Source organism: Lepisma saccharinum, chromosome 8 (genome assembly GCF_977018435.1).
Source record: "Lepisma saccharinum chromosome 8, izLepSacc3.1, whole genome shotgun sequence".
Taxonomy (NCBI): Eukaryota; Metazoa; Arthropoda; class Insecta; order Zygentoma; family Lepismatidae; genus Lepisma; species Lepisma saccharinum.
Window position 1 is genome coordinate 71,009,787 of NC_139236.1, and position 576,716 is coordinate 71,586,502.

The window sequence follows — 576,716 nt, forward strand, 5'->3', positions numbered from 1 at the left end:
TTTTCGCTGGCGCTGTTTTACCTGTGTGAAATCGTCTCTGCAAGTGCTACTGCAACGGGATCTGTTGCCTTTGAAACACTATAGACGTCGACGTTGCCTAGTTCCTCCCAACCGCACTGGTAATGATCAGGCTGGAAAGTTCATACGAACTAACCGATCTCGAATGATTTCATCCGACAAATCCGCTCGTTATATAATTTCGATCACTGCGCATGCGCAAGCACAATCGATTCATTCAGTTCAAAATCACTCATATTCCATAATCGTCTAAAAATAATTCATCATCCATATTCGCTTCAAAATCACTCATTTCCACAAAATCGTTCGATTATATTATTTTCTCCAACAATCGATTGTAATTCGATTATTCAAATAATTCGATTATGCCCATCACTACCTCCCGTCCATCTCTACAGTTCCTTACAAAATTAACTGAGCACGCCATTGGATACTGTACATTCCGTAAAATTGATGAAGTTTCGTGTTTGACCTCTGTGCAGAAAAGTAAAGATGCCAATGGACATTTCCACTATGACATGAAAAACGTTTTAAATCTATTCATTTTACTGATAATGACACCAAATTGAAATGTGTAAAATATCTCGGGGATAATTGTTTTGGTTCTCGAGATACACGCCTTCAAACACTGCTGAAATTCACCTCCTACGTCACAGATTTGAAAACGTCCTCTCCACACACTAGACAGGTCTGACGTCATCCTTTAGAAATGCATGCAGGCAGGACTTCTGCTCGTCCCGTAAACTAGCATGGGCCGTGCAAGCGACAGTCATTTCTTACTGCGTAAAACAAGTATCTTCTTATAACTTCCAGTGCAAAAATAATGTGTGCTCCATTTCTTGGATATGAATTATACGAGGTTCACTATTTATATTTTGAGCCTAACAATGAAAAAACAGGAATTTGGCATTGAAAACTGCTTTATTGTTTTTAGAAGTATTCTCCTTTATGGTCAATACACTTTTGCATTCGTTCGAACCATTTGTCAAAGCAGTTTTTTCAATCTTCTTGAGACACCTCCATAATATGGTTTTTGAACGCATCAACGGCGTCTTCCGCCGACGAAAATCGTTGTCCACGCAATTTATTCTTGACATTCGGGAACAAGAAGTCATTGGGTGCCAAATCAGGACTGTACGGCGGATGACCCATCAATTCGATTTTTTGACTGTTCATAAAGTCGGTTGTTAGACGAGATGTGTGACAGCTGGCATTGTCTTGATGAAGAATGATCCGACGGCGTTTGTTTGTTTTCCGTATTTGACCGAAGACCTCTGGCAAACAAATTGTTGTGTACCATTTAGAGTTGACCGTTCTACGTTCCTCTAAAGGCACAGTTGCCACATGACCAGTTTTCCCGAAAAAACAGGCGACCATTTGTTTCGATGTGCTTCGAGCGCGAACAACTTTTGTTGGATTGGGTTCATCTTGAAACACCCATACAGTCGACTGCTGTTTACGTTCCGGCTCATATGCATATATCCATGATTCGTCACCTGTTACAATCTTATATACGTCTTTTGAAGCACTACGATTGTATTTATTGAGCATTTGTTTGCACCAATTGACGCGAGCGTCTTTTTGAGTTTTTGTCAAATTGTGTGGGATCCAACGAGAACATTACTTTCTCACAGCTAAATGATCATGTAATATTTTATATATGCTGGTGGAACTAATGCCTATGGTTGCCTCAATCTCACAGTAAGTCACATGACGATCTTGCAGTATTAGGTTTTGCACAGCATCAATGTTTTCTTGAACAACAACTGATTTTGGACGACCTTCGCGAATCTCGTCGGTGAGCGAATGGCGGCCACGATTAAATTCGTTATACCAGCGTTTCACAGTGGCAAAGGATGGGGCTTCATCGCCAAATGTGGAAGTAAGTTGATCGATGCACTCTTGTCTTGATAATCCACGTCGAAAATCGAAAATGTTCACGAGTTAATTCCATTTTATTGTTGTCGCGCAATCTCCAAGGCAACATAAACAACACAAATGAAGCTATTGACAAAACATTTGAAGTACGTTATGGTCAATAATGCCAGACGATTCCGTGCAAACGTCAAATCGCGCCTAACTTCAATCAGTGTTGCCAAGGCTCAAAATATAAATAGTAGCCCTCGTACCCTAACAGTATAGCAGTATTTACTAATTATAATTCAGCCACTCGGTAGAGGGTTTTCATTAGGCTGACAAAGCAATACTGGTAAGGTAGCAGTCAATGGCTGAACACGTGAACAGCCTTGTTCATTGCCACTAATAGGTTCTGACTGGCAAGAAATTATTGTTACAAAAATGTATTTTCTGGAATTACAATTATTTTCGTCATATTTTCTTCGCAATTTTTAAAATAACAATACGTTTAGACTGGGTGCGAAATTACTGCAGATTGGTGGGGGAAGCAGCAGACAGTCACACACACAAACACAACCTAGGTATATATATACAATATATTATATCGACAGTCCTTCATTCAAAATGTAATTGCAAATTGAAGATTTTAATGTAGCTACTACTGATGCTATGAACAATTATTTGCCTAAGAAGGGAGGGACAAAAATTAAAAGACATTAAGAGAATATAATAGTTTATTGTATAAAATCCACATATAAATGCTAATACGTGTTCTATTAATATATATTATGTACTTCGCGGTTGCTAACGAAAGCCGATGAGAAATGGAGAAGAAAAAACAAGTCGGTCTTATTTCTGTGTTCTGGGGATAGCTGCGTTCAGTATCCTTAGAGATGAGGTTCTTTGTTGTCCGTTCTTTTTGTACGTTTTCGATATTATTCAAGTCAAATATATTCGAATCCCAAATTAATTGGTGGGGGAAATTTCAGGACAAGATCATTGGTGGGGGGAAATTCGCCCTGTTCCCCCTGAATTTCGCACCCTGCGTTTAGAACACTCGGGTTTACATGCCAATTTCTTCATACAAGAGGTGATATGGTTAAAATTATATATATATAAAAAAAGAAAAAGGTACGCGGAGTTTTTAAATCTGTTGCAGTAAACGACAGTTTTATTCAGTTAATATATTATATATGGCAAATTTATGTATTTATCCTACTTTTACGTCGCTTTTCCGTCATATTGCTTAATTGTTAGTATGTATCTTCTCTAATATCACATTTCTTTCCACTTTTGGGTAATTGCGACAATGACTACGAACAGTATTCGAAGTCGGGGTGCAGGAGAAACTCCCCAACCCCCACTGCCACCAACACCAACCAGCACAATCTAAGTAACACCCAAACTGCCCACAAGACGAGACGAAACTTTGGTCTGTCCCGTCTCCTTTTATGAGATGAGACGGGAAAAGTCTCGTCTCGTGAGTAACACTAACGTTAACAATAGAAGTATCACCTTAGGCCTACTGTCCCCAAAGGCTCGAGCAAACCCCCCTCCTCCACTAAACAACTTCCACTTCACTGAAAGGACATTCACAAAGGAACAGTCATGCCCACCTCGAGAGTCAAATCTGGAACATGTGAGTTCTTCAGTTAAATCATGAATTTTGTGTATAATAATTACAACGCCAGTTCATTCGTGGTAATTCTGAATCGGCAGTTTGGTTTGCATATACACATATAAGCACGATAATATCCAGTTTTAGAAGGCTCGTAGCGTTGAAAAGAGGAGTCAAACAAACAAACGAAGAAATATTTAAGAAAAGTTGTTTCTTCTTTATGATCTCTATGCACTGTGAATGTTTGTACGATAAGCCTTTGCATAAGTTGTCAATTCTATATTTTTCGAGACTTGAGGCAAGAACGAGAACTGTCCTCCGAAACCGAGACGAGACTATCAACGAGGCATACATTTACAACTCTCAACGAGAACGAAACCAAGACTGCCATGTCTCGTCTCGATAGGATCCCAAGTGATGAGGTTGTGAACCAATTAATTAATGCGTTCGGGGAAAGAGATGAGGCAGCTTTTTTCGCAGTACAAAATTCAAAATATATTTCAGTATGTGATATAATGTTATGTACAATACATTATTTCCTTCTAATAATTACACATAAACTTAGCTTTGAAATGTACTGTGCAATATCGGCCCAAAAATATTTTATCATAATTTGCGTAACAGAAATGAAACACAGATTGAAATTGCTTTATGGAAAAGAAAAAGTAAAGTGAAGAAAGTAGAAATTGTTATTTTACACTACATGGTTGGTAAATTTCGAAAAATATAAGTTCAAAATATGTTTTTGAAAATTTGGTCAGTAACCAATTTTACAAGCAATAGTTTTCTCGCACGTAGCAGAACTCTTTCGTTTATCTTTCACGTGAGCAGCATGGATATTTAATAGAAGAGTGACCATTATAAAGCATAGCTTTCTCTTCCATTATCGTTCCTTCTTCCATTATTTAACTCTACACAGATTTGCAAAACTGTTGTACAGTGGGATCCATGAATATTACCGGGCAAATTGTCCATCACCATGTTCGTGCAGTTTATTTGACCCAATAAGAGCTTCAAGAATTAAAATAAAACTCAAAACAAGTTGTTGGTAACTTCTGCACCAGCATACATAAAAATCCATAGCTTAAAAACACATAGCATGTGAGAGAAAAATTAATGAAAATAGTCATGGACAATTTGCCGAGCAATACTCATGGATCCCACTGTACACGTTGGCTCTCCGTGAGCTACCCCAAGTAAACTGAACGCTCGAAGCAGACGACAAACGAGCTCTCTCTGAGTAGTGACGTATTAACATGGCGGGGCGTGTTTTTCGGCGCAACGCTAGCCTCGCAACTTTGGAAGACTGGTTTTCCCTTTAAACTGAACGCAGAGAAACGCGGCAACTTGCATGGGTCATTTTCCCAGGGTGCAGTTTTTAAAATTGCTTTAAAAAATTGAGTGGAAATGTCCATTGGATGAAGTTAATTAAAAATTTTCCGAAAATATGTAATGTATGTGAATTATCGTATCCATCGAAAACAAGGAAATATCCTAAAAGTACGATAAAAGAAAGATGCTGTAGAAAAATGTTACATATTACGCTCACCGTCGATCAATAATGCCGCTAAGATTATACGAAATGTCCATTGACGCAACGAAGAAGGAAAAAAGAAATAGAATGAATTTATATGGAAAAATACTAAACTGCGTTGTAAGCCTAAGAAAATGTGGGTATGATATAAGCCATAATTATTCTATAAGGTAATCGAATGAAAATGACACGAGTGTTAATATATTATCCCAGCAGTGGACTAAGTTACTTCCACCACTGAAACAGATGAATTATGTAGTAGTAAGGAGGGGAGGGAAACATGCAGAGCATGGTTTTTGTTAAAGAATTATGTTTATTGCTTATTTGTAATATTTTTTTGATATACAATGGATAAATGCCACCTTCAAGCATTAATATTTCATGCTACTTTTGTGTCAGATTCATAGCTAATCGTAGCGATGTTTCGGATTGGTATTTTATGGAACATAGTTACCTTTCGAGGTGAATATTTCATGTATCGTCAACGTAACTCTGCTAGAAAATGGAATTGCATATTCTTTAGAGGAAAGAAAGACGATTCTAACTTATCTTCACTTTTTAAGCCAGTTCCAGTAAAGCCGAACCCAGATGACATCAATGTTGGAGCGGAATTAACCGGCAGTCTGAACAAATCTGATCTGTTGAAAGTGTTGAATAGGTTTTATCAAAAACCGGAAATAAGAACTCTTGCTATGGAAAACGGACTCGATAGTAAGTGCATATTTTTTTAAATGTTTTTTTTTTTAAAAAAATAAAGACAACTATGTTATTCACACACTAACACACTCACTTGGGAACAAGTTTACAATACCGGACCAATCTCCAATTTCTATGAAATTTCGCCTACTCACTAATTGTGAACTCCTAATCACGAATCTGCATGTAATAATTGGCGGTCAAGTATGGAAATCGAAAAAAAACGACCGAAATAAACTATGTTTGCTTAACGTAAGGTAACCTTACTATAAGAACAATAGCTCCACGGAAAACGCCATTTTCCAAACATGAAGAAATCAACAGGCAAGACAAGGTCTGGTTCTCTTAGCTAAAATAAGTTTTCTTTGTATTTATGCGAATGGAACCTAACCTAACCTCGTAGGCATTCGTCGTCTGATGTCAGCAAGATTGTTGTGCGTAAAGGAAGACCATTAACGAATTGCGAAAGAAATATGGTTCCGAATTGCTGTGTATGGACAATCATAGTAAATCGCAAAGGTTATTTTACAAGTTCTACACGTAAATGTACAATTTTAACAAAGTGACTGCCAAATATGAACTTCAGATACGTCATCAGGACACTGAAATTAGTAAGTAGGTGAAATTTTATAGTAATTGGAGAGTGGTCTGGTATTGTGAACTCATGCCCTCACTTGAAAACCTCATCCTCTACGTCGTATTTGTTAAAAAAAAATAACGTATATAAAAAATGTTCAGGAACACTTTACTATACCGGAGACGGATTTCTTCAAATTTACAGGAGAAAGTACTTACGCAAATCATTTTCTGTAGCGTTGTTGATGTTCGGGAAGGTAGTTTTGATCCATTTTAATGTGAATGCATGTGGTTTTCTGCGAAAATCTATTTCCGATGTGCTATTGCTGCTGCTGCCATTTGCTTTCTGCACGAGAGCACAATACATGCTATTGCTATTGAAGACGTGTCGAGGATGCGTCGTGAAGTTGTTGCTGGTTGTGGAAGATGCCATGGAATTTTTAATTCCGATGTTGTCCGTATATGCTAAATTGAACGAAAGGAGTGCTAATGGAACCTAACCTAACAGGCCTAACCTAACCTAGTAGGCTTACCTCGTCCCCGTGATGGTTCGTGGGGCTATAGTATGTAAGAAATAGCCATTATTTTCATTAGAAATCCATTATTTCACTTAAAGAAATGTTCCGCAATGCAGAATAGTACGTTAGCAATGTAAAAAATTGCGAAATAAATTGTTGATAGGTGTCTCCGGTATAGTAAAGTAGTACCAAATGTTCTACACTTACCAATATTTATGGAAGATTCAGAAAATGATTATGGGCCATGATTCTTTGCTTCGGAATAAATTTTTACCTTAATTTTTCCTGTTGGTCGCTCCTAAACCTGTACCTTCCTATTAGTCATTGATGGTGATCACAACATCACCGCATTAGATTATTTTTGTTAATGATCCTTTGTTCAGGTGTGATGTGTGTTCGGCTTGGACCCAAATATTAAGGCTATAACCCTCGAAATACACCCATCAGCTTCATGCCAGATTTGTGAATAAGTCAAATATTGCCATTATAAAAATTGTCTTTCAGTTTCACACTACAAATTAATAGTGGAATAAACTTCCGAGAAGTGCACTTATAATTGAAAATTCGAAAAGTGTTACTTATATTAATGTTGGTTAAAAATACCAGATATGTGAGAGTTTAATTTTGGGGATTAAAATTATTTTTTATGAGATATAGCTTACTGACTGTGGGGCTGTTCACATATTTGAAAGCATGTACTGCTTCAACTAAAATTTATTATCTCAGAAACTGTGAATGGTGTAGGTACAAATTATACCTTATTGAACAAAGATCAGGCCATAAAATAATGCTAATAAAGTGTCCATACGTTTGAGAATTAAGAGAAGGAAATATGGAAAACTAAGTAATTAGTTACGCATTTTAGCCAGTAGTGCATAGTTTTCTCATTTCTTCATTATGCTTTACCTGAGTGAGAAGTTAGGCCCCTCTTATTAATTTGCATATTCTATCTTCAAATTTGAGTTGTCTAATTTAAACATAGGGATTCAATGAAGACAATTTAGAATGAAATTAAGGTTCTTTGAGTGCAATTTAAGTTATAAAATGAGTTTCTTGTTTCTCGAAAAATGTGTGTTGCCTCAAACACACAAGGGCTGAAAAATTCCTATACCCCTGTACAAAGAATTGAGCAGTTGTACTCATCTTCTCCAAGAAATTGAACGTTACTTTGAGAACATAAATGACCAGGTAACATGCAAAATACACAAACTGTAGTTTTCGTATGAACTATTTATAGAGTAGCAGTCTAGTGGTGGTTTTCACTGAAAATATAGTTCACAAGGTGTTGTCAGGGGTGGAAAAAAAAATGAGCTTCAGAAAAATAAACAAATTCTTGAAATATTGACTTAGCTGGACCTTTGGCTGACAGTCACTTTTGATATTTCCTCTGCTTTTGGAAAACTGCTATGATATTCCAATTTCTGAAAAATTACATGTGCTTAGAATTGCTTCTAGAGCATTCACATGATTCTTGGCATGGTTTGTTTTCACCATTGTCTAGATATTTCCTATAGTTTTGTTCTATGTAAGCGTATTAAATTATTGTAAATATCTAGACAACATGAAAACAAACCACATTAGAGCAGTTGTAATTTTTCAATTTGGAACATGATAGTGGTTTTTCAAAAGAAGAGGAACCTTAATGAAGATCACCTTATATGGCATGTTACACAAGCTACCAGCATAAACAGATTTGGAAAAAAATGACAACATACAGATAAAGCAGAAAAGAACAATTAAATCTGAGACTTCAAGTCGCAGTTGATAGAGGAACACTTGCAAAGAAATGCCTGGGACAGAACTTAACACTGTTCAATGTGCTGATCCACAGAGGTGGCTCGTTGATATTTGGTATGATGAGAAAGTCAAGGAGTATACTATGGTGTGATGTTTTTATCATGTCTTCTTTAAACATGTGTTCGAGACGTAATAAATTAAAATGAAGTAATTCTCTTTTTCCAGACTATCTTCTACATCAAGCATATGTTAGTTTTCGTCGCTATTGTTTAGAAGCTGAAGCCTTACCGGTTGATCTCCATGTAGTTGTTAGTGACATACTTCAAGGTGCTGGACACGTCAATGACATCTTACCATACTTCTTACGTCATGCAAAGCAAATCTTTCCACATTTAGATTGCATGGACGACTTGAAGAAAATCAGTGATCTGAGGTCTCCTCCAAATTGGTAAGATTGGACAGTTTTCTTCCATCTCTTTCACCTTTAGTCAGGGTGCAAAATCCTGGGGGAGGGGGGATTTCCCCCCACCAACAATCTTGGCCTCAAAAATTTCTGATGGGAGAGTTTTTATTATAACAAACAAAAGATAATCAATTACTTTTTATTTCAAATGTACTTTACTAAGAATAATATCGAAAATGCTCACAAATTAGTGTAGTTGTGAGTATTGAATGCTTTCTCTCTCAAGAGATCATTAACAAATCTACATCAATACGCACAATAAAAGAAAAACAAGAATGCAAGAAAATAATAACCATGAAATCTAATTGATTTATCATAAAGCACAAACTAAACAAAAACTTACACATAATAAAACCACTTGCCGGACCCTGTGGCCGAGTGGTTAGCACATCGCGCGCGTTTGAATCCTGCTCAGGCTTTGTTGTTTGTTAATGTCCATTCATCAATTTCATCATGTCATCACTCATCCCCATCTTCGCAAATTAGCCAAGAGGCACAAAACTCAAAGTAAAATAAAACAAATCAATCAATAAAACCACTTGAACTATTTCATAATTTATTAACATCTTTAACCAGTTAGTAAAGGAATTAATTAGCTGCTTTGCAATATCTGATATGTATAAAAGTAACACATTAATTTCCTATAATTATTAATAATAGTAATAATAATAATAATATATTTTTAATTGAGTAATTTATTTTTACCTTTAATAACATTACAAATATGTATCGTATAATTTACACATATGTTTGTGGGGAGGGTGTTTGTAGATGAAGAACTTTCTTCCCCCACCAGTTTTCAATGATTTCACACCCTGCCTTTAGTTATCAAAGCATGTTTATAATGGATTTTATGACCCAAATGTGCAAATATAGAAGAAAATTTCAAGTTATTTTACATGTTTTATGCTTCAAGATTGTAATTTATTAATAAGTTTATAAAATTCCCTTTCTTTTCTTTAGGTATCCAGAAGCTAGAGCCATAAATCGAAAATTCATATTTCACTCAGGACCTACCAACAGTGGGAAGACTCACCATGCCTTAGAGAGATTCCTGACTGCCAAGTCTGGTGTATATTGTGGACCTTTGAAGCTGCTGGCTACTGAAGTTTTCAACAAGTCAAATGAAAGGGTGAGAATCTATGTTTACCTTCTAGACATGCCTCATATTAATATTACACTAAGAATTATTTTTTTTAATGGATAAATTCTGAGCTGCTTTTGTGTGAGATCTGCATGATTTTCGTCTTCCACAAAAAATACAACCCCTTACTTACTAACATGAAATTTCATAGTAGTCAGCAGTTTTTAAGATTTTTTTTTTTAATTTCAGGAATTAACAGTAATAATATATTCTACTTAATGGCTGCTTGTTTGTGTAATATGTTGATTCCAACCATACAACTTGGTGAAAATAGTAACACAAGATTTAGTATTTTGTAATTAGTAATATTAATAAATTGAAATATATGTAAGTAGGAAAGACTATTTAAGATGTGCTATCTATCAAGGTAATAATTTTAACAACGTCACTGTGATTTTGTGAAGATGAAGTATTAAATCTTAATTGCCTACAGGGTACTCCATGTGACTTGGTTACTGGAGAGGAAAGGAGATTTGCCAGTCCTGAAGAAACCGCTGCAAGTCATGTGTCGTGTACGGTAGAAATGACTTCTATCAACACTCCATGTAAGTAGATCCACTTTTAGTATAAATAATTATGTTCTATCAATTTTACATTTTTTCAGGGTTCCAAGTTGAAAGAACTTAAAATCCTGGAAAATCTCGAAGCATTATGCTCTATTGCGACCATGAAGATTGAATTATAATGCAGGAAAATGTAATACTGTATAAATAAAATTCCAATTATGAATTTTAGAACACACATTTCTGTATTCAGATTTATGTCAATATGATATGAACCTGATATTTTGGAAAATATGAAGTAAAATGTGTTAAAACATAGAAAAGGAATAGCCTTTTAAAGTACAATACTATTTGAAAATTATGCAAAATAATAGTAAAAAGAAGCTCTTTTCTTGTTTTACAGGATTACTATTAAAAATATTACAAGCATAAATTTTTCCCCCAGTATTTTAACAATAATGAATTTTTCTGCACACGGCTTTCTAAAGATAGTCAAAGAGTTACGTGACAAAAATCCTTTGCAAGCCCTACAAACTGACATTTTTTTGGAGTGGGCTGATAAAAGCAAAGACTATAATTCCATTTTGCTTCTTCCATTACTTTCATAGTTGTTGTTTCCTGCACAATGTGATGAAACTTCACATGCAAGCTGAAGCGTAGCCATTTATTCTTGTATTTGTATGGAAATAAGAAAAGGGCACTTTCATGTGATTCTTACTCCACAATTGTGACACTTTGGTTCTGTAGTAGTTTAAAATGTTCTTAAGAAGGTTCCATAATTGGAACTGAAACATTGATATTTTGGAACAAAAACAACTATGTTAGTATCCTTATTATTTTTGCATTGTGGAAGATTGGTTGGTTACACAAACATTCCAGAAAGTATTTTAACAATAAACATTACATATGTCACAACATGATCCTTATTATCAGATCCACCTGGATGAGATGGAAAATACTTCTTTGCAAAATATTAATTTAATCTAAATTCCCATCCCTGAAGAAATATTCAGGAACTAACATTACGTCAAATTAAATTTTATGTTAATAACAAAGAAACTTTTTTTAAAACTCAAATTAACTATTGATTTGCATGATACCTCTTGCAGATGAAGTAGCCGTGATAGACGAAATCCAGCTTATGAAGGACCCTGGCCGTGGGTGGGCATGGACGAGAGCTTTGCTGGGAGTAATTGCAGACGAGATTCATTTGTGTGGAGAGGACGGGGCAGTTGAGCTTGTGAAGGCTCTGGTGCTGACAACAGGAGAAAGTGTTGAGGTAATGCTATGGTTGTTAGCACAGTTGTTAGTAATGGGACCAATATTGATAGTAGTGCTAGTGCTGTTATCAATCAATGTTAATAATAAAGTATTACTGAGATAAGAAATAAAATTCATTACCAGCATATTTCTAAAAATATTAGTTGGAAATGGGACAGATTTAATGGTACTCTCTATCATAGGCCTACTTGGGAACCAATCAGATATTTATGCCTTGACATGATATAGGGATTGATTCGGTTTATTTTACTTTGCTTTTCTGCCACCTATGGCCACTGAGGATGAGGAATGATATGATGAAATTGATGAACGGACACTCATTTGGCAAGCTGTGATTCAAACCTTGGCCCCTTGGTGTCATTGATGGCATAGTGGTAACATTGTTGCCTTGTAATCAAGTGTTTGTGGGTTCAGTACCAGCAAGTGGAAGCACGTAGTGGTTCGGATCCAACTTTAAACCAGAGCCTATAGAAGGAATAGTGTGTGCACTCCCTGAGTTGCCGTGGTCCACCGCCTAGATGGCAGTGGTGACGTTTGAGACTGCGCGGAAGATGCTCGCGTTGCTTACATAGCTAACTACATAAGAAACAAAAATGCATATTACTTACGTTTGGAGAAGAGCTCAGCAGCTGGATAGTTTGAAGAATTTCGGAGATGATTTTGCTGTCTTCGAGGCACTTAATTCCTTTCTTATCTCCTTGGTGCGGAAGAAAAATCGACATTTCAGATAGTGAAATACGAGTTTAGGTAGCGTACGCAGCACATGATCTTCACAGCATCCTAATTGCGAAGTTTTTACAGCAATTATATTTAAATTGTCCAAACACTCAAAAAATATATCCCCCCATAAACTATTAGCACATGATAATTTCTCTGCAACATCATCTTCCACTCGTAACAGCACATCATAAACACTTTTCGATGCATAGGTAAGGTATTTACATCCGTCACCCGAACCATAGTCTTGGACAGGGTCGCCGACTTGTCAAAATTATTGGGGGGGGGCTCTGATCACTGAAATAAATTAATTAATGAATCACTCTCCCTTTTTTAAGTTTTGGCCTCAGTGTTCGGAATCTCATAAAAGCCATGAATTCCTCAAAAATATCAATTTTAACAATACTCATAATTACATACTTAGTATATAATAGTAAGTCATGTGTTTTGCTGTCTCTGGTCATAGCCCCCCCCCCCCCCCCCCAAAGTTGATGGTCTAGAACATTTCAAATGTGAATTTAAAGTTAAGTTCATGGGGCACAATTCAGCCCCATGGAGTCGGCGCCTATGGTCTTGAATTAGCGTGAGGCAGGTACGTTAGTTGGTTCCCCGTGCAGAAAAGTTGAACACAGTTTACAATGCGTCACTTTTGAAATATACCGCACTGTGTATTCTGCCAAATGATACACCAAGTATTCTTTACCAACACTTTGTTCATTTAAGTACGGTATGTTGCTTTCCCAGTCCGGTATTTGAATTTCATCTTCAACAATGGAAATTTTTTCCCTTATTTTATTTTCAGGTTGCTTCTTCACTGAAAGATTTTTATTTTCGGTTGCTCTTGCCAGAGTTCGCATTTCATTAACAAAAGACGTCAGAGGAGATTCAGTCCTGTATTCACAGTTTCCGCCCGAAAATAAAGCAAGTTTTGCTGGTACGTAAATTGATTGCACATATGTAAGTGCAGAAAATCCAGTGGAGGGATGATCATCACAAGTGAACGACCGCAATATACCAAAATGGCGTTCTAGAGGATCTTGATTAAATTTTCCTGTCAAGACGTACTTGTAATTGTTCTTCCACAAATATTCGGACACTTCTAAAGTACTTTCCAAAGTCATTCTTAAGGACTCTAGCGTTTTTTTTTCTGAAGCAAAGGAATTTCGATTATCTCTAAGGACAGTATTCCATTTTATTAAAGTTGTATGTGCTTCTGATCCTTTATACATTGCCTGTGCAGGAGTCATATCCAGATCTACAGCCGGGTACGAAACACGTAGGCATCTTGTAGTTTTCGCTCGCTGCTGTCTCAAACACAATAATAATGCGTTGAACACAACACAAACTAGTCACAACGGATCAATCACAAATCTAACGACACTAAACTGAATAACGTAACAACGTTGTCATTAATAAAAGTACACAATGTTATTCTAGCACAACAAAACACAACGCTCTACATAATGCGCGGCCGCACTGCAAGCAGAAGATGCTCGTCGCAAGCGAAGGTGCTGCCAGTGTTTCGGTGGAGCACCGCTCTATTCACTTGGCTTACGGGAGGAAACCGCAGTGCACACACTTCCTCTTCTATACGCTCTGTTTAAACTGTAGATCTAGTCCCAAATAGACTTTATGTGCATAAACTGAACTTACAGACAAACAAGCAATCAATCTAATATATAATATAAAATCACGAATTCAAGTTAAGGAGCCAACTTCCATGGCAAAGTGGTTAGCATATCGTGCTGTAATGCCAGAGGTCAGAGGTTCGAAACCCAGCTTGTGCATGGTGTTCTTTGTGAATCTTCGTTTATGACAGTATTGTCATAAGCTTCATCTATTATACGGTATTTGCACATATTCAGAATGGATAAAAATTTTACATCCAAAGAATATATGTACCTTATGTTGAGAGATTTCACGACAGGTGGAGTTTAAATGCTGAAACAGTTGTCTCTGCTTTCATTAATACGTAAAAGAGTCGCTAGATGGCATTGGCTTTTCTACATGAAAAATCGAAAGTTCTAAAGTTACTTCTTATATGATTGTTATTTGAATAATACAATTAATTTCATTGTTAATTAAACATCATTGTTAGATGTTTCAGTCCTAAATCTAACAATTCTTACGTTTTTCAAAATATATATAAAGAAAACTTTGTTTCGGCGTACACAAAGGGACAATTTGGGGTAAATTTGAGTTTACTGGGTTCCGCAAACTGTACACGAATAGTGATGTAAAAAATAATCTTTAGCATATTACACTTTTATGATTTTACGAAAGGTGATTATTAAAAAATACTCAAAAAATGTTCAAAGGATACACAGGGATCCTTAACACTCTTACCAATGTAAATATTTATATCAAAAACATTCAGTGGTCTGCTATTTGGGCAGTTGACAAAAGTGTTGTACAAAAAAGAGTGAAAGGACTTTGGTTCCTGTGAGAAAGATGGAGCAGAAGGTGGATGTGTGATTAACATACAGAGTTAGAAAACCTTTGGTATTTGCGTTTGTGTGACATATGGGTGTTCATGGTGGATTGACCTTCAACTGTGAAGCCATGGAGAACAGTTTAACGTACGCGTGAGATATGGTACGTTAGCGGGACGACTGGAAATACGAGATTCAAAGGTATGGATAGTCACTGTTCATGAAGTCCCCACCACGCCATGGAGGTAAGCTGGATTTTATCTTCAATTGTCGCATGAGCTCATTATAATATACACGTTAGGTAGATCTACCTTTTTCGCGATAAGTACTTATAGCATGCTTGCAAGTGCACCGTGTGCTGCGCGGAAGATCGGGATATGCTCGTTCTAAACAACGTGGTTTGAATGCGATGGCGAACGATGCCATTACTGTGAAAATTTGGTTTTTCATATAATAAGGATGTGAAATTAGTCCAAAATACTCTTTAAAGTTGGAAATAAACGTAATTGTTAATGAACGTTTCCTATATCCCACTTTTGATATGTGGAATTGTTTATTTTTACGTTCCAACTTTTGTCAAGGTCACATGACCTTATATGTGAATGTTCATAGCTGGTAAAGACAATACAAGCTAGAGTGTTTCTCACGTTGCATAGTTATGCACAACAGAATTTGGCTTATTATGTTTTGGTCGACTTATAAAACCGCCACATTTTATTACATATATATTCTGTTTTGAAAGACTTATCTGGCAACATATGAACATTGTAGCCTAACACTTACTTCCATTTGTGAACAAGAGTTTGTGTATGTGTTGTAACAAGGTGTTGGTACAAAATGTATCCTCAGGTGAAAATAATCACGTTTGTACTCTTGAAATTTAAATATCAGCTGTTATTTACAAGATCAGATAGATTTTATTTCTTCTCCTTTTATAAAAAAAAATATTACAAGAAAATTCATACTGCACGTTAATGGCAGGATGTAATCTGTTTATCATAATAAATGTGATCAATAATATTTCAGAGTACCATTTCATCCCATGAGTATATACGAGGCACATGTAAAAAAAAAAGGGCCGATAATTTTTTATGTAGGGTTGGCAACACTGATGAAGTTGAGCATGCGTAGGAGCATGCCCTAGTATTCTGTGCTTGCAACAGAGATAGAATCGTCAGAGTGGGGTTGCGTACATGCGAGTAACAGTAAGGTGAAGTAGCTGCCGCAATACAAAATCCCACCAAATGTGAAGTGAGATCTGTCATACGATTTCTGAACGCCAAAGACAGAATGCAGCTGACATCCATCGGGAATTGTGTGCCATTTATGAACCGACAGTGATGAGTGAAGGGAAGTTCAGGCAATGGTGCAGAGAGTTTCAGGAAGGGCTTTCAAATGTTCTTGACGATGAGCGTAGTGGAATGCCTAGTGTTCATACGGATGATCTGGTGGAACGCATTAACGAGAAAGTGCGTTCCAATTGCGGGTTCACAATATCTGAACTCACCAAAGAGTTTCCAGAAGTGTCTGCGAAAACAGTGCATCAAATTGTTACTGACAACCTGTGGTATCACAAACATTTGTGCTTTTCTCGCAGTACAAAATTCAAAACATATCGTACCATTTCAGTATGTGATATAATGTTTTGCACACTATTTTCTTGTAATAATTACACATATAGCTACTAAGCTTTGAATTGTACTGTGGAATTGATGTAATATTCTCAGTGTTTTTTCTCTTATCTGCATAAAAATATTATAACATAATTTGGGCAACAGAAGTGAAACACAAACTGAAATTGCTTTATTAAAAAGCGTGTAAAATAGACATTATAAATAAAGTGAAGAATATGAAAATCCTTATTTTGCACTACATAGTTATGGTAAATTTTGATAAATATAAGTTTAAAATATATTTTTGAAAATTTGGTCAGTAACCAATTTTACAAGCAATATTTTTCGCATGACCTGATAACACACATGTAGTAGAACCCTTTGATTTATCTTGCACGTGAGCAGCAGGAATATTTATTAGAAGAATGATCATTACAAAGCATATCTTTCCCTTCCACTATGGCTCCTTCCATTATTTAAATCTGTACAGATTTGTAAATCTGCTGCACAGGTTCTCTGTGGCCTACCCCCAGTACACTGAACGCTGGAAGAGCAGACGACAAACGAGTTCTAAGTTGTGACATATTAACATGGCAGATCCTGTTTTGAGCACAACGCTAGCTTTGCAACTTTAGAAGTCTCGTTTTGGACTTAAAATGAACGCAGAGACACGTGAGTACTTGCAGGGGTCATTTTTCCAGGGTGTAGTTTTTAAAATTGTTGTAAAAAAAAATTGAGTGGAAATGTCCATTCTGGATGTGTACTGGTCATGAAAACTAACGTGGTTAAGCTTATGGAGCTATGTAGCTATGTAGCTTATGGACAAAATGGAATTTGAAACATCCTTGACCTATTTTTGCCCTCTCATTAAATCAGTACTTGTAAAGTATAATTGGATTAAGATTTATATAAAATAAATGTCAATTAGGTATGAAGGGCATATCATAAAAATTAAGGATAAGTTGAAATTCTGAGGTTTTGTGATATACACTAGACTCTCGCTAATCCGGCCATTCCTTGCACATATGGGTGCCAGATTTGCGGAAGTGCCAGATTATTGAGAGGGTCGGATACATACTACTATGTAGTTTAAACACATAGGGACTATACAGGCTGTACTTTATTAAATCCAAAGACACTGTACATTCATTTACATAGAAAATTTAGTCGTTCAGTGTGTATATATACAGTAGTATCACTCACTATGAAACGTCACGAATTTTTAGTTGTCGCAATGATGATACGCGACGGCGGCATGCTTTATCACGCAAACGCTTTACAAGCATTACATCGGTACTGCATGTATCATGTACTGAACTTTACTGTAAGAAAGTCCCAATTTCAAATACTGTATGTATGTATAGCATTGTTTAACATTTTTAACTAACAACATTCTTGAACATGATAATTCATTGTTGTGCACGTCATTTCTGCTTGAGTGACTACAGGCCGGATGTGGGCCGGACTACTGAGAGAGCGGACTATTGAGGGCCGGATTAGAGAGAGTCTAGTGTATATACGAGGTTGGTCCAGAATGTGTGCCACAGTACTACAGGAAAATATACAGGTTATTTTGGGTGTGGTTATTTACACACTGAAGTTGAGTTTAATTGGTATTTGACTTAGAAAATAGCATTTTCCAAATTCAAATTTATTTATATTTGTTTTAATTATTATTATTATTATTTTTTGCACTTGATATAATTATTGGTAATTCTTTTGATAGTAAATTTCCCTTCTGTAGCCCTCCAATCAGCACTTTCATCGCTATGAGGGGGACACATGAAAGGTCGTTTGGAAAGTAAAATTTTTTAAATCTGTATTTTTGGGAAGTTTGGACCAAGTGCTGGGGCTTTCGTGATGTCATTGTGTAAGAGCCTTCCTCACCTCTGATGCACAGTCTTACCTTCATCAATTTCATCCTATCATAACATGTTTATCTAAAAAACTAAATATGCTGACCAAGGCAGTAATTTATTTTATTAAAAACATAAACAAAATGTAATGTTTCAACCTTCTAGCAAGGTCTTCATCAGACTCTGTATCAAGTACAAAAGTAACAAGATACACAAAAAGGGCATTATACAAGGGTCGTTCAAGGTTGACCAGGACTTTCGTGCGTAAAATATTAATGAATCAATGTAGCGCTGCATTACTAGGGCAGGACAGACCATGATTCCTTGCGAGTAACCATGATTCTTTGCGACACATTTGGCGCATGCGCAGTAGTGTAAACAAAGATGGCGGCAAGTAGTGTATCTGTTGCTGTGGAACAGCGGTGTATAATGAAATTTCTCATGAAGGAGAAGGTGAAACCTGCTCAAATTTGGCGTAGACTGCAAGCACAGTATGGTGAACAAACACTGTCACGGGCATGAGTGTACGAATGGTGTCATAAAAGTTCCCCTCCACCCAAGAAAAGCAAAGAGCTGCCGTCTGCCGGTAAGATTTTGGGAACAGTCTTCTGGAACATGAAAGGTGTTATCCATGTGGATTTTGTGGAGAAGGGTGCCACAATTAATGCCAAGTATTACTCAACACTGCTTCACGGTGCTGTATGTGGGGCTGTTCGGAAGAAAAGACCTGGAATGTTGTCGAAACACGTCATTCTTCTCCATGACAATGCCAGGCCCCACACGGTCCATTTGACTCAAACAACACTGGCCAGCGTGCACTGGGAGGTTTTACCACACAGTCCTTACAGTCCAGATTTATGCCTCAGTGATTTCCACTTGTTTGGGGCACTTAAAGTGCATTTGGGCGAGACGCACTTCCAGACAGATGAGGAACTCAAGAACGCTGTCCTGCAGTGGTTACGACACCAATCTACTTTTTTCTACGCCAAAGGCATCAAGGAACTTCCACAACGACGGCAGCGGTGTCTGGATGTTCAGGGGGAATACTTTGAAAAACTGACATAGTTTGGTGCTTCTATGTATGTATATTTCCTGTCTAGAAATAAAAGTCCTGGTCAACCTTGAATGACCCTTGTATATACACAAACATTTCTCCCTCCAGACTATTTAGAAAGTTGTTAGGAACTTTCTAGCAGGTGGCTTTTACTTGCCAACTGTACTTTCACCTAAAAGGCTAAACATAATTACGTTCATATAGAATGTGGTTGGACTTTTTATCTCACGCTCTTTTTCCTTCATTTTTCTCCCTTCTCCTCTCCTCTTTCTCTCTTGTCCTTTCCACTCTTTCTAACACCTTCTTCCATTCTTTGTTTAACTTCAGTCCCCCATTCCAGTTCATTATGTCTTCTTCACCTTTCTTCTCTATTTCCTTGGCTTCCTTCCATTTTCTCACTAGCATTCTCTTCTCCCTTCCTATCTGCTTTGCCTCATAGCACTCTATGTCATGTCCTGTTTCTCTCGTGTGTTTAAATATTGCATTTCTCTCTCTCTTAAGTCACACATCATCCCTATGTTGTTTCAACCTATCTTTCAGCCTTTTTTTTCTTTTCTCCTATGTACACACTCTGACATTCTTTACATTTCACTTCGTAGATAATCCCTTCCTCTTCCTCTTCTCTGTTCTCCTTTTTCTTGCTTGCATTCTTCACTATTCCTAAGATGCTTCTTCCTCCCTTCCTGTAAGTTTTAATTCCCGCTTTCCTAAGCACTTTGCATATCTTTTCTGTGGTCTTCCCCATACTCCTTATTCCAAACCTTCTCTCCTCTTTTTCTTTCTCTTCCAATTCTCCCCTGCCCGTTTTCTTACTTCTTCTGTTTATGTCCAGTCTATCCTGCTTCTCATAGCCATTCTTTTCCAGCTGTTTCCATAGGCTATTTATTTTGCCTTCTTTTTCACATTCTTTCGTGCATATTTTCTTGATTCTGTACTCCATATTCTTTATAAAATTTATTTTTGTCACCTCACTTACATCACTTCTTTTGTGGCAGAATACCTCTTCTGCACACTTCTTCTGATGCCAAGCGGTTTCAATTTCCTGTCCTCTCTTCCTTTTTATCAATATATCTAGGTAGCTTAATTTGTCTTCTTCTTCTAGTGCCCTTTTTGTGTATCTTGTTACTTTTGTACTTGATACAGAGTCTGATGAAGACCTTGCTAGAAATTGAAACATTATGTTTTGTTTATGTTTTTAATAAAATAAATCACTGCCTTGGTCAGCATATTTAGTTTTTCATAATCATGGAAACAAGGCTTAATGGAGTTCTAATTAGCCAAAAGTGGTGGACAAGTGCAGTAAAATAAACTAAATCAATCAATCAAATTAATGAGTAAGCATGTTATTACTGTTGAAAGTAGTAAGTAGCATGATTCATTATCAAATTCAACCTATCCTGTATTTTCTAGGTTAGAAAGTACAAGCGTCTAACAGAACTTGAAGTGGAGAATTCGGCATTGCAGTCTTTGGACAACATACAGCCTGGTGACTGCATTGTGTGCTTCAGTAAAAATGATATCTATTCTGTGTCCAGGCAGATTGAAGCGTTGGGGAAGGAGGTGGCTGTGATCTACGGGGGACTCCCGCCTGGGACGAAACTTGCGCAGGCTCAGAAGTTCAATGATGAATCAAACCCATGCAAAGTCTTGGTAGCAACTGATGCGATCGGTATGGGCCTCAACTTGTAAGTATTCACTTGCGATTGCTTGAAATAAAATTAAGGGCTCTTGTTCAAGTTTGCATTGTTTCTGTGACTACCTTGCCTAAAATGTGTGGATGAAATGATTAAAGATGTTTGCCAATTCTGATGAAATACAGATATACATTTTGCCAATTGCAATAACTGATATTCTGCTTATCTAATTCACCTTCTTAAGTAAAAGATGTTACCAGGTGATGGCAACTTTATTACCCCATAAAAATAACAACAAAATGCTAACTTATAGCATGTTTATAAAATTAAGATCAGTAAAATTTTTGGGAAATTAATTTTTTTTCATTAAGTTAATATGGACATGATAGTTACCACAAACCTATATTGACATGCTGATGTATCAGTTTCTTGAAAATTTACTAGTTATTGTGTTAATAAATATTTCAATAAAAATCTTCTAACTTAAAGCTGTTGATAGGAATTTTGCAGTTTACCATTTTGCTGGAACAAAGTGATTGAATTACAATTTTCCAGCATGTGTCAACTAACCATGTAAACATGTCTACCTTCATATTTTTCATACCTTGACAGAGCCGTAGGAAATTAGGATAAAGTGTTTTCTTTAACCCCTATATGCCCACCTGGTACATTTTTGTACCAAGCAGCATCGGTGTGTGAATTTTGGAATTTTTATGACTGAAATAATGTTCAAAGATATATTTGTTATTGCTATGTGAGCCTCGAAGTGTGTAGTTAGTGTAGGGATGCATACTTTTTTTTTTGAGATCACATGTCAATTTGAAATCTGTATAGCTATTGCTGTAATGTGATTCCAGGAGCATCAGACGAGTAATCTTCTATTCGCTCATCAAACCAATCATCAACGAGAAGGGGGAGAAAGAGATGGACACGATATCAGTCTCTCAAGCCTTGCAAATTGCAGGAAGAGCTGGGCGATACGGAACACAATTTAACAAGGTAAGTGCATTTGAAGATCCATCGTCAACTTATATAAATTATATTGGGTGTGCTTCCTATTCAACCTGCAGTGACTTGTCAATGGAGGTGGTGGGGTGAGGGGAGCATGTGGCATTATACCTAGCGCATAAATGAAACTCAGGATGTATGTTCCTTGTGCAGCCTCGATCGACTATATCATCTCTGAATTCCCCATTTCCAAGGGGGGAAAGTGGGCCAAAGATCTGGACCACTTCCTGAAGTATGGCTAAATATATGACATCCACCCATACATTATGGAAATACAGTGGACAGTTGAAGCCAAATTACAGGCGGGGCTGTGATCTTCCCATTCCAAAGCTCAAAGTAGCTTGAATCCAAGGTTGATGGCCGATCCACCTTAACCCTCCAAGGTCCATGTGGATTAAAGGTTTGGATTTGGGTGCATCAAACTTAGACAATGCTTAAGCCAAAACAAACATAGTTTGCTGCCATTGAAGGAGTGATGGAGGTTGTGACTTAAAGCTCGATGCTGCCTAGGGGTGCCAAGCCCAGGAAAGCTGACGAGATCTCTTCAACATGGGAGAAAAACACAGATTACTCTTACTAAGACATTTCTTTCACATAGACTCCAGCTGCTTGTTTCAAAATTCAATTCTTACTCTTTTTTTTTGTCATCCGTCAGATGCATATTTCCAACACAAGCTTTGTGATAGCCCTTCAGACAGTTTACCTTATACCCTCAATTTCCGATACTCACTGTTGCTTTCAACTTGCTTAAAATTAGGAACCAATAGGATGTATCCTTCACCAAGGGGGTTTTTGTACTTCAGTATTCGAGTGAAGTCTACGTGATGCAGCCGAGGTTTACAAGCTTCCTTGGCTTATCCCTTGTCATGGTCTTCTTTTTATTTTCCATTATGTTTCCGATACCTGTTAAAAGTTCTCTACTGGTATATAAGACAGAATCCCCTATATCCAATTCCATGTAGCAGTGTAACTGGTGCATACTTACATGATTAGAGGGTTCCTCTTGAAGATTTCTATCTTCCCAGACATTAGACTTTGAGGGTCACGGATTCACTGCAATTCCGTAGACATGTGCTGGTCCTTTGGGAGCTGCATTTCCACTAGATTTCTTCTTTTTCTTATATTAGTTATATCATTAAAGTTCAATGTCATTTTGGAAATCAGAAGACATTTAACATTTTGACAAATTATACTTCAGTACAATAGTGTTAAGGGGCCTTTCCGGTTGGGTAGTGGTAGTGCTGTTACCTTGTAATCAAGATGTTCCAGGTTTGATCCCCATTGGTAACATATTGCATGGTGGTTTGGGTCCTACTTTGAACTGTAGGTCCAGTTCCAATTAGCCTATCTGAACATAAAATGGACTTAAAAGTAGCATTAATTTACTGCCTTGGTGGTGAGCATATTTAGTGGTCAACTCATGATCTTGTCACCAAAAGTCCCTGATTCAAACCCTGATCACAAATGTTCCTTTGTATGTCTCCCGTCATCACTTTCATTCTCTGAATGAAGCACAAAGGAGAAATAATAACAGGTCTTTGGTCTAAATAGCTAAAAGTGAAAACCAAATTCATTTCACTGTAGTAGAAATGGCAACACTGCTTCAAACAGTGATACCCAAAAACTCTGTGCTGTTTTATTGAAATTCATGATCTGAGGCCATCATTCCATCTGGAGAGTGCCTTCATGGCACCAGCTGCCGTAAAGTAGCACAGCACAAGATAGCAGTCATAGAAACAGGATTGCCGTATCTCATCATCTTACCACGTAGCACCGAGGGAGGGATTGTTGGAACGAAGTTCAATTGTATTAATTTTGTTTTAGGGCTACGTGACCACTTTCAAGCCAGAAGACCTTCCAACCCTGAAGAAGTTATTGTCGCAGATGCCAGAACCTATCACAAGAGCTGGGCTCCATCCTACTGCCGACCAGATTGAGCTCTATGCATACCATCTCCCTAGTTCTGCTCTTTCGAATTTGGTGGTATGTTTACATGGCCTTTTGTTGCATGCTTAGTTGTAAATTGTTGTAAGCACTTCAGAACCTAGTTAAAAATCAGCAGAGACAAGACTATCTATCGCTAAACTTTCATATCTGAGAGAAATAATGCTGCATGTATATAATATGGTTGAATGAAGAACGTATAAAATACAAACTTCTTGCAATAGAATGACAACTCGATCCATTTATCTGTCACACCATTTGATATCTAATAGGGATAAATGAATGCAACTCTATCAGTAGTGACCAGTGTAAGTTGTTGTATCAGTTAGGGTTGCCACTGACCTGGAAAGGTCAGGGAAATTGATCCGTGAACTAAAAGTCATGGAATAATATATAGTTGTTGCAAGGATTTGTCATATATTTATAAACACCTATTTTTTTTTTTTAAAATATATGTTCACTTGTAAAGAAAACATTCTTAACAATGTATTTTAGCTTGCAACTAGAGTGAATTGAATTATTTCATTGTTCTACTGCAAACCAAGTTAAACTGAAAATTTATTTAAAAGTATGTTTGAATACCTGGAAAAGTCCAGGAATTTGTTTTGGCAGGTTGAGTGAGAACTGTTCGTTTAGGTATAATTTGTGTACTCTGGTTTTGTAAAGCAAATTTCTGAATTTAAAGGTAATATCGTAAAGGGTAAAATTAATACTCACTGTAAGCAAAATCAAGTTGTTCAACAAATCACATCAGTTGATGATTAATAGTGAATAATAATTAAAAAATACATAAGGATGCAATTAAAATTGTCATTTTTCTGTTATAGGATATCTTTGTTACTTTGTCTACAGTTGATGATTCCCTGTATTTCATGTGCAACTTAGAAGACTTCAAGTTCCTTGCTGACATGATACAGCATGTTCCGCTGCCACTAAGGGCACGCTACGTGTTCTGTTGTGCTCCAATTAACAAGAAAATGCCATTTGTATGCACAATGTTCCTAAAGGTATGTTGCAGGCTACCAATTCATATTTATTACTATTTTTATAACGTGTATTTGTAATATGCATAGATATTACTTAAATGATCGTCAGTAATTCATTTTTCTTGACAAGATGGAGAAGTTTTTTTTTTTTGAATGTATGACATGACATTCATGCTATGGAAGAAATTTACTTCAGTATTTACTGCCTGAGGTCTTGCGCATTATTTGTATATTTTTTGAAGTAGTAATTTCAAGTGACTTGGGTGTAGTATGTATGTATGTGTATTGAACAAGAATATTGGATAACATCAATATTGAAAGAAATAGAGTGCATGCACACACACGCACACACGCACACACACTCACTCACTCACTCACTCACTCACTCACTCACTCACTCACTCACTCACTCACTCACTGAAAATTTATTAATTTTTACTGTTTTATTTATGTGGAACTATTTCCTTGTACTGAATATGGATAGTGACACACAGCATTTTGTAGGTTAGTCGCGTGTTACTCACAAATCCAAAATATAAAAAAGGAAAGTTAAAAATTGTACTTACGTATGTGAGTATATGTTCCTACCGTAGAACGACGTTTCAGAGATAGACTATCTCCTTCTTCAGGTTCATATAAAAAAACTAGGTACGTGGCATAGTACTGCGTCAAAAATGTAATATGAGAAGTTAAAAAAGTTAAAAATCTAAAAAAACCTGCATAAATCACTATGCTACTTGCAGGTTTTTTAGATTTTTAACTTCTTTACCTGTGAATAGGTCTATTGTACAAGTCATTTTAGGGAACGACATGCTTTTTACGTACTTCTAATAGCCAAAACATAATATTTTTTAAATGTATCCTAACCAACCCTTAACCATAATCCTCATATTACATTTTTGACGCAGTACTATGCCAAGTACCTAGTTTTTTTATATGAACCTGAAGAAGAAGATAGTCTATCTCTGAAATGTCGTTCTACGGTAGGAACATATACTCACATACGTAAGTACAATTTTTAACTTTCCTTTTTTATATAGTGACACATTTTTGTAACAACTTACTGAAAACAAAGGGCACCTAAGTAGAACTGGTAATACTCATAACAACTGTGTACAATGGCCCAAATTCTCAATTTTTTAAATGTTTTAACGTAATTTCAATGCATCTTTCTCAAAGAGTTATGAACGTTATGAAAAGTGCAATGCATGTTTGGAGAGTAAATACAATTAGGCTATTTTAGAACGTAAGACTTTCATTGTTATCTGAATTGCCATTCCATACTTTTTTACACAATTTCCATAGTTAGTGTAGCAGTAGCACTTATTATAGAAGCCCCTTCATAGATGGCCACTTTTGCACTGTGGTCTTTAATAAATGTTGCATAACAAGGAATGTTGACATTTTCATGAGCTTTGTGTACAGTCTGACCCATTCCTTTAGTAATACCATTTTAATCATGGACCCAGCGGAGTGGTTAGCACAGCACCGTGTGACACCAGGGGGTCCTGGGTTCAAATCACAGTCTGGGCATGGTGTTCTTTGTGAGTACTTTCATCAGTTTCTTCATATCATCACTCATCCTCATCTTTGCAATTAGCCAAAACTGGCAGAAAAAAAGCGAAGTATAATAATTATGGGCCTCACTAATCTGATATTGAATGTTGGACCGTTTAACGTTTCTTGCATTTAAGAATCTGAATAGACCATATTTCAGTCTGAAGGAAATTCAATCACTTTAAGCTCTATGCATTAAACATGCTTAATGGCAAAATGTTCTGATGATATGTTAATGGTGTCTGTAGTTTACTAATAAAATACCCGATTAGCCTTTCTGTGCATAAAGTCGACTTGAAACAACAACAACTAATAAAAAAGGAAAACATAGTGCACATGCAAAATTATGACCTTAGATGAAGAGGAAATATTCGCAAATCTTATTTACTTTCTGAATATGCCTATCAGTAAAGAAATTCACCCACTTCAAGCACATTCTTTTATTAATATTATTAGTTATAGTAGGAATGTTTCTCATTTAATAATCTGCAGAGATTTAAGCAAACGCATCATATTTGTGTCAAGTAATGTGATGTCATTTCTGTATCTGTTTCCAGTTTGCTCGCCAGTACAGTAAAAACGAAGCCATAACCTTTGATTGGTTGTGCCGTCATATTGGATGGCCCTTTGCACCACCAAAGACTATAATTGACCTAGTGCATCTAGAATCTGTATTTGATGTTCTCGACCTGTATCTATGGTTAAGGTAGGAGTTAAGCAGTGTCATTGCTATTCTCATGTATGACCTAAGCTTGACGTGACATCCAAAATTTTAGCCAAAAAAATGTTATACCCGGAATAATTCCAAAAACTGCATGAAACCATGTGTGCTTTCATCAAGTCACTGCATATAACATGCACAGTAGATATCTACAAACAAGAATACAAATTACACCCTTAGGTTTGCTTGGGAATCAATCCAAACTCTTGCTTAATGTTCAAAGGAAAATACCATATGCTGTACTTGGAGGCTTCCTTCTAGTTTGTTATAAATGCCTTCGATTTTGAGTATGTTTTAATGTACTGGCAATATAGCTTGAAGACAACATGGCATACACCTTGTGTGACTCTGCATTGTAAACAGCTTTGTTAAAAATTGCTTGTGGTATTAAGACTTACTATCAGGTGCTTTTACCATCACTTAGAATTTTGCGTATGTAGGTTTTTTTTAAGGCAGCCAGGTTGCGTTTCTCTAGCATAAATAATAATAACCACAATGCATGTAAAAATGAAATAGCTGTTTCCCATTATTTTTCACCTTTCATTTGAACTTTTGAGCAAACTAGCATGGTTCTGGTTGAGATCGAGTACTGTCACACGGGAGCATAACAATAAAAAATAACTACCTCAAAGACCATTCTGACATTTCAAACTGTCATGAACTACCTCAAAGACCATTCTGACATTTCAAACTGTCATGAACATTTGCTAGCGGCTCCTGCTAAAATAACCGGGGAAACCTATCATTGTATACGCACAATGATATTCTGTCTTGATCCGCATAGCAACAGCTTTATGACCGAACACTAAGAAAATAATTTCTTGAACATAATTATGCTGCATGTTATATAAACAACATAATATATTGCCACTTACATATCAAAGCAGGATTGACATTATAAATACATATGTAAATACGGTATATCACGAAAGAAAATTGCAATTTGCCACTTTTATATTGTCAACATTAGCCTTTTTTAAGTGTGTATTGGAGAATTTATTTCTTATGTCACTTCAAGCTTAGTTTGTCAGTGCTTGTATACTTTTGTAAGAGTTTTGCATGTGTAAATATTGAGGGTAGGACGGATTAATTAGTACTGATTAGTATCAGCTGATATAAGCATATAAGTTTGTAGGTAAAGTTGCTAATAATTTATTTAGTCAATAATTCTATAAATAGTCTGTAATTGAGTGAGCAATCCTGCCATCTTGGTAAGGTTCATGTGACTAATAATTCATATACATCTCAGTTTTGTAAATATGCAGTTTCTTTTCTTCAAGGAAAAACCTTGTACTGTATCACATATTCGTGAATGAACAGATGTCATCTCTTGTGACCTGAGCCAGTGGTTTCATGTTTCTGCTCTACATAAATGGATCTCACCTATCACACCCAAATTGAAGACACTTTGTTTTGTGATGTCATTGTGGTGTGCCTTCGTTTTTAGGTTAGGATTGGTACATTTAGTTCTCTTAGCATAACTACAATGCAATATTTTGGGGACTGACCAAAAAGTTATTATTTTTGTTAAGAGAACTAAATCTTACAAGCCTAACCTAATAAGGAAGGCAAACCACAATGACGTCAGAACACAAAGTGTCTTCATTAAGGGCATGCGATACAATTTCCACGGGAGTCTTCCCAAGCCCTTCCATCCATAGCAGTGTGCCAACTTAGCTCTCTTGGAGCCAGATCTGGCTCTTTTGTGCACTCTAGCCGGACCCTGTGGCCGAGTGGTTAGCACATCGAGCTGCAATGCCAAGGATCCCGGGTTCGAATCCCGCTTGGGCTTGGTTGTTTGCGAATGTCCATTCATCAATTTCATCACTCATCCCCATCTTCACAAATTAGCCAAGAGGCACAAAACGCGAAGTAAAATAAACTAAATCAATCAATCTTTCATGCACTCGTTCGGCTGTGAACTGGGACGCCCACCCCCCATGCCCCACTATGATGCCATCTCTGGTTCTGACCCACATAGACCACCTTTCGTCATAATTATACATTTTGCACGTGACGTGATATTGTTATATTGGGTGCGTCGCCCCACTCCCTCTTATCTCCCCAGCTACTTCTTTATAGCGCAATGCTAGACGTGAAATTGACATAATATTGTCGTCAGGGAATTCTTTACTTTCGATTTCATACCACTATCGATTGATTATTGAGATGAGCGATGCCGCCGGATCTAGATGTTGAAAACTAAGAATAAATTGTCATCAATTTAGAGTTAACGATAATAGCAGTGCCCCACCCCTTTGACAACTAACATTACCCTAGAAGGCACTTTATCCAGCCATCGTATATCTAGCTCCATGAGAGTCAGTTTTAACTCGTGAAATTTAGTACTTTATGCCCATCAGGTTTGGCAACACTGCCAGGAGGCAAGGAAAAAAGCATTGATCATATTGGAGTATGATTTGATTCATTCTCTTGTGAATGTAAAACTTCCGATGGAATAGAAAGAGATGTCAACGGGAAGAGGGCAGTTTCAAGATGAATTTCACCAGCGGAAAAGTCGAAACTTCCATTTGATTAGCCGTAACTTGATGTTGAAGTTGATTCCCCATAAGGAATAAATGGGATTCCGAAAATTATTATTCATCATATTTTTCAAACATTGTGTCCAGCTTAATAATCAACATAACAAAATGTTTGCACTTGCAACATGGAGCGAAATTCATACTCTTGGATATGCTCAGGTTTTTTTTTTTAGTAGCAGTGCCCATTCGGGCGATACTGAAATAAATGCACAATTGGTGCGTAATTGTATGTCCTTGCCTTAAGAGTGCAACAAGTGAGACCCCACATAAATACTGTAAATTGTACTTTAAGTCTTTGAAGGCCAAAAACTTTTCCAAGTAAATTACTATTGAAGAAATGGCAATTTTCGCCAAGATGTAGCAATCTCATACCAATTGAAACATTACAGCTATCGCTTCCTGGACCTGTTTCCCGATGCCGAGCTAGTGAGGGACATGCAGCGAGAACTGGACAGCATCATCCAGCAAGGAGTCTTCCAGTTAACTCGTCTTCTTAAGAACACTGAAACTGGAATGAGCAGTGGAACCGGTGTTGTCTCTGACGACGATGACTTTGTCGTAAATAGGAAGAAGCATATGTATTATAGAGGTAAGATATTAGTATCAAAGGAAGCATTAATACGCGCATTAAACAAATTTAAAAATCATAAGCTATCCCAAGACAATGCCACTTTTTAGTACTGCACCTGGGAAACTGTATTAATGCAGGGGACGTAGGCTATTGAGACTGGAACTACATTGTATATTGGGATCCAAACCACTTCACTGAATCCCCACAGAAAATCAACTACAAGGCAAGAACATTAGCCATTATGCTATCCGTACACCTATGCTAAGGTTTTTTTTTCTGTACTGTGTAGAGAAGTTAAGTAACCGAAGTGCTGACACAAACAACTTTTTACACCAAACTGAAACCTTGCTGTTGGGGAGTTACACTTCAAATGTTTTCTATATCCTCGTAGACGTACACTCCTGTTCACATAAAGTAGCCCATATTTCAACTGTTCAACCCTATAAAATGTGTCACTTATGTGAATAGGAATGTACAATACACATGTAGGTTTGTCATTTAGAAATTAGATATTGCTACATCTATGCACAAACAAACATTTTTTTTAGAAAAGTTTATTTAATTTAGATTTCAAGTATGACGTATAATGACTGGTCAAGAAGTTACCGTATAAGTTATCCTGTGTCTTGATTGTTGTGTATATGTATTGCAAGCTCTTGCCGTTGAAGGGGGTGTGAACCTGGACTAGCCATGGGTGGTCGAGTGTATTTCAGTTTCAAGTCTGCTGATTTACATTCTAGAAATCCTATTGTTGGCAAGGAGTGGAGATGTGGTCCATAGCCAAGGACAATAATAATAATACTACTTACAATTTTTACATTACATTGTATCTTTGTCTACTCTTTGAGCATAAAATGCAAACATTTTAATGAAAATCTATTTGTGAGAAGTGTGTATTTATACATTTAGAGTACTAATAACAGACTATATGAATTTTGAATACATATTCCTAAGAACAATTATGCATGTATGTGAGATAGAATAACTGTGCATAATATTTTGCCACAGTATCTTGCCTGGCTGTGATATTCTTTCTGGATCAAAAGAGATCTTCGTATGATTTCTTCTTTGTGGGAAAAAGTTGTGTGTTTAAGTGTTGCTCTCATATTCTTGTGACCAATGCTGCATCAAGATTAACGTAAAAAAATGCTCAACTTTTTCATGACTTTATCGCACCACCCCATGAATCATTTGTTCTGTTGGTCCCACTGTTCTTGTAGATATGGTGTTTCTTATTTTAAGTTAACGTGGGTTGATACCATTGTAACTGTTACAATTTTATAACAGCATTTAACATGGAATCCATTTGTTACAGGTGCGAAATCTGAGGAATCATGGAAGGGCCATCGCATAGGAAAAGGACGCTTGACAGAACATCTTCTGGCTCAGGGACTCCTCACCCCAAACATGATTCAGGAGTTGCAGAAAGAATGGGATCGGGTAAGTCTAAAGATTTTTCACCATTCACATTATGTGTGTGTTTATATTATTAATTTATAAATTATCCATAAAGTTTGTACCAATTATGACTATCTTCTCCTTTTTAAATAACACTCGGGCATAATATACATGATGACAAGAAGACAAGAAAAAGCTAGTTTCATTATCATTTACAGTGGAATCCCAATTTTACGTTTTTCAGGTGACTGCGTTGAAAAAACTAAAATGTAGGAAAATCTCGAGATGTTTTATAGCGTTACTTTATTTGGACTATGAAGTTTCAATATATATAATGCAAGAAAATCTAAAATCGAGGAACATAAAATTGGTTCCACTGCACTTCCTAATGCCTATTTGAATTACTTCTGCCAAATACAACAGATTCTTGCATCCATAATTTTTTCAACAATCTTTGTGTACTTAATTGGTTTATTCTGATAAAGACATCAGTTTTATCAATCCAATATTCTTATAAATAACCTACTTATTCCTAAAATTGTGTCTTTTTATTATTTTTGTTATGAAAAAATATGAGGTTTGTTTCTAAAGTAAAACTCCTCAAATCCATCTGGTTACATGTATTTGTTGAAATGCATGTTACTATTTTGTAAATTAGTGTACTAGAAAAGTATATAGTGCAACCTCGATTTTACATTACTCAGGCGACCAAATTGAAGCTGCTTAAAATACAGGAAAATCTAGTCAGGGAGAACTTTTATAACATTCTCCTCCATGGTAACCATGAGGATTGAATGTATAATGCAGGAAATTGTAATATGTAGGTTCCACTGTATTCATATACCAGAATATAGTACCTGCTTATCTTTGAAACTAATTCTTCAGAATTCTAATGAATGCCCACTGCCACCATTCTCAACAAGTTTTGGGGAGCATGGTGGCAGTGGACACTGGTATTAATAAACCTGAAAAAATCAGTTTCGGGGATAAGGTAAGTACTACTTTATTCTGGTATATTAATTTTCTATCTCGTTTCTTCCTTGAAACATGAATAGATTGTGGTTAATTTGAATTCATTAGTTCAAACCTTGTTAAAATATGAAAATAACGTACATCTTATTCCACGCTTTCTTTATGCAACTTGAATTAATGCACAAAACTTGAACATTCCATGATTTTGTTTATTTATTTCTTGCATATTTTTTAAAGTAAAAGTTTTACTATTTTATAAGTACCTCAAACTCAATTTCCAATTTGCTATTTTCAGACAAGACATGACGACCCTGACAAAAAGAAGCCAGGAAGAAAACGAAAGAAGTAGTTGTAAAATTAAAGTTGATTAATTATTATGTAACTGTGATAAATGAACAGAACATGTGTGTATATAAATTGTTGATAAAGCTAAGTTTGTTTTGTAGTGTACATTTTGAGACAATGAAATCAACTTTCTTAAACATTGTTGTTGTCTTTGGTAAGAAGGAAACAATTAAACGAAACATGCCATGCTCAGTTCTCTAGTTCCTGTTGTTCTTGCCTTTTGAGGAAAACAGGACTAAAAAACATCCCCTATTTTTTTAGGTTGCAATTAGTTTGTCGACATGAGCAGTGGTGGTCTAGTTAGTAGGGTGTCTGACTGACACGTGCGAGATCCGGATTCAATTCCCAGGGTTTTTATCCAGCATTGTCCCTGCATAAAGTGGCTCTGGGGCTCACCCAGCCTCAAATCAATGGGTACCTGGTGGGGGACAACCCTGGGGGTAAAGGTGGCTGGAGCATCATGATGATCACATTACCAAAATGGCAGAGATCAAGAATGTCGGGGGTGGCCTACCCCCGCATCCCCTAAGTGTGCCTACATTGCACAGTGCTATATGCACGGGGATCTTTACCTTATCTTGGTGACCATTTGTTAAGCAATTCCCTAGCTTTTCGATGGTAATGTATAGTCACCTTGATCTGCCTGCTGGTTTGGTGAAGGACACGATTTATCCCCTTCATGATGGAAGTATGTTATACAGTGTGTTTCAAAAGTCGCGCAACCCAAATTTTGAAAATTTATATCACGAAAACCGTAAGAGATATTTACATCGGGTTTGCTGCATTATAAAGCCTCATCCTTTGAGATATTTTTCAATGTTTAACATTATCAATTTATTCCATACAGAAAATTAAATAAATTAATAACTGGCGGAAGGCAGTGTTAAAATTCTTCCAGAAATGCACTTTTGAGAGAAAACTATGCAAGAAATTATCGGAGAGTCACAATTAGACGTCTGATCCCATGTCCAATCTGTCATTTGCGACTAATAATGATTATGTGCAGGATTTGATTGAATTAGAACTGGCGATTTTATGGGTAGAGGGCAACCTGCTAGTGTTGCCAGCTACAGAGATATGTCCCAAATATGGCACTTTTTCACTCGACCCATAAAATTGCATCATAAATCAATCAAATGCTGCACATGATCATTATTAGTCGCAAATGACAGATTGACATGACATCAGTCATCAGACATCTAATTGTGACTCTCCGATAATTTCTTATATAGTTTGCTCACTCAATAGTGCATTTCTGGAAAAAATTTAATGCTGCCTTCCGCCAGTTATTAATTTATTTAATTTTCTATATGGAAAAATATCTCAAAGGATGAGCCTTTATATTGCAGTAAACCCGATGTAAATATCTCCTACGGTTTTTGTGATATAAATTTTCAAAGTTTGGGTTGCGCGACTTTTGAAACACACTGTTTAATGTACTCAAAGTTTCATGGAGATCCATCTTGGTGGGTGACATGGAATTGCCATTATCACTGCTAAGGTAGGGCTGCCTCCTTCAGATTCCTTGAAGTAAGTAAATCACTTCAGGCACTAGCTTGCTTTGCAAGTAATGCATAGGATAGGATGTCACATGAACATAATTTGTTTGGAAAGTAGAAAATGCGTCAGTATTTTGAAAGGAAATGAGAACATTATTAGAAACCTCTGTTTCAACATTGTAAACAATTGGAAAGTAAGTACCTTCCGTAAAAACATCTCCGACTTGTCACTGGGGATGTGACAAAGCAAGAAATTAAAAGATTCTGCTATGTAAATGATTTTTAAAGGAATATAACGTAAGAGATTTGTAAGTATTACAAACAATCTGTAATTCTTAGGTTTTCCATACAATCCTCTTACGTATTGCTATGAAGATTATTCAATTTTAGGAAACATAATATCTAAATCTGTTTAAATGATTCCAATATGTTAGTTTTGAGCAATATTCATACATTTTAAATCGACTTTGTCATACACCCACAATAAGTTATGGCACAAGTTGTCCACCAGGGGACAAAGAAAACAAACAGGGTACTGAAAAAAAAAAACACACAGTAATATAGTAAATGAACATGCAATGAGACCAACAAGTGCTGGTGTAACATTACCACATGTGACAGTTTAAATTGAATAAAAAAACAGTTTCGGACTTACTCATAAGAGAAGTTTATTAGATAATGATACAGTTGCAATAAATATTTGGCAGAATTTCAACAGAGATATCACATTCATTCACACAATCAGGATGACTTCTAACAAGCAGTAGAGGAAATAAAAAGCGCTTAATTCCCCCACTACAAGGCACAAGGTGGATTCCTCTTATTGTGCTTACATCTGGACACACAAGTGAATAATAAAATTACAATTACTAATTGAAACAAACAGTGGGAGTCCATGCACAAACTGCCTGCAGTAAACATGTGCTTCAGTAACATTTCTTTTCATTTTCTTCTACTCCTGTAAAAATACACATATGTTTCTAACTGTACGACATCACTTGCATAGGCCTACAGCTAAACTTTTAAGTAGAAACAAGAGACCATGGATACAAATATTAAATCTCTGGGTTATTTCAAAATATACCCGAGTGGTTGCTATAAAATTAGAGCATTTTCTTCCCCAAGCAATATTCCTATTTACACACACACACACACACACACACACACACTCGCACTTTTCTAAATATGGCAAGGACTAGAATTTGGAAAGTCATGTGTTCAAGCTTTGGGATTGCTCTGCAGTTTTCCACAGATTCTATCCAGCAGAAAATATCCCTAGCTAGGTGGAATTCTCAATCTGGGATTAAAAAATAGAAAAGCAGTGTTGCAAACCCTCCCACTCCTGATATCAATGCAGTAGCCAAAGCAATGATTTTTATGAGCTAGAGTGGAGAAATTTGATTCACAAGGTAGAAGGATAGAGCACGCATGGACTGTGGGTCTGCCTGCAGAATTATACATTAGTTGAGTAAACTGAGTGTCTACAGGAAAGATGTGATTCAAATGTACGTTAGGTGTCAAAGTTGAGATTGTAATTGCCAACCTAAAAAAAAAGTGTAATAACACTAAATAGATGTTATAGAATTAAGTTCAGTTTTTCTTTATTTTTATGGCACTTTTAATATGTGAGAATCGTGACATTGGGAATGCATAATAAATAAATCAAGAACAAATAGAAAGGGGCGGACAGGGATTCCATAGCTTGACATTTGACCTGTGGACAAGTTTCACAACAAAACTACAAACAAAATGTCTCTGCATTGTGTCTACAAAGTTTGTATCATACAAAATACCAAAACGGCCACATGCTGGTGAAGTCTGTAGAATATCTGATGATTCTATGTGGAAGAACCAGGGTAATTCCTGGGGTGAGGAATTTTCCATTGATATCCATATGTAATGTGGCTCTGGGGTTCACCCAGTCTCTAATCAATGGGTATGGGTGTCATGATGGCCAGAGCACAATGCTGATCACATCACCTCCAGTATATGTGTAGGGACCTACCTCCAAATTCTCTTTCGACCCTCAAAGCATGGTGAGGTGCACAGGTGATATTTACAAAATATCAAGGTTTTGATGCAAATATACATTGATGCAATTATTGCAATATTAAAAATGGCATTTAAAGAAAATAATTTTTGGCCACATTGTTTTGGTGTTTCATTAAATTTCACACTTTTCACAGGATGCCTAGACTAGTACATTCCTGTTTATATAAACTGACAAAAGTTTTTTTCCCCACTTCATTTGAACAGAAGTATACTTTTTATTCCAGCCCAGCTCTCTAATGCCACCATGGGTGGCAAATATTGTGTTGCAATGATACCAAAAGCTTTTGTAAATGTATGAATGAATTGCAATCATTAGAGGCATGCATATTTCGATTTTGTTTTTGACGAAAAAACTAAATGTGAAATAACAGATTGTAATGTTAATCTTTCATGTTTCTGAAAGGTGAGAGGTGCATTTTCCTAACCTGTTTTGTCACGAAATGAACTGCAAAATGTGAAATAGACTCTTAAACACGAAATTTAGAGTTTATTTACAGACATGACACTTTGTGAAACCAGAATTATCCTGCTAGTTATGCAATTCATGGAAAATTGATTGATTCTGCTGTAAATATTTTGAAAAGCAAAAATGGACCCCTTTATGCAGGAATAAACTTAATACTCTGGTAACTACATAAATGTGCTATTAGAAAGGACGACACATTTATTTTGTGTAATAAGTGCAGTTTATAAATCAATTTTGGGATTATATTCACATTTTTTAACACCAAAATGTCATTTTATATACTACATTTTCACTGCTATAACAGTGAAATTTTATTTTATTTACTGCTATTGAACCTGAAATTGACTGTTTTTGTATGAAAATTTTGCTTTTTTATTTACCAAAAATATGTGCCTCTATCAATCATATATATCACACCACCATAATGTATTATTACTTTTTTTTTAAATGTTATTTCTTAAGAACTCCATATTTCATATTTCTGCTGTATTTTTGCTGTGCACATCTCGCAGGTTACTCACATCAGAACAATGATATCAATTCTTAAATTTCAAGATGAAATGAATAAGAGCACGAGCAAAGGAAATACAGATCTGCAACCTTACATCCAGAATCCATATGCTGAGATGTGCCTCGCTCTTTGAAAATTAATTAAAAAAAAGGAAATTAAAATCATGCCACAGGGTAACAACATTATGGTAACACCTCAGTGCAATGGGAGGCAGTACACTATAACCATGAAATTAATGGAATAAATATTCTGGTAAACAAAAATACGTTAGAGTATTCAAATTGGTCTACTTACGCAAGTGAGTATGTATTCTTATGTGGACGACGTTTCGGAAGCTTTACTGCTTCCTTCCTCAGGTTGTCGATTTCAGCTCGGAATATCAAGCCATGTCAGAGAAGTGTCATGTAAGGATACTGGGAGAAAGGTTCGGGTTAAAAACACTTCATAGTGCTTGACCTATACAGAATTAAAACCACTTTGCTAAAAACCCCTTAAAACTCACAATAAAACATGTAAAAACCACCGCTACGGTAAACTGGAGTGGCCGTTGAGAGCCTAAACTCCCTGTCAAGGTGAAGCGAGCGGGCAGATGGCGCCGCGCAGCGGAGTGGTACTTCCCCTCCCACGAGAGATCCCTCCCCTCTCTTTTTCTTCCCCTCGTCACCAATCCAAGGAGAATTCCCGTTCCACCTCGGCTGCTTTCCTTACTTCCGATGTGACATGGAAGCCCATCGGGGCTCTTTTATTATTCAAATTGTCCCACTTCTTAAAAAAGCTAATCCATACGTCATCTAAATTGCCCTCGTCCCGGTTCAGTTTATTTCTGTGTCCCGCGCATATCAATGCCGTTTCGTACACGTTCCTATCCAATTTACTATTACTTTTTTTGATAACCTCTCTTTTTATTATTCTATGCCCACTGTTTATTATATGCTCTGCAAGCCCCGTTTTCGGGTCCCTTTCTTTGATGTTCTTATCATGTTCGCCCCATCTAATACGCATGCTCCGGCTGGTTTGTCCAATATATTCCATCCCGCAATTGCATTCAATCCTATACACCCCTTTTTGTTCATCAGGGTTATCTCGAATTTTTACCCCCCTCTTATAATCCGTGAAATGCTTTTCAATATTTCTAGGTGCTCTCGTCCCGCATTTCACACCGTACTTTTTCACTGTTTTTTCAATTTTCTCAGTGAGCCCTTTACAGTACGGTATCCCAACATAGTTAACTTTACTATCCAACCCTCCCTCCTCTTTTTCCTCCTTTTCTACTCTGCTATCAGAATCGGGGTTCCCCTTTGAAATACTCTTCCTTGCTCTCCTAGCTAACACGTTCATTTCATATTCGGAAAATCCATTCTTCATTCCTACCTCTATTATCCACGATATTTCCTTTTCTTTTTCTACTGCATTATTGCATAACCTCTCAGCCCTTATGAAAAAGTTTAAATAAACATTCGATTTGACCCTACTTGAATGTTCCGATGCCTTATTAATATAAAGACTGCCTGCCAGGGGTTTGTGAAACACCCCTGTCTTTATCCCCTTTTCAGTTTTGGTAATACTTAGGTCCAGGTAGTTGATTTTATCTTCCACCGAATTCTCCCTAGTGAAGCTTATTCTGTCCTCTTGTTTTCCTAACTCCACAAAAACAGTGTTAAGATCTTTTTCTTTTCCAACTACAAGGATATCGTCCACATACCTACAGTAATATTTTATGTCTACTCCCACCCTTTCCATAACCGCTTTTTCTAAGTAATGCAAGAAAATGTTTGCCGCAAAACCCGATATCGGGTTGCCCATCGCTAACCCTTCTTTCTGTCGAAAAATCTTATCGTTTACGCGGAAATAATTGTACCCGGTTACAAGAAAAAACCACCTGACATATTCCCATGCTACCAATATATCCACTCCTTTGAGGTAAAAAAGTCAATTGAAAATTTAGAAATCGGGAGGGATGACCAAATTAGCAGCTTTGATGTAACAAATTTGTACCCTAGTGTACCGAGAGAGAAAGCCGGTGACTGCCTTCAAAGATGGCTACTAGACCATGGCGTGGATATATTGGTAGCATGGGAATATGTCAGGTGGTTTTTTCTTGTAACCGGGTACAATTATTTCCACGTAAACGATAAGATTTTTCGACAGAAAGAAGGGTTAGCGATGGGCAACCCGATATCGGGTTTTGCGGCAAACATTTTCTTGCATTACTTAGAAAAAGCGGTTATGGAAAGGGTGGGAGTAGACATAAAATATTACTGTAGGTATGTGGACGATATCCTTGTAGTTGGAAAAGAAAAAGATCTTAACACTGTTTTTGTGGAGTTAGGAAAACAAGAGGACAGAATAAGCTTCACTAGGGAGAATTCGGTGGAAGATAAAATCAACTACCTGGACCTAAGTATTACCAAAACTGAAAAGGGGATAAAGACAGGGGTGTTTCACAAACCCCTGGCAGGCAGTCTTTATATTAATAAGGCATCGGAACATTCAAGTAGGGTCAAATCGAATGTTTATTTAAACTTTTTCATAAGGGCTGAGAGGTTATGCAATAATGCAGTAGAAAAAGAAAAGGAAATATCGTGGATAATAGAGGTAGGAATGAAGAATGGATTTTCCGAATATGAAATGAACGTGTTAGCTAGGAGAGCAAGGAAGAGTATTTCAAAGGGGAACCCCGATTCTGATAGCAGAGTAGAAAAGGAGGAAAAAGAGGAGGGAGGGTTGGATAGTAAAGTTAACTATGTTGGGATACCGTACTGTAAAGGGCTCACTGAGAAAATTGAAAAAACAGTGAAAAAGTACGGTGTGAAATGCGGGACGAGAGCACCTAGAAATATTGAAAAGCATTTCACGGATTATAAGAGGGGGGTAAAAATTCGAGATAACCCTGATGAACAAAAAGGGGTGTATAGGATTGAATGCAATTGCGGGATGGAATATATTGGACAAACCGGCCGGAGCATGCGTATTAGATGGGGCGAACATGATAAGAACATCAAAGAAAGGGACCCGAAAACGGGGCTTGCAGAGCATATAATAAACAGTGGGCATAGAATAATAAAAAGAGAGGTTATCAAAAAAAGTAATAGTAAATTGGATAGGAACGTGTACGAAACGGCATTGATATGCGCGGGACACAGAAATAAACTGAACCGGGACGAGGGCAATTTAGATGACGTATGGATTAGCTTTTTTAAGAAGTGGGACAATTTGAATAATAAAAGAGCCCCGATGGGCTTCCATGTCACATCGGAAGTAAGGAAAGCAGCCGAGGTGGAACGGGAATTCTCCTTGGATTGGTGACGAGGGGAAGAAAAAGAGAGGGGAGGGATCTCTCGTGGGAGGGGAAGTACCACTCCGCTGCGCGGCGCCATCTGCCCGCTCGCTTCACCTTGACAGGGAGTTTAGGCTCTCAACGGCCACTCCAGTTTACCGTAGCGGTGGTTTTTACATGTTTTATTGTGAGTTTTAAGGGGTTTTTAGCAAAGTGGTTTTAATTCTGTATAGGTCAAGCACTATGAAGTGTTTTTAACCCGAACCTTTCTCCCAGTATCCTTACATGACACTTCTCTGACATGGCTTGATATTCCGAGCTGAAATCGACAACCTGAGGAAGGAAGCAGTAAAGCTTCCGAAACGTCGTCCACATAAGAATACATACTCACTTGCGTAAGTAGACCAATTTGAATACTCTAACGTATTTTTGTTTATAGATAGTGAGTAACACGCACGTAACCAATATGTTAAATATTCTGGTGCACGTACTGCAAAAATAGAAAAAAAATCATTAAAAAACTAATCAGACTATTTCAGATATGAGACTGTGAATCTCTATCAATACATAAATCTGAATTTAAAACAGAATCAATATGATATACTAACCAGTACACAATGATGTGATGGCAGAGCGATATCACTATCCTTGTCATTTCCACCGTAATTGCACTTTATATTTTTTTTTATAAAAAAATTAAAATTATCTGAAACAAAATCCTTCCATTACAAAAAAAATAAAATCATAACTTCCAGAACTTTTGCCACCTGCAATATTTCCAAGCACAAAAACACTGAAGCTCTCTTTAATAAGCGCTAAGTGTAGAGTGTAATCTTACTGTCCATATATAAGTTGTACAGGAGGCTAGAGGAGGCATTTAGAATACTAGAAATTAGCATGGAAGTGAGAATAGAATGACAAAGGAAACCTTTAAGGAAAGAAGTGTTTTTAGTGGACCTTTGAACAAAGAACTAATGAAGGAAGTGTTTTGTCAACCCAGGCAATACTCAAAGTGCCACTAACTAGGAAACACACATGGAACAGAAATCCTATTCTACACAAATGAGGAGTTAAAAGAAATCAGCAAGCCTGTTTAGAAGCATGTATAGAATTCATTTAATGGAAGAAACATGGGTATGAATAATGATACAGGAATTAATCAGAATTTGGGCCACTTAGGTTTTTTTTGACGTAACCAAATGGTTGGGAAATTTCACGTAAGGCGAGAATGGTGCAGGATAGGCTCTTGTGCAAAGTCAAAGTTCTGTGTTGACCCATCATCTTGAGAATAATTGGAGAGTTACTCGGGAAGTAACATAAGAGCAACAATGGCAATCAAAGCACTGGCCACGTAACACAGAAAACTTGATAATCCTCGACCCTGTTGCCCCATGAAGTTATGGCTAAATGTTTTGCGCAATATTCATGTACAAAACCACTTTAAGGTAGCCTGTGTATTGTTAACAAGTTTTTCGTTATGTTTGTGCATGGACTATATTTACAACATCCTAATCTTCACAATTCATGATGTACAGGATTAGCATAACTAACACATAACTAGAATAATCTTTGATAACACCATTAAGCCTTGTTTCCATGATAACCAAAAATCCAATATGCTGACCAAGGCAGAATTTATTTCATTTTGAAAACCTAAACTAAACGTTACGTTTCAACCTTCTAGCAAGGTCTTTATTTGTAAAATAAAAGAAATTCTTCCTTGGTCAGCATATTGGATTTTTGGTTTTAATAATCTTTGTACTAGTCAGTTACACAGTGAAACTTCCATTTTGCTTTGTGTATGTTGCTCCACATTATACACTTTATATTTTCAGATTATAGTAAAGAAACATGTTATGATTTTCCAAGACTTTAGATATCCTGCATCTTGTATCCACTGCCCTCTCAAAATATATAAATTGAAGTTCCACCATAACAACAATATTCTGTGTCCATATTTTAGTAATGCACTACACAGTAACACTGTTAAGCCTTGCTTGCATGTTAATAAAACATTAAAATACTGACCAAGGCAGAATTTATAGTATAAAAAATATATACACTAAAAAGGTAACGTTTCCTTTTAAGCGTATATATTTTTTATACTATAAATTCTGCCTTGGTCAGTATTTTCATGTTTTACAACAAAGTAATAAATATTATTTTTATTCTTCTTATTTTGTGTGATGATGATGAGGAGTGATGATTACATGAAGGGACATACAAGGGGAACATCCATGTTCATGCCAGGACTCACCCTGGAACGTTCGGTTGTGTGATAATGAGTTGACCACTCAAAATGTCCTGTTATTTAGGCAGTTTTGTTAATGTATTGATGCAAGGATAACTCTGTCCTTAATGTTCAAGGGGATTATAGAAATGACCCTGTGTTGGCCCATGACAGCATAGGTGGTGTGGCAGTACAGATTGAACCTTCCCATCAATATCCAGAAGGTGTTGCAGGCAACAGATGACAGCAGAAGGCCAGTTGAGGCTGTATGTACAGTGAAACCTAGATTTTACGTTTTTCAGAAGACCAAGCCAAAGTAACGTAAAAATGCAGAAAATGTAAAATCTGGGAACATATAATTGCAGTTCCATTGCATTTCTTTAATTTTGAAAAATGCTGGCAAAATACTCAGTCCAACAACTTGTCATCATAACATCGAATGCCCTAGTTTCACACAAACATTTTAGAAACCTCTGGAGGGACAATATACCCCATATACTGCAGAAATAAACTAGTGAAACAGATGAGCATAATAGCAAGTATAGATGGGGAGCTACCAAATCATAAAAAAAGGTGTAGTTACTATTATCCAGCTATCCAACTGATTATGATGATACATGCTAAATGTGCCTAGAATTTTAGAAATTGCAGCAACAAATGAAAGTATTCACATTGGAGTAACAAAAGTTACATGGTTAATGCCAACATATCCACATCATATCTTTAAAATGAGTAATATGTACTTCAGTGTGAAAAGCTGCCTAAAACAAGGGAAAAGAAAGGCCAGGCTGGATCAATCTATTTTTACAGGGTGGCCACTCCATGATCATGATAAAATTCGAGTATAATTCCCTGTTTTCAACGTGAACTTTTAAAAAATGTATTGATTTTAGTAGTTTGGTTTGCTGTACTTGACTTCCAAGAAGACAGCTTTCACCTATCACACAAATGTCAAACTTGAATCACTCTGTACATTCAAAAGTTAATTCACAATGCACAAAAAATAAATTGTCATTAATTAGAAATATGTTATTTCAATAAGATACTCTTCTTATACATGTGACCCATATCTTTGCATATTTAGGTATAAATAATTGTTCTCTGGCTAGTCAGGTTAATTGCAATGATGGACAAACACCACATGCCTTACCTAGAATTCATACCTTTAACTTTCGTCGCCTTGTAATCAAGGGGTCCCAGGTTCGATACCCGGTGGAGGCACATAGTGGTTTGGATCCCACTTTAAACTGTAGGTCCAGTTCCAATTAGCCTTACTGTGCATAAAGTGGACTTAAAACACCAAATCAACCAACCAACCTTTGACTTTCTGGCTGTGCAATCCCCCCTTTTCTTACCACAAATGATAAAACAAATTCTCCACTGTCTTCTCTATATGCTCATTTTTACAAGTTGCATACAAGGGTGACATTTATATGATAGAAATTGAATCTCTGAAGGTGAGAAAGTAATTCCATTGGTTTTAAGTTGCGAATACTATTTATTCTTGTGAGAAATTTGGGTCTGAAAAGTAGGTTTTAGAAGATGTGTTTGTGTTGCATCTTTTGGTAACCATGCAAGAAGAGGAAGTAATTATGGAAATGCTGACCAAGCAACCAAAAGTGGTTGACCCACAATTGGGCCAACCATACTGGTGGTTGGTGAAACGTAAGAACATACAGTTGGGCAACAGTAATTTTGACCGTGGTTCCAGTATTGGCCCAACGTGTGGTTTTTACGTTGGGCCAACGTGATTTTTTGTTAGGCCAATGTACTGAAAACTAAAGTATAGATAGATTTGTGTTCTGATATACATAATTTATCGTGAGGCTAAATATAAACTAATATAAATTATATGTGTAAAATAAAAAAATAAATACACAACAGTTTCTCATTCACAAAGTATCATTGTTTTCGAGGTACCTTCAAGTGGTAGCACAAAACATTTTCTAGAGTTTACTTAATTTTCCACCTTTCGCGGAATTTAGTCTGCACATAACATTGTTTATTTTACATATATAGATCTTGAACAACCTTCACAAGAATACCTGTAAGGCTGTAAGAATATTCTTGTTCTGCTAGTACAGGGTGATTCTTATCGAACCAGCCTGACAATATGAGCTGTAATATGAAATATAGCATACAGATATTAACGTAATTTATACATGACATACCTTGGATAGTGTGTTGTTGATTGTTCATTGTGATCAGAGCATGAGTTGATAGTGTTCGCCGTTTTCAAGATGGCATGCCTCCACCCACGTTTGCATAGTTGACGTGACTCGCCGCAGTGTTTCTGCAGATTTTAGCCGCCTTTAAAGCTTGTAATGTACGTGGTTTATGCATACAAAAGAAGAAAAAATCTGGGCTGGTAGGGTCAGGGGATCTCGGGGGGGGGGGGGGGGGCTGACGCCTGGACACTGCAAACATGTTCGTATGTGCACCATTATGTGTACTTTAACATTATGTGTACACAATTTGACTCAGCACAGCTCACGGATTATTATGTCATAATTGTAAGCTGTTATATGCATCATCTGCAGCATTATTAGCAAATTCATCACACCATTTCTATAAGAGACACCCTGTACTAAACAGATAAGCCACAAGCAATTCCCAACTCATCTGTCATCCATGGTGGCTGACAAAGGACTAGTGAGTGACTACAAGTTAAGAATAGCTTCTACTTTCATTAACAAAATATTATATTTCCAGTATGTGCTGTGACTGAAATATTTGAAAAAACACTGTTCCATGTCACTTATTTTACACTCTAGAATCTACAGCATAGTCTTGAAAGTTGTCTTAACAGGAGGAGAAAGTAGTTTTTAAAACCGATTTGACTCACTTTTCTATGGTTTGGCAGACATTGACAACAACTGTTGGCCAACGTAAAACCAACTTCAATTTGCCAACCAACATAGACTCAACCTTTCCCACGTAAAAAACTGCAGTTGGTCCAACGGTTGTGGTTACTTGGGTAAGGCTGTCAAACCAAAACTAGCCTTGTCTAGTCCAAACATATAAATGCTAAGAACACAATCTAACTGGTCTATCATACTCACATGAGCATACAGGATGAATTTATAATCACATAAATTAGATTTTATGGAAATACTAATACAAGCCCAATTTAATTACGCACAAGGTAAGTCAAAAGGTGAACATTCATGGAAATAAATGAAATAAAAGGACAAATTTGCACCAATTCATATCCCAGGAAACAGCCAAGAAAATACCACTTGTCGTGACACACATACATGCATGGGTCTTTATTATGTATTCTGTGTTTACATGGCATATGGGTGTAAGCACCAATTGCAATTTTTCAGTTAGGATTTAATCCATATGTTGAGCATTATAGACACCTACATGAAAAATTTTCACATCAATTGAAAGTTTCTAAAATCTGCAGGTAAAAATCAACATTTTTCTCACTTGTGGTTTGTTTGTTTGATTGATTTTGTTTATTTTACTTCACTTTTCTGCCACTTTTTGGATAATTGGAAAGATGAGGATGGGTGGCGATGTGATAAAATTGATTAAGGGACACTCACCCAGGCCAGGATTAGAACCTGGGACCTCTGGCATCGTAGTGCCATGAGGTTGGCTCTCACTAGTGGGCGTTTGTGCCAATTAAACAGATATAAAGCAGCATGAGAATATTTGAAATGGCATTTACGTCTCTGTGTGAGATAAGCAAGATTTTGAGTACTCCTCGCATGTATGCCTAGGTAGGCACAACTTCATTTCATATTGTGCAGAACAGGTATGTTAAGTAATGAAGAAATTACCTTCAGAAATTAAAACTTTGTATTTTTTCGAAATAACAGAAAGTCCTTCCTAATTTAGAAATATTTTTAGATTTTGAATGCACAAGCTAACCACAATTTTTCAATTACGAAATCCCCTGAGCACTTCCAATTTTACCCAGAAAAAAATTCCAAACAGAATAAAACAAAACAAATTTCAAAACATGAAACCTGAACCAAACTCAGTTAATCACATAATTTGGCTGAAAGCAAATCCATTGTGATTCCAGAAATATATTTGGAAAATTACAAATTCCTAGACATGCAATCAAATTCATACTTTTATTCCAGAAATGTTTAGACCTAATGGTATCACTTAATAAAGTAAATGTTTACCCACTCTTCCAGGATAACAATTTGAGCTATCCCGAAAAATAAAATATGTATAAGAACAAAGATTTTCAAAATTAGAAAAATATATAAATTACATTTCTTACCATGTGTAGTGCATATCACAGCTTATACTTTAATATTCTTTTGTCATGTGGCCAAAAATTCCTGTATAATTTCCACTTTCTCCAGGAATTCCTGATCAATGATGAACCTCGTATAACTACATTGCTAGCAAGGATACATATATTTTCATAGCATTCTCCAATTTTCTAAAACAATTTCCAAAATTGTATTGATTTCTAATTTGCTTTAAATGTAAATGTACACAATACTTTAAAACTGCTCAAATTTTGATACAATTCAACTTTGTCAGTAAAAACAATGATTATGAATATAAATTTACACCTTGCAACCAAGGGCGTCAGCAGGATTTTTCCCAGGGAGGGGCAAGCAAGGTATTTTTTCCAGGAGGGGGCAAAGGAGGCATATTTTCCCCCATAATAGTGATGCCCTCAAAAACATTGCATCAGTCTGAAATTATCATGTTTCTTCAACGCCCTTATAATAATTAGCATAAATTACTGTGACTGACATGAAATTATGTGCAAAATATGTACTTTTAGGTGGACATTCATTTTCCAGGGGGGTGCGCCCCCCCTTCCGAACGTCTATGTTTGCAACTGCATAGAATAATGAAATGTGTGTGTGTGTAATGATATCGATTTGAGAGAGAAACAGACACACGCATGAAAATGCAAGCGTGTTACACATGTGCTGTGTATGCCACAATATATCACAAAATCAGTGTCATTATTCTAGGATAATAAGATTCATGCCCTTGTGATCTTAAACACAACCCAAACAGAACCTATCGTATTGTACAGTTGATAATGGTTTTTCATAAATCTTAGATATCACACAAAAATGTGAAACATTAAGTCTTGAAGATAGAAGTTCATCGGCAAATAAATGCTATATATTCAGGAAAACACCAATTCCAAATAAATTACACAACAGAGGACAGTGATTATTTGTCATTTCGTTACACTGTAGATAAACTTTTCTAGATTTCCTGCAGAGGTCATCTATTAGTTTAGTCAACAATGATAAAATTCAATTTTGTGATTTGTCCCTATGCTAATAGAACATCTCTTGAGGTAATTCTGGAACTAGATCAGACAGCAATGGAATGATACTTATCACTTATTAAAATTGCTACTCTAACACTCGAGGACAAACACACTAAAATGTTCAAAGCTTGATTCTATAATGACTAGAATGAATACGTGAGACACCCCATGGCAAAATGTAGCATGGAATAACTTCTCTTCCTTTATTAGTCTTATTTTGCTTAAAAATCTTAAAATAAATGCAACGATTTGTAACATGAACTTTGGTAAGTTGTACTCACCCACTCTTCTCTTTCGTTTAATATTGCATTAAATGTAGAATGACTTAAAACTCTATGCCACTTACTGTCCACTTACTGTACAACGTGACTTCTTAACTTTGATTGAGATCGATCTTATCTTTGGGATGAGTGGTAATTTCTGTAAGGGTCCGATCTGGGAGATTTCGAACAGTGCCTGAACGTGAGACGCCAAAATGCGACTCTGAAATCCGGACTATAGAAGGCATAGATGAAAGGATTGATGGCAGAGTTGATCCAACCTGTAAAACACATATAAGATTACAATATTGAAAATCTTAGCAAGGTATAACCACTGGATTGATTCCAACATTTCATCTCGTTTTTGCAACCAGAGTTTGCACACTTATAAAATCTAGCTCTGGTAATTTATACATACACAAAGAAAAATTCGAAACAAGTTTGAACCTCCCCTGATAGTGCAGTGGGTAAAGCTGTTGCTTTACAGTTAATGGTGCAAGGAATGATTCCCAGTGAGGTTTCAGAGCAGTGATTATTATTTAACTTGAACTGCTTTCCTATTATCTGGAGTTCTCAGACAGGTTCCAGGTACTCTTTTTATACTACCCCAAGCAAAAATTTGGCAAGATACCTTTATCGTTAACTCAATTTGCAGTGGAATACAGTTCACACCTGCTTGGAAGCAGAACTTTAGCACTAGTAGTACAATGATTTGCTGTGAATCAGCATACAGCTACACTGAATGTTAGTGACAATGGTCTTTTTAACATTAATGCAAATTGGACTTTTCTATTGTTTAGTGCTATTACCTTCTCCCATTCTAACACTATGTTCGGGGAGACAATCTGTTCTGTCCTCAGTTGAACAAATTTCTGTTTGAGGGGGATGAGGATTGACCTACAACAGGATAGTAGTTGGTTAGCACCCGGATTTGGAGACACTTACAGGTCTGTGTAAAGTGGTCAACAACCAACCTGTATGAAGCCATTAGGAAAGGAAAAAATCTACCTGGACTATGCAATTTCAACATCAACCTGGCAGTTTGGAAGTGACATGCCTAGAGATAGTGCAGCGAGAATAGCCAAGACTAAAGTTTCCATAGCAAAGGATTGAGTGATCCATAAAGGGAGCATCCGGATCACAGGACATTCCTTTGGCTGGAGCCAAGCTGACAACATGCAAAGGAAAGGAAAAGCTAAATAGTAATGAACTTTGTATGGGATCGGTAGATTACCGGCATCGATAAATTCTACTATAATCAATAGACCTATTAATTCTAATAATAAAATTATTATATGTGAGACACTTTGTTAGTGTGCGAGGACCTTCCCAAAATCTATTTTTAGATAGGAGCCTGCCCATGGCCGTAGGCAGGAAAAATTTTCGGGGGGGGGTTCATTCATAATTGTTTCCAGGGCGTCGCCAGAAATTTGATTAATATAAATAATAATAATTGTACAATAATAATTAAAATTTCATAATAATAATAATTATTATTATATTATTGTTATATCCTTGAGTGGCTTACTCAATCCAGCAGATGAGTGAATATCCAGCATAAGTTTCTTTTTTTTTTTTTTTTACGTTTCATACAGTGTGTACTGAAATGCACAATTATTTTACTTCGTCATTAAACTTTAGATACCTTCAAGAAAAAACTTTAAAAGTTAGATGGAAATTTTAGTCATAAAGTTTTTGTTGTTTGACTTTAAAATTAAATTTTTGGACTTTTGAAAAGTGTGGAACCAGTTATTCTCTTTAAAAGCTTAGCCTGGTGCATGGATTGTAACCTCAATCGCGAACGTAATGCGCTACGAAACTGGAGGCACTAGGTTTGAACTCCTATCAAGGGGGATTTATTTTCGACTTTATCGGACGGGGAATTTAAAAGCTGGAAAGGGAATTTTGGGACAATCATAAGGGAATCTTCAGTCTATATTCCTTGTGACGCAGGAACAACACTGGAAAGATGACAGCAGAAGTGATAATGGAGGGGTCGCCGGTGGGCTGCGATTCCGAGAATAAATCCTGTTTCACTCAACTTCCAGAATTCCAAATGTATGAAAATTCTAGCTCGATCGTTTCAACATTGCCTCCTTGTATTTTTGTGATGCTTCGAAAAAAAATTGAAAAATTGTTACAGATTTTGGTTTCTGAACATCCATTAATCCAACATGTCAGAAGTTTCGGGGGGGGTTGAACCCTAGAAACCCCCCCTCTAAATACGGCCATGAGCCTGCCCCCACACATGATCTTGGATTCCCTCCTTCCTTCCAATGAAAACAATATGATGTCGCTCGTTTACAAGGACAAAAACCTTAAACCAACGACCTGGGTTGGCTAGTTCAATAAACGAACCGATTCTCTAACTATATCGGGCCTCCCCCATGGCGCATTGGTAGCGTCATTGCCGTGTAATCGATGGGTCCCGGGTTCGGTACCCAGTGGAGGCACAAGTGGTTCGGATCCCACTTTAAACTGTAGGTCCAGTCCCGATTAGCCTTAAAAACAACAACTCAAACCAACTCTCTAACTATATCCTGTTGCAAATAAATAAATAAATAAATAAAAATATATCGCTGCAGTGTTTACATTTAGGCACCCAACACAGAAAGTAGGTTAAAAATAAACCACACCTGGCAACGTTGCAATTGTGCCGAGCGCCTCCACCTCAGCGGAAAGCTTGAGCCTCGTTTGTTTACGAACAGCAAAGCTCTAGACGTCATTTGCATGGTAATCCAAGCCACCAGAGGGCATGAGATCAGACTGTGCTGCCATCTGCTATCCGATATTAAAATTCTATCTTCTTTTTCTTCCTCGAGGGTAATTTTTGACAACAGCTGTTGTGTCTAAACTAAAGAAAACTGTTGCTGTAACGGCGCTATTCATGGGAATTAGGGGTGTCTTGGGGGGGGGGGGTATTAATTTTGGAACGTACAAGTAAAGGGCACAGGAAAAGTTAAAAATATAAAGTATACATACAATGGGGTGCGCAAGGTGATTTTGATGAGCGTTAACTTCAACATTGGCTATGAAAAAAAAAAAAAACTTGAAGAATTATAACATTTGGTGTGGTACTGAGACAGAGATCAGACCTTTCGAGGTCGAGAACGAGACAGACTGGTGTAAAATCCAGACTTATGGATTTGGAAATTTCACGAAAATCAAAATCGCTTTGCTGAGGCTTATTTAAACATACCAAGCCGCTATTTACTTCATTATTTATACGTAGATAGGACATATGTTGTGTTTAATGTAATTAAATGTAATTAAATTTAATGTAATTAGCGACAAACGTGAATCTGTGGAGCGTGGCTACATACATCAAGCATAAAATTCAGCTTTCCGAGCGTTCATAGCATCGAAACGTGGCGTCAAACAGAACAAAACTTAATTAAGAAAATTTGTTTGTCTCAATGACTTCTATACGCTATGAAATGTTGTGCAGTACATACTATACATTGCTTATTAATAAGACAACTCCTCACTCGCTCACGAGTCGAGATTCTGTCAAATCTTGTCCTGCATAGCAAACACTCCACGCCGGGGCATAAAATAGACTTAGTAAAACAAACCCACTTTAAACTGTAGGTCAGGTCCCGATTTGCCTATCTGAGTTAAAACACACTTTGCCAAAACTTTTGTTATTATAATAGAGGACAATATTATTTTATTGCGTAGAACATAACACTGAAAAACATCTAAATATGAAAGAAAAATGGTTTCTCTCATCTACAAACTGTTCCAGGAGTCTGTGGAGAAACACTGCGTATAACAGTAGATAAGAAAAGAAAGCGAATGGACGGAGCGAAGCAGTGCGCGCTGCTGCAAACGGCTGGTGGTATTGGTGGTGTTGCCCCCTCCATGCAATCTCTTCCCATCTCGCGTGTTTTATTGGTCGAGCCCCCTCTTGAGTCACTACTTTCGCAGAGGACTTGTTTTCCTTAGCTTGCTCAACAGACTCCTGGAACAGCTCGTTCATCAATTCTAACAGTAGCATGGCCGTGTATAAGGAGAGCGTTTAATGAGCCAAAACCCCTCCAATTGGTTTAGTAAATATTTTGCATTAATTGTATAATAGACAAAACAACATCTCATGGTCAAAACACTACAATGCAGTGCACTGGTTGAAAAAGTTATGAAAGTTATTTTAAAAACCCCTACATTTGGGTGTGATGTTAATACAACGAAGTCAAGTGTACAAATAATGTGTTACGTACCCAATAGGACCAAGTAATGTGAATAGTTTGCCAAAGACGAATAGAGATGGCAGCACCAGGCGTGCAAGGTTAAGAATTGGCAAAATATATGTGAATAATTTTATAAATAAGAACAAAGCAAATTGGAAAGATGAAAAACAATAGAATATATTATAAGAAGACAAAGAATAAATATGAAAGAAGTAAATTAATATATATATCTTATAAATCAAATCAATGATCACATGTAAGTTAATATGAAAATTAAGGAAGTCAAAGCACTGATACAAGTTTGTGTCTTTGAACAGATATTGCATCTGTTTGGTTGATTTACCATTCCCGTAGCGGAAATTTTGTTTACATCAGTGGCGAGCGCGTTCCGATCGACGCCCCACAGCACTTTTTGGTTGCGCAGTTTAACTGTAGCACCTACTTGGATGCGCATGTCAATCGGCTGCACCAAGTATACACTTTGTTGTACCTAGTTAGTGGTGGCGCGTTCTGATCGACGCCCCAAGGGAGGACATTAGTATTATTCCCAAAGCTTGGAGGAAAAAGTTGGAAAAGGATAAAGGCATTCGTTAAATAGTCAAAACCTAAATTGAAATCCAGAGGGAAGTTCACAAAGGAGACAAGAAGGAAGTCCAGATCCAGACCGTCCATTGAGAAGGAAGTCCAGATCCAGACCGTCCATTGAGAAGGAAGTCCAGATCCAGACCGTCCATATTGAGAAGGAAGTTACGATCCAGACCGCCCATTGAGAAGGAAGTCCCGATCCAGATCCTCCATATTGAGAAGGAAGTCCAGATCCAGACCGCCCATTGAGAAGGAAGTCCCGATCCAGATCTGCCCATTACGAAGGAAGTACATATAGAAGAATATCCAAATAAAGAAAATAAATAATAAAAAGAATATTGAGATGAAAATTGACTGTAACGAGAAAATTATAGAAGAATGTAGCTTATCATGTAAAATTCTTACTCCATGTCTCCTGTGTTTAAATAATATATTCGCTTAAACGTCTCCATTGGAAGGCATCCTGTCTGGTTTCGTTGTCTACAAAGAACCCTACCCTGTAGATAAGCTAGCTGAGTTTTAAGTTTAAGGTTTATGTACCTTTGCACCAAATGAAGGTAGCATTAAATAAATGGCGACCAACTTTTGGGGCTAGAGAATTAGGAACCAGACAGTGAAGAGAGAAAGAATAATTGAAAATGGAGGAAAAGGATAAAGATGGAAATGAGAATGGAGAAGCTACAATGAAGGAAGACGGAGAAAAAAGGGAAACTTTCATTTGTTGCGGAGAGGAAGGAAACAAGGAAGAAATTATTTTCTGTGTCACATGTAAAGAAATGAAACATTGGACGTGCGAGGGAATAAGAAAGGAGAAATACATAGCAATAAGTAAAAGGGAAGAAGATTATACATGTAAGGAATGCAAGAAGGAAAAGCTAAAAGAAAAGCAGAAGAAGACAGAAGAAATAAACTTGATGGAAATGTTCCAAAAGCTGTCAATGCAGATAAATGAAAATAACAGAGAACTGAAGAAGATTGAAGAAATAAAAGAAAAGTTGGAAGAAAATAACAAGGAAGTGAAAGAAAGGCTCGATGAAAATAGTAGAAAATTAGAAGAAGTAAGAAATGAAAGCAAGAAAATGTACGAGATAATAACCGAGACATGTGAAGAAAATAGAAGATCATTGGAAAAGAAGATTGAAGAAACAACACTGCTAATCGAAAACAAAAGCGTGTATATAAATAGGACGATCAAGGAAGAAGTTTCAAAACTTAGAGAGGAGAATATACATAGAACCAACAGTATGGAAAGAAAAATTGTGGAAAATAAATCGCAAATAGAAGCAGTATCTTCTAGAGTAGATGCAAATGAAAACAAGATAGAAGTAGTTGTTTCAAGAACAGAAGAAAATGAAAGCAAGACAGAAGTAGATGTTTCCAGAATAGCAGAAAACGAAGACAAGATAGAAGTAGCTATTTCCAGAATAGAAGAAAATGAAAGCAAGACAGGAGTAGCGAAGGTCCTTATAGAAGATAGAAGTTGGAAGATGAAGGAGGAAAGTTCCAATGACGAGCATGACAGCAAGGTAGAAGAAGATGCTATAATGTTAAGCGAAGTAAACAAAGAAGAGACACATAAGAAACTAGAAGAAGAAGAAAGAGGAATAGAAAGGGATGAAAAATTTAGTTGTCAATGTAATGATGAAGAGATCAATGTCGAAATGAAGATGAAAGAAGAAAGTTCCAGTGACGAGTCTCTGACGGAGAAGACGTATAAGCCTAGCAGAAGATGTAAACAAAGAAGGAAGAAAAGTAAAATGATATTTAGATATATTCACTTAAAGACATGGAAGAAGAAGAAGATAAAGGAATTAAAAATAGAAAAGAACCTGAAGAAAGTTAAGAATATGCTAAAAAGGGTTAACATAGATCAAATGGATTTTGATGCTACTTCGCCAAAGAGAAGGAAGAAGAAGATTAGACGGAAAAGACAAGAAGAGCATGCATTGGATGAAGATGTAGAACATAAGAAGAAATCTTGGCAGAAACCATATTGGAAGAAGAGAGAAATGAAAGTAATTTCTTTACTGGAAGAAAGTTGGAAGAGGAGGAAGAAGGATCTTGAGAAGAATAGAAGAAAAAGAAGAAAGAGAAGAAAAAGAGGAAGAGAAAAAGAAAACAAGTTAGAGACAAGCAGCGAGTATTTGAAAGTATTGGAAGAAGCAAATAAGACTGACTAGTGCAAAGGAAGGAGATGTTATGACAAGCAGACGTTTCTAGAATTATTAAAGTTACATGAAAAGTTCTAGTTCACCAGAAGAAAAATTCGTGGAATTATTAGTGATCTATTTGGAAGAAGAAAATTTTAGTTCTTTAATGTTAGTTCCTGTAAAAGGATATATAATATCCATCGTTGGAGGAAAATCTATTCTGCAAGTGATATTTTAAGAAAGAATGATAACTGCTAATTTATGTCACCACTCGATTGAACAATGAGACTGATAGTGAAAGATCAAACCTGTAAAAGAAGAGGTGCCAAAGAAAGTAATATGGAAAATGGATGTTAACTTTTCAATTGTACGAACAGAAGAACGAAGAAGATAGAATAGTTAGGCATAGAAGGAAGTTAATTACGAAGAAAACTCTCAGGAAAAGGAGAAGAAAATATGAAAGAAGATCGAATAGTATCAGTAAAACATATTCTTTGTAAGCTTAGACGATTAAAAGTCATCGTGTATTTAGAAAAGTGCAAATGAAACGGGTTGTAATCCCAGAAGTTAAAGAAAAATCGGTTGTATTCCGAGAATGGGTTGTAATCACAGGAAATAAATATATCTAGATACATGCTGATATGAAATTCAGGCTGATGTGAAGAATTATTGTAGCTGATGGAAACACGTAGAGGGTCAACTTAGAGAAGAGAGAGAGTTCTTTGAAACGAAAAATCTGAGCTAACTCATAATCTGTAGAGAGATTGCTGAAAGAAGAAAGGTGAAACGAAAATTACTATTTTGGCAGGACATCGTCAAGTAAAGACTATCTTGGAGAGAACAGACGAGCAGACTTGCAGGAGATGAACTATTGAAGAATTATATTTTGTATCTAGAAATAACTTAAGATGTCACGAATATTTCCGGAACGGTGAAAAGATATCTAGGAACGAAAACAGAAAGAAGAGATAAATCGAGAGATGAGGAAAAATGCTGCATGCCAGGAGATATAATTTCACAGTGAAAGTGAAAAGCAATGTAAGCAGTAGAAATGAAGGCCCATATGAAGTGATAAGTATTTTTAGAAATACAGTTCTTCTAAAGCACATAAAAACAGATGTAGAAAGGAGAGAGAATTTAGATAACATTAGAAGATATAATTGTACAGAAGAGAAGAAAGAAAGCGTCAAGAAGAAATAATAGACTTGTACATATATAATTTGAAAAAAATGTATCTGCATATATATTATATATTACGACAAATTTTTTTTATGGCCAACGGGGGGAATATTATGTTACGTACCCAATAGGACCAAGTAATGTGAATAGTTTGCCAAAGACGAATAGAGATGGCAGCACCAGGCGTGCAAGGTTAAGAATTGGCAAAATATATGTGAATAATTTTATAAATAAGAACAAAGCAAATTGGAAAGATGAAAAACAATAGAATATATTATAAGAAGACAAAGAATAAATATGAAAGAAGTAAATTAATATATATATCTTATAAATCAAATCAATGATCACATGTAAGTTAATATGAAAATTAAGGAAGTCAAAGCACTGATACAAGTTTGTGTCTTTGAACAGATATTGCATCTGTTTGGTTGATTTACCATTCCCGTAGCGGAAATTTTGTTTACATCAGTGGCGAGCGCGTTCCGATCGACGCCCCACAGCACTTTTTGGTTGCGCAGTTTAACTGTAGCACCTACTTGGATGCGCATGTCAATCGGCTGCACCAAGTATACACTTTGTTGTACCTAGTTAGTGGTGGCGCGTTCTGATCGACGCCCCAAGGGAGGACATTAGTATTATTCCCAAAGCTTGGAGGAAAAAGTTGGAAAAGGATAAAGGCATTCGTTAAATAGTCAAAACCTAAATTGAAATCCAGAGGGAAGTTCACAAAGGAGACAAGAAGGAAGTCCAGATCCAGACCGTCCATTGAGAAGGAAGTCCAGATCCAGACCGTCCATTGAGAAGGAAGTCCAGATCCAGACCGTCCATATTGAGAAGGAAGTTACGATCCAGACCGCCCATTGAGAAGGAAGTCCCGATCCAGATCCTCCATATTGAGAAGGAAGTCCAGATCCAGACCGCCCATTGAGAAGGAAGTCCCGATCCAGATCTGCCCATTACGAAGGAAGTACATATAGAAGAATATCCAAATAAAGAAAATAAATAATAAAAAGAATATTGAGATGAAAATTGACTGTAACGAGAAAATTATAGAAGAATGTAGCTTATCATGTAAAATTCTTACTCCATGTCTCCTGTGTTTAAATAATATATTCGCTTAAACGTCTCCATTGGAAGGCATCCTGTCTGGTTTCGTTGTCTACAAAGAACCCTACCCTGTAGATAAGCTAGCTGAGTTTTAAGTTTAAGGTTTATGTACCTTTGCACCAAATGAAGGTAGCATTAAATAAATGGCGACCAACTTTTGGGGCTAGAGAATTAGGAACCAGACAGTGAAGAGAGAAAGAATAATTGAAAATGGAGGAAAAGGATAAAGATGGAAATGAGAATGGAGAAGCTACAATGAAGGAAGACGGAGAAAAAAGGGAAACTTTCATTTGTTGCGGAGAGGAAGGAAACAAGGAAGAAATTATTTTCTGTGTCACATGTAAAGAAATGAAACATTGGACGTGCGAGGGAATAAGAAAGGAGAAATACATAGCAATAAGTAAAAGGGAAGAAGATTATACATGTAAGGAATGCAAGAAGGAAAAGCTAAAAGAAAAGCAGAAGAAGACAGAAGAAATAAACTTGATGGAAATGTTCCAAAAGCTGTCAATGCAGATAAATGAAAATAACAGAGAACTGAAGAAGATTGAAGAAATAAAAGAAAAGTTGGAAGAAAATAACAAGGAAGTGAAAGAAAGGCTCGATGAAAATAGTAGAAAATTAGAAGAAGTAAGAAATGAAAGCAAGAAAATGTACGAGATAATAACCGAGACATGTGAAGAAAATAGAAGATCATTGGAAAAGAAGATTGAAGAAACAACACTGCTAATCGAAAACAAAAGCGTGTATATAAATAGGACGATCAAGGAAGAAGTTTCAAAACTTAGAGAGGAGAATATACATAGAACCAACAGTATGGAAAGAAAAATTGTGGAAAATAAATCGCAAATAGAAGCAGTATCTTCTAGAGTAGATGCAAATGAAAACAAGATAGAAGTAGTTGTTTCAAGAACAGAAGAAAATGAAAGCAAGACAGAAGTAGATGTTTCCAGAATAGCAGAAAACGAAGACAAGATAGAAGTAGCTATTTCCAGAATAGAAGAAAATGAAAGCAAGACAGGAGTAGCGAAGGTCCTTATAGAAGATAGAAGTTGGAAGATGAAGGAGGAAAGTTCCAATGACGAGCATGACAGCAAGGTAGAAGAAGATGCTATAATGTTAAGCGAAGTAAACAAAGAAGAGACACATAAGAAACTAGAAGAAGAAGAAAGAGGAATAGAAAGGGATGAAAAATTTAGTTGTCAATGTAATGATGAAGAGATCAATGTCGAAATGAAGATGAAAGAAGAAAGTTCCAGTGACGAGTCTCTGACGGAGAAGACGTATAAGCCTAGCAGAAGATGTAAACAAAGAAGGAAGAAAAGTAAAATGATATTTAGATATATTCACTTAAAGACATGGAAGAAGAAGAAGATAAAGGAATTAAAAATAGAAAAGAACCTGAAGAAAGTTAAGAATATGCTAAAAAGGGTTAACATAGATCAAATGGATTTTGATGCTACTTCGCCAAAGAGAAGGAAGAAGAAGATTAGACGGAAAAGACAAGAAGAGCATGCATTGGATGAAGATGTAGAACATAAGAAGAAATCTTGGCAGAAACCATATTGGAAGAAGAGAGAAATGAAAGTAATTTCTTTACTGGAAGAAAGTTGGAAGAGGAGGAAGAAGGATCTTGAGAAGAATAGAAGAAAAAGAAGAAAGAGAAGAAAAAGAGGAAGAGAAAAAGAAAACAAGTTAGAGACAAGCAGCGAGTATTTGAAAGTATTGGAAGAAGCAAATAAGACTGACTAGTGCAAAGGAAGGAGATGTTATGACAAGCAGACGTTTCTAGAATTATTAAAGTTACATGAAAAGTTCTAGTTCACCAGAAGAAAAATTCGTGGAATTATTAGTGATCTATTTGGAAGAAGAAAATTTTAGTTCTTTAATGTTAGTTCCTGTAAAAGGATATATAATATCCATCGTTGGAGGAAAATCTATTCTGCAAGTGATATTTTAAGAAAGAATGATAACTGCTAATTTATGTCACCACTCGATTGAACAATGAGACTGATAGTGAAAGATCAAACCTGTAAAAGAAGAGGTGCCAAAGAAAGTAATATGGAAAATGGATGTTAACTTTTCAATTGTACGAACAGAAGAACGAAGAAGATAGAATAGTTAGGCATAGAAGGAAGTTAATTACGAAGAAAACTCTCAGGAAAAGGAGAAGAAAATATGAAAGAAGATCGAATAGTATCAGTAAAACATATTCTTTGTAAGCTTAGACGATTAAAAGTCATCGTGTATTTAGAAAAGTGCAAATGAAACGGGTTGTAATCCCAGAAGTTAAAGAAAAATCGGTTGTATTCCGAGAATGGGTTGTAATCACAGGAAATAAATATATCTAGATACATGCTGATATGAAATTCAGGCTGATGTGAAGAATTATTGTAGCTGATGGAAACACGTAGAGGGTCAACTTAGAGAAGAGAGAGAGTTCTTTGAAACGAAAAATCTGAGCTAACTCATAATCTGTAGAGAGATTGCTGAAAGAAGAAAGGTGAAACGAAAATTACTATTTTGGCAGGACATCGTCAAGTAAAGACTATCTTGGAGAGAACAGACGAGCAGACTTGCAGGAGATGAACTATTGAAGAATTATATTTTGTATCTAGAAATAACTTAAGATGTCACGAATATTTCCGGAACGGTGAAAAGATATCTAGGAACGAAAACAGAAAGAAGAGATAAATCGAGAGATGAGGAAAAATGCTGCATGCCAGGAGATATAATTTCACAGTGAAAGTGAAAAGCAATGTAAGCAGTAGAAATGAAGGCCCATATGAAGTGATAAGTATTTTTAGAAATACAGTTCTTCTAAAGCACATAAAAACAGATGTAGAAAGGAGAGAGAATTTAGATAACATTAGAAGATATAATTGTACAGAAGAGAAGAAAGAAAGCGTCAAGAAGAAATAATAGACTTGTACATATATAATTTGAAAAAAATGTATCTGCATATATATTATATATTACGACAAATTTTTTTTATGGCCAACGGGGGGAATATTATGTTACGTACCCAATAGGACCAAGTAATGTGAATAGTTTGCCAAAGACGAATAGAGATGGCAGCACCAGGCGTGCAAGGTTAAGAATTGGCAAAATATATGTGAATAATTTTATAAATAAGAACAAAGCAAATTGGAAAGATGAAAAACAATAGAATATATTATAAGAAGACAAAGAATAAATATGAAAGAAGTAAATTAATATATATATCTTATAAATCAAATCAATGATCACATGTAAGTTAATATGAAAATTAAGGAAGTCAAAGCACTGATACAAGTTTGTGTCTTTGAACAGATATTGCATCTGTTTGGTTGATTTACCATTCCCGTAGCGGAAATTTTGTTTACATCAGTGGCGAGCGCGTTCCGATCGACGCCCCACAGCACTTTTTGGTTGCGCAGTTTAACTGTAGCACCTACTTGGATGCGCATGTCAATCGGCTGCACCAAGTATACACTTTGTTGTACCTAGTTAGTGGTGGCGCGTTCTGATCGACGCCCCAAGGGAGGACATTAGTATTATTCCCAAAGCTTGGAGGAAAAAGTTGGAAAAGGATAAAGGCATTCGTTAAATAGTCAAAACCTAAATTGAAATCCAGAGGGAAGTTCACAAAGGAGACAAGAAGGAAGTCCAGATCCAGACCGTCCATTGAGAAGGAAGTCCAGATCCAGACCGTCCATTGAGAAGGAAGTCCAGATCCAGACCGTCCATATTGAGAAGGAAGTTACGATCCAGACCGCCCATTGAGAAGGAAGTCCCGATCCAGATCCTCCATATTGAGAAGGAAGTCCAGATCCAGACCGCCCATTGAGAAGGAAGTCCCGATCCAGATCTGCCCATTACGAAGGAAGTACATATAGAAGAATATCCAAATAAAGAAAATAAATAATAAAAATAATATTGAGATGAAAATTGACTGTAACGAGAAAATTATAGAAGAATGTAGCTTATCATGTAAAATTCTTACTCCATGTCTCCTGTGTTTAAATAATATATTCGCTTAAACGTCTCCATTGGAAGGCATCCTGTCTGGTTTCGTTGTCTACAAAGAACCCTACCCTGTAGATAAGCTAGCTGAGTTTTAAGTTTAAGGTTTATGTACCTTTGCACCAAATGAAGGTAGCAAATGCTGTTATGGTGAATATACTTAGTGTATTTCAAGCCAATATTTATACCCCGTTGTCGGCTTATAATCAAGGGGTCCCGAGTTCGATACCCGGTGAAATAATACTGTGGTTCGGATCCAACTAAAAACTGAAAGTTCAGTCCTGATTAGCCTGACTGTACATAAAGTGAACTTTAAGCAAAAACTTTAAGAAATATTTAGATCAATTAAATTATAACTACCACAATTGTACTATCCTTGGGCGTCTAAGTTAAACCCCACATAATATTTCTATATATATACAGGGTGTCCGTAAAAGAACTCCGGGATTTCAAACAGCATAACAATAGTGTTTGAGCGTAATAGTGAAGAGACAACAATACTTCACACATCTGCCACCAGATATCAGCAACACCACATAGCTGTACAGGGTAAGTTGTTCATAAAAGCCGTGTAACCGATTCCTAGGGAAATGAATAGCCAGAGCAGGTCCCATTCCTTGGCCACCGCGAAGTTCCGATTTGACGCCAATGGATTTTTACTTTTGGGGCTACGTAAAAGACATTGTGTATCAAGAAAATATCCAGTCACTTGAGCGCCTGCGGCAAAGAATAAGCACAACCATAGATGACAATCCTATAGACATGCTTACCCGAGAGTGGACTGAAGTGGAGTGTCGGTTTGATGTCTGTAGGGCTGTAAATTGTGCACACATTGAATTACACTAAAGGTAATGAAATTTTGAATATTGTATTTACATACAGGCATGATTCAAATTGTAATATAATAACTTGAATTCAAAACTCCGGAGTTCTTTTTCGGACACCCTGTACATATACGGCAACGAACACCAGCCAGTACTTAATTCCAGCAACAGCAGAAATGAAGACTAGAGATACGCACCCAGCCACGTTAACGTGATTTGTACAGTTTCCACCGTCTCGGTCTTGCCCCCGACGAAGGGGATGACGATGTAGAGGATGAAGAAGGGGAGCCAGCACGCCACGAACCCTCCGACCACAATGCTCAGCGTCTGCGCCGTCTTGCTCTCCCTCCGGAAGGACGAGACCCTCGTGCCCGTCGCCCTGTCCAGCCTCGCGTCGAGCGACGCCGTCTCCGCTACGCTCCTGGATGCCGCCCCCGCGCCCCTGTAGAAGCTCGGCCGACTCTGCAGCTCGGAGTGGCGGCAGCAGTGCGTCGGGTACAGCTCGCCGTGCTTCCGTACGGATTGAGATCTGTTGATGTGGTTGTCGAAGTTCGACACCGGCGACATCTCGTGCACGAGGTTCGGAACCGACCCGTCGGACATTTGGCCGTTGTTTTTTGGACTAGTGAACCTGGAAATACATGGATAAGTTAGGATTAATAGGTACATACAACATTCACAAGACACTGCACTTACATTCTAAAATAAGCTTCATTGAATCTGTCGACATGTATGAACTTTTTGATGATACCGATAAAGTACAGATATAAAAGTTACCGATACCGATAATCTACCGATCCCATACAAAGTTATAAATATTCCTTGAAAAACATGAAAGGATCATTCAGTTCCTTGACCAGGTTTAACCAGCTACTTGCAATTTGTTTCGCCTTTGGAAAATAAGTCGTGTATTTAAATACTAACTTTACAAAACTAAGGCACATGGTTTTTACGATTACAGCCATAAAAGTACTGACAAACTGGAAGAATTTTGCACTAACTTTACAGACCAATTATAGATTTATCGATTCGGTAACATTATCGGTAATTTTAGTGATAAACCGATATGCCTATATCGGCTATATAAAAAATGATAAAAATTAATTAAAAACTAAAAAATAAGGGGAATCCATATGAAAATGACAACGATATATTTCTATCTCGTACAGAATATTACGATGAATTTGATCTATTTTACGACGAAATTGCGTGAAAGTAATCAATAACCAGTGATATAGTGTTGGTCACGCTACAGAGAGAGACTGACAAAACGAAGTAACATAATTTATGCCACTTTATTCTATGGCGATGATAGACATTGTAATGGTAGACTACACATATATCTGCTCCATGGGTTCACGTTTGTCTCCTTGATGCAAGAAGTCCCGGGTTTGATTCCCGGCGGAGGCACATTGCACAGTGGTTCGAATCCCACTTTAAACTATAGGCTTAATCGCAATTATCCTGTTTTAGAATGGAATGTACTCAGAACATACTTTACAAAAATAAAAAAAATGCTCCCATATCTAGTATTTTATTCAACTCTGACGCTTAACTGTACGTCACCATGTATTGACACGACTACAATGTCCACATATGAGATCGCCGAAATTAATAGGTACGCCCCTGCCTTGTACTGAAAATTAGATGAACGCGAATAAAACAATAAATAATCATGTGCAAAGTTAGAAGTTAACAGCCAAAGACAGTTTTGATTTTTTCATTAAATTTAGCCCTTACACGTTACATTACGATGCCTTTATACGAAGACCCATAAATAGATTTACGAGGTCATGGGAGAGATTATAACTGCTACACTTTTATAACCACTAAATCTAAAGTACAAGGAATATTCCAGTTTTATGACGCTAATTCATAAACGAAAACAGGACCACTACAATTAAAGCATTGATCCGAAACAATAAACAAAGAAGTTTTTTTGTTGCTTGTTTTCCTTTTTACACGTCATTTGACATGCTTTATTTTCCGTTGCATGTTTCCAACCAGTCCGATATTCGACGCTGTATACCTCTCCCCAGTTTCTCTCGTAAAAACATGACAGTCGTAAAGCACTGTGTGGGGGGAGGAACTATTAACACGGGCTGTAGTTCATGTCTGTCAAGCAACACACAGCGGCCAAAATAATTAACGCAAAAACAGGAAATTAGGACCGTAATTAAAAATGTAATCGACTCGATTCGGTTTGCCCTTACAAGTTAAAAGCCGGCATGAATATGTATCTGTAATGGGAGGTAACTTCGACCGGAGCCATGTAGCTTCCAAATAAATCCGCTAGATGGGTCTTGCGTCATTACACAGGCTGAACGGTGGTGCATTAATTGCCGATACGAAGAACGCCACAGAAACTTTGTCCAGTAGTTTTTTCCCATAAATTTAAACAAGATTGTTCGACATTTACTTTACAAATAGCACTGCAGTCATGTCACAAATAAATGATACGCATTTTTTTTCTTCAGAATGTAAATTTCAATAATCGAATTATAAATCAATCTGCTGTTCTCCCAAGAACGTTAGGCTACGAAAAGTCTTAAGACTTGGAATTCAGTTTGCAGTGATTCTGAAGTTCTCAGGAGAACAAGTCATGTTCTTTCCATGTTTTTCTACCTCGACTTTCCTGAAACTATTAATTTACTCTGTCAACCTCATTAAAACTTTGGAAACTGAAGTTATTGGCGTCCTGAAGATCGCATATCTCAACCAACACCACACCTTCTTTGCTTCCAGTCCAGTACAAGAAGGTTCCTTGACCACATGGGAGTATACAGTTGTGGACAAGGGGAGGCATGTCCCCTCCCATCCGGAAAGCAAGTGGTGAAAAATCCATTCTGTTCATTGTGCTACCCTCTTTTCAAATAATTCAAAATAAAGCTTTCCCTCCGCCCAATGGGAATGGTAACGAAATGGGTAAAGACCCAAAGTAAAGACGAGACCGAGAACGAGACAAACCTCTGTAAAATCGAGACGAGACCGTGAGATATGGTATGATAATGAAAAAATTAACCTACATGGAATTTTCTTTTAGATTTCTTCAGATACACCGTTCTTTTATAGCAAAGTCATATGCTTTGTTTATATTAATTGCGAAATCAATTCATTAATACCAAATGTGAACCTGTGTTGGCTGGCTCTATACCCACTCAGGATAAAACCCAACTTCTCAAGGACTCTTATCGGGGACTGCGTAGTTCTAATGCAGTCTGCTTGTAATCATGGGTTCGATACCCGATGGAGGCACACAGTTGTTCGGATTGCCCTATAAACTATAGGGCATACAATGAACTTTAACCAAAAATTCAACCTCGACGACTCTTAGTATCCAAGTGAGGTGCCAAAAAAAAAATATTAAGAAAAGTTGTTTTCTTAATGATCTCTACGCTGTGAATGTGAAAGTGTGTGCGGCGACACGTTTTTAACACACAAGAAAACAATGCTCAACAAAGCAAAAACCTCAGAATAACAAAAGAACCAATCACTTTCAAAGTACAGTACGGGACACCAAGGTCCTGAAATGCTCGCTTCCCTGCAATGAGTTGCGTGTTGCCTAATTCTATGGCGATGAGCAGATTTTATTGGGAAATTTTCATTGGCAACTTCTACCAACGCCGTGCAGTTAGGCAACAAACATAACGCCTTACGGAAAAGCGATCATATCAGGATCGAAGCGTCCCATTTCTTTTGCCGGTGACTACAAATGTTCTTACTTTTTCCCATAATTTTGTCTCCTAGTCACCTAGTGCGGTTCGAAAGCTCAAAGAACAGAAGTACGCAAGTGCACAGCTCGCAGTACAGATGGTTGGTGACTAGGTCACGTGGTTTCCGCACTCGTTGTTCATTTGTTTAAAATCACGGAGGTAGAAAGCCAGCAACACAGGTAGATATACGTTATGGGCCAGCAAGCTGTTGGTTAAAGTTATTCTAATGTGTGGAAATGTATGTGTACGAGCATGTCACGTACACAAACTGCATTGTTGTTGTTTGAGGTAGAGATCATAGATGGCAGCATGCAAAAAGAACGACGCATATATTTGATGATGCTTAAAGCAGTTTAGAAAGTGGGCTAGAGATGGCAGCACTCAAGAAAACTTATAATATTGTAAATAGAGAAGGAGGAAAGCGCTGATGTGGTGAAATAATGATTTTAGATATTAATACTAATTATAATGAAAGAAATAAATGAACTTAATACAATAACAGCATATAAATAAGGTGGAAAGGGTAATTAATATTCAGTAATAGCATACTGTATGTGATCTCTATATAAAAGTAAAGAAGTCGAATTGTAATTACGATTCTGGGTCTATTCCGGTTCCCACGAACTGAGAGTTTCGTGCGGCTTTTGGGTTGTTGTTCCCAGGTGTAGCGCCATTTCACGGCAGGCACCCAAGCACTTTTGGTAGGCGCATCTATTGCAGCTCCAAGTTAAGGTTAGCGCCGGCCAGGCGGCGATCTTTAACTAACCCCTTTCTCTTTGTTTGTCTGGGAGATCGTTTTTATTTGGACAAGATCGGTAAAGAAAAGAAAGAAGAAAAAGTACACAATATGTATTAATTGCAAGAAGAAGCAGCCTTAGCAATTATAAGAAGAAGCATTATTAAGTATGAGAAGAAGAAGCCTTATTAATTGCAAGAAGAAGAAGCCTTAGCAATTATAAGAAGAAGAAGCATTATTAATTATAAGAAGAAGAAGCCTTATTAATTGCAAGAAGAAGAAGCCTTAGCAATTATAAGAAGAAGAAGCCTTAGTAGAAGAAGATGCCTTATTAATTGCAAGAAAAAGAAGCCTTAGCAATTATAAGAAGAAGAAGCCTTAGTAGAAGAAGATGCCTTATTAATTACAAGAAGAAGCAGCCTTATTAATTATAAGAAGAAGTAGCCTCAGCGATTACAAGAAGAAGAAGCCCAAAGAAGATTGGCTACAATTAATAAGAATTAAAAATAGAAGAAAAATATTGTATGAAAAGATTTCCAAAGTTATCTAATATTTGTACATGATTATTCAAGAATATATTACGAATTGTACCCTCCGTAGTGGGTTAAATCTATTGTTTCTTTTCATATATTCGCAGTGTTAGTCACCCTGATCTGTGCCCAGAGGTATCTCTTTGTTTCTACCCTGTGCTAAGCTGGCAGATGCTCACGTGAGAGGACGTGGCAAGCATTTGAAAATGCTATGTGATTTCTATGGTGAAAAACAAGTGTTTAAATGGCGAGGGAAACAAGTACTCAGTTTTATCTCCTGATCGTATTTGGCGCTGCACTCGAAGTGCAATTCGAAAGGCTTTCACTTCCAGTCCACGACTTGGAAGACCGCACTCCAAGACCATACTCGGAGGATGCTCCCTTCAAGTACGGTCTTGCACTTTTCGGACACGGCCTTAAGGCCGGTCCACACGCTACGTCTTATAGTACGTCTTGCTTGCGCAGTTCAAAATATTTTTAAAAAATTTAACATTTCAGTTTCAGCACTTCCTGACCAGACCAAATGCCTCAGGTTTGAATCCTGGTCAGGAATCTATTTAATCGTTAATCCTCATCGTTACTCTTTATCCAAAGATGCATAAAAGCAACGTACAATAAACTTAAAGGAGCAGAAACAAGTAGGAATAGAAAAATAAATAACATAAGAAATGTGGATATGAAATTCGAAATTAACATAAACTGTAGTAAAAATCACTAAAATTTCCCTGCGAAATTCCCTTTTCCCTTTTGGCTAAAATTTCGGTCCGAATTTCCCTGCAAAAGGGAAATTTACCTTCATTTGGCAACACTGCTTCAGCGAAGCACACCTCTTACACCCTCCACACGTGGGAGGGGGAGTGTCCTGAAACTTCATAAGGATTGACCGGTGTTTCAAGAATTCAGTCCTATATTACCATCCTGTTGGCTGCCCTTTGTTCTTTCTTAAAAATAAAAGCGGAAACAAAGGAGGGGGGGAGCGGGAGTTATATCGCCCACTAATTTACCCTGTCATGGTCATCACAGCTAAAGATTACAACCAAATATATTCTCCCACCCCGCCCAACACAATGTGTGCTTTCACTAACAAACCAAGTAACCGTGCAAACAAATTATCACTTTCCTCGCAGTAGTAATACAGTTCCGTTCTGCGGTATCGGCTAAATTTCAAGTCCTTCTATTGGAAACTTTACTCACCCCGTGCATCTTATGGAAACTTTGGTATCTTCGTACTCCGACGAGGGCCTGTCGATGTCGGATTCTTCTTGACTAATTTTACAGCACGGTCTCTGCAATCAGTAAACAAGAGCATAAGCAAAATTACCAGAGTTTGTAATTTCTTTCAACAGACACAAATAAAAAGTTATTTTTTTTAAAGTTTATAAACAGTGATTTAATCGAGAAGAAAAACATGTTTTAAATACATAAAACATTTAAAAATAACACCAAAACTTTTTTTCTAAAAATAATAATGGATAAGAGTAATCTCTCAATCATCAAATAAAGAACTGAGTTTCCAGTTCTATTATAAACATTTAACTAAATGTTGACAGAAGGCATGGCGGAAGTAAATGTGAAGGTAGACTGTGTTTTGTCATTGAAGATATGAAACCAATTTAGAGTTTGCGACTTTGTATTATTGCTAAAGTGCCCGAATAAACAACGTAGAAGTTACAGTCTGTCTGAATAATGATTATTATCTTTGATGCACAATGCATTGATTGATTGATTGATTTGTTGGTTTAAGTCCACTTTATGCACAGTAAGGCTAATCGGGACTGGACCTACAGTTTAAAGTGGGATCCGAACCACTATGTGCCTCCACTGGGTTGATTACAAAGCAACGACGCTACCACTGCTCCATCGGGAGGCCCTCATGCACAATGTATTCGAGAAGGTAAAGTTTATTTCATGGTTACCAGAATCCAAGCACTAAGACTAATATTGGAAGAGAAATACCACACTATTGGAAATAACTTTACTCATTTGGTAAAAATAAATACATAAAGAAAACCTGCATGCAATATGAATAAAAAACGCAACCTTTACATACGTATTATAAATGAGCTGGAGGATTCAACTCCATGGGGGCCACGTCCCTTACGACTGGTTTTCAGTGATGTAGCATAAAAGTTTGTACCTAAGAAATTTTTATTGTATGCCTTTTTTGTCACATTGTATGAAGCGATGAGATCCGTGACAGCAGAATATGTGTGCAAAAACATGCTAAAACTGAAAGGCATTCAAGATCAACGTGCTTTGGCTAAAAATGTATTTTAAGGCTCGGCTGGACGTTTGGCATGCAAATGGGCTACTTTTTTCAAATGTTCCTCCCCATTCGAAAAACATCTTGGATATTTCAAAATATGAAACATTACATCAGCTTAGAATTCCTTCTAGAGCATTGACGTGAAATTTCGTGTAGTTTTCTTTCACTGTTGTCTAGATATTATCAATAGTTTTGTGATTACATAAGTCTATTAAACTATTGATGATATCTAGACAAAAATGAAAGAAAACTACATGAAAATTCACGTCAATGCTCTAGAAGGAATTCTAAGCTGATGTAATGTTTCATATTTTGAAATATCCAAGAAGTTTTTCGAATGGGGAGGAACATTTGAAAAAAGTAGCCCATTTGCATGCCAAAGGTCCAGCTGAGCCTTAAGAAAGACATTTTGTGGAGAGTTATAGGATAACATAATGGATCCTCTTGTGCCTGTGCATTTTCAAATATATATATATATATATATATATATAATTCTTATATTGAGATGTGCCTAAATTCGATCAAAATCATGGATATTGTTAATATATTCTATGTTACGTATCAGAAAACATTAGACAAATGAAGTATTCAGTCTTTTGTTTTTAAAGGCATGCATTGAATTATTAAAGTATTGTACGAAATACGAGTACCACAGTAATTTACAAAATTCTATAACTTTACATAGACATATGACAAAACATGAGAGAAATATTTTCCTTTATTTTTCAAAGCTCTTTTTTTCAGCATTCATTAAACGTCAATGCGTTTCGGCTATAAATAATTTTCAATCGATAAAATTTTGTGTGCGGTGTCATAGGATCGTAACTAAACATTTTAGCTCCACATGTTTTTGAAAAAAGTCGACTTTTGAAGCACCCTGGCAGTATTGCCGATGGACGAAAGAAAATTGCGTTGAATATGTTCATTTACTTACTCGTGGAGCGCATAAGGACAAATTGAAACGAAGTGATTCCCTACAGTTCCCCCAACAAAAACTACAATGTGGGGATAACAAGAGTGGTCCTTCAAAAACACATGTTCCACCATAGTTTTATGAATGGAACCTTTCAGTTTATGCATGCATGCCAGTAGTTGACACGAAAAAAGTTGTGCTCGTCCATGCAAATTAATGTGTCTAGCATCTGCTTTTTGAATCAACTAGTTTAATGAATGCTGAAAAAAAAGAGCTTTGAAAAATAAAGGAAAATATTTCTCTCATGTTTTGTCATATGTCTGTGTAAAGTTATAGAATTTTGTAAATTACTGTGGTACTCGTATTTCGTACAATACTTTAATAATTCAATTCATGCCATTAAAAACAAAAGACTGAATACTTCATTTGTCTAATGTTTTCTGATACGTAACATAGGTGATAGGAACATCCTCCTAATGTCAGATGTTTGTTGTTTCGGGAGCTGCAACGGCGGTAACTTATAGCTTCAACTACCGACATTTTCCAGATTGAACGTACAGTCACCGGCATTAAAAACGGGACACGTAGATCCTGAAATACTCGTTTCCGTACAAGGCGTTATGTGTGTCTCCTAACTGAAAGGCCAGGGTATTTTGCTAGAAAAATCCCCTTATCTCCGAAGAGTTAGGCAACACACATAACGCCTTGCAGGGAAGCGAGTATTTCAGGCGTCCCATTTTTATTGCCGGTGACTGTACATTAATCTACAAGCCCTAATAAAAAGACGCTTGCTTTTGCGTAAAGGAAGGGGCCAGGGTTTACATGCGTGCGTATTGAATGTGTGGGGTAACTAGACTCAAGATAGTACAGATGAAGCATATGCGGCAAGTCTGAGACCAACTCGGCGGAGTGATACAGAAAGCGTTATCAACGGACTATTTTCCTCAAAGTTTCCCCCGGTTCAGAAACATCACACGGATGACCCGAGTGCTTATCTCTGCGTGTTCCGAGAGCGAGTAGGGCAAAGGGCTCTTATCTTTTGTTTACTGAGGCGCGGCACAAGCATAGCAAACGCAGCTTATCAGCGGACCTAACTTTGTTGAAATGCGGAGCGAATCTTGGACCTAGAGAACATTCATTATGTACTGCTGGGATCCAGATTTTCTGCTTAACCCTGACTTTGAGTGCTTGTAACAAAAACTTTTCATTAATTAATTAATTACTGCCCCTATCTTCAAGTGTAATGGAAGAATAGAGATGGGAAAATTAATCATCTTAAAAATGATTCCAATATTCTATTTAAACTATCCATTGTATAATTTGCATTCATGTCGAGATACTATTAGAATAATGAAATCAAGAAGACTTAGGTGGGCAGGCCAAGTGGTGCGAATGGGAGAGGAAAGAAGAGTCTACAGGATTCTTGTTGGGAAATCTGGTGGTAAGATACCTTTAGGAAGGCCAAGCCGAGGATGGAGGGATAACGTTGAGATGGACCTAAAGCAAATCGATAAGGATGGGAAAGATTGGATTGATCTTGCCCAAGATAGAGAAATATGGAAGGCGTGTGTTACTGCAGCCATAAACCTTCGGGTTTAAGAAGGCTAGAAAGTTAAGTTAGTTAAACTTTCCTTGACAATAGAATTCAATTAACATTTATTACTAAAGTTTTTGATTTATGTCCATTTTATGCATAGATAGACTAATCAGGACTGGACCTTCAGCCTACAGCAGGATTCGCCACCGGATATCGAACCCGTGATCTTTAGATTACAATGCGACGTGTTACACCTTCAACATCGGGACGGTCTAATATACAAACTCTAAAGATATCCACACCGGATTTTATGCTTCAATTGGGATAAAATTGTCATACATGGAATTTTATAAATAAATTAATGGCTAAAGTCAATGTTTTTTTTTTCCAGAATGACAATTTTGGGTGAGAAAAAGAGATAAGGAATTATCGTAAGGTCATAATTCGGTTTAGCGACTGGCGCCATGCTATTCTGTGGTTTGCGACCAATGGGATTCATACACAGAACTTAGAGGATTTAGGAAACCGAAACCGATTTTATAGCCGAAATTGAAATACATTTTAGCTAAATGTAATCTTGGTTGACAACACTAGCAGTACGGAATTTTGTTAACAGACGCAGACATGTGCTTAAGTACTGACCACACAATCGCATGAAAATCATGTATCTATATTTTGTCCTGAAATTTTGCTCTCAACTGTAAATTTTGTTTCATCTGACCGCTGAGCAAGACGTGCTGTGTTGTCTCGCACACAAAGATCTTGTAAATAAACACTAGATCAACAGATAACGCTGATTGTTCTGATCGACTAGAGTCCCTGGATGTATAACATATACAAATACTACCGACCGCCATTTTGTACGTTAAGATCTTTGCTTGGGGCTTCAAATAGTATTGGTTCTTAAGGAACGCAGGGCGTCACTTAAATTTAAATATTGTTAATTGATTTCCATGTACTGTCCAAAGTCCGGTTATCGCTTGAAAGATGGACGGAATGAAGTAAAAAAATATGCCAAAATTGTGACGCTAAGGCTGGAGAGTATGGAGGATGCGTGATAACTTTAAATTCGTAAGTCAGCAACGGACGGAACAGTCGCAGCAGGGTATGTGAACGGGTATTGTCATGCTGCGAAAAAGTGACTGTCAAAGGAAGTCCGGGACGTTTCAGTATTATTGCTGGCTTCTAATTATCCCGCAACAAAGCATTTTAAGAAGCGCTGTTCATAGTCGCCAAGATGGAACGTTGCAAAATCAATCAATGTGGACGGATGCAACTAAAATCTTTTCAGAAGTGGCATTGCAGCGGATAACACAATGATCAGAAGCCACTTTGTTGAAACCAGGACGTCTGGCGCCTACGGCACTCACCTGTGACGAATCCATGCTCGCCAGCTGGTTGTGACGGCTGGAGATGACGCAGGAGATCCGGGCGTACACGTACAACATCACGACAAGAGGCAGATAGAAGGAGCCGAGGGCGGAGAAGATGACGTAGCCAGGATCCTCGCTGTAATCACAGGAATTGCTGTCCCGGTTCTCGTCCTGCCTGCACGGAGATACAAAGGAATTATTACTACTATTTAACAGTTACTTTCTGCTCGAAATTTTCTTGCTAACAAATTGCACACAGTGATCATTATTGCGATACATGAAGACTTACAAATGTTTTTGGGTACATATTCATATTATTACAAAAAATAAAAAAAGTTACAGCACGTGGTGGCATCAATTCCACTTGAACCTCTTTCTTTCCCTTTCATTCCAAGTACAACAAGATTCACTTTCTCGACGATTGCTCTTTCTAGCTGAGCTGAACTACCACGTTTCAAATGAATATATTAATCTATTGGACTGGAGACTGGAGACTGGAGCTTTCGCGTGCAATTACGTAGAAATAAATTGCGATAAAGTGTGGATGTTCTAAATTTGGCATGCAACGATGCCTAGCTTCCTTGCCTTAGGCCAGGGGTTCTGAAACTTTTCGTTTTAAGGCGCGTTTAGTGTTTCAAGATCATTCCGCGGCGTCCAAGTCAGAATGTAGGCCTATCTAACACTTGCAACGGTCAGTTAGTGTGGTGAGGTTGCTTGCCTTAAGTTAAAAAATTAACACATATTTCAAATTCAGAAACAATTCATTTGTAAAAAGTAGTAAATAAGCACATATTTGGAACATTCATATGTAGACTACCAAGTAAGCGTCATTTCGGTGAAAATATTGGAATATTTCTCGGCGCCCCTGTAAGCCAGCCACGACTCCCCAGAGCGCCGCAGCGCACACTTTGATAACCACTGCCTTAGGAGATTCAACGAAAATCCTTTCACCTTAGCATCCAGAGAAGGACAGAGGACAATATTGCACGGTTTTATTTTTTGCTTGTTTTTAAGTCCACTTTATCAACAGAAAGGATTAGACCTACAGTTTGAAGTGGGATCCGAACCTGTATGTCCCTTCACCAGGTATCGAACGCGGAACCCCTTGGTTACAAGGCGACGTTACAAAACGACCGAGACGTGCACATTTTCTGTTCATTTAAATACGAAGCAGTCACCTGACGCTGTGATCCAGGAAAAGATCCAAACAACTTCTCCTCAAGTTCTTCAGCAGCTTACCAACTTCCCATCGGTACGCACATAAAGCACACGGCTGCCTCCAGCTATCTTCCGAAGCAATCAATCGACAATTTCCCTGCAATCAATTTGGCTTTAATCTAGGTCCACATACTTTTTTCCATCATCCCATTCATTCACGGTCCCGTGGGAATCTTACCACAATAGCACGACGGGAACAAACTCTGGCTTTTAAAGCAATTAACTCAAACAAAACACCAACCCCACCCCTTCCCTTTCATCGAACGCAAAATAACCCTTTTTTTACTGTGATGTATGCACGAAGTTGCAACAACACCCGTCATTGCGACTGCCAGTGAATTATGGAAGGAGTGTGAGGCAGTTGATAAAAAGAGGGAATGTGGGCGTGTCCGTTTCTACGCCATGTCGGCACTCTCCACGCAGTACACAGGAACACTAGCGTATTCTAGGGTAGTGGCGCCCATGTTTCGCCAGTCGCCACTGGGCGGTGGCTTGTCATTCCACCCACCCACCCTCCTTTTCAAAGTTATTGCTACAAATAATATAAATCTCTGTCATTTAGCTTGTTTAGTTGTTATTGAAGATTTGCTGATAGGACCTGATAACATACCTAAGATACGTACATAAGATACACACACACACACACACACACACACACACACACAAACACACATATTATTCTCTGAATTTAAAGGGTAATGGATGATATTCCATTTGACGTCATCGCGCAACGTACTCTGGGGGAAATACTCGGCAAACAGATTCGCGTAAAGCCGTCTTACAGCGAGAAAATTTGCATTTCACCACTTCACACGCTTTTAACTGTTTCTGTAGGGCTTCAGAAACGGTAAAATGTACACTTTCCTCATATTACCACGATAATCATACTTTGAATCACGTCGGCAAAGACCATACGCACAATGTTTACCCAGCATGTTTTCAATTTGGTCTGTTTGTCGGAAACATGGAACAATGAATTGTGAGGGAAGTTGTTCACTGAATATCATCCATTTGCCGGCTTGATGGCCGAGCGTGTTAAGTAATATACCTTCGGACTTTACACGAAGTTCCCAGATTCGAATCCCGACGTTGGGTGTTATTTGGCAATGTTCCTTCATGAATATCATCTATCATCATTCTTCTTCATCGTCGCTATTAGCCAATAGTGGCAGGCAGGTGACGCTAAATAACTAAAGTACAAATAAAAGGCCACTTAAACGTTTACTTAAATGTATCAATGTCAAGGAACCTTGATATTTTATCATATATTAATTAAATAAATAATTTAATTTAAGTTTTCATTGCCATCCTTCTTTTGTTTCTAGACGATTCGTCTGGATAAAGAAATTTGTAATTTCAGTTTCCATTTAAATTTCTGAAGACCAAGAGTATTATTTGTATAACGTAAAAGATAATACCAAAAAGCACTCTTATATTCAGAGAATATATTCAGGGTCATTCCTTTTTGTCCTGGTGTATCCCGACTGGGCAACACTAAAAGCATCCGACACTGACTGCGTCAGTGCATCGTTTAAGCATTACGCATTCCTTCTTGGCAGCGCACAAGTTCCAAGTCTCAGATCTTGAGAACAAATCTCCAGGGTTTGAGAAATAAGGAGGATTCAGTTTCGTAATCAACACTGAATTTTACATGAAAGCACGACTCGTGTGTATTCGCGACGCTGGCGCCGCGTGTGGCGAGAAACGGCAGTTGATTCACAAATGGAAATCCGATTACCTCTCTACGAATTCCCATCTCCCCCTGGGAAAGTTGCGGTGAGCACGGCAGCTGAGGTCCCGAAGTTTTTCGAACGCACTCTTTCAAACGGCCTTGTAAACAGCCTTGACTTCAAGTATAGACAGGGATGAATGCGACTTGGATTTCTCTGATTTATAAAACCTGAAGCAGGGATATTTAGTACACCCTAGAGCAGTGGCGGCAATTAAGGGGGGCAGTTGCTCTCTACTTTTCGTCACTTTTGCCCCCGCACTATGCTAAAACTTATCTACAATGGGAAATATACTGTCTTTGCCACCCCAGTTTTGGCACCTTGCACCCCCCCTCGGTTTTGTAACCTAATCGCCGCCACTGCCCTAGAGGGACACTCAAATGTGAAGAGTATAGAGTCAAATGGCTGGCCATTTATAATTTTTTGAGCCTCTGTCAATATTACGCCAAGGTATGCAATGAAATTCTTAAATTAACTTTTTTTTAAAATTATCAATATCACTTTGTCGATCCTGCTGATGGTATTTTTCCTCTTCAGATAATCGCGACAAAGAAGACGATTCATGAAATAGATGAAGGAGACTCGAACCCGGGTCCTTCTGTAGCGACATCGTGAGTCGATCCCTCAACGTGCTTGTCCACAGAGCCGGCAGCTGCTATCCTTCATGCTTTGTAAACTTATTTTTTATTGATGAGAATTCATTGATAAAATACTCTTCAAAAACAACAAGACATATGGTTTTAATAAAAAAGTGCTTTCTTAAATATCATTTTTGTTATTTACTATTAGTACATTCTATTATGTAGGAATCCTACTGCTAGGATTTACTACAATACAATTGACTACTAACACTGCTAGTGTACATAGTTAATTAAGTTATTAGCTTACATACAGTTTCTTTCATGCACATCCTATTTGAGTTACATATTTATAGCACGGAATGAGCCGCGGTAGCTCAGTCATTAGGGCGTCTAACTAACATGCGATAGACCCGGGTTTGATTCCCGGTGGGGAGAACCGTAATTTTCCCCACCTGTTGAAGCGGCTCCGGTACTCACCCAGCGTCATATAAAGTGGGTACCTTGAGGAAACTAGGGGGTGGGGTGCTGATCACATCACCCCCACCATCGGCCGTGATCAAGAAAGTGTGGAGCCCTAACCCCATAGCCCCTATACTCCTTCATGGTGTTGTGCAACGCACAGGGGAGCTCTTCACTTTACTTTGTTTTATATTTAGCGTCGCTTACCTGCGACTTTCGGCTTATCGTGACGAGGATGAGTGATAATATGATGAAATTGATGAAGAGGCACTCACAAAGAGCACCCGGACGAGACTGAAGAAAATGGAAGAGACCGGAAGTAAAATATAGAATAAGAAACTGTCAAGAAGTGAGGAAGAAACTAAGAATAAGTAGGTACTTTTCCTTATTCGGGGGGAGGGGTATCAGGTGACCTCCTTAACCCTCCTCATGCGCGACATCTCTCCCCACATTCGAGTACCCATTTTTTTTTGAACACACATGGTGCTGTATGGCTGTATTAATTTCTTTTGAAATTTTTACCAACGCATTAGGCTGTGATTTAAGTTCAAGTCTTTCTAAGTACCGGGTGGCCAGAATTAAAGTTACTCAAGTCAAAGCCCTCTGTAGCCTGTTTGAGGAATCGTAGAACTCTGAAATTCGGTGAATCCACTATGCAGACCATGGGGAAGAGGATGGCGATAAAAATAGTTCAATGTGTCGCCACCAGGTTGAAATGTGGCGCTGTACTTCCATGATGGGTTGTAATAATGACGTAAACTGCTCCAATATCGGGAACAAGAGGCTCTATCCGCCACTGCAACAGCCACTTCGGTGACAACTTCTTCTGCAATCGGCCGGCGGTTCCTTCCTGCTGCAACACCCAGATCTCCAGTCTCTTCAAATTTCTTCATCATCTTTCTTAACCCATGCGTCGTCATGGGCCCCTTTCGCATGACCATAACCTCACAGTGCAGCTGCAGTATTACTACCGTTCTGATAAAACAACTTCACCAGCAATGCACGTTCTTTCTTATTCAATGGCATGGTGATCACTTCCGAACTTTTGTTCAGCACTCACGTTAAGTGATTTAGCTGAGTTATTAATTAGAAAGACATTTGTTAGTGGCTGGAAGTTGCGAGAAAATAATCTCTCGTTTATTGCAAGATTGCAAGGTAAAGGCAAATCCATAACCAATTGGAGCAGTTTACGTCATGGAAGTACTGCGCCACATTTCAACCTGGTGGCAGAAAATTGAACTATTTTATTTTTTATCGCCATCCTCTTCTCCATGGTCTGGATAGCGGATTCACCAAATTTCAGAGTTCTACGATACCTAGTCTTGGAACCAAATCGCCGCCACTCCATACAATTTATGATTTTCGTAAGCGCTAGGGATATTAGAGAGGATTCTTCAGCTTCGATTCTGAAAACTCACATTGCCCAGAACAAGATACATTCACTTTGTTGGTGATGAAAATTTTTTGTACGTGTAAATCCAGTGGTGAAGTCGTAAGTACCGAGAAGATTTACAATCTGCATCACAATGATAAAAAATACTAGTAGTAAATGAATACGTTATGTTACACAATATTGTGTCATAGTTGTTAACATGATGTTTATTACACACACATGTGAACATGACTGGTTACACACAGTTAACGTATAACACTGACTAATAGCAATAGTAGTAAAAAGCAAGATTTCAACATGATGGGTGCAAAGGGGCAGTAGTCACTTTAGTGTAATAGTAAGGTGTCAAGAAGACAAAGCGACGTCAACGAAATGAAATATTTTCGTCTGCAAGCGGAGAAAACAAATAACTGTACGCTTTAGTTTTTTTTTATTTTAACACGCAGTGGCAGAAATGCAAAGTAAAATAAACCAAATCAATCAATCAATCGTCTCACAATAAAATTATTATATCTTGTTGTTATATATGTAGCAGAGGAGTCAGCCATTGTGATAAATTAGGATTTCTTTACACAGACTGAAAAGAATAATATTAAATAAAGCAAATTTAAAAACTAAATGCGCGTATTTAGTGTCATTAAGTGCACCCTACTTCACAAAACAAGCACCCTTGCACAACCCACCACTGCACGCATCTTGGGTTAGAAATTCTAAAAGAAATGTGACCATCAGAAACAGCATCACTGTGTTTTTTATGGTAGAAGGTTGGCAACCCTGACCCATACGAAATCCATTTGCACATCACTTCTCACTGATGTAGATTTTATGCTGTCTCCACCAACAAAGAGAATATAAATCAACGTATGCTGAAAATCAGCGTTATAAAGTCAGGAGGTTTTCAAATATATGTTGCTTTCGAATTCACCGCGGTGGCAAACGCTGCACAAACGTATCTATGACCGCTTCATTGCACTTACCAGTCATCACCACACGATTAACTCTGTGTGTTCGCTTGAGGATTAAATGTTGACGTTTGGCTCGCTTTCAGTGTCCACGAATCAGAGTTGGTTAGGTCAACTGAATCGACGAGATTCACGAGGGTTAAGATAGCATGTGCTTGCAGTTCGCCCAGTCAACGTTGTTGCAAGAGAATTTCGTTCGGGTCGGCTAATGGGTGTGCGTCGTGCGTCTCCGCAGCGACATTACATTCGAATAGAAGACAGACATGAATAGAAACTAAATTAGGGATGAAACTGTATTTGTAATCAGCATACGTACTACAGAAAATGCAAACCCGTCGATTAGTAATGTACGGGCAACTATGAACCTGTAGTGCACGGCTGTATACAGAAAGGATTAAATATGATTTTTGAGGCCTCAACAGCGAAAAAGTTATTGAAAACAGTTGTTTGCCTTGATGGCATATTTTGTTGGTGGTTCCCGCTGAAGCCCTGTGTAACAGTGTCAGTATCTGTGCTTGATTACTTGTAATCGTCCTACATTTTATTTAAACTATAATAAATCTATGCGCTTGAGTTGAGGGGGTTACATACACCCGATTTCGCCGGCAAGCGGCGTTCTTCCAGTCGCTATACGGGTCGCGTTCTACCTGCACAGTAGAATATTCACTTTTGGTGCACTATACAAAAATGTTCATTTTTCCAGAAACACGGTAAATTTCCCTGACAATTCCCTGACTTTTCCAGACTGGTTAATACAGTAAAGAACATTTTGTAAACAATATAAACGGCCGAACGATTCAAATTAATGTTAACGTAAACTAGAAAATATTCATCCTCACTTATTTTTACATTTTCTATGACAGTGATAAATGCTGTAAAGGTATATTTAGCCTAAATAAGACGAAACACAGGAAACATAGAGCTAGGTGATGTAAGAATTTTCCGCTCGATGCATCAACGTCATGAAAGTGATGGACTTTGATGGATCCATTATCAATGAAGCCAAGGTGGGGTTTAGAGAAGCTGGTTCATCAGACACATTTTTGTATTCGGAAATTTTCGTGTGACGCAGCTTTGGAAGTCCTCAAATTTGAAGAAGACGACTTAATTCAGTGTTAAGTTTCCACCTGTGTAGGAGATTAGTTGAACAGTATAATTAATACTGTTAGAAACAAATATGCGGCTGTAGTACAATCAATATTTTATGGATGAAATAGTGACAATAATGTGTGTGTGCAGTGCTACGAACAGCCAAAGGTGGTGAAAATATAGAACTTATAACACACTCACGTCACAGCAGAACTACAAAACTAAGTTAGAAAGAATCCTTAAGTTGATACGCCCTGGTCAAGATTTACACTATCCACTGTCGCGGGTGAGAATTATATATTACAGTCTTTGGAATGTTATTTTTAAGTTACTTTGGTCAGAAAGTAACCAGTTCCAGTTACACTTAATTTTTTTTAAATGTACGTTAGTTTATCCTTGATTAATTTTTGCTCTTAGAATGTTTTCCATGAATGAATTGCAGGCGGGCTGCTGCTCTCTTTACTGACAAAAATGTAAAATTAACATTATTTTTCATATTATTTCCTAATAAACCTCATATGTTTAAATGTGAAAACAGAGGTAACAAATTCAAAGTAATGCCTTAAATTTGAAAAAAAAATATTCATTAAAGACATTTGCTCGTAACAGAATGTACATGCTACTTTTGACACTAGTTACCTGAAAAGTTACTTATTTTAAAAAGTAGCTACTTACAGCTAACGTTGATCGAAAAAGTAAGTGTTACTTTTCTTATAACGCAGTTACAACTAACAGTTACTTATTTGAGGAATTATAACTAGCTACTTTTAAAAGTAAGTATCTGTAACTGTACCAGTTACTTTTTGTAATATAAGTAACTTTATCAATAGTTACTTTTACAGTTAACTTGAAAATTTGTGACGTTCTGGAAGAGTTAAATTTGGCAACTGCATCCAATTATGTAGCTCCTCTGGATGCTAAGGTGAAAATATTTTAGGCTTGGAATCTCCTAAGACAAGGAAGATAGACTCCCTTGCATGCTAAAATTTCGAACATCCACACAATTAGTCAGTGTTTGTTCCATCTTATTTCTTTGTTGTAATAATATGAATACATGAAGACTTATATTTTGTAACAGAAACATAAATAAAATGCAGGTAAGTCGTCAAAATTAATGAATCATCGATTGTGTGTAATTTGTTTGCATATTCTTTTTCCTCGAAAAATTGTTGCAAGGAAACTTCCAGCAGAAAGAAACTTACAATTACTTTTCAAGTACCAGTAGTGTAACTCAGAAAAACTAACTCTACGAACACTGCTGAGTATGTACTATTATTCTTCACGCAACTACGTGACGTCATATAACAGCGTTCATCGACTCTGACGGATTCACCTCTATATACTACACTTTCCAATGAAAAATTGAATGATTAAATAGGAATCGTATAACGACACTGCTTTAATACTTGCCATCCAAGGATTGGCGGGCAGGTTATGAGCAGAGCGAGGAGCCACACGATGCAGATCATGATGAGCGCCAATCGCTTCGAGCGGCGGCGCCTGGAATAATTCAGCGGCTGCGTCACCGCTAGGTAGCGGTCCACGCTGATGACGCAGAGGCTCAGTATGGACGCCGTACAAAGGAGAACATCCAGCGATGTCCAGATATCACAGACTATTCGGCCAAGCTGCCACGACTCTGGAAAAGAGAATCGAAACTTCACATAAAAAACAAAAACGTTTGGCATCATCTAAGAGTGTAATAACAATAATAACAACACAAAATATACAAATGAAAAGGTATTGATGTACGGTATGCGCCAAAATATACAGTACTGAAACTCGCGCATCTCGAACACGTGGTTGCGTTTGTCGACGGGGCATAGCTCCAGCTGCACGTGTTCGCAGTAGTGAAAAGGAAGTTGTGTTGTGCAGTTGTTGTTGGAAATGGGTGTCTAGACGGAGGAAAAAGTATTCATAGTTGAGCATTATTTCCGCTCATACGGAAACGGTCGTGAAGGTGGACCGAGTTTGAAAAAGGTGACTGGTCTATATGCAACCCAAATGACAATCGTCCACTCTACAAGTGGACGGACCTAACCTAACCTAACCTAACCTTAGGTTTCCTGACAGTTATGCAACCCAGAAGGCACGATTGTTATTTGGGTTGCATATAGACCAGTCACTATATTGTAACATTTGTTCATCTTTTCATTTCAGTACTGTATATTTTGGCTCATACTGTACTTAAAAGATACATACAGTCACCGGCAATAACATATGACACACCTAGATCTTGAAATACTCGCTTCCTTGCAAGGCGTTATGTGGGTTGGTTAACTCTACGCAGTGTTAGAAGATTGCATTGAAATTTTGTAAAAATACACGTATCGCCGTAGAGTTAGGCAACACACATAACGCCTTGCAAGGAAGCGAATATTTCAGGATCTACGTAGGTGTCCCATTTTTATTGCCAGTGACTGTACAAAACATACTTAAGGGAAAGAAGATATTCAGTGTGGTGTAACTTGAATACTACCCAGTACTCTTTTTAATCTTACACACTTCCATCAGCCGCTACGAGAATGATGGGGCGCAATGGTAGCATATTTAGTGGGGCTTGAGACCTCCAACCAAAATCTCCCTTCCGAGATTTTCGAAAATACGTTACCGCAGGATTCAAGTACGCCATCTTAATTTTCCGCTCAGAAATTTTAAGTTTATGGCAATTAGCTTGGTGCAGCATTTCGGACATAAAACAAGCACTATGTTTCGAACAGTTCATTAACAAAGTATGCGCGCGCACACAATAACGCACACATACACAGTGAGCGAATTAAACTTTTTGCTTTGGAGAGATGCTAGAAAAGCACTTTATTTTTGGACCAGATGCGCACAAAGTGGTCTTTAAACAAAAACGTTCCTACTTTATCACGATGAGATGCATATATTCCCCGCGACAGAGCTTAACGTCATTATCATTACCCCATCTCTATTGTAGAAACCACAGCGCGTGCCACAGAGTTCGCACATAAAAGTGTTACCGAGTCTTCTTCTCCTCCACGGTCTTGGTGAAAATCACCAGATTTCGAAACTTTCATGGCTCCTTTACTGTGATTATGGGTCAAGTCAAGTCCGTCAAGTCAGTTGGTAGTTCCTCAACTCCAAGATGCGTGGCTGTGGTTTCCCCTATCGTGGGAGAGACGAAGTACGTCAAATCATTTCATGGATAATATATTCTGACAAGAAGCGCCATCTATGGCCATCTTTGAAACATTTTCAACCGCTACTTCGATGATTTCATAAATCCACTATATCCTACGCTTCAAAATGTAAATACGATGTTCTTTTGACTTTATTACTTCTGTTTGTGAAGATGTAGCATAAAATTGACCTTTCACATTTTGCAAACGGGCCATGTATTGAACATTTAGGACGTGACTGCTTGTGGTTTAAAGGGTTACAGCTTTGAAGCACTAATGCGGCATCAGGGCCACTACTTAAGCTCTTTGTTTTATCCAGACTGTCGCCTGGCACTTGTCGCTTCGATGCGATATCCGCTGAGGAGGTACGAATCCACGATAATGAATTTAAGTATTCAACGCGAATTTTGGCACGCTCGGTTCATTTTCGCAGCAGAAGTAGAGCGACTTACCCATGAGTAAATTGGCTATCCCCAGAGGCATGACGAACAACCCGACGAGCCAATCAGCGACGGCTAATGACGTAACGAAGCAGTTGGTAACGGTACGAAGCCTCCTTGTAGTAAGGACAGCCGCTATGACTAGAGTGTTCCCCACCTGGAATGAAAAAGAGAGACAAGTTCAAACTTGGACGACTTTTAAGATTTTACACGTATGTATACCTCCTGGTTTCATCCATCAAAAATATTAGCACAGAATATTATGCTTCATAAAATGCATATTAACCATACATTAGGCTTAGCTTTATCATATGAATGAAGACTAAAATTGGTAAACGATGTAAGTGCCAAAAAAATTCAAACACAGTTTTCCACGTTAAACTGTCAAATGTGCCATGCTTTATAATGTGGTAAACGTGAAAAGTGGCTGGTAGCCCTCGTAGTTCAAAAGGACGTGTAAAGAGGTCTGTGAACGTGTGAACGTCCCTGCGGGCTGATTAGCTGAACGATGGAACTGCCAAGCGAGGTTACTGAAATTCACAAACTATAAATTGAAAAAGAGCGAATATAACAAGAGAGACCACTGTGTGTAATTTAAGTAAACAATATTAACAAGATAAAAAGACAAAAAAAACATTACAAACAGAACAGGTAATACATGTTTTTTCTGAACATTTCAGAAAACTAAACTTAATTTATTATTTCAGGTACCAAAAGAGGTTTCAAGTTGAGGGTGAGTGAAAATCGTAAACGTTGTAAGTGCCTCATATGTGGAAAAACAGTTTTTTGCGATTTCCCAACACTTTCGCTTTTGCCACTTACTACGTTTACCACTTGTAGTCCTCACGTATATCAACATTTCAAATCCATAGCTTTTCACGATGCAAGGAGTGATCGGTACAATACACTAATTGCCACCATTAAATTAGTCACTAGTCGATACAATTAAACAACTATACACAGAAGCCAAAATTTGTCAATTGACACAAATATGTTGACTCTAAAGTGCATAAATTGCTAATGCACTTTTGGTGCATTAAATTCTACACAGAAATGCATAATGGGTACATTTATCAGCTGCTGTGCAGTGTGATGCACTAAAATAGCTACGATCATTTCAAGGAAATAAAAATTACACGTTTAACTCTGCCAATTGATGGACCAGGATGCATTTCGGGTTCTGTGTGTAACGTTCGATTAATATTAGTCGAAGTAGTCGTTCGACTAATTATCTTAGGCGACGTAGTTTCACTAGTCAATGTTTTTCAACGATAGTATCAATAATAACCGACCAATGCCCTTTACTAGATGCAACTAACGGTTACTACTTTAGAAATGTCACCCGTTCCAAGGATGATTTCTGAACGAGACTTATCAAGACATTGTCTCGTCTCGTGAATGACGAATCTGGTCTTGTTTCGAATCTCGATACAGAAATGTGCCAGACCATTTTTAAGAGCTCAACTTCTGAATAAGAAATGTGAATGCTGTTTTGTTGAGGAAAACGTCCAAAGTGGAAGTTTTGGCTTAACTAACTACTGGTATTTACAGTATTGCGACCACAGCTCAACTGAGATATCAATGCCCGCGGTAAACTCGTGCACTAAAGTTCACAGTCTTTTGTTTTTTTGTTTTCTCTTCTCTTTGCCTCTTCTTTGGTGTCTTTTTACAGTGCTGCACAATTTAGGAACACGGGAACAATGCAAACAGCTGATTGCATCACCCAAGCTCCCTCGGTTACGGTTGAAAATTAGACTACAGCGTCACAGGAAACAAACATTCTTACCTCGATCAATATGTAAATAAATTCATTTTTGCATTTTTAATATTTTACGTCTACTTTCCTGTCGCTTTTGGCTAATCGCGTCGACGAGGATGAATGATGATAAGTCCAGGTGAGAACTTTAAAGCGATAGGTTAAGCTCAAATTAGTTTTCGTGCACGAAGTTGACATCCAACAATGGTGGGAAAATATAAATCAATCAATAAATAAAAGATTTGGATCAATTATTAGATATAGTTTCTCCAAACAATGTTGAGATATGCTCAAATGATTTGTAACTTGAAGAAACACAAGTCAAACAAACGAGAGACGTGAAGCGGAAGGGCAAGTACTGTAACATGACCCTTCCCTCCACACAGAAGCGCGTATTTTTTTTTTGCGAGAAAGGGAAATACAAATAAAAACTGCTTGAAAAGCGTCTTTAAATCCCTTTCTTGCTTTGCATCTGTGGCAGGAAAAGATTCCCTCCTTAATAAAGGATGATCTTTTTCTGCTTTCGATTTTCAATATGCGGAAAGGAGACACGACTGAAAAAGAAGCATAGAGGATGATCGGACAGGAAAATCTACCTATGAGTAAGATTCGATAGCGATGCTTCTTTGGAAAAAAAAAATGAATTTCCTCAAGTTATTCATTACGAAATGGAAGAAATATCCCCTGGCGGACGTTCAAAGAAACATCTCGAGAGGCTTTTGTCTCTGAATCCATCCTACTTTCTAGAGATATCATTTGAATAAACCCGGAACCCTTCCCCCCCTCTCCACCCTATTCCTTCTCCGTCCTTTCCAGTGGAGTAAGTCGGAGGAAGGAAAGGGGGGTGCGCTATCGAGGTGGAGGTGATAGCGACGCCAGCTCCCTCCGGCGGCAGGTTGTGAAAACGCCATGAATGGGAGCAAAAGGGCATATACGGTTTCCAGAATTTCATCAATCAGGAACAAGAATAGACTTAAATTTCGGGGAGCGATTCACCCGGGCACAAAGGGCCCTCGGAACTGAATAGTTTCGGGCGCGAAACGAAACAAGGGGATCTTCGACGGTGACGACGCTGCTGCCGGAGTTTCATTCCAGCTGTGACGGCGTAACGTTCTTTTATGTAGCGACCGACTGTCGCCGCGTTGATGATGTGATAAAGTGAAGAAATGCAATTTCAATTTCTGCACGAAGCCCCTCGTTAATTCTTTTTGAACTTTTTCTACTGGTCGATATTTCCAAGACCCACCACGTGGTGGCTCTGAAAAATGTAATCAGTCGAATCACTGAGTTTAAGAATTATAATCTGTGGTAAGAATAATACGTGGAACACGTTTCAGCACCACAGATTATTTCACTTCTCCTGTGACGTAGCTTTGGGCACATGCCTTGCAATTAATTCATGCGCTCTAAACGGCAACATAATTATTGTACGTAGATTATTGTTTATTTGCATTATACAGAGCATTCCCTGACATTCGCTACGAGACTCGGCGGCAAGCGGCCCGGCATCAGAGCTTGTCTTTCCCTGTGACCGAGTCAGCGACAGTCGCTAGAGTCGGCTATTAAAATTACAGTTTTCATATTGTGTACTAAACTTGACTACAGAAGGTGTTGAAAATGATGTCCCTCTGCTGCAACACATTCCTGGAATCTCCGAAGGAAATTGGCATTTACGCGTGCAAGTGTGTCTACTGTAATGCTCCCGATTTTTCGTACAATACTCTCTTTTAACTCACTGATGGTGTGCGGATTGTCTTTGTATACTTTATTTCCCCATTTTTCTTTCCACTTTTATTCAGAACTGAGCCTGTTACTCTAAACTTTTTTACGAGGTTTAATATAAGTGACTGTCGCAGACCCGTTCACCGGGAAAGACAAACGCTGATGCCGGGTCGCTTGCCGCCGAGTCTCGTAGCGAATGTCAGGGAATGCTCTGTATTATATCCTGTATATTAACACAGACCTCGATGTTTCGTTGTTATTATGTATTTTTTAAAAAATGGTATTATTTCCCCCAAAAATCGCGTATTACTGTCACTTCGTGTGCTGGCGGGGAAGAAAAATAGTGTATGGGGAACCATTTAGATGACATTCGAAAATTACAAGATGGAGAAGCACAAGATGAGTACAAGAGTATTACAAAGGGGATGCTACATCTTATATCTTTCGAGCAGAACTAATGTTACGGAAATCTGCTGCGCAAGCCCAGACACCTGGGAACCGTTTCCCTCTTTCCACGGCCATGTTATAACAAACAAATACGGCGCGCGAATGTACAGTCAGGGACACTACTGGGTTGTAACGATCGCACTGAAAATCATTGGGATTGTTACAACCCACAAGTGTCAGTGACTGTACGTACAAAACGTAGAAAAATGTAGAAACGATGAAGACCTATAATTATGTGAGAAGGGTTAACGAAGTAAGTATTTTATACAGCGTATATTGAAACACTTATATGTTGAATTGTATCTTCCTCAAATATGCTGTATAAAGAAACAAAATGCCGGAGTACTACTTGAGGAAAGTGTACAGCTACACTTTGCAAAAGCTCTGCCATTAAGGAACTAACTCAGAATAAAATAATTGTTCTATATTCATTACATTTGTATAACTGGAACAACAGAGCCATCTATTGTCAACTTTTCGTCCCACAATGGGGGAAGTCTGCCGGTGTAAAGTCGAAAAGTCAAGAAGCCAGAATTCATAAAGTCCCAGCCATAAACTGTGCCATAGATGCCGAGCCTGTAGGAAACGGGACAAGAGCATTAAAAAGCGACAAGCACCGGAGGCATTGTTGAATGCAAATGGGAACGGCCACAATTAATTCGCCCCGACAAAGGACCCGCCATCTGTAGCATCGCTCATGAAAAGCTGAGGCGACGCGATGCGTTTTCCCAGGGTTAAGCAGACCCTTTATGCCTGGGACGAGCCCTTAGAAGGAAGGAAAAGGGAGACATCTTTTGCGGGTCGCATCCAGTCAACTCGAATCAGATTCGCAAATTCAACTTTGCATGCGAAATGGGCCGTCTTAATGGAATGGACTCGCGAGCTGCGATTATAGACCATGCATAAAACATGACGTCCTTTCCGCTGCATCCTGGAAACACGGTGCAGAATGCTGGTGCGGGCAAATATGGCCGAATTAGTACTACAGGTGTCCTTGCTGTGATTTACGTAAGCAAATATTTTTTTTACAGGGCTCGTAGCCTGAAATGAAATGACGTACCCTGACATTACAGGGAGAATATGGTGTCTTTATGAGCAAAACGGGTTAGAAATGAGGAGAGAAGAAAGAGGTTTACCCTCCAAAGGAAGTACGAAGAATAAGCGCTATTTGAACATTGTCTCAACTGTAATGCTTCCAAGATGGCGGTGAAATCTCCTAATATGTGTAGTACTATATAGATAGTTTCACACAAAAAAATCAAAGTAGTGTACACAGAGATTATATATTAGAGTTTTTTATTATTTCTTTCTTATTTATTTAGTAGAATATAACTAGAAGACAAATTTACAATATTCAATTTAGAGTACATGAAAAATAAAATACTAATCTCTGTTTGCAGTCTGTACAGTACCTAGAACCTCTAGTTAATTGCTATAAAGTACACAAATAAATTGCATACAAAGTATGAAAAAATATATACTTAGAAAATTTGCGTTCATATTTTCAATGTTTGCTTTCATTTTCAAGCATTGAATAGCTTTTTTGAAGGCCCCAATATGTATGAAGTTTGGCTCCCTTTCGGTGAATCTATTGTATAGTTCACACATTCGTCTGATAGGTGATTTATTTATAATGTTTGATTCTGTGTTGCTCCAGTAGAACAGGCCCACTTTGGGGCGTGTCTTGAAGATAGGAACATGTATACATATTTGTCATTGTAGGCGTTGTAACTAGATGATATTGTTCATAATTTTGTACTGATCGATTAATGAACATGGGTATTTTAGAGTTTCTAATTTCCAAACGGTCTCCTATGGTCACTTAGTCTTAGGAATGTCCGTCGTCCAATGTATTTCCTTGGCACTATGTTACAACTGGGGTCTGCCGATTTGAAAATACGTAGACAACGAAAGCTATTTTTAATACATTGTTTCTTTACACAATGTAATTTTTAAATATATTTGTTCTTAATAACTTGAACACCTGTACAGATGACTGGAATTGGCACTTAAAGAAATATTAAAGTATAAAATACTTGTTTTACCATGGTAAGCTTTAATTTGAAGTAGTAGGGGAGACCGGGGTCAAATGTAACAAAATTTGAATAATGTGGCATATTTGTAACATTTGCAATAATTAATCACGGATTTTTATTGGAAACCATATATTCACCCTTCGCCAATCATTGTACACACACAAAACATATTTATGATCCATGATATGTGTGAAATATGCAAATAAGTGCGGAAGGGTGTACTGTTACAATTGACCCCACTAATGTGGACGATTGTAACACTCATATGGGTCAATTGTAACACTCATAATAAATTAAAAGAATTGGTGAGTATAGTGGGCTATCATACATAAAATACAAGATACATACATACATTCATAAATGGTTCTCAGATTATGAACAGACTAACTTGCCACATGCATTTCCAGTCCCAATGCACCCTACAGGTCCACCATTAACAAAATGCTCGCGAAAGTTTTTACGGGGGAATATAAACATTGGTGGCACACAGTTCCCCAAGCAAACTGTTACCAAAGTCCCTCGTTCTGCAGATGTTATGGAACCCACTTGCTTCGTTCCTTTTGAAGCAATGATTTTTGTCGGAGTTTGCACTGTATGGACTCTCGTCTCGTCTACGTTGTAGACATTGTGTAGCTCGAAGTTATGCTCGTCTAGGACTTTTGACAGATTATCAAAAAAAATGTTTATTTGTTCGATTGAAGTTCATTGCTCTGGAAAGACTTGTTGCTTCTGGTCGGCGAAGGGACAGGGACGGATTCCTCTTCAAAAATGCACTCAGCCAGTCAACACCAGCCATCTCATTGTCACTCAAGTGACAATTTAAACTGTAAAATAAAAATTTAAACTGTAGCGAACGGCGCACTGTTAGGCAAGCCGCCTCAGATCCTTGGTGGAGAGTCCATAATATAAATCAGCAGCTCTTTTCACGTAATCTGTCAATATTTCCTCTTCGTGCGATTGGAAGACACGGTTATGAGGATTGCAGCCAGTTTTTCGATTCTTGTTTTCGCGTTTCTTATTACAAAACCTGTAGAGGGAGACATGGCAAAGTCCGAAATCCTTAGCGACCTCCTCACTGATTGGTCATTGTCCATAACAGCAGAAGCAGCAGCTTCCATCACTTCTTGGTGTGTCCCTCGGTCCGTTCGTCTTTCACGATTACGCGTCATACTGAAACAAACAAATACATAATTATGAAAAACTAAATATGCTGACCAAGGCAGTAATTTATTTGATTAAAAACATAAACTAAACGTAACGTTTCAACCTTCTAGCAAGGTCTTCATCAGACTCTGTATCAAGTACAAAAGTAAAAAGATACACAAAAAGGGCATTATATATACACAAACATTACTCCCTCCAGACTATTAGAAAGTTGTTAGGAACTTTCTAGCAGGTGGCTTTCACTTGCCAACTGTACTTTCACCTAAAAGGCTAAACATAATTACTTTCATATAGAATGTGAAGAGATATTAATATAGAATATCTCACGCTCTTTTTCCTTCACTTTTCTCCCTTCTCCTCTCCTCTTTCTCTCTGGTCCTTTCCACTCTTTCTAACACCTTCTTCCATTCTTTGTTTAACTTCAGTCCCCCATTCCAGTTTATTATGTCTTCTTCACCTTTCTTCTCTATTTCCTTGGCTTCCTTCCATTTTCTCACTAGCATTCTCTTCTCCCTTCCTATATGCTTAGCCTCATCCCACTCTATGTCATGTCCTGTTTCTCTCGTGTGTTGAAATATTTCATTTCTCTCTCTTTTAAGTCGTACATCATTCCTATGTTGTTTCAACCTGTCTTTCAGCCTTTTTTCGTTTCTCCTATGTACACACTCTGACATTCTTTACATTTCACTTCGTAGATAATCCCTTCCTCTTCCTCTTCTCTGTTCTCCTTTTTCTTGCTTGCATTCTTCGCTATTCTTAAGATGCTTCTCCCTCCCTTCCTGTAAGTTTAAATTCATAAAATAAATTACTGCCTTGGTCAGCATATTTAGTTTTTCATAATCATGGAAACAAGGCTTAATGGTGTTATAAATACATAATATGTAATGAAATTGTTGAAGGGAACTACAAAGGAAAACAATTTAGCACACAACGTGAGTGTATATGGAGACAACTGTAACATGTTACAACCGTCCCCGCTCGGTGTGTTACAATTGACCCACCAACGCCATATTGAAAGAAAAGCGAAACTAATTTTAAACAAAAAATAACTTCTACTTACTTTTACGTGAGCTGAAACAGGATACAAATGCACGTGTGCCAATATGCTGGAATGCTAACAATCACTTTCATGAAGCTCAAGACAATGAAAAATCTGAAAAGTTTGTTTTTTACGTTTGTGACACAAAAACACGTGTGTAATTGATGATATTACTGGGGCGATAAATGATGAGGTGTTTTGACTGAATAGAAATACTTAAAACTAAGGCAAAATGTCTATAAAATTTGATTGTTACTGTGTAAAACCTATGATTTTTGTAAAAAAAAGCTTCCGAGAAAAGATGACCCCCTCAAATTGATGTGGCCAAACCTGAATTTGCTAAAATTGCTGTTTATAAATTTGTTAAAAATATGCTTTTCTCAATACTGTTTTGGCCACACTTAAAACTAAGCCAAGATGCTCTTAAGAGCTACACCTATACATATACCTATACATATTTATTTTTAGTCTATTTCTAGTTTATTTCTGGTTAAAAATATGCCTGATATTGCCCTATTTTGTTAGGTATAAGTTGTATTTATACTTTTACTTATCACCGAGTGGATATTAGAAAACGGCAAACAGAATTTGTTGTTTTAGAAATATTCAACAGAGCCATCTATGTGCAAATATCTGAACTCGGTGAACAGACTTGGGTCAACAAGTCAACTTTTTTCAGTACGTCAATATTTTAAACTCTCTCTGCCAGCAATAGGGAATGGTAGTAAGCGTTAGACAAAGTATTTTGGAGCTGAATATGCCATTCTTAAGACGTCGTATATTGCCAAAATATCTTTAATTCACATATTTCTCATACCGCCGTATCTTGTTCTATTAGACCTCTTCAAGAAAATCGCCAATTAGTGAAAACTAATTGAGCACAACAGCAAAAGAGGTGTTAATAGGGCAAGCATACAGTGATATGGGGATATGTGAATTGTCGGTTTCTTCGATTCAGATAAATGGATCGAATTGAAACTGGGATATTTTGCATTTTTCTAATATGATAGCTAAAAAACAGAGATTTTGATTGGCTAATAATTTATACGTGATTGGTTTAAGTAAGCAAGATGTCTATTAGCTCTATAAATCTATATAAATCAGAGCACAGTGCCGATTTCTTACTTTTGCTAGATTAGCAGAGGAACCGAGGGATAGAACATAGCTCTGCCGGGCTTCGCCAAAATATTGATCCACAGAAAACAGTGACCTACAGAAGCGATACATAACACACGCTATTAGGTCATTGCCACATCACGACGTGCCTGTGCTTACATGCAATTGAGGTAGGTTAGTGTTTCTGTAGGTCACTGCTTCTGTGGATCAATACTTATTCTATCTTCGTGCATGTAAGCTGTTGGCATTACAATTTGTCATAGTTTTATTAAGTATAAAATTTTGATTTGAAACCCAAGAAATCTGATATAATAAACCAACTTCAAAAACTAATAATATTAACATATTAAATATATACAATAAATATATAAAGTACACTGCTGAACCTAATTGATATTTTATATTAAATATAGAATTTTAATTTGAACCCCCAAGAAATTTTATATAATAAATTAATAATAAAAATGCCAAATCAAAAATATTGTAATCAATGCAATAAAAATATATCTAGCTCTAATTGGGCTAGGCACCAAAGGAATTGTAATAAACATAAAAATACTTATTATATACAACCATCTACATCTTCATCTGGTCTAAAAAGGAAACTTGAAACATCTAATAATACTAGATCAGCAAAGCAGCCACGGTATACACCCATTTATAGCAGTTTTAATGGCCAATTAAGTGATTACCGTTTTATATCAGAGCCAAAATGTGATATTAAGAATTTTTTAAATAATATAAATCCTGATATGCAAGCTATTCTAAATGTACAAAATGGCTCTTATAAATTATCTTTCAAATTATTTACACAATATAAAGAATTAAATGGAACAAAATTTACACACCCCCACATAACAGAAACTGTAGCTGTATATTCAAATACAAATTTAGGCAAAATAATAAGCAGGTTGATAGAGCAATTGAATATTAAACATTCTGAGTTTGCTGCTAAAGAATCAGGATGGAGTTTATGTGGAACACCACACAAGTTATATATTAATATTTCTGAATTTAACCCATTACAAGGTTCTACATATCTGCCATTACCTGCCAATATTAAAAACAAAAAAGCTGTGGTTAACATAAAAAATAATGATGAGAAATGCTTTTTGTGGTGTATTTTAGCTGCTTTGTTTCCAGTTTTAAATAATCCAGAAAGAATAAGTTATTATAAACAACATGAAAATGATTTTAATGATGCAATGGAGGGCTTAGAATATCCAATGTCTGTTCAAAATATTGATAAATTTGAAAAAAATGCCAGAGATATCAATGGTAAACTATTATCTATTAATGTATTTATTTGTTCCACTGGTGCTGGAAATTGCTTGATAGAACCTCTTACATCTCACTTGATGATGATTTGGCTATTCCGATTGATTTGCTTTTAATTGAGGGGGATGGCACATACCATTATACTTTGATACGCAATCTTGAAGCTTTAGTCAGAAAAGAACTAGACAAATCTAATAGAATATTCAAGTTGTGCCGAAGATGTTTAACTGTATTTGATGGTAGAAAAATAATAAATGGGGTTCGTGAAAAAAATGCAGAAATTGCTAAAAATAAGTTAGTTGAACATTTAAAATATTGTGGGAACCATAAACCTGTTCATATGGTGATGCCTAATCCAAATGAAAATGCCGAATTCAAAAAATTTGAAGCTTTGTTGGAACACCCAGCATATATAGTTTGTGATTTTGAATCAAACCTCAAACCCCTTGCATTCTGCAGCCCAGATCCTGATGAATCTTCAATTACATCAAACCAGTTACATGAACCTTCTAGTTTTTGTTATATAATTATACGGGATGGTGTTGCTAGTGAACCACACTTATATATGGGACCAAATGCTATCAAAGAATTTGCACATAGAATAGAAAATGAGTGCCATGACATAGCATCTAATATCTTATTAAAATCAAAACATATGATGCCTTCAACAAAAAATCAGATTCAAAATTTTAACAATACAGAAAAATGCCTGGTATGTGATTTTAAATTTTCAGATACAAATATCAAGGTGAAACACCATTCCCATACAAATGGTAAATTCTTAATAGCTATGTGTAATAGTTGTAATATTAAGATCCAGAGACCAAAATTTGTCCCAATATTTTGCCATGGTGCATCTAATTATGATTTTCATCATCTGATCAGGTACGAGGGGTTTGACAAGCAGAATTTAAATATTTTAGCAGAAAATGATGAGAAATATATAGCTATTAGCAAGATAATTAAAGTTAATGGTGTTCCTATTCACTTAAGATTTCTTGATTCATACAGAATTTTGTCGGCTAGCTTGGCTACTCTGGCCAGTCAATTATCTGATGATCAATTTAAAATTACTTTTGACACGTTTCCAAATCAGGACTTGAAATTAATTAGGCGAAAAGGTGTATACCCATATGACTATGTTACAGATTTTTCTAAATTTGATGAGTGTGTTTTGCCACCAAAACAAGCATTCTACAGTAAACTCAGGGCATCCGTAATCACTGATGAAGATTATCACCATGCCAAGTTGATGTGGGACAACTTAAAATGCCAGACATTTGGTGATTATCATAAGGAATATTTAAAACTTGATGTGACTCTTTCAGCCGATATACTTCAGGCATTTAGAAAATCTTCAATAGAAAATTATAAGCTGGATCCAATCTATTTCTATAGTGCTCCAGGCCTAGCATGGTCTGCAATGTTTTTGAATACTAAAATGCAATTGAATCTAATCCAAGAACAAGATATGTATCTCTTTATGGAACAATGTATAAGAGGAGGCATGGTGCAATGTTCTCAAAGATATGCCAGAGCTAATAACAAATGTATTTCTAATTTTGATCCAGAATTGCCATCAAATTATATACTTCATGTGGATGCTAACAGTTTGTATGGGTATGCTATGATGGATAAATTGCCATATGCAGGGCTTGAGTGGATTGAAAATTTTAATATTGAAAATCTTCAGGATTTTGATGACAGTTACTATGGTCTATTCTTAGTAGTTGATCTGACAATTCCTGAAGATTTACACAACAAGTTTTCTGATCTGCCCCCAATTTCTGAGGTTGAGTGTTCACCTAACTCTAAACAAAAAAGCTAATGATGACTCTAAAACCAATACAGGGTTATGTAATATATTACAAAAACTTGCAGTTTCTGATGAATCACGGTGTTAAAGTAACTAAGGTTGGCAAAGTTTTGAGGTTCAGGCACTCAAGATGGTTGAAACCATATATTGATACGAACACCGAGCTTCGAACATCTGCAGTAAACCAATTTGATAAAACTTTGTTTAAATTAATGGTTAATTCAGTGTATGGCAAAACTATAGAAAATGTTAGAAAACATACTGATGTTAAATTAGTTACCGACCCCAGCCGGAGCAAAAAATTAGTGGCAAAACCTAATTTTAATTATAGAATAATTTATGATGACAATATGACACTTTTTAATATGAAAAAAAAATAAGTTTGATAAACCTATTTATGTAGGAGCTGTGATATTAGAATTGGCCAAATTACATATGTTAAAACTTTATTGTGATGTGTTGAAACCTTTTTATGGTAATACTATAAAATTAATGTACATGGACACAGATAGTTTTATTCTTGATATTCAAACAGAAGATGTTTATAAAGATATATATCACATCCTGAATTGTTTAGATATTTTGATACCAGTGAACATTCAAAAATTCAACCCCACATCAAAAAGGTGCCTGGCAAGTTAAAAGATGAGACCCTTGGCGATGTTATTGTAGGATTTGCTGGGTTAAGAGCTAAGATGTATAGTTTTAAAACATGTAGTGGTGCTGTTGCCAAAAAAGCAAAGGGCATTGGTAGAGACACTGTAGACAAAGAGCTTGAATTTGAAGATTACAAAAATTGTCTCAAGTTACAGAAGTTAATCAGAACATTAGAAAACAGAATCCAGAGTAAAGATCACTTGTTGAATACTATTAATGTAAGAAAATTAGCTCTAGACCCACATGATGATAAGAGATGTATTTTATCATGTGGCATACATACTCTACGATGGGGTCATTGTGACTTGAGAAGTGGCAATCAATGCCCAATTACAGAGCATGATTTGAAATAAATAGACATGCCAATGAATTTATTTGGATTTTAAAAAAAAGCTATTATGGATTTGCCAACACCAGCACCTTCTCCTGATATAATATCTAAACTAACTGCTTTGTTAATTATTCATCTCAATAGCATACTTACACTTACAGATGCTGATGATAAAACAGGTAAAACATTATACATATTTAACAATAATTTTAACCACTACCAATTAGCTATAGGTGGTCAATTACAATTTATTACAACTCCCGAGGGTGATGTCAAGATTTCAATAGGGAGAAATATTTATAGAATTAAGCACTCAAACATGGTTTCTGGCACTGTATATACCGTCTCTGCTGGTGACTGCTTATATATTGAGGTCCCGGGATATTATGACAAACTTATACCTTTTTTTATAGAATTAAGAATTAGATATTTTATAATAAATAACCGCTAAAACAAAAAATAAAAAATGCCTAATGATATATTTGGCCATACAAGGCATGAAGATCACAGTGATGAGATTCTGATGCTTGACGTCAGAGTTAAAAAAATAAGAAGTGATTTACAAGCTTTACAAACCACACTCAATGCCAGTCTTCAACTAGAAATTACAAATTTACAATCACAATGCATGGACCCTCTTCTTAAAATTGATTCAGAACTTAAATTTTTGCTTCAAAAATATACTGACTTGGCAACATTGGATAATTTTCAAAGTTTAGAGGATGCTGTAGCAGCTCTTCAAGCCAAATTAAAAACTCAAACTACCAACTCTGAGCAATTGAAACAACAACTAGAAGAGCAGATTAGTAGTGTCCAGACACAGCTCCAAACAATTGTCAAAAGCATAAAATCACAAGAAGATTTTGATCTAGTAATTTCCACTCTAAAAGAACAAATTCAATCACTACAGATTCCTAATCCGGACCCCTTGAACAATGCCATAGCCGAGGTTAAAGAAAAAATTGAGACACTTGAAACTTTTATGAACAACTTACCATCTTCTGATGCTCTAAGTGCTATAACTCGTAGTGTAGCCAACATTAAGCTGCAACTTGAGACATATGAAGATTTTGGAAAAAATCAGAGTCCCATAACTCACCTTGAGGGTACCATAGCAGCAGTACAAAGTGATCTGACAAATGTACAAGAAACTCTAGAATCCCGCTTGCCTGGTATTGTAGATACTCTTGTCAGTGTCCAGCAACAGATCACCAAACTTGAAAACCTCAACACTGAATCTGAGCTATCTCATTTTCATCATTTGATCGATGATATCCAAACAAAACTTGAAATTTTACAACAATCAACACCTACTCAGGCAGACATAACCCTGCTCCAAGATGCTATGCGTAGTGTGGTTGATGCTTCTGAATTAAATACTGTGAAATTGGCACTTGAGTCTTTGCAGAATACTGTAGCCAATCTGCCTACATCACAGGAACTTAAAAATATTAAGAGAGCAGTGAATCGCATATTGAAATCAGAAGATATCAAGAATATCCAGACAGAGATCAAACAGCTTACTCAGACAGTGGCCACTCTACCAACCAATCAGCATATTAATGAACTTTATGCTTTGTTTGAGGATATCAGAAGACAAGTCCATGATCTTACTGCCCAAAATTCAAAATTGGCAATTGTTTGAAAATCTACAGCAAATTGTAGCCAACATCAAACAACAGCTAGGGAGCATGGAATCCAACCAAGCAAATGCTTTGTCTGTTTTTGCCACGCAGCTTCAAGAGATTGTGCAACAATACAAAAAACGTGCTGCGGACATAAGAATCAAACCAGGGCACGATGAGATTGTTAGGACTATCAATGAGCATCTTGAATCTGTAATAAATAGATTGCTTACAGCAGAAAAAGAAATAACTGGCCTAATCGAGAATCCTAAGCATACAATAATTCTTGAATTGTACAGAATCCCCAACAAGGAATATGATTCACCATTTACACCAGGTGGTAAACTGTATATGTTGTACCCTGCACAATTTTATTACCAGTTTTTTGTTGGGGGCACACTCAGACCAATTAAGATCAAATATTGGCTACAACCACAGGCACACCACTACCCTACTTTATCAATAACTAATGCTGACAACAAACCAAAGGTCACCAGTATAGAGTTAGAGGATTTTACAGACCCCAATACATTAGAGACAGCTTATGCTGTAGATGATGGTTCTCTTGAATTTAATATACAAATAGGAGACAAATTATATTTAGAAAATCTTGTAGTATCTGCTGCTGAACACCCTATAGTTGCAATATTCTTGTTTACATACTATGTCTAGACAAATTATTGTTGATGAATTACACAAACCAGCCAGACATAACTATAAGCGACTGCTAGTGTTTACAAAAGGCATAGATGATTTATGGCAATGTGACTTGGTTGAGATGGCTCCTCATGGGGGACAATTGAAAAACTTAGACAAGGTCAACAAAGGATACAAGTATATACTTACTGTTATAGACACATTTTCAAAATTTGCTTGGGCTTTGCCGCTCAAATCTAAAACTGGAAAATGTGTTACAGAAGCTTTTAGGACAATTATTAATCAGAGTGGAAGATCACCACGCTATCTACAAACAGATAATGCCAAAGAATTCTATAATTTGGTGTTCCAACAATTTATTAAAAGCCAGTCAATAAAACATTACTCGAGTTACAGTGATCTCAAGGCCTCTATTGTAGAAAGATTCAACAGAACTCTAAAAAATCATATGTATAAACAATTTATCCTTCAAGGTAATTATAAATGACTTACTATCCTACCAGAACTTCTAGATAAATATAATAATTCAGTTCACACCACAATCAACATGAGGCCCTCTGAGGTAACTTCATCTGATGAGCAACAATTGATCAGTACTGTTTACTATCCTAGATACCAGCCAACAACCAAAAAAGCTAAATACAAGGTTGGTGATCAAGCAAGAATTAGTAAATATAAGCATTTATTCAAAAGAGGTTTTACCAGAAACTGGAGTACTGAATTATTTACAGTGGTTCAAGTTAAACCTGGGACCCGTAACACATATATAATAAAAGATCACCGAGGAGAAATTCTCAAAGGCAGGTTTTATGAAGAAGAACTTAACAAAACTAAGCAACCCGACACATATCTTATAGAAAAAGTCATCCGCAGAAAAGGCAACAAAATACTGGTGAAATGGCTAGGACTCCCAGAACACATCTGGATCGAGGCAGACAAAGTGATACTATGAACACCTGGGATGTTATAAAGAGACTACCAGATCCTGAACAGCAGACTAAAAGAAATGGCAAGCTGTTGCCTGATAATATTAGATGTCTTATTGTTGGACCATCGGCTTGTGGTAAAACTACACTAATGATTAATAATTTTTTATTGGCACCAACTGGTTAGACTGGAAAAACAGGCACTTGTATGTCTTCTCTAAGAGCTTGGAACAATTAAAATATCAGCAGCTGATGAAGCTATATGATGGACTGGATATTGCCACTTTTGAATCAGATGTTAAGCCACTCCATGACTGTCTTGATAATTCTGTTGTTGTATTTGATGATATTATATTGGAAAACCAAAACAAGGTTAGAAATTTTTTTACACAGGGCCGACACAAAAACATAGATTGCTTCTACCTGGCACAGACTTTTTCTAAGATACCAAAACAGCTGATAAGAGACAACAGCAATTTTATATGTGTGTTTCATCAAGATCATACCAACCTCAAACACATACATGATGAATATGTAGGTGGGGACTTGAGCTACAATAATTTTTCTAAGTTTTGCAGTAGGTGCTGGAACCAGGACAGTTATGGGTTTGTCACAATTGATATGACAAGGAAACCCAATAGTGGTAAATATAGAAATAAAATTAACAATTTTCTAGACATTGAAACATATATAAATAACCATGAAAAGACCAATTATTGATGATCTTAAATTAAGAGACTATCTTGTAAAAAGATTTAAGGGATGGAAAATAGAAAACCGAGGTATCTATGAACAACACAAGCGCACAGAACAGCCTATTATTGATGCTATTAGTGAACTAGGTAAAAATATCAAAACTGTTACAGAGCAAAATCAAAATTTGATCACAGAGCTTGTACCTGTAGCTGCTAGGAACATATTAGATTATCCAATCACCCCACTTTCTAGTATTCATACACCTAGTCCTGTTCCTCCTCGAAGAATTGAAGCTACTCAGGATCCTATTGAATTGGGTCTTCTTGCTCAAAAATATTTAAGCACACCTAAAGACAACAAAGATGAGGTTTTTGGTTTACATGCTGACACAGAGCTTGATGGTAGCATCATACATAGAATTGGCAATTTTAGGGTAACATTTATGGGAGATGATCTAATAGTATATTCAGAATCTCATCTTGGAGAAAGAGGTGCTTTTGTTAAGTATCCTGGAACACCTGGATTGTGGGAACTGATGACTCGTAAGAGACCTGGCAACTATACAGATCAAGACTATGAGCACTACAAAGAAATATTAATAAAATCAGATGCCCTATACCAGAACAATGATCCCACACAAAAAAAGAGTCAAGTCTAGCAGTGGAGCAAAATACAACAATTTAATCAAGCCTATATGGTCACAGATCAAGACAGGTAGTGGGATCAAACAGTATAATACCCTGCCTAAAGAATTTGTCTGGGTTGACGATGTCAGGAAACTTGTAGATAGGTTGCTGGTAATAGCTGGGGAAGAAAATGCTGGTAACCACAATTTTTACAATGAAAAGGTTGGAATTATGGACATGATAAGCACCAAATTGTCTAATTTTATAGTTAATGACACTAAGGGCATTGGATATCTTATAAAAATTATTAATACTCTACTACCTAAATTTTGGAATATCTCTGAGGGTCGAGGGTTGGTTAATGACATAATAAACAAGCTGCCATTTGAGCTACACATACCAGGCTATCAGTATTGTGGTCCAGGCACCAAACTAGATCATAGACTAAACAGAGGTGATCCTGGTGTTAATCCACTAGATGCTGCTTGTAGAGACCATGATATAGCATACAACACACATACCGATCTTGACAAGCGACATGTGGCAGACAAAAAATTAGAAGAAGCTGCATTTGGTAGATTTGTAATCAAAGATGCTTCTTTGGGTGAGAGAATAGCAGCATTGGGGACCACCAAAGCTATGAACACCAAACAAAAACTGGGGGGGTTGTAACAGATTAAATAAATTAGCTATAATTTAATTGAGGTAGTTAATCCCAGAATATGTATATAATGAACCAAGAATGAAGGCCAATGGTGTTATGTATCAGATACCTTATGCAGGTCTTAAATCTCTTAAAACTATTGATAGTCTTCTAACCAAAAAGCAGCGCAAGAAAAAAAGCTCTTGTCTTGTCAAGGGCCATGGTATGAAACTATTACTTAGTACCCCCCAATTAAAAAAATTACAACAATCTAGAAAAAAATCACATATAGGTGGCTTCATATTTAGTATCCCAGCTATTTTAGCAGCTTTGGGTGCTGTAGGGAGCTTGGCTGGGGGATCGGCTGCCATAGCAAAAACAGTAATAGATGCCAAGAAGAATAAGACAGAATTGGATGAACAAATGCGCCATAATCTGGCTACAGAAAAACAAGGCAAAGGTGTTAAGAGAGTTATGAATAAGTTAAAACAAACAAGAGCCGCTTACCAACCAAGATATTGAAGCTTTAATCAAGCCACTAGGCATCAAACATTTTAGAGGAGTATACATGTCTGATTCTTTACCAGAACAACCACTGAAAAAAGAGTGTGGCATAGTCAATTTAGATAAGTATAAAAATCAGGGCACTCAGTGGATCTGTTATCTTAAATATTTAAACAATGAGGCATTTGTGTTTGATTCATTTGGAGGTATTCCACCTGAGAATTTAGTAAAATATCTAAAATCAACTAATCTTTATTACAATAATGCCCGTATTCAAAACTTCAAAGATGTTAATTGTGGACATCTGTGTTTATCTATTCTTAGATATCTGTCTCAAATAAATAAACCATCAATTGAAAATTTTCAAAAAGCTTTGTGGTATCTAAAACATTATGGGAGTATTCCATCTTACCAGCCAAAATTCAATATTGAAGCTCAGACTACATGATGATATAGTATATCCCAAAACAATAGCTCTTAGAGCATTCTATGGCATGTATTTGATCCCTAATATTACACACCACAACAACAAGATTGCAGTTGGTGACCAAAAAATTGTCATCACTCCAGGGCAGTATAATCTGTCTACTCTAAATGCTCAGTTACCCAGAGGTATAGTATTAACTCAAAATTCTGTTACTCACAGAGTAGAAATTGTGTCTGCTACAGAAACAGTAGATCTGGGTACTATAGGAGAGCTATTAGGATTCCAGAACAACACAAAACTTGAACCAGCCATTAAACACACTGCTATTAATATACCTAAATTCTTAGCCATAGAGACACTAAATAATCACTGTAATGTGGCCGAGGGTATGATCACCAAATCAGATGGCATTGGCACTCACAAACAAACTGGCATCATTGCAACATTCAAACCTAATTCTGAATTTATGGAGCCAATCATCTACACTCCATCACCAACATTATATTTTCCTGTGTGCCATAATAGAATAGACTACACTGAGTTGATGGTCACTAATGAAAAAGAAGAATTAGTTGATTTTGCTGGAGCCACAACAACTGCTATCATAGAAATTAATATTTAAATAAAAATACATACAAAAAAAAATAAATAAATAAATAAAATGGAAAATATTGAGAGTTATGAGCTACAATCATTCCCCCCAAACCGGAGGACCTTTGCAAATTTAAATGAAGCCAACACAGAGATTGAGGTTGACCTTGATGTAGGAGATGGCTTTATACACCCTCACAGAGCAGACCTATATATCAAGTTTGATGTTGTAAAGCTCGATGGTACAGATTATCCGGCTAACTCAAATATAAGACTGGTAGACAATTTTGTGCCACATCTGTTCTCTGAAATCGAGATTAGAAAACATGGTGTTGTTATAAACAGAGTAGACTACCCTGGTATTACCTCTACAGCTTTGGCCACACTAAAATTATCCAAAACCGAGGCCTCTTACTACAAAATAGGTGGATTTGAGGCTGGTGATAAAATAATATCTAAGAGCCACACAGTACTATTTCCTATGCGCCTGTTGCCAGGATTCTTCTCAGATTACAAAGATATTATGTGGAAGGGTGGTTTAAGAATTACATTTAGAAGAGCTGCTAATGATAATAATGCTTTAATGAGGTATAGTACATTAAATTCTACTGGGGCAGCTCTGCCTAATACTCTACCTGATGAAGACAAATGCCTTATTCAGACTATGGAGCTAAGAATTCCGGTTGTTGAATATGAAGCCAGCTATGCTCTTAAATACAAAGCAGATATACTAAAAAATCCACAGGTGCCTTTACAATTTTATACATATCAATGTGTCCAGAAGCCTGCCACTGGTAGCTATTATGAATTTGATGCTACAAACTCATTCTCCGGTATACAATATGACATGCCGGATTTTGTGGTGGTACTGTTTCAGACTGGAAGAAACAATAATCAAGAAAAAAATTCAAGTAAGTTTGATAGCTGCAACATCAAGAACATATATCTTAAAAATGGCAGAAATGAGGTGTTTCCTAGAGAAAATTATAATTTAAACATGTCCAAGGATGATTTTCTTAAATTATATGAGGCATTTACAGCTTACAAAAGGGTTACAATTGGGAATACTGACATGTATTACTCACCAGATGAATTCAAAGCACAGAGACCCATGTTTGTCATCAACACCTCAAAAAGGAAACAGGTTGTAGTTAATGACAGGACAAACATTAAAATTATCTGTGAATTCCATGATACACTCCCTGCCGACACTATATGTAGTGTTATTCTTATAGGTGAAAAATCATATGTTTATGATGTAAGAAATGAGAGAGTCACAGAGCAATTCTAGAAAACCTCTGCATAATACATTGTCTTAGTACTAGATAAACAAGTTGGGCCTGGTATCCAATTAGAATATTCAAGTTATCATATTAATACTCTAAACTTAAACTAGAAATAATTGCATATAAACCGGAAATAAATATGTATAGATATGGGTATATGTATAGATAGGTATATGTATGCGTGGGTAAATATATGTAGGTGTAGGTGTGTATGGGTAGGTGTGGGTAGGTGTGTGTGGGTAGGTGTGGGTAGGTATATGTATAGGTGTCGCTCTTAAGAGCATCTTGGCTTAGTTTTAAGTGTGGCCAAAACAGTATTGAGAAAAACATATTTTTAACAAATTTATAAACAGCAATTTTAGCAAATTCAGGTTTGGCCACATCAATTTAAGGGGGGTCATCTTTTCTCGGAAGCTTTTTTTTACAAAAATCATAGGTTTTACACAGTAACAATAAAATTTTATAGACATTTTGCCTTAGTTTTAAGTATTTCCATTCAGTCAAAACACCTCATCATTTATCGCCCCAGTAATATCATCAATTACACTACTTCGCTCCTACACAGCCTATATTGCAACTGGCTCTAATGGTCCTTCGTGGCTTTGTTCACTTTGTCTCTCCGGCTACTTCAGTCATCTGCCGGCGTTTAAGTCAAACCAACAATCGCGACTGTTACAATTGACCCGTGTTACATTTGACCCCGGTCTCCCCTACTGTAATCTTCATTAGTATTTATGTGTACACTTTTGGAAATTGGTGCCCCCCCCCCAAAAAAACTGAATCCTGGAACCGTCCCTGAACGAAAGTATGCAGCACTTTTTATATATCTTTGTCGCACACTAAATCCGCAACGAACTATAAAAAAACAATTTTCTCTGCCAGGCCATACAAACTTTCGTCATATCTAAAGTGGGATGCTAAACTCTTAATTCATGGAAGAACTCCTACCACAAGTCGATTTTGTTCTTCTGTGCATGCAAATGTACAGCGTATATCGTTGCGCAAGCTCCTACATGCATTATACATTGCAGATGCACTGGAATATGAGTTAATTGCAAGCTTGGTTTATGGCATGATGGGCATAGTCTTCGAGAATAACCTTGGTTGAAGTAGACTCTTGCACGCAGATAAGCTAGACGAGACTGAATAAACAGTTTATAGTGGGATCTCAACCAGTAAAACACTTTTCAACACTTTTAAATCACTACGACGCCAGGTGTTCCGCTTTCGAACTGGCCTGGACATGAGCGTTCTTTGTGACTGTCCCTTCATCAATTTAATCATATTATCATTCATCCTCATCCTCGCGATTAGTAAATGGTGGTAGGAAAATGACGCTAAGTAACAAAAATCAAATCAATTTTTTTTCATTCTCTATCTCTCTTTTTATCACTTTTCATTTCTCTCTGTCCCCGAAAAATGTTTTTCTTGTGATGACGTCATTACACCTTACACAAGGCTATATAAGTTTTCAGTATTGAACGTCGGCGGCCATGCGAACAGCCCATGCATACATAATCAGACAGACCCTTTGGTTTGTCTTAATAAGTCGCATTGTTAAGCACGATGCTTCATATATTGTAATTTCTATTTTACTCGAACGAGACTAGACGCTCAGAGACTCTCGGTCTCGTCTCGAAAGACTTTACCCCGTGGCTCTGAACGTTGGGTGACAAACTCACGATCTTGTCAGCAATAGTTCTGGGTTCAAATCCTGGCCTGAGCATCGGTATTCCTTTTGGAGTATTCCTCAATCATCTCAATCTAGTCATCTCTCTCTCATGCTCATTCATTCTCTTGTTTATTTATTTACTAGCTGAATACCCGGCGTTACCATTCCGAAAACTGTATGGATTCGACACTAATCTAGGTAATTTCTGGCATTTTATTTTTCACCCCCTCTCACCCCCATGCCGATAGGTGATGAACTTGAAGTTAAACTGCATTGGGAGTGTCACAAAAACTATGGATTCCACACTAATATCGGTATTTTTCGCAACACAGCCTGAATGTTAGACAACCCGAGAAACACTATCGTTGTGCGGGATTGCATAGAGTCACGGATGTATGTTTGTGCGGAATTTAATATCGGTCGTTTTGGATTATTTTTACATGTCACCTCTTCCCACCCCGCCCCTAGGAGTGCCAGGGGTGTCTTACCCCCAAACTATTATTTCCAGATTGCAAGTGATACGTGTACCAGGTTTGGTTGAAATTGGTGCAGGCGTTCGAGAGTTATGCCGGAACAAACAAACATACACACACACACACACGCGCGCATACATCCATTTTTATATATAGAGAGATTTATTTATTAAGTCTTGTTTCTCATTGCAAAGTTAAATAATTCGTAGCCTTTTCTTCCACTTAACCATGTTTACATCGAACTTTTATTATATGAAAATTAGCAAACAGTATTTGAGCCACTACATAAAGGGAAAATATTGAAAAAAAGAAGGAAAAATATAAAATTGTGATACAAAAACTACGTCCAAGGATAAAAGTTTAACCTATACGCACGGGCACGCATGCGCGCGCGGTGGAATTTTGTCTTGAGGAGTTTGTGTTTTTCCTCACTTAAATGTATTTATTTATTTATTTATTTATTTATTTATTTATCGAACTCAACAGGTACATACCTAATTACAGAGCCCATGTGAAGGATACATAGTGAATACAATTACATATATTTCTGTAATATATATATATATATATATATATATATATATATATATATATATATATACACACACACACCTACATAAAATACATTAAAATTATTTCCTATATATATATATACACACACACACACTTGATCACATATTATTTCATTAGGAAATTATGTGTTTAAGCTTAGGTTATTGTGTTAATAGTGGCTTTACTGAGGTCCCTTAGGTTCATAGAAAAGATGTCAATGGTGTTATTCTTGATTAGCAATTTATTGTAACTGGTGCACATTCTCCACAATGGAGATTTCTTTTTAATTTCCGATCTAGCCTTCTTTATAAGAAAAATTTCGTTCTTGAGTCTAGTTTTCGACGACGGGATTCGAACATTTATCTGGCAGAGTAGATGTTCAGCATCTACCTCGTTATTTAACAACTTCCACAAGAATACTATTTCCTGTAGCGTTCTTCTATGGCACAGCTTTGTAAACCGACTTTCATATATTAGGTTGTCGTAGTGTTCAAATGTGGGGTAAACTTTCTGAAATTTGTATTTTAAAAATCTTAGAAATCGTGATTGGACTCTTTCAATTGCTTCACTGTACTTTGCTGTGTCTGTATTCCATATAACAGATGCATATTCGAGTTTTGGTCTTACATACGAATAATACAAAACTTTTAGTGTCTCTATATTCTTGAAATCCCTCCCCATTCTAAGAATGAACCCAAGGCTCTTGAACGCTTCACTAATTATTTGTTCTACGTGTTTATTAAAAGTAAGATTTGAATCAAAATAACCCCTAAATCCTTGACTAAAAAATTTCTTGCTAGAGTATGGTTGTATATTTGATACTGAAATTCAACTGGGTTTTTCTTTCGAGTATATGATACAAAATGGCATTTATTGATATTTAGTGTTAAATCATTGTTTAATGTCCACGTTTCTAAATTTGTAATATCATTTTGAAGTTGAACACTATCATCTTGTTTGCTTATTTTCCTGTAGAATTTCAGGTCATCTGCGAAAAGCAATTTGTGTGAATTTTCAAATGAATCAGGCAAATCGTTAATAAGTAACGTGAAAAGAAGTGGCCCAAGGTTAGACCCCTGGGGTACTCCAGAGGTGACTCTTATCTTTGAAGATGTGTGGCCTTTATACGTCACGTACTGCTTACGGTTCTGCAAATAGGAAGCGAACAATTGGCGCAGTGGTTCAGAAATATTGAAGCATGCTAATTTACTTAATAAGATATCGTGGTTAACCAAGTCGAATGCTTTGCAGAAGTCTGTATATATTGCGTCAACTTGACCTCCTTCGTCCAAGGTTGAACTTATAAAATTGGTAATATCGGAGAGATTGGTCAACACTGATCTACGTGGTACAAAGCCATGCTGAAACGATGATATTACAGGTTTTACGTGAGTAAATATGTAACAGTGCATGATTTTTTCGAATATTTTTGCTGGGGCTGATAATATACTTATTGGTCGGTAGTCTTGTACGTCATTAGTGTTATTGGTTTTGGGAAGTGGACAAATTGCCGTGGCTTTCCATTTTTCAGGGAATTTGTGCTTTGCAAGAATTAAATTGAAAATTAGATACAATGGGTATTTCAACACATCACTGCAACCTTTAACTACATAGGGAGGTATCTTGTCCGGTCCGGCTGATTTCTTAGGTTTTAAATTTTTAATGGCTTTTTCTACGTCTTCAATTGCTATCTCTGTAATATTAAGATTATCCAAAGTTTCATATTGTTTATGGTTAGGCAATACTTTCATGTCGTATCTAGGGGGATCTTTTTTATACACCGACTGAAAATGCTGTGCAAAAGCTTCGACTACTGAACGTTGGTCTGACAACACTTTATCCTTGAACAGTACAGGATCTTTGTTGCTTTTCTTACGTTTATTTGCAACAAACGACCAAAACTGGGTGCTATCTTTGGCAATATTTATTTCCGAATTGGCAACATAACTATTGTATGCATCAGTAATTTCCTTACTAACTATTGTTCGAAATTCGCTAAATTTATTGTAGTGGTATCGAAAGTCTCCCGCCCGTTTTTTCCACTTCTTGTGGTGATAATGTTTCCTACTTATACTTTTAATAATGCTGCTCGTAAACCAACACGGGTACTGTCTTTTGCGGCTTTTCTTTAAGGGGACACATTCATCGAATATATTATATATAATTTCATAAAACACGTCTGTAGCCTGATCAACGTCATTATTTGTTTTCAATACATCCCAGTTCGTGTTAAGCAGTTTGTGATAGATAGATGGAAAGTCGGCCTTACTGAAATTGTACTGTAGATTTCGACAAGTTTTATAGCGGGTTTCTTTGACATGATTAACATCTACTAGCAGCGAGGGATGGTGTGTGTCTTCAGGAACTAGTGGCTGTGTGCTCCGTGTCACTGTTATTCCCTGTCCATTTGTCAAAATCAAATCGAGTGTCTTTCCGTTAATATTCTTTACGTCATTTAGGCTTATTAAGTCAGAGAAGTTTATGAAATTGTGCAATTCTAAATAAGGTCCAGTCGAAGTCGTTAAGTCATAATTGGAGTCAGTTATGTCAGGGAGATTAAAGTCGCCGGCCAAGAGGAGTTTAACTTTACCAGGTTGACAGTGCATTTCTATGAACCTAAAGAATTCGCAGTAAGTATTGTAGTTGCTACCTGGTGCTATGTACACTACACAAATATACAACATCCCAATGCCTTGAATTAACACTTTAACGAGGATGCAGTCTATGTTTGGATCCAATTTGTAGCTTTTCTGCCACATTAAACTAATAGTGACGATGAGGATGAATGATGATGACATGAAAGTGACGAAGGAACACACACACAATCACCCATGCTCAGACTCGTACCCGGAACTTCGACGGCGAGCGACAACTTAATACTCTCGTCCACCGAGCTAGCAAGACGAAAATTGCAGAAAAATACGTAGGAAAAAAAAATCTTTCGCATCTCCAATTGGAAACTGTAACCTTGGTATTAAGCATCTGGTTTCCATTCCCACTCAGCGAAAGCCAAGCCTATATCCGCTACAACAGAATTCGGATATTGCAGGCTCTAAAAGAAACGAAAATTTGACATTTGAAAAGAAAAGTAAAAGATTCTTGTTCATTATCAAGGAGGAAGAAGTTCAGAATATTGAATTTTCCAAGGAAATACCGATAATAAATTAACCTTTGAGAACCGAGGGAGAAAATTTTCTGACGCGTGTATTGGAGATTCTTCGCCTCCGAGTGAACTTTTCAGGAAGAGTGGGTCGGGGTCCCGCCATAAATCTTTGTAGAAAAGTCATATTTAATTTTGAAACGATCACCAACTGCTTGCAAGTAGACAACACAGCGAATCAGCATTTTGCAATGGTTCGTTGTGTATCAACATCTGACAGAAAGACGGATTTATCAATCATTATTCAGCGGATATTCGCTGTGGAATAAGGTGGTATCAGTGAAGGAGAATTACGCTGAAAAGTGAAAGACTGCAATGGCGGCGATTGGATTCCAAAACCGGGGGAGGGAGGGAAGGTGCCAAAATTAGGGGCGCACAGACAGTATATTTCCCTTTGCAGATAAGGTTTAGCATAGTGCAGGGAGAAAAGGGGGGGCAACTGCCCCCCTCGCTCCCCTAATCGCCCCCACTGTGAAAGAACAATAGAATATCTTGGAACAAAAAGTTAGAGAAATAATATATTTTTAGAAAAATAGGAGGTGTTACATTTGTGGCGAACCGGCCATCAAATCATCAAAAAATTATTTCCAAAAATTTTTGAATGTAAGAACGATATTAGAAAAACAGGCCATTTTAAGAGTAAATAAATGTTATGGTTGATATTTATATCGAGTCTATATACCGGTGTGTGTGTGAATATATACGATATATATGGGGAGAGGTGGAAGAATGAGGGAGAACGAAATAAAGAGAGCGAGAGAGCAATGAACAGAAGAAAAGACAACAGGGCCTGCGACGTCATTTCATGGTTGGATAAGAAAATAATATTTTAGCATTTTTGTGCACTCAGAATATTATTAAGAAATATTTAACACTATTTTGAGTCTTTCAAGGTAATGTATTATTATGATGCAAGGATTCTCTTAAAGTCATTCTCACAGTAAATCCTTGCACAAGGAGAGTTAATGAAATTTTCAGGAAGTTTGCATATAGAGGTCCAAAAGAGTTATTTTATTTAAAACATTGATCTATAGAAAACTATTGAATATGAACGATGATAAAACGTCTAATACAGTTTAACCTGACTTATACGTATGTCAAGGTGAATAGAGAAAAATACGTATAACTGAGAATTACCTACAAATCAGATTTTGATACCATGTCATATCATTATTAAAATACTGTCATTGTGTCTTATTTCAAGGAACAATATACATAATACAGGTTATTTCTGTCACAAAGTGGTAAATTAATGAATCTAAAAGTTTGATTCTTAAATATATTACATTTGCCACTTTATTAGTGAACACGTTGATACTGAAATACTACAGTAGACACTATATATGTAAAGAAATCGAAATTCAGTCGAGTCAACGGTGAAACGGAGTATGCTTGGCAAAGTTTCCACGAGAAAGAATATATCCTTTTGATGATTTCTTGTTGCTATTGCTATTCAAGGCGTGGTGCTATGCACAGGGGAACACTTTACTTTTTTTACTTTTTTTATTGTTAACAATAATGATAATATGCCGCTTCGCACTTAAATGGCCGACTTAAGGCCTCGCCACTGAAGATTTCGGGCACGAGTCTTGTCTTGGACATTGAGTAATCCATTTTGAGTGTCTGGTCATCAATTTGCAATGGCAGGAAAGTGACGTAAAATATGAAAAATACAAACAGAATAAGAATAACATTAAGGTGCATTTGATTCCCCACAAATGGTAGTTTATCTTGGAAATGCTTCTGGAGTTTCCTTTTTCCAACTGAATCCGTGTGAAAAGATGGCATTCCTTCCATGCAAAGAAAATAATTTAATTGGTACATTTGCCCCGGCGGGAGAGGGTCTGTGGCAGAAGAGAAGAAAAGAAAACTGTCTCTAGTCTGTGTGTGTGTGAGAGAGAGAGAGAGAGAGAGAGAGAGAGAGAGAGAGAGAGAGAGAGAGAGAGAGAGAGAGAGAGAGTGAGAGTGAGTGAGAGGGAGTGAGAGGAGAGAGAGGAGAGAGAGGGAGAAAGAGGAAGAGGGAGGGAGAGGGAGAGAGGGAGTGAGAGAGTGAGAGAGAGTGAGAGGGATAGAGAGGGAGAGAGACAGGGAGAGGGAGAGAGGGAGAGAGAGTGAGAGGGTGAGAGAGAATGAGAGAGAGAATGAGAGAGAGAGAGGGGGAGTGAGAGAGTGAGAGAGAGTGAGAGGGTGCGAGAGAGACGGAGAGAGAGGGACAGAGAGGGAGAGAGACAGGGAGAGAGAGAGGGAGAGAGAGAGGGAGAGAGAAAGAGGGAGAGAGAAAGAGAGAGAGAAAGAGGGAGAGAGAGGGAGAGAGATGGAGAGAGAGTGAGAGGGATAGAGAGGGAGAGAGACAGGGAGAGAGAGAGGGAGAGAGAGAGGGAGATAGAGTGAGAGGGTGAGAGAGAATGAGAGAGAGAGAGGGGGAGTGAGAGAGTGAGAGAGAGACGGAGAGAGAGGGAGAGAGAGGGAGAGAGAGGGAGAGAGACAGGGAGAGAGAGAGGGAGAGAGAAAGAGGGAGATAGAAAGAGAGAGAGAAAGAGGGAGAGAGAGGGAGAGAGAGGGAGAGAGAGGGAGAGAGAGTGAGAGGGAGAGAGAGAGAGAAACAAATAGAGAGTACAAAGAACACACCACCAGACAATAATAATAATAAAAAAAACATCTGAACATCAGTCTCTAGAGAATACGGTTGGTAATAGGAAAAAAATATATAGAGAAGTTACCCACTTCTCCCTCAACCTAACAGAAATTCTGGCCACTAATTCTCCCCCCTTTTTTTAACATGGCCCCAATTAAATTCACATGCTTCTTTAACTCCCCCCCTCGTCCACTTGAAACCCAGCCGCTCGGTCTCAAATTACTTCCATTTTCGGACACTCGAATTTCCAATTTCTTCTTTCTCCTGTGTTTCTTTTTTTCTCTCCCCTCTCCCTAAATTATTTCCTCTAAACCTTGTTACAAGAAATGATTCCTAATTCGGAAAATGCGCTCTAATGAGTGTAGGGGTTAAGGGAAAAAAAATCCCTCTCCTGTTTCATTAGCTCCAATTGGAGCCCCGTCCCTCCCTTCCCGACTCACTCCGAACACTTCTTTGCAAAGAGTCTTGTTTGGAAAGAAATTAATTTGTTTTCTTCTCTGACTTTTCCTCCAATGTCGTCATCTTTCTTTTTATCTTAGCGCTCTCCTTTCACTAAATGGGTCTCGTCTTCACGTGCGAGAAGTGCTGAATGCGGAGAAGTTGAAGCTGTGATCACGGACCGATGGATGCTAATCAAGAACCTTTCACTGACCTCTAATTGAAGGTTCAATAACGGTCTCCTCGATTGATTGATTGGTTGGTTCATTTTACTTCGCTTTTCTGTAACTATTGGCTAATCACGAAGATGAGGATGAGTAATGATATGATGAAATTGATGAAGGGACACACAAAGAAAACCCATGCAAATACCGGAATTCGAACCCGGAACCCACTGTTGCGAGAGAATACGACATTAAAGCGAATTTCAACATAATCCTGTTGAATCTTCGCTGTTGGTGAAATGTCAATATTTCTGTGTGCTGTTAAATATATCAATATGGTGAAATACAAACATTTTTTCAACTGAAACTCGAGAGAATTCCGGCCTCCCCGATGGCGCAGTGGTAGCGTCATCGCCTTGTAATCAAGGGGTCCCGGGTTCGATTCCCAGTGGAGGCACATAGTGGTTCGGATCCAACTTTAAACTGTAGGTTCAGTCCCGATTAGCCTTACTGTGCATAAAGTGGACTTAAAACAACAAATCAATCCAATCCAATCCAATCCAATCGAGAGAATTCCCTTGTAATGAACGAAGTCAATACTATTATTCGTTGTTCAAAATGTATGTAAAATACCAAGGAAGAACATCACTTACCAAATTAATTTCAATGACTTCGTTCTGAGAAAACTACAAGATTTAATTAGATCCAGTTGTTGACAACTAATTTTAACCTAATTGTATATTTGTCGACGAGCCCACACATAATCAAACTATTACTCTTATGAATATGCCACAATACACTTATTAATATTTAATTTTAAGGATACGTGTTTGTTAATGTATAAAGCTAAAGCAAATAGAAATTATTTGTGTTGGGCAATGATTTTTAAAAACAATATTTACCGGTCCGCCGTCTCACTACTGCTTTACAAATATGGCTGTTGAGTGTTTGTTTTAAGTCCACTTTATGCACAGATTGGCTAATACGGACTAGATCTACAGTTTAAAGTGAGATCCGCACCAGTATGGATATCCACTTGGTATCGAGCTCGGAAATGCGATGGCGTTACCACTACTCTCTTGCATAGGCGTAGCTAGAACTTTATATTTGGGTGTGCAGAAAGAAAAAAAAATGAGGTCTTGTATCTTTTTAATAGCATATTTTGCAACACAATCACTTGGCTCTTTAACTGCCCTGATGTTTGTAAAGGAATATAAATGCACTAAATAACAGTGTTGAAAATTTCTGAATATATGTAGTAGAAAAAAATCAAATTGCATAGAAATTACACACACACAAAATGTTCATAAATGTTACAAACAAATACATCAAAATACATGTCATCTATAACAAGAGACGTCTGTCAAAAGGTACAATGTTCTTAAACTCATCAATAACTTAATTTACATCAATAGACTAAGCTTTTTCCTGTTCGACAAATAGCAAGAGCAGGGCTTCCAATCTATCCTGCTTCTGAGTTGCTCTTAATTTAGTTTTAACTTGGGTAAGCTTGGAGAAAGCTCTCTCACACGTGCAGCTTGTGGCAGGTATAGAAGAAAAGCACTGCAGTACAGAGTAGAATGCAGTAAATATCTTCTTTCTCCAATGACATCAAAAATTTAAAAACGATACACTCGTTTCATCAGCGATAATGAACAAGTTTGTACCAAGTAATGACATTTTCAACTTCTTACAAACTGCCGCTTATTTTCTCTTTTATTGAAATATCTGTCTTTAATTCTCTTTGATAAAGCAGCCCATTAGGGTGTGCCTAGGCACACCCAGCACACCCCGTAACTACGCCTATGATCTCTTGGCCTCTTGTAGACGTTGGCTTGCGCAGACGGATAAACTGACCTATTTCAATAGTTTATATTAATCTAGGCAACACATTATAAACCTCCATCTCATATTCTCTCTGTCTCGTTTACTTTCTTATTCTCCCTCGTTCATTCTTATTTCCCCCTCTCTCTCTTCCTTACCCTCTTTCACTTTCTAGTCCTCTCTCTCTCTCTCTCTCTCGCTCACTGTATCTGGGCCGGTTGCCGCAGCCACCCACTGCAGCCAGGCAAGGAGGAGAGGGATGAAGAAGGCAAATTACAGGTCGCAAGGATAATTTCATTCCGCCGTCTGCTAATGAAAGGCGACTGAATAACCATTGTTCGCCGGACGCCTTGGTCTTGCCTTCGCCCCCGGAAGTGGCTTTAATAGCTTTCCAATGAGTTTCGAGAGTCTCGCAGTTGCGATAAAAATATCGATTAGGATTTGGTTTGCTGATGTGGACGCCGAGGTGTGGGAGGGGGGGGGGGAGTTGTAACATTCGGAACATCTAAACAGCTTGCGTCGTTTTCAGAAACTTATATAAACTAATTCCTCTCTGCGCGTTCTTGTATTGTATTGTGCAACTCTCAGGACAGGTTTGTTACTTACAGCAGTGGCGGGTAGTGCCTATTCGCACAGTCGCACGTGCACACCCAAAGACAAAGATTTATTGAATGATTGGTTTGTTTTATTTTACAAATATTTGTTGAAAAGGGCGACAAGCAAAAGATTCACCAGAACACACACTTGTTTAGAGTTACCAAATAATTTGGTCAAAATTATCAAATTTAGCAAGGGCTATCAAATTTTTTGTTTGCTGTTACCAAACGTGTTTCGTTAATTCAAACAATTTTTTTCTGTGTGCGCTCTTGTGCAAGCAATATCCAACAGTGGTTCAGTGGTTCGCCAAGGCCGCTAAAGTTCCGACATACACCCAGCAATGTTAACATGATATTTTTTTGTTGCATACGACTACGAGGTCGTTTTCCTTTGTCACACAGAGGCGAAGGGAGTTACCATGTACAGCGAGTATTACGGTAACTTTCTGGAGAATCACCTTCGTCCAGCGTTTCGTGGGAAAGGACCAACATTTCTGGCGAGACATCCAATTCTACTGCACGACAACGCCAGGTGCCATGCTGCAAATTCAGTGCGGCCACTGCTTGAGCGGCAGGGTTGGGAAGTGCTAGAGCACCCTCCTTATAGTCCGGACATGAATATTTGCGACTATGACTTGTTTGGAATGCAGTAACTTCGTCCTTCACAATAAAATAAGTAGAGATTTATAAGCATGTAATGTTTGAAATTATACTTGCATACAGATTTAAAAACATATACCTGGTAATAGCAAAGTAATTTGTTTCCATTTTCTAGTGTAAATTTTATGCGTTGTAGAAACAACATGGAATGATACAGAAATGTAAACCCTAAGATATCAGGTCATTGGTTTTCTTCAATTAAAAAAAAAGAAAAATATATTGGCCATTTACGTTTACATAGCAATTGTCACTGCAGATTTTTTTGGAAGCCACCCCTCGGTAAACAGCATCATCGGAAAGAATGTCTGTGTTATCAACATTTTGATTGCGCATGTACACTCGCCTGATCTAGTAGTGTCACAATTCGTTTCTTTCTACAGCATTTTTGCCCAAGGTACAACTTGACAGACATTAATATATCGTTTTTAAGTGCAATTTTCTATTACTTTTACTTAATTTTGCAAAACATAAAGATGAGTGCATCAAAATCGTGCTGTATAAATTACACAGTAAGTATGAAATCGATTACTTTAGTGTTACCAACCCCCAAATATTTTTTTCTAAAATATAATATTTTGTCCCAGCTTTCATGAGATTACCCTTTCTATTTATGGATTTATAGCTGATCTATCTATTCCTAGCGGTTCTTGACTGACAGATAAGCACAAAGCGGAATCAATTGTTGTTACTGAGACCAATTTGTTCCCTCAGACGTTTCAGACAAATGCCAGTAAAGGCATCGGCAGTACGAGTGTTAATTAACGTACAGCCGCAATTGAACGCGCAGGGAATGCTGTCTGGATAGTAATTGGCAGGGAATGACGTGTTCTCTCCGCGGGAGATATATGACCACGGAATGCTCCGGACATCCCATTAGCAGACCCCATCATGTTAAATCCCCGAAATTCAGTTGTAATTGTACAGTGAGAGTCAAGAATGAGTGCACCTCAGGAAACAGGATAGTGGTCGGGTTACATAACATTCGAGGATACGAGGTTTGCATGCTGCGTCGTTTCATGGCACCACGTTTGTGGTAATCGCGACGACGAGGATGAATGATGAAAATATCACTAGGAAAGAGGCAGCCATGACCCAGACCTTGACTCGAACACGGAACCCACTGTTGCGACAGCATACGACGAATTTTATCAAAATTCTGTCCAAAGAATATCTTCAACGTTGGTATCAATATTTATGTATTTAGTCTACTGTTCAATATATTAATATGATGAAATACAAACTTTTTCTCGTCTGAAATTCGAGAGAATTCCAATGTTTAGAACATCGTCTATCAGTTTTTATCAGGAATTCAATTTCTTTGCTTTTGCTCAATTGAGAGCCTCACTTTCCTCAAAATACTTACAGACCGGAAATGGAACTCGCGCTTTTCGATACTTAGAACACGGCCGATTAACAAGCAAATCCAATAACAGTATACTTTTCTTCGCAATTGGAAACACTTACCAATGTGGCTGCGATGACAATGGAGAGGAGAATGACCACTGACATCGACGTCCACGTCACTGGTTTGAAACCAGACGTTGCGTTGGTCCCATTCACGTAGGTCGCATTCTCCGGGTCGTATGCCATGCGATTTCATTCAACCTGCAACGAGAGAGAGAGAAAAATAGTTATACCCAGTGTTTCCAACTGTTAGTTTTGAAAATATACTTTTCTTTTAAAAAACAACATATTACAGCACATTAGCTCATCCACGTCAATTTACAATATGTAATGGTAACATGTGTCTGGGATCAATAAAAAAAAAAATTGGCCTCCATGTTTCGTAGAAGAATGCGTGTAAGCAAGAAATCTGACAAAAAAGGCCATTAATTATTCTCGTGGGCGTCCTGAGTGCCTCCATGGGTGATCGTACCCGGAACCCCTTGATTACAAGGAGGCAGCGTTACCGCTACATAAGGGAAGTCCAATAGCTAGTAATACCATCTGACTGTTTTAAACATCTTCATGTCAGTACATGGGGGAGAGGGGGGGGGGCTGGGAATGAGGGGGTTCCTCAGAACTAAGATATACAGGGTGACTGGTAATTAGATGTATTCCCTGAAAGGGGTTAAAGTAGAGACAATTTGCAATAAATTTGACCATATGATACCCTGTCCGAAAATTAGTAGTTTTCGAGATAATCGAATTTCTATTGTTTTTTTTTAAATTACAATTTTCCACATAAAAAGATGAATTGAGAAAAAACTGCTCATTGTATGGAACTTATTGCAGCGTTTGCTGATAGCTAACAAATAAGTGGTGTGTTGAAAAAAAAGTTTTTCCCAAATAACAATCACATGTAAGTAACGGGTGGGTCTAAACTTACAAGTGATGATAAAAAAATTCACTCTTAGTTTACTTGCAACGTATTAATAACAAAAATGGTATGACACGAAGTGTACAAATTACTTTAATTACTTCCTTGTGTCATCTGCTGCCCAACAAGGTACAAATGTTGCTAACATTCACATTTGTGTACAAAAAATAATACTTCATTCATCTTCATGTGAACGGAATCAATGAACAATACAAGTAAAGAACATTACACGTCTTGCTCAAAGTGGGCACCTCCGTTACGAATGCAGGCACGCAGGTTTTTACGGACATTTGTTCTCTTAACTCGTGATGTGATGGTCTCTTTGATGTGTTGACCAACTGTTAAGATCCTCTCCCTGAGCTCTTCTTGCGAGTTTACCGGTGTCATGTAAACTAATTCTTTCATGTGGCTCCAAATGTAGAAGTCGCAAGTCGCCAAATCGGGGGATCGAGCAATTTTTCCTGCTCCAAATCTTAAATGGCATCACTTATGAACATCGGAGGATCGAGCCGGCCAATCCATTTCTTTGGGTAATTTTCATCCAGCCACTGTCGCACGCCCAGGCAGAAGTATGGATTGGCGTCATCAACAATCATTTGATCTAGCCATTTTTCCTGCTCCAAATCTTAAATGGCATCACTTATGAACATTTTTTGAGGAACGGGACGGCATTGTTGTTGAGGATGTGCCTCTAGCTACAAGACGTGACATGATTTATCAGCATGATGACTGCCCAGCTCGATCCCCGATCGATTTGACGCCTTGCGACTTTTACATTTGGAGCCATTAGTTTACAAGACACCGGTAAACTCGCAAGAAGAGCTCAGGGAGAGGATCTTAACAGCTGGTCAACACATCAAGAACACCATCACATCACGAGTTAAGAGAACAAATGTCCGTTAAAACCTGCGTGCCTGCATTCGTAACGGAGGTGCCCACTTTGAGCAAGACGTGTAATGTTCTTCAATTGTATTGTTCATTGATTCCATTCACATGAAGATGAATGAAGTATTATTTCTTGCACACAAATGTGAATGTTAGCAACATTTGTACCTTGTTGGGCAGCAGATGACACAAGGAAGTAATTAAAGTAATTTGTACGCTTCGTGTCATACCATTTTTGTTATTAATACGTTGCTAAGTAGACTAAGAGTGAATTTTTTTATCATCACTTGTAAGTTTAGACCCATCCGTTACTTACATGTGATTGTTATTTAGGAATTTTTTTTTTTCAACGAACCACTTATTTGTTAGCTATCAGAAATAAGTTCCATACAATCAGCAGTTTTTTCTCAATTCATCCTTTTATGTGGAAAATTGTAATTTTTTAAAAAAACAATAGAAATTCGATTATCTCGAAAACTACTAATTTTCGGACAGGGTATCATATGGTCAAATTTATTGCAAATTGTCTCTACTTTAACCCCTTTCAGGGAATACATCTAATTACCAGTCACCCTGTATACCTAGGTATTTAGCTTATGAACATTCATACGTATCTAGGTAGCAAAAAAAAATCAAACAGCCCGCACCAACAAGACCAACAAGAAGACTACTTTTCTAGGAGTGGTCGATCTTGAAGATTCTAGGTTCAAGTCGCAACCCTGCGACCCATTATGAAAAACATCTTCGACCCTCATCGTCGCGACTTGCCTAAATAAGTAGTAAACGACGTAAAAATAACTATGAAAATAAGAGTGTTGATCTCCCCCACGTGCCTCGGTAAAAGGAAAGCATTACTTTCTTAAGACGAATTTACGTAATCAAATCAACAGGAATTTGTGCTTTTGTAGGAGCGACTATAGTGTTCGCTCGCCCTCCAACCAACGAGAGTACTTCTGTATCTATATTTGACGTTTCTAGAAGGCATCTTCCTCTTTAGCGGGGGGAAACACCTTTGTGAATATTAACACGGCTGTTTACCAGGAGAGTCGGGCAAGTTGAAGCGTGTCAGGCATTATGCAAATAGCTTCCGTTTGGTTGTGAAAAGGAAGAGAACGAGGCGTGTTGGCTCTGTGGTTCCCTGTGAAGTAAACATATCCTGGATAGAAGACCTGGATGGGACGGAGTTGGGGGAACTTCGCAAGAAACGGCTGAACTATTCAGGCACCGCTGGACCTCTGAAGATTGACCAGTTGCGTAGGAATTCGTATTAAAGGGGCTACCGGACTCGTTTCCCACCCGAAAGACGAATCGAACCGGATCAAATATTCAATTTGCCTTGTTTTCTGACAAGAACCCGCATTATCCCATGTGCATCCCTTTTCATTACGTCGCCTAGGTGATTTCTTAATCCACTTGCTGATCTCACTTACCACTGACCGCTGCAAGTTTGAGTCCAGGGAGTTCTTGCATCATTTTCGCTTAAGCAGAAAAGCGACTTAAAAAGACAACAACTACAATTGCATTCTCCTTACGCAAAATAAAGAGTATCCTTAATGGTTATGCTCCAATAACTTGCAACGTTATAGGAAATGTGTATACATCACAGGATACTTCCATACTGTACTGAACAGCGTTGGGAACTAGGCCATTCTCCTGGGGGAGCAGTAGTGCTTTCAAAGATGCGCCAACAAAGTTCCAATTCCACGGAATTGGAAGGAAGGTTGTTTCAATTTCCTACCTTCGACCCACCGCCCTCGCGTTGCTGGGGGAACAAAGGAAATTTTTTTATCAATCTCCTTTCCTCCTATTTTTTTCATATCAGAAGGAGGAAAACCTGACTGGTACTTCATTTACGGTATTATAAAGGGTGTTTCCTGGGGTCTATTTACATGGGAAACAATGGAGCTTGGATTACGGAGGATTTCCGTGCCATTCCCAGCGATGAAAGTGGGAAGGGGGTTCCAGCAGACCCTGCCTCCTCCCACCTCCCGCCCTCTGCTGAGATGGGATTCGCCTTCGCATTCTCGTATCAGTGGTTCTCAAACTATGGACCGCAGCACTGTGCAAGATTGAGTGGTCCAGCAGCTTGGCGTGCACGATGCGAAGTCACCGATAAACAGTTCCGATTTCGTCTCGGGTTTTCTTTGACTTCTTACCTTTGCGAATTGCCGCTTCGAGGAAATCTGTATGTATTTTCATTGTATTTCATTAGTTCATGGTACTTTCCTACCGCTCTAGGTTATTTCTGTTTTATTTTCTACATCTCTAGCTTAATTTTCGTCGCATTTCACCGCTCTATCTTGTTTTACGTTACTTTTCTACCCCTTTCGTTATTTCACGTCACTTTTCTACCTTGATGGTTATTTTACGTCGCTTTTTTACTCTCTCAACAATTTTTATTGCTTTTCTTTATATAGGTTATTTCACGTCTCTTTTCTACCACACTTTCGTCGCTTTTCTAGTATATTTGAGTAGCTTTCTACCTCTCTCCGTTATTGTACGTTGCCTTCCAATATCCATTGATTACTTTACCTCGTTTTCCTTCCTCTAGTTATTTTTTGTCGCTTTCTTTTCTATTTGCTAGTTTATATTGATCTTTACCTTTCTAGGTTATTGTTCGTCGCTTCTATGATATCTGTGGTTATTTTATGCCCCTACCTCCGTTCCGTTTTAACGTCGCGTTTCTACCTCTTTCTACCATTTCTCGTCGTTTTTTAATCTTTTGGTTGATCATAATGAGAATAAAGGAAGAGCAGAACGAGTTTGAGTTTTAAGGCTACTTTATGCACAGATAGGCTAATCAGGACTGGACCTTCAGTTTAAAGTGTGATTTGAACCACTATGTGTCTGCCGGGTATCAAACCCGGAAACCCTTCATTACAAGGCGACGACGTTACCAGCACACCATCGGGGAGGCCCGAGCAGCAGGAGGAGAAGAGAAACACAAATAGCTAAATAGCTCACTGACGTCATCGAGGCTAGAAGCTCTCTTTTGCAATTGATGTGTCCGGTTGCAATTCAAGCAAGGACATTATTTCAGCGGTTAGGATCCCACTTGCAATTGTACGCGCAGCCTAAGTGGACTTGCAACAAACTTGTCCAAGCCGAAATTCGAGCCCAGGGCCCTTCGACTCGAAGTCCTTACGAAACCGAGATCCATTATCCAATAAAAGTTTTCTTTCTAATTAGTTTAATTAGTTGAGACGAGTGTGGCGAAAGACGAAATAGCTCTTACCAAGAATCAATGGCTAGTGGTCGTCGGATCGTGGAGAGAGAAAGGCTCCAGACGGACCAAATGGAAAGGAGAAAACTTCCCAGTTTGCTGGAACTGAGGCAAGAGCGGAGGCTGTGAGCACAGATTTCCAACTCAATCACGACGACATCAGGGCTGTATTGCTAAAATCTGAGCTCAAAGATACCCTTCAACAGGTAAAATATTTCCCTTGTCGAACATCTTTTCCGCATTGACAGGAAATTCCTAATTATGTTTTGAAATTGCCGCGCAACTGGTTCGAAAATCTCCATGAAATATGCAGCGAAAATAAAATTTCCCTTTTCTGTATTCCCAGCAAAAGTTATCGCACTTAATTCAAGAGCCTACCACACTCAAATGCCTATCTGAATCATTGCAACAAGTATCCTGCTTTGCATTCCTCTATTTCTCCTGAAGTGCCTTCGAAAGTTCTGTCAGAAGGGACCTATCAATATTTCTTCAACCTTTTTCTTTTTAATCAACCGAAACATTAAAAGTAACGAGAAAATATTTCTGATGCTTTATGTTACAGACACGTGAGGTGAGATAGCTGTTGTTGTAAATTTTGGAAAAATACTAGTGGAATATTGGAACACGAATTATTTTAAGCATTTTCGATATAACATTTTGAGTAAAAACAACTTTATATTGTATCTTGTTCCTGCAATTGCACATTTTAAGGTTTTACGGCATATTTGTGTGCATTTTGCTAGTTTTTAGTGCATGTAAATCCTCAGTCTAGCAATAACATTATTTTCTTGGCTTGCATTGAATTGTATTCCATATGATTATATAAGGCAGTATTCTTGGTTTTATGTTAAATTCCCGCTGGTTCATGTGATGTATAGCATTGGACAATTTGAACAAGGCTTTGTTAACACAGATTTCTATACTTCCTGCGAGTTAACAGCATCGCTAAATAAAGTAGAAACAGAGTGACGCACAGTCCACACAGGGTTTAAACAGCTGCAGTCATTTACGTCTACTTGTTGCCTGTTGTTGACACTCATACCGCTGCTGGTGGTCATGTAACATGTGCAGCACAAACCTCGTTGTTTCATTAACAAGCGGTTGCTTCGAGATACCGGACACGTGGTCCTCCTCATGAGGGTTTGGCCTTCCGGAAGTTTCATCAGAAGGAATCCTGCTGGACCGGGATTCTGATTTCTTCTCCTTTTTTCCCCCCCTTCCTCTTTTCTCCCAGTTGCTATGGCATGACCCTGTCCCCATTTTCTCTAGCGATTCTCGACCATCTCGTGTCACTGGCGTCTGGGCCGCCGAAATAGTGGTCCCTGTAGCAATCGTGCAGATCGTGTGATATCTTCGGCGTTTTACGAGGCTGGTTTCTAGTTCGACTCCATACGGGATTGTTTATTAACTTTCTATCTCTAGTTAGAGATTATACCCGCAAGGGATTCGGGGTATTGATAAATGATTTTCTTTCTTAGACCATCGTGGATGTTTAAATAACCTGTTTCTGTCCTGTTTTGCTATTGCCGCATTGTCAGGGGATGAGGACAATCAACATCATTCATTTGCAAGAGCTTTGAATGCAAATTGTAAATTTCAAGAGACGTCACGGTGTTTCCCCAATGGCGTTGTAGTAAGGTCGTCGTCTTGTAATCAAGGGGTCTCGGGTACCCTCACCGGTGAACCCAGTTTAAACTGTAGGTCCAGACACGATTAACCTTTGTGTATAAAATGGACTCAAAAACGAATTCAAGCCAGACGCTGCGGTATGGAGTTTGAATGGGTTATCCTGACGTATAATCTAGCCCGCCGAACGCAGCTGGTGTGAGGGTTGCATAAGACGAAGGATATAACGGTCTGAATCTACAAAAGAATAGAGGATAAGATACGAGTTATGATGATCAGCAGGACTAGGATATTTATGACCTAAAAATAACCAAAATATACAAAATAAGAAAATGCTCTCATGACCAATTTTTTTTCAAAAAAATATGCACTATAATTTGAAAAATATGCCCTTACAACTGAACTGTTTCGAACATCAATACTTAACATACGCAGAGATATTTTCACATACTACAAGTATTTTTAGTTCACTTTATGAGGCCCGAGTTGCAATACCTGAATACAATGAATACTTTCTGAAAATTTTCAAATATAAATGATTGCCTATTGTCAGCCAACAAAGACTTGTACTGCGAAAAGCTTCTTTCTACTTCGGCTGGCACAAGACGAGCATATTCAAAGAAAACAATGTCATTCGGCTCAAGTTCTGTAGTATCGAGAGAGTGATCTACATTTCAAAGAAATTCAACAATAAGCAAATATTTGCTCAGAGTTATATTGGGCCAAATACCATTTCCCGATTTCATTCCATTAGAAAAGGAGACTGGTTTCCACCATTTTTCAGGAAATAAACTGGACGTAGGCTATAATAGTAAAAATTCAACAACTTGAGTGAACATGAGGGTAAGAACGATTTCATTTCAAAAATTGCTGTATATTCCTTGAAAAAGCGAAAATATGCTGAATATGACCGAAAATCTATCAAAATATGCTCTATCACGTAGAAATGGCCAAATATGCCTAAACATGCCCTTAAAAAGCACCTTAATTTAATTAGTTTCTTCATATGAATTTCTATATATTTAGGCAACACATAACCCTTACTAAAAAAAAAAATATGCTGTCATGAAAATCCTAGCCCTAGTGATCAGACATGGGGTTACTAATCTGAAACCTGTTTCGAAACGGGAGGCAAGCATATCAATTCAAAGTTCCGAATCCGCTTGCATGGGCTCAGAGCGTGCTTGTTGCAGGTCTCGTGATACATCGTTCTTGTTCTTTCATTTATTCCATCTATTCATCATTCCCTTTATTCATCTTCCTTGCGGTTATCTAAAAATACACAGAAAAGTTTCCAAAAATTGGTTCGAGGGAATGAGGGTTCCATTCATGTTTCTTGCCCTACTCGATCCCAAAGTAACCGACGCTCCTTGCTTTAATCTTCCCGTGCGGTATTACATGAGGTGTGTTCAAAAAGTGCTTGGACGCAAGCTAAAACATAAGATGCAGTAACAACACACAGTCGCCGCATTTGGCTAGGACAGTGGGGGAGCGGAGACAGATCACACGTACTGAAATGTTACATGTCGTTAGACCAATGACAAAACTACGATTGCGCAAATGAAGGAGCCGTGGTGGTGTAGTAGGTATGGCGTCTGACTGCAATGCAGGAGTCCCGGGTTCGATTCCCTGGGTGGGTGATCTAAGGTCGGATTTTTTCCGGCCTTGGCCCCGCATAAAGCGGCTCCGGGGCTCACCCAGCCTCAAATCAATGGGTACCTGGGGGCAATAATCACATCACCTCCAACATGGGCGAGATTGAGAATGTGTGGGCTCTACCCCCACATACCCTTCATGGCACGGTGCTATATGCACGGGGAACTTTACCTTGCCTTACGAATGTGTAAACTTTTAATTTTCACCTAAGTGCAGTTTCTGACTACCTTTTGTTGATATATTCCTAACTTGATTTATTGATTGATTTGGTTTATTTCACTTCGCTTTTCTGACACTTTTGGCCAAACGCGAAGATGAGGATGAATTATGATGTGATGGAAATTGATGAAGGGACACTCACAAACATCCATGCCCAGGCCGGGATTCGAACCCGGGACCACTGGCGTCGCAGCGCGCTGTGCTAATCACTTCGCCACGCAGGCCATATTCATAACTTGTACGTCCTAATTAATAGTTATGAGGAGGTACATATTTTACCGTTTACAACATTTATCAAAATGTAAAACCTGGTTTATCCCAGGAAACTGAATATTAAAATGATTTTATCTCAAAGTAAGATTTAGCTCAAAATATTAAAATCGAAATAATATTTCAAGTAAATAAGTACAATGAAATATTTTTTCACTGCCAGATATAATAATAAAAATGCGCAGAAAAAGCTACATGCTTTTGAATACCAATATATTTAGATTCTGAATTTAGTAAGCATGAGCAACCCAAATAACAATGCCGACCCGTTAGAAGGAGGGTTCTAGAAACACTTTTTATGCCTTAATTTATTTTTTCAATTTTCTCTGTCATTCTTCCGGAGAATACGAAATTTGCTCTTTTTTTTAACAAATAAAATCCTTTTCACGCCTATTGTTCAAGCCAGTTTTGTTCTTGGAACATTTCCCCTGTGTCAGGTTCTTCACAGGCTACTAACAGCTTTCCCACTGCTTTCTTCTTCTTCTTCCTTGCCTTCAAGAGTTTCCCCATGCACAAAGAAACACTCTCGCCCGTTTCACAGGAACGTTTACAAGAGAAAGAAGTGTCTTGGTGATAAGAAGCAAATGGAATCTCATTACCTCACTGGAGGGCTTATCGAGATCATGAAGGCTGAGCCGGCCGCTGCGATAAGGTCCCTGCAGAGGCGCTGCAGTCGCATGCCTTCATTTCACTCAGTCAAAAAGTGCCAGAAACTGGCCGTGTTAAGTAGTTTTTTCTTTATATTTCATTTTGGCCAAGTTCCCTCTTACGTTAGGATTTGTTCTTATATCTTTCTCTTTAATTGAAGCTAGGTTTTTAATCACGCATTTAAGGCACAGGGACAAAAACTTAGGACTGTCAAAACTTATTAACAGCTGCAACACCAGCTATTATCCCAGAGCTCTGGATAAGAAGCTATTTCACCATGTATTCAATTAAGATTTCTTGTTAAGTTTGGATAAAAACTCTTATAAATATTGTAAGTTAAGCTACTTATCTACCAAGAAATGCTAGTTGTAAGGGATGACTCTTTAAATGTCAACCTCAGTTCCACGTAATACACCCTGGACTGCATTTTGCAGACTAACGAGGTTCTGGCGTCTCGACCCATGGCCAGAGTAATCCTCTATGGGACTTGTGTTGTGTGTTGTCTATATGTGTTTGTGATTGTCCCTTCGCCCATTTCATCTTATCAGCATTCATCCTCATCTTTGCAATTAGCCAAAAGTGGCAGAAACGCAAAGTAACATGAACCAAATCCTACAAATGCCAAGAAATGGATAAATAACACAATCATGGAATACTGTACAATACTCGTACAGGTAATACAGATATTATATACTAATTGCATGTGTAGTGCTGAATATTTTAAAATGGCTCTTGACTTTATCTTCATTTGTTAGCTACATATTGTTTTCATTATTACATTAGGTATATAAACTGTATACTTGAATTTTTTTTTCAATTCAATGACGTGTTTATTGTAACATAATTTTGTGAATACTTTCCTTTTGTATATTTGGTACATGCCTTTTTCAATGGAATTACTTCTTCGAGATATAATTAATCCTTACAGAAGTTCTTTAACTTAGATACTAGATTTCGTACTTTCTTAATTATATTATTTATAATAAACCTAAAATAATGTGTTCCATACTCTAACTCTACGCCAGGGGTCCAGGGTTCGAATCCTGGCCTGGGTATTCTTTGTGAGTGTCCGTTCATCATATCATCACTCATCCTCATCGTCGCGATTAGCCAAAACTGGAAGAAAAGCGACGTAAAATTACCCAATGCAATCGATCAATCAAATCCATGCTTTAACTGCTACAAACCATACTGACATGTTTCAGATGGAAGCAGTACATTTTATGCATTAATCAAGTTTACATGGTGTGCAGCCTACACTGTACACGGTCAATTCACTTAATTCTAAACACGGAAGCGCGTATAACTAGAACAAGAACATGAGATTTGTAATCTCGCAATAAGAACAGTTTCTAAACGTAAATTTCAATCAATAATGGAGAATGCCTGAGTTTTACTGGAAGTTTCTGAAGAAACCACTTTATGTCAACCTCGAAGTTTCACGGCCTAGCAAATTATGGCGAAAATACCCTACGACGCAGTTTGGGTTTCGTAAGTACAAGAAGTGACATTCGAACAAGCGTTAAAGTTGCGTTTAAGTAAAACTACTTCCCGCACTTCCCAGAAAATGCCCCCTGGGTAATATTTCTCTGAAGAGTAGCTCTCTCCTGCCCAAACGAGTAACGAAGTTCCACGTCTCTCTTCGGAATTCAGTCTATTCATTGCGCTTTTAGGTTTCCTGCTGGTGATTAACAGATTGGCTAGCAAGATAAGGCCCCTCTCTCAACTCTACGCAATCCGTATCTTGCTTACAACGCTAATCCTTTACTTTAATGCTGGCGCAGACATCTTGTATTTCGTCGTCGTCGTCATTGTACATCTTCATGTCCAAGAACTTAAAAAAACACCAGCTTGTATTCAAAATGAATGTTCCTAGCCATTGTGTAGAAAGGAATAAATATTCCGTAATTAACCTCAACAAACATATGATTATTGATTTCACATTAATGGATATCTTGTCTACTACTTGTACGGTTAACAGCTCAAATTTCTGTATATACGAATTTAACATTTGAGCGAAAATATTGTTTCAGGTGGACATGCAAGGAAACGTGGGATACTGTATGTTCCAAACATTTTCTTACCACAAAATATCATTTTAAAATGGAAATATAGGGTGTCCGAGAAGTCTTTGTATGAAAACAAAAATTAACTGTATCCGCTATAGGCAACATAGACATGTAAAAATGGTATCAAAATGTTCGGAAACTATTCAAGCTTTTTTTTTTGTTTCAGGTTTCTGTAACGTTGCAGTAGTGTAGCAGTGCCAGTGTCCAGCAAACCGGAAATGTACACAAATCAGGAAAAAGCTGAGTGTGTTCTGTGGTTGCACGAGAGCAGGTCACAAAAAACAGTGCAGAGACAGTTTCAAACATCGTACGGAAAGATGCCGCCCGATGGTAGGAACATTAAGTTGTGGTATGACAAATTCAAGACCACAGGATCTGTTGCTGACACACCAAGAAGTGGCCGACCATCAACCTCAGACGAAAGGGTGGAAGATGTCAGAGTGGCTTTTGTGCCGAGTCCGAAGAAATCCGGCCTCACGTGAATTACAGATGCCAAAAAGTTCTGTTCATGATGTGTTGCACAAAGGTTTACTGTTTCGTGCATACAAAGTGCAAATCCTGCAGGCTTTGTTGCCCAATGACGGCAAACGTCGGTATAACTTTGAGGTGAAAATGTTATCACGCATTGACGCTGATAATGGCTATCTGGATCGTGTTGCTTTTTCAGACGAGGCGGTCTTTCATGTCAGTGGTTCAGTGAATAGACACAACGTGCGTATCTGGGGTAAAGAGTCCCCTCATGAGGTGAGGGAGTCGACCATGGGCAGCCCGAAGGTGAATGTTTGGTGCGCGCTACTGTGTGACAGAATAATCGGACCATTCTTTTTCTGTGAGGACACCATAACATCTGGAGTGTATCTCGACATGTTGCAATTGATTGCTGTTCCTCAATTGCTAGAATACCACCCAGATGTTATCTTTCAACAAGACGGTGCACCGCCACATTGGAGTCTGGAGGTTCGTTCCTACCTTGATCAGACATTTCCTGGAAAATGGATTGGTCGAGATGGACCGACAGCGTGGCCTGCACGATCTCCAGACATAACCCCTTTAGATTTTTTCTATGTGGTTATGTGAAAGACAATGTCTACAGAACTCCTGTATTTGATCTTGCAACTCTGCAACAATGGATAACCCAAGTCATCACATTAATCCCTCCTGTGATGTTGGCTAATGCATGGTGAGAAGTTGAATTTCGAGTAGATGTCCTCCGTGCTACCAAGGGTGCTCACGTGGAGATTTATTGATTTCTTTCCTATTGCCAATAAAATTTGAATAGTTTCCGAACATTTTGTACCATTTTTTCATGTCAATGTTGCACATACAGTTATTTTTTGTTTCCATACAAAGACTTCTCGGCCACCCGGTTTACATTGTAATATGATAAGAAGGTTACGTATAGGTGCAATAGTCTAGTTTATTAATACTATTGAAATTATAATGCTTCAAAATTTATTACACGTTATACTTTCAGTTCGAAACTTTACACCGAAATATTCTTACATTAAAGGTAAAACGTTGGGCACCTAGTACTCCACTACTATCTCCGGGCAAACCTCAAATATTTTGTCGAGTTTTGAAAGATGCAGTAAGCATTTGGTCTTAAAAAATCACATCACATTAGTGAAGTGTTGCCACTGCGTAGAGATGAGTGGGCAACATTTGCAGGGGCGTTATGTGCAGAGCGTTGCATTTCCAGGGTTACTATGTGTTTGCTTTGTTATCAAGAAGTTGGATTCTCTGGGGGAGCACAGTGGTGGTTCGGTGCCTTGATTAGGCTAACTCATTTTTTCTTCTTGCTATACATATCTTTGACTAGACGGCGAAGTTACAGATTTTTACCCTTACAATAGTCCAATAGTCTTGCCTTTAAACTAACTTTTAGCCTATAAAGAAATGCTTGTTTCCCATTCCCGTACAATTAACATGAGCCTCTGAAAATATGCCATTTTAACATTTCAGCTCTCTTGTACTTGAGGAGGAGAAGAAAGCTAAATTTCAGCTTAAATTCCCGCTCCTCAAATATATGTGCTATTTAAGAAAGACATATTTCTAAAATCATTAAGTACATAAAAAGGAGTCTGTTAATATCCATTACCGAAATTTAGTTGCTTAAGCGGCCGGTTCATCTCAAATGGAAAATGACCTACAAGCGTCTTGATGAGGCAACTTCTGAGAAGATCTCTTCTGCTATTTGAGCTTCTGACTTCCAAAATTCCTAAGGTAATTAGCAATCCTGTCGGATAGGCTATTTCGCTCCCATTCTTATTACAAAACTTCCGATCTTCCCTCGCTTAATTGCATCCCCGAAGATTGGCCGGCCTCTTTCTTCCAATATGCAGTCTGACCTTTAATCCTTTCAACGCCTGTTTCTGTAATTAGTTTCAGAATATCTTCTCACTTTACTTCATCACGGCGATGCCCTGCCACATACACTGTAGCTTGGAACACCCAACGAGAGAATTTAGCTACATTCTTAAGATTTCACTACTTAAAAAACGGAATTTTTACGTTTTGCCCCTTAACTATCTAAAGCCATTTGTATCACTTAAACCAGAGAGTGCAGGGAAATTAGGATGTTTAAGCCAGCGGTTATTAACCTGTGATCCGCAGACTGCCAGAGGGTGGCGAAGTTAGGAGATATTATGACATGCAACGATTCAGAAGTTAAATTTCCATGGTTTTAGAGCTAAAAGCTTTAACAATATTTTTATCGATTTTATTAATATTTACGTGTTAAAATGGTTTACAAGCCGTAAAACTTCTTACGAAATCCGCATTATGTAGAAATTGTTCTAGTGCTCTTCACCTAGACGAAACCACAATTGATTGATTGACTGATTTCTTTATTTTACTTCGCTTTTTGTGCCACTCTTGGCTAATTTGCAAAGATGGGGATGAGTGATGATATGATGAAATTGATGAATAGACACTCACAAACATCCATGCCCAGGCCAGGATTCGAACCCGGGACCCTTGGACGAAACCACAACATGACAGGTAAAGGTACCTTGAAGTGTTACATTTGACATGTGTAGGAGAGAAACATTGTTCACGGGTCAGTATGAGTATCGTAATACATTTCATTGGGGACGACCAACTGTAGATAAATCAGGAGTAAAGTCCTGGCGCCCGAAAGAACAAAATATATTGAAGTGTGTCCGCGGTAAATGAAACGTTCAGTTACAATAAAATATCTCAGTTTTGATTTCTGGTGAAGATAGATTTCAGTGTTTCGTAGTCAACCTAGTCTGAGGATTTAAACTTTCATAAACCCAAAGTTGCATTATAATAATATTTATAACAATGCATAAAATGTTCTTAAAGAAGTAAGCAGTTCGCTAATTTCTTTCTCATAAGAGGAGGGATTTTAATGAGCACCAAACATTCACGATTCATGATGAAAAACAAACGATATCTTAACAGTTTTGCTGATTGTTCCAATATTTTGAACTAGTATTCATCCAGTTCAGTTGGATACTTGTGATTTAATGTCAACAAACTTGTCTCAAGGGACTCACAGATGGAATAGTTAAAACGCTGTCGCATTGTAATCAGAGGGTTCCGATTCGATCCCCGTTGGAGGCAAATAGTGCTTCGGATCTTCCACTTTAAACTGTATGTCCAGTCCCGATTTGCCTCTAAGGGGCGACCCTTCGTGAAGAGACTAAAAATGTCCATCTCTCTTTCATGTAGTACTTTTTGGATTGCATTTTGCAGACTAACGAGGCTCCGGCGTCTGAGCCTGCAGCCAGGATAACATTTGTGGGAATGTTGTGTCGTCCATGTGTGTTTGAGACTGTCCATTCATCAATCTCATTATATTACTAAGCCCGCGACAAGTTAAGTTTGCAGCAACTTGCCCATGTAGACCCAAACGTGAGCGCAGAATATAGTTCCGCTGCAATACTGCCGATTTTCTCAATGTCTGTGACATGAACAGCTCGGCGGTCGAGGCAAGACTCGCACGGGAGATGCTGAGCGCCGTTCTAGCGCGGTTTAATACATAAAACCTGCTGCAAACTTAACCTGTCGCGAGGTATAGTCATCCTCATCCTCGCGATTAACCAAAAGTCGAAGAAAAGCAGACTAATTCAATCAATCAACAGGTTAGCCTACCTGTGCATAAAGTGGGACTTGCTACAGTAATAATAATAAGAGCGTAGATGTGGCGGATGTTGTCGTCTTCGAACCCCAGCAGTGCACAATTTGCGCGCACTTCGCTCATGCTACTGAACGCTACCATTAGTGATTGAACCTTTCGATTCCAGCAACGGACAAGCTGCATTGAAACGGACGCAAAGGAGAGCGATGAAAGACGAAACACTGACCGCTCTCCTTTTTGTACAACGCTCTTAAGACTTCCAAGAAAAAGCCGGGCGCAATGCCACAAGCAATTCCGCAAAAAGGGAAGAAGGGGAACGTTATCAATCCTTTCACGTGACCCGTACCGCGAGATGAATGGAAGGGGACAGAAGAGAACAAGAAGAAGGAAGCGCTTCCAACGACAAAGTCAAGGGGATGCGAATATGCCAAGCAAAGTCAAGTGACAAGGAAGAATACAATTAAACGGACAGTAACGTCGCTATACAATCTCGTTTGGGGGCAGAGGAAGGGGACTTCGGTGAATTCTCTCTACTTGTTTCCTTCTGTTCCTTTCTATTTCGTTTCTCCCTTTCCACATCTGTTTCTGCATTTTTTCTTCCCCTGTCTATTTATAGATATAAAACTTCTTTCCCTCTTCCTCTGTTTCTCTATCCATATCAATCACTTTCTCTTCCCTTTTTTCTTTCATTCTTCTAAGCCGAACTCCGTGGTGGAGTGGTTAACAAGGAGCACTACGACGCTAGGGACCGGGTTCGAATCCCAGCCTGGGAATGGGTGTTTTCGTGACTGACCCATCAACAATTTCAATTTCATCATGTCATCTGTCACCCTCATCTACGCGATTGACCAAGAGAGAAGTTAAACGACCCAAATCAATCAATCACTCCTTTTGTCTCTATCTCTGTGTTACATCCAACTTCTTTCTATTTATCTCCATTTTTATAGCTTTCTATCTTCATCATTCGTTCTTTTTCCTCTCGTCCTGTCTCTCTCTCTCTCTCTCTCTCCTTTTATTGTTCTCTTACTTCACCTTTTTCCTACTTTCCTTTCTTCTTCTCTCACAACGGAAACTGCGTTCGGTCTAACCTGTTGCCAACGATCGTTCGACAATTCCTGTGCCAATCGGAAAAGAGGAGAGTAGTGGTTAGAGCAGCACGCTACGACGCCAGGGATCGGGGGTTCGAATCCTGACCTGGGCCACTTCATTCATTTCATCAAACCATCACTCATTCTCATCTTAGCGATTAGCCAAAAGTGGCGTACCTGAGCGTAAATTGGACTACAAAACCTTCACTGATCACTACACACAACAGCTATGGACACATTTCTTCCAACCGCACTGATAACGTGGAAAGCATTTGTTCACTGTTTGCGTATTTAAAACTTCTATAAATAGATTCGAAACGAGACGAGGACGTAAAAGAGACCCAATCTGTAAATCAATGTTATACTAATTGCCTTGTTATTATGCAAATTGGTTCGTAAATAATGCTAGGTAACACTTTTCGGAAATGAACTCACATAAATGAGTCTAAATATCGTCTCAATTAAGGCATGATATTTATTTTTCTTTGGTACTTTGGTAATTCTAACCCCTTCCCTCCCCTCCATTTTGAATTTTCTCCCTCGCCGGTTCAACAAAGAAATTTATATTGTATTCCATCTCTCACTCACACACCCACAGACATGAGGCATCAACAGATAAATTTTGTGGGGTGTAGGCTCATGGGCAGTAAAATTTGCGCACTACAACATAGAAGTGTCCGTGACTGTACATGAACTTTGTTTGTTCTCTCTCTCTCTCAACACGCACGCACGCACACCCGCACGCACACACACACTATATTTATATGTGTGTCCATAAATGATTAACTTGATATCGACAGATTTTAATATTTAACCGATAAGACTCACTAAAGAATATTTATTGCAGGCAAAACTTTGCCAGGCGTTTCTGTGCAGATGTGTTCTGTTCACCGTTTTCACCGCTAGGAGCGCTGTCGCTGAATATCCTTCAAAATGGTTTCAGCGTAGGAAAGTGCTCAATCTGTTGTGCGGCAAAATCCAAGAGAAACTGTGCAGCGAATTAGATACGTTATGAAAAGAAGCCACCAAATGTATGTGAAGTAAATTATGTCATGGATGACAAACTAGATCAGTTTCCAAGGGAAAAAACATCACTTTCTGAAGAGACTGTTGATGCAGTTCAAATTGACTTTTGCATGATTAATACATGTTTGAGTGCGTATGTACTGGTTTTTAGATTTGTGTTTAATTAAAAGTATCCATTAAAATGATTCAATATATAATAGGGTGATCATTTTTATGGACACCCCGTGCACACAAAGGCCACCCAAATGTGGAGTATGGGGTCAGAACATAGCCCTTTGGACTTAATTTTACTGAAGCAAATAGGGCAATATAATTATTTTGCTCCCTATTCCTATTCATAACTGTGCAACAAATTTAGCATTTGACCGTCCTTAAAAATTTCTGGATGTTCATTGCATACACATTCACAATATTTTCCCATTCAACATTTCTATCATTCTGTCTCGGATTCCTCTCTGCGCGTGTGCGCGCGCGCGTACCCCCTCTCCCCGTTTTTTCCCCCATAGTTATTTCCATATGTAAGGTGCCGCAGGGCCGGATTAAGGTAGGTGCTATTGATGCTGCAGCATTAGGCCCATTCCTGAAATACGCTCAGATGAAAACAGACGAGAATTTTCCGTAAGCTGAACAGTTTTCTTTTGCTATATTAACCTGAAAATAAATCTTAGAATGAAATTTGGAGCCCCAATTTCGGACACCTAGACACAAGAGTAAATTTTTCACCTTGAAAGTTAGTTGTACAGAAAAATCGACAGTATGCAGCACCGGCCCAATTTCGTCTTAATCCGGCCCTGAGGGTGCCGGCTTCCGTGGCGGAATGGTTAGAACATCGCGCTACGACGCCAGGGGTCCCCGAGTTCGAATCCCGGTCTGAGTATGGATGTTTGTGAGTGTCAATTCATCAATTTCGTCACTCATCTTCGCAATTAACCAAAAGTAGCAGAAAAGCGAAGTAAAACAAACCAATAAACAATGTACGTAAGGCAAGGTAAAGTTCAACGTGCATTGTGCCATGAAGGAAGATTTAAGGGAACACAATCTCGATCTCTGCCAGTTTGGAGGTGATGTGATATCCTTATGTCTATCTTTAAATCTCCCTCCTTTCCTTTCTATGTTTTCTGCTCCTCTTCTTTGTCTCCGCTCCCCCTCTCTGAGTGAGTGTCTGTGCGCTTTCACCTTCGCTATAAATAATTAACCACCGTGTAAAAAGGTGTATTAAAGGTGCTTGAAATTTTTCCTGCAACATTTCATTGAGCAGGAGGGCAGGCTCAGCCTATTTCACTGTGGACGAGAACACACCTATGCTCACCTGGTACACACACAACTGAATGAAACATGAAAGATAACAATGACCATTCAGCATGCTTTCAATGTGCAATTTTTGGTTGCATACCTGGCAGGATAACTTATTCGAAAACCAAACTTCTCTGTCTACTTGAGAATTTTAATCCGTTTTGCTCATGACTGTACAATGAACGAGCAGTAATTCGTTCCGGCACGTCCTTGAGAATAAATCAATTGTCACTGCTAGAAATTTAGTTCCGACTTTAGCTACCTCCCCTTTTTTTCTGTTATCTGATACAATGTTCCCAACTCCCATAAAGATCAATAAGCAAGCTAAAATTACAATGGTCATGTTAGTGAAAAAATTGAACATTCATAATTATAAAAAATAATTGCTGGTTAATTATAAGGGACATTCCATTGTCACGAGTGGGACACGCGGACTACATTTTTGATATTAAAGTAAGTATTATACTGATAGTGAAGTAATATTTTTCTTACAGTTTCTGTGCAATGAAATATGAAACTTAACACTGTTGATTAAGCTTAACTACCCTTAAAATACTTTCCCAGGTTTGTACATAGAAGTGAAGAATTTTGTGTCACGGGTGGGATAAACGAAACACTGCCTCTTCACGTAATAAGAAATTTATTTTAATTTCTGTGAATTGTCAAATGATGAAAAATAAATTATTTAATACAAAGAAAGAACGTAATTGACCTTTGAATATTCTAGTGGAGTTGAGGGAGAAATGTAACAGTTAAAGGAGAAATTAATTGTTTTTTATCAATATCATGGGTGGGACACAATAGAAAGAAAACACAAGTAATTCAAAAAGTTAAAATGAACGAACAATATGTAAAATACCTTCTTCTACTTTAATTATTAGGGCCCGGGACTTTACGTTATAACATATTTTTCATTTGGCTTCGGATCTAATATTGGGGTGAGATCTTTACATATATGATGAAAATCAGCCGAAATAGACAAACTTGACAAAACATATTTTGACATATTTCACCAATTTCGCGTTTTTACAACACATTTCTTCAATTTTGTTGTAATAAGACATATTTCTGTATAATTTCGTAATTATCTCGCACATAATCGGATATTTCATATTTTTTTCTTCGTAGCTTTAGCACAACGGATAGTTCATATTGTCGATGGCAGGATATGGAAATTACGGAGAAGAAAGGTGCCGTCTTTTCTTGATACAGAACAAAAATACCCCACTTTTTTGATCTCGCCGACAATTGATAGCCATGCAAACATTATTGAGGAAAAATGTTCTCTCTTATTGTTGCACGGGAAGTAATGAAGTTTCGTTCTCATTTCTTTGCCTATTTCGGAAAAAAACAGTCAAAAGTTAAATTAACATTCGGTACATTACAGCCCCTATCGGGTATGGGAGAAATTCTAGAGTACTGTTGTGCATATTTTTGGCTTTACTGGGAATATTTCTGCATTTTTCTGACATATTTTTAATTTTTCATGATATATTTTCCAATTTATATGATATAATTACATACATATTTTACAGTTTTATAGGACATAAAGTTTCGGGCCTAATTATATATAATACTTTTATCCAAAAGACAATTTTACATTGTTCACTCGCAAGAGATAAAGTTTCAGCATTGCATTTAATTTTAAAAACTGAGGTTCGGGGGCACTTTCACATGGAATGTCCCATAACGAAAATCCAACTCTTCTAATCTAGTCATTAATTACTTACCACAAGTATTTACAGTATGTTGACTGACTGTGAATGCCAACGGAAGAACGGGAAACTCTGCTCTCTTTGTGATTATACACACAGTACAGGAAGTAAATACGTGGGTTTGCAAATTTAAAATTGGCAACACTATCTGGAAAAGATGATAATACCGAGCATGCGCTATCGGGCATAGAGCGGTGTCAGTTGCACCCCGTGTCAATGCGTTAAAGGCAATGACGTCAAAGCGAACTTTTGAGAAGCACGAATAGATGCACAACAATTTGCATGAGATTGAGTTTTTGTAGCAGAACATCAGAAATTAAAATTGGTAAAATGCACAATTATTAACATACAAGCATACGGTCTTTTACGGATTATATATTTTTCTATATTGAAGGAAGGAAGAAATAGAAATAAATGGAGTAAGCGTTAACACTTTTAATCAATAAAATATCGATATTTGTGTTGCTTGGCATACCAGAACTTTCTAGTTCAAAATAACCTCAACCAGTGTCGTATTCTGAAAATTTTAACCTAGTATGCCGTAACGATTCTTATTTATTAGAGGAGAAGGTCTAAATATGGGCGAAGGTTTAAATATGGGTTTTGGAGTTATTAGCGCTCCCGGGTGCTGCAGCCTGAAAGAGGCTATGGGAACTGGTTATCTGCCAAGGACAAAGGTTGCGGCGCCAATTCGCAAGATAAAATGGTGGTTAGTTTCGGCCTTGGACGCTATTATATAATTGCGACCTCTGAAAACTTTTTGCAGGTATGTTTTAACTCGGCGTTTTCTGAATTCTCATCTGCTTTGTATAGGTTATGATATTAGCGGTACAAAAAACAAATGTGGGCTTTTACAATGCCATGATTTGTTTGTGAAATACGTACCACAGAGAGCGAAAATAAATTGAAGAAGAAAAATAGCGCGATGGTCTAAATATGGGCTATGACATGAGGTCTAATGCTGAGATCACATTTTCAACAAATATTTGGATGTTTTTCTTAATTTCGATTTTTCCCATTCCTCGTGATTTTCAAAACAACAGATTATTCATATATGTGAATTTCATAATGTTTTAGCGATAAATGACTGTTTTTTTAAATTTTAATTGCTTTTTGTGATATTGCCACTAGTAGCCCATATTTAGACCACAATTTTGAAATACATCATTTTACAATTTTCTGGAAATGGCTTTTATTTTAAAAAAAAAGAATGGAGACCTTCTATACTTTAGCATGCTACTACATTTAAATATATATTTCATAGATATGCATTTTAGAGGCAGGTGCTTGATATATTAATTTTTTCCTCCGAAAATGACAAAATAAAAAGGGGGCCCATATTTAGACCTTTTCCTCTATGCGCCCCATTCATATTAATTAGATATAATAGAAATAAAACACCATTGAAGGTATGCAAGTAAAACAAAAACAAAAGTCCGACAACTTCAAATTTTCCGGTAATTTTTAAATTTTTCATAAAATTTACCTTTTTATCTAAAATTGTACAGCCAACGGCAAAGATAACTGTAGGCAAATTGTCCATCACCGTTTTCATTCTTTTCTGTGCTCCTCCCTGTGTTGTTTTAAAGAATGGAATTCTGTAGATGAGAAGCACATATTGTCATCTACCTACTGACGTCTTTATTTCAATTCACAAACATCATATTTTTGACAACAGACTGGAGGAAAATGGTGACGGACAATTCGCATACAGTTTCTTTTGCCGTTGTGTGTACTTGGATTCCCCTTCATGTAGCAGCACTGCCTCTGCCAAGCGCAGCCACTCGCTTCGGCTTCCTCAACCTTCCCGTTTATAATCGGGTAGGAAACGCGATCATGAGTAGGGTGCGTTGGAGAACGGTCAGTGGCGTACATGAACAAGTCTTTAAGTTATTTAAATAATTAACTTAAATTCTCGTTTAGAAGCTTGTTTTAAGTTTGCATAACATACTATAATGAGCAATTACCCATATATTAAACACATACGAAGTTACTAACGGTCTCATTTCTATTATTCCTGCCGCGTGCATAAGTTCATACAAAAAGCTGACAAAACCCGAGCTGCGAATGTTGAAACAAAACCTGTGGCTTACCGAAACGTGAAAAACTGCCAGCGCCGCAAGGCCTTTTGTCTTATCGTGCTGTTATTACTTTGCGTAGAGCCAGGATGAAGCAGGACTGCAGTAAAGATGATCTGTTGTGGCCATAACCCCCGTAATTGGTTGCAAGTGCGCCGCGAGAACATCTTCTCTCTAACGCAACGGACACGAGATCACGTGGCACCTGTGGCAGATGCGTTGCCACTGCAGCTTTCGTTCGCCTTCTGAGGAAGCCGTCCGATGCTGCAATCAGGGCGTAATAACGATAACGTGGACGCATAACTCCATTGGTGGGATTTCCTATAAGGTGCGCAAGGGCAGGGCTAGCTTTCGTAAATTGTCCGAGGCTTGTTCCGAGTTTTTAGCCGTTATTCCTCGCTCTAGAGTGAGAATTTAGGTACTCGTAGATCCATAAACCGAAACGCGCGAACAATTCATGGGCGTACAAAGGGAGGGTCAAGGGGGGGGGGTTCATTAAACTCCTGCAATATGGAAAAATGGTATATTATTAATTCTGTCATATTTGTTTCCTTTTTACCTTTGTTTTATGAATTTTTTTCTGTAGATGTCGTCTTACTACCTAGTTTCTCTCTCTCTCTCTCTCTATCTCTAGTTAAATCTTTTCTTCAATTAGAGCGCAGCCGATACCGATAAGTATCTGTTGGAATTAATTTACCAATACCAGCCGATACTTTTCCGGCATTTTGGTTTTTCACTTGGTCCGCAAAAAATGCCGCTCGACATTTTCGCGGAGTCTAATTATCCTGGAAATTATGCAAAATTCAAACGTCATTTATATTCTGCACCAATTTTACGTGAAAACTAGATTTTGTGATTACATAACATGTGTTTTAATAGTTTTCATTTAATTCTTTAACAGTTGAAAGCAAATCCTTGGCAAGTTCATGCATATAATTGTAGTAGAACACTAACAATAATATTGATCAATATTTTAAATAACTTTCAATTATTACAATTTTCAATTATCGGTAACGGGTCAAAGTGGTATCGTCTCAGCCATACTTTTAATGTTTTCTTTCCTTTCTACCTTGTCTCGAACCTCTTGATTGATTGATTTATTTGATTTATTTTAATTCGCTTTTCTGCCACTTTTGGCTAATCGCGAAAGATAAGGATGAGTTATGATGTGACGAAATTGATTCTTTCGTTCCTCTTTCCTGTTTCTCTATAGTATCTATTACTTCTTTCTTTCTCTCTCTCCCTCTCTCTCTCACTCACTCCACATCTGTCCAGTTTATCTAATTTCTCGCTATCTCGAGTTGCTTTTTCTTAGCAGTTCTAAAACTTGTATATGGCATACAAGAACAACAATAACCTAAGTGTGAACTATGTTTGCGAATAAGGGCCTCCCCGATGGCGCAGTGGTAATGCCATCGCCTTGTAATCAAGGGGTCCCGGGTTCGATACCCGGTGGAGGCACAAGTGGTTCGGATCCCACTTTAAACCGTAGGTCCAGTCCCGATTAGCCTTACTGTGCATAAAGTGGACTTTAAACACCAATTAAAACCAAATGTTTGCGAATAAATAAATAAATACATAAATGGCGCTATTTTATTGATGATGCACACTTCGCTTCCTCAAAGTTCCATATCTTGGTGCCGTATTCGCCTTAGTACCCCACCTTTGAGGAACCAAGATGACATTTCCACATGAAAACCGCAACCTTCTATGAACCCACCTGCTGTCTGAAATTACCATCCAGATGAGATCTCCCGTTATCCCAGGGACAAAGATTCAAATATCGCCACCTTTCCAATTCCCTCCGGGACACCTCATCAAACAAGTGACGAACGTTAAGTGCGTCTTATCGATCTCGCGATGGAATTGTCGATTTCGCCCCCCCCCCCTCCCCTTCCCCCGAATCTCTACAGCAAAATCGAAAGCCCTTGTATTTGCACTGCAGACTTCTGAAGTACATGAGAGCACTCATAGCTGTCACGACCTGTCATTTTAGAGTGAAAATGGATGGGAAAAATCCCATTGCTATTCTGCTTGCTGAAGATTGTAATTCAGAAATGAGATGGACCCATGCGAGATGTGTGAGCACTGCAAACGTGCAGAATAAGGTCTGATTTTACAGCTTTCTTGCAAGAAAACTGAAGGAAATAAATGCCATTTCGCGAATCATTCACACGAGATTCGGATGAGGGAGAGTAAATGATGCGAGAACAGAGGAAACGTTGTTGCAATCCACAACCAACATCGTACGAGACACAGTATTCCAAAATTGTCACATAACATTAGCTGTATGTGACCGTCTCCAAAAATAACATCAACAGAAATGTTACAAAAATTTATAATTACAACTTTACTCTCCCAAAATGTTATTAATATTTTCGTGCTTAAAAGTCAATAGAAAAAATTTCAAACATTCATAATTACAGCTTTCCTCTCTTCCAAAATATATTTTCTTTACCATCTGTGATCTTTGTGTTGAAAATACTCATGTTTTGGAAGACAGTGAGGCTGCAATTCTACATATTTTTGTAACATATCTATTGACGTCATTCTTGGTGTTTGGGTTTTGCTTTAAGTAAACTTTATGTACAGATAGGATAATAGAGACTGAACCTACAGTTTAAAGTGGGATTCGAACACTTGATTACTACGTTATTCTTGGAGGCAGTCATATGCATGACAATTTTGGAAAAATTAAGTTGTTGGTTGTGGAGTATGACAACAATTTGTCTGTTGTTGTAACTAGATACCATCTGAATCTCGTGAAAGGTCAACGAAATGAAATTTATTTTCTTCACTTTTTACAAGAATCACGCAGGAATATTAATTCTTGTAACCGTCGACATTGGATATGAAGAGCTGCAATCCTGTGGAGTATGTTCTCTCTCATCTCGATGTTAAAAGGTACGTCTCGTTCTCATTTCGAAATACACATCACAAGTCACACATACAGAGTTTAGAGGTCCTCAAAGCGAATAGTCTTTCCTTAACTTTTTTTGTGTTCGACATCTCGTTTGGAAGCTCGATATTCTCGAGAAACAAAAAAGAAACGAAATTTTATCCTAAATACATGCAGAGGTTCATAGTCGTCACTTATGGATTAACTTTGAAATTACGATAAACAAAGTGTGTGGCCTTACTGAATAAGTCACACATTTGTGGTATGCTTGGAAAGAATGAGGAACAAGGAAGTGTAAGCGTCAGCACGAGCTAGAATAAGGAATGGTGTGAGTGCAAGATGTGGTAAGGGTGTTGACGTACAGAGGTGAATGATCGGTAATTTTGGTGGAAAAGGAAGGGTAGAGCAGTTCAATTAGAGCCGGCAACAAAATAGCATCCATTGAGGAGAAGATCCTCACTCATCCCAGGTAAATTATACCAACCTAACACCTAAATGTGAATCTCTCTGTTGTACCAGTTATTTAGAAATGTGGGAATAAATTGGTATTTTATAATTCGACTACGTAAATTCGTAGGCGTATGTTAATTACTTTTGCCAAGGATGAACATCCGCCTATTTCATTCCCAATGAATCGACATAATTACCTCTCGCAGCCTTTCCTTATTTCTAGGAAGGCCACACATTATAGTAACAACAGTTAGACAAAATTTTCAAATATCATACATTATAGATTACCGAAGTGTGGGACCCTCGCTGAGATATTACACACGTATGTGTCGCCCATTGATGAATTCAGGGAGTGGCCCGCGAGGGGGGATTTAAAAGTGTCATCCCCAAAACTTTCAATAATCTGGCAGAGCATTCGGACAATAGCTAAGAAATTTGTCAGTCATGTTCACTTTGGATTTTTCAATCACTTTAATTTAATTTAATTTAAAATAAAAATAATGAGAGAATTTAAATTGTCGTTGGTTTTGATACCTGCTAACTAGTAATATACATATAATAATATCTAATTCCAATGAAATCTAACAATGGACGCGTTTAGAGCAACAGAGCTGATGTAATGAATGTTAGCTCCTATTCTTGTAACAAATTTCAACTTTTTACAGCTATTTTAACGTATGGACAGTCAAGAGTTTGGTCTGTGAAGCCTTATCAACAGTTACATTTAACTATGTATTAGAAATAAGGGGCAATATAAAAATATTAGTTTTATGATTTGTTGCCTATGACAATCCCCCCGGGAAGTTTGGTATCCCCTCCCCGAGGATAGTGGCTGGATTCAATATTTGTGTCTTTCTCAGTCTCGTCTCGAATGGTCTCTCCTCGGATTCAGTAATCTCGAATTACGAAACAAGACCGATACGAGAGACACACACTTGCCTCGTCTCGGTATTGTCAGCACTTGACAAGGGAGAAACCGACACGTTTTGAGCTTGAACTAGATTAAGGAAACATCACTCGAATGGTTGAAGAAGACAATATGAACAACAAACAAGAATCAAACGTGGTATAAGTCTTCTTGTTTTGTAGGAGTGACAAGAATACAAGAAACCGTGCATTCTGTGTGATGTCAGGGCCTTTCCGTTAGAGGACTGAAGGAGAAAAATACGTTTTGTAACCCGACAGGCATATCCCATCGTACACCTGGATTTTCGACTTTATAGAGTTGGAGGTCGGAGGAAAAGCCAATACTGGAACCTCATTAGAGGGTCTTGTACCTCGCGAAACGAACCCTCCGGGGTTGATATGAAGCATCCAGTCTCGGGAGAATCCATATATATATATATATATATATATATATATATATATATATATATATATATATATAAAGAGAGAGAGAGAGAAAATACAAGAATTTCACAAAGAATGTGTCACAGTTTCGCAGACGAAATCCAAAGCCAAGTCGAAATCTCAAGTGTCTCCTAATGATTTCCAGGTTGCAGCGGTAGGGAAGCTACTAGAATGTTTAATGGGACAAAGTAAACTGAATCAAAATGTCAATAACCTGACATTAGATAACATTTAAACATTTCTAACGTGAAATGAGAAGAATCGATATTTTGGCAGCCAAGTCCCTTTCCCCAGAAAAACTGGTATTTGAATACATCTGAAATAGCAATCACATGTTAGCTCAGCAGAGCAAGGCATATTTCTCCGAATGCCAACCTTGCCAAGACGATACTGCAACTGGTCTTACTGGCCTAAATCGGGGGAAAATGCAGGATGTTTTTGAGGGATTTTTTTTTTAAAAAAATATGGTGGCCAAATATGTTATTATCCGTCTTATGTACAGATGAAGTACTATTTTTAGAAATAAGTTGCACATTGAATTGATAATACACTCTTATATCAATATTTTTAAATGTAATCCTCAACTGAAATGCTGTGTTTCATTCTGACGTAAAGATTTGTGTTTCGTTTATTTCAGCATTTATTCAAATCTGAGGTGTCGTCATTGTCATTGTATAAACTTAAGTATACATTTAAACGAACTTTATGATTATTTTACGATAGTAGAATTCCATGTATAATAATAATAATAATAATAATAATAATAATAATAATAATAATCTACGAGCCGTTATACATGACACTAAATAAAAACGTAGCTTATGTTTATCTCTAAGAAATTCACACCGCGCCCCATTTGCGTCCCATGCAGAAATGTCCCAAAATTTGTGGTTATTAAAATCCATTGGTCTTGTATCTTAAGGGTCTCGGGTTCGTTACCCGGTGAAGGCTCATAGTGATTCCGTTCGCACATGGCCTACCTGTGCATAGAGTGGACTTATAAACTAACACTCAAACTAAAAACCATGGTTTCGTCAATTCAAACTAGTACGGTACGTCTTTCTGTGCTCCCCGTGGAACTAAAATTTAGCAGAAGAAACTCAAGTTGTATCTAAAGCGAAGATGATGATTACAAGATCAAGAAATGCGCTGTCTTCGTCTTTCGCTCCTTTAGGAGTGCACTCCTTGTAAGCACATTGCCTGAGTTTCGCTCTCGGAGAGATGGACCATAATGAGACGTTTCTTGGCTGACGTGACTCGCGAATCGTGCTGTTTCGAGATTCTGCCTAGAGATGGTGGTCTCGGCAGTTTCACTCTGACGCCAAAATGAAGAAACTTCCCTGGCAGTTCGAGGACTGTGATTAACATCCCGTTGTGATGTTTGTCGCTTTCATTACGAGAACAAGGACCTTAGCGGGGAGATGGTTAAGGCAATATGTGTCACGCTTGTTCTCGTTAAGTATCAGGGAGAATCTCTTGGTGGAATACGGATAAAAGCTCCTTAATTAATGTTTTTTTTTCCTTAATTGCCCCGGAGGTCCCCGTTGGCTTAGTGTTAACTCTATCTCATTGTAATCAATGGGTCCCAGGTTTCGATGTCACTTTAAACTGTAGGTCCAGTCCCGATTAGCCTTGCTGTGCATAAAGTGGACTTAAAGCACAAACTCAACCAATCAAAACCTGTGGAGACATCGCACACACCGAAGCGACAAGTGACATGTCTCTCTTGGAAGCGAACTCTCACTAATCAATGCAATCTTTCGAACCGAAGCGAAACGACAAGCTGCACGTGTCGCTTATCGCTTGCGTGTCGCTCGGACTGGCCAGTTTTCTCAATAGCGTGCATGGTGTCGTCTCGGTCTGTTGTTCGCGTATGCGCCGAGGATGCTTCTTTGTATACTGAGGGGACCTGTGTCGCTTTTCACTTCAGTGTGAACCTTCGCTGTCACTTCGATCTGAAAGTTTCCTTAAACTGTAGGTCCAATCCCGGTTAGCTATCTGAGTAAAGTGAACTTGAAACAATGAAACAACCCCCATCCTCCATTCTTGAGCGTTAAGCCCATCTCCTTAAGACAATTACGAAAGTAGACGATTAACCGTGGCTATACTTGAAGAACTCGCATGTAAAGATTTGGGGTTTCCCCGATGTTGTAGTGGTAACGTCGTCGCCTTGTAATCAAGAGGTCCCAAGTTCGATACCAGGTAGGAGCACATAGTGGTTCGGATCCGACTTTAATCTGTAAGTCCAGTCCAGAATCGACTTTCTGTGCATTAAGAGCAGTTAAAACAAAATTCAGACCTCCCTGATCATTCTGAGCCACGGTTGCCATTTGCCTTGGCTTGCGATGGCGTTCTTGGAGACCGAGTCCTGCATGAAATAGTTTAAGCAAAAAGTGCTGCTGCCTTCGTGTCTACGAAACGAGCTTTCATACTAGAACAGCCTTTTGAGCTCTTGAGCAGGTACCAGACTAAAAATGCATTCTTTCAAAGTGGCTGGGTAGCTGTTTTGGCGACTAGACAGAATACTATATCACTACTTGCTTCTGGGCTCAAGGCTGGGAACAGTTAATCGGACCTTACTTCTCAGGTACGAAAATCTACAGAGAGTTTGAAAGACATATTTACAACTTCTAACAAAGTGCATATTAGGAATGATACGAAGTCCGAGAAGACTGTAAAAATCGGCACGAGAACCGAGGCCAGATCCTTCGAGACGAGACCGAGACTTAGTGCCCGGTACTATCGCTCTCGTTCGAGACTTTGGCAACATTGTACAAGAACCACACTTTCTATACTATCCGACATCCTCAGCAGATATCTTCTCATTACTGAAAGATAAGTCGTATATCTTGTTTACGCTTAGTAATTACAAAGTTAATCCATTAACGACAATTGTGAATCTCATAATTCTCTGGTTAGTGCCAATGGTTCTATATTAGCATGCACTATGGAATGAAATGCAGGAGAATCTGGACGCATTCTAGGGAAGTGGAAAGATTAACACAAGCAACACTCACGCAAAGACAGGTTGAAAATAGACGAACATGCCTAGAATGAATCACATAGAATTTAGTGAACAACGTAGCAGTACTATACAAAGAACCAAATTGGAAACTGAGGACAATAAAAAAGCAGTCTTCATAGCAATGGGACAAAACTCAGTCTTCCCAGTGTAGAATTCAAGCTAATAAGTCTCCTATCCTCATCAAACAGAAAGAGTAAATAAGTGGAGTAAAGATTAGTATAGAATTCCGGGGAATGACGTGGAGTAGTTGGCTAGCGCATCACATTTGTTATAAAATCACAGATATGTCGTATGTTTGATCCCTACAATTGGCATAAAATAAATTTGTTCTGAAGGCGAGAGAAGAGGTGCTCTCTCGAGATATAGTTTTAGAATAAGTATAGTCAGAAGCACGAGACATTGGATGAACGTATGCATGCTAATTGTGAACCTGTGCTGCGTGGGTGCATATATTCAGGATAAACATAAGGTTTTTGAGTGTTCGTAGCATTGAAACGAAGCGTCAATTTTAAAAAAAACTTCATTAAGAAACCTTATCTCCCTTAGTGATCTCTTATTTGCTGTTGAAGTTTGTGTGGAAGCATTGCTATATTTATTGTTTATACTGTTTCGGAATCGAGGCGAGACAAAGATGAAAACTAGAAGGATCGCGAGTAGATCCAGAAAGACACAGGAATTTACAACTCGAGGCAATACCTAGGACTCTGTGACGTCTGTTCTCGTGTCGACTCTATATCCATCTGTATTTATGATCTCATTTGAAACTTCTACACTTACCTATAAATACATCACGAGCTCTACAACCACCTTCCCAGTTTGAAGCGACTGTGAATTCGGAAATACCAGGAACGTGCGCATTGTACTTCGAGACCGTACTAATATCCCCGAGTATTAATTCGATATGAGTATCCAACAGAGATTCAGGCCGTATTCGATATTCTATTGTTTCCTTTCGGTGACAAAGTTATTCAATTAACGTTACTACATAATACATAATATTCCGAAAATGCGCGAATGTGGAGCTGAACAGCTGTATATTAATTACATGACTAAATTTCTTGGAATCTATAATGCACAAGGAAACTGCAGCAAGCCAAGTCTTGTTACATCCAATTTATCAACCATAAGGATTGTTTCCGTTACTATAGAAACATCAATGTTGCCATATCTATTTATTTATTTATTTCCCTTCAACAGAGACAAATCTCCAATTACAGAAAGGTAATATCAAAATATTACATTTTCATTTACAACTTGTATGTACACACGTACACATTCTCCCTCCTTCCTCCTTTACACACACACATATTCACAAACATAGACAGATAATACATAATATATATATATATATATATATATATATATATATATATATATATATATATATATATATATATATATATATATATAGACATTAGACATCTTGGTGACAGCCACAAGTGTTATAGAGGATTAAAAGATTATTGAAGACTGTAGTCACCGGTAATACAAATGGGACACTTAGATCCTGAAGACGTTATGTGTGTTGCCTAACTCTAGGGCGATGAGAGGATTTTAATAGCAAATTTGAAATGGTAAGTTCTGCCACCGCCATAGAGTTAGGTAACACATACGAGCGCATACTTCAGGATCTAGGTGTCCCATTTTTACTGCCGGTGACTGTACATCAACGAAATACACATTCGACGTTTAAAAACATACATGAATTATGCAAAGAAAAGATAACAAAAATTAATTTGTGCTGTCTCACAGATAACAGTCACAACATTCCCCTTCTCCGGGGAATGAAAACAAAGGGTCGTATGAAGCTTTTGAGTCACCCTATAGCATTGTTATGCATTGGCATGGGAATTTTTTTTCAGAATTTTTACTTTCATCTAACTGTTATTCATCTCATGACTGGAATATTTCATCAAACATAAACAACAACAGAAATTAGGGCAAATAACGAAGATTGAGATAGGAGACAAAGTTAAAGATAACAACTAGTTTGTCTTCAGAACAATTAAAGAGTCTACGGTTGCTGAAATTAACTTTCCCTTTCACGTTTGCAGAGTAGTAACTTCCTGCACTAAAAGTGGACCAATATACAAATTAAATAAGTATAGATCTGCCAATTTAATTTACTACCAACTTTTCTATTTTTTAAAATTATTACTAGGCTTCCTCGTTCCAGCCTGACAAAATTAATTGGGTTCGTTATTCCTCTCTTTTCACTTGCTTCTTATTTATTTCAGCTTGACTCAGTTTTGCTTCTATGGCAGATTTTAAGGGTTCGGTCACCTGATTTAATCAATAATAGCCTCTCTCAAGTTTTCATGCAGAAATAACTCACTAGGAGTGAAGCTTGTTATCGACGAGCAACAATGATTTAGCAGTTTAACGATGGGATTTATTTTTGTATTACTTCCAGTGTGATTATTATGACAAAATAGTCTTAATAAAGGACAATTTCTTTGTTATATCTTAAGGTAGGATTTGCCTTTGGGATGTATGCAGAAGTGGTAATTTGTTTCACATTGTTGGCTGATAAAAATGTTTTACATTCTTACAAAGTGATTTGGCTACAACAACCAGTAAGTAGAAGAGGATAATGTTTAAAATATTGATATTGAAATTTTATGGTTATTTCTTGCGTCTCAATAGATAACTCATGTCATACTTAGTAATTCTACAATGCTCAATAAGTATTCATACGAATTTGACCGGAGTAATTTACCATTTAGGTTAATGGTAAGAAACTCATGAGGTTCCTGTGCTAGAACGCGGTATTGGGCTTCCAATAATTTTGCATACTTCGAGCACATTCAACGCAACCCCTTATTAAGTAGTTGCGAGTAGTTTCTCCCAAAAGTGACAAAAAATATATCCGCTGACATGTACCTAATACTTTGTGGTACCAATATGTTCACTTAAATCATGAATTTTGTGTAGAACCAATGGAATATCTTCAGAGGAATAAAAATTAAATTTCCTCTTCTGATCTTGGTTTATAAAATACATTTTTTTCCTAAAAATACTTGGCCCTAAGAGCTGTCGCATATAAATAAAAATAATGGAACCACACACCTTATTCAAACGTTGAGCTATCGACCAAACCAAGACACTTTCTTCCGCAGAACATCGTCATACATATGGTTGGTATGAATTTCATCATTTTACAGTTGATAAAACTTGCAACAAGACGGAAAGCGACTGCACATGTCAGCAATGTTATTGTAAGTTCCAGAAGAGTAAAATCAAAACCTTGCTGAGCCCATTAATAAGTCAGGGATTTTGCAATGTCTAACCAGGGGAGAGAGTGATGGTTAGCCATAGACATTGAACTTTATGCTTTTGAGGCACACTTTTATTTGTACACGCAAATAGAATGGCTAAGCACTCCAACTCAAGCGAATTGTAGGGAACTTCTGCACACTTCATGCTCGACAAGCTTATGCCAAAACATGACATCAGAGTCTACTGACACGGATAATTCTAAACTGAAATCAGTCTGACACAAGCCCGGAACAGAAACCAGAGTATCCTTTAGCTGAAAGGAAGTATCTTGGTATCGTGGCGTTCATTCAAAACATTTGTCTTTTTCTAAGAGACTGTACAAAGAAGTATCCATTTGAGAAAATCAATGAATGATTCTGTATCTCAAATTACCAAATCCCCAAAACTTTCAAAGTGCATTTTTATTTTTAGGAGCAGGAAATTGTAAAATCTCAGTGTCTTTAAAGTGATCAACCTGAATATTTGTACCAGACACAATATAGCCCAATTTTATTTACTCTTGCAACCACGTGCACTTTGAGAGAATTTTATTGACACGTCGACTTCCTTAATTGTGTTTAATACATACTCCAGATGAGCAAAGTGAATCTCGATTGTAGGACTGAACATTACATGTCATCAATATACATAAGCACCAGGTGCACTCCAATTATCATGCCATTTAGAAAGTTTGAGAGGTCGAACCTAATGGCATTTGGCTGGTGGTAGAATGTTCATATGCAACCCATACGACTGCTGATAAACTGATAATTGATTGATTGATTTTATTTTACTTCGCTTTTTGTGCCACTTTTGGCTAATTTGCGAAGATGGGGATGAGTGGTTGAAACATGATGAAATTGATGAATGGACACTCACAAACATCCATGCCCAGGCCGGAATTCGAACCCGGGACCCCTGGCGTCTTAGCGCGATGTGCTAACCACTCCGCCACCGAGGCCGGCTGATAAACTGATACCTCTATCTCCATGGTTCCTAGGTGGTAGATATCTGTACCACGTGGCGTGGTAGTGGTACTGCAAGGATGAATTGCGACCTGTTTTCATACGGTTGTTCATATTAATTTGTCCACCACCTGTATAAATTGGCACATGAATCATTTGGAAGAACCTACAGAAGTAGTCAAGAGTCTACTCCTTCAAGTACAACTTGTGTGCCGACATGGATAAGGTGGGTGGAATGCTGTTACCTTGGATCAGTTTTGCGAACACATACATATACATTATTATAAGATAAAGGAGGGACTGGTTGGAGTCAATTGATCAGAGAAACAAGTTGAAGGATAGATTCTGCTTTCTCAGCTACACCAGATCTTCACACAACAGTGGGACAAAAACTTAACAAAGCCATACAAAAAAGATCTCATGGTGTCATATCTTCATGGGCCATCTCGGCAATGTCTCATGCGACCTATTATTCTCCCTTGTAGTAGATGTTAATTGAGGTACTGTTGTCAATTCTTTATGGTAGTTAGGTGACGTTCTATCTTGTTAGAACACAATATCTTGCGAGTGCTTTTCATCCAATTCTCGAGCATAACCAGATACGCAAGTCCAGTAACGGTGTTTTGCACGAAGAAAAATAGCCGACAAAGCTTTCTTCTAGGTATGGCACCAAAGACATTCAACTTTGAGGAAACTCTCTCATGCTTATTGACTGAAGGAGGGTGTTTTGAATCCCAAATCTGAGCGTTTTGTCTGTTCACACTGCCACTGATATGGAAGGTAGTCTCCTCACTGAACACGATCCTCTCCCTGAAATCATCATTCTCAAGCAATTCTTGCATGTTAACACTGAAGAATGAGCTAGGTGCATGTGGCTGCACAAGTTGCACCTCGAAAGCCTTTAATTGCAAATGCTTATGAAGGGCATCCTATACCATAGAAAGGGGAATTTCAAACTCGCAGCTCAACTCTCGTACCTACTTCCTGGGATTGCCATGGAAATTTTTGTCAAACTCTATCCACTGCCTCCATCTAAAATGTCGGGCGACCAAGGTTTGTAACCTTTGTAAAAGGAATTGATATACCAACGCTTTATGAAGTTTAAATCAGGTGGATCAAGCATAATCGGATGCCGAAAACTGTGTTGAACTGTGATCATAGATGATTTCACATATTCTACAATACGAAACGTTTTGTTTTTTACTCAGCACCATTTTTTATAAACATTTCACGTGCACACGATGAGTATTTCAAGTGAAACTTCTGAAGTCTAGTTGAAATCAGTGCTTGCTACAGGTCTCCGCACAACGGTCACGTATAACGAAATGGAAGAAATAAGTACAATATTTTCTGGACACCCTGTATTATGTAAAATGAAATTAACTAAGTTCTAATTTGTAATTTTTCTTTGTAGTAACTTTCTTTCGACGTTCCCCTCTGCTTTTGAATAGAATAAAATCAGATATTAACTAAATAAACGGTAAAAAATATTTCCACTTAAATTTTATGAAAACGTAATCATTTAGTGAGCTACACACATGGATGATAGACTACGCCATAAAGTATTTTTATAAGGTACCCAACGGTGTCTTAATTACTAAAATCGGTACATTAGTTCCAGAGATATTAATGATTATTCAGAGACTTAACGTAAACTATGTAGTTAGACAAAATGGCGCATTGATGACGTCATAGCCAGAAATGTTCAATGATGCCAGAGTGGCATAATTCGGATTTTACATCAGTACATTGTATTTAATGAAAATATGCATTAAAAATAACTTTATAGTCTACTTGACGGTGTCCCAATTTTTAACATTGTCGTCAACCCGACTAAAAGGTACTACTATGCAACTAAATTCGTGATCCGCATCTGTGCTGGTGTTAGTAGTAACACATTGCACATTATAATAATAATTAGAACAAATTAAATCTTTATTATTTCTTGAATGTCTGTACTATTTCTGATGCAGAAAGTGCAATTAAACTAATTTTAGCTCGATATAATTAACTATGATTTTATACTGCCTTAAAAACGGTATTCCAAGAATAAATTCCGCTTGAAGTTTTTTAACTACGAAAATTACCACGGAGAAACTTTAGACTTAACTAGGATATGTAATATTTTACGCCTTAACACGGAATTTCGGATACCCAGAAAATGGTAACAGTTTGACTTGGTCAACAGATTGCAATATGGTACTAGATATTACCGACTTTATACTATATCACACATCGATCGTAACTTGACTAAATTGCACTGATTGTTACTATGAATGATAGGGGATGTCAGAATTAGTTACTGTACCTATTGGTTATTCTTTAACTGGAATTGCTTACAGTCCAGGCAGGTTCCTCCTCACACCAGTCTAATTGGAAAAGCACGGATAACTGAACACTCAAATGATTAACGTTCGAGGAAAGTATCAGTAATATAGGAAAGGCCATAAATCGGTGTTGCGCAAGCAGACTGGTCCACGTTTACACGCCGAACTATTTAATTGCACATCTGGCGTATATTGCATGAATTGTTTACAAGAGGCTTCCCTAGGGTCAAAAGTCGGACCATTTTTGTTTAAACAATCACTCACTCTTCTTCCTTGATATTCTTAGTTTCCGGGTTGACTGACTTCATTTGGTCTTGCACATGTAAGGCATATATTGCATGAGGAGGGATTCGTAGCAATTCTTAAATCAGTTGAATGTTCATTACAATACTTTTCTTCAAATTGACTATTTCTAAGATAATGTGAGTTATACATATTTTTCAAAAATATTATATTTCCTTACTTATTTCAGAAATTACTATAAGGTCTTCAATTAACCCTGAACTGATTGGCAAAACAATTTGAAATTCCTCATGCTAAAATTCATATTTATATATAAGATAATTTTGAGCGTACTAATGTTGAACCTATCACCAAAATTTAGCCTCGATTTCCTATTTCCTATTAACCCTGAACTGATTGTCAAAACTATTTGAAATTTCTCATGCTGAAATTCATATTAATATATAAGATAATTTTGAGTGTACGATGTTGATGTTGAACCTATCACCAAAATTTAATCTCGATTTCCTATTTCCTATACTTGATGTAGGGACGTTCGACGAGAGGAACTACAGCACAAACACACACATAAATAATGTTCGACGAACCCATATTGGTTTAAAGTATTCCCCAACCATCAACCCAACCCAAGTCTTCGCGAAGAAGAAGGAAGTCACACTTCTACTTCGTTACATAATGCTGTTAAAAAATTTTCACTCAAATATTGTAATATGCGTATGTAAACACATGAATACATGAAACAAATTTTAAAAGTAAAATCATACATGTGACAGTCTAACGAAAAATATGTAATGTCTCTTCAAAGTTAAAATTACATCTAATTGTTTGAATTCATATTTACAAACTATGTGGATTATTGGAGTTTGGCCTTTGACTACAATACTCGGTTTAGGTGCTCTAACACTGCAGATTTAACACAGAAGAAACACTAAGAAAAAGTATTACTTAACATCTCAATATGCCCAATTTTTTTTTAAAAAAATCTCTGCATCTCTCTTTCAGTTAATTTACGTTACTCTGCCCCCTCGCGACGATGAGGATGAATGATGAACTGTTGATGGATCAAACACCATGCCTTGACCAGGATTCGAACCTGGAACATCTGGCTTCATAGCGTGGTACGCTGAAAAGGCTGCCACATAAGCCGGCAATTTGGTTTTATTGGAACTTGTGCTAGGTATAATCTGTTCCCACTTGGATATCAGTGTTTTCAATTTACCGGAATCGAGATGCTCTGAATGGGTTAATTACTTACGAAGAAGATAGAAACTCACAACAGCAAATGTATATTTGTGTACTCGATTTCGTGTGTTTTATTCTGGAACCCATTTGATATCTGTATTGTGTAACACTGCGGCACAATATCCGTATCAGGCCACATCGATAAATTCACTGTACACCAAAATTACGTCATTAGAACAAAACATTCAATGGACCCAACCTTTGTAGTTCAAATAATCTCATATCAACATCTATTGTTCAAGTGAGAGATGAATGCTCGAATCAGAATTCCAATTATCTGAATCTAAAAGTATTTGAACTCCGAATCGTGAATCCGATATTCGAATCTTCATTATCCGAATCCACTAGGTTCCGATAACTAGATTCTCATAAAATCGAATCCACACATAAAGGTGGGATTCGCAGCGGTGGGTCCGTCAGAAATACCATGTGTGTGTTCGGGAATTATCATCAAATGTAGAAGTAGTAGATTGTAGATAATAACAAATTTGTAATATAACAGTTGTAGAATGTCTATTTCCAATTATGGTGTTGATTGTTTCATTGTTTTTCTTTTATTTTTCCTAAGCTTTTGTGCCAGTCTTGGTTAATTGCAAAGATGAGACTGAAAGATGAAGTCGAAAGGACAATCACAAACATAGAAAGTTTGATTGATATAGTTTATTTTTTTACTTCGTTTTTCTGTCAACAAAGACATGTGGACGGGACAACAAAAACCCCACAGAATTCAGACGCCAGAGCCTCCTTAGTCTGCAAAATGTAGTCCAGGGTGTACTACGTGGAAGAGGGGTTGGCAATTCGGTAACTTCCGAAAGGGTTAGCCGTTACACGCCCTATTTCAAATTACAGTCTTGTAATGATAATTCTACCTTACGTTAATGTAACCCGCGGCAATTAATTACGTAAAATCTTTAAAGTTTATAATATTAATTACAAAACTTAAAGGATTCACATGACGTCAACAAACAGCGTGTGTTGAGTACCTCACTTTGGAAGCATTATCTTCAAGCACGCACTTTGAGCTCACAGTCGTAAACACTTGAAAACGTGTACTCCTAGTATACACTGTGTGATCTTTAGTACACGGACTTAAAACAGCAAGAAGCGCTTATTTTAACCACACCAGTCCAATTAGCTACGGTATTTTACATGCCTGCAAATACGCTTAGACGTGGAAATAATCCTATTTGGGCAGTGTAAAGGATTCTGCGTAAGCTTCTCGCAAATCTACGAATGTAAATACGAAATTAGCTGGAAAATATTTCGCAAATACCCTCAATTGCATTGTGTACATTGCATATTCTGCATGCTATGTAATTCGCAAGGAGATTACCAAGTTCGTGGTCTTTACTGTGCCAGAATTTACCAACGGAGATTGCTCTGTGCGTTCATTTGGAGAGAATCGTTTGTGGTAAGCACGATCATTATTAGGAACCGTTGGCAATATCTTTCTGTTGAGGATGTTACAACCGGAATGGGAAAAGGAGTCGCGGGGAAATCCTAGGGAAGTACGTTCTAGTAGCAACATTCGAAACTGGGTGGTTTTAAGGGCAATTTGACACTAATGTAGTTCACCTATGCACGAAAAATGGACAACTTGATCGCCAACGTTACCGCTAGTAACATACTAACAGATTTTATTTTTTGTGTGTAGCGTCGCTTTTGTGCCACTTTTTACAATCGCGATATTTAGGATGAGTAATGATATGATGAAATTGATGAAACTATATGCACCAAGAACACCCATGGCCGTGTCGGGATTCTAACTCGGGACAAATGCTAAGAGATACAGAAAGTAGTGCGAAAGAAATCATAAAATATCTCTCTTAAAATAACTATTCAGAGGATATTTTACGTCGCCGTTATTACCGTTCTCAGCAGGGCTGTTAGAGATGCTCTGTGCAAACTATATTCCCCAGACCCTTATATTTTCAAAATTGAAAATATTGACAAATTCCATTGCTTGTAAAACTTTTACACTTGTATATTGTTCTGCAAACCTTTCTTGTTTTATTCCTATCTTTTTTCTAGTACAAGATTTGTTTGAACGTTACAAGCGCTCAGAAAACTTTTTATCGTGTCTGTATGCAGCCATGCACTACAAATTCATTGTTGACATTGGTATTTATCTTTCTGCCAGGTAACACAACGGGTTCATGCTAGCAGAGAAGCTAACAGGATGAAGTTCTGAGGCTAACTCTTTCTCTCGCCATGCATTGTCCAACGCTATTCAAAGGTTGTAAATTTATTTCAAAAGTTTAAAATGCATACATATTGTCCTCATTTTTAGTCTTTTGGGATTCTGATAAAAATTTATACAGTGGAACCTTCATAACTCGAACCTCAACATCTCGAATTCCTTGATAAATCGATTTTTTTTAATCCCCTTGAATTGTCCATAACACTCAATACTAATTTTACCTCAACATCTCGAATAAATCCTTGATAAGACGAATTTTTTAACAGTTTATGGGATGCCCTTTGAGCTCAATAACTCGAAGGTAGACTATGAAAAACCTCTGAGTCGAAGTTAAATTCTAATCACCTCTATAACTCGAAGTTTTAGTCGCACGGACCTCAATAAGTCGAAGTGTAGGGTGCGTACGTACAATGTCAGGTGATCAACAATCGTGTCGGGACTTGAACTTCCCCACCCTGCCGTGTATGTAACCATCATTGTTAATGTGCTTACTGTGCGTTGTAGAAGTGTTGATACATATGTAACGTACATAAAAGTTGCAGGTTATGATTTCGTTGAACATTTATTTCTACGTACACTGTACTGTACAGTATACGTATTAACTTAAAATGATGCTACATACGTTATAGGCATACGTAGTGCCGACGTTCAGAAGGGTCAGTAAACTTTAGACCTCTATAACTCGAAGTCGGCGTTTTTCTTGGTAAGTCGAAATCCTTGATACCTCGATTTTTCTTTTCCCCCTCAATTTCGAGTTATCAAAGTTCCACTGTATTTCCTGAAGAAACATCAGAGGAGCGAGGCTCCTCGAAGCCCGAGGACCTCTGTGATGGCCCGATCGCACAGCAGCCCTGGTTCTAAATAAATTCCGACAGTACCAATATATCTACAAACATTAAGTAAATAGGTATAAACAGAACAGACAACTTACCCTGTATTTGGAACTTCATCATAGGATTGCTGATTTTCCCCACGCTAGTTACTAGACCACAGATGTCGGTTTGGTTGTCCTGTGGACCATAATGCATTTGTAGTATTCATTCGTTTCAAAAGTACAAAAACGTTCCCTCGAGTAAGGAATCGATTGAACTGATGGCCAAAAGTGAAAGCAAATGATCAGTAAACGAATATATTACAATATACATCCAACTTTGGGTTGTAACATTCCCACTGACGTTCAGTGGGATCATTACAAGCCAGAAGTTTCTGAGACTGTCCAAGACTACAAAACAGCTCTGATTCATCCATCCAATTATATAAGAAACTACCTGCTTTACCGGTGTTCCCCGGGTATTTATTGTATTTATCTTAATGTTCTATTAGACAGGAAAATAATGAATTCCAACTATAGTGTAAAATGAACTTGGAGTTGAACGGCATTGGGAGTGTCACTATTCATCTCAGCGACCCCGAAAACTATGGATTCCACACTAATATCGGTCGTTGTACATGTCACCCCCTTCCCACCGCCACCCCTAGGGGTGCCAGGGGTGTCTTGGAGTTGAATGGCATTGGGAGTGTCACTCTTCATCTTAGCGACCCCGAAAACTATGCATTCCACACTAATATCGGTCGTTTTCGATTATTTTTACATGTCACCCCCTTCCCACCAGCACTCCTAGGGGTGCCAGGGGTGTCTTACCCAACAGTATTTCTTTCGAGATTGCAGGTGATACGCGTACAAAGTTTGGTTGAAATCGCTCCAGGCGTTCGAGAGTTATGCCGGAACAAACAGACACACACACACACATACATCCATTTTTATATATTAGAAGATAGATAAATGTCCCCTCATTTCTTGGAACTTTCATCGACTTGAAAATGCTTAATCTTCTCTTCTTAAGAATAGCTATAATATTGTTTAATAACGGCGATGTGGTGGATCGAGTAGAAGTCTTTCTCATGGATACAATAATAATTCGGAATAAAATTGGTTTATTTTTTTTGGTATAAAATAGTTATTTCTACTATTCAAGATTTATCAAATACATACCACCCCTAAAACATTTATGTCGACGCCCATATTAGAATCTCGCCTTAAACTGTAGGTCCAGTCTCGATTAGCTTACTCTGTATGAAGCGGATTTAAAAAAACGTATTTAAACAATTTCTGTCTATGATAAAAAGTTACTTTATCACTATAAAAGTCCCATGCTTTACACATAATGAGTGTTGTGCACCATGGCATTATGTTCCTGCTAGTCTGCAAATTAGGGGACATACTTTACACTCGTAACCGAACTTTAAAATAAAAAGTTTCCGCGAATATTACAAGTACGGAAGATTCAAGCTTTAACCATGATAATCTCATCATCACAGACTACTAAATATGACACAAAACGTATGAAAATGATAAAAGAAGGAAGAATTCATTTGCAAACAATGAGGATGGCTTCAGTGCATTCTTTACTGTTCTACCCATTTACTTCTTTTTTCATTCCTTTTTATTGCCTCACGCGATAAGCCTGAACAGATTCAAAGGCTATTTTTTCCCTTCCTCTTCCCTGTCGTAAATCTACCCGCGCTAACTCTCAATGGAAGTTTCCAACACTGACCTCGACCCGCAAAGCAAGACCAAGCAACGGAAAGGAGCTAAAAAAGTATTTTCTTGCCACTAAGGCCGCCAATCTGAGAGAGAACAGAGTTGCCAACCTGACAACTGTGTTACCAAAACAAGGAACTCTTGCCCCAGTGGGAATGGCTTTCGCTCTAACAAACCATAGCCCGCTACGATCCTTCGTCGTGGGTTTGAATAAATTTAAACGAAGCTACTTAGAAAGTGGGAACCGAGTTGCAGTTGCGTCAAAGATTAATTTGCTATTGAATTTCAGTGTTGACAAGACTCTTGTGCTACGCATGTGAACATTGTGAAAAGCACAGTCAAGCACCATGACAGGAGAAGAAAAAAATCACTTTTGAACATTCTCCTTACATTATCAAGGCGTTCAAGATATTCACCACGCTCTGTGACCATAAATGAACAAGAAGAATCGAGTGGTAAAGGTAAGTGGAGGACCGCAACTAACAGCATGAAATTTGGCGTAGTGCCAACGTCGTCGCCTTGTTGTAATCAAGGGATCCCAGTTCGATACCCGATGGAGACACACAGTGTTTTGGATCCCAGTTTGAACCAGGTCTAGTCCTGATTAGTCTATTTGTGCATAAAGTAGCTTAAAACTCAAGCTGGAACACCAAGCTTCCCCGATGGGGTAGTGGTAATGCCGTCGTCTTGCAATCGAGGGGTTCCGGGTTCCATACAAGGTGTAGGCACATAGTGGTTTGGATCCCACTTTAAACTTTATATCCAGTCCAGATTAGCACATCTGTTCATAAAGTGGACTTTAAAATCTCAACCGAAACACGAAATTTAGTTATAATGACCTCCCTTGTATGGTAATGCTGTCGCCTTGTAATCAGGGTTACCGGATTTAATCACCCGTGAGGATACACCGCACAGTGATTTGAACTTCACTTTAAACTGTAGGTCCGGAAGTCAGATTGTTATTTATAATATTCTAGCTGATTGGCCGGCGTTGCCCGGGTATTTATTTATCCCAATCTTCTATTAGACAGGAATATAATTAATTCTAACTATAGTGTAAAATGAACCTGGAGTTGAACGGCATTGGGAGTGTCACTATTCATCTCAGCGGCCCCGAAAATTATGGAATCCACACTAATATCGGTCGTTTTACATGTCACCCCCTTCCCACCTCCACCCCTAGGGTTGCCAGGGGTGTCTTGGAGTTGAATGAATTGGGAGTGTCACTATTTATCTTAGCAACCCCGAAAACTATGTATTCCACACTAATATAGGTAGTTTTACATGTCACCCCCTTCCCACCCCACCACTATGGGTGCCAGGGCTGTCTTGGAATTGAATGGCATTGGGAGTGTCACTATTCATCTTAGCGACCCCGAAAACTATGGATTCCACACTAGTAACGGTAGTTTTCGATTATTTTTACATGTCACCCCATCCCTAGGGGTGCCAGGGGTATCTTACCCCCACAGAATTTCTTTGGAGATTGGAAGTGATACGTGTACCAAGTTTGGTTGAAATCGCTCCAGGCGTTTGAGAGTTATGCTGGAACAAACACACAAACACATCCATCCATTTTTATATATTACAAGATTAGATTAGAAGATTTTTAATTATAATTATTTTTGTCGTTATTTCGGTCGTTAATACGTTTCAATGTAAAATGGCTAACGCTGTATTTGGATTCATCTGTGAAATAAATAAGTAAATAAAAATATTTCATCGCATTTAGATCTTTTCTTATGTAGTACTTTAGAAAATATATTTCATTTACCAATGGACCCTCCCTTGCGGATAGAGCTTCAGGATGAAGCTGCCCCATCTCATAGTTCCAAATACCGGCCTGGGAATATGAGGATGAGGATGCAATATCAACAACCAACGCACATTTTATAACATCAACAACTAGATTAACTGCGGCAATAAACTTTATTTTGCAGGATCATTGTTAGAGAGTGCGTAGGAAAAAAAAATTATACCTAATTTAACTTTTAGGGTGTTTCAAGGGATTTTTACTACAGAGCGGTTAGCAACACTGGAAAGAAATGGCTGGATGTGCTAAAAGCAGAGGGCGAACAATAAAGAATGGATAAAAACGTGAATTTCTTTGGAGAAATCAAAGGTCATTAATTACACTGATTGCAAGATAAGACATAATTTTCAAGGACAGATGGAGAAAAGAAAAGAAGTTGGAACACGAAGGGTAAAATTTACGAAAGAAAGAAAATCTTTACTAGCAAGAGTTATAGCACCCATCTTCTTTATATTTCATGCCAGGCTATGAGATACGTGTTCGTGTCGCATAAAGCTTATAAAAGGATTGCATATTAAAAACGCTGTATGTACACGGAAGCTATAAAAAACGCATAATGGATTCTAAAACTCTTCAACTTTCGCCTTTTGACTATTCAAGCATCTGGAGGACCGGGGCAAGATTTATGTAAGAATGTGAACCACTGAGTCATTATGATTTATAAACAGTGTCAAATAACTAAAAGCACATCTATTCTCGGAAAGTTTCCAAGATATTTCGACGAAACGTTGCAATGGCATGAATTGTCTACTTGAAACTTTAGCAGGGACGGCTCAAGGTAAATTTTCAACCGGGCTAGGTGAATTTTTGGCGCTGCCCTGCTTTCTATCCTTGTCTCCTTACTTTTCACTTTTCTCCAATAAAAACATGACCACGTTGTATATTTACGGTTTAAATAGCCTTGATTTTAATATATTTTAAGTGTTGCTTTTAAAGAACGCATTTATTGTACAGGTTTCAGTTTATTCAATACCTTACACTTTTCAATGTGCCCCTGTATCTCAACTTTTTAAAATAAATGAAATGCCATTAACTTCTTTCTATCTTGTGAATCAACAATCTAAACTTGTCATTTGGATAAAACTTCATGTATTATACATAATTAAGGTAGAAGGTATTTTACATATTGTTCCTTTATTTTAACTTTTTGATTTCCTTCTGTTTCGTATTGTGCCCCAGCCGTGACACTAAACAACAATTTCTCCTTTAACTGTTCATATATCCTTCAACTCCACTAGAATATTCAAAGGTTAATTACCCTCTCTCTTTGCCTTGAATAATTTATTTCTCATAACTTGAAAATTCATAAAATTTAAAATAAATTTCATATTAAGAGGCAGTGTTTTATTTGTCCCACCCATGATACAAAATTGTTCACTATTAGCTATAACATGGGAAAGTATTCAGAGGTAGTTATGCTTAAGCAACAGTGCCTCGCCGGCCCCCGTGGCGGAGTGGTTAGCACATCGCGCTACGACGCAGGGGTCCAGGTTTGAATCCTGGCCTGGGTGGATGTTTGTGAATGTCCATTTATACATTTCATCACATCATCACTCATCCCCATCTACACAAATTAGCCACAAGTGACACAAAAGCGAAGTAAAATAAAGCAAATCAACAGTGCTTCGTTTCTTGGTTCATTGTACAGAAAGTGTAAGGAAAATGGTGTTTAACTATCAGTAGAATAGTTACTTTAATGCGAAAAATGTAGTCTTGGCGTCCCATCGGTGACAATGAAATGTCCCCTAAATAATTATATCAAATGAAAGTAATCTTAGCTTAAATTGATACGTGCAATTTTTTTTAAATATATTTATTATGTTATGCAGCAGTAACCTCATTTAATTCTTCTGCACACAAATCCAACTCTTTTCAAAACGAATAGCCACACTTATGTAAGCAGAAATAAAGTTATTTTTTTGTTACTCAAGGGAGTTCATTTGAATTACATTAAAATTTAGCAGTGTGTACAGTACATACACACCAACAGTCCGGATTAGATTTGAGAAGTTGAACTTACAGCAAACCCTTGTTTAATATTTTTTATCTGGTCTTATCACCGATTAAATTCAACAGAATGCTGAGAGTTCAGTTTTCATAGTTAATTGGTCAATGAGCCAGGCTGCTTTAATGCTATTGGTTGCTGTAATCGGGACTGGACCTACAGTTTAAAGTAGGATCCGAACTACTATGTTCCTCCACCGTGTATCGAACCCGGGACCCCATGATTACAAGGCGACGACGCTACCACTGCGCCATCGGGGAGGCAAGATATAATTCTAAATTGGATTGTAGCCGCGAGGTTGAATTCTGTATTGTAAACAGTTTAGTTTCAACAAACCTTTGGACATTATCAATAATTTAATGACTCGTGGTAGTAAATGAAGTCAATGCGGTACCATTTTTTAGAGTAGAAGTGTAAATCGAAGGAACACCTTACCTTCAGAGTCGCCTCGGAGAATCGACCCTTCACGAAAAGGAAAAACCAATACTTCACACCTTAACAGGAAGAAACAGGACTTTATCCAATGTGGCTTTCCCGAAGTTCAATTAAGAGTGACATTTGTAGGTCACGTACGCTAACTGGAAGAAAAATGGTGGCTTGTTAAGTTGGCCTTACTTGTCAACGAGATAAAAGATATTCATTTGATAAGGACGCTCCGAGAGTCCCAATAACATTCCCTGAGCCAGTTCGGCCCTTGTTTGATCTCTGTTGGATGACAGGAACGAGAAAGTAAAGAGAGAGAGAGGGGGGCAACGAAAGAGAGAGAGAGGGAGAGAATGCCAGCCAACAAAAGAGTGAGAGGCATTGATAGAGAAGGAGTGTAAGAGGAACTGAGCGAAAATAAATAAACTAATAAGAGAGAGAGATATTTTGATTGATTGATTTGTTTAATTTTACTACACCTTCTGCAACTTTTGGCTAATCGCGAAGATGAGGATGAATGGTGATAAGATGGAGAGGAATCTCGTAAAAGCCATGCATTCCTCAAAGATATTAAAATTTTCATTTACAGTTCGAATGCAAAATGTCAATTGTTCACGGATGAATATGTCACGCGTTTCGTCAACCATAATAACAAAATATTCCCGACTTTTAATATCTGCTACCAAGGAGCGCAAGAGAGATCTCCCCAGTGGCGGCGATTGGGTGCCAAAACTAGGTGGTAGATAAGGTTTAGCATAGTGCGGGGGCAAAAGTGGCAAAAGGTTGGGGGGTGGGGGCAACTGGCCCCACGCTTCCCCCTAATCGCCGCCACTGGATCTCCCTAATATATCAATGTCATGTGACAGCTATTTGTAGCCCGAACGTCCCATCCACTCTCCTAGTTCATGCACATCTTCTTTTGAAACTCATTTTAGTAAAAATGTTAACAATACTCATAGTTATATAGGTACTTAGTATATAGTAATAAGTCATGTGTTTTGCTGTCTCTGGTCATAGCCCCCCAAAGTTGATGGTTTAGCGGTCTCAGCCCCCCAAAGTTGATGGTCTAGAACATTTCAAATGTGTATTTAAAGTTAAGTTCATGTGGCACAATTCAGAGTAAACTTTACAAGAGAAGCAAATTAGATCCTCTTAAGCAAAATTATTTGGGGGGCTCTGCCCCCACATCGTTAACATTGGGGGGGGGGGTCGAGCCCCCCCCAAGCCCCATGGAGTCGGCGCCTATGTACTGGAGTCCAGAAGCCAGCCAGAGTCCCGTTAGTCTGTTAAATTAAATGCAGTCCGGGATGTATTGCGTGGAAGGGAGGTTGACATCTGGATGATTTTGGAAAGGTTATCCCCTTACACACACACACACACACACAGAGAGATAGAGAGAGAGAGAGAGAGAGAGAGAGAGAGAGAGAGAGAGACAGAGAGAGAGAGAGAGAGAGAGGGAGAGAGAGAGAGAGAGAGATAGAGTTGGAATGTTGACTGATAGAGAAAGAGTGAAAGATGAAAATAAAGGGTGAGAAAAATGAACGAATGGGAGAAAGAATTATGAGATAAAAGCGAAAAAAGAGAGAGAATGAATAGTTGAGACAAGAAAGTAAAGGAGAGAGCAAGAAGAGAAAATAATAAAATAGATGCAAAGAGAGTTGAATGATTCACAGAGAAAGTGAGTGTGTGATCGAGTAGAGGACGAGAAAGTAAACGAATGAGAAATAATGATTGATAGAGAAAGATTGAGATATAGCGAACGAATGATAGAGAAAAGTGAGAGAGAGCGAGAAAGAATAGTTGAGAGAAGAAAGTAAAGAAGAGAGAAGAGGAGACATAATAGAACAGAGTGAAAAATGAACGAGAGAGAAATTTTCATTATTTTCGCAGTTTTTATTGCATTCTATTGCAAGAGGTAGTTTCGTTCACGATCACGCGGCGCGAGGAGCCAAACTTTACTTATACGCGCCCTGGTACTTGGAATTCTGCATGGATGCCCATGAAACTATTATTTTTATTAATTACTCTAAGCCCCGTGACAGGTTAAGTTTACAGCAGGTTATGTATTAATCCACGCGAGAACGGCGCTCAGCATCTTCCGTGCGAGTCTTGCCTCAACCGCCGAGCTGTTCATATCAACGACAGTGAGAAAATCCGCAGTATTGCAGCGGAACTATATTCTGCGCGCACGTATCGGTCTGTATATGCAAAAAGTTGATGCAAACTTAACCTGTCGCGGAGCTTAGGAACAGGTTACCAGGTTTTCTGGAGAAAAATCAACAATATTTACTCATTCCTTTAGTTGTAAATGGCCTGCCACCTTCGCTATTCTCCTCTAATTAATCTTTCGCACAAGAAAGCTCTCTGGGATTATTCACTAAACGAAAAGGTGATTTGGAGGAAGAGATTTTACCAATGTTTTGACGTATACTCGATTTCTCTGGAGTCATTTAAAATAAACATTCTTAAGGAAGAGTGGCCGCGGTAGCTCAGTCGGAAACTGCCATGCTAAAGGTCCCGGGTTCGATCCCCGGCCGGTTCAAATCCGGGAACTTTTCTAACGCTGGAAGCGGCGCCCACCCAGCGTCGAATGACATGGGTACCTGGGGAAACCCTTTGGGGTAAAGGCTGTCAGGGGCGTGATGCTGATCACATCACCCCCACTAACGACCGGATCAAGAAAGTTTGGGGGGTTACCCCCACACACCCTATACGCCTTCATGGCGTTGTGTTAAGCACAGGGGAGCACTTTACCTTTTAAGGAAGAGTGGATATTTGGGGGGGGAGGCAGAACGGTCCTGTGCCTCCAGTGACGTAGTTTGGGGAGCGGGCAGATTTACCTCGATTCCTGCCTGCTTACGTACGTATATGCCCACATTGGGAAGACTGTCAAGGGGTCTGCTTTATTTTACTTCGCCTTTTTTTGCCACTCTTGGTTAATTTTCGAAGATGGTGATGAGTGATGACATGATGAAATTGATGAAGGGACACTCGCAAACATCCATGGCCAGGCCGGTATTCGAACCCGGGACCCCTGGCGTCGTACCACGATGTGCTAACCACTCCGCCGCGGAAGCGGGCGACCGTCAAAGGAGAAGCGATAGCTTAAAGGGGATGACGTAAATCAAACAGCAGAAATATACTGCTCAGCGCTATTCATTACATTCGCACGAGGGCTTGAAATCCACGTTGTTTGCCAACTGATACGGTTCTGAAGAGCGCGGACCATAATATCTGCCATTGACTTTCTTGACAGTGACTCGCTGGCGCGAGGAGAGCTCCTTTTGCGTCGTACTGTATGCAAATGTAATCAGCGAAATGCTTATATTTGCATTATTCTTATTTCGCATCGCTCTTCTAATTTCCGAGGGGCGGCTGGAATGGCAGGGCGAATACAACGGAACAGCTTTGTTATATTGGTTTTCCACACGTGGAACTTCAAGGATTTGTGGCGGATTTTGTTACCAAGAAACGACGATCAGAAATGTTTTTGCGATGCCTCTATCTTCATCCTTCCTTCCTATCCTCTTTGTTTATTATTGTTTTTATCCGTTTTCTGTTCTCTTTATCTAACAACCATGTTTCTCTTTTATTTCTGTCTTTCCCTGCTCTTGTCTCTTATTCACGCGAAGTGTATTCTTCACCACTTCTTTTATGTTATTCAGTATCTCTTTCTCTCTCTCTCTCTCTCTCTCCTCTATTTCTTTCGCCTATCTATCACGCTTTTTTATTTATCTTTCATTCCTTATGTATCGTTTTATCTTTTAAAATGTTTCTTTCTTATGACAATTAACGATGACGACAATGATCCACCCTATCAAGTTTCATTTGAGATTCCATGAGGCAGAAAAGCAGAAACGCGAGAGGGGCAGAAAAAGAAAAAAAAAGAAAAGACATCCGTCGTATACCCTCTGGTTAACCTTACTCGTTCTGCTACGATGTATGTACCTTCTACATTCGTATCGTTCATACTTACGCAATTTGGCCAATGCTCAGTGAGCTTATTAGTGTCAAATATTTCTGCGTATACCATGTGAACATTTTGGGACTACAGCACTGCGTAGAAACCATAATACGAATATATTTCGTTCACCTGAAAGAATCTGACAGCAACCCCTGTGCATTTTCTGCTTCGTATCTCATCGCAATTAATTTCTTGACAAAGGAAGAAGATGGCTTTGCAAAATGGCCAGCGTGAAGGCGACAATGGCGGAGGAACACAACACGAAGACACAACACAGTCCCTTTTATTAGTTGACAGGGACTGGCGTCCTGTTCGCGAACAATGCCCGAGAAACGCAGACAGGAAACGAGGACTTCGTTATTGAAATTCGAACGCCAGACCTTACGAGATGTTATTCATAGATGTCACTTTCACAAGCGGAGGCACAACACGGGACGCTATGAGGACAATAGTATTCAAGTCTTTTCTTAGCTAGCGCTTTGTTCTGCGTTAATTGTATCTTCAGCTCTGTAGTCATCAGTAAACACCAGTTCTAGTTTCCACATCTATCTTCCTTTCGCTTCTTGACACTCCTGGCTATAATTTACAGGAAAATGATTATAATCTTGTTGACTAAGCTCGTCCCTGCGGCGAACGCAGGAAGGATCCAAGAGTCGTCATTTCAAGCAACACGTTCATCGGTCCACAACGCAGAGGAGCTCACACTTCTAGGAAATAAGAAAAATCCCGAAACTCGTTGGGTCAACCACATTTCCCTGTAGTACACCCCGGTAGCTGCTGCTTGCAGGCTAACGAGGCTCTGGTGCCTGCACCCAATCCTCTGTGTGGCTCGTGTTGTGTCGTTCCTATGTTTGTGATTGTCCATTCACCCATCCCTATCTCTGCATTAGCCAAAATGTGGCAGAAAATTAAATAAAATAAACTAAATCAATCTTCCATCTACGCCGTTGCGTCAGTGGGGGAAGTAGGCGACGTGATTGGTCACTTGCCGGGTTTCCCTACGCGTCACAACACGCGCTCGACACAGCCAATCAGACGAACACGTTCTTGAAATCTACCCGCGCTCTTATGCTATTAGAGGCCGGAACAATGCTAACCTTACTTTAGGAGGCAAGAGTTTTGGCTCGACAACACTCACCAGCGGACTCACCGCACCAAAGAGAAAAACTTAGAATTTCCGAATTTGGAGGAATCTGCGACGAGAACCTGCTGACCAGTTATTCCTACACACACCCAGACTAGCAGATGAATTTCACACTGAAGATTTTACTCTTCGACCTACGGCAACGGAGTTTACCATACCAGTCACTGTATCTTTTTCCCTTTTCATCGCTCACTTAGTCACTGATATTTCACTACCCTTCAAGTGCATCAGGCGGAAGGAGTTACTCAAGAATCATCAGGTTCCGCTACAACTCAACATGAGAACCGACAGTCTAAGAAGGCAACAGTTTTATCTCAACATACCTCACAAGCGGATACAACGCATCAGGGACGAGATGAGAAAATGACAGAGGTTTCAGCCATGTAGCTATATCACATCAATCTTCTAGAATTCAATCCTGTCTCAGCATAAACAGAATTGTATATGAATGTAAAGAGAATCCTGAAGTGGCACAATTACAATTTTCCTCATATACGTGTCTCATATATTTAGTTATGTTAGCGTGTTACTAATATCGTAACTGGCGTAGTGAAGTATTGGATTACTGGGACCTGTCCTTCTCTCGAAATCACGCTACTCTACAATTTTACAGAAACAAAAGTAGGCATTTTCGGAATACATTTTGGCGGTCCTGAATCCGGAAATGACATTATCTGATTTTGATTTACTCTTTTAAGCTTCTAAGCAAGGGAATGAAACTCATACCTTCCGCAAATGTTATATCATATGGGCAATTAACTACCTCGCCACCCTAAGGTGCCGGGTTCGAATCCTGGTCTAGGGATGTTAGTGGCACATCATGAATTTTACTTAACCATTCATCCTCATCGTCGCGATAGACTAAAGTGGTAGAAAGAGAATAATACACGTGTAGCTCTACAAATGCAAGAACCTCAGGTTCGTAGCATGTTCCAATAGTCACGGAAGCTGATTTGGGATATTAAGCACAGCACATCACGGCATAAAAGAACACAGGATAAAAGAGGTGAAGATAGAGAAGAGGACATACCTGTATACATTCAGCAGTATCTAGACAACATCACTGGACAGCGGTGGCTCTGACGCATGGCGAATGTTGTCACTAAAGAGTCTCCCACAGAACAAATGTCTCAGCGGCACAGAAAGAGCACACGACGTCCACACAAGCACTTCACTTCACTGTTCCTCGAAGACGCAAGAACGCGGCCCCGTCGTCCTGAAAGACAAGGAACACTGGATGAGAACCATTCCGCGAGGAACCCTCCACAATATCACTGAACCAATTCCACGACTATCGACTCGACTGTGCGATCCCAAGCGCCGCAAAAGTCGAGGAAGTTTGTGGTTTTTTTTACGATAACCGTTTTTGTCTTTTCTTGCATGGGAGCAGCTTTATGCTTCCTGTGCGGCGCAACCGGCTCTACAACTTCCGTGTGCCTCGTTTGCCCCCAGGGGTCAGGAAAGCGGCTGCGGCACACATTTACCTTCCGCCGAGCTGCAAGTTCACTTTGGGCTGTTGCTCGTCAAAGAAACTTGCATTGTCATTACTATCATTGCTTAACGCGGCTATTCTGTCTGGGTTCTATCTAGGCTGCTCGGGGAAAAAGCACTCAAGTCAAAAAAATGCAATTTTATAGACAGATAGTTTTGTTTATTCTTTTAGTAGCAAACATTACACACATGGCATACATGTTGGATCGTCACTGTTTATATTCTTTACACCTGCCTAATATAAAATTATACTTATATTTTCTTTGATTCGGCGTGACAAATGAAAGCAACAGAAAATAGCAGTTTGTGACCTGCCCTTTTCCGAATACCCTAGAATTTTCAACAGTGGTGACGCTGAAGTGGGATTCAGTGAGGGGTCATCCTCGCATTAAGTAACTGCCCCTCTTTCGGTCTCCCAATATACAATATTCTGAATTATCCTGTGAATTATGCAATTCACGGAAAATTAATTCTGCTGTCAATATTGGAGAAGCAAAAATGGACTCCTTTACACAGAAATAAAATTAATACTCTGATAACTACATAAATGTGCTATTAGAAGTGAAGTGTTAATTTTGTGAAATAAGTGTAGTTTTTAAATCAAATTTAGGAATATATTCGCAATTTTAAAACCTAAATGTCTTTTTATATACCACTTTTTCATCCTTTCACCGCTATAACACCGAAATTTTATTTTATTTACCGCTTTTGAACCCAGAATTGACTTGTTTTTGTACCGAAATTTTGCTTTTTTATTTACCAAAATTATGTGCCTCTACTAATCTTACATGTGCTCAGTAGAACAAGTGGTACATAAATTATATGGTTGTTTATACACAATGTTATGATATGAAATCACAATGTTCATTGGCTCATGTACAATTTTTAAGATCATAGATAGAGTTAAAGCAATTTTTTAATTAAGATATAAATTGATCAACTCTATCACTGTCGGAATGAAAGGGCCATGAAATATGTGAAATAATAACTTTGAAAATTTTCATGTACCACTCATTTGCCACTTAAACCCCCAGTGGATTAGAAAGTTCATTTTGCGAATGCCTTCCGAGAATATTCTGTCTCTTTCTCTCTCAAAAGTGACTTGCAAACTGTCTGTCCTTCATAAACTGTTAAAGTTAAACCACGGTGTTGGAAATAAATATTAATTTTGTAAGAACTCTTTGTCGGTCTATGAAATATGGATCCATTAGCACTGATACGTTAATTCTGCATTTGGATCCCTGATGGCCAAAGTCTAGGTAGATTGGAGCACAGAGGAGACCAGACGGTTGCAACTATAACATCTTGAGTTTGTCTTTAAGTCTATCTTATGCACAGGAAGCTAATCGAGACTGATTGGATCTAGTTATTTTATTGGGTTAGATGTAATATCCTATTCTTTAGTTTTACTTAGAACTTGAATTACTTGAGTTTTTGTTCAAAATTTTATGCACAGAAAGGATAATTGGGACTGGACTTACAGTTTAAAGTTGGATCCGAATCACAATATGCCTCTACTGGAAACCGAACCCGGGATCCCTTCATTACAAGGCGACGTCTTAATCATTAATTACGGCATTGGAGAGGCCCGTAATTCTAACATCAAAACTATGCTCCGACGTGCTAATCGTCATAGTCGCGATTAACCCAACAGATGTAATAAGGAAGAAAGATGAAAGGTAACGGCAACGGGGCATTTGAATTGCATGGTTACACGTTAGATAGCAAGCCTTTGAACATGAAACGCAACAGTCTTGCGCACCACAGACGGAGTCTCAAGGGGTTTAGAAGGGATGGCAAAAATTTCCTGGAACCTTTCTGGATGTGTTGAGAGGATTTTTTCCCCCTGGGACGTTCACAGAGCGGGATTTCTGCTCGGGTCCTCAGACGTCCTTGACGGGGATTTATGGATCTCCGTGTCCAATAAGCTGATCAGTGGAATCGGAGGAACTTGGAATGGCGGGGATATAACTCGTAAATCAATCTCCAGGCTGGATTTTCGGTTCGCAAATCTTGGCTGAGAAACTTCTTGCGATACAGCGCTCGGGATACAAAGTCTCTTGAACATCTGCAAAAGTCTGACTGACTGACGTCTGTACTGTGGAATGGAACGGCATTTCTTTTTCAAGCCTGTTCGGGTTTCGCAGCGGTGGGAGAAAATGCGGAATCCGTCCGCATGCCTTCGGAGCGAGCAGGCACTTCCAATGTTGGAATTCTTACCCTTTCAAGGTCAGAGACATAGGGGGGGGAGAGAGAGAGAGAGAGAGAGAGAGAGAGAGAGAGAGAGAGAGAGATAGAGAGAAAGGGGGAGATAGAAAGAGAAGGAGAGAGAGAAAGAAAGAGAGAGAGAAAGAGAAAGAGAGAGAAAGAGAGAGAAAGAGAGAGAAAGAGAAAGAGGGAGAGAAAGAGAGAGAAAGGGAAAGAGAAATAGAAAGAGAGAAAAAAGAGGGGAAAGAGGGAGAGAGAGAGAGAGAGAGGGAGAAAGGGAGGTAGAGGGGGTGGGAGGGAAAGAGAGAGAGAGAGAGAGAACGCCATGGTGTGTCCTGAATGTGAGTCCTTTTATTAATTTCATTATATCATCATCTTCATCTTGGTGATTAGCGAAAAGTGGCAGAAAAGCGAAGTGAAACAAATCAAATAAATCAATCAAACAAAACCAAGCCCATCAAGTGGGTCGTTTCAAGTGAATACAACCAGAATGATTGGACCTTGATATTTTGTCATTGTCGAGTTATAGAATTTAAACAACTAAAAACGTCCGAAATCACTGACAGAAAAAGAGTCAAAGCTTATGAAATATATTTTCTTTCGATATGCACATGTTGAAATTAAAACGTGAGATATTACAACAAAACTTTAAAAATCCTGAGATATTTGTACATACTTTCTAAGTACACGGTGCAAATTTCTAAATAGGATCACATACACCTTGTATTCTTTCTTTTATTGTCGTTTTACGTCGCTTCTCTAACTATTGACCATGAGGATGAATGACAAATTGACGAAACAGTGAGATGACAAACACAATAATACATCACTGTCTGATCAAGGTCCCATCAATGTCTGGTTTCGTAGTGTGTTAAAGCTAACCACTCCAGCACGGAGATAGGCAACTTGTGTCTAATTCCACCCAACTTAAATTCCTTCTCATTAATGACAGCGTAATGTCCTGTTGTAGAGTTTCGGTTACATTATCTCGACACCTCAAAAAGTGTGTGTCTGTGGGGGGGGGGGGGGGGCTACCATTCATCGTGTCGTGGTTGGGAAACGCTCGTTTCGGAAACAATTTGCGGCAGATTCCAGGCGATAACTGCTTCTTGCTAAAAATTGCTTCTAATGGAACTTGTTTTGTGATCGCTTCCTAGAAGCCGGTGGCCATTTGTTTCGTCGGCATTCCTGAAAAATTTGGAAAATACATATATTGTATCACAAAAGAACCCACTCTGAATTTCAGGATTTAGATTTTAGCGAGAAAGTTTGCAATTCGTGTGGACGTGCTGATAACCCAAGGTGGAATACGCGAATGTGGTGTCCATAAAGAGCACAGTAATCAGTGGCGTACTCCCGGGAGACGGCGTGGCGTGGTCATAATCCCTCCTTTCATTTAGGGCTCAGATGATGAGGTTTTTTTTATGTTGGGTGTTTCATGGCGCCTTGAACGTGCATTTACATACGTTTATACATTTTACTCATAAGTAGGGTCTCCCCGATGGCACAGTGGTAACTTCGTCGCCTTGTAGTGAAGTGTTCTCGGCTTTTATACCCGGTGGAAACTCATAGTGGCTCGGATCCCACTTTAAACTATGGCTCCAGTCCGGATTAGCCTATCTGTGCATAAAATAAAACAATGTACTACAGGTACATATACTTTCATACTTCATGAAATTTTCATATTTTATACTCATTATTCGTCATTTGTAAATACACCATAAATGTTTGGCCCAAAAGCCTCGACAGTGGTTTCCCTGGAAAGTGTGGAAGCATCAGTTGGGATCGTGGTAAAGAAAAATATGTCTTCTGTTTTCGAGAAAAACCCGGGTACAATAAAATTTTAGTTATTACCAGGATTCTTAGTGGGGGCAATAAGGCCGACACCTTGGAAACTGAGTGTACATCAAAAGATTTCTTCAAATTTAAATATGCACCAGTACCTCATACGAAGCAAAACAAAACAAAGCACTGTAACAGGATAAATTTTATATTTGAAAACTTGAAACATATTTATTTTAATCCTTACTGTTACGGGGATCGTGTGTTGGAAATACAGCAGTAAAACATTAGGCTGTAATATATTGTATTTGAGATATTCGTTTGTTGGTTTGTCGAGCAATTTGTGTACAAAAATACAGGACGGAAATACTTGTAATGGATGTTTTTCATGGTATCAATTTTTTAATAGTTGCAGTACAACTTTTTTATTTTTAGTACATAATTATCAGAGCCCCAGGATTAATATGCAGCTAGCAATGGTCTAGCAACAATGAACAGTGCAATAACATTTACCATTAACAGCCGAGATGGAAACACTGCATACCCATATTTTTAACGGTAGTAAATTTTCCGACAGACGCTGAACCTAGGTCTTATGCGGAGCAACACTGCCAGAAAAAAAAAAAAGCGCGAAAATTTGTTTCAGCTAGTAGAGCGAGGCTTTGTTGTGATGCCTTTGATTATTCCAGATCATTTGCCGCAGTTTCAAATATCAGTGTTGCCAGGAGTGTACCTCGGAATATCACCGAACGTTGTTATGTGGGCATGTGGAGATCGATCTTTTTATTCGGTGTGTCACCAAGTCAGCTTCCATTTCGATGCATTAACGGGTTATTTTTAAAACAGAAACGGGATGACAAGAAATATGAGAGATCCTTCGAGACTTAACGACTGAACGAGACAGACGCCTGTACAAATCGAGACTTGATGTCCGACAATCTCATCTTGTGCCAAAAATTCTTACTGTTTAATATCGATATAATCAAGATAGACACGTGTTTTCTGTTTGAATAGATTTATACATATTTCCATAAATATAAACTCCCGTTTCGAATCTTACTTTTAGCCCTCAATAATATTTAATATTGCAACATAAATGGTTGCAACGTCCCCCGGTTGGACACCAGTCATCACAAAGTTAGTCCGCTACTCCTTTAGTCGGGAACATGAGAATCTGCAAATCAACAGGGCTTGCTGGGTAGAAAAGAAACACAACACTGTTTTCAAAGTTAAAACGCAGTTTTATAAACGCGTATATTTCATAATCACTTACCAGTACAACACTAGAACATTCAATACTAACGTTGGTATATTCCCTCACATAAAGCGAAAGTCAAAGAACATAATTAATTGTTTACTTTCAACTTATCGGCCAGAAGAAAACTCGAAAAACCAAAATCTATCTTCAATTCTCTCCGTTTCCAAGTTCTTATTATTCCTCACCTTCCATTGTTTTTCCAAACTCAGTCCGTCGTCAGGTGAGAAACATTCAGGTTAGTTCACTTCCTCGGCTGAGATTAGAAAGTGACGTCAACACGAACAGATTTTGACGTATTTATAAACATATATAAAAGTTCCAACTACAACTGTATCAGTCTAACTATAATTATCTGTGACAACTTGCACATTATTTGAAATAACAAACATTTTAAAAATCTTAACTTCTTATAAATATAAAATCTTAAACTCTCAGGTTCGTTACAATTGCCCCTCGTCTGGGGAAAATTTTTGAAGAAATTGTAATTGACAAATTCTGAAAAAATTTTGAGTATATAAAGAACATTAAAATATAGAGTTTATCTGCACAATTGAATGACTCAATCTTGGCTTCTCTTCATTTGACAAGAGCTCAGAAGGGACGTAGTTTACAGTATCCAAAACAGAATGTAATCTAGGATAGTTAATCAGCCAATAAGCAGTGAATTCAGGCAATGATTGATTCCATATATTTATTTTCTTCTCCAGAAAGACTTTGTAGAAAACTGTATAGGTTTCGATAAGCAATGAACTGAATCAGTATTTTTCCATAGCACTTCAAACTCAACGCTCTTCTTGCTTCTGTGCTTCTAGAATAATGCCTTTAAATTCCACACCAGCAATATAATAACTCCTGCTTATAGGAATCAATCCAAATATTTACTATATGAACCTTCTCTGAGAGGTCTACGGATTTATACATCCCGATTCTATCCTCATCTTGGACCTTTCGGATGTACCGCACTAAATATATATCTGGAAAATCCTCCTTCATTTGAACAGGAGTGGTAACAAACAACACATCAACTGCCTTTTTCTTAATACTTATTTCTGTCTGGTGCAGTTTTTATAAAAAGCATTCGCCAGAGGAAGTCAGAACCAAAACCTTCTTAAATGAATCCTTTGGTGCTAAAATTCAGACCACCGATTTCCAGTTCTACTTGTCTACCATCTAACACTCTCTTCTTGAGTCTTCTGGAAAATAGGTACACCAGTTTCACATATGGATTTTTTTTTTCACTTGACTGTCTGAAGATACATTTTCAGTCAGCAAAAAGAATTTACATATTATCCTTGTATTTTACGTCCCGTCGAGTTCACTTGCCTAAACGAAGAGGAGACACTTAGAAAAGGTCGACGTTTGTTTGACATGATTGGGATCGCTGGTTGTGCAGAAACTCTCTAGTAGTCTCCACTGCTTCTTCCTGCTCAGAGGCAACGTCATGTCTTGGGGAGAAAGAACCACAATTGTCACCTCTACGTCGTGGTGAGTACCGTCTGAGCGGACTACGGCTACGTCGTTCTTCGTAACGCCATCTGTCTGGAGAATTAAGCTCTTGTTCTGGACGAGGTCTGTAGAAATTTCTCTGTCTTTGGTTTTGATCTCGGTTGAAACCTCTCCTGCCTAATCCTCTCTTGATTCTTCGAGGTCGTGAGAAATTTCCTGCTCGACTCTCTGAATCCATCTGGATATTCCGGATCTTAAAACTTTTATTCCCTGCAGCATCTTTATTCTTAGAGTCTTCTTTATTCTTCCAGGCATCAGGGTCATCATAAATATCGAAGTCCTTCAAGAAATGTGTCAATTCATCCACACTTCGTGGAGCGTGCGCCAGACAAAGATTCCGAATGCGATACGGCAACTGTCCAATGATCAAATTAAGAACTTCGCTCTCATTAAAATTGTCAGCTAGGTTTCTGTACGCTGCGTAGACACTCCAGGCAAAACTTTCTAAGTTGTCGTGGACCAGGCGAGAATACCTTCGGTTCCTCACAGCCGCTAGTTGTCTTTGTTTTGCCTTTTCTGATGCAAATTCATCCTTAAAGCGTGCGCAGAAATCAGCATAATTCACAAAGTTGTCAATATTACCAGCTAACCAATGCTCAGCCTTGCCGGTGAAAACCCGAGGTAATAATTCCAATCTATAGTGCTCTGGCACTTGCATTAAGTCGAAACTGACATTTAATTCACGCAGATATCTTTCGGCAGATTGAGCTTCGATATCGCCTTTAAACTTCGGAATGTTCGCGATATCAGCCATTCTGGGCATCTTAAACTCTGTTCTGCGTCGAGGAGAAAAACCGTCATTACTATCCTTTTCTCTAGGCCTCTTGCATCTATCAGAAGTTGTGGTATTACCGGGGAAGAAAGGGTTTGGAAGTACAACAGGAGGTTCATAGGCAGTAGCTTCTGGGTTCAGTCCTCGGATTGGATCAGGCACTATATCGGAAGAGGTTTCTGGTCGAATCTGTAAATTATGGATCTTTTCCTGCAGTTCACTGACCCTACTTATAATTGTACCTGTCTGTTCCTGAATTTCTTGGCGAAGAGATACTTCCATCTTTTTAGCCTTCTCATGGAGAAAATTAACCTTTTCTCCAGCTTCCTTTATTTCAACTTTCTGTTCTTGCACTATATTTTCTATGAGTTCTGTTCGTTCACCAAAGGTTTTTAGTGCTACATTAATAGACTCTACAGAACTCTTTAATTCTTGAACTCTCTCTGGAGGGTCACATTCAGATTCTCTTCCAGACTGGACAATTTCAAGGCAGGTTTCCATATTCTTCTTCAATTGATCCTGTTCCTTCTCTATCCGTCCTTGCCGAACTGTTAAGAACTCTAGCTGCTCTTCCACAATTTCCTTTACCCTTTCGTCCACCTTTTCAGTGACTTTACTACTAAGCTTTTCTATCTCTCCTCTGATGCTCTGTACCTGTTCAAGTTTATGTTGAGAGAATAGAGCCTGTAGCTCTGACCTTAGTTTTATATCTTCCTGTATCCTCCTTTCTTCCTGGTTTTCAATCAATGCACGGAAAATATCTAAGTCTTCTTTTCTCTTTCTCTCTTCCTCCTCTTTCTCTTTCCTTTTCTTTTCTTCTTCCTCTTCTTTTTCCTTTTTTCTCCTTTCCTCTTCCTCCTCTTTCTCTTTCCTTCTCTTTTCTTCTTCCTCTTCTTTTTCCTTCTTTCTCCTTTCCTCTTCCTCTTCTTTCTCTTTCCTTCTCTTTTCTTCTATAGACTCAACCATGAGTTTAAAATCCATCATCTCCTTCTTTCGAACTTTCTCTATCTGAGCCATCTCTTTCTTACGCTGTTTCTCCTCTTCTATTCTTTCCTTCTGTCTCCGCTCCTCATCCTTCTGTCTACGCTCCTCATCCTTCTGTCTACGCTCTTCATCCTCCTTTTCTTTCTGTTTTCGCTCTGCTTTATCTTTCATCAACCAATCAAGTAGCCAGTGATCTAATGAGGGTTTGGTAGGAACGCTCAGTTCTGGTTCTGGTGCTGACAAGCATGATGTGCATCGCATCTCTTTATTTGATGCCAACGTTACTTCCTGCCCATCACAACTACTATGAAACCTCTGCAAACATTGGCAACACTGGAAGAATTCCCTGTCATTGGTAAGATCATCACAGCATCCAAACTTGGTTTCTGCATCCATTGTCGTTCTTCCTCTGCTTCGCAGATTCATTCCTGTCGCGTCTTTCTCCATTCTACTACACCGTCTATGGCTCTTACCAGTTAATACCTTCACTTCACTATCACACTTTTACCTTCGTGAATTCCAAGGACTTTCACTATCACCTTCGTGAATTCTATGCACGAGCACTTTCAGTATGCACTAAATCGGGTATCACGTTTTAATTGCTAAAATAACTTTGCACTCAAGCCCCACGATTGTACCAAAATAACTATGCACTCGAGCCCCGCGTTGGTGTGCCAAAATAACTATGCAACGTCCCCCGGTTGTACACCAGTCATCACAAAGTTAGTCCGCTACTCCTTTAGTCGGGAACATGAGAATCTGCAAATCAACAGGGCTTGCTGGGTAGAAAAGAAACACAACACTGTTTTCAAAGTTAAAACGCAGTTTTATAAACGCGTATATTTCATAATCACTTACCAGTACAACACTAGAACATTCAATACTAACGTTGGTATATTCCCTCACATAAAGCGAAAGTCAAAGAACATAATTAATTGTTTACTTTCAACTTATCGGCCAGAAGAAAACTCGAAAAACCAAAATCTATCTTCAATTCTCTCCGTTTCCAAGTTCTTATTATTCCTCACCTTCCATTGTTTTTCCAAACTCAGTCCGTCGTCAGGTGAGAAACATTCAGGTTAGTTCACTTCCTCGGCTGAGATTAGAAAGTGACGTCAACACGAACAGATTTTGACGTATTTATAAACATATATAAAAGTTCCAACTACAACTGTATCAGTCTAACTATAATTATCTGTGACAACTTGCACATTATTTGAAATAACAAACATTTTAAAAATCTTAACTTCTTATAAATATAAAATCTTAAACTCTCAGGTTCGTTACATGGTGTGGAAGATTACGTACATCTGTCAATAATGCTACAACTTTTCACCTATCTGACAGACTAATATAAAGTACTACTTAAGTTTAATAGAGTGACTTTGGCTGAGTTGAAATTTTTGCCCATGAGCTGAAAAAATAAGCTAACTACCCATTTTTTTTTTTAGATATATCCACATAGGTGCCATCTATGAGTAATATAATTAACTAGTGGGCTCAGTAAAGGCTGTTATGGGCACGCTGCGTCGGAAACACGTTAACAAACATGCCACTGTCCCGGAAACATTACAGCTAATCAACAGATGAGCCGGTGATGCTTCAATCCGCAGTAAAGGCCATCAAATCCGCAGAATCAAAGCCATCGTCACAAATCACACGTGTGCCGACGCACATAACGAACACGTAACGGCAACGGCGCTGTCCGAAACTGCGGCTTGCAGCCGAAACAATCTATGGCAGAAACGTGGCAATGTACTTGCGAGGCAAAAGCCCATCGTTAGTGTGTCAGTGAGAAAATCTGAATCGCCCTGACCAAGGACGTATTTAGGAGGAGGTCCAGGGGGTCCGGACCCCCCCCGAAAGATTTAACACGTATTAAATTAAATAATGAAAAATATATTATTTTAGCCTTTGTTGTATAATTTCCTCTGAACTTATTGGAATACAAGGATTATATTGGAATCATACGGCTTTGAAGAACAGGAAGGAAGTATTTAGGGAGTTCGGAGCCCCCCACCAGAATGATTTATTAAGTACGAAAATTAAATATAATGAAAATATACTCGTATAGCATTTGTTGTATAATCTCCTCTGAACTTATAGGAAGACAAGAATTATATTTGGATCATACGGCTTTGAAGGATAGGAATGACGTATTTAGGGGGGTCCAGGGGTGCGGACCTCTCCTCCCCAAAGACTTACAAAGTACTAAAATTAAGTAATGAAAATATTAGCATTTGTTGCATAATCGATGTTTATGACATGAAGAATGAAATGAAGACAGAGGGAGAGGTAACTAAAGAGAGACTAAAAAGAAGGCATATAAAGAGTAGAGATGTAAAGAAGCAGAAAGAGAAAAGAGGAGAGAGAGAGAGAGAGAGAGAGAGAGAGAGAGAGAGAGAGGTCATATAATTAGTGAGCTTTCAGTTCGAAGCAACAAGCGACATGTGCCACTTGGAAGCGAACCCCCAGTAATCAATGCAACCTTTCGGACTTGATTGATTGAGTTGGTGTTTTAAGTCCACTTTATGCACAGTAAAGCTAATTGGGACTGGACCTACAGTTTAAAGTGGGATCCGAACCACTATGTGCCTCCACCGGGTATCGAACCCACGACCCCTTGATTACAAGGCAACGACGCTACCACTGCGCCATCCGAGAGGCCCGTGTTGCTCGGACTGGGCAGTTGTTTTTCAATAGGCTTTGCTGCATAGTGTCACCTCGGTCAGTTGTTCGCCCATGCGCGGTGAATGCTTGCTAATAGACTAAAGAGGTCTGTGTCACTTATCAATTTCATCATATCATCACTCATCCGCATTTCACGATTAGCCGAAAGTGGCAGAAAAGCGACGCTTACAACAAAAATCAAATCATTTTCTGGCGTTCTTACTTATCCGGAAATATCAGGATGACCATCACGGCGATTAGGAGAGGCGAGGGGGTAGTTGCTTCCCCAATTTTTGCCACTTTTTGCCCCCGCACTATAGCCTTTTAATGCTAAGCCTTGTCTACCAAGAAAAAGTAACTGCCCTTGACCCTCTAGTTTTGACACCCCATCGCCGCTAGTGACCATCTGCAAGAATGAGTGTCAATGCACGTTCGAGCATCATGAAAGGTTTAAACCTTAACGCAAATGTTTAGAAAATTCTTAGCAGCACCGAGTAGCAAAATATAGCTTGTGGCAACACTGTCGATATACTCTTCTTGTAGGTATAGTTGCGAAGGAGTCGAAAACTGGCCTCGAAATCCTCTCACAGCGTTGCTCTGCGCGGTAATTAGCCAACACTTCATTGTTAAAATGTAAGCAAGTGCAAGAAATCCTTTGTTGATCATTTTGAAATTACGGCCACGCGCGGGAAGTATGGAGAAAGGAGAAATGGAGGGGGGAGGAGTTTATCGAGGGCTGGTTTCAACAGGCTCATACCAAATTGGGTTTTGGTGCGGGGTCAACTATTGATTACCACAAGGCTATAACTTCATAAGCAAGAAGAATAAATTGCTTTCGCAGATTGCGTTTTCAACATAATTATTTATGCATACACAAAACACATACGTATACAGAGTGTCGCCTAAAACTAGTAAAACTACACCAACCATCTTTCACGGAGGTCATACAAACAACTATTATTTGTAGCTTTTTGCTCGTTGAATCCTCGTTTCGATGCTACGAGCCCCCAAAAAACATATTTACCCCTTTATATATGCAGCCATGCTTCACATATTCATGGTTGCCAGTGTCCTTAATTATTCACTGGGGAATAATACTAAAATTGATACTACAGATCATTTTAAGTGTGATTTCAAGTTTAATAAACATGCACTAAACAATGTCAGCTTATTCATACAAATTCGAATGTTGAAAATGTGTTAATTTTTAGGTTCGGTTTTCTATGATCCAGAAATTGATAGTGTGCGCCTTGAAACCAGACATTCTGGATTCAAATCGTGAAAATTTCCCCATCATACTGTGATATGGGAAACTACACTCATTCTAGCGCAGTAAGCACAAGGACTCAACTAGGGTACTCTGAGCCTTCTCAAGGTGTGGAAATAACAGGAAAATACAATCAAACCTTATCCACATGCATTTCCTTCGCGTACTCACTTAAAATTGGGAACACTTGGAAAAGACAATGTACATGTAAATATAATCACAAAACCACAATTACGATCCCAATTAGCGTGTAACTAACACGAAACACAATATTTTCCATTAAAATTCGCTCCAGTTTATTCACAAAATACCAAAAACTCAAAACTATACAATGGTCCCTGTCTGTTTCATCTTACAATCTTGACAACTCTCTTTTTCGATCACGGTCAGCAGGCAAGTGTAAACAGGCAGTTTTGGTCCAGCAAGTTAGAAATGCGACGTCATCAGTAGTCAATTATGAGGCAATGTGAAGTCAGGAACCGAACTTCTTTAATCCATGGATCTTCCTTCTAAATAACGTTGTCTGTGACGGATCATATATGTAACAAGATTATAAATAATTATATTGCATTGTAATGCTCAGGGCATTACAATATAGTAGATAATTATCTTTACACTTCAATCTTATTTGTATCATGAAACTTGACAATTTTGTTGTTACAGGGTGAATCAACCTGATTTCTGGTTGGCCATGGTCTCTGCTCGGGTCTACCATTTGCGACAGGCCGAGTTCCGAGCCTTCAAATATACAAATCCTAGCCTGAAAATTGAATAAGCTTTCTAGCTAGACGATGGAAGGACTTACTAGATGCAGAGCATTTTTTTACATACGTGAGCCACTAACATACACGACCTACGATGCACGCAGCAGGAACGAAGCTGTGTTTGCGTGACAGACTCGTAGGTTCATACTAACCCCGAAAGGGGCTCCTCCTGCATGGATATATACTAAAGTAATTCAGCACACGATTTGGGAAGGACGGGGCGAATATGCCATCTTGATGCTACTTACGTCTTGATCTAAATTAAGGTGGACTGAAAGATGACGGAGATAAAATAGACCAACCTTCAAAGATCTTACAAACGATAACACACGTCAAATTATCGTCCCAGATTTTCTTGTCATTTCTTAGAAACTGACACAAGACTTCATAGCTTAATTCCTTTGTACAAAAGTAAATTATCTTATAATAAACTGATTTTCCATAAAATTTCTCCTTTCGCTTTCATGCCACTATTCTTGCTGAATATCTCTCAGTATGGAAACAATGGTTAGAGCACGTTTCCAGCCTATATCTACAGCGTTATACCACGAAGAAATTCAACACCATCAATCGGGACGTTATAGAAGCAAGGAAGTGCAAGTAGCTTCAATACGTAAACTGCTTCTGAAAGAGAAGAAACTTGAGATACTTCAACATGACTTTCCATTCCATTCTGCCAGTTCTTTTTAACTGTGCGGTGTGAGGCCTGGCATTATCATGTGGGAAGTTTTATATTAGGTCAGTTCTCCTACTTGTAGCCGACTTTCCTCGAGTTTGTTGGAGTTCCGAGGAAGTTACGGCTATTAATTCAGCTTTAGATGGGAACTTGGCCAATATAACCCAGTCTTTATCGAAACTACATATTTTTCTCCTTCCAGCTTGCAGAGCTTGGCTCGTCTCCACTAGTCGATTCCGGTTGAAGGAGGTGCTTATACGTTTCATGTTGCCGTGACGTGTTCTTGTAACATACGATAACGCCAATAGGGTGCTCGGGATCTGCGGACGATCTTCGGAACAAAGAGTACTTGAGCACACTCTTCGATTTGACAATGGCAGCCAGAAAAAATCAATCCTTTTTAGATTTATTATTCCTGTCTCATATTTCAAACATATATATTGATATTCCATACAATTTCGACCAATTTTGAATTAATTTGTCGCTTCAACATTTTGAAAAATATTAATAAATTAACCAATTATTTCTATATCCTTCAAGTGTTCAAAATCGACACTGAATTTATGTTTAAGGCTTGCGTTTATATCTGGCGACCATTTTTAATTAGTTGCGTGCGGTGATTTTAGCGTTTTCAGACTTTTATGAAGATCGCCATAACTTATGTTCTATAATTCCAAATGTGATGATTCAAAAACAATTCTCTTCAGAAATAAATGCTCATTCATTTTGTTCATTAGGCATCTTTGCACCCAGATTAGTAGTTCCCATGCTAACTACAATACATTCTATAGATATTTTTCATGGTCTGTCATCTCTGGGGCACAAAAAACATGAAGGGGTCAAAACACCTTAGCCGTAAGTTCCAAAATGGTTAAACATACGAGGTGCCTGGGACCACTTTTTTTCTATAAGCCCCCAAAAATTGAAAATTTTCAAAAACATCAGTAGTTTGACGTTCTGTTACCACAAATGGGGGACAGAAGGAAAAGCCTGAAATCTGCACCAAGGTGAGACCTATTGAGGCTCAACATACTAGTATTAAAATTTGGTGAAGGTGTTTTTCCGAGTAAGAAAGACATTTAAGATTAAGTTTAGCCAAAAATTAACTCCTTTACAATACTAAATAACACACATGTGGAATTTGGAAATGTATCAACGCAACTCCCATGCTGCGTTTGGGATCGAACCAAGAACCTCTAGATTGAAGTGGTTATGTAGTTATTTCTCATTCATCTCTCAGATTGTTATCACTCGCTTGGGCTAAATGTGATAAATGCAAGAGGTTACATTTAAAGGAATGGCGATAGAAATTAACTTAGGTTAGATATGGGTCTTATACTCTCCATGACTGAACCGATATGGATTGGTTTAGAAAAGGATATTACTTGCCTTACAAATAGATGAAGATTGTTCCTACACTTGTCCTCTCAAATGTCACTGTCTGACCTCCCTGTCAGACATCGATCCAATCACACCCCATCGTCCAATAATCGTTCTCCACTTTTCTTCTCTCTCACAATCCGCACACCTTACTCTCTCTCGTATTCTCGCCAACTTATCACACCTCCTGACAATTCCAACACTCATCCCACATACGCCTTCCAAGTCAATCACCCTACCTTTGTCTGATTACTTATTCAGCATTCCTTTCTCTGATACCTCCTATGCTAAGACTTTATACTTCTTACCCAATACCTTGGGTACGATACGGTATAAATTTCAAGATGAAGCACCGTCACTTCTGTTAGTGTAAACAGACGCTCCACGATAGTGCTGCAAGTAGGTAACAAGAAAGGAAAGTTACAATTCCTAATGACTAGGGATCGGAAGTTAAAGACCTATAAATTGCCAAAAAAAGACCTAAAAATACCAAGAAAAGAACCTAAAAACGGAAAAATGGACGTATAAGTGTGATCCAAATTAATTAATAACTTCAGTTTTAATTTCATATTTAATGAATAAAAAAATAAAAATTTCTGGTGGTATGGAACACACAGTGCGAAAAAACTACATGAATGAAATGCATCTTCTTTCAGTTAAAAAATGTTTTTCTCTCGTTTCAGGGATGGTTCAAATATACACTATCTGGCCATTCGTCACCGGACACCTGGAACGAGTACTTTAATCCGGTTTCAGGCGTCCGTCAGTATCGTGTGGGGCCACCTTTCGCAGCAAGTACAGCCACAACCCTCTGAGGAAGACTGTCCACCAAATTGCGATAGGTTTCGACGGGAATCCTGCTCCATTCCTCTTTCAAAGCGGCGAACAACTCTTTAGTGTTTTTTGGGGGGTGTGGCCTGGCTCTCAACCGGCGCTCCAACTCGTCCCAAATATGCTCATTCAGGTTGAGATCAGGACTTTGGGCGGGCCAATCAAGTTTTTGCACACCCATATCCTCGAACCACGTGTTGATCACACCTGCCGTATGACATGGGGCATTGTCGTGCTGAAACAGATAAGGACCACTACCGAATTGTGCCCACAATGTCGGTAGCGCAGAATTGTCCAGGATCGTTAGGTATGCATCTGCATTCATGTTTCCACGCACTAACACAAGGGGACCAATACCATACCAGGAGAAACATGACCACACCATGATGCTTCCACATGCCTTTGGTGGGGTGTCCGGTGACGAATGGCCAGATAGTGTATTTCATTCTTTCTTTATTTCTTTACTACAGAAAGGATGTTTAAGAGGTGATGAACTGATGATGATTGAGAATGAGCAGTAAAAACGTAGTCGAAGGAAGGTAAAGTTGCAAAAAAAAGCCGTTAAGACCTAAAAAATGCTAAAAAAGGACCAATAAGCCAAAAACGCCGAAAAAGGCAAAAAAGGACAAATAAAACCCACCTTTGTCTGGCCTGCAATGACCCAAAATGAACATACATTATGTTGGGCCTTGTCTTCGGACACTAGGAAAGAAAAGGATTTTTCCTCAAATTCCGATCCCTACTAATGACTATGTTATTTTGTGTGGATAAATTGGTGAAAGGATGTAAAGGCGTTTCTTATTAACAAGGATAGCGAAATGGGTTTGGAAATTAGGCAACTATATCTGCGACCTGCATACTGAAAAAAACAAAACAGTTGCGCAAAGTGGAACAGTGTTGCATCATTGAGACTAAATATAACCATTCCAGGACCTTTCACTAATTCGCTCCACCAAAGGGAGATAAATCCACCAGCAAGCTCTCCCCGCCCCCGAATGGCCAGCAATTAGATTTTGAAACAGGATCTGGTGCAAAGTGTATCCAGAATTTAACAAGCATCAAGCGTCACAATTAAGCCGATTCCGGCTATTTCCAACTAAAATTCCCGAGGGCAAACATCAATATTTGCAGAAGAGCTACACGGGTTTCATCTCCCGGACACTAGAAACAAGTTCCACCGAGCAACCGAGAGCTTCAATCGATGAGGGGTGAGAAAGGTTTCTTCCCCTTCAAAAAGTAGACATTTCTTTGCTTAACCCGTCAAGGAGGAATGACGCCCATTCATAACCTTCACGGAGTTTGTTTTCCTTCACGCTGGAAGGCTCCAACCTTCCAACTCCTCGTGACAGCCGGTGTCAATTCTTCAGGCAAGCTTTAATAGATAAGAAATGTATCCCCAATCCTTCAATTTTCTTTGCAAAATGAATACATCTTTTCTAGAACCTTAAGAGGAGTTGAGACAGAGAGAGAGAGAGAGGAAAAGGCACGTGGAAACTGAATAATAAATTCGAGAGGGACTTCACTAACATCTGATGCTGATGGAAGAAAATGCTTCCTTTCTGTTTCAACATACTGGAACTGCCATGTTCATACTTCGGCTTGGTGGTATACAGGGAGGGATTTGCCACTAGGCTATCCTAGGCTTTAGCCTAGGGACTGCACAAAAATGAGACGCTGAAGGGCCAGAAGTGAAAAAGAGCATCCATTGACTATTAAAGCTCCTTAATATTGTAATAACAGCAAAATAAAACAACGTCAAGTCCTTTTACTTGCTTATTTAATGAAAGAAAGTAGAAAGAAGGAGTTTCTATAACTTGACAAGTTTAAAAACAAGACGTTGCAAATAGCTGTTGCGCAGCTCACACCACATTTCTCCACTCCATTCTCCGTAGCGACGTTGGTTCGCAGTGTTGCAACCTGGAGGGAGCTGAATGGTCTGAGGATTTTCAACGAAATTTGTGTTCTCTTTTTCCTGGGCTGTTTTCTACCTGTCGGAGTACAGAACTTCAGCTCACCTTTCGCCATCGACTCTTTTCCTTCTTTTAAAACTTGAACTCTCCGATGGCGCAGTGGTAGCGTCGTCGCCTTGTAATCAAGGGATCCCCGGTAGAGGCACATAGTGGTTCGGATCCCACTTTAAACTGTACGTCCAGTCCCGATTAGCCTTACTGTGCATAAAGTGGACTTGAAACAACAAATCAATCCAATCCAATTATTTTAAAACTTGAGAAACCATCAATTTAGATAATCCCGTGGCGGCGCTTGTGGACTCGAAAATATTATACTTAAGTTTATGTAACTCCTGATTTCGCAAAAATGTTGCAACATTGTAAACAATTTCTGTGGCCTGTCCTCTAAGAGGTTTTCCAGAGCAGATTGTGGATTTCGTTGGACCCGGCATGATTTGATTTTTGCATTTCAAAAATATGCAGCCAAGAGTAAAGAGCAAGAACATTTCAATGCTTCAAAAAAGAACACAGGCAAGCGTGTTATCAGATTGCCTTCTCGTAGTGATTGTTGTACGATAAACAAAATATTCGTTATAAACGTTAACGCGCGTGCGTAATACTACAGTTTACGATCTGCGCACCGCACGCATTTTCAAAGACCGGATTAAATCAAATGAACCACTGATAAACTGATATGAGCCGGCACCGACAATCTACACAGCAAAAATTGTTTGTCATATTTGTTTTAGCTTAATTTTGCTGAGTTGGCACTCGTAGTCTCAAGGCACGACCAGTACGCAGAAGAGTGGTGGGGAGGATGACGTAATAGGAAGTGCTCCGCAGCGATCTGCGCATATCGGGATTTAACTTGTCAGGCAATAGCATTTGAATAGCCTGTTACATCATAACCCTATTTTCAGCACTATATTTTAACCGGAATGCAAGTCTGTATGGCATTCTGCAAAGGAAGCCGCGCGAGGTCAAGTAACAGTGCTCGAATATAAACAATTGTTCCTCGAAGAAAGAAACGTAAAGAAATGCTAACAAGTGAAAGTCAAATAGAGGGATATTCGTGTCATTCTAAAGAATGAGGGGATCTGAACCAGTCCTTGTGCAATCAATTATGGGTGATGTATGTTACTCATCATTCATCCTCTGATGAGAGCACTCGTCATTGGCATGACGAGTTAACGCTTGGCAATGCGAAAGATACAAAATCACACTAAGGAACTAAACTGCAGAAAAGACAATGGTCACTCGTTGGGTTTTGTGAACCGTTGAACCTGAATCATGGCTGGGTGTTAGGATAATTACCTGTCTCTCTGAAGAATTAGGCTGAATAGAAAATACGAAGTCCTCTGTTGGCTTCTCAGTTTGTCGACCAGAGAGTCGTCTCACTTCTGACCCACTGCTCTCCTGACCACTTCTCCCTTCTCAACTCCAATCCAAAAGTCAGTCCCCTCTCAGCTTGTCTCACCTCTATATCACTAGGCCATCGAGCTCTTCCTCTATGCCGAATCGTGTTTTTTAATTGCTACCATGCAAACCGCTGTCTCTATAACCAGAAGAAATTACCTGTTTCCTGAATGCTCAGGAGGTTTGCCTGGCACAACACTGTGCATTGATTACATGCCTCAGAGGCTGAGACAACTGAGAAAAACAAGTGAATGCCCTGGTCAACGTGAAGCATTCAGAGAGACTTTATAAAATAAACATATAATCTTAGGGATTGATACGTATTGACGGTTAAAAATGGACATCCATATTTCTCAGTTCGCGGCCAGTGTGGCTACCGTAGTGTCTGTTTCTTTTCCTTTGGTGTGCAACAATCATTAGGTGAGAATTCTCTTGCAAAATCTATGTGTACAATGTGTATTGTTCTATCGAAGTTTAATGAATAATTTTTAATCAGTGTGTCTTTATTTTAAAGTTTACAAGTGTTATCAATAGAGTGCATGCAATTAGTGGAAGTGAAGTATCATGATAACGAAACTGTCACTAATAATAATGTCGGTAGGGACCAAAACAAAGTAGTCACAGATAAGTTATTATGATAATTTGTCTGTGGTATAGCCTAGAGACCCAAATTTTATACCCCCCCCCCATCCTAGTTGAAATGGTACGCAGAAGCGCCGGATTTGATTCCCACATGGGCGATCTCGGCTAGAAATTTATCCGTAACAGTGCCTGCATGTCTGGTCTTGTGGTGCTTATCCAGCTCACTAATGGTACCTTGGGGCAGGGTAAAATGCTCCAAAACTATGACACCCTCCAAAAAGTTTGCATATCCACGGTGGCCACTTTAGGACCATGATAGAATTCAAGTATAATTTAAGCTTTCGAGGCGAACTTTCCACAAGTCCAAGGGTACAACCAGATGTTTTCTCTATTTCAACCTTACACATTATCGCTTGTTACCAGCCACACAAAAATATTTACAAAATATGAAGGGTATGTGTGATTCCAATATATCCAAAAATTCTAATTCAATTCACGTAAATGGTATATATATTTAAAATATTTGATTTAAGGTGGGGAGTTTACATTTGCCATTTACTCAGACTCAAAATACATCTACAAACACAAGTCACAAATGTTACTGGATATACTACTCTACGAAAAATTGTTAATTTATAAGAATTTCCAACTCAAATTTAACTGATCAATTTCAAGTTATCTTATATTGTAATAATCTTCCGTCTATCAGATAGATTGTTCTGCAAAGGACACTAACAAAATAAACGGATTGAGAGAATTCTGTTCTATTTTCTACGCAACTTTCTTTTCCTTCCTAGATAAAAATAAAAGCTAAACAGTGAAAAACTTGCCTCAGGGCATTTAAATTCAATTGGATTTGGATTAATAAACGTTTCAATTTTTCACGTCTACGGAGAAAATTTACGCAGAATTCCCGGAGCCAATAATTCACGCAGAATTCCAGGAATTCCAGGTGAGTAGCCACTCTGATATCCCCATTTTCATACTAAACTCTTTAAACAAATCACTTCGAGCAAACAAAAGTATGAAAAAAGGAATAATAATAAATCTTAAAGTCAATTCTACGCACACACACACACTCTAGTTGGGACTCGTACAGTTTTTATGTGGAATCGCAACTTAGCGAGTTTTCGCATCTAACAAGGATATGTTTCATTCTGCTGTGTTTTGGTACATTGATTCCAGAAACCCCGGAGGGGAATTATGAGGGATGCACAACAATTGCTCGGCGAATTGTACATGATAATTATAATTAATTTTTATTTGGGTCCTACGTGTTTTTAAGGCATGAATTTTCCCGTATGTTGGTGCAGAGGCTTTTAGCAACTCGTTTCACGTTTTGTTTTATTTTGAAGCTCTCATTTGCGTCAAATAAAGAGAATAAACATGATCAGGGGTGCCCATCCCGCATAAAGCCACCGGTGCATCTTCCCAGATCATGCCTTTATCTCCATAAAGTTTCTACTGCTACCCCATTACTGGAAGTCATTTTTTAAGGCTTTACTAAACAGTTTACTTGATCTGCCGCCCATAAAATTATTCCTTTACTTCATCTAACGAATTAAAATTGGTGCATCTATAGCAAAAATAACGTGGAACCAGCTAAAGTAAATGCATTTCTAAGGAAATATATTCTGATTCCCTCGCACCTCCTCATCACTCATATTGCATATTGTTAACTGTTTTCGTTATATCTTTTAGAAAATATAGGGATGCATCTTGAATATTATTATTCATTTTGATGGCGCGATCTGCACTGAACAATGCTTGGTAATGCTTATGCATCCTACTCTACATCAGTATATAACGACATCTTTATTACCATTAACAATCTGCATTAACTTTTCAACTTCTGGAAATTTTTGTGTATTAAGTCCACCACCTGCTAACTTTTCTGACGTCGCTACGGATATTAATTGAAGTCTCGTAGACTGTATTCCCTCCATATCCCTTAACACTGACAACCAGGGCTGTACCCTCTGATTAACAGTACTCATTAGCGTACACCTTTTGGTACAATGCGTATACCTTCTAATTCCTTTTCTTTTGTAAATATTATTATTTATGTAATTAGACCATTGCTCCAGTGAGCTTGATTATTGAGATCTGCCTTTTGTCAAAACCATTGTGGGACAATATATCTCAACTTGATATCTTTTTTCCTGCTAGGTTAATCGAGTTGAATTAAAAATTTCGGTTTGACACACTTTTTTGAACGTTTCCGTTTCTTTTAATATTAAGATTTCCAAGTATTGAGTAAGTTTTTTTTGTATAAATATATATTTGGTTATAGCTTTCCATGCGAAAGTTTCAACAGTATTCTTATTTTTCTTTTACGCAATAATTGGTGAAGGACTGTAAAAGCTCACGCGAAAATTGAGGTCTGTTGTATTACAGCAAGGGCAATGCGGAACTTTAGAGGACAGGCTCCCGATGTGTGTGCAGCAAAAATGACGTCATCTTTTCGACATCATCTTCCATACTTAAATCATCACTGTATACCTATCCAATCTACATTTCTTACCGATGGTCTTGGTGTTGATAAAACGTTTGTATCTTGAAAATCAACGACGTTACACTTACTCCAAAAATATGCGATCTTTTTCCGCAACACTTGTATTTTCACTTTTAATGTAATTAGCAGTATTATTAAAGTTATTAAAAGTTACAAACTGATAATCCACAAAAGCAATATTAACAAGAAAATAAAACAATAACATGTTACGAGTTTTATATATTTTTTATTTTAAAAAAGCTTTCATCCATATATTTAATGGAAACACAATCCAAAGTTAACCCATTTAACGTTTTACGAGACCCTCTGAAAATTTTGGGGGCTACAGCACTGCAGGCAACTCCAATGAGTAGTCACGGATAAACGAATCCCATTTCACGCATGTTAGCAACTTGCGTGCTTGAAGTCACTCACATGCGCACGTAAAGAAAGGTCTCTTGTCTCTGACGGGCCATTAAAGGGCATGGGCAAGGGGCAAGATGTCGCCTTTAGCAAGCGCCGCCCTCAGATACAAGACAGTTGCATACATTGGCATCGCTTGTATCGGGGCGCATCAAAGCTTGTTTCGCGTTCCGTTATTTAATTAGTTCCATCGGCTGGAAAATTTATTCCTGATGGCGAACACAAGGAATTTAAATTCGCCTGCACGGCAGGTGCATTAGTTGAAGCATCAACAGAACTGTTCGTGAATCAGCATGGTGTACAGGCGATCAATTGAATATGCACATTTATAGCGATAGGGATGTGTTTGTGTGTTCATATTTCACATTCCTCTTCCTCTAAATTAAATTAAAACAGAAAATATTTTTCCAGTTTGACTTTAGAATATGCGTCTCTGAGTGTAAGTAACGCTGACACTCGCAATTTAACCCCAAAGTAATACGGTCTCTTAGTATAACCTCGAACAGTGGCGGTGATTGGGTCCCAAAATCGGAAGGGGGGCAATGACAGTATATTTCCCTTTGAAGATAAGGTTTAGCATAGTGCGGGGCAAAAGTGACGGAAAGTGTGGGGCGACTGCCCTCCTCTCCCCCTCCTAATCGCCGCCACTGACCTCGAAAGTAATGCTAAATCTCGCATTGACCTTCAAAGTATGCTTAATCTGAGGATTATCACGAGAGTAATGTTTAATTTTGGAATAAGCTCCAAATTAAAGCTTGATTTCAAAGTAATGATTAATAAGGTCCAAAGTATTGTTTAGTATCCGATTAAGCTCCGAAGTGATGCTTAACCTCGGGATAAACAACAAAACAATGCTATTCTAAGAATAAGCTCCAAAGTAATGCTCAATAAGCCCAAAAGTAATGCAGGATAAGTTCCAGAGTAATGCCTAATCTTAGAATACGCTCCAATTTAATGCTAGATCTGAGAATAAGCTCCAAGGTAATGCTAAATCTCAGAATAAGCCTCAAAGTAATGCTAAATCTCAAATAAGCTCCAGAATAATGCATAATAAGCTCTAAACTATTGCTTAATATGAGATTAAGCTCTAAAGTAATGCTCAATCTCGGAATAAACAACAAAGCAATGTTAATCTCAGAATAAGCTCCAAAGCAATACGCAATAAGCAGGATAAACCCTGGTTTACATTGGTCGAGTAGGCGGGATAGTAGCTGGAGAGAGTAAGGTAAAGCGAGCTACTCTCCTCGTGTAAACAAGTGGGGAGAGCACTGGAGCCAGTACTCGCTCCAGTAGTCAGGACAGTGGACTGGCTGTCGAAAGAGGGCAGCGACTCGACGGAGTTGCTTCCTCCCCATCGTATAATTTGACTCGCGTCTAGATTCGACAGAGCACTCAATCAATGTAAACGCTTTCCGAGGACCGTAGAGTCTGTGGTGTGGTAGGATAGAGGCAACACTGTTGGGAGTTCGCTTATTAATTGTATTTAAAAAAAATCAGCCATGAATTAGAGGGGGGGGGGGCCTGAGTGCAAAGTTGTGAACTGTCCCGTGAACATGAGTGTCTGTGGAATTTATGCAGTGGCGATTATAGGAACGAACAAAATAAACAATGAGGTCCTAGGAGAAGTAAAGTTGAAAAAAAAAATGAATTTACGCTATACGTACAACCAATAACTATTGAAAATACAAGAATAAAGGAAATCAGGTTTCTTTCTAGATATGTTCTCGTGCCTTATTGTACTCATTTCTCGTATTATTTTTTAAATGTCTGTTTCAGAGCTCTTTTTACTCGCCGCCGCCGACGACGACAGCGACTACGCTTTGAGAATGGATTTATTCTGTCAAAGGAGCAATAAACAGTTGCAGCCACTATCCTACTTTGATAGACTCGTCTAGAAAGTGTGTAAAAAGCTGCTCCCCATACAATGGTCGAGTCGAGCAGACACGCCAGTAACTCTCACTCGACCAATGTAAACGAGCCTTAAGCTCCAGAGTAGTGCATAATCTGATAAGACGCTCGAAAGTATCGCTGAATCTAAGAATAAGCTTCAAACTAATGCAAATTCTCAGAATAAAATCAAAAGTATTACAGATTATCGTAATGTATTCCAACAGCCTGATTTTAAAGGCGTAACTTTAAACTGTAGGAAAAGTTTCAATTACCTTATTCGCATATAATCTGGAGTTACGCGACACTTTTCCAAACTTCACTTCAATTGAACAATGTAAGGCAAGGAGCAAGAGGGAGTAGATAGTAACGCAGTAATTTCAGCGAAAGGTTGAAGATTGCACAAAGCTCAGTCGAATCAGAGAGAAGGTTCACACGGGTGGATACGATATGGCGTGAAGGCAAGAAGGTGAAGGGTAAATCGATTTCCAGAGATAAACGAACGCTCCGGTGGACATTTTTGGAAGCCAATCAGGTTCCCATCTCGGCCGTTATTCAAAGGGGGACACACTCAGCCTTCCCTTCCAGGGCTCATCTTCGATACACAACCAAGACCGGGAGTGAAGGAGGACGGGAGAAAATGCTTGAAGCAAAAGACCAATAAATGTCTATTTCAGATTTCGAAGGAGAATTTTGTGAAGTGGGACTCTTCCATCTCGCCCCCTCGGCTTCGGACCACGAAAGATTGGACCGAACCAGGAGGCTACTTCTGCAACTTAGGAGTCGGCAATTTTGCAGCCCCTTCCCTCCATCCCAACTGACCCCTTTACGTTCTCCACCGAAGCATGTAAAAGCTTGGCAAATACCAGGTTACTTCGCCATATATGCTAATGTAGATTTGCCGAGGTGGAAAATCGGGGTCCATCCTCCTTAGAGTTTGAAGACGTGGATCTCCAAACTCGAATCGCTGCCTCTTAGAGGTCAATTTACGCACGTCGTTCGTACTTTCCATTTGGATGTCGTACATGTCTAGAAATACAGCTCAATACTGATATGTATGCTAAAGAAAACATTGGAAAATATTTATATAATACTTCTGAAATAATAAATAGAATTATACCCCATCGTATCGTATGATACATATTTATTGGACTTTACTCCTATGAGTTCTCAGCATATAATCTGAATGTGATCGAAAAGTCCCCGAACCCAAACTTCAAAATTTTTTTTCGCCGGTCGTTTATGATAATTAGAGCTAGGAATTTTAGGTGCAAAAATTTGCCAATAAAGGTGCAAAAAAGGTGCCAATTTTTGTACAAAAAAGGTGCTAAAATAGGTGCTAATTTTCAGATGTAGAATTTATTGTGAGCAGTCCATTCATTTATGATTCAACTTGTCTGGATAAACACATAGAGTATTCTCGGTTTTAAACGTTTAATATAACTAAGCAAAGAAAATTCTCTGATACATTAGAAAGCAACATAATTGCTTAGAATCAGTCATCTCGAAAACTGTTAAAATAGATGACATTCAAAATTTCTATGTTCTTCTGAGTGAGGCTACATCTGCGGTCACTAAGCAGATACTTGTAAGTTGAAAAAGAACGTTTAACGTCAACAGACACAAGTGGTGTATATTTTGTTTTCAACCGGTAATCCCCATCCTTGTTGGTTGCAACTTCTTGAACATCAGAGTTTTTCGCTAAACTTTGTTCTAACTTCTCTTTCCCGACCCCTTGCAGCTCTCGTTGCACATCCATCAAAACAACCCATAGTGCTTCTTTTCAGGACACTGCTCCTCCAGTTTTGTGATTGCAGTAGTAAGGAAAGAGAAGCCATGTACAATATAGAGTTCATCTTGCAATTCCTGTTTAAGTGCAAGTTTTTTCGCTTTTTCTACAGCTGAGGAATCACTAGGCAAAGCATCTAAAAATTTCGATATTGTATAGAAATTATTGCAAATAAACACTACAGCTTTTAACCTTGTACCCTACCTAGTGAGGATGGGAGAGGGTGGTAGTGGAAGTTTCATACTTTCTACGTACTTCTGTATTCTAGAAGGAGCCTTTCTTAGTATTTTCTTAATGCTAGAAACAAATTCGTTCACATATGTACGGTATATTCATCTTTAAGAGCTTCACAAACTCGATGCAAAGCATGAACAAAGCAGGTCACATGTTTTAAGTTAGGATACATATTCTTCAGATTAGAAAATGCAGCTAACATGTAAGATGCTTGGTCTGTAAGAACTAACCACACACTATCATATTTTACACCCTCCGGCCACAATACAAAACATGCATCATTGAAACTTTGCATTACACTTGCATTATTTGTTTTGCCGAGAAAATAAGTTTTTAAAAGCATGGGTTTCACTTGATGTCCATTGAGAGGTGCTACTAAAATGTTCAAAACGTACCTGTTTTGCCTATCTGTGGTTTCATCTAGTATGAAATAGACTGGATGGTCAGCTACTACTTGCCTGATCTGCGAGATTTTAGCTTCATAAAGAGGTTGAAGGTAAGATTTCCTTAAGGTGCTCTCATCTGGAAATGACTTCCCAGTATATTTTTGCAAATATGATTTCATGACAGGATTGTTAAGTTTCGAAAGAGGTATTCCACACGCTAAAAATGTCCTTGCTGTCCAACTGAAAAATTCATTTGTATTTCTGGAACTCGAAGATGCAAGCGCCTCACCAATGAATTGCTGTCGCTTCCTACCTTTACCATCTCGTACTTCTTTATTCCTGACGTGCTTCCCACTTTGTATATGCTGCACAACCCGAGTGCGTTGGTGTTTGTCATCAAGAGCAATAGAAATATCACACACATCACACCTCAGAACAGATCCATCACTCTGAATGCCGTCACCGCTAAACTGTTTAACAATGTCCTGCAGTTTCCCAACATTTACTTTATGTTTTGGCATGGTGAACAAGCAAATCCGATGCATCGATCAGTCGATCACAGACTGCAGCAGTTATCTTGCTCGCTGAGACGGGAGAAGGAAACGAAAACAAAACAGCTTTCCTACAACTAGTCGTAAACAATACAGCATAGGACAAAAAGAGCACAACTTCTAGCAATTGTAACGCGTCATTGTTGGCACTGTTTAAAGTCCAAGCGCTTACTACATTAACGTCCAAGAACTGAAGAAAGCCGATTCATTGTTGTGCTGTACACAAGAATCACGTGCCAAGAAGCCGTGCCTCAAATGTGGGTGGGGTTAAACAGCACGCGAGTTGTATTAAAAAAATGATAAAGATGCAAAAAGGGCAAAAAGGTGCAAAAGGTTCTGAGATTGTGAAAAAGGTGGAAAAGGTTCTGAGATTGTGAAAAAGGTGCAAAAAGGTGCAACCAAAACACCATGAGTAAAGTTCAATACGTGCTTATTTTGGGGATGAGTCACTTTTTTACCCATTTTCACACAAAAAAATTTAAGGTGCAGCACCTAAAATTCCTAGCTCTAATGATAATGTCAAAATTTCTGTGGAAGCTGGTTTGCGAGGGTCTTGGCTGTACACGACACAAGAGATGGCGCTGGGGAGTGGCGCTAGCAGTCGTGGCGAGGAAATGAACTACGAGCAGTGCTGTTAACAAAATAATCACGCCAGTTGCAAGGATGAGTTTGTCGGTGGAGGAGGATTTTTTTTCGAAAACCGAGTGAACTCTATTGTGTACCAGGACATTATACAGCAGTTTATCGCGCTTTTGTACGCCGATGAACGAGATGTGTGGTTACAACAAGACGGGGCAACATGCCATACGTCCAATGCCACCATGGCAGTTCTGCGTGAATTTTTTGATGACCGCCTGATTTCATCAGGGCTTTGGCCGGCAAGATCACCTGATGTAACCACACCCGATTTTTTCTTGTGGGGTCACCGTTTAGGTTAACTGTTGGTTTGGTTTACCTGATTATTTTGTTACCAGCACTGCTCGTAGTTCATTTCCTCGCCACGACTGATAGTGCCACTCGCCAGCGCCATAAACGTGCACTTAGTTATAAAATTCGTAAGTAACACGTTTGCACCATACTTCTTGACAGACTACTTTAATATAATATCTCCAACATCATATACATATGATAGGATCCACTTTTCCTTCCTACTTAGAGATTTGAAGAGGTTATTCCTACAATTTCAAGTTGTAATTCACAAAAAAATCAATTAAAATTACAAATTAATATTTCACACACACACACACAAACAAACAAACATCATCGCACGCGCGCACGAACACTGATGGTTCAAAATCGCCATCAAGGAAAAAAGGGAAACATTCTATTGCCATAATTCTGTAGAATTTAAATTGTTTCCTTTGCTTTTATACCGGATGACCAGAATTAAAGTTGCCCTATTCAGAACTGGCCGTTCGGAGAACGGATTGCAGTGAAACTTGGTAGAGAGAACATGGAAACCAAGCGGAAGGGAAAGCTGACGAAAAAAATAGTTCAAATTGTCACCACCAGCTCGAAATGTGGCGCAGAAATCTAATGCATAATGAACAACATTGCGGAAAACGCTTCGTGAGACCGTTGATAACGCTGTCTTACGCCTCCAAAGCTTCATTCAAGTGGAATACTGCTGTACCGACAAACGCTCAAATCACTGAGTAAGCTACTTTTAATTGTGGCCACCCAGTAAGTACTCGTAATGCAGGAACTTCGACCATACAAGCATTTTTTCTTGTGCAAGAAAATAAACTGAAATCCGGTTCAATTGCAACTGATTCAGCCCTCAGAAATCAAATTTACAGGAATAGACAAATTGTTGGTAAGACTGACTCACTTTTATGTACCTGCCTTGTAGTCACCAAGCCATGGACAGGCTGACAGCCTTACCTTCTATATATAAAAATGGATGTATGTGTGTGGGTGTGTATATTTGTTTGTTCCGGCATTACTCTGGATATACCTGGAGCGATTTCAACCAAACTTGGTACACATGTCACTTGCAACCTGGAAAGAAGTACTGTGGGGGTAAGACACCCCTGTCACCCCTAGGGGTGGGGGTGGGAAGGAGCGACATGTAAAAATAATCGAGAACTACGGACATTAAATTCCGCACAAACAGACATCCGTAACTTTATGCAATCCGCACAACGATAGTGTTTCTCGGGTTGTCTAACATTCAGGCTGTGTTGCGAACGGAATCCATAGTTTTCGCGACACTCCCAATGCGGTTCAACTCCAAGTTCATCACCTATCGGCATGGGGGGTGAGAGGGGGTGAAAAATAAAATGCCACAAATGACCTAGATTAGTGTCGAATCCATAGTTTTCGGAGTCGCTAAGCTAATTGGTGACGTTCATGATCACATTTAAAATTAGTTACATTTTACACTATAGTTAGAATTCATTATTTTTCTGTCTAATTCAAGATTGGAATAAATAAATACCCGGGCATCGCCGGGTAATCAGTTAGTATATGATAAAGGCGATTGCGCAAGAGGCGAATCCTTCTTTTTTACCGCCTTTACAAGATTTTTCCGATGACGTAGGCGAGAAATCAGAACATCCTTTTCTGTTTGTCCCTTTTTATACCTATTTCTGTCCCGTTCAGTGCGTGGTGAATAACATTTGAATGACACAGTTTCTACATTTGTGAACTAAGAGTAACACCCGAGATTGAAAGCTGAACACCAATGGCGATACTTGGGTCTCTTAGCAACCAACAGGCACCATTCTTTCAGAGCAGTACTTCGGATAAAAATACCGTCAGAAATAGCATACAAAGGAGCAACGTATCAATACGTACCTATAGATGTTTTTGCCATGGTTTGGGAATTCGCCGACCCAAGCAACGATTTCATGAAAGAAGAACGATATTTTCTCTCAACAATACGACATGTCGCTCTCGAAAAAGCAATCTGTGCCAAGAATAGCCCGAGATGATGTCGTCAAATCAGATGGGGGGAAAATAGACGCGTTGAATAAAATGGGAACATGAATACAAATCCGCTTCGAAAGGGGATCGCAGCTGCCTTCAATCTCACGAAGAGAGCTGCATGCTATGCCAGGCCTTTTCGCTTTGCCTTTCCAAGTTACTGTGCGTTTCCCTTTTCGGGAACCCTTAGAAATTCATATTTCCACGGATAGATGGCAGCGCTCTGGTAAAATATAAGCTTAGGACGTTTCCACAAAGAGAATGTGTGCTTGTGTCAACGAGGCAGCACTGGCTGAAGCTGTTTCCTGCCTGTGGCTATTTAAATGTGGAATTCTGACTTTCTACCGGTTGTGAAGGAACCGGGGAAGGAACCAAGTGATCTGCTCACGCAGGCAAGTTGTAAGTTGCCTCTCTTATTGAACAGCGCTGATCGCCAGCAGAACTACACTGTTCCTGGAATCTCTTGAGCAAAAGAACGAAAACAAATCATCTGCGCATGTAGTAACTAGAGAGCAGGGGGTGCTCGTTCGGCGGCGCAGATCGTATGCGCAGTTGTCCGTGAATGCATGACGTCACCATCGAAACACACGGCACGGAAAAGGCTGGTTCCTTATGCAAATATTGAGAAATTTGACAACGAATATCTTCTAAAATATAGTAGCAAGGGAAAAGTTACAACTTTTACTGTTAAGATTCATCCTTTCTAATCAATTTATCACAAAGTTGATTCAAATGTGTAAAATGGTTTTCAAGAAATCGTGTTACGAAGGAACCCCTGTTTTGTTCTCTCCAGGCTTCCAATGTAAGGGAGTTTTAACTTAAGCGTGTTGGATTTCTTTTTGCTCTATGTTTTTAAATAAGATTATTTTGTTCTTGTCAACTGAAATCATGCCTAAATGCTATGGAAAGCTGTGAAAACTATTATCATAAAACTAACGGAAGAAAACTAAAATATCACAGCTTGATATGTATATAAAAAAAATGCGAGATTGCCCATTTTTGTGAAAAAGGCATTGTGCGAGATCTAAAAGCAGAACTTTATAATATTGTATGTAAATGTAAGGTGTAATAAACGTGACTGCTTCCCAGGCACGTATCCAATGGGGGGCTTAGGGGGCTCAAGCCCCCCCGAAAGTTTTCGGTTTACACTAGATAAAATGAGATTTTTTGTTTCTTGTGGTGTCAAATAAAATAATGTGACGTTAATTTAAGGAGAGAAATAATTATCGAGGCAAGACTGAGAATATTCTATAACCCTGTTATTGGTAACAGCTCGTATCCAAGGTGGGAATCAGGGGGCTCAAGCCCCCCTTCAGAAGATTTTCAGTTTACGCTAGATAAAATTAGGTTTTTGGCTTCTTGAATAATATGGTGATAATTTGAGAGAGATAATTATCTAGGCAAGACGGAGAATGTTCTATAAGCCTGTTATTGTTAATAGCGCGTATCCAAGGTAGGGATCAGGTGGTTCGAGGGCCCCCCCCCCCCGCTCCCCAAGGAAATTTTTCAGTGTACACTGATAAAATTAGGTTTTTGACTTCTTGAATAATGTGACGATAATTTAAGGAGAGGAATAATTATCGAGACAAGACGGAGAATGTTCTATAACCCTGTTATTGTTAATAGTGCGTATCCAAGGTGGGCATCAGGTGTCTCGAGCCTCCTCCCCCAGGAAATTTTTCAGTTTACACGAGATAAAATTAGGTTTTTGTCTTCTTCAATAATGTGACGATAATTTAAGGAGATAAATAATTATGGAGGCAAGACGGAGAATGTTCTACGGACCCTGTTATTGTTTATAGCGCGTATCCAAGGTGGGGATCGTAACTCGTGGACTCCCCCCCCCCCCACCAGGAAAGTTTTCATTTTACACTAGATAAAATTAGGTTTTTGTCTTCTTGAATAATGTGACGATAATTTTAGGAGAGAAATACTATCAAGGCAAGACGGAGAATGTTCTATAACCCTGTTGTTGATAATATTGCACGTAAACTTTTCTTACGCTTTCGGTGTTGTCGTAGCGAACTTGAACACTATGTAGAAGAGACTTGTCAGCATTTGGAAGCTGCACAACAAAAGGTAGCGCCGCAGGTAGGGCGATTCGGATTCATTGTAATTTTTTAATCTCTGGAAAGCGCGAGAGGAAACGTTCTTGAAAAAGAGAAGGAGTCGAACTACTGGCAATATTTACGAATCGTGATATCTGCGAAACGTTCTAGAATATAATGAGGATATTAATACGCGGCTTCAATTTCCCGGTTGATCAGTACAACAGAATAGGTGGAGACTTCAGAGGTAAGTGTGACAACTCATACAGTCGATTAGTGATCAGTCAGTGTCCATTGGTTGCTTTATAAGATCTAGTGATTCGAAAATGAAATGGACTAAATACCGTAAAGTAACGCGAAGTCTACCACTAGTTCCAGTTCGGTCCCAAAGCTAAAAACATTGACGACAGCGGAACTTCGAGTAGTGCTACGAGTAGTTCGGGTGGAAAGACGAAGAGATCGAAGGTCTCTCTCTCTAAAGTGAATATTTCGGCAGTATCGGGCTGGGCATTGGAGCGATTTATTAAAAAAGAAATAAGCTGCACAGATCAACTGAAAATCAAAATTTTGAGTGATGATTTCGTTGTGCCAGGACCAAATTTTTGTGTATGCAGTCCGAGAATTTCATGGCATAAAAAAATACATTTGTTTAAGGCTACTGGGTTCGACACACACTCAACAGACAATTTTGGACACTTGTGAGTGCTTAGGCATGAATATGAACAATTTGGTGGGTTTCGGCTTTTATAAGAGCTACAAAGATGGGAGGACAAGACACATTAGTGGTGTTCAGGCTCGAATGAGAGAGAAATATTCGTGAACTGTCTGATTCCAGTTCCCTGCACACAGTTTGAATCTTGCGTTGTCGAGTGGATTGTGCATTTCGTGCATGTGTAACACCTTCGTAAAAATGCTTCTGGTACATAGATGTTTTGATGCCTGATGAGAAGAAATGGACAAACATACATACTGAGATGGTTCCGGCACACAATATTAATGCATGGAAACAGAAGAATTTAGTGGTAGAAAATGTCCCGATTTCACGTTCTGATTAAAATGACAGCCTTAAACAGTGGCGACGATTTAGGAGATAGTTGCTCCCCATTCTTTTGCCTCCACACTATCACACTATGGCCTCTTAATGCTTGTCTGCTTGTCCACCCCCCCCCCCCCCACATTTTGGAACCCAATTGCCACCACTAGCCTTAAACATACAATTGTGATACCTCTTTAAAAATGGTGTTCAGCCGTCGCCCCGAAAGGAATTCCTGGATGCGTGCCTACTGCTTCCCGTAAAATATCACTGCACTCTCCACGTTCTTCTTCTTCTGTCTTTTCTTTGGCGCAGTCAATAGCTTCAACACGTTGTATTTTTTATATATATTTGTCACATATTTGTTCTAATTAGTATTCTGCTCGTTCCGCCACCTGAACACAGCAGCTACGGCTCAAAGGGCAGTGTAGTTACACCGGAAGAAGGCTCGGAAATGGCAGGCTTCAGAAGTTAACTCATCCAAATTAAATTAAACAGGTATGTGCTCTCTCTAAATTTAAATCATAGTTCACAAATAATTTGATTAAAAGTTTTAAAAGTATCTGTTTTATTTAATAGCGTATTAATTGGTGCATTCTTCTCCAGTATATCCATAGGCAGTGACCATACTACGGGGGGGGGGGGGGGGCAGGAACGCCTCCCAATTCTTGTTCGACAATTTCTCTCTCTCTCTTATCTGCCCCCAGTAAAACGACAAAAATAAATAAATGAATGAATGCTCTTTTACCCAAAATATGCATTTTTGTGTCGTATGTAACGGAATAATAAACATGATTGCCCCGGGAAAATATGATTTACCCCTCCATCTTTACTATTGCGCTGTCACTAGCTACAACATATTTTGATTTCTATTGTTCCCACATATTTATTTTAATTTTAGTATTGTGAATCATATTCCACTGTGTTACCTCACTTAGCCACCCCCCCCCCCACACACACACACGTACGACTTCAGTTGTAAGTTTTAGACTAAGCTTGTCAAATATCCACTTATATCTTTGTATTCTTGAGCAATTTAAAAGAAATCATTTCGCCCCTTCTTCTGGACTATTTCATAGGAATGTTTTCTCACTGGATCCGGGGCTATAGCCTTCCCAAGCCAGCGTCCCCTCCAAATACTCTCTTGGCCTCATGAAAAACAAATATATGTATTTCTACGAATAATTAATTTCTCTTTTCGAACAAGAATAAGTTTTAAATTTTAATAGCTTATAAATTTACACTATCAATTTTGAGTAAAGGTTTTGCGTAACCCTAAAAGTACATTTAGAGACTGCAAGGTCAACTCTCGATATTTCAGATATATTAATAATTTTCATCACAACGTCTTGTAATAATTATTTGTTACTTCAATAATCTCCTCGCAAATGTTTCTCGCATATTAAAACATAGATGCCAATTTCTGTTTATTTCCTTGTAATGCTGACCTCCGTGGCGAAGTGGTTAGCACAACGCTTTACGATGCCAAGGGCCCCCAGGTTCGAATCCCCGCCCGGGCATGGGTCTACTTTCCTTTCTTCAATTTCATCATATCATCACGCATCCTCATCTTTGCGATTAGCCACATGTGACAGATTGCGAAGTAAAATAAACTAAGTCTATTAATCAATTATTTTTTAAACTCTTTAATTCTTCTTTAGCATGCCACGTTTTTGTTAAAATTATATTACGATTTGTAAAATGACGAAATTCTAAAGGAGAACACGCAACTTTCTTTGTAGCGCATCGGTCAGAAAGTTTCAGGAATATGGATTTTCAAAATATATTTTTTCACATGTACTTTGCCCCCTTTTAAAAGTAGCGCGTTTTCAATTATGTTACTAATCATTAAAAGGATGCCTCAGTACCATCTTGGAGGATGACAATTATTATTTTCCCCCTCCTAAAAGTAATAATATACTTTCGCTCTCTGAATCTCCCATATAAATGCTAGGGGCCGTCTGCTTCAGCCGAGCTCACTGCTTCTCCGGTGACATCACGCGTTCGTGCAAGATCGGCAATCTTCGGACGGCTTTACCTAATCTCTATATTCCTTGACTAGAGAGGGCTCGACCAATGAACGGTAGCCATTTGCTGCAGCGCGCACTGCTTCGCTCCGCCCACTCGCTTTCTCCCCTTCTCTAGCGTTATGCGCGGTCATGCTCCGCAGATTCCTGGGGCAGGTATAACTGCAATCGCGTTGTTTCCTTCATGCCCTATCTTTCTCTCTCACGCTTTGATTGGTCGAGCCTTCTCGAGTGAGGCCGGCTTTAGACGCAAGCATTTCCTTTAACATTTGTGCTAGCATAAATGCTATGTAAATGCATATGTATTACTATAGCAGACGTATATTCGCCGTATCATCCCCGTGTTCTTCCATGAGACTGTGAACTCGGCTCGTTACGTCAGTAACATATTCAAAGTGTTTGTTGAACAACTGACTGAAGATGAGCGAAGGAACGCTTACTTTCAGCAGGATGGAGCCACGGCACATACAGCATGTGCAACGATCACGCGCATTGAGTCAGTGTTCCCGCATGATCGCGTCATCAGCCGTGGAAAGAACCAACCTTGGCCACTTCGTTCTCCAGATTTATCACCCTGTGATTTCTTCTTGTGGGAAGCTCTAAAGGGACAGGTGTATAGCAACAACCCTCACACACTCGAAAAACTTCAGAACAACATTATCACAGATATCCAGGACATCCCGCAGGATGTCCTCGCCCGTGCTTTTTAGAACATGTGGTATCGTCTGCACACGTGCTTCGAGGTCAACGGAGGACATTTCCAGCACCTCCTCTAGGTAGGTTGTTGTCACACTGTACTGTATTTACAGAAGAGATGTTTCATGCATTTATGCCGGACTCCGTGGCAAAGTGGTTAGCACATCGCGCTGCGACGCTATGGGTCCCCGGTTCGAATCCCGCTCGGACATGGTTGTTTGTAAATGTCCATTCATCAATTTCATCATTTCATCCCTCATCCCCATCTTCGCAAATTAGCCAAGAGGCACAAAAAGCGAAGTGGGCCTCCCCGATGGCGCAGTGGTAGCGTCGTCGCCTTGTAGTCAAGGGGTCCTGGGTTCGATACCCGGTGGAGGCACATGGCACAGTGGTTCGGATCCCACTTTAAACCGTAGGTCCAGTCCCGATTAGCCTTACTGTGCATAAAGTGGACTTAAAACACCAATTCAAAACAAAAAGCGAAGTAAAATAAAACAAATCAATCATTCATTCATTTACGTTTATGTCAAGTTGTCTAAACTGCTTGGCACCGATATCCTGAACTGTTCTCTACCCCGCTCTTCTCTTCGGTGTACCAGGGTTGCCTACATGCAAGGAGCACATTTTCCACGGGGCATCTTTTAACAGACTCACCCAGTATAATTGTATATAAATTGCAATGTAATACTTTATTTTACTTCTTGTGCCGTGTTTTATTAATACGAGGGGCGATCAGGTTGCTCCGACCCTAACATAGAAGGAATGACGTTATGATTGATTTTTTATTTTGCTATTGTTTAGTGATCCTTTATATGCTTTCATTCTGAATTGTAAGTCTGAGTAGCGTACAGTTTTCTTTTTACAGGGGTTTAACTGAGTGAAGTTGTGTCAATGTGCCAGAATGGAGAAAACTGAGGTGAGAGCGGTGATCAAATATTTTGTGAAGAAGAAGTGGACGGTATCCAAAATTCATGAGGACTTGGTGGATACACTAGGGGACAGTACTCCTTCATACAGTATGGTGAAGAGATGGTGTCGTGAGTTTAATTGTGGGAGAGAGTCGTGTGAGGATGAATATGCAGGTGGAGCACCAAAAACTGTCATGACGACAGAAAACATTAACAAAGTCCACGATATCTTGCTGAAGGATCGTCGAGTCACTATCCGTCATGTTGCTGAGATGTGTGGCCTGTCATATGGCACTGTGCAAGACATAATAACCCAGAAATTGCAAATGAAAAAAATTGCTGCAAGATGGGTCCCTCGAAACCTCACCCCACATCAGAAGCTCACCCGAGTGCTCATCAGTCAAGAACTTCTTGACAACTTTCGTGCTGATATAGACGATTTCCTTCCCCGATTTGTAACTATGGATGAAACATGGGTCTATCACTTCGACCCAGAAACAAAATCACAAAGCATGGAGTGGAAACACCCACATTCTCCACCAAGAAGAAGTTCAAGGTGCAAACGTCAGCAAAAAAGGTGATGGCCTCAATTTTCTAGGACTGCAAGCGTGTCCTACTTGTGGACTATCTACAAAGATGGCAAACCATCACTGGCACATACTACAGTGACCTAATCAAGAAATTACGTGATTCCATCAAGAAAAAGAGGCGTGGGATGTTGACCCGTGGTGTGCTCCTTCACCAGGACAATGCACCTGTCCACACCTCACGCATTGCGAGGGCCGCTATCGCAGATGAATCGTTCCAATTGTTGCCCCACCCACCCTATTCCCTAGATTTGGCCCCCAGTGATTTCCATTTGTTCAAACATTTGAAGAGTGACATTTGTGGGCAAAAATTTTCTGATGATTCTGAGGTGATAAGGGCTGTGGACTCATGGTTGGAGGACCAGTCGGAAGAATTTTTTTTGCAAGGTATCCAGGTGTTGGAGTACCGATGGGAAAAGTGCTTTGGAGTTGCAGGAGAGTATGTTGAAAAATAATAAAAAAATTGAAACCCTATTGCCGCTCTTTCTATGTTAGGGTCAGAGCAACCTGATCGCCCCTCGTATGTCTGGCTGCATGGAAAGTGACAGGTGCAAATAGCCTAGGCCCTGACGCATTCATGGTCTTATTTTCAATCATAAATCAATAAGCCATACTCACGTTCGAACTCGTAATTAGCTACGGGACTAAAAAGCTTCTTCGTGTGTGTTGAGTGTGTTCGGGATCAGACATCTTGCTCACCTTTCCCCTCATCCAAAAGAATCTTCTCTGACGATCTCCGCACGGTACGAGAAGAACTCGGATGCTGCCAAAACTTGGCAGAGAGAGTCCTTGTTCTCTTTCGGGAAGGAGGATGAATTCCCTCGTGCATTCCCTGTGATGCACTCCTTCGAGACCGATCGACTTGAATTGCTCCCAGACATGAACGCTTCGTCATTCCTTCCGAAATCCGCCATGACTCTCTGAATAATTTAGACACTCTCGGTGCAGAGAGATAGGGCGACTGTTGCCTTTGATGTATTGTGTTTCATTCGGATACCCATGTAGTTTCTTTGCGAATATCGGAGAGCAGCGTGCGTTAGGCAGTGAGCATGTTGAAAGTACTGCTTCAGAAGAAGGAAGGTGATGTAATACAGCATGGCGGATAATATGTCTCCTTCCCCACCACATCTCTCTCTCTCATGTAATATGTATATATGGTTCTCCTGGGTGGCTTAGTGGTAACGCTGTCTCCTTGTCATCATTCGAACCCTGGAAAACACTAAAAATACTGACCAAGGAAGTCTTTTCATAGTAAAGTATTGCTCCAGTTAGAAAATTCCGACCATGTTGTGTCGGCTATCCAGTGGTGTTCATGATCGAAACTTCAAAATTTCCACTCGTCTAAAGTCTAACTTTGACAGTAGAAATCCGTTCATTAATTTTAACAGTGGTTACACATGCTTGGACAATTCTATTTCCAGCAACAAGAGCAGCGTTGAATACTTCGTCTCGATGTACAGTGTCTCTCAAAAGTTTTAGGACAACGACATTTTAAACTAGGCAACCCAATTTACACAAGGCGTTGGTGGGTTGCATGTAGAGTTAGGCTGAATTTCAGGGTTGCCACATGCACATTAGATATTTATAAAATACGCGAAAGAAAGATATCCAAATATTATTGCATAAAACTAGAAAAAATCAGTATTACATTTGTTGCAATACTCTCAGAAAGAAACAACGTCGATTTTCTAGTATTTCATTGTTGATGAGTCTACACATAGGCAAAGTGGAGAGAGGAAACGAAAGGGAACAAAGGAGAGGAAAAAAGAGAAAGCAAAAGGAGAAGAGGAAAAGTAAAGAAGGGAAGAAAATAGAGGAAAGAGGAAGTGGATAGGATGAGTGATGAGTAATGAGTGGAAAGGAAAAAGATGCGAGGAGAGATGAGGAAAATGGAGGAAAGAGGAGAAAAGAGAGGAAGGAAAGCGAGGTGATAGAAGAGGAGGAAAGAAGTTTGGAGAGGAGAGGAGGAGACGAGAAGAGGGAAGTGGAGAGTAGAGTAAAAGAGAGAAAGAGAGAAGAACGAAAAGATGAGGAGAACAGTGCCGTGGAGTCGTAAATATAAGACAGGAGAGGAGATAAGAGGAGTGGAGAAGAGTGGGATGAAGACAAGTGGCGAGAAAAGTAGGGAAGGCGGTATGAGATAAAAATAGAGGAGAAGGACGGGAGAGAAGAAGGAGAAGGAGAAGTTAAGAACAGAAGGGACTGGAGACGAGAGGAGAGAAGGGGTAGTTGCAGAAAATACGTCTCGGCGTCAAGAACTGATGCACTGATAAAATTATCGACATGAAACATTCATTAACATTTTATAATGTATTGGAGAATGTATTAGATCGGTGCGAAATTCCTTTTGGCCGAGTTCAGAGCAAGATAAAATCTTCCACGTAAGATCTTTGATTTTACCTGCGATTATACCACTAAAATCATGAATGTAATTTTCATATTTATAAGAATTATCCAATTTTTCTCCTCTTCTCGGTTCGTTGAAATTGAAATTTTGTTATTTAACATTTCCCCTCCTCCCATCGTTAATTCCAAACTGAATCATTCCGTTTCATACGGCGTGGACAACGAACGCAATGGGATATGTCTAAAACGTACGAAAAGTTTCTGCCACGGGAGGGGTTTGAACCTACGACCATCAGATTATCAATCCTTAACGGTAACCACTACCCCAGAAGCTTTCCCTCCTGAACGCAGGTAGAAGGAGCTGGCCAATGTGAAATGCATATCCAACCACCCTCCTACATGTCATGTGTAAAGAATACTTGTTTGTCACAAAGAAAACGAAGGTAATACGACTCGGCGAAAACATTTAATGGAGAATTGCACATGATGGAAACTTTTCAGTCGATATTTGTGAAGGTATCTTTGCATTGAACTCGAGTTGAAAAAGGGGTAATATTAGTGTGTCCTGAATTGCCACAAATATAAATGGTTATTTCATTAATATTTGTCAATGTCTTTGAAGCAGAACACAATTATCGTTACAGTATCATAATTCAAGATCTGATACGTGAAAATATCCCTTTGAACGTGTGTCAATTCATTTATTTGTTGTTTTTTTTAGCAAATTCCAGATGTAGAACAATGTAACCACTTACACTACTACTACAAATAATGTCACCTTGCTCTTGTTTAATAGAAGGAAAAATATTTTTAAAAACAAAAAGAAAGAACACTTTATAGAAGGAGAATTAAATAAAAGAGAACACCTCGTATGGAGGATCGAACCTGGGACCGCTAGCAGCCCATATCATTTAATTCAATTCTCAATTTCAGGACAGACAATCATAAACATCCATGCCCGAGCCGGGATTCGAACCCGAGACCCCCGGCGTCATAGCGCGATGTGCTAACCACTCCACCACGGGGGCCGACACCACTACACCACGCCCTTACCTTCCGTTGAATCAACATTGTTTAAGTATTCTGTTCCTCCAATATTGTAAATGTCCTTTTATATACATGTAGTTGAATTTTACTTTAATTTTGATTTTTTTTTTTTTTTTGTAGTATAGCAGCTATCTTCGAGAATATATTTTGGAAGTGATGAAGAAAAACAAGAATATTGGTAGTTGTTGTGAAAATGCTAGTTACTTCTTCTAACTTATTATGTTGATTAGACATTATTAATGAAAAATATCTTGAGTCTTGAACATTGCAGGGCGATGTTCTCTTCTTGTGATACTGCAACATACGAAATGCTTGTTTTCTGACGCAAGTCTCGTGTCCAGAACAGTCTTATGAAATGTATTTGCTGTTACGTATGGTAACAGGAAATAATTACAGTGGTTACAAAAACGTTTGCGAACTGCCAAATGTGCGAGACATTATACGTAAACAGGCGGAAAATTGTATTCATAAAATCACATCACATTTGACAGTGTTAGTCAATAGAGAGTCGTGTAACAGTGTGTTAAGGTGTTGGATTAAATCCTTCATATTTTACTATTTCGAAGAACAACAATTTTTAAGGTAGAACAACAGTCGTTCCGTTCCGCACTTTATTTCTTATAAATTCTTACACATTCCTTTAATTGATTTAAAGAATAAATAAAAGTATTGCTTGCTTTTCTGTCATTGGCCTAGACAGTGGAATTATGCGTGAAAAGTTCCTGAAAACTCAGATTGGTTAAACCGTTTATTGACAATCGTGAACTTTTCGTTTAATAGATAATATTTGGTTTTATACGACGGGAGAACATTGGTTGAATTTCCTTTCTTGCTCTTTCGGGATAATATATACAGTATATGCTTCTACAGTAGGAATCGCGTTCGGGAAAAGTTAAAAAAATGTCTTGGTATTCCAAGGCAGATAAGCTTGGTAGCCTAGCTTGTTCGCGTTCATGAGTCACGCTTCACAAGGTCGCTTGTTATCGCAAAACATTGTGCGTCGATGCACAGCGTCTACACCGTGCAAATTACAAGTGACCAGAGTCGATTTTTAAAGACAATCTGAAGAATAATATATTTCATCAGAGGCGGCTAGGTGGGCACTAGCTCAACATGCAATAAGTAATGATTCCTGGCAAACAAAAATGCTTATTGAATGAGTATTCGGATAGTAATACGTGCTTTATCGTGTAACATGTAAGATACTTATTGGGATTACCGCGTAGTAGGGCAACCGATCCATGAAAAACAAAATAAAATTGAATGTTGGTTTAATATAGATAAATATTTTTTTATTAATTTTTCCTCATTCCCTTGTTTTTCTTATTTTAATAATTACAATAACGCATGGCTCAACAGCTCTCGAAGGGCCTTGGCCTATCTCCCGACTGCCAGTCTTTCTCCCACAATCCTTCCTAGTGATCTTCAACCAGATGGAGTGACGTGGGGTCGGCACGTCGAACCCTCAACCATTATGGGTTATTCACCTGATGTTTACAATTTCGTTCCTGTTCGGCACGGGCGGGAGCCTACTTCTGGTTTTGAAAGAGTAACATGGATTATAAAGATGTAAGGGTAATATCTTGCAGAAAAGACGACAATCATTGTGTGGCTGTTGGTTGCAATATGAGGTCCAGAACGAATAATTTTTCTCAAGTATCTGTGAATCTTTTTTCGATAGACCAGATACGAAAACTCAGTGGATTCAGGTAGTAATGCAAAAAAAACTGTGAACCACGACATGAGAAAGTAGGCCCGTCACTTCATCGCCGTTAAATAAACCCAATAAAATATTTAAGTGTTTTTAAATTATAATTTTCTAACGCACATATGTTGGCATAACAAATTTAAAAGATGTAAATTTTTACAACCATGCATGTTTTTATCTGTGGAAGAAAGAACAATTAAGAGAGCTGTGTTCTAGTGATACACAATGTCGAAAAATTATCCATTCTGATATAATCAGAGTACATTTCAGTTCTTTTTGTTTTAAGTACACTTTATGCACAGTAAGACTATTCGGGACTCAACCTAGAGTTTAAGCCACATTGTGCCTCCACCAGATATAGAATGTAAAAATTGATCTGTGGTTTTATTAATGAGAAATAAAATGTGCACTTTATAACTATTAGAGTCGACGAGCCATATGAAAGCGGCTGACCTTGAACAAGCCTCGATGCGCAGTAGCAAAAGGAGGTGGTGGAGACTGCCGTGCAAAACGCGCGATGTCGTTCTTTTGTTTTACGAGCGGCAAGAATCGGTTTGGTTTTCGTTGTGACTGTTCGTGTTTCTTCAGTGTGATCACAAAAATTTGTCAATATACGTGTGCAAGATGGCTACAGAAACACCTAAGCGTCGTATTCTACACAAACAAGCGCGAGATATGGTGTACAAAGTGTATCAGTTCTTCCAAAGTGAATCTCGCAGTGCAGACAGTGCCTCGTGTTCGTCAGGGAGCAGTGTTGCCAAATGTCAGGGGCATACAGCGGCTGCATGTGGGATAGGTCTGCGTACAGTTCAGACGATTGCGAAGGAAGCCAGGTCGTCGATCGGCGATACAGGGTCGGTTTCTTTTCGCTCACCTGGCAAACGTCGTAATCGGCGAAAGAATGTTACGCACTTGGACGATTTTGATAAAGGGGTATTGCGTAATATTATATTTGATATGTACGCAAATGGCGGATTTCCTACTGCAGTGAAACTTAGGGCTAAATTGAAGGAAGCTATCGGGTTTGCAGGCAGTACGTGGTCAGTGTTAAAAATTTTGAAAAACATGGGGTTTAGATATAGGAAAGGCAACGACGGGAGGAAATTTTTAATGGAGAGGGGTGATGTTGTAGCTGCGAGAGTGATCTTCCTCAGAACCATGCACGAAATCAGGAAAGCTGGTACTGCAAATATATACTATTTAGATGAAACCTGGGTCAACCAGAATCACACGAAGACGAGCTGCTGGAGAATGAGTGATGGTTCTGGTGGGTTAAAGGTGCCATTAAGAAAAGGTGCTCGTCTTATAGTATGTCATGCTGGTTCAGCTGCTACAGGCTTTGTGCCCCAAAGTAAATTGGTTTTCCGCTCCAAAACAAACAGTACTGACTATCATTCAGAAATGACGTCTGCTGTGTTTCGAAAGTGGTTTTGCGAGCAGTTCTTGCCGTTTCTCGATCCCGAATCCGTGATTGTAATGGACAACGCGAGCATACATTCCTTGCAAGTGGATAAAACGCCTTGTTCGAATACAAGGAAGGCGGATATTATGGCATGGCTCTGTAACAAGAACATTCCCCACACAAGCACGCAAACCCGAGCAGAATTGTTGCAGTTGGTGAAACATCATACACCAACTCACAAAAGTTACGAAATCGATATAATAGCAAGAGAATATAGTCACAGAGTTGTTCGTCTCCCACCTTATCATTGTCAGTACAACCCGATTGAGATGATTTTGGCCCAGGTGAAGGGGTACGTAGCTGACAAGAACAAGACTTTCAAAATTGCCGACGTACAGAAACTGACTCACGAAACAATAGACAGAATAGGTGTTTCCGAGTGGGCAGGTTGTGTGGCTCACGCAGAAAAAATACAAGAAGATAACTTCTAGCGTGAAATAGTCAGAGATGATGTCATCGAGAAGGTCATTATAAATTTGCAAGACACGGATTCCGAAGAACTTGAATCAACTGACGAGGTTGACAGCAGTACGGAATGAGCGTTATGTAAGTAAATGGCATTTTATTTTTTATTTTCAGTTCATGTTATGCATGCCAGACAGTTATTTTGTTATTGCGAGTGGCACAAGACTGGCGCATGATATCTGCGGCAAACGAAGTTGCCTTTGCCGCGCCGCGAAAGAATGAATCAAGTTCTTCTCTCGTTTTCTCAGTAACCAAATAACATATCGCTGTAAATATTATACGAACTTAAAATTTGGAGTTTTCTTTGTAACTTTCTCACTGGAAGTTATTTCAAATCTAATTTAATAAAAATCGGCTCGCAAGAGAACTTCTTTCTCTATATAATAATGGTCAATAAAATATTTAATTTCTTTCACTTACTTTCAAGATTCTACACATTTAATTTACAGCACAATATGATTGTCTAAATCTTTCTGGTAATACTCGTGCAGGATTGGTATCGATTGTTGCAATAATAGCCGTGCAGTGGCAATTTACAATTGTTCGAATGTAAGCCATTGTTTTTTTATTTTGAAAGAATGGCGAGAAACTCGAACGGTGAGTAGGTGGCAACAGCGGAAATGTATCTCCCTCTCTCTCTGCGCGGACTTGTCAAGGTCAGCCGCTTTCATATCGCTCGTCGACTCTAGGCTAAGCAGAATATATTTGTTTTTCATGGGTGTATTTAATCTTCCTTTTACCTTTAAGAATTTATTATTATTTACTTATTTTTTAATATAAAAAGTCTGTTACTTAATTTATAAGCGAATCAACTTTCTTGTTTAATGTAACCATTGGGTTCGATACCCAGTCGAGACACATAGTGGTTCGGATTCCACTTAAACTGTAGGTCCAGTCCCGATTAGCCTTACTGTGCACAAAGTGGACTAAAACATCAACTCAAAACAAAAAAAAACAAAACGAAACCATTGGTAGAGGATCAACATTGTCTCAGTAAAGATTTCTATTGTTCCATAAATCTTCATCCAATGGCTCCGGGAACTGGTCAATTTCTTCGAGGTATCTTTAATTCTCTGTCACTTAAAAATTTCAAGTGATCCATTTTGTATCCGCTCCTTTTTAACAAAGTAAGCTCGAAGACAATCGCTATACCACTAGTTTATATTGGAAACTTGGTCAAACCGGAAGTTCTTTTATCGCCTTCGATAATCGAATTGTCTGATCGACTATTTTTTGTTTACCCAGGAACATCCCCCATAGGAAATTTACGAGACCGGTTTACGCTACTCACTCGTAGCTACCCAATTTCCTCACGGTGGTGGGTTGCCACCGGTCCTATATACAGGCCGAGATCCCAGAGACTGAACCCAGGCGGACTCGAACACATGCCGTCCCGCAGTCGGAGTTCAAAGCACAGGGCCTTAGACCGCACGATCACGGAGGAGGACTTTTGTTATTTTACTTTTGGCTAATCGCGAGGATGAGGATGAATAATGAATAGAAAAATAAAAAGATGGTCACGCACAAAGAACAGGACGGGTCTTCAACCTCTTAGGTGACGAGTTCAAGCCCTAAATATGAGGATTTCAACCATAGACCTCAATTTTAAAATAATATATAAACAAAATGATTATTTACACTAAACTTCTTATCAAGGCCAAAATAGTTTGTAACTGTGAAACTACCCCCTGAATGCAAATTGACAACATTGAGTAAGAATTAAATGTGTGGCACACAATTAACTGTGTCCTGTTCCAGCATGTCTGGAGCAAAGTCGCGCAAATCGGAAGAGAAGGGGAAAGAGGGGAAGGGGGATCGAGTGGACAGAGCGAGGCAGTACACGCTGCTGGAAAGGCTGGTAAGTTCTGCAGTGGATCTCCTCCCTCCACGCAATCCCGTTCCTCTCATGTGTTCATCGCTGCTCAGATACTTGTTTTGTTCACCTGCTCCAGAGATAAGTGGGACCGAGTGTAGTTCGCATACATGTAGCAAGTAAGGAATCTTATCTCAGAATGAAAATTCCACAGAGTTTTCAAACGTTTGTTTCAGCAATGATGACTGGACACGGATCACACATAATCCCTTGCCAAAATCTAGTGGTCTAAAATCATATGAAAACTTGAATGTAATGTTATCTCTTTACAGATACCAAGTTCTAAGGAACTATTTCGTAGATGTTCATGTAACCGTTATAACATTACAAATAAAATATATTCACAACCTTAGATATACTAATACGAAGAAAGAAATTCAGAGTAAGATTTCAAATGCATGTGTATAAAGTAATTATAGAAGTACAGAGCAATATGAGAGTATTGATTTCTTTTTCAGGACAACGTTTACAATATTGAGGCGACAGAATGATTAAGGACGTAATGTATTGGTTAGAGTTCTTGAGAGCATTGTAAGCGGTCCTAGGTTCGATCCTCCTTATAAAGTGTTCTTTCCTTTTGTTTTTAAAAATATTTTTCCTTCTATTAAACAAGAGCATGGCAACATTATTTGTAATAATAGTGTATAGTGGTTAGATTGTCCTAAAACTGGAATTTGCTAAAAAAAAATTTAAAAAAATGAATTGACACACGTTCAAAGGGATATTTTCACGTATCAGATCTTGAATTATGATACTCTAACGATAATTGTGTTCTGCTTCAAAGACATTGACAAATATTAATGAAATAACCATTTATATTTGTGGCAATTCAGGACACACTAATATTACCCCTTTTTCAACTCGAGTTCAATGCAAAGATACCTTCACAAATATCGACTGAAAAGTTTCCATCATGTGCAATTCTCCATTAAATGTTTTCGCCGAGTCGTATTACCTTCGTTTTCTTTGTGACAAACAAGTATTCTTTACACATGACATGTAGGAGGGGGGTTGGATATGCATTTCACATTGGCCAGCTCCTTCTACCTGCGTTCAGGAGGGAAAGCTTCTGGGGTAGTGGTTACCGTTAAGGATTGATAATCTGATGGTCGTAGGTTCAAACCCCTCCCGTGGCAGAAACTTTTCGTACGTTTTAGACATATCCCATTGCGTTCGTTGTCCACGCCGTATGAAACGGAATGATTCAGTTTGGAATTAACGATGGGAGGAGGGGAAATGTTAAATAACAAAATTTCAATTTCAACGAACCGAGAAGAGGAGAAAAATTGGATAATTCTTATAAATATGAAAATTACATTCATGATTTTAGTGGTATAATCGCAGGTAAAATCAAAGATCTTACGTGGAAGATTTTATCTTGCTCTGAACTCGGCCAAAAGGAATTTCGCACCGATCTAATACATTCTCCAATACATTATAAAATGTTAATGAATGTTTCATGTCGATAATTTTATCAGTGCATCAGTTCTTGACGCCGAGACGTATTTTCTGCAACTACCCCTTCTCTCCTCTCGTCTCCAGTCCCTTCTGTTCTTAACTTCTCCTTCTCCTTCTTCTCTCCCGTCCTTCTCCTCTATTTTTATCTCATACCGCCTTCCCTACTTTTCTCGCCACTTGTCTTCATCCCACTCTTCTCCACTCCTCTTATCTCCTCTCCTGTCTTATATTTACGACTCCACGGCACTGTTCTCCTCATCTTTTCGTTCTTCTCTCTTTCTCTCTTTTACTCTACTCTCCACTTCCCTCTTCTCGTCTCCTCCTCTCCTCTCCAAACTTCTTTCCTCCTCTTCTATCACCTCGCTTTCCTTCCTCTCTTTTCTCCTCTTTCCTCCATTTTCCTCATCTCTCCTCGCATCTTTTTCCTTTCCACTCATTACTCATCACTCATCCTATCCACTTCCTCTTTCCTCTATTTTCTTCCCTTCTTTACTTTTCCTCTTCTCCTTTTGCTTTCTCTTTTTTCCTCTCCTTTGTTCCCTTTCGTTTCCTCTCTCCACTTTGCCTATGTGTAGACTCATCAACAATGAAATACTAGAAAATCGACGTTGTTTCTTTCTGAGAGTATTGCAACAAATGTAATACTGATTTTTTCTAGTTTTATGCAATAATATTTGGATATCTTTCTTTCGCGTATTTTATAAATATCTAATGTGCATGTGGCAACCCTGAAATTCAGCCTAACTCTACATGCAACCCACCAACGCCTTGTGTAAATTGGGTTGCCTAGTTTAAAATGTCGTTGTCCTAAAACTTTTGAGAGACACTGTACAGTATGTTCTGCAGGATATTGTTGAAAAGAGTAACACATTTGGCTTTTTGGAGTTGCATTGCGAACCACAGGACATGACCCTAAACGAAAGGTAAAATTCAGGGCGCCTGGTAATCCTAAAATAGTCACTTTATGAAACATAATGTATTAACGCAATGCACCAGGAAGCTAATATCATTCATGGTGCGCCTTCTATGCAAATTACAGAGATAATAGGACTGAAGAAGCTGCAGGGGATTTATACCCACGCGCGTCTATTACTCAGTCTGTGCAACGGAAAACACATGAGTGTAGTGGTCATTAATGCAGTCAATAAAAACTCTACGTTAATAGAAGCCTCTGCTTGTATATAATTTCCTCTTTCCCTCACCGTCCGTTCAATTTTACGGCGGGCATATACAGAGCTGCCCACAATCGAACGCACACTTTTTCTTTCATTTTGCTAAATTGTTTTTAAGTAATATTTTTAATGAGTAGAATGTCCTTATTACTAAATTTTGTATTTCTACATTGAAATTTATTGGCTGTACTGTACAATGTTTTTTTTCACAGTTCGCGGGTTACTGGATAGGGCATTTAAATTTACATGTGTTGCAAGAACTGTACCATTAATTGATTGATTTTGTTAATTTTAATTCGCTTTTCAGGATATTTTGGCTAATTGCGAAGATGAGGATGAATGGTGATAAGATTCAGGTCCAGGCGCCAGAGCCTCGCCAGTCTGCACGAATGTAGTTCAGGTTGTACTATGTGGAAGGGAGGTTGATATTTGAGTGTCCCTGGAAAGGATCACCCCTTATTATACCGATAATGTAGTTGAACACGAGGCTTTACCTGCCATACCATACTCTGTCCCATGAATATGTGGATCAAGCGAACGTAAACGAGTCATCTGTGCAAGTTGTTAATTCCGCTTTAGACGAAAGCACTTTCTTTAGCATTTTACTTAACATTTGTGCCATGACCAAGAAGCTACCGTGTAAAGTGAAAAATCTTACGGCATTTCAGATACCATGGCATATTTCATGGCATTTCTCAAGGATAGAATACGTCCTATTTCCGTAGCATTTTTCGCAGCGTAACCAATCAGAAGCGACCTCTTGATCACGAGGGAACATGTAATGGCGGCCGCGTGAGATGTAAACAATGTATCACTTCACATTTTAAAAAGCCGATAAGTATTCAACCGAGAGGAATAACGCTTCGTATAAAACGTTATTAGGTATAAATCAATGGCGCTGCTTAAATACATACTTTACAACGTTTACTGTACACGTATGGAAGAATATTTTAGTTCTCTCAACTGTGAACACTGTGCACTCAGCAAGGATGATGTAACTCAACGTGCCTTTCATGCTGTATATGTTATACATTTTAATAGCTAAAGCTAACCGTAAAGTTACATGAAATGCACCCAGTATGTATATAATTTAAACTAAGGTTTTCGCGATAAGCCAAAAGTGGAAGAAAAGCAAAGTAAAATAAACCAAATTAAATGAAATTTCAACTAAGGTTGGGGCATACGTAGTAGCCACGACAACACCTATTTGTAAAACTAGCTATGCTTGGTGTTACTTGTCATCCACATCTTTTACACTGTATGATTGGGGAGATAAGCTTCACATTAAGATTAAAAACATCTGAGCATTACAATATCCTTGACAATGATGAAAGAGGCAGCCAGCATAAACAGACTCAGAGAATAATCCTGACTTTAGGTTCATGTGCCAAAACCTCATTATCATAGGGACGTCCGGAAGCGAAATCTAAGGGTGGATACATAGTGTAAGCTTACTGTGGTGGGGTGCGATATGTATTTCTCTAGGCCCGGTCCCGATTAGCGCGATTAAAACGAACAGTGGCAAACTTTCTTTCTATTTGCTACTTGTCTCACTCTCGCAGAAGCACGTCACAGGTTTTGACGGGTACAGAAAATAGTTATGCCTCACGGATTAAATATTTCTGCTATCCTGGTTATATTACGGCACTTTTCTACCTTTACATCGCGAGGATGAGGAAGAATGTCGAAATAAATTATGGGACAAAGATACATTCATGTCTTACTCAAGTTTCGAATTAGAAATAATTGGCGAGGCAGTGTCCAAAGGATAAACAGATAATATACATTATTTTATAAAGGGCCTATACAGGGGCCTCGCAGAGAAATATAAGAGAAAGTCAACTACTCCCTGCTGGAGTAAGACACAAGGTATCTCGATTTTCTGTTTTGCATCCCTTTCTCAGTCTTAGGATAAAACTCTTTATGGTTTATTCCCTATTCTGTTTTTCATCTCTTACCACCTTTTCTCTCCTGTTGTGTCTCGTTTTCACCTATCCTCTCTCTCTCTCTCTCTCTCTCTTCCCATCTCTTTTGTCCGGTCTATTTTCTCTATCTTATTTTCTTCGTCTCCTTTCTCTCACATTCTTTCTATTTCTCTCTGCACTTCTTTTATCCTCCTCTTCTCTCTTCAAACATTCCATTCTTACAATGGCCCATAAACATGACATGGTTTTCATTATACGCATACCCTGCTTCAGGACACAACGTTTTTTAACGACTCATTGTTGTCCTGGAAACACTGCCATATTTTACCCTGTCCATATGCAACCCCATTATACACGCCCAGCATTGCCAGCAACATTACTTTCTCCAACACCAACAAGAAGTGGCTACAAATACAGTATTGTGCAAGAGGAAGTGAGGGGGGCGGGACTAGGTCGGTCCTTGGATGATCGCACCACTACCCACACGAGTCCTCCCCCCCCCCCAATAAAAACTGCGTAGTTTTGTGCAGCCTCTTGCGTTAATCGTGGCTCGGTCAAGTTTCGTAACCTTTCGAGAGGAATCAATTACGGAGTCTGGAGAGGACAATAACGCTGCGGATTAATTTCGCGCGATAAGCATGACAGCCCCCCCCCCCTTTCCGCTCCCGACCAATCGATCGAGTACATTCGACAGACGCACCTTGCGGTGACATTTTATGACACGCACGTGCATGCTTAAACTCTCAACACCTCACACGCATTCGGTGGCTACGATTGTGGGTGTTTTCGGAAACGGCGGACTTTCGATTCGATGACGTCATTTTTCTAGACTTTCATCTGGACGTCAGCATCGGCTGTATTTGCTTGACATGCTTCATGGCACCTGCCACGCTCGACATTATATGAAATCATCTCGTACGGTAATAAAACACCTGTGCCACGTTTCGTACCTGGTTCCCATTATCCGCCTGCCTTCCCAATAAATGGCCAGCGTTTGTTATGGGCAAATCGGAACGAATAGCCTAAAGCTTCGGAAGTACGTCACCAGAGGTCACTGGTTTCAATGATCCCGTCATTCATTTTGATTTGCTCATTCTAACGCTGATGCGTACTTCTGTCACCTCTAGTACATTCACGGTCATGAACTTTCTCGTTATTCGTCATATACGAGGTGTGGCTATTAAATAACGAAACTGCTATTGAACCACCCACTCCACGTCACCAAGGTTGAACATTAGAGTGTTCTGACAGGAAAACCTGGTCCAATCAGTTCTCAGTCACTATGTTAAACTGTAGGATCATTCCGCACAGCTACTCGCAAGGTTAAAGGAACCCCCTCCTTATCTAACAATTTCCACTTCAAGCGCTGCTAGCATGTGTTCACTTTTGAATACTTAGTACTGACTGTTTGTGAAAACAAAGCTGAATAAGTTTCTGGGATAGTTCTTTTACTCATTAACTTAAAAGATGATTGACTCTTTTTAATTAGAACTTGGATAATTCGAATTACTCTGTAATAAGAACAGAAGTTTATTCCCCTTGAAATCATCTTTAGTGATATGTGTTTTTGATAATTCGATTTTTTTCGTGTCCCTTTGAGTTCGAATTCAAAGGAGTGCACTGTACAATTTGTACAAAATGAAGTCACATGAGACAAATGTACCCAAAACACTTAAAACATTATATAAAAAAAAAGGTGTCAAACATGTACAGTCACAGGCAATAAAAATGGGACACCTATATTCTGAAATACTCGCTTCCCTGCAAGGCGATGTGTGCGTTACTTAACTCTACGGCGATGAATAGTAAATTTTCAATGGTAACATCTACCGCCGCCTCAGAGTTAGGCAAAGCACATAACGTCTTGCAAGGAAGCGAATATTTCATGACCTAGGTGCCCCATTTTTATTGCCGTTGACTTTATTTTATTTTCATTATTTATTTGCGTTCCACAGAGAAAGGATATCTCCAATTAAAGAGGCATTAATATAACATAAATAATGTGAATATGAATATAAGTGAGATTAAATAGCATATATTACACAGTTATAACTATAACATAAGTATACTTATATAACGTAGAGTAATGATGTGCTCGCACAAATATATATATATATATACACAACACACACAAATTATCCATATATCCACAACCAATATTATGATATTTCTCATGAATGTACAGAATAAATATGATAGAAACAATAATGAAATAAATACATACACATATTAATAGACACATATCCATAAGCTTATCCACATACATAAATTTACATTATATATATACACACACACGTGTGGATATAGGGATACATACAGAACATATCCTACAATAAATAATAAATACAATAAATAATCAACCATTTGTGAAAGTATCTCTGTTAACTTTGTGGCTTTTATACCATTTTTATATTCCAAAATGTTAAGATTAAAATCAATAATTGGATTTGTGGATGTTATTCTATTATACATACTACTCATTCTAATTAATGGTGATTGTTTGTACTTTTCAGTTTTAGGGATATTATATAGCAATAAATGTCTTATTCTTAAATTACATGTGCTAGCATTGAAACATATTTGGTGAAGAAACTCTCTATTATCCAACAACCCAGTTATAATTACATGTTTAAAACATACTCATGCTCAATTAATAAGTTTATTAATATCGGCAAAGACCGCATTTACAGACTGTGGTGTTGTTCAGATCTGGATTAATGAATGAGCATCCATCAGTACCTTTCCTGAGAGACGAAACCACAGAAGACTAAGCATTAATTAAGCAAATTGACCAGCTTCTCCGGGAATTAAATTAGCTAAGTGCTCTTCTGTATATCTCTATTGTCCGCATAAAGGGATAACAAACAAACAGATGACGAGCGAAATGTGGTGTGGCCACACCATTTCCTATCGGACACAATTTAACTGATTTTCTTAGCGACAGATGGCACTGTTAACAAATCGTGACTGCGGAAATTGGAAGGAAGTGACGGTTACCCAGAAAGTCTAGCCAGTTCGCGATGTGAAGTTTGAAACGTAGCATCCGAAGAGGGAAGAAAAACGAGATTTCATTGGGCGTGGCACGTTGGAGCTGTCAGGAGTCGCGTCTGTTTCCTGACTCTCGCGTGCGCTGAATCAGTTCAAGGAAACTTCTGGAACTGTTACTAGCATCTGAGGCAGCAACTTTGTGACGGTTAACCGTGTTGTCCTTCTGGGAAACGGAGGACCTCTAACATTTTAACAAGGTTACGTCGCTGTAAACACGTTGGCCATCTCAACCCTTTTAAGATTATTAAATTTCCAGGCTTTTCCATGACGAAATTTCTCCCAAATCCACAACCAACCATATCTTCTACTTATTCATTTTTATCTTGTCATAGGGTGGGATTTGATAGCGGCTCATGCTTCTCTTTAAAATTAGAAACTAAAGAATAGACCTTACTAAGATAATACATTAGTATTTCTATTTAGTGTGGAGAAAAATAAATAATGTTCCGAAAAATAAGAAAGGCTTGTAGAACAAGCAGTTTGCATATGGAAAACTATAACTAACTATTACAACTAGAAATGTTAATGTATATATAGAAACTTTCAAAGCTATAACTTGTCCAGGATCACAGACGCCGACATGTGTGGCAATGAACTCTCTGCCCCAAAATTCCTCAGTCACGGCAAGTAAATATTTTTTAAGATAATTTTATGGGTTATGTTAATCTTGTGCCAAGATCCGTGGTGCGGTGATCATTGTAGAGCGTTATAAAGCCAGAGGTGCAAGGTTCGAAACCTGGGCAAGATATGGATGAATCATTGTGTGTAGCTCATCATCTTTCATCCCCTCACCATTCATCCTCATCGTCGCTATTAACCCAAGAGGTAGGAAAGTGACGAAAATGACCCAATCATAAATATAAATGTCAATCTTGAGCTTCCAAATGCATTTGAAGTCGCCGCTTATCCACGATTGACGTTAATCCAAGTTACACCAAAAGTAACACCATAATGTTATTGCTTGTTACTTTGCTTCCAAAGGTAATCCGTTACCGTTAGTTCGTCATACAACAAGGGCGGCACTTGACTCTTCACTGAAGTAACACATCTTGTACTGTGTAGTGCATGTTTTCACAGTGTAAATTTACATGTACCAGTTTGAAACAACCCAACAAAGCAAACAAGTCGCCTTGTTCTGGATTTATCAAGGTAATGCAAGTGGCGTAAGGGAAGTTTCAAACCGCAGCGAAACGCGACTTAGAAACGAGCCAAGCAGATGCAAGGTTTCACACCGTAGCGGCGTGACAGGCTTACAAGCCTGCGGTCGATTAGTGAAATCCTCACATGTCACTCAAAGTAACAAAGTAACGTTACACTTACTCGTGTAACGTGTCAGTAACGCAAGTAGGCTACCGAGAAAGCAAGTAACGTTAGCAAGTAACGTGTTAGTTGCGTCAAGTTACCTCCAACACTGGGTTAATGAGATTCGTATGGACAGAAAAGTTAATTAAAGCATGCTCGCACGGAAGAAAGTTAAATTGGATTGCTAATTCCAGATGATGCGGCAGGATTAAGCCCCCCCCCCCCCCCAGCCAGTGAAAATGTTGCGGTTCCGATTCCAGATACCGATGGGTCAAAGGATTAAGACAATATTAGTAAATTGTTACCGCCCAGTCCATTCTCCCTCTGGTTTGCATCGTGGAGGAATATGAGTCGAGCAGTGTGTGGACGACATAAGGTACAATCCGAGTTCTCTATTTGGGTTCATCCGTATTTAAATCACTGGCAACTCCGATGGGAGGATTGGAATGGCAAAGCTATCCCTTGCATATTGCAACTTGCCGTGAAGGCATAGGGCGATATGGAGGTAAGGCCCCAAACTTATTCACTATCACCTCCATTTGTGGAAGTCATGCGATCAGCACCATGCTCTTGCAGAGGCAACTCTGGGAGTTAGGGTTGCCCCCGGTTACGCATTCATTAGAGGCTGAGTGACGCCCAGAGCAGATCCACACTGAGACATTGCTGGAAACAATCCCACCTGAATCGTACCTGGGTCTCTCGCTTCAGTCAGAATAAACGCCTTGGAATAATGAAATCAGATTCGGGATGTTAGGCAACACTGGCGTACGCAGGATTTTTTTTTCGGGAGGGACTGGAATTGTAAAGATGGACGATACATAGCTTCGATCTAGGGGGGTGGGATACAATAAATATTTCGTGTATTCGGAGCTTTTCACTATTAAAATTGTACTCGAAGACAAAAATGGTAATAGGTGGTCATTTCAATGAGAAGGTTCCATTTATTTACATCTTTCATTTTTTCGAGTTCTCAACATTTTTCATTTGAAAATTTTGATTTTTCTCAAAATTTCCGGAGGGGTTGTAGCCCCCTAAGCTCTCCCTTGCGTACGCCAGTGGTAGACGACGATTGATTGGTATCGCTCTCAACTCGAGTTTTGAAGCGCCGTCTGTCTACAGGTCTCCTTACGATTCCTAATTCGGATAATTTCAAGGTCAATCGTGCATCCTCGGATAAAATTAGCGAAAGGACGAAATTCAATCATAATGCCATGATTTCTAGGACACTTTTTACACATTTTGAAGGGCAAAAACATCTAGGAGGGAAGAAAGTAGGTAATAAGAGGGCTGTAACAGTAAAGTTATCCCTCTGCATTGTATACTGCCATGATGTGTTTGTGTGATTACAATGAACCCTTGAGAAAAATATAATACTTCACAATGTAATCTATGATGACGAGAGTCAGTGGTAGAAATGAGTACAGACTCCCTTTCAGGCTGCCACCTTATCGTTCCCCTGTGAGCAAGTAAACCAAGATAAATATTATTTTTCCTCAAACACGGCTTCTTTGTACGTCAGCTCCCTACCTCCCAGGAACCCTTCCATCTACACTATTTTTCCAGCATCGTTACTCAAGAAATGCAAATATTTCTGTTTGTGTGTTTTGTTTACTATTGCCTATCTGTTACTTTTGACATTGGTGATAATGATTATTAGATTAAACTAAACCATGCCTGTCGTATGCTGATTGAACTCGAACGCCAGACCTGATTATTAAATGTTGTTGGTGTTTAGTCTGTGCGTTCTTCCTGTCAAACATGTCCAATATGATATAGCCGTCCTGTGCGACGCAACTTTGTATCTTCATATCACAATGTAAGTTATTGTGCTGATTATGTTACTGTGTTCCTGAATTATACATTTACGTTCGTGTTGCTAATACTGTTTTATTCCTGACTCCATTTCTTGTGTAATTGAAGAACTGAAAGAACCCGAAACTCAACAATGGCGACGAGGATCTTGGAAACTTTATTTGATACCCATTTCTCGTAAGTCTACATATTTCTTTTCATTGTTCTTCAAGCTGTCTGTACACAATGCAAAAGCTGTCTCAATTTTCTGAATTCTGCAGGGAGCAGGAAAGTATTAAACAATACTTCGATAGATTCGAGCATTTCTGCAAAGCTTCAGACATTCCCGATGATAAGGCTAAGCATGTTCTATTAGCTGCAATAGGGCACAGAACGTATGCTGATTTATACAATCTCATACAACCTAAATCAATATCAGAGCTCAGTCTTGCTCAAATTCAACAAACATTAATCCGCCATTATGAGCCCAAGAAGAATCTCGTACTTGAAAGGCATAAGTTTTTTCTTATTAAACAGAAAGATAATCAAAGCATTCCTGATTTCATTGTGCAAATCAAAGAACAAGCTTCAAAATGTGATTTTGGTGATCTCATCGACTCAATGTGTCGCGACGTATTTATTCTTGGTATGAGAAGTGTGCGCGTTAGAAACAGACTGTTATCAGATCCTGATTTGACCTTGAAAAAAGCAATAGATACGGCCATGTATCTCGATGAGCTAGAATTAAATGAGGGAATTATTAATCAAAGTCGCTCAAAGAATGCTGTGGAATATTCTGAAACTCCAACTGAAGTCACTTCGCAAATACAAAACAGGTATAAGGACAAATTCCGAATGAACATCAGACAAAATAGAACTGATTCAAAGTATATTGGTAACAAATCAAACAATGATTCTGGTAAATCGTGTGGTAATTGTAATTCTTTTCATCCTAACGGGAAATGCCCAGCTTTTGGGGCTACTTGCAGATATTGTAAAAAGAAAAATCATTTCTTGACTGCCTGCAAGAAGAGAGAATTTAACAATTCTAGTAAAAGCAAATTGGTTTCTGGCACTAACATTGTGCTTAACACGGGTATCAATGAAAGATCTATTGATATGCAAGATAATTCGAAACCTTCCATTATACCTAACAATCACAGCAATTTCAAACATATGGTCCGAGAATCATCCATTGATTTTTCAGATTTTAATGTGCCGTGCATTCCCATAGATCACAAATTTGCAGATGATCAAGAAGAAAAATCTAAGAGCGAATTTGTTGATTACAGCGCCGCTAGTATCCAATGTAATGCTCTGTGTCCAAAAATTTTCACTACCTTCATCACTAAAGAGAGTGAATCTGTTTGGCAAACACAGGGATCGATGTTTGTCGACTTACAAGTCAACAATTCTAAGATTCCATTCCTAGTGGATACAGGTTCTGTTTATACTTTAATTGATAGCAGACAATTTGAGTCTTCATTGCGACGTTGCACTATATGCAATTTTCCTATCGTCTTGAAAGCAGCAAATGGCAACAATCTTGGTGTATTAGGAAAAGTTAATGTTGAAGTTATATTTCGAGGAATGAAACATAACTTAGATATGATTGTTGTTAAGACAAAATTGAATCGTTCGATTATGGGTTTGTCTTGGATTGATGTTTTCATGCCTGAATGGCGAAACATCTTTGTTTCACATACTCTTCAGACGGTTTCAAATACTCTTGAATCGTCATCAATAAAGGAACTGGTTGCGAATCTAAAGAAAGATTTCCCTATACCTTTTGATGGTGACATGTCCAAGTCGATCAAGCGTTTTGAGATAGATTTGCCATTAAAGGACGATGCTACACCAGTATTCAAGAGATATTATGACGTCCCGTACTCGCTAAAGGAACCAGTCAAAGATGAATTACTGAAGTTGGTTAGCGATGGAGTCATTGAATCGATCAAATCATCATCGTGGGCTTCTCCTCTTGTTGTTCGTAAGAAAAACGGTGAATTAAGATTATGTGTATCCTACAAGAACACTGTTAATCCGCAACTCAGGATGATGGGACATCCGTTACCTAGAATAGAGGATCTTTTCAACAAGATGGTTGGTTGCTGTTGGTTCGTTTCATTTGACCTTCGAAGGGCTTACCTTCAGTTACGCCTATCTCTTCAGGCTCAGAAGGTTCTTGTCTTCAACACGGAATTCGGGTTATTCAGACAGTTGAAGCTTCCCTTCGGAGTAAACTCTGCCAGTGCAATTTTTCAAGCCACGATGGAGCAGATATTGATGGGTGTAGACAAGGTTTCCATTTTCCAAGACGACATTTTAGTGGGAGGAGTTACTCTTGAGGAGTGCTATGATAACGCACGAAAGGTGCTAAATCTTTTCTCCGATTATGGCGTCCGCATAAATGAACAAAAGTCTGTGTTCTTTGTACAAAATGTGAAGTATCTGGGACATTCTATTTCACAGGAGGGAATTCGTCCTATGAAAGAAAACATTGATAAAATAATTCAATGTAAGCCACCCACTAATGTCGGCGAATTGAAGTCATTTCTCGGTATGGTCACGTATTACGCTTCGTACCTGCCAAACCTAGCTGACTGTGTTGTCAGTTTATATGATTTGTTGAAGAATGGGGTGCGCTGGTCATGGACAGATGTTCATCAGAAGGAATTCCAGGATGTCAAGGATCTGCTATCTAAGGACTTAGTACGCACAGTATATGATCCTGATAAAGACTTATACCTCATGTCGGATGCATCTCCTACAGCTACGGGAGCAGCCATAATGCACAAGATAAACGGAGTCCTAAAGCCTATCATGTGTATGGCCGGTACTTTATCCGCTGCGGAAAGGAACTACACTCAATTGGAAAGGGAATCACTTGCATTAGTCCGTGGAGTCAAATACTTTCACAAGTATCTTATTGGACGACATTTTGTCGCGTTCACCGACTCGAAACCTTTATCTCACCTGCTGGATCCTAGAAGTAACCTGCCTGCTTTAGCCATCAGCATAATCAACAGATGGAAGTTAGTATTGGAAGAATATTACTTCAGAACTGTTTACACGCCGCATGTTGAGTTGGCTGATGCTCTATCTAGAATTTGTGTTGCAGATGATCCAGTTCATGATTATCATGATGATTTCGCATGTCAGTTGACAGCTGAGCCAGTTGTCCTTAATCTTATTGAATCTTCGGTGTTGACGCGCATTTCGCTGGAATCACAACGTGATCCTGAGCTTTCTAAAGTCTTCCAATATGTTCAAAGGAGATGGCCACAATCCATAGGGAGAACAAAAAGTCATCCTATCAGGAAAATATTCGACAGGCGATATGATGTCCACATACAGAAGGGATGTATTTTCGTGGGCGAAAGACTAGTTGTACCTGAATCTTGTATACAAAGTGTCCTGTCTCTGTTACACAAATTCCACCAGGGAACATGCAAAATGAAGGAAATAGCTCGTTCATCGTTCTTCTGGAACACGATGAATGAAGATATTGAAAGGGTTACATCTTCGTGTGACACATGTTTGCGATACAATAACAGGCCCAATGTACCAGGTACCGCATTCGAAACGTGGCCTATTGCATCGCAGCCTTTTGAGCGTGTTCATCTTGATTTCTTCCATTTCTCAGACATGGATTTCTTGTTGCTAGTTGACGCTTACTCTCATTGGATATCTGTGTGGAGAGTGAAGAATATGCGATTTGACACCATGATTGGTTACTTAGAGGAATTTTCCTCATGCTTTGGATATCCGAAAACATATGTTACAGACAATGGCCAACCATTTGCATCTTCAGACTTTAATTCTTATTGCTCAAAGAAGAACATCAAGCTTCTTCACTCAGCTCCGTACACCCCTCAATCAAATGGTCTAGCTGAAAGGAATGTTGGGGTGGTGAAGAATTTACTACAAAAGAACTTTTCGAATCGTTCATACATCACGTTGAGAGAGATGGACAAGTTCGTTCTTGAGCTTTTAGGCAGATTAAGGAATACTCCAGTGCACGGATGTAGTCCAGCAGAACGTTTGCTCAAGTTTCGGCCAAGAACGGACATTTCCGCTTTTGACGCACCAAATGGTTTCGACAATCAGCCTGTTAGTCCCGTTCCGTTTATGCCGGGGGAAAAGGTGCTTGTTGAACAACGCAAGAAACAATTCAGCCATGGATCCAAATACAAAATCGGAGAAATTGTTAAATTGATGGGCCGGAAGATGGCGAAGGTGATTGTGGACAATGACACGATTGTTGTTCATCTCTCGAAGATCAAGAAGTATCTCGACAAGGTCGGAAAAGACATCCTTGTCCGAAAAAACCCAGTGCTTGTTGGAGAGGAAGATTATCTCCCAGTGCCTGCTTATCAGGATCCAGTGGTGCCTCCGAATGCGGCCTGCGACAATCAACCGGTTAGGAGATCACAAAGACCAAGACGACCGCCTGACCGATATGGGCAAACTACATGAAACGGGAGTCTCTTCAACCTAAGGGGGGGAGAGTGTCGTATGCTGATTGAACTCGAACGCCAGACCTGATTATTAAATGTTGTTGGTGTTTAGTCTTTGCGTTCTTCCTGTCAAACATGTCCAATATGATATAGCCGTCCTGTGCGACGCAACTTTGTATCTTCATATCACAATGTAAGTTATTGTGCTGATTATGTTACTGTGTTCCTGAATTATACATTTACGTTCGTGTTGCTAATACTGTTTTATTCCTGACTCCATTTCTTGTGTAATTGAAGAACTGAAAGAACCCGAAACTCAACAATGCCCACGCCGAGACTCGAACCTGGAACCGTCTCTGTTCAGATCGTGAGTCCAGCACTCAATGCGCTCGTTCACCGAGATGGTTCGGTTGACACTTTAAACTGTAGGACCAGTCCGGATTAGCCTTAGTGAACTTAAAACAACAAGAAGAAGATAGATTGATACCCGGTGGAAGCACATAGTGATTCGGATTCCCACTTCAAACTGTAGCTCCAGTTCCGATTGGCCTTTCTGTGCGTAAAGTGTACATGAAGCAACAAATCAATCAATCAATCGAAGAAGAAGATAGAATGTTGACGAATTAATTCTAACTGCTTTGAAGACTGGAGTATGCAGGATTCTTTTTTCGGGAGATGTTGGAATTGTAAAGGTCAATAGTGCATAGCTGCTTTCTAGGTGTCCGGCATACACAGTAAAAACTTTCTAGTCTCAAAAATGACAATCGCGGGTCATTTTAAGGCGATTTTTCATTTAGCACTCTTGTTTTTCACTACTTTTATTAGAAAATGTTGATTTTCTCAAAATTTCGGAGGAGGCTCTAGTCCCAACAACCCTTTCTCTGCATACGCCAGTGGCTTTGGACTACCTTTCGGTTAGGTCTCTCGCAGATAATTGTAGCTTAATCGAAGGAATTCGAAGAATTCCCATTCAGTAGGCACCGTCACATTGGTTTTCCTTCCACGTAAACGGCTTCGGGATGACGTCACTGTACCTCGCGGAGAGACCGAAGCAGCACAACCAGTCAGGAACTAACCAGGTAAGATTCAAGAACATCTTCCAGTACCCCGCAGCATCCCTTTTTTTTTCTTTTCCGATTTTCCAACCAACGAGCACGCGACAACAATTTCCCGAAAGAAGCGTAAGTTTAACGTGCTGGAATATAGGAGACCATGATGCAGCAACGTGCTAATCGAAATAACAGTCGGGGAGACATTATCACGCTTCAAATTCTCCATGTGCAAAAAAAGCCGCAATCCATTTGCTCCGGAAAATCCAGACCGATGGAGAAGAAAACACTTTTAGCTTGACAGTTTCCTTCGCCGCTTGAAAGACAACTCACAGATGGCGCTGCGAAGAGTGAGGGCGGGTTGTCCCGCGATGATTCGGAAGCAGCGGACCGACAGTGTATATTCTGTTCAGAACAAATTCAACGAGCTGTTCAAGCATGGTGAAACTTTTAAACTCGCTAATCGGCGAGCCTGCATTGCAGCGACAGTGATTAATAATGTCCTTCCCGTAGACGTTCTTAATTTTCTCTCTTATTTAAAGTCATTATCTTGCTCCCCTTGAATATCCTCTGAAATTTTCCGTCTTGGTCTCCTGTTAATACATTCTATTTTTTCTTGCTCCCCGTAAATATTCCCCCCCAAAAAATTCACCTTCCTCCACGGTTAATAAACGAAATTGGTGCGGGGCACAACCACCTGCTAACACTTCGCGAAAATCGGTTTCTCAAATATGCTGATAGCACAAAACGTAACACTCCTAACCAACTTGCCTGCATTATTTTCACAGAATTCTGATAATGCCTACGTTGTTAGGTTAGGACATAGGAGCCGACTCCATGGGGCTTGGGAGGGGGGGGGGCTCGAGCCCCCCCAATGTTAACGATGTGGGGCATAGCTCACAATTAATTTTGCTTAAGAGGATCTACTGTATTATTTTGCTTCACTTGTAAAGTTTACTCTGAATGGTACCACATGAACTTAACTTTAAATACACATTTGAAAAGTTATAGACCATCAACTTTGGGGGGGCTATGACCAGAGACAGCAAAACAGATGACTTATTGCTATATACTAAGTATATAATTATTAGTATTGTTAATGTTTTTACTAAAAAGAGTTTCAAAAGAAGATGTGCATGAACTAGGAGAGTGGATAGGACGTTCGGGCTACAAATGGCTCTCTTATGACATTCAGAACGAGATAATTGATATATTAAAGAGATCTGTTTTGGCTCCGTGGTAGCAGATATTAAAAGTCGGGAATATTTTGCTATTATGGTTGACGAAACTTGTGACATAGCCATCCGTGAACAATTGACATTTTTCATTCGAACTGTAAATAAAATTTTTAATATTTTTGAGAAAATCATGGGCTCTTGCGAGATTCCGAACACTGAGGTCAAAACTTAAAAAAGGAAGGGATGAGTCATTCATAATTTTGACAAGTCGGTGTCCCTGGGTTAGGAGGCCAGGTATAGGGTTTTTAACAACAAGGGAGAATTCACACCGAACCGACAGGCGACACGTGTCGCATGAGGATTTCACCAATGAAACGCAGGCTTGTGCGGCCTGTCTGCCGCTACGATTAGAAACGCCGCTGCTGATTGGCTCGTTCCCAAGCGGCATGTGTCGCCTGTCACTTCGCTCTGAAATCTCCCCTAAAATTTCCTCTTGAATACCTGCTAACGTTCCCAAAAATTCTTATTGGCTCCCCATTTGATATACCTTAAATATCCTCTTGCTTGCACATTAATATCCTCTGATATCTCCTCTTACTGATATCCTGAACTCTAGCTCTCCTTTAACAAAATCCCAGTTTCCTCCTGAGCACATCTTCTAAAACTTCCTCTTGCATCCCCTTTAACATTTACAAAATATTCTCTTGGTTGCCTGTTAACATCTCAGAATCTTTCTTCTGCTCTCCAGAGCACAGTTCATGGTGTTATTGTGCAAGCCACACTCAAAACCTCCGACAGGATTAAAGTTGAAGCCACGTTTTCATTGCGTAACCACATCATACTCCGCTGTCAAGTTCTGTGACGTGTGTTCAAGATTACGTGTACCCAAATTGTCCATTCCCACAGTCACCAACTTTGTTTTTGTAACATGTAAAGTTTTATAAATGACACAAAACCGCAAACAAAGCAGAGGCTACCCTTTCGAGTACCACCACTAAAGATCCACCCCGTGTAAGCGCATAGAATGTGAAATGAAGGTGTGATTGCAGTAATGGATAAGTTGTAACATTTGTAACACTGTACTAATGAGTAATGAATATACGGTAATTCGTGCGCAAGAGAGACACTCTAGTCTAGGCATTTTTTTTTACTAATTTTACTTCTGTGTGGGTCCAGACACCACAGCCTCCTGTGCCTGAAACATTGCAGTTTAAGGGGTGTACTAAGAGGAAGAGAGGTGATATTTGGATGTTTACAGGGAAGTAAGCGCAATTCGAGAACCTGTAACAACCTTTAAGTAACACTGAATCAATTATAGAAAATATTAGACATGCAATTTTATATTGAGCATGTGTAAGGATTCTAAACAGTGATGATCCAATATGTATATCATGCTGTAATGTTTACTATTAAAATAATAAACAGAAATAACTGTCTGCTGCACAATTGCATTTATTTTTTACTTAAGTGCTTCTAGATATTCAGTAAATCGGTGTAGCAAAAATTCCTCTATATCACCTAAAGGCATGGTTAAGTAAAGCATTGTGTATGTGTGTATGTATTACATAAACAATAACACCCATCTCTGAGGTAATAGTGTTGAAAGACATGCCTCATCTTTGCAGAGGCGAGTCCACTTCCAGCAAGGTTGCAGGGTACTTGAGATTCTTGCCAATTGGCAGCCTTGGATATACGGGATCATTAAAGACGAGTGAAAGATATTAATCTTAACCCTTTCTCTTCGCGAGACGAGAGTTTAAAGTAACAGCCATCGCAAACTATTTTTCTTCCTCGGGTTTTCCTTCCCTCACTTGAGGATAGATAGAGCCTTTTCTTGGACACCCACGAGCATAAGTGGGCTGAATGTTATGTGCAAAATGACGAAGAAAAAGTGAATTTTCAATGTCATCAACCAACGAACCTTGCAGTCCAAAACAAGCAGCTAAGGATTTACTTCACATGTTTTATATACTTCATTACATGTTGCTTTTTTAGTATTTATGACAACAGCAAAGAAAATCTTGATGCTATTAACAATTTTATCAGTCTATATGTCAACTGCAACACAGTTCTGCTTGAGAATGTACCAGGATTATCTAAAAAAAAAGATAAAAACCTAACAGAAACCAATTTCATCAACTCTCCTATAGTTGTAAGGGAGATTTTGCACCGAAGCGACAAGCGACATGCGTCGCTTGAATATTTCACCAATCGAAGGCAAGCTTTTGCGTATCGTCATGCCACTGCGGTGTGAAAGGTTGCTGTTCATTGACTCTTTCCCAAGCGACATGTTGATTGATTGATTTGCTTTATTTTACTTCGCTTTTTGTGCCACTTTTGACTAATTTGCGAAGATGGGGATGAGTGACGATATGATGAAATTGATTAATAGAAACTCGCAAACATCCATGTCCAGGCCAAGATTCGATGTCCTAACCACTCCGAAACGGGGACCGGCCAAGCGACATGTGTCGGTGTGAAATCTCCCTTACAGTTATCAAGGCAATGCTTGTGTTTAAACAGTAACCTAAACGTTGACTATGTAAATTTGTAGAAATTGCAGTATTCGGAATTTCGAGGAGAAGTAGTTATCCGTGGACAAAGAAAATGTTTCATATTGTTATTACCATGGGGCTCCCGCATAACCAAATGAGGATAGTAGTGAGAGTCCCAGGTTCGATTCCCGGTGGGAGCCGCCAAAATTTCGGAATTGACCCATCATCGTGAGAACAATTGTGGAGTTACTGGAAAAGAAGAGGCTCTGTTCTCGAAATCGAAGAAACAGTGGCGATGGGACTCGACGCGCTAACTACTCGTCACGCAACGAAAAAATTCCGTTCGGGTCCTTTGCTCCATGGAGTTAACTGTCATTACAGAGATACCATATTTGTAGTATTGGTCACGTCTAATACTCTACAATATGCATAGTTTTTATTGCAACACCAACAGTTTCTTTCCTTACTATTACTATTTACAGATCTGGAATAGTACATCTTGCTCACACTAGGTCTGCTGCAAATATCGTCATTATAAAACTGATACCAGTATTTGAAAATACCTGAACACCCAATGTTGAAAACGTCGAAATATCGATCGATGTAACAAACATCAGAATTTTCTGCATGCAACAGACATCCGGTATCAATGCCAGGTACACCTAGTTCCTACTAACTTTTAGGCAAATTAATTTTTCTTCTGTAAATATATTATATGTACCTTGCATAGTGAATCTCTCTTCTGCTCCTCAAATAGCAAAGTAATTCGGTTCTTGAAAACGCTTTGACCAAGATTTACACCGGGAAGACATTCAAACAGTCTCGAAAGGTTCTAGGAATCGCACATATCACACATACGATGACAAAGTAAATATTACTTGTGTATAGGCTAAAATAATAATTAAAAAGCTCTTGCTTACCTTCAATATTTAAGGTACGAGAGCCATAAATTGTAGATTGCAGACAGTCGGCCACCTGTTGAGAGAAAGAGATAACATTAGTTGACACAGTAAATCAGAGGGATATACTATATCGATTGGTGGTCATCTGGCATGATTAGCCGAGCAAGAAAAAGGCTTCTGCCATGCTTATTCATCCATATCGGCAATTTATCACCTGTTGGTTTGAACACTGATATGTTTGAAAATACTGAAAATACCTGCAGAAACATTCATAAGCGATTATGGGAATTGAAGGACGTCGGAATGGGTATGATCCAGAAATTTGTATTTTATATATATATATATATATCATACTAGTAAATACCACATTTGAGTGTTGCAGAGAAAACATTTCACTCGAGCGCCAAATAGCTCGCGCGGACAACGCTAGATAGCGTACGGAATTCAGAGCTTTTTTCGCTCGAGCGAATAACGCTCGAACAGACAAAACGAGCGGTATACACTCGAAGTCCAGTAGTACATGTATAACCGTAATTTGTCTGTGGTAGTGGGCCCTCAAATATGGATCGTGAGGTGAAAGAGAGTTAAATTTTCGCGCCTAATCCGTTTCGCGGTTGTTACTTTCGCGCTTAATCCTGTATTGCATTTTGATTTCGCGCTTGATCAGATTCGTGGTTGTTCCTACCGCGCTTATACCGGTTCTCAATTTTGGTTTTAGGCTTATTCCTGTACTGAATTTTTGTTCGCGCTTATTCCCCTATTCAAATTTGATTTCGCGCTTAATCGGATTCGCTGTAATTTCTTTCACGCTTATTTCTTTCCGTTTATTCCGTTCGCGCTTAATCCTTTCACGATTGTTCCTTCGCATTTATTCTGTTTCGCGTTTAATCCTGTGTTACGTTTCGCAGTTGTACTTTCGCGCTTAATCCCTTTCGCGGTTATTACTCCAACCCAATTGTAGTAACAAGAATGGCCACTGCAACGCACAGAACCAGACACCTTCTCTTAAATGAATTCCCCGAGCAATTTCTTCCCAGGAAACTCTATGACACGAAGAGCAATTGTTTCAAAGTTGATGCTCTCTTGTTCACCAAGGACGCCAGGAGACAATGCATTCCAAGTTTTCCCCATTGTCTTCCTTTAACTTAATTGCCAGTCGAGGGATAACTTGGAGATAGATAAAAGACCAAAGTTGCAAAGCGACACATCCAACATTTCCATGATCTTAAAAACACTTCTTCGCTCTTCTTTTGAAGTTCTGCATTTACAGCTTTCTTTTCTCACTCTGAAAGTCACTTATCCGCACTCTCTTTCCGTAGGGATTAAGTGTTTGGACTAATTTGTCTTATTTTCTTACCCTTGTGGTTAATCGTGAGGATGAAGGTGCCTACAAATTCAAGTAAAAAGTAATAATTGTTATAATAAAAATTCAAATTTTACATTAAACATTTAAGTCATGGACGTTGAGAGGGGAATGAACCGGTCCGTCGACAACTCTTACTGAAAATTGACATCAATCTCAAATTAGAAGAATTGAAAACTTATTATTATTATCATTCAGTTGATAATCGAAGAAAGTTAAGTACATTACGGCAGTATTCAACCAGAATAATTAAACTAAACATGCATTGTTGTAAAATGCACGAACCAGATCAGAATTTCATGTTTTCATATTCTACCAGTATTTTCGAAGTTCCAAGGATAAGGTTTTGATGTAGGAGGATACAAGATGTAAACGTTATGATTCTAATTTCGTTTTTAATGGGCGATGGTATGATGAAATTGATGCAGGGACACTCACAAGGAACACCCATGCTCAGGCCGGGATTCGAACCCGGGATCCACGGCGTCGTAGCTCGTTGCCTTAACCACTCCGAAGGAAACATTCGTAGCCTTTGCAGACTTCGAAAACGTTCGGCATCTCAAAAGGTAGGAATAAACTTACATTTTATTTCAAATTTTAACCACGGTAAATATAATTACGTGCTCAAGAATGGGACCATGAAATCACTCGTCTACCCTATTAAACGAAATCCCATTCTTTCTGCCTTCCCTCCACAACCTCGGACGTAGCATTAAGGTACTAAGACACTTCTAAAGCACGGACGCACGGTACCGTGGCAAGACTTACGACTCCAGGGAGAGTTCGATTCCAGGAAGAACAAAGTAAACAAACAAAGCTATAACGACCTCCACAAAAGTTCTGGAGAACTAGTGTTCATACTCCAGTGCACTTCGTTTCTAAATCTTCCTCTAGGAGAGAAAACCTAACGTAAAAAAAAAAAAGGGAAAACGCACAGCTTCAGCAAACACAATCCATCTTGGTAAATTTGTCGCACACTTTTCCTTTTTCCTCTTCGTCATCCTAACCTACGCCGCTCCTGCATGTGAGGTACCAAATGTGGAACGCTTAATCTCCTCAAAATGATTAATAGGGGTTGAGGCAGGGGAACCCCTTTCTGTCTGGCTTTCCTTCCGAAGACTCGAATCTTTCCCAATATTTGCTCTCCTGTTCTTTATTGATTCCGCCTCAGAGAGAGGATATATCTCTATTACCTGCTACTTTTCCTCTTCCGGCCCTTTTCTTATTGATATCGATTCCTTTTTCTCTTAGTTTTCGGAAAGGCATGAGAATCCCATTTATGTGCTCGCTTCTGTATTGGTTATAGGAACTGGATTAAGTAGTGAATGGAAGTAATTGTGGATAATGTGCAAGTGAAGGATCAGTCGCGTGGAAATTGGGGACACTCTGCCTTATTGGCTGTTTAAAGCCACACGTAGCAAATTATATGTTCCTGTTTCCGAGTGTGTACTGAAACTACGTGTATCGGGAAGAACGGTACGAAGACGAGATTTGGACAGTGACTGAGAGGAAAACGGGACCAAACCATTAGGGACGAGACCGAGAAGTTGAGTTAACTGCCGAGACCTGGCAGTTATCTTCCTGGTTGATAAATAGCTACTGTTTATATAATAATATCACTTCATGAACGTATCATACCATTACCTATATTCTTATGCCCATACGCTTTGTTCTGAAGCAACGACACTCCAAAATTCGACCCTTGTCTTGATTGGCTACACGGCCTGTCTGTAGAGTACCGGTACTGAAAATTTTGTCGTTTCCAACAGAGAAAACACCTGCCATTAACAACCATTAATTTGTTCCGCTTATTTGCATACTTACAGGCTAAAAATGCCGTCGTTCCTCGATAACTTGTAGCATTAGAACGAGACCACAATGATCAAAACATGATTCCCCCTGACTTCCTATCTGTGTTGTGAAACTTTCTCCGTGTTCTACGGTTACACCCTGTTTATAAAGAAACACAAAGAGCTTCACGACAAATTTTGGTCGAAGTTTAAACTTAATTATGTTAAAATGATGTTCATTACAAGCAGTTATGTGTGGTATATTGACACCACTGAGCTTAAATGTTGACCAAGATGCGGTTTGGACCTCCTGGGACCATTTTGTATGTCGCTTTAACACCAGACGTTTTTACAGTGTAGAGTGAGTTTTCCAAAGCAAGATGCATCTCGTTCGAGACTATAAAAAACACTTTAGTTACAGATTTATCTAGAAAAAAAATGGAACATGACTGCAAGTCGACATCATGTTTTCCAACAGGGTGTCTACCAAAATAACAAAATTCTCGACTCTTTTCTTTCCTTATTAGTCTTTATTTACACGACCCTTACTAGGTAAAGTTGGATATCAGCAATTAAGAAAATAAATATTTATTTAATGAAAACTCCCTGCCAAAAGACCAGTTAAGATTAAAACTGAAGCTGTATTTAACAAGAGAATTTGATTTGCCCTATCTACGAGTATTATAATGCATCCTGGACTGCAATTGGCAGACTATCGATGCTCTGGCGTCTCCTCTGGACTCTCAGTCAATATTACCTTATGTTGGGCTCATATTGTCGTACCTACATATTAGTGATTGTCCCTTCACTCGTCTTATCTTTCCAACATTCATCCTAGTATTCGCGATTAGCCAAAGGGGCAGAACAGTGAAGTAAAATATACTAAATCAACCAATCAGTCGTTGTGATGGCAAACATTTTTGACTTACTTGTCGATTACTTTCTCTTGACTTTCATGACTTTCTTGATTGCCTTGCCTGTCCAATATGTAAATAGCTACTCAATTATTATATAATTATGTCTTTATCGCTCTCTCTCTCTCTCTCTCCCTCCCCTCCTTCGTTCCTCTATCTGACCCAGTTGTCCTGAATAGGTTAGTCTTCTGCGTTCCAGTTGCTAGAATAACCAGGCCAAGCAGAAAACAGGAGGAGGTATAGATATTTTGTTCAGCTACATGTGTATATTAGATTAGGCCCGTGGGGCAACGGTACCATTCGCTGAATTAAGCACCTAAGACAGATTTCTTGCTGGAATGAGAAACGTTGGTGCCTGGGGCTTTATCAGGTTGGAAAAGCTAATCCAATTAAGCCACCAAGATATCTGCAGCCTCGTAAACATATGCGAAAGAAAGGAACCCCTAGCACCTTTACTTTCAACTACGGCATTTACCATGGTAGCATCAAGGAGATGGGCTTTGCTTCCATGTTGAAACAGTGTTGCTAACTTTGCTATTTTCTTAATACACTCTGCCGGCTTGAACCACTACAATTAGTATGCTTAAACAGTGCGTCTACAAAGTTTTAGGACTGGAATGAAAAACATGGTTACAGGAAAGCAATCAAAACTTTTATTGTTCATTCTTCAGTATACGTCCCTCCTAAGTGGACACATGTTTTTTTGCACGGTCGTACAGTCTCTGGATGCCGTGGTAGACGTCACCTTCGGGAATCAACACACGCGTCATGCCCTTCTGAATGCCACAAACAGAGTCGAAAACATGACCTTTCAATGGGGATTTTAACTTCTGGAACAGAAAATAGTCCGTAGTTGCCAAGTCCGGCGAATAATGGGGGTGGTCCAACACAGTCACATTTTTTGGCATGCAACTCTTTGGCCTTTCTGCTCATCAGTCAGGGAATGTGGAACAAATCGCGAACAAATCTTTCTTTTTCGCAAATCTTCCACAACAATCTTCCTCCCCGTGTCCTTGCTGATATTTAATTCGTCCGCTATCATTGTGAGAGACAGCTGGCGGTTCTCAACAAACAATTGTCGAACTGCATGTTCTGTTCATTTCAACACTCAACTGGACGGGATCGTCTGCAATGTCGTGTCGTCCATCACGAAAGTGTCCATACCATCGGAACACATCCCTGTAAGCTGCATTTATCATCTCAAGGGTTTCTGTCGCCGTTTTACCGGCTTTGAAACTGAACTTAATAGCTATTCGTTGCTCCTCACTCGCATTCATGACGGGCAACTTTGACAACTCTGTTCAATAGCACACGGCACAGACACTACCACATTCGCGTACATCAAACACTGCCTGCAATGACTCGACACGTATTGATAACTGCTTCCGTAATTGACCGGTAGATGGCTCGCCTGACAGTTGAACTGTCTTAAAACTTAGTAGACGCAAAATAATAACAATGAATTTTGCAGGAACACCTCTGTATTATGTAGAGTGGGATGCGTAAGTATTACCAAGCAAGTTGTACATCACCACGTCTGTTCTCTTTGGTTTACGTAGCAGTGAGAGCTTCAAGAATTGACAGAGAACTGCAAAAGAGCTACCTCTGTAACAGTACACATTAAAATCCATTCATTAAAAACATCCTGCTGTTGAATCATTGATCACGTTGTCTTATGCTTTCAAAGGGTCATTCACGTTGACGGCGTGCACTTTGAACACTTGCGCTGACCTAAACTTTAAATAAAATTTTCATGTCCAATTTCTGGTTGTTATTTCAGCGACACATTTCCCCCTGATGGTGAAAATTTGAATTAATTGTTTTCGTCAGTATTGATTTCCCTGAGTCTCCATAGCCTCTATGGGTTTCCAACTGGCGGCCCGCGGGCCGCATGCGGCCCGCGGTGCCCTTTTTTGCGGCCCGCGAAGTCAGTTTGCAAAATATATTAATTTTATGTATTTTTATTAAAATACGTTGTATTTTTACTGAAGGAACGGAAGCTCTGTGAAGAAAGACAATATCACAGATAGAATTTATTTTGCAGTCAATAATGATCATCAGAAGAATCTAAAGTGACGTAACTTTCTCTTCACATCATGCAGTTCACCCCTTCGCTATGCGGAATGAACTCGTCCGCTTCCGCGAAGGCTTCACTCTGTGTGTTTAGAAACAAACTGCAGAGCGGCGCTAAAGAGATCTGTTTTACTACGCACGAAGTACGAAGTGAGTTCGAGTGTTCCAATTCCGATTGTACTGAAACTAATTGTTAAAGTTTGTGCAAATATCGAAATGAGCAATATCTCCAAAAAACGTAAGATTGAAAATGAAAATAGAACCTACCAAGAACGTTGGGAAAAGGACTACCTCGTTACGAACAACAATGGAAAGCTGCAGTGTTTGGTGTGTTTGCAAATTATATCAGTGCTCAAGGAATATAACGTGAAGAGACATTATACAACTAAGCATGAAGAAAGATACGGAAAATATGAAGAAGAGTCTAGGGATTTGTTAATTGTGGACCTGAAGAAGAAAGTCAAACAGCAGACAGGTATGTTTAGCAGTTTTACAAAGGGGCAGACGTCAGCTCTGCATGCTTCTTATGCAGTTTCACTTGAACTTGCTAAGGCAAAGAAACCTTTTTCTGATGGAAACATAGTGAAAAGGTGCGCAATTGAAATGGCAAAGGCTTTCGGGGACTCTAGCGTTGCTAGCAAATTTGAATCAGTTTCACTTTCTAACCAGACTGTACAAAGACGGGTTATGGATATGGGAGAACAAGTAACAGAAAAAATGTATAACATGGTTAAAAGTAGTTCCTATTTTTCGTTGTGTCTGGATGAAAGTACAGATCAGACAGATGTGAGTCAGCTCTTGATATTTATACGTATAACGCAAGACGATTTTTCAACAAACGAAGAATTATTTGACCTCTGCTCTCTTCACGGAACCACTAAAGGGAAGGACATATATGATGCGGTAAAAATGTCGGTAGATAAGATCGGAGGTTTTGATAAGTGTTCATGCATTGTAACAGATGGAGCAAAATCGATGACAGGAGATAAATCTGGATTTGTAGGAATGCTTAAGGAAAGTGGAGTAAATTGTCCAGCGTTTCATTGCATCCTTCACCAAATGGCTCTGTGTGGGAAATCAGTGAAACTAAATGAAGTATTTAAAACAGTTATACAAATAATAAACAAGATTCGAGGGGGGAACAGAGCCCTTCTACATAGAAAGTTACGAGAGTTTTTGGAGGATAAGGAGGCAGAATATGACGACTTACTTCTTTTTAACCATGTGAGGTGGTTGAGTGCAGGAAAGTGCCTTCAGAGATTTTTTGCAATAAGAAATGAAATCCTTGCGTTCCTTGAACAGTTTGCCTCATCGGACGCAAGACAACTGGAACAGTTTCAGAGTATGGACTTCCTTAAACAACTGGCGTTTCTAACAGATATCACAGGCCATCTGAACGAACTGAACTTGAAACTGCAGGGAAGAAACCAGCTGGTGTCAGATTTAATGGGAAACATAAATGGGTTTCGTAATAAACTGAAGATTTTCAACGTTACTTTGGAGAGGAATAACCTGGTCCATTTTCCAAGCTGTCGGCGGCTAGCAGAAGATGAAGAAACACTGGACTTTTCTGAATTCAGTGCAAATATTAAAGAAATAATGGATGAGTTTGACACCAGATTTAAAGATTTTGAAGAACTTAAAAGCAGCATCCAGCTATTTAGCAATCCTCTTGGCGTTAACATCGAAGAACAAGAAGCTTCTCTCCAACTTGAATTGTGTGATTTGCAAGGCGATGTGTTCCTTCAAACTAGGCAAGAAAAGGGGCCAGAGTTTTTCAAATACCTTTCAAAGGAACGCTTTCCAAACCTTCGTAGTTTTGGGCAAAGAATGACATCGATGTTCGGCAGCACTTACACGTGTGAAAGTGTTTTTTCTTCAATGAAGTTCATCAAGAACCGTTACAGAAGCCGACTGGCAGATTCTTCACTGCTTCACCTTCTGAGACTTTCAAATACAGAAATTGAAGTGGACATTCCAACTTTAATAAAAGAAGCAGATCGGCCTCAATTCTCACATTGAACACTTACTATGAAGGACTCTTATTTGTAAGGTGTGTTTTTCATTTCTTTCAATTCATCCATAGGTATCGGGTTTTTGTGAAATAAATTGTAATTATACCATTTTGATTTTGTGATTCCATTGTTTTTATTGCCTCATTTTAGAAATTTAGGTCATTCGAAAGTACTACATTTTCAGTTCAGTACTTACAATTTTTGTAATTTTTAACACCCCCCCCCCCAAAAAAAAAATGCGGCCCGCCAATCAACTGCTGGATATAATTTTGGCCCTCGGACCTTTTGAAGTTGGAAACCACTGCTCTATACCAAGTTTCACCGCAATCCGATACTTCAAACGTGATCTAGAGGGTTCTCAGTAAGGAAATTTTCATTCTAAACGTCACATTTCCCTCTGGCGATGAAAATTTGAACTATTTTTTCTAGGGCTGAACCGATGCCGATGTATCGGTAGACACCACTGATATTAGTATCGGAAGTATCGGTTGGAATTTATCCACCGATACCAGCCGATACTTTCCCGCATATTGGTCTTTCACGGTGTCCTCAAGAATGCCGCGCGACACTTTCGCGGAGTGTAATTATCCTGGAAATTATGAAAAATTAAAACTTTCTTTTTATTTTGTTATAAAAAATTTGAACAAATTTTTATTATTCCAATTTTCAAGTATCGGCATCGGTGGGAATCGGTAAGAGTATCGGCATCGGTATCGGTTCAAAGTGGTATCGGCTCAGCTCTATTTTTTCCCGTCAGCATTAACTTCCCTATAGTCTCCGTTGCCTCTATACCAAGTTTCACTACAATCCGATGCTTCGAACGGGCTCCAGAGAGCTCTAAGTAGGGGAGTTTTCATTCTGAACGCCACATTTCCATCTGGTGATGAACATTAGAACTATTTTTTCCCCATCAGCTTTCTTTTCCCTATGGTCTCCATAGCCTCTATGGAAGTTTCACCACAATCCGAAGCCTCTAACGGGGTCCAGAAGGCTCTGAGTAGGGGAATTTTCATTCTAAACGCCACATTTCCATCTGGTGATGAAAATTTGAACTATTTTTTTTCTATCAGCATTCTCTTCCCTATGGTCTCCATAGCCTCTATACCAAGTTTCACTACAATCCGATGCTTCGAACGGGCTCCAGAGGGCTCTGAGTAGGGGAATTTTCCTTCTAAACGCCACATTTCCATCTGGTGATGAAAATTTGAACTATTTTTTTTCTATCGGCATTCTTCTCTATGGTCTCCATAGCGTCTATACCAAGTTCCATCGCAATCCAATGCTTCGAACGGGCTCCAGAGGGCTCTGAGTAGGGGAATTTTCCTTCTAAAAGCCACATATCCATCTGGCGATGAAAATTTGAACTATTTTTTTCTATCGGCATTCTCTTCTCTATTGTCTCCATAGCGTCTATACCAAGTTCCATCGCAATCCGATGCTTCCAACGGGCTCCAGAGGGCTCTAAGTAGGGGAATTTTCCTTCTAAACGCCACATTTCCATCTGGTGATGAAAATTTGAACTTTTTTTCTATCGGCATTCTCTTCTCTATGGCCTCCATAGCCTCTATACCAAGTTCCATCGCAATCCAATGCTTCGAACGTGCTCCAGGGGGCTCTGAGTAGGGGAATTTTCCTTCTAAACGCCACATTTCCATCTGGTGATGAAAATTTGAACTATTTTTTTTCTATCGGCATTCTCTTCTCTATGGTCTCCATAGCGTCTATACCAAGTTCCATCGCAATCCAATGCTTCGAACGGGCTCCAGAGGGCTCTGAGTAGGGGCATTTTCCTTCTAAACGCCACATATCCATCTGGTGATGAAAATTTGAATAATCTCTTTCCATGGATATTCTCTTCCCTATGGTCTCCATAGTCCCTATAACTAGTTTCATCTCAATCCGATGCTTCGAACGGGCTCCAGAGGGCTCTGAGTAGGGGAATTTTCATTCTAAACGCCACATTTCCATCTGGTGATGAAACTTTGAACTATTTTTTTCCATGGGCATCCTTTTCCCTGTGGTCTCCATAGCTTCTATACCAATTTTCACCTCAATCCGATGCTTCGAACGGGCTCCACAGGGCTCTGAATAGGGAAATTTTTAATTATGGCCACCCGTTACAAAGGTGTTGAATTAACAATTTGTGTTCAGTTTCATCTTCTCTTGAATGTCGACATTTTTATTGAAGAAAAACGAATGTGATACATGGTGCTGGACAATTCGAGCAATACTTTGTTCTATTACACAGACTATTATCGCTCTTAAATTTCTTGCGCTAGATATTCTATTGTTCATTCATTTGAGATCTTGTAATGGATTGCTGACCATCAGAAATGCGTGCGGTTCTAGTATTTATTTATTTATAAGACCTTTGGTTCCAGCGGCCCCTTCCCTTGATCTACAGCCTCTGAGCTTCCCTTACCACCGCCACACATTCTACGTCAGCATCAGAGCTTCATGGTCTGAGATACGAATGTGTTGGTGGATATATACTGGCAGCTCCTCGCCACAGGATGTCGCCAAAGTAATCGATCAGAAAAACCAAAGTGATTCAAAGTCGGAAATTCTAAAGCGCTTTATCAGGATGAAAGGGCAATATGCAAGGCCACTTACAGGGAGAGTCATTTGCTTTGCTACCTAAAAGAAGAAACCAACTAACTAACTAACTCTCTAGCCTTCTTAAACCCGAAGGTTCATGGCTGCAGCAACACAGGCCTTCCATCTGTCCCTATCTTGAGGAAGATCTATATATACTCTTTTCCATCCCTACCGATTTCCTTTAGGTCCATCTCAACGTTGTCCCTCCATCTTTGTCCTGGCCTTCCTACAGGTCTCTTACCATCAGGTTTCCCAACAAGAATCCTGTAAACTCCTCTTTCCTCTCCCATTCGTGCCACATGGCCTGCCCACCTAAGTCTTCTTGATTTAATTATTCTAATAATATCTGGACATGAATACAAATTATGTAGTTTTAAATTATGTAACCTTCTCCACTCACCTGTCTCCTCATCCCTTTTAGGTCCAAATATTTTCCTAAGGATCCTATTTTCAAATACTCTCAATTTATGTTCCTCTTTCAATGTAAGGGACCAAGTTTCACACCCATATAATACTACAGGAAAAATTACTGTTTTGTATATTTTAACTTTTAGTTTCTTAGATATTAAACGAGAAGACAAAAGTTTCTGAAGAGAGAAGTAACATGCATTTCCTGAATTAAGCCTACTTTTTATTTCCTCTTTAATATCATTTTCATTTGTTAATATTACTCCTAAGTATTTGAATTTGGAAACTGTTTGAAACGAGTTGTTATCAATAATTAGATTTTGATTATTACCTAACACTTGGTTTCGGCCTGTAAGCATATATTTAGTTTTCTCTTTGTTAACTTCCAAACCTATCTCTTTAGCAGTTTTGAAAAATATTTTAGCATTATTCTTAATTGTATTCACATCATCCCCCAGTAAGTCTACATCATCTGCATATGCTAACAACTGAGTCACACCATTTAATTTTAGTCCTTCTTTAGTTTCTTTTACTTTCCTAACAGCATATTCTAAGGCAAAATTAAAGAGCAATGGAGATAATGCATCTCCTTTTTTTAACCCATCATGAATTGTAAATTTGTCAGACATATTAATACCCACACGAATTTTACTTTCTGTTTCACTGGTGCATATTTTTATCATACTAACAAGCTTCTTAGGTATTCCAAACTCTACTAATATATTATATAATTTATCTCTTTTGGCCGAATCATATGCTTTTTTGAAATCAATGAATAGCTGATGGACATTTTGATTATATTCCCACTATTTTTCAAGTGTCTGTCTGATGTGAAAAATTTGATCTGTAGTTGATCTGTTGCGTTTAAATCCACATTGATAATCACCTATCATTTCATTAGCATATGGGGTTAGTCTTGTTAAAAGAATGTTAGATAATATTTTATATGTTGTTGAGAGTAGAGAAATTCCAAGGTAATTATTGCAGTTCATTTTATCACCTTTTTTAAACACAGGAACAATTATGGATTCTTTCCACTGTTGAGGGATTTCTTCTTTATTCCATATTAAACAAATTAATTTATGAATTTGACATATTAATGAATTTCCACCATATTTAATTAACTCAGCTGGTATTAAATCAATGCCAGGTGCTTTGTTATACTTTAGCCTTTTAATAGCATCTTTAACTTCAGTCAAGTTAGGTTCTAGAACTAAAGGTTCTGCTGTGTGTACTTCATTCACTTCTGATTTATCTCCTACATGGACATTTAAAAAGGCCTCCCCCATGGCGCAGTGGTAGCGTCATTGCCTTGTAATCAAGGGGTCCCGGGTTCGATACCCGGTGGAGGCACAAGTGGTTCGGATTCCACTTTAAACTGTAGGTTCAGTCCCGATTAGCCTTACTGCGCATAAAGTGGACTTAAAACACCAAATCAAACCAAATGGACATTTAAAAGGTCATTAAAGTAGTTATTCCATCTATTTAGAATATCGCTTGGGTCAGCTAGAAAATCACCGTCTTTATCTTTTATCAAGTTTACTTTACGTTGCCACCCCTTTCTAAACTCATTTACACCTTTATATAAATCTCTGATATTTTTATTTTTGCTGTTTGTTTCAATTTCGTTAATTTTGCTTTTCAAGTAATCTCTTTTTTTACTTCTAAACGTGCGGTTAACTTCTCGCTTTATTCTATTATAATTGTTTAGATTTGTATCATCAGAGTTATTTAACCACCTAAGTCTAGCCTGATTTCTTATTTCTATTAGATTATGACATTCATTATCAAACCATGGCTTACTTTTTCTCGGTTTATGGTATCCTATACTTTCTTTAGCTGCTGATTCTATTGCATTACGTATGTGCTCCCAATTCTTATTTACGTCTGTCTCATTTATATTTTCATCATCATTTAAATCCTGCAAAACATCAAATCTATTTGACAGTTTAATTTGGTAATATTTCTTAATTCTTTCATCAGTAAACTTTCCTGTATCAAATTTTAGAACTTTTAGATTTTGTTGCTTATGATTTATCACTGAGAGTCTTTCTCTTAATTTAGCAATTACTAAATAATGGTCACTGGCACAGTCAGCACCTCTATGTGTACGAACGTCAATTATACTAGTATGCCTTCTCTTATTAATGAGAATATGATCTATCTGATTATGAGTTTTACCATCTGGATAAGACCAGGTATATTTATGGATATCTTTATGTTTAAAAGTGGTACTTTTCACAATTAAATTCTTTGGGGTTGCAAAAGTAATCAATCTTATACCATTATCATTACTTAATTCATGAAGATTTTCTTTACCAATCGTGGGTTTAAATGTCTCTTCTTTGCCAATCTGTGCATTACAGTCACCTAACAGAATTTTCATATCATACTGAGAAAATTTATCAAAGACCTGTTCTAACTCTGTATAAAAATCATCTTTAGTATTATCATCTTTATCTTCCGTTGGTGCATGTATGTTTATTAAAATAATTTTACACCACCTACCCTGTAAAACTGCATATGATATCCTATCATTAATAAATTCTACTGTTTTAAGAGCCGAGATAATTCTATTATTTATGAAAAAGCCTGTTCCAAAATTATGATTTTCATTACCACCATAGAAAAAAGTATAATTTTTAGTTTTACAATTCCCTTCTCCTGGCCACCTAACTTCCTGGACAGCTACTACATCTAATTTATATTTAACTATCTCATTAACTGTACACTGAAATGCCCCAGGCCGGTAAAGGCTCAGAACATTCCAGGTGCCTAATTTAATATCCTTATTCCTAATGTAGATCTTATCCTTAGTCCAGGGACCTCCCAAAGTAGTCCCCACCCGGAGATCCGATCGGGGGACTATTTTACCTCCGGAATATTTTACCTTGGGAACATCCATGGCCTTATATTGCTGATTCTTGACATGGCTTTTTTACAGTGCAGAGTTGTCAGCTTTACGCCTAACCCCCAATATGAATGGAGGAACTACTACAGAAGACGAACACAAACACATTAGACAGCACAACTACTACACAAGACACACACAAACACATCACAACTATAACACAATATAAACACAAACACACCACAACTACTACACAAGACAAACACAAACAAATTAGACAGCACGACTACTACGCAAGACATACACATACTTGATATATCTCCAAATTGGAGAGATATATCAAGTGCACTGGTTCTACTGCGTTAGAAGCTAAACAATTGCTTTCTTGGTCGTAACTTACTTCAGGGAACGTAGAAATCCAGCTGTGACAGGGTGAATGGAGATTCAGTGTGAATAATTAAGTGTGTTAGACGAAACTTTTAAAGATCGTTAGATTGTGCGAGGGGGCCCTATCCTCTGGCCACCACATAGCCCAGATATCACTCCTCTGGGTTAAGGGTGCAGTTTACTCAATGAAGGTGCCAAACGTGAATGCTTTGCGTGACCGAATTGTTGCTGCAATCCCTGATGTGTTGCACCGCACGTGGTGCGAAGTAGAATACCGGCTGGACATTCTTCGTGTCACTAAATGTGCTCACATAGAAGTGTGGTAATTCTTTTTAAGAAACTTTTTGAGTTGCTCTTTGGTATAAAATTACAAAAAAGATGTGTAAGTGTGTTAGTTTTAATTTCCCATCACTTCAAAACCCCAGAGGTTCATCCTGTATATCCACTGTGGCCAGGCCCGTAGCAAGGATTATTTTGAGGAGAGGGCCAAGCCTGAAACCTTGGTTATATATATAATTGTCATGAACTATATGTCAATTATTAAATAATTAATTAATATCATGAATGAATTAATTAATTAATATACTTTCATTGTGTTATGTTTTTATAATGGAGTAAATCTATTAATCTGTCGAAAGGAAATATCTCCTTATCAGAATTGATAAGTATGCCCCTACCTAGATGTAGCTGGCATACTCAGACATTGTAGAAATTTTATGTACTTACTCTTTTCCGTTAAATACGATGAAAAGAAAACTTAGCATTCAAGAAATGTGGCTAATAAAAATAAAAAGACATCCCACACCATTTTCATTGAAGCAGTCTGTCTTATTGTTAACATCTGCAAAATCGATTGCAAATTAAAGATAACTATACAACTTTTCTGGAGTGTCTGGAGTAGCGACGGGCAGAGGCGAAAGCTTGTGGGCAGGGTCACACTAGGTGGGGAAGGGTGCGGGATGAAAGCAACGAAGTTTACTACAATAAATTTCTAAATTCATAGTTTATTTTCCCAAGATACAATTCATTGCCATCGCCTTGTGGCACACATTAATTAACAAGGTGAACGAACTATTCCTTTTTTTGTGGAATGTTTGGCACTAAACATCAGGTCCAAAATAACAGTTAATGTAAGGTAAAGTTCCCTGTGCATATAGCACCGTGCCATGGAGGCACTTTTAGGAGATGTGGGGTTAGTGCCTCCATGGTTATTTATTATTCTCTTTTATTTGCGGTTGTTCCCTCTTTCTATTCTCCGTTTCTCGTGTGTTGTTTCTATGTTTACGCCGTCCCTTTTTCTTCCTCTTGTTTACTTGCTCCGTTATCTAACTTTCTAACTCTATGATTTAGCGTCGCTTTTCTACTTCTTGGGTTAACCGTGACGACGAGAATGAATGACGAATATGAAACGATGATGATATATCCATGTCCTACCCGGAATTCGAATCTGTGATCTCTTAAGGGATCCCGGGTTCGATACCCGGTGAGGGCACATAGTGGTTCGGATTCCACTTCAAACTGTATGCCCGGTCCGGATTAGCCTTCTGTTCATAAGATAGGCTTAAAACTCAATATCAAATCTACGATCTCCCGATACTCAAGATTGTGAGCAGATACGACCCTAGTTTCTTTAAGATTTTACGGAATTTTGGTCTCTTCTTGACGTGGGAATTGGCCAAAACAGAATTGGATAAGACGAGAGGCGTGAATTTCAACTGACTTCTGACTATCCTTGGTACAGTCCGCCTCCAAGAATTGAACCAGTCTTAGAATTTTAGGAACCTCTCTTGAAAAAATATTTTAAGCCTTAGACAGTTGTGAAGATTACGAAACATGAACAGATGAGACGAGATTACACAAAAATCAATACGCTCGTGCAAGGGACATTAGTCATAGTCGAAACTCTTTGCAATGTAAGCCAGGGGGATGAGAAGGGCTTATTGCGGTTCATGAAAGATGCATCCCGAAACCATTCGTCAGAAGTCAGTTGCAATTCACATCGCCTCGCGTCTTTCCGAATTCTGTTTTGGCCAATTCTCACGTCAAGAAGAGAGTACTTGGAACTTCTTAGGCATACTGATTCTCTTCGTGTCCTTTGCACGCCTTTCTTCCATGTTTCACTCCATTATTCATTGTATTCTTCACGTTGGTATGACATCAAGGAAAACGCGTGAACACAGTATAAAAGCTACTTGTTCAGACTGTTTAATAATTCCACGAATGAAATTGACAAGGGTTCTTTATTAACATGCGATCTTAATTGAACTTCTAGTGCTTCCTTGCACTACCTACACTTCTTCTACATCTTTTCTCTAGTTTTGTGACCATTTCTTTTACGGTGGTGTAGCTCGAATATCGTCCAAGAGTACAGATATCGTGGCGCTACAATACCCGTTATATAACAGACATTTTATTTCCAAGCTGTAGAACAAGTACTATTGTGACAACCCTTTGTCTTTCGTCTCCAGAACTCCATAAATGTAATCTACAAAGAAATTTCAAAATGTAAAAAATGGGGGAAAAAATGGAAATAAATATCTCTACTGAGGACATCTTGAACGACATATATACGAGGTCCATTCAGAAAGTAAGTTACGGTAGGCAATTAGAAATGGATATACATGTTTGTCACATGTTTCTACGACAAGCCTGTGTCCCGGGCTGACAAGTGCCTTAACAATGGTGGTTACTGTATGATCAATAGCCATTGGTGAATGATTAATAAATAACATTTCCTCCTAACTTATATTATTCATCCTTGCGGAATATGGATATTGTAAGAAGGATAAGTGAAAAGAAGGTTAATATATGGTCGGCTCAGGTACAAATTTGCTACTTTATCGTACACTAGAGCCGAACCCAATATAATTTTCTCAGATCAATTCGGCTGCTTAGGCATACGAATTTCAGTACCGGTGAATTCATATCTGACTGTCCAGGAAGGTATCTTTTCGCTGGATGAGGCAAGTAGTGGAATTCCTAAGTTATTCATTCCAAACAGACTAGAACATGCTGCCTCTGCAATGCACCCTTCTTGAATCTGCTTGTTAAATTTATAGTAAATCACTCAATACTATAGTGAAAAGTTCATGACCGTAATAAATTTGTGACAATTTTAGTCTCCTTCAACGGTCTACGGTAACATACTCTCTGAACAACCCTCATACATTCGTGTTCTACACCTCAAGATCGATTCCACCCCAACTGTCTCCGTAATAGTGTGTTTTGCTTTGAAAAGTCGTTCATTTTAGTGTAGTCTCGCTCATTTTTTTTCATCTCGTCCCTCAAGAGTTAAAATAGAACAAACGATGCTGAAAGGGGACCAACTTTTCGTTGAAATGAGAAGGAAGTTTCTGTCCCTCTAGAACTGCCATGACATCTCCCTCACCCTTTTCCCACCGTCCTTAATATCGCAGCCGTCTTCATCAGAATTCAAAGACTGCAACATCCTTGAGGTCCCGCAGCCAACATTGCAGCAGTGCTCGGCGTGGTTGCATAACACACAAGCGCCTGAAGAGCAATGAAATTGCAAAGATCGGCTGCTTCTAAAGACAAAGTTCGAGAAACACATCTGAAGGGTTTCCCTGGAATCTTGAAGTCACCTCGGTTGACGAGCGTGTTCAGTGTTCGACTCACGATCTCGCATCCGAAGGCCCTAGGTTTGTAATCAAGGGGTCCCGGGTTTGATACCTGGTGGAGGCACATAGTCCTTCGGATTCCACATTAAACTGTAGGTCCAGTCCCCATTAGCCTATCTGTGCATAAAAGTGGACTTAAAACTCAAACTCAAGTAGATGTTGGGAACAAGGAAGGACCCAGATATACCGAGTGGTATATAATCTGGGAGGTATATCACGGAGTGAGGGAGAATTCACTCCTCTGGTTGAAATTCTGACCCTTGAGGGTGCTACATATAATGTGTAATTTATATAATATTGATATTCTGATGCTTAAGCTGTGGCCCAAATTCACATTGTCTAAAAACCCAATTATCGACTTATTCATAGATTTAATTAGGCTTTTTTACGTCGATCTTCTGTCACTTTTGACCAATCGCGACGATGAGGATTAGTGGTGATGAAGAAATTGATGAAGGGATACTCACATGGAATACCCATGCCGGGATTCTAACCCGGGATCACTCGTCGTTATCACGGTGATCTATTGGATTGTAATCCATCATATCGATGATTCCACTACAACTCTATCCACTTAAGGAGACAAGTGGGACATGCGAAAACAAGGCTGAGAGAAAGCATCAGAAATGTAATTATTTGTCTGAAATCACGACCTCTGTTTGGCTAGCCGACTGACTTCTTCCCAGCACATTCACATCATTTATCTTGATTACCAGCATTTCGGCCACGGATTTAGATCTTGCTTTTGTTTCTGGGAGCGACGCGAGAGCCACCTTCCGAGCGTCATGACGAGAAGATGGATCTCAGTCGCAGCACAAAGGGATGCATACATCACGAGAAGGGGAAGGAAGAGGAGGCTGGCTTTCACGTCAGAATAATTTATGACGCCAGATGTGTAATTGTTACTCTTTTTTCCTTGTTTTTTGATGCTTTCTTCTTCCGCTCTCCATTTCTCATTCTGATTTTCCTCCTTTTGTTCCGAGATGGATCATCCTTGTTCTAAAGGGAGGCGCGTGTGACAACATCCCGTTTACTCCGAGATGTCATCACCGTAAAAACACGCGGAATGTGGAATGAGATGCGTGGAGAAGTGGGGATAAAAGAAAGAACCGGAAAAGTAGGATTCCTATCCTAAGTGAAGGCAGAGGAGGAAAGTGGGGTGTGGCTGGGATACAAATTTGTCGATTTGTCCCTGCTACGGTCGAGCAATGCATTATTTACAAGATTAATATACAGGGTGTTCTCGTGATCTTGAATCAAACGTGCAGGGTGTATGGAGGCTTACCCAAGTATCAATACGAGATGAGGAACCCCAGTACGGAAACGCGCCATTAAAAAGTTATAATATATAAAAAATGAAATAACCCATGGTCCGACAGCCCTCGAAGGGCCTTGGCCTATCTCCCGACTGCCAGTCTCGTCCCACAATCCTACCTAGAGGTATGGAGTTCTTCAAGCGGTAATGGAATGACATGGGGTCAGTACGTCGAACCCCCAGCCTTTATAGGATATTTCCGAGACCGGGTTACGCTACTCACTCGTATCTCCCCAATTTCCTCACGATGGTTGGTGGTCATCGGTCCTATACACAGCTTGATAACCCAGAGACTGAATCCAGGCGGACTCGAACCCATACCGTCCCGCAGTCGGAGCCCAAGCGCCTTAGACCGCACGGCCAAGGAGGACGACTAAAATGTTGTAAGCCTAAACTATTGTGGCTACCTATGACATTGGAAAGTGACAACTGAAAGATGAGGCTTGTAGATTTAAATACGGACATTACTACAGTGTATCGTAGCACTCTGCGACGAATTCGTTACACCCCCAGCGTCGATGCAGGGACGACAGCGTCGCAAGAAGCTCTGTCGCATCCTCTCTAACATCCTTGGAGTCGTTCTGACTATGTCATAGGCAGCAAGGATTCTTATCAGGAAGGATGCACCAAAATGTCAGCCGTTACTGCCAGGCAGTGCACTCTGAATGTCCGCATTACATCTACAAGCTGCATCTTTCAGTTGTCTTTTCATTCCACTGTTTTAGGCAGCCCCAACTAGGTTTCTTGTAACCCTTTAATGACACATTTCCGGATCGGAGTTCCTTGTATTAGTACTTGGGTCAGTCTCCATCCACCCTGCCAGTTTGATTTACGGTAACACCTAACTTCCGCCTACCAAATTTAAGACATTTAAAAGCATTGCAATCGAAAGTTCTGAATTTCAATAGAGGAAAGGAAGCCGATTGTCATTTTCCTTTGATAGGCTTCGATAATACAGGTAACATTTATAAGAACATATTATCTTATGTAAGACTCACTGTCACTAATATTTTCAAGCAGAATTCGCCATCTATGAATCTATTAAAACAAAAACACTAAGCAAGACCAGGCATCCACTACTAGTTTAACTTTCCTACTCATTTCGCTAAAGTGAAAGACATCTACTACAGCTTTTACACATTTCCTGCTTAAACCATCTGCCTCCCCATAAAATAGGCAAATTGCTTAAATAGTGTAACCAACATTCAATATTTCTTACGAATTTGCATAACTACATGGCGGAGTGGTTAGCACAGCGCGCTACGACGCCTGGGTTCCCGGGTTCGAATCCCGGCCTTTGTGAGTGTGTCATCATCAATTTCATCACATCATCATACATACTTATCTTCGCAATTAGCCAAAAGTTGCAGAAAAGAGAAGGAAAATAAAGTAAATCAATCGATTATATCTAGGCTTGTCGACAAATATAAAATTACGTTTAAATTAGTTGTCAATTACAGGATCCCACGAATCTCTCGCAGCCCGATATACGCATAATTTATAATATCCGTCCTTACGTCTTATAGTTACATGCAATTTTTCTGCTCCTCCAGTATTAGTGTTCTACCAAGAATGCTGCGTACTTGCTATCGTTGCCGGCAAATTCTTAATTGTAATTATCAAAATCTGTTTCCTTCCTGCTACAATTAAAACTTCTCAATATCCTTTTTTAAAGTTTGATTAAATTCAGTCTTCTACATGGTTTTCCAGGCTGAAATTTCTATGTAATCACCACGCTGCCATCTGTTGTGCAATTCAGTAACAACAACAATTCAGATGCAATGCATGGGACTCCTTTCGGTTTTCTTTGTGCACTAGTTTTGGCTGCCGTCCTTGCGAACGGCCAATTCTTGACTCTATTCCCAGCAAAGGCGGCGGTGAATAAAAAGGGAGCCGTAGACCGCCCCGAATCAAGAAATTGCCAATTGAGATTACGGAGCAGCATTACCTGGTGAAAGGTGAAGAGGTTCCCGAGGGATTCGCCCAATTCCGGCGGCGACTTCCTCAACCTTTCCTGAATGATTTCCTTCGACCTGAAAAGAAGCCTCGACCCCGATGAGTTTTTCGTACTGTATGTATCTCCCGATAAGAGGGGGGGATTTCCGATATGGGAAATATTGGTGCCGCAAAAAGAGAACAAAAGCGCAACAACGAAAGATGAAAACAGGATTAAGAGCGAAATGATTGACCGAGAAATGGATTAGGTAAGAGAGGAAGAGCCACGAAAAAGTGGTGTACTTACGGAATTTCAAGGTTCAAGCATATACGTATATCCCACATGTACTGGGAAGGTACGGTACTGTCAAACGGGAACAAATCTTGCGAAGAAAGGGAAATTTCTTGTCGAAAATAGGAAAGTATGCAGGAATGGGAAAACAGTTGTGAAAAATAATCAAATTCCTTACGGAAAAAGTGAAGTGTTTCATGAAAAGGGGGGAAGAGATATTTGTGGAAAACAGAATAAGTAAAATTCGTGTGGAAAAATTAAAAACTTTAAAATAGATACATTTTATTATACAGTATGTTTCATAAGTCCCCGTGTCCCTACTTGCATGTATCCTGTTGCGACCATGTTTAAAACTGGCCAGTATTGGATTGTTTGGGAAGGATTTAGTTTTTGTGGTTGGCTCTGAAGGTCACATGGGACGCTCGCTCGAATTCATATATATCAGTCATGAACGACATCGTACGGGTCAACGATGTACTGCACGTAATGTAAAGTTCGCAAGTATGTTGTAATGTAAATAAATAAATACATACGAAGTCAATAAATATGCATATACAGGGTAATATGTACTCTGTAATACAAGGAAGAGTGAAAACTTTAATTCGTTTTTTATTTATGCGAGTATCTAGTAGATTTCTGTATGGAGGGTTGCACAAGTTTGCTGCATTTTAGCACAGACCTATTGCTGATCTACATATACTTTCAACTTTGAGTTAGTGTCTGTATTCCTCAAGAAGAATAAGTCTTTGGGGTCCACGCGCAGCCACCTTGAAGGCCTTTCCGCCAATCTGCCTGCAAACTGAGGCTACTGTTGAACTTTCTCATTCATTAGTAAACTTGCTGGTGTGGTACGCATGGACAGAGATATGTAATTTTCATTTGCCAAGAAAGTTTTAGGCTGACAGAGGGCAAGAGACCACTCCTCTTCACTGGTGCAAGTATGTAGGGGAGGCGCCATCTTTAAAATGACAAAAATGGCGATTTGAAGCTCACCTGATCAGTGGTGTATCCTTGAGATCGTTTATAAATAATACATAGTTGATACTTCATGTAAATTTGAGCTGTATACAGTCTGCTGTAAAACGTTTGTCGGACTTTTAAGGTTTTCATTTGACCCTCCCTCGTATAATCTATGGGTACGGAGACTTCTCGGACACCCTGTAGAAAGAAAACAGCTTTCTTGTTCAAAGTGGATAATGAAAAAAATATTGGAAAGGGGGAAAATGGTGTGGAAAATAAACTATTTTTTCCGAAAAAAGAAAAACCTTTGAGAAAAGGGCGGGGGGGGGGGGGTGTTCTTGTTGCAAAAGGAAATTTCTTGGTGGGAAAGGAAATCTTGGGAGAATAATTTTCATCCGTGCTCTATTCTTTTCCTCTCGCGAGTAACGAACCGCATCTAACCCTTACGGCGTACCTGCTTCCAAGGTGTAAAGAGGTAACTTTCTTTCTCCCATGCTTCTCGTAAACTGAGGCAAGGGAAGTGAAATGGTTTCCAAAGCCGGCATCTAGAGTCTGAACAGTGTTTCCAGCTACAGAATACTGCATATCGTCATCTGGGGTGCGATTCGTGCTTCTCGCTAATTGCTGCAGGATAAGCAAGCATTTACTATAAAATTGGAACAACTAACTGCGTAGAATGAACATCCTTCTGAATAACGATAAGTCACTATGAGTATCATACTGAGAAGTCCTAGGTTCGAGTCCTAGTTAAGGCTCAGCTAGACCTTTGGTCGACGCTACCGAAACAGTTTTCGATATTTCCTCTCCTCTCGAATAATAGTTAAAACCGTAATATTCCAAATTCTGTAAATTCTGCTTAGAAGTGCTTCTGCAGGACTCTCTTGAATATTTTGTAGTTTGTTGTTCTCCACGTATTCGCAACTGCTTAATAGGCTCACGTAGCCACGACTTCTTATCGATATCTAAGGATCTGCTGTAACTACAAAGATAATATTTAGTGGAATGAGATACTAAATGCGTCGTACACCACCACGGCCGAAGGAGTTAGGTGAGTGTTTAAGGTGGCACACACTCCCTTTCAGGAAGTCGAAGTTTCAAATCTGCCGGCAGACCAAACTGACTGATGGTTTTGCGCTATCACTGTGGACGGTATCTACAGCGAATGGGAACTGGTGCTTCTTTTCATAACCATATCTCCTTTCCCTTATCCTCTCATCGCTCTTAATTCGACGATATAAGTAAGCGATGACAATCAATACAATCAATCAGAAATAACTATAGCTATGCGACGACCACTTTGTTATATTTCATATAGACCTATTTAAAATTTGACACTAAGCCCCGCGACAGGTTAAGTTTGCAGCAACTTTTCGCATATATAAACCCAAACGTACGCAGAATATAGTTCCGCTGTAATAGTGCTGATTTTCTCACTGTCTGTGATACGAGGGTCACTATTTATATTTTGAGCCTAACAATGAAAAAACAGGAATTTGGCATTGAAAACTGCTTTATTGTTTTTCGAAGTATTCTCCTTTATGGTCAATACACTTTTGCATTCGTTCGAACCATTTGTCAAAGCAGTTTTTCCAATATTCTTGAGACACCTCCATAATATGGTTTTTGAACGCAACAACGGCGTCTTCCGCCGACGAAAATCGTTGTCCACGCAATTTATTCTTGACATTCGGGAACAAGAAGAAGTCATTGGGTGCCAAATCAGGACTGTACGGCGATTGACCCATCAATTCGATTTTTTGACTGTTCATGAAGTCGGTTGTTACACGAGATGTGTGAAAGCTGGCATTGTCTTGATGAAGAATGATCCGACGGCGTTTGTTTGTTTTCCGTATTTGACCGAAGACCTCTGGCAAACAAATTGTTGTGTACCATTCAGAGCGTTCTACGTTCCTCTAAAGGCACAGTTGCCACATGACCAGTTTTCCCGAAAAAACAGGCGACCATTTGTTTCGATGTGCTTCGAGCGCGAACAACATTTGTTGGATTGGGTTCATCTTGAAACACCCATACAGTCGACTGCTGTTTACGTTCCGGCTCACATGCATATATCCATGATTCGTCACCTGTTACAATCTTATATACGTCTTTTGAAGCACCACGATTGTATTTATTGAGCATTTGTTTGCACCAATTGACGCGAGCGTCTTCTTGAGTTTTTGTCAAATTGTGTGGGATCCAACGAGAACATACCTTTCTCACAGCCAAATGATCATGTAATATTTTATATATGCTGGTGGAACTAATGCCTATGGTTGCCTCAATCTCAAAGTATGTCACATGACGATCTTGCAGTATTAGGTTTTGCACAGCATCAATGTTTTCTTGAACAACAACTGATTTTGGACGACCTTCGCAAATCTCGTCTGTGAGCGAATGGCGGCCACGATTAAATTCGTTATACCAGCGTTTCACAGTGGCAAAGGATGGGGCTTCATCGCCAAATGTTGTAGTAAGTTGATCGATGCACTCTTGTCTTGATAATCCACGTCGAAAATCGTACAAAATCATCGCACGAAAATGTTCACGAGTTAATTCCATTTTATTGTTGTCGCGCAATCTCCAAGGCAACATAAACAACACAAATCAAGCTATTCACAAAACATTTGAAGTATGTTATGGTCAATAATGCCTGACGATTCCGTGCAAACGTCAAATCGCGCCTAACTTTAATCAGTGTTGCCAAGGCTCAAAATATAAATAGTGAACCTCGTATGAACAGCTCGGCGGTTAAGGCGAGACTGGCATGGGAATGCTTAGTGGCATTCTTGAGTGGATTAATACATAAAACCTGCTGCAAACTTAAACTGTCTTGGGGCTTATATACAAATGACCTTTATAATAATGACCTGAATGTGACGCTGAATCTCATACGAGATATGAAAAGTACACTTAAGAAAATACATAATGACAGTACAAAAGTACAATATAGGAAATCGCAATAGTGTCGAATCCTGTATTTGGTACTTGTATTTTTCTTATTAAACTTCGCTTTCCTGTCACTTCTGGCTCATCCCGAAGATGAGGATAAGACTGGGATTCGAATTCTGGGCCTCCGGTGTTGTAGCGCGCTGTGCTAACCATTCAGCCATGCAGATCGGCTGAAAACGCAATGCTTAATAGACTGTGCATGATACCTTGCAATACATATTCAGGGTTGCATCTAACATACATTTCTCTGAAGACAACATTGTTACTGCAACTCTTCATAATTTATCCGACAAAACAATAAATGGCAGTGGCAATACTGAATCTGTACCAAGCTATTGCATACACGTACGAACAAATTGCCGTTTTTAGAGGGCTCCGCCTTGTTTGTGTTCTAATCCTTTATGTGATTAATATAAATTATATATGGGTAGTTTGTGGACATCGTAATTGTCTGCTGCTTCAAGAAACAATTATGTAAGATGCACACATAGAATTGTGTACCATTTCCCCAATTTGCATGACTTTAAAGTGGGAGTTGAATTTCAGTGTACACTTTTGAATGCTAAAGAAGATATCCTCCTAGTTCCTTTCTGATTGGCTCTCTGTGCAGTGACGTAATCTCCAAATTAATGCTCGTGTTTTCGCGAGGACAACCCAAGTTAAAACATGGCCCGAAGGTAGCGAACCGAACGGCCGACCTCCCGTGCGTGGAAGGAAACAAGGGAATCTTGGGAGTTCCTGTTCTGCGGAGGACATTTCTGTGATTAGCCACCGTCGAACAGGCAAAGAGAGGAGAGGGTCGGCACGTAATGGCGGATCAAACAAACAGGCAAGGGCGGGTCAGCGCATGTTGGGAAAAAGGGGAGGAAGATACACAAAGACTCTCGGAAACAAGGGTGCGGAAGGGAGGGAGTGTCCTTTGTGGAGAAGAGGGAGGTGTGGAAATGAAGTCTTTGAGAAGAATAACTCCGAAGGCTCCGATGCTAGCCTTGAAATGACGTGATCACTGAGGAAGCCTTTGACACATTGTTCACGTTCATGCTAACTAAAATGTAAATTATAAAGATAAAAATGAAAATACCACATTTCTTCGAATCTAAGATTCCATAATGTAAGGCGCACTTTAATTTCATCTGATTATAAACTGTAGGTCCAGTTCCGATTAGCCTATCTGTGCATGACGTGGTCTTAGAAAAATATCCTATTTGGAAAATCTGACTGTAAGAGGCCTGTATGAACGCCAAGACGAAGAATGGGAATATTAAGATGGACCTGATGGCAATTGGTAAGGTGATCTTGCCCAGGGCGGGGACAGATGGAAGATCTATGTTGCTGTGGCAATAAACCTTCGGGTTTAGTAATGCCAGAGAGTTAATTTATATAAATAAAAAATAGAAATCAATTATGTAACTTCAAACACACATCAAGGTTAATTGATCTATAAATTAGAATATATCATGCAAAATTTAAAATTTATATAATTTTATAGAAACCGCGGTAGCTCAGTGGTTATGGCGTCTGACTACCATGCGAGAGACCCGGGTTCGGTCCCCGACGGTGGAGAACCGAAATTTTTCAACCTGTTCAAGCGGCTTCGGCGCCACCCAGCGTCGTATAAAGTGGGTACCTGGAGGAAATTCGGGGGAGTAAAGGAGCCAAGGGGCGTAGTGCTGATCACATCAGCCCCCAGCTCGGCCGAAATCAAGAAAGTGTGGGGCCCTAACCTACCCCTCCTATACGCCCTCATGGCGTGGTGCAAAGCACAGAGGAGCACTTTACTTCTACTTTATATAGTTCTATAGAATATGAAACCTGAAGTTTACAAATTAAAATACACAAAATATATCACGTTATACCGGTGATCAAGTCCGGCACGAAAAACAGGCTACACTGGAAGTAATATTTCTTTTCACACAAATGTTTTTACACACGATTAAACGTTTCGATATAACTTATATACCTAGGTATTGCCACCCTGGCATCATATTGAACGACTCGCATCGTATAAACTCATGGAGCACTTACCTTGTACAATCGGAATCTCCCTTTCTTCAACTCAGCGTTTCTTCAAGAACCTGCAAAAATAAGATAATCTTTATTAAATTACACAATAGAAAAAGTTCGGTCAGAAATCGTTAAAGGAAAGAAGCCATATTTTTGGAATTACATTACATAAGTTTTGTCAGTCCAATATTATGTTTAGAAGATGTATTCAACATAATACTAATATAATATTGAGAATATGGTATAAAAATTATTAATCAATCAATAATGACATTGAAACTTGCAGTTGCCAGCTCGATGGCTCGTTAAGTGGTGGATTTTCGATCTCGCCAAGAACGTTTCAGGGCTCGATTGATTGATTGGTTTATTTTACTAAGATTTTCTGCCACTTATGGCTAATCCAGACGATAAGACCTATTACAAGCTGGGATTCTCTAACCCGGTAACCATCCCGTCGCAGCGCGCTGTACTAACCACTCCGCCACACGGAAGCCGGTCAGGGTTCGAGTCCGGGCCTAGGTGTTCTTTGCGAGTCCACCTTCATCAGCTTTATGTAATCATCACTCATTCTCATCGTCGCGATTAGGCAAAAGTGGCAGAAAAGTGACTATAAATAACATAGAAATACAGTCGCCTGTCGTCATGCGCATCGAACATTCAGTGGGTAAAAGGGTGAGTATTCTTTCACCGAATCAGGCCCTCGGAAAATAATAATATAATCTTGCTTTTTACAGGCTGAAGGTGAGTGACAGGGAGTTATATCTCGTAATGGGGTTGAAATCCCCTTCCCCCAACCCAAGAGGACGAGCGTCCCACGCTATGAACAGCACATTCCTATCCTGTAGAAGGTATTGACGTTCTGGTTGAGACAAATATACAGGGTGTCCACAAAGTCCTGCTACCGTTACAATGAAACTTAACTTCTAAACTATTGGAGATAAATACATGCAGTTTTTTGCAACGTGTTGTACAGCTCTCAAAGTTTTATTTACAATTACAACACTTCAACCTGTTTGAGACCTTCTGCAATCCGTGTACGAAGTGTGACAAGATCTGGAACAGGGGTTTCGTAGACATGATCCTTGACGTACCCCCAAAGGAAAAAATCCAAGGGAATGATATCAGGGGAGCTCAGTGACCAGGAGATTGGTCCATCGCAGCCAATCCATCTCCCAGGGAAATGTCTATCCAAAAGGTCCATCACATATAGAGACCAATGAGGAGAAGAAACACGGATTGCAGAAGTTCTCGAACAGGTTGAAGTGTTGTAATTGTAAATAAAACTTCGAGAGCTGTAGAACACGTTGCAAAAACTGCATGTATTTATCTCATATAGTTTAGAAGTTAAGTTTCATTGTAACGGTAGCAGGACTTTGTGGACACCCTGTACTTTCGGAAGGAGACTCCTGCTTTTATGCCCGGTGCAAGCTATCGAATACATATTGGAGGAATGCAGAGGATGTTTGTATCTCCCTGGCGATGAAATGAGTGTGTGTTGGTGTTGTTATCTCTGGTTGCGGATTACGATAATCCTCCTATCACATAAATATCCCTCAAAGTGGAGATATTGACCGATAAGAGAAAAAGGGAAGAGTGTCACTTAAGTTTCTTATGCTTTTTTTATTTGCGAAGAAGCAAGTATGCCATTTTCTAAGCATCACAAAGAGCGAACACACGTACACCCACACCCACACACACACACACACACACACACACACGCACAAAGAGGGGTAGAGATGAATGAATGGAAGATTTATATTTTGCATTTTTCTTTTTCAGTTTTGATTTTGATGCCACTGTAAAGATGAATGATTATTAAATGGTTGGCTGGTTTATTGATTCAATTAGGTTACTTTACGTCACTTGAGTGCCACTTTTAGCTAATCGCGAGTTTGAATGATGAGTTATGATATGATTAAATTGATAAACGGCCACTCTCAAACAACACCGATGCCCAGGCCTGGATTCCAACCCGCGATCTCTGGCGTCGTAGCTATACTGCAGGAGGGCTTAGAAAGTGCGCTTTGCGATCTAACAGCAGACGTCGCTCCCACACTGTTGCCGATACTCCCGTGTCGTCTGCTCCTCAGCCGAACAAACAGGCCGAGGTAGCAAGAGGTGGTCACTCACCCTTCCAGAAGGGTGCAGCAGCGCGCTAGCTGTGGCAACCGGGCTAGCTCATTCGCGGTCCTGATTGGTTCTCGCAGACACCACCCCCATATTGTCGTCTGCTGCAAGCCCGCGAAACGATCTTTTTAAGGCCTCATGGAGTATAACTGTGCTAACCACTCCGCCACGGAGTCCGGCTGAAGAAGGAGAGAACAAGATAGAAAACGGTATATAATGTGACACAGAGCGCAGAGAAATCTACATGGAGCGTATATGAGAAGGGGGCAAGCGACCGTAATATACATAAAGCTAGACACTACATCGCATAATCTGCACGTAAAAACGCAGCAGGTGTGTGGTAGCCTAATGAACACTAGAGCACAAGGCAGGTCAGTCTCGGCGATACGTTGTAGGAAGATCGGACGATCAACTCGGCCGGAACGATGTTTTGCACCACGATCGGGAGCCACCTGGAGAGAATCCCTATCCGATAATTCAAATGTTTCTCTCAAGGGGAATCTCCTCATATTTCGTTCTCTCGTCTTCTTCTCTCACTTTTGAGACCGAAGATGAGCTTCCGTGGCAGCAGGAAACAATTTCGATTCGTTCCACCACCCACCTGCGCTGACAGAGTGATCTCCCTGTATCCATGGCGATATCTTCATCCAATTGGACGAGTTTTTTCTCTTTTACTTCTCCAGAGGATGGATATATATATATATATATATATATATATATATATATATATATATATATATGAGAGAGAGAGAGAGATGAGTGGGATCAAAGTGGATTATGTTTCTGAGGATGCCTTGGCAGAACAAACTTGGCCATAAGCGATATGTATTTGTGGAATGGACGTCCCGTAGACATTCCTTGAATTCCACGTATTATTAACAGATTTTCAGAACAGTGTTCAGACCAGCAATGACGTACATGGAAGAGAGAGAGAGAGAGGGTGAATGAAAATGTGTTGCGTGTGTATGGGACTAAGATACCCGGAAAGCATGAAGATAAAGTGTAAAGAAGATGGTCCCACATATACTCTATGCAGACGTACACGCACGGTTTCGTTGTAACATTGTAATTGACTCAATTTAGCTTATTTTGAGGCAAGTAACTTGCTAATATTTAACAAAAATCTTAATTTCTATCGTGAACTTAATTGTGTGGAGGTGTGATGGACTAGCCAACTATTTTAAAAGTTACTGTGAATCATTGTCCAACTTTTATGTTAGGTATTGTATTCTGACATGTTTCTCTAATTATGTCACTTTTCTGTTGCTTCAATGTCTTTGATGTACAATCAAAGACATAAATAAAAGTTTACATATGTGTTTACCACTCAGTGTCACAACCAACCCTGCTTGGGGTGGCAGGTTGTAACAATTGCAAGATTACTTTTGTTCTTTAATTTCTCACAAACTGCTCACAGTTTGTTTGCAGTTATTGCATATTTTAAAACTAGAAATATGTAGTTTCTTCCGTGTAAAACGTCGTTTATAAACTGCCACGTATACATCGGTAATATACTCGAGAACAAAGTGTTACAACCATAGCCGCTCTCCGTTACATATACATGTATATTGCAGTGGCGTATGTTGTGTTCAAAACCTAGACTACCTAACCATATCGTAGTGTTCGAATAGACAAAATACAGCCTGTGTCTGTATGCATTTACTCAACTGTTGCAAGGGGCCTCCCTCATAGCGCAGTGGTAGCGTCGTCGCCTTGTAATCAAGGGGTCCCGGGTTCGATACCCGGTGGAGTCACATAGTGGTTCGGATCCCAGTTTAAACTGTAGGTTTGGTCCCGATTAGCCTTACTGTGCATAAAGTGGACTTAAAACCTCAACTCAATCAATCAATCAACTGTTGCAAGACCCTGTCTCTTGCTAATCAATGTGGTAACAAACTATGGAAGATGTAATCACTGTTGGGCTTTTAGGGAAGAAGAAGATAAGTTGGTGTTCTAAGTCAACTTTGTGCACAGTAAGGCTAACCGGAACTGGACCTACAGTTTAAAATGGGATCCGAACCACTTTGTGCATCCACCGGGTATCGAACCCGGGACCCCTTGATTACAAGGCGACGACAGAAGATGACAAGTCTAGTCTTCCATACAACAACGTGTTAATCAGCCAGACTGCTACCTGCCTGCAAAATAACGAAGGAAGTCCGGTTGCCAATTCGTAAAGCACCATCTTCTTATGGAAACGACAACTTTTCTGCACATTTTCTAATCGAATGCATTTCCGGCTTCTCTCGTCTTCGCAGATCTAGTCTAGCAAGATTGGAATATACGCTCTTATGTATGTATATGTCTGTATATGCCATGCACCACGGCATGGAGGCATAGATACGGATGGCGGTAGGACCCCACATATTCTCATTCCCGGTCGAAGTGAGGTTATGTGATAAACCGTACCGCCTCCCATCTACTACAAGTTACGTCCAGATAGGCTACCCATTGATTAGAGCCGTTTAATGAGGATATTATCGGAAACTTTTCAACAGACTATTCATCAGAGGAATTGCATCCATGTCGTCTGCGTGGCGGTCAGATTCCATACGGACTAGAGCACACACACAAAGTATATTTGGTATTTATCATGCTGAAGCACCGTAAACGTAGCTCTAACTCGCTTCAGCTGTTGCGGATCGATATCCGCAAAAAATCTCCAGATTCAGCAAGAAAACTAGCAGATGGTAGCACTGCAGTTTGGTTTTATTTTCCTTATTGTTGCTCTCCCGTCACTGCTGTATAGATTCACATATCGAATCGAATTTGAAAACGGAAAAAAATTAGAGAAAAACGCTGGAGTAACGGAACGATTGACGTCTGCACTTCCATCCTCCTCAGGTGTGTGGGCGAGAAAGAAGACAAATTGCTAAGGCATAACTCCCCTCCCAATCCGCGAGGCAAATCATGAAGGGACGGGATTGATTTTCCATTTCCTTGCTGAAAGAGACCTAAGTCATCGCGTCGAATTGCCTTGTCGAAGAAAGAGGGTTATCAAAACAGGAATAGAAGGATTTGGAAGGAGCAGAAAGAGGATACTTAAAAGAAATAACGCTTTCTCTCTCTCTCTCTGTCTCCGTAATGTCCCATTCTATTTCTGACTCAAGAGTGAATGGAAACTCGCGCTGAGTGCCTGTATCGAACTGGTAACTCACGACTTTCCTAGAAAGGGAGAGATCTCATGGTGAATTACATTGTGAATCAAAGCTTATTTACACACATTCTTGGAAAGAGGTGACTTCGTAATTCAACTAGTGTCTTTAACGTTTGTCGGAAACAAGTTTCTACCTTGAATAACTCGGAAGATACAGTGATTTGGCTGGTGCTAATATTAGTTTACGGCACATTTTCTTTTCTTCGCGGTATTTCAAAATTAACACACTTCAATACAAATGTACAAAGCGAGCTAAAAGTCGGTTGATTCATCGATTGATTGAAATTAAAATTGTGGGTGTGTTAGCACTTTGACTATTTGCACCAGTCACATTATACTGGGTCCAGTCCCTTGTCGTTAAAATCAACATCTGTCTCCGAGGACTAAAGTCTCCTTATCCATGTTAAAGACTGTAAAGGGACAATCAGCACACATGTGGACAAAACAGAGGACAACACGATTATACTGGCCGTAGGTGCAGTCGACATAGTCGCGTTGGACTGCAACATTACAATTACCGGGTGTTGTGATTGGGGTGCCTTTTCAAAGGTCGCCTCTTACATCCCCAACACGATGAAGAAGGAACAGTATCTGGCAATCCTGAAGTGAATTTTGCACAAGAGTGCTGAAAAACTGGCGATAAGATTCTTTCCAGATAATCGTAACGTTCCGTAGTATATTTTAATTATTATGTACAACGACCTCCAACTCCCAGTCATTCGACCATCGTTTTCCAATCAGGAAATATTCAGAAACATCACAGGAATGCAGTGTCAGGCAGCACTGAAGCTCTTCCTGGTCATCAGCGGTATAAACATGTAAACAGGACAAATCCAGGACTCTGCATTTGTTTAGTAAATTGAATTTTAATAAATGTCTGGGAGGCAGGGAGATCGAGAGGTGTTCTAATTCAGTCTTTGAGGAGCAAGTTACGATAGAGAGAGAGGGGGGGGGAGGACGGTTCTAGGGAGAGCGTGTTAACGCTAGTCGCAAGTCAGACTCTACGTACAGTCACAAGCATAACCTCTCCCAGCAGATCTTCAGTTGGAGTACAGAGACAGGTATATCCTTACATTAGCCATGCTGATCCAGTCTTTAGGGGGGGGGGGGGGGTGAAACTCAAGTGTCATGTGTTACCATTCAAGTGTGTACCTCTAGCGCATTACCACCAAGCTCACCACGAGCAGAGAGTGCTTTACCATCAAGGATGAATGATAATTAGTGAGCTACATTCCCAAAAGATCCCCCATACCTAAGGGTATGAGACGTAATGATTCCAAGCATGAATCTTATTTGGTGAGAGCGTGTCTACTCCATAATTGTTCAAAGTTTCGAAAACAACACTCCAGATTGCAAGATTCATGTCGAGACAGTTGAAGGAAGTCACCAGAGTATAATTTGCAGATTATCAGCATTTTTTAAAAAAATACCCTGAAGATGGATTTCTTAGTATATTACTACAACTTATCATGAAATATATTTAATCCTGCTAGGGAAGTAATATTCATTACAAGTATACACTATTTCCAACAAAACACTTGTAGGATTTCGGGGGAGGCTTCAGCTGGTTATGTGGGAAGTAGTGTTTTAAAAAAAAAAATTGTTTCTTGAATTTTAGTGATAAAAGAAAGTGTGGGCCTGAGAGCCCCACCCCCTCAGGTAAGTAAGTTTCTCGTACGGCACGGGTAAGCTATGGTTAACGAAATGAAGGGTGCACACATGTTTGATATTCGAACGCACGGCCTCTTACAAAGACAGATCTTCAGTCCGCATTCAATTAATGAATCCCCCTTTGTGTGTGAAGATAAACAGAAGTGGCAGATAAACTATAAACAATTCTTTAATCGTTTAAAAATATCATGGTTCAATTATTTTTGTCCTCCAAAAAATGTCTATGATGAAGCCTGGGTCATGATACCCCAATCTGGGCAACTCTGCATCAGAGTGCACGTCACGTTCTTTTGAATTGTGCGAGAAGTGGAGAGCTGTAACATTACGCCCCTCTTGGTTTATTCTTCCCACCCCTCGCTCTTAAACGCTTCTTCACCCTCCATTACGTCTCAATAATGAACCGTTTCATAGAGAACCTGTGGCTCTGAAGGGATGGCCAGTGCCGTCTGGCGGGCGATAAAAGAGTTTGGAATTCAGTTCCAATCGCTCGAGTTTATTTCTGGGTGGAAGAAGAATCGGGCGACAATGGCACGTGACAGCTAGACCGTGCTAAATCAGCTGAAGTTCGGGGTGAGATTCGCTTTTTGTTTTTGAAAGGAAAAATTGCAAATTTTCCACTGTGGATGAGTGCTGGGTACACCATTATGACCCAGAAACAAAGCAATCAATGGAAGCATTCCGGATGAAGCAACTCTAAAAAAGCCAAGGTCGTGACATCGCGAGGGAAGGTGACGCTGAGTGTCTTTTGCGACTGCCAAGGTGCGATCCTGCGAGATTACGCCTGCAACGGCCAAACCATCACTTGGCGGTACTACCTAGACCTACTAACCAAGTTGCGGGATGCAATGAACGTCGCGGAATGCTAAGAAAAGGAGTGCGGCTTCTTCATGACTACGTCCCAGCCTATTCGGCTCAGGAGACTGTGCCTCATGAAGCCACTTTGGGTTTCGAAATTCTCCCTCGCCCTCCGTATTTCCCGGACCTCGCACCCAATGAAATCTTTAAACTTTCCAGAACTGAAGAAGCCCCTGCGTGGGAGGCATTTCGATGACGATGATGACCTCATTTCTGCGGCGAATGACTTGCTGGACAGCCAGACAGGGCTTCCTTAACAACGACATCCGCAAGTTGGTACATCGATGGGAGAGGTTTGCGTGGAAAAAAAGGCTGATTCATTCACAAAAACTCGTGTGCGTTACTGTAATCTTTCTTGGCAATAATTATTACTTTATGAAGGTCCCTCGTATAGTATAAACCGCGAGTCTTAAACAAAATCTGTCTCGCCTCGGCAAGTTTCGAAAGCTCCGGTCTAGTCTTGTCTCGATTTTTAAAAACTCTTCTCGGTTCCATCCCTACAGCATGCCCTTGCTGGCAGGGAAGACACATGGGTCTCAACGAGTTCTCACTTCGAAAATATATATAGTATACAGTGTAATTTGAGCTAGCCTACGTGTAAGCTGTAACTACTTACGGCGATGCGTGTACCTGAGGTTTTCATTCGCAGATAGCTCCAACTCCCTCCCTCCCCTTTCATGCTAATCTAGGCGCTTGTACACCAGAGAGTTTATTCCAGCTACTTGTTCATCGACCTTATTCTCGTTCTAACTCACGACCACAGATTCCCTTTCGCCCTCTTAACGTAAAATATTGGATCTGGGGACCGGAACAGGTTCCCAGTCTCCCCTAATTGGTTTCTAGAAGCCGTTCGGAGCATAATATCGTAACTCGTATGGGTTGGAGCAATTTGGCCAGCATCGGAATGAAGAACAACACCAACCGTTGCCTTTAGGGCTTCGGCCAAGACTGTTGCTTCTTCACGGCTACAGCATTGCTGGCGGGCTTAACCGAACAAGCTGAAGCTCTCCTTAAGGCGCGAAGAACGTAAATGGAAATAAATGAAGATCAAAATTAAACTGAAAGACATGCTTCTGCAGCAACAGCAGCAGAACAGTGGCACGTACTGGAAGTATACACACTTAAACTATTTTACACTTATATTCTATTGGTATTTTACTACTATCTTTAATTTTTTTTACTTAAACGCAACCTTTTGTTAACCTTCACATTTGTATTTTCCCCTCAGTTTTTCTCTACTCATATTCTTATCATGCCGAAGGCATGACTCGAATCCGGGACCCCGGGCGTCATAGTCCGATAGTCTATTTCATAAAAAGGGCCCGAGTATGAAAGAAGCTGGAAAGAGCTTCTTTCAAGCAAATGCCACCTGCGATCTTCAGCGGATGTAAAAATCCGCTGATACGAATTCTTCCGGAATCGCAGGAAAGATACTGCAAACACAGCTTTACGCTGAAAGCACAGTTATTGAGAGACGCGTTCTCTCAACGGCCGAAGTTCGAATTTCGTTTAAATAGCTCGGGAGAATATTTCTTTACACAGTCGGTATCTGAAATTTATCGCGTGCACAGTCGGTGCCCCGCGTCTCCACCACGTACAAAGTCTAAAAGGGGGATCGTAGATAGGCTATGACAGCCTTTAGCCACTCGCTTGCTAAGCGAGAGGAACGTTGTAAGAGAAAGGGGGGTAGCTCTGAAGAGCTACGCCTACACTTAACCAAGCAGAGGGGGGCTAGCCCCGTGAAATAAGAACAACACTCACGATTAACTTTAAACACTACAATTGACTGGTCTGGCAGGGGTGTGAGAGAATGAAAGACAAAGATAGAGGAACGTTCGTTACCTGTACATCTTGAAGTGACGGTCGACTCGCTGATTCGTGATGAAACACTACTGAAATAAAACTCCTTTCCGAAATTGTACTACTCCCCGCTGTAACTCCTTTTGTAACGTTCGGTAGAAACTATGCACGCCATAACTTTCTTATTTCAACAACTTGTATAATTCAGAGGCACCGACTGTGCACGCGATAGATTTCAGATACCGACTGTGTAAAGAAATATTCTCCCGAGCTATTTAAACGAAATTCGAACTTCGGCCGTTGAGAGAACGCGTCTCTCAATAACTGTGCTTTCAGCGTAAAGCTGTGTTTGCAGTATCTTTCCTGCGATTCCGGAAGAATTCGTATCAGCGGATTTTTACATCCGCTGAAGATCGCAGGTGGCATTTGCTTGAAAGAAGCTCTTTCCAGCTTCTTTCATACTCGGGCCCTTTTTATGAAATAGACTATCGGAGTATGGCGCCCGGGGTCCCGGATTCGAGTCATGCCTTCGGCATGATATGAATATGAGTAGAGAAAAACTGAGGGAAAAATACAAATGTGAAGGTTAACAAAATGTTGCGTTTAAGTAAAAAAAAATTAAAGATAGTAGTAAAATACCAATAGAATATAAGTGTACGTATTTTTCTACATTCGTAATTTTTTGATTTCACATTTGTATTATTTTATTACTACTGTTACTGTACTGAGTACATTTGTAATGTAGGTATATGTGAAATTCTTTATTTCTGCTTAGTTTTAGACATTCTGTCTGCAGTCATGTATATTTTATATATTTTCTTATGTACCTCATGGTAGAGCAACCTACGGCTGAGCCTCGCCCGCCAAATAAAGGAATTATTATTGTTATTATTATTATTATTATTGTTGTTGTTGTTAAAATTAAATCACGACGACTTCGGCGGGCAGGCCATGTGGCACGAATGGAAGAGAAAAGAGGAGTTTATGGAATTCTTGTTCGGAAGCCTGATGGTAAGAGACCAGTACGAAGATCAAGACGAAGATGGAGAGATAACGTTGAGATGAACCAAAGGAAATCGGTAGGGATGGAAAAGAGTGGATCTTGCTCAGGATAGGAACAGATGGAAGGCTAGGATGACCATAATATTTTGATCCTAAAACGGGACATCCGAAGTATCTCCCCCTTCCTAAAAATCGGTTAAACCTAATTATAAAATTATTGTTATTATTAACTTAACGTATACATAAACAATAAATAAAATATAGTCTCCCGTTGTCAAAAGGTATTAAATTTTGTAATTTCGGTATGACTAACATACTGTTTCTGGTTCCTTCTGATCAAACGTTGATGTAAGTCCTACCCTGCAGTTGAGGAATGCCAGAACAGATTTATTCTCCACCAATAGTTATAAAAAAAATATCCCCGAAAAACTTACCCCAAATCTCGTGCTCAAGACGCAGGAATTTAAATACTTGTTGCAGGTCCGAATTGAAACTACACGTACGCTTCTTGGCCATGCTTATTCACTGCTCTACAAATAACGGAACACACACAAAGCAACTCAACCCGCAACGTGAGCTAACTTAAACAGCAAACTGCTGTGTGCTCGAATCTTCTAGACGAACATTTTGATTATGAAGTGCTTGAAACGCAGTAAAATTTCCATCAATACCTCTCAAATTTAGACTTGATTTTCAAGCTAACTTATGTAAAACGGGACAAATAGTGGTTTTTAAATAATATAGAAGGGATGACCGGGACACGCCTGTGCAACGGGACTGTCCCGGTCAAAACGGGACGTCTGGTCACCCTATGGAAAGCCTATGTTGCTGCAGTCATAAACCTTCGGGTTTAAGAAGGGTAGAGAGTTACTTAGTATTATTGTTTTTGTGGTGATAGTGGTGAAGGAGTCGAGCAATGAAAATTCATCCACAACTGAATTCAAATGGACATTTTTAACATTTTCCTTTCAGTTTTTAATGGAAATATGACCACATTTTTTAGTAACATTTCACTTTTTTGAAAAATCAGCTTAGCATCTCGCGAAAATCATTGAAACACTCTCCCTCATTTCGAAGTGTAGAATTCATTTTGCAAGCCGCATCCCCCTGCAGCAAAATCGATGCCCTGGTCGGACTTCACTAACAAAATCTCTGTGGAGTCGTCTTAGACAAAGCAACGATTCAACCTCAAACCTAAACATGACGGACGGCAGCGGAATACGAAATAAAAACAAACCAACGACAATGCTATGACGTATGGATCTCTCTTTCCCATCTCCCCAGGGGACAGATAAGGAGGGAAAAGGAGACCGGATTCTAAACGCTCTGATCCTACCTTCCTAGGACAACCGTCTGCCGGCCACTTCTTCACTTGTCAGGGTTTGGGCGTAACTGAAGACTTTACTGAAACCAGCAAAAGAAAGGGAGAACGGGAGAGAGGGAGACAAGATGGGAATAATACGCCCATTTATATTTATTTGTGTAATTATAACACCACTAAGCCTTGTTTCCATGATATGAAAAACTCAATATGCTGACCAAGGCAGAAATTTATTTTATTTTAAAACATAAACTAAACGTAACATTTCAACCTTCTAGCAAGGTCTTCTTCAGACTGTACCAAGTACAAATGAAACAAGGTACAAAACAGGAAGATATATATACACAAAAATCACTCCCCTCTAGACACAAGATTATTAGAAAGTTGTTTTTTCTGGAACATTCCAGCAGGTGGCCTGACAGGCGATTTAGCTAAACATTTCCTATCATCTGGAAAGTGGTTGGACTCTTTATCCTTTCTTTCCTCATTCCTCTTCCTTCTTCTCTCCTCTTTCGCTCTTGTCCTTTCTACTCTTTCTAACACTTTCTTCCATTCTTTGTTTATCTTCAGTCCCCCATTCCAGTTCATAAATTTCTGCCTTGGTCAGCATATTGAGTTGTTTTTTTTATTTGTGTGTGTGTAAAGGCGGAGACAGTGTAGAACTACACCTATAAAGACTGACACACATCAGTTCTGGACTCACGATATGGTCACTGACGGTCCCAGATTCAATTTCTGGTGTGGGTATGGGTATTAATTTGTGAATGTTGCGTCATCAAGTTCATCTAATCGTAATTCAATCTCATCGTCACGATTAATCTAAAGAGGCACAAAAGAGATGTAAAATAAGATTGATTGTTTTGATTTATTTTATTTCGCTTTTCTGCCACTTTTCGCTAATCGCGAAGATGAGGATGAATGATGATATTGATGAAGGGACATTCATAAATAACACCAATGCCAAGGCCGGGATTCGAACCCGGAACCTTTTTTAATTTCAACATATTACATCTGATGCATTTCCCCACGTGGGTGGATCTCAAGGGAGAAGATGCAGTACCAGAGACTGTGCCTCATGTGGTGGTGATGTGGACCCCCAGAAGGACACCAGCTGGCAGAACATGAGAAAGCACGTCCAGGCAGACGGGGTGCATGCAAAGGATAATGTCCGCCCAGGGAACAACACTGCAGAGACCCTGTCGGAGGCTGTGAAAATGCTGAAGGGAGAATATTGTACTGTATTGTATTGTATATTACAAAGAAAGGACACAGGTTTAATAGTATGTCACGTATTACAATGTAATATTATACACATGCAAACACATACTTTTACGTTGTTTTATTTGAGAACCACATCACGTATACCCTATTTCGCGAGCAGATTATAAGCTCCCTGGAATAATTTCCAAGTAGACATAAATTTGTTGAGACGATATATACTAGTGCTCCTAGAATTTCATACGCGTGAGCAAGCTTTGCATTCTGTATTCAAAACATTCGCAAAATGATTTCTATGATTCTTCTCTTCTCCCTTCAATTCACATCTAAACCTATTTTCTCAGTAGGAATCAGCACAAACGAAAATAACCCTTATATATACACACACACACACCTGCAGACAGTATCAATTTTATCGACATTTGATAAGTACTGCATCTACAACCATAAGATTCTGGAAGATCACAGACCTGTTATGCAAACAGGCATTTATGCTTTATACTTTCCTTCCACAAATAAACTCTATATATACAATAATAGTGTTTAGCTGTGATGTAGGCTAAAAAACTTAAATTACTTCCAGTATTAATTTTCTGCATTCTTCCTCAATCCTCATCCAAAATAAAATTGAATACAAACAGAATTTAATAGTTCATAATTACAGTTACAATGTTATTTTGTAATGTCTCCAGCTGTGTTTTTTTTTTATAAATCTCCAGTAACCTTTAATTTGACATTTAACGATGCAACCACTTTGTATTACAAAAACAATTTCCCACCTGAAGGCATATGACGAGTTTTGATATGGCAAATAAAAGAAAAGGACTGTACAAAACAGGTTAGCTACTGCAGCAACAAATATACTTTTGACATATTTAAAAAAAACAATGTTAATGCGGATTTCATACATATAATCCTGGGAAACCATTGTCAATTCCCCAGTGGCTTCATCCCTTCATTTGATTCTAAACCTTTGACCTTTATTTTTTGACGACTAAGAGGGGATTGATAGATTTTTCCAATTTCAAACGAAGACTCTTTCACTCAGTACTGGGTACAAACGCACATTAACGGTCTGACTTCCTTTGACTGCGTAGGAAGTAAACATATAAAAAGCTTTAATCTCATTGCGCGTGAACTAGTGATTACCAGCCCTTTAAATTACAGCAGTGTACAGAGTACAGAGGATGTAAGTAGCGGGGTTTATGGTGCAATGATTATAAGCACTTATTTTGTTTTTCAGACATTTCATTGAATATTTCATCATTCGTTTCCTCGTTATTTTGATTCATTTTTATCTAATTTTCAGCAGCCGGCCCCGTGGCGGAGTGGTTAGCACATCGCGCTACGACGTCAGGGGTCCTGCGTTCGAATCCTGGCCTGGGCATGGATGTTTGTGAGTGTCCATTCATAAATTTCACCATATCATCAGTCATTCCAATCTTCGTAAATTAGCCAAACAGTGGCACAAGAAGCGAAGTCAAATAAAACAAATCAATCGATCAATCTAATTTTCAGCAATTTCTTCTCATTTTCGTTCATTCCCGCATTTTTATTTTCGAATCATTTATTTTTCTGAATGTAACCATATGTGTTAATATATGCATATAGACACTGCAAAAAGTGAAATTTTTGAATTAATAAAAAAGGTTCGTTGAGTTTTTTGGTGTTCGTAAACTAAAATGCGTGGTAATCTTTACCAAATTTATTAATTTTGACTAAATACTTTCTAACTAAACTAAGTTTGAAACAAATGTTTAGTCACCAGCACATATATTTTTAACACAAATGTTTTTTTTCTGTGTATTACAATAGATCCCAAGAATATTAATTTGCTTCACTTGATGATTCAGTAACACGTTGCAGTTTCTTTCATGTGTACAATTCGATAAATACGTAAATGTGCAAAATATTTCTTCCGGTCTTGTTGCTGTACGAAGGACTTGAGATTTCCTCCTCACCTTATGTTGATGATTTTACCTCTTGACTGCCTAGAGTGATCTTGTCTTTGAATAAGCTTAACACTTTTCAGACGCCCAATCAGATTATGCCACGTTGACCGTACGAGTCTAGCTAGCAAGCCTACCAACAGTCTAGACCGCGACCAAGGGCGCCAGTGATTGGAGTTGGGCTGGCATGACATCAGCAGACCGTTCGTTGATTGGATGCTTGGGGAGTTGCGACTCTCAAGTTTCAAATGCAGAACAACCAGATAAGTTGTATGAAGTGAAAAATAAATTAACATTTTTGAAGCAAGACTAAAATAAGCGAAGGGGAGCACCAAGGCATGGCCGGATATAGGTGGGGAGGACGGGTCCAAACCCCTCTAAATGGTTTAACAAACATTTTGCATAAATTGAATAATCCCATCCACATTTGATCAATATTTGAAATCATTTTGAAAATATAACTCATGGTTTAGAGGGAGGTCCACAAACATAATGAATGGTCTTATATTCTTCATGTACAATGATTTTATTTTATTCATATCTTCAGAATAACTGTTCAGAATTCATTATGTAAAAATAGTCAAATGCAAATAACTCGCATAATTTTCAAAAAGTAACAAAAACGCGCAGATATATTTTGATTCATAATTTCAAAAATTTCAAAATAAAAACCGATGTTGCCTACGGATGAAAAATAATATTGTAATTGTTCATATAATCCTTGAATGTAGATATGTAGAGTGAGACATTGAGAAATATTAATTCGAAGCTGTTTAAAGGCAATAATAATGTAATTATTTGCCAATTTACCATTAGTAAATAACAATCAATGATATTTCCCTATAAATATGGTCGTGCAACAAGGTCTCTTGTCACATTAAATCTAGCTCTGATAATGGTTCAACATTCCAGTAATTTTTTTCATTTGTGTGTTTAACCCTTTCTATCCATCTTAATATATGAAGCGAGGGATTTTTTCTGAAGAAAGAGAAATTTATGATTCGTAGGAGAGAAATTTTACTTAAAAGTTCAACACAGCTTTATAGTGGAGATAAAGTAGCGACAGGAAAGAAAGCGGGCGGCGAGTCTTACCCTTGTTTCGCGGTGAATGCTTACAGGACCTTATGGAACAAGTTTCGACTTGTTCCAGGGAGTCAGTTGGGAACTGTAAGTGGGAGGGTCTTTTGTGCGGGAAAAGCAGCAGTTGCCTGCCTTTCTGGGCCACTGGATCTCCCGTGGGCTCAGCTGAGAAGATGGGAACGACCTTTGTCTCTTTCAGGAACATCTTCGCGGCTAGTCATGGGCGGAGGGGATGTCTTTTAGATACGATCGGACATTAGCCAGTTTGAAGAGGTTTTCTCGGGCAATCAGCCAGGTGATTTCCGGAAAGGCTTACGAGCTTTCGAGAGCAAACGTCACTCTCATCTTCAGGGAATGAAGTGCAGAAAAAAAACCCGCCCCCAAAGGAGCTCGCGGGGATGAGTGGTGCCCGACCTAGGTCAACCGGCAACCGCATAAGTCAGGGTGACGTTATATGTATTTGGTGTGGGAGGGGTCCGGTGTGGGTGGCGGGCCAATCATGTGGCGTTTCTCCGACGTCCGCGCTCCCAGTCACTATCGCTAACCAGGCTGGGTCCAGTTCGAGTCCCGTGTCCCTGTTGAGGTTGTCCTTTTCCCCGTGTATGGCTATTGCTTCTTTGATGAGACGGTCTCAGTAATTTGATGATTTATTGATGATCTCGGTGGTTGTGAAATCAATTCTATGGCCCTCCTGGATTGAATGTTCTGCTAACCCAGATTTTTCGGGATGAAAATTCCTTATGTAGCTGGCGTCGGAGAAACGCCACCTACACCGGACCCCTCCTATACCAAATAAAATTAACGTCACCCTGACTTATCTCTGCACTTCATTCCCTGAAGATGAGAGTGACGTTTGCTCTCGAAAGCCTGCCCGAGAAAACCTCTTCAATATTCGCCGCCAGGAAAGCTTCAAGAATTATTAACCAGTTTATCCCTTACGTATAGTACATATAATACGTTTCGAGAGAGGAGAATCAATTCGATTGGCATAAATATTTTTAAAAAGGTTACCATGAAGACAAAGAAAGAGTTGTTCCCACAAAAAGTAGAACATGTAAAGAAAAAACAAGGTAAAGCTATCCCCTGTGCACTGGGTCGCAGTGGTGGCGATTGGACGACAAAACTGGCGGGCAAGGACGTTTATTTTCTCTTGGTAGATGCCGACGCCCGTGGCGGAGTGGTTAACACATAGCGGTACGACGCCAGGGGTCCCGGGTTCGAATCCCGGCCTGGGCATAGAAGTTTGTGAGTGTCCATTCATCATATCATCACTCATCCCCATGTTCGCAAATTAGCCAAAAGCGTCACAAAAGCGAAGTAAAATAAAGCAAATCAATGAATCAATCTCTTATTAGACAAGGCATAGCATTAAGAGGCCAAAGTACAAGCCAAAAAGTGGTTGCCCCCACCCCCTTGATCGCCACCACTGAACGCAGGCATATACGTAAAGTTAACTAAGCAACGAAAAATATACAGTTAAGTATTGAATAGGTCGTGGGTTTGAACGGACACACATACAAAAGCACATTAAAAATATTATTATTCGTAATTCTGGGAATAGCTAAATAACCAAATTGACCATAGATGTAAATAAAAATTGAAATACTAAAAATAGTTACATACGTAGATATAAAATTGGCAATATGAGACATTGTTAACATTCAAGATATATTTGCACAAACCCAATGCCGCAGTGGTAACGCATTCGCCTTGTAATCAAGGAGTGGCAGATTCGTTTCCCGGCTGAGGCACAATGTACAGTGGTTCGCGTCCAACTTGACACTGTAGGTTCAGGCTCGAATATCCTATGTGAGTTGACTTTAAGAAAAATTTGTCTAACTTTGCTTTGTAGTAAAATTACATTTGGCAAAGTTACAGCTGCTAAAAAATTACGCCGGACAGCAACGATACAAAGAAAGGTGTAAGGAGGAAACTGATGATAGATGCTGTTGGCAGCCAAAGAAATCCTTCCGTGAAGATCAAGAAAACCTATCGAGAGAAAGAGCAAGCTAAGCGAGCAGGAAGTGGAGATATATCAGAGATTACGTATAAGCTTCTCCTTCCCCCTAGTCTCAACCGCACCATGCTTTTCAGTGGCGCCACCCTGCTGATGAACTTGCGGCCAGCCACGCAACCCGCAGTGACACGGCGAGTTCGGGCCTCGAGGCGCACATAAACATGTTCTCTGAAAACTAAACCTTGCACACCACACGCTCAGCTTCCAAGCGTCAGGGTTCATGTGAGGCCGCAACCAAAGCTTGGTAGACGATGGCTGCTCGTAATGGTCAAACGCCTTGAAAATATATCGCTGACGGCTAGTATGGAGAACGTGGTAGCGAACGTAAGAAGACGAAGCATACCAAAGTCTACTTTCCAGGGAATTTGTTCTTTACTAGATTCAACTCAACTCGAAATTATGATCCTTTTGCCGGGAACCGTGCAAATTGTTGAGAAAAACAGGTCGAAAGTTTGAAGAAAATCGGTCGAAAAATAAGTTTGTTGAACTTATTTTGGTTGGTACCTTCTTCTTCTCTTCGCGAGCGCTGTACTACATATTCTTGACGGTAAGGCCGGTGTCTCCGACTACATCTGTTCGGCCAGCAAGGCTTTGGTTGCCAGGCAAACCATGGGACGTTCTGGGCCGATTAAATCTAGTTTTACAAAACAGCCAATTTCTATTCTGGCATAAATACCTAGGTACATATCTATCGTGCTGTAAATCTGTATACGTGACACATTACAATGTGAATGGATTCAGCAAAAACATCTAATTGCTTCAGAAATTTCCATTACAAACTTTTCTCATTGCGAATAACAATATGAAATATGAAACGCCGTGACGGTTCTGGTCACAAAAGAGTGTAATGGGGCATGTAAAGTCGAAATTAAAAATGGGCTATAAATATAATCAAAGTAGTAATTCTAGAATTATTACACTCGTGTCTGAGTAAAGGTGGCACCGAGACGACAGACCTAGTGTCAGAGACCCACGGTTTAGTTCGATACTTCGGTAAATTATAGGAAAAGATAAATTCTTTACTCTGCAACTTATTCCCACATAAAATGAAAAATTGCCAATTACTTATGAATAGGTTACATCGGTAACTCAGTTGGTAGAGCACCTGCTACCACGCGGAATAGTTCGAATCCCGGGGCAGGTGATCTGAACCAGGAATTTCTCCAGTCATTCTCATGTTTCTGCGCGGCTCTGAGATCCACCCAGCCTCGTATAAATGGGTACCTGGGGGAAATCGGGGGGGGGGGGGTAAAGGCGGCCGGACGACATGCTGATCACATCATCCCAACTATGGCCAACATTAAGAATTAAGAATATGTGGAGCTGTATACCTCCACATCACCCCATGTGCCTTCATAGTACGCACAGGTATCTTTCCCTTTTCTTTTTACCATTATTAATTTATCGTAATTGCGCAGTTAATCCATTAGTGGCAACTGTGAACGTATGCATATGGTTACATAGTTTCAATATACAATTCTGTGTCTCGAGGATCCTCCCGAGACGAGAACGAAACAGATGTGAAGTGCTAATTTGGGCTTTAGAAAGTTCAGTTAATTGCGAAAATATGTGTTAGTGGATGAAAGTGTATGTGTTCGATTAAGGGTTTGTTTTCCAGAAACTTCACTATCAGAATTTGGATAAACTTACTAACTAACTCTGTAGCCCTCTTACGTAGCATATTCTGGGCAAGATCAATCCAATCTTTTCCATCCTTGCCGATTTCCTTTACGCCCATCTCAACATTATCCCTCCATCTTCATCTTGCCCTTCCTACTGGACTCTTACCATCAAGTTTCCCAACAGGAATCCTGTAATCACCTGTAGAGGTGAGCAGAAAAGTGAACCGTCGCTTTTCGATGATTTTCATCGCTAATCGGCAAAAGAAATATCCTCAGATATGGTGACTTCTTGTCAAAGTTTGCAACTATGCTGGAGATCGCACAACGTCGTGTGTCCTTCACAAGGGACATATACGTTCACGCAGACCTTGTTTCCTGGTTTCGGCATCCTCTGCAGGCTCTCATCAGATACCGCGAGGGTTCTCTGATCGATTGTGACCTGACCTTGCGCTCGTTGCTACCCCCAGGGACGACACGCCACGTGTTATTAACGATGGATGTCCCAGTTACTTTTCCCAGATGTTTATCTACGGGAGGACATACGAATGCGTCTGTTCTTTCACGGCGATGCACGCGCCATGGTTGATTGGGCGTTGCGAAACGCCCACGGGTGAGAAACGCAGGAGGCTCTTGCACGAGGGGGAAGTGGCAGATGCCCATCCACGCGTCACGCTCACACGAATTCCCTGTATTTTTCATATAATAATTACGCAGGTTTATGCGGAATTCTCTGAAGTCAAGTTTGGATCTTTCGTGAACCAAAACCCAAAATATTTATTTTCTCTCTTCGTTTATGCTAGTTCGCCTTTCTACTTGGGTTAAGCTGATTACTAGAGTGCTGCGCGAGAGCATTTCGCTCTAGTGCCAAATAGTTAGCACGGGCGACGCTAGATAGCGTACGGATTTAGAGCGTCTTCGCTCAAACAGGAAAAAAGGTTGGTACACTCTCAACCCAATAGTACACGTATAACTATAATTTGTCTGTGGTGGTGGCCCCTCAAATATGGATACTGTCTGGCTGCCTTAGCCGAGTGCGCATGCGCCAACCGGACGTGTTCAGTGGCTAAATAGGGGTGACGGCACTTTGGGCAGGAAGTGTGGTCCTTGGAAATCGTCTGCTGTAGAAACACCAATGAAGTTTCAACGTAGTAATATAGCCTTCATAATATATAGAGAGATGTTTACGAATTGTGTAAGGGTTCAGAATGAAATTAAAGCCATCCATATAATATATGAGCAAACGTGAAAGTATTCATCACGTCACATTAGTAGATCGTTAGTAGATAAACTTGTTTGTAAACCAGTAGATTTATTTTATATTATTCAATTAAATTGATCTCCTTAGTAAATATTATAATTAGCATAAATGTACACACCATTAATCAGGATGGTGTTCACTAATAATAGTATTATTGTATGTTAGTATTATAAATATAAATGTAGTAACTGAATGGTTTGTGACATTTTCTAGTATAACGAGGGTGTTTTGTAAATGTGCAACAGGGGCCGAAAAGTCTCAATTTTCTTTATTCCACTTCAAAACTGTTTCTTGCGAATTGTAAGAGCCATCCCGTAGTGAGGTGAGAGACGCAGTGAAATTGGAACTTTAGTAAACATAGTCATTATATCCTTGTTAAAATATAGGTTAGTCATTCATATCAACATATAGTGATATATGAAAATGAAATAGATGATTGTGGGCTGAAACTACCAAGGCCGATATTTTAGATATGTGACATTAATTTCCATTGTATATTCTCGAGCGTATCACCCTCGAGTGTGGCAAACTCAAACGAGTACGAGCGAGCGAAAGTGGTCCCATGCAGTATTCTATTGACCACTCTACCATGGAGAATATAGCTTTTCTCCCTCGACAATTAACATGCTGTTCAACAGGGATGCTCATCCCCAACAAGGCCAATGCCCCCTCCCCCCAGACCATGTCGTAATTCCCATAAAGTATTTAATTACGGCAACGTGTCTACCACTATCCTATTGCTGAAATATTTTTTACCTTTACTGAACATTAATACTCGATTCGACCCTCTCTAAATTCTTCCTTCTCTCCATCTAACAGATTAAACATGGTGCACCTAGTAGCAAAAGTGACTTGGAACCAGCTAAAGTAAACGAATTACCACAGAAATATATTCTGATCCCCCTTCCCCTTCATTTCAACGCACATATTTGTAACATGGTGTGGTGCAAGTTGAATTTTATATTAAGGAATACTCCACCTTAATATTTTAATGGCGCGATCCGCTAAACACAAACACCCACGTCTTATCCAGGAATTGAACTTGCAGGAGTTTGATTCGTTGATTGATTTAGTTTATTTTACCACCTTTGGCTATTCGTGAAGATGAGGTTGAGTGGTGACATTATGAAATTGAGGAAGGGACGGACATTTATAACGGTCAAACAGGTAACAGGTAATTGATCTAATTGCCCGTTATTAAGAATTAATTACAATTGGTAATATTAAAATCCGTCGCGAATAAAGGTGTCTAGGGACTGCCTTAGCCAATGCGAGCTTGTTCAACCACCGTTTTTCGCCCGAATCAGGATTTACATGTATTCATATGGAGAATAGCAGGAAAAGAGCAACTTCTAAACCAATGGACCGAATTGGATGAGATTTTAACCAGCGGAAGACCACATCATGAAAGTACAGATTCCCGAATTTCACCTAATCAGAACAGAACTACGGGAGTTATAAATTATTAAAGATCCATCGCTGGATACAATGGAAGACGATACCCCGTTGAGATAGCCCTAGCTCAACGTGCCCAACGCAATACAAGACGACTTGGACTAATCTCTGCACGAGGGGTTGTTAACAGAGGTTAAGGACCGGGCAGAGCTTCGACCAGGATAGGAGGACAACGGTCAAAGCACCGAAAACAATAAATTGGCACATAAACACAGAGGCTAGAGCGTCACCACGTTCAAATCTTGCATAAAAGAGATGATTCGGAATAGCGAGAAAACAGTTTGCCTAGAATCGACACCGGAGTGTGAGCTGCTCGTGACCTAGCTCGGAGTCGCGATCAGACCCGTGGTCTGGATTTGTCTTTTGACTCGAGTGAGTGTTTAGAGCCATGGAGTAGAGCAGAGTAGACCCAGGGGGTCGTTTCCCCTCGCCGTCAACGCATCCGTGCACATACGTGTGGTTATGTGAGAATAACACCAGACACGTCCATCTGTGTCAATCGTCCGAAACAACGTCCTAAGTCAGCAGAAATTAATAACAATTGATAGCAAAGTTAATACCGAAATGCATAACAGCCAATACTAAAGTTAATAACATTTAATATCCATTTGTGTCCATGTGAAACCGCGAATGGCTCATTGCGTATGTTCGTCTCATCACCTAAGCCACGTATCTACGTACAAGTGACAGCGAGGGACTAACCTATTACTGCGCTAGTTGTCGTATGGAATCGACAGTGTACGTGTACCGTCATGGACGTGCCAACGAAGTCAACGAGTGAACCCAGGATCCGATGATGCCATATGGAACTGCCGAGTGATCCACTTTCGCCAACCAGGATAACCGCGAAGTACGACAGCGGAGTGTGGACGCCTTCCAAAACTGTAGGACCACTTTCACCCGACCCACGTCAGAGGGAATGCAGCGAAGGTAAGATCCAACCACGTGCGTGTGTGAGAGAGATGACGCCAATCTACCGCTAATCTGAGTAAATCAAATCATTGCATAACTTAAATCAGTGCTATGGCATAACTAGACATCCTTATTCCGGCGGACTAATCAACGTTATAGATCAGAGTTTATGTTAACAGGTAAACAATAGTTCATTGACATATATTTGTACCTCCTGAAAAGATAAAAGGGTTCGCACAAAGAACAATTATTCACATTATACTTAAAACCCTAAACGGTAAATTGTAAAAGGCAAGGTAGCCAAGAAATAGCATGAGTATAGTAAAAGTATTAATTAATATAACCTTTGTAATTGTCATATTGTCACAATATGCCATGGAATGTGTGTATGAATGAATGAGAGAGAGAGAGAAAGAGGGTGGGCAAGATGTACTGTCTATTTATATGTGTTTTAATATATATGTATATTCTGAACCACCGTAGTACTATGTCACGTCATTTCAGGTGCTTGAAACAATTCCTCCTAGATTTATTCTCGGTTGCTTCGTTGTTGTGTTGTTGTTTAGTTAGTTTTAAGCACGTAAAACATTCTTAAAGAACAGCCATACCTAGGAAAGGATTCGAACTCGAGGTCCCTGCCACCGCATCACACTACGCTAACTCCTCCGCCACGGAGACCGGCCGGTTGAAAAGTGAATTCTTTGGTAACCGTTAGGTTAGACGGGAGCTCAGACACACACAGAAAGGCGATTTATATAAGCAAAGTGTGTGATCATGAACCACATAGTTATCTAGGACTCGCCCGTCACTGGAAGATGAAACTTCACTTCGGCCCATATTTTCCGGTCTCCTTATGAAAATTGAGACCTCAAAGACCGGCTTTGCGGTCGGCTACTGAAGGCTATAAGATGTCGATCCGGAAACGTCCCTAAGAGATGCGAGAGAGATGCTGATCTTGAGATGGGAGAAGGAAACCACCTTCAAGGTCCTGCGGTGCCTATTCCAGCCAGGCTCTCTGCCGAGACGTGTAACAGGGTAGAAACGAAGAGCCTCTTCTCGTGCGGAGAAGGTGGAATTTGGGATTTATCTCCCCGACGTTATCACGCTGTTCCCTACCGCTGATAATTTTGCGCGTCTGTGGGATGGTGGATACCTCAAGGAGCAGCAGTGGGCCCCGGCGGACTGGATAAAGGAGTTAAGCTCAAATTCCGCAATCTTCTTTCGGTTTCCTTATGCTCCGGCAAGCTGCTTCTCTTTTATCATCTCGACTCTTACTCTCGCCTTGAACTCTACGCAGTGTTGCCTACTTGCGAATAATTGTCCTAAAAAGTTGATCTTCCCTAGTGTTTTGACTTAACAACGAAACTAAATATCTTCATTAGGGGATCGGTCTATTAACGTATCGACCGCAAGGCTAGGTTCGGTATCCATATACAGGGTGGTTATAATTAAAGTGACGGTGTTCAGAGTGGTACAGCACGGGCTGTAATGACCGTAGGAGTCTGAAACTTCGTAGATATGCTAATGAAGCAATGCGCTCGCGAATTATGAAAAAAAGTTCCAATTCTCGCCACCAGGTTAAAATATGGTGCTATAAGCAGTCAGAACGTGGAAATTTCCATATCTTTGACGTCAGTATGTTATTCCGTTGTTGGTGGCATTGCCTAACCGTTGTGTGAGCTCCCTGGTTGTTGTTGGTGACGCTTGTTGATGATTCCTTTTGTGATGTGAATGTTTGTTGAGAATTAAAAAGGTTGAATTTGTTCGTGTAAAACACAATGGCTATTGCGAAGAGAGACCGTGCACTGCTAGTGAAGTTGTTTTACCAGAATGGGAGCAATAGCAACGCTGCACTGCGGAAATATCGCCAACAGAAAGGGCTGAGAAGAGGGCCCATATCAATTAATGGGCTAAAGAACATGATGAAATTCAAGGAAACAGGTGAATTGGGTGTCCAACCAGGGAGAGGAAGGCGGTCCCTTGGAAATTGTGGACTTGCCAGAACCATGTTATCATGTGTTTGATCATTCCTGCCTTTATCCTGTACCACGTTCTGACTGCTTACAGTGCCATATTTTAACCTGGTAGCGAAAATTGGCTTTTTCTTGCATAATTCGAGAGCGCATTGCTTCATTAGCATATCTACGAAGTTTCAGACTCCTACGCTCATTACAACCCGGTACGTATTCACAATCTCTGCCATTTGAGTTGATGCAATCAGCATCACCCCCTCCCGCCGCCATTACCAGCCCCTACAGGGTTGCTCCTGGCTTATCATTTATTTATAGCCCTGGGTGAACCCAGAACCGCTCCATGCAGGGACATTGCTACAAAAATTCCCACTTGAAATCGCCCATTCTGGAAATCGAACGCGGGTCTCCCACGTTGCAGACAGACGCCATACCAACTGGATCATCTCGGCTCTTGTCTACAATATAGTCTATTTAAATCTTTCAAGAACAGTGTGCTTTACGAGATCAACTCATCGTATTGCTGCTAAGTTCTTCACTTAAATCACAAACTGAAACTAATTATAGGAAATACAAAGAAATTTCTTTCCACTTTTCAATCCATGGCAGTTGTAACTGCTATTCATGCAACCCGCAAATTCGTTGTGAATATATCAATCACATTAAAAAGTTGATGGTAATTTTCTAGCGTATCTGTTCAGCGTGCCACCACTACTATACATTATACAGGGAAAAGTATGTGCAAAGGCACAGTGTGCTAAGGGGTCCAGGGTTGGAATTCCGGTCTGAGTTCGAGTGTTTTTTAAGTGTGTCATTTCATAAATTTCATCATATCATCACCTATCCTTCTCTAAGCGAAGTAAAATAAACCAAATGTGCAAAACTATTAAAAAACAAGAGTTGACCTGTTAAAACTGCCCTTGTAACACGCTGACACACAATAACTACTCTAACATAGTGTATTAACTAATATGTACCTTCGGTTTTGCAATAATTTATTATTAACGTGCATTCATATATAAAGCCAGCCTATGCCAATGTATTGTGTGGTATTATAAATAGGAAAGAACATTTATTTCTTCTCTTAAACACAGATACTAAAAGTAAGATTTGAATTTCAGTGGTTATTACGTTTAACCTTTCACGTGCGGCCTCTATCTTTGTCCCTAAAGTTATCTCAGTTTTCTTTATAACAAGATCCTTTGTGGCGATAAAATATGATGAAACATTTCCAGGGAAATTGATGTCCTGGAGCACTAACAAGGGGTACTGGAAGAGAGGAGAGACGAGGCGGAATGAATGGAGAAGCCATATTGTTGACTCGTTCGTTTTCCACCTCGCCCAGTTCCAAAAATAGCCAGAGCTTCCGGCATAGCGTAACTGGACACCTGGAGACCGAGCGGTTACAGCATCTTTCCGTTCCAACCCAAAGCTCTGTTTCAAAATGGCGAGGGGCGGAAAAAACGAAAACCTCTGGAACGGTCTTACGCAGATGTCTCCTCTGTAGCGACAGGGCTGTATAGATGCTGAATCGTGCTTTGTGGGTACGTTAACTTCAGAGGAACTTTAATATTATCATCATTCGCCCATCCCTACCGACTTCCGAGGCGAAGTGGTTAGCAAAGCGCGCTACGATACCAGGAAGTCTCCGCTTCGAATGACTGCCTCGGCATGGATGTTCCTTGCGAGTGTCCCTTCATCAATTTCATCATAACATCACTCATCTTCAGTTTCGCGTCTCCCAGTCCGAAGTTGTGAGTCCGAGTCTCGATCAGGCCATTTATGTGTGCGTGTTTCTCTATTCATACATCATCATAATTATTAACTTGATATTACGAGGGAAGTTCCGAAAGTTCGTGGATAGGCAACACTGCGCCGATTCTGCGTAAGAAGAGTCTATGACTGTTGCACTTGAAGATAGCCTGTGATGTGCTTTGTTAATGTACGAGTAAACCAACGCGCAGCTGTTGTTTGTTTGCTTACTATAGAAGTCGAACTGCAGAGTGTATTACAATGGCGGATGAGATGATACACCGATAATTACCAGAAAAAGACTCGCTATTGAATTTTGTGTGAAGTTACACAAAAGTGGCCAGGAAACGTTTGAGATGATCAAAGAAGCTTACGGTGATGAAGCAATGGGCAGTTCGGCCGTATTAATGTGGTGGAAGTATTTTAAGGAAGGTAAACGCAATGTGGAGAATAAGGCGAGAAGTGGACGTCCATCAACATCAGTGAACGATGAGAACATTGTGAAAGCAGAGACATTGTTGAAATAAGATAAGACGTTTATCGATTCGTGAATTGGCAGCTAAACTGAATATTAGTGTAGCAAGATGTCACGAAGGGAGCAATTCGCAAAAAAAGACGTGAACTGCTTCATGAGGAATGGTTTCTCCTGCAGGATAACGCTAAGCCACATGTGACACGGCAAGCTATTACAGCTTTGAAGAAAATTGGTTTGCAGTCTCTAGACCATCCTCCATACATCCCAGACCTCGCACCCGGCTATTTCTTGGCGTTTCCAACACTTAAGAAAGAGTTACGCGGATGGAAGTTTAGCACGGACCAAGAAGTGAAAGCTGTCACATCCACTATCTTACACCGAATCTCATGGTCTGCAACATGTGTTTGAGAAGCTAATGCATCGCTGGAATCTGTGTATAGGGTATGAAGGGCGGTATTTCGAAAAGGAAACTCACACCAACCCTAATACTGACTCGGACTCCGAATAGTGATCTCAGTCCACAAACTTTCGGAACAACCATCGTATTTAAAGTTTTTGTTTAAGTCCAATTTGTGCACATATAGTTTCATCGGAACTGGGCGTGCAGTTTAGAGTGATATCCGATCCACTACGTACATCCAGGTATCGAATCCGGGACCCCTTGATTACAAGACGACGACATTACTACCATGCCATCGAAGAAACCATCAGGACATCAAGGTAGAAAAAAATAAATCTAATAAATAACTAAATACAAGCAAGTGACTCTTAATCTCTATATAAAAATTGATGTATGTGTGTATATATATGTGTTTGTTCCGGCATAACTCTCGAACGCCTGGAGCGTTTTCAACCAAACTTTGTACATGTATCACTTGCAATCTGGAAATAAATACTGTGAGGGTAAGACACCCCTGGCACCCCGAGTGGGTGGTGGGTGGGAAGGGGTGACATGTAAAAATAATCGCAAACGACCGATATTAGTGTGGAATCCGTAGTTTTCGGGATCGATAAGATGAATAGTGACACTCCCAATGCCGTTCAACTCCAATACACCTCTGGCACCCCTAGGGGTGGTGGTGGGAAGGGGTTGACTCTGTAATCGAAAACGACCGATATTAGTGTGGAATCCATAGCTAACGGGGTCGCTAAGATGAATAGTGACACTCCCAATGCCGTTCACCTTCTAAGTTCATTTTACACTATAGTTAGAATTCATTATTTTCCTATCTAATAGAAGATTGGTATAAATAAATACCCGGGCAACACCGGGCAATCAGCAAGTAATCAAATAAAAACGGAACATGTTTAATCACTGAATACGAACAAGCAAGTGCCATTTGATTGTGCATTTTAACTCCTCCTGCATTCCCACCTTTTATTTCTGTCTTTTAGGAAAGGGTGATGAGACATCCTGAATTGCATACTAGCCCGCCGAAGCCAGGTGGTATGTGGGTTGCAGAAGACAAAGGATTTAACAACTGAGATCAGACACGTCACTGCAAGTTCCCAATCTGAAACCTTTTTCGAAACGGCAGGCATACATACATACATACGTGGAATTGTTTCCATAATCGATAAATTACCGAATGATCAACGCCAAAAAAAAATAGCGACATCTTTCATCTTTACTTGAACGGACAGGAGAAAGGACAAAGGGAAGAACTTCGTACAATAAATTCCAAACTCTGTGTTTTCAGTAGTGAAAACATTACATTCAAGAGCGCACATTTACATTCTCCATAAGAAATGTCGTCATCGCCTTGTAATCAAGGGTTCCCCGGTTCGATACCCGGTGGAGGCACATAGTGGTTCGGATCTGACAAACTGTAGTTCCAGTCCCAATTAGCCTTACTGTGTATAAAGTGGAGTTAAAACACCAACTAAATCAATCAATCCATAAGAAATGAATACAAATTTGTTGAGAGTATTCTTAATTAAGTTAATTTTGCTTAATACTCTACTTATAGAGCTGCCCGTAACTGCAACATATGACAGAAATACTCTAGAATTCAACGGAGGTCTTTCTCAACACTGGTGTGCGCATTTCGAAAGAATTGAAATAAATGTGCATCTTATGCACAATTGTACCTCATGCCGTAAGTTTCAGTTGCTTTAGACGAGAGAGAAAGGGGGATGCAAGAGTTTGGGTAGTGCCAGGAACTTTCACACTTATATAGAAAATACATTCACGAAGAATTCACTAGACACCCTGTAGCCGAGAGTGACATTGAGGAAAGATGACGCTCTTTGCCTCTTCTAGAAGAACCCATAGAGTTATAGAACTTCCTGTTGCATTTCTTCCGATCGTACAAATTCCATTTACTTAAGACGCTGCAAAACTTATGAAATAAAGATGGAAACATTGGATCCTGAAGACAGATCATAATCCAATAACTTGAAAACATTCTCCCAAACTTCTTAAGAGAAGTTTCCGAAGCCGATGGGTGGGAAAATTGCGAGTAACAAGGATCACGGCTCAGCAGCCAGAGAAGAAAATTTCCCTTCCAAAACAACGGAGAGAGAGTTAAGTGGGTTCCGTGGAGAATTTCTTCCAATGATTTACACATGGAGGATCTGCATGCAGCAAAAACAACCTTCCGAAGTCCATATCTTTAAATTCCTCTCGCAGTAAATTTCCCGGTATTCTTGCTCTCTTCCAAAGAGCTTGCAATTACCGCTGTTCGAGATTTAGCGGTTCTTCTCTTCTTCCCGGCGTGACGATAAAACTGCAGCGACCTTGGGAGGAGGAGTCTCAACCGGTTTTGTCGAGACGTCGTAATGCTCTTAATAGAGCAAGAACTATCAGGCTAAGTTAGGATATTTGTGTTTGCATGGACTGTGAGGGTTAGGGAAGTGAGGACTGAATTGGTCGATAATACTAGTCGGGATGTACGAAGTGTCCTTTTCGGAAGGTACTGCATATATCAGTCTCTCTCTTTCTCGCAGGAAACTGGAAACGTGATGATAACGAGACCGTGGCGTCTGGACACTTAGAGTACCTCTGTCTTATCGGTATGTGCGCTGATTTCCCATTTACAGTCTCAGTTTGAAGTACAGGGTGGTAACGAATTAAGGAGGCACTTTTTGATCATCAATTATGATTAACAATGAAAACTTATTTATAATATTGGCAACTGTTTATTTTCTAAAGATAGTAACTTAGACATCATAATTACAATTTTATCTGTTTTCCATCTGTGTTCTACGTAATGATCAATTTTGGGGGTTAATTTGCCAACTATTTTCTAAGACGGTCTTCATTGGGTTCTAACTGTTCGTGACCTGCCTGATATTTTAACGTCTGAAACACTTCCGGTTGCATCAAATAACTTGCCGATTTTCGAGATAGTATCACGTTTAGGTGCTGGATGTCCATATTCCTACAACATTGTTCGTCTGACATGTTATTGGTAATGGAAAATAAACGTACGCATCTCACACACTGCTCAATATTGAAGCCACTTGCAGCCATTCTAAAGAACATCCACTTCCTCAGCGATGTCAGATTGTTATGTACCCGCACATGTAAACTATATATAGCCAATGATTGAAATAAGGAATCATAGATAGCAGCACGCGGAAGAAATATTAGGATCGCAGATTATAGTAACAATGCGCAAGCGAATTGAATAAAAGTGTTTGGTGAACTGAAATTAATTCTGCTTACGTAAATTTATAAACTAAGATAAACAATGGAGATGGATAAAGGCGAGATAAAGAAATGATCGACACATGCGGCATATGTGGTTGTATGTAAAGATTAAAGAAGTTAGAAAGCGATTACAATTTTATATCTCTACCGTCTTAGTGGAAAAGAGTTTTCCCACTAGACCTTTTCGGTTGTTTTCCCCGGTGCGGCGCCAACTCAGTGGCGGCTCCCCAAGCACTTCCTTTGCGGCGCATCTATTGCTCACCCGGATCAAAGTCGAGTTCGGGACAGGCGGCGCCCTTCAATTAACCCCCTTATTTCTGCTTGTATTAGGCTATTGCCCAGCAAAATATTGATTCGAATTATTGTAGTATTTTTTTATAAAGCCAAAAAAAGAAGGGAAATATAGCAGGGAAGATACGTGAATCAATCCAATGTCTAATAGATGAAGGAATTTTGGATATAGGAGTCTTTGTAAATAAGATATATATTTACTAGATGACTAAATATATGAAAGGCATATGATTTCATCAATAGAAGAATAAATATATTGATTAGCAGAAGATGATTATCGACTAGTAGAAGAAGAAGTTTATAGAAGAATAAGTATATTGATTAGTAGAAGAAGAAGTCTATTAACCAATAGAAAATTTCGTCTATCAACTAATAGAAGAAGTCTAGTAATCAATGTAAGAATAAATATATTGAAGAAGTATAAGAATAATTCTATTAATTGCTAGAAGAAGAAGCCTACTGACAAATAGAAGAAGTGTATTAAATAATAGAAGAAGTTAAGAATAAGTATATTGATCAATAGAAGAAGAAGTTTATCGAAGAATAAGTATATTGATTAATAGAAGAAGAAGTCTACTAATAAATGGAAGAATAAGTATATTGATTAGTAGAAGAAGAAGCCTATTATCCAATGGATAGAAGAAGAAGTCTATTAACCAATTGATAGAAAAAGAAGCCTCTTAACCAATAGATGAATCAGCCGATTAATTGGTAGGAGAAGAGGAAGTCTATCACGTATCCAGAAAGAAGAAGAAGCTCGTTAGCCAAATTGAAGAAGTAGTCCATCACGTATCCAGAAAGATGAGAAGCTTGTTAGCCAAATAGAAGAAGTAGTTCATCACGTATCCAGAAAGAAGAAGAAGAGAAAAGAAGTCTTTCAGTAGATGAAATATGTTTAATAGAGATATATGTGACCAGGAAACAAAGAGACAGCTTTAAATATACAATCCTGTATATAAATTTCATGTAATATGAAAATTAAGAATATACGGTGCATTGTACCTTTTGTAGTAGGTTAAACAAGTTGTTTCCTTTGTTTTTTCTTCCTTCTATAATAAGTTATCAATCAGTTTTAGTTGCCCTGAGAATCTCATGTTTTACCCTGGTCTAAGCCGGACTGTGGTCACCCTCTCCGGGACGTGGCAAGATTGTTTACAAGTATGTAAAATCTAAGATAAAAATGAAGAAAAATTACTAGCTCAATTAATACAAAAGTAGGGTGACAAAATGTGCCCCCTTAATTAGTGGTCACCCTGTATCGTCAGTGCTTGTTTTCTGTGAAGAAAGGCTCCGGAACTCTCTCTCTCTCTCTCTCTCTCTCTCACACACACACACACACACACACACACACTGTTGCACTAAACTACGCGGAGGCGTATCACACTAATGGCAGGCCAAAAACTCTATCCGGGGCTGCCTTCTTGGCCAAGTGGTCGACTCGCGAGTCGTGGTCTTGGCTTATGTGTTCGATTGTTCTCATAAAGAGACATAATAAAATCGATGCAAAAGAACAAAACTACCGAGGAAAAAAATAAGAGAAAATAAGAACATTCGGAACCTTTGGTGACGAGATTGTGAGTCGACGACTTATGTCCTCGGCCACTGAACCGGCTAATATGCATCACGAAAGCTGTTAAACAGGATATTATGGTTTTGTAGATGAAGTGAAAGTCATGGAAACGTGCATGTTCCGACATCTTGAAAACATTACAAAAGCCCCCAGCTTTCGAAATACACTGCGCTCCGAGAATTCTCCATGGGCGTCGTCCGCTTTCAATTCCAGGGATGCACGGACGCAGATGAGCGTCGAGATAACGCGATGCAGCCGGCGTGCTGGGTGTAAAGGATAGCGGCCTTCCTCGTTGCACCGCCGCAACATGCAAATGCAGGCAGGTGAGAGCAGTTAGAGCTGTCCGGGGCTGAGGATTTATGTCTCATATCCCGGCGACACATTGCTATGCATGTTTGGAATCCCTCCCGGAAACTCGGAAGCCAACTCCGGTACCGGAAAGTAGAGCGGCGAACGGTGGGAAACCTCATTTCCTGTCCAAGCGAGAAGAGATCGTTCTTCTGTATTGTTCAGCTGGCGAAAATGTTTTCATTGCATAATTAAAATAGCTCATCCTGGGGAACGATCGCTACAGTAGCGAACGAAAGCGCATTGTCTACAGCCAAACGATAATTTTTATGACCTAATGAAATCATCGAAGGTAATTTTTTTATAGTCTTGCACACTTTCTTGGTAAGGATGATCTATTCTTGACATACATAGACATTCATATTATGATTGATTGATTGATTGATTTTAGGCGTTGACCCTTTCTACAGACATCCAAATATCAACGTAGTACACCCGTGTCTGCATTTAGCGGACTAGCGAGGCTCTGGCGCCTAGACACACGGCAAGTATAATCCTCCGTGAGGTTCGTATTGTGCGCTGTCCTTGTGTGTGTGTGTGTGTGTGTGTGTGTGTGATTGTCTCTCATCCATTCCATCATATCGTCATTCATTCATCTTCGCGATTAACAAAAATGTGGCAAAAAGCGAAGAAAAGTAAAACAAATCAAATAGTTTATTTGACTTCAATTGTGTTCCAGTTTTGGCTAATCGCGAAGACGAGGATGAATGGTAATAAGATGAAATGGATGAAGGGACAATCGCACAATATATGGACATCACAACACATGCACTAGAGAGCTCTATCCTGGCGGCAGGTCCAGGCGCCAGAGCCTCGTTGGCCTGCAATATTGCAATTACCACGGTGTACTACGGCTGACATTTGAGTGCCTTCAAAAAGGTCAACCCTTGCACCTCTCATCAAAGTTATAAATAATTCAGATGCTTCTTTGGGGCATATATATTTTTGACCTTTTTCTACTTAATAGAGCGTACTTTAATCATTTTTTGATTATATCCAACATATTTTCGCTTTTCAAGGTATAAATAACTTTATTTATACACGTATACTATGTATATAGCAAATATTGGCTAGTATAAAAGAGCTAAACTACGTTGAAGTCTGCTAATCGGAGAAAATCCTGGGGTTAAGTTTGGCCTCATATTTCAGGGACTTAACCTCTTTTATACAACCCAGAATCAGAGTTCAGTGTTATTGCAGGTCAATTTCACTGGCTGATCGAGGATAAACTGTTTTATACAACCGGCCCTAAGAATACAGTAGTTAAAACTCTCATATTTAGGGATACATTGTAGTAGTTAGTTCAGTAAAGTTATGCCGGCCTTCATAGAGGAGTGGCCTCCCCTATAGTCTATGAAGCCAGAGGTCCCAGGTTTGAACCCTGGTTAAGACATGGGCTTGTCATTGTGTTTGTCCCATCGTCGTTTCATTAGTTCATCTTCATTGTCGCAATTAGCTGTATAACCCTCTGCCCATAAAAATATGTTGCTAACATGCCTCTATCTGATTGGCTGCAGCCTCTAGGAGGAAACGAAAAGATAGAGAAGCGAGGTAAAATAACCGTAATACAAAGAAAGTGCTGTGTTTCCCCTAACAATTTTCCAACACGCTGCTTCCTGTCAAAGATAGGGCCACATCCTAAAGAAAACTCCAGGCTACGCCTGCGCCAGCTATCCCCCTTTAAGCCACATTATACACTAACCTAATTTATACGTTACTGGTAAACTGTTCCAAAACAGCAAACAACTCAAAAGCTTCCAAGAACCCTGTGACAACTTGCAAAACAACAAATGTCTCAGATGTACAGAACTCCAATGTAAAAAAGCGAAGGTTAGCTTCGAGTAAGGCGGTTACAAGTCATATCGGAGCTCCAGCACATCGCTAGGAATTTATAAGACTCTCCGCACGTAAGGATTCCGCGGATCTCCATGGCGGAAGACGGCGCATGAAATTGCCCATAAAATATGAAACAGTCGGACTCTGGAGATGCACCGCGCATGGAATAGCAACGACTTTCCATCCACTGCCAAGATTCGTTTCCAATCGTAAACATTAGCTGCCCCTCCCTAGATAAGTCGCTTGGGTGTGTCTCTATATTTCTGGTATGAGGGGCGACTCTTTCATCCGCAATATATGGATCGCAAGATTTTCTATTTATTGATCTGAAATCCTACCAACAGTCCTCGCTTACAGTACACCGCAACAACAAAGTTACATTGTAAGTTGCATGTTACAAGGATAGGAACACATTGTGGCACTTTTGGCTAATTTGCGAAGATGAGGACGAGGGATGATATGATGAAATTGATGAATGGACACTCAAAAACATCCATGGCCAAGCCAGGATTCGAACTCGATACCCCGGCGTCGTAGCGCGATGTGCTAACCACTCCACCACGTGGGCCGATCACTGCCTCTTTACTTAATAAGATATTTATTTTAATTTCTGTAAATTTTCAAATGATGAAAAATAAATTATTGAATACAAAGAGAGATCTTTGAATATTCTAGTGGAGTTGAAGGAAAAATGTAACATTTTGTCACGGTATCTAGTGACATGTGAAACGCAGTTCGATATAAATTATTTTTTGTTTATTGATTCATTTTATGCACAAACATGAAAGTGTGAGGTTTGATCTTATTTTGTGAATAAACTTGTATCCGAGCCAGACGTCGGAAGCTGGGGACGGGTTTTTCTTGAGTGACAGCCGCCGCTTAGAACATGACATATTTGCACCAACGCGAAGATAAGGAAAGATTATTTTCGTCGCTACCAGACCTGAGTCGCAGCAGGCGTTCGAACCCATGTTCACGGATGACCAGGAAAACCAGCTGGAGCTCAAGCCTGCAAGGATCCAGGACGCGTCGCCGACCGCGCCTTTCAAGACAATGGAGAGAGGTCATTCGCATCCCCTCTGAAACAGAAGCCAAGCCACTAGAGCGTCCTGTTCAACGGAAGAATTCGAATCTCTTATATATAGGCAGTACTATGATTCCAGACACAGTTTTTACCCGGATTTCACAGAGAGAGCATCTCCGCGCGACACTCTCGCGTGATCATTGTTTTGTGTCCGTGAACTTTGTTTCCTTACGTACCGTGAGCGAATTGCTGATAGAGAGTTACCAGTGTGCGCCTTATTTTGGTGAAGATTACGCGGTGATTTGTTTTTGCCAAGCGTTAACTACATAATCATGGGCGGCTAAAGGAGATTGAGAAGGGAGTCTGTCGACTTCCCTGACCCCGCAACGATGCATCGCCATCTTCCGATGAAGCCAGTCAGCCAACGCCAAAGACGACATCAAAGCCAAACACTGCCCAAAGCCCGAAGGACGTCTTCAGAACGACGCCGATCGAAGCCCGTCACCAGAGAGAGAGATTGAAGGACGACTCCAGAACGACGCCGATCGAAGCCAGAGGGAGAGATTGAAGGACGACTCCAGAACGACGCTTCCAGAACGACGCCGAATCGAAGCCCGTCACCAGAGAGATTCCGAACCGACGCGTGACCACGTACACCCGACGCTAGTGACAAGAGGAACGCCCGAAGTTCTGAGGAGGTGCAAGTACACCATATCGTCGCAATTATTCTTCGTCGCGATCGACCTCGGAGGACAATTTCGCCACAAAGGAACCGTGTGCAAGTCCCGCGTCCAGGAGAGATGAATGACCACGCCATGTAGCAGAGTCTGGTACAGTATACTTCAGAGGGTCTCATGTACATGTAAACGTGCGTCGTTAGTATCAACACCGTACAGTTAACGCCGAAGTCTAACTTATTCGCAAAGTTACTCAGGAAATCCCAAACCTAACTTCCGCGTCTAAAAATTGTTTTGGTATTGTTATAAAAAAGGGTAATTTCATGTTCAGATGTTCAAATTTAATTGTCTGCATTCAGGGTTAGAAGCTCCGTTTCATTTCTTTAATATTTAGTATAAATTGTCAAAGTGTGCTCCATTTCTTGTGTAACCGACCGCCCCGTCGCGCCATTTAATTTGTCAATAGTTGACTGATGAGTCCTTTTTAATTGTGGAAAGTGTAGTTGTTTTTATTGCAAGGTCGTGTGCGTGAAATAGTATTATTTGTTGCATAGTGGTTTTCAAGGTAATTTTTGCTCGCGCCGACGATTGATTTGTGTATTCCGGCAGCTGGAGCCAATTAAGTTTTTGCATCACTATGTAATTGAGTAGTTGTTCTCATTGGACGAGAGAGGCTTGTGTGTAATACCCCCGTCCGAGAAACTTGTATAATGTCGTGCTTACGACTGGGTGCAAACGTTCAGTCGAACGAAAGATTTAACCACGCCGACCCAATTGTCTTAGTTAACCGCTTTCCGAGGGCTGGCACTCAAGTTAATTTAAAAGAGCACAGGAGCTGGCAGACAAATGCCCTAAATTCACATAAAGGTTTAAAAAATTAAAAGGAATGATATGTTAATGAGATCCATGATTTGTATCCATACTTCACATGTAAAAATACCTCATGTGTGTGAAAGAGAGATAGAGTGAATGTTGTGAGAGTGAGGAGGCTTTGTAAACAGTTGTTGATTGCAATATTTTTTTGTTGTTACAATATATATTCACTTTTTACCGTTCGTCAGTGTTGTTATTTGACGTTTTTCAGGTACCGGATATTATGCTATTAGTGTGTTATGAATGTTCGAATCTACATATCAAAGGTAAACAAAACAGTGTAACATTTCAAGGTATTAATCTCCGCCTCGCAATAGTATGACAATAAACGACCGTCTCAGTACCGAACTTGATAACTGGACCGTGAGTCACGACCGGTTTCCCGTACACATAACGACGTTTGGCCCCGTGCCGGGGTATGATTGACACGTCATTTCGGGGACCGTGAGTGCACTCGCTACAATTTTCAGGATAAATTGTTTTTTGGTGTCACGGCAGGACACAATAAATACAAAGGTAATTCATAAAGATAAAATAAACTAACAGTTTATAAAATACTTAATTATGTATAATGCTTGAAATTTTATCCAAATGACAATTTTATATTGTACACTCACAAGATAGAATAAAGTTATAGCAATGCCTTTAATTTTTAAAATTTATAATCGGGATTATTTGACATGGAATGCCCCTAATATTAAAAAAATCCAACATTTGTACCCTTAAAAGTTTAAAGAGTATTGCTATAGTTAATATAAGTATGTAATGAATACACGTCAAAACTGGCAAATAAAATTTGCAGGGACATCCAATCGATGTTGTTTGCTAGGTTATGGAACTACCTGGATGTGCATCATTTCAAGAGAACAGCACGTGCTTTCCGGTTACAGAATGGTGATTTTAGAATTATATGCGGCAGTAATATGATATTTCACTGACTGAATAGTGTGTTTAAGATAATTATTGTACAAGAAAAATAGCTATAATAAAAAGAAAAGTGATATTATTAGTTTCTTCCTGATTAACCACACCGGTAGAGTGCTCATAGCGTAGTCCATTTGCAGACTTATTGTTCTACCGAAAATGAAATGGACAGTTAATTGTGTCAGATGAAACATGTACGAGGGTTAGTCAAAAAGTTAGTTGCACTAACAGGAAAAATAGCGTATGGAATAAGGAGGATAGTTCTTGTATTTACATGACGATACATACAAAAACTACTTTTTCTACATAATCACCAAGTCTGTTCAAATATTTAACATTACATGACACGAGTTTCTGCACCTTGTTCGAAGAATTCCCGCCAAACTTTCGATAACCATTCTTGCGTCGGAGTTTTAGCTTCCTCTTCAGAATGTTATCGCCGCTTAGCAAGCTCTTCTTTCGCAGGCCAAAAGAAATGAAAATAACAGGGTCCGAGGTTTGGACTATGAATCAGTTCATCAACACGTTCTACATTGTCCCTCGTTGTTCCTGGTAGTCTTCCTCAATATCCGTACGCCCATACTCGAACAAAACACACCATTTTGCGATCGCCTGGCACGAAATTGCTTTATCGCCATACACGTCATGCAATTGGCTATGAATCTCAGTAGAGTTACACCTTACTGCCTACAAGAAACGAGTCTGCGCGCACTTCCAGTTGGACGTCACTTGTCGTGATATGTTCACCAAGGTTAACGTCAGATCCGTAACAGCCACGGCGCAAGCGTTACTCCACCTTTTCAAGGAAACTGTGAGTCTAACCACGTTCTCTTTCAGACAAAATGTTACGGGTAGGTGTAAATTAATTTTTGACTTTTCCTCGTATATACACGCACACACAGAGATATTTTTGCTCCAATAGGCAATCAAATCCCGAGTTCCTTGGTGAAGAGAATTAATGTGAAAAGAAACACGGGAAAGAATAGGCGAGATAATACAAGCAAAGGGAATGAGCAAGTAGGAACATGGGCTTAAAGTTCCTTTCGGAGAACTCCAGGTTCGAACCTCGAAAACAGTCGCGTACACATTGGATCCCTTGAAGAGCGCCCTATTAGCGCACATAAACAGAAGCGGCAGGTTCCAAAGCAGAGCAAATATTTAACGTAAACGGCCGAGAATTCCTACATTGGGCCCCTATTAATTATTTATCGCCCGCCGTGCAAATTAGGCCGCGGGAGGTAAATTCTTTAAGCCGTCCTGTATATTTGTTGTTGTTTACTGGACGCGGCAAAATTATTTACCTGCATTGAACAAACATTTATTTTGCCCCCAAACTCGGGGACGAAACAATCTATGGCACTGCGACGACATACATATGCGAATCACGCTCCGACGAATTCATAGTTTTGCCCTTGGCATGCCTGGCGTAACTCAGGGCAACGAAGGAGTGTTGATCATTTGCCTGCATTTACGGGGAAGGGGCTACAGCTATACAAGTGCTTGAAACACCAGGAAATGTCGTTATGGAATGTAAATTCTTTATTTAACTCATGCATATTTTTAATTTATTTACTTTTATTTTCCAAAACAGTACTGGATAACAATTTTTACATTGACACAAAAAAAATTCATATACCAGGGACGTTCAATATATAAGTTTCCCTGTGCTATAAAATATTGTATAAAGCAATGCCATTAAAAAGAAGCACATGGTTGACAAGCGCCATCCTTCGTCTACAAGGAACAATAATCGATTTGTTATCAGACGTGAAGGTGCATGCTCTCAAGGGCGAACAGCAAATGCTTGTTCGGAAAATGCGGGCTCGCGTCATAAGGAGTTCAGAAGCATGGATGGTGCACGCGTGTTGTGACAGGGGATGATACATTTGTCCATCATTACGCTCCCGAATTCAAGAGAACATCCATGGAGTGGAAGCACAAACAGTCTCCTGTGAAGAAGAAGTTCAAGACGGATCGATCAGCTGGGAAGGTGCTTGTGACCGTTTTCTGGGATGCTAAGGGCGTTCTGCTTATGGACTTTTGGAACGAGGAAGAACAATTAATGCTGACTGTTATTGTCAAACATTGGATAAACTGAAAAACGCAATTCGACATAAGCGACCAGGTCTCCTGTCAGCTGGTGTCATTCTTCTTGACGATAACGCTCGCCTCCACTCAGCAGTGCAAACCCAACACAAAATTGAAGAATTGGGGTGGGAAGGGCTGCCACACCCTCCACACAGCCCCGATTTAGCGCCGAGTGATTTCCATCTTTTTTCGGTGTTGAGCCTGAATTGCAAGGTTTTCGTTTCGAAACAGATGAAGAAGTGAAGCGGAATGTGAGAATAGTGCTCAATAGCCAGAGCCCTGATTTTGTTGCAAAGGGTATGGACAAATTGGTGCAACTGTGGGATAAATGCCTGAATCTCTATGGGGATTATATGGAGAAGTGAGAAAGGATCCTCCTATACATGTATGTATAGTTTTCTAATGTATCTTAAAAGTATTTTTATTTACAGCATACGGAAACTTATATATTGAACGACCCACGTACATTGCAATGCTCAAAAACTGTGTTGAGACAAGAAAATGTCAACATGGGCTGTACTGTGCAAGTACAAAAGCCTACGCGTGGCCTTTTGGTGGAATTATGGAGGATTTTTTATATTTCGGGCTGGTCCTATGGGTACTCAAAGCTGGAATTCACTAATTAGGAGTTTACTTCTGACCTAATCGAGAAATTCATGGCCGCTATTTCGTGACGAGATACTGGTCACTGGATAGGATATTGAAAACAGACATTGTAGCAGGCTTTTAAAACCTAGGTAGGAAGTAGCATTTGTTCCTGAGATTTACACATTTGAAAATATCATGCTTCGTAAATAACTGGTTTTTAAAAGTTACTGAAAACCAAATTTGATTTTTATCCACAATCCATGTAGCAGGTTTCATAAAAATAGGATCCACCCCTAACCAAAATGGTCAAAATACGAAAGGCTGGGAGTATATATTTGCCCGATTTGATGTTATTTATATCTTAAACTTCTTCTTGAAATTAAAGTTATCTTTCCTCCATTGTTATTAGATGTAGCTTAAAATGCCATGTCACAAAATATACATATCATCCAACTGCACACACACACACACACACACACACACACACACACACACACACACACACACACACACACACACACACACACACACACACATATATACACAATGCACAAATGAAAATCACACTGTCTTGGTAGCCTGAGAAAAAAGATTGACAAAGTTGTAGTATTGAAGACTGTAACTTTACAAATTATTTGGATCATAAGTAAATACGATTGATTGATTGATTTGGTTTATTTTATTTTAGCTTCTCTGACACTTTTGGCTAATCGCGAAGACGAGGATATGGTGAAATTGATGAAGGGACACTTACAAGGAACACCCATCTTCTGACCGGGATTCAAACCCTGTACCCCTTTCACCGTAGACCGCTGTGCTAACTACTCCGCCACGGAGGTTGGCCAGTAAATACGAGGACAGGAGAAGAGATAAAAATAAAATAGAAATCAAATATTTAATTAATATACTAATGAAGAGTAGAGGCGCACCTAGGGAAAGTAATGGAATGTATTTTGACAGCAATTGAATGGTCGACATTCGATCTGAAAACCGAAAGTTCCAGGTTCGAATCCCGGTCTGAGCGTCCTTTCATCAATTTCATCTCATCTTCACAGTTCCGCGATTAGTTAAAAGTAGCAGAGAAGCGACATATAATTATACACTTTAGCCAAAACTCACGAGAAACTATTGCAATTTCAAACCGTCTAGACGCAAAACTGGCTTTCTCCAGGCAGTACTGGATTCGATAATGAAAAAAAAAAAAATTCTCGACATTCTGCGCAGAACTAATATCGTAGCCACCTGTATTGAGCTATTATTTTTTTTTCTCCTTTTGGCACAGAACGTACCGCAAAAGTACCCTCATAATTCTTCAAATGGATTCATAACCGGGACATATCCACAGAGCAGTCGATATCCCCAGAGGATTTACGGGGCAGAGACGATGTAGGGAATATTTTTTACATTTAGCTGTAACGAGCTATGCTTGGAAGGGGGCTAAATCTCCACTCAGTGTTTATTGATGGAACTGGAAAAATATTTATATCCGTGTAGCTGAGGCCGGTTTTCAACTTCAGATATGATTTTTTCGAGCACTATTATTATTATGTTTATTGACTTTTAAAACTTAATCAAAGATAGAATAGAAATGCATGTTTGAGTGAATGAGTAAATAAGGAAGTATGAAAAAATATGATTATTGCTATTAAATTGTATGTCATGCAAACACAATACAAAATACGTTGTTTTAAGTCCTCTTTATGCACACACAGGCTAATCTGGACTGGATCTACAGTTTAAAGTGGGATCCGAACCACTACGTGATCCACCGGGTATCGAACCCCTGACCCCTTGGTTACAAGACGACAATGTTATCAGTACGCCATCGGCGAAAACCTCGCTTGTTGGTGATAGCTTCTAATATTATTTTTAAGTAGCTGTGCTACTACAACAATTTTAATAGTTTGAATTTCTGAAGTCAAAATAATAAATACGTAATTACGTAAAATTAAAGTTTGTTCTACTTTCCTTTGGCTAGAAGGAAAGAGAGATGTACAAACATTACAATATTTTCAAAAAAAAAATCACTTTCCCTCTACCTAAAAATTGTACTTGAATTTCCCTGCGCTGAGAAAACTCTTCATGTGACAACGCTGTGTTTGGCATGAAATTATTGCTACTGTTTCCTGTTTGTTATAACTGAAGATTATAACAAAACCATGAGCAGTAGCGTGCTCAGGATTTTATTTTTTGGGGAGATAGAGCCTGAAGCCGAATGTCCTGTGGGAGAGAAAACCAGATAACAGCGGTGTGACGGGACGCAATGCGCTAATTTGGTGAAATTGCAAAATAATCCCTCCTATCAAACGTAACAGACGTTACGAGTGAAACAAAATTTATGCTTCGTTTATCAGTTCATGATATTACGTCCGTTTGCGATTTTACTCTGAATATATTACCTTGCATTCAGTTTGCAGAATAGCTCAATAACACTCACTTCCAAATTTTCGACCTTCGTTTTTTGCATGCTTACTTGCAAACTATATATCTTCAAAATTATTTCTCACAAAGCTAAACATTAGTTGAAACTCCTATCGTTACAAGAAAAGGTGTTTTATTGTATCTTTAATAATAACAATAACCCGTGCCGTAGCTGCCCGTGAGGGCCAGTGCCTACCTACTGACTGCCGGCCTCAAGATCATCCAACCAGTTTCAGTGTAGTCAGCACGACGAACCCTCGGTCTTTGTTGTCGGTTTCCGTAACCGGGTTACGCTACTCATTCGTAGCGCTCCAATTTCATCACGATGGTGGGTGGCCACCGGTCCCATACACAAGCAGAAATCTCAGGAGAAATGTTGTTACGCTTCGCCCATGAGAGTCAAACGAGCGTGCATCCAGTAGCCCGAGCCCAAAGCCTGAGGCCTTAGACCACACCGCCAAGTTGCGGGACTTATTGTATCTTTAGCAATGCTATCCTTTACTCTTTACAAGCAAAGAAGGTTGCATTAAATTATTTATTCGCATTGTGTTAAAAAACTATTGTTCTTCTCTTTAAATTTTTAAAAAAACTTTTCAAAAGCATTTTGGGCTCTATTTTAACATTCCTGGCGTTTTCATTCCTGAACTTCAATTTAATTCTTGGAGGATTTTGTTTTGTTTCGCTTCTGCAATTTCTTTTCCACTTTCTCCCGCATTGTTAAAGCTTTCAACACTTTCTCATTTCGGAACTTTTTCATTTTGTTTTTCCTGGGATCCTGTTGCGGGCTCCATTCATCTTCCCCCCCTTCTTTTTTTGACTTTTCCCACTTTCGTTTACATAGCACGTTCTGTTTTTCTATCAACCCCTCCTGATATTTTGCCTCCAGGCACACCATCAGCAGCTGTTGCTGGAATCTTGGGAGATCAAGCTGGGATTCGAGGTGCATCATGGTCGAGTATTTCATCACGAAACGAAATATAATACGCCCGCCGCGTCTCACTTTCTGGCCACGTAACGGTAGTCTGCGTTATCTTTCATTTTCACCTTTTTTCTTTGGTCTTGCCTTTGACAAAGTGGTGAACCCTGAGGCTCAGAGCTGCTTCCAAGCGGCGCTGCAAGATGGCGTGAAGGTAGTTCGGGTGCTGGTACCGGTCGGACAGTTGCGGAGAAGCAGCGTTGCCAAATGTGACAACACGACTCCAAATCCGGTGGCAATGCAACAAATATCGTAACGGAAAGGTGTTCGGTTCGTTTTTCCAGCACCATATCTAACGTTTATTTCTCTGTATTTTACATAACTTATTCTTAATTATTTGCTTAGTTAATCAACTAATCTGAATGTCTTTTATTGAGTGGTCTAATAATTTTAAATTGTTGCTTGATAGTAGAGGGCTGCATAGTCTGCCTTTTACCTACCCGCTGCCCGCTTGCACGCGAGGACAGGTATACCTGCTCGCCTGCCCACGGCAACGAGTCGACTTACGTCTTTACCCGGGTTCTTGGTCTTCAAGGCGCTCTGCGCTTACAAGGTAACTGAGCATTCAACAAGACCCGGGCGCCTGCAAAACCTGTTGGAAGGAAACAGCCCTCCGGCAGCGTGTCGCTCCAGGTGTTTCATCACCACGCGGACAGCTACAGCCAGTGTTGCCTACTTACGTAGCTCCTAAATCCTACGAAGTCCTACATGGAAGTCCTAGGAAGAGCTCTCTCCTCCAAGGAGAATTTATATACTTAGCGATTTCAGTTCAGCGTAAGCAGTTTTTATCTGATTGCCAGGAAATGCACGCAATATTACAGCTTCATTTATCTAAATGAATGATCGAGCAAACAAAAATCTCCTCACTGAAAACTAATTGTTTTTCATTGCATGGTGCCTTAACCAGGCACGCAGTGGCGCAACCAGAGGGGGGCAGGGGGCATTGCTCACAACCTTGGACGGAAATAAAGTGTAGCGGAGGGGCCAGGGTGGGGGTCAAACATTAAAGTACACGAAAAAACAGGCTAGCAGAATTTAAGAGTAGCAGGGCTAAAGGGTACTCAAGATGGAATTAATTTTCATATTTTTCTTGCATTTTCCTTCCAGACGGCCAAGGGTACCTGCAGAGGGGGAATGGAGGGGTGATTGCAACCCCTTGATTTCAAATTTTATGAAAGTAGAAATATATTATAATATATTATACAGTCTCATCAAGTTCAATGCCGTAGCAAGGGGGTAGCGGGAGTCGGCCCTGGGCGCCGAACGGTCTAAGTGAGAGGAGTTTTAAAAAGAGAATGCCATGGCGGCCCGTAATATTATTTGCTATTAATGTTGGCTTGTTACGAGTTGGATGAATTGATTATGTAATGTATTTAAATAATATATGTGCTTTAATGAAATTTTGAATATGTACACAATTTAGTGTTAGCATATGTATTTCTTATTTTACGTCGCTCCATGTGAAGAGAAAATATTGTAGATAGAAATTTTACATGCCATATGTACGTATGTACATTCGGAATGCATTTATCATGCACTTTCTTTCTATCAAAAACAGTTTGTGCGCTTGTTTTCCATTATTAGCTAATGTGAAATTGACGTGTTGAAAAAAATATTTCTAATCCTCTGTTTCAACACAAATGCGTGAGAACCGACTTCTAACTCCTTTTTGCATGATTTATGAGGATAATAATGCCTTTCATGCTACTTTATTACTATTATTGTTATTGTTGTTGTTGGCACGTTTATCCAAGTACTTGCCCCCCTCCAAACGAAGGTAACGGCAATGCCCCTGGCTGGCTTCGGCCCTGGTGTTCGCAGTAGAACAGTGTGTTGTTCGACTCGCGACCTCAACGTCGAACGTGCCATGTTTCAGTCCTGCCCTATATCCCTATATATACGTATATTGGTTGTTTACGACATATACTTATGGATCCTGTGCCACGGAAAAGTTATTTCAATGTGTGTGGGGGGTAGCAACATTCGTAAATCTTATTTCATTGGCGATATGGCATACGAAGCTTTGAGTTCCCTTCTTTAAGTAGTGAAAATCTAGTGCAGTTGGCAACACTGCAGACAGGTGTGCGCCCTGTGCAGTTGCGACTCGAAGCAACTACGTCATGCAGAGGGAGGGGCGTGCAGTTGATTGAATGAACGCACTGAGACCTACTAGGTATCTTACGACTGCGGGTACCCGGCGGGTTTTCAATACCTGCCAAGAACGATCTGGACAGAGGGTCAGGCAAGGTGCTCAAGCGAGGGTGTTGCGCAGGTTGCATGGCATTTCAGGAGCGATGTCTCGCGAACGGGTCTGCTCCAGGTCTTGTGCAGGCCTCTGCTTGACAGTGGGCCGATTGCCAAAATTGAAGCAAAATATATTTGTAATATTTAAATTATATAAATTACATTAATATAATATAAATTACATAATTTCTGCTATATTAATGCCTGTAATTAGAGTGAAATACTCACTCACTAAATTAATCAATGTTTAGAGAAAACTTGTAATTATTACAATTTTCAAGTAGCAGTATCAGTGGAATTCGATAAGTTAAACGGTATAAGTTCAAAGTGATATCGGCTCAGCCCTAGTCATAACTAGATCTCGGATTTGTATGTAATTACATAATCTAGATACATACCTTCAACAGGAAAATATCAACGAATTACATAACTGACATGATTTTGTATAAGTTTTATGTTACATATTTTCACATATTTGCCAGGATATTACATATTTTACATATTTGCTAATTTATTTTACATAAAGCAACATACTTCAGAAAGTTTTTCCTATCTTTATCCTTTTTCCTATATTTTCGATCTCTGAAACATGAAGAAAATGTGTAGCTCATGTCATGTCATATTTTCTAATCAATGAGATGCATAGTGCTTACGGTCACCTAAAAGTGACTGCCAAGATAAAAGAGAGGCTGAAGAAAAGAGAAAAGGAAAAATAAAATAAATGGGAACTCTTTATTTATGGAAAGATGCTGGAGTTTCTCCCTCCTTCTGGTTACATATGCAGTTTTAGGGAAAGCACCTAGAAACTTGGCATCGGTAGACAAGAAAGCTGCTTTCCTGTACGTAGCGAGTTACGCAATATATTTGTTCCCTTGTATGATTTGATTCGCTTTACTTTACTTCGCCTTTTGTGCTACTTTCGGCTAATTTGCGAAGATGGGGATGAGTGATGATACAAACATCCATGTCCAGGTCAGGATTCGAACCCGGGACCCTGGCGTCGTAGCGCGATGTGCTAACAACTCCGCCAGGGGGGGCGGCCTTTTTGTTCCCTTGTAAAAATAAGTACAAAAGTTGCTATGTATTGTCATTCGATTGTTCTTTCTGTAGACGCTTCTTTTTACAATTTGTTTCGAAAGTTACAAAAAGGTCTCTTACATATTTACAATAATTTGCAATATAAAAAGTAATTAATACTTGACAAAATTGTTGCTGTGCATTTTTGGGTTTATAAATTTCATACAAATTTTAATTTGAAAAACTTATGTCCATAAATTGTTTAATATGTTCAAATAAAATTAATATCCAACAGAATTGTTTAAATTGCTTGGATAATCGATTATTATTAATGTTACATATTCTTTGATACTACATATTTAGTTGTATATTCCTTTGATAATACATATTTAGGTACATATTTTATCAATTATTGTTACAAATTTATGTACAGATTTTATACCTTGATATAGGGGAGAAGTGCCGATTATCACACCCCTTCCTAATTCTGTACCCCGTCATATCTCGGCCTGGAAGTGCTGCACTCTGGTGTGAACAGTTGTACTATAATCGACTGAGGTAGGTACTTCAGCAGAGGGGGTTTCGTCGCACTCCGTGCAGGTGGGAAAAAAAGCACGAGAGGTTTAAATTTCGGTGAAGCCCAAAATATTTTGCAAGGTTGTCGTCAACGACATATTCTGTAGTCAAAGGTATGATATAGTCATATAATTAGTGCATAAATGGTATGTGTACATTATGTAGTTGTAGTGTAAAGTGTTTGTGTTAGACGTTGGTGCCATATTGGCTTTCCCAGTTATTCCAAATACCACACGGGTGCGTAATTACGAATAGCATAGGTCCCATTGGAGTCATTACTAAGGACAACGTAAACAAGTTGGTTGCAGGGTTACCTCTCATTGTCTAAGTTTTCTACACTAGTATTATCTGGACTTTTCTGTTCCAAATTAGTAAGTACCAAATGAGTGTAATGATTTAGTCTAAGTAAATTACATAATTTACATAACCTCACGAACTTCTCCATTTTTCTTTCAGGTGGATAGAAAGAAAAGGAAACAGTAGTCCGAGGAGAACATGAGGAACGCAATCATCGCTATGAGATCTAAAGAGATGGTTTTTCAAAGCATTCACTCCATGTTTCATTTGTAATTTGTAGCTTGTATTCTGCAATTTCCATGTTTCATTTGTAATTTGTAACACACTTGTATTCTGCAATTTCCATGTTTCATTTGTAATTTGTAACACACTTGTATTCTGCAATTTCCATGTTTCATTTGTAATTTGTAACTCACTTGTATTCTGCAATTTCCATGTTTCATTTGTAATTTGTAACACACTTGTATTCTGCAATTTCCATGTTTCATTTGTAATTTGTAACACACTTGTATTCTGCAATTTCCATGTTTCATTTGTAATTTGTAACACACGTGTATTGTCATGTGAAGGACCTTAGCAGTTACTATTACGTTTGTTAAATGAAATACTACATTATTACTTCTTGTCCTTACTTTCGGCAAATAAAGTCTTGGAAAATTGTGCTGTTACAGAATGTGTTCTTAATATCGCACAGGGGTCCGTAGAATTTTGCTTACAACATTATGTGCATGTGTATAATATATTGCAAAACATTCGAACCATCAGACGTCTTGGCAAACATTCCATAGTTTGTTTTGCCCTTGTGACTTTTTCATTTTGGCCTATTTTTGCTCTGCCACGTACGGAAAACAAAATGGGTGCGATATTCGGCACTTCTCCCGTACATATTGAATAGTCTGGTTCATGATGGTTTTCAAGGATGATGATGATTTAAAAAGGAGCGTTTCAGAAATCTGTACAGGCCATGGACACTTTAAGGGAGAGGGTGGGTGAAAAGGACCCAGAGACACATCTAAAAGTAGCATTAAATTAACGTAAGAGTATATGGCGGTCCTCTGTATTGTCTAATTTACATAAGAATAATCTTTATAATTACGAACGACTTTCTGTTGAGCATCAAGCACAATGTGTTAAATAATATCGTGATTGATAGGAAAATATACTACTTTTGTCACACAATACAAACTATCCATATTGTTTTCAGCTGGAAACGAGCAAATGCATTTGCAAAAAGGTACTTTTCCTTCATAAGAGTGTTGTGCGTTAATATTAGTGTAGTTAGGCTCTCTCTATAGACTGTAATCAACGCGTGGATTTAATGTAACTCTCTCTCTCTCGAAACCAACATATCGAAAAACTGATGCACAGTAGTCAAGTCGTGCTAACAAATGTATTCATTATGCTGACCTGATTCTCATATATTACATTAGGACTTATACAGGGAAAACTTGAACGAAAGGACTTGGCCTCGAAATAACAAGACACAAAGAAGAAACATGGCCTTCAAACTCCTTTAAGACGCAAAGCACTAATACTTGGTTTCGAACTCTGGGCGGTTCGTTAGACAGGATCGTGACATCCATCCAGGACGTCTCCGCTGCAACTAGTTCGCTTCCCACGGGACCTGGCCTCGGAATTCCAGTAAGGCATTTTCGTTCTTTTCCTTACCGCGTAAGGGCAGGACAAATTTGTTATGGGTTGTCATAACCTATGCAGGCAATAGATATTTTAGATTTTTTTCTTATTTCTTGTCCCTTTTCTGCAACTTTTAGGCTAATCATGATAGAGATGATCACATGATATTGAAACTGACTGTGGCAAGCGTAAAACATGAATTATAGGAATTAATGTTCTTCAAAGGCTTCACATCTAAATGGGTTCTCAACGAACAAAACGTTACTAAGAAAGGTTTTCCGGTTGACACGTGATAAAAGTTCGGTGTTTTACAGGGACACACTGTATATATTATGTTTGTGTGTGTTTTTGTAATTGCTGCCGCCAAGTCTGCAGACCCAGACGGCAATGTTCTTGTGCACCTCCTTCCAGCCAGAGACCTCCAGAATGTGTCTCGTTGATACCTTCTTGACATTTGTCAGGAAGAATGGGATGAAGTATCAGGTAACAAGTTTCGCGCCATAACACCCACCACTTGTGCATGGCGTTCCTCGTACCGCCCCTCCCGTCGAGAACTCGGCTTCGAATTGGGCACAGCCGTCTCACCCATGGCCATATGCTGCCATTGCCCTCGCTGTGTTGTTTCTGTAATGTTACTTTAAGTGTTCGTCATATCCTTACTGAATGTGTCGTAGTTTCCTCAGACAAACTTTTATAATGTTTCCAACTGTTTATCATCCATGTTGGGAGACCGTAAGTGTGTTGTAACTATTGTTTTTAGCTTTTTGAGAAGAGCGGACCTCTTACACTGTTTCTGAGGAAGTTTTTAGTCTCATTTTCCGTTACAACCTTGAACGTTTAATATTTGGAAATGGGCCCTTTACGCCCTTCTGTAACACTTAATTCTCTAACACTTAAGGTAAGGATTTTAGATTTGAAGGGCGCATACGTGCCGACCACTAAAACATTTTAACTCATTCACACACACACACACGCACACATCGTGATGCTTCCTGCACTTTCCTTACTCCTACATTCAAAATCTTGACACTGTTTATGCCTGTTTGGAAAAAAAAATAGCTGACCACCTAGATGGAGTTAAATTCAGCGACCGGTACGAAATCTCCTTCCTACACAAGTACCCGATCTACGGGTTATCTTAATTCAGCATAACATCATAACTAACACCCGTGGTCAACAACGAGGATGGAAGATAATAGTCACTCAGTCCCAGACTTTACAGTCGTTATCTGCAGCTCGCGTCCGAAACTACAGACACTTGTGGTTTATTGAACTGTTACTCCGCGACCAGTTCCTCCGTAAATCCGTTTCAGGGGACGCCGGACAATAGGCAACCAGATTGAAGGCGATTACTTCTCCCATAATTCCACCCAAATGGCACACTGAACGCAGATTTAAATAAGCCGTCCACTTCCAGCTTTTTTAGACGACACACCTGAAGCTCGATGCAAATCGTGAACCATCGCGTTCGGCTTTACATTACGTTTAAATCCGCACTCCAAACTTATACTGTACCGTCTGGCGAAATACGAGGTCGTTCATCAACCCCCTCCTCTTTCCGATATTCCCTTAGAGCTTCGCATGATTTATGTGGCAAATATTGCAGCGGCCGACCTGTATTGACAACCCCTGTTGTCTTTTCTCGTACGATTATTGTGCTTGACCCGCCGCTAAAGGTTATCTCGATGTGTCACACCCCGAGAATAAATATCACATTAATCACAAAGAGACATGTAATGACTTCATATTCACTCAGTGGTGCCAACTAGGGTAAGGTAAAGTTCCCCGTGCATATTGCACCGTGCCATGAAAGTACATTTCAGGGGATGTGGAAGTAGGGTCCCACACATTCTCGTTCCTAGCCATTTTGGAGGTGATGTGATCAGCACAACGCTCCGGCCGCCTTTACACCACATTTCTCTTGCTATATTATACGCTCGTCAGATCTAAACTCGAATATGCTTCTCTTGTTTGGAACCCGCAATTCAAGAAAGATATCGAAAAATTAGAAAAGCTTCAAAATAAATTTCTCAGATATCTACTATTTAAACTTGATGGTACATATCCAAAACTCACTCCTAGCAACATATTACGCGAAATCTTTAATATTCCGTCACTCGACGAAAGGAGGCAAACAAGTCAAATAACTTTTCTCTCCAAGCTTATCAATGGTAAAATAGATTCTTTTAATCTGTTGTCGAATTTAAATTTTTATGTGCCAAACTGTATGTTAAGCCCAGAACTGATCTCTTTCAAATTCCCCTTGGAAGAACCAATATGACCGAAGCTGAACCCATGAGGAGAATGTGCAAGTTATTTAATTCAGTTTCTAAGAATAATCCAAGCGTAGACATATTTAAATGTAATTGTAACATAAGATCTAATCGCTGAATTTCTGTATGTTTTGTTTTGTTTTGTTCATTGAATTTTGGTTTTCATTCAGCTTGTAAGGTTATATCCAACAGTTTAGCTTCATTTATTATTGTATTGTCTCTGTGTTCCCTTTGCTTCTATAATCTAATAATTAATTTCTTCTCACAATTGTTTTTAAATGTAAAATGTATATTGCGTCATTCATATTTCTTGTTAATTTTCTGTTTATGTAATGGTGTCATCCCATATTGAACACTGTAATTGGGCATGCGCCTGTTGTGTTTCAATTAAATAAATAAATAAATAAAGGTACCCATTGATTTGAGGTTGGGTGAGACCCAGAGCCGCTTTACGCGGTGACAAGATTACCTTAGATCACCATCCACGAGAATTGAACCCGGGTCTCCCATGTGGTAGTCAGACGCCCCTAGCGACTAGATCACCGAGACTCACTGGTGCCAAATAAGCTTACTGAAAATTCTCCAGCGATTATAAGCCAGTGTTGGCTGTGCAGTGCGGCCACATTCAGATTATGGATACACCAAACACCATGTCGGAAATCAATTATTAAAGTGGGGCAAGAGGGGCAAACATTGATGACCAAGGGCACCTTCAGGGGGTCACAGAGGTAATATTGCCCCCCCTCGATTTCAAGTGTTATGTAAATAAAAATACATTTTGTAAAAATGTATTGCTCGCTTCGCTCGCAATGCCTCCTTTTCTTACTCTTAGCAAGTTCCGAGTTGTAGCTAGGGGGCGCCGAAAGATGTAAATAAAAAAGTTGTAAAAGAGAGAATGCCATGGCGCCCCGTGGAATTATTTGCGGCCAGTGGCGCAACCACAGGGGGCAGGGGACATTGCTCGACACCCCCCCCCCCACCTTGGACGGAAGCCAATTCTAGGGGAGCGAACATTGAAATGAAGAAAAGCAAAGCTAGCAGATTCTAGGAGTTGCAGGACAAAATGATGCTTAAGATGGAATTAGTTTTCATATAGTTCTTGCATTTTTCTTACAGACGGCCAAGAGAGCCTGCAGGCGACGCAGAGTGGCAATTGCCCCCACTCGATTTCAAATTTTCTTGCTCGCTTCGCTCGCATTTTGTTTTTATCTTACAATCTAATCAAGTGCAGAGCCGTAGCTAGGAGACGGTAGGAGTCGGACCTGTGCACCGAATGATCTGAATGTAAAATGTAGTAAAAGAAAGAACGCCATGGAGGCCCATGAAATTATTTGCACCCTATTAAATCAATAGTGTCTTAAGTTTGCAGAAATTGGATCTGAACATTTTCTTGCTCGCATCGCTCGCAATATTGTTTTTTTCTATAATGCATTGTAAATTACTAGATAGAGAAGTAAGACCAAATGTGTAATTCAGACTGTTGTTGCTAAACAGTTTTGTTTTAAATGTATGAACAATCGTTTTGAGGAAATTGAGCACACACATGTGAGAGACAATTTACTGTATATCATTTTTGCTGTTGGTTTGTTAAAAGGTGGATGAATTGATTATGAAATGTATTTAAATACTATATGTATTAAAGAAACATTGAATACGTGCACAATTTTGTGTTAACAAGTTGCATATATATTTTCTTATTTTATGTCGCTCCATGTTGCATATGTGTAAAACATATGTTCTACATGAAAGTTACACATGCAATATGTACAAAATGAATTATATTCGTCATTTTTGTCTTTCAGAAATACAGTTTGTGTGCTTGTTTTTCATTCTTAGCGAATATGAAATTGGACGTATTGAAAAAATCAGAAAAATGTCAATAATACTCGTAATAATAATAATACCATTATTATTATTATTATTATTATTATTATTATTATTATTATTATTATTATTTGCACGTTTTCCTCCTGGTACTTGCCCCTCCCAGACAAAAATTCGTGGTAGCGCCTCTGAACATCAGATAAACTACCTCCATCTGGTAACATTCTGCCCCGGTTGTAGTTGTTGCACAGCTTGCAACTTGTACCTAGGTATAGATGGAACTATAAATCCCATTACGCAACCCGACGCTGCGACAAATATCCAGTGCTCTTGCATTGCCAAGGAGCGAACATTGCACACTTTTCTGGAGAGTCGAATGGCCTCGTTGGACATTTTCGGGAGTACGTAATTTCGTCTGTACCCCCTCTCCCTCCTCTCATGCTTTCTATCGGTAACAAAAAGTTTGACGTCACTGATAAAAAACCCTGTAAATAGCTATTTTGCGTAAAAAAACCATTTCTTCTTTTCGATCCATATAATAAATACTCTTTAATGCAACCCTCATACAGATGAACTCATTAATAAATAGCGTCGATCTTCGTGGCGGATTCGTTAGCAGAGCCTGCTACAACTTCAGTGGTCTCGTGTTCGAATCCGTCCTGGTCAAGGGCGTTTTTTGTGTGTCCCTTTATTAATTTCATAATATCATCATCGCTTTTAACCAAAAGTGGCAGAAAAGCAACGCTAAATAACAAAAATCAATAATAAATAGCAATAACAATGGAAGTAAATCAAACGCAGTGATCAGAAATAAAAAAAGGCGTAGCACTCAGTTGTTAAATTTAAACACTTTGCAGTTCAGTTGATGAATATGATTTTTAAGAAGGTGAAAGAATGTATTAATTAAGAATTTCCCAGTTGGTAATACGAGAAAAGTGAAATTCACAATCCACATGATGATCGTGCACAGTGCAAGAAATACTTACAATGCGGAAACTTGTCGGACGTCAGAGATATGCACAGTGCCGTATAGTCCCTTGTTCAGTATTACTCGATTTTAGAAGTATCTCAGCAACACCCGTGAAGAATATTCCAGCTCCAGTGTTAAATTACATTAGCCAGAACTGTTTTGACATGAACCTTACTTTCCGAACACATTTTCAATCGCAGGAGGGCAAATTCTGTTGACAAACGTTGTTCCCTAGGTGCACTGGACTTGTCACGTGCCTGGATCAACAGACTACACCGAGGAAAGTTTCGTATGCCACGTGAAAACAAGGGTTGCATAACACCCAGGAGAAGTTAGCAGCTTGCGGAATACAAGGCGGGCGAGCGGAGAAATAGCGACGCCACGTGACAGTGTCCCTCCTCATTTCCGCTCGCGTAGGCCAAAGTTGTCTTTAAAGACGACTTCTTGTTATCTCAGCCTTTTTCCAGTTTGTTAAAGAAGAAGATTGGGCGGGGCGAATGGTCCCATCGCACTGCTCTGAAGGTGCCTCAGTTGTCCAATTTAGTTTATTGGTAAACGGAAAAGTTTTATATATTTTCATACTGTATTTGTAGTGTGTGCATTAGTGGCACGTTAAAGCTCTGTTCGTTGTGTGAGAACCAGAGAATCGCAACTCCAGAAATGTAGTTTTCGGTCTTGTGATACACCTTTCATGTCTGCAACCTTTGAATGCTGAACAGATAAAATTGATTAGGTTTATTTTACTTCCCTTATGGATCCCACTTTAAACTGTAGGTCCAGTCCCGATTAGCCTTACTGTGCATAAAGTGGACTTAAAACACCAAATCAATCCAAAAAAAATCCATTTACTTCCCTTATATGCTACTTTTGGCTAATCGCGAAGATGAGTATGAAAGGTGATAAGATGAAATTAGTGAAAAGACAAACATACAAAACAGGACACAACAAGAGCTTCACAATTTAAGGATTATTCCACCTGTTCAAGCGGCTTCAGCGTTCACCCAGCGTCGTATAAGTGGGTACCTGGAGGAAACTCTGGAGGGTAAAGGCGGTCAGGTGCGTGGTGCTGATCACATAGACCTAAATCCACACCCCCTATACGCCTTCATGGCGTGGTGCAAAGCACAGGGGAGCAATTAACTTTACTTTGCTGGCTGCGAGTCCAGACGTCAAAGCTTTGTTAGTCCATGGTGTACTACGTGGAAGGGAGGTTTACAATTGGGTGACAACCTCTCTTCTACTCCAGTAACATTGGATGTACTTGAGAGAAACCATGAAAATTAATGCTCGCAACTCTCACTACATAGCTGTATGCACGTGTATGTGTGTACGCTCACTAGCTACTTACACTGAGGATATTTAAGCCTTACAGAACTTCGTAACTTCTTCATAATATGTTTTATTATTACCGAGGACGCGGAGATCCGCTCGGTAGGACATCTGACGGCCACGTGGCAGATTACAGTTCTATTCTCTGGATTGCTGATATCAGTTAGGAAGATTTCCTTTACTGTCCTTGCATAAGCAGCTCTGTGATTCATCCAGCCTCTTATCAATTGAGCATCTTGGAGGGATATAGATGCCAAATTCGTGGTGGCAAACATAGAGAATGCCCTTCTATGTACAGTGTCTCTCAAAAGTTTTAGGACAACGACATTTTAAACTAGGCAACCCAATTTACACAAGCCGTTGGTGGGTTGCGTGCAGAGTTAGGCTCAATTTCAGGGTTGCCACATGCACAATAGATATTTATAAAATACGCGAAAGAAATATAAACAAGTATTATTGTATAAAATTATTAAAAATATCACTATTATATCGCAAATGACAAAATTCTTTCTGAAAGGAAAGAAAATAGGTTTTCTAGTATTTCATCGCTGATGAGTCTACAGTAAGGAAAAGAGGTGAGAGGAAACGAAAGGTTACAAAGGAGAGGAGAAAGAGAAAGCGAAAGGAGAAGAGGAAAAGTAGAGGAGAGAAGAAAGATAGGATAGACGAGGAGAGGAGATGTAGTGAGGAGAATGGAAAAAGATTCGAGGAGAGATGAGGAAAAAAGAACAAAGCAGGGAAAAGAGGAGGAAAACGAGAGGAGAGGAGAGGAGGAGACGAGAAGAGGGAAGTGGAGAGTAGAGTAAAGGAGAGAAAAAGAGAAGAACGAAAAAAAAAGAGAATAGTGCAGTGGAGTCGGAAATCTAAGACAGGAAAGGAGATAAGTGTGGAGAAGAGTGGGATGGAGAAAAGTAGGGAAGGCGATATGAGATAAAAGCAGAACAGAAAGAGGGGAGAGAAGAAGGAGAAGAAACTGGAGAGAAGAGGTAGTTGCAGAAAATATCGTCTGAGCGTCAAGAATGGATGCATTGGTCAAATTATCGACATGAAACATTCAATAACATTTTGAAATGTATTGGAGAATATATTAGATCGGTGCGAAATGCCTTTTGACTGAGTTCAGAGCAAATTAAAATCTTCCATGTAAGATCTTTGATTTTACCTGCGATTAAACCACTAAAAAAATGAACGTAATTTTTAATATTTATAAGAATTATTCAATTTTTATCCACTTCTCGGTTCGTTGAAATGGAGATTTTGTAATTCACTATTTCCCCTCCCCCATCGTTAATTCCAAACTGAATCATTCCGTTTCAAACGGCGTGGACATTGAACACAATGGGATATGTCTAAAACTTACGAAAATTTTCTGCCACCGGAAGGGTTTGAACCTACGACCATCAGATTGAGAATCCTGAACGGTAGCCACTACCCTACAAGCTTTCGCTCCTTAAGCCAGCTAGAAGGAGCTGACCAATGTGAAATGTAGATGTAACTCTCCTGTATGTAACGTGCAAACAAGTATTGTTTGTAACAAAGAAAACGAAAGTAGTACGACTCGGCGAAAACATTTAATGGAGAATTGCACATGGTGAGAACTTTTCATTCGATATCTGCGGAGGTATCCTTGCATTGAACTCAAGTGGGAAAAGGGGTAAAATTAGCATGTCCTGAATTGCCACACATATAAATAATTATTTCATTTATATTTGTCAATGTCTTTGAAACAGTACACAATTATCGTTAGAGTATCATAATTCACGATCTTATATATAAAAATATCCCGTTGAACGTGTGTCAATTCATTTATTTGTTTATTTTTTTTTATAAATTCCAAATGCAGAACAATGTAGCCACTATATACTGCTATTACAAATAATGTTACCATGCTCTTGTTTAATGGAAGGGATTCTTTTTTAAGGAACATCTAGTACGGAGGATCGAACGTGGGATCGCAATGCTTTCAAGAACTCTAACCAATACACTACGCCCTTTGTTTTCTTGGAGCTACAGTTCCTAATTATTCTGTCGCCTCAATATTGTAAACGTTATCTGCAAAAAAGAAGTTAAATACTCAGATATAGCTCTGTACTTCTAGAATTACTTTATACACATGCATTTGAAATTTATCTCTGAATTTCTTTCTTCGTATTAGTATATCTAATCTTATGAATATATTTTATTTGTAATTTTATAACGGTTTCATGAACATCTACGAAATAGTTCCTAATAACTTGGAATATGGTGAATAGATATGAAATGTCTTGAAATTAATTTTCGACCACTAGATTTTGGCAAGGGAATTATGTGTGATCCGTTTCCAGTTATTCATTGCTTAAACAAAGTTTTAAAACTATGTGGAATTTTCATTCTGGGATAAGTTTCTTTACTTGCTACATGTATGCGTACTACACTCTGTCCCACTTATCTCTGGAGCAGGTGAACGAAGACAAGTATCTGAGCAGCGATGAACACGTGAGAGGAACGGGATTGCGTGGAGGGAGGAAAGCCACTGCAGTTACCAGCCTTCCCAGCAGCGTACACTGATTCGCTCTGTCCACTCGATCCCCTCTCCCCTCTGTCCACTTCTCTTCCGCTATGCGCGGCTTTGCTCCAGAGATGCTGGGACAGGGTACAGTTAATTGTTTCTCAAAAGGTATCATCTATCTCTGTATGCCACACATTTAATTCTTACTCACATGGGAAAAAATATCAATTTGTATTCAGGGGTAGTTTCACAGTTACAAACTATTTTGGCCTTGATGAGAAGTTTAGTGTAAGTAGGCATTTTGTTTATAATTTTGAAATTGAGGTCGTCTAAGGTTGAAATCCTCATATTTAGGGCTTGAACTCGTCACCTAAGAGGTTGAAGATCGTCCTCTACTTTGTGCGTGACCTTCTTTATTTTTCTATTCATTATTCATCCTTATCGTCGCGATTAGCCAAAGGTAAAATAAGAAAAGTCCTCCTCCGTGACCGTGCGATCTAGGGAGCTGTGCTTTGGACTCCGACTGCAGGACGGCATGGATTCGAGTCCGCCTATGCTCACTCTGTAGGTTCTCGGCCTGTGTAGAGGACCGGTGGCAACCCACCATCGTGAGGAAATTGGGGAGCTACGAGTGAGTAGCGTAGTAGTAGTCTCGGAAATCTCCTATGGGGCATGTTCCTAGGTAAACAAAAAATAATCGATCAGACAATTCGATTATCGAAGGCGATAAAATAACCTCCGGTTGACCAATAAGTTGCCAATATAAATAAATGGAATACAGATTGTCTTCGAGCTTACATTGTTAAAAAGGAGCGGATACACGTATTACTATCCCAATAATTATTCAATACGGTTTTTTGTTTGTCAGGAATTATCACTTAAACTATTGCATGTTGAGCTGGTGCCTACCTAGCCGCCTCTGATGAAATCTACCATTCTTCAGATTCTCTTTAAAATTCGACTCTGGTCACTTGTAACGTGCTGGGTGCAGACACTGTGCATCGAAGCACAATATTTTGCGATAAGAAGCGGCCTTGAATAGCGTGAGTGAGTCACTTTGATCGCGAGCAAGCTAGGCTACCAAGCTTGTCTGCCTTTGAAAACCAAGTCATTTTTTTCACGATTTCCGAACGCGATTGCTATTGTAGAAGAGCAAGAACGGAAATTCGACCAATGTTCTCCAGTCGTTTAAAACCAAATATTATATATTAAACGAAAAGTTCACGATTGTCAATAAACGGTTTAATCTGAGCATAAGGTGAATGTAAATACTAAATTTAATAGAAAGGTTCTCAAAATTTCTCTTCCACTGTCTACGTAAGGTCAGTACCCAGGGGAGGGGCCATGTGGGCCATGCTCCCCCCTCGAACCCTAAAATATTTAAATGTGAACCTATAAATAAATAAATACGAAAATAACATCGTCGATATTTGAAATGTGTAAAAATTTCAATTTTGATCTTGCATAAATGAATCTGTTTCTTGCGCAAAAGTCTTCAGGCTGCAATATTGGATGGTTTTAGTTTTATAATGCAAGGCTAGCAGACGTCCGATTCACCGATTTAGTCAGGACAGTGCGTTACTTTCAATCCCTGTCCCGACTTTTCGAACTGCAATCGTGATGCGAAAATGTCTCTTCATTATTGTTTTTTTGTTAACTCACAATTAGACATGTTCTTTATTGAAATAATAATTCCTAGTACGAACATAGAATTATCATGACTTTTTAATGTCGCTCGCACTATTTGAACTATTTTGTAATATCTGTCTGTCTGTCTGTCTCTCTCTCTGGTCTACGTCAATGACAGAAATGCAAGCAATATTCTTATTTATTTTTAACCCAATTAAAGGAAAGTGTAAGCATTTAAAAGAAATAAGAAAGATCATCACTGTTGCTCTTCCTTAGAAATTGTTGTTCTTCGAGGAAGAAAAATTAGAAGGATTTAGTCCAGCACCTTAACACAGTGTCCCACGCGTCTCTCTTGACTAATACTGTCAGATGTGACATGATTTTATGATTAAATTTTCCGCCTGTTTACGTATAACGTTGCACAGATTTGGTAGTTCGCACACGGTGTAATTATTTCGTGTTACCTTACGCAACAACAAATACATTTCGTAAGACTGTTCTGGACACAAGACTTGCATCAGTAAACAAACATTTTGTCTGTTACAGTATCACAGGAAAAGAACATCGTCCTGTAATATTCAAGCCTCTAGATATTTTCCATTAGTAATGTCTAATCACAATAATAAGTTAGAAGAAATAACTCGCATTTTCACAACTACCAATATTCTCGTTTTAAATCACTTCGAAAATTATTTCTCGAAGATATCGGTTATACTACAAGAAAGCAAATGAAAATTAAAGTAAAAGTTCAACTACACGTATACCAAACGACATTTACAATATTGGAGGGACAGAATACTTAAAAAAATTGTTGTTTCATTCGAAGGTAAAGGCGTGGTGTAGTGGTTATTCTACCTGGTTTAAGGAGCGGAAGCTTGTAGGGTAGTGGCTACCGTTCAGGATTGTCAATCTGTCAATTTCAAATGCATGTGTATAAAGTAATTCTAGAAGTACAGAGCTATATCTGAGTATTTAACTTCTTTTTTGCAGATAACGTTTACAATATTGAGGCGACAGAATAATTAGGAACTGTAGCTCCAAGAAAACAAAGGGCGTAGTGTATTGGTTAGAGTTCTTGAAAGCATTGCGGTCCCACGTTCGCTCCTCCGTACTAGATGTTCCTTAAAAAAGAATCCCTTCCATTAAACAAGAGCATGGTAACATTATTTGTAATAGCAGTATATAGTGGCTACATTGTTCTGCATTTGGAATTTATAAAAAAAAATAAACAAATAAATGAATTGACACACGTTCAACGGGATATTTTTATATATAAGATCGTGAATTATGATACTCTAACGATAATTGTGTACTGTTTCAAAGACATTGACAAATATAAATGAAATAATTATTTATATGTGTGGCAATTCAGGACATGCTAATTTTACCCCTTTTCCCACTTGAGTTCAATGCAAGGATACCTCCGCAGATATCGAATGAAAAGTTCTCACCATGTGCAATTCTCCATTAAATGTTTTCGCCGAGTCGTACTACTTTCGTTTTCTTTGTTACAAACAATACTTGTTTGCACGTTACATACAGGAGAGTTACATCTACATTTCACATTGGTCAGCTCCTTCTAGCCGGCTTAAGGAGCGAAAGCTTGTAGGGTAGTGGCTACCGTTCAGGATTCTCAATCTGATGGTCGTAGGTTCAAACCCTTCCGGTGGCAGAAAATTTTCGTAAGTTTTAGACATATCCCATTGTGTTCAATGTCCACGCCGTTTGAAACGGAATGATTCAGTTTGGAATTAACGATGGGGGGAGGGGAAATAGTGAATTACAAAATCTCCATTTCAACGAACCGAGAAGTGGATAAAAATTGAATAATTCTTATAAATATTAAAAATTACGTTCATTTTTTTAGTGGTTTAATCGCAGGTAAAATCAAAGATCTTACATGGAAGATTTTAATTTGCTCTGAACTCAGTCAAAAGGCATTTCGCACCGATCTAATATATTCTCCAATACATTTCAAAATGTTATTGAATGTTTCATGTCGATAATTTGACCAATGCATCCATTCTTGACGCTCAGACGATATTTTCTGCAACTACCTCTTCTCTCCAGTTTCTTCTCCTTCTTCTCTCCCCTCTTTCTGTTCTGCTTTTATCTCATATCACCTTCCCTACTTTTCTCCATCCCACTCTTCTCCACTCTTATCTCCTTTCCTGTCTTAGATTTCCGACTCCACTGCACTATTCTCTCTTTTTTCGTTCTTCTCTTTTTCTCTCCTTTACTCTACTCTCCACTTCCCTCTTCTCGTCTCCTCCTCTCCTCTCGTTTTCCTCCTCTTTTCCCTGCTTTGTTCTTTTTTCCTCATCTCTCCTCGAATCTTTTTCCATTCTCCTCACTACATCTCCTCTCCTCGTCTATCCTATCTTTCTTCTCTCCTCTACTTTTCCTCTTCTCCTTTCGCTTTCTCTTTCTCCTCTCCTTTGTAACCTTTCGTTTCCTCTCACCTCTTTTCCTTACTGTAGACTCATCAGCGATGAAATACTAGAAAACCTATTTTTTTTTCCTTTCAGAAAGAATTTTGTCATTTGCGATATAATAGTGATATTTTTAATAATTTTATACAATAATACTTGTTTATATTTCTTTCACGTATTTTATAAATATCTATTGTGCATGTGGCAACCCTGAAATTGAGCCTAACTCTGCACGCAACCCACCAACGGCTTGTGTAAATTGGGTTGCCTAGTTTAAAATGTCGTTGTCCTAAAACTTTTGAGAGACACTGTACAGCCACCGGCAATAAAAATAGGACACCTAGATCCTGAAGTACCACATTTCCTGCAATGTGTTGCGTGGTTGCTTAACTATACAGCGATAAACCAAATTCAATATAAACTTTTCTGTAGAAATTCTACTATCGCCTTGGAGTTAGGCAACACACATAACTATGCAAGGAAGCTGCTATTTGAGGATCTAAGTGTCCTATTTTTAATGCCGACGACTGTACCTTCAAGGCGCGTTGCAATGAACAAGGAATGGTTTCGACCTTTTATCGTTATTGTTATTATGGCAGAAGTCTGACCTCTCATAACACGTATATTAGAGATATTACTTTAAGAAGTATTTACATTTATTAATGCAATGTCAACATTAATGTTCAGTAATCACCATATAAGTCTGCATCAGAGCGGGAAGAAATGCTGTACCATAATTTCACACTTGCACTCCTTTCATCTGGGTGGAAGTTACCATGCCACTAAGGAGTTGCGGAGTAATGTGTGTACGTACAACAGAATTTCTCATACTCCTAGATCTTCTGTTCTCATCTGACCACATGCACACAGTACCCTCTTCCGCCCCCTCCCGTACGAGACGACGGAAGCCCATCTTAGCAAAGAAACATAAAATGCCCAGAGACAACATTGTAGTCCCGCAAACAGACGTAAACAAGCCCAGACTCCGCTAAAATAAACAAAAATGGCCGAATCTCGTAAACAGAGGAAACCCATTTTTTTGGAGATAGCGTTTCTCTTGGTCAACGAGCAGCATGACTAACTTTCGGTAGCTATTCGCTCTGGTACCCTCAAGCAGTTGACAATGTTTGGTGCGCAGTTCCGAGTATCTTTGGGTTTATCAGATAGAGTATATTTGCTGACTCACCGAAACAATACAGGGGATCATAAATCCAATTCACCGCCATATTTGTACATCCGGCCTGGGAGCAGCGGCGCTAGTGTCGCATGCTTAAATCACTTGGAAGTATGTAGTTCCGAGGCACACATGTCGCGGCGCTGTAGTACTTTGGTTTCGCTTTAGTAGTATAAATTTGTGCATCTGACTGCAACTCTGATTTTTTGACCAAACGACCACAAAAAGTTGAAAAACTCACTTTCTCTCCCTGTTCCGTGCCTCATTTATTACGCTGACGATGTTTCACGGGCGCAAAAAGGCAGTGATGAGTGAAAGATGAGCTCTCATCCCCTCATCCTCCCATCTTTCTCATTCTCTTTTTATTCTCTCATCTTCCTCTCATCCTCCTCTCATCCTCCCATCTTTCTCTTATCCTCTCATTTTTTTATTTTCTTATTTTTTGAAAGATGAGTGCATCTTATCGTAATTTTCCAAGTCTGGGACCAAATGTTTATATATCATGACCTACGTAAACCTTTTTTCTCATTCTCTCATTCTCTCATTCTCTTATTTTTTGAAGGATGAGTGCACTTTATCGTAATTTTCCAAGTTTGGGACCAAATGTTTATATATCGTGATCTTCGTAAACCTCTCTTCTCATCCTCTTATTCTCTCATCCTCTCATTCCCTCATTCTCTCATTCTCTCTATTTTTAGAATATTGTCGTCAACATTAGAGATGAAGTTGGAGTGCTGGAATCAACGGGGCCAAATGTTTATATATAGTGATCTTCGTAAACCTCTCTCTCGGGGGAACGATGTGGCATATACACACGCGCGCGCTCTCATCTTCTCATTTTCTTATTCTCTTATTCTCTTATTTTTGAAAGATGAGTGTATTTTATCGTAATTTTCCAAGTCCGGGACCAAATGTTTATATATTGCGACCTACGTAAACCTCTCCTCTCATCTTCTCATCTTCTCATTTTTGAAAAATGAGTGCACCTTATCGTAATTTTCCAAGTCCGGAGCCAAATGTTTATATATATCGTGACCTTCGTAAACCTCTCCTCTCATCCTCTTATTTTTGAAAGATGAGTGTATTTTATCGTAATTTTCCAAGTCCGGGACCAAATGTTTATATATTGCGACCTACGTAAACCTCTCCTCTCATCTTCTCATCTTCTCATTTTTGAAAAATGAGTGCACCTTATCGTAATTTTCCAAGTCCGGAGCCAAATGTTTATATATATCGTGACCTTCGTAAACCTCTCCTCTCATCCTCTTATTTTTGAAAGATGAGTGTATTTTATCGTAATTTTCCAAGTCCGGGACCAAATGTTTATATATTGCGACCTACGTAAACCTCTCTCTCGGGGAGGGAACGATGTGCCACACACATACGTGCGCGCGTGCGTATGCCTCTTATTATTTTCCGTATTGTGACGCAAGCAAACAAAATAATAATTGTTGTTTTTTTAGGATCCCTGGCCCCTATATAACCTCGCCGGGGGTGCATGGTGGCGACGAAATCATCACGAGTTTAGATTTGTACTGTGAATGTTGTCAAAAATTTAATCAATATTGTTTATTCTCGATGCTAGAATCTTACATAAATTATTCTCTAAAAACGAAAATCGATAATCCTATGCCAAGCCCCCAAGGCATTCAGGCAATTTCTAATGTTCGCGTGGATAGCCACGCTCGGTAGAATTTTTCCTGTTCCTGTGGAGAAATTGTGTTTCCGTCGCTCAATGTAACATTTTCATCATGGACCAAACTATCCACAGCAACCCCTCCCCGAACCCATTCACCTTGCATCCTCTTTCGCCTGAAGAGATTCTATTTTTTTTTTTTTTAGCTTTCCCACGGTCCTGAATAAAAACCCATCACATCCCTGATAACAATAGAATCAGAAGCGGATGCGGCGAAAGCAAACACAGCAGCATCTTCCGCTTTTGAGTTTTGTGCTGGGGGGGGGGATCGTCCGTTTCACACACCACACCCTGACGGGGGCGTGGAATAGAGGCCGAGGGGAAATGATCGACAATACATGCATACAATATGGAACTGTCAACGTCCCGTTTATTGTTATTTGTCCCCCACAGGATATTGTGCGCATCACAAAAGTTTTTTGTTGAAAAAAAATATAGCATGAGCGCTATAGTCAATGTCCTAGCAAATAAAACCCTTGTTGACTATAGCGCTCATTGTGTTTTCACCAAAGAGAGTCGTGTGGAGTAGGAAGGAGGGAAGGAGAAAAGGGAGAGGAGTTCCTATATAACGTACCAGTTTCTTTTTTTGTACATCATTAACATAGTGAACGTCAATCGTGCCAGTTTAGTATTCTTAATTGTTTGTCTGGCAGTATACATATATATCATCGCGGAAGTTTTAGTGAGCTACAAGTTTTATTTTGAAGTCTCTCTATCTCTCTTGAAAGGTGAACGTCAATTGTGGTAGTTTAGTATTCTTAATTGTTTGTCTGACAGTATACATATATATCATCGTGGAAGTTTTAGTGAGCTACAAGTTTTTTATTTTGGAGTTTTTCTCTATCTCTCTTGAAAGGTAAGTTTTTATTTTCATGATATATTAATATTTTTGTTTTGTTTTTGACACACACATATTCAGAGGAGTCATAAAAATTGACACACACTTACATGTCGTATATTTTTAACCTCCTACAACAGTGCACACACACATACATACATACATACTGTTCGCGTCTAATATATATATGTGGAAGGAAAAAATGTCTAGCATTTTTTTCAATTTTTTTTTCTTCTGTTTCAGTACGCTTTCCCCTACCACCACCACCATCACCACAGCCCCCCAAAAAATTTCTCTGTATATATATATATATAAATAACAGAGAGAAAAAATGGAATCGCAACCAGGTCCCTCCGGTCTTTGCGGGAAAGTGGCATGTCGCAACTGCGGAATATTATATTCTAAACCTAATATTGCTAGGCATTTGAAAAAATGTCGTCGACCGGATCATGATGTTGTAGCCCCGCCGGCAAAAAAATCTCGCATTGATGTGCATGAAGACGGTGCTTTGAATAAAAGTGCACGCATCATGACGTATAAATCTGGAAGCGAAAAGTGTGACTCGAGCATCTTCCTCGACAATGTGAAATCTCTGGTAGTCGATAAATTACGTGATTGCCTTGTCAATGTTGCACTTAAAATTCATCTCGTCTTGACCCTGCTGTATGAGAAAGTTGTCTCGTCCGAGTCAAGCACTTTTAGTTTTTACGTAGGGTGTGAAGGCTTACACGATGGCAATAACGAGGATCTTGACGAGATAGTGACACGGCTATTTGAGCACTTGACACAAAAACAAGAAGAGTTTGAAGGTAGAGGAAGTGGGTGGAGTCTTTGCGGTCGCAGCCACATGTTAGAACTTCGAGTCTGCAATTTCAAACCATTACGCAGCGCTCAAAAAAAAAACAAAAAACAAAAAAAGCAAAATGCAGTGTTGAACATACAAAGTAATGATCAGAAGAGTTTCCTATGGTCTGTCATCGCCGCATTACACCCAGCTAATAATGTTAACCCCGAACGTCTGTCCAATTACAGAGGATACGAGGGAAGATACGAGAATATGATGAGAGGAATTTCCTATCCTGTGCCCCTGAATAAGATCAATCAAATTTTAAAAAACTATAGAGAGGAAAAAGGAGAAGATATCGATATTTCTGTCTTTGGGGTTGACGATTCCGGCAATATTCGTGTCTTAAGACCTGCTAGAACCCAGAATAATGTAATTCGACTCTTGCTTGTAGATGGCCGTTACAGTTTAATTCGGAATTTCTCAGGATTAGTAGGAAGACAGATCAGCAAGAATCACGATAAGATCGAAATTTGCGATCGGTGTTTGAGAATTTTTCGCGGGGGTAAGAAGATGAAAGAACAGCACAAGTGTTTTGGCTCTGTGAATGCAGAACCCGAAGATGTCATGCCGGAACCCGGAACCAAGATGAAATTTCAGAAACACCAGGCTCTTCTCCACCATCCCGTCGTCCTTTATGCCGACTTTGAAAGCTTCCAAGTTCCCATGACGTCTTGCAACCCTGATCCCTCTACCTCAAGCACGACCCAAATTTTTCACCACGAGCCTTGCAGTTTCTCCATCTACGGAGAAAAATTGAATGATGTCATCTTGTATTGCGGACCCGATGCGGCAAAACATTTTGTTGAGAAGATAACGGAATGCGCGAGAGAACTTGCACCCAGCCTGAAAGGCTCTTACGTTTCTCCACCTGCTCTCACAACAGAACAACAACAGAGACATGACGCGGCGACAAGATGCGAGGAGTGTAACCAGGCTTTCACCCCCGAAAATTACAAGGTCGTCCACCATAACCACCAGAATGGATTATTTCTAAGCACCATCTGTAATTCGTGCAATCTTAAAATTAAGGAGTCGCATTTTGTTGCCGTGTTTCTGCACTACACGGAGAAGTACGACACACATCTCTTCGTCAAAGAGCTCCACAACATAACTTCTCGAATCAGCATCATTCCGAGAACGAGCGAGAAGTATATTACAGTGAGAGTGTGGATCCCTCTCCAAGAAGGAGGAAGTGTGGAAGTGCGAATCCTGGACTCGTACAATTTCCTGTCCTCCAGCCTCGCAAGCCTTGCATCTCAACTTGACGACGAAGATCTTGTGGCCACCAAACAAAAATGTTTTTCGGGGAGAGATGAGAATCTGAATCTGTTGCGTCGCAAGGGCGTCTACCCCTACGAGTACGTCAATGATTTCGAGAAATTTGATGAGACGGAACTTCCACCCCGGAAGGCATTTTATTCTCATCTCACAGAGGACGTCTGTTCCGAAGAGGACTACGAACACGCTCGTAGTGTATGGACGGCATTCAATTGCCAAACTTTTCGGGATTATCACGATCTCTATCTCAAATTGGACGTGACTCTCCTCATGGACATTTTCGAATCGTTTCGTAAGAGATGCATCGCGATATACAAGTTGGATCCTGCGTATTTCTTCACCACGCCGGGATTGACTTGGGAATCGATGATGAAATACACCAACGTGGAACTGGGACTTATTGCAGAGAAGGAACAGTATGCTTTCATGGAGAGTGCGATACGCGGTGGCATCGTCCAATGTCCCCGACGCTATGCTCAGGCAAACAATCCTCATACGCCTGGTTACGACGCATCGAAGCCCAACACCTACATCGTCTACTGGGATGTCAACAACCTGTACGGCCACTCCATGTCCCAGTGTCTTCCCATCAACAACTACGGGTGGATGACCGAAGAGGAACTCTCCTGCGAAGATTTTCTCAACTGGAGGGAAGATAATGAATGGGGTTGTTTCTTGGAAGTGGATCTCGATTATCCCGAAACGCTTCACGAGAAACATCACGGATTGGCCCTGGCCCCCACCAAGGAGAAGCCACCTGGAGGATCGGAGCCAAAACTAATACTAAGCATGGAGAACAAGCGGAATTACGTTCTGCACTACCGACTCCTCCAATTTTACATAAGTCATGGCTTGCAGTTGAAGAAAGTTCATAGAGGATTGAAGTTCCGACAGAGCAAGTGGCTCGAACCGTACATAGCCGAGAACACGCGACGCAGAGCGCAATCGACATCGCCTGCAGACAAGGATCTGTACAAACTGTTCAATAACGCCATCTACGGCAAGACGATGGAGAACGTGCGTAATTACATCGATGCAATGTTGGTCACGGACGAAAAGAAATTTGAGAAGATCGTCGCATCACCCTACTTCAAAAACTTCACCATTTTCGACGAGAATCTAGTATTCGTTGAGAGGAACAAGAAGCAAGTGATGCTCAACAAGCCGATTGCCATAGGTGCCACCGTTCTTGAGCTATCAAAATTGCACATGTACCAATCGTACTACGATCAGTTTCAACCCTTTTATGGAGATAACATCCAAATATGCTACATTGATACGGATAGCTTCATTTTTCTAATCCAAACACCAAACCTCGAACATGATCTGACTAAGATGAAGCATCTGTTTGATTTTAGCAACTTACCATCAGGCCATCACTTGCATTCGACAGAAAACAAAATGACGATTGGAAAGTTCAAAGATGAAGCGGCTGGTAATTACAGCAGGGAATTTGCGGGGCTTCGTGCCAAAATGTACTGTGTAAAGATTACAGAAGAAAAAGAGATCAAGAAGGCGAAGGGGGTGGGGAAAAATAAGTACCAGCAAATTTAGCATGCAAGACTACAAAGAATGCCTTTTTCATGGTAAAGGCAACTCAGCACCGATCATCGCATTGCAAGTAAATTGCATGATTTGTACACGACGCGCGTAACCAAAGTAGCATTGGATGCAACGGACAACAAGTTACGTGTTCTCGATTGTCAAATCCACACGCGAGAGTGGGGGCACTACAATAAAAGCGATAAATGTGACGTGTGTTAACCGTAACCTCATAGCCATGAAGTCCGCTGTGTCTTTGCCATTCTTCTTCAAAAACAGACGGAGGAAAAGAATGAAAGAGGGAGCCCTCGGGCGATGAAAAATAAGAGTTGAATTTAATGAGCCTCGGTTTGGAGCGGGCTTAACAACATAATAACAGGTTGCAACTTTTCATCGCCCGAGGGCTCCCTCTTTCATTCTTTTCCTCCGTCTGTTTTTGAAGAATAGCAAAGGCACGTGTTAAATAACTAACAAGGACAATGAATCTCTTTGGTTTTCGCAAACAAAACAACATGGAGACTGCATCACCAAATTCCAATAACCTCTTACCTTCCGTGTTATCTAAACTCAATGGTCTACTAATTGTACATCTTAATAGTATATGGACGGAAATAAATAACGATGTGGGCAAGATGTTTTATGTTTTTAATAACAATTTACATTTCTATGAAATTCCGATCGACGGGAAACTTCAAATCACCGTGAATCCGGAGAACACAGGCGAAATCAAAATTTCTACCGGCAAGAACATTTTTCGAATGAAGCACGACAAGATACTTTCTAACATTACGTACGATGTGTCTGCAGGAGATTACCTGTACGTGGAACTCCTCGGAGACTACGACAAACTTATTCCTCTCTTCGTAGAATTACGAATCGTCTATCCTATTATAAATAACCGTTAACCAAAAAATGCCTAACGACATTTTCGGCAACACCAAGCGTGTAGACCATGCAGAAGAGATTCTCATGTTGGACGTTCGTGTTAAGAAGTTGAGGACTGATTTGATCGCTTTGCAGGAAACCTTAAACAAAAGTTTAGAGTCGGAAATCGCTACGCTCCAAACGCAATGTCTCGACCCCATTCTGAAAATCGATTCCGAACTGAAAACGCTGATAAAAAATTATGTCGACGTACCTTCTTACGACAGCGTTCAAAATATACAGTTGAACGTGGATTCGCTTCAAAATGATTTGGCCAAATTACAGCAATTTCAATCGAAAAATGAAGATTTGGAAAAATTGAAACTCGAAATCGAAGAACGAACTTCCGCAATAGAAAAGAATTTCTCTGAACTTCAAACCGTGGTGAACGATATTGATGTAGAACGCTTGCATGTCGTCGTTTCCAAATTACAAGAAGAATTCACCGGCACGTTGGAAGAAATTAAATCCAAGTTGCAGACTTTGGAAGATACAATGACGAACCTACCATCGTCGGACGAACTGCAGGTCATCGGTAAAAGCGTCGCGAACATAAAAATTCAATTGGAGGCTTATCAAGATTTCGAACACATTCAAACCACCATCGCTACGCTTCAGGCGTCTCTGGAGTTGATCAACGAAGAAATTAAAAATATTCACGCTGAAGCAAGTGTGTTGACGAGTATTCAGGACACGTTAAGCACAGTTCAGCAGAAGATCCAATATTTGGAAAATTTGAACGTCGAATCCAATCTTACTCATTTTCATCACGTACTGGACAACATACAGGGTGACTTGGAATCGTTACGAACGAGCGTGCCTTCAAGCGAAGATTTGGAAAAATTGAAAACGGTGGTGACGGCACTATCCGATTCGAGTGACATCAAAAGTTCGTTGAGCGATCTCGAGAGTAAAGTGGCCAATCTCCCCACCTCTAAAGAATTACACGCTTTGAAAAGGAACATATCACGTATGCTGAAACGACTGGAAACGGAAACGGCGAACGTGGAACAGATTCGAGACGAACTTGCTTCGCTGGTGTCGATGCTGCCCACTTCGCAGAGCGTCACCGACCTTCACACGCAGTTTACAGAGATGCGAATCATCGTGAACGATCTTACCGAGAAGAGCTCGAAATTGAATCAAATCGAGAACCTTCAGAACATTGTGGTCAACATCAGAGATCAAGTTGGAGTGCTGGAATCAACGCAGGAATCAACGCTGACCTCTTTCGGTGCCAAGTTGCAAGAACTCAACGAAAGCTACAAGCAGTTGAACGTGGAAGTGAAAATCAAACCGTCATTTTCTACCGTAACGGATACCATAGTCGAACATTTGTTGCCCGTACAAAACACGCTGGGTCAGCTTCACAGCAACCTCGTTAGCGTCGATACTAAATTCGCTAAACTGCATTCTCTGCAAGCCATCGAAATCAACAGCGTACCCAATCAACAGAGAATCTCCACGTTCGTCGAAGGTAACAAACTGTACATGCTACATCCTTATCATCCGTACTACAAGTTTCTCCTCGATGGTACGATTCAGATAAACGAATTTTCGTACTGGTCTCACGGTAGAAAAGCTAGCGTTCCCACCATGACTTTGATATCGAATCGTGGTGTCCAGAAAGCAGGAAACATTCCTCTGGCACGTTGGAACGAAACGCGCAACATATATGAAATACACGAAGACGAAGATCTCACCGTTTTCGACGTGAGTGCCGGCGATAAGCTGATCATTCAAAACACGAGCGAAGTGCCACCCTCTTTGAATCCCATCACACTGGTGCTTCTCTTGAAACGTAATCTCTAAGAAAAAATGTCAAGGCAGGCCATCGTCCAAGAATTGCATAAACCTGCACGCCGCAACTACGAACGTTTGGCTGTGGTAACCAAGGGAATCGACGACCTCTGGGAAAGCGACCTCGTCGAAATGAGTAGCGGCAAGTTAAAAAACGTACATAAATTGAACAAGGGCAACAGGTACCTCCTCACCGTCATAGACACATTTTCGAAATTCGCATGGGCTCTACCTTTGAAGGTGAAAACGGGAACGTTCGTCACGGAAGCATTCAAGACAATTTTTCGCGAAAGCGGCGGCAGACGACCTCGGTTTCTGCACACGGACAAAGGGAAGGAATTTTACAATGCCGTATTCCAAAAGTTTATTCGGAAACACAACGTTCAACATTACTCGACCTTCAGTGACGTCAAGGCCAGCATCGTGGAAAGATTCAATCGCACTCTGAAATCGCGCATGTGGTCACGCTTCACGCTTCAGGGAAGCTACAAGTGGGTCACTATTCTTCCGGAACTTGTTAACGACTATAATCACACACGGCACGCAACGATAGGCATGAAGCCAGCTGACGTTACCAAGTCTGACGAGCAACGTTTAATTTCTAGCGTTTACTGTCCAAAATACACGCCCACGACAAAAAAAGCTAAATACAAAATTGGAGAACAGGTGAGGGTCAGTAAATTGAAGCGAACGTTCGACAGGGGTTTCACACGAAACTGGAGCACCGAACTTTTTACCGTGGTTCGAGCTCTACCCGGGAACCGTCACACGTATATAATAAAGGACAGTGGCGGTGAAATTTTATTGGGGCGCTTCTATGAAGAGGAACTCTCTAAAACTAAATACCCCGACACGTACCTTATTGAAAAAGTTTTGCGCAAGAGAGGCAACAAACTTTTGGTGAAATGGCTGGGACTTCCGGAAACAAGTTGGATCGATTCAAACGAAGTGATTCTATGAGTACGTGGAATGTTGTGAAACGTTTACCTAATTCGGAAAGTCAAACGAGAAAAAAAAAGAACGGCGAATTGCTTCCCGACAGCATCCGCTGTCTGATCGTAGGTCCTTCGGGGTGTGGGAAAACGACACTGCTCGTGGACAATTTTCTCCTCGCACCGAATTGGTTAGATTGGAAGAACAGGCACCTGTACGTGTTCTCGAAAAGTTTGGAGCAATCCAAATACCAGCAACTGATGAAACTGTACGATGGTCTGGACATTGCAACGTTCGCCTCGGAAATAAAACCACTTGACGATTGTCGTGAAAATTCAGTCGTTGTGTTCGACGACGCCATCCTGGAAAATCAAAATGAAATTCGCAACTTTTTCACGCAAGGTCGTCACAAAGGAATGGATTGCTTCTACCTAGCTCAAACGTTTTCCAAAATTCCAAAACAGTTAGTACGCGACAATGCTAATTTCATATGTTTGTTTCGTCAAGATCACACCAACCTCAAGCACGCGTACGATGACTACGTAGGCGGAGACATGAACTACAATCAATTTTCGGAAGGCTGCTCTTCTTGCTGGAACGCTGACGATTTCGGATTCGTGACGATCGACATGACGAGGAAACCCAACGACGGAAAATACAGAAACAAAATCAACGACTTTCTAAACGTTGCAACGTTGTGAGAAACGACGTATATAAATAACGTCATGAGGAAACGAAAAATTGAAGACGAAAATCTCAAGCTTCGCGATTACCTCGCGAAACGCTTCAAAGGTTGGAAATCCGAGAATCGCGGATTCTACGAAGAGAAGAAACGTCAGGATCAACCTGTGATCGATGCCATCAGCGGTCTAGGTAAAGAAATTAAAAGTGTCACGGAACAAAATAAAAATTTGATTAATGAACTCGTACCGCTCGCAGCTAAAAGTTATGCTGTACCCACGCCCATTTCGAGCATTCCTTCGACACCGTTCGAACTGAAGGATGCACCGGTACGACGTCGAGCCATTGGTAGCACGTCGTCTTCGGATAAAATCGAGTTGGGACCTTTGGCACGAGACTACCTGAGCACGGGGAAGTTCGACAAGGATGAAGTGTTCGGATTGTATCCCAGCATGGAAACCAACGAAGGCGGCGGTGTGGTGTGGAAGATTGGGAAATCGAAGGTGACCTTCGAAGGCAACGACATTAAAGTCAATTTAGGCGACAAGGATAGTTGGACCAGGTATCCGGGTACGGTGGGACTGTGGGAACTCGTCGCCAAAAAGCAGCCGAAAGATTACACCGACGAAGATTACCAAAGTTACAAGGAAATTCTGATCATGACGGATGCCTTGTACCAGAACAACGACGCCTCGCAGAATAGGGTGAAATCGAGCAGCGGCGAGAAGTACAGGAATCTCATCAAACCGATTTGGAACCAGGTCAAAACAGGCAGCGGCGTCAAACGCTACAACACGTTACCCAAAGAATTCGTTTGGGTGGACGACGTTAGGAAACTCGTGGACCGATTGTTGGTGATAGCCGGCGAAGAGAATGCAGTCAACGGTAATTTCTACAACGAGAAGGTTGGCATCGTGGACATGATCAGCACGAAACTTTCCAACTTCATCGTGAACGATGACAAGGGCATAGGTTACCTGATCAAAATCATCAACACGCTGCCTCCGAAATTTTGGAACGTGGCCGAAGGAAAGGGACTCGTGAACGACATCATCAACAAGTTACCTTTCGAGATGCATTTACCTGGCTACCAGTACTGCGGACCGGGTACCAAACTCGAGAAAAGATTGGAGAGAGGAGACAAGGGTGTGAATCCGTTGGACGCGGCATGCAAAGATCACGACATCGCCTACAACACCACGCAGACGGATCTGGATGCACGTCACGAAGCAGACAGAAAATTGGAACATGTAGCTTTCGAAAGGTTCGTGAGCAGAGACGCATCGCTGGGTGAACGGGTCGCCGCACTAGGCACCACCATCGCCATGAACACGAAACAAAAATTGGGGTGGGGTATATAAATAACATACCGTAAAAAATAAACATGTCTCGTATAACTGATTTGCCACCCGAGCTACTATCTAAAATATTCAAAAAGATAGTAAACGGAGATGTTAATAAACTTCTAATCATAGCAAGAACAACGCCGGAATTTCGCATCCCTTGTGAAATGGTTCTCAAGGACCATCTTCGGGAGATCAGCGGCCTGAGGTGCAGTGATCTCAACATTCTGCTTTCGGCTGCAGGGGAAAAATTGAACGAGAGGTCGGACGAACTGGACGAGGCAAGGCAGGGAAGAAGATGGTACACAGTAGATTGGTACAAGTCTATGCAGGAGACGGAAGATATCATTACGCACATCATCGCGTTTTCCGAAGCACGGACTTTCTTCCTCTGTTAAAAAATAATAATATATATATACGTGTCAAAAAAACTTGATATATAAATAACACACATCGTGAAAAAAAATAATCTTCGGTATATATAAATAACACACATCGTGAAAAAAACAATTAAATTTCTCTCTAACACTCTGAAATTTTTTTGATATGACGAATGAAAAAATAAGTGAGCTCCAAGCATTAAAACAAATGCTAAATTTGTCATTTGAGTATGTAAAAATTCGGGAATTGGAAGTCGACAAATCTTACACGATAACTTCCGGTTCAATCGTTTCTACCCAGTATGGTCCCAAGGTACGCCTGTTGCTCAACGCACAATACAGTCTATTTTTACCAGATCGATACGCTAACATGTTATCGGATGAGAAGCTATCTATTTTAATCGAGAACAAAACTCGAATCGTGTACAAGGGGACAAAGGAACTTCTTGGCAAGAAAACAAAGCACGTAATAGAATTTGTGTAGCGACTGCGGGGCCGTGAAAAAAAAATCTCAGAATATTTATATATAAATAACATACCGTAAAAAACTACACAAGAAAAAATCTCAGAATATATATAAATAACATACCGTGAAAATAACACATAGAGCATCAACATGAAGCCCAAGGGTGTCGTGTACCAGATACCATATTCGAATCTAAAAAATCTAGGTACCCTCGATGGGTTACTCACCAAGAAACAACGCGAGAAGAAACGTTCTTGCTTGTCGAAAGGACATGGAATGAAATTGCTGCTCAGCACACCTCAATTGAAAAGGTTGCAGCGTTCGCGGAAACAGCAAAAGATCGGAGGTTTCATATTCAGCATCCCGGCCATCCTGGCAGCATTGGGGGCCGTTGGAAGTTTGGCCGGCGGAAGTGCCGCCATTGCGAAAACCGTCATCGACTCGAAGAAGAACAAGGCGGACTTGGAAGAACAGAAACGTCACAACCTGGCCATGGAGAAGAAGGGGAAAGGTATAACCAAAAAACAAAAAAGCAACCTCCATGCTTTGAAGAAATATAAAAAAAAGAAACAGAAGCACTCACCAACCGAGACATTGAATCTCTGATCGAACCGTTACAAATCAAACACTTCAGAGGAGTTTTCATGTCCGACTCGTTACCTTCAAGCGTCAAAAGAAGAGAATGCGGAGTAGTCAACTTGGACGGCCAAGAAAATCCAGGCACGCATTGGATATGTTACCACAAAAACGATAATGATAAAGCATTCGTTTTCGATTCTTTCGGAGGTGTTCCACCTACAAATTTAGTTTATTATCTGAAAACAAGCAAAACCTCCATATACTACAACGACGAACGCATTCAAGATTTCGGAGACGTGAACTGCGGTCATCTCTGCCTCTCCGTGCTCGCGTTTCTCTCTAAAATAAATAACCCTACGATCGAGGATTTCCAGAAAGCATTGTGGAACCTCAAACAGCATCACTAGGATGGGTGTGTTCCATCTCACGAGCGAATCTTCAATCTTGAAACTCACGCTGCACGACGACATCGTCTATCCTAAATCCGTGGCTCTGCGTGCATTCTACAGCATGTACCTCATACCCAATGTTACGCAGCACAACAACAAAATTAGCGTCGGAAGCGAACACATCGTCGTCACGCCAGGACAATACAATCTTTCCACTTTGCAAGCTCAATTACCCAAAGGCACATATCTTTCTCAAAATTCGGTCACGCACAGAGTGGAAATCCTATCCGCGACGGAGACCGTGGACCTGGGCACCATAGGAGAACTTTTAGGTTTCGAGAACGACACCAAACTCGAAGCTGGCATCAAGCACGTAGCAACCAACATTCCTAAATTCTTGGCCATAGAGACTTTGAACGTACACTGTAACGTGGCGGAAGGAATGATCACGAAATCCTCGGACGGATTATTAGGAAGTCACAAGCAGACGGGAATCATAGCCACTTTCAAACCAAGTTCCGAGTTCATGGAACCGATCATCTACACGCCCTCTTCGCCGATCTATTTTCCAGTATGTCGCAACCGCATAGACGACATAGAGTTGGTGGTGACGAACGAGAAAGGAGACGTGGTGGATTTCGCAGGTGCCACTACGACGGCCATTGTGGAGATCAACGTATAATAAATAACCATACATGTAAAATGGAGCAAATCGAAAGTTACGAATTGCAATCTTTCCCTCCCAACCGTCGCACGTTCGCCAATCTGAACGAAGCGAACAGGGAGATCGAATACGACGTGGACGTAGGCGATGGGTTCATTCATCCTCACAGAGCAGACCTCTACCTTCAATTCGACGTGGTGAAGAAAGAAAGCGGAGACGCGTTTCCCGCAGCAGCCAACTTGATACTCGTGGACAACTTCGTGCCTCACCTGTTCTCGCAGGTGGAGGTGAGGAAACACAACACCGTCATCGACAGAATAGATTATCCAGGCATCACGTCGACGGCAGTGGGAACGTTGAAATTATCCAAAACGGACGCAGCGTACTATCAAGCGGGAGGATTCGAAGCCGGGACCAAAATATCGACGAGAAGTCACACGGTGCTCTTTCCCATGCGTCTGCTTCCAGGATTCTTCTCCGATTACAAGGAGATCATGTGGAAGGGAGGACTGAGAGTCACGTTTCGAAGAGCGGCCAACGACAACGACGCACTGATGCGATACGCTACTTTAGGTCCGGACGGCACCACGCCGATAGCCAACACTTTACCCGAAGCAGCCAAGTGCGTCATCCGGAGCATGGAATTGAGAATGCCGGTGGTGGAATACGAAACGAACTACGCCCTCAAGTACAAAGCGGAGATCTTGAAAAGTCCGCAGGTGCCAATTCACTTTCACGGTTACCAGTGCGTGCAGAAGTTGGCGTCGGGAAGTCACATGGAATTCGACGTGACGACGCAGTTCAACAACATACAGTTCGACATGCCAGATTTCGTCGTAGTGCTCTTTCAGACCGGGAGGGACAAGAATCAGGAAAAAGATTCCAGCAAGTTCGACGACTGCAAGATCAAGAACGTTTATCTCAAAAATGGACGCAACGAAGTGTTCCCGCGCGAGAATTACAATCTTGACGTGACCAAAAACGATTACCTCAAACTTTACGAAGCGTTTTCGGCTTACAAACGCGTGACCGAGGGAAGTGTGGACATGTACTACACGCCCAGCGAATTCAAAGCACGGAGACCCATGACCGTCATCAACACATCTAAGAGAAAGCAGGTGGTGGTCAACGATCGAACCAACATCAAGGTCGTCTGCGAGTTCCACGATGCCTTGCCCGAGGATACCCTATGCAGTGTCATCCTGATTGCAGAGAAGTCCTTCGCCTACGACGTGAAGAACGAGAGGGTCACAGAGCAGTTTTAACAAGTTTTTAACATCTTTTCTTGCACAATAAGAAATTTTTTGGACTAGCACAATCAGTTACAATAGCACAATACGAATTTCACTAGTTCAGATCAGTTACAAATGTCAATTTCATTAGTTATCACTTACAATATCTTTTTGCACTATAGCACGAGACAATCAGAAAATTTGCACAAAAAAAAATTTGTTGTTGTTTTTACACGTGAAAATTAACAATAAAATTTCTTTTTTATCGTTTCAGATGCTGTCGAAACATCAAAAACACATACACACACACACTAAAAAAATAAGCATGCAACTTTATTTGTAACACACACACATACATTCTCCATCTTCATCAAGAAAATATTATAATAAACATAATCATTTTTATCTATCTCATAATAAAACTCTATATCAAATAACACTAGAGTCGTTAGTACACGTTGCATGCATTACGGAGGTCCTCTGTAGGGTTTCATGGAAGTTTGGGGGAAAAAAAAAACACGTGAAACTCTACAGAGGTGCGGTAATCTATAACCGCAGCCATTAGAAAACTTTTACATTTTTGGTTGGGCACCACGCACCCTGGCGAGGTTATAGGGGCCAGGCATCCTAAAAAACAACAATTATTATTTGTTTGTTTGTTTGTGTTACAATACATAAGCGCGCGCACGTATGTGTGTGGCACATCGTTCCCTCCCCGAGAGAGAGGTTTACGTAGGTCGCAATATATAAACATTTGGTCCCGGACTTGGAAAATTACGATAAAATACACTCATCTTTCAAAAATAAGAGGATGAGAGGAGAGGTTTACGAAGGTCACGATATATATAAACATTTGGCTCCGGACTTGGAAAATTACGATAAGGTGCACTCATTTTTCAAAAATGAGAAGATGAGAAGATGAGAGGAGAGGTTTACGTAGGTCGCAATATATAAACATTTGGTCCCGGACTTGGAAAATTACGATAAAATACACTCATCTTTCAAAAATAAGAGAATAAGAGAATAAGAAAATGAGAAGATGAGAGCGCGCGCGTGTGTATATGCCACATCGTTCCCCCGAGAGAGAGGTTTACGAAGATCACTATATATAAACATTTGGCCCCGTTGATTCCAGCACTCCAACTTCATCTCTAATGTTGACGACAATATTCTAAAAATAGAGAGAATGAGAGAATGAGGGAATGAGAGGATGAGAGAATAAGAGGATGAGAAGAGAGGTTTACGAAGATCACGATATATAAACATTTGGTCCCAAACTTGGAAAATTACGATAAAGTGCACTCATCCTTCAAAAAATAAGAGAATGAGAGAATGAGAGAATGAGAAAAAAGGTTTACGTAGGTCATGATATATAAACATTTGGTCCCAGACTTGGAAAATTACGATAAGATGCACTCATCTTTCAAAAAATAAGAAAATAAAAAAATGAGAGGATAAGAGAAAGATGGGAGGATGAGAGGAGGATGAGAGGAAGATGAGAGAATAAAAAGAGAATGAGAAAGATGGGAGGATGAGGGGATGAGAGCTCATCTTTCACTCATCACTGCCTTTTTGCGCCCGTGAAACATCGTCAGCGTAATAAATGAGGCACGGAACAGGGAGAGAAAGTGAGTTTTTCAACTTTTTGTGGTCGTTTGGTCAAAAAATCAGAGTTGCAGTCAGATGCACAAATTTATACTACTCGCTTTGCATAGAAAAAGCTGGACTGCATTTCCTCTACAAGACTTATGTACTTCATTTTTCTTCTGTAACGTTTGTCCCCTACTTGTGGGCTCTTGGTCATAAAAATAAGTTTTTCAAGTGTTTGGTGGACACATGTTTATTGTATTACCCGTAATGTTGTAACTAAAAGTATATTCCTGTAAGATTAGAACAAATGTTGCATTAATCAGACCGAGACGACATTGTGCACGATATTGAGAAAACGGGCCAGTCCGAGTGACACGCAAGCGACAAGCGCAGTTTGCCATATCACTTCGTCACGAAAGGTTCCATTTATTTCTGAAAATTATTTTGCAAGTGACAGATCCCGAACAGTTTCAAAGGCTCTAAGTAATTATTTCCCGAGTTTTTAAAATTCCCTTCATATTTCCATTGTTGCTGCTCGAAACGATAAGCATTATCAATTTGTAATCACCCGCTTTACCCCAGAAACTCGCTGAGAATGCATATACACAGCCATTAGCATATTCAGCGTAAGCATTCATGAACCCCCTGTAAAACAGCAAAACAAGTTATGATCACCCTGAACAATGTCTGAAGAGTTTCTCTACGATCTATGAACTGGAAGTGGGTCATTTTTTGCACCTCGGCTCCGGGAACATGCATTCGCACTACAGTTCACGTTGCCAAAATTTGGCGACAAGTAGCGAGGCATTTAAAAAAACCAACTGCAAGGCTCTGCCGCGTGTCAGAGGCACATAATCCGCTGGACCGAGGAGAATAATTCTATTCCTGGCTTTGCACGATCGGTAATCACTTGTAGCGGGTCTCGCCAGCCTGACAAGGCAAACGCTCTCGCCAGAATTAATGGCATTTTCGCAAACGGACGCCGGGAACAAACGAGACACCGGTTTTAAGTTACGAGGCGCCAAAGTTTGATTTCCTCCCTTCGACGGCAAACATAAAATCCAAACAACTGATTCCATGAATATTCCGCGCTCAAAGGGAAGGCAAACTGCGACGGTACGTCCTGCCATCTATGGGAAATGAACTAGCGATCTGATTAGCCGGAGACAGGGATTAATGAGTTGTAGTTCGGGGTGCTTGTATGCACGGGGGTTGGTCGAAATGATGAGTTTCGAGGGCGGTTTCTAAATCGCCCGTCGGTAGATGTGCGTTGTGGATTGGGAAATGCAATGTCCTGATTTGCGAGTCACCGTTTCACAAAATTATGAAAAGAAAACTACGTACAGTATAACCTAAACAACCTTCACACCAAGAGGGAGTTTCTGTTCTTTTCAGTCCTCCGTTGGAGGTAGGTAAATCTTCCAAATTGAGGTTATCTGGTACGCGCGCGATAGATAGAGAGATAGATAGATAGAGATATATAGATATAGATAGATGTATAGATATAGATAGATGTATAGATAGATGTATAGATATATAGATAGATGTATAGATAGATAGATAGATGTATAGATAGATAGATAGATGTATAGATAGACAGAGAGATATATAGATATAGATAGATAGATAGATGTATAGATAGATAGATAGATAGATGTATAGATAGATGTATAGATAGATAGATAGATAGATAGATAGATAGATAGATAGATAGATAGATGTATAGATAGATGGATAGATGTATAGATAGATGTATAGATAGATGTATAGATGTATAGATAGATAGATGTATAGATAGATAGATGTATAGATGGATAGATGTATAGATGGATAGATGTATAGATGGATAGATGTATAGATGGATAGATGGATAGATAGATAGATAGATAGATAGATGGATAGATAGATAGATAGATGTATAGATAGATAGATGTATAGATAGATAGATGTATAGATCGATGTATAGATGTATAGATAGATAGATGTATAGATGTATAGATAGATGTATAGATGTATAGATAGATAGATAGATAGATACATAGATAGATAGATAGAGAGAGAGAGAGAGAGGGGGGGCAGAGGAAAATGGCAAGGAGAAATTAATGAGAAGAGAGGTGGAGAAAGAGGAAATGTGAGTGATACAGAAATTAGGAATAAATGAAATACTTATAAGTGACAGAAGGAAGGGAAGAGACCACACGTGCACCCATATACCCAGAGAGAGAGAGAGGTGGTAGTAAACAGACAAGGAAGGGGGTATGTAGAGAGAAATAGCAAATGGGTGAGACAGAACTTTATTTTCTGAAATAAAGTGCAAGGTCTCTCCGATGGCGTAATGGTAATGCTCTCGCCTTGTAATATTAAGATTCCTGGTCGGGTCCCCGGTGGAGGCATCCTGATTACTATTTGAGCCATGGGCGTACCCAGACGACTTTTGTTTAAGAATGGCCAAAACAAAACTTCTTTTCTTTGGGACAAACAACAATTTCCATGGAGAACAACGACTATTCACTTCAATGCTTTATTTTGAGTTATTTGAAATGGAAAATGGCAATAACATTTACTTTACTTTCTAACGTAAAAAGCAGAGCGATGAACCAAATTATATTTTTCACCGCTTGTTTTCCAGGAGAAGAGCGATTGCCCCTTTGCATCCCCGCTCGATGCACATAATGGAATGATAAAGAAAGAGAGAGATGAAGTTAGAGAGAAAAAGAAACAGAATGGGAAAGAGATAAGAGAGAGAAGTAAAATAAAAGTGGAAACGAAAGTAACGGCTGTAGAGAGAGATGAGGTAAAGAGAAACTGGAAATAATATAGAGAAGAAACAGATAGAGAAAGAGGGAAACAAGTGACGAAGGTCAGAGAAGGAAACAAATAAAGGGATAATTACATAAAGATGAGAAGCGCGTGAGAGATAAATAGACAGAGATAACGGAAATGAGAAAAAAAATTATAGAGGAAACAAGAAGGGTGTGAATAAACAAGTGCCAAGAGATAAAACCGCCAAAACACCCAGAACAAACATGCTTCATTTCTTAAAGTGCACGCGGAGAAAATTTTAATATCGAAGAAAACATCTGTCGATCTTCAGCCTATTTTTCATAATAGCTTTCTTTTGTTTTCAACAGCTAATTGAACCCTCGCAGCTTTCCTTACTTCCCAATTAAATGCCCCGAAGAGATAACTAAAAATGCAGAAGCCTTGTCCATCTACTTTCCTATGGTTAATTTAATTAAAACTTGGTTTCTTATTTCTTCTGCGAAGAAATGCGGATTTGAAGAATGATTGATGAGAAATTGGCGAATGTAGAAATGCGAGGAATTCTCATAAGATTCTTTACTGGCCAACATCCAAGCTCAACACGCAAGGGTGGACATTTCTATTTGAGAAACAAGTTTTGACGTATCTCTACGTCACTGTGGAATTGTGCCTTGCTGCAGGATGCGAAATCCGGGGGGATTTCGCTTCACCAACAATCTTGGCCTCAAAAATCCCCCCCCACCGAAAAACTTCGGGGGAAGAGTTTTTGTTACAACAAACAAAAGATAAACAATTACTTTTAATTTCAAATATACTGTACTAAGAATAATATCGAATACATCCAAAAATTAGTGTAGTGAGTGTTCAATGCTTTTTCTCTCTCAAGAGATCATTAACAAATCTACATCAATACGCACAATAAAAGTAAAACAAGAATGCAAAACTATGAAATCTAATTGATTTATATTAACATAAAGCAAAAACTTAATAAAAACTTACACATAATAAAACTACTTGAACTATTGCATAATTTATTAACATCATTAACCAGTTAGTAAATGACGTAGTTTGCTTTAAAAGTAACAAATTTATTTATTTTTGGGTAATTCATAATAATATATTTTTAATATAAGTAGTAATTTAATTTAGTAACTTATTTTTACTTTTAATAACATAATAAATATGTATATCGTATAATTTATATGTATGCTTGTGTGGAGGGGGCTTTGTAGATTAAGATCTTTCTCCCCCCACCAGTCTTAAATGATTTCGCACCCTGCCTTGCTGTCGTTCTTAGGTAGTTGTAACAGCTGAAAGACTTGTAAAAAACCTTAGTCAAAGGTTTATTTCCAAATAGTAATTTACAAACAATATTACAAGCTTTTATATTTTATCTGATTTCTACTGATGATATCTGTTGCTTCCTCGACTTGGAGATGGCAAATCCATTTTATTATTTCCCAATCTGCTTCTTTATGTGGCTACATAAAGGTTAGTCAATCTACTCTCCATAGTTCTTTGGAATATGACGTCATTAGCGAAAAGTGTTGACGTATTTTAACGCATAAGTAAAATTTGAGTAAAAACAGTTTTTCCTTCCAAACGAAGACATCTGCGGTAAATAATTTTTCCAAAGTAATAAAGTGGAAGTTAATTAATATCTTAGAAGATATCATGTAAAACTGTTAGCATTACAAAGTTGGACTTATTTCTTAGTAATGCGTGAAGTGAAAGGATAGGAGAGGAGAGGGGAAAGGAAAGGAAACGAATTGAACGAAGAGGAAATCTAAATATAAGGAAGGGAAGGAAAAGAAAGTAGATTACAGGAAAAAGGAATCAAGAAGAAAATGAATTAAAATAAGATAAATTGGAAAGAATGAAAAGAAAATAGAAATAAATTAAAGGAAAGGAAAGCAGATAAATCTGTGCTTTCATTTAATATTTTGCGTGTTTATTATGTCGATGTCCTCCCTTTGTGAGTACCTTTCCATAGTCAATAAGTCTTCGAAAGGATATTTAACAAAATATTGTTTTCTGAAATGTATTAACTAACCCTTGTATATTACTCTTGTGTAAATTCAATGTTATATTTCTTGAAATCCATTGTTTCTTGAGTTATAAGAACTTATGTTCCTTTAGTTCAATGAATTTGCATTTGGACCTACATGGGTCCAAGATTTTGTGGAATACACATATTGAAGTTCAGATTAGCCTTAATAGTATTGACACGTAATCTTATGTTCTAAAAGCGTTTCTAGTGGCCACTGGTGATTTCTGGAACCGGATCAGGTAGGGACACAAACTGTCTTGAGGACGGTAACTGCTGCCACATTGGGGAGGAAAGGCTCGTCAACGAGTTAAGAGTTACTCTGAAGTTAAGCTGTTGCCTAAAATTACAAAACTGTATCCAAATAACTTCCGCATCTATTCGAGATCCATCCTGTCTTCAAGACACGTCGAACTTGAGGAGGAGGTTGGCGAGTAAGTTAAGAAACTCTGATGGAGACGATAATTAGTTTCTTTTGTTTTGTTTTCTTTAAATATTGGTGGAAATCAGTAAAGAGAATCGGCTGGAAACCCTTCGGCTTTTTATTTGCAAGTGGCGCAGGTGGGGTGTGCAATCGCAGGGGCGGCGCCACAAAATTTTGACAATTTCACAAACATGAATTCTCTCTCTCCCGATTTCATTTGTATTTGTTTCTCCATTTCTCTTTGATGGTGTATGTTTTTTTATTTATCCTTTACCCGTAACTTTTCCTCTCTCTCTCTCTCTCTCTCTCTCTCCACACACACAGACATATGCCCGCGCGTATCTAATGAAATTTCTCACCTGTATTCTCTTTATCCACACCATTCTAGGAATAGGTGGCGAAGCTACTCGATGCCGTCACCACTTGACAGGTTATGAGTTGACCCTCAAAGATGTGTCGCAGCTCAGGGTTTTCCCTTATCTATAATTTCTTCTGTCCTTCCTGTACCAGTCTTCATATAATCTCCCTACTTCTCTCACAGTTAGGTGCTCCTTCCTTTTATTGCATCTGCCTGTCCATGCTTTCAACTGCTCACTGTGTACTTCGCTTTCTATAGAGAATATAGTGTGTTATCACTTGGAAGTTAAGAAGGAAGTCTCTACGTACTACTTTATTACGTGAATGTAGCAAATAAAAGTAGGGCTGTACTGTTTAATTCATGCGAAAATGATGAAACATATGCAATAAATTCTTTACAAATACAATGGGCATCAAAAGTTATTATGTTACAAGAAGTATTTATATTTGTGAGACCAGCGCCGCCCCTATGAGAGGGGCTAGGTTTCGCTCTACATGGAGGGAGGCCGCCTAGCAGCAAAAATATTTGAAATGTAATTGTAGTATATCCGGTGGAAGCACATACTGGTTCGGATTCCACTGCATAAAGTGGTCTTAAAGCAAAATCTGAAAAACTCAAATGTAATTCTAGCGTTTTAGATTCGGAAAGCAAGTTATGCCAAAATTCGACATTCGCAGGTGCGCAAGTTTCAACTGCCCTTCTTCATTTGCCACTATTTACATTTTATACAAAACGAAATACTTTGTTTTTCTTTAGAAACAAGACAAACGCTGTGTGTACATTATATATTTAAAGATGGCGACAGAAAGTATGTAAACACAGACAACAGTGAAGATTTTTTTTTTGTTTGTTTTCTCCATAACTGAAACGAATGATCTTGAATATGCAGTTGTTAATATGAGTTTTTATCTCGAAAGAGTGCTGCTTCTTTGATGAGAGTTATTCAATTATCCTTTTACTTTGCTCACGAGAACTTGACAAATTGATAAGGGTCTATGAATATTTCCATTTAATTCATATCTGATTAGGAATATTTTAAAGCACTCAAGGAACGCACAAGTTTTGTTCATTCTACATAAAAACGAGCATTTTCACACAATATATCACTGAAAAATGATAAAATAAAGGCATTTGCACAAAATGAATATCGAAGAATCGTTGCCATTACGGAAAAGGTCACTTACTGCAATAAATCTTCGTCTGTCCAATGCAGGAAAAGAGATGCTCGATAGGGTTCAATAGAAATATGCATAGCGTTCGGAAAAATGCTTTGCATACACTCATATCGTACATACGTCATAAATATTGTGGAAAGTAAGTTAGAGTTTAGACCAAAAACATACATGAAATTTGAGCATGGTTGCTAGTACCTACGTAGCAATTCTCCTATTCATAGCCCTTTAAAATTATTGGAAAAAGTTTCATTTATTGAAAATTATCATCATATGCGCGACTTAGGGCCCAGCGCACTTTCTGACCCCCAAATTTCTCAAGAATTATATACAATGTACATAAAAAAATATTGTTGTCAATCTTGCTCCCCCTCCCTAAAGTTCATATGAAGTCGGCATTTTTTGATTATCACATCATCGAAATAAAACGATCAATTAACAAAATACTAATACTGGGATAAGGAAGCCTTTTCATGGATCGAAGTTCTTTTTCATACCACATGGAACTAACGCGAAGAAGGTGTTTTTATTTACTTGTTCGGTTGTTTTACGACATTTATTTGATCTTGTATGATTTTGTACTCCCTACGTGCACTTGGGCTATAGCCAGATATTACACTACTTCTAACTACAGCTCTAACTGGATCACATTTCAAATTTTAAATAAGAGATAAATTTTACAGGCATTATTCATGAACACATTTTCCATATCTTACTCAGTTATGTAATGTAAATCCAAATACAGCGAAATTTCTTATAGGATAATTTTTAAGCCTTTCTAGTATCCGCAATATTTATAAGAAAAATTTGCGCGGAGAAGACAAAAATATACTTTTTCTTATTAAAGCATTCATATTGTTCTCAACATTTACGTCTTGAATTTTGTTGGGTGGGCAGAGGAATTTTTGGGTGAGCGTTTGCCCACCCGTCGCGCCGTCCCTGTGTACATGGAAGGAGACGTTAAAGTGGAACTAAAATTTGGTCCGGGCGACGAAGCAAGTTTCCTCAAAGTCTCGCAAAGAAGAAAAACCAAGATGTAACACTTGCTACAGCACTTGTAAGTCAATCACTTAAAAAAAGACAACACAAAGAACACAAACAATATCGCCGATATGCTTCGAACGAATGTTTCACATCCGGGAGTTTCAATTTGTACGAGGTCATCGTTGGAAAATCCCTTTATACAATGAAAGATTATCCTCAATAATTTTTTTTATAACTTTAAGTAATATGTAAATTACTTCAGTGGTAATTTTGTTTAGTGCTTCGATTACCACGAACGCCATACCCTATGAATATTATTATTAGTATTAGGTAAACGTTCGGTGAACGAAATTGCATTTCTATCGGTATAAGTTTCTGAGAAATCGATATACGAGGGAGAGTCAAATGAACACCTTAAAAGTCCGATACAATACATGATAGACTGTATACAGGTAAAATTTACATCAGGTGTCAACTGATATTTACAAAATGACCGCAAGGTTACAACTATGATCAAGTGAGCATCACAATACCATTCTCGTCATTTTTAAAGATGATACCTCCTTCACACACTTGCACCAGTGAAGAGGAGTAGTTTCTTGCCCTCTGAAAGCCTAAAACTTATCGAAATTCTCTGGTAAATGAAAATTCAATATCTCTATGCATGATTACCACACCAGCAAGTTTGCGAATGGAGGAAGAAGCACGACAATGGCTTCAGTTCGAAGTCAGATGGGTGGAGAAACCTTTGCAATGGGCGTACGTGACAGCGCGTGCATCTCAAAGATTCTTCTTCGTGAGATATGCAGGCACTAACTCAAAGACTTGAAAATACATGTGGATGAGCAATGGATAAATACTAAAATACAGCAAACTTGTACTACTTTACATGCAGAAATCGACTAGATAAAAAACGAAAACAAATTAAGGTTTTCATTTGAATGCCCCTCGTATATCTGTATGTGTGTACAGACATACATAATGTGTGCCACTTTGCGATCAAACATTGAGGGCTTACCTCAATAGAATCGTTACAATCCACGTGTGTCCAAGACTGTATTAAGTATATATTAGAGGTTCCCTAATTTCGCTTTCAGTTCACACGAGGGAATAAACTGAACTTTATGAAATGAAAATGGGAAAATTAGTTACGACTAAGGGATGTTTCAACATTGAAAATTCCCTCTTTTCGTGTAGAAGATAATTTTCCTGTTGTGATGTCGATTAAGGTAAATTTGACAAGGGATTTCACTTTTTATTATCATGCTATATAAAACCTTGCTAAATCCTCTCCGAACATGATGATTTCTGCCTGTAATGCTCAATGGAAAAATACAGGGTCTGTCCTTAAAGTAGTAGGACTGATTTTTTTCTTTTCTTTTTACAGACTGACGGCGGTTACTACACCAGTTGTTGGTTGAGGTGGGTCTAAGGAAAGGCAGGAAGCAGCGCCAGTCGGCTGCTAGCCATAGCAGAGTGAAGATCGCTCGTCATCGTAACCTCTGCGAGTGCCCCTCGTCACGCTGCGTCATGGCCAAACTTTTGGAACAGCGTTACGCCATCAAATTTTTCGTTTAAAGCTCTGTAAAATTGGTATAGAGACCCATGAAATGATCAAGACGGCTTACGGTGATAACGCCATTGGAAGATCGAGTGTTTTTGAGTGGCACAAGCTGTTTCGGGAGGGGAAAGAGGAAGTTGAAGACGCCGCACGGTCAGGACGACCTTCGAGCTCCAAAACTAAGGAAAATGTTGCAAGAGTGAAGAATTTGCTGGACAGTGACCGAAGATTAACTGTTCGCATGATTGCCGATGAACTTGGCATTGCTAAAACCCAAGTTCATGAAATTGTGCACGAGAATTTGCAAATGAGGAAAATTTGCGCAAAGTTGGTGCCGCGAGTGCTGACAGGCGAGCAAAAGGACGTTCGCAAACGGATCTGCCAGGACCTTCTCGAAGAAGTGAGTGAAAATCCAAACTTTTTAGACAATGTAGTAACTGGGGACGAGACGTGGACGTTTGAGTATGACCTTGCATACCAAACGTCAAAGCGCGGAATGGCACACCCGAAATTCCCCACGCCCCAAAAAGGCGCGCATGACGAAGTCAAAAGTGAAAAGCATGCTCATTTGCTTTTTCGATTCACAAGGAGTGATCCACAGGGAATTTGTTCCCCACGGACAGACTGTCAATGCAGATTTTTATCACGAGGTCCTGGAACGGCTGAGGAAACGCATCGTCCGCGTCCGCCCAGCCATCGCCAACTCCTGGCGACTGCATCATGACAATGCGCCGAGCCACACACCCTTCCGAGTGGCGGCGTATCTGGCCCAACACAACGTTGCAACCTTGCCTCAGCCATCCTACAGTCCCGACATTGCCCCACCAGACTTTTTCCTCTTCCCCCGCCTCAAAACCACCCTGAAAGGACATCATCACGGCTCGGTGGAAGCATTACAACAGGCCGTAACGAGGGAGCTGAACAGCATTCCAGTTTCCGCCTTCCAGGAAGCGTATACAAACTGGAAATCCCGCTGGCAGCGGTGTGTTGATGCAGGAGGATCATATTTCGAAGAATATTAAGCGTATGTAACACTATTTCTAACTTTCATTCCATATTTCCACGGACGATCGTATACTTTAGGCGGTCACACTGTCTTAATGCTAACCAGGCACGTACCAAACGTTAGAGTCAGGTATGCGTGTATATAAGAGAGAAACTACGCAAAAGGTTATCCGTGTCATGACAACCTGAACCACGCAGGGACGCACGCTGGGGTCGATCCGGAGATTTCTGGAGCGAGGCACGTCGCTCGAATAACATTCAACATTTCGCTGGAAATTTGCTTTTCAACAGACTGTTTCCGGAGTTGGACGAAACCTGTTTATAAAGTTGAGTCAACAGAGTTTTTGTGTTGAAAAATTAGAGGACGTGCTTCACTGGAAAATTTCGCCACCGAGTGGGAGCGAACAATGCAACGCCGCTGCATGATAAACACGGAAATTTGTGTGGGATTAGGAAACTCATGATTTTCCATGCAAGGCTGAATCGGAAGTAAGAGAGAGTAATTCGCAAATGAAAGGGGATTACTCGTCAATAAAAAAAGTGGTGAAGAAAAGAAGAACAAAGTAAATTTTTACGTAAGTCAATAAAAAGATTGATTGATTTGCTTTATTTTACTTCGCTTTTCTTCCGCTTCTGGCTAATCCAGATCATGAGGATGAATAGTGATGAGGATGAAAGGGCAATCACAAACACACATGGATGACAACACAACCAGCTTTGAGTCCAGGCGCCAAGAGCCTCGCTAGTCCGCAAAATGTATAGTCCGAGGTGTACTATGTTACGTACCCAATAAGACCAAGTAATGTAAATAGTTTGCCAAAGAGGAATAGAGATGGCAGCACCAGGCGTGCAAAATTAAGAATTGGCATAATATATGTGAATAACTTTATAAACAAGAGCAAAGCAAATTGGAAAGATGAAAAACAATAGAATATATTATAAGAAGACAAAGAATAAATATAAAATAAATAAATTAATATATACATCTTATAAATCAAATCAGTGATCATATGTAAGTTAATATGAAAATTAAGGAAGTCAAAGCACTTATACAAGTTTGTGTATTTGAACAGATATTGCATCTAGGGTTGGCAAAATTTGTGTTTTTTTAAAAAAGAACAAAACAAACTGTTCTTTTTTTGTTTAAAACATGTTTTTTTTTAAACATAGTTTTAAACATGAGTTAAAAAAAACATGTTTTAAACAAAACAAATTCAACCTTTTCCCAGTAAATTATACTTAAAGTCGTTAAAGAGAAAAAAATACTCATTTTTATGAGTACAATTGCGACAAGGACAGTTTATTTACCTTTGGAGATAAGTTTTACCATACTGCAGGGAAGGGATGTGCGAGACAGAATTTTTTGGGTTGGGAAGGGAAATTCTTTAAATCCCGACATTCGGGACGGGGAAAATTCTCAATTTCCCGAAAAAGTCGGAAAATTTTCGGGACGGGATGTGTTCGAAATTTCCCAAAGCTCTTGAAATCTCGAATTCTACCCGTAATTTCCATCTTAAGTGCTTGTTTTTACACTTCTGGTACAAAACCACAATGCAGAGAACGTCTAGAATTGACGACGTTTTAAAATGACCATTCGGAATTTCCAGACTGCTTGGGATCCCAAAAAGTCGGGAAATCATTTCCGGAAGTCGGGATCGGGATGGAAATTTTCTTTCCCGGTCCCGACTTTTCGGGATCCCGCACACCTCTACTGCAGGCATAGGCGCCGACTCCATGGGGCTTGGGGGCTCGAGCCCCCCAATATTAACAATGTGGGGGCAGAGCCCCCCAAATAATTTTGCTTAAGAGGATCTAATGTATTATTTTGCTTCTCTTGTAAAGTTTACTCTCAATTGTGCCACATGAACTTAACTCTTAATACACATTTAAAACTTTCTAGACCATCAACTTTGGGGGACTGAAACCGCTAAACCATCAACTTTGGGGAGGCTATGACCAGAGACAGCAAAACGCATGATTTATTACTAGTATATACTAAGTATGTAATTATGAGTATTGTTAAAATTTTTACTAAAAAAGAGTTTCAAAAGACGATGTGCATGAACTAGGGGAGTGGATGGGACGTTCGGGCTACAAATGGCTCTCGTATGACATTCAGAACGAGATCATTGATATATTAGGGAGATCTGTTTTGCGCTCCGTGGTAGCAGATAATAAAAGTCGGGAATATTTTGCTATTATGGTTGACGAAACATGTGACATATCCATCCGTGGACAATTAATATTCTGTGAATAAAAAAATGATATTTTTGAGGAATTCATGGGCTTTTATTAGGGGTGTGCGGGACGGGAAAAATTTTCAATTTCCGTACTGAGTTGGGAAATGTTCAAAATTTCCCGATGCTCTGAAAATCTCGAATTATACGTCATTTTCACTTTAAGTGATTTCTGGATTAAAAACTAACAATTTACGGTAAGTTCCAGAAATTGACAATGCAGAAAACGTCGAGAAATAATGACATTTTCAAATGAGCATTCCGTATTTCCCGACTGCACGGGATCCCGAAAATTCGGGAAATCATTTCCCGAAGTCCGGATCGGAACGGGAAATTTTTTTCCCGATCCCGGTCCTGATTTTTCGGGATCCCGCACACCCCTAGCTTTTATGAGATTCCGAACACTGAGGCCAAAACTTAAAAAAGGAACAGAGTGAGTCATTCATTAATTTATTTCAGTGATCAGAGCCCCCCCCAATAATTTTGACAAGTCGGCGCCCGTGTCTGCAGGGACAAAAGTTGTGGGTAATAGCCCCCCTTTTTCCGCCACTACTGAGTAAGTTAGGATTTATATTCATCTAAATTTCAAGAAACTAAATATTATAGAATTACTATCCTCGTCCTGAAAAAATCACGGTGAAATATTTCCTGCTGTCTGAACAGTTTATATAGCAGAAAACAACCTGCAGTGTCATAATAGATTCTCCAGATGAATTTATCTTTCAAAGTACAAAATTATGTTACCAAAAGTAAGCATCTGCGCTTCATTCAGTTATACAGACCAATGAATCGTATCGCAAAAGAAAAAAAATCACGTCATGATCAAAATCACGCATTGTGTATTTAGTAGATAATTAGTTTGCATTTCAAGCCTCCACCAGTCTCAAACTTACAGGACGATACAAAACAAGGAACTGAGAGGTTTCGATTTCTACAGTAAAGCACGGGTTTTTCTTGTCGCACAACAATTTTGCGACCTTGTGCATACATAGCTAGCCTGCCTAACCTAACAACATAGGCATTTAGCCTAAAATTAAAAAGCTTTCTCCCGTGACGTCAGAACATAAGGTTGCTCAAGTGTTGTGCAATAAGTGAGACCTGTTAAGCACGGAATAATTGACACAGATTCAATGAAAAACAGGGTTGCCAAACAAAAAAATTATCACAGACTATAAAATATCTACCACCAAAATGTGTTTTAAACACTTGTAAAAAAAACATGTTTAAAACATATTGTTTTAAACGTTTAAAACATTTGTAAAAAAAACAAAGCCGTGTGTTTTAAACGTTTAAAACAAAGTGTTTTAAACACTTTTGTTTTAAACATGCCAACCCTGCATCTGTGTGATTGATTTATCATTCCCATACTGGAAATTTTGTTTACATCAGTGGCGTGCGCGTTCCAATCGACGCCCCACAGCACTTTTTGGTTGCGCGTTTTAACCGTAGCACCTACTTGGATGCGCGTGTCAATCGTTTGCACCAAGTATACACTCTGTTGTACCCAGTTAGTGTTTGCGCGTTCCAATCGCAGCCGCAAGGGAGGATATTAGTATTATTCTCAAAGCTTAAAAGAAAAGGCTGGAAAAGGATAAAGGAATTCGTTAAATAGTCAAAACATAAAATAAATTGAAATCCAGAGGGAAGTTCACAAAGAAGACAAGAAGGAAGTCCAGATCCAGAACGTCCATTAAGAAGGAAGTCCAGATCCTCCATATTGAGAAGGAAGTCCAGATCCAGACCGTCCATTGAGAAGGAAGTCCCGATCCAGACCGTCCATTAAGAAGGAAGTCCAGATAGAAGAATATTCAAATAGGGAAAATAAATAATAAAAAGCATATTGAGATAAAAATTGAATGTAAACGAGAAAATTATAGAAGAAAGTAGCTTATCATGTAAATATTCTTACTCCATGTATCCTGTGTTTAAATAATATATTCGTTTAAACGTCTCTATTGGAAGGCATCCTGTCTGGTTTCGTTGTCTACAAAGAACCCTTATACCCTGTAGATAAGCTAGCTGAGTTTTAAGATTAAGGTTTATGTACCTTTGCACCAAATGAAGGTAGCAACTACTACGTAGAAAGAGAGGTTGACTTTTCGGTGCCCTCTCAAAGGTTAACCTTTAGAAATGTCAAATAAAAATAGGAGAAGTGTGAAAAAGAAGAAAAATATCACAACAGAGAGAGAAAGAGAAGTAGCTTGGGTAGGGTTTAGGGAGGTGTTGCAATGGAAAGAGAAATAAAGACTTCTGGCAAAGTTTGTCTTACAGCTCACAGGAGACAGGTGAAAATCGGAACTTCCGAATTTAGTCTATCTGCGATTACAAGTCGATTACTAGGCTACCAAATAGTAATTTAGTTTACACTAAGGAAGGTTAGAGAACAATTTAATATTAAAATAATACAGTTTTATAGCTAGAGGAAAACGAAGCCAGGAATCTTATCCGATGTAGAGCCAGGGAACATATTTCACGCGACAGGGTGACCATTCGATCATTACGGCTGTTTTTTATCGCGCTTCATGACTAATGTGCTCGGATGAAAAAAAAATGCTACACACTCTGTGTCCCACTCACTTTAAACGTTACAGTATCCTCTCTCTTATTGTCGTAATTTAAAATAACAGCGCGGCGAGTAATGGTTAATTGCGGCTTAACGCATTTCCGTGTGAAGGCAGAAGTCGCCCTTCCTCCCATACGCGCAAAAGCATCAAAATGCACCGGTGTGTGATGCTGCACTCCTCGTGATGGAAATCTGTTAAAATTCCGAAACGCTTCAACCTTTCAGAGTCAGCCACGAGATGTGTCTGGTGGGCAGAACGTTCGCAGCGATGCTGAGGGGGAGAGGGAGGCAATTTCTCTTCATGACCTCCCGTGTCAGGCTCACCTGATGTGTTTTAACTGTTGTTTTTTTTTCACCTTTTTTATCTCGTCTTTTTTATACAGCGTGACGGTTGTAGCCGCGAATCAAAAATGTGCAGTCCTGGGAGACAGATGAGGAGAAAGGGGGTGAGGTGTCGGCTGCTTTTTATGTCCTCTCTCTCCTGGTTATTTAACTCATGCCCTCCAGGCAATAGTTACAATGCACATACAATGTATCTTTAAATTACTTCCAGCATCATGAACTCGACACTTCTCTGTCAGTTGCATGCACATACACAAACACAGTATGATTTGCGAGATTTTAAAATCGGAAAATCAGACAGGATACCTTATTTCGGGGGCCCTCTCATTTTGCGATTTACGTAGTTCTCTGCCTATCTGTAGGTCCCAGAACATACGCTGAAAATTCATAAGCTTGGTTTACACGCTTCTGGCACATCTTACCGTGTGCATTTGTGCTGTCACCTGTGAGACTTGATGAGAACTAATGCAAACTCTTTTCACACGCTGTTTATGAAAAATTCTTACTTTTAGCAGAACTTTCCAGAAATGACACTTGGGCCTCTATTTCATAATTTGCTGCTGGATTTGGGATATATTTTTTTCCTAGCCCTAAGGAAAGTTCCCCATAGCCGATTTGGTTCCCCGGTGACAAGGTGTCAAATCTGTCAAAACACACACACACACGCGCGCGCACATACACACACAGTGTACCGTGTCGTATGTTTAATAGGTCCTTCGGAACAATTCAATAATCGAGACCCTTTGAGACATGTGCATAGGAGACCACGTTAACAAGACAGATTCCCTCAAGCACGAGACAACCATAACACGGCACGAAACCATAGGTTCTAGGTTCGAGCCCTAGGCACTGGAGCGTTTTATCTGTTTTACCTTAAAAAATAGCAAGTAGAAAAAGAAAAGTAGTTGGTCAAAGGAAATACTGGGTGAGTCTTTTAAAAGAGGCCCCGTGGAAAATGCGATACTTGCATGTAGGCAACCCTGCTACACCGAAGAGAAGAGCGGGGCAGAGAACAGTCCAGGATATGTCATGTCATGTCATGTTGTCGAATATGCTTGGCACCGATATCCTGGACTGTTCTCTAACCCGCTCTTCTCTTCGGTGTATCAAGGTTGCCTACATGCAAGGAGCGCATTTTCCACGGGGCCTCATTTAAAAGACTCACCCAGTATATTAGGAGGGGAAAGCTAAGAATACAGGAAATTAGTCCGGGAAGAAAAGATAAATCAGCCGGAAAATTTTTAAAAATTCGTAAATCGTTAAGTAAGGAATTTAAAACAAAATACAATTTTGTGAAAGGAAACTATGCATTGGAAGAATATAGTGAATAAATACTACAGAAGCACACACAGGATCTAGATGTCCCATCCCATTTTTATTCCTGTGACTGTACATGTGTCACACACCCACTCCCACTCACAAACACACGTAAAGAAAAAAGACAGTGGCATTTTATATTTCAAAACAAATAATCACAAGGGGGAAAACAGAGAGGTGGAATTAATCCCCGATCACTCATCCGACCACAAAGTGGTCACTTGGTGTGCATCCCTCTCTCTCTGATGGACGTTTCACAGTCTCCCCGGGAGGCATCCCACGTGACATTTGTCCCATACCGACCGCCCCGTGACTGAACTCCTGGGGGCTTCTTCCCCCGCGGCCCTCCTCCCTCTTGTGCTGTCATTCTTTCCTTTTTGATGCTCTCTCACTCTCTACCCCCATTGCAATCTCACAGTAAGATCAGTTACACTTTTACACCCACAGTACATGATATGCTAAAGTGCAATGCCGACATCTCAAGAATAATATATGTGAAGACAAATTAAATTCAATCAATAACTATTAAAACTTTTATTAATAACTGTTACGAGTACCAGAGATTCCCTCAGTGTTCTTCATTAAAACTTTTTTGATGAAAATACAAATTCGAGGTCTTTAGAGATTAAATTCATTCTTAATCATGTTCGGATTGATAGAAAAAAGTAATCTAAAATGTTATTTTAATACTGTCCGATAGTAGAAGATGAGATTAATTCCAGAGGATGATTCTACATGTGAGAGGGGAGGTAGGTAGAAACATGAACGAAACAACGCTGTAGGCTTCAGATCAGTATTTCCCTTGCGTTCCGTTGTTTTGTTTTTTATCGCCACCTTTGTTGCGTTTGTGATAGATTTACAACTCCCCTCTTAACGTATTTTGCTGGCGACATTACTGTGTATGAAACTCAGACGGGCAATTTTCACCGAACCTGTTTCCCTTATTCGTTCCACCCCTATTTTGCCACTAGACTCGTCCAGTCAGCGCATGCGCAGTTGCGTCGACAGTCGTGACAAAGGTAGATGGACTGTACAGTGAAATGCTAGTTAAAGAGGATTACATGAATGAGGCAGTTCTTATGGCAAAAGTGTCAACTTAAAAATTGTGCCAGGCTGTGCGAGTGTTCTGGAATTTTGCCCGATATCCTGGTAGGCTAATCCGTCCCTGCAGACAGACCTCAACCCTGGCGAACTACTTCAGAAAAAGGATTCCCCGAGTCCATTAGCAGCAATTATCGGAAACCATAGGAACTAATTTTGGAACGAGACATATTTTCTGCTATCCTAAAATCATCCCAAGGGGGACAAAGTATATCTATCTCTCTAATGCCTCTCCGGCCCACTGTGCGCGCGTCACCTATTCCGCTTGATACATAGATACTCACCACGCGAGATAGCAGGCTGATTAGAACACTACAGGACATAGAGACTACCTGATGGAGTAGTGTTAACGTCATCGCCTTGTAATTGAGTGATTCAGGGTTCGATATCCGGTGGAGGAACATAGTGCTTCAGATCCCACTATAAACTATAGGTCCAGTCCAAATAGCCTATCTATACATAGCGTTGACAAAAAAAATCATAGATTTCAAATCATGGAACTAGTAAACAAAAATTTTATAATCTTAGAGAATATACTTTCAAAGCAATTTGTTGTCGAGTTTACTTTTGCACGGTTATAGATTTGAATATTTTGGAGTCACTGATGTTATCCTAGCATTATATATTTGTCTGTCATTACACACATACCGTGTGTTGTGCGAGTATGTAATACATTTTACATCACAAAATTAAGAGAGGTCTATGCTACAGGCTGGTACTAATTTCTTCCACATCGCTCGTAATTTGCGTTAATGTAAATAATATGCAGATTAAGTACAAGCAAAGTTTTGAGTTATATTTCGCTAAGCAGCACAAACAAAGTCTGGCAAAAAGAAAGGCAAGAAGTTACGCTTCATAAACAAGAACTAAAATATCAGCTTGCAGGATAGATACACGATGCCTAGAGTAGGTAAGAAATATACAGACAAAACAAAGTGTAGGTTAATTCTTTTTCCCAGAATTCACATACATGGCGGAGAAAATACCGCTACAATGAATAGGATTGCAATTTCTCCGCTGCCCAATAAGAACGCACTGAGCGGAACAAGCTTTTAATTCCAACCTTTATATCCTTTACTGAAACTGCATTTCTGTTGTACTTTTAATCTATTCATCTTAACATGATGTTTTCTAGACCAAATTAATACAGTAGTCAATATCTGCGTTTATAATTCAGTTCTTACAATGAAAAGTAGTATTTTTAAATGCTTAGCAGAAAATGCAAGATAAATTGGCGGCATGTGCAAACTTTTAAACGATATCAATTACAGAATACAGGACAATCCTGTATAAACAGGACATCTGGAAATTCTAAAATGAACCAGAAATTTTTACTTACCAGATACGAAGTCGGGTCTTCTTGTGGCTCCAGTGGTAAACTGCAAAGAAAAGATATCACGCATGAATATGCAGGAAAAATTCCAAAATGAATATAGCAAACCAGAATAGAATAAATAGATAGTTATGCTCTCATACCAATAACAACATATTCGTTTAAAACAAATAATAATTGTAATTCTGTGGAACTAAAGAATTTTATTGCCAAAAATGTACAAGTCTGCATAAAGTATGCAAAATAATGTCTTTCTCCCCTAAAACAGGAGGGAACACGTTTTTGGTAAAGAAAAAAGGGGGTGTAAATATTCATTAGTGACATTCCAAAACAGAAGATTGTGCATGGACTTTCAATAACAAAGTTGATCTTACCATGTACAGTCACCTACAGTAAAGAAATAGACACCTAGATCTTGAAATATTTACTTCCCTGCAAGGCGTTGTGTGTGTGTGTTGCCCAACTCTAAGGCGATAGCAGAACTTCCTATTGAAAAGTTGCTATTGAACTTTGCTTCATCTCTTGAAAACCTCGATAGTGGAAAATGAATTATACAAACAGAATATGGTAGACGCTGGTGTTTGTTTTTAGGTGTCTACAATAATTTACAGAAGTTTTGTAAATAAACACGGAACAAGTATAATGAATATGTATTATGCTTGTGAACGTCACGTTGGAGTTGTTTCGATGCACTTCCGCGAGCAAAATTCGAGCAGATTTTATCCTGAATCTCTATGCAACCACGCAGCACAGGTTTATAATTGACAGGAATGGATGACCTTGTAATTGCTATAAACAAAATATGATTTATATAATCAGGTACATATCCACTTGTTATGTCTGAAAAAGTTGCAGAGTAGAGTACATTAGCATCATGCAAAGTTTTCAAATGTCGTACCAAAATCTCGAACAAGACTAAGGATCTCTGACACTAAATGTGTCGTCACGTTTTTAAGTTTGTGCCTCGTTCTCGATCTCACCTCTATAAGTCTTGTCTCGAATTTCGACTTGGACGGCGAACAAACGTTAATACACGCAACATCACACACAAATAACATTTCATGTGTGTGTGTGTGTGTATTACTCGTATATCCACCGTACCAAAGTAAAATAATCTTTTAAGGGTCGCTTGCCACTTACTTCGGTAGTTTGAGGAGACTCCTCCTATTGTTGACAACAGTCAAATGTCCAACAATTCCATTCCACAGTTTTCTCCCTCACCAAGTTGTGTGTCGATGACGACGGTACGAAATAGAATTTCCATGTCCCCACTCCTTTTGCATTACGTCGTAATTTCTATTTGTCCATTTTCCTCATCTCTTGCGGATCCTCTCTTGTCCTTCTTGTCGAAAGCTTGTATTGTTTTCCATTTGATCCGTGGTTTTTATGTCGTGCTGCCTTTTGTTGCAGCGACGTACATCATTCGTTCGCTTCTGGTTTATTTTACAGCTTTCCGGTTCAGCATCCTGTTAGTTTCAAGAAAAGCTGCAAGATCGAGAATTTTAGCTTACTCGTGTTCGTTCCACTCCGGCTCCGATCTAGGTGACTTATTACACTCGGGAGTTGTTCAGAGCCAATGGAACGCTTCCGTACATGAGAGCATGGGCATTCGGAGAGGGGGAGGGGACTGTTGCCTCCCCTCTGGAAAATGTCAGCCTAAAAGTTTATATTTTACACATATAATTTTATTTCAGCGACATTAATTTGTGTTAATTAATATAAAGGACCAATAATTACAAGCAAAGCTGGTGCATATCGTTGCAGGAACATCAAAATGCGTTTTGGGAGGGAAAAATCGATTTGCTTGTGTCACTCCCGAGGAATAAATCCTGCAGAAGAGACCAAGTCCTACATCAATGGAGTATTCAACAAACCTATCGGGCTTGAGCCGCCACGACCAACTTCTGTAAAAATTCAACAAATAAAAAAGGGGAAACCCCCCGAAGCAGTCCGCCTCCACCTGCATACATTCGAGGGTATGCGCTTAAAGTTGGTGCCTTTCATTAAACCAGGACGTCATTTGCTCCGAACTTACTGGTTTGTTTACCGCTCTTCCATAGTTTTAGGGTTGCTGATATGCCTCCTTTAATATTCCCTACAGATAAAGACCATATGAGTAGAAATCAGGCGATCGGGCTGGCCACAATACCTTTCTGACACTGCTCTCACCGAAAACACTTAATGTCACTTCTTGAGGAGTGAGTTGTTGATCAAACTCGTCAAATGAAAGAACATGTCAATAAGTTACGTACAAGTGCGGGAGTACATTTGTGTGAGACACCCTAAATATTTGTAATAGCATAATTGAGACCGGATAAACACAGTGTGCCAAATAAACTTTCTAACTTTATGGGATGCCAGGAAATCCACTCTTTGGGGCAGACAGTGGTAGTAGTGGTGGCGGTAATGCTGGTCAGTGGTAGGAACAATGATTACATGAAAACTGCATAATAAACGATCGATATCGGGTGGATGGATGCACATAATGGTTCGGATCCCACTTTAAACTGTAAGCCCTGTCCTGATTAGCCCTTCTGTACGTAAAGTGGACTTAAAACTCAATCAAAAAAACTTAATCGTAATCTATTCATTTTCTCACATTCATCTCTTTCCTCGTCATCTTTCCACTGCTGGCTCTAGGGAATATTTGATTGGCTTATTGCAGAAAGGGACCTGAGTCACTTTTGCACAATTCTGAGAAAAACAAGAAAAATTGTATAATATTGATAGTGTAAGAAAGAAATGTGCCGTTGTTGGCTCAAATATTCAGCATAAAGAAAAGTTAATTTTGCAACCCTCAATGCGGCCTCCTGCAGTATGCTGCCAGAGACATTGGAGATGGTAGGGTTGTGACTCCGGTACCTTTCTGAAATAAAAGTGGAAACTTTGAGAAATGACGAGAAATATCCTACAAACGCCCGTTTGTCGTTGCCACATAAGCTAGGTTAGGTTACGTTATGTTATATATGCCACAGAAAATTATAGAGTCATCAAAAAATGACAGTGTACTGCACTTTCTGGACTTTATTGTCGGTGTTTGAAGTATAATAATGTACGAGGTTAACATGCATGTGTTACTCTACATCTGAGTCTGTTTCATTGCCGTGTGTAGTGTGCCACTAAAGAATATCTTCATAAAATCCTTTGACGTCGTCTGGTACATACGACAAGGCAGTTCATATGTTTTTTTAATTTAGTAAGCTTGATCGGCATACGTGCAATTGGGAACGTACGTGGCGTAGGAATTACAATTCTTGCACCTTTGGACAGATAGAAGATGTGAGACGTCAAAGCTTTGATGACTTCGGAAACCTTGACAGTACCCTTATGTTCAACACAGTATTCAAAGTAATGATAATTGGAAATCTGAAAATACTGCCTATTCTTGTAGGAACACATGGTAGTTTTCACAGATGCCACATTTTTTTGTATACATGAGGCCAGCACGTTGCGAAATCAATAATGTTACCGGTGTCAATAAGTTTGACAGTATTTTTACCACCCGAGCTTTATTACATATTAGCATACACAGTTCGTACAACGTATAAATACGGATAAGTTTATTGCAGAAGAGGACCCGAGTCAGTAACTCAGGTACCTTTCTGCATTAAAGTACACTTTTCACTGTGCATTTTCTTGGCTATAGTCTCGTGTGACTGAAGTCCTTTCTGCACTAAAAGATGTGTCTGTAAGTAGGAAAATCAAAAATACCATTAACTCCGATACGTCAAAAATGTGACTCAGGTCCCTTTCTGCAATAAGCCATTCATTTATTTTTCATCTATTATTGCTTCTTGAAACGAATTAGTATAAACGTCTCGTCACATAAGAAAGCTGTTTTTATGGAGCTAATAATAAATTCCTTGAATATTTACTCGAGTTCAATATGCGAACTTCCGAACGCTTCCCTACTTCTTGTGCAAGCGTTTATTGCGCGAGTAACGAAACCAGAAGCCTTCCTTAAATCCGTTAATTAAATCAGTATCTGCATAACCTAAAGTTGCCAATTTGTTAAGTATATAACTTAAAATATACATGACGTTGCTATGTAAGATTAATATACATTTTTTAACGTGAATGATGAAAGTCCCTTCTAGCTGTTCAAATGTAACGAAGTCTGATATTGATGCTATCAGCGACATAGCAGATTTTACAGGAAATGTGCAACAATTAACATTACTGTTATTGTTACCAGTACGTCATTTTCATAATTACGGTACCGTAGTGTTTAATTGTGAAACATCGGAAATTTTTCATTGTTTATGGTAAAGAGACAGAGCCGCGGCCGGAAGGGGGTGTCTCACTGCCACGCGGGAGTTCCAATCCCAGGGTGAATGATTTCAGATGAGAATTCTACAAGGAATGTCTCTGTGGGGAGTGGTTCTACGGTTCAGCCAGTCTCTAATTAATGGGTACCTGGGGAGCAACCCTGGGTAGATATAGGCAGCCGGAGCGTTATCACACCACACTCAATAATGGCCGAGATTGTAACTGTACCCCTACCATGCCTTCATGACATGTTGACATTTACAGCGGGTAGCTTTTTACTTTTTTATGAAGAGATGTCATTTGATGTCAATTACAGTAGTATTCAAATTGCTACTGCAATATTAGCGTCGCATCTTAGCAGTGTAGCCCATATGTTACTAGCACACCTAAACCTACGAGTTACGATGCACGCTATCAATCCGAAACGCAATCTGGCTCGGTTTCGCATTACACGCCTCTTGAGGCGAAATTTGATTATTGTATTCAAATCAACACGTTAATTAAACGGAAACAGGATTTCTGCCCAATTCCCTCCAACTCTTCCCCCTCCTCGTTGGGTTTTCCGTAATTAGCACGGGATAGAGAGTCTGGTGACCTTTCTTTCGTTGTCAACTTTAACTAGTAGCATCTGTACCTGGGAGCGAGCGAGGCTATCAATTACTCGAAATCTTCCCAACTATGGCAGGATAGAGTCCCCTAGGCAAATAAACAGGAGATGGGATTCGCGTATATAAAAACAGTTGGAGGTGTGTTCGCGAGTTGTGCGTTGGAGGGCAATTTGTAGGTTCGGAAATCTACGACAACTATCCATTTCGCTGTTCATGTAAACCCACAGGTAGTAGCCGTGTATAACATCTTGTAGTAATCGTTGAAATGGCTTCCTTTCAGTTCTTTTTATACATATATGTGTTTTCCCATTTTACTGCGGGTAGGGAAATTAACGTACATCTGTGCCCCTTTTTAATTGAATTGTTGAATTGAAGTGATTGAATTGTTGTTTAATTCCACTTTATGCACATAAAGGCTAATGGGGACTGGACCTACAGTTTAAAGTGGGATCCAAACCACTGTGAGATTTGAGTTTTAAGTTAACTGTATGCACAGGTTAGTTAATCGGGACTGGATCTATAGTTTAACTGAGATCCAATTTGTAATGTGCCTCCACCAGAATAACATACGTTAACCAACCCAACACGTTTTGCCATTGAACATTTAACAGTAGATATTTCCTTTGAACGAAGAGGATAATAAGGTATAAGCTCGTTGATTCTGCAATAACTATACACAAAGAATTCATATACGCCACACTAAAACCTTAACAAATACTCCAACTAAAATATTATTCATTTTCAGAACACATTCTCAGGTACATAACCGGCGAATAACTTCATGACAAATACTTGACTTCGAATATTTTTGTCGAATCTTCTTGAAATGACGTAGTAAGGTTCTAGGTGACAAATAGTCGTATATTCAAATAAATTCTGCCAAATCTTCAGAAATCTGTCCGCTGAGTCGTATGGGCGAATCTATGAACTCCTCTTATAGCTAGTTGAAAAACTTATATTGATCCATCCATTTACCGATTACATCATAATGATGTACGATGTAAAGGTTCTTGTGGAGTGAAGTGTAAAATGGAATCGGTCTTCTTGTTATATATGCAAAAGGTTTTATTAAAGACAAATATCACTCCCTGCAGAGGATTATATTGGCAGTGTGTCCAGACGTCAGTCTTCCGTTGGCCTGAAAGAATGCAGTTTTTAGGGTTTATTCGTGGAAGAGGGGTTGACATTTGCGTGTGTTACCAAAAGGTCACTTCTTACACTGAAGTTGTTGAAGGGTTTAGAATCCTGGAATGACACCCAATCAGTCAATGACTTGGGAAGTTGTATTTGAAGTGAAGTGGTTTTAGAGTGATACGATAAGAGGGGCCGAGAAAAAACCTTCAAGAATAGGTGCGAGAAATTTCTTCCTATCTTCACTTTGACGGGTCTCTAAATCAAGGGGATATACGCTAAATGACAAGTCATAAATAGAATAACACGAGTCAAAGTGAGTTATCTGCATTCTGCACCCCGGGAGTTTAAAATACTAACCTTACAACTGTGTACAGTATTGGCCTTAGTATTGGACTCATTAGTTGAAAAGATGAAATACAGATTAACTCACTTTATGAAGAGAAATTTGGCAGATTTAATATTTTGTGATACACATTGAATTGTTATGCACACTGCAAGTACCGTCAGTACTTCGTATGACCACCTTTGGTTCTTTTTAAGCTCATTTTAATCATTGTTTATGTACAATTCCTTTTCACTCTTTTTTCTAAACTTCAAACCACGTGGTTAATGAAATTATAAAAAAATACCCATACGCGTTGCTCCGAAGATACAAATAGAAAACACCCTTACAACAACCAAAATTAATATTACTTCCTTTGTTATAACCAAAAGAAATAACATAAATAACACGGTAAACAATGTTACGTATTGTTCCAGGCATTTTTGTTTAAGTCCACTTTATGCACAGAAAGGCTAATCGGGACTGGGCCTACAGTTTAAAGTGGGGTGAGAACATATGCGCATATTTAATATAAAAACTGTTGTCATATATACTTACGTTTGAAAACAAATTAAATTAATAACACTTCCTTTATAATTAGAAGTCATTCATTAATATTTTGATTAAAGTTCACCTTATTAATTCAAGATAGCTTTCAAAGTTTGTACTGAAAGAGCGTTCTTGTAACTTGTTCACAAAGCCTTCATGTAAGAAAACACTCGTTCAGTGTATTCCAGGTAAACACAGAGGATACTCCAATATTTTAAGAAAATTGATATATGACACATTGTTGACATTGAAGTGTGAAATAATTTCTACCCAACAATGCCATAGTAAGTAAAAGAAGAGATGTATTGTAGTAGTAATTCTATGCTGATTAAGTCATTGTCTCAAAAGGGACATTTTGGAGTCCCGTTTTACGTTCAGAAAAACGGGACAGAGCCTCAAAAAGGGGACTGTCTCTGCTAATACGGGAGGTCCGGTGATTGCTGCTCGCAGACCCTCCGACAGTGTTTCAGTGTTGCCACGTGCACTCATGATTCACGCGGGCGCTGCTAATGCACACAAAATACGTACTGCTGTAACTGGTTGAAACCCAAGCAATGGACTTAAATTAAATGTATTGATTCTTAAGAGGGGCCTCCCCGATGGCTTAATAGTAACGTCGTCGTCTCGTAATCAAAGATTCGCGGGTTCGATAGCTGGTGGAGGCACGTAATGGTTTGGATCCCACTAACAGTAGATCCAGTCCCGATTAGTCCACCTTAAAAATTCAATCGAAAAGTTGGTAGTTACACTAGAAAAAGTTAAAATTAAACCCTGCCCAATCTTTCGCATCTCCATAGAAGTAAATATAGCAGCCACGATTCGTAGCGGAATGGTCAGGGAAACACGCTAAAAACCCAGAGGCTAAAGTTTCGAATCCTGAGTCAGATTTGTGTTTGTCCCATCATCAATTTCATCAGTTCATCATTCATACCGGTCTTCGCGATGAGCCTAAAGTAGTTCAATCGCCACGTCAAACGGCATATGTACACTTGGCCCGCAGCTTGACAACTTTTTTGTCAAAGTGTACAGACCTGCCTCCCCTTCCATTCTAAATACGTTATTGATCTAAAAAGGAAGGTTTCGAATCGCATAACGAGGAAGTTTTATTGCGGTGGCTTCATTTGAGACTGATTGCGTAAAAAAGGGTGGCAAGGGAAGAGGTGAGTGTTCCATGACGCTAGGGAATTCCACAACTTCCCTCTCACTTTCGCCGGACATCACAAACAAATTAAGCCTAATCCACTTAGCAAGTAGATTTCAGTTCATCTGATATTATAGGAGAAACTCGCGAACGCGATCCTTTCTACCCCAAACGTTTTTCGAATCCTCGAACACCATTCCAACTGAGCAGAACAGCTTATTGGAGTTTTAAGTTCAAAGTTTCGGTTCGAAACCGAAGTAATCCGATCAAAATCTGGATATTTTTTTTTTAAATGCAGCACAGGCCTGCCATCTGGAGGTATTCTGGAGAATTAAAATTCAGTTCATGTCATTCTTAAAGGTTTCGCTGCGCGTCGAGATGCGTTTTCAACACAGTACGTCGTTTCACTACATCTCCAAGATAATTGCGACGATGAAGTGAGAAATAATCTGAGTGATCTAGAATATATAGTTTAGTAAAGTTTCCGAAGCAAGAGGAGGAAGGGCCTTTAGGCGCTCTTCCTGCGAGTTTCATACTACAGGCTGTAAGAATATATTATAGACATCCAGTGTTTCCCATTTTTTGAGAGAGGTAAAATAGTGCCATGACGTATGGAACAACCCTCGTATATTTATGTACGATCACTTTATCCATGTAAGCTTATAATATTCTTATCTTAAACAAATCCTACATATTGATCACGTGTAAAACGGATCTGCAGGCGAAATCCAACGAGTCTAAGTCCTATGGCACCGAAGGCACTTTAGATGTTGCAGCAGCTTGCCAAAGCGATAGAAATGATAACTGAAGTATGGACTGTTCGGAAGTGACGTCACAAGTACATTTCGAAAGCGACAATTAAATGAACAATCTAGGGGCAGCATACAGATGGCGAAATTGGACACTTGTTGTCCTCATTTGTTGGAAATGATGTCGAGAACGAACAGCTGCCGTTCTTCAATGTACGAGATCTCGTAGATCAATAATAAAAGTTGATGTTACCGGTTGGTCCTAATTAAAGTTCCCCTACTCAGAGCCCTCAGGAACATTGAATTGCGATGATGCTTTGTATAGAGACTATGAAGACCATCGGGAAGCGAGAGCTGGCAAAAAAAGGTTCAAATTTCAAATTGAAGTAGTAAATAGGTGGAAAGCATTATGTTGTTTGGTTGCCGCCTGCTTCCTGCTTTCGTATTGTGCGCATGCGCCACAGAGCATGGTGTATAACACTCTAACTGACATCTGGTGCGAATAGCGGCAACTGTACTACAAGGGAGCCTTTCGATTCGGACTTCCAAGGCACAGGAAAGCGAAGGGGAATAATGTAACGCGGTGATTGCAGATTCGGGCATGGCCTTACATAGCAAGGGCGAATTTCCACTGCCTTAGCCGACGGCCCATGCGTCTCCCTGGCAGAAATTATTTGGCACGACTTTGTGTTAAACTTGACTCAACAAAATACTATCTACTTCCAGTTTTCTCCGGTCTAAGTTCCATTCAGTACTCATTGTTCCTGGTCGTTCATGAACACAACCCTCCACAACAGAGTGACTGTTGGTCAGAGCCGGTTTTCAGGACACAAGGATGTCTCCACGATTGCGTAGTGGCAAAGTAGTCGCCTTGTGATAAAGGGATCTATGGTTCGATAAGCGGTGAAGGCACATAGTGGCTTGGATCTCAGTTAAACTGTAGATCCAGTCCCGATTACCCTATCTGTGTATAAAGTGAACTTTAAACTGAAATCCAATCGTGAATAAATACATTCGATTCCTCTGAGGTCACCAGGAAACAAAGCCATGTTATTTGGGCAACTTTAAAAGATTGTTGGTTTTGGTTTATTTAATTTCATTTTTCTGTCACTTTTTGCTAATCGCGAAGATGTGATGATATGATGAAATTGATGAAGGGTCACTCACAAAGAGCACCCATACTCAGTCAAGTATTCAACCCGTGACCCCTGACGTCGTAGCGCGCAGTGATAACCACTCCGCCACGGAGATCGGCACAACTTAAAAGGAAATTCCTATTCTAATGCCTCCATTGTTGCCACATACATTCGCGTAATTCTTACGTAACGTGAATGAATTCCAAGTCACCCTGTATAGTGACTGTGGGGGAAACTCTCTCGTGTTCGTTAACGGTTTTATTGCACAAAAGTGTTTGCAATTAAAGCAATCGGGGTTGCACACGAGGGAAAGAAGCAAGGGTTAATTCGAATGTGGGAACTTAAGGAAACTGCCGAGCTTATCGACTGGAACGAAGCCGCGCGCAGAACTAGACGCCATTACGAGCAGGGGTTGATGGGAACCGCATTTGGGAACAGGAGTTCTGGCTGTACGAGCCTGATGTGCTTTCGCTAACGACTTCAAATGACCAGGGTCTTCTTCCCTCCACCATCGGCCATCAACAGTCGGCTCCAATGAGAAGTACGTTAAGTTTACCAAATTTTCCCTCCGGTCCAGGAAAATTTTCCCTTCTACAGACGTCTCATTCAAAGAACTCGTATTGTTTCATTTTAATTATCACTTTTTTCTAGAAAATTCCGTTTCAAAATTTCATTTAAAGAAATACATATTTTGCAGTTTCGGTGGTTGATTGCATTGAATGACTGACCAACGAGCTTGTCGCCAAAGGTTCCGGGTTTGTGTCCCTGCCAGGACTAAAGTATTTTTCTGAAGTATCTGAATTCAAGTGACAATGTTTAATTATTAGGATAGAATGTTAATTGATATTATCCATTATCTAGTCGTTACAAGATTGATTGACTGGTTTGGTTTATTTTACTGCCCTTCTCTGCCAGTTTTGGTTAATCGCAAATACGAGAATGAGTGGCGATATGATGAAAGAACAAACATGGCAAGGGATTCGAACCCGGGACTATGTTACAAGAGTACATCTCTTCTCTCTATTCAGGTGAAGATTTTTCCTTGCCGATGTTGGGGAACAAACCTACGACATAGTACCTGTGATCTTACTACAAATCTAGTGGATTAACCAACTACTCCACTGCACCTTTTGCAATTCTATACTACTACTTTTTGTTTCACTTGTACAGTCACGGACACTGCCGGCTTGTAATGAATACATTGACTTTCAATAGAATGGTTACAAGCCGGCAGTGTCCGTGACTGTACTCAGTGGCGCAGGAACGTTTTTCATTTGGGGGGTACAAAATTCAGCCTCCCATATTATATATATATATATATATATATATAAATATAGAATACTTATATTTAATTAAATTAAAATATTAATTAAATATGTAAATTAATTCATTGTTTTGTTATTATTACATGAATAGGTAAAAGATAGTAAAATAATAGAGATATAACAGCACGCCCTCATTATCTAGCTTACGTGTAGTTAATATCGCAAGATATGCACAAAAACAAGAAACACACGAATGTCCTGTTATTTAATGCAAAATTTGAATAAATTTTTTCTTTGTTTTTCTTAGATTTTTTTTAACATATTTTAAACCAGATAACAATTCTGAAATATATAAAGCTATGGACCTCGTTCTGTTGTTTTTTTTTTGGATTTAACAGAACGGAAAATCAGGAGTTCGAAATGTAAAAATTGCGAACAAAGATACATCTATTCATTTTAATGCAGGTTGAGATTAAAGGGTTTGATTGATTGAGTTGGTGTTTTAAGTCCACTTTAGGCACAGTAAGGCTAATCGGGACTGGACCTACAGTTTAAAGTGGGATCCGAACCACTATGTGCCTCCACCGTGTATCGAACCTGGGACCCCTTGATTACAAGCCGACGACGGAGATTAAAGGGGCTGAGGAAGATCTTGAGTCACCCCAACCAGGAATAATCATCTCCCACCCACTGGAAACCATATTATTGAATATATTATACTTAATAGAGTTCCAGTTCAGTTCATTCTGTTTTTAAAGTCCCATAGCGCATAAAAATATCTTTAAACAATTTATGGCAGATGTGTACCACATCCAATGCCTTTTAGAAGCCATGTATTTTGTATTTTCTCAGACATCTATAGGGCGTGGTATTAAAAAATAAAAATAAAAAAAACTATGTTGAGATGGTTCCCGATCAACAAGTAGGATGTCTAACTTTGAAATATTTGTGAAACATTTGACAAAGCATTTATTTGTTATGTAATTAGGTGGACCTAATGGCACTCTTCAAACACTGAAATTACTATCATTACATATACAAAAACAAAATTCATCAGATCTCAGAGGAAGCAAGGAAAGCCATACGCTCAAAAGTTTTTTTTTCCTTCTCAATCTTTGGTGGACAATGTGAAGACCCGACCAAGGTACTTTTTTTCGTATATAGTGGTATTAAATGCAGATACATGCGTGTGTTTTTGAGTGACATGTCAATTTCTCGTTTATGTGAAAAGGTAAACTATAATATAAGCAAAAGCATGTGCGCGTCACAGTTAAATATTTTCACATCTACAAAGAAAACCCCAAACACATTCCCACCTCGCGGCCTCTGTGGCGGAGGGGTTAGCATATGACTCCAGACGTCCCAGGTTCGAATCCCGGAACTGGCATGAGTGTTATTTGTGAGTGTCCATCAATTTCATCATATCATCACTCATCCTCATCTTCGCGAAGAGCCAAAAGTGGCAGAAATGCGAAGTAAAATAAACCAAATAAATCAATCAAGTATTCCCATCTCATTCAAAGACCTTGTGAATCCATTCCAAAATCTACCAATAGTACCTGCAATGCATTTATCTCGTGCATTCATCTGACTAATGTAATTTGACTTTAGGGTTTAACTTAAAATGGTGTTGTGCTTGTGTTGCATTCAATATCAGAATTAGATTTTAAGCAATTTATGTCCAATTATAAGTATAGCCTACCTAATACATAGGTAAAAATAAAATAAATCGCAAATTGCACCTTGTGTAAATGTCTAGGAAAAAATTCATTTCACCTAGGAATGATATCGCGATGCGATGATTCAAGAATTGTCACAGCCTCATCTCGTCTCCTGCGTGGTGAGGTCTTTCTCATCCTTGTTTGTGCTTATTTTTGTTTCGGTTTCCACTCTGAAGTTATTAAAACTTATTATAGATGCACTTCATGCTCAGATAGGCTATTCGCGACTCTATTTTTTAAAAAATGTCTTAATATGTAGATTTAAGTATAGTTTTCCGAACACCCTCTTACAAAGTTATTAAAAATATGTGTGTGATGTACAGGAATACATTAACTCGATCGTGTAAGTATTTCGTTTCGGAAAATTTCATTTTAATTGTTCAAAAGATAATGGGATCAGTCATATACTCTTCTCATGAAGATTTGTATCTTATCTTCGAATCAACGCGACCACTTCATTAGAATAGTGTACCCCCCTTACCCAAAGGAGCATTCGTCTACAGCGTGATTTTCTGGTGGCAAATCTGATTCAATCGTTCCACACACATTTTAAACAATTTTCATCTCCATAAAGAGGTTTCCAAGAACATAGATCAATGAACTAACTAATAGCAAGCACAATGTAATTGAATAAGTTTACAATGGTTTGAATTTCTGTGGTAAGGAAGGTAACGCTTGTAAGTTATAAACAAAATACACTTTTTTATTGGGCGAATTGAAAATATGTTCTTTTAACAGTAGCACCTTGCGTCTGCTGTCAAATTACCAAAGGTGGGGGAGGGGGTACAACTCGATTTGCGGATTTAGGGGGGTACTGTACCCCCCTTCAAAAATTTGAGGAGGTCTATTCTCTTAGAAGAGGGGATCATATTTGCTTGAATTAACGAAACGTAGTGTTAGAAAAAAATCGATACCCAGTGGAGGCATATTGCACAGTAGGCCGGATACCACTTTATACTGTATGTCCAGTCCCGATTAGCCTATCTGTGCATAGAATGGACTTTAAACAATTTACATTAAAGTTCTTTTTAGGAAAACTCCGGCAAACGACGCGTTACAATTCCCATCCTGGTCACGCCGCTCAAGCGAATCTAGTTTTTATACGCTTTTTACAGTAAAAATACACGACTGAGAAAGCTTAGCTGCCTAAAAAATAATTTTATGCATCAAGAGGGTCAAACTAACATATAGAAATTGCACGTATCGTATGCGCGTCTAAGTAGATTTGGTACATAATTCAAATTTCATTGGCATCCGGCAATGATTCTTGCTAATTTATCTCACAATGGGTTGCAAAGTTCAGTCTCAATTGATACAAGTCCAGTCCAAATGGCCAAAGTTAATTCGCCGGAATATGGCGATAAATTAGACGAAATAGCTTCTTCATGAGCCTATGAATTTTGCAAAAGATGCTACGAATCCCTCGTTCAAGAGAGAAGCATTGCCTGGAACCTCTCCAGCTCCGAGATAAACTGTTGTTCCAGCGCCTACTCCTTGTGGAATGTGTGCTGGAGCAGCATCCTGGAGAACAACTGGACCTTACACAAGCAAACTGCTCCAAATTGACCGTCCAGGTATATTGACTATCTGCCTGGAGTGGACTGGAGTTTTATGCTCCGCGAATAAACTAGACCGTGCATAAACCTTTGAAATCCCCTCCTTTGTTTATGCCGCAACGCTGGAGAGAAACTGATTGCGATGCGGGTGGTAGTAAATCGAGTTGACTTTATTGGTTTTGGGAACCGAGATAAACAGATGCGTGCATAAACTCAGAACGTATCGCCATTTATGGACCAGATGGGTGCTCAACACTATTCTAACGGGATTTTCTTTTAAGTTAAAAATAACAGAAAAGGAGCCATCAAAATTTATCACCTGGAATGTTCCATATCGAACCAATCAAGCGTTAATGGTCATCCTTCACCTTGCAACCGTATCGTACGGTTAGCTTGTTATGGCCTCGCCTCAATTTACACGTCAGGTGGCAGCACTGGGGTTTGCTCCTTTAATTGGAAGAGTGTGTACTGAATTTTATACGGTCTGTGCTCATTGTGTTGAATTTTTATTGCTTGTGAAGCCTTTATATTTCAACCGAAGTTCCTATTTACTGGTAATTATATCAACTGGGTAAGTGGTGAACGCTGAGTTCCAGAGATTGGTAGCGGAAGCTACGAGACATTCATACCAATAGTCTTCCATGCGTGTGTGTGTATATATCAGGATGAATGATAAATTGGTCAAATAGATGATGGGATAGGCAAGCAGCGATACACGCAGGACGCGAACCTATATTACGGCGGCCGACAGCAGTGATGTGTATCAACGATAGTATACATTCTACGTGTAGACAGTGTGGACTATGCGTAAACAATATATTCTCTGTAAACAGAGGCGACGGCGTGGGATTCACAATGAGCGTTTTAAAGATGAAAAGAATGTATCCATCATTTCTCCTGTTGAAGTGTAGCGCATTGCACTCTTCTTTACTATTACAAAAGGAAATTCTCATAAAGATCAAACCATTACTTGAAAAACTAAATATGCTGACCAAGGCAGTAATTTATTTTATTAAAAACATAAACTAAACGTAACGTTTCAACCTTCTAGCAAGGTCTTCTTCAGATTCTGTATCAAGTACAAATGTAACAAGATACAAAAACAGGGCATTATATATACACAAACATTACTCCCCTCCAGATTATTAGAAAGTTGTACTGGAACTATCTAGCAGGTGGCTTTCCCTTGTCAACTGTACTTGCACCTAAAAGGCTAAATATATTTACTTCCATATAGAATGTTGTTGGACTTTTTATCTCACGCTCTTTTTCCTTCATTTTTCTTCCTTCTCTTCTCCTCTTTCTCTCTTGTCCTTTCCACTCTTTCTAACACCTTCTTCCATTCTTTGTTTAACTTCAGTCCGCCATTCCAGTTCATTGTGTCTTCTTCTCCTTCTTCTCTATTTCCTTGGCCTCCTTCCATTTTCTCACTAGCATTCTCTTCTCCCTTCCTATCTGCTTAGCCTCATCCCACTCTATGTCATGTCACGGTTTCTCTCGTGTGTTTAAATATCGCATTTCTCTCTCTCTTAAGTCGTACATCATCCCTGTGTTGTTTCAACCTGTCCTTCAGCCTTTTTTTCGTTTCTCCTATGTACACACTCTGACATTCTTTACATTTCACTTCGTAGATAATCCCTTCCTCTTCTCTATTTTCCTATTTCTTGCTTGCATTCTTCGCTTTTCCTAAGATGCTTCTCCCTCCCTTCCTGTAAGTTTTAATGCCCGCTTTCCTAAGAACTTTGCATAACTTTTCTGTGGTCTTCCCCATACTCCTTATTCCAAAACTTCTCCTTTTCTTTCTCTTCCTCTTTTTCTCTCTCTTCCAATTCTCCCCTGTCCCTTTTCTTCCTTCTTTTGTTTTATGTTCAGTCTATCCTGCTTCTCATGGCCATTCTTTTCTAGCTGTTTCCATAGGCTATTTATTTTCCTTCTTTTTCACATTCTTTCATGCATATTTTCTTTATTCTGTCCTCCATATTCTTTATAAAATTTATTTTTGTCACATCACTTACATCACTTCTTTTGTGGCAGAATACCCCTGCTGCACACTTCTTCTGCTGCACACTTCTTCTAGTAAGGTCTAAAGAAGACCTTGCTAGAAGGTTGAAACGTTACGTTTAGTTTATGTTTTTAATAAAATAAATGCCTTGGTCAGCATATTTAGTTTTTCATATCATGGAAACAAGGCTTAATGGTGTTAAAACCATTACTGTTCTTGTGACTGATGAGAAAATAGTAGATTACTTTTGCTTCACTATTGCCACGTTTTATTTTGTCTACAATTCACCTATTCCTAGCAGTTCATGTCTGATAGATAAGTCGAGCCCAATGTTGTCAAATACTACGTTAATAATTGAGGTTATCTATTTTTAAAAAATGCTGAAATATTGGTGCAAATGAGATGGACAATTATTGGCTGAATCTGGTAAGTGAACATTAAATATATATATATTACTTTTTCATCTCGTTCTCTTAGTACACCTTGATAAAACCAATGAAATATTTAATTATAATCAATTTAGCTGTGTAAATATTTTATTTTGGTTTTGAACGTGTTTTTCAAGCCTTTAAAAGTGTTGTTTTAATTACAAAAAAATCTGTTCTAAGTACAGATAATTGAGTTAAATATTCTGCTCAGTTGCACGTTGAATTATCTCACTTCAGTGCTAAAGATATGTTGGGGGAAGTATGTCATTACACTTTCTTTCCTGGTGTAACTTAGTTCGGTGATGGATATAACTGGAACTGGACGGGACTTGAATGTAAGTTACCTCTAGAAGAGAAGGGAGATTCTTTTGTGCAAAATTTGAGTTTCCAGCTGAATGGAAACGGACATGATTGCAGGTGGCTTCTTTTTTCTAACTAGCGTTTTAAACTATGTGCAGTTTGTGCAGTTTACATTGTCTACAAATACTAAGTAAACTGTAGGTCAGGGATCGCCAAACCGTCGATCGCGAGCTACAAGCAGCGTGTCTACACTATAGCTGATGGCAGTGAACTTTAAGGAAACTTTGGCAACGTCGGTTCTTCATGTCCATTGCGTACCCACCATAAGTGGCAGGAAGCCCTTTAAATATTTCGAGTATCAATAATAATAATAATCCTCTAATTCACTATTATCATTCTCAGTCTCACGTGTAACTAAACTCTCGTGTCAATAAAAATAAAATGAAGGGACCGGGTGTCAAACATGATTAAGTGACATTTTGATCATTTCCGAGTTCATTAAGAAAAAAGGTTATTAGAAGCTATACTGTAGATAAATTGTTTTCGTGCTGTGTTTATAAATTTCACAAGGCTTCAATGAGTCCAATGTAAATTGTATGACATGGCAATTTCACTCGAAAATTGAGGGATGCCAAATTTCACTTTGTAATTTAAAAAATACCAAAATGTCACTTAGCTAATTTTACACCCGAGCTCTTCAAATACCCTCGTGAGCCACACTTCTTCGCCCGTTCTTAGCTCAGAATTTACCAGAGCTATAAAGATAAATTGCGATGGATTGTCGGGCCTACAAAGGAGTCGCTCAAGGTAACAAATGAGTAACTCGATCGACCTGCCTGTTCGTGAGATACATCAATCAATCTAAAATTGTCGAAATCTCAATATGAAGACCTAAAATTTTCAACATTAGCAATCTTGGAAATATAAGTTGAACGCGGCATAATTTATATTATCATTCCCGCCTTATATATTAAAAGGAATAATCCCATTACACCGAGTTTTATAAACAAATAAATTATCATTAAAAATTACCCTTGGTAGCTGTCATGCATTTTCAAATGTGTAAGGTAGCTCAACGAGTTTGAGAGTTTGGGGACCTGTGCTATAGGCCAATGTACACTGGGCGCATATTACATGCAGACGTAGAAACACACACACACTAGAAACATATTAAATTTATATATATTGATCCATCCCGTCGTCGCCAAAGCAATTTCCTCCATTCGCTCTCCAGTCCAGAGTTATCATTGGGATTGCTTATCACTTGCTGAACGAATAACTCCGCTTCTCCCCTATGACGTAATCTTTATTGAAATCTCAACATCCGTATCTTCCAAAGAAGAGCGATTTGGAACCACGAGAGGAAATTTATTTTGTCTTATCGAATGATGTGATCTTGGAAACTCCTAGTAAGCATTAAGGCTTTCCCACACTGACAAACATTCCATCCATTATTTGCAAGATCAAAAGCTCGAATTTCGCCGACAGATTGTTTTCGAAAAATCAGTGGTTGCCAAGATCGCCAGATCTGGCGCCACCTGATTTCTCCTTATGGGTTTTACTACAGGGCAGTGTACACAGCAAATAATTACGTCAATTAACCCCTTGAAGATGCGATAAGGCGATGTCACGTTAGTACATGTATGTACTCACCTTGTTCTGTAACATACAAGGTAAGTACATGACAATTTTAATGTGGAACCATACACAAATCAAAAAGTTATGGATGAGCGTTTGGGTTTTCTAGCGAGATAATCACCTTCTATTAACAAAATAACTCGAGAAAATAAGAATTTGGTTTTGCAGTTCCTTCATTTGTATTTTGCTCGTTTAATGTACTTTTATGTCCCTTTAGGTTAATTGCGACGCCTATGATCAGAATTGTATTGAATATTTCTAATTTACGTCACTTTTTTTCCTCGATGAATGGCGATTAGATGGAATTCTCCAGACCAAGACTTCAACCCGGAACTTTCGATAGTGAAACTGTAGTGGACACATTTTAAATTTCTCTGAAACCGAGTCACCCTGATGATGGAAAAATAAAAATTAAATATCCATTTCCGGTACAAGATTCCAACCCAAAATCTTCTGGTAGCGAGATTAGGAAAGTCCCAGAAGTAGTAGTGTCATTGACGATGTTGCTTTCCATTTTTAACGTACAGTCGAAATCAAAAGTGAAGTTAGCCATACGTTCAAATTTGATATTAGCAATTTGCTACTAAGTATATTCAAGTTATGGTCTTACAATTAATGCACGGAATTTGTTTAAGTGCTATATTTGTAAGCTCGAAATACGATTTTCAACATTCTTTTGCTCACTATTGTACCGCCAACTTTTCTTTCTCGCTGTACAAAGTCTAAAAGACTAATGGAATTGACAGGTATTTAATAGAGATAACAAATTCGTCCTTCAAACGCTAACTTCAAATTTCCAAACAGAAAATACAATTCGAAAGAACAATTATGCAAATTGTGGTCGGAAGCGAGGATTTACATTTGGTTAAAATTGAGCAAACGACGTTACTACGTGCTTCCCTGTTAGCAGATCGAATCTCTGAAACTATTCTGGTTAGTGAATGAAGCCTTGCATATGAATGAACACCAAACGCATTCTGATTCATAAATGAAGCGGCGATGATCATAAATACTTAACTATGGACGAGACAGCTCTAATTAAGTTGTAATGAGAAGTATCTTTCAACAACACCTAACAACGAACTGGTTGTATTACGACGTCAGACGTTTTTAACTGAGCATCGAATAAATGTTATTTCACGTTTGATGGGACACGCTACAAAACTCTGTATTAATGGTGAACACGCCGCTCCCTGATCGAGACAGGAATTCCTGACAATGAAAATAATATGCATATCTACATCTAAGTATTGTGAACGAGATTAATATCAAGAAATGTTTAACAATATGTCACGTAATTGCTACTACTGGGTAAAAAAACTATAATTAAGATTGTTTATCTACAGATTTATCTTTATTTCCCTTCGAACCACGCCATTAATGAATATAGCAAACGTTTTTTCAGCTCCAAATGAGGGAGGAGTTCAGGCATGGCTAATGATTGATTTGGTTTATTTTACTTCGCATTTCTGCCACTTTTGGCTAATCGCGAATATGAGGATGAGTGATGCAATGATGAAATTAATGAATGGACACTCACAAAGAACACCCATGCCCAGGCCAGGATTCGAACCCAGGACCCCTGTCGTCGTAACGCGTTGTGCTGACCGCTCCGCCACGCAGGCCGGCACATGGGTAGTGTACTTTAATTGCTTCGCCCTCAGTTGTAAACCACTCTTCGTAGTTGAATCAATAAGGTCTAGAAGACTAGAAACTATTCCTTAAAGTCATAAACCCCCTATTAATAAGTCGTTCCAATTATTAATTTTGATTGAATGATTGAAAAAAATAAATTCTGGCGCGTCAGCACAGGCTACTTGCAACAGTCACCTTATAGGGGGCCAAGCCCCTTATCACAGCTGAAATCAACACGTCTCTCTGAGGACTAAAATACCCTTGCCAGTGTTAAAATCTGAGGCAGCACATGCAAACACAGGCCAACAGATACGTAGGGTTTAGACTGGCCGTAGATCCAGATGCCAGTCTCTCGTTGACGTAGAACCTTGAAAGCTGTGCTTGAAAGTGAGGGTAACTTTTGGGTGTTTTCATCTAAGATCACAACTTACACCCCGATGGACTTTTTTAAAATTCGGTAATGCAGTACGAACAAGAAATTTTCGTCCCCATGGGAACACACCTTCCTTGATTGATTCAAGGGCCAAGGCACTCTCTACAGGTCTGCAAAACTGACAAGCTATGTGGCCGAACGCGTTGAGTGGATGACTTTCGATCTCTCGCCACAGTAGTTCCAGAGTTAGAATCCCGGTCAGGGAATGGGTGTTCATTGTGAGTGTCCCTTCACCCATTTAATGTAATGACCATTCATCCTCATCGTAGCGATTAGCCCAAAGTGGCAGAAAACCTACCCTAAATAACAAAAATACAAATAGCGAATAAGTTACTGTATTTACATTATGTATTATATTTTACTAAAACAGAGTGATATAGGTAATGCATTTGATAAGTATTATCATTATGCTCTTAATTGATTAACATTATTTTAGGTATATTTTCTTCCACTTTAACTAATCGTGACGTTGAAGATGAGTAATGATATGGCGAAATTAAGGAATAGACAATCACAAAGAACACCCGCCACGGAGGTCGACTTTTCTCTTCATGTGTCTAAGGCAAAGTTCTAATCAGAATAAGTATTCAAAAAAGGACAGTCATTCATTCATGCATAAAAGTAACCTTATTTCAAACAAGAGGTAATAGAGTGAAAAACAGTGTGTTAATGTATAAGGGTAAATGAATGGATAAGTAATTTTATTTTGCTCTATAATATACACATGGCACCACTCGCAGAAATCTTTGCAACCCATACTCATCCCTGAATTTCAGGTTCTGCGGCCTATGTGTGACATCGAGAGTGGTTGTAGTAATACAAGATAATAATGATGATAATATTATTATTGTGGTGGTTGTTGTTGCTTCTCACAACATTGGCCGGGCGGTTCCTCCAGCTATGCGTCCCAAAGAAAATGATCACAGTGAACCCTCTATCATTATTAATTAATTCTGTTGATTATGTAATCCAAATTACTTACTCCTCCGAAGGGCGAGATTGTACCAAAACGGCGTCGATTTGATGGTATGTGAAGACTCGTGTGTAACAAAATCCAGACGATTTCTTGGTCGGAACAGCCTGATTTGGCCTCAGGTCTTGGAGACGGGAGAGAGATGTTTATTTCTTCGTCAGTTCTATGTCTAACATCGCTGTGTACATCACTTCTTGCTGATTGACACGTTCCTCCTCCACGCTATAAATTAACTTACAACATCTCTTAACCGCTTGGAAGTTCGAAGTTGTAAGCTTTCTATACGACGTTCAACTGTTTCTAAATAGGGTGTTCAAAGGTGACAAATGGAAACTTCTGTAATGATGCTTATTTCTCGCCACAGAGCTCACGAAAAAAATTAAAGCCAGAGCCCGACTTGGCGATAATGTAGAAATCCTCCTTTTTAAGTATTAAATAATTATGATGACTTATGTCATGCCACGTACATTTTTTAAGTTTTGTATGTTTACATATTTAGTAATTGTGTTTGAAAATTAGGCAGAAAGTTTAGATACTAAAAACAGTCCAAATGTACAGGCAAAAAGGCACAATAATAAGCTTAAATATCAGCCCCTTAGCTAGATATTTTGGCGCCCTACGCAGGATTGTGATTAGGCGTTCCTCCTTCTAGATTTCTTCTCCTACCCAGCAGCAGTTAAGCCGGAATTCACTTCCAACGAAGGTCAAAATCAGTTCAGTAAAGCGTTGTTCTGTAGTCTTCGAGGCTCAAATTCTGAACTCACAGCTAATATTGTTATAGCTATCTCTCTCTCTCTCTCTCTCTCTCTCTCTCTCTCTCTCTCTCTGTGTTTGAGGTTGTATGTGTACAGTGTGATTCTGAACAATGGGGACAAACTTCAGAAGCTGATTCCTGACAAGACAAGGAACAAAAAAAAGTCCATGTGAACATACAAGGTAGTTTCTATTATGAGCCACAACAGCAGTTACTTTGTATTATTATATACATATAATAATACAATGTATATTAGACCACTATGATTCTGTCCGCAAATGCATGTGTTCCAACATAGATGATAGATGGCACTACTCGTCGTAGTGCTTTCTGCTTCTTTGTGTTAATAAGGATGCTAAAGATGAATTAAAACAAAAATCACCACAAAGACCCGTTCATAACTTTCCATGACTTGGAACACACAGAGAACTGTCTTCACAACTCGAATTATTCCAACCACTGCCCTATGCATAGTGCCTTTTATAGTTGTAATCTGATTCGCACGACAACAATGTATCCCGATAATAATCCTAATCTGGTTGAATGGTAGAGATAAAAAGTTTCACGCTCTAGTGAGTTTCCAGTTCACAGCCCGGTCACGTTACGGGTTAATCGCATGCATATTGTGGCTGGTCAGAACAACTTCACGACCTACACGCAGTCATGTAAACATTTACCCTCACACACACAAACACTTTATCTCTGACTTTATTCATGATATTTCTTTCTCATTTATATTCTCTTGATTATCTTTCTTTTATTGTCTTCCGCTGTACAATTCCTCCTCTCTCTTTCTCTCCCTATCTCCCTCCTTCTTTCTGTATATGTGTGTGAATCACATCAGAGTGTGTGAATCACATCAGAATTCGCAAAGTTACTTTTTAAAAGTAACTGAGTTACAGTTAGAGTTACTTGGTTAAAAATTAACTGAGTTACAGTTACTCATTTTAAAAAAGGAACTTCACAGTTATTTTCAGATGGAAACACAAATTACATACAATCAATGATTATTAATTGTAATATAATAAATATTAGAACTCATTAAAGAAGTTCCTCTCCTATAATTTCATGACGATTGTCAATGCCGAATGTTTCCTTGCCACACTGAAGATCGTTTATTGGAACATGCTTCTAGAATGTTTCCGACGCCACCCAAAGAACCTGGAAACTTGTCCATCCCTATTCCCTTCTTTTCCAGCTCTGACTCTCTTTCCTTCAGTATCACCACACCTATTAATCATTTCCATTCCTAATAATGGAACATCAAAAACTCAATATAGAAAGTATCACATTTGCGAAATACAGTGCAACATATACGGATGCAATTCCCTAACGCTTCTTTGTGAATTCCCCAACTGACGCAACATACCATCTGCCGACAAGAGAAAGGTCGTTTCCACGAATGCACGCACATACGCAGGCTAAGTGAAAGGGCAGAAGGTGACAACGCATTGCCACTGCAGATGTTTTCCTGATCGAAATCGATTAGAAACCTACGTTCGGAAGCGTTCCAGGAATACGACCCGAAGAATTTACTTGTACACAACAAAGCATGGGGTGGTGGGTGCCTTAAAAGGCGAGGCATGCATAGAACAAATCTAGGCTGTTCGGGTAAAAGCAATTTTACAGCAGTTGTTTATGATCATTCTTTTAATGGCAAACATTACGTACACAATATAAAATTATACCTTAATATTTTCTTTAATTGATTTAATGTGACTTAGATGAAAGCAACTAATGTTCCTTTTCTTTCCCCAACACCATAGAAATTTCCCATGCCGGTCTCACAAAGGAAAAATATTTTCATGGTTTAAACAAGTCCACAAACTACAATGATATGCTTATACTGTATCCCCGGAATCTGTGGAGCAAGGCCGCATGTAGCGGCAGAGAAGGGGGGAAATCGAGTAGGCAGAGCGAAGCAGTACACGCTGCTGCGAAGGCTGGTAACCACAGTCACTTCCCCCCTCCCCGACTCCACACAGCCCTGTACCCTCTCACGTGTTCATTGTTGAAACCGTCTTGCTTGATTGATTGATTGATTGAGTTAGTTTATTTTACATCGCGTTTTGTGCCTCTTAGCTAATTTGCGAAGATGGCGATGAGTGATGAAATGATGAAATTGATGAATGGACATTCACAAACAACCAAGCCCGACCGGGATTCGAACCCGGGACCCTTGACGTCGCAGCGCGATGTGCTAACCACTCGGCCACAGGGTTGGGCGAAACCGTCTTGCGTCCCTACTTTCGCAGAGGCTTGTTTTCCTTCGCTTGCACCAGAGATAAATGATACAGAGTATAGTTAGGATCGGCAGAACGTTTTGTGGAATGGCAAAGTTACGAGAGGTGCATCCCTCTGCATGTAACCTGAAATGACAATGAAATAACTATAAAGCCCGCATCACACGGAACTGGATTTCCAGTAGGAATGCCCTAGTTGGCGCTGGACTGGCTACCAATTTGCTAGCTTTCGCCTCACACGAAACTTATCAGTGTACTTGTCGATAGACTTTTGTTCCCGTACGAGGGAAGTTGAAATGGTGGCCGCGTGAGATGTAAACAATGTATCACTTCACATTTTTAAAAGCCGATAACTATTCAACCGAGAGGAATAACGTTTCATATAAAACGTTATTAGGTACAAAACAATGGCGCTGCTTAAATACATACTTTACAACTTTTACTGTACACGTATGGAATAACATTTTAGTTTTTTTCAAATGTAAACACCGTGCACTCAGCATAGATGGTGTAACTCAACGCGCCTTTCATGCTGTATACGTTATACATTGCTGGAGTAAAACTCGGAAACCACAGACAAAAGCGCTCCTTTGCACAATCACAGATTATCTTCACATGGCGAAACTTTGCTCTGATTGGCTGTTCCACAGAATCCAGTCGAGGAGAGCAAGTCCTATTCCTCCAAACCAGTCAAGCAGTCAGCCAGGCGGCCATGATTGGTACCTAGAAAGTTAGTTCAGCGCCAACTAGGACATTCCTACTAGAAATCCAGTTCCGTGTGATAAGGGCTTTAGTTTGCCTTCTTGTGTTCATTTAGGGATTCCTGTTCGCAAATGATTCTATTTAGTCGCTTTCGTAACAGAACAACTAGCTGTTGTAATATTGGAAGTCATATAATTGCAGGAAATCTTACAAATTTTAGTCGAGAAAATCATGTGTACTTGTGTGTTACATAACAAAAATATTCACATTTTTAAATACTTAGTTTCTTCTCTGAGGATTGTTGTAATTGAATACCATCTACTAAAATGCCCATAAAGAGTTCTTACGCTGTAGAAAGTTGACTGGAGAACTGACGGTCTGATCTTCCATTTTCGCTGAGGTCCAGCTAAAACAGTTTGTAGCACTACTGGCCCCACTACTTAGATTTTTAAGGTGGAGACGGACTGATAGATTTATGTGGCTGATAAAAATTCGCTACTTTGACTTCCATTGTAGTTGTATATTTTATTGGTGATCTTCCGGTTTGGTGGTTGTAACTTATACGTCGGTCGCTTGATATCCGTCACCACTGATTTTGTGGTCCTTACAAGGGCCGAAAGTATGATTAAGGCGGAGTGGTATGTCAATGCTATTAGCTTTTAAATATCATTGAGAGGAATGGTGGGAAAATATGTACCGTGTTGGAAACTGCTCGTTTAGAAGATGGACAAAATACTTAAATAATATCACACTGTTTAAATGGACAAAACCTGTAGAAACTCTTCAGCATTCTTTCTATGCTCTCTACTTGCCATCAAGAACAGTGTGCAAAAACTGCCACTTCGAGCTCAGTTTCGCAATTCTCGTCACGCAAGCAAGACAAATCTTGCCCTGGGGAAGGAGAGGTTTCTTTCAGTAGCTTTGGGGTTTACAGAAGGGAGCTAGGTTAATGAAAAGTCGGTAGAGCAGGAAGCACTGGACCATTTTTTTTCTAATTAGCGGCAACGATGTTCACAGGTACTGGCTCGATATAAATTCATTGCGTGACAGTATTGCCAACCAGCCGCACGTTCGACGTGCCCGCAGACAGCCCTAAGAAACCACAAGGGAATGCAAAAAACGGAGTAGCTGGAAGAGAGGACATAATTAACCCCTAGATGAGAACAGCCGAAGGAGCGCCAGCAAAGGTTTTGGGTAAAAGTGCGCTAATTACCTGCGCAATGAAAATAGCTGGTAGAAGATTGACATTGACTAACAATTTTTACTTTCTAATTAGTAAAAACTAATGTACTTTTGTTTTTCTTTGCTTTTCTGCCACTTTTCGTTAGGTGGTAGAACAGCTGCACACTGAACTTCGCCCTTTAATAAAGGGCAATTGAAATTGAAATCGCGACGATGAGGATGAGTGATGATCTGACGAAATCGATGAAGGGGCAATCACAAAGAACACCCATGCCCAGGCCGGGATTCGAACCATGGACCCCTGGCATCGTAGCGCGCTGTGCTAGCCACGGAGGCCGGCTCATGTTGGCTTATGTATGCTCTCTTGTAATCGAAAAAATATTGTCCCAACGCAACGATACGATGCACAGACGAAATGAAACTTTGCCGAGCCTCGTCACGTTTCGTGGTTTAGAAGGTTTGTCTCGTTACAAATAGTAGACGCCAGTCTCGTTCTCGATCTCGTCGGTCACGTCTCGATACTCCGTGCGCTCCCACCGTGGTCATTCGGTCTATAAGGCGTCATGCTTTGGGGACAGGCTACAGGACGCGCACTGGTTGTCGATCCACTCTCGAGCCTCGAAATGTCTTGTACAAACAACACCTACAGTGTCTCACAGCACAGCGTATAGAAGTCATCAGGGCATGTAACTTTTCTCAATTAAGATTTTTCTTATTCACTATTACAGGCCCTGTAAACATAGTATTGCACAGTGTTTCGGACTGTACGGGGTGTCCCAAAAGTCTTCTTACGTAGGGAAATACGCAATTGATGTTTCTTTTGTTGCACGTGAACCAGGAAAATGGGACATCTTGCTACATGTTCATCAAAATTGACGCAAACGCATTGATCCCTGTCTGAGACTTGATGGTCACCGCCAGTAGCGTACGCAGGATTTCATCAAGGGGGGGGGTTATTTCTAAAACTTTCCTCAAATTCACATTACCATTGTTTTATTATACTTTAATTAAATAATAATACTCGTAATTAATTAAGTCATAATTAATTAATTAATTCGCTGAATTACTACTAATTATACTATACTACTAATACCACGCTACTATTAAGTAGTACAGATCTACATAAATATAGTATTTATGAAAACAATAGAACGAAATTATTTTCTAGTCATTCGATTTTTACCAAATCCTGGGAGCATTTTTTTGTTTCTTTGTTACGAAATAATTGTCTGATCAACGAGGTGAGACATTTCAAGGGTGAAGAAGATCCATAAATACAAGAAAATATATTAAAAGAAATTGAAATAATCAAAGTATGGAACTCATCCAAGGAGCTGTGGTGCTCTGGTCGGTAGAGCGTCTGACAATCACACGGGAGATCCGGATTCGATCCCCGAAATTTGTTGGAATTTTTCCGGCTTCTTCCCCACATAAATGTCCCCGATAATTCACATCTGGATTGTCTCGCTGTTCTTACCAATAAAACATTTTACAATAGTTAAGCTTATTGTCATTTAAATAATTGTGTAGTCAACGACATGGGACATTTTAAAGAGAGACATTCAAAAGTGCTTCGGTAAACAATACAATGGGAAGAATAAGTGCTGACTGTATTCTTGTCCGCCTAGCCTTTGTCTATATATTAGCCTCTTACAACGAACCAAGAACTTTATTTAGTTAATTCTCATTGTTTACACAAAAAAAAAAATACATGGGAGCCGATGGTGTTCCAGCCCCTACCGAAATTTTGGGAAAATCAGAATTTTCAAATAAAAATCCCTTAAGAACTTTAAAAATTTAAAATGTGTAAATGCGAAACCTCTTTTCAAGTGAGTCCCGATTACCATTTTTGTCTGAATACAATTTTAATAGACTGAAAAGCTCCAAAAATACGAAATATTTTATTATGCATCCTGCTCTCCAAAACGAAGCCATGTGCTATCCACATTTACTATTCCAGCCCCTCCCGAAAAAGAAAATCCTCCGTACGCCAGTGTATTGAACATTGTTGCAACTGCGATACAAAACATTTTTTCCCTTAAATCATAGTTGTCCTCATATTTTATTTTCAAGAATTCCTGTTCATTTTCAAGGTATCACTCTAAAAGACGCGTGTGTTTGGAATGCTGTGCTTTTCTCCATGCTGCATGGAAATAATAATTCAAATTATTATTATTAGAATAGTAATAGTATTGTCCCAGACTTTTGACTGTGATAAATATGCCATTTAATTTTTTCCCAAAGCATTTTTCATAATATTTCACAAGCTCAAAGGGGGGGGGTTAAACCCCATAACCCCCCTTGCGTACGCCACTGGTCACCGCATTGAGAACATTGTACAATCACGGACACTGCCAGCTTGTAATGAATACATTGACTTTCAATGGAATCGTTAGAAGCCGGCAGTGTTCGTGACTGTACAACAACTGAGTAAAGTCGTTTTTCCCTATAGCCAGCCTCCGTGGTGGATTGGTTAGCACATTGCGCTACGACACCAGGGGTCCTTGGTTCGAATCCCGGTATGGGTGTTTGTGAGTGTCCATTCATCAATTTCATCATATCATCACTCATCTACACCTTCGAGGTGGCAGAAAAGCGAAGTAAAATAAACCAAATCAATCGTTTTTCCCTATGTATGGAGACTTTTGGGACACCCTGTACTTTTAAACTGTAGATCCAGTCACGGTTAGTCTCTGTGGTTATATAAGTGGGCTTAAAAGAAGCAATACTTGGAGAAAGGCCCGCCCACTCCTCCACTGCCAATACATTTAAATTAACTGAAATCCCTTTACTTCCGTCCCTGCTGACCGGAACGTAGTTCTTTCAGTTTGGTTTCGTCATCCACCGCTGTCTCCGCTTCCAATCGATCCTTGTCGACGTCTAGCTTCCTTCCGACACGCGATTGTTTCGTTTCAACAACCGGCTGGACGGCATCTTTTATGTATCTGGAGAATCTGCACAATGCGTTTCCCACTCACAGATGCATCGCGAACATCCAATGGCATTAGCGGCTCCTTTCAGTGTTGGCTTCTTTTCATTCGCCGAAATGAAAGGAACTTCCCCTTCGGAAGACTTACTAACGGAGTTAGTGTTCACAATGCAGTTGCACCACATCAGGACAGCTGTCGTGTCTACTTCTTCCAAAGCGAATCTAACGGGAATTCGCTGGGGAAAAATGGGTCCAAAAATAAAGCAGTTGTACATTTTACATTAAACGATATCTACAGTTCGTATAGAACGTTAGAGGAAGAAGCATGGTTTATTCACAATCACTGCGTGTATGTAGTCCATAGGACAGACAATAAAGGAAATAAAGACGCTTCAACTGGCCGTAGAGTGCTTGCACACGTACCGATATTTTGTCGGGGTATTTTATTGGCGACGACACTGACACAAGCACGAATTTCGCACACGCACCGATAATAACGGAGTTCTCCCCGATACCTTGGTTGGGACGCAAGAAGGTGTGGACAAAGTCTAAAGCCCGCATCACACGGAACTAAATAACCAGTAGGTATGCCCTACTTGGCGTTGGACTGGCTACCAATTTGCTAGTTTTCGCCTCACACGAAACTTATCAGCGTACCTGTCGATATACTTTTGTTCCCATACGAGGGAAGTTGTAATGGTGGCCGCGTGAGATGTAAACAATGTATAACTTCACATTTTTAAAAGCCGATAACTATTCAACCGAGAGGAATAACGTTTCGTATAAAACGTTATTAGGTACAAAACAATGGTGCTGCTTAAATACATACTTTACAACTTTTACTGTACACGTATGGAAGAATATTTTAGTTGTTTCAAATGTAAACACAGTGCACTCAGCATAGATGGTGTAACTCAACGCGCCTTTCATGCTGTATTCGTTATACATTGCTGGAGTAACACTCGGAAACCACAGACAAAAGCGCTTCTCTGCACACGCACAGACTATCTTCACATGGTGAAACTTTGCTCTGATTGGCTGTTCCACAGAATCCAGTCGAGGAAAGCAAGTAGCAATTAGAACATGTCCTATTCCTCCAAACCAGTCAAACAGTCACCCAGGCGGCCATGATTGCTACCTAGAAAGTTAGTTCAACGCCAACTAGGGCATTCCAAATACAAATCCAGTTCCGTGTGATAGGAGCTTAAGAGCGGAGATGACTCCTGTCTGGAATAAGAGATCTTGTCTTTTGTTCGTTTCATATTCGACGTAAATGCAACCGCGACAGAAATAAAAGACGTTATTGGGCGCATCCCAGAATGCGAAATCATTGAGATAATCGCAGCAAGATCTCTAGAATGCAGTTGCTCTTCTCTCCCCATTTGGTGAAAGGCAGATTCCAAGAAAGCAAAATCTCAATTCCAACCTTTTCACTTTTCAAAGCGGCGTTCGCTTTGGCTTTGTCCCAAAGGGTTGGAGGGATACCTAAACAACACAACTTCTTCTTCGACACAGCTGAAATCTATGACTGGTGGTCTGTCTTTCTCAGACACAACAGATGTGTCTGTATTGCGCATTTTTTCCTCTGGGATGTAATATTTGTATTTTACGTTACATTTCAGTCTTTTTCAGGATTAGATGAAAATGATGAAAGGTCTCACAACGGAACAACCTTGAACATGTCAGGACTCGAACCGTCGGTAGCGATATCGTGAGTCAACCATTCTACTCCCAGCAACATATTTTGTGGTTGCGTGAAAAGAAAAATAGCACAAGGAAGGTATTGGATTCTGAAAGATAAATGGTAGAAATACCATGGTAATGTCTTTTCTCAACAAAACTTTCATCCAAAAGATAATATGGGAAAAAACTTTTCAGCTTTTGAGGGGAACACGTAGGCGGTAGAAACGCCAAACTTCGGTATTTCTCCAACACACAAGCATAGTCTCCAACAGTTGTGTGGTAGATATTCTTGTCGCAGCAATTTGCTGTCAATTAAACACAACAAATGGAAAAATATAACTTGGGAGAAGCTGCTAGAATTTCACTTGAGAATCAACCCCCAGCATACATGACGACTTCCTGCTTGTACTTGTAAAGTAGGGTGTATCGAAAAAAACTTTTTTTCGAAATGTTAAGGTGGCTAGTGCGGAAAAGTGGCCATTTGTGATCAAAAACACGTCTTGATTTTTTTCAGATTTTTTGGAGGTCGTTTAGGTGGCGCGCATCGACCTTGAAGTTTTGATAGTGATTTGGTTATGCAACACGCACAACAATTTCACAAAAATGTCATTATTTGGCTATTTCATGTGTTTTTTTCTGCATTATGGTCATTTATTGTTTTGTTTATGGCAAATATGTTACATTCGTGCCTTAGGGGTGGTTTCCTATGCTGTTTACGTATGCTTTTGGTAAAAAATTGTCAATTTGAGGCTAAAAACTCCATTTTTTCTATTGATGGTTTCCAATTGGTTTCGACTGTGTTTTATTCGAAGGTTTTCCGATATAAAAGACTAAATAAAATATTTTGGCTTTCTAATTGCTAACAGTTCCTCAATTACTGTCCAGCGCTTCGCTTATTTTCATAGCTTATTATGCTTTGAAAATAACCCAGAGCTCACCACGAGGAGGTGGCTGGACTGCGAGCTCCACCCACCCAAATGATGTTGGCAAACATAATTTTACTAAAGGGCAGGCCAAGATTTTCTTCTAGTTTTCTCCTTGAACTTTATAGTCACTTCTTGTTCGAAATGTCGACATATGTTCTCTAGATTCCAATGTCGCTTTGATGTAGCCATCACGTGCGCTGGCGCCGAAAACGGAAGTAGCAGCCTCTGTGATAATTTTCACACACTCCTTGTGTGTGGCAGGGGAAGTCTTGAATTTCCGCTATATTTTTGTTTTTATTGTAGTCATCTACTTCTTCATTTGTAATATTATTGGCCAACGGAGCCTTTTGGAGGGACCATGAAGCCCAATCAACCATGTCATAGTATTGGTCTGCATTAAAATTGATGGTTAGTAAAACAAAAGTGCGAATTCTTTGGCTTTCTTTCAATCCTCTTGCTTTCTTAATTCTTTGCCAACCAAAACTTCTTATTTCTGGGTTTTGGTCGGTTATTAAAGCCAGCAGGAGATTTTCAGGATGGGCCAAGAATGCGTTTTGTTGAATGACCCTATTAATCAGATCTCTCAAGTGGTGTGGGAGAAATCGGGACAAGTGGATCAAATTCCAGAGGTGTCGGGCTCCGTCAGTTATCGATGGTTCCTTCTTGATCCCAAACCACACCGGTGCGTACACCTTCATTATGTAGTATGTGGAATTTGATCCACTTGTCCAGATTTCTCCCACACCACTTGAGAGATCTGATTAATAGGGTCATTCAACAAAACGCATTCTTGGCCCATCCTAAAAATCTCCTGCTGGCTTTAATAACCGACCAAAACCCAGAAATAAGAAGTTTTGGTTGGCAAAGAATTAAGAGAGCAAGAGGATTGAAAGAAAGGCAAAAGAATTCGCACTTTTGTTTTACCAACCATCAATTTTAATGCAGACCAATACTATGACATGGTTGATTGGGCTTCATGCTCCCTCCACGAGCCTACGTTGGCCAATAATATTACAAACGAAGAAGTAGATGACTACAATAAAAACAAAAATATAGCGGAAATTCAAGACTTCCCCTGCCACACACAAGGAGTGGAGCGACTTGTGAAAATTATCACAGAGGCTGCTACTTCCGTTTTCTGCGCCAGCGCACGTGATGGCTACATCAAAGCGACATTGGAATCTAGAGAACATATGTCGACATTTCGAACAAGACGTGACTATAAAGTTCAAGGAGAAAACTAGAAGAAAATCTTGGCCTGTCCCTTAGTAAAATTATGTTTGCCAACATCATTTGGGTGGGTGGAGCTCGCAGTCCAGCCACCTCCTCGTGGTGAGCTCTGGGTTATTTTCAAAGCATAATAAGCTATGAAAATAAGCGAAGCGCTGGACAGTAATTGAGGAACTGTTAGCAATTAGAAAGCCAAAATATTTTATTTAGTCTTTTATATCGGAAAACCTTCGAATAAAACACAGTCGAAACCAATTGGAAACCATCAATAGAAAAAATGGAGTTTTTAGCCTCAAATTGACAATTTTTTACCAAAAGCATACGTAAACAGCATAGGAAACCACCCCTAAGGCACGAATGTAACATATTTGCCATAAACAAAACAATAAACGACCATAATGCAGAAAAAAACACATGAAATAGCCAAATAATGACATTTTTGTGAAATTGTTGTGCGTGTTGCATAACCAAATCACTATCAAAACTTCAAGGTCGATGCGCGCCACCTAAACGACCTCCAAAAAATCTGAAAAACATCAAGACGTGTTTTTGGTCACAAATGGTCACTTTTCCGCAGTAGCCACCTTAACATTTCGTAAAAAAGTTTTTTCGATACACCCTATTGTACTGTCATGGATTCTTCTGGGTTGTAACGATCCCATTTGAATTTACTGAGATTGTTACAATCCAGAAGTGTCCGTAACTGTACATGAAAATGCCAATGAACTGTCCTTGAAGCCTTTGTGGAACAAGATAATGGTAGCTAATCAGGAGCAACGTGCTGTTCGAGATAGTTTCACGTCTGAACACAGGTAGCAGCAGCGAAGATATGATACGTCTCGAACTTAGAGTCGAGGAGTCTTGTACCTTCCATTATATTTTTGTGAATAGTACATCACTAAGAAATGATGCTCAGATATAAATACGAACGATTAGTCCCAGTCCACATGGTGTTTGCAATCACCACAGCACCAAGCATCTAAGTCACAGAAGCTAGAGGTGTGTACCGAGAATGGCAGAGCATCGTATTTTAGGCAGGTAAAGCTTCATCCTTATTCTCTGTGTGACGCATGGCAGGCGTTTGCTCTGGGTCCATTTTGTAAAAGTTAATTTATAAAACTAGGTACCTTGAGGTAATCCCCAAGTTTGTTACGACGTTCTCCAAACTGGTACTTGACTTGGTTTTACTCTCCGATAATTTGCAATTATTTTGACTTATTAAACGTCTCTCACCGTTCGGCTGATCACGGCTTGAAGATGGGAGAGAGATCAGACAGAAAACGCGTGGGATTCCATCAAGATACTGGCAAAGTACCGACAAGATAGTCAGCAGCGTGTTCCAATCCAAGAATACCGTCGTCTTTTAATCAACGGGTCCCGCGTTCGATACCTGGTGGAGGCACCTAGTGGTTCCGATTCCACTTTAAACTGTAGATCCAGTCCCTATTAGCCTTAATGTGTTTAAAGTAGACTTAGAACACCAACTCAATCAATAATACGAGTCTGCCGCTGTAGCAACGCCACTCCCCGTCCAACTACATTGTCAGAATATTCTCACATTATGGCAACTGACAGAGTACTACACGTGACTTGCCAGCTTTGCGGTAATAAAATTCAGGGAAATTAAAAACCACTCTTGCATTGACTTGTATAACGATGGATTAATCAAAATTTTGTATAGTGGGATTTGAAATAAGACTAATTTAAAAATAACAATTTCCTGTTAATCCATACGCTCTTGTCGCGGTCGCTTTACGCAAAATTGAAACCGGAAAATCCGTTGTTACCGTGAAACTGTATCAATCTCCCCCCGCTGCGAACCAATTCATTCCAAAATTTCCGTAAAGCATATTGCAACTTAGACCTGCGAAGTAGAATGGAGCTTTCAAGAAATTTGTCAAACGAGACAAAACGAATTGATTTATGACCGACCACGCCACACTGTCACATGGGGGCCAATCGAAAGGTCGTCCAATTAACGAGAGCAACAAGCACGCATTGTTTGTGCAATTAGCTCGACGCTTGTCTTTTGTTTGTGCATTTTATTGCTGAAGGCATGGCCGTCAGTCACATGGCGTTTTATCCTCTCTCCTCCAAAAAGAACCTTCATGCTAAAATGATCAAACACAGTGCTTTGTTAAACACCCACCCGCATACATGTACGTTGTGCAAAGTGTCTACACCGGCAGAAAACACGGAACTTAAACTCTCATACACATGTACTACCAGGTCCTATCAGAAAGTTTAAATTTGAATCATGCGCGTGGAGCTGAAACAGTACATCTTAACAGATCTAGATGGCCTGTAAGGAAAACTTTAAAATTAGATTTAGCCTAACCGTCAGAATAGGTAAGGAATTCCTTGTAGTCAATCTTGAGATATTTATGACGAAAAAAAAAGTACACTCCATGCTTGTGGTTCTACATATTGCTATTCAGACTGCCAATTTTTACATCAATCACACATTTGATGTACTCTTTCTCCCCAACCCTCTCAACTAAAAATGGTTTTGGGAAAGGCAAACATAACTAAAATGCACGAAACGGCCATGAAGGACAAAATGCAGTTACGAAACTTCAATAAATATATATATAAATAAAATATACGTTGGAACTGAGAAAACACTGAAAATTACCAAAAAGCCAAAAATAGGTAGAAAATGCAAAATAGAAACAATGTCTCCTGAAGAGAAACAAACAATCTTCAAGATTCCGAAACAAAGATAACTTGTCAGCTTTCGAGCCTTGGACAAGACAAGGTTAAAGCTAGAATTGACCACCGGCATAAAAAATATCCCTACCGGCCTAGACATGATGTTTTTTTACGCGTACTTTCTGCTCACACCTCGTATTTTGAAAGGCCACATAAACGTTCATCGATTCGATGGGCCAACGGGTCGTCATTTTCTTGGGCAATATTGTTCATGAATTTCCGGAGAATTAGTCTAGTTTAGTTGAAGAAGGAAGAAACAGTTGGAATAATCAGGAAAGTATTTTCCCATGTGCTATGTATAGATGAAATGAACAGAGTTAGTTAAACACACAATGTACATCACCAATACACTTGTCACAAGAAGTTTGGAATATTGTTTCATTATACAATAGGTGATAGACACAGCCTTGGAATGCAGCAATACATGGTATCTGTCTGATGGACGTTCTCGTCTTTTCGCCGACATATGCCACCGTGCCTATCACCTATTGCCTAATAGAAACAATATTCCAAAACTTTTGTGAGGAGTGTATATCGATACTTCGGAAAGCGAAACAAGGTAATGGAGGGAAGCCTATAGAAAGGGAATGGATTTATAGATACTAAAAAGTGTTAGATATTTAAAAACATATTTAGTTATTTTAGTCAAAGTATGGAATTAAATATGGACCTACAATTGTATAATATAGCAATTTTAATTAAGCAAGACGCTTACGTAGCTAAAAATGCCATAGGCTTATATGGAATTAATTGTAATGTAAAATTAGAATACAAAATATGATTTATAATCTCTTTCCAAAACAATAGATTACCAAACTTGCTTTCAAGTACTGAAACGCGAATATCCTCCTGGTGTCTCTGAAGACTGATTTATATTGACCTAAACTGTGTTCAATTTAACATGCAATAATGGGGACTATATTTAAAATATGAAATGGACTTAACAGCAGACGCTTCAGCTTGCATTGTCTATTGTTGACAAGAATGTTATAAGAACAGATGCGTTGTCTTCTTGTCAATATTTAAAATGCACAGAGTACAAAACGAATAGATGAACAGAAAAGCTTTGGTATTTTACCAAAGAGAAAATATTGTGACAGCATGATTATGGAATATACGAGGTGTGGCTAGAAAAAACCGGACTGTTGCTACAAAATATTTTATTGGTTATTTTGTACAATACGAACATTACCCCCTTCAAAGTACTTCCCTGCACTATCGATACACCACTCCATACGAATCTTCCATTGCTGGAAGCAGTGCTGGAAATCATTTTCTGAAACCATGTTAATGACCTCCGTCGCTTTTGATTTCACAGATTCTACGGTCGTAAATCTGGTTCCTTTCAGTGCTGATTTGACCTTTGGGAATAAAAAAAGGTCGCACGGAGCAAGGTCCGGCGAATAGGATGGATGTTCTAACACTGGGATTCCACACTTGGCCAAAAAAGCCTTGACTGACAATGCCGTGTGGACAGGAGCATTGTCCTGATGAAGAATCCATGACTTGCTTTTCCACAAATCAGGTCGTCGTCTTCTTAGTCGCTCACGAAGGGTCGTCAGCACCGTAATTTAATAATGTTGGTTGACAGTTTGACCTTCGGGTACCCAATTCGAATCAATTCACCGACATTTGCAATGTAGGATTCCGTTTTTGACGTGCAAGGCCGTCTAGGACGCGGGTCGCCCGATATCACTTTTCGTCCACCTTTAAACCTTTAAAACCACTGAAACACTTGTGTGCGTGATAAACACTCATCTCAGTACACTTCCATCAACAAACCGTAAGTCCCTGTGGCGGATTTTCAGAGTTTCATAAGAAACTTCACATTGATACGCTGTTCCACTTTCACACTTAACTTTTTTCCGACGGCGCACAGATGTACGGTTTACTTAGTCCACAAGCTACAGCGGAACTGAGCGCTGCGCACCCTGGGCAATCACACATTCGATAGGCAGGATATCACGTTATACACTCATGCACCGCTTGACCTTGACGTGATTGCAGTTTGTCGACAGCAACATCAATCAGGTTTCTTTCTAGCCTCACCTCGTATGTCGGAATATGTCGGAAACATGGAGATCATTTAACTAATGTATGTAAAATATGTCCTAAAACCATGAAAAATAAAAAAAGCGTTTTTGAAGTTTACATAAGACTATTCGCAAAGATAATTTTTAAAATATTGATTTTTAGCATGATATTAAGATATGTATTTACATGATCCGTTCCCTTCCAATAAGGAAACAATGTCGACAATTACACCGTCTGTCTAGCCGACTATAATACTCTTGCGTGGGTCTAGCATCAGTCTGAATAAATTAATGCTATAACAAGATTCTCTCTGGAATTCACAAAGTATAAAAGTGTAGCTATTTCACTCTCGGCATTCTCAGAAACTTCGTAAGATATATGAGAAAAGAGTCGTAGAATTTAATCTTATTAACTTCGTTCTCCGCGTACCAGAAGAGAAAAATTAGTGTCCCTTCAATTCTCCAACATTTCATAACTTCGTTTAATGAGCGCAGAGCCCTTTGCTGTGAGTTTTGAAGAGTAAATAACAGGCTTTAAATCATCTCGGGTTTGTCGACGATAAAAATAGACTGCTTTCCTAACGTTAATAAGGAGACTGAATGATGAAGGAAAGGGGAAAGGGTTTCCTAGAATGACAATGCCATTGTTGTTATACATCGACGCTACCTACGGAACGATGCAACAATGGAATGAAGTAATACCATTAGTACTGTTGACGGTGGGGAGAACTCGAGTAATGTTGCAAATATTAGTAACTTTCAGCAAGATAGAGAGATATTGAGAAAACTCATTTCCTCAAGATACCGTTCTGAAGTTTTGGAAAGAAACTTTAGACAAACCTTACAAATTTCAAAATCCGGAAGTTGTCAAACTAACAACTTTTCTCTCGAAGTTTGGTTTTTGTAAGAGTTCCAAATTGAATCGATATACCTAGGTACGTTCGGTTACTTTTCTTATACATAAAATTTTAAAAGTAAAATAAACAAGCACATCGAGTAACACTGAACTAAATTGTTTTTGTCCTTCAATGTTGTGTGTGTGCAGAAAGTTCTCAAAGTAATTTTATTCTACCTTCCATACAGTTACTAAGCCACAGCTTGCGAAATAAATTCAAGTTTTAAATCGTGACATCACGTTCATCGTTATCGTCGTCATTAGTTTAAAGGAGTAAAAAAGTGAAATAAGAAATATATTTTGTGGCAATATAAAGTTCAGTTTCTTATGAAATGTGTATTTGTAAATCAAAACGAGCAGTTCAGGATCAATATCCCTCCCCCGTTACACAACTGAGTGCTATCATTATAAGTAAAAGCTCTGTTTTCAATTGTTTTAAAAACTTTAGAATAATGTGTGCACTTTTGCTTAAAAATTTTGCAAAAAGAAGTAACCTGCGCATTTAATTAAGCAGTCTACAAATTCATTTTTTTGCAGTAAAATATATTTTGCATTGTCCCTGTTAAAGAATAAAATAATAAAAGGAATAGTATATTTTCGATAAAAACAGGACATAGTTTCACAACAGATGAAAAATTCATCTTCAAACCCTGTTAAATCCATGTGCTTAATCCTTAACGCATTTATTCTTTAAAAACGGCGAGGAGCGTTTGCCCATACAGCACACAAACGTACAGGAGACAACTAATGGATATTTTCTGGATATTCGTGCCACAAGTCTGGATATCCGATATCGAGGAAGGTCCGGTAGACGTCCATTGGTTACCTCCTGGATATCGATTTACTCGTCCAGGAGACATCCATAGTATATCCAGGAAACATATCTTTCGGACATTCTGTAGATCACATTTGGACATGTTTTGGACATTCTGTTGATCATTTTTTGGATATGTCTGGGACATCAGTGCGTCTTGGTTCACAGGATCGGGACGTTAATTGGATGTCTTCATTTCATTGTAGATACGTATATATATTCTGGACTAGAATTGGATCTAATCTGGATATTATCCTGATACTTTTCACACATGCTATGGATTCGAAATGAATTTTCATGGACTAGATTTACCCCTCTCCCACCACCACCGTACGCCAGTGACTGTACACCATAAATTCTTAGCAACAACATTGCATACATAAAAATACTGTAAAGTATCATTAGGCACTTTTATGCGTATTTACTAGAAATATCTTAACAGTACGAATTGTGAACAATTCCAAAGTTGACGGTTGGCAATTCTTCTCGTGCGTCACTACCAGGTTAGGTTTCCAGTTAATTTCCGGAGGTTGCATTACATCTTCCATGTGTGGAAGATCATTTTCTTTCTCTCTCTCTCTCTCTCTTTTTAACAAACACCTTCTGCTCGACTCCACCAGAATTACTTCCGCAACAAGAGGAAAAGTCCTAAGAAGGAAATCAATAGTTCGCCTCTACGGCAGGATGTAGGATGACGACCAAATCAATTAATAAGGCAAAAGGAAGACCAAGAATTCCTTGTCATCGGCGCTTTGTCTTCGAGGGACACCATTCCATTGGTCGAATGGGAATTGCTGTCTTCGGGTTTCGGCGTTGACGTCACTAGGAACTTTAACAAAAGGCAAGTCTTGCGGGTCCCAGCAAAATTCTCCACTGAACACCCTAGATGTCTGAGAACAAGAAGGAGCTAATTTAATATGCAGGGATGCTCAATTTCAGCGTCTTCAATTTGTAACTTTGTTTCCGATGTACCCAATGATTTCTGATTGAGGCAGATTTCTTAGCTTTCACAGTACCACAAGACGAATTGTGTTTCGAACTGTCCAGATGGAACAGTTCTAGCATGTTACCCTTATGCATTTAAATAGGCCATAAAAAATGCCTATTCTAGCAGAATTGACACAATTACGACGTAATTTTTTAATGAAGTGGTTGTAGACTAACCACTTCATGAACATTATATACGAAAAAGTATACTTCAAGCAATGAATAATATTTTATAGCGAATAATCCATCCCCTTTAACCCAAGATGTGTGCAAAACGTGACCATCAGTGGGTGAGGGGGTTTGTGTAGTGCGCTACCAATACTATACTCTATCTCAGGTATCTCTGGAGCAAGGCCGTGCATAACGGTAGACAAGGGGAGAAAGCGAGTGGGCGGAGCGATGCTGCAAAGGTTGGTAACTGCAGTGGATTTCCAAATCCGCGCAATCCCATTCCCTCGCACGTGTTCATTGGTCGAGCCCTCTCGAGTCACTACTTGCGCAGAGACTTCCTCTCGTTCGCTAGCTCCATATATTCCCGGGACAGAGTATAGTATTCTAAGTTCGAATCCTACATAAACCATAGAAGCTTCATCTTGTTTCTTCACTTATTCACCATGCATCCTTATTGTAGCGAATATCCAGATAGGCGGAAAAGCGACGTGAAATAACCATGCAATAAGAATCCTTAAGTACTGGTTACGGTGAATCGCATTTGGCATTTCTACACCCCAGTGTTAACTACTGACGATCAAACTTTAGAAACATACAAACTTGAAAGAAACAAAGGGCCGTGAAAGGCCTTCTGGAGCTTGAATAGACCAATTGAGAGTTCAGAGATCAAGGTAAGAAATTAGCCAATCGCACTTTTCTCCCTTTCAAAAATGCGGCTGCTTCGCTTGAGCACATCTATTGAACCATTGTCTGACAGTGTTCACGGCCAACAGAGGGGATCCAAATTATTGATTGCAGCGACAATTATTCAGCAGCTGGCAACGCCTATGGCTGGACTGCAAATGTTTGACTGTGTTGATCCTGACGCTCTGCTATTAACGTCCAATTGGTGCCTTCTATCTTCAAATAAATGGTCTAAATGATGATTACCTAACACTATCTCTCTTGTCTACATTGCAACAATAAATGACAAGAGATGGAGTCGTCGGTAACAATGTAATCTACGACATGCATCGGCGTCCCGATACCATTAAGGAATATTTCTTCAACAAATTCAAATGCGGTTAACCAATCTTCGTTGTGTCGTACGGGGCCAGGGGTTGTGGGTTCGGATCATGAACACGTGGTGGTCTTCTCTCTCTCTCTATGTACTCGATTAATAGTTAAGTGCTTCCTCGGGTATAAAAGACCTTGGTGTTTTTATTGATTCTGCCTTGACTTTCAAACAACATATTTCATATGATGTTAACAACTTATATACTATGTATATTTAGACTTTTTTAAGAGATACTAAGAGTTTCAGAAGTTTAAACTGTATCGTGACCATATACAATAGTACTATAAGAAGTAAGTTTGAATATACTTCGATTATATATTTACTAGTGTACAAATCGTATGAAAATATAAGAATGCACAAGAAAATCTTGAGAAATTTACACAATAATAATAATAAAATAAGCCACTGCAACAAAAGATGCTACATAAAAAGAATGTATTTTTGTAATAGGCGGAATATTTTATATCGATTATAATTATATAAAACTGTAACTGTATGCATACAGTTTATATTGATATACAGTGTATGTTATTAGACAATTATTTCCTCAATCATCTTTAATCCAATACGAGGGAAAATATATTTACATGGTCGAAACTTATTGGATTCCAAAATACCTTAAACTCAAAAATATAAAAGTGGTCTATTGAGTACAATGTGCGATTTGTATAATAGACTTACAATTATTAAGCAGACTTTAGAATTATCATTGCCATTCAAACTTTATAAAAGGTTGACAGATACTTGTACAATATTTGCATTATAACTTCATAATATCACTCATCCTCATCGTTGCGATTGGCCAAAAGAGTCAGAAAAGCTAGGCAGCAGCGTTGATTGATTTAGTTTATTTAACGTCGTATTTCTGCCACTTTTAGCTGCTTCGCGACGATGGAAATGCATGGTGAATTGATAAAATGGATGAAGAGGCAATCACAAACATCTATGGACAACGCCAACACAAGGCCCACACAATTATACTGGCTGCAGGTCCAGGCGTCAGAGCCTCGTTGGCTTTCAACATTGCAGTTACTGGGGTGTACAGGGTCAATGAAGTTTTATGCAGCGTATTTTGATACACTTGTAAGTTTAATTGTATCTTCTGCAAATATGGTGTACAAAGAAACAAACTGCTGGAGTAGGGGAGACCGGGGTCAAATGTAACACGGGTCAATTGTAACAGTTGCGATTGTGGGTTTGTTTTAATTGACTTGAACGGTGACAGATGGCTGAAGTAGCCAGAGAGACAAAGTGAAGAAAGCCACGAAGGACCGTTAGAGTCAGTTGCAATGTAGGCTGTGTAGGAGCGAAAACGTGTTTTTGTCACAAACGTAAAAATCAAACTTTTCAGATTTTCCATTGGCTTGAGCTTCATGAAAGTGATTGTTAGCATTGCAGCATATCAGCATACGTGCATTTGTATCCTGTTTCAGTTCACGTAAAAGTAAGTAGAAGTTCTTTTTTTGTTTAAAATTAGTTTCGCTTTTCTTTCAATATGGTGTTGGTGGGTCAATTGTAACACACCGAGCGGGGACTGTTGTAACATGTTACAATTGCCCCCATATACACTCACGTTGAGTGCTAAATTGTTTTCCTTTGAAGTTCCCTCCAAAAATTTCATTACATATTATGTATTTGTTTGTTTCAGTATGACGCGTAATCGTGAAAGACGAACGGACCGAGGGACACCCCAAGAAGTGATGGAAGATGCTGCTTCCGCTGTTATGGACAATGACCAATCAGTGAGGAGTGCCGCTAAGGATTTCGGACTTTGCCATGTGTCTCTCTACAGGTTTTGTAATAAGAAACGCGAAAACAAGAATCCAAAAACTGGATACAATCCTCATAACCGTGTCTTCCAATCGCACGAAGAGGAAATATTGACAGATTACATGAAGAGAGCTGCTGATTTATATTATGGACTCTCCACCAAGGATCTGATGCGGCTTGCCTGTCAGTGCGCCGTTCGCTACAGTTTAAATTTTCCGACGAACTTGAGTGACAATGAGATGGCTGGTGTTGACTGGCTGAATGAATTTTTGAAGAGGAATCCGCCCCTGTCCCTTCGCCGACCGGAAGCAACAAGTCTTTCCAGAGCAATGAACTTCAATCGAACAAATAAACCATTTTTTTGAAAATCTGTCAAAAGTCCTAGACGAGCATAAATTCGAGCCACACAATGTTTACAACGTCGACAAGACGAGAGTCCATACGGTGCAAACTCCGACCAAAATCATTGCTTCAATAGGAACGAAGCAAGTGGACTCCATAACATCTGCATAACGAGGGACTTTGGTAACAGTTTGCGAGCATTTTGTTAAGGGTGGACCTGTGGGGTACATTTGAGCTGGAAATGCATGTGGCTGGATGCAATCAGAACAATTTCTTGAATTTGTCAAGCATTCAAAACCAACGCAACAAAACAAAGTTCTTTTGCTGCTTGACAATCACGACAGCCACCTATTCTTACCAACCATTAAGTTCTGCAGAGAAAACTGAATAATTTTACTATCATTTCCGCACCACTGTTCTCATCGCCTCCAACCTCTCGACGTCAGAGTGTACGGTCCATTCAAGAAGTATATGAACTCGGCAATGCACTCCAGGATGAAAAGCCACCCAGGATCTGGGATGACCATATATGATATTCCGAAGATGGTTGCACTTGTACTTCCGCAAGCTGCAACCCCAAAAACATTTTTTCGAGGTTTTCTTCCACAGGCATCTGGCCATTTAATAGAAACACCTTCGATGATTCTGAATTTGCCCCTTCGGATGTCGCAGACAGGCTGAATGAAATTCCAGGCTGACTGACTCCTCCGGCACCCACCAGAACAAAGACAAGTGGGGATGACGCCACGCCTACGCAATCAGATTTTTGTCCTCAATTGGTTTGACCCTTTCCCAGGGCAGATTTTGAAAAAATGCCAAAACGAAAAGCAGGAAGAAACAGACGAAGAACTGCAGTGTTAACAGATACACCAGAGAAAGACGCGTTACAACAAGAAAGTAGAAACCGCTCCATGAAGAGATCTGGTAGCGATGTAAAGAAACAAGTCAAACGGAATCTATTGCTACAGGAAAAAGAGAACACGGTTGGAGCATCATCAGAAGAAGATTGTTATTGTCTCGTTTGTCTTGACAGCTACAGAAACAGCCGTCCTAAAGAGCAGTGGGTTCAGTGCATTACTTGCAATGAATGGGCTCATGTTCGATGCACTAAAGGTGAAGTTAATTTTGAGTGTCCAAACTGTTTCTCAGACTAAAATGTAAGTTAGTCTGTTCATAATCTGAGAACCATTTATGAATGCATGTATGTTGCATTTTATATATGGTAGCCCACTATACTCACCAATTGTTTTAATTTATTATGAGTGTTACAATTGACCCATATGAATGTTACAATAATCCCCATTAGTGGGGTCAATTGTAACAGTACACCCTTCCGCACTTATTTGCATATTTCACACATATAATTGAGGTGGCCGTACTACGTGGAAGTGAGGCTGAGCCAATATAAACGTCTATATTCTACAATTACACAGATATTCGATATAAATAATTATTTCTCGGGTCTTGGTTCTTGCATGGTGAATGACAAATCAAATATTCCGAGTAGTTAATTTGATTACACATAATTACTTAATTGATTGTATATAGTATGTTAAGTGTATGCTAATTGTATTGGTCATAAACCAATGTATGTATATGTGTGTATCTGTCTTCTGAAATTGAAGGTTCTACCTCCGTTGAGGGCAGTAATTAATTAAATTAAATTACAGCTTGGCGCAGAAATATGTGAAGGGGTAAGGGAGAAACCACAGCAAGGTTAGTTCTGCTGCTTTCCGGCATCCCTGTCTAATTGCAAGAGCATTTATCTCCCAGCGTCTGTTAAGCACTCGTAATTGTGGAAGCGGTGGCATCATCACCCTCTAATTAGCAACTTTATATGTACCGCTTGGAGCAAAACCTCGCGCAAGCCGGTCGGAGATCTAGGCCACGTTGTTTATTCCCGCAAGTGTTGCATTTTGGGAAAGAAGTGGGAAAATTATGACAATAATTACCCATAAACCGGGTGCCAATTAACGGCTAGGGGCGATACCAGGATCCCCCCTCAATAGACACCACGTATGCATTTTGTGTGCGTATATAGCTACACGGATGCACGATTATTAATGAACATATCACAATATTTTGAGTAGTTCTTGTGATGAACACAATAACAAACCAACTTGAAGAGTGCCGGGCACTTTCTTCCCAGAAAAAAAGCACTGCATGTAAGTCTTCATGTACTTATTTTATTACAAATAATGATCATTGATTGTGCGTAATTAGCAAAGTAGCACCATTTTCAAATCTCATCAGCGATGTGGCTTACGGAGCTTTGATTCCGCTTTCTATGTAGTGGAAATCCACTGCAGTTTGCAACACTACATGAAAGTAGTCCAATTTAGAGAGTTCAACGCCACCTTTTGGGGCTCGGTGGGGCTCGCAGTGTTACCAAGCGCTTATTCGAAAAAATCACCAAGGTTTTTGGTCTAACCTAACCTAAAACAGCAAGGAGTTGGCAACTTTGCTTGAGAGTTCACAAACCGGAAGTGGGGCTCGGTGGGGCTTGCAGTGTTGCCAACTTCTTACTCGAAAAAATCACCAAGGTTTTTTTTGGTCTAACCTAGCCTAAAGCAAGGAGCTGGCAATCTTGCTTGAGAGTTCTGCAACCGAAAGTAAAACTCGCAGTGGTGCCAACACCTACTCGAAAAAAAATCACCAAGGTTTTTCTTGGTCTAACCTAGCCTAAAGCAAGGAGCTGGCAATCTTGCTTGAGGCTTGTTTTACAGTGCATAAAGCAAGGTTGCCAACCTACTGGTACTTTTACCATAGCTTTTTACAAAAAAGAGAGAGAAGAGAGGGAGGGAAGAGTTAAACGGCCGACGGCCTACCTACAGCTTTTTTTGCTCTAACTTAACCTAAAGCAAGAAGCTGGCAACTTTGCTTGTGCAATCAACCCGGTTGACCGCCCTCAAGTAAAAATCAGCGTTGCCAACTCCTCACTCGAAAAAAAAAAATCACCAAGGTTTTTTTTGCTCTAACCTAGCCTAAAGCAAGAAGCTGGCAACTTTGCTTGTGCAATCAACCCGGTTGATCGCCCTCAAGTAAAAATCAGCATTGCCAACTTCTCACTCGAAAAAAAAAATCACCAAGGTTTTTTTTGGTCTAACCTAGCCTAAAGCAAGGAACTGACAACTTTCCTTGAGGCTTGCCTTACAGCGCATAAAGCAATTTTTGCCAACCTGCACACACTAAACAAGGAGAGCCGACAACAAATATGTACTGCCGTAAAAGAGAGAGAGATGGGTGGATGGTAATATAGTATGTGTGTGCGTGTGCGTGTATAATATGTAGCATTATTAATTAGAGTGTGTTGGCAATTTACTTACAACTAAAAAAAAAATAGAGATGCCAACTTTGCTGTAAGATGAAGAGAGAGAGAGAGAGATTTATGGCTGGCAACAGTAATGAGCGAATGCGCCATATCGTAATTTTCCAACTCCGTATATCGTGACCTCTGTAAACCTCTCTCGGGGGAACGTTGTGACGCAAACAAACAAACAAAATAATAATAATTGTTGTTTTTAGGAGGCCTGGCCCCTATAACCTCGCCAGGGTGCGTGGTGCCCAACCAAAAATGTAAAAGTTTTCTAATGGCTGCGGTTATAGATTACCGCACCTCTGTAGGGTTTCACGTGTTTTTTTTCTCAAACTTCTTATATATTTTTTTAAATTTTTTTACAGGGTTTATTAAAGTACATATTTGAGGAAAACAACGCCACCCATATATAAATAAACCCCTCAAACTAACACTAATTAGAATTAGCCTACAAAATTTTTCTCGTAAGGCATTTTTTTGTAAACACTCTACCACCAACAGATCACATATAAATAAACATACCCCCCAAAAAAAATGCAATCTGAGAAAAGTTGCCCTGTGTGCAAAATAAGCATATCAAGCAAACATTTTGCAAGACATTGTCGCACCTGCGTGCCAGGCAAGCATTTGGCTGCCACCGAACCATGTCCCAGGTGCGGTATACATATTACTATTGGTCATCTGAAAAGGCATATCACAACATGCAAAGTCGTCGTCGAAGCACCTGTTCCACAACCGTCGACCAGCTCGACCAAGAGGAAAGCGGAAGCCGACTCGCCACCATCCGCCAAACGCGTCAAGCCTGCGATGAAAGCAGACCGGTCTGCTTTCGGAGGAATATTAGAAGATTATGTCCTATTGTCGGACGGCTCTTGCGATGTTCGTAGCTTTTTAGAGGAGAAGCGAGCAGAGATAGTTTCTATTCTTAGTAATGCACTGGCTACGCACTCCTCCACTAAATTCTACGGTACGCTATGTTGCACATACAAGAAGCCGACCGATGAAAGATACACTTTCTTTCATGCAACGAAAGCAAAAACGCTGCATCTGGCGGATGGTGACAGCATTGGGGAAATTTACGACAAGTTTACCGAAGAGCTGCTTGTTAAACAGGAGGAGCACGAGGCCACAGGCTCGGGCGGTTCGCTGTGTGGAGAACCCCATAAATTGTGTGTTACTTTTAGTCAGTTTGCACCAATGTCCGGGTCTAGTTACGTCCCTCTACCACCAGATGTTGCAGCAAAGAAGGCTGTTCTGAATATTCAGAACAGGGATAACAAGTGCTTCGTCTGGTCGGTGCTAGCAGCGTTGCACCCCGTCGACTGGAAAAACCATCCACACCGAGTTAACCACTACCTACCCTACGAGGCAGAGCTGGAAGTTGCCATGGCTGGGATCGACTACCCGGTAGAGGTCCCGGACATTCGAAAGTTCGAGGCTCGTACACACAACCCTCGGTTGGCCATCAACGTTTACGGTCTCACTGACGAAAATGCAGTGTACCCTATTCGCGTGAGCGACGTAGACGTTGATGGTGCGCAGGAAATCCACCTTCTGCTCATCAAAGACGAGACCAATCACCACTACACCCTCATCCGTTCCCTCTCCCGGTTGGTGTCGAGCCAAACAAGCAAGCATCATGGTAGCATAGAAGTTTGTCGCAGGTGCTTGTCAACTTTTGACAATCAAGAACAACAGGACTACCAACATGTTCGAGGCTCCAACATCGCTGCAGAGAAGCTTGCCAGCCACAAGATCTACTGCAATGACAACGAGCCTGGTGTGGCAGTCTTGCCCAAACCTGGCACCGTGGAGCGTTTCCACATGCACGGTGCCATGGTAGAACATCCCGCTATCATCATCGCGGATTTCGAAGCCTTCCTCAAACCCCTGTCCACTTGCGATCCCGACCCCGAAGTTTCTTCCACCACCCCTTACCAACTCCACGAGGCTTCGAGTTATGCATACGTTGTGGTGCGACGAGACCAGCACATCGCCCCCGAGCCCTACGTGTACCGCGGTCCCGACGCAGCCAAACACTTCCTCGAGAGGATGGTTGTCGAGGCCAACGAGATAGGGAAGGTACTGTTGGCCCCAAAGTCTATGCTCCCACTGTCCCCCGACGATCAACGTAGACACGACGAGGCCATCGCTTGCCCTGTCTGCGTCAAGGAGTACACCGCCAACAACCGTAAAGTCCAACACCATGATCACTTTAACGGTAGGTATGTTGGTCCTTGGTGCAACAAATGCAACCTCATGGCTCGGGACCCGCGATTTATCCCTGTGTTTTTTCACAATGGCTCGGGATACGACTTCCACCACCTCGTCAAGCATCTTGGGTACGACGACATGCGAATCAACGTCCTGGCGCAGAACGAGGAGCGTTACATTAGCTTGAGTAAATGGGTGCGAATCCCAGGATCACACTCTACCGTCGAACTTCGCTTCCTCGACTCCCTGAGGTTCCTCCCGGCCAGCCTCGATGCTCTCGCAGGGAAGCTTAGCGACGAGCAAATGCTCATCACCTCCGGAAACTTTCCGAACTTGGACGCCGGCCTCTTCAAGCGTAAGGGAGTCTATCCCTACGAATATATTACAGACCCTTCCAAGTTCGCAGAGACGTCGCTACCTCCCCAGGCGAACTTCTACAGCAAGCTGCGAGGCTCGAACATCACCGACGAGGAATATCACCACGCCCAGTCCATGTGGCGCGAGCTGGGCTGTCGAACTCTCGGGGACTACCACGACGCCTACCTCAGACTTGACGTGACGCTCCTCGCCGACGTGTTCCAGACGTTCCGTGCAACTGCGAAGACCATCTACAAACTAGACCCTGCATACTTCTACAGTCTCCCCGGACTGGCGTGGTCAGCCATGTTTCTGGTGACGAAGATCGAGCTGGAGCTTCTTTCGAACGTGGACATGATGCTGTTTGTGGAACGCGCCGTGCGAGGTGGAATGGTCCAGGTGTCGCAACGGCACGCGCGCGCCAACAACCATCACATGGCTACTGGCTACGACCCCTCACAACCGTCCAGCTACATCATGTACACGGACGTCAATAACCTCTACGGACACTCCATGATGCAGCCACTCCCTTTTAGAGGCTTCGAGTGGACTGACCCTTCCAACTTCGACGTCGAAAGCTTCGACGATTCGGAACATGGGTTCTTCGCCGAGGTGGACCTTGAGTTCTCCGAGAAGCTGCAGGATTTGTTCTGTGATCTCCCCCCTGCACCCGAGTTCAAGTGTCCACCCGATTCCAACCAGAAGAAGCTCGTCATGGATTTCGAGCCCAAAGAGCGTTACGTCCTACACTACCAGAATCTCCGGTGGTTGATGCAGCGAGGGGTCACGGTCCACGCAGTTCACCGCATCCTCAAGTTCGAGCATTCTCCATGGTTGAAGCCATATATTGAAGTCAACACCAAACACCGCACCGCAGCCACGTCCGAGCTTGATAAGGATTTCTTCAAGCTTATGAACAATGCGGTGTTTGGCAAAACTATGGAGAATGTACGGAATCGCATGGACATAAAATTGGTAACGAGGAAAGCACAATGTCGCAGGCTCGTAGCGAACCCGTTATTCAAATCGAGAACCATTTATAACGAGGAGCTTGCTCTGGTGCATATGAGGAAGGGTGAGGTAAAACTCGACAAGCCAATTTATGTTGGTGCCTCAGTATTAGACCTGAGCAAGCTGCACATGTTCGAGACGTACTACGACATATTACGTCCACATTATAGCCACAACATCTCGCTTCTCTACACGGACACGGACAGCTTGGTGTACCACGTCCACTCAGCCGATGCATACGGGGATATAGTCACGGCACCAGCTTTGCTTAACCTCTTCGACACCTCGGGCTATCCCCAGCCGAACCAGTACGGCATCCTGCCCCGAAACAAAAAAGTGCCTGGCAAACTCAAAGACGAGAAGGACGGTGATGTAATTCTCGAGTTTGCAGGTCTTCGCGCCAAGGCCTATGCCATCAAAGCCGAGGGCAGCGTTACCAAGAAGGCCAAGGGTGTCGGCAGACAGGTGGTTCGGGAGCATCTCGCATTCGAGGACTTCGTCGATTGCCTCAAGACCAGGTCGTCGGTTCTAAGAGAAGAACAGCGCATCCAGAGCATCGACCATATCATCACCACAAACAAAGTTAGAAAAATTGCCCTGGATCCCAACGACGATAAGAGGTGCGTCCTCAAGTGTGGTATTCACACATTGCCGTGGGGGCACTATCGCTTAGCAGAAAGCAAAACCTGCAACATATGTCCATCTTCACAAAGATAAAAAAAACAAAACAAAACAAAAAAAAACATTTTGACTGTCATTACAAAAAAAAACTATGACCGTATTCTTAAATAACCAGCATGCCTATGAATTTGTTCGGTTTCAAAAAACAGATCATTATGGAAACCATACCAGATCATGAAGTCTTACCTTCCGTGTTACCTAAACTCAACGGTCTGTTGATCATTCACCTCAACAGCATTTGGACGAAACTGAATGACGATGTGGGCAAGATGTTTTATGTTTTTAATAACAATTTACATTTCTATGAAATTCCGATCGACGGGAAACTTCAAATCACCGTGAATCCGGAAAACGCAGGCGAAATCAAAATTTCTACCGGCAAGAACATTTTTCGAATCAAGCACGACAAGATGCTTTCTAACATTACGTACGATGTGTCTGCAGGAGATTATCTTTACATGGAACTCCTCGGAGATTACGACAAACTTATTCCTCTCTTCGTAGAATTACGAATCGTCTATCCTATTATAAATAACCGTTAACCAAAAAATGCCTAACGACATTTTCGGCAACACCAAGCGTGTAGACCACGCAGAAGAGATTCTCATGTTGGACGTCCGAATTAAAAAGTTGAGGACCGATTTGATTGCTTTGCAGGAGACCTTAAACAAAAGTTTAGAGTCGGAAATCGCTACGCTCCAAACGCAATGTCTCGATCCCATTCTGAAAATCGATTCCGAACTGAAGACGCTGATAAAAAATTATGTCGACGTACCTTCTTACGACAGCGTTCAAAATATACAGTTGAGCGTGGATTCGCTTCAAAATGATTTGGCCAAATTACAGCAATTTCAATCGAAAAATGAAGATTTGGAAAAATTGAAACTCGAAATCGAAGAACGAACTTCCGCAATAGAAAAAAATTTCTCCGAACTTCAAACTGTGGTGAACGATATAGACGCAGAACGCTTGCATGTCGTCGTTTCCAAATTACAAGAAGAATTCACCAGCACGTTGGAAGAAATTAAATCCAAGTTGCAGACTTTGGAAGATACAATGACGAACCTACCATCGTCGGACGAACTGCAGGTCATCGGTAAAAGCGTCGCGAACATAAAAATTCAATTGGAGGCCTATCAAGATTTCGAACACATTCAAACCACCATCGCTACGCTTCAGGCGTCCTTGGAATTGATCAACGAAGAAATTAAAAATATTCATGCCGAAGCGAGAGCGTTGACGAGCATTCAAGACACGTTAAGCACGGTTCAGCAGAAGATCGAATATTTAGAAAATTTGAACGTCGAAACGAATCTCGCTCATTTTCATCACGTACTCGACAACATACAGGGTGACTTGGAATCGTTACGGACGAGCGTGCCTTCGAGCGAAGATTTGGAAAAATTGAAAACGGCGGTGACGGCACTATCCGAATCGAGCGACATCAAAAGTTCGTTGAGCGATCTCGAGAGTAAAGTGGCCAATCTCCCCACCTCCAAAGAATTGCACGCTTTGAAAAGAAACATATCTCGAATGCTGAAACGACTGGAAACGGAAACGGCGAACGTGGAACAGATTCGAGACGAAATTAGTTCGCTGGTGTCGACGTTGCCCACTTCGCAGAGCGTCGCCGACCTTCACACGCAGTTTACAGAGATGCGAAGCATCGTGAACGATCTTACCGAGAAGAGCTCGAAATTGAATCAAGTCGAGAACCTTCAGAACATTGTCGTCAACATCAGAGATCAAGTTGGAGTGCTGGAATCAACGCAGGAATCAACGCTGACCTCTTTCGGTGCCAAGTTGCAAGAACTCAACGAAAGCTACAAGCAGTTGAACGTGGAAGTAAAAATCAAACCGTCGTTTTCTACCGTAACGGATACCATAGTCGAGCATTTGCTGCCCGTACAAAACACGCTGGGTCAGCTTCACAGCAACCTCGTTAGCGTCGATACTAAATTCGCTAAACTGCATTCTCTGCAAGCCATCGAAATCAACAGCGTACCCAATCAACAGAGAATCTCCACGTTCGTCGAAGGTAACAAACTGTACATGTTGCATCCTTATCATCCGTACTACAAGTTTCTCCTCGATGGCACGATTCAGATAAACGAATTTTCGTACTGGTCTCACGGTAGAAAAGCTAGCGTTCCCACCATGACTTTGATATCGAATCGTGGTGTCCAGAAAGCAGGAAACATTCCTCTGGCACGTTGGAACGAAACGCGCAACATATATGAAATACACGAAGACGAAGATCTCACCGTTTTCGACGTGAGTGCCGGCGATAAGCTGATCATTCAAAACACGAGCGAAGTGCCACCCTCTTTGAATCCCATCACGCTTGTGCTTCTCTTGAAACGTAATCTCTAAGAAAATGTCTAGGCAAGCCATCGTCGAAGAATTGCATAAACCTGCACGCCGTAACTACGAACGTTTGGCTGTGGTAACCAAGGGCATCGACGACCTCTGGCAAAGTGACCTCGTGGAGATGAGTAGCGGCAATTTGAAAAACGTGCATAAATTGAACAAGGGCAACAAGTACCTCCTCACCGTCATAGACACGTTTTCGAAATTCGCATGGGCTCTACCTTTAAAGGCAAAAACGGGAACGTGCGTCACGGAAGCATTCAAATTAATTTTTCGCGAAAGCGGTGGCAGACGACCACGGTTTCTGCAAACGGACAACGGTAAAGAATTTTACAACGCCGTATTCCAAAAGTTTATTCAAAAACACAAGATTCGACATTATTCGAGCTTCAGTCACATCAAAGCCAGCATCGTGGAAAGATTCAATCGAACCTTGAAAACACACATGTGGAAACGATTCACGCTTCGGGGAAATTACAAATGGGTCGACATCCTGCCGGAACTCGTCGACACCTATAATGATACAGTACACAGAACGATAGGCATGAAGCCAGCCGACGTTGCCAAGTCCGACGAGCAGCGTTTAATTTCTACAGTTTACTGTCCAAAGTACACACCCACGACAAAAAAAGCTAAATACAAAATTGGAGACCAGGTGAGGATCAGCAAATTCAAACGCACCTTCGAGAAGGGATTCACAAAAAATTGGAGCACGGAACTCTTTACGGTGGTTCGAGTTCTACCCGGAAACCGACACACGTATATAATAAAAGATAGTAGCGGCGAGATTTTGAAAGGAAGATTTTACGAAGAGGAACTCTCTAAAACGAAACACCCCGACACGTACCTCATCGAGAAAGTATTGCGTAGGAAAGGTGACAAACTGTTTGTCAAATGGCTGGGACTTCCAGAAAAGAGTTGGATCGACGCGGACGAAGTGATCTTGTGAGTACGTGGAACGTGGTGAAGCGTCTACCGGATCCGGAAAGTCAAACGAAGAAAAAGAACGGCGAATTGCTTCCCGACAGCATCCGCTGTCTGATCGTAGGTCCTTCGGGGTGTGGGAAAACGACACTGCTCGTGGACAATTTTCTCCTCGCACCGAATTGGTTAGATTGGAAGAACAGGCACCTGTACGTGTTCTCGAAAAGTTTGGAGCAATCCAAATACCAGCAACTGATGAAACTGTACGATGGTCTGGACATTGCAACGTTCGCCTCGGAAATAAAACCACTCGACGATTGTCGTGAAAATTCAGTTGTTGTGTTCGACGACGCCATCCTGGAAAATCAAAATGAAATTCGCAACTTTTTCACGCAAGGTCGTCACAAAGGAATGGATTGTTTTTACCTAGCTCAAACGTTTTCCAAAATTCCAAAACAGTTAGTACGCGACAACGCTAATTTCATATGTTTGTTTCGTCAAGATCACACCAACCTCAAGCACGCGTACGATGACTACGTAGGCGGAGACATGAACTACAATCAATTTTCGGAACGCTGCTGCTCTACTTGCTGGAACGGTGACGATTTCGGATTCGCGACGATCGACATGACGAGGAAACCCAACGATGGAAAATACAGAAACAAAATCAACGACTTTCTAAACGTTGCAACGTTGTGAGAAACAACGTATATAAATAACGTCATGACGAAACGAAAAATCGAAGACGAAAATCTCAAGTTGCGAAAATACCTCGCGAAACGCTTCAAAGGTTGGAAATCCGAGAATCGCGGATTCTACGAAGAGAAGAAACGTCAGGATCAACCCGTGATCGATGCCATCAGCAGTCTAGGTAAAGAAATTAAAAGTGTCACGGAACAAAATAAAAATTTGATTAATGAACTCGTACCGCTCGCAGCTAAAAGTTACGCCGTACCCACGCCTATTTCGAGCATTCCTTCGACGCCGTTCGAACTGAAGGATGCACCGGCAGGACGTCGAGCCATAGGCAGCACGTCGTCTTCGGATAAAATCGAGTTGGGACCTTTGGCACGAGACTACCTGAGCACGGGGAAATTCGACAAGGATGAAGTGTTCGGATTGTATCCCAGCATGGAAACCAGCGAAGGCGGCGGTGTGGTGTGGAAGATTGGGAAATCGAAGGTGACCTTCGAAGGCAACGACATTAAAGTCAATTTAGGCGACAAGGATAGTTGGAACAGGTATCCGGGTACGGTTGGACTGTGGGAACTCGTCGCCAAAAAGCAGCCGAAAGATTACACCGACGAAGATTACCAGAGTTACAAGGAAATTCTGATCATGACGGATGCCTTGTACCAGAACAACGACGCCTCGCAGAATAGGGTGAAATCGAGCAGCGGCGAGAAGTACAGGAATCTCATCAAACCGATTTGGAACCAGGTCAAAACAGGCAGCGGCGTCAAACGCTACAACACGTTACCCAAAGAATTCGTTTGGGTGGACGACGTTAGGAAACTCGTGGACCGATTGTTGGTGATAGCCGGCGAAGAGAATGCAGGCAACCGTAATTTCTACAACGAGAAGGTTGGCATCGTGGACATGATCAGCACGAAACTTTCCAACTTCATCGTGAACGACGACAAGGGCATAGGTTACCTGATCAAAATCATCAACACGCTGCCTCCGAAATTCTGGAACGTTGCCGAAGGAAAGGGACTCGTGAACGACATCATCAACAAGTTACCTTTCGAGATGCATTTACCTGGCTACCAGTACTGCGGACCGGGTACCAAACTCGAGAAAAGATTGGAGAGAGGAGACAAGGGTGTGAATCCGTTGGACGCCGCATGCAAAGATCACGACATCGCCTACAACACCACGCAGACGGATCTGGACGCACGTCACGAAGCAGACAGAAAGTTAGAGCACGCAGCTTTCGAAAGATTCGTGAGTAGAGACGCATCGTTGGGTGAACGGGTCGCCGCACTAGGTACCACCATCGCCATGAACACGAAACAAAAATTGGGGTGGGGTATATAAATAACATACAGTAAAAAAAAACAACATGGATTACATAACTAATTTGCCGCCCGAGCTACTATCTAAAATCTTCAAGAAAGTAGTAAACGGAGATGTTAATAAACTTCTAATCATGGCAAAAACAATGCCGGAATTTCGCATCCCTTGTGAAATGGTTCTCAAGGACCTTCTTCGGGAGATCAGCGGCCTGAGGTGCGGTGATCTCAACATTCTGCTTTCGGCTGCAGGGGAAAAATTGGAGGAGAGGTCGGACGAACTGTACGAGGCGATGCAGGGAAGAAGACGGTATACTGATGATTGGTACAAGTCTATGCAGGAGAAGGAAGATATCACTACGCACATCCTTGCGTTTTCCGAAGCACGAACTTTCTTCCTCTGTTAAAAAAATCTTCGATACAAATCGTGAAAAAAAAAACTTGATATATAAATAACACACATCGTAAAAAAATAATCTTCGGTATATATAAATAACACACATCGTGAAAAACAATTAAATTTCTCTCTAACACTTTGAAATTTTTTTGATATGACGACCGAAAAAATAAGTGATCTCCAAGCATTAAAACAAATGCTAAATTTGTCAGTCGAGTATGTAAAAATTCAGGAATTGGAAGTCGACAAACCTTACACGATAACTTCCGGTTCAATCGTTTCTACCCAGTATGGTCCCAAGGTACGCCTGTTGCTCAACGCACAATACAGTCTATTTTTACCAGATCGATACGCTAACATGTTATCCGACGAGAAGCTATCTATTTTAATCGAGAACAAAACTCGAATCGTGTACAAGGGGACAAAGGAACTTCTTGGCAAGAAAACGAAGCACGTTATAGAATTTGTGTAACGACTGCGAGGCTTTGAAAATATATAAATAACATACCGTAAAAAACTACACAAGAAAAATCTCAGAATATATATATAAATAACATACCGTGAAAATAACGCATAGAGCATCAACATGAAGCCCAAGGGTGTCGTGTACCAGATACCATACTCCAATCTAAAAAATCTAGGTGCTCTCGATGGGTTACTCACCAAGAAACAACGCGAGAAGAAACGTTCTTGCTTGTCGAAAGGACATGGAATGAAATTGCTGCTCAGCACACCTCAATTGAAAAGATTGCAACGTTCGCGGAAACAGCAAAAGATCGGAGGTTTCATATTCAGCATCCCGGCCATCCTGGCAGCATTGGGGGCCGTTGGAAGTTTGGCCGGCGGAAGTGCCGCCATTGCGAAAACCGTCATCGACTCGAAGAAGAACAAGGCGGAATTGGAAGAACAGAAACGTCACAACCTGGCCATGGAGAAGAAGGGGAAAGGTATAACCAAAAAACAAAAAAGCAACCTCGATGCTTTGAAGAAATATAAAAAAAAGAAACAGAAGCACTCACCAACCGAGACATTGAATCTCTGATCGAACCGTTACAAATCAAACACTTCAGAGGAGTTTTCATGTCCGACTCGTTACCTTCAAGCGTCAAAAGAAGAGAATGCGGAGTAGTCAACTTGGACGGTCAAGAAAATCCAGGCACGCATTGGATATGTTACCACAAAAACGACAATGATAAAGCATTCGTTTTCGATTCTTTCGGAGGCGTTCCACCTACAAATTTAGTTCATTATCTGAAAACGAGCAAAACCTCCATATACTACAACGACGAACGCATTCAAGATTTCGGAGACGTGAACTGCGGTCATCTCTGCCTCTCCGTGCTCGCCTTTCTCTCTAAAATAAATAACCCTACGGTCGAAGATTTCCAGAAAGCATTGTGGAACCTCAAACAGCATCACTAGGATGGGCGTGTTCCATCTCACGAGCGAATCTTCAATCTTGAAACTCACGCTGCACGACGACATCGTCTATCCTAAATCCGTGGCTCTGCGTGCATTCTACAGCATGTACCTCATACCTAACGTCACCCAGCACAACAACAAAATTAGCGCCGGAAGCGAACACATCGTCGTCACGCCAGGACAATACAATCTTTCCACTTTGCAAGCTCAGTTACCCAAAGGCACATACCTTTCTCAAAATTCGGTCACGCACAGAGTGGAAATCCTGTCGGCGACGGAGACCGTGGACCTGGGCACCATGGGAGAACTTTTAGGTTTCGAGAACGACACAAAACTCGAAGCTGGCATCAAGCACGTAGCAACCAACATTCCTAAATTCTTGGCCATAGAGACTCTGAACGTACACTGCAACGTGGCCGAAGGTATGATCACGAAATCTTCGGACGGATTGTTAGGAAGTCACAAGCAGACGGGAATCATAGCCACTTTCAAACCAAGTTCCGAGTTCATGGAACCGATCATCTACACGCCCTCTTCGCCGATCTATTTTCCAGTATGTCGCAACCGCATAGACGACATAGAGTTGGTGGTGACGAACGAGAAAGGAGACGTGGTGGATTTCGCAGGTGCAACAACTACTGCCATCGTGGAGATCAACGTATAATAAATAACCATACATGTAAAATGGAGCAAATCGAAAGTTACGAATTGCAATCTTTCCCTCCCAACCGTCGCACGTTCGCCAATCTGAACGAGGCCAACAGGGAGATCGAATACGACGTGGACGTAGGCGACGGGTTCGTTCATCCTCACAGAGCGGACCTCTACCTTCAATTCGACGTGGTGAAGAAGGAAAGCGGAGACGCGTTTCCCGCAGCAGCAAACTTGATACTCGTGGACAACTTCGTGCCTCACCTGTTCTCGCAGGTGGAGGTGAGGAAACACAACACCGTCATCGACAGAATAGATTATCCAGGCATCACGTCGACGGCAGTGGGAACGTTGAAATTATCCAAAACGGACGCAGCGTACTACCAGGCCGGGGGATTCGAAGCCGGGACCAAAATATCGACGAGAAGTCACACGGTGCTCTTTCCCATGCGTCTGCTGCCGGGTTTCTTCTCGGACTACAAGGAGATCATGTGGAAGGGAGGACTGAGGATCACGTTTCGAAGAGCGGCCAACGACAACGACGCACTGATGCGATACGCTACTTTAGGTCCGGACGGCACCACGTCGCTGCCCAACACTTTACCCGAAGCAGCCAAGTGCGTCATCCGGAGCATGGAATTGAGAATGCCGGTGGTGGAATACGAAACGAACTACGCCCTCAAGTACAAAGCGGAGATCTTGAAAAGTCCGCAGGTGTTCATTCACTTTCACGCTTACCAGTGCGTGCAGAAGATGGCGTCGGGAAGTCACATGGAATTCGACGTGACGACGCAGTTCAACAACATACAGTTCGACATGCCAGATTTCGTCGTAGTGCTCTTTCAGACCGGGAGGGACAAGAATCAGGAAAAAGATTCCAGCAAGTTCGACGACTGCAAGATCAAGAACGTTTATCTGAAGAACGGACGCAACGAAGTGTTCCCGCGCGAGAATTACAACCTCGACGTGACCAAAAACGATTACCTCAAACTTTACGAAGCGTTCTCGGCTTACAAACGCGTGACCGAGGGAAGCGTGGACATGTACTACACGCCCAGCGAGTTCAAAGTACGGAGACCCATGACCGTCATCAACACATCTAAGAGGAAGAAGGTTGTGGTCAACGATCGAACCAACATCAAGGTCGTCTGCGAGTTCCACGATGCCTTGCCCGAGGATACCCTATGCAGTGTCATCCTGATTGCAGAGAAGTCCTTCGCCTACGACGTGAAGAACGAGAGGGTCACAGAGCAGTTTTAACAAGTTTTTTAACATCTATTTTCTTGCACAATAAGAAATTTTCTGCACTAGCACAATCAGTTACAATGGCACAATACGAATTTCACTAGTTCAGATCACTTACAAATGTTAATTTCATTAGCTATCAGTCACAATATCTTTTTTGCACTATAGCACGAGAGACAATCAGAAAATTTGCACAAAAAAAAATTTGTTGTTGTTTTTTACACGTGAAAATTAACAATAATTTTTTTTTATCGTTTCAGATGCTGTCGAAACATCAAAAACACATACACACACTAAAAAAAGCATGCAATTTTATTTACATACATTCTCCATCTTCATCAAGAAAATATTATAATAAACATAATCATTTTTTATCTATATCTCACAATAAAACACTATATCCAAAAATATCACAACATCAAATAACACTAGAGTCGTTAGTACACGTTGCATGCATTACGGAGGTCCTCTGTAGGGTTTCATGGAAGTTTGGGGGAAAAAAAAAAACACGTGAAACTCTACAGAGGTGCGGTAATCTATAACCGCAGCCATTAGAAAACTTTTACATTTTTGGTTGGGCACCACGCACCCTGGCGAGGTTATAGGGGCCAGGCCTCCTAAAAACAACAATTATTATTATTTTGTTTGTTTGTTTGTGTTACAATACATACGCGCGCGCACGCGTGTGTATGTGTGCGTGCGCGCGCGTGTGTGCGTGCGTGTATGTGGCACATCACCCCTCCCCGAGAGAGAGAGGTTTACAAAGGTCGCGATATACAAACATTGGCCCCCGGGGAGTTGGAAAATTACGATATGGCGCATTCGCTCATTACTGTTCCCAGCTATAAGTTTTTCTCTCTCTCTAGCCCTTGCCAACTAAAAAAAGTGTAGGTAGGAGTTGGCAGCACTGCGAGAAAATAGAGATCGTACCTTACAAGAAAAAAACCATTAAGGCGATTTTTATTTGATGACGTTGAACCCGTGTAGTGTTCCCACCCATCCATCTCTCTCTTTTACGGCAGTGCCCGCTTTCCTTGCCCTGTATATGTAGGTTGGCAACATTGCTTTATGCACTGTAAACCAAACCTCAAGCAAAATTGCCAGCCCCTTGCTTGAGGTTAAGTTAGACAAAAAAGCTGTAGGTAGGCCGTCGGCCGTTTAACTCTTCCCTCCCTCCCTTCTCTTTCTTTTGTAAAAGGCTATGGCAAAAGTACCAGTAGGTTGGCAACCTTGCTTTATGCACTGTAAAACAAGCCTCAAGCAAGATTGCCAGCTCCTTGCTTTAGGCTAGGTTAGACCATGAAAAACCTTGGTGATTTTTTTTCGAGTAGGTGTTGGCACCACTGCGAGTTTTACTTTCGGTTGCAGAACTCTCAAGCAAGATTGGCAGCTTCTTGCTTTAGGTTAGGTTAGACCAAAAAAAACCTTGGTGATTTTTTCGAGTAAGAAGTTGGCAACACTGCGAGCCCCACCGAGCCCCACTTCCGGTTTGTGAACTCTCAAGCAAAGTTGCCAACTCCTTGCTGTTTTAGGTTAGGTTAGACCAAAAACCTTGGTGATTTTTTCGAATAAGCGCTTGGTAACACTGCGAGCCCCACCGAGCCCCAAAAGGTGGCGTTGAACTCTCTAAATTGGACTACTCATGAAGATTTTCCACTGCTGTAGTTTCTACACTCAGTCCCGGCTATCTCTGGAGCGAGGGGAATCCAGTGGGCAGAGCGAAGCAGTTCACGCTGCTGGAAGGCTGATAACTGCAGTTGCTTTCCCCTCCACACAATCCCGTTCCCTCTCACGTGTTCGTTGGTGAAGCCGTCTCGCGTCACTACTTGCGCAGAGACTTGTTTTTGTTCGCTTGCTCCGGAGGTAAGTGAGATAGGGTATAAGTGGAGCAACTACGTTAGACATTGGGAGGTCGCATACATTTGACTGAAATAAGTCACCGAGACATTCTAGGAGGGCGGGTACCTGGCGGGTCTAGATAGCCTGACAGGAGCGATATGAGCAGTTGATAAGGCATCATGCTGAAGGGAATTTGTTCCGCTGATTGCCTGACATTTTAGAGCGATTTCTCGCAAACGGGTCTGTTTCAGTGAAGGACTCTGGTGCAAACTCCTCCCACCATACTGCGGAGCCTGATATTGGCCACGATCGGGCTGTAGTAAGTCGTGAGCACTAGGAGGTTTTCAAGAGGGTTTGCCAACTAGGTGCAATACAGCAAACAGCTCGTAAGCCAAAGTCATATTGTCCGGCTCCAAGGTTGGTCGAGTCGGAGGAACGGGCGCTGGAGAGCCCTCCCTGGCTGTTAATCGTGGGTGGGGCCTGAAGCCGTGACACCTTGGTTTGAGTTGTTGTTTTAAGTCCACTTTATGCACAGTAAGGCTAATCGGGACTGGATTTACAGTTTAAAGTGGGATCCGAACCACTTGTGCCTCCATCAGGTATCGAACCCGTGACACCTCTGCGGCGGACCTTCTGTCCTAGGGAGGATGGTGAAGGGGATCGGAGTTCTGGTCGGGGACGAAGCCCGGCGTCGATCTTGCTGTCGAATAACGGGGTACGCATACCCAGACAGACCCTGACTCTGACTCCTCTTGCTACGACACTGAAGTCTCATAACTAGGGAACGGAACTTGATGTGCTAAAAAACTCAGAAATATTTATTTTTTATGTGTCATAAATGTTGAAAATATGTGATAAAAACAGGAAAATATGTGACAAAAATAAAACATTTGGTAACAAAAACAAAATATTACATGCATTTTAAACACCTGAAATCAGTTTCTAAATACTTACCTCTTAGTGAGCTATTTCTTGGAAGAGTTGCAGTGGATCACCATAGTTTTTCCAAATTCTCCATTGTAAATCTGTGACGATTATCCCTAAAAAGCATCTTATATTGTGAGTAAGATCGCTCCACGTCACAAGAAAAAATTCTTGCATATTTGAAGCACAAAATGTCAATAACGCTGAAGTTTTCCAAAGCTTCCTCTTCCTCCACTTCACCTTCCAAAACACGTGCAATTTGGCACAAAGTTTGAAAACCTTGATTTTTCCCAAAAATTTCTGTACATTTAGACATTTGCACTTGAGGGTTAGATCCAGTGGGGGTAATATTTTCCCCCAATAGGATTGTAGGCGGAGGCGCCAGAAGTCTGCAAGCGAGCGTGCTCAAAGACAAAACAAACCTAACACACTCGATATGAAAGAGGGGCGGAGAATAAACATTTTTCCTTCGAAGATTTCGAGGTAACTGAAGTAAATGAGCGATTTTATGTATTTAAAATGAGAATTCGCGAAATATGTATTTACATACGGAAAACTGGAAAATATGTGTTTTTATGTAAAATAAAATTTGCTGTGTTGACATATAAGGCTATGATCAGAATTTTGGCAAAAACGAGGGTCTCTATCTTATCGCAGAAAAAAACATTTATTTACCTAAAGTTCCGTTCCCTACTCATAACATCATACTATAATTAATTAACTTAGAATCACACTAAAATTCAAACTAAAACTTGCAAACCACCACTTCTCACTAACAACCCATAGCTTGTACCAAAATCTAGTAATTCTCTTCATAGGTCCCAAATTCCATCCAAATTTATTAATACTCTTACGCTTGCAGTCCCAGAACAACCCATACCCAGTCACAAAAATTAAATTACACATATCAAACATTAATTGCATAAAATTGATTGGTAGGTTTTTTACTGCCCCTCAGGCAGGTTTTTCTCCTTCATATGTTAAAAATCTTTTTCTTCTTTTTTCTTCGCATTTTCTGCAATTTCCTTCCTTTTTCTTCTTGTCATTCATACTACCCGAAAAGTGCCGAAAGGCAGAAGTCGGAGATTACAACTCACACTAGGTGTGCTTTCCATGTAGTTTGCACTCTAACCGCATGAAACATGCCACATACAAGGAGGGCGCTCTAGAGCTCTACTGTACCCGCCTCACCCACGTTTGTTAGAACCTGTCCCGTTTCCCGCGCTAGCGATCGCTCGACAGTTTCGGTGCCAATGAGAAACGAGGAAAAAGTCGTCTGCTGGGCAGCGAGTGGCGAATGGAAGCCAGAAGAGAGGAGCTTACGTAGACGCTGTTGCCACGTTGCGTATTTTAATTTGCTTCCTTGCTTTGGCTTTCCCCAGCACGGAGTTCACGCGGTCTGCAGCAGCAACGCAGCGTAGAAAAGCCAGCGATCAGCTCGCTCGGGAAGCGGGACAGGTTTAACAAACGCGGTATTATACGGCGGAGAACTTTGGGGGCCGTGTTATTACTATTTATTTATTTATTATCCTTCCACTTTCCGTAAATTCGCACCCTGCCGGTGGCAACGGGCTTTGAAGGAAGGGGGTGCCGAATGAGATGAGACGAAAAGACAAGCGATAGTGTACACTATGGATTTCACCATGCGGAAACTTCCGAATGGTTATAATCGCGATAATACTGACGCGATATTTACCGCCACAGCAACAATCCAAATCATCCCTCTGAATGGGCCGCGGGGTGGTGGTTGGGGGAGGATGTGATCCCGATAAACCCCGTACAGGAATCACGGCGGAGGAACACGAGCCAGCGTCGACACCGAACGAGCCACGTCGAATTTCCGGCTCTGGCGTGCTTGATAAATTGCGTTGTCAAGATTCTGGAACCACCATAGCGTAGTGGGACGTATTTGTCCAGCAATAATTTAACCTCTTCGTCAAAAGGGGTTCTTTTTTATTTCGGTCTCCATCTATAATCGATCGGGTGTTCATGTCAAATGCAGAAGATTCGAACATAATCGCTATTTACGGACCATCGCTCATGTTTTCCTGGAACGGGGTAAAACGAATACATTGCGTTATGTCCTCATAAAGCATAAACGCATAGCTGGACATATTTTGTACTCGTGTCGCCTGCAACCGTCAATTTAAAAGCAATTTTGACAGGATAGGTCTACAGTAATGTTAAAAACCTTTAATTCACTGCAATGGAAAGATCACCTAGTAGATACGTACTTGCTATTAGTATAATAACATAAAATCTATTATTGTTACAACCTCGAGGTCTGAACGTGTTGCAGTGTTGCCAGTCTCCCAACACGTTATAACATTACCCGCATGTCATATGGACAGTATTTTTGCTTCCAGGATCGTGAGTGCGCGTGCATGTGTACGTGCGTATACATGTATAACACTATGCACAATACTTAGTGCATACATTAAAATAATTTCTATTAGATTGTGGCGTATTAAAGATTGTTATCGAGATTCAAGCTCTGACTGTTGCAAATTGTGCTTGTCAACAGAACAAGAATTGTTTCGTAGTCTTAGGAATGCCTTAATTTAAGGTTTTGTGTTCCAAAGATTACACTGGCAATTGATAGCAATTGTTGATTCCTGTCCACAATAGAACAATAAGAATTTTTGGCAATGCAGTTCAATATTAGCATAACATTGTTCGTTCTCTTAGATATATCTTGAAGTTCTCTCCAAGACCGTACTTCTAGCGTACTGTCAAAAGGTCTGGGCAGTACATCCGTATGGGGCATGAAATTGCCGTACATATAGGGTCCAAGACAGTACAGTTGGCAACGCTGAGTGATAAGACTTGCTATCAAAAGTTTAGAGATCGAATTCCGGCCAAGGAATTGTCCCTTCTTGTGTGTCCCTCTAGTGTACATATCATGATTTATCCTCATCGTCTCGATTTAACTAGAGCGCGGCGTAAATTAATAAAAGACAAATATAAAATTACAATATTCCGACTCACAACTATGAGTATGGACCTTAACTTTTCGCATTCGCGATAACACAGAAAAACGTTGATTATTAGCAGTAAGATAGATATTCTCTTACATAATTTTAAATAATATTTCAGATCAAGGTGCAACTTATTGAGTAAAATTATAAGTGGACAAAATGATGTACTAAACTCATTTTTATGCATATAGGGAGTCGTGAAATAAACTTGATTTGAACTTTTACGCGGTTCTTCAGTGTTTCTCGCAAATTTCACCAATTTTAACGCGTATGTAGCTAAAAGGAACCTGCGAAAATCGGAAATTTGAAGCTAATGGAGTATTTTGTGATGCAGTATTAGTCCCGAAAGAAAATAAATGCTTTGTGTAGTGGTCTGGAGTTGCAAGTTTACACACGTCTTCAAAACTTTCAGTTGGTAGATTTTATTTAAGAAAATAAAAAGCGCATGTTACCATACAGCGCCTTGAGATCCAGATTACAGAACCTTCCAGAGCATTTCTTTGAGTACATCGACTTCTATCATCTCTTTATTCAAGCTTTCTAGACAAGACTATGCTACTTATTTTCACGGGATTACCCAGTCTTCCTCACATGGCAAAACACACGGTCAACACTTGTATTTTTGAACTTATCGGTACGGCTTGCATCAAAGAAGAGAACGCTAACCACTCAGCTACGAGGGAGCTTAAAACATAATTTCATACCCAATAATCTTGCACTGAAAGGGAGAAATGTGTCATTTTTCTCGCTGAGTGTATGCAAGTAATGTAAATCCGATTTTAAGTGGGGCGTAGGTACTTTTGACAATCTTTCTTCTTAACAATGCGTTTTCAAAGTCCCAAAGGATCTCATTAATTTGCAAATTCTGTCACTCAGGTTCTGTAGCGAGTACAAGAGGCTAAGAATAAGAATGGATTAAACTTTTTTACCATTTTAATCCAGGAAACAGCTTTAGAAAAACTCGAATTCTGGGGAAAATTACCTGAAAAGTAAGAAAAATAACACCGATCTTTGAAAAGTAATAATGATAAGGCCGAAATGTTCAAGCCACTATACCTACAGGCTGTCCGAAAATTCCCGCACCGTATACCAAATCACACCTTTTTTTCCCAATATGTCCTCTGTCCAGATACACGCAGGTTGTTAAACACACATAACCTGATGCTATGGCATGGCATTCGTTCTATATCCTTCTACGGAGTGGGCCAGATCTATAAAATTCTCACCGTACACCCCGGATTTCAGATGCTCCCAGAATTGAAAGTCCAACAGATTTAAATCAGGCGAACGTGGTGACCACTCAACAGATCCTCTGCGACCAACCCAGTGTTCCAGAAACGTATCCAGTCAGTCTCGCATTGTCGTAGTGCGGTGGGGCAACAGATGAATAAAACACAGTCAATTTTATCATTTGGCCCATGGTGCGGAACTTTTCGGACACCCTGTATAAGAGTCAGAAAATAAGAGGGAGAGCTGTCGCTTCTAAATATTGTCGGTGTGGTACGTTAAAATGACCACAGCTTACAGTTTATGGGAGAACTGATGCATACTACATTCATCTTCGTCGCCAAGCACAGATTTATTCACGTTGAAGCCTGATGTTAATAGCACCGTGAGGACCACCCTACATACAATTTCAGTTAAAACTTTAATAGTAATCCATTATCGCAGTCAATGAAGGGGGGAAAACGTCGAATGTTGGGGAAAAATCCGTAAAAGCTGAATTTTGGTCAGTTGTTAAACTACAACCAGGAGTGCAAAATACCAAAAGTCCCTGACCCTTCCTTGGTGCTCCTCCCTCCCCCAACCTAGAGCCCCTCAAACATTAGTTCCTGACCTATATCTCCGTAACTAATGGCCATAAGTAGCTAATCTTTTTTTAGTCTAATCCTCATTAGATGGACTAGAAGAAGGTTATTTTTAATTTTTCGTTAATGTCAGTTGTTTAGCAGTACTTTAAAACAATATTTTAAAAGAAGTGACTTTTCAAGTACATTTGAAAGTTATTCTTTTGTAATCTTTTAACAAATTAAGCGACAGGAAGTTCTTTGGAATAAAAGTTGTAGCCTAATGTTTTAAAATGTTATAAGCGCTGGGGAAAAAGCACCGAGGGGAGACTTGGGAGACATTTGAGGATTTTGCACAAAAGTGGTGGTCTAACAGCTGACCAAAATTCAATATTTACGGAATTATTCCTGACATGAAACCCTTACTGACTGTTCTACATTGGATTAGAGCCAGAAGACTTTTTAATTTTGCCTGGATTTGAGTTTTTTTCAGCTTATTAGTCATTACTTAGCATCTTGAAGGTTTTTATTTCTTTTTTATCATTGCAAAGGCTTCGGAATTGCAGTTTGCTCTTCCACAGCCGTCTCGTGCATTTTGTTTGTATTTTTGCTTCTCCCGAAATTCTTCAACGGAAGATCCATCTTTTGCTTTGGATCAGACAGAGATAGAGAAGAAAATGAGGAAGAAAAGAGAAAAAGAAGAAAGGATAGAATAAGAAAGAAGGTAAACGAAAGAGGGGAGAGAGAAATGGGAAAAATTGAAAATCTTATAGGTCATTTTAAAAATAATTTTGGTGTCATTTTTGGAGAAATTTTAGGTCTTCAAGATTCTACCATTGTTACAAATTATAACATGAAAATATGAGAGGATAAAACTAAGCAAATGGAAATAAATGAAGGGCACGGGTGTAAAACATGATGACATTTTGGCCATATTTTAGTTACAAAGTAAAATATGCCATCCTTCAATTTTCGAGTGAAATTGCAATATCATAGCATTGGACTCAGTGAAGCCTTGTGAAATTGGTAAACACAACAGTATAGCTTCTAATAACCTTTTTTCTTAATGATCTCAGAATTGACCAAAATGTCACTTACCATGTTTTACACGCGAGCTCTTCAAATGGTAAAAGACTTTCTAGAGTAAAAATAGTGATAAACAATAAAATAATTAAACAATATACTTTGTATGTTTGGGAAGCCATACTTCACAGTTCAAACGACAAAAACATGTTGAGAAAAAAATTGTAAAATATAATAGATTAAATTGAATTTTGAAAATAAATTTTGGAAAACACGTACAAAAGGAAATTCATTAGATACCATAACATAATTTCAAAAGTTGCTCTTCTATATGGTAACGAATGTTGTACTCTTCGTCAACATGATAAAATCAGAAAAAAATTGCTCAGAAACAATGTGGTCTATAAGTGGAGTAACCTTACGAGACAGAATTATAAACGAAGAAATTGGAAATTAATGGAAGGTCAAAGCAATGGTGGAATAAAAAAATAAAATTTAACGGTTAAAGTGGAATGAACATGTTCTGAGGATTCCAGTTTATCTCGTTATTGAATTACAGTCCACAGGGAACAGGTTAGAAAGATCATATCGCCGATGGTGTGATCAATTTTAGTAGTTGGGTTACTCAGACCTGCAAGAGAAGGAAGAAGAAGAACATCCGAGCAAAAGTGACAAGACAGTCAACGACCTGCCGCAGTAAAAGAAGAGAAGAAAAAAGTAAAGAAACGAAACATTTGCTAAATGCGCACCTCATTCTTCCCCAGCGGGGCTCTTACCTTGCACGGTCATAAAAAGGAAAAGAGGTGCCATAACGCAACGTAGATCACACCCGTAATTAATACAAATTGGCTGCCGTGTAATATTTCTCTTTTACGGGTCCCATTACTCTCCCAATGCAGCTTGTTCCTTTCATCCTTCATACTCCACTTCCCAGCACGCGCGAAGACATCGTAAAGAGATAGAGCAAACTAACAAAGTCTTTCCGCATGTTTTATGGTCCCCACAGAGATCGAGCACAGCCCTTTTAAACAAACCGAACGAGGGAGGAGGGTCAAGCTCTCTTTTTTTCTCCCTTCGCGGCGTTTCCGCAAGAGGATGATTAATAGCGGTCGCTATCCGGAGATACGACCAACCCTTTTTATTTTTCTTCCGGACCCCTCCTCGCCCACATTTCAAAACCTATTTTCAACCACTATTAACTCTTGTAATGTCGTATTGTGTTATGATTTATTAAAACCATGTCGCAGTGTAAGGGATGACCTTCTACCGAGTGATCAAAAAGTCACGCAACCCACGTAACATTTGTTTGAATCTGTGTTACGTGGGCGCATCATTACGAAGCCACTATGGCCGCCCAGGTCTCCCGATCTCACTCCGCCGGACATTTTCCTCTGGGGATTTCTGAAGTCTGCGGCCTACGTAACGCATCCACACACTCTGGATGAACTGAAGACGAATATTCAACGTACTGTGGACAACATGTGCATGTGATGCACTCTAGAGGGTCTTCAGGAACATGATCAAAAGGATGCACATGTGTGAGGAACTGAATGGTGGTCATTTCAAACATCTTTTATAGTCCCTCCATGGGTTGCGTGACTTTTTGATCACTCGTTACTAAGGCACCGAAAAATATACTCACTTCCCCATAGTACGCCCCAGCAACTGATATTCCATGCCAACGAGGCTCTGGCGCTGTAATCCACGGACCAGATAATCCCCTGTGAAGTCCTGTATTTGTCCAATGAGTGCCCCTTTGCAGCGCGTACAGGGGAAAAGTAGCTTATGTGCTGATATGCACACAATATCAAAATCAATCAATCAATAAAACCATATCGTCGTGTTCACTACAGAATGTTAGGAATTGAAGTGAGATTGCTATTATTGTATTCAACAGTTCAATCCATTGATCCTAATCTGAAAGAGAAGCCGCATTTATTTCCTGTAAAATTTCTGTGCCAAAATATGTAAAATTTATTGAGGCATCGCTAAGATTAACTTCCGCAAGGTGTTCTTCCCACAGTTACAAGCGTGGCGAGGCTATGGATATATTTACATTACTCAACAAGGCAAAAAAGGAAACTATCAATGTCAAAAAAAAAAGTTACGACATGGGTTCGCTGTAAATGCGAAAAAGAGTCACCCTCCCAGAGGCACGTCCTGCGAAAATATATATCTGACAGAGGCACGAGAAATTTATACCTTTAAGAGAGTTTCCGCATCGGCGATTTCATACCATGTAACCTTTCTCCCGCATATTGGAGGAGTGGGAAGATTAATTACCCTGGAGATTGCATTTTACATGGCTGATCGAGGAAACCGGTCTTATACGAAGATAACTACTCATAATGGGTAATAAGAGATTTTGATCCCGACATGGGACCAGACAGGTAAGGAAGGAGAGGAGGGGGTGGGATTTGAATTTTATACAGTACTTTGTTGATCTTCACTAAGGCCAGCTGTTTCCTCGGTAGGGCTGTCGTTTCGGCTAGCATTTTTCGAACTCCAATACACGGCACAATAAGACATTTCATCGTTATGTTTTTCTGAATTTATATTTATTTAATATGCTCGATCTATTTTATTTTGTTCCACATGTCATCCCATGTCTACAAATTCGCTATTATTTTTATTATTAGTGGAAGTGGGGGTATTGCGGAATAGGTTGGGTAATATGGAACACTACGATTCTGGCTCCGGTAACGAGTGACGTCTGGTAGAAATGTTATAAACTGCTGTACCAAGGTCAAATGAAGTTGTTATGGAGGTGTGGGCTGGCTACGAAAGGTATTGTCGTTTCTGCAGAGGAAAAATTGATTTTACACGGAAAACACATTTTATAAGGCACGTAGATTACAGCATGTTGTGTAATGAGTGCATTTCATAATAATATGCGTAGGTAAGCGAAGTTGTAAATACTAAACGATAAGTTCACCGCACAGATTCATGCAACCAGTTCAGAAATATGTTCTCAAATAGCAAAATGGTGTGGGTTAAGTGGAATACTTAGAGACAGAGTAAAGTGGAATAGTATTCAACTTTACCCGCTTCATCAAAGTGATGAATTAGACCATAGATGTGGTCGATAACATTTATTTAATCTGTTTTGAAAATAGGAATTACTGCATTTACAGTATTATATCTGTAACACGACATAATCTTTGCTTCATATACATATTGTTTACATATTCAAGCCTACAATCCTGTAATCAAACGTTGATCATAGATCTACTATTTCAGTCTACAAGGGAAAATTTCTAATGCGTACAGTGATATCTAATAAATAGTGCTGACTTTTGAAACTGCTACTCGCAAAACATATTTTGTGCAGTTGATGACATTTTATGTCTAAAGAAAATACTTTCTTTTTTTTAATTTTTGAGAATAGAAAAACTGAAGGTCGTTTCCACAATACGCGCGCTTCATATTTTTCGTTTCTTATTTGTAACATGTTTTTGTAAGGTTTTAAAGTGTATTATTGTACTTTGGTAAGAGATAGATTGCTAGTGCTGTATTTTTATATTACTCTCTGTTTGCATTGGTGCTGTTCGTCGCTCTACCCGAATGCTGCATTGTTTCGCCAGATATTTCTACATTACGTTCACGACTGCAGCGCTGGGGTGGTGAGATAATCAGATTGCTGTGGCACGCAAATCAACATGTATCGCAGATTAGACCGGGTGATGAGAGAATTTTCGGTGGCGGCCAACTTAAACCGCCGTGAAATCGACACATCTCACTCTGGCAGTGTCGCCATCCATAACGCGTGCGATAAAATCACAGGTACGCATTTTTTTTTAAGAACAGAGGCTCTTCAGGACAATACCATACAAATTCGAAACAATGTGACTATTTGCTGTCCACTATAAGAACGAAATGAATGTAAACGAATATACATGTCTATACTCTGTCCCTGTTATCTCTGGAGCAAGGACGCGCATAGCGGCAGAGATTGGGGGGGGAGTGGGCAGAGCGAAGCTTCCCGCCCTTCCACGCAATCCCATTCCCTCTCACGCGTTCATTGAAGAAGCCGTTTCGCGTTACTACTTGCGCAGAGACTTGTTTTCGTTCATCTGCTCCAGAGATAACGGGGACAGAGTATAGGGAGGAATTCTATAGCATCCCTGCAGGATTCTTGCGCGTTTAGGAAACTAATGAATGTAAGAAAACCATACCACTCAACGTAGCTGCTATATGAAAGTAGTGGGGATTTTTGATTTTTTTGGAATTTTGAATTTGAATTCAAAATTTTGGGTGCGTCAGCACTTAGGCTATTTTGTACCCGTCATATTGTACAGGGGCCAATCCCTTACCAATGCAAATAACAACTCTAACGTTGCATAACTAAAAATCTTAAAATGTTCTGACTTCTGTTAAAAGCTGAGGCTGTAAACGGGCACTCAGCACACGTAAGGACAAAAAAACAGGACTACACACACAAAATTATACTGGCCATAGTGCCAGTCGCCAGAGCCCCGTTCGTCTGCAAAATGTAGTCCAGGGTGTACTAAGTGGAAGTGAGGTTGTGGGGATTTTTATATTATGAGCTACGACCAATATATTCATGGGCAAAATAACATCAAAACTAACACATGAGATAGGAGTTACATATCAGAAGTTACGTGGGTTTGCTTATATTAACAGCGCTTGGAAAATCTTTCTCTCTCTCTCTCTCTCTCTCTCTCTCTCTCTCTCTCTCTCTCTTTCTGTCAAAAAGAGATTGGGGGAGGCGCTGGGTTGTAAGTGGCGATACAAATAGCCAACAATCATACACACAAATAATAAATGCATCATCTGGAAAAAAAAGTTCACAAAGTCTGTAGCTCAGATCAAATGTTTAAGTGCATCATCGAGAAAGATGCTGCAAGGTGCATAAGAAACGCATCAACGGATGCATTAAAGTGCATCTCGACAGAAAGTAATACTTGCATCATATGATGCACTTGGGCGTTACATTTACGATGTACAAAATGCATCAAAATGTAAACCTGATTCTTCACAGAGGACATAAACCACACTTCAGTGCATCAATCAATGCGTTTCTGGTGCATCAACAGATTTGGTGCATTTAGTTTTCTTTGTGTATAGGTGGCGGAACAATGTCCCCAATGTTCCGAGAAGCATATAATAATAATAATAATAATCCAGCAATATAGTGGAATACATCTCAGTCTAACGCGCAGTTCTGGTGAACTTTTGTTCCTTCCGCTGCCCTTGGCAACGATACACTAAAACGGGAAGTATTTGCTCTGCAACTATGTTCTTTCCTCGGACACAAATATGCCTGCAAGCAGTGGCGACTCTGAAGGGGTTAACCGGGGTGATCCCTTGTGAAGTCAAACTCTCTTAAACGTAGTTCACCCTGGAATTTGAGGAAAGAATTTAAGAACATTAAAACCGATACGATAAAAAAATCTGATAGAGTGCGGAAGTTAGAAATCAAGAACGAAGAATAGCCGAATTGTAAATAGTGAGAGAAAATAAATAAGAGGAAATTAGATTTTTATTTTTATTTGACATCGCTTCTCTGCCACTTTGATGATGAATGGTGATATGATGAAATTGATGAAGGGACACTCACAAAGAACTCGTGGCCAGACTGGGATTCGAACCTGACATTCCTGTGCTAACCACTCCCTCAAGGAGGTCGGCAGAAGGAAATTATAGTATTTCCACTAAACAAGAAAGCATCGCCTTATCACATTATGATAAGCATGGAAGTAGAATAAGTGTGACACAGGTTCCTAACATATCGCAGATCCAGCCCTGCAAGCATCTAGCTGCTAACCCAATGCACGACACATTTTTTTTTTACCGAGCTTGCAAGAAAATTTCATAGTATCTGGCAACCCTGACTTGTCCATGCATTGTTTATTGCAATAGCATGATTCACAGTGTTGCGGGAGGATTTTCATGCAGGGCACTTTTGCGGTGCTCTGTTTCCGGTTAAGCCGGCTTAAGAAGGACGATGCGAGTAAAATGAAGTTGTTTTTTTCTCTTTTGGCGACGGGAACAATGAAAATAAACACTTTCCCCGTCATTCCATATGTTTCTGCTCTGTTGATGAGCACAGGATGGGACGTTTTCCAAAACACCGCATTCAAAGGGAAGGGAACAGTCTGATAGAAGACCAGAAAAACAAAGATGAGGTTGCCAGATGTCAGATCTGCCAACACTGGTCGAAAAGCCACAAGGCCTGCTATCTGTAAAGTGACGTCACATTACAAGGCCGAATCTCGAACGAAGATTCCTCTTTGATGCTCTGGACAGACTTATCTTCACAGCCCTTTCTTTATCTGTTAATCCTATTGAAACTTACAGACTTCGCTATCCTGAAAAAATATATTCACTTTCGTTTCAAGTATATCGCCAATATATAGCGTTTGCCATTTTTTTAGAGTACTATTAATTTAATCAAGGGTGTTAACGGGATTTTTTCTCATGGGAGCCTCGTTGGCCTGCAAGAATCAGTTACCGGGATGTACTACGTGGAACGGAGGTTGGCTTTTTGGGTGCGGGTGTCTTACCAGAAAGTTACCCTTTACTCCCCTCTGGGTTGTCGAGTCGGTAGACTCCAGTCTAAAAATTCTGAAAGCAGTTGAGTTGGTAGTCTATGGCAGTGGTTCTAAACCGCCGGGCTCTGGCGTCAATTATACTGGACCTCGAGAGGTTATCCTGAACTTTGCGACTTGCAACCCAAGCTGGCAATCACCTTGAAAGATGCCTTTCGTTCGGGGTTCGACCAGCGATAAAGAGGAAAAACTTTCTCCCCAGTGCTATAGGTCTTTTCTACTCGCATCCTCGCATCCTGGGTCATGGCGGTTGCTGTGGTGGGAAGTTCCAGTCATGAGAACCAGCCTTCGTATGGTTGTGAAACGTAAATCGTAATGTCTTTATGTCATAGCTGGTTAGTCATTTGTCAGGTAAATGTCACTTGCCACTGTCGCAAGTGTAAGGATTGGCATGGTGATAGGATTTTAACTTGGCGTCTGTCTAGGTAAGGAATTACTTAGAGAGAATGTTAGGTTCTTTTCTACTGTTACGGCGGGCGCTCTATATGCGGCAAGGGAAGTGGGGAATACGCACCGGACCAACCAGACAACAGCGGTGGGGCCGAGAGTTACGACGTCGAGAGGAGCAACTACTACGTTCACTTCGTTCTACAGGCTGCTGCGTTTCTTATCGCCCTGGATTGCTCGCTTCCCCGCTCCCCACTTCCCTTGCCAGCATATAGAGCGTCCGCCGTAAGACTGGAAAATTTTTCGGTGTCCGAAATGCAGCATCCCAATGAGAATCACCACTTAGCAAATTAATTTAATGATATTGGTCAGAGGAAACTATCATTAGATGCAGTTTTTGTCAAATAACAAATAAAATTTTATCTTTCTCAACAAGTCTAGACATAGGCTAATCGAACTAATAGTCTCTATGATTATGCCATAATTTATTTATTAATATCAAATTTCAAGGGTACATATTAACTAACGTATAAATTTTAAAAAAAAAAAACAGATGCGCTGTCCACGCGTTGTCAAACGAGACACCGCTTGGCTCTCGAAAGGCTTCTCTGCCAATAATTTCCCACGGACCACACTACCTTCGAAAGTGAGGTAAGTCCAACACACCCCTTCCTCTTTACCGTATACGTGTGTGTGGAGGAATAGTGGTGAGAGATGTTGGAATTATTAGTAAGAAATTTGAACTTGCATCAAATATGAACTTAAGGCCTCTATGTAAATACAGCTGTAGCGTTACTTTAGGAACTTTTAGATTAGTAAACATGACACCAGATGAAGTAAATAGCAATTTTGTTAAATTAATACACATTATAGCGTAAGTCAACATTGCCATCAAAATACAGATGTAGAAACGTTTCCAGAAGTAAACGCATATGAACATCTATTTTACAAACACTTTAAGCTAAAAATAAACCATCCAGTACCATACATCCTTCCAACAGCCGTAGATAGAAATTTGTCAACTCGGAGCGAAGATTGAATTTAGAGTCTTCCTTTTTAGGGTAAATGTTTTCTTCTCTTATCCTCCAAAAAAACATCTTTCTTAACTCTACCACATGTCACCAAGACGAAATTGCTCTGTAACACAACTTCGAATTGAGCATTTGACATTATATTATACTGGGGAATTTGCAATCCGTCAGTACGTTACTATGCCTCATATTAAGTGTAATTATTGCAGCACACCAAGAATAGTTAATACAAGAACAACAGAACGGCATGAAAAAACCATTCGTTTCATATAAAACAAAATACCAAGGGGAAATATTATTTCATAACTGATATCTTTTGATACTGAGAATAGTTTGATCGAAAGAGTGATTTGATTAATTTTACTTCGGTTTTCTGCCACTACTGGATAATCGCAAAGATGAGAATGGGTGGTGATAAGATGCAATGGATGAAAGGACCATCACAAATCCAAATGGATATAGCAAACACAAGTGCCACAGAAGATTATATAGGCTCTGAGTCAATACGCCAGACCCTCGTTAGTCTGTAAAATGTAGTCCAGGGTGTGCTACGTGGAAGTGATATTGACATTTGGGTGTCTTCCGAAAACATCCCACTGATATTACTACATACTTCCATGATCACTTCATCCAACACGAATTTCCCGATTATGGGCCATTTCTTTTCGTCCAAACTCACCCTGTCAAAGCTGTTAGTCATCATTCGTCCCCTTACATGTCACATCGTCACGAGCAATTGGTCTACAAGGACTGTTTTTAAGCAATATGTATAAGCTTATTGTCATTAATCAACAATATTATACTCTCTTGAGAAAATGGTGAGTTATTTTCAAGGCACTTCTTCTTTTGTAATTGAATTTATCAGTGACAGGTGTTTAACTCTCTTGTAGCAACTGAATGAAGACTAACATTGCAGGATAGGATAGTTTCGTAAGTTCATTCTAGTGTTGGACCAATCTGTGTGTGTGGTGAAGTTTTAGTTTAAGAAGAGCCGTGAATTTTTTTAAAAAAAAATCGTTTTTCCTTTATTTAGTTCTATTTTAGAATCTGAGGTATCATGTGTACATAATTACGCATAAAATTACACTAAACTTTCACAGGAATTGGATTTTGGGGGATTCCGGACTCACTTCAAATACGCCTCCGTTCAGTACGTATCATTACATAGTTTGTAAAACAGTAAAATAAAATGGAATTATTATCAATTTTACCATGCCCCACCCCCTTTCCCATGAGAGGGTGTTCGCACGCCTATGTTGAAAAACACTGCAGAACAAGAAACAAATGCACACCACCTACCTTCAGATTCCTCCGTTCGTGTGCCAGGTGGGCGATGAGGAGTTAAATCACAGAATAAAGACACGAAACAACCGATACTACAGAGATTAAAACTCCACTCGGTGCATACCTGCAATGAAAGAAAGAGAAATTATGCAACCACTAAATAAGTATCACAACCTGACAATCTATACTGTATTGGCTTGCAATCTTCCGGAGCAAAATTTAGGCCCCTTACTAGGCTCTCTTCTGTAAAGGTGATGTTACATCATTAGCAAGAGAAAAAAGTTCATCGCCCCCGATATACACAAGTATTGCACGATATAAATGTCCTTTGCTTTTAATTACTACAGAGCTTTCAAACCGAAGCGGTCATTACTAGGAACGTGTCTTTCGAATTTTAATAGATCTATTTCTAACAATGCACTAGGCGACAAGGAGTTTCACACCAAAGTGACAAACGACAAGTGAATGCTATCCTACAAACTGTATTGGGCATGTGTCGCTTGTCACTTCGGTGTGTAACCCCCGTGTCACGTATTACTTGTCGCTTCGTGTATGAAAGCTACCTTAGAATATATACCGCCATATATCCCACAAATCATAATACAATAAGTATGAACAGTTTAATTTACATGATTGGCTGATTCAATAATGCGTTGCAAATTCTTTGCACATGTATAATTCTGTAAATCAATAAATCACACCCCTAAAGAATAACTGCACTTATATTAATTGAAGAGTTGGCAACACCTTCTCCCATCTTTCTGGTCGGCATTACAAGTTATGCCATTTAATGAGAACAATACTTTCGCCCCAGGTTCAAATCGATAAAACTAAATTAAACCTTGTGGCGCAACACCCTTTGAGGAGCGTGACGTGTGGTCAGGGGTAGAGTCCCATCGGCGCTGTTTTCTGGCTTTCGAGACCGGAGCCCACTACATTTCCTTTTCAAGTAGCTTCCAAATTATCATCACGATGCTGAACCAACACCGAAATTTTGGGGACTTCCACCGGGAATCGAACCCGGGACAGCATACACCAAAGGTAGGAGCGCTTTTTTTTTTTTTTCAAAAGGAAAACCCCTAAGCGGTAGTTTCCACCGTCATCATCTTTCTGTTTTTACTCATTTCTCTTGTGTCAAGGCAAACGCAAACAACTATGTCTTAACCAGGATTCGAACCCGGGCCCCTGACTTCGTAGCGCGTTAACTCCGCCACGGAGGTCAACCTCCCTTTCGCTAGGCAGGAGCTCGGTCCAAAGCGCTGTTAAGCGTAAATAAACGGTGAAATTTAGACCTAGGCCTAAATCTGACTCCGAGTAGTATACCGGGTGTTTCATAAATACTTGAGGGGTTACAAATATTTAAAAATTTATATAATGCAATTAAGCATTGAACTTACGTTAATGAAATCAGTCCAGAACGAATGAGGAACTCAGTTTTTTTTTACACCTGCAAGCAAATGTTCAATGTATGCACCACGGGTGACAAGGCACGCATCAACACGATAGTCTACTTCTTGCAACACTCGCATCAACATGGGCTGTCCACAATGTCTATCGCTGCGAGGATACGCTCCCTTAGAGCTGCGATATCACGCGGCATCGGTGAGACGAATACCGTGTCTCTGATGAAACCCCACAAAAAGAAGTCATAGGGTGTAAGGTCCCGTGATCTTGAGGACCAAAACATTGCACAAAACACTGCGAGTGATGTGGGTGATTTTAGTCTCGTCTGGAGGCAGGGATATGAACTCTCAGCTTAACGAAACATGCACGCACAAACTGTCTGCGTTCCTATCGTGTTGATGCGTGCCGTGTTACCTGCGGTGCATACATTGAACATTTGTAGGTGTTAAAAAAACTGAGTTCCTCGTTCATTCTGGACTAAAGTTCAATAGTTTACTTGCAATACATTTTTGTAACCCTTCAATTTATTTATGGGACACCTAGAATATCACTTCGCTCTAAATGTACCAAAGTGTAAGTCCATGGCTTTCATTAGGTTTAAGAGGGTCAAGATATTCAGCCTGTTGGTCGAGTGTGAAGATGTTTGGTGTCAACACGGTTCTGCGGAGCAAGTATAGGAACCTCACCTTGACACGCACTATGTCTTCATGGCGCACGGATACGCCGAGGGACAACTTCATCTCCATTGGCGGAAGCATCCTCCAAGGGAAGCACAAGCAAGGGTGTATGCCGCCGAGTTAAGAAAATGCATTCGTGCAAACACGTTCCCCTCGCCTTTGCCGCAACTCATCCATTTTAATTTATATGCGCCTGTGCGGTGTTTCGCGTATGGCAACAACGAGAAAATAGAGAAACAAGTCTAGAAAGGGAGGAAATCCCCAGCGATCGATATAGACGAGACACGTCTAGATATTTTCCCTAGAGCCTAGCACCAACGTGCAAGTGAATGGAAGGGGTGAATATTTTACGTGACCTACAACACGGACCGGTCTACTTCCTGAAAATGTATCCATTATCTTGTTTTCTCAGCATCTTTACAAAAGGGGGAAGGTTGTGTAACATTTTATTTTCACTTTTCATCTGCTTTTCACCTCGGTTTGGTTTATATAGAGTTCTGACTGTCTTCAAAGAACGGTCTACAATGATAGATATGGTATCAAGACGAGACTGTCTCGTGTCAATAATTGTTTCGTTCTTGGCTTCGTCTCGAGTTCTAAACGTTTGTCTCGTTCACCGTCTCGTCACTTTCCCGTCTCGGTATCAATATCGTCTCGAGTCCTCGAGTCTCGAAATAGATAGTATAATGAACAAATACAGCGTGACAAAGCACAAGCCTACACATAATATAGAGGTCATAAACGTAAGAAATATTTCATAACATATATTTCTGTATGATGTTACACAATGGAGAAACTTAATTTTGTCTTGAATGTATGCAACCACGCCGCACAGGCTCACAATTGCATCTAATGGATTGACTTCGTAAACACAATTCATGAAGCACAATATGTAGTTAGAAGGTTGTGTTCAGTTAAAAACTGACCGCAATGTTAGTAAGCACTCATATCTGGAAAAGAAACATGAAGTACAAAGAAAGGACACCAATAAACATAAGTGACGTTGATGGATCCATTACTAGGGTACTACATAATCAGTCTCCGAGCCACGTCCTGGCTAACCTTTACTATAACCCGATGACAGGCGAGATAAAGATGCTATACACAGCCAGTCTCTGATTTTTTTGTTCGCACCTCTAACAAATAGGTTGAGTTAAAGCTCGAGATGTAAAAGAACAAACTTGCTGTAAAAAAAAAAGAGAGAGAGAGAGAGAGATGTGTGTGATGAAATATTAACAAAATTATTCCCTGCGCTACAAAAATCTACTGTCGGCAGAATTGCACAAAAAGAAGGGTGGAAGGATTAAATCGTGAATCCAGCATTACGCAACTTATTTTGTCGCAAAGCACCGTGGGACCAAAAATCCTCACCTTCGCGCTGTTACGTGCTGGACTCTGTGCAGGGCAACAAAACGGTAATCTGCAGGCGCTGGCTGAATAATTCACTAAGTTGGCAATTTCGTCGCGACGTCATTTTGGTGTTGACCACGCCTCTCTCAGTTTCTCTCAGACGGGGAGGCGAGGCATTGCATAGAGCGTATGTCACGAACATTCATTGCGTTCTTTTGAAACAGAAGTGCCATATTGTGTGTCCTAGAATTTGTTTTGGAAGTCTGCTTCCACCTGGCTGTCCAGTAATTTCATAGAATTTGGATCTTAATTTATGTTTGAACTGAACTGACCTAAGTGGTACATTTGTCCTTTGAAACCGAAAGCTCGAAATCAGTTTCTCATTGGATGTCGCGCAAGAAACGCATTGAATCCCATCGACGCTGTTTCTAGATTGGAATCCTGTACCATCTCGTATCAAGTAACTTGTGATTTGTTCAAGATGCTGCGTCAACATCTAGATTTTGGGGATTATGGTGTGGACTGCTCGCACCAAAGGCTAGATTCATTAAATTTTGGGATGCGTCAACACTTCGGTTATTTGGATCAGTCACATTATATGGGTCCGAGCTACTTATAGTTATATCTCTCTAGGACTAAAATCTCCTTACCTAGTTTAAAAGATGAGGCTGTAAAGAGGCACTCAGCACACACACAAGGAAAAAACAAGACAACACATAGCCCTACGGGCCTTAGGTCTAGACGCCAGATCCTCGTTGGCGTGTTAACATTACAGAAGCTGAGGTGTACTGCATTGAAGTGAGGTTAACATTTGGGGGGGGGTCTTCTCTAAAGGTTACCCCTTACACACCACCAAAAGCTAGAGTGCTAACCATTCAGCTTTACAGGACTCTTTCTTTCTTTAATAGCTAGTCCTGTGTTCCTTCATTTTTTTATGTAAAGTCTACATGCACAGATAGGCTAATAGGGACTGGACCTACGTTTTAAGGAGATATTCGAACCACTGTTCCATGTGCCTCCTCTGCGATCGAACCGGGGACCCCCTTGATTGCTTACTTTACTTCGCTTTTCTGCCACTTTTGTCTAATTGCGAACATGAGGATGAGTGACGATATGGTGAAACTGATGAAGGGACACTCACAAATAACCCAGGTCGGGATTCGAACCTGGGATCCGGGGCGTTGTAGCACGCTGAACTAACCACTCTGTCACGGAAGTCGGCCGGGGACATCCTTGATTGCAATGAAATAATGCCAATGCCAAGTAATTTTGCACAAGAGTGGAGAGAAAGTCATAACGGCCATAAATCAAACGATGCTATGAAGTCCAATGTCCAAGTTACCAAATACATAAAGGCCTGCCGGAAGCGAGGGAGCCATTATTCTTTCCAAAAAATCAGCTTGAACACGTCTCTCAAAACGATTTCCTTCCTCTATTTATTAGCACCTGTTGTGTCTTTACAGCGGGTTAATTTTACGAGGATATCCTACATAAAAGCGGCGCTGTCAAAGCTCCGTAAACACTTTTAGTCTGAACGCAAAACGATGGTCTGGGGTTCACGTGCCTACGTGTGTTCCAAGATTGATGCAAAGCATAACGCCCGGAGGGAGAAAAATGGATATTTAGGATTCTTAAATAACGCTGTTTCGACTCGCTTGAAGATCACAGAACTCGTACGCGCTTGCTTTTCATGCAGCGATAAAAATAAAGCTCAGAGCCGTAGGGCGATCTCAGATCTCTCGCTCCCTATCTCTCTCTCTCTCTCTCTCTCTCTCTCTCTCTCTCTCTCTCTCTGCAGTTGTTCGTAGACAGTCGAGTGAAATGCCCTCTCGTCTCCTCACCCGGGATGCTGAGCGCGGTGAAGACTTGGATGGAAAGTGTAGACTGCAAAGTAATCCAAGTTGAACGTTCAATTTTCCATACATACAGAGGGAGTTCGAGAGAGAGAGAAAGAAGGAGAGATGATGCCATTGTTCACTGGTTCGTACACACTGCCGTACTTGTTTGATACTAGATCTTCATTATGAATAACGACGAAAGTCCATTTTTAGAAAGTTTTAAGTCCACTTTCTGCCCAGAGGAGCTAAATCGACAAGTGGTATCGAATCATTGTGCATTCTGAAAATTTAACCTGGTACACCACAACAATTCATATTTATTGCATATATCTATTATGCACCACATCTAGATTAAACGTCCCGTACCGTGGCCGTGCTGTCTAAGGCGTCAGTCTTTGGACATGCGCAGGTTCGAGTCTCCACAATGCTGCTTCAATAATGTGGCGAGTGAGGTGTCTTTCTTGAAGCATGTTAATCTTGAAATACGTTTGATTAATTTTAAAAAAGAGAAACATCTTTCGTCATTCAATACTGTCATTGTCATTGCCTACCCTGTGTATGAGATCGGTGATCACTAAGGCTCGGAAGTTGAAGACCAATAAATTGCAAAAAAAAAAAAAAAACATTTATAAAAAGACTTAAAAATATCAAAAAAGGACCCAATAGCGGAAAACAAGGACATATAAATGTGATCCACATTAATTAATAACTTCAGTTTTAATTACATATTTAATGAATAAAGAAAATACAAAATGCTGGTGGTATGGAACACACAGTGCGAAAAAACTATATGAATGAAATGCATCTTCTTTCAGACATTATATATTTTTTTAGATTAACATAATTTGAAAAATCATTTTAGAAGAATCAGATTTAGTCTACCACACTAGGGTTACAGAAGAAGGTGAAGTTGCAAAAAAAAGCCGTTAAGACCTAAAAAAGACTAAAAAAAAAGGACCAATAAGCCAAAAAACGCCGAAAAAGGCAAGAAAGGACAAATAAAACCCTCCTTTTTCTGGCCTACAATGACCCCAAATTAACATATATTTTGTTGGGCCTCGTCTTCGGACACTAGGAAAGAAAAGGATTTTTCCTCAACTTCCGAGACCTAGTGATCACCCACCATCGTTGGGGAGCTACGAATGAGTAGCATAACCCGGACATGGAAACCCACAACAACGACTGGGGGCTCGTCGTGCTGACCACACGTCACCCCGTAACTGGTTGGAGTGAGGCCGCAGTCGGTAGGTAGGCCCTTGCCCTCAAGGGCTGTTGCGCCACAGGTTATTTTTTTCACATCTAGATTGATTAGATATAATAGGAATAAAACACCATGCAAGTAAAACAAAAACAGAAGTCCGACAACTTCATATTTTCAGGTAATTACTATATTTTTCATAAAATTGTCCTGCACCAATGGAAATTTCCCCTCATGTAGCAACACTACTTCTCCCAAGCGCGGCACTGAAAGATGGAAGGAACAAGAAGTCTCCTCCCGCGGTCAAAGCTGTCTGAAACGGTGGAACCGACCACGGAGGTCACGCTTAAAAAAAAAACACCACTCGCCTACTTCTTCGCGTACAGTCGGGGAGGAAACCTGGTCGTCAGAAGGTTGCCATGGAGATCGATGAGTGGCGTACACAAAACAATCTTAAGTTCTTTAAATAATTTACTTAAATTCTGGTTTAGAATCTTGTTTTAATAGTGTGCATAATATAAAGGGTGTCTCAAAAGGATTGGGACATTTTGAAACGGAGGTAAAGATAAGATAATAAATAGTTGCAAGAGATTTAATCGTGGAAATGAATAGTGCACAGGATGCCATTACATACATGTATAGCGCTGATGAGATGAGTAGACTTGTGACCGGATTATCATGTCCAGTAGATGACGACCTTTTCTAAGTGAACATTCCTGCAGTCATCGAGGGACATCCTGCATAGCTCGACGTAACATGTTCGAAGCGTCTAGTGGTTGCACGGTCCAACACCGAGTCATCTAGTTCGTTGATTTCGAGTCAAGTAGTGGGCCTCCCCCATGGCGCAGTGGTAGCGTCATTGCCTTGTAATCAAGGGGTCCCGGGTTCGATACCCAGTGGAGGCACAAGTGGTTCGGATCCCACTTTAAACTGTAGGTCCAGTCCCGATTAGCCTTACCGTGCATAAAGTGGACTTAAAACACCAACTCGAGTCAAGTAGTCATGGACGTCCGCAGGATTTTTTTCCAGGGAGGGGCAAGGAAGCTATTTTTTTCAAGGGGGGGCAAACAAGGCACATTTTCTCCAAAAATAGTGTTGTTCCCTAAAAAAAACATTGCTTAAATTTGAATTTATGATGTTCATGCAATAATTAACACATATTATTGTGGCTAAAATGAAATTATATGTGTGAAATACATAATTTTTGATTGACTTTCATTTTCCAGGGGGGCACGGCCCCCTTTGCCCCCCCCCCCCTTCCGGACGCCCTTGCAAGTAGTGTATTCGGCGTCTGAACCATCTGCACTACATTTCGGACCGGTGAATGTTTGGTGTATGGTCACGTGGTGCGTGCTAACTGATCAAATGACCGTTCAAAGAAGCAGACAGGCATTTGTTGAATCTTCTGAAGTTGAACACTGCTTTCCGTCTAGTTGGTTGAACGTCATTTCCTTGCACCACTCTGACACTGGATACACCTGCACTGCACCGAGTGTCACAAAGAGCAGCCAACTCTGCGGGGCTGTTGACAAGAATCTGGGCGATTCTTCAGTTGTAGCAGGTCAAATAGAAAGGATCTGTGAGGACATCGTCCAGATTCCTGTCAACATGTTACGTCGAGCTATGCAGGATGTCCCTCGACGGCTGCAGGAATGGTTGCTTAGAAAAGGTCGTCCGTCATCTACTGGCCGCCATCATCAAGTCATAAACCTACTCATCTCTTCAGCGGTGTATAATTATATACTGGCATCCTCTGCACTATTCAGTTCCACGATTAAATCTCTTGCATCTATTTATCTCTTCTCTATACAACCGTTTCAAAATGTCCCGTATTTTCGAGATACCCTTTATAATGAGTAGGGCTAGGAGTTTCAAGGCTTAGCATATTTATTTTGGTAAGAGTGATGTGTTCCCTGAATATATGCGTAGAAATTCATATTATGAAGAAACTAATTAAATTAAGGTGCTTCTTAAGGGCATATTTTGGCATATTTAACCATTTCTGCGTGATAGAGCATATTTTGATGGATTTTCGGTCATATTCAGCATATTTTCGCTCTTTCAAGAAATATACAGTCATTTTCGAAGTGAATTCATTCTTACTCCCAGGTACTCTCGTGAGTTTATTTATTTATCTTTACTGCAGCAAAATCTTTTTTCATTTTCATTTGAAAATTTACAGAAAGTCTTCATTGTGGATTGCATCTTAGGGCCCATAAAGTGAACTAAAAATAGTACGAATGTGAAAATATCTCAGCATTTAGATATTGATGTTTGAAACAGTCCAGTTATAAGGGCATATTTTTCAAATTGTAGTGCATATGTACAATTTTAGGTCATACGAGCATATTTTATTTTGCATATTTTGGTGATTTGTGGGTCATAAAAATCCTAGCCCTAATAATGAGCAATTATCCATATATTAAAGCGAAATGTAGAAAAATATATGAAAAATTTTGTTTACCTGCGGTAAAACGCGGTAACACGGAGAATACGCTACTGCTGTGAATTGTGACTCCACCGTGGGTCGAGCACTGGATCCCTTGGTTACAAGGAAACCCCTACGCCTTCGGATAGATCTTAACTTCTTTATATATATATATATATATATATATATATATATATATATATATATAAATCGCCCATAAAATTACGACACTGCTATAGACGACCTCCAGTCCTGTGGAGCTTGGACCTCCCCGATGGTGGAGTGGTAGCGTCCTCATCTTGTAATCAGAGGGTCACCGGTAGAAGCACATAGTTGTTCGGATCCCACTTTAAACTGTAGGACAATTCCCCATTAGCCTATCTATGCATAAAGCGGATTTCAAATAAAACTCAAAAAGAAAGAAATATGTCTATAGTGACACTCGCTGACTGGTAGATGAGAAGCGTTTTGAGGCTAAAACTCGACCGTTAGTGTCTCCATCCTGTCGCTGACCTTCTACGTTTTATCTTTGGATGAAAAGACTTAGCTATATTTCACAGTCAAAATAGTTTCTGTTCTCATCCTATTTCCACTGGCGTATCCAGAGGGTAAGCTGAAGGGGCTACAGACCCCTCCGAAATTTTGAGAAAATGAACATTTTCAAACAAAAGCAGTGAAGAGCTCGGGAAAACGAGAGTGGTAAATGCAGACGCCTTAAAATGGTCCAAGATTGCAATTCTTGAGAGTGGAAAATTTGAAATATACGAGATATCTTATTGTGTATGCCTCCTCCTAGAAAGCAGCTATGCAGCTATCCACCTTTACTATTACAGCCCCTCCCGAAGGAAAAAATATCCTGCGTACACCAGTGCCTATTTCTATATTGATTCAAATTTCCCTACCACTGTCAATTGTGGATTTATGAGATTACATCAACCTTTTCATTGAATGATGTTCGTAATTTTTCATCAAGAAAAATGGTAGATTGAAAAAAAAATTGAAAGATGACAGGAACCAGAGGATTTGCACATGTTAGATAAAATAGTGAGATGGAAAATTTTACTACAGACCCTATCAGTGGCCGGTATTGGGTGCTAAAACTGGAAGGAGGGTGTGCAAGGACAGTTTATTGATTCTTAGTAAACATTAAGATCTGATAGTGCGGGGGCAAAATTTTGCAAAAAGTGGCGGGGGCAACTGCACTGTTGCCCCTTCTAATCGCCGCCACTATACCGCCTCACTTATGAATTGAAGTATACTTGAATATTTGAGAAACATATCTGTACAGAATTGAAGAACATTATCTTGCATATTTTCAATTGAATATTAATGCTCTATTGTTTCCTTGTTCTAGAGTTGATGTAACGTACTAAGTAAAATATAATATACATTTATTCGGTTTGTTGGAGTATTAATTACAAATAATAATGCTGCAACAATCTATTTGAAGGACAGTTGGAAAGCGTATGCTTCAGACAGACTCGGTTCAATATCCACGTCGCATTAGGTTTTCCATGGTTCTGACAGGCGTAAATCCCTGTCATGTTTGCTGAACAGCGTCCAAGGTGCCATGTTCATCCAATCCTGTTATGTGTAGTGGGGTGAGTTAATGTCGTGCATACGAACGGTAGACCGTGTACAAAAGTATGTCGATGCCACTTCATGTGAGTTGGCAGAAATTTTTGTGAGGGGGTCAGGATTTTGGCATAAGACTTAATAGTGTAATATGAAATAACACTCATTATTATAAATTAATGGTAATGATCTAGTATCCTTATTACCAATTATTAATATTATATATGTCTGTGGGGAGAGACTTCTACTTGATACATCAGCATATTAAAAGAATAATAAACTCAGTACTGTAAAGAAGAAGAAAACACGATATACTGACAGAATATAGATTGCTAATCAATGCTAGTTTATACGATATATATTTATGTTGTTATATTTAGTGTGAAATAAATATAAATTACTTACAAACTTCCTGCCTAAATGTAAGTATATAAGTGTAATATACAGTGCGTTTGTTTTGGCACAGTACCCTAGTGTTAAAAGAACACACGAAACAAGATAAAATAAAATAAACAAAATATAAACATAAATATAAAAATAAGCAAGCGAAGACAGTACCAAGGTAAATAGATTACTTTCACAATGCATTACTTATGTATATTTTTTTCTAAGTTGGTGATAAAAGACGAATATGAACTGAAGATATCTACTTGGTTTGAGATGATATTGAATTGGTTCGGTAGCCTATGGAATAATGAACGTTGTATGAGTGATAGTCTGGGAGTTGCAGTGTTGAAAGTCTCCTTGCTCAGTGTTTTATGTCTGGGCACTTTGAGGGAGAGTTCGTGGAGTGGGATGCTACATCTTAGGTTTCCATTAATGATCTTAGGTAGTAATTTCATATCTGCAACGTATCTACGTGATTCTGAAGTATTTATGTTTGAGTTTACAAGCAGATCTTTCTTAGGTAGGTATCTCAGGGCCGGCACTCTATGTCGAACGATGGAGAGGAAAAAGCTGAGAACAATCTCGATCTCGGAGGTATGGCAAGGGGCAGTCATGTTCCAGATGGGTGAACAGTATTCTAGAATGGGGGACACAAAAGTTTTGAAGTAAACGGAAAGTGCTTTAGGGTTATGGATTTCGGTGAATCTGTAAAGTAATCCTAGCTAGCATACGCATTGCCTTTTTTGTGATGGTTCATATGTGATTATTGAAAGTTAGTTTAGTATCTACTTACGCCTCGTATTTATATTGCATAACGAGTACTAACCTGTGCTATAAGAGTTGTTCAAAGTTGTTCATGCGTTATCTCGGCCCAGAGTCAAACGAACGCACTGTATATGAGAGTGTGTTTTTCACGTGTTATATGTGATGTTGTATGTACCGGTATATGTGTTTGTATATTCCTGTATACTGTAAGTCGAATTGTATCAACGAAATGCAGCCTACGCTTTCTGTAATTTGAGGTTTAATCCTCTACAGAAGTGCAAAGAGTAAGAAATAAATAAATAAAGGGTGAATATGGCATGGAGGTTTCTTTTCATATTTCGTACCGGTACGAAACGGTGTTAACCGTTACCGGAATGCATATTTTGTTATTAATTTTTACACACCTCATTCCAATAAAATTTTGAGAATTAGGGGGAAAATCTAATCATGAAGTTTACGTTGTATGGCCTTTCATTTAAAAATTTCATTCTTGGAGTCTTGAAAACTGAGAGAACCATAAATTCCTTGGATAGGATCGTGCAATGTGAAAAAATGAAGTTGATTTATTGATTGATATTGATTTGTTGTTTTAAGTCCACTTTATGCACAGTAAGGCTAATCGGGACTGGACCTACAGTTTAAAATGGGATCCGAACCACTTGTGCCTCAACCGGGTATCGAACCCGGGACCCCTTGATTAAAAGGCGACAACGCTACCACTGCGCCATCGGGGAGGCGAAAACACGAAGTACTCGCCTGGTTTCAAATTCAAATTTTGTTCATTAAAGGGCGAGGTTCAGCCTGTGGCTGCTCTCCCATCTAACCCCGATTTACATTTACCTGGTGTACATAAACAAAATCACAAAAGAGAGAAGAAAATACAATAAAGAAAGAAAGAAACTGGTTACAAAGAAAATAACAAATAAGACAAGATTTTAAAAAATCAAGACAACACATAAAAAAGAAAGAGAAAAAAACACATTCACGCACACACACACACACACTAAACATTTCTGAGCAGGACATTCACGCACGGATGTTGAGATTGATATGATTATGCTAGTTTTGTGAGGTACGATAGAACAATGCATACGTAAATATTACAATATAGTTGAAGATTTGTCAAGGATTGGATTGGCGAAGCTCGTATGTAGTCTAAACTGTATTGTGTAGTGTTACTCGTGAGAGCTTGAACAGAGATATTGCTCATCTAACAGAAAATTATTTAGTTTATTCTTAAATGTGTTGTCTGTTCTTCATTTCACAGACAATTTTACGAGTAGCTCGTTTTTTTTCCTTTGGTTAGTCCTCTGGAAAACCAATTAACTGGACTTTATTTTCGTTATCAGCTATTTAAATAAACTTCTTGCTTTTAAAAAAATTAAATCAAAGATGCCTACTGCAACTGGCCGACTCAACTACTCCGACCCCTCCCACCCCTTCGCGATGCCCATACCCTACTCCAGGTATGTGCATTATCATAGCTAACTGAACATAGAATCTACATTTCGAGTCCTAATGCTCTCCGTGAGAAACTACGGGTTGTTGAGTGGGTCACGGTCGTTCCTAACCACTTTGCACTTGGGCTTCCCGTCATAGGATCCCCCAATTTTGCCCATGATTTATGGCAGTCCACTGGCTCCGGAGCAGCCAGCGGTGCTATCGCGAAGAAGCAGGTCGTTAAGAGAATTTAGTGCTGCTATCTGTTATTAGGTGAAGTAATTAGTGCAGAATATTAATATTTTTTTTAATTGTCCGGATTCGATTGATAAGGTGGTCTATTTCACATAAACGCTTCCCTTCCATCAAAACACTTTTCGCTTTCCTTCAACATAAACTTCCCTTGAAGGGCAGAACATTTTGAGATTGTATGGAATGTGAAAATACTGCGATCTCTACATAGGAAAACATAAGAAGTCTCATGAGAAAGTTGCGCTGTTGATATACTCGTATTTTAACAAGCAATGGTGAACCTACATGTAACAATGATAATCTTACTGTAAATACAGGGTGTCCCAGAAGTCTTTCCCTGATTACAAACTTTATTCATATCCGCCATATGCAAGGTAGAGATGTGAAAGTGGTTCCAAAATGTTGGAAAACTAACCAAGTTTTTTTGTTGCAGGTTTGAGTAACGTGGCTGTAGTGTAGCAGTGTCAGTGCCCAGAAAACCGGAAATGTTCACAAATCAGGAAAAAGCTCAGAATGTCCTCTGGTATCACGAGACCGGTCACCAATAACAGTGCAGAGGAACTTTCAAATGTACAGAATTCTTTCATCTAGAACATCTGCCATCAATAAGTTGGTATTTAAACGATGGAATTTATCTTCATTCCCAAATCCTGTCAAGTCCAAGAAACATTGTATGGAAAGATGCCACCCGATGTCAAGAGCATTAATTCCGGATTCCTTGACACTGACACTGCTACACTACAGCCACATTACTGAAACCTGCAACAAATAAACTTGGTTAGTTCTCCAACATTTTGGCACCACTTTCACATCTCTACATTGCATATAGCGGATATGAATAAAGTTTGTAATCAGGGAAAGACTTCTGGGACACCCGGTATTACTCCACAAGTAATTTACACGAACTACTCGCATGAGCACTGTAGAAACGGTGAGACGTCTAGTTCATAGAGGACAGTCGCAATGGCCATTCCTAAGCCAGAAGAACACTTCTAGTATGACGAACTGTGCTATTTGTGTCCAAGTTTTAACCATGGAACTCATTATGACACTGCACAATCCGGAATACCTTCCCGAGAATTAAAACAGGTTTTAGGCGTTTGTACCGAACGACCAGTTCCTCTTACACCGCATTGGTGCAGCTGTTTCTTATATATTGTACCTAGGTATACTCCGTGTTGTATGAGAAATGAGCGTAAAACAATGAAAAACTTTTCTATGTAAACCATGAGAAATGTAAAACTAAACTTAGTTTCGTTTTCTAATAGATCTGATAGCACAGCACGCTACGACGCCAGGGGCCCGGGTTCGAATCCCTTCATTAATTTTATCATATCATCACTCGTCCCCATCTGCGCGATTAGCAAAAAGTGGCAGAAAAGCGACGTTAAATAAACCCTTCGTATATGTAAGTTGCAAGAGCGGTTTAGTAATTTACTTTCTAAGGCGTATTTATAGGTTGCTTTTTAATTAGGACCTATCTAATATACCTGGGGGGGGGGATGATGAAATTCACCATGTTCTCTCCTCTTCACCAAAATATCATTCACTAATTAATGTATGTTACAGTTTCCTGTGTTTCTGTTTCAGCTTCAACTCTCTCTGCTGCACAAGCTGTAACCACTACAATGAACATTTCTGGTGAGTTCTACAATGCAACGGGTGGAAATGATGGCTGGCTGTGAAAGAGAGAGAGAGAGAGAGAGAGAGAGAGAGAGAGAGAGAGAGAGAGAGCACGATCATTCCAAGGGTACCAACATTAAACCTACATAAAATGTGGCACCAATTTGATGCATTTCTTGTTCTCTGTGTGTGTGTGTTCCTCGCTATGCTTTCAGTGTTAGAAGTGTTGCGAATTGCAAAAACACCATCAACCCCGTCTGCAACGAATATCGTCGGATGTTTCCGAACGCTCGAAATACCTGATGGGAGGGATTTTTCTCTCGACGATCGTTCTCAAATCACCACCCATCCCTTTCCTGGCCCTTTACGAGAGAGAGTCCCTTCCCTTCGAAGGGCCAAAGGAAAAAAGGGTTATCACGTTGAAGTTACCTAACAGCCAGTCCCTTGCGCGGCCATTTATTGACAGGAAAAACCAATATCGCGTCAGGTGAAGTCGAGTGCCCTCGCTCGTTCGCCTTGGAAGGAAATGGGTGTAGGAAGGAAGCAAGACTGGGTGAAGATAATTGAAGTAACGGAAACAGAAGAAGACGCAAATTGGATGCTTAAGTGTACGAGGAGAGGAGAAAATCCTAGGATACATGGACGTGCGGGAGGCAGGGATAGATGTTGCCGTGGAAAATCTAAGATCCTCGTTTCAATGGCACTTTTTTACACTAAACGCACGGCCATGAAATTAGGCGGGTGGCAGAAGTTCGCGCTGTTGCCACGTCGGAGCACAACCTCTTGTGTTCGTAGGTTTAAGAGAATGAAAGATCTTGTTCTAGAGTTGGTCTTTGTAATCGACGTGATACAAACTGCCAGTACTTGCTCGAAAGGCCAGGGATGGCACAAAAGTGCCCCGGACAGAGGTCGGTCTGACGCTCGAACTAGGCAACGCCGCTCGGCTGACGTTGCCACACAGTGCGCGGGAACCAGAGACTTTTGTCCCGCTCTCGCTTTGCTTTTCCCATATGTGGCAACAGCGCAATTCTGCCCAGTAGTGCAGGCGTATCCTTGTGTCAGGCTGGTGGAAGGAAATGACGTTCAACCAAGTAGACGAACAGCAGTGTTCAAGTTCAGAAGGTTCAACAAATGCCTGTCTGCTGCTTTAAACGTTCATTTGATTAGTTAGCAAGCACCACGTGACCGTACACCACACCGCTCCAGAACGTAGTGCAAGCGGTGCAGACACCAAATACACTACTTGACACCAAATCAACGAAGTAGACGAGTCGGTCTACAGCATGGTCCACTGTGCATAAATGTGTATTCTTGCAAATACGGTGTTAATGCTTATATACGGAGCTTTTCTAAATGATTGGGAGAGTGTCAAGAAAAATCGCTGTGACTTACACTTAGGGTGTGGATTTGTAGGCACTAAACATTTGTAAAAGAGGCTCCGAAAAAAGTGAAAATAATTACTGAAGAAAGGTACTGTAAAATTTTTAAAAGACACAAAAATAGGCACAGAATGGGAAGTTTTATAAATGTTCTTAGTTAATTGTACACTTGTTGACATTTGTTGTATTCTGTTTAATTTTTCTTATTTTCTGTTCCTTTTGGTTAATTGCAACTATGATGTATTGTGGTTATATCATGTTCAAGGGACACTCACAAAACAAGAAATTATCTTACACAGTGTACTGTGGAGAGAGTAAGATAAAAAAAGGAAGAGTGCTAGTGTCGTCGAGGCTTGAGCATTTTACATTATACTCAGCAAATCACTGTTCTACTTCACAGCAAATTATGAAATAACAATAATGTATATAGTTCAAAATCACAACACTGTTCTCTTGATGAGTATACTTATTATTTGCACTAAATAAATACATTAACTTATGCACCAATTACTATGATTCGAACTATATACAAAACGTTCTTGTTATCTCCTTTACTTGTTTCTTTCAACTGGTTGCTAAGCAACAAAACACTATGCTATAACATTTCTTTCTTTTTCTTTTACACAAGAAGTGATTATACATTTTACAATTTGAAAACAGTCACAAGATGAGTAATCAAAACTTATCCAAAAATACACTTTAGGCAAGATTATACAAAATAGGCACTCAACCTGAAAATAGGACTTCAAATACACTATAAAAATTTATTATGAGGCTCGAAACAACATGAAAAGAATTTAAAACAATAAAGCCTATGATTAATACAGAGGAATATAAAGTAAACAGGCAAAAATAGGCACCATACTTACACTCAACCAAGCTTTTTTTCAGTGTGTTTTAAAAAGTCTAACGTGGCTTTCAAAACTTTTAGATTAATCGTGACGAAAGAACAAACTCAACTTATTGCCCTGGCCTGAACTCAAACCCGAAATATTTCGAGGACAGGTCCTGAATCGACACTCAACGCGCTCGGCTTAGAACAATGAAACAAACGACTTCTACCGGTAAGTTGTAAAAATCGACATTCTGCATAATTCAATCTAGCACTGTGCTTTTTAAATTTTATATGCAGTCTGTAGACAACATGTTCCAAATTGTAGACCTCTCATGAATACGCTTTGCAAAACAGTCCGTGTCGAAAACTGCTACAGATTTATTTCCAATGTGTACATTTCCATACATCTCGCGAATCAGCCGACACGGTGCCACGTAGGCATGCAACTGTCTCCCGTCTGAATGGAGCCTAAATCCCAAATGATTTGTGTTTCACACACGGCAGCAGTCGCAAAGTTCAGGAATACGTAGATTTTAATGACAGAGAAACGGTATGAACTGGCTGTCTCTCACAATGTTCATATTATGAGCCAAAAATATTTAGTTGGGTGACTTTTTCTAGTTTGATTTTGAGTGCACTTTATGTACAGAAAACCTACGGTATTTGTTTTTTCTATTTTTTTTCCTCATTTAATATTCCAACATTTCATTCATGCTTGACATGCTCTGCCCCTGTATACTGAAAACATTGTTCTGGATACCCGAATAATGTGTTAATATTAAACAAACAAAAGCTACTAAATTACATGTAAAATATAAACTAATAGGAACAACTTGTAACCTAACCATACAATCCTGTAAAATGGATACAAATAAAGTGCTCAGGACATTTTTAAAAAGTTGCATCCAAATTACTATGTGCCTCTACCGGGTTCAATACTTCTCGCTCCTCTGAATCGTCGTGAATATTGCATCTTCTTAAAGAAATAGCGGGCTATATGTAATATTCAACACTTGAGAACTGTAGGTAAATATATCTTGCCGAGTATTTAAATGAGTCATGTTCTCAGCGTCGTTATTCAATCTACCTTTTAGTCTGGCCTATATATAACCTAGGCATTTTCTCCACGCATCGATCACTTAATTGGAAACTGTGCCTTCCTGGTTTCCCGGAACATATGTGATAGCTTCCTGGAGCGTCCTTCCTCACTTAGAGCCTGATGAAGAGTAAACACAACGACCTTGAATTTGGCGAACACGTCACTTCCGTTCTCGGCTGGCGTTCTCGGCTGGAGGAAATGTAATGTTGTCAATTACATCCATGCTGCGTGGAGTGATTAATTGAGGCTGCCTGAAGGAGACGAAACGACTCCACCCACATCTAAACACAGAAAAATAAATGCACCAAGTATGTTCAATGCGTTTTTAAGTGCATCAAATTACCATCACGCCTGTAACTATGGTTTTCTTGGTTTCTTTGTCGATCGGGACTTCTCTCCAAGACGGGATTTTACTGCACCACGAGAAGAATACGCCTGAAGATGTTATTTACAAATGTATATTGTAATTCCATAGGCAATGCATTTCGATTCCAGTATATATATTTTTCAGTGTCTGGAAGTAATTAGTTACCAGTAACGAAGTTACAAGCAACAGTTACCATTTTGAGGAACACAAAATTTATCTAGTTACTTTACGACACTAAACTTGTTAACTTGAGTATTTGCAACATGGAGGAAGTACTCAATTTGTCAACTCTGTTTCCAGCTGTGTGTCTTCTTTGATGCTAAGGTGAAAGGAGAAAATTTCCAGCAGAAAGTAACTATAAAAGTAACCCATAGTTACTTTTCAATTGCCAGTACTTGTTTACTTTTTGAACCAAGTAACTGTAACTCGGTTACTTCTAAACCGAACGATGATTCTTTTGTAGTCATTCTTGTGCATAAGAGTAATAATAGAAAATAGATTCTTCAATTTTCAAAACTTTCACGCAAATTCAACCACACTAATACATATGAAGCTTGGTGCTGTTTACATCACCTCCAGAGTAACCAACATCCAGACGTGTGGAACTTGAAATATTCGTGCAACAATGATTTTATATATATTAGTGCGTGATCCTATCATTGAATAGCACGAGACTCTGCAATGGTATACAAATGACACCTCTCAGAGCACGGAAATATATAAAGATTTGCGGTAAAAACACAACTCAAAACTTATATTTTTAAAATTAGATTCAAGAATCTATTTCTTTATTAAAAAAGGTAAAAAGGTAAAGTGTTCCCCTGAGCATAGCACCACGCCATGAAGGCGTATAGGGGGTGTGGGGGTAACGCCCCACACTTTCTTGATCCGGTCGTGAGTGGGGGTGATGTGATCAGCATCACGCCCCTGACCGCCTTTACCCCCCAGGGTTTCCCCCAGGTACCCATGCTATTCGACGCTGGGTGGGCGCCGGGGCCGCTTCCACCGTTAGAAAAGTTCCCGGATTTGAACCGGCCGGGGATCGAACCCGGGACCTTGAGCATGGTAGTCAGACGCGTTACCGACTGAGCCACCGCGGCCACTCTATTTCTTTATTTCGATTATGAAATTAAACTTTTTTTTAAAAGAAAATGTACATAAGTGTACAGGGGCAAAACTACATATGACAATTCAAACTGGCCCCGTGAATCAAAATAAGCATACAATGACACTAACAGGTAAAAATACACACATACATCACTCCGAGACAGTGGTATCAACAAGGGTTGAGGGTTCGAGCCCCGACAACAAGAAATCAAATAAATTCGTCAGCACAGAGACCCTCAACAAGTGCCAGGGCGAAAACGAGTTGTGTAAAGAACAAGAGGGCCGTAAGGTGCATTGCACCCTACACTGGTCCTCCCACGAACCACACCCCAACGAATCTAAGCAAATCACATGTGGCATATATATATACACTTCTAATAGCAAGTGAAAAATGGCCCACACATTTTTCATCACTAAAATTGAAGAAACTATTTTGTTATTGAATCAATGCTTCCTTTGTTGCTTATATACTCGAAGTTATATAATAATTATATTTACAAAAAATACCATCATTAATAAAAAAACTATAATTAATAATGGCGTCACGGACATATTTTATCATTCACCAAAACTCAAGAAAATCATATTAATGTTGCATCAATGCTTTTTGTTGTTGATATAGCTACAGTTACAGTGTTAATAGTTACACGTCAACTATTAATATTATTACCAACAAATTGTACGTCACTGGCATGTCAGAGCACACATCTCAAGGCACGGCAGGTGAATTTTGCCTCCTATGTACGTTAGTTTATAACTTTATGAACAAAAATAATATAGAAACATTGGAAACAAAAAACAATATTCACAGTGGGTTTTGCAGCCCCCCCCTCCTCCCCCTGGTGCAAGCTAGAGTTAAACCAGCATTTATTCTCTCCGTTCTTATTCCAGAGCTTTTTTCCTTATCTTCCTCCCTCTCAGACAACTCCGCTTCTGTTTCGTTCCTGTATTCACTTTCCCTCTCTTGCGATATGTTTACATCGACGTAATCCCCCTTCACCCTTCCTCGATTTCATGCTGAGTTTTCCGGTGCACGTGCATTTGGTTGTAAAGACGTTGCAAGCACTTTTCTGCAGAAGAGCAGCTGGGCTCCCTCCTTATCTTCACGGAAGGCAGGAGAAATGGAAGATTTCTCCTTAAAAAAAAACAAAAAAAACAGGAGTCCCACTTGGACATCGTTTCCCGGAAGATCTTTTGTGCAGAATGGGATCCGGCACTCGAACGTAATTCACTACGGTGTAGAATACTTCGTTGCCTGTTTGCGATATCGTGAAGTCCTTGTAACCAGCTTTTTTCCAGTCTTTTTCCTCCAGTCTGTTACGTATCCTATTTTCTATTCTAACATATCCTCCCTTCCACCGAAATTTTTTCTTGCAGTTTTTTTTTCTCTCTCTCTGCATTCCCTTTTTTGCCGAGCTCCGTGGCCGAGTAGTTATCACAGCGCGCTCTGACAACAGCAAGTGTTCATTGCGAGTTCCCTTTCATCAATTTCATCATATCGTTCATCCTCATCTTCGCGATTAGCCGGAAGTGGCAGAAAAGCGAAGTAAAATAAATCAAAACAATTTATGGTGTAAGGGGTGATCTTTTGAGAAGGCATCCAAATGTCAACCTTAACTTCCCCGGTAACTGCAGTCTTGCAGGTCAACGAGGCCCTGGCGCCTGGACCTACGGCCAGTATAATCCTCTGTAGGGCTGTGTTTTCTAGTGTACATGTGCAGAGTGCCCCTTTATAGCCTCAGCTTTTAACTACGTACGGATATTTTAGTCTTCAGAGACATATATAGATGTTAGTTACGGTAAAATGCTGAACCCTGTGTAATGTGACTGTTGAATGATAATTGCATGAAACTGTTGAAGATACACTCAGAAGGAAACATCAATGCCCAGGTCGAACTCGAACCAGGAATCTTTGATGCTCAGTCAAATGCTCTCGACCACCGGGGCGGCTAATTTCGGATTTTAGTTTGTATATATATATTTTTTTTAAATTCTTGAAGGAGATGACGGGGTATGTTTTGTGAGGGACTATGTACTAATCCACTGTTTGCAAGGGGATCTATTTTATACGATATCTATAACAGTCGTATATAGAGGATTCGTTGCTGAATCGTTATTTTCTTTTTTCAAAGGATAAAATTAAAAACGTCTGAACCCACAAAGTATGCTAATTTCAAATGAAGTGTCTTTGTGCTTTAACAAATACGTATATTAAGTCTTGAAACAGGCAAAATGGTGTATGAAATGTAAGTGAGCTTTCAGACCAAAGCGACACGCGACAATCGAAGTGTAATTGAAGAACACCGAAATAAGTAGAAGTAAGTACAATAAAAACTGACCAGGGGTCCCGGATTCGAATCCCGGCCTGGGCATGGATATTTGTGAGTGTCCATTCATCAATTTCATTATATCATCACTCATTCTCATCTTCGCAAATTAGCCAAAAGTGGCACAAAAAGCCAAGTAAAATAAAACAAATCAATCAATAAATAAATAAAAACACGTTATTTCTTTAAAAAAATCGGTAGAGTATCTGGCTGTCACGCGAGAAACCCTGGTTCGATTCCCGACGTGTATGTTTTCAGGTGGGAATTTTTCCAGCATTGTTCCTCTGGGGTTCACTCAGCCTCTAATAAAGATATACCTGTGTATGTGTGTGTGTGGGGGGGTAATGGCGGCTTGAGCGGGGTGCTAATCACCTCCACAAATGGCCGAGATTGTGAATGAATATACCTTTTCATCCCGCATATGATTAACGGTATGTTACAATGTGCAGGATATAGCTTTGTCCTTACCTATTAACACTTAATGGGAAAAAATATTGTGATTTGTTTGTGTGCGTGAAGTGCATTTAGATTTTGATAGTGATTTTTGTGAGGATTCATTACTCGTACTTATGATGTAATACATTCACAATCGCAGAATATGTGTGAAGCGCCCATTCCACGATGGTCTAGGGGCGGAGATACTTGAAATTGTAGGGTCAATCCGGAAAATCCTATATGAGCATGAAGTTAGCTTGGAACAACTTTCACGAGCTTTTATTTCACGAGAAGCGTTTCGTAACTTCAGCAGCAATAATTGCCTAATATGGTATTAAACTACTACTACTACCATTCGTCCGATTCCATGTATATTCATGTTCTGACAATCTGAATCTGTGTAATTGATCGGCACGCCATCTGGCAGCGCGTTCCAAATACAAATTCTTGTTCGCACGATGGGATCGAGTGAAGCATCCTTTTATTTACGGCGATGCCTTGGGTGGGTGGAACAAACCAATATGCATATTGCTGGCGCTCTGTGTGGCCTGTTAACATCACATACTTCCGTAGAAAATGGCTCCAAATCAAGGGCAGACACGGGAAGGCTCTTAGCTCCAACAGGCAGCCACCAACAGACACCGAAAAGTGCTGTTATTTTGCAGATGCAACGATCCCAACGGAGGAATTAAAAAACAATAAATGCATCAGCTCGTCCTTGAGTGCGGTTGGCTTTACGTCTCTCTAGATTGGGAACTGTGCTTTCGTTAGAGGCTGCTGCGTTTAATTGCAGACACTAGATACTCTTAAATCTTGTCTCACTCAGTACCCAGACCAGAAGGGGCGATATCGGAACAGCAGAACGAGCGAGAAAGCCATTACAATGAATATTACCAAACGAATCTGGAAAGTGGAATTACCCGAATTTCATACCGAAGTACAGAAATCAAAATGGAGTGGGCTCTTAGCGAAAATAGAGCATGAAGAGTAAAAATAGAACCAAGTAGCTCTGCAATTATCAGGACAGTGGGCCTTCCTCGGTACATTGGTGGTAACGCCATTGCTTGTAATCAAATATCCCTTGGTTTGATCCCCGATTATAGCATATTGCACGGTGATTCCCATCCCACTTCAAATTGTACGCCCAGTCGCGATTTTGGTATCTGAGCATAAAGAAGAATTAAAAAAAAACGTTACCAAGCAAAAGAGAGAAGAACTGTACACCGCAATAAGTGAAAAATATAACAGTATACTGCAATTAAATAACTAACACGTGGCGCAACAGCCCTTGAGAGCCAGGACCTACCTACCGACCTCACTCATACCTCCCAGTTACGGGGTGACGTGTGGTCAGCACGACGAACCCCCAGTCGTTGTTGTAGGTTTCCATGACCGGGTTACGCTACTTATTCGTAGTTTCTCACTTTCCTCACGGTGGTGGGTGGTGGTGGTGTCCCATACACAGGCCGAAATCCCAGGAGAAAAGTTGTTACGATTCCCTGAGCGCGTCCATAACGGGAGCCGAAAGCATGACGTCTTAGCCACGGTGCAGGACGTATACTACAATTAGCAGAATGGAACTACATGCCGAAATAAGTGTGAAAATAGAACTGAATATCGCAATTATCAGGGAAAGAGTAGTGGCTATCTTTCTAAGTGAGAACCACAATTAGTAGATGGGTGAAACAGATCAATACTACAGTTAGCAAGGGATTAGAACTGGTATTGTAACGGGCGTGGAACCTAGTACGCATGTACTGGACCTACAGTTAAAGTAGGACACGAACCACTATGTGCCACCACCGGGTATTGAACCGGGGTGCCCTTGATACAAGGGCAACGAGTTACCACTACTCCATCCTGGAGTCCCCGGAGAGAAAGAGTTCGCTTGGAAAATAGAACCAACATAATTCTGCCTACAGTTAGCAGGATAATAGATGAGTGATACAGAAATAAGTGTTGGAATTAGAATCCGAACTTTAAACAAAAGGGGGGAACGCCCCGAAGCAGCCCTCCTCCACCCGCATACATTTCAGGGTATGCGCTTACGTCCTGGTGCCTTAAATATGAACCAGGACGTCTTTGGCTTCGAATTTGCCGGTTCCCCGTTTTTTTCTTTTGTGTGTACTTTGTTTATGATCTTACATGTATTATAAAAAGTTTGAACATTGTTTGATTTATGTATTTTGATTACAAGGCTACTCTTTTACAAGACTTGTTCTGGAAGCAGAACAGACTTTGTTTACATACGTACACAAATAAAATAAGTTCCAATTTTATATACCTATAACTGTAAATATTATTTTTATAATTGTAGTTACTGTTTTATCTTGTGCTGTGCACTGTAAAATAATGGTGTTAAAACAACACAGACAGTGGTCCCAGGAAGTCCACACCCCATTTTGGTTAACGTTTAACCTCAGTGCTGTTGAAATAACACAGATAAATGGTAACAATCAACACCTTTTTAACACCACTGAGGTGAAACGTTGACCAAAATGGGGTGTGGACTTCCTGGCACTACTGTCTGTGTTGTTTTAACACCGATATTTTTTTCAGTGTCATACGTGTGTGTGATTGAAATAGATGGCAGTGTAGATAAAAGTAACTGAAATAATGAAATTGTTAAACAAGGAAATTTAAGATAGCCATAGTAGTTATTTAGTGAGGCACGGATTTACATTAAGAAGATAGATATACAGGGTGTTTCCGGGCTGATAATACAAACTTTCAGGGATGATGGAGAAAGGCACATGTATCAATTTGAGATAAGGAACCCTGGTCCGGAAACGACTTAGTCGAAAGTTATAAGCAAAAATCGGTGTATGAACATGTAATACTTTTATTACCTGCACAAGTTTCACAAGCTGCTACATTCACAACAGCTCGGTCACCTGATCTGACCCCACTTGATTTCTTCTTGTGCGGTCACGTGAAAAATCTTGTGTACAGGACACCTGTCGAGACTGAAGAGGATCTCCTGGCAAGAATTCTCGCTGCCTGTGACATTGTTCGAACGACCCCAGGGTTGTTCCAACGGGTACACCAGAACTTTGTGCGACGATGTGATGCCTGCAGCGAAGCTGGGGGACGCCACTTTGAACAACTGTTGTGAATGTAGCAGATTGTGAAACTTGTGCAGGTAATAAAAGTATTACATCTTCATACACCGATTTTAGCTTGTAACTTTCGACTAAGTCGTTTCCGGACCAAGGTTCCTTATCTCAAATTGATACATGTGCCCTTCTCCATCATGCCTGAAAGTTTGTATCATCAACCCGGAAACACCCTGTATAGTTGTTACGTTAGTGCAATAAGTGTAAGTGTAATTATTTTGCAAAACGGGTGACATATAAGATTCAAGGCGCAAGTTATTATATTGAGTAGTGTGTTTGGTACTACAACCAGTGCCGGAAAGGAAGAGCTCCCCATCATGCAGATTTGCTACACTTAAAACTTGCTCAACATGGCCATATGAGCTTTTTCCTCTAGTGTGGAACCCTGTCTAATCCAAGATTTTTGTAAAAATGCCCTCGGGAATTTTTCAGAAAGGAAGAGCTCTCTCAGATTGATTTGTACATACTTACAAAAATTGCATCAGCCAGATTTTTGTCCATAAATTTGTCAATTTTTGGCTACACCAGAAATTAAGCAAAAACCCATACATACACACACTGGTTTAAGTTTAATTGGATGCAACATGCAGAGCTCCTCTAGAATTGCTCCATGCATGTTTCTCCTCTGTGTCAGTGTGTACAATTCCCGAGACGGTAGTATTGATTTTTTGCTTTGCATGTTTCTTCTCAGCGCCAGTACTTACAGAAATTCCCGAGTATTGCATCAGCCAGTATTGTGAGAGTGGCTGAGGGGAGCAGATGTGTTGATACAGTGCTTCTCATACCTACTGGTTTAAATTGAACAATATAAAATCTGATATTTGTTGTAATCCACTCATATTTAGAGTCAAGCTTATATTTGTCCTATAGAGATTAGATTTAAAACCCAGGAAATTTTATATAAATACCAAAGCCAAAAATATTAACACACATACACACATACACACCTACACACATATACACACACACACACAGCTGAACCCAACTGATTCAGTATAAAGTTTTGATTTGAATCCCAGGAAATTGTATATAATAAACAACAGCAAAAATGCCGAATCAAAAATATTGTGACCAATGCAATAAAAATATATTTAGCTCTAATTGGGCCAGACACCAAAAGATTTGTAACCCAGACAAATACAGAACTCCCACAAAAATTTGCCCCAAATGCAATAGAAAATACAGCATGCAATACTTCACATATACACATAAAAATACTTGCTCCGCACAATCATCAACACAACCATCCACATCTGGTCTGAAAAGAAAGCATGAAGCACCTGTTAATGCCAGAGCAGCAAAGCAGCCACGCTATGAACCTATCCATAGCAGTTTTAATGCCCAACTTAGGGATTATCGGTTTGTATCAGAGCCAAGATGTGGCATTGAGAATTTTTTGAACAGTGTAAATTCTGATCTGCAGGCAATTCTTAATGCACAAAATGGCTCTTATAAGCTCTCCCTCAAATTGTTTACACAATATAAAAAGCCAAATGGCACAAAATTTACACAGCCCCACATAACAGAAACTGTACCTGTATATTCAAATGCAAATTCGGACAAAATAATAAGCAGTTTGATGGATCAACTGAATATCAAACACTCTGAATTTGCGGCAAAAGAGTCCGGATGGAGCCTATGCGGTTCATCACACAAGTTATATGTTAATATTTCTGAATTCAGCCCATTGCAAGGATCTACATATCTGCCATTACCTGCCAATATCAAAAACAAACAAGCCGTGGTTAATATAAAAAACACCGACCAGAAATGCTTTTTGTGGTGTATTTTAGCTGTTTTGTATCCAGTTTCAAGGAATCCTGAGAGAATAACTTATTACAAACAACATGAACATGATTTTGACGATGCAATGGAGGGTTTGGAATATCCAATGTCTGTTCAGAATATTGATAAATTTGAAAAAAGGGCCAGGAATATCAATGGCAAACAATTATCTATTAATGTATTTACTTGTTCTACTGGCCGTGGCAATTGCTTGATAGATCCTCTCAGAATCAGTACAATTGATGATGATTCTGCTGTTCCGATTGATCTGCTCTTAATTGAAGGGGATGGCACAAATCATTACACTCTGATACATAATCTTGCAGCTTTGGTGAGAACACAACTAGACAAATCCAATACAATATTCAAGTTGTGCAGAAGATGTTTGTCTGTATTTGATGGTAGAAAAATGGTGAATGGGGTTCGGGAAAAAAATGTAGAAATTGCCAAAAACAAGTTAATTGAGCATCTGAAATACTGTGGCAACCATAAACCTGTTCATATGGTGATGCCTAATCCAAGTGAAAATTGCAAATTCAAAAAGTTTGAAGCCTTGTTGGAACACCCAGCATATATTGTTTGTGATTTTGAATCGAATCTCAAACCTCTTGCATTCTGCAATCCAGATCCTGAAGAATCTTCAACTACACCATACCAGCTACATGAACCTTCCAGCTTTTGTTATATAGTTATACGGGATGGTGTAGCTAGTAAGCCACACTTATACATGGGACCAAATGCCATCAAAGAATTTGAACATAGAATAGAAAATGAGAGCCGTGACATAGCATCTAATATTTTATTAAAATCAAAGCCTATGTTGCCTTTAACAGAGAAACAGATTGAAGATTTCAACAATGCAGAAAAATGCCCGGTATGTGATTCTGAATTTTCAGATGCAAATATCAAGGTGAAACACCATTCTCATACAGATGGTAAATTTAAAATGGCCCTGTGTAATAGCTGCAATATTCAGATCAAGAGACCAAGATGTATCCCCGTATTTTTCCATGGAGCATCCAATTATGATTTCCATCATCTGATCAGGTACGGGGGGTTTGACAAGCAGAATTTAAATATTCTAGCTGAAAATGATGAGAAATATATATCTATTAGCAAGATAATTAAAGTTAATGGTGTTCCTATTCACATAAGATTTCTTGATTCTTACAGATTTTTATCTGCTAGCCTGGCTACACTGGCAAATCAATTACCTGATGAACAATTCAAAATCACAAGTGCATTGTTTCCAAATCAGGACCTGAAATTAATTAGGCGGAAGGGTGTATATCCATATGACTATGTTACAGATTTTTCTAAATTTGATGAGTGTTCCCTACCACCGCAAGAAGAGTTTTACAGCAAAATCAGAGGATCTGGAATCACTGATGAAGATTATCACCATGCTCAGTTGATGTGGAACAATTTAAAATGCAAGACATTTGGTGATTATCACAAGGCATATTTACAACTTGATGTGACTCTCTCAGCTGATACACTGCAGGCATTCAGAAAATCTTCCATGCAAAATTATAAACTGGATCCAGTGTATTTTTACAGTGCTCCGGGCCTAGCATGGGCCGCAATGTTTTTGAACACTAAAATGCAATTGGATCTGATCCACGATCAAGATATGTATCTGTTTATGGAGAAATGTATAAGAGGGGGGATGGTGCAATGTTCCCAGAGATATGCCAGAGCAAATAACAAATATATGCCTGATTATGATCCAGCACGGCCATCAAATTATATAGTGTATGTAGATGCAAACAGCCTCTATGGTCATGCCATGATGCAAAAACTGCCATATGCAGGGCTTGAATGGGTTGAAGATTTCAATATTGAGGATCTTCAGAACTTTGATGACAGTCACTATGGCCTGTTCTTAGAGGTTGATCTGACAATTCCTGATGATTTGCACAATAAATTTTCTGATCTGCCCCCAATTCCCGAGGTTCAGTGCTCACCTGGCTCTAAACAGAAGAAGCTCATGATGACTCTAGAGCCGAAACAGGGTTATGTCATATATTACAAAAACCTCCAGTTCCTGATGAAACATGGTGTTCAAGTGAGCAAAGTTGGCAAAGTCTTAAGGTTCAGGCACTCAAGATGGTTGAAACCATACATTGATACAAACACAGAGCTTCGAACATCTGCAAAGAGCCAATTTGATAAGAGCTTGTTTAAATTGATGGTTAATTCTGTGTATGGCAAAACTATTGAAAATGTCAGAAAACATACCGATGTTAAAATAATTACTGACCCCAGCCTGAGCAAAAAATTGGTTGCAAAGCCTAATTTCAATTACAGAAGAATTTATGATGAGCACATGGCACTTTTCAACATGAAAAAAACAAAAATTAAGTTTGATAAACCTATTTATGAAGGGGCTGCAATATTGGAATCGTCCAAATTACATATGTTAACATTGTATTATGATGTGTGGAAACCTTTTTATGGTGATCGTGTAAAATTGATGTACATGGACACGGATAGTTTTATTCTTGATATTCAAACAGAAGATGTTTATCAAGATATGTCACAGCCTGAATTGTTTCAATACTTTGATACCAGTGAACATACAATAATTCAACCCCACAACAAAAAGGTGCCTGGCAAGTTAAAAGATGAGACACTTGGTGATGTTATTGTGGAATTTGCTGGGTTAAGTGCCAAGATGTACACTTTTAAAACATGTAGTGCTGTTGTCAAAAAGGCCAAGGGCATTGGCAGAGTGACTGTTGACAAAGATCTTGTATTTGAAGATTATAAAAATTGCCTCAAATCCCAGAGTTCAATCAAAACATCAGAAAATAGAATTCAGAGTGAGGATCACTTCTTGACTTCAAATATTGTAAGAAAAGTGGCTCTGGACCCACATGATGATAAGAGATGTATTTTGTCATGTGGCATACATACTTTACCATGGGGTCATTGTGATTTGAAAAATGGCAATCAATGCCCAATTACAGAGCATGATTTGAAATAAATAAACATGCCTATGAACTTATTTGGGTTCAAAAAACAGGCTATTATGGAGCTGCCGACACCACAACCCTCTCCTGATATAATATCTAAACTGAGTGGCTTGTTAATTATTCATCTGAACAGCATACTTACAGATGTTGATGATAAAATAGGTAAAACATTGTACATATTTAACAATAATTTAAATCATTACCAATTACCTGTAGGTGGGCAATTGCAATTTATTACAACCCCTGAGGGTGATGTTAAGATTTCAATAGGGAGAAATATTTACAGAATTAAGCACTCAAACATGATTTCTGGCACTGTATATACTGTTTCTGCTGGTGACTGCTTATATATTGAGGTCCCTGGATCATATGACAAGCTTATACCCTTTTTTATAGAATTAAGAATCAGATACTCTATAATAAATAACCACTAAAACAAAAATGCCTAATGATATATTTGGCCATACAAGACATGAAGATCACAGTGATGAGATTCTGATGCTTGATGTCAGAGTCAAGAAATTAAGAAGTGATTTACAAGCTTTACAAACCACACTCAATGCCAGTCTTCAACTTGAAATTACTAATTTACAATCACAATGCATGGACCCTCTTCTTAAAATTGATTCTGAACTTAAATTATTGCTTCAGAAATATACTGATCTGGCAACATTAGATAATTTTCAAAGTTTGGAAGAAGCTGTAGCAGCTCTTCAAGCCAAATTTAAGACCCAGGCCACCAATTCTGAGCAATTGAAACAACAATTGGAAGAGCAGATAAATAATGTCCAGACACAGCTCCAAACAATTGTCAAAAGCATAAAATCACAAGAAGATTTTGATCTGGTGATTTCCACTCTAAAGGAACAGATTCAATCACTCCAAATACCTAATCTGGACCCTCTGAACAATGCCATAGCCGAGGTTAAAGAAAAAATTGAGACACTTGAAAATTTTATGAACAATTTGCCATCTTCTGATGCTTTGAATGCAATAACTCGGAGTGTAGCCAACATTAAGCTGCAACTTGAAACATATGAAGATTTTGGAAAAATTCAAAGTACTATAACCTATCTTGAAGGTACAATAGCAGCAGTGCAAAGTGATTTGGCAAATGTACAAGAATCTCGCCTGCCCGGTATTGTAGATACTCTTGTTAGTGTCCAGGAACAGATCACAAAGCTTGAAAACCTCAACACTGAATCTGAACTATCTCATTTTCATCATTTGATCGATGATATTCAAACAAAACTTGAAATTTTACAACAATCAACACCCACTCAGGCAGATATAGCCCTGCTCCAAAATACTATGCAAAATGTGGCTGATGCATCTGAATTAAACAATGTGAAATTGGCACTTGAATCTTTGCAAAATACTGTTTCAAATCTTCCTACATCACAGGAACTTAAATATATTAAGAGAGCAGTGAATCGCATATTGAAATCAGAAGATATCAAGAATATCCAGACAGAGATCAAACAACTCACTCAGACAGTGGCCACTCTACCAACCAATCAACATATTAATGAACTGCATGCCCTGTTTGAGGATATCAGAAGACAGGTCCATGATCTTACTGCTCAAAATTCAAAATTGGCAGTTGTTGAAAATTTGCAACAAATTGTAGCTAATATCAAGCAACAGCTAGGGACCATGGAATCCAATCAAGCAAATGCTCTGTCTGTTTTTGCCACCCAGCTTCAAGAGATTGTGCAACAATACAAGAAACTTATTGTGGACATAAAAATCAAGCCAGGCCATGATGATGTTGTTAGGACCATCAATGAGCACCTTGAATCTGTAACAAGCAGATTGCTCACAGCAGAAAAAGAAATAACAGGCATAATCGAGAATCCAAAACATACAGTAATTCTTGAATTGTACAGCATCCCCAACAAAGAATATGATTCACCATTTACACCAGGTGGCAAAATATATATGCTGTCCCCTGCACAATTTTATTACCAGTTTTTTGTTGGGGGCACATTGAGACCAATCAAGATCAAATATTGGCTACAACCACAGGCACACCACTACCCTACCTTATCAATAACAAATGCTGACAACAAAGTAAAAATCACCAGTGTAGAGTTAGAGGATTTTACAGATCCCAATACATTAAAAACAGCATATGCTGAAGATGATGGATCTCTGGAATTTAAAATACAAATAGGGGACAAATTATATTAAGAAAATCCTGCAGTATCAGCTGCTGAACACCCCATAGTTGCAATATTCTTGTTTTCATATTATGTCTAGACAAATTATTGTTGATGAATTACACAGACAAGCCAGACATAATTATAAGAGACTGCCAGTAGTCACAAAAGGCATAGATGATTTATGGCAGAGCGACTTGATTGAGATGGCAAGTGGACAGCTGAAAAACTTAGACAAAATCAACAAGGGCTACAAGTATCTACTTACTGTAATAGACACATTTTCAAAATTTGCCTGGGCTGTGCCACTCAAATCCAAGACTGGAAAATGTGTTACAGAAGCCTTCAGGACAATCATCAATCAGAGTGGAAGATCACCGCGCTATTTGCAAACAGATAATGGCAAAGAATTTTATAATTCAGTGTTTCAACAATTTATTAAAAGCCAGGCAATAAAACATTACTCGAGTTACAGTGACCTCAAGGCCTCAAATGTAGAGAGATTCAACAGAACCTTAAAAAATCTTATGTATAAACAATTTACACTGCAGGGTAATTATAAATGGCTTAATATTCTTCCTGAACTTCTACATAAATATAACAATTCTGTCCATTCCACAATCAACATGAAACCCTCTGAAGTAACTTCATCTGATGAGCAAAAATTGATCAGGACTGTTTATTATCCTAGATACCAGCCAACAACAAGAAGGGCCAAATACAGGGTGGGTGATCAAGTAAGAATCAGCAAATATAAGCACTTATTCAAAAGAGGCTTTACAAGAAACTGGAGCACTGAATTATTTACAGTGGTTCAAGTTAAACCTGGGACCCTTAACACATATATAATAAAAGATCACCGAGGAGAAATTCTCAAAGGCCGGTTTTATGAACAAGAACTCAGCAAAACTAAACAGCCTGACACATATCTCATAGAAAAAATCATCCGCAGAAAAGGCAACAAGTTATTTGTCAAATGGCTGGGTCATCCGGAAAACAGCTGGATCGATGCAGACAAAATAATAATATGAGCACCTGGGATGTTATAAAGAGGCTGCCAGAACCTGAACAACAGAATAAGAGAAATGGCAACTTGCTGCCTGAAAATATTAGGTGTCTTATTGTTGGACCATCGGCTTGTGGTAAAACTACACTAATGGTTGATAATTTTTTATTGGCACCCAACTGGTTAGACTGGAAAAACAGGCACTTGTATGTCTTCTCTAAGAGCTTGGAACAATTAAAATATCAGCAGTTGATGAAGCTATATGATGGATTGGATATTGCCACTTTTGAATCAGATGTTAAGCCACTTCATGAATGTCTCGATAATTCTGTTGTTGTGTTTGATGACATTATACTGGATAATCAAAACAAGGTTAGAAATTTCTTTACACAGGGCCGACACAAAAACATTGATTGCTTCTACCTGGCACAGACTTTTTGTAAAATACCGAAGCAGCTGATCCGAGACAACAGCAATTTTATATGTGTGTTTCATCAAGATCATACCAACCTCAAACACATACATGATGAATATGTAGGTGGGGACTTGAGCTACAATGATTTTTCCAAGTTTTGCAGTAGGTGCTGGAACCAGGACAGTTATGGGTTTGTCACAATTGATATGACAAGAACACCTAATACTGGAAAATACAGAAATAAAATCAACAATTTTCTAGACGTAGAGACGTATATAAACAACCATGAAAAGGCCAATCATTGATGATCTTAAATTAAGAGATTATCTTGTAAAAAGATTTAAGGGATGGAAATCAGAGAACCGGGGAATTTATGAAAAACACAAACAAGCAGAACAGCCTGTAATTGATGCTATTAGTGAATTAGGTAAGAATATCAAAACTGTTACAGAGCAAAATCAAAATTTGATCACAGAGCTTGTACCTGTAGCTGCAAGGAACATATTAGATTATCCATTCACCCCACTTTCCAGTATTCATACACCTAGTCCTGTTGCTCCTAGAAGAATTGAAGCTACTCAGGATCCTATTGAATTGGGTCTTCTTGCTCAAAAATATTTAACCACACCTAAAGACAATAAAGATGAGGTGTTTGGCCTATATGCTGACACAGAGCTTGATGGTAGCATCATACATAGAATTGGCAATTTCAGAGTAACATTTATGGGAGATGATCTGATTGTTTATTCAGAATCTCGTCTCGGAGAAAAAGGTGCTTTTGTTAAGTACCCCGGAACACCTGGGTTGTGGGAACTGATGACTAGGAAAAGGTCTGGCAGCTATACAGATCAAGATTATGAACATTACAAAGAAATATTAATAAAATCAGATGCTCTATACCAGAACAATGATCCCACACAAAAAAGAGTCAAGTCTAGCAGTGGGGCAAAATACAATAATTTAATCAAGCCCATATGGTCACAGATCAAGACTGGCAGTGGAATCAAACAATACAACACCCTGCCTAAAGAATTTGTGTGGGTTGATGATGTCAGGAAACTTGTAGATAGGTTATTGGTGATAGCTGGGGAGGAAAATGCTGGCAACAACAATTTTTACAATGAAAAGGTTGGAATTATGGACATGATAAGCACCAAATTGTCTAATTTTATAGTGAATGACACTAAGGGGATTGGATATCTCATAAAAATTATTAATACTCTACCACCTAAATTTTGGAATATTTCTGAGGGTCGGGGGTTGGTTAATGACATTATAAACAAGCTGCCATTTGAGGTACACATTCCAGGCTATCAGTATTGTGGTCCAGGCACAAAATTGGATCATAGATTAAACAGAGGGGATCCTGGTGTAAATCCCCTAGATGCTGCTTGTAGAGACCATGACATAGCATACAACACACATTCTGATCTTGACAAGAGACATGTTGCAGACAAGAAATTAGAAGAGGCTGCATTTGGTAGATTTGTAAGCAAAGATGCTTCTTTAAGTGAAAAAATAGCAGCATTGGGGACCACCATAGCTATGAACACCAAACAAAAACTGGGGTGGGGGCTGAGAATATGTATATAATAAACCTACAATGAAGGCCAAGGGTGTTATGTATCAAATACCTTATGCAGGTCTTAAATCTCTTAAAACTATTGATAGTCTTTTAACCAAAAAGCAGCGCAAGAAAAAAAGCTCTTGTATTGCCAAGGGCCATGGTATGAAATTGTTGCTTAGTACCCCCCAATTAAAAAAATTACAGCAATCCAGGAAAAAATTGCATACAGGGGATTTCATATTTACTATCCCTGCCATCTTAGCTGCTCTCGGGGCTGTTGGGAGCTTGGCCGGGGGATCAGCTGCCATAGCAAAAACAGTAATAGATGCCAAGAAAAATAGGGCAGAATTAGATGAGCAGAGGCGCCATAACCTGGCCATGGAGAAAAAAGGCAAAGGTGTTAAGAGAGCCATGAATAAGTTTAAAAAAAACAAGAGCCGCTTACAAACCAAGATATTGAAGCTCTAATCAAGCCACTGGGCATCAAAAATTTTAGGGGTGTGTACATGTCTGATTCTTTGCCAGAGCAACCACTCAACAAAGAGTGTGGCATTGTTAATTTGGATAAGAAAAAATCAGGGCACTCACTGGATTTGTTATCTTAAATATTTAAACAATGAGGCATTTGTGTTTGATTCATTTGGAGGTGTTCCACCTGAAAATTTAATAAAATATCTAAAATCAGCTAATCTTTATTACAATAATAGCCATGTTCAAAACTTCAAAGATGTTAATCGTGGACATTTGTGTTTATCTGTTCTTAGATATATGTCTCAAATAAATAAACCATCAATTGAAAATTTTCAAAAAGCCTTGTGGTATTTAAAACATCATGGGGGTATTCCATCTCACCAGCCAAAATTCAATATTGAAACTCAAATTGCATGATGATATAGTGTATCCCAAAACAATAGCTCTCAGAGCATTTTATGGCATGTACTTGATACCTAATATTACACACCACAACAATACAATTGCAGTAGGGGATCAAAAAATTGTCATCACTCCAGGGCAGTATAATCTGTCCACTCTAAATGCTCAATTACCCAGAGGTATAGTATTAACTCAAAATTCTGTCACTCACAGAGTAGAGATTGTATCTGCTACAGACACAGTGGATCTGGGTACTATAGGAGAGCTGTTAGGCTTTGAGAACAACACAAAACTTGAACCGGCCATCAAACACACTGCTATGAATATACCCAAATTCTTAGCCATAGAGACTCTTAATATTCACTGTAATGTGGCTGAGGGTATGATCACCAAATCAAATGGCATAGGTACTCACAAACAAACTGGCATCATTGCAACATTCAAACCTAATTCCGAATTCATGGAGCCAATCATCTACAATCCATCCCCAACATTATATTTTCCTGTGTGCCATAATAGAATAGATTACATTGAGTTGATGGTCACTAATGAAAAAGAAGAATTAGTTGATTTTGCTGGAGCCACAACAACTGCAATCATAGAGATTAACATTTAAATAAAAATACATACAATGGAAAATATTGAGAGTTATGAGCTACAGTCATTCCCCCCAAACAGGAGGACCTTTGCAAATTTAAATCAACCCAACACAGAAATTGAGGTTGATCTTGATGTTGGGGATGGCTTTATACACCCTCACAGAGCAGATCTATACATCAAATTTGATGTTGTAAAGCTCGATGGAACAGATTATCCTGCAAATTCAAATATAAGATTGGTGGACAATTTTGTACCGCATCTGTTCTCTGAAATTGAGATCAGAAAGCATGGTGTTGTTATAAACAGAGTGGATTATCCCGGCATTACCTCCACAGCTTTGGCCACATTAAAATTATCCAAAACCGAGGCTTCATACTACAAAATCGGTGGATTTGAGGCTGGGGATAAGATATTAACCAAGAGCCACACAGTGCTGTTCCCCATGCGCCTGTTGCCAGGATTCTTCTCAGATTACAAAGATATTATGTGGAAGGGTGGTTTAAGAATTACATTTAGAAGAGCTGCAAATGATAACAATGCATTGATGAGGTACAGCACATTAAACCCTACAGGAGAAGCTCTGCCTAATGCCTTACCAGATGCAGGCAAATGCATTATTCAGACTATGGAGCTAAGAATCCCTGTTGTTGAATATGAGGCCAGTTATGCTCTTAAATACAAAGCTGATATAATAAAAAATCCACAGGTTCCTCTGCAATTTTATACATATCAATGTGTACAGAAGCCCGCAACTGGTACTTATTATGAGTTTGATGCTACAAATTCATTCTCCAGCATACAATATGACATGCCTGATTTTGTGGTGGTACTGTTTCAGACTGGGAGACACAATAATCAGGAAAAAAATTCAAGTAGATTTGATAACTGCAACATCAAGAACATTTATCTTAAAAATGGCAGAAATGAGGTCTTTCCTAGAGAAAATTACAATTTAGACATGTCCAAGAATGATTTTCTTAAATTATACGAGGCATTTACGGCTTTCAAAAGGGTCACTACTGGCAATACTGACATGTATTACACACCAGATGAATTCAAAGCACAGAGACCCATGTTTGTAATCAACACTTCAAAAAGAAAACAAGTTGTGGTTAATGACAGGACAAACATTAAAATTATCTGTGAATTCCATGAGGCTTTACCTGATGACACCATATGTAGTGTTATTCTCATAGGTGAAAAATCATATGTTTATGATGTAAGAAATGAGAGAGTCACGGAGCAATTCTAGAAGATATTTGCTTCTATTATGCTGTTATACAACACACAAACCTCAACTGTATTATCAGCTAGCAGTGAATATCTTATGCGTGGGCAGTTGTATATATTTCAATCTTATATCAGGACTCGAACCCAAAGCCCCTGATTACAATGCAACAATATTAACACTTCTCAATATGGAATATGCCCACATTTTACTGGGTTCTGAGACCTTAATACAGACAAAATTGGATTTTGAACTGCCATAATATTTTCTAAGTCTTTGCCTAGGCTCATATTATCAGAATAGAATTGCTTTCAGCATGAAGGGGGGGGGGCAGTTCATTGCAACTGTGTGAAAATATGTATTTTTATCTCAATAATCTTTGTTACACTTTTACATGCTGCAGACATGTTACACTTTTTCCCCTGTCACACAGAAAAATTAATAGCCCCTTCAGTGAATCGTACAGAAAAATCATTAATGTTCCCTTCTAGATGTGTAGATTATATCTCTTGCGTGCCGGCAAAACATGCAAACAATTAATTATGTTTGCCCGCTTTTCCCCTATTGTATTGAGCGAGTGGTTATAAAACATGAGAAAATAAGAAAACTGAGAAATTCAGTTTTTGTACAATATATTGTTGTAAAACACTTTTTACCAGGTTTTCAGATTTGGGAGTTGTATATCAACTATCTCAAAATCTCACGTGTGGAGTGCCACATATATTTCAATCTCTCAGGACTCGAACCCAAAAGCCTCCTGATTACAAGACAACAATATTAACATTTTGCCATCAGGGGAGGCTTCACCAGGATTCAAACCCAAAAACCTCCTGATTACAAGGCAATACACCACACTCCACTGGGTCTCAGAACCCAATTCAAGATTCCTGGGATTTTGACAGAAACAATAAGATGATAAGAGAACTTGCCATAGTTTTAAGTATAGACAAATCAATCTGAGGGAGCTCTTCTTTTCTGAAAAATTCCCGAGGGCATTTTTACAAAAATCTTGGATTAGACGGGGTTCCACACTAGAGCAAAAAGCTCATATGGCCATGTTGAGCAAGTTTTAAGTATAGCAAATCTGCATGATGGGGAGCTCTTCCTTTCCGGCACTGGTTGTAGTACCAATCCCACTACTATATTGTTTATGATCATGAATAACATCAGTTATTAGTTATTCGAACTGGAACACCAACTAAATTTGTAGTTCATTGCGGCATACATTAACACACCTGTCCGTCCATGTGCGTTAACGGTCAACAATTACCAGAGCAACCGACAAAGTTGATAGATAGATAGATTTATTTTCTTTTTGTGCGAGCCATAGGCTGTACGCACTACATATTTTTGATTTTTCTACACTATTTTGTTACATTTAGTTTTCGTTTAAGCTGTCTCTTACTTTGTCCCCTATATACACATTCTTCCCCTCCCTCGGCAGTTCTTCTTCCAGTCTTTCTCCTCACTTCTCTTTTCCTGCACTATCACCAAAACACGCCTACATTTTGCTTTACACACACTTACACTATAAAGATGGCTCGTCTGGAGCATGATCACTCATTTCGCTGCCTTCTCTAATAGCTTTCCCCCGCCGTTCTCTTACTTCTCCCAGGTATTTCCCCACTTGCTGCCCCGCTTCCTTTATCTTTATTCTGTCGTCTACCACTTCTATCACCTCCCTGCCTGTTAAGTTTTTCATCCATTTGTCCCTTAGGTCACGTGTAGAAGGGCAGTTCAGTAGGATATGCTTGTCCGTCTCCTCCCCCTCGCACAAAGGACATATCGTTTCCCCTGATTCGTTTATCTTTCTTAGTTGTTTCCATCCCCCTAGTCTGAACCATGCCAGCGCGCTTCTTTCATTTTTTCCCACAACCTGGATATATTTCGCTTTCCCCCATTCTCTTACTCTTAACTGTTCCCTGATTGAGGTCTTTGTTTGGCAGTCTGCTATTATTTCTTGTTTGTCTATGTCGAGTAACCTGTTTCTGATTTGATTTTCTGATGAGATGCCCCCCTTCCTCCCTCTTCCCATACCCAACCCATTCCGCTATTATATAAGATATTTTTCACTTCCAGACCCCAGCTGGAAACGTTTTCCTCCCTTGTCTGTATTTCCAAACATTGTCCCCTCAGCGTAGTTTGGCCCTCTTGTGATAATCGCATCCAATATTTAACAACCCTCATCCGTGCTTGTACCGTGTCTCTGTTCAGTCCCAATTCCTTAAGAATCCCACAGTTGGCCGTGCCTCTGCTTACGCCCATTACTCTCTTATAAAATTCTGTTTGTATGCCAATTATTGTGTTGTCCCCCCTTAACCCCCACAGTTCTATTCCATAGTTTAATGTACCTAATACTATTGATGAATAGAGGTTTTGAATGACCGGGAAAGGCATTTGAGGTGCCTTGTTTATTGTCCTTATGACTTGTTCTATTGCAAATTTTGTTTTAGTTTTTCTTGCCCTTATGTGGTGTGTCCAACTTCCTGTCATGGAGAGTGATGCCCCCAGGTATGTGAAGTTTTTAACCCGCTCGATTAAATCCCCCCCGTACGTCCATGTCTCCTGTCTGCTAAATATGTAGCCATTTTTGAAAGCAATGATTTTTGTCTTTTTAATGTTTACCTTCATTTTATATTTGATGCACCCCTCATATATGCTGTCTATGCCCCTTTGAAGACCCTCTATTGTCTCGGACAAGATGACTATGTCGTCTGCATACATAAGGACTGGTATACTTTGCACTCCTATACATGGGATAGAATCCTGATCCATTTTAATTTCATGCGCTACCCAATCTATGAACAGTGAAAATAGCACTGGTGATAGGATGCATCCTTGTTTCAGTCCCCTGAGCGAAGGCTGCAGTACCGAGACTTGGTTTCCTTCGCATCTTACTCCGAATTCTACCCTCGCATATATTGCTTGCAGTGCTCTGATCATGCGCGCGGACATTCCCTTCTCATACAATTTTCCCCACAAAATTTCCCTATGAACTTTATCAAATGCTTTTTCAAAATCAATGAAACATGCGTATAATTTCCCCCGCTTCTGTTTAATTTTCCTCTGTACTAGTGTTTGTAATATGAATATGTTGTCTAACGTGCTGTACCCTTTCCTGAAGCCCGCTTGTAGTGGTGAGATTTTGTCGAATATTTCTGTCCATTTCTGGATCCTACGGTTTAAGATGTGTGTGTAAATTTTACTCCATATAGGTAATAAAGAAATGCCCCTGAAATTATTTGCGTCATTTCTGTCCCCTTTCCCTTTATAAATAGGACAGATTATGGAGCTTGCCCAGTTCTTCGGAAAGTACCCCTCTTTAAAAATCTTGTCCATTAGTTTGCTTTGTGCTTCCACCATATGAATGTCAGTTTCGTTGGCTTTGAAAAATTCCGGATAAGACGATGGTGTATGGAACATTCAAGAAACTCTTGCCCGGTGTTATATCTATAGAGTATGATAGGCTACTTCATTGATATCGGATACCCCGAACAGCGGCTCACAATGAACAGCAGTGATTGATGTCTACGGTGATATAATCGAAATTCCCAACAAGCTGGGATGTCATGCTGCGATCGTAATAGGAATTTATGCGACGGAGGAAGGGATGATTTACGCCATACGTCACGGAGATTGACGAAAGCTGGCGTTTCTACGAGACACGGTTGTGGCGACCTCTGCAGGTAGAACTTGTAAAATGAGAAGCAAAGGTTACGAGTAGCTAGCAACAGCTATAATATCTTGGGAGATGTATACTAACAGTAGAATATCTGACCTGCCTGACGTTCCCACGTATTCATCTAATAGCAGAATAAACAAAATTTAAACCAGCCTGACCTATTCACCTATGCATCTAATTGCAGAAATAAACAAAACAATCTGCCTAACCTACTCACGTATGCATCTAATAGCAGGTATAAACAAAACAATCTGCCTAACCTACTCACGTATACATCTAATAGCAGAAAAACAAAACAACCAGCCTAACCTACTCACGTATGCTTCTAACAGCAGGAATAAACAAAATAATCTGCCTAACTTACTCACGTATGCACTTAATAACAGGAATAAACAAAACAACCTACTAACGTATGCTTCTATTACATCAAGAATAAACAAACTTATTCTGCTTAACCTACTCGCTATGTTTCTAATAGCAGGAATAAACAAAACTTATCCTGTCTGACCTATTCACGCTATTTATTCGTACGGGAATAGGTTAGGTAGGTCAAGTTTTGTGTCGTTAGCATCTATCTCCAAGTTAGTATTCCTGTCGCTGGCCGCTCGTGCAAGGATTTGGTGTTCGACTTGTTTTGGTTCATGTGTTTCCCGGATTTGTCTGTGCTTGTTCACACTGGATCTGTTTTTGTCGAACATCTAAACTGGTGTACATGGCAAAAAAGGGGCAAAACAAACAACTTGTGTAAATAGGTGTGGGTTCACTCTCTGACGTCCCCGACCATGGAATGGAACCAAATGATTTTTGTTTCTTTCGGCCGAATTCCCCAGAAGGGTAGTGCGTTCTTTATACTTGACATCTTGCCTTGTTTGGGTCACAACTAGAGTGCGAAATCATTGGAGACTGGTGGGGCCGGAGGAAGATCTTAACTTACACACACATACGATCACTATATACGTATATATATATATATATATATATATAATAAATATAAAGTTCCCCGTCCATATAGCAACGTGCCATGAAGGCATATTTAGTGAAACTAGTTTATAAATGTCCGATATGTATAATAGTAACAAATTATTCCATGTTATACGTATATTTATTATATATAATGTTACTATTATATAGCTATATATCATGCATTTATAAACTTATTCCTTTACTAACTTGTTAAAAATGGCAAATTAAAAAATAGTTGAAAGGCTTTATTAAGTTTTGTTTAGTTCTTTTAAGATATATCAATTAGATTTCATACTTATATTTGTCTTGCATTCTTGTTTCGTTGTCGCTACATTTGTGTGGTTAAGAGAGAGAGAGGGGGGGGAGAAAAAGAAATCATGCATGCAGCATTCACAAACATACACAGACAGACGTTATTCTTAGTTCTTTTACGTGTGGTTTCGATATTATATCCATATAAGTATATTTAAAAAACATTAAAGCTCATTGCTTATCTTTGTTGTTGAAATTGTATCGGAGGGAGTTAGAGCGAGACTGCTGAAGGGGGAAGGGGGAACAGCCCCTGTCTGTCCTCCCGGGATTTCGCACCCTGGTCACAACAGTGGACAATATTAAGTTTATTGACTTCGTTTACAGACTAGAAATACATCAGTCAAGAACTATCACAATTGGGAGCCTGGGAACTATGGCTTAAAAGCAGAGCGGAATTGCGAAGCTCCAATTAATTTTTCGTTATTAAAAAATGTACAAATAATAATAATTGCAGACTGTCATTAAATTTACCCTTATACCCTATGAGGGTATAGGGGTAATTTTAACGCCAAAATGACCACAAATTGAGTTTTGCCAAAAACGTTTGTGGGGGTGGGAACATGTTTGAGAGTTAGGGGATATGTGGATAAATCCCTGCACATTGATACACTTGGAAATGGAACTCATGGCTTTGTGACGCGGCCTTTGCGCCACGGAAGCAGGCGGAGATTTTAAGAACTCTCCTTCTGGAGAATTTTCTCTGCAGCTGGCAATCCTGCGAGAGAAAAAAAGTATTTATCAACTGCAAGATGTAATTAATTTGTTCTGGAAACGCTACTTTCTTAATTTGGGGAAAATTGCATCGGATGTTCTCGGAGAGGAGAAACCTTCCGAGATAACTAGTTACAAGGATCTGCATTTGGAGGAGAGGCGAGGCTCTCCCCAGCGGAGCGGATAATTCTCCTGTCTGGGGGGAAGGAGCGAGCACTGATACGTTGATGGATGAAGGCCCGGGAGTTCGTAAATCTTCGTTAATAGCGCCAAGCAAGTAGCTGCATGCACCACTGATTGGAGATGGAAAAAGAAACGGCCCCGTCTCGGAGATATTGCTTTCCCGCGCCTGCTGACGTCACGTCTTGTCCTCAAAGTGTCTTCGGGACCTTCTAGAGAACGAGAGAGAGAGAGAATGGATTGTAAAGGGGCATGACTTGCTGGAATTATTCAGTCAGTGTTGACGAATGTCTTCTTATCGAGTCAAATCTAATCTATTTTGTACTCTCGCGAGATTCGAAACCAAAACCGGATACTTTTTAGATTTGTCGGTGCCTAAAAAACTAAATTTTTACTAAATTCTAGTTTTTAGACTAAATGGATCAAAATATAAGTTGAACTGATGATATGAATACCCCAATTTGCAAAATGGCGGATATACTGTCCAGATACAAAATTGGATTGCTTTTCATGTTATTTGACACCTTAAAACGTAGCTGTTGACTCTAAAATCGACGATTAACGTGAAAACATTGTTTATATTTATGAGTTAGCATTATTTGTTATTTTGTTTGAAACTTTTTGATTTGTTTTATTTAACGTCGCATTTGTGCCACTTCTCGCTAATCGTGACAATGGGGATGAATAGTGAAAAGGTGAAATTGACAAACTAACGATAACAAACACACATGGGTTGGGCACACAAATCCCCACAGAGAATCATACTGGCTGCAGGTCCAGGCGCCCGAGCCTCGGTGGCCCAGGTTGAAAGTGGTGTGATGTAAGGGGAGTAAAAATCCAGAATTTTGAGTGTTTGTTGTTCAAGTTAATACCATGTACAGAATATACTAGGGGTGGGGTGGATTCCCAGTAACTTCTTGCGGAGAATAGGGATATTATGAATGATTTATTAATTGTAGCCGCCCCACAAGGGACAAAGCTTTTTTACTGAAGAGGGTAGATGCATTATCCACAGGCGGTAGTCCCCTTCCCCCCACAACTCTGGAGGCAAGAACACGTAAGAGGAATTAAGATTGCATATCTTTCTCAGCATGTTAATTTCCACCAATTTGCAACTCCCCCCGCCCAACTCATCGTGCTTTCCGAGAACGGAAAGTTCAAGTGACTCAGCGTTTACGCATTCTGTGTCTACGCACAGGTGTTCTCCCTCCAACAAGTACACGCCCTTTGTCCCTCCTCATCGCCCGCTGCGGCCAAGAATAGCTTCCACATGAAATTGACATTAACTGCCCGACTAACTGAATGGAATGTTTAATCAGATAAGTTCTCTCTTCTGGAATAACATTCGTGTTTCGGGAACAGTTGCGGACGCTTCAGGGGTGTAACGACTCTATTGCAATATTGCAAGTCAATGTGGTCATTAGGATCCAGGAGTGTTCGTGACTGTACCCGGGTGCATAGGCCTAACTTGGCGGGGCCCCCCTCAAAAAAACATCTTTCAGGTTACTTTTGTTTACATTCAAAGACCTGAGGAGCTAAGTATTAAGTAATAATATTTATGATTTCGCAAATGTAATAGTTATTTAGCAAATAATCTTAGACACTATTTTTATAGGATGAAAAATTTTTCGACTATGCCCCACCAAATGTTAAGCATCAAGTTCGTACCTGCCCCCTAAAGTTAAGTCCCAAGTGAATAGCCATGCTGATTAACATTTGAATACATTATCATTTTGCCTTGTAGGATTATGTGAGGAATGTAATGTTATTTTTATGCCATCATTGCTTACATATACAATGCTTAAATTCAAGGTCCGTCGAAGCCCACTTTCCCCCGCTCTAGACGAGCCGCAAACACAGGTCAACGCCGGACCTTGCTTAAATTCACAAACGCGCCTGAAATATATCGAACATTAATTGCAAGGAACTAGTTTATTTCTAACTCATGACCACCTAAAATTTAAATTTAAATTTCATTAAATTTACCTTATATGATTAAGTGTGAAAATACAGAGGTAGAAATTCTCAAACTAATCCAAAATTAATTTCCATACGAAAACGTAAAGAAACTGTAAAATAAATTAATTGGGCTTTACTTACTACTTGGCGAAAGTAACTGAGTTACAGTTGTTAAAGTCATAGGCCACCGAAAGGGGGTATTGTGGGTCATAACCCCCTTCAAATTTAATATTTTTTAAAAAGAAAAACAACAAATATTTCCCTCCATTTTTACCAATAACTGCAATCAAAATGCTTTTTCAGCAACTGAACTCGCTTAAAGAACTTTTATTGCCACCGTAGTTACAGGTAATCATTTTTAAAAAAGTAACTTACTTTCAAACTCCGAAATAATTTCAACCCAGCGTTGTTATTTAATCTGCCTTATTACTTTGTAGACACGCCTTGAATTCTAGCGACGAATAGAAGCCTGATGTTGTAGTTCCCTGGACACGGGCCATAAAAATGTTAATAAAAGGACTAAACGTAGCGCAGAATCTGTCTTCGTAATTAAAAAATATTAACTCGCTTGCTCAACCTCTCGATGTGCATTTGTGAATTTTACAAGCTCTTCCATCACGCTTTCCAATTGAATCTGTTACTTAATATTAACCGCGCTAAAATTACGTATCAGAGGTAGAAAGATACTTTGAAAGCATGTGAAATTTGCATTACAATTACTGTACAGTGTCTCTCAAAATTTTTAGGACAATGACATTTTAAACTAGGCAACCCAAATTACGTAAGGCGCTGGTGGGTTGCGTGTAGAGTTAGGCTCAATTTCAGGGTTGCCATATGCACAATATATATTTATGAAATACGCGAAGGGAAGAAAACCCAAGTATTATTGTATAAAACTCTAAAAAAATATCAGTATTACATTTGTCGCAAATAAGAAATACTTTCTGAAAGAAAGAAAATCGATTTTCTTATATTTCATCGCTGATGAGTCTACACAAAGGAAAAGAGGAGAGAGGAAACGAAAAGGGACAACAAATGAGAGGAGAAAAGAGAGCGAAAGGGGAAGAGGAAAAGTAAAGGATGGAAGAAAAGATAGGACAGGTGAGGATAGGAAAAGTAATGAGGAGAAAGGGAAAAGATGCGAGGAGAGATGACGAAAATGGAGCAAAGAGGAGAAGAGGGGAGGAGACGAGAAGAGGGGAATTGAGAGTAGAGTAAAAGAGAGAACATGAGAAAAACGATAAGAAGAGGAGAAGAGTGCAGTGGAGTCGGAAATTTAAGACAGGAGAGTGTAGAGGAATGGGATGGAGACAAGAGGCGAGAAAAGGGGGGAAGGCGATATGACATATAAGCAGAGGAGAAGAAGGGGAGAGGAGAAGGAGAGAAGAGAAAAGAGACGAGAGGAGAGATGAGGTATTTGTAAAAAATATTGTCTCAGCGTCAAGAATTGATGCATTGATCAAAATATCGACATGTAATATTTTAAAATGAATTGGAGAACGTATTAGATCGGTGCGAAATGCCTTTTGGTTGAATTCAGAGCGAGATAAAATCTGCCACGTAAAATCTTTGATTCTACCTGCGATTATAGCACTTCTCAGTTCGTTGAAATGGAGGTTTTTTTTAAATTTAATATTTCTCCTCCCCAATCGTTAATTCCAAACAGAATCATTCCGTTTCACACTTCGTGGACAATGAACACAATGGGATATGTCTAAAACTTACGAAAATTTTCTGCCACCGGAGGGGTTTGAACATACGACCATCAGGTTCACAATCTACAACGGAAACACCTGCACTACAAACTTCCGTTCTTGAGAATAGCCAGGAGGAGCTGACCAGTGTGAAATGTAGATGCAACTCTCCTCCTACATGTAATGTGCAAAGAATGCTTGTTTGTAACAAAGAAATCGAAGGTAGTACGAATCGGCACAAACATTTAATGGAGAATTGCACATGATGAAAACTTTTCATTCGATATTTGCGGAGATATTCTTGCATTGAACTGGAGTGGGTAAAGGGGTAAAATTAGTATGTCCTGAATTACCACAAATATAAATAGTTATTTCATCATGTGCAATTCTCCATTAAAATACGCCTGATAGATGACTGGACGATCAAGCAGTTTGCGCCTGCGCAGTAGTACATACAACATGGCCGCTCCGCTGTAGACCTGCACCAAAGAAGAGCAACGAAGTGTTATTCGTTTTTTGTGATCAGAGGGAGTGAAACCTTCTGAAATGTACAGCAGAATGAAGGTTCAGTATGGAGACAAGTGTTTAAGTAAGGGGAGAGTGTACGAGTGGGTGGAAAGATTCAAAAACGGAAAACAAAATGTGAGGGTTGAACAGCGGAGTGGAAGAACAGTTTACGTGGGAACTGAGACAGTGAAACAGCAGATCGACCAGCGAATCCGTAAATTGCCGTGGAGTTCAACATGAGTCATGGATCTGCATTCAATAGCATCCATTATGACCTTGGCTATAGGAAAGTGTCTAACCGATGGATACCAAAGCATCTGTCGAGTGTTCATAAGCGTGCGCGGCAGATAATCTCTCAGGAGTACTTGGACCGTTATGCTCGTGAAGGAGATGCTTTTCTTCATCGAATTGTGACAGGAGACGAGTCCTGGGTGCACCATTATGAACCAGAGAGTAAGAGACAATCGATGGAGTGGAAGCACCCAACGTCTCCGGTCAAGAAAAAATTCAAGACACAGGCATCCGCTGGGAAAGTGCTGCTAACGATCTTTTGGGATGTCAATGGCCCTATATTGGTGCACTTCCAGGTAAGCAAGTTGAAGCCTGCCATACGATCAAAACGTCGGGGACTTCTCTCAAAAGGAGTATTGCTGCTCCACGACAACGCCCGCCCCCATACGGCTGTGCATACTATGGATACAATACGTGGTATGAAATTTGAGGTGTTGAAACATCCATCATACAGTTCCGACTTGGCGCAATCGGATTTTTACTTGCTTGGACCTTTGAAATACATTTGCCAGGTCAGAATTTTGCAGATGACAACGAGGTGATCGAGGCGGTGCAAAGATGGTTACACGCCATGCCAAAAAGATTTTTTGTGTAGGGCATCCGCAAGCTTGTGGACAGGTGGACCCAGTGTGTTTAAAAGCAGGGTGACTATGTTGAAAATTAAGGCAAAAGCCATTTCTGTATGTATCCTTGTAAAAACGTTATAATACTACTTAAGACTGTGCCTTGTATTATAGATAACTTAACTACATTCAGTTTTCATACTATGAGATTATAAATTAATTTTGTAGCTATTAGTTTATACAAGTGCCAGTTATTTTCTGTTCCTCATTTATTTTCACCGTAAATTATTATTAATAATTATTACCTCCGTTCATTTAAGTGTGTGTGTACGTGTGTGTAAAAATGCCCCACGCGCGCCGATTGTTATCACTACTCTAGGCGAATGAAGGATAAAATAGACAAAAAGAGCATAAAGAAACATCTGTAGCCTGGGTGGGTGAGCGCGTTGGGTAGTCTATTCCACAAAAAATACAAATGATTCGAACCACGGACTCCTTGGCAAAGAAGCAATCTATTGCTGCTAGAATGTTAATGCGGAAGTACGAATGTATGCTCTGCAACATGTAACCTACATATGTATTAAATTTTACTATTGTTATTATGTTAACCTACATTAATTCTCGCTTTTTTCAATTTCAACAACGCCACTAATGAAGAGGAAAAACCGATGGGGCCCCCAACCGACTGTACCCCTCCAGAATTACGTCGATTTTTTTTAATCGACAGATTTAGATGTTTTACGTTACATAAAACAATCGAGATATTTGGCCCAATCTATCGCCCGCGTTAAGTGCAAAAATTCTTATTCTGGACTATATTTTCACAATTTTTCCGTCAAAATTTCGTTCATTACACCCCTATGAAGCGAAAGAACACGCTAAAGTACCATTACGAACACTCGTAACATAAGAAAAACACCAATAATAACGAAAACGTTAAATTACTACCGAACCTAACACTCCTAACCTGAAACAACGTCCAATTAATATTCGTATGTGCAATTACTACATTTCCTAACCTAATCACAACGTCAAATTAGTATCCGCATGTCAAGTTGCTAACAGCATTACATCTAACACTGCTAACAAAAAGATAAATAATAAAAATATGTACCTTAAAAACATGCACTGTTTCTTTCTTACGTGGTTAAGAAATTTGTCAAGTGGCACACGAATCACTACAAACACATAAGCACACACAAGGTATCTCTCAACCGTAAGACATGCACTAAGGCAGCAGTAATTCTGGCTCGCATTGACGTCACACCAGGATCAACAACTTTCAATATCCTATACTTCCAATATCGTTCTACGTAGAATATAAACCACAACACATTTCAACTTCCTTTCATATACATTTCCTATTCTTCCGTACGTCAGGACTTTCAAAACCAATAACATTTTTTGAAAACACTACAAAACCAGTGCTTAATATACACTGCTCCACAAAACTTAACTCGAACGAAGTAGTTTAATGAACATAAGGAAGGTACAGATGCACAATGCAACATAAATGAACACCAACAATACAGATATGGTGTACAGGGTGCCCAGAAAGTTCAGTACCACTATAATCCTACATGAAAAGCTGGAATCTGGGAGGGCACAGGCTGTCAATACGGTGTGTGGCCATCTCGAACAGACACACAGGCACGACATCTGTGTGAGATCTGCAAGTGTTCCAAATACACAACACCTTCCTCGATAAAAATAAAAGCTAAACTAAAGAATTTGCCTCAAGGCATTTATAAATTTAATGAGATTTTCATTAATAAAAGTTGCAGTTTTTCACGTGTACAGAGAAACATTCACGCAGAATTACCGGAGCCAATGATTCACACATAATTCCAGGAATTCAAGGAATTCCCGGTGAGTAGCCACCCTGTACTAGCCTACATGAGCATAAAGTGCCAGGGGCCCCGAGTCCGAATCCCGACCTGGATATGGGTGTTCCTTGTTGAGTGTCCCTTCATCAACTTCACCACTCATCCTCATCTTCGCGATTAGACAAAAGTGGCAGAAAAGCGAATTAAAATACAAGCAAATCAACGAAAGCAAACTTTGCCAAACAAACTTTTAGAGGTAAGGTGCAAATAGAAAAATGTTAGCTCTCTTAACACAAACATATCAGATACCCTACACTAAAACGTACTTTCTTCAGTGTTGATCAAAAATAGTTATATGTATAAAGAGCGGTCAAAAAGTTTTGCACAATCCACTGTAACTTTTTTATTACTTACACTAGGTTTGATGTGAACATACTTTGGTCCTTGTGTACATAGCCATGTCACTCAACGTAGAGACGCTTCCAAAAGTTAAGCACGCGATGGTAAAATCAACAAAAATGGAAAAGTAAAGCTTTGATTAACACAAAATTGCACATGAAGGTAGCAAATGTGTTTATGCATTAAAGAAAACAAGAATTATGTACAAAGATGAAAATAATATGTACTTTTCGTAAGTTATATGATGACGTCACATTTGGGTCATTAACATAATTATGTTTAAAGGCAAACAAACCAAACAAACTTACAGTAGTAATATGGTATGTGACCTAAACAAAACTTACATTAATATGGTACGTGACCACCCCGGACCTTCACACAAACTTTACAATGAATTTTCCATGCTTTCAATGAGGTGATCAACCATCGCATATGAGAGCAATGACCATTCCTCCATTAGGGCAGTTTCCAACTCTCCGAGACTGGCTGGAGGAGGCAAACGTGCAGAGACAGCACGCCCGAGGGCATCCCAAAAGGTTTTCAATGGGGTTAAGGTCGGGGGAATACGGCGGCCACTCCATATGGGAAATGCCATCACTTTTACGTACTCGTCAACGATGTTGGCTCGATGGGGACGGGCATTATCGTCCATAAGGAGGAAATCAGGACTAACTGCTGAGGCGTAGAGTCTCACAATGGGGTCTAGGACTTCATCCCGATACCGCTCCTTTAACGATGTGCAGCTCGGTGCGATATCCCATTGAAATTCCAGCCTACACCATGACGCTGCCACCTCTGAATGCGTGATGTTCGATGATGTTTCTTGGCCTGATTGCGTGTGCCTTGTTCTCTCCAGACTCTTACTTACACGCTTATCATCTGATTCCGGGGCAAATCTGGACTCGTCCGTGAACAGGACGTTGCACCAATCTGAGACAGTCCAATTGACATGTCGACGACACCACCTAAATCTTGCCCCTCTGACTTGGACGGTTAGTGCAACACAAACACGTGGTTCTCGGGCGTACAATCCCTTCATGTGGAGCCTTCGGCGCACAGTACTGGTAGATATTGTCTTACCAATTGCTGCTACCATGTATGTAACAGTTGTGGAGGTAGCTCGTCGATTCCGCTTGGCTACTATAGCAATATATCGATCATCAGAGGGAGCGGTAACCCTTGGATGACCGGGCACAGGTCTCCGGACAACTGTTTGATTTGTTTGAAATTGTTTGAAATTGTTTCCATAATCGAGAAATTACCGAATGATCAACGTCAAAGAAAATAGCGACATCTTTGATTGACTGTTCTGTTTCAATGCGTCCGACAGCACGCCAGCGCTCACTATCTGTCATTCGTCTTATTTCAGCCATAGAAACACGAATATTATCCAAATTAATCCTACAAAAGTTATAAACACTTCGTATCAGCTTTAAAATGCACCTCAAACCCTTCAGAATGCTGGCGTCTTCAACGAAAGTGTGATGATTCTTGCACGATATCCTCGCTTTTATGCTATTTCAAGAGCACAGATTAAGCCCCTAGGTACAGATGATTCACTCTCTACTTACAAAAAGGAAGCTACACATAAAAACTGACATCTACACCTGAAGCGATTTTCAGCCACTCAAATTCACATACGCTTTCGAAAATTTGCATTGCGTGCTTATCTTTTGGAAGGCAGTGTAGCTCCCGTCTGCCGCGACACATTTGCGCCAGCGTACTTTCCATGCCAAGAAGGCACTTTGGTAAAACTCGGGGGCTGACTTGCACACCATTGTTTCACACAGGCAATGTGGTATTTGTCACTGTCGAATGTTTTCCCACGCAGGTGAGGCTTCAGACGACCAAAGAGAAGAAAAAAATGGAGGGGGCAAAGTAAGGACTTTAGGGGGCTGTAGGACCATTTCCTATCCCATCACTGGGGCCTCCCCGATGGCGGAGTGGTATCGTCGTCGCCTTGTAATCAAGGGGTCCCCGGTTCGGTACCCGGTCGCGGCACATAGTGGTTCTGGTCCCACTTTAACCTGTAGGTCCAATCCCGATTAGTCTTTCTGTGCATAAAGTGGACCTAAAACAACAATTCAATCATTAAAGTGGACTTAAAACACCAACTCAATCAACACAACTCAAACATACAATCATTCTGATTGTCTGCAGCGTCATTTTGGTTGAGTGAGGCCTCACATTATCGTGGTACAGTTTGATGTCCTGGTTCAGGAGCTCCGATCTCTTGGTCCTGAGTGCACATCTCGGTTCGTTCAATGACAAACAATACCACTCCTTGTTAATTGTTGACCCACGTTCCAAGAAGTCTATGAAGATTACATAATGTTGATCCCAAAAAAAGGTTGCCATTATTTTTCCGACTGATCTGGTGTGTCTGTTTTTTTTTCTTCCTTGGAGAACCATTACAGGGTGGCCACTCTAGGACTATGATAAAATTAAAGTATAAAATGCCGGTTTCCAAAAATTCAAGGCTACAAGCAGATCTTTTCTATTTCAACCTTACGTAATATCACCTCTCACCACCCTCACACATACAAAAGCAAATGTATTAACAATATGAAGGGTCTGCGTGATTCCAATGAATCCAAAAATTCTGATTCAATACAATTAAACGGTATCTCGTATATTTAAAATATTAAACTTAAGATACGGAATTTACATTTGCCATTTCACATACTCAGACTCGAAACACATCTACAAACACAAGTCACAAATGTTACGGGATATACTAATCTACGAAAACTGTTAATTGTATAAGAATTTCAAACTCTCACTTTAACTTATCAACTTCAATATATGTTATCTTGTAATAATCTTCCGTCTGTCAGATAGACTGTTCTGCAAAGGACACTAACAAAATAAATGGCTTGAGAGAATTCTGTTCTATTTTCTACGCAACTTTCTTTTCCTTCCTAGATAAAAGCAGAAGCAAAACTGTGATAAACCTACCTCAGAGCATTTATAAATATGTACTAATTCAATGGTATTTTGATTAATAAAAGTTGAAATTTTTCACGTCTATGGAGAAAAATTCACGCACAATTCCCGGATCCAATAATTCCCGGAATTCAAGGAATTCCCGGTGAGTAGCCACCCTGCATTATAACGCCATTCCATCGACTCGGTTTTGCTCTCTGAATCCACATGGAATAACCGTGTTTCATCCAAAGTCTAATCCCAATACACAGGAAGCAGCTTTCTTCGAATTGTTGTGCCTGAGTCGGCTCCGGTCTTGTAAAGGAATTCTATCACGGACCGACCATTGGCGTGCGAGTGAGCCTGTCTACTTCATTGTCCATTGTGCTTCACCGGTAAGCTCGGAAACAAAATTTGTATAATCAACTTTTACATAAAGAACCAAAGTATGTTCACATGAAACTTCATTTCCCTAGTGTAAATAATAAAAAAGTTACAGTGGATTGTGCGAAACTTTTTGACTGACCTTTGTTAAGTTAATAAGTTGATTTAGAGAATAGTACAACACCAGTCTCCGTGAAGGCACATAGTGGTTCGGCTCCAACTTTAAACTGTAGGTCTAGTACCGATTTGCTTCTCTGTGCTTACAGTGGACTTAAAGAGACAAACCCAAACAACACAAGTCTTGTAGAAGACGAATTAATGAACATCAGGCGTAGCTAGAACTTTATATTTGGGTGTGCACAAAGAAAAAAATGAGGTCTTGTACCTTTTTAAAAGCATATTTTGCAACACAATCACTTGGCTCTTTAACTGCACTGATGTTTGTAAAGGAATATAAATTCACTAAATGACAGTGTTGAAAATTTCTGAATATATGTAGTAGAAAAAATCAAACTGCATAGAAATTACACACACACAAAATGTTCATAAATATTACAAACAAATACATCAAAATATACGTCATCTATAACAAGAGACGTCTGTCGAAAGGTACAATGGTCTTAAACTCATCAATAACTTCATTTACATCAATAGACTAAGCTTTTTCCTGTTCCACAAATAGCAAGAGCAGGGCTTCCAATCTATCCTGCTTCTGAGTTGCTCTTAATTTAGTTTTAACTTGGGAAAGCTTGGAGAAAGCTCTCTCTCACACGTGCAGCTTGTGACAGGTATAGAAGTAAAGTGCTGTAGTACAGAGTAGAATGCAGTAAATATCTTCTTTCTCCAATGACATAAAAAAAAATCGGCAAACTATAGACACTCGTTTGATCAGCGATAATGTACACGTTTGTACCAAGTAATGGCATTTTCAACTTCTTACAAATTGCCGCTTATTTTCTCTCTTATTCAAATATCTGCATTTAATTCTTTTTGATAAAGCAGCCCATTAGGGTGTGCCTAGGCACACCCGGCACACCCCGTAGCTACGCCTATGGTAGGATGGGATAATATATTTGTATGACGATAGTGAATAGTTTTTGTTGGCAAGTTGTTAAGGATGGAATTTGCGTAAATATGTATGATACAAAAATTAATTAAATTGTTCTTTTCTACAAAACTCGAACGAATGTGGTTGGTTAAGATGACGAAAAGATGGGATTGAAAATTATAACTTATAAAATAATACTTAAGAAGAAACGGTGAGTAAATACACACGCGCTGAACTTCATTATTCGTTCAAAATGTTGTTAGAATAATTAAATCAGGAAAATATCGTGGGGTAGGCTATGTAGCACCAATAGGAGAGGAGAGAAAAGTTTAAATGATTCTTGGGAAGCCTGATGGTAATGCTCCTGCGGGGAGGCCAAGATGAAGTTGGATTAGTCTTGCCCAGATCAAGGTCAGATAGAATGCCAGAAATAGAATTAATTATAGCTAAATACAATATAGTTAATATCTGTAAACTATAATGTGAAAACCAGCTTGGTGATTTCAGAATCAGTTTCATGTTTTTATCTTCCCTTCTACCCATACGAATAATACCTTACACTTGGAGAGAGTATGGTGTATAATACACGAATACTTTCCTTATACATAATATATTTTTCTGTTCCATCATCCATGTCTGTGATGGATGTTACCACCATCGAAGCCAGAAATTGGTTTGGATCCATCCTCAAGAGAAAATGTTCTGATCTGCCATTGGAGGCGTACGTCTGGATTATTTTTGTCTGAGCATGTAAATGTGAAACTGCAGGGCAATTTAAGTGGGCCACTTGCCCTGCTTTAACAGTGGCAATATATTTCCTATTCTTTTTGTCGACGATGTTCACAATGAAATGGCGCGATGACGTTCAATTTATACGTTGGCTCGGGAAAGAAAAAATAGAGAGAGAGAGAGAAAGGAATTTCTACAGTCGAAAAGGTCTGCGTATTATTTCACTCCTCCAGAGAATATTTGAAACTCTGAATCCATATGTCTTTTACAGTTAAGCCATCTTTACTGTTCCATTTAAGAGCTCAATATCATTCTGACAAAAAATCAAATTTATAACTTACTACTCATTTCTATTTTCTTTAAATCATGCTTTTAGTAATATTTCTGCATTTTCGTTCGAGAACCAGGATATTTATCTGTTCCTATGAAATATTTCAAGGTTCTAGGCCTCATAATTCTATTCACGTACCATCCAGGAAAGTCTATGGCGCACACACACACACACACGCAATTGTTAACTATGTACTAAGGTAACAGGGGACTCCCCGATGGCGTAGTGGTAACGGCACCCCCTTGTAATCAAAGGGTTCCGGATTGGAGACCCTGAGGAGGCATATTGCATAGGGGTTCGGATCCCACTGTAAACTAAGTCCAGTCCCGATTAGCCTGTCTGTGCATAAATTGGATAAACTAAATCAAGCAAACTAACGTAACGGCGGTCGGTGCGTGGTGCTGATCACTCACCTTCACAAATGGCCGAGGTTGTGAGTGTGGACCCTACCTCCACATCTTCCACATTCTTGTGCCATTTGCAGGGTTAGCTTTACCTTTTATTTTTACCTTATACAGGGTGGGAAATAACCTTTTGCTAGGGGTCCACAGTACAAAGTAACAACAATTAAGAAATTATGGTAATACCAAATGTTTACTACGACAATTGTGGTTACAAAAACAAAATTAAAAGTTAGTATGTCCGCCGTTTGCTTCTCTCACAGCACGAAGACGATCAGGACAGGAGCTCAGAAGATTCGCAAACAGTCCGTATTCCATTCCATGTCACGGAGGACTTGTTCCAGATGTGCAAGGAGTGTTGCCCGAGAATAGCGGTCCGGTCCGCGTTCCACTATCATCAAGGACTCAACTGCGTCCTTCAGAATAGCCCCAAAGTGCTCCGCGGCATTCAGGTCCGGTGATGCACCCGGCTATTCAGAACTGCTGAAGAAGTCAATGCCACTTCGCCAAAGAAGGTCTTGGTTTTAGCATTTGCCTTGAAGCAAGGTGGTTTGTCGTGAACTGACTTTTAATTTTGTTTTTGTAACCACAATTGTCGTAGTAAACATTTGGTATTACCATAATTTCTTAATTGTTGTTACTTTGTACTGTGGACCCAAAGCAAAAGGTTATTTCCCACCCTGTATACTTATGTGTGTGTGGTTCATTAATTTCTTGTGAATTTCTTAAGGGTACAAAATCTTGTGGAGATTTATAAAATATAAAATATATACTTATATATACACTAAATTGTATATCTAATTCCTGTAAAAAGTATGATGACTGAAGGAGTTAGATGAGTAGTTAAATTGGTGGGTTCATACTTTGGACACGTTAGGTTCAAACCCTGCTGTTGGCCATTCTGACACTTTTTTCCCCTCAGTAACACCCGCAAATGTTGCTATAAATAACACCATGTATCTTTCTTCCACTTATTGGACTTTTTATAGTGCGTCCTGTTGTCTTAATAGCCATGATACGAACAATGGTCTTAAATAAGTCAACAGATTAATACATTTTGTTCAATCGTTGTGCCATGTGACCAATTTATAAGCTAGGATTTTATAGGATCTAGTGTACATATTTCTCCATCTAATCTGGCGGTCTTTTCTCGATCTCGCATCGAATTTCGAAATATATACGGTATAACACACACAAATTTCACAGCGCAGACTATAGAGGGCACGAGGAATAAATGTTACTCGATAATGCTCTTATCTGTTTAACGCCCCGTTTCGACGCTACGAACATTCGAAAAACGTACTTTTGTCTTGAATTTATGCACATCAAATTTTGCCGGCGAGCGACGTGGTTTCATCTGCTACATGGGCACACGTTCGAGTGGCACAATAACCAAATCAAAACACTATATGCCTACAAATAGCTGCTTAGTATGTCTAAAGAAGACGCATAGTGGAATAATTTTAGTTTTCAAATATTGTACTCGCTTACCAAAGTCTCGAATAAAACAAAGAGTCTCGGATGCTTATCTCGCCTCGTCTATGTTTCGCAAACGTCTGTGTTGTTCGTTCTCGGTCTCGTCATGTCTCGAAGGGACTGTTGTCGCTTTCGTCTCGATACCGCCTCTATTCATGAGGTATAAATTCCGACGTGACGAGACTTCCTTCAGACTTCGGTGATTAACAAAATTATAAAATAAAAATATTCCCTATTTATATGCTCTCGTCTGAGTTATTATCTTTACGGCTTTAGTTTTTAAAAAACTCAATTATAGATACTAATGTAAGTGCAGAACCTAAGACTACACCACTAACTATACCCAGGAGGGGATTCACGGGAGAGGCGTTGGGGCGATTATTCTCACACCCAGACATGGGTATAACAATATATAATAATGTTGGCAATTGACATGTGTATTTTTCACTTCTTTCATGAGTAGAAACAAAACGCACAACACATAAGGATAGATGAAGAGATTTGATTTGTCCGTTAGTGTCGCTTTTCTACCACTTTTGCATAATAGCGACGATGGGAATGAGTGACGATATGTTGAAAATAATGAAGGGATTCTCACACAAAGAACACCCATGCCCACGCCCTGATTCGAACTCGGGACCCCTTACGTCGTAGCGCGCTGTGCTAACCACTCCGCCGCGGAGATCGTCGGATGAAGAAAGAAAAAATGAAGTGAAGAGAAAGAGAGAGAGAGATCATGTACGTATCAAATTTTCATTATTGTGCAAATAAGTTTCGCTAATTTAAACTTCACTTTTCTTACGGCAAATAACAAGGAGAATGTTGTTAACAGAGGAGTTTTCAGAGTATTGTGGCATATCTTCGATTCCAAATTAATATTTCTTTTTTATAGCGCGATACGATATTGTCTGGACCACATAGGTATTATATTTCTGGCTCATTGAGGACTATCGGACTGAAATTAGCCTTGTCTGAGTGTCGCTCCGGGAACTGCTATTAAGTCGCCTCACCGAGAACTAAGCTTCGGAGGAACTATTTAGTTTATTTCCCGCACCCTTTCATGCTAAAGTTCACAACAGTCTCCTAGAAAAATTAATTCCCGAATCAATTTGTCAACATTTTCAGCCGTAGAGGTTGACCCGTCTGTAGAAGAAGACGACGCACGAATATCGAACAGACATGCCACGATACTGAGCAAAATAGAAAAAGGGACGTAGAAATGTCAACGGAAATTGTAAAATTTACGTTCGTGTGAACAGAAAATGAACATTATTTTCAACTTACCTCGCTCGTAGCACGCAACACACAACGCGCTCTACAGATCGAAGTGGTTCGCGTGAGTTTCTTGTGGATGCGGACTGGATAATACAAACGTTCGCTCCAAGATCGAGAGTTTGTGGGCGCATGCGCAGCAACAGGCGGTACTTGGGAGTTGAGAAAAGTGTTGCCAACCACGCGTGAATTTGCTGGTTCGGGATTCCCCTCACGTGAGCGCTGCCGTCGCGTGCCTGTCCCAGTTCGTAATGTGCATCAATTTATTATGTACCCTCTTTTAGATGGCTCGATGTTATCCTTTCCTCTTTTCTGACTCTATCAACTGATCGTAATGGAAACAAGAGGGACATTAGAGCACGAAAGTTGCACGACGTGTAATAAATTATAATACATAGAATTAGGCTTCCCTGATGACGTAGAAGTAATCTCTATGTTACCGCGTTTACCGTCGGTAAACCAATTTGTTTCATATATTTTTCTACGTTTAGCTTTAATATGTGGATAATTGCTCATTATATATTATGCAAACTATTAAAGCAAGTTTCTAAACCAGAATTTAAGTAAATTTAAGGAACTTAAATATTGGTTTATGTACGCCACCGATTGAACGCGGGGAGGACAAGTGAACAGAAGAAAAAATTGGGGGGGGGCTATTTAAAAACACGCGGCCTGCGTGGTCAGTTCCACTACAGCGCCTTGAATAACGTAGTGTGGAAAACGGCACGGCACGGTTCTGGGCTCTCTGGCTGGTTCCACTCGAATATGATACCGCTAGAGGCGCTGATGTTGGTCTCGGTGCATGGTATTCGTCTGCTTATAATGGAAGTACAGTAGAGCGTCGATTATCCGAAGTAATTGGGGGACATGGGTGTTCGGAAAACTGGTTTGTTCGGATAATCGAACTGTACATGTTTATTTGCCAAAAAGAAGTACTGTACAGTAAATTTATTCATAAAAACAGGCATCTCTTTAAGTATTACAAAGTGACGTACAAAGGCAACTTTAGTAGGAATATATAGTATGTGGTACAGTTTATTAAACAAAAATATGTACATATTACATACGCATTTTGCATGAACAATACATACACCGACAGAAGTGTGCTGATTGTTGAAACACAGCGACTGGCGGCTTGGCCGGTCAGCAGCGCCTTATGAAGGCCCCATTAGTAGCAATGTTCCGCCAGCGGTGGCTCAGTGCGGCGACTACTGTGGGAAACTTGGTTTGGGAGTGAGGGGGATGATGGACGGTAGGGTGGGAGAGTAACAGGTGCGAGCGAGTACACAGTTCGGTTAAGCGGTCGTTCGGTTGACCGACGTTCGGATAATCGACGCTCTACTGTAAATGGAGTTTTCGCTGCAACGTCTGATTCTTTTATATGAAGCATTTCTATGAATGTGATAATCAGTGGCGTAGCATGGACATTTCGGGTGGGAACGCCAAGTCCGAAGGAAGGGTGCTCAGACCGAAGCGACGCACTACAGGGGGAGTTCCCAACTAAGTGAAGCGGCACTTCAGTCTATTAGCAAGCGTTTGCTGTTAATTGTGCGAACAACAGATCTAAGCGACACGATAAGCCACACGTGTAGCTTTGTCGCTTGTGTGTCGCTCAAACTGGGCCATTTCCTCAATAGATTGCAGCGTGTTGCCGTGGTTTGTTGTTCGCGCATGCGCTATGCAATGAGTGTCTTGCTTTAGGGATATTGCGTACCAAAGCGGCACGCGACATTTATCGCTTTAGGATTTCACCAACCCAACGCTGGCCTGTGTTGCCCGTCATGCCTTTACAATGTGAAATGTTGCTCTTGATTGGCTCGTTTCCAAACAACATGTGTCGCGTCTCGCTTCGGTATGAAAGTTGCCTTGGACCGAAGGACCCGTGTCGCTTTGGTGTGAAATCCTCGTATCGTTTGTCGCGTGTCGCTTTGGTCTAAAATCTCCTTGAGGAAACGCTCCAGTCAGAGCTTGTGTCCCTACAGTTCGAAAGGCTGCATTGATTACAGACTGCTCGCTTCCAAGTGACACTTGTGGTTTGTCGCCTCGGTATGAAAAATATCTCTCAGGATACTATTTATATTCTAATAACATAGAAAAATAAACTCTAATACACAGTCCAAGACCTGACGTCCGGAATCACATTGCGATGTTTCTTGTTGTGTTACGCACGCATGCTATTTATTTATTCATTTTATTTTACTTTTCTTTCCAAATTAATGTCATTTCGTGACTGCAAATCACTCCACAAATATAACTGTTTCCATCAATTCACGTACCGCCTTTCAAGACAAACAAATCTACATAATATATTTCAAAAACTAACAAAGTCGCATTACTTTCATAAGAAAATTAGCACCGATACTGATCGCACTGCCATCTATGTTCTCATCCGTCTCGGGAACCAGTTTCTTGGGTCGTTTTCCAAACTACGTTATTCAAGGCGCTGTAGTTCCACCGATTCAAACAGCGTTGGCGGGAGAAAAGTTATTGTTCCTTTCTGTTTCTGTCCCGCGCTTGACAGAAGCAGTGTTGCTACACGAAGGGAAAATTCCCTTAGTGAAGGGAAATCTAGGTACAATTTTTGGTGAAAAGGGAAATTTTTTGAAAAATGTAGAAATTACTGAAAACTTTTAAGTTGTCGGGCTTCTGTTTTTATTTTACTTATTGGTGTTTTAAATTATTCTAGATGGGGTGTATAATAAATATATGCAATAAATAAGAATTGTTGCGGTAAACCAGATCAAATTTTCTAAATACGCCAATGGAAGTAATACTGGCATAATCGTAGAATCCCGGGTTGGCATACTTACAATTGGGACATATTCACTAAATTGAATGATTGATTGATTTGGTTTGTTTTACTTCGCTTCTCCGCCACTTTCGGCTAATCGCGAAGATGAGGATGAGTGATGATGTGATGAAATTAATTGCTGAGATGAGGATCAATGATTAGATGAAGTCAATAAAAGGACAAACACATAAGGACAGGACGCAACACAAGTCCCATAGAGGATTATATTAGCCATGGGTCCATATGCCAGAGAGAGAGAGAGAGTTGGCCCTTAGGTAAGCGGATCTAGATTCTTTTTCTGGGAGGGGCACAGAAGGTACTGCAAGCATATGATGTAACACAAAATATAATGCTCTATATTTTCTATATTTCAAGATATGTGTGTCAGGAGCGTATCCAGAAAGAAAATTTGGAGGGGGTCCAGCCAGGGGGGTGTCTATCGCCTAAGGCCAATGCTGCATGCCCCCTCCCCTCTCTATATTAGTAAGAGGAGAGTTATCTCGCTTTTTTTGTTTCTTTTTTGTTTGTTATTCTTGGAACTGTAATTTCAGAATAGAATGTCTGTTGACACTTTTCAGAAGCAGTTTGCAATATTTTGCTGAACTCTTCATCTGAAATCTCCCGAAGTCTCTGAATCAGTTCTGTGACGTCCCTTGGCTAAGAAAGAGCAGAGGCTAAATTGTGATGAGGGCTGTAAATACTTTGACAACTGTACAGCAAAACTGAAAACCTTATCACAGATAAAGAGTACAGTTAAGAAAGTCCCCTTTTCAACTGCGGCTAGGAGACCACTTGCTTGGGATGGTTCACTCGGTCAGCTCCACTTAACTGACAAGATTGAAGAAATTTAACAAAAACCCACTGACAATAGTTTGTTTTTACTGTTTGGTACGTATTTCACCTCTGCATGTAATATTAAAATATAATAAAACACTGTACCAAAGGTACTGAAGTCAGGTTTTCAGCTCACATATCACTACTCAGTGTGAATCTTAAAAGTACTTTTAGTGGATGTTATTTTCAGAATCCACACACCGTGCACACAAAAGGAATTTTCTATACATGCCACATCAAATGTCTCATCGGAAAGTATGCTGAATCCACCTTAGTATTTTCAAAAAGAAGAAAGGAATTTGGAGGGGGTCCGGACCCCCTGGATACGCCCTTGATGTTTGTGTGTGTATTCACAGCAAGACAATTACGAGAGCTCGTTTTAGGTTCAAAATGTGGTCAGATAAACTAATAGGGAATGGACCTAATTATTATTATATAATCTCAACGATTATATAATAATAAACATTCACCAGTAAATGAACCCAGGACCCTTTGATAAAGTGCTTGCAGGTAGTAGCTTCTTGTCAAATAGAAGTGTTTTTTGTGTTATCAATAATTATTACAGAAAGGGATGAACTTGATAATTCATTTTCTCAGGCAAAACTGTCACAATGTTGCAAACAGTTGACCTGGAATTCCCTCTTTGTGTCCACCTTTTAATGTTATTTCCTTGTAACAAACAAGTCCAGGAATCGATATCCAGCGTAGAGTTATTAAGTGTCTAGTTAATCTAGTCCCGGTTAATCTATTTGTGCAAAACTTGACTTTATTCCATTATTGTCTTAAAAAAGGATTTATCACACAATAAATAAAACAAACATCGAATTCTTCGCGATTCACTAAGGTATACATATTTAGTATCCAAAAAAGATAGGAATCTGCTTCGAAATAAAACACAGTTGCAAACTCTTCTCTCCTTCTCACTCAAAAGCTTCGCAGTAATATTGATGTCAAGTGGAGCAGGATCGCGGGGTATAATGTACCTCCAAATTTTGGCGATGGGGTACAGTACCCCAAAATTCTTTGATCCAAATTGTGCCTTTGTATATCTCAAGTAATTTGACAGTTGCAAGATGCTGTCATTCAAAGAATCTCGTTTTTAGAAGCTAAATGCTACTAAATGAACCAGCAGTACATTGTGATGCTAGTTATCTCACTTGATCTATGCTCTCGAAAAACTTTATAAGAAAGAAAAAACTGTTCGGAATGAGTGCGAAACGATGGAATGAAGACTAGAGCTTACTGAACTGTTCATGTTTTTTAAAATCTGTCTAGAACTAGCTTAAAGACAGCCATAAAATTTGTACAAAATTCATAATGTTTTGTGAACATTGATTTTCTAATTTGGAGTACAAGGTTATGGAAATTATATATCTCTCCTTTAGGTAACAATACTCGGTGTTCCATTCATACTTGAGTTCAGAGTATACCAGACTACTCTATTCTCTAACTTAGAAATCGACATACATTCCTCGAAGCAGTATTTACTACTCTAGGATATCTTACCTCCAAAAATACCCAAAAATCTCCCCTTCAGATGAATCTCTACGAATGCGTTATGAGAAACTACAAACACTTTGCGTCCTTGCATTCCTGATCCACAACATCAAGAAACCCACTCAAAATCTTGGCTGCAGCGTGTTCCTTGATTATGGCAAGCAAGGGCCGTTTTGTTTGCCCAATATAGATTTTATTGCAGCTGCATTCTAGGTCGTAAACCACGCAGTTGCTCCAACCATCAAGGGAATAATGCTTTTAACAATATTAAGGTTTCCTTCGTCTGTGTCTACTCCTCGCTTATTCAGATGGAACACTTTCCGAAGATGTAAGAATGAAGAAACTGAAGAGGAGTTCTCAAAAACTAAAGATAAACAACCCCACATCTTCGGTGGCCAGTGGGTTTTCTGTTTCGCGAATGTACAGTCACCGGCAATAAAAATGGGACACCTACATCCTGAAATACTCACTTTCCCGTAAGGTGTTATGTGTGTTGCCTAACTCTACGGCGGTGGTAGATTTGCCGTTGAAAATTTGCCATTTAAATTCACTTAACTGAACGTGATTAGATTAAAGGGACAGAAAAGGCAACATAAAATAATGCAAAATCGAAAGCTTGTACTTTTAAGGTTACAACTAGAGCTGAGCCGATACCACCATTAGCCGATACCGATGCCAATACTTGTATAATTCCAGTATAAAATGAAAAGGGTTACCGAGTCATACAGCTGGTCACATCACTAGGCACGTATGTAGAAATATATTTGGGGAGCCAGTCCGAGCCAAGTGTCTCAGAAATATAATAATAAAATTGTTTCTATTTAAAATGTTAATATAGTTATTTGTAATAATATAAAAATTAATTAATTACTACTTAATTTCTCCTATGCGTATGTAGTATTGTTGTATGTAACCACAAACTAAGAAACGGAGGAAAGACAACGTTAATACCTATTTTGTTCTTTCTATCGTGACTAAAAAAATGTTGCTATTACATAGCGTCGAATAACATGGGTACCTGGGGGAAACCCTGGGGGGTAAAGGCGGTCAGGGGCGTGATGCTGATCACATCACCCCCACTCACGACCGGATCAAGAAAGTGTGGGGCGTTACCCCCACACCCCCTATACGCCTTCATGGCGTGGTGCTATGCACAGGGGAACACTTTACCTTTACATAAATAGTAAAAAGACGCTATAAAATCAGAGATAAAACAGCAAATATTCATCATCTAGCTTACGTGTAGTTAAGACCACTAAAATTTGTGTAAAAACAACTGTCATGGTAAGGAAATTTATGTCAAAGAAGTAAAAAAAAATGAATATTTATTGAAAAAAAAAGAATGATAGTATGTCCATTTGATGAAAAGTAAAGTTCCTGATAAGTAGTGGTGTACATAAATCTTTAGAGGGGCCTCTCCGTTGATGTCGCCGTCGCCTTGTAATCAATAGATCGCGGGTTCGATACTCAGTGGAAGCACATAATGGTTCGGTCCCACTTTAAAATGAAGGTCAAGTCCCGATTAGCTTATCTTTCTTAGTACTGTCGTTCAAAGCCGTATGTTCTCAATCTAATCTCGGCGGAAATTATTGATTGCTTGATTTGCTTTATTTTACTTCGCTTTTTGCGCCACTTTTGGCTACTTTGCGAAGATGAGGATGAGTGATGTGATGAAACTGATGAATGTACACTTCCAAACATCCATGCCCAGGCCGGGATTCGAACCCTGGCGTCGTAGCGCGATGTGCTAACCACTCCGCCACGGGGGCCGGCTTTCGGAGGAAATAAATAGCCATCATTGGCCGATACCGGCAGTCACACGAAAGACAGAAGTGAAGAGTATAAATTGCTGATTCCCCTTCGCGCTTGAACGTAGATAAAACAAAGCTAATTTCACAGTGAAATTCATCCCTCTTTTCCAAGAAAGTAGTGGTATTGATGATACTATAAACTCAAGAAAGTATGAACCCCCCTCAAGCAGATTTGCTTACACTTAAAACAGGCTCAACATGCCCATATGAGCTTTTTGCTCAAGTGTAGCACCCCGTCTAATCCAAGATTTTTGTAAAAATGCCCTCGGGAATTTCTCAGAAAGTATGAACCCCCTCAGATTGATTTGTCTATACTTACAAAAGGCACTTCTGTGAGATTGTTGTCCATAAACCTGTCAAAAATATGCTCTTCTTGGGCCACACTTAAAACTAGGCCAAGCTGCTTATAAGAGCCACCTACACACACACCCATACATATTTACTTCCGGTTTAAGTTCAATTGGGCACCAGGCTCAACTTGCATATTTAATATTAAAATAATGCAATTCTTCTAGAATTGCTCCGTGACTCTCTCATTTCTTACATCATAAACATATAATTTTTCACCTATGAGAATAACACTACATATAGTGTCATCAGGTAATGCCTCATGGAATTCACAGATAATTTTAATGTTTGTCCTGTTATTCACCACAACTTGTTTTCTTTTTGAAGTGTTGATTACAAACATGGGTCTCTGTGTTTTGAATTCATCTGGTGTGTAATACATGTCAGTATTGCCAATTGTAGAAAACAGTAAACAAAATTTGCCTGTTTTAGAGATATTCCAAAGCAACAACAACAGGGCCATCTATGTGCAAATGTCTGAACTCGGTGAACACTTGGGAACAAGTCAATTTTTTTTCAATATGTCAATATTTTTAACTTCTTTTGCCAGTAATAGGGAATGGTAGTAAGCATTAGACAAAGTACTTTGGAGCCAAATATGCCTTTCTTAAGACGTCGTATATTACTAAAATATCTTTAATTCACATATTTCTCATACCGCCGTATCTTGTTCTATTAGGCCTCTTCAAGAAAATTGTAAAATTGCACGACAGCAAGAAGAGGTACTAATAGGGCAGGCATACAATGATATGGGGATATGTGAATTGTTGGTTTCTTCGATTCAGATAAAATGGATTGAATTGAAACTGGGATATTTTGCATTTTTTTATACAAAATCTGATATTTGTTACATCCAGCTTGTTTGTTGTAATCTATTCATATTTAGAGTCAGGCCTATATCTATCCATTAGGGCATTAGGTCAGTGCCTTCTGAGACATGCATGTCTGTGCAGGTATTTGTGTTAGGTCAACACCTCTGAAGGCCGCTGAGGAGTTGTGGGATCAATATTCCCAGCCGGCCAGTTCCTCTGCACGGATCAATACTCGGGGCAGTTTCTCAGATTCTCGCACCGAGGAGCTGCGGCACGGCCAGTTCCAGAGAGTCCCGCAGCGCCATGCTCTGCGGTATGGATTGCATGTACGCTCAACAGAAAAACGGGATGTACGCTCAGAAGAAAACACTTCGGCAAAAAATATTAGAGAAGAGCTCATGTTTCTGAATGCACCCCCTACCCACCCCCACACCCACCCACCCACATCCATACATATTTACTTCCCGGTCCATTTTCATTGCATCATGTTGTGCAATATTAATTGATTAAATGGTCTTCTATTCTGTCTTCTAAGCAGTGTTTCTATTGGCTCTGTAAATCTATATAAGCCAGGGCACAGTGCAGATTCTTCACCATTGCTGGATCGGCAGTGGAACCCACAAGTGGGGGGCAGAACCTGAACAGGCTCCACCAAAGTATAGGAGACTTGAAGCATATAATTTGGCGGAATAACCCAAGTAAGGTCATAGAGACAATATACACTGATGCAATAAAAGCCAATTTTTGGCAGGGGGGCCAAAGTGGTTCCTAAATACAAAATCTCAAGAACTAATTGACATAGAGCTATGCAGTTTTTTTGTCTGCACTGAACCCAGCTGATATTTTTATCCAGCATAGAGTTTTGATTTGAACCCCAAGAAATTGTATATAAATACCAAAGCCAAAAATATTAAGTGTATACACACATACACACATACACATACACACAAAGCACAGTGCTGAACCCAGCTGATATTTTTATCCAGCATAGAGTTTTGATTTGAATCCCAGGAAATTGTATATAATAAACAACAACAAAAATGCCAAGTCAAAAATATTGTGACCAATGCAATAAGAATATATCCAGCCCTAATTGGGCCAAGCACCAAAAGATTTGTAACCCGGACAAATGCAGAACTCCCACAAAAATTTGCCCCAAATGCAATAGAAAATACAACATGCAATACTTCACATATATACATAAAGATACTTGCTCTGTACAGTCATCAACACAACCATCCACATCTGGTCTGAAAAGAAGGCACGAAGCACCTCTTAATGCCAGAGCAGCAAAGCAGCCACGCTATGAACCTATCCACAGCAGTTTTAATGCCCAACTTAGGGATTACCGGTTTGTATCAGAGCCAAGATGTGGCATTGAGAATTTTTTGAACAGTGTAAATCCTGATCTGCAGGCAATTCTTAATGCACAACATGGGTCTTATAAGCTATCCCTCAAATTGTTTACACAATATAAGAAACCAAATGGCACAAAATTTACACAGCCCCACATAACAGAAACTGTACCTGTATATTCAAATGCAAATTCGGACAAAATAATAAGCAGTTTGATGGATCAACTGAATATCAAACACTCTGAATTTGCGGCAAAAGAGTCCGGATGGAGCCTATGCGGTTCATCACACAAGTTATATGTTAATATTTCTGAATTCAGCCCATTGCGAGGATCTACATATTTGCCATTACCTGCCAATATTAAAAACAAAAGAGCCGTGGTCAATATAGAAAATACCGACCAGAAATGCTTTTTGTGGTGTATATTAGCTGCTTTGTATCCAGTTTCAAGAAATCCTGAGAGAATAACTTATTACAAACAACATGAACATGATTTTGATGATGCAATGGAGGGTTTGGAATATCCAATGTCTGTTCAGAATATTGATAAATTTGAAAAAAGGGCCAGGGATATTAATGGTAAACAATTATCTATTAATGTATTTACTTGTTCTACTGGCCGTGGCAATTGCTTGATAGATCCTCTCAGAATCAGTACATTTGATGATGATTCTGCTGTTCCGATTGATTTGCTTTTAATTGAAGGGGATGGCACATATCATTACACTCTGATACATAATCTTGAAGCTTTGGTGAGAACACAACTAGACAAAACTCATAGAATATTCAAGTTGTGCAGAAGATGTTTAACTGTATTTGATGGTCAAAAAATGGTGAAAGGGGTTCGGGAAAAAAATGCAGAAATTGCCAAAAACAAGTTAATTGAGCATCTGAAATACTGTGGCAACCATAAACCTGTTCATATGGTGATGCCCAATCCAAGTGAAAATTGCAAATTCAAAAAGTTTCAAGCCTTGTTGGAACACCCAGCATATATTGTTTGTGATTTTGAATCGAATCTCAAACCTCATGCATTCTGCAATCCAGATCCTGAAGAATCTTCAACTACACCATACCAGCTACATGAACCTTCCAGCTTTTGTTATACAGTTATACGGGATGGTGTAGCTAGTGAGCCACACTTATACATGGGACCAAATGCCATCAAAATATTTGAACATAGAATAGAAAATGAGAGCCGTGACATAGCATCCAACATCTTATTAAAATCAAAGCCTATGCTGCCTTTAACAGAGGAACAGATTGAGGATTTCAACAATGCAGAAAAATGCCCGGTATGTGATTCTGAATTTTCAGATGCAAATATCAAGGTGAAACACCATTCTCATACAGATGGTAAATTTAAAATGGCCCTGTGTAATAGCTGCAATATTCAGATCAAGAGATCAAGATGTATCCCCGTATTTTTCCATGGAGCATCCAATTATGATTTCCATCATCTGATCAGGTACGGGGGGTTTGACAAGCAGAATTTAAATATTTTAGCTGAAAATGATGAGAAATATATATCTATTAGCAAGATAATTAAAGTTAATGGTGTTCCTATTCACATAAGATTTCTTGATTCTTACAGATTTTTATCGGCTAGCCTGGCTACACTGGCAAATCAATTATCTGATGAACAATTCAAAATCACAAGTGGCTTGTTTCCAAATCAGGACCTGAAATTAATTAGGCGGAAGGGTGTATATCCATATGACTATGTTACAGATTTTTCTAAATTTGATGAGTGTTCCCTGCCACCGCAAGAAGAGTTTTACAGCAAAATCAGAGGATCTGGAATCACTGATGAAGATTATCACCATGCTCAGTTGATGTGGAACAATTTAAAATGCAAGACATTTGGTGATTATCACATGGCTTATTTGAAACGTGATGTCACCCTCTTAGCTGATACACTGCAGGCATTCAGAAAATCTTCCATGCAGAATTATAAACTGGATCCAGTGTATTTTTACAGTGCTCCGGGCCTAGCATGGGCCGCAACGTTTTTGAACACTAAAATGCAATTGGATCTGATCCACGATCAAGATATGTATCTGTTTATGGAGAAATGTATAAGAGGAGGGATGGTGCAATGTTCCCAGAGATATGCCAGAGCAAATAACAAATATATGCCTGATTATGATCCAGCACGGCCATCAAATTATATAGTGTATGTAGATGCAAACAGCCTCTATGGTCATGCCATGATGCAAAAACTGCCATATGCAGGGCTTGAATGGGTTGAAGATTTCAATATTGAGGATCTTCAGAACTTTGATGACAGTGACTATGGCCTCTTCTTAGAGGTTGATCTGACAATTCCAGATGATTTGCACAATAAATTTTCTGATCTGCCCCCAATTCCCGAGGTTCAGTGCTCACCTGGCTCTAAACAGAAGAAGCTCATGATGACTCTGGAGCCGAAACAGGATTATGTCATATATTACAAAAACCTCCAGTTCCTGATGAAACATGGTGTTCAAGTGACCAAAGTTGGCAAAGTCTTGAGGTTCAGGCACTCAGAATGGTTGAAACCATACATTGATACAAACACGGAGCTTCGAACATCTGCAAAGAGCCAATTTGATAAGAGCTTGTTTAAATTGATGGTTAATTCTGTGTATGGTAAAACAATTGAAAATGTCAGAAAACATACCGATGTTAAAATAATTACTGACCCCAGCCTGAGCAAAAAATTGGTTGCAAAGCCCAATTTCAATTACAGAAGAATTTATGATGAGCACATGGCACTTTTCAACATGAAGAAAACAAAAATTAAGTTTGATAAACCTATTTATGAAGGGGCTGCAATATTGGAATCGTCCAAATTACATATGTTAATATTGTATTATGATGTGTTGAAACCTTGTTATGGTGATCGTGTAAAATTGATGTACATGGACACGGATAGTTTTATTCTTGATATTCAAACAGAAGATGTTTATCAAGATATGTCCCAGCCTGAATTGCTTCAATACTTTGATACCAGTGAACATACAAAAATTCAACCCCACAACAAAAAGGTGCCTGGCAAGTTAAAAGATGAGACACTTGGTGATGTTATTGTGGAATTTGCTGGGTTAAGTGCCAAGGTGTACAGTTTTAAAACATGTAGTGCTGTTGTCAAAAAAGCCAAGGGTATTGGCAGAGTGACTGTTGACAAAGAGCTTGTATTTGAAGATTATAAAAATTGCCTCAAATCCCAGAATTTAATCAAAACATCAGAAAATAGAATTCAGAGTGAGGATCATTTCTTGACTAGCAATATTGTAAGAAAAGTGGCTCTGGACCCACATGATGATAAGAGATGCATTTTATCATGTGGCATACATACTTTACCTTGGGGGCATTGTGATTTGAAAAATGGGAATCAATGCCCAATTACAGAGCATGATTTGAAATAAATAAACATGCCTATGAACTTATTTGGGTTCAAAAAACAGGCTATTATGGAGCTGCCGACACCACAAGCCTCTTCTGATATGCTGTCTAAACTGAGTGGCTTGTTAATTATTCATCTGAACAGCATACTTACAGATGTTGATGATGAAACAGGTAAAACATTGTACATATTTAACAATAATTTAAATCATTACCAATTACCTGTAGGTGGGCAATTGCAATTTATTACAACCCCTGAGGGTGATGTCAAGATTTCAATAGGGAGAAATATTTACAGAATTAAGCACTCAAACATGATTTCTGGCACTGTATATACTGTTTCTGCTGGTGACTGCTTATATATTGAGGTCCCTGGATCATATGACAAGCTTATACCTTTTTTTATAGAATTAAGAATCAGATACTCTATAATAAATAACCATTAAAACAAAAATGCCTAATGATATATTTGGCCATACAAGACATGAAGATCACAGTGATGAGATTCTGATGCTTGATGTCAGAGTCAAGAAATTAAGAAGTGATTTACAAGCTTTACAAACCACACTCAATGCCAGTCTTCAATTAGAAATTACAAATTTGCAATCACAATGCATGGACCCTCTTCTTAAAATTGACTCAGAACTCAAAGTGCTGCTTCAGAAATATACTGACCTGGCCACATTAGATAATTTTCAAAGTTTGGAAGAGGTTGTTGCAGCTCTTCAAGCCAAATTTAAGACCCAGGCTAACAACTCTGAGCAATTGAAACAACAATTGGAAGAGCAGATAAATAATGTCCAGGCACAGCTCCAAACAATTGTCAAAAGCATAAAATCACAAGAAGATTTTGATCTAGTGATTTCCACTCTAAAGGAACAGATTCAATCACTCCAAATACCTAATCTGGATCCTCTGCACAATGCCATAGCCGAAGTTAAAGAAAAAATTGAGACACTTGAAAATTTTATGAACAACTTGCCATCTTCTGATGCTTTGAATGCAATAACTCGGAGTGTTGCAAACATCAAGCTGCAACTTGAAACATATGAAGATTTTGGAAAAATTCAAAGTACCATAACCCATCTTGAAGGTACAATAGCAGCAGTGCAAAGTGATTTGGCAAATGTACAAGAATCTCGCCTGCCTGGTATTGTAGACACACTTGTTAGTGTCCAGGAACAGATCACAAAGCTTGAAAACCTCAACACTGAATCTGAACTATCTCATTTTCATCATTTGATCGATGATATTCAAACAAAACTTGAAATTTTACAACAATCAACACCCTCTCAGGCAGATATAGCCCTGCTCCAAAATGCTATGCAAAATGTGGCTGATGCATCTGAATTAAACAATGTGAAATTGGCACTTGAATCTTTGCAAAATACTGTTTCAAATCTTCCTACATCACAGGAACTTAAAAATATTAAGAGGGCAGTGAATAGGATATTGAAATCAGAAGATATCAAGAATATCCAGACAGAGATCAAACATCTCACTCAGACAGTGGCCACTCTACCAACCAATCAACATATTAATGAACTGCATGCCCTGTTTGAGGATATCAGAAGACAGGTACATGATCTTACTGCTCAAAATTCAAAATTGGCAGTTGTTGAAAATTTGCAACAAATTGTAGCTAATATCAAGCAACAGCTAGGGACCATGGAATCCAATCAAGCAAATGCTCTGTCTGTTTTTGCCACCCAGCTTCAAGAGATTGTGCAACAATACAAGAAACTTATTGTGGACATAAAAATCAAGCCAGGCCATGATGATGTTGTTAGGACCATCAATGAGCACCTTGAATCTGTAACAAACAGATTGCTCACAGCAGAAAAAGAAATAACTGGCCTAATCGAGAATCCAAAACATACAGTAATTCTTGAATTGTACAGCATCCCCAACAAAGAATATGATTCTCCATTTACACCAGGTGGCAAAATATATATGCTGTCCCCTGCACAATTTTATTACCAGTTTTTTGTTGGGGGCACACTGAGACCAATCAAGATCAAATATTGGCTACAACCACAGGCACACCACTACCCTACCTTATCAATAACAAATGCTGACAACAAACCAAAAATCACCAGTGTAGAGTTAGAAGATTTTACAGACCCCAATACATTAGAAACAGCCTATGCTGAAGATGATGGATCTCTGGAATTTAAAATACAAATAGGGGACAAATTATATTTAGAAAATCCTGCAGTCTCAGCTGCTGAACACCCTATAGCTGCAATATTTTTGTTTACATATTATGTCTAGACAAATTATTGTTGATGAATTACACAGACAAGCCAGACATAATTATAAGAGACTCCCAGTAGTCACAAAAGGCATAGATGATTTATGGCAGAGCGACTTGATTGAGTTGTCAAGTGGACAGTTGAAAAACTTAGATAAAATCAACAAGGGCTACAAGTATCTACTCACTGTGATAGACACATTTTCAAAATTTGCCTGGGCTGTGCCACTCAAATCCAAGACTGGAAAATGTGTTACAGAAGCCATCAGGACAATCATCAATCAGAGTGGAAGATCACCGCGCTATTTGCAAACAGATAATGGCAAAGAATTTTATAATTCAGTGTTCCAACAATTTATTAAAAGCCAGGCAATAAAACATTACTCGAGTTACAGTGACCTCAAGGCCTCAATTGTAGAGAGATTCAACAGAACCTTAAAAAATCTTATGTATAAACAATTCACACTTCAAGGTAATTATAAATGGCTTAATATTCTTCCAGAACTTCTACATAAATATAACAATTCTGTCCATTCCACAATCAACATGAAACCCTCTGAAGTAACTTCATCTGATGAGCAAAAATTGATCAGGACTGTTTATTATCCTAGATACCAGCCAACAACAAGAAAGGCCAAATACAGGGTGGGTGATCAAGTAAGAATCAGCAAATATAAGCACTTATTCAAAAGAGGCTTTACAAGAAACTGGAGCACTGAATTATTTACAGTGGTTCAAGTTAAACCCGGGACTCTTAACACATATATAATAAAAGATCACCGAGGAGAAATTCTCAAAGGCCGGTTTTATGAACAAGAACTCAGCAAAACTAAACAGCCTGACACATATCTCATAGAAAAAATCATCCGCAGAAAAGGCAACAAGTTACTTGTCAAATGGCTGGGTCATCCGGAAAACAGCTGGATCGATGCAGACAAAGTGATAATATGAGCACCTGGGATGTTATAAAAAGGCTGCCAGAACCTGAACAACAGAATAAGAGAAATGGCAACTTGCTGCCTGATAATATTAGGTGTCTTATTGTTGAGCCATCTGCTTGTGGTAAAACTACACTAATGATTGATAATTTTTTATTGGCCCCCAACTGGTTAGACTGGAAAAACAGGCACTTGTATGTTTTCTCTAAGAGCTTGGAACAATTAAAATATCAGCAGCTGATGAAGCTATATGATGGATTGGATATTGCCACTTTTGAACCAGATGTTAAGCCACTTGATGAATGTCTCGATAATTCTGTTGTTGTGTTTGATGACATTATACTGGATAATCAAAACAAGGTTAGAAATTTCTTTACACAGGGCCGACACAAAAACATTGATTGCTTCTACCTGGCACAGACTTTTTCTAAAATACCGAAGCAGCTGATCCGAGACAACAGCAATTTTATATGTGTGTTTCATCAAGATCATACCAACCTCAAACACATACATGATGAATATGTAGGTGGGGACTTGAGCTACAATAATTTTTCCAAGTTTTGCAGTAGGTGCTGGAACCAGGACAGTTATGGGTTTGTCACAATTGATATGACAAGAACACCCAATAGTGGCAAATACAGAAAAATCAACAATTTTCTAGACGTAGAGACGTATATAATAACCATGAAAAGGCCAATCATTGATGATCTTAAGTTAAGAGATTATCTTGTAAAAAGATTTAAGGGATGGAAATCAGAGAACCGGGGAATTTATGAAAAACACAAACAAGCAGAACAGCCTGTAATTGATGCTATTAGTGAATTAGGTAAGAATATCAAAACTGTTACAGACCAAAATCAAAATTTGATCACAGAGCTTGTACCTGTAGCTGCAAGGAACATATTAGATTATCCATTCACCCCACTTTCCAGTATTCATACACCTAGTCCTGTTGCTCCTCGAAGAATTGAAGCTACTCAGGATCCTATTGAATTGGGTCTTCTTGCTCAAAAATATTTAACCACACCTAAAGACAACAAAGATGAGGTGTTTGGCTTATATGCTGACACAGAGCTTGATGGTAGCATCATACATAGAATTGGCAATTTCAAAGTAACATTTATGGGAGATGATCTGATTGTTTATTCAGAATCTCGTCTCGGAGAAAAAGGTGGTTTTGTTAAATATCCCGGAACACCTGGGTTGTGGGAACTGATGACTCGGAAAAGGCCTGGCAGCTATACAGATCAAGATTATGAACATTACAAAGAAATATTAATAAAATCAGATGCTCTATACCAGAACAATGATCCCACACAAAAAAGAGTCAAGTCTAGCAGTGGGGCAAAATACAATAATTTAATCAAGCCCATATGGTCACAGATCAAGACAGGTAGTGGAATCAAACAATACAACACCCTGCCTAAAGAATTTGTGTGGGTTGATGATGTCAGGAAACTTGTGGATAGGTTATTGGTGATAGCTGGGGAGGAAAATGCTGGGAACCACAATTTTTACAATGAAAAGGTTGGAATTATGGACATGATAAGCACAAAATTGTCTAATTTTATAGTGAATGACACTAAGGGGATTGGATATCTCATAAAAATTATTAATACTCTACCACCTAAATTTTGGAATATTTCTGAGGGTCGGGGCCTGGTTAATGACATTATAAACAAGCTGCCATTTGAGGTACACATTCCAGGCTATCAGTATTGTGGTCCAGGCACAAAATTGGAGCATAGATTAAACAGAGGGGACCCTGGTGTAAATCCCCTAGATGCTGCTTGTAGAGACCATGACATAGCATACAACACACATTCTGATCTTGACAAGAGACATGTTGCAGACAAGAAATTAGAAGAGGCTGCATTTGGTAGATTTGTAAGCAAAGATGCTTCTTTGAGTGAAAAAATAGCAGCATTGGGAACCACCATAGCTATGAACACCAAACAAAAACTGGGGTGGGGGCTGTGAATATATATATAATAAACCTACAATGAAGGCCAAGGGTGTTATGTATCAAATACCTTATGCAGGTCTTAAATCTCTTAAAACTATTGACAGTCTCTTGACCAAAAAGCAGCGCAAGAAAAAAAGCTCTTGTCTTGCAAAAGGACATGGTATGAAATTGTTGCTTAGTACCCCCCAATTAAAAAAATTACAACAATCAAGAAAAAATTGCATACAGGGGGTTTCATATTTACTATCCCTGCCATCTTAGCTGCTCTCGGGGCTGTGGGGAGCTTGGCCGGGGGATCAGCTGCCATAGCAAAAACAGTAATAGATGCCAAGAAGAATAGGGCGGAATTAGATGAGCAGAGGCGCCATAACCTGGCCATGGAGAAACAAGGCAAAGGTGTTAAGAGAGCCATGAATAAGTTTAAAAAAAACAAGAGCCGCTTACAAACCAAGATATTGAAGCTTTAATCAAGCCACTGGGCATCAAAAATTTTAGGGGTGTGTACATGTCTGATTCTTTACCAGAACAACCACTCAACAAAGAGTGTGGCATTGTTAATTTGGATGAGTACAAAAATCAGGGCACTCACTGAATTTGCTATCTTAAATATTTAAACAATGAGGCATTTGTGTTTGATTCATTTGGAGGTGTTCCACCTGAAAATTTAGTAAAATATCTAAATTCAGCTAATCTTTATTACAATAATGCCCGTGTTCAAAACTTCAAAGATGTTAATTGCGGACATTTGTGTTTATCTGTTCTTAGATATATGTCTCAAATAAATAAACCATCAATTGAAAATTTTCAAAAAGCCTTGTGGTATCTGAAACATCATGGGGGTATTCCATCTCACCAGCCAAAATTCAATATTGAAACTCAAATTGCATGATGATATAGTGTATCCCAAAACAATAGCTCTCAGAGCATTTTATGGCATGTACTTGATACCCAATATTACACACCACAACAATACAATTGCAGTAGGGGATCAAAACATTGTCATCACTCCAGGGCAGTATAATCTGTCTACTCTAAATGCTCAGTTACCCAGAGGTATAGTGTTAACTCAAAATTCTGTCACTCACAGAGTAGAGATTGTGTCTGCTACAGAGACAATAGATCTTGGTAATATAGGATAGCTATTAGGCTTCGAGAACAACACAAAACTTGAACCAGCAATCAAACACACTGCTATTAATATACCTAAATTCTTAGCCATAGAGACTCTGAACATTCACTGTAATGTGGCCGAGGGTATGATCACCAAATCAAATGGCATAGGCACTCACAAACAAACTGGTATCATTGCAACATTCAAACCTAACTCTGAATTTATGGAGCCAATCATCTACACTCCATCACCAACATTATATTTTCCTGTGTGCCATAATAGAATAGATTATATTTAGTTGATGGTTACTAATGAAAAAGAAGAATTAGTTGATTTTGCTGGAGCCACAACAACTGCAATCATAGAGATTAACATTTAAATAAAAATACATACAATGGAAAATATTGAGAGTTATGAGCTACAATCATTCCCCCCAAACAGGAGGACATTTGCAAATTTAAATCAACCCAACACAGAAATTGAGGTTGATCTTGATGTTGGGGATGGCTTTATACACCCTCACAGAGCAGATCTATACATCAAATTTGATGTTGTAAAGCTCGATGGAACAGATTATCCGGCAAATTCAAATATAAGATTGGTGGACAATTTTGTGCCGCATCTGTTCTCTGAAATTGAGATCAGAAAGCATGGTGTTGTTATAAACAGAATAGATTATCCCGGCATTACCTCCACAGCTTTGGCCACACTAAAATTATCCAAAACCGAGGCTTCATACTACAAAATCCTTGGATTTGAGGCTGGTGATAAAATTATATCTAAGAGCCACACAGTGCTGTTCCCCATGCGCCTGTTGCCAGGATTCTTCTCAGATTACAAAGATATTATGTGGAAGGGTGGTTTAAGAATTACATTTAGAAGAGCTGCCAATGATAACAATGCATTGATGAGGTACAGCATATTAAACCCTACAGGAGAAGCTCTGCCTAATACCCTACCTGATGAAGGCAAATGCATTATTCAGACTATGGAGCTAAGAATCCCGGTTGTTGAATATGAGGCCAGTTATGCTCTTAAATACAAAGCTGATATCCTAAAAAATCCACAGGTTCCTCTGCAATTTTATACATATCAATGTGTACAGAAGCCCGCAACTGGTACTTATTATGAGTTTGATGCCACAAATTCATTCTCCAGCATACAATATGACATGCCTGATTTTGTGGTGGTACTGTTTCAGACTGGAAGACACAACAATCAGGAAAAAAATTCAAGTAGATTTGATAACTGCAACATCAAGAACATATATCTTAAAAATGGCAGAAATGAGGTATTCCCTAGAGAAAATTACAATTTAGACATGTCCAAGAATGATTTTCTTAAATTATACGAGGCATTTTCGGCTTTCAAAAGAGTCACTACTGGCAATACTGACATGTATTACACACCAGATGAATTCAAAGCACAGAGACCCATGTTTGTAATCAACACTTCAAAAAGGAAACAAGTTGTGGTGAATGACAGGACAAACATTAAAATTATCTGTGAATTCCATGAGGCATTACCTGATGACACTATATGTAGTGTTATTCTCATAGGTGAAAAATCATATGTTTATGATGTAAGAAATGAGAGAGTCACGGAGCAATTCTAGAAGAATTGCATTATTTTAATATTAAATATGCAAGTTGAGCCTGGTGCCCAATTGAACTTAAACCGGAAGTAAATATGTATGGGTGTGTGTGTAGGTGGCTCTTATAAGCAGCTTGGCCTAGTTTTAAGTGTGGCCCAAGAAGAGCATATTTTTGACAGGTTTATGGACAACAATCTCACAGAAGTGCCTTTTGTAAGTATAGACAAATCAATCTGAGGGGGTTCATACTTTCTGAGAAATTCCCGAGGGCATTTTTACAAAAATCTTGGATTAGACGGGGTGCTACACTTGAGCAAAAAGCTCATATGGGCATGTTGAGCCTGTTTTAAGTGTAAGCAAATCTGCTTGAGGGGGGTTCATACTTTCTTGAGTTTATAGTATCATCAATACCACTACCTGACCCGGCATTAGTGCGGCGGGGGGGGGGGGTTAAAAACATCCACCTAATCTTACCACCACGAGTTTCGAGCAAGAATTGGCAATGAATGGTTTATTTCCCACATTGTTAACTAAGCAGTTACATGCAGGGTTGGCAAAATTTGTGTTTTTTTTAAAAGAACAAAACAAACTGTTTTTCTTGTTTAAAACATTTTTTTTGTTTTAAACATGAGTTAAAAAAAACATGTTTTAAACAAAAGAAAGTCAACCTTTTCCCAGTAACTTATAGTTAAAGTCGTTAAAGAAAAAATACTCATTTTTATGAAACTATATTACTGAAGTACAGTGACGGCAAAGACAGTTTATTTCCGTTTGGAAATATGGTTTACCATACTGCAGGGACAGAATTTTTTGGGTCGGAACGGGAAATTCTTTAAATCCAGAAATTCGGGACGGGATATGTTCGAAATTTCCCGAAGCTCTTGAAATCTCGAATTCTAAACGTAATTTTCATCTTAAGTGCTTGTTTTTGCACTTCTGGTACAAAAATCAACAATTTCCTATACGTTCCAGACATACATTTACAATGAAGAAAATGTCGAGAATTGACGACTTTTTAATATAACCATTCGGTATTTCCCTAGTGCTTGGGATCCCAAAAGGTCGGGAAGTTATTTCCCGAAATCGGGATCCGGACGGGATTTTTTTTTTCGATCCCGGTCCCGACTTTTCGGGATCCCGCACACCTCTACTGCAGGGACAAAAGTTGGGGGTAATAACACCACTTTTTCCGCCACTGCTGAAGTAGGTTAGGATTCATATTCATCTAAATTTCAAGAAACTAAATATTATAGAAATACTATCCTCGTCCTGGAAAAATCAGGGTGAAATATTTCCTGCTTCCTATACAGTAAGTGTCTGCGCTTCATTCAGTTATACAAACCAATGAATCTTATCACAAGAGAAAAACAATTCGCGTCATGATCAAAATCACGCATTGTGTATTCAGATATTAGTTACCAGCTTACTTACAGGACGGTACGAAACAAAGAACTGAGGTATCTTGTCGCACAACAGTTTTGCTACCTTTTTTTTTTTTTAGAAGAATGCTAAGGGACCTAATCTTAAAACATTTTTGTGTAAGTAATTCCTAAAACTTAACAGTATGTGTCCCAGACGTAATTGCGTACATAGCATGATGAAATCACGATAAAACAAAGACCGAATCTGCTGGTCTCTTTTGAGGTTAGCAGAAATAGAACGTGGCAGCAGACACTACCAAACTAAAAAGCTTTCTCCCGTGACGTCAGAACATAAGGTTGCTCAAGTGTTGTGCGATAAGTGAAACCCGTAAAGCACGGATAAATTGACACATATTGAATGGAAAGACAGGCTTGTAAAAAAAATTATCACAGACTATAAAATATCAAGTACCAAAATGTGTTTTAAACACTTCTGAAAAAAACATGTTTAGAACACATTGTTTTAAACACTTCTGTTTTAAACATGCCAACCCTGGTTACATGCCTTCATGGTCACGTTTGGGTTCAGCTTTCACTTATCCATGCCTTTGATCTTGCCATCTGCTTCCCAGGAGGGTGGGGTTTTATCCAGTGTTTCTAGGGAAATCTATGAAACGTCTTGTGCTGGTCTCCCTATTTGTCACAAGGAAGGGTGAATTAACTTTTGAAAAGGACAAATGTTGAGACGAGCTGTTGCCTTTGCCCGCTTTTCTAGCCACTGAAAATCTTTGGTATCGGATGGTATCGGTAAAAGAAGATCAACCGATAGTCACTGATGCCGATACCATCGGTATCGGCTCAGCCCTAGTTACAACTTTATTTTTTCTGTTACTTCCGAGGTTTGTCACAAGTGTCCATACCATTTTCCCCACAACAGTAACTGAGGGGACTGCATTTATAAAAATGTCGTGCTAATAATGAATAATCATAAAAAATGCGTTTCCTCTCGTATAATTTACTCCAGAATACCCTGTAAGATGGATAGATTCTGTCTCCTTTGCAAGACCGCACCTTACATCTTACCTCGATCCCGTTCCCTCGCTGCACCCCACAAAGTCTTGTGTTCAGTGTTGCTAGCTCTTAAGACACAAAACACGCTAAACGGAAAATAAATGTCACCTGCCAAATTTCTTTCAGAGACTTAGGAGTGCTGAATCATCTTCCTAAACATATTGCCGAGTTTCTGAACGCGGAAAAAGAATGACATTCCTTCTTTTCTGTGCGGGACCACAGTTTTCTTAAGGTCATTTCATTACATGGGATATTTCTTTCTGAGTCTCCCTTCATAAGTTTGATTTAATCTTCATTCGTTCTCGTAGTTTCAATTAGCCAAAAGTGGCAGGAAAGTGTCGCGAATTAAGAAACAACAACAAAAAATTAACAAATCGATCAGTAATAATAATAATTTGGTCGTAGCCATTATGAATAGATAACAATGACTCCCTCTATGTAGAAATGACACAATTTATCGATAAACTTTGACAAACAGTAGCCATAAATTAGTCATGCCCAGTAACTTGTAATGTAGTTGGCAACTCTGCCTGGATAATATTTACGACTTTATACTAAGACAAGATTTTTACGTACAGGAATTTCAAACACTACATTATTACATGTGTTCACTTCAAGCTTCAATGCCATCAACTTATTTCAAATTTAAGTAGGTGTTCGCCTTTAAAGAAAAAAAACAAACCACTGTATCCAATCCTAGTGTTTCATTCGGTTGAATAACTTGCAACACTGAACGTGCATGAACATCCTTGGTTTCCAGAATCGTGTAAGGTTTAAAAACTCGCCGCCAAAGTTTCCCCCCGCGCATGCATCATTCGGGTCACGATCGCTAACCGCTCTATAACTTTCCTACTATCTGGAATCGCATTCGCACTGGTCCGAAGATTTATTCGGGGGATGTGTAGCTTTCGAGGACTCTCCCTGGCGGCGTCCCTCGTTAGAAGGGTGCGAAGCAAGGAAGCGCCGTCTGTGAGTTCGAGGCGCTGAAAAACGACCCAATTAGATCTGTTCTTGTTCGATTCGCAGGGAACTGGGTCGGCGATCGGGCGTGTCAGCAATTTCGCTACGTTTCCGCCCTTGAAAGTGCTCTGGCAGGTGTTTTGTTGAAACGAATTTCGTGGGCGGCCGTTTTTATTCCTCTAATGTTTACCTAATTGAATTGGGCTAATCTGGAGACTATTAAGAGCAGTACCGTCGTTCCGAAACGACACTCTCTGGCCTATCTAAAAGTGTTGAATTGATATACACGGACATCTAGTGGGATTTTGGATCCGATATCGAATCTTGAATCCTATATCCGAATCCAGGATCATGAATCCTATACTTGAATCCTCTATCAGATATCCGAATCCCGGATCTAATATCCGATTTTTGGATCTCATATCCGAATCACAAATTTTGGATCCTGCTATCTGAATCCTTAGCCCTATATTAGAATTCCAGATCCTGAATCTCACATACAATATTTAGATTCAATATCCAATCCTGGATCTCCTATCCGATTTTGGATACGATATCCGAATCCTTAATTCTAGAGCCTACATTCGAATTCTGAATCTCACATACAATATTTGTATTCGATATTCAATCCTGAATCTCATATCCAATTTTTGGATTCGAATCCTGAATGCCCATTTGAATGTCGGATTCTATATCCGAACATCCGAATGTCGTATCCGATATCCGAATCCTGGACCATATACAGTAGAGCGTCGATTATCCGAACGTCGGTCAACCGAACGACCGCTTAACCGAACTGTGTACTCGCTCACTTTCAGACATCTGTAATGAAAAAAGTACGTGACTTAGCTGCTCGTAAGCGTGTAGGCTTGCTTAGACAGACCAAAATAAAGAACGTTAATTTTGTGTACTGTGTGTATTGTTCATGCAAAATGCGTATGTAATATGTACATATTTTTGTTTAATAAACTGTACCACATACTATATATTCCTACTAAAGTTGCCTTTGTACGTTACTTTGTAATACATACTTAAAGAGATGCCTGTTTTTATGAATAAATTTACTGTACAGTACTTCTTTTTGGCAAATAAACATGTACAGTTAGATTATCCGAACAAACCAGTTTTCCGAACACCCATGTCCCCCAATTACTTCGGATAATCGACGCTCTACTGTATATAAATTCAGAATCCTGGATCTCATATTGATTTGTTTTATTTTACTTCGCTTTTCTGCCACTCTCGGTTAATCGCGAAGATGAGAATGAATATTGATAAAGTGAAATAGATAAAGTGACAATCACAAACATATGGACAACAAAGCACAATTCAGAGGATTATCCCTACTGCAGGGCCAGACCCTCGTTAGTCTGCAGTCCAGTGTGTACTACGTGGAATAGAGGTTGACATTTGGGTGTCCTCATGAAGAGTATCCCCTTACACAACCTAGATTCGAATCGCCCATCTACTCTAAATATGTCAGCTCCAAGATATTCCCAACCCATCGTTACGTACGTTTACTGGATTACTCCCATACGCGTAAGAAAACTGTATCTAGCAATGTGACGTAATTTTGCGATGAATGAACACGGCTGCAATATCTGAGAGTAATAGTACTCTAATTTGTACTTATACCTGAAAACATTAGTGCTAATATACAATTTCCATATTTACCTGTATACCATAAAATTATAAGAAAATAGTAGCTAGTAAATTACAGGTTTTTTTTTGGGTGAAGTATGTTTCTTGTTGTATCTATCTGAACCAATATATAAGAGGTTCTGCCTGAAGTGGTTTCTCGTCTAAAGCTATATGAAAGGGAAGTTCTGCCTAAATATTGGCGGAAAACTAACCATCTATTTACAGGGAAGGAACCGCTTCAGTGGAAATCACCTCCCTCATTGGACAACGATGCTCACTAGCCGAAATATAAAGTCAGACTGTACATTCAATTAACTTCAACAAATGACGATCAATTTCAGTTCTCCGCTGTTCTACTACCCCTTTTGTACTCGTTGATCTGAACATTTGACGTGGTTCTTTCAAATGAATTTATAAGCTTCACAGTTATTACGAGCGTATTATTTTAATTAATGAGATACTATATTTCAAAATTGTCGTGTTCCAAAAACGAAAATAAATCACTTCAATTAATCAGTGTTCTCACAGTGTCAGTACATAATTACATCGCATCAACAATCCTATTTAATCTGTACGTTATTTAGGATCTTCTTTTTCGGTAATCAATTTTATGCGTGTTTGGTTTCAATAAATTAAGCATAATTGTTGGAATTAGCCCTTGATCAAACCCTCAAACAAAATATATTTATTCCAGAGTAGTTAATCACAGAATTATGGCTTATTTTGTCCATCAATTAGGTTTCATTATTACTGTACCTGTTTACAACCATGGGAGCTCAATGTTTGATATAGCTGCAGCGTATTTTATGTGCTCATACTTAAAAACAAATTATAGTTATCGTCATTTGTTAATTCAAAAGTTCGCTATTTCTTTTCTATTTCGGTTATTTTACGTAGATGTTATAACTCTTAAAGTAATCGCGGCGATGAGGATAAACTGATAAAATGAATGGTGGGCCAAACACAATGGCACGATACTTTATCCAGTGCTCGAACCTGGGACTCCTGGTTTCCTTGCGCATACTCTGACCGTATCACCACAAATGTCTGTTGAGGAATGTTTTTTCATTTCGTAAAGTACGGACAACGAAGTTAGTAATAAGGTGTTTTTTATACAGCGTATATTGATACACTTGTAGATTTAATTGTATCTTATGCAAATATGCTGTATAAAGAAACAAACTGTCGGAGTACTAATTGAGGTTAGTGTACTACCCTTATGTTGTTCTAAATATGAGCTTACACTCCCCAGATGGAAAATTGTCAATTCTCAACACAGTCTCAACAGGGGTACGGGGACTTCTCGCACAATCTGTATACAGGGTGTCTCATAAGTAATAGCGCAAACTGACACAGGTGAAAATACACGATAATAGAAGCAAAAAAGTATCAGGAAACATGGGTCTGCAAACGAGCCGTTTTCGAGATAATGGCGAATGTGTGGTTACAAGCCGTCACTGACTTCATTGTTTGTAAACGTCGTCCTAGTTGGTAAAATGCTAATAATACAGTAAGAAAAGTGACTCCCACAGTACGATTCGACTGTGTACGGATTGTATCCATCCTGTTTGATTACAACGCCACCTCTCGGAAATGTTCTCTTTTGTAAACAAAGAGCAAACCTCGGAACGCGCAAGGAGTAAAGCACTCGGTGTTTACAAAAGGCAATCAGTGACGGCTTCTAACCACACATTATTAGCATTTTACCAACTAGGACGACGTTTACAAACAATGAAGTCAGTGGCGGCTTGTAATCACACATTCGCGATTATCTCGAAAACGGGTCGTTTGCAGACCCATATTTACTGAGACTTCTTTGCTTCTATCACCGTGTACTTTCACGTGTGTCAGTTTGAGCTATTACGCTTGAGACACACTGTATAGGTCACCGAGATATGGAATCAACCTTAGTGTGTTAAGTGTGTTTCTATGTGATTAAATCGTATTCGAGAAAGAGAGTATCACCTACCTGTCTCATTTCCATCCAGTAACCGTTCAAGTAATGGGATGCAGGAAGATTTCTGAAAAACAAACGAGCAACGTTCATGTAGCAACGAGTGATACTTGCATAATGCAATGTTACTTTAATGATTATGGTTTTCGCCATTGGTACCTTGCAGTTTTTTCTTTAGCATATGCTACGACGCCTGGGGCCCCGGGTTCGAATTCTGGCCTGGGCATGGATGTTGTGAGTGCCCATTCATCAATTTCATCATATCATCACTCATCCCCATTTTCGCAAATCAGACAAAAGTGGCACTAGAAGCGAAGTAGAATAAAGCAAATCAATCTTTCAATCAATTTTCAGCGTATCTATTGAAATCATTGATTGATTTTGTGTTTTAAGTCCACTTTATTCACAGTAAGGCTAATCGGGACTGGACCTACAGTTTATAGTAGGGTCAGAACCACTATGAGCCTCCACCGGGTATCGAACCCGGGACCCCTTGATTACAAGGCGAGGATGCCACCACTGCGCCATCGGAGAGACCTGCTTTAGCGTATCTATGTCCAAGTACTAAACCATTGAGAGTAAAGGTAAAATATTTCATAAGAATATAATCAGATATCTACAGTCAGGCGAAAAAAACGTAATATTGAATCATTTGAACACGCCAGAGAATTCCTATAACTGGCAATGATAAAATCCAGACCACAGAATATTGTTTTGCAGAATAGGGTGTACGTTGTAGCCATGGCAACCTGTATTTCAACAAAGCCTCGTAACAACTGAAATTTACAACGAGGGGAATCGCTTGTCTTCTCTCCTCTTCGGGAACAAAAAAAAAAAAACACTACTGGACATGTGAATTGATCTTTAGATTGTATGAAAACCTGCTTGCCGTGAGAGAAAATTGGAAAATGAACCATTGTCTCATGGTAGCACGAAATGACGGACAAATAGAGGAAACAAAGGAATGGTCAACGTTCGGAAATATTGGAAAGAGGAGTAGAGGAATACATTGATCAAGCAGAAACAATTAGTACATAGTGCCTTAATGGAGTGGTCTTGCTTTCCCCAGAACCTGAGAGCGTATGCCAAAAACCAGCCACAGTGGTATGGGAAATGTGTAATTCTCGTTTCTCGTTGCAACTAGTACCAGTGGCGCAACCACAGGGGGAGGGGCATTGCATTACCCCCCAACCTTGGAAGGAAATCAATTCTAGGGGAGGCAAGGGGCAAACATTGACGGCCAAGGGCACCTTCAGGGGGGCACAGGGGGACATTTGCCTCCCTCGATTTCAAATTTTATGCAAATAAAAATACGTTTCGTAAAATGGACTTGCTCGCTTCGCTCGCATTTTCTGCTGTTCTTGCAGTCTCATAAAGTTCAGAGCCATAGCTAGGGGGCGGCAGGAGTCGGACCTGTGCACCGAACGATCTAAATGAAATTATTTGCGCCGTATTAAATCGATATTGTTTTAAGTTAGCAAAAATTGGTTCCGAAATTTTTCTTGCTCGCTTCGTTCTCAATTTAGTTCTTCCCTATAATGCATTGTAAATTACTAGATAGGGGACTAAGACCAAATGCGTACTTCAGACTGTTGTTGCTAAACACTTTTGTATTAAACGTATGAACAATCGTTTTGAGGAAAAGGAGCACACACACATGTGAGAGATCATTTTTGCTGTAGGTTTGTTATGAGGTGGATAAATTGATTATGTAATGTATTTATATAGTATACTTATTTGTATTAAAGAAACACTGAATACGTGCACAATTTTGTGTTAACATGTTGCATATGTATTTTCTTATTTCACGTCACTCCATGTTGCATGTGTAAAACATATGTTCTACATGAAAGTTACACATGTCATATGTCCAAAAGGAATTATATTCGTCATCTTGTCGTTCAAAAATACAGTTTGTGTGAAATTGAACGTGTTGAAAAAATACCAGATAAAATGCCAATAATAGTAATAATAATAATGCCATTATTATTATTGTTATTATTCCTGTTATTATTATTATTATTCCTGTTATTATTATTATTATTATTATTATTATTATTATTATTATTATTATTATTATTGGCTCGTATATCCTCCTGGCACTTGCCCCCCAGACAAAAATTCGTGGTTGCGCCTCTGGCTAGTACCCTGTAAGGGAAAATTTTAACCATCAGGACCACTGGCTTTAACAGAAGATATGTTTCACGATATGTTTATTTCCACATACAAAGTGATCATAAACCAATTGAACTGCAAATAACAGTGATCACTTTGTATTATCTTTTACAGAATTGTTTCTAGCATTTATACTTACTTTATATGCTATGCATGTTCTCTATCAAAGTTGGTCGAAGAGAGAAATCTAATGAATACACACTGGATCAACCAACATAGTGGCGGAGTGGATAGCGCAGCTCCGGGGTCGAAACCCGACCTGGGTATTGGTGTTCCTTGTGTGTGTTCCTGAATCGATTTCATCACTCATCATCATCTTCACGATTAGGCAAAGTGGCAGAAAAGCGAAGTAAAATGAATCAAAATCAATCAATCGATAGTGAAGAGATGATAAACTGAATCAAAATCACCAATACGTGCTTAACGGGTGCATAAAAATAACCCGTTGATGGTCTTAGTATCTATAGGCAACTCCAAATGTATGCGGATTCTAGATTATATTCTCACATTAAGATTTTCTCAGAAAGTAGCCAAAATTATTCTTGCTTGCAGGGTTTTGCCCGTATTTGCTTTCGAGTGTTCCGAAGTGATAGAAACAAGTGATAGTGATGGTTCATTCTTGTGAAACTTTGTACATTTAGACAAGACACTGATCAAGTCCAAAAGCTAGATGGAAACAGTTGCACTCCCTCAGCTATATCAGTCTTAAAACTTTCAGGTCGCACCTTCATTTAAATATTGTATTTTGATCTCGTAATTTTCTAAATTCCTTGTGGTTGACATTACTTTTTCTTGATGTTATTCTCCAACTGGGCACTTGATTAGATTGGGGCGTTGCCCCAAATTCGATGAATACTTGTGAATTTGGATTGACAATTAATCTTCTCATTCCATCGTTTCAAAAAAAATGGGGAGAAAATGTGTAAAGTTAATTTTGAAGAGTTGCAGCAGCAGTGGACTGCAGATTCGAAATTGGCCAATAAAAAGGGGAATCTTTGTTCAAGTTCATCAGTGCGAACATAATGGCCTGAAAACAAGGCGAGCCAGAATCAAATCTGATTAGTAAGCAATTAGGCTAATTAGTGACCCAGAAAGATTGAAGTAATTTTTTAATGGCAAACAGCATACCGGCGTTGCTGTGTGTGGGGTAAATTAGATTCATGTACCTTGTCATGAAAGTCGACAGTTGGAATAAAGCAACATGCACGAAACTGTAGTTCTCCATTCACGTTGATGTTGCAGAACGACATCTCATTACCTATTCCAATATGTATACATGTATGTAACTAACAAACTAACTCTCTAGCCTTCTCAAACCAGAAGGTTTATGACTAAAGCAACACAGGCCTTCCATCTGCCTCTCTCCTGGGCAAGATCAATTCAATCTTTTTCATTCTTACCGATTTCCTTTAAGTCCATCTAAACGTTCAGTTTCCATCTTCGTCTAGGTCTTCCTACTGGTCTCTTACCATTAAGTTTTCGGACAAGAGTCCTGTAAACTCTTCTTTCCTCTCCCAGTCATACCACATGGTCTGCCCACCTAAGTCTTATTGATTCAATCACTCTAATAATATCTGGAAACGAACACAAATAATGTATACATGCATGCATGTGTGTGTGTGTGTGTGTGTGTGAGAGAGAGAGAGAGAGAGAGAGAGAGAGAGAGAGAGAGAGAGAGAGTGTGTGTGTACACAGGGTGTTACTAAAGTTAGTTTCCAATGCTTAGGAGGTGATTCTACAAGTGAAAATAAACACAAAAGTTAATGTGACGAAATGCCAAAAACGACACCCATTCGGAGTTATTGAAGTGGGAAAAAGTGGGAAAATTATGTTTACAAGGATATAGTGGCACAACGGCCAACCATATGACCGCGGCGAAGTGCGTTCCAAAAAAAATGTGGCATGCTTTATTCAAAAAAGGACATGGCAGATGTGTGAAGTTGATGCGCAAGGGATTCCCAAAGGAAGCGAATGGGTCTGTTGAAGTCATGGGGGTAGGGAAGTGTTTAGCGAGATGTGTTATCCACGGAAAGTGATATATGGAGACTGACAACTAAGAAGAAAGCGAATATCCGTAGTGAACATTACCATTACGTAGAAAAACAAAGATGGTGGTGGTGCTGCGCTAGGTTGCATATGTGTCATGTTCACTGTGTGCAGAGTGAAGGTGCCGAGGGAACCACATCACAGACGATGTTCAAACTGTCTGCCATTAACTTCCACGCAGAGATGACAACGCCGAATCAACGATTGTCTAGTGCGAACAAACAACCCCGCGGTGTCTGCTATCGTCGCTGCGGCGACATTAATGCGTGCAACGGGATCCTCGGCCGACACGACAAGTGTTTCGTATACGTAGAACTTCCCTATTCAAAATCGCTGATAAATAATATATTTTCTACGTAAGAATAATACAGAACATTGAACCAACCTTAATACGCAATGGGAAACACAATCTGATTCCGGTACATTTATTTTGCCTATATGAAGTTTGGTTATAATTGTAAATGGAATGATTAATGTCAATCAGATAAGTTATGCTAAATTTGTTACTGGAAAATTTATATTGTTAAAGTTACTACTGTTGTATACGACAAATTTCTAGTCGTAGTTTCCTCAATGAATTGTTAAATATACTATTAACTTTTCGTACTTCCCACAAAGGTCTCAGATTCTGCTAAATATTTCAATAAGTAAAGGTAGTTAAATTGTCAGCCCGTAGTATACAGTATGTAACATTCTTATTCGTACACACGGATTTTCAAAGAAAATGCTTTAATATCTGAAAGGAAATACACTCTTTTGAAATTGTTTCTTTACAATTCAATAACTAATATCATTAGGAACATAAAATCTTACCCAAATTCTGTATAACCAATGACAATAATAAATTAAATGAAACTGAAAGAGAAACATGCCATTTTTTGTACAACTTTTCTATTCGTACACTTAATAATATAAAAGAAAAAAGTATATTCAGAGCAAATTGACTGACAGTTCTAATACTTTGATGCGTATCCTTTGGCTTTAATTACTGCTTGACACCTGTTCTTCATAGAATTAACCAGTTTCTGACATGTTTCAGAGATTTTTTTATTCCACTCGGTTTGCACAACAGTTTTCAACTCTTGTTTGGACTTGACGCCTCCTTTATGGACTTGCCTCTTCAAAATTGCCCATAAATGCTCAATGGGATTTAAGTCTGGACTTTGAGCTAGTGTTTGTAGTAGTTTGGGCACATTCCATATTAGACAATTCATGTTAACTCGGGCCTTATGTTTACTCTCATTGTCTTGTTGGAATCTGTAGGTATGCGGCATGTCCATTTTTTGGGCACTCTGCTTTTCATTGTTCTGCAATATGTCCAAATAGACATATGCATCCATGATACCATCAATAAACAGGATGGTAACAACACCTTTGGACGACATACAGCCCCAAATCATTAATGACCCACCACCGTGTTTAACTGTTGGAACTGTGTTAATGTGATCATTGTATTTATTTGATTTTCTCCAGACCCTATTTATCCCACCTGACCCGTATATATTAATCTTGGACTCGTCTGACCATATGACACTATCCCAAAATTCCTGGTCCTTGTGGATGTGCTCTTTCGCGAATTAAAGTCTATTGCTGCGATTCACCTTATTTACATACGGCCTCTTTCGTGGTATTCTGCCATGATATCCATGCTTCCACAAGGCACGTCGGACAGTTTGATCGGACATCATCTTGCCAGCAATATTTTCTACTAACGGTCGTAACTGAGGAACACTTAGTAGGGGGTTTTCTCGCACTCTTTTTAAAAGCACTCTTTTTAAAATAAAGCGATCATCAAGTTTATTCAATCGTCTCTCTTTCGGTTTTCTCTGCACATTCTGTGTTAAACCTTCCTCTCTAAATTTGTTTACTATGTATTGAACTGTGGAGTGTGATTTATTGACTGTTTGTCCAATTCTTCTTAACGAATAACCTTTTAAGGGCCAAATTTATAATAACATAGTTCCATATACATATAATAACTAAGTTCCTTCACCTTGCCCATTTCGAACACGCTGATAGATAGACGATAGGCCTACAACAATACCAACCCAAGCATTCTGCTTGACGGGGAGCGCGCCTGCATGTTCAAACTTGTTACGAAGTTGCAAACTGCAGGAAATCGCCCGAATAGCGGTGGCGCTGTATGCGAGGAAGATTGAAACTCTTGCCTGTACGAATAACAATGTTGCATGAAACAGCGTGTTTTTCTCTTTTCACACAAATTGTATGCTCTGATTATACACCTTCAACATACATTTTTATTGACATTTGTTGGTGAAACCTTAATTAACATTAATTTCGAGGTACATATGAAAATGATTTTATTTACTAGTAGATATGACATTTTTTCCTCGGAAATTCTATGTGTACGAATAACAATGTTACATACTGTATATATTTGTAGAGGACTAGTCACAGATTAACAAGATTGCTTACTTCCTATCTCTCCTTTGTAATCTGTGTAAACTTAAAGCGTTGTCATAGCAACCTCTCCGCCAATCACATCTTACTCTTGGCAGTGACAGTTGAATGCGTCTCAGCGCAATGATCCGCTCACCCCACCCTTCCATTCCTGCTTTTATTTTCTGTTAATAATTCGGATATATCTCGTAAGGTCGTATTATTTATTTCATTTAAGTGCATAAAAATGTTCTACAAGGATAAATACCGTTGTTCAGTTAATGCATGTTGCGTTTGAATGATTTCTACATCTAAGTTACGAGATATACCGTATTAGTAGCCCAGAAACACAACATAGGAATATAATTTCATGTTTCTGAAATTCCAGCACGTAAATCATTCCGTTGTGCATGAAAAATGGTCCGTGTATTATCCGTGGCAATAAGTATTTTTATTTCGTATTCTCCCTATTATGCGTTGCTTTTCTGACATTTTGGGCAAATCGCAATTTTATCTTGTGTAAAGTCTACGGCGATTACTTTGTTCGTAAGTCAATGCGTTTTACCCCTCCCTCGTCGTTGTTTATTTAGCGTCGCATTTTTTCTATTTTATGCTAATCGCGACGATGCTATGAAACATTGATGACAAAGAACCCAGGACCCCTGCATTAACTGAACAATGGTATTTATCCTTGTAGAACATTTTTATGCACCTAAATAAAATAAATAATACGACCTTACGAGATATATCCGAATTATTAGCAGAAAATAAAAGCAGGAATGGAAGGGTGGGGTGAGCGGATCATTGCGCTACCCAAAGTGTTCTAAAGGGCGCTCGAGCCATCTTGCAATATTTCCCAAATTATCTCTTTCTCTTCATAACAATTGCTGCACAGTTTAACGTGGGCGGCAAACTGCAGGATACGGCACACTTAATATCAGCAACTGTTTCTCGTGCCGTCACTGAATGTCTAGTATTATAGGGGGATCGGCTGTAATTTTCTCCCTTGTGTACCATATTCAATCGCAAGATGTAGACATTTGTGATTTACCAACGTAGAAAATTCCATTCATGTATCTATGGACTCATAAAACGAAAGACAAATGCATCCACTTTCTCTGCAATTGATATCAGTGTAGTGATGCTGAAAATGCCAAGGAAACAAAATACAGGATTGGAAGGTTTTGTCTCAGGAAATAAGAATAAAACATAAAACGTATTATTAAGAACTACTAATGGAACATTAGCGTGATAACCGTCGCTGCGCTTAAACTTGTTAGACAGTCGTTCAAATACTGCTTGATACTAACTTTCATTTTAGGCCAATGATATAAACTTCTGCACTTATTAAATAGTTTATAGTATCCAAAATGACCTTGTAAGTCATGTAATTTATGAAGAATTTTGGGTACAACAACAATAGGTACAACAAGTTTCCACTTGTCTTCTTTCAAATGTTTCAGGAATAATATATTATCTTGAATCGAATATTGCCTTTTTATATTCTGTGACAAATTCCCATTTTGTAACTTTTGTACAATGGCACTGCAATAAGAATCCGAAATTTTGACTTTCTTGCCAAAATGTTACACTATCTTCGTTAAGAAAATCAAGACTTATGTTATTTACATATAGTTCCGATAGAGTTGGAAAACCTGTACTTAAATCAGGATATCTGCTTAAAGCATCTGCAGCTTCATTAGATTTTCCCGGCACGTGATATACATTATAATCAAACATTTGTAATTTCAAACTCCAACGATTTAATCGTGGATTCAAAGTTTTAGTAGATTCTAGCCAAGATAAAGATTGGTGATCGGTAAACAATTTCACCTTAGTTCCAGCTATGTAAATGTAGAATTTTTCAAAAGCAAATAATATCGCTAAGCATTCAATCTCGTGAGTATTGTATGATAACTCATTGCCTTTAAGAGATCTGCTAACGTATTGAATTATACGTGCTCCTTCTTCAGAATTTTCAGTTGAGTCTTGCCATAGAACAGCTCCTATTCCTTTCTTCGAACCGTCTATGTTGACATTGAAAGGCTTCGTGAAATCTGGTTGATACAAAGCCTTTGGAGATATCAGTAACTTGCGGAGGTTTTCCAAAAACTGAAGCATGAACATCATTCCATTGCCATTTTGATTCCTTTTTCAACAGATCATACAAAGGCTGTGCCACTTCAGCAAATCCTTCAATAAACTTTCGCCTCCAATTAGCCAATCCTAAGAATCTTCTCAAGGAGCGTTTGTTTGTTGGAATTGGAAAATTAATAATTGCTGAATTCTTTGCAGGATCAACCATAATTTTATCACCGGACACTATGTGTCCAAGGAAGCAGATTTCTTTGGAAGCAAACTTACATTTGGAAAATTTAATAGACATATTGACACCCTTTATCTTTTGTAAAACTAGTTCTAAATGTTGCATATGTTGAGACCAATCTTTGCTGAAAATTAGAATATCATCCAAATAACAAACAACAAAATTTCTGCAATCGGTGGAGAATATTTTATTCATCCTGTCCTGGAACACTGAGACTGCTGATCGAATCCCAAACGGAAGATAGCGGAAAAGATATTGTCTGCCTCTATAAGAAAAAGCTGTGTAAGGATATGAATCTTCAGTCAACGGTATTTGAAAATAACCGCATGATAAATCAATTGAAGAAAAGTAAACACATCCTAGGAACCTCTGTAACATTTCGTTAATTGCTTCTACTCTCACTTGTGGAGAGATAACATGTTGATTAAGTTTCCTAAAATCGATCACAGGTCTCCAAAGACCTCCTTGCTTTGTCACTATATGTAGAGGGTTAAGATATGGTGAAGAATCTTGGTAAATAATTCCCCATTTCTCCCACTTGGAAAGCTCTTCTTCTAAAGGTAGTCTCCTTGATATTGGTATGGGATAAGGTGTGCTTGTAATAGGTGTTACAGTATCTAATTGAATCTTGTAAGGTTCAACAATTGCTTTTCTAGGTTTATCTGAAAATTGTACGTGATAATACGACAGAAGTTTGAATAAATCAGCTTTCTGCAAATTGTCTAAATTATCATTTCTAAAAACAGACTCATAAATGGACTTCTTAGCTGGCATATATTCTACATCATCATTCAAAGTTGACACATCACGTAACAATCTACATGAATAACTTTCATTATCATTTAATGTATCTTCGGAACAAAAGTTAGACTTTGTACAATACTTCAAATCTTCTGTAGAAGAACATTGCCGAGTTAAAACAGAGGAAATTTCCTTTCCTTTATCATTTAGCAAACTTACATTCCCTTCTTTAAAATCAATTACAGCTTTATATTTCCTCAAAAATGGAACTCCTAAAATGACATCGGCATTCAACTCTTTAAGAACAAAAAATTCCATAGAAAAGTATTCGTTCTTTATCTGCAGATTAATAATTTTACTGCCAACAACTTTACACTTCTTGGATCCAGCGAAACCGGTGAGTTTTACATCTTCCACGTTATCCAGTCTAATGTTGCCAATCAAAGACGATAGTTTGCACCAAACATCAAAACTTAGAACATTTGCCTGACTTCCAGAATCTATAATACAAACTACAGGTATTTGACAAATAATTCCATGAATAACTGGAACTTCAGTTAATGGAACCGGAATATCATAATCACTAACAGTCCACTCAGGTTCTTCTTCAAACCATTCCAATAAAAAGTTCACTTGTAGTGGTTCCGATATTAAGTCTTTATCATCACGTACATTCATAATTTCCTGTGTTTGAAATGAATTTCGTTTGTTCAAATTTGGCCTCTCTGAAAGAAAGCAGAGTGAACGAGGCACTTCCATCCGCTCCTTTAATTTAAATTTGTTGTTGATTGGTAAGATGTTCCAATACCAGATTGTCGTGTAAAGGTCCTTGATACATTTCCAGAAGGAGAATTTGATATTCCAGAAGTTGTAGATGCATCTTGTGGTTGTAATGAAGTCACATTAACAGGTTGACTGTAAGTAGGAGCGAGAGAAGGCTCACTTGTATACTGCGCTTGCCTATTGTAGAAAATCCTTCCATTCTGACTACTGTTAGGTAACTGAGAAGATATAGCATCCTGATTATAATTCCTATTTGTAATGTCACCGGAAATACCAGAGTATGCATTATTTCTTTGGAATCTGAAATTATTTCTGTTATTATATGTAAATCCTGAATAGCCACGATTATTTCTACGTCCTCTAAAACTACCATTGCTACCTCTAAACTGTCCATATCTTGAATTAGCATTGCCAAATTCATTAGTAAAAGGTACTTGAGCATCCATCGACGAAGTCTGAGTAGAAGACGAGCAAGTGTTTTTGGTGTATTTAACATTAATTTGCTTGACACTAAATTTTGATTTCATACTGTCAGGATTCTTGTTGGGTTTAAACTTATTACTATTATCGGTTTCTTCCGGTAGGAAAATAAGTCCTCTTCTACTAGTTCGGACAACATCTAATTTCCTTAACATAGTTGTTAACTGGTCCATAGAACTTATCTCATGACAAGTTATGTTATTAGCTATATTATTTGGTAACTGGCTAATAACTAATTGAATAACGTCCAATTCGTTTGGGTTCTCAACTAAATTGCAATAATTTGAATATGTTTTCAACGCAAAGCTTTCTAAATCACCATGTACTGTAGGATCATACTTCCTGTTCCTTAATACTGATAACTGAGACTGTATTATTTCCGGACTTGCAAATTGTTTCATGAATTCCCTTTGAAAATGATCATACGAAGAAAACATACGTTTGTGAGTTCTATACCAGTACGCAGCTCTGTTGGTGAAACACTGCTGAATACTCTATAGCCTTTTGTTAATTGGAATGCCCATAAGATCAAGCATAGAATTAAGATGTTCTAGATATTCTCGAGCTGATTGGTCTTCTATTTTTCCAGAAAATTTGGGTAAATGAGACAGTTCATTTATCTTTACATATCTGTTTCCTCTATCCCCAACAGTAATTACAGGTAAAGACGTTGGAGAAATACAACGATCAAACTGACTTTGTGGATTATCACAGTAATTGTTATTTGTATTTGACTCATTAACACCAATTTCAGCATTTGGACAACTTGTGCCAGTCATTAAATTTGCATTACGCCTTTCACCTTGAAACCATGGTCTGCAAGCTTCATTCTGCAAGGAAGAAATATGACGAAACCCACACGTTTCACCAGGGACATTACTATGATGAACGACAGGGAGGTTAGGTTCTTGCGAGTATGTAAACATTTGATTTATGTAACTATTTTCACCATCAGCAGAACAACATTGTTGAACATTGGAATGTTTATCAATATTTGTAACGGTAAAATTCAATCTAGAAGTGGTCTGCATATTGTTAATCGCATAATTACTTGTATCCTTAAACTGTACACTATTAGGTGACATATTATTTCGATAATGTTCCTCATTGCAGGTTGGAATAAATCTTTTGTTTCGCTTCCAGTGAACACGATTTCGAACATGCGGTTCATCGAACGTTGTTTTCACATGGGTTGTTAAAGATTCATCAGATGAATAAGTAGATGAATTAGTCACCCCCGAGTCAACTGCATTTCTAGCCCTTTCACGTGATGTCTTAGTTTGAGAACTATTTTGTGCAAGGGGAGGTTTCAAATTTCCTTTTGTGTTGCGTTGAAAATTTGCATAATTAGTTTGCAAAACATCAATACGAGATTCTATATGTTGAAACCTATTATTACAATCAATAAGATACGTTCCAAAATGTACATTTTCCTTACCAGCAACTTCCAACGATGATAATCTATTATTAATATCAGTTATTTTGGATGAACATACTGTAATAGATTTATCGTATTCACTAATCAAATCTTTATTTATTAAAATTTGTTGTCCTTGAACGTCTTGTTCTGTTCGGATTTGAGAAATATTGCTATTTAAAATACTTCCCAAATGTTCATTTTTCTTGACACATTCAGAAGCTATTGAATCAAGTTGTGTTTTAACATCGGAAGTCAAGTTGTCTAATCTTTGATTAACAGTATTAATTTCTTGATGAACCGATTCAAATTTTGAAGTTAGGTTACTATAAATATCCAATTCCAATTGTTCAAACTGAGACTTAATATTCTCATTAAACTCTGCAAATTCTTGATTAGATTGCTGTAACTGTAATTTCATATCTTGGTTAGCAAGATCCATTCGGGTTTTTAGTTCTTCGTTAGACTGTTCTAACTGCAATTTCATTTCAGCATTAGACTGTTCTAACTGTGATTTCATAGAATTTCCTAACTGAGATTTCATTTCATCATTAGACTGTTCTAACTGCGATTTCATTTCAGCATTAGACTGTTCTAACTGCGATTTCATTTCAGCATTAGACTGTTCTAGTTTCGTCTTGAGGTCTTCATTAGAAGCGACCATAAGCAATTGAATACTCTTAACAGTACTTAACAAATCACCAAAATTCGGGTTAAGAGTTTCTAGATAAGCTGGCAAACTAAAAGGATCATAATCTGGTTTGCAATCTTTACAATAATAATTTTCTAGTGTAGTCGAATAAATTGTCCAGTGAGTGACTGTAAGTTTGAGACAAGATATGTGATGCCATGACGAGCACTGTGTACACTGAACATATCTCAAATCATTGTCAGGATCATTACAACAAGATAATTTGTCGGGTTTTGTAGAACAAACATCATGTTCTGTAGTATTTCCATTACTGGAAGCGACTACGGGATTACCAGCATCAAAGTAAGTAGTCATTGTATTAGCCTGAATGTTTGTTTCTTTACGCGACGATTTAGATTTACTTTGTTTTAACTTATCAGCCATTGTGATCTTTACACATATGACGATTCACTTAAGAAGTTACGTTATACAAGCACAATGAAGATTGTGACATAAGTCTTAATTCAGCATATGACAAAAATTCTGTTCCATTACAACAGACATTCTTACCACTATCAGAAGATTGCACACTTTTTGAACAATCATGGCTTCTGGGTCGCCACTCTTGATAACCGTCGCTGCGCTTAAACTTGCAGAACAATTATCAATGCAAATAAAATTGCGTAATTAACGATAACCGTTATATTTAAAATAAATACAATACAGGCGCAGAAAATCTCACAACTTCCATCACCATTTTTAGTACTTATTATTTCTCGTTGCTATGGTTACATTAATTTCATTTCTTGTATTTTATACAGCGTGATAAGATGATTATAACAATATATATATAAAACAAACATGCATAAGTTAAAACAACATCAATAACATAAATAATATTAACTTTGAACATGACAATTTGAGAATAGGACAGTCTCAAGCGCTATTCATCTAACGAAACCATTACAAATCGGCTGGGGGCTTCTACGTATGAAATATACTGGAATAAAAGATATATACATATAGCCAGTACTTGTTTTCCAAACTTAAAATGTGATGTAATATATTAACAGGACTTTCATCGCACAGTTTTTTCTTACGGGCTTGAGTTCACCTGGGTTCAGTCTCTGGGTTTTCAGCCTGTGTATAGGACTGGTGGCAACCCACCATCCTGAGAAAATTGGGGACCTACAAGTGAGTAGCGCAACCCAGTCTGGGAAATCTCCTATAACAGCTGAGGGTTCGATGTGCTGATCCCACATCATCCCATTGCGTGTTGAAGATCTCCAGACCTCTAGATAGGGTTGTGGGAGGCAGACTGGCAGTCAGGAGATAGGACAAGGTCTTTCCAGTGCTGTAGAGCAGTGGATCTCAACCTTTTTCAGTCGGGGACCCACCTTGAGTAATATTACACTTCATGGGACCCATAAGATGGGCACCAGCGGAATTACTTTGTAGGGGTGTGCACCCAGTTTATAATCACATATTTGCTAACATCGAAGTCCTCTTTTACAACAACACGGCCTGAATTTAAATTGTTAGAACAATATATGTAAGTAATTTAATGTAATGGGGTTTTTAAGACCCAGTAAACAAAGTTTCGAGCCCAACTTCCCGACCCACCAAATGTCCCCTCAGAACCCAGGAGTGGGTCGCACCCTATAGGTTGAGAAACGATGCTGTAGAACCATGGGTTATGTTATGCTGTACATAAAAGTAAATATTTTACACTACAGTTAATTTCTATCATAACTTACATTCAGTGTTCTGTAGATGAAATAATATTTTGGAAAATACAACATGAAAACTAGTTAGTGCCATTATGTAAATTATATTGTTAAGATTAAATATACATGGAATCTAGAATAAAAGACTGAAATAAGTCTTAAAAATCCTAGATCAATTAATTTCCACTGTATTCAATAGTACCGTAATACTGTCAATGAAAGTCCATCAAATAAACCATTAACAACTAACTCACAATGGTGACATGTTCTATTTCTCGTGGAATTCTCAGAAACATTCCCGAAGAAAAACAATTTCACAGTAAATGAACTACACTTTATGAGTTATTAATGATTCCGTAGAAACGTAAAACATAATATATTATTTGCTAATAACAAATGAAAGGGATAATAAACAAACACATTGTTATACAGGTACATGTATTTATTGAAACATTGGCAATTAATATTCTTTGCTTAACATATGACAATGCATTGAAGTTCTCCAGACTTCTTTATAAAAATATAAGACTTTAAACAGAACAGTAAAATTTTAAAATCATATTTTAAATAATCTAAAATAACTTCCAGCGTCCCATTTAAATTTCCTACGAAATTTTTCACACATGAAAAGCATTGAAATAACGTCCAAAATTGTAAGATTGAATGATTTAGTTCATATCACTAGTACCTCTTTTGAGAATTTAGAAGAAAACAGTACATGCTAGCGGCATGCCACGGGGGCAAATGTTGGTGAAGCAAGTGAGCAAAGTGAAGACAGCATTGACGACATTCACAATCCACATTGCAATGTACTTACTTGGTTCTACATCTGGGAATGCATCATACACGAACTTGTTTCTTGCACTACACATACTCTTTATTCTTAAGTTTTGTGAATAATATCTTGTTGCCATATTTCTTTCCATGCATATCAGAGCTGTATGAGAAAATAAATTATTTTAGAAACATGTAATAATACAACATAATGCAACAAGATTTACATATTTTCCATTTTTTTGTCATTCAAAAGAGATATTTTCCATGGTGCATAGTCATTTGTGATCTGAGGAAAAAGCTTGCCATGACAAAGAAAATATACTTAAAGGAACATCCATTTACTGGATATTGTTAGTTTCTGTTGAATTGAGACCATACAAAAATAGCCATGTATAAAATGAAAGAAGGTCCATTATGTTGGGGGGGAAATGTTACCTGCTTGTAAATATTTTATTTAATGTAATATGTTCAATTTCTTCATATTTACTCAATTTTTACATTATTTCTCATTGTAAGTTACATTCTTTGCTTGGAACCATAAAGTGTGGGACAATGCAAATACAAAAATTACTGTTATTGTAGAAGAGGGACATTGAACTAAATTTCCGAACCTACTCAACAGTTATGTCCCACTGCACCTTACTACCTAACCTAACTGGTGCCAAAAAAGAAACAACTTTGGCTTACAATAACCCCGTCTAGTTCGCTGCACTTTTTCATTCTCCTTGCACTAAACCGTCTAGTTATTTATACGGTGCAACACCAACTCGTGTACTTCGTCGATTTGGTGCCAAGGAGTACATTTGGTGTCTGCAGCGGGGCTAATGTAACTTGGGTTCTACACCAAAGAGTTAAATATAGTAAGATGCAACATGAATCTGAAGGAAATAAGGGAACTGTACGTTTGAACTAAAGCTGAATCGAATTCTATTCATGTAGGTATATAAGTACACATTGATGAACTTTTATGTAGATAACTGTATTTCCATCACTCTAATGCATATGTTTATGCTAGGTGTAGGTTTGAGGGATTTTAGCATTATAATTATGCTCCTATGTGATTATGTTGTAACAATCCGTACGTTTTAAGTGTGATAGGTTTCATCGTCTAAATATTGGTAGGTTTCATCGCCTAAGTATTTAGAAACTTTCCATGATCTGTTAAAGTTTATAATGTTTTCAATGTGGAAACTAAAAATCGGAAGCAGCGATTAGGAGCACGAGTAATCGAACAACATACGTTTCAATACATCATTAGTACTAACACATTACAATTTTCTGCATCTTTAACACGGAAAAATTGTTTTTCTGAACTTTCAAATCATTTCAATGGTGATTTCCAGTATTTACACAATCTGCACCATTACCCGTTCACATATACACTAATAATCAACATATGATATGATCCCATGTGTCATTCTACTTAAATGAAACAATACTAAAACCGAATTATTCTCTTTGACAACTTTTTTCCCATAAACAAAATCATTTTTACACTGTAAATACACATGTCCCACATAAGAGTGAGCACAATTCATAACTAACTAACCTTTCATGATTTCCTTTATAAAAATCAGCTCTGGATTCCCCTTCTTGGATTAGAACGACACACAGTATAGCACATTTTAGTTGTACTTTTTATTTCGAGAAATTCTTGAAGCTTTTGATTTCAAGTTCGTCGATTTATCAATCAACATCACATTCGTATGTGACGTCCATGATGGAACGATGTTTCGTCACGTCATGTATAAATAAACAGTGGCTACAAAATACGATTTTTATTATACATGTTTAAGAAGCGAAAGACGATTAATAAAATATAAAATCACGTACAATTGATTATTATTGATTAATAGAGACTTAAACTACATTTTCAATGAGAAATTTAGGATTTAGCATCGATGGTCGTGCCGACTGGTGGCGACTTCGTTCATGCACAGACAAATGAATTCTGAAATTTACCTTGTTCGGCTTTTTGCCGCCGGTGCAACGGGCCTGGACTAGTGGTATAGTCCAAATCTAAATTATATGAGAAAATACTTGGGTGGTGACATACGATAACACAGTTCCAAGAATTAAAATGTTTTCCACTTTCAAAACTAGTACTTCTGAGGAAGAAAGTATGACTGAAATGAAATAGACAGGAAAGGAAAATAGGAACGACAAAGATGTTTGTATGTAACTGCCATAAAAGCAAATTGAGATAGAACAAAGAACGGGAAGTTCTGACAACAATAACGTCAACTTAACGAAAATGGTAACCATTAATCACGAAAAAAAGTAATTTGTCTACGCACAGATCAAAAACAGTTCTCTGTGTAGTAAAGGGAGAAAAAAAAATCATGTATTATATTCAGGCAACTACTCAAGTCGAGGCCAAATTGTGTTCTTTTCCGTTGCTTCAATTCTTTGTATACAAGGCCAGCATGTTCTATTGTGGACCTGTCTCGTTGCTTCCGAGAACCCTTTACAGTTCTCGAAGTTCCTACTTACGCCAACGGATGGCTCTAGTCAACGACTGTTGTCCGCAAAGAAAAATAAGGGAATAAAGAAATCCCGAACAACAAATCTTTCGCGTCAAGAGGTCGGATCAGAAGTAGGATTCTTGTAACAAATTAGCAAGACATTGCATGGAAGCTGCGATATTTCGGCATGATTTCTTTTTTTTTTAACGTGAATTAAAATAAACAGTGAATAGCATCCTGCAGTTCTACTTACAGGAAAGATGAAGATTTCGTAGATTTCTTGTTGAATCATATTCCTCGCGCCAAGAAATGCATTGAAAATTTCTTATGCAGTTGTGTGTATCAATCTTACCAACTGAAATACAGGGTGAATAGAAAATCATTTTCATTTGCACACAAAAGAGATGATAGAGTAATGTAATTTTTTTAAATATTGTATACATATAATATTTTTTTTAGAATTACAAAAATGAAAATGAATGTAATTACTCAAATTCATGAAAATTAAATACATGTGGCAAAATTGCCTGATTCTATAACACACACATTCAGTGTTTTGTAGATGCACTGCACTCTAGGTATGCATTTGTCTGTAATAGCTGCGATCAATGAGCTTATTCTATAAATAGCTCATTGTAGCACACTTAAATATTATAATTAATGAAAAAAACGTAGGTCTGTATTTATTCTATAAATAGCCCATTGTAGCATATTTAAATATTATATCGGCGTCCCCGATGGCGCAGTGGTAGCGTCGTCGCCTTGTAATCAAGGGGTCCCGGGTTCGATACCCGGTGGAGGTACAAGTGGTTCGGATCCCACTTTAAACTGTAGGTTCAGTCCCGATTAGCCTAACTGTGCATAAAGTGGACTTAAAACAACATATCAATCAATCAATCAATCAATTAAATATTATATGATAAAAACACGTAGGCTAGGTCTGAAACACGAGGTCCTTGTTCTTATAATTCTGATTATTATTACAATACAGTTTGGAGATTTCATAAACTGGTATTATTAATATTGTATGATGTATGCACCTGTTTGAAACCAGAGGCGAAGATATAGTACAAGCAATGCAAGCACTGCTTGCATAATTCGAATATCATTTAATGTACTTAATGTTCTAACCGTATTTAGTTTCCATCGCACTCGATTTCGCGAAAAAATGCGGCCGCAAACTCCCCTAGCAGCTCTGTATCAAGCACCAGCCTCAATGCTTGCAGCCGTTCTGCGGGAAAATAAGGCCTCCGAAGGAGTCACATGGCGAAGCGTGAAATTCAGGTGGAACCCGTCCACAAAGCTTCTACAAAAAGCTGTGCTTTCCGAGCTTGCGTGATTCCCGAAAATAGCCGAGTTCAACCGAAAGCAGAAGGATTCATCTATGGGTACGTTGCCAGCAAAAACTAGTAACGAATATTTGTCTTCATGAACACGTAAACAAGATCGAAAATATAATAATAATTGTTAGTCATAAAATAACTAATAGAAGTTATTATCACTGTTCTAAATTCCATAGCCTATATATCATATTATATTACAAATTATTTTAGATTTCGCGAAATGTAAAACGCGTAAAAAAAGTTGACATTGGGAGTTGGGGCAGTGGAATTTCTGCACCCCCGTGAAGAGTTTTCTCAGGGAGGGAGGGAAGATTGGACGGACCTTGTTCCTGCACCCTGCTTCCTGGTCGGTCCAGCTCAAATTACGCCAGAAGTGTTGACCGCTACCAGTGTTTGCAACTGCCAAATAATTTACGCAGTAATTCAAGTGAGCTCTTTCACAAATTTTACAATCAATAAATTGACTGCTTTTGAATAAAACTTGGGGTGAAAATAAAGCTATCTGAGAAAGCACTATCTACTGATATTTGTACATGGCATAGAAGTAAATCGTATACATTCTGCATATTATGAGCACAAGAATATGTTTTAATGATTGATTGATTGATTTGTTGTTTTAAGTGCACTTTATGCACAGTAAGGCTAATCGGGACTGGACCTACAGTTTAAAATGGGATCTGAAACACTTGTGCCTCCACCGGGTATCGAAACCGGAACCCCTTGATTACAAGGCGACGACACTACCACTGCGCCATCGGGGAGGCCCGAATATGTTTTAAGTTCTATTATTATGACGCAAGTGGTGTTCCCAGGGTCTTTTTACGGTCCCCATTTTGTCATCTTTTCCTTCCTTTGACGTCTTTTCTTAGATATACTGGGCCAAAAGGGGGTTATGTCTACCATCCACACCCCCCCTTCGCCCCGGGCACGCCATTGAATGACACTTAATTACTTAAATATTGATGTACATACTCGTTCTGCTGAAATGATTCTGATTCCTCCGCGTAATTTTTATCTCCAAACTGATATATCTTTCCTTTGTGACGGATAAAATTAAGGAAATAGGTTGGTATCACTTTCTGTTGTTTCAGAGATTTTCAAAGTGATCTTGTGTGGATGCTTGCATTTGCAGTTGTGGAAAGCGCGTGGGATAATGTGAGTGTTTGTTGCTTCGTGTTTTGTGCTGTGAATTTATCGGAATGAACGCGTATTTAGGAACGGTTGAAGTGAAGTGCGGGTGTATTATTGAGCAATTGAAAATTGCTTCGTTTAGCTCGAGAGAGATAAGTGTTAAAATGAAAATCGTGGAAGGGGGTCGACCAACACCAAGAGTTTGAAATTTATTGTGGTGAGTACATCGTCTATGCATGTGTTTCTTTGCTTTGAAATGAATTTTTTATTGTTTGTGTTTAACTTCTTATTTAGTGTTTAAGTTACTCCAATGCGGTTTTTAGGGTGCCCAAAAATACTAAATTACATCATGCAACGTAAAATAAACAAATGATTCCCATTTTTTTTTATCTAAATCGGTTTGGTCACCGTTTGACCATATTAAATAATAATGAACAAATAAAGGTACTAATAAGTAAGTAAGAAATTCCGTCTCCCTTTAGTCGTATGCGGAAAGTTCGCATATGCAAAACGTTTAATAGCATATGAATAACGTTACCTGGATTTTTTTTAAAAAGTAAATGTGACGTTTGCGGATCATATGGTTTATTTTTAGTACAGTCACTTTATTACGATATTTTGACAAATCCAGCGACTGGGTAAATGAGGCTATAAACCTTGAATTTTTCCCCTCGGCATGTCGTTGTACTACATGTTTTGTTGTACTGAAACATTGCTTGCCTCCTTCGTAAGACTACGCTTCGCTACTGTTTGAAACTAATTTTCTAATTGGCTAGAAATTAATCCGATTTTTCAGTCTTGGGATGATTTAATAACACGCTACTTATTTAAAAGGTTTTCACAAATTGTAAAAAGCAGACTAAAGTTGCCAGTTAACGCATAAGTATTTCATATATATAGCTTATACATTTAATTTTTATCTGCTAGAAACAATCAAATTACGTTCTTATTTGGAAATAATTGGTAACGCTTGACCTATATTTACGCCATAAATTCACTGATATTAATTTTCCATGTGTGTGTTAGAAAAATCTGTTTTGTCAATAGTAAATATGCCTTTGAGCTTGGCAACATTCAGTTGCAAATCATAATTAGATGACGCTTTCATTTTAGTTTTTACACCCGTTTCGTGTTCACTGATATCAAACATTACAACGGTTGGATTAGCTCTGGTATCTCTAATTGGTCCTTTTTGTTTCTTTCATGCCTTACTTCTCTTGCCTTCGATCTGTCTATCCCCTCTCTTTCTCCTCTTTTCCTTCTAATTATTTATTTTCTCTCCTTTTGCCCTTGCTCTTCCTTCTGTCTCCTTCTACTCTATGTATCTCTCTATATCATCTGTCTCTTCCATTCTATTTATCTTTTTCTCTCGGTCTCTGTTTTTCCAGCTCTTTCTCTCAGGTACAACTCCTTCGCCATCTTGGAATTGCACCATCCGACATTTTATATTAATTCATGCCTTAATACATCATCTTGGAAACAGCCCATTCTCCATTCTAGGTTAATTCATATGTTAATAGGCATAGGTTAATATTCGTACACCATCTTGGTATCACATCCGTCATCTTAGAACTATTCCGCCCTCTATCTTGGAATCACTCCATTCGCCATATTGGAATCAACGGTTCCGCCATCTTGCGATAACTCTAACTATATTACATTTTCCCAGTCTACAATCTGTTATTATATACGCGTATTTCATCATACTCCATCTTATGGTTAGTACAGTGGGATCCATGAGTATTACCGTGCAAATTGTCCATAAGCTTTTATTGGTTCGAATAAAGTGTATGAACCATGTTCATACACTTTATTCGAACCAATAAAAGCTTCAAGAATTAAAAGATAACTCAAAACAAGCTGTTGACAACTTCTGCACCAGCATACATAAAAATCCATCGCTTAAAAACACACGGGATTTAATAGAAAAATTAATGAAAATAGTCATGTACAATTTGCACGGTAATACTCATGGAACACACTGTACATTTCATAATATTATATTGTTGTGTTTATCCATACGCAAATAATGTATTTGTAATGTATGACGTTTTTCATACCTATGGATTTAGGTCAATAGAAATAAATAAATAAATATTATTATTAATGCTTATTAGGTATTTCATCACATCTATTAAGATGCAAATGTCATTACTCTTATTACATACAAACTACTTGTTTTAGAAAGGGATTTAAAGTCTTGTAAATACGCTTTGTCTTCAGACATGAAATCATTTACATCGATCTATATATACCACTTACTAGCACAGAAATTTTGGAAAATTATTTTCCTAATACATTTATAACTTTAGAATGGTAGTATCCTAACCCCTCCCCACCTTTCTGATCTCTTACAAATATACATGGATTTTTTCAGAGGAATAAGGACTAAAAATGAACTCATGGAAAGAGTATGTGTACTTATGTTCCAACAACGTTCGGTGGGAACGTAGCATTTGTTTCAAATTGTTTGCTAGAGTCGATATACACGGAAACATCATCTTCATGGGGTTCCGTAGATATGAAATATCCATTCAACGAGACATTCTGATGACATTAATATTCCGCTTCCAATTTACTACAGCGACATCTGGTGTTGCAACGGGAAATCACGCTATACCCCAATTTGTATTGACTGCTGCATTCTCTTTCTCTTGTACACAGTCCACATTGAGATTTGTTTTAAACAAACATTAAAGAGGAAAACACTACAACGTTTTTTCCCATGGAAAGTTTCCGCATAACGCTGCACCTGCTCATCACGATCTCTTGCGTATCGTTACGGAACCCTTCCCACTTTTCCTTAATGTTAGCGATTTCTTTGCTGAAGTCGGCTAAGTTAGAAATCGCACTGCTGAGAATTTAGTTGATCTACTCCAGGTGTGTTTTGTGCATACTGTTTGGGCATTAGTACAAACTAATGAGTTGAAACAGTTGTATTTTTAATAGTGATATGAATTACGGCTCCCATCCAAAAGCTTGAAGGTGGAAGGGATAAATGTTGGTCGAAGGTGGGGAACGTTTTTATGAATCTGGCTGGAGGATGATACACAATCATGGGCACTTCTGGGTTGTAACAATTTCATTGAAAGTAATTGGGGTCATTACAACCCAAAAGTGCCAGTGACTGTACAAAAATTGTAGCAGTTGGAAAAGATGGCTTTCCCGCATCCGCCATTCGATTGGGATCGAATGAGAGGCACATCCAGCTGCAAACACCTCGCGAAAATGGGTTCCTAACCGTCCTAAATCTGGTTTCCTAACCTAGCAACGCAGGTATAATTAGATTTGCTCCTACCACTATCTTAAGTGAAATTCAGGGTGAGAAATTTTTGTAACTCTCTAGATTTTATGTAATGATCACAACACCCCCTTCCCGCCAACACACAAAATTAAATAGTTTATCTACCCAAAACAGGTTACAAAAGATTTTCAGGTTATATAAGTAGCCTATTTGAACAACTCAGTTTCTAAGTACGACTATCAACCATGATCACTACAATTGGGCCAACCAAAACAAAATCATCTGGGAATGCTTGCTTTCAAGGGTTCTCACGAGAGAATTCGGTCCCCGGTGTTGACAGCATTATTAGGACATTTGGAGAGCTACTTGAAGGTAATATTAGCGGACTCCAGCCTCGAGAGCACTAGCTCTGTTGCAATCGATGAGCAGATAAGCATCTTCCAATGAAAATCAATTTCTCAGTCCTTGATCCTCAAAGTACAATTGCACCACTCAGTTTATTGCATTTTGCTTCTTTTACATGAGATTGATGTAGATTGATTTGATTTGATTCGCTATTCTACCACTTCCGGCTAATCGAGGCGATGATGATGAATTCGATGAGGGCCACTCACATAGAACACTCGTGCTCAGGCCGACATTCGAACCCTAGCAGTAGTGTAAAAGTATATACTACCAGGACGAGAAAGTATGAACCCCCCTCAGGCAGATTTGGCTACACTTAAAACAAGCTCAACATGCCCATATGAGCTTTTTGCTCAAGTGTGGAACCCTGTCTAATCCAAGATTTTTGTAAAAATGCCCTCGGGAATTTCCCGTGAAAGTATGACCCCCCTCAGATTGATTTGCCTACACTTATAAAAGGCACTTCTGTGAGATTGTTGTCCATAAATTTGTTAAAAATATGCCCCTCTTGATATTGTTTTTTGTTACACTTAAAACTAAGCCAAAAAGCCACCCACCCCCACACATATTTACTTCCGGTTTAAGTTCAATTGGACACCAGCCTTAACTCATATATCTAATACTAAGACAATATAATATGCAAAAATCTTCTAGAATTGTTCTGTGACTCTCTCATTTCTTACATCATAAACATGTGATTTTTCACCTATGAGAATAACACTACATATAGTGTCATCAGGGAGTGTATTGTGGAATTCACAGATAATTTTAATGTTTGTCCTGTCATTAACCACAACTTGTTTCCTTTTTGAAGTGTTGATGACAAACATGGGTCTCTGTGCTTTGAATTCATCTGGTGTGTAATACATGTCAGTATTGCCAGTAGTGACCCTTTTGTATGCTGTTAATGCTTCATATAATTTAAGAAAATCGTCCTTGGACATGTCTAAATTATAATTTTCTCTAGGGAATACCTCATTTCTGCCATTTTTAAGATATATGTTCTTGATGTTGCAGTTATCAAATCTACTTGAATTTTTTTCCTGATTATTGTGTCTTCCAGTCTGAAACAGTACCACCACAAAATCCGGCATGTCATATTGTATACTGGAGAATGAATTTGTAGCATCAAACTCATAATAAGTACCAGTTGCAGGCTTCTGTACACATTGATATGTATAAAATTGTAAAGGTACTTGTGGATTTTTTATTATATCTGCTTTGTATTTAAGAGCATAACTGGCTTCATATTCAACAACTGGAATTCTTAGCTCCATAGTCTGAATAATGCATTTGCCTTCATCAGGTAGGGTATTGGGCAAAGCTTCCCCTGTAGAGTTTAATGTACTGTACCTCATCAAAGCATTATTATCATTGGCAGCTCTTCTAAATGTGATTCTTAAACCACCCTTCCACATAATATCTTTGTAATCTGAGAAGAATCCTGGCAACAGGCGCATAGGAAACAGCACTGTGTGGCTCTTAGATATAATTTTATCACCACTCTGTTTATAACAACACCATGCTTTCTGATCTCAATTTCAGAGAACAGATGCGGCACAAAATTGTCTACCAATCTTATATTTGAATTTGCCGGATAATCTGTTCCATCGAGCTTTACAACATCAAATTTGATGTATAGATCTGCTCTGTGGGGGTGTATAAAGTCATCCCCTACATCAAGATCAACCTCAATCTCTGTGTTGGGTTGATTTAAATTTGCAAATGTCCTCCTGTTTGGGGGGAATGATTGTAGCTCATAACTCTCAATATTTTCCATTTTTTTGTATGTATTTTTATTTAAATATTAATCTCTATGATAGCAGTTGTTGTGGCTCCAGCAAAATCAACTAATTCTTCTTTTTCATTAGTAACCATCAACTCAATGTAATCTATTCTATTATGGCACACAGGAAAATATAATGTTGGGGATGGAGTGTAGATGATTGGCTCCATAAATTCAGAATTAGGTTTGAATTTTGCAATGATGCCAGTTTGTTTGTGAGTGCCTATGCCATTTGATTTGGTGATCATACCCTCGGCCACATTACAGTGAATATTCAGAGTCTCTATGGCTAAGAATTTAGGTATATTAATAGCAGTGTGTTTGATGGCTGGTTCAAGTTTTGTGTTGTTCTCAAAGCCTAATAGCTCTCCTATAGTACCCAGATCCACTGTTTCTGTAGCAGATACAATCTCTACTCTGTGAGAGACAGAATTTTGAGTTAATACTATACCTCTGGGTAATTGAGCATTTAGAGTGGACAGATTATATTACCCTGGAGTGATGACAATTTTTTGATCCCCTACTGCAATTTTGTTGTTGTGGTGTGTAATATTAGGGATCAAGTACATGACATAGAATGCTCTGAGAGCTATTGTTTTGGGATACACTATATCATCATGTAATTTGAGTTTCAATATTGAATTTTGGCTGGTGAGATGGAATACCCCCATGATGTTTTAAATACCACAAGGCCTTTTGAAAATTTTCAATTGATAGTTTATTTATTTGAGACATATATCTGAGAACAGATAAACACAAATGTCCACAATTAACATCTTTGAAGTTTTGAACACGGGCATTATTGTAATACAGATTAGTTGATTTTAGATATTTTACTAAATTTTCAGGTGGAACAACTCCAAATGAATCAAACACAAATGTCTCATTGTTTAAATATTTAAGATAACAGATCCAGTGAGTGCCCTGATTTTTGTACTTATCCAAATTAACAATGCCACACTCTTTGTTGAGTGGTTGTTCTGGTAAAGAATCAGACATGTACACACCTCTAAAATTTTTGATGCCCAGTGGCTTGATTAAAGCTTCAATATCTTGGTTTGTAAGCGGCTCTTGTTTTTTTTAAACTTATTCATGGCTCTCTTAACACCTTTGCCTTGTTTCTCCATGGCCAGGTTATGGCGCTTCAATTCATCTAATTCTGCCCTATTCTTCTTGGCATCTATTACTGTTTTTGCTATGGCAGCTGATCCCCCAGCCAAGCTCCCCACAGCCCCAAGTGCTGCTAAGATGGCCGGGATAGTAAATATAAATCCACCCAGATGTGATTTTTTCCTGGATTGCTGTAATTTTTTTAATTGGGGGGTACTAAGCAACAATTTCATACCATGGCCCTTGGCAATACAAGAATTTTTTTTCTTCCGCTGCTTTTTGGTTAAAAGGCTATCAATAGTTTTAAGAGATTTAAGACCTGCATAAGGTATTTGATACATAACACCCTTGGCCTTCATTGTAGGTTTATTATATACATATTCACAGCCCCCACCCCAGTTTTTGTTTGGTGTTCATAGCTATGGTGGTCCCCAATGCTGCTATTTTTTCACCCAAAGAAGCATTTTTGCTTACAAATCTACCAAATGCAGCCTCTTCTAATTTCTTGTCTGCAACATGTCTCTTGTCAAGATCAGAATGTGTGTTGTATGCTATGTCATGGTCTCTGCAAGCAGCATCTAGGGGATTAACACCAGGATCACCTCTGTTTAATCTATGGTCCAATTTTGTGCCTGGACCACAATACTGAGAGCCTGGAATATATAGTTCAAATGGCAGCTTGTTTATAATGTCATTAACCAACCCCCGACCCTCAGAAATATTCCAAAATTTAGGTGGTAGAGTATTAATAATTTTTATAAGATATCCAATCCCCTTAGTGTCATTCACTATAAAATTAGACAATTTTGTGCTTATCATGTCCATAATTCCAACCTTTTCATTGTAAAAATTGTGGTTGCCAGCATTTTCCTCCCCAGCTATCATCAATAACCTATCTACAAGTTTCCTGACATCATCAACCCAGACAAATTCTTTAGGCAGGGTGTTGTATTGTTTGATTCCACTGCCAGTCTTGATCTGTGACCATATGGGCTTGATTAAGTTGTTATATTTTGCTCCACTGCTAGACTTGACTCTTTTTGTGTGGGATCATTGTTCTGGTATAGAGCATCTGATTTTATTAATATTTCTTTGTAGTGCTCATAGTCTTGATCTGCATAGCTTCCAGGCCTTTTCCGAGTCATCAGTTCCCACAATCCAGGTGTGCCAGGATATTTAACAAAACCACCTTTTTCTCCAAGATGAGATTCTGAATATACAATCAGATCATCTCCCATAAATGTTACTCTGAAATTGCCAATTCTATGTATGATGCTACCATCACGCTCTGTGTCGGCATATAAGCCAAAGACCTCATCTTTGTTGTCTTTAGGTGTGCTTAAATATTTTTGAGCAAGAAGACCCAATTCAATAGGATCCAGAGTAGCTTCAATTCTTCGAGGAGCAACAGGACTAGGTGTATGAATACTGGAAAGTGGGGTGATTGGATAATCTAATATGTTCCTTGCAGCTACAGGTACAAGCTCTGTGATCAAATTTTGATTTTGCTCTGTAACAGTTTTGATATTTTTACCTAATTCACTAATAGCATCAATAATAGACTGTTCTGTTTGCTTGTGTTGTTCATAGATTCCTCGGTTCTCTGATTTCCATCCTTTAAATCTTTTTACAAGATAATCTCTTAATTTAAGATCATCAATGATTGGCCTTTTCATGGTTATTTATATATGTTTCAATGTCTAGAAAATTGTTAATTTTATTTCTGTATTTGCCACTATTAGGTTTCCTTGTCATATCAATTGTGACAAACCCATAGCTGTCCAGGTTCGAGCACCTACTGCAAAACTTGGAAAAATCATTGTAGCTCAAGTCCCCACCTACATATTTATCATGTATGTGTTTGAGGTTAGTATGATCTTGATGAAACACACATATAAAATTGCTGTTGTCTCGGATCAGCTGCTTCGGTATTTTAGAAAAAGTCTGTGCCAGGTAGAAGCAATCAATGTTTTTGTGTCGGCCCTGTGTAAAGAAATTTCTAACCTTGTTTTGATTATCCAGTATAATGTCATCAAACACAACAACAGAATTATCGAGACATTCATGGAGTGGCTTAACATCTGGTTCAAAAGTAGCTATATCCAATCCATCATATAGCTTCATCAGCTGCTGATATTTTAATTGTTCCAAGCTCTTAGAGAAGACATACAAGTGCCTGTTTTTCCAGTCTAACCAGTTGGGTGCCAATAAAAAATTATCAATCATTAGTGTAGTTTTACCACAAGCTGATGGCCCAACAATAAGACATCTAATATTTTCAGGCAGCAACTTGCCATTTCTCTTAATCTGCTGTTCAGGTTCTGGCAGTCTTTTTATAACATCCCAGGTGCTCATATTATCACTTTGTCTGCATCGATCCAGCTGTGTTCTGGAAGTCCTAGCCATTTGACAAATAACTTGTTGTCTTTTCTGCGGATGATTTTTTCTATGAGATATGTGTCAGGCTGTTTAGTTTTGTTGAGTTCTTCTTCATAGAACCGGCCTTTGAGAATTTCTCCTCGGTGATCTTTTATTATATATGTGTTAAGGGTCCCAGGTTTAACTTGAACCACTGTAAATAATTCAGTGCTCCACTTTCTTGTAAAGCCTCTTTTGAATAAGTGCTTATATTTGCTGATACTTACTTGATCACCCACCTTGTATTTGGCCTTTCTTGTTGTTGGCTGGTATCTAGGATAATAAACAGTCCTGATCAATTTTTGCTCATCAGATGAAGTTACCTCAGAGGGCTTCATGTTGATTGTGGAATGGACCGAGTTGTTATATTTATGTAGAAGTTCTGGAAGAATATTAAGCCATTTATAATTACCTTGAAGTGTAAATTGTTTATACATAAGATTTTTTAGGGTTTTGTTGAATCTCTCTACAATTGAGGCTTTGAGATCACTGTAACTCGAGTAATGTTTTATTGACTGGCTTTTAATAAATTGTTGGAACACAGAATTATAAAATTCTTTGCCATTATCTGTTTGCAAATAGCGCGGTGATCTTCCACTCTGATTGATGATTGTCCTGAAGGCTTCTGTAACACATTTTCCAGTCTTGGATTTGAGTGGCACAGCCCAGGCAAATTTTGAAAATGTGTCTATTACAGTGAGTAGATACTTGTAGCCCTTGTTGATTTTGTCTAAGTTTTTCAGCTGTCCACTTGCCATCTCAATCAAGTCGCTCTGCCATAAATCATCTATGCCTTTTGTGACTACTGGCAGTCTCTTATAATTATGTCTGGCTTGTCTGTGTAATTCATCAACAATAATTTGTCTAGACATAATATGAAAACAAGAATATTGCAACTATGGGGTGTTCAGCAGCTGATACTACAGGATTTTCTAAATATAATTTGTCTCCTATTTGTATATGAAATTCCAGAGAGCCATCATCTTCAGCAAAAGATGTTTCTAATGTATTGGGATCTGTAAAATCTTCTAACTCTACACTGGTGATTTTTTGTTTGTTGTCAGCATTTGTTATTGATAAGGTGGGGTAGTGGTGTGCCTGTGGTTGAAGCCAATATTTGATCTTGATTGGTCTCAATGTGCCCCCAACAAAAAACTGGTAATAAAATTGTGCAGGGGACAGCATATATATTTTGCCACCTGGTGTAAATGGTGAATCATATTCTTTGTTGGGGATGCTGTACAATTCAAGAATTACTGTATGTTTTGGATTCTCGATTATGCCTGTTATTTCTTTTTCTGCTGTAAGCAATCTGCTTGTTACAGATTCAAGGTGCTCATTGATGGTCCTAACAACATCATCATGGCCTGGCTTGATTTTTATGTCCACAACAAGTTTTTTGTATTGTTGCACAATTTCTTGTAGCTGGGTGGCAAAAACAGACAGGGCATTTGCTTGATTGGATTCCATGGTCCCTAGCTGTTGCTTGATATTAGCTACAATTTGTTGCAAATTTTCAATAACTGCCAATTTTGAATTTTGAGCAGTAAGATCATGGACCTGTCTTCTGATATCATCAAACAGGGCATGCAGTTCATTAATATGTTGATTAGTTGGTAGAGTGGCCACTGTCTGAGTAAGTTGTTTGATCTCTGTTTGGATATTCTTGATATCTTCTGATTTCAATATGCGATTCACAGCTCTCTTAATATTTTTAAGTTCCTGTGATGTAGGCAGATTTGTTACAGTATTTTGCGAAGATTCAAGTGCCAATTTCACATTATTTAATTCAGAAGCATCAGCCACATTTTGCATAGCATTTTGGAGCAGGGCTATATCTGCCTGAGTGGGTGTTGATTGTTGTAAAATTTCAAGTTTTGTTTGGATATCATCGATCAAGTGATGAAACTGAGATAGTTCAGATTCAGTGTTGAGGTTTTCAAGCTTTGTGATTTGTTGCTGGACACTGACAAGTGTGTCTACAATACCAGGCAGGCGGGATTCTAGAGATTCTTGTACATTTGTCAAATCACTTTGCACTGCTGCTATTGTACCCCCAAAATGGGTTATGGTACTTTGAATTTTTCCAAAATCTTCATATGTTTCAAGTTGCAGCTTAATGTTGGCAACACTCCGAGTTATTGCACTCAAAGCATCAGAAGATGGCAAGTTGTTCATAAAATTTTCAAGTGTCTCAATTTTTTCTTTAACCTCGGCTATGGCATTGTTCAAAGGGTTCAGATTAGGTATTTGGAGTGATTGAATCTGTTCTTTTAGAGTGGAAATCACTAGATCAAAATCTTCTTGTGATTTTATGCTTTTGACAATTGTTTGGAGCTGTGCCTGGACATTATTTATCTGCTCTTCCAATTGCTGTTTCAATTGCTCAGAGTTGGTGGCCTGGGTCTTAAATTTGGCTTGAAGAGCTGCTACAGCCTCTTCTAAACTTTGAAAATTATCCAATGTGGCCAAATCAGTATATTTCTGAAGCAATAACTTGAGTTCAGAATCAATTTTAAGAAGAGGGTCCATGCATTGTGATTGTAAATTTGTAATTTCTAGTTGAAGACTGGCATTGAGTGTGGTTTGTAAAGCTTGTAAATCACTTCTTAATTTCTTGACTCTGACATCAAGCATCAGAATCTCATCACTGTGATCTTCATGCCTTGTATGGCCAAATATATCATTAGGCATTTTGTTTCAGTGGTTATTTATTATTGAATATCTGATTCTTAATTCTATAAAAAAAGGTATAAGCTTGTCATATGATCCCGGGACCTCAATATATAAGCAGTCACCAGCAGAAACAGTATATACAGTGCCAGAAATCATGTTTGAGTGCTTAATTCTATAAATATTTCTCCCTATTGAAATCTTGACATTACCCTCAGGGGTTGTAATAAATTGCAATTGGCCACCTACAGGTAATTGGTAATGATTTAAATTATTGTTAAATATGTACAATGTTTTACCTGTTTCATCATCAACATCTGTAAATATGCTGTTCAGATGAATAATTAACAAAGCACTTAGTTTAGATATTATATCAGAAGAGGGTTGTGGTGTTGGCAGGTCCATAATAGCCTGTTTTTTGAACCCAAATAAGTTCATAGGCATGTTTATTTATTTCAAATCATGCTCTGTAATTGGGCATTGTTTGCCACTTTTCAAATCACAATGACCCCATGGTAAAGTACGTATGCCACATGACAAAATGCATCTCTTATCATCATGTGGGTCCAGAGCCACTTTTCTTACAATATTGCTAGTCAACAAGTGATCCACACTCTGAATTCTGGATTCTGATGTTCTGATTGTGCTACATGATTTGAGGCAATTTTTGTAATCTTCAAATTCAAGCTCTTTGTCACCAGTTACTCTGCCAATGCCCTTGGCCTTTTTTGCAACAACACCACTACATGTTTCAAAGCTGTACATCTTGGCCCTTAACCCAGCAAATGTCACAATAACATCACCAAGTGTCTCATCTTTTAACTTGCCAGGCACCTTTTTGTTGTGGGGTTTAATTTTTGAATGTTCAGTGGTATCAAAATATTTAAACAATTCAGGCTGTGCTATATCTTGATAAACATCTTCTGTTTGAATATCAAGAACAAAACTATCTGTGTCCATGTACATCAGTTTTACACGATCCTTATAAAAAGGCTTCAACACATCATAATACAATTTTAACATGTGTAATTTGGCCAATTCCAATATCACAGCCCCTACATAAATAGGCTTATCAAACTTAATCTTTGTTTTTTTCATGTTGAAAAGTGCCATATTTTCATCATAAATTCTTCTGTAATTGAAGTTGGGCTTTGCTATCAATTTTTTGCTCCGGCTGGGGTCAGTAATTATTTTAACATCAATATGTTTTCTGACATTTTCAATTGTTTTGCCTTACACTGAATTGACCATCAAGTTAAACAAAGTCTTATCAAATTGGCAGATGTTCGAAGCTCTGTGTTTGTATCAATATATGGTTTCAACCATCTTGAGTGCCTGAACCTCAAAACTTTTCCAACTTTGGTCACTTGAACACCATGATTCATCAGGAACTGGAGGTTTTTGTAATATATGACATAATCCTGTTTCGGCTCCAGAGTCATCATCAATTTCTTCTGTTTAGAGCCAGGTGAGCACTCAACCTCAGGAATTGGGGGCAGATCAGAAAATGTGTTGTGTAAATCATCAGGAATTGTCAGATCAACCTCTAAGAACAGGCCATAGTGACTGTCATCAAAATCCTTAAGATCTTCAATATTGAAATCTTCAACCCACTCAAGCCCTGCATATGGTAGTTTTTTCATCATGGCATAACCATAGAGCCTGTTGGCATCTACATATAGTATATAATTTGATGGCAGTGCTGGATCATAATCAGGAATATATTTGTTATTTGCTCTGGCATATCTCTGAGAACATTGCACCATGCCTCCACTTATACATTGTTCCATAAACAGATACATATCTTGATCCTGGATCAGATCCAATTGCATTTTAGTGTTTAAAAACATTGCAGACCATGCTAGGCCCGGAGCACTGTAAAAATACATTGGATCCAGCATATAATTTTGCATGGAAGATTTTCTGAATTCCTGCAGTATATCAGCTAAGAGGGTCACATCAAGTTTTAAATAAGCCTTGTGATAATCACCAAATGTCTGGCATTTTAAATTGTTCCACATCAACTGGGCATAGTGATAATCATCATCAGTGATTCCAGATCCTCTGATTTTGCTGTAAAACTCTTGTTGTGGTGGCAGAGAACACTCATCAAATTTAGAAAAATCTGTAACATAATCATATGGATATACACCCTTCCGCCTAATTAATTTCAGGTCCTGATTTGGAAACGAAGCACATGTGATTTTGAATTGATCATCAGATAATTGAGTGGCCAGTGTAGCCAGGCTAGCCGATAAAATTCTGTATGAATCAAGAAATCTTAAGTGAATAGGAACACCATTAACTTTAATTATTTTGCTAATGGCAATATATTTTTCATTATTTTCAGCTAAAATATTTAAATTCTGCTTGTCAAACCCCTCGTACCTGATCAAATGATGGAAATCATAATTGGATGCTCCATGGCAAAATATGGGGACAAATTTTGGTCTCTGGATCTTAATATTACAGCTATTACACAGGGCCATTAAGAATTTACCATCTGTATGAGAATGGTGATGAACCTTGATATTTGCATCTGAAAATTCAGAATCACATACCGGGCATTTTTCTGCATTGTTGAAATCTTCAATCTGATCCTTTGTTAAAGGCAACATGGGTTTTGATTTTAATAAGACATTAGATGCTATGTCATGGCACTCATTTTCTATTCTATCTGCAAATTCTTTTATGGCATCTGCTCCCATGTATAAATCTTCTTTACTAACAACCCCATCCTGTACAACCACATAATAAAAACTAGAAGGTTCATGTAACTGGTATGATGTAATTGAAGGTTCATCAGGATCTGGGCTACAGAATGCAGGGGGTTTGAGGTTTGATTCAAAATCACAGACTATATATGCTGGGTGTTCCAACAAGGCTTCAAAATTTTTGAATTTGGCATTTTCATTTGGGTTAGGCATAAGCATATGAACAGGTTTATGGTTGCCACAGTATTTCAGATGCTCAATTAACTTGTTTTTAGCAATTTCTGCATTCTCTTCCCGAACTCCATTTATTATTTTTTTACCATCAAATACAGACAAACATCTTCTGCACAACTTAAATATTCTATGAGTTTTGTCTAGTTGTGTTCTGACTAAAGCTTCAAGATTATGTATCAAAGTGTAATGATATGTGCCATCCTTTTCAATTAAGAGCAGATCAATCGGAACAGCAGAATCATCATCAAGTGTACTGATTCTGAGAGGATCTATCAAACAATTACCACGGCCAGTAGAACAAATAAATACATTAATAGATAATTGTTTGCCATTGATATCCCGGGCCTTTTTTTCAAATTTATCAATATTCTGAACAGACATTGGATATTCTAAACCCTCCATTGCTTCATCAAAATCATTTTCATGCTGTTTATAATAACTTATTCGCTCAGGATGCCTTGAAACTGGATACAAAGCAGCTAAAATACACCACAAAAAGCATTTCTCATCATTATTTTTTATATTAACCACGGCTGTTTTGTTTTTGATATTGGCAGGTAATGGCAGATATGTAGATCCTTGTAATGGGCTGAATTCAGAAATATTAACATATAACTTGTGTGGAGATCCACATAGGCTCCATCCAGACTCTTTTGCTGCAAATTCAGAGTGTTTAATATTCAATTGATCTATCAAACTGCTTATTATTTTGTCTGAATTTGCATTTGAATATACAGCTACAGTTTCTGTTATGTGGGGCTGTGTAAATTTTGTGCCATTTGGCTTCTTATATTGTGTAAACAATTTGAGGGACAGCTTATAAGAGCCATTTTGTGCATTTAGAATTGCCTGCACATCTGGATTTATACTGTTCAAAAAATTCTTAATATCACATTTTGGCTCTGATACAAAACGGTGATCTCTTAATTGGCCGTTAAAACTGCTATGGATGGGTTCATAGCGTGGCTGCTTTGCTGCTCTAGCATTAACAAGTGCTTCATGCTTCCTTTTCAGACCAGATGTAGCTGGTTGAGGGGGCAATATTGATGACTGTGCAGAGCAAGTACCTTTATGTTTATAAGTGAAGTATTCCATGCTATATTTTCTATGGCATTTAGGGCATATTTTTGTGGGAGTTCTGCATTTGTCTGGATTACAATTCTTTTGATGCTTAGCCCAATTGGGGCTGGATATATTCTTATTGCATTGATTACAATATTTTTGATTTGGCATTTTTGTTGTTGTTTATTATATAAGATTTCCTGGGGTCCAAATCAAAATTCTATGCTTAATAGAAAATATCAGTTGGGTTCAGCAGTGTGTTTTGTATATTTAGTGTGTGTGTGTATGTGTGTATGTGTGTTAATATTTTTGGCTTCGGTATTTATATAAAATTTCTTGGGGTTCAAATCAAAACTCTATACTTAATAAACCTATGACAGGTTGTCAAAAATTCTGTCTATTAAATCAAATAGATTTGTAATTCAATTTATATAAATTTGCAATATTTTTGTGTTTAAAAAAATATGAGCAGCACTGCAACAACACACCCTTACTCTTCAACAACTCTCACAATACTGGCTGATATGCAATGCAAAATCTCTTTATATAGCCTAAGCACAGACCGCATTGAAAGCATCTGAAACAATAAGCCAATCAGAATATAACACATCATCACATTATGTCATAACCATCCAATCAGAAAACAACACATGTCTAATAATTTATTGCTTAATATTGGGTAATAATTTGTTGCAAAACATGATGCAATATAAATAAACCAGAAATAGGCCACAAGTGGACCGGAAGTAGGCAAACCGGAAGTGGACCGGAAGTGGACCGGAAGTAAATATGTGTGGGTGTGGGTGGGTGTGGGTGTGTGTGGGTGTCTGTGAGTAGCTCTTATGAGCATCTTGGCCTAGTTTTAAGTGCAGCCAAAAAAAATATCAAGAGGGGCACATTTTTAACAAATTTATGGACAACAATCTCACAGAAGTGCCTTTTATAAGTGTAGGCAAATCAATCTGAGGGGGGTCATACTTTCACGGGAAATTCCCGAGGGCATTTTTACAAAAATCTTGGATTAGACAGGGTTCCACACTTGAGCAAAAAGCTCATATGGGCATGTTGAGCTTGTTTTAAGTGTAGCCAAATCTGCCTGAGGGGGGTTCATACTTTCTCGTCCTGGTAGTATATACTTTTACACTAATCCTAGCCACTCCGCCACGGAGGTTGGCGAGATTGATATAGAGACGAGCATAAGAACACTTCAATGGGCTCGTTCACTGTGAACATACAAATCAATTTAATTCATTAAAATTAAATGAATGAATGCATTAATAAAAAAAACAATTATTAGCACCATAACAGTAAAGTAAGAAAATTCGTCAAAGAAAAAGGGAATGAAATGAAAACGGACACATGGATACCCATTCAAAGGTTCGATTCCCGGCAGATACAGTCGTGTGGATCTGATTCCACTTTAAAGTGTAGACTGCGTTCAAATTAATGTCACTTAAAGTAAACTTAAAACATACTTGGATAAAATAAAGTTTTCTAACTTGAGGATTCTTCAGAAGATAGTATAGAAGTAAACACAAAGAAAGTGAGCATAAAAGTAACTATTGATTTGCACCGAGGAGGGGGGGAATCCCTCAATTTTAAAGAGAATAACTCAGAATAGCCAGAGTGGATGAAATAGTGCAACAAATTGCATGAATATAGAATTCTTGTGGTAATACTATTTTTTATATATATATTTTGACAAAGCACACAAAACTGTAACGAAACATTTACTCAATCAAGAAGTTTGAAGCGAAGGCGATGTTGAAGTGCTTCATAGAAAGTTCTCCCTTTCGAATCCTTAATGAAAATCATACAACTTTCTTTACTTCTACAGACTTCTCGTTGAAACTTTCTGGCTTTTCTCGGACTCAGAACAATTTTGTTGCAGAAAGCGGGAAGATTTGTAGCTAAGAAAGTGTGGACAAAAAGTATCTCAGCGCGCATCCCAGCTCATTATTCAAAGTAGATCTGTTTGTGTAGCGGGTGGAGCATGTCCAGGATAAGCGGAGGGAGACTAAACGGCTGTTTCTTCTTGCTAGTTTCCCCGGAATGGCTTATTTACAACCCTGGGGGCCCGCTCTAGCGACGGCCAACTGTCCGTACCTTTTGGAACGGAATGCGAGGAGTATTTGGATATGTCCACCAGCGCCGCAGTGGTGGGAAACAGAACCTGCATTCCGTCCTGCAAGAATCTTGAAATTCTGCAAAAGTTTGTTTCTCAAAGTTTAAGTTTACTTTATTCTCAGATAGGCTAATCGGGACTGGAACTACAGTTTAAAGTGTGATCTGAGCCGCTTTTCAATATCCTTCCACGGGTATCGAACACATGACATTTGATTGCAATACGATAGCATTATCACTAAGTAATCGAGGAGGTGCCCGTTGAGATGTTATGTTGCATTTGACACAATCGCGATATGACGTCAGGAGTCCCGGGTTCGAATCCTGGCCTGGGCATGAATGTTGTGAGTGTCCCTTCATCAATTTTATCATATCATCACTCATCCCCATCTTCAAAATTAGCCAAAAGTGGCACAAAAAGCGAAGTAAAATAAAGCAAATCAATCAAGGCATTTGACACAAATGGAACCAAAACAATTTCTCAGCAAACATTAATTTTTGCGCTAAACAATGTTGGACTTTGAACACTCAATGTATAGGGAAACATACGCGTATTAATCCATTCTAATCTATCGTCAGAGATTAAAACAGACTTACAACATTGATTTTTGCCACACAAGTATGGACAGAGTTGTGCAAAGAAATCATTGCACATTAGTTTTGTGAGAATTATGAAGAATTGGGTAAAACAATGGCATAATAATTTTACTATCTTTGAGAACAAACATAGATTTATAGTGGATAAATTACTGTAACATACTTAAAACAGTGCTATTGGGACAATTTATTAAATGAAAGGAATTATCATAATTAATATAAACTCAATCTTATGGCGAGCTTATAAATTAGAAACAAAAACACTAATTTCCTTAAGTCTTAATGTTGTTGATAACAATCACGTTCATATTGCAGCAATAGATGAAAGCTTAAAGTTGAAGTTGAATGTTGCTGTTATAATACACGCAGAGTTTGAAGCTGGTGCGTTTAACGAGCAAATATAGACAAAGAGTTTGAAAATAGTAGATGTGCCCTGTGAAAGTATGTAAAGAAGTGGATGTAAAAAATGTCTTGCTCGTTTCGCTCGAACTGTGGATTTCGTTAAATGTATGCTTAGTGTTGAAAAACAGTTAGTATTATGTGCGAGTTATTACGATCCCTAAGTTGTGCAACGGATAGAAAACCACCCTCACAGCAAACTGAACCAGGCAAACAGAACCTTCATGCGTAGCCGAGAAGCAAAATTTTAGACTTGCGAAGAGTTTCGGGCAGTTGCACACGTTCACAAAGGTCTTCCAGCATCTCCATGGAAGACGATACCAAAAATTTTCATTATGCTCGGTTCGACCCTTAAAGAGGTTCATTGTTCCTTCTAACGCAGGCATGAAGACATCTCGATCCCACGCCAAAGTTCATAACGTTACAAGATCTCTCCCTTTCCCGCCTTACCATCCGCTGGAGTCTCTCACACACATACATACAAACCCTTTTTGAAATTGCTGTCGCCAACAGTGGATGGGATAAAATGGAAGCATTACCTGCTCCCGCCGCCGGAATTCGGATGCAGTCGCCTCCACTTATCCGATTTCAAAACCGCCATCGAGTCTTCTCGGAATTTCGGCATGAGCGGAAAATGGCGTCCCTTCTTTATCCCACAATTCTGCGGAGAGTAATAAAATGTCGGTAATAAAGTCTTGATCTCGCTCCAATTTTGTTCCCGCGCGTTTTATCTGGAGGCAGAAGCTTCCCGCTTTAGCAAACAGTACGGTAAA

At 39.2% G+C, this 576,716-nt stretch overlaps 2 protein-coding genes across 2 annotated transcripts; one reads left to right on the forward strand and one right to left on the reverse strand.

The window, feature by feature from the left end:
- Positions 1-5,282: 5,282 nt before the first annotated feature.
- Suv3 (Suv3 RNA helicase) lies at positions 5,283-33,433 on the forward strand. The gene is made up of 13 exons (XM_083126883.1): positions 5,283-5,738; positions 8,780-9,002; positions 9,981-10,149; positions 10,595-10,706; positions 11,774-11,943; positions 21,028-21,302; positions 22,109-22,250; positions 24,084-24,242; positions 25,031-25,210; positions 27,304-27,452; positions 30,400-30,599; positions 31,897-32,021; positions 33,247-33,433. The coding sequence occupies exons 1-13, from the start codon at positions 5,447-5,449 to the stop codon at positions 33,298-33,300; spliced, it is 2,250 nt and encodes a 749-aa protein (XP_082983009.1). The 5' UTR covers positions 5,283-5,446; the 3' UTR covers positions 33,301-33,433.
- Positions 33,434-48,108: 14,675 nt separating this feature from the next.
- LOC145991541 (putative G-protein coupled receptor No18) lies at positions 48,109-370,514 on the reverse strand. The gene is made up of 11 exons (XM_083127567.1): positions 370,470-370,514; positions 269,296-269,345; positions 241,801-241,855; positions 173,605-173,790; positions 119,968-120,108; positions 84,999-85,143; positions 82,810-83,042; positions 73,969-74,142; positions 69,077-69,168; positions 63,101-63,534; positions 48,109-49,144 (listed from the first exon to the last, which is right to left on the reverse strand). Exons 5-11 carry the CDS (start codon positions 120,091-120,093, stop codon positions 48,999-49,001), a joined length of 1,350 nt encoding a protein of 449 aa, XP_082983693.1. The 5' UTR covers positions 120,094-120,108; positions 173,605-173,790; positions 241,801-241,855; positions 269,296-269,345; positions 370,470-370,514; the 3' UTR covers positions 48,109-48,998.
- Positions 370,515-576,716: the final 206,202 nt, after the last annotated feature.

What these genes read in the sequence shown, in the direction of transcription:
- LOC145991541 (XM_083127567.1), bottom strand. Translation starts at nt 120,093, where the DNA reads ATGGCATACGACCCGGAGAATGCGACCTACGTGAATGGGACCAACGCA. An exon ending in GATAGCCAATTTACTCATGG is followed by an intron (nt 83,043 to 84,998) that starts GTAAGTCGCTCT and finishes TCTCTTTTCCAG; the next exon opens with AGTCGTGGCAGCTTGGCCGA. An exon ending in AATCACGTTAACGTGGCTGG is followed by an intron (nt 49,145 to 63,100) that starts GTGCGTATCTCT and finishes TGTGTTTTACAG; the next exon opens with GTTGGATCAACTCTGCCATC.
- Suv3 (XM_083126883.1), top strand. Translation starts at nt 5,447, where the DNA reads ATGTTTCGGATTGGTATTTTATGGAACATAGTTACCTTTCGAGGTGAA. An exon ending in GACTTCTATCAACACTCCAT is followed by an intron (nt 10,707 to 11,773) that starts GTAAGTAGATCC and finishes TACCTCTTGCAG; the next exon opens with ATGAAGTAGCCGTGATAGAC. An exon ending in CTGCTCTTTCGAATTTGGTG is followed by an intron (nt 24,243 to 25,030) that starts GTATGTTTACAT and finishes TTTCTGTTATAG; the next exon opens with GATATCTTTGTTACTTTGTC.